The 576,716-nt window shown below is 39.4% G+C and overlaps 8 protein-coding genes across 19 annotated transcripts; 3 read left to right on the top strand and 5 right to left on the bottom strand.

Annotated features, from left to right (window-relative positions):
* The first annotated feature begins 8,040 nt into the window (after positions 1 to 8,040).
* Positions 8,041 to 33,753, top strand: RCBTB1 (RCC1 and BTB domain containing protein 1). Of its 2 annotated transcripts, none has more exons than XM_007440425.4 (12): positions 8,041 to 8,460; positions 11,170 to 11,361; positions 16,284 to 16,434; positions 17,911 to 18,077; positions 20,110 to 20,268; positions 22,172 to 22,279; positions 23,272 to 23,414; positions 24,902 to 25,092; positions 26,665 to 26,791; positions 27,995 to 28,146; positions 30,155 to 30,285; positions 31,656 to 33,752. In XM_007440425.4, exons 2-12 carry the CDS (start codon positions 11,236 to 11,238, stop codon positions 31,794 to 31,796), a joined length of 1,596 nt encoding a protein of 531 aa, XP_007440487.1. In that variant the 5' UTR covers positions 8,041 to 8,460; positions 11,170 to 11,235; the 3' UTR covers positions 31,797 to 33,752. The 2 variants fall into 2 exon arrangements, with proteins under 2 accessions (XP_007440487.1, XP_007440486.1); XM_007440424.4 differs by lacking the exon at positions 8,041 to 8,460 and adding an exon at positions 8,601 to 8,764 and having other exon boundaries at positions 31,656 to 33,753.
* Positions 33,754 to 34,510: 757 nt separating this feature from the next.
* PHF11 (PHD finger protein 11) lies at positions 34,511 to 60,187 on the bottom strand. 5 transcript variants are annotated; one of them, XM_025174534.2, is made up of 11 exons: positions 59,547 to 60,187; positions 55,664 to 55,770; positions 53,941 to 54,063; positions 50,627 to 50,737; positions 47,973 to 48,106; positions 45,669 to 45,715; positions 44,594 to 44,658; positions 43,690 to 43,753; positions 41,986 to 42,108; positions 37,958 to 38,029; positions 34,511 to 36,793 (listed from the first exon to the last, which is right to left on the bottom strand). In XM_025174534.2, exons 3-11 carry the CDS (start codon positions 54,049 to 54,051, stop codon positions 36,654 to 36,656), a joined length of 867 nt encoding a protein of 288 aa, XP_025030302.1. In that variant the 5' UTR covers positions 54,052 to 54,063; positions 55,664 to 55,770; positions 59,547 to 60,187; the 3' UTR covers positions 34,511 to 36,653. The 5 variants fall into 5 exon arrangements, with proteins under 5 accessions (XP_025030302.1, XP_025030303.1, XP_087989575.1 ...); XM_025174535.2 differs by having other exon boundaries at positions 60,000 to 60,187; XM_088133449.1 differs by lacking the exon at positions 59,547 to 60,187 and adding an exon at positions 58,221 to 58,466.
* A 6,311-nt stretch (positions 60,188 to 66,498) lies between these two features.
* SETDB2 (SET domain bifurcated histone lysine methyltransferase 2) lies at positions 66,499 to 90,513 on the bottom strand. Of its 4 annotated transcripts, none has more exons than XM_088133413.1 (13): positions 90,048 to 90,511; positions 89,328 to 89,450; positions 87,573 to 87,638; positions 86,170 to 86,251; positions 83,528 to 84,082; positions 82,798 to 82,917; positions 80,217 to 80,386; positions 77,730 to 77,931; positions 76,215 to 76,311; positions 75,043 to 75,139; positions 72,097 to 72,413; positions 68,959 to 69,047; positions 66,500 to 67,748 (listed from the first exon to the last, which is right to left on the bottom strand). In XM_088133413.1, the coding sequence occupies exons 1-13, from the start codon at positions 90,064 to 90,066 to the stop codon at positions 67,631 to 67,633; spliced, it is 2,055 nt and encodes a 684-aa protein (XP_087989539.1). In that variant the 5' UTR covers positions 90,067 to 90,511; the 3' UTR covers positions 66,500 to 67,630. The 4 variants fall into 4 exon arrangements, with proteins under 4 accessions (XP_087989546.1, XP_087989539.1, XP_087989544.1 ...); XM_088133418.1 differs by having other exon boundaries at positions 66,501 to 67,748; positions 90,060 to 90,510; XM_088133420.1 differs by lacking the exon at positions 68,959 to 69,047 and having other exon boundaries at positions 66,499 to 67,748; positions 90,048 to 90,513.
* Positions 90,514 to 99,847: 9,334 nt separating this feature from the next.
* Positions 99,848 to 103,492, top strand: RAB20 (RAB20, member RAS oncogene family). Its single transcript, XM_007441711.4, has 2 exons — positions 99,848 to 100,216; positions 100,983 to 103,492. The coding sequence occupies exons 1-2, from the start codon at positions 100,048 to 100,050 to the stop codon at positions 101,510 to 101,512; spliced, it is 699 nt and encodes a 232-aa protein (XP_007441773.1). The 5' UTR covers positions 99,848 to 100,047; the 3' UTR covers positions 101,513 to 103,492.
* COL4A2 (collagen type IV alpha 2 chain) lies at positions 103,490 to 283,890 on the bottom strand. The gene is made up of 48 exons (XM_088133404.1): positions 283,754 to 283,890; positions 283,260 to 283,338; positions 283,041 to 283,101; positions 240,762 to 240,842; positions 198,557 to 198,691; positions 198,421 to 198,465; positions 193,350 to 193,466; positions 185,657 to 185,728; positions 185,002 to 185,037; positions 184,832 to 184,894; positions 182,699 to 182,734; positions 181,827 to 181,868; positions 181,436 to 181,522; positions 179,480 to 179,524; positions 175,317 to 175,379; positions 173,549 to 173,593; positions 172,934 to 172,987; positions 171,714 to 171,780; positions 169,974 to 170,084; positions 164,296 to 164,451; positions 162,229 to 162,321; positions 160,241 to 160,404; positions 158,815 to 158,887; positions 158,619 to 158,725; positions 157,551 to 157,752; positions 155,553 to 155,612; positions 155,171 to 155,233; positions 149,627 to 149,734; positions 143,500 to 143,721; positions 141,682 to 141,843; positions 137,775 to 137,945; positions 137,119 to 137,262; positions 129,423 to 129,548; positions 128,245 to 128,426; positions 127,489 to 127,552; positions 125,016 to 125,090; positions 122,412 to 122,519; positions 119,341 to 119,448; positions 117,184 to 117,255; positions 115,801 to 115,926; positions 113,664 to 113,780; positions 112,133 to 112,294; positions 111,943 to 112,041; positions 111,250 to 111,396; positions 110,594 to 110,710; positions 108,924 to 109,115; positions 106,804 to 107,090; positions 103,490 to 105,453 (listed from the first exon to the last, which is right to left on the bottom strand). Exons 2-48 carry the CDS (start codon positions 283,301 to 283,303, stop codon positions 105,199 to 105,201), a joined length of 5,166 nt encoding a protein of 1,721 aa, XP_087989530.1. The 5' UTR covers positions 283,304 to 283,338; positions 283,754 to 283,890; the 3' UTR covers positions 103,490 to 105,198.
* Positions 283,891 to 283,947: 57 nt separating this feature from the next.
* Positions 283,948 to 429,950, top strand: COL4A1 (collagen type IV alpha 1 chain). Its single transcript, XM_088133408.1, has 52 exons — positions 283,948 to 284,179; positions 312,331 to 312,381; positions 325,084 to 325,173; positions 325,259 to 325,303; positions 328,881 to 328,925; positions 329,025 to 329,087; positions 329,168 to 329,221; positions 329,398 to 329,424; positions 334,040 to 334,123; positions 334,928 to 334,990; positions 338,028 to 338,063; positions 339,195 to 339,236; positions 341,206 to 341,295; positions 341,943 to 341,978; positions 344,603 to 344,662; positions 346,475 to 346,519; positions 346,743 to 346,796; positions 348,137 to 348,178; positions 349,809 to 349,902; positions 350,257 to 350,292; positions 352,365 to 352,529; positions 354,994 to 355,089; positions 359,553 to 359,636; positions 361,299 to 361,369; positions 363,852 to 364,043; positions 369,186 to 369,354; positions 376,437 to 376,529; positions 376,631 to 376,735; positions 378,373 to 378,470; positions 380,462 to 380,612; positions 381,046 to 381,159; positions 382,570 to 382,737; positions 386,863 to 386,952; positions 394,255 to 394,407; positions 395,987 to 396,085; positions 396,264 to 396,353; positions 396,510 to 396,649; positions 400,784 to 400,910; positions 401,001 to 401,081; positions 403,130 to 403,228; positions 404,641 to 404,691; positions 408,034 to 408,219; positions 408,568 to 408,701; positions 411,114 to 411,186; positions 411,818 to 411,889; positions 415,281 to 415,409; positions 417,324 to 417,422; positions 418,209 to 418,421; positions 420,952 to 421,129; positions 422,032 to 422,146; positions 426,837 to 427,009; positions 428,775 to 429,950. Exons 1-52 carry the CDS (start codon positions 284,087 to 284,089, stop codon positions 428,854 to 428,856), a joined length of 5,040 nt encoding a protein of 1,679 aa, XP_087989534.1. The 5' UTR covers positions 283,948 to 284,086; the 3' UTR covers positions 428,857 to 429,950.
* A 4,888-nt stretch (positions 429,951 to 434,838) lies between these two features.
* ADARB1 (adenosine deaminase RNA specific B1) lies at positions 434,839 to 512,164 on the bottom strand. Of its 4 annotated transcripts, XM_088133382.1 has the most exons (11): positions 511,605 to 512,164; positions 479,385 to 479,429; positions 476,504 to 476,578; positions 466,159 to 467,087; positions 459,117 to 459,231; positions 457,441 to 457,609; positions 454,458 to 454,606; positions 452,662 to 452,830; positions 448,226 to 448,407; positions 441,979 to 442,157; positions 434,839 to 440,107 (listed from the first exon to the last, which is right to left on the bottom strand). In XM_088133382.1, the coding sequence occupies exons 2-11, from the start codon at positions 479,407 to 479,409 to the stop codon at positions 439,931 to 439,933; spliced, it is 2,169 nt and encodes a 722-aa protein (XP_087989508.1). In that variant the 5' UTR covers positions 479,410 to 479,429; positions 511,605 to 512,164; the 3' UTR covers positions 434,839 to 439,930. The 4 variants fall into 4 exon arrangements, with proteins under 4 accessions (XP_087989508.1, XP_087989515.1, XP_087989518.1 ...); XM_088133389.1 differs by lacking the exon at positions 479,385 to 479,429; XM_088133392.1 differs by lacking the exons at positions 479,385 to 479,429; positions 511,605 to 512,164 and having other exon boundaries at positions 466,159 to 467,133.
* Positions 512,165 to 541,973: 29,809 nt separating this feature from the next.
* SLX9 (SLX9 ribosome biogenesis factor) lies at positions 541,974 to 565,782 on the bottom strand. Its single transcript, XM_007434918.4, has 6 exons — positions 565,572 to 565,782; positions 562,479 to 562,587; positions 557,746 to 557,814; positions 551,253 to 551,409; positions 550,427 to 550,492; positions 541,974 to 547,166 (listed from the first exon to the last, which is right to left on the bottom strand). Exons 1-6 carry the CDS (start codon positions 565,698 to 565,700, stop codon positions 547,040 to 547,042), a joined length of 657 nt encoding a protein of 218 aa, XP_007434980.1. The 5' UTR covers positions 565,701 to 565,782; the 3' UTR covers positions 541,974 to 547,039.
* Between the last annotated feature and the right edge of the window lie 10,934 nt (positions 565,783 to 576,716).

Genomic DNA, 576,716 nt, shown 5'->3' with positions numbered 1-576,716 from the left:
ATATTAGTAACTGGCTGTATCTGTGAATCTATTTAGGTTTTTGAATGTAATATGGATAATTATCTCTGGATTGCTATTCATGCAGTCTTGGTCAGCACTCAAGAAACACATAATGAACTACCAAAGAACAAAACATGTAAATGATCATAGCATTGTAATTCCTAGTTATAGGGACTTGAACTGCAACCATCGCAAGTAAATAGAGAACAGGAGGCAGCTCTTCCCTTTCATTCCCTTGCTTATTTCTCTATCTGCTCCACTGTCCTTGTACCTTCTGAAGCCTTTTGCTTCCAGATAACACTAGTTCCATCCTTCATGTTCCACAATGTACTCTTCTTTCAAGGTAAAGGTCTCTTGTAGGCTTAATAGCAGCTTTTGGAGGGAGAATGATTTCGGAATTGTGGTATGGGATAGAAGACTAATAGTCACCTCATGTAACATCAGTATTTCAATCAGATTTGAAATCATCAGTGTCATCCCGGACGATTGGATTAAAGCAAAACCAGAAGTAGCTACAGATACCACTGAGGTTCTTCTGACATACACTTTGCCTTTTTATACATATTTTATATTTATTATTTATTTATATAGCTACCCATTTACTCAAGAAACTGTGAGTAGCAAATATAACTATACTTCATTACTTTTTTTATAAGACAGCCAGTGCAGTGTCGGGGCTAAAGTGCTGGAATGGGAGTGGGGAGACCAAGTTCTAGCTCTCTCTTAGGGGTAGAAGTCAATTGGGCTTCCTTTCACAGCCCTCTCAGCTCTAATCAGTATCAGGCTTTGCCACAAACTGGCTGAAAAACAAAAACACCTTGTCACACATTGAGAGCTTCACCATGTGAACTAGCAAGCGCCATGCAAAAGCAAGTGGACCAGGCAACTAATTGGGTCAAATGCTAAGAACAACATAATTCCTCTGATGAGCACAGGAAAATGCAGGGTTAAGAATTCAGTCATTTTTAGCACTCAAATTTCTCCACCTATCCCTTCTCATTCACACACACACAACTCTGCAAGTTGTCTTTCTGCTCCCTATATTCTGGAGTTTCATTTAGTATTTTCAACTCCATTATTTCCAGAATAATTTCCTGTGTAGATTTTCTATTCCTGTAAAAACATGAGCTGCAGAAAACAGCTCAGGGTATTTGTTACCCTGAGAATACATCTCAGGTTGGATGAATCAATGTGTTCTTGTTGCTCTCTGAGCTTGGTTGTTTGCTAAGGTAACATCATCAGTGCAGGTGAGTGTGGGGTTTGCTGCCTGTTTATATGCAGTAGCTTGTACACCCCCACCCCCCCAAAACTGGCAAGGCAAGCTACTGCATATAAACTAGGAACAAACCCCACACTCACTTGCACTGATGTTACCTAGTTGGGTAATGAAACGTCTGCAAGGAAACAACCAAGCTCAGAGAGCAACAAGGACTCCACAGTTCAATTCTGAGCTACAGATATTCTCTTCTATTGGATGAATCAATTGTTGCTGTGTGGTGCAGATACCAGGTTCAGCCTAAGAACAGTTGTGCTGGATCCCATAATGGCCAGAGGCTTATGAGAATCCAAAAGTAGAACTGAATGCGGTAGCAGTGATGACTTTTCTTCCATCTAATAAAATGGTTCTAGCCCCACCATCCACTGTAATTAAGCCTAAACAGACTCCTTATCTAACATAGCACCCAAAGTTAATCTGTTTTCTATTATAGAAACTTAAAAGTTTCTCTTCTTTTCCATCATCTGCTTCTCAAGGCTGGATTCTGATCTACAGTAGTAACAGACAGTTCTTATCTCTTAAAAAATTAGGGCTGCTTCATTCTCAGCATGTTTTCAACTATGAATCCAATGTGTTGCAAAGGCAAGGCTGTGGAAAGAACAAAGAAATTAAAAATAACGCCACCAATTCCAACTCAGGAATTCAATCAGCAGACTGAAGCACAATGCAAAAACAGAGACTAGTCTGGCATCTACTCTAGTAGATAATATTCCCACCAGCTCCCACTAAAGTGCAGAAGAACACTGCTGGCTCTTAGTGGAACTGCTCAGCAGAATTAATAGTGGCAACCGTGACTGCTGTTCTCTGCAAATAGAACTAGACAGGCCTGTGCTCTGATCCAGCATCAATCTGTTTTTATGGAGGCTACTATGGCTACCACAGAGACAGGAAACAGATCAGAATGTCTAAAGTACCTAGTTCTCTTTACCTAAGCTACTACATCAGAGCTCCAAAATCTCCACAATCCCAAGATGTCAGGAAAGAATTTCTGCTATATCTTTTCTGCCTTCTAGTGGCTATCTGGAGTTTTCCAGTCCAGACCTGGTAGGTGTATTTAGCCAAAGAATGCAAACTATAGTTGTACAGACAGTCCCCTACTTACGAACTTTTGAATTGCAAACTTTTATTGATACGAACAAGATGCACCCGGAAGTTGGGAGAAGGCAGGAAAGGGTTAGTTTCTGGCATGCCACAAACTAACTAACTCTCACTTTCCCCTGTCTTCCGAGAGGTTGGAGTTGGAGTTCCTGGAAAGGGTTAGTTTACTGGGTGAGGCAGGAGAGGTGGCAGCAGCTCCCTGGGTGAAGGGGGTGGCTGTGCGGGAGCCAGTGCAACTTTGCCTGCCTCACTGGATAAACTAACCCTTTCCAGGAACTCCAACTCCAATGCAATCCTCCAACCTCTCATACGCAGCACACCAGAAACTAACCCTTTCCCGGCTTCCAGGAGGTTGGAGGTTTGTGTTGGAGTTTACAACGTGCATTGGGGGCTGCAATCTTCAGCCTTCCTCCTGCAATGGCCAGCAGTTTGCAGCACAAGCTGCAGAGTGCACGCTTGCTCATTCCTCTGCTTCCTCCAGTTCCACCGCAAAGGGAGCCACTGCTCCCTCTCCTGTCTCTCCTGGCAACAGAGTGTGCCGTGCCCTACTGGCTCATCCTATTGCGCTCTTCACAGTCTGCATGTTATCATTCCTCACATTGGCAACAGAAGACAGGGCTCCTCTGCCCACACTACTGCCCTGCCTCCTTTTTTTTTTTTTTTTTACTTTATACAGTACTTTTTACTTGGTTGGACTTACAAACAGCCTCTTGGAATGTAATCTGTTCGCAAGTAGGGAACTGTCTGTATTACAATTATTTTTGGTTCTTAGATCTGATTTTTAAAATGCTACCATGAAAAGACATTTAAATACAGGTAGTCCTTGCTAAATGACAATAGGGACCAGAAAATTGGTTGTTAAGTGGGGTGGTTGTTAAGCGAGTCATCTTGTGACCGGACACGATTTTACGACCTTTTGTACGACAGTTCTTAAGCAAATCACATGGTTGTTAAGCGAATCCAGTTTCCCCTGTGGATGTTTTTTGCCAGAATTCATTTAACAACCACATAATTTGTTTAATGACTGTGGTGATTCGCTTAACCACCATCGTATAAAAGGTTGCAAATCATGATCACATGACTGTGGGGGAGTGCGACAGTTTTCAATGGTCCTAAGTGTGAGTACAGGTCATAAAGCCCTTTTTCCAAGGCCATCGTAACTTTGAACCATCATTAAATGGTTGTTAACCGAGGACTAAAGCAATTGCAATATCTGACTTCAAGAAGTTGCAATAATTCTGTAAACTAACAAAACAATTATTACCACTGAATCTCTCTATTTTAAAGCTGTCCTTTATGAGAAAACTTAGGAGACCACAAATAAACATACTGAGAAAAAGTTTACAAATTTATAATTAATCACTTTATATAGTAGGTTTTTCTTTTGAATAATAATTTTTTGAAGGACAAAATATTGCTTTCTATTTTTATAAAGCTTTGTTCCTTGAACCAAATAGCTTTTTGTGATAATTTACACAAAGTTTCCTCTTTAAGTTAAATCCTAAATACAAAGATTTGCAACTCAGTACAAAAAAAGTAGAATCTAAATAATTCCTTCCTTAGAAGGATATGGCCAATGGATCAGGAAGGGGACAATTTTCCTTCTTCTTGAAACTCTCTATTTTTCCATCTATGTACTCCAAAAAGCTGAGATATCTTCAGGAGAAGATTTTGATGAAGATTCCCTCTTTCCTGTTCTGTTGAAATTTTTTTTTGCATTTGCTGGGCGAATTAGTTCAATTCTATCTAAACAGCAAATACATATAATACTACTTTAAGCTTTAGTGATCTCTTGGATTAAGTTTCTTATAGAAACAAATTGTCCCATAATGAACCACCGATGTGCTTCCAGTAGTTTCTGATTAAGACTGCCAACAGAACCAGAGAGAATATCTTGAACATCTGATTTAGTAACCTCAGGAAATTAATGCATTGATTGGTATGCCATGCCTGATTTTTAGTAAATCAAGTCTTGATCATGGGAAATGATAATTTCATTTAAAATAGTTTTCGATTACATTCTTGTTGACAAGATAGCAAAATTACAACTCTTAGGTGGGTCAAGAACTGCTTAAGCAATTAGACTTAGCAACTGTGAAATAAATGGCTCTGCATCAGCTTGGCAGGGGGGCTGAATGAAGTGCTTCTGAGCTCTGTCCTGGATCTCATGCTGCTCAATGTAATGGCAAAGGTGAGACTACAAAAGTGGGTTTGTTACTTTGGAGATTAATGAAACCTAGCAGGGGTAGACAGATCCAAAGAAGGCAGAGTCAGGCTTTGAAAAACCCTAAAGAATGAGGCTGGGCCAAAACTAACAATATTACATTTAACATAAATGAAGTCTTGCATTTACATACAGAAATCAAAAACACAGGTATAAGAAGACAAAAACCTGGTTTCAGAGCAGGACAGCTGAAAAGGATTTAGGCATTTACTACAATGGATAACAAATTGAAATGAGGTAGCAGAATCTTAAGACACATTATAAGAAACATCCAGATCACAGGAAGTGATTTTTCTGTTTTCTTCTGTATTTATCAGGTTTTAGGTACCATGACTTAAGGACACTGTTAGTTAGAGCATGTTTGGAGGAGGCAACAGGACTTGGCTGGAAACCAAGTCATATGATACATGCCTAGAAGTGCTACATATATTCATCCTGAAGAAGGATTTCTTGGTGTTCAAAAGGCTCAGTCACTGGAAATGACAACCTTTCAGCTTTTAGAACGAGCAGCTTTGCTCAACAAGTCTTCATCTAAGATACTTTTTTTGGGGGGGGGGTGCCTTCAAGTCAATTTTTGACACCTGGCAACTGCCTGGACAAGTCCTTGCAGTTTTCTTGGCAAGATTTCAGAACTGGCTTGCCCTTGCCTTCTTCCTAGGTCTGAGAGAAAGTGACTGGCCCAAGGTCACCCAGTTGGCTTTGTGCCTGAGACGGGACTAGAACTCACACACTTCTGATTTCTAGCCTGATGCCTTAAACACCACACCAAAATGGCTCTCATGATACCATATGCCTCTCCATTAAATTATCTCATCTATCTTCTCTTCCACTTAGGATGCTTGAGTCAGTAATATATCTTAATCCGGGACAATAAATTATTTGGTAGCGGCATTGTCCTTTCCACTGGGCTCAGACCCTTCTCAACCTCAAGGCAGGAAGCCAATTCTGCTAGTACCAGTAAGCAAATCGACTCTCTTCCCCAACCCAAGGATGGGGTGGTAGTGGTGATATTCTTGTGCCCGTCCTACCAAACAATTTAACTTGACAGGGGCCAGCTAGATCTGGCCATGGCATGATTACCACATTGGAGATGGCTGTGATGGGGAAACAAGAAAGCACCCCTGCAAGGAACCCACCAATCCCTTGTGTAGGCATCAGTGGTGGCAGCTTCAGAGTGGTATAGCTGGATCTGTCAAGGGAGTACAGAGACAATCTCCTGAACTGGGGCAGCTGCTTCACATGATTGCTTCAGGTATCTGAAAAATGCATGCGGGGGGGGGCAAGTAAAAGGCAGCAAGAAAGTAATTATGGCAACCCCAGCAGAAGATCAGAGAAAAGAAAGAGATGTAGGAACAGATCTTGCTACCCAGACTTTTCAAAAATCCCTGGGCGTTTTTCTATGAAGATGGGAAATAATGGCAAGACTTAATTTTCCACAACTGGATCAAGGAAGTGAATTAAGACACTCACAGTCCCTTGTTCTTTGTCAGACCATTTTTTAAATCAGTTAAACAATATAAAACAATCTAAAGGCAATATTAAGCAATGCTAAGCAATATAAAAACAATAAAAGGCCAGATAGAGAATGACACCACAAATAAGAACAAGGAGAACTACAAATAAAATATACGATATGCAATCTCTGTAATAAAATAGCAACAAAATAATTAGGTTCTAAAACTTCAAATGGTGTGTGTGCGTGTGTGTATAATTTTTATTAAAAGTTTTAAGAACAATAATAACTACAACAAACTAAATTAGAACAGAAAAAGTGAAAAAGAAAAAGAAATAACATAAAAAGCTAAAAGTGCAATAAGAAATGAAAACAGAATAGAAAAAGAAAGCAAGATATACAGAAAAATATAAAGACATAAAGAAGTGGCTTCCGATATTCTTCACAGCAGTTATAAGTACAATTATATTTTAACCTCTCTCTCTAAAGTTGCATCATGACTCTTCTTTCTATAATCTATCCTTGTCTAATCATCAAAAACATAAATCACAAGTTCATTTTCTTCGTTTTTATGCAAAAAGTCCATAAGGGGTTTCCAGTCACCAATAAATGTAGATATTGTCTTTTCTCTAATCAAAGTAAAACTTCAAATGGTTTTTAATATGCCTAGAAAAATATAAAAAATGTTTACCTGGCTGTGAAAAGACCATAATGCTGGTAGGTAGAGGTATCAGCGAAAAGGCCCTTTCTCAAATTCTGCATTCTTTTGCCGCAATGGATAGATGCAATGAAATCCAGTGTTTAAAATAGCTGTTTATTTATCCTATAATTTTACTACTTTATGAGAGAAGTTTAACAAAATACCAAATATCCAATTAAAAAACCAAACGCATTTAAAAAAGCTAAACATGCCAGTTCAACAGAAGCAGCATAACAACACAGAGGCAGAAACAAAATTAACCACCATTCAACCAAGTTGAAAGGGCTGGGAGAATAAACTATCGTTTACCGGGGGGGGGCAGAAAGCTCTCTGTGGTATCAAGTAGGCCTTTTTAGAGAATATTTTATTATTAGTACAGCAACCATTGAAAATGTCCTTCTAGCATCTTCAAATGAAAGTCCAGAGGATGAAGATGGTTAAGGGCAGGCACAGTGGGGACAAGAGCGCTTGCTCCCAGGTCCCCAAAGCTCACAGCCTGTGTGCTGTCATCCGCAGCGCTGGGTTGTCATGAATGGACTAACAAGACTCTATGTCTTTCCACTCAAACCTGTGGTTATGCCCTGCAATTAAAATAGAGAGCCACCTGTGAAATATTAGGATGATCCACTCCTAGGAAATGAAATGGGGACCGAATGATGCCTACTGGAGACATCTTTTCAGAACTACTATCCTACGTAACCCAATCAAGTGTGGTTTATTCAATAAACCAAGAATCAGCAAGCTATGCTTTTCGGCGCATTGTGAGATGTTAGGCAATTAGGACAGAGGGCAAAGAAAAAAGTATTTTTCTCTAAAACGAGCTCTAAGACTGAAATACTTATTTTGACTTTGCGGATCTTTTCGATTATTTTTCCTCGACCAGAGCAGAAATAACAGAAAAAACGAACCTTCCCTCTGTTTAAGATTCGAGAACAGTTGTTGCCCCTCTCCCCCCGGCTCCCCCGAGAATGATTTCCGAGTTTCCCTCCTGGGAAAACCGAGGCGGGGGTGGGGGGGGCTACTCGATCTGGCCTGCAATGCCCCAGGCCACCGCTAGATGGCAGTAAGGAGATAGCAAAAACCTAATTTCTTTTGGCCGTCAGGTACTGCCCGCATATCGCAGCCCAGCTTTAGCAGCCGTAACGGCGTCCTACTTTCCTTTTTTTAATTAATAAAAAAAAAAAGGAAGAGGAAAACTAAACGGAGCACGAAGCCAGCTTCCCCCGCCTCGTCTTTCTCGCTATAGCTTCACAGGAGCGAATCAGAAGAGCGGATGCAAAGAGACGCCGCAAGAGGAAAGGACGGCGGCACCGTAAACACCGGGCGTTGCCTGCGGCGCATGCGCTCGTCGTGGCTCAGGTTCCTTTGCTGGGAGCTCCGGGGCAGCTCAGCGGGTCTCGCGCCGCTGGCGCCTTTTCAGAAATTACGGCAGGCGAGGAGGCGTGTGATGGTCGCCCGGGGCGGTGGCTCCGCTCCTTCGTTTGAAAGAGGCGCCGAAGGAGCCTCCGCCCCCTCCTTCCCTCCTCGCCTTACGAAGCGGTCCCCCGGCTTCCGGACCGTCCTGAGCCAAGCTAGTTCCGACGATTCTCTTTCCTGCAAGCGATCAGGGAGGGATGTCTTGAGAAGGGCTGGCGGCTCCCTCCATTCCGCTTCGGTGACTTCCTGCAGAAAGAAAGTGGTGGCCTCTTTTCTCCTACCTTGTTGCGAATGTAAGTGGAGAAATAACGGGGGCGTCTGGATCTTCCATATTTTCCGCAAAGAGCGGAGGAAGGAGGGAGGGAGGATTCGTTGGTTGCAGATGGGAAATAAACAGAACGCGCGTCAGTCTCTTCCGGGTTGGCTAAAGTACGGGGGGGGGGGGGCTTGAATGGAGAATGTTGAGCTCCTGGAGCAGTGAACTGTGAATGGGGTGCATTCCTCGGACTTTGCAAGATTGCAGGCCGTCTATGTATCTCTTCCGATTGAGAAAATGTGGCATCGTAGTTAATAGTTTGCCCAGAAATCTAGGGAAGGGTACGTATTTGTTTTCATTATATGATTTTTTTCTGGAGCTGCTTTCCTTTATATCCAAGCAAAATATGCTGCGACTGTATTATGTGAGCTGCCTATGAAATACACTTTGGTTCTAGCACAAGCCTCACTTATTATCCCAGGGGCTTAATTGTTTAATATTCTGATAAGTTTTAGTAGTGCTATTCTGTACAGTGTTTCTGGATTGTGAATGTGCTGAGAAATTGGTCACTTCTGGCTGTACTGCTCCTTCTATCTTAAACATTCAGAGACCTCCATAGTATTGGTCCTCTATTTCTGTTATCTCTATAAAGGATATTTCTATCCCTCTTATATTCATATTATATATTTATATATTTTGTTTTTCTCTATCCCTTTCATAGTAAAGACAATTGTTGTGATTTATATTAGCAATTAAGATGCTGGAAAGATTCAGTTGTGTTAAACAGTCTTTTATTTATCTAGGATTGTAACACTTTTCAGAATGTAGCTTGAAAAAAGCGGGTACCAAGAAGCTATAAATGAAAATGACACATTGATACTTATGAGGTCCTGTTTGCCTGCAAGTCATATTAGCAACCTTGCTTTTTTTTCAGCTAATTCTATAAACATGCAGGAAATGTAAGGAACAAAATTAAGCCTCAAAATAGATTGGGAAGAAAATAATTCAATTAGTTCAAGATACAGGTAGTCCTTGACTTACAATCACAATAGGGACCAGAAAATTTGTCGTTAAGCGGTGTGTTTGTTAAACGAGGCATCACGTGACTGCACCCGATTTTATGACTTTTTTGCAGTGGTCGTTAAGCAAATCACATGGTCATTAAGTGAATCATGCGATTTCCCATTAATTTTGCTTGTCAGAAGCTGGCTGGGAAGGTCACAAATGGTGAACACATGACCCCAGGATGCTGCAACCATTGTAAATACATGCTGGTTGCCAAGTGCCCAAATTTTGATCACGTAACTGCAGGGATGCTGCGACAAGCATAAGTGCAAGGACCAGTTGTAAATCACTTTTTTCAGCACTGTTGTAACTTCGAATGGTCACTAATCTGCAAGTATTAAGGGCACTGGGCTGGTGCTTCCTCTGAGAGAAGGACATTGTTAATAGGTTCTTGTATTGCAGAAAGGTGAAATTGCTGGAAGTCAGGCAGGATGTCCTCAGACCAGGAAAAATGACCTGATATAGAATCCCCCATTATCAAGTTCCTCTCCTTCCACCTATTTGGAAAAAGAAATTGAGAGGGCAACCAGAATCATTTCTGAAAATCTTGGCATTGCGGAAGACTCCCTACTTTTTTTGTGTGGGGGGGTAAATATATGCTACTTAACAAAATGAATGTCCTAAAATGTATCATTTGTAATCTAACATATGCAATTGTACTTTGACAAATTCATTAAGGTGTCATTCGTGGCACTACTTTGTCTTGGCAAAACTTCCAGTTAGATGTAATCAGTTTCCTTCTGTGAGTCTTCAATTAACTTCCCTTAAGGTAGGGCATGAAACTGCTTGTTTTCTAGTCTGGATTGAGGTGCTTCAGGGGATGAAGAAGTTAAACACAAGGGAGGTGCCAAGACAGCAGGATTAGAAGTAGAGGATACAGTACTTACATTTGCCCATACAGTATCAAAATTTGGCTCTTGTTCCTTTTTTGTCAAAAGTTTTTGCCCACCAGTGAGTTTCACGCATCAGTCTATTACATCCACTTATTTCAGCTATCTTGTACACTTCTTTCCCCACCAAATGAGGTAGAGCTAGGATTAGGATCATGATTATCGATCAGTGGTTGACAGTTACCTTTGTAAATTTATGTACCTATACCCTAATCACAACAAGGATATTGCACCAATTGATCACGTCTGTGACAGACAAAAACTTTCCAGGTGTGAGATTTTAACACTAATGGTGAGCAAAAAAGAAACAAGAGCTCAACATTCAACAGAAAGTGACATGCAGCAACTCCCAGGGACAGAGATCTCTGTGTTCCTCTTATGAGCTTGGTAATGCTCTCCAGTTTCGAGAGTTGCAGCTTGGATTTTTACTTATGTATTTAATACAGTAAATAGCATTCTGTATAACTTTTAATGTTGCACATCTTGAATCTGCAGTTTCCTTAACAAGCAATCCTTTCTTTCCAAACTCAAAAATGATATATTTTACAAAATTAATATATATATATTAGATGTATTCCTTGAATTTCCAGTTTTCATTTTTGAAAAATTGATGGTAAAGCTATTTATGCATTTATTTTAATTATTTTCCCCTCCCTCTTTTGGGCCACCTCTCTGGTAACACATTGGGACAGCCCTACGATCATCATGACACCCAGGAAGTCCTGAAAGGCCCCACCACAGAAATGGACTTTATTCATACTTGAAAAGGGGTTGATTTTCTTCTTTTCCAGAGAATTCCATGAGACCATTTTGAATGGCGGATAAAAGAACAACATATTCATAACTCCAGCAAAGTTATGATGGATGTAGGGAAGTGGCCTATATTTACATTGCTTTCACCTCAGGAAATTGCAACTGTCCGAAAGGCATGTGTATTTGGAACATCTGCCAATGAAGCTATATATATCACCCACAATGATGAGGTAAGATTATAGTACTTCCATAGGTGTGTTCACTTTCTCTGCTTATAACACTGTTTGGATATTTAGTGGGTAATATAAAAATAGCTAGCTTTTGCTTTAGGTTTACAACTGTATTTCTGTACAATTAATCAGATTTTAAAACATAAATCTCAGAGTTTAAAGGAGATGAATATTGCAATTTCTTTGTTACAGACTAAAATTAATGTTTGTGACCAACACTTTTGTTCAGTGTCTATGAAAAATACAACTCAGCATAGAGTACTTCCCACTGAGCAAATATGGATTCCTTCTCCTGTCTGAGAAAATAAGATTTTATAAAATAGGTAGCCACAAGCAGGACTCACTGCTTACTTGTCTCTATTCCCTTTCAAATAACTCAAAAACAAAACCCTCTTTTTTTCTTGAAGGCTGCCCTGCACTCATATCTCTGTGGAGGGATTCATCAGTGAATAGCCAGTAGGAATCCATTCTGAAGCTGAAGCTGAGGGCAGTAAATGCAGTGAATTCCTCCCATGAATTCCAGTCCAGATTGTTGCTCTTCCTTTGCTGCACATCTCCATTTCTGCATTTTTTACAAAGTACTGTAGCCCATAGCTGAGACATACTAGGAGGAGAACAGGGTGGGGAAGGCCACTTGGCAATTGTAGTTCTGGATTTCCTGTCCATGTAGTTTGCTTGCATAGATGATCAATGCCTTGGATCTGCAAATGGTCCAACAGCTTTACATTCTGGAGATTAACCTGATGCCTTCTATCTCTGACTTTTTGGGTGTCCAAGGATTGCTCATGAAAGAATTGATTTCCTCCTTTGCCATTCAACAGAAGTCTAGCAGGAAACCACAGGACAAATTTGCTCTGTTTTGCAGTGGGATTGAAAGACACTCAGAGAGCTGAGTTGCTTTCTGCAAAAATCCTAAAGGTTGATGTTCCCCTAGAAAACTGATGAGGAGCAATGTCAGTGGATTTAAGCTGTGAGCCTCTGTTTAATGCTTGACCTGTGACATGGTGTTTTCTCATTTAGAGGTGGGATGGGGAAAGAAGTAGCTTGTTCTAAGCAGCTTGTTTCCAGGCATCTGTGAGGTTGGTGCAGACAGGAGGTCTAGAGAAAGACGAGCTTTGAGCAAGAGAGGCTGGTTCAGAGCACTTAAAAAGGTATGTGTGCATGGAGGGACTGTAAAGATGGAAGCTGGATTCTGTTCAGGTCGACAGCTGGAGAACTGAAAAGTCCTGGAAAATGAATGCCTTGGTAGAAGCTCGTCTGTTTAGTTTACCAACTAAATAAAATATGCAGCAACGTGCCCTGCCTACCTATTGCTGGGAAGTCTACTTAAAATAGATACTTATTGTATTTCATTGATATAAGCTAATCATCATAATTAAATGACTGTTTATTGTCACTGTGATAGCAATAATGATGATGGCGTCTTGAACATTTTTTTTCAAATAGCATACATTGATGTTCCTGCACTGGGAAATAGGGAACACCCCCCCCCAATTTTCATTGTTTGTGTTATGATTAAAAATCTATGTTCAGATTGTTTGAATGTACTTATTATTTTAGACTACCTTATTTCCTTAATGGGCAGACATATACGCAACTAAAATACAATCGACTACATGCAAGAAAGTATGAAGTGTGTGGGAGGAGGACTTTCTGTTTTAGTACCAGAAGTCCATCCAAGTAACAATAGAGGGAAGGAGTGCAGAATACATAGATCTCTGTGGAAAGTCCAATGTTATTAGGGCTGTCTAAGAAATTTTGCTTGCTTGAAAGAAAGGGCAAGAGACAGACCCAGTCCCAAACATGGATGTATCCTGGGCTGGCTTACTTTTGCATTGCTATGGGAGAGTGGGCCAGGGCACGCAGCTTCTTCCATGCTGAAAGGCCTCTTTAACTTTTGAGTGGTGAGCCAGGTGTTGCATATGAAAAAGGAGTGGAACAAAAAAGTAAGCTTGATTTAGTTTTATTTAGATGTGATAATTCAATACAGTTAATATGATTGCTTTTTTAAAAAAAATAGGAAAAGAATTTCCCCTTTCAGATTAAAGATTACAGTTTTTTAACAACCTAGGATATTTCTTTGAAAACAAGTTTGGAGATTTTTTTGGCCAAACCCTTATATTGCATACTATATTGCACAACACGAAGATGTGTTGTCCACCACTATATTTGATGTCAGCCCTTCAAGATGGCCAAGTCAGGAAGCAGACTACTCAAGAATGACTGGAACTCTATTTTGTTGAGAGAGGCGATTAGCAACAGAATCTTGAAAGCCTGATTGCGTTTGCTTTTCCCTCCCTCTTATACCCAAAAGAACTAAGGCAGGGTCAGTTTAAGTTCCTTTCAAAAATTCTCTTTCTTTCCTGGGCTTAGAGTATTTTTTGCTAACTGTTGCATTCCTTCTCCAAGGTCATCTACACCTGACAAGAGCAAGTTACTTTACATGTTAGAGTACAAACCACAGAGTACACATTTCTGTCCCCTAACAGAAGGAAATGTCTGTGTGGGGATATTACTACCCCCATCAGGTGTTAGATAAAATGATATTTTGTCACTCCTGCATATATTAAGGGCAACTTTACAAGATCTGACTGGTTTTAAAGTAGAAAGCAGCCAGGACATGTCCTTTCTGCAAGTTGAAGTAAATAAAGTAAAATCTAAACTTAGATCATAGCTACCTTAAAATAAGTAATTATTTAGGTATTACGAGTCATTGCAGATTAAGAAAAGTACTTCAAACTCTATATACTTTGCTGTTTGAAAATATAGAGAAGCAGTTAAGCATAAGACAGAGAGATAAAGATTAGTCAGAGATTTGGTGACAGCCTCAATTCAGTTAAATTAAAATCTCACTCATGCACAGTTTGCTGGATGATGAAGATTATTGGGGTCTCTCTTATGCCAAAGGGTATTATTTTTCCATGCATAGTGTCCAATATTGAGCTGATCCTATTATAGATATGTTGCAGTTACAATGGAGGAGGTGACATCTTAGTATAAGTTTTTTTTAAAGCTTCTTTCATTAGCAATGAAATACTTTGGATGGAAGATTTGGTCTTTAAACAAATCCATCAAGGAATTGTGGTGTGTTTTTTTAAATCAGTTTCATATGCTTTTAACATACTGGATAAATTTATTTTTTTCAGTCAATCCATTGCCATTTACTACTTCAGATATATATTTTCCATAGGCTAAGCTGAACTCCTGATGGGCATGTGCGTGTAGTTTTTTTTGGCAGCAGTCTCTGTCTCCTCCTCCTCCTCCTTTCTCTTTCTTCCTTCTCATAGCCTTGGTATTCCTACTAGTCTCCCTTCCAAATATTAAACAGGTCTCATATACTGAGGCTTTTGAGATCAGCTAGTTGAATTGATGCTGCCACTTACCTTTATTTATTACAGTGAAATCTTGTTTTAACATATTAATTGTGGGAAGGGGTGTTCACGATTCTCCATTAAATATGAAAGTACTTCATCACTGGGATTTACATCATTTGTATAATGACAGCATTAAGCAGATGATGTGTAGTATGTTTATGTCATCTCAGTGTATGTCATTTGTGTTATCAGGCAAATGATGCAAATGCCATGGAAATTTAATCCCTTGTGTGCAAACCTTCTAGACTGTTATTAGTTTTCTAGATATCCGCATACCAGGTTTTATGATGTTATATATCATATAGTATAATTGTCCATAACCTATCAGCCATTAATTGATAAACAACGCATTAAGTATACTTTGACCTTGAGTATGTTATTTACTTTTTCCAAGCCGACTCATTTCAGATAAGCTTTGACTACAAACATTAAGTCTGCAATTCTTCATTTACCAAATAATTCTTTGAAGGAATTTTATCTCAGTGTTCTCTTTCTATGGGTATCATCTGAACTACCCTTCTCTTTATTGTAATATCTGTGATTTAGACTTAATTATAAACTTGTTTGTGTGACTTTTTACTTACAATCATCTCAGTGTCCCCATGCTCATGGGATCACCATTTGGGTGTTTTGCAACTGGCATGCATTTACGACCATCGCAGCATCCCACAGTCTCATGTGACTGCCATTTGCGAGCTTCACAGCCAGCTTCTGACAAGCAAAGTCAATGGAGAAGCAGGTAGAAAGTGGCAAGTCACAGTCACGTGATGTCTCACTTAACAACCGCATTGCTTAATGATGGAGTTGACTGTTCCAATTGCAGTGGTTAAGTGAGGACTACCTGTACTATTAAACAGGTTCAGTTTTCTGCCTTTGGCATTGTTTGGAGAGTAATTATTTATTTTATTATCAAATTTATACGGCTCCCATCTCACTATACAAGTGACTCTAAGTGGCTTACACATAAAAAAATGATAAAAACAATAAAAAATCTTTACAAAATATATATATATATATACAGGGTTAAAAGACAAGGAAGGCTTTTGTTAGGAGCAATTTCTCAGTAGTCTTCGCAGCAATTCTAATTAAGTTAAAACTATTACCTTAAAATCTTTGCTAACTGGTAGAACTTTTTGTAAGTTAATGACAATTATCAGACAAAAGCATTTCATCCTGAGATTATATAGTAAAACAAGAACATTGATAGCCTCTGGGTTTGACAGGAAAATCATAAACATTCAGAACCTATTGTGTCATTATACTGTTAATGGATTTATCCACCTCTATTGAGAGTAAAACAGAAAAAGTTAATCGGTCTAGAAGCCTTTTCAGCTTGAAGCTGTTGCAAGCCCAAGACGCTTCCAAACAGCCTGTTTGAATTTGAAATAATGTGATTTATCTTCTATCCATCCCTTATTCCATATTTATTAAATCTCAGTTTTATTGTAAGTCAAATCTTTTGTACACCACAAACTCAATTTAGATTTTTTTTTTAAGTGCCATAAATGAACATATCCATGTCAGCTCCTTGGTTTTGGTTTTTCTCAGGTTTTTGTATTTGGACTAAACTGCAGTAATTGTCTGGGGACTGGAGATAATCAGAGTACTATTGTACCAAAGAAACTTGAAAGTTTATGTGGAAAGAGGATTTGCAGTCTCAGCTATGGAAGTGGGCCGCATGTGATCCTTAGTACAGAAGGTAGGAGACTTCTTATCCTGAGCAGTGTTAGAGGCTCAAATCTAAGTATGTGACTCTTAGTTAGGGAACTAGAGAATGGGACTGGTTGTTGTGGGGAGTCTGCTCCTGTCATGAGGATGTTCTATCTCCATGTGAATTACATTTGGAAAAGTGATTGCACCTGCAGCTTCTTCCCCTGAACTAGGCTGGACAGACCTTTTGCAGCTAGGGACCATACCTTTTTTGCCAGTTTCTCTCAGTGGCTCATAGGGATAATTATATCTCCAGAGGAGGCAGGAATTGAATGTTCACCCGTTTGTTTGTTTTTTAATATTATATGATAAAACAATGTCCATTCCTTGTGTCAGCATGTATTTAGAAGTTAGGTTTTAAAACTAAAGTAGGTGCATGTTTAAGCCTGTTAGAGGTTTAACTTACCATCATACCTGACAACATATGCTCATCTATCTTCCTTTTTTTTTTTTATCTGCACTCAGTCATTACTGACTCTGCAGTGACTGCTTGGACGAGTCCTTGCAGTTTTCAAGGCAAGTGTTTCGGAAGTGGTTTGCCAGAGCCTCCTTCCTAGAGCAGAGCCCAGCTGGCGTGCGCAGGAGGCGGGGTTTCCGTTGCTTCGCACCCTTTTCGGGTGAGCGCGGTTTTCGTGTTTTACCGGCAACTGCTCCCGACTCCTTTTTTGCAAGGCGCCGCCAGCATTTTTCCTCCCACCGGAGTGAGAGTCCTCATTTATCTACTCAAGTGAGTTTTCGACCTGTTGGGTTGACAGGAACTGGGGAGGAAACAGGAGCTTACAGTTTGTCCTCCACCTGGCTCCAAATCTTCCAACAATGCACCCGTTGTGGTAACCGAGTCCAACCATCCGCCTTGCTACTGGTTGTCCTCTTTTCCTCTTTCTTTCCATCTTTCCCAGCATTACAGACTTCTCAAGAGAGTCAGATCTTTGCATAATGATGTTCCTTAGTTAAAATAGCTTTAAAGTTTAACACAGGTAAATGTATGTGATAAGCTTTAAAGATGCAGCAATTATTGCTCATTTACATTCTTCACAGTAGCTGATTATCTTAGCTAATTACTGATTTCATTCATTCACTTTCTGCCAGTCAGGTAATGCCAATTCATTCAAGTTCTCCAATACCACTGCCTTATCCTCCTCATAAAACCAGTCATTAGAGGAATAGTAGTAGTAGTAGTAGTAGTAGTAATAATAATAATAATATTACCATCAGTCAATTGTAAAAGGCAGCTTTACATCCTGCTACGATACCTTTAACACCATCCAACAACATCTGCCTATCCCAGGTCCTTGGGAAGGACTCAATAAGTGGATAAAAATGCCAAATCCAGTCTAAACATCTGGCAGACTGTGCAACCAACCATAATAATGTGGTTGTATTAAGATCTTGTTTTGTCTGAGTGGGTGTAAAATGTTACTTATTGCGCATTTCACTGTCATTACTTTTGTTTATTTTTGGGTAGATGGCGAAGTTTATACTTGGGGACATAATGGATATAGTCAACTTGGAAATGGGACAACCAACCAGGGTGTGACACCTATTCAGATTTCTACCAATTTGCTTGTTAAGAAAATAACTGAAGTAGCTTGTGGGTCCCATCATTCTCTTGCATTATCATCTGATGGAGATGTAAGTTGTGCCTTTCTAATTAGCTGCTCAGATTTTTACTGTTAAGAATTTACTTTTATTTTGTAAGTGTTTGAAAATTGTCCTTGAAGGGAGTGTATTAACGCTTCCATCAATCTGTGTTTTCTTAATAAAACATTTCAGATTTTATCTTAAGAGGTAAATGTTTTATGAAATGCAATTCATGTGTTTGCAGAGGAAATAAGCCACCTCTTGGCAGTCTGATTTCACAGGGGCTTTCTATTTTGTGCGAATAAGCACTGGCAATGATAAAAAAGGAAGATTTCAAGGTTTCATGTAAAAAAAAAGAAGGGCTTCAATAATTGATTCAGAGCCCAGCTGAGGCAGTGCCCCATTTTGTTTCAGTCCAAATCAGAGCCTTCCTGATTCAAAAGTGAAACTTGGAATAATGGTGCTTGAATTTCCCATTGCATAGGAAATTCTAAGGGACTGTAATTTCTAAATTTTTCAGCTAGATAGAATGAACTTTATAGATATACTAGACCAGTGTTTCTCAACCTTGGCCCCTTGAAGAGGTGTGGACTTCAACTCCCAGAATTCCCCAGCCAGCTGTGCTGGCTGGGGAATTCTGGGAGTTGAAATCCACACCTCTTCAAGGGGCCAAGGTTGAGAATCACTGTACTAGACCCTTCTTAGTATGAAGAAGGCCAGTTTCAGAGAAATAGACACACGAGTTTGGAGCTTGGCTCCTTTAAATTGTGTGGGTATGGGTTTAAGGAAAGTGCCTGACTTGTTTGCTCTGGGATAACATTTGCAAGCCTTCTTGTCTTCTCTGTGGGAATGAACCTGTCAGATTTCAAACCAACAGGTACTAGGGCTTGTTTGTTTGTTTTGCACAAAGAGGGTAATGTCTCCTTTCAGGGCTTGAAAGTTTACAGTTAGCTTTCAAGACATCAGATATAAAAGCTTTGAAAACTGCCTAGCATGGAAGTGCTATAACCTTTGCCAAGGAGATAATTTTTGATAAGTAGGTCCTGTTGCTAGTTTACCTTTTAACATTGGTCATGAGTTGATGGCTGTTGTTTCTGACTTGACCTTCCTTCCTTCTTTTTCCATGCACTCACATTGGTATAGCATGTTCTATTTTCTTCTTCTTCCTCCTCTAGTAATGAGGACTGGACCACCCAACAATCAATAAGCACATAGGATTGCACTGTCAGATTTTTTCTTGGAGGAAGAATTAGGAAGAAGACAGAGAGAGACCTCATATTGCCATAAGCATGCTTGGGGCTTTTCTTAAGGTAGAATATAGTACTGTAGTCTCTCTTTTCCTTCATGCACTTTTCTACCTGAGATTCTTTTTCACCCTTCGAAAATGACAGAAAAGACTTGGTGGGTAGAGGGCAACCCACCTGAAATGCATAGGCCCTACTTTAGAATGAAAGCAAGGCAGGAAAAATCAGAGGAGGAAGATTGTGTTGTCCATTCTCTAAGAGTGAATGCTGGAAGCTGAGAAGAGTACAGTCTGACACTGGAGGCAGGCAAATGATTCAAAACTGATGGCTTCCTTTTCCTTTATCTGGTGAATCTGGGCAATTCCTTCATCCAGGGCTGAACATTAAAATATTTATCATGTAAAACTGTATTTAAACTGTGTCTGTCTTTGGAAGAAAAAGCAGTAATGGAGCACTGATCCCAAATGAGATCCCTCGATTGGGTTCCTGCTCCAGCTTCCTGCAGAAAAATGTTTGCTTTCTAACTGTCATTTGACCTGAAGGTTTGCCTTGAAGCATTATATTCTTCGAGGTAAAATATACACTATTTCGTTAGCCAAGTGTGTTGAAAGAGGCTCCTGTATCAATGGATTTTTGTTGCCAGCAATTAGAATGTTAATTACAACAGTATTTTTTTAAGTATATCATTTCCATGCTATGTGTCTGTGCCTTGTAAAATGAATTGCTTTGCTAACTGTACTGTTAAACAGTATATGCTTTGGGAAAATGTTTCTGCTTGCAAAGTAAGTTTTTGTGGGATGCTTCCTTGGTGTCTCTCCATCTTCTTCCTTTGTTAAAAGGTATATGCCTGGGGCTATAACAACTGTGGACAAGTTGGGTCAGGATCAACTGCAAATCAGCCAACTCCTCGCAGGGTCTCCAACTGTTTACAGGCTAAGGTAGCGGTCAGCATTGCCTGTGGTCAGACTTCTTCCATTGTTGTCATAGATAATGGAGAGGTAAGCATTCGGTGGTCTTGCACATTTGCCTCTGCTTCTGCAGAGAGAACTGCTACTGTATAAGCTTTTCATACAAAATGTGCCACAACATCTTGTTTAGTTAAAGGATTTTTTAAAAAAACTCATCTACTTGTTCTACAGGTCAGGATTAAATTTTACCTTCTTGCACAAGGATGTTTTCTTCACTGACTAGAACTTGTTTCTGAAGATAACTCTGGTGGTAGTGAAAATGGCATATATTGGTGAAGTGGGGAGCAATTTTCAGTCAATTTCTCTCCCTTGCATCCTTTTAAATTTTCTGGAGGTTACACACTGACGCAGAATTTATGAATTAGCTGAACCTTCAACAATTTTCAAATTAAATTTAGAAAAATGCTTAAAAAGAGAGAACATTTTTCAAATAAAATACCAAAGATTGCTTCATAAAAATTATGAGAAGTTTTAAAGTATCAAAAGTCTACCCCTTTTCAGAGAGAAAAACTTCTGCCTCAAAACCTTGCATTTCAGCCAATTGCATGAGAAGGTGCATTTGAAGTGAACCAAAAGAATAAAATAGAAATGTGTGATGTGGAGAGACGGGGTGAGGAACTGCAGAATGAAGACAAATCTTGATCCTGCTCTTCTTCTGAAGTCTGGCTCGGTTCAAAGGAAATGCTAATTTTTTGTTCTTCTCTTTAAACATATGTCCAGTTAAAACAGTTTCAGAAGTAGATGTGGGCAATTCAGAAAAAGTCTATGAAATTCTGCATTCTTTACCCTACAGTTTGATTATCCAAAGGCCCCAGGGCTGTTTTCCAAGTACAGGCCTCAGTTGTTCCGATCTCCATTCAAGGAGTGTTGGTATCGGATCTAAGATTCAGAGACAATAGGCTCAAACTAGTGTGAATGCCAACAGGTTTTACTGAGCATAAATTGGGAAAGCTACAAATGAAAAGAAAATACACCAGATTTTGTCCCTTTAGTTTGTCAGGAACCCCCAGAATGACTGCGGATGAGCCATGCTGGCTGGCAGCTGCATAGCATCTTCTTCGGTCTTCAGGTCTCAAAGTATATAGAACCTTTTGCCACCTTTTAATACTTTTTTTCAAGGAGAATAAATAGTAGAGCACCTGGAGAGAGCTTAGTGGCATATCTTATCAGGACTCAATCGTAATTTAGCTATCTTACTGCCCAAGATATTTTATGTAAGCCATTGTGGTACAACGCTTGGAGATGGCCTGATAACACATCTTGCCAATAGCAGTTAACCTTCCCCAAAGGTATTTTAAGTGAGGTATTGTCTCTATTGTGCCAGTATTCATCCTCCCTTCTGCAGGTGTTGGACTAGGGAGCTCACGTTATTCTCTTTATCTTAATTGTTACTAGTGGTGATACAGATAAAAGGCTCAGAAGTGGGAGTGAGTGCATACAAGGTGCAAAAATGCTCAAAACCAAGAGTGATTACATATAGATTGAAATAACTTAAGTACAGTAACCCTTTACAAGCATAGGTATAGAATATCTGTCTTATATGTTCAGATAGAAATCAGACCATACTATTACACCTGCTCACCATATCTTCCACAGCGGAGAGAATTATTGCTCTAACCCTTTTGTTTCACAGAAAGTCCAGACATTCTCCCCAAAAATAGATTTGTAAAATATAGTAAGCATTTTCTAGCTACATTTTTAAAAAAAAAACATAGATACTAAATTAATATTTCCCCTGTGAAATAGTAAGAGGGTATTCATGAACATAGGAAGTGAGAAAGGAAATAGCACTTACTTTGGTCAGGTTCTTTTCTGTGCATTGCACTTTAATGTTTTGAACTTCTGCTAGTTCATCAACCTCTATTCTCCTAGAGCAATGGCTCTCTGGTTACAAACAGTGCGTATGTTTAATTTGACCTCCTCCTTATTCAAGGTATATGGCTGGGGTTACAATGGCAATGGACAACTGGGTCTGGGAAATAATGGCAATCAGTTAACTCCATGCCGAGTGGCAGCACTTCAAGGTGTGTGTGTAATGCAGGTGAGTATAGAGATACGGTGTTTTGTGTTACTTGAATGGTTGTTAGGAAAGTGTCCCTAGTCTCAGGAAGACACATGGTTAAGAAGATAAGAGAAGTATAACCTCTACTCCACTAATCTCTTCTAGTTCTAGTTTTTTTATAAGTAGATAAGAAGTTGTGCACACTGAATGTCTCGCTTTTGAACAGCACAGACAATTGCATTCTTTATGTTCCTGGGAGAATGACCTTGGGATATTTGGAGCAGATGAAATGAAACGTTTCACAAAGCCCTGAGCAAGAGCAGGAATGGCCAATTCATTAGCTCCTTAGTCTTTAGGTTTTCCCCTTGATGCTCTATGATATAAGAAATCTTGTCCTCCTCTTGAGTTCATTATGGGTGGCTCTGATGGATTTCTACAGTTTACGTATGCCCTTTCTGACACAGGGACATCTAGACAAAAACTGAGAGGTGGTAATAGCATAAACTGGTCTGTGCTCTTGCCTGGCTTAATGGACCAGCTGTCCAAGGCATTTGGAATCTGCATAATATATAATACATATCTGACTTCTGTCTGAGCCTGTAAAAGGATGCTGCTGTCTAAGTGAATCCACCCATTAAAATGAAAGTGGCTCATAAAGCATCAGCACCCTTTTTTCAGTCTCATCTGGGAGCCTGGAAAAGATTGGGCTTATTTCATGAAGAGCAGAAAGGTGCTATGCTTGCTTGAGGTTATTTTTTCCCCTTAATAATTGTGGAAGTTTGGATGGCCCTAGTAGGGATATAGATTTTGGATTAAAGAGTTACCGATGAACTTTTAGAGACTAGCCAATTGATACCTAAGTATGGTACAAAACTGCTAATAATAACTGAAGCTTTTAAGCCTCATACAAGAGTTTCTCTTCTAGCATATAAAGCATGCAGCTTGTTATGTTTCAGGGATAAACTCTTTTCACTGCTATCTTGGAGTGGTATGTATACTAACTCCTAGCTTCTTTGCAAACTTCTTTGCAGATTGTCTGTGGCTATGCGCACACGCTAGCACTAACAGATGAGGGTTTACTCTATGCCTGGGGAGCAAACACTTACGGGCAGTTGGGGACTGGCAACAAAAGCAACCATCTCAGTCCAGTGCAAATCATGATGGAAAAGGAGAGGTAAATGCCACTGCAGCTAATGCTTGGTGAGCTGGGAGCAGGGTTATATTCATGGCTCTGGAAAACAGACTTGTGCATGCAATTTGTTATGAGGGCTTTGGGTTCAAGGGAAATAATCCAACATATAGCACAAAAAAACCTCCTCCTGATTTTTTTCCCTGTTTATTAACAGAGAAAGGCAAGTTCCTTAGTTTTGTTTTCAGACGTGTGAAGCAATTTATGCAGTATTCTGTTAATGCATACGGTCTTCCACCCACACCTTCCTCCCCTCTCTACTTCAGCTAAATAGGAGTAGGAATGTGGCAGTAATTTATTACTAATTGCGCCCATATATCTAAAGTAACTGTTTCTTTGCATGTAATGTGATTTAGCTGAAGCTTATGGCTGTTTAAGTGTATAGCTTTTCCTACAACCCCCTTCCTGCTTAGAGCTGAGCAGGGGTGCCAATTATGCTGGCTGGCATTTTCTCTTGGGCTGCCAGCACCTGATTTCCTTTGCCCCAAGGCCATCTCTCCCTTGCTGCCAACTCCTGTTTGCTCTGGACCACACCCAGGGACGTTTCAGGAGTCTTGCCCCAGGTTCCCCTGGAAAGGACATACCTTCAGCACTTTGAAGTGCCTAGAATCACCAGCCGTCATTCCTTCCTCCTCAAAACTCCTCTGGCCTCTCCAGCTTCCTTCTTTTTTGTAAGAAAATGTTGGCCTGTGAGAAAAGTTTGTTATCTCCTAGAGAAGAAGCACAGCTGCCTTGTGCTTCTCACAACAATCAAACAAAGAAACTGCATTCAAATCAATAAAAGATAAAGATAAAAGATGGCAAGTGCAATGAAGCGAGGGCCCCTTAGTTTCTTATTTTATACCACACAGGCCCAAAGGCACATGGGACCACAGTCCTTACCATCAGCCACCAGTTGTCTAAACTGCAGACAAGCTGGGTGGGGAAATGATTAAAAAAAAAAATCTGAAGACTTTAAAGAAAACTTGCATTAAAGATTAGAAGCAATTGAGGCACTAAATCAGAATTGGCACCTGAGGTGATTTTATGGACTGTTTGTGAGATCTTCCATTAGCACAAGTACATAGTGAAGTAAAACCTTGTTCTCTGAATATGAAGAGGGAAGGGTTAAGATGGTGAAGGAGAAGCATCTCCTTAACTGAGCTCCTCACAACCTTCCTGTGTACAAGAGCTCACAGATCAGTTACGTATTCTAGTCTATTCTGCTTTATCTTATCTTATCTTATCTTATCTTATCTTATCTTATCTTATCTTATCTTATCTTATCTTATTTTTATTCTTTTATCTTCATTTTCTTTACTCAGTAAGTATACTATCTCTGGGAGGTACCTAACTGTCAAGATTCTATATTGAGCTTTGGAATAAAATGATAGTGGGAGCAAAACCAACCACAAAATGACCAGCCAGCATAACAGGATGAACATGAAGTCTCTCCAGCTGAATGCTTGTGGTCTGGTTTTGTCCTTGTGTAGGGTCATCGAGATTGCTGCTTGCCATTCTACTCATACATCTGCTGCCAAGACACAGAGCGGCTTAGTGTACATGTGGGGTCAGTGTCGGGGGCAGTCGGTAGTCCTGCCCCACGTTACCCACTTTTCCTGCACTGATGATGTGTTTGCTTGCTTTTCTACTCCTGCCGTGATGTGGCGTCTCCTCTCAGTAGGTGAGAATTTGTATCACTTAATGCCAAATACAGAACTGAACATTTCTCATACTCATGGATGGTTGTGTGGGAGGGGCCTGTAATGGGCTGTGAGAATAACCTTGAGAGATAAGAGGAAGAGCCACAGCTTAGACAGCAGTCTGATAAAATTTCAACGTCAACCAGGAGTAGAGTTTGAGACAGCATCTCAGAAGGGACCCTCCCTAGTTCTTTGGAAAGTAAAGGTTGGGGAGGGAGGAAGCATTTCAGACTTGCAAGATGCTGTTACTGTAACCTTACAATAAAGTTAGCATTAGTACTCATGGTTTTGGTTTCCTCTCTGGGACTACCTCGAAGGGTTGACAAGGCCTTGGGCAGTGATTGCCAAAAGATGAAAAAAGAATAAAACAAATAAAAATAAGGAGAGCTTAAATGAGGCCTCCAGCTATCCTAAATCTGTCCCAAAGTGGTTTTTGTACAGTTCTGCTTGTTTCCTTTAGTGCTCCATCCACCATTTTCCTTTCCCTGTATCAGTTCATATCTGTGAAATTCAGGTTTGCCCCCTCATAATCAACTCTCTTGCCATAGACAGATTCCTTGATCTTGAGCGTTCACTTTGACACATCCTGGAGAAGAAATCTCTATTCCACACCAAAGCTACAAAGGCTATCAGGCCCAATCTTAACAGAACTGCACCCTATGGTTTTCTGCCTGCCTTTGTGCTGCTGTCCTTGATAAGTGAAATGTGTAAGGATCTAGCTGCTTAATCAGTCAGAGACAGAAAAGACAGAGGCTTGTAACAGCACATCTTTCACACAGTGCTCAGCTCCCAGAACCATTTTGGGCGCTCTAGGACAGATGTAACAGATGCCTGTAGGCCATGACGTATCTGGACTTGGTCCATATGCAGGTATATTGCATGTAATTTTTTTATGTTTTTGAGTTTTTATACATTCGTGATCAGGGAATAATGTCCACAGCTTGTGGAGCTGGAATATGGTGAATTTAATTCTGAAGATGCATAGATGGGCAGCAGGTAAGCAGAGCAATGGGAACTGAAGCGTTCTGTGCTGCTTGTTCCTGTATAGGCAGTTGGACGACTGTGGGGAATGGTGTAATTAATGACCAACCTGATTTATCTGCCTAAATACCGAAATACTGGCAGTTTTAAAAAAAACACAACCCATGGCATCTGATGAGAATCGTAGTACCCAAAATATTAAGCTGTCTTGGTTGTGTTAATGTAAGGTGCCACAGTATTCTGTTTTTTGCTGCAACACAACAGCGCAATTACCCTTCTAGGATCAGAGTTGTTTCTTACTGCAGATGTGCCCAGTTCTGAAACCTGGAACATAACTTTTTGATAAGAATGATGTGATCATATTTCTTTGTGGTGCAGAAATCTACATGAAGCAGGGTACTGATGAAAGATGTACCACATACATTTTTGGATCATTGATCAGCTTTTCCCTTTATGGGACACAATCTCCAGTTCAGAAGTGCTCCTGTAAAGCTAACAAATATCTTTGTGTGTAAAAACTGTTGAATCCTGGCATGAATTGATTCTTTTGGTGTTGTATTCGTTTTTTACAGAGCATGAGGACTTTTTAACAGTGACAGAGTCTCTGAAGAGAGAATTTGATAGTCCTGAAACATCAGATCTAAAGTTTAGAGTAGATGGAAAATTCATTTATGTACATAAAGCTGTTCTGAAAATCAGGTAATGCTTATAACTAATCATCCAAATGGTAAACAAATGCCTAAATCATCTTACTGATTTAGCTACTGTACTTTACTTTGCTTCCTTAATGATCTTGCCATTTTCTATACCCTTTTTAATTGCCTAATATGGGATGGATGTGGATAGTACTTCAATATGTACCTTTAAATTAAAATTAAAAGCATTGGACAACCTGTCATTTTTGAGGCTACAGTGCTTGTGGAATAGTAGATACAAAATATGGCTTTAATTTCTTATGTGAAAATAGCTGTTGGAAAGAATCAGAATCTTAACTATTTGCTGTGAATGTGACTTAAAGTAGCATTTTCAAAAGTCATGTGAGTTTTCAATTCTGAATAACTGATCCAAATTAATATTCATAAAAGTCAAAATTTAGGATGATTGAAGAGTCAGAATGTAGAAAGAAGGTAAAGGTAGACCAAGCTAAATCCAAAAATACTAGGGAATTCCTGGAAGATTGGCATTCAGACAAATCAGCCATCAGTAGACACACAGAAATAAACCATGTTTACACACCATTCAAAAGAGATAGTAAAAAAGCTAAGAAGGAAAGAAAAAGACCAAAAAGACCAAACTTTTCTAGCAGCTAACACCCAGATAAGCAGGAATTAACACCAGACAAACAAGCAGAAAATTGTACCCTAATCAAGGACCTACCAAGGAGAAAACCACACACCCCCAACTCTGGTAGGGCAAGGTACTATATATAAACACGGAGCATAGCCCATACGTGCGCTGAAGATGTTACCTAGTTGGGTAATGAAACATCTGCAAGCAAACAACCAAGCCCAGAGAGTACTAAAGATCCCACAGAAAAAAGGTAGTATGGAAGCTTAAGCTATAGGTTTTAGTCTATAAGATGCCAAAACTTCTTTTGTTGAGTATTATGAAATAGATCATCTTTCCCCAGCCTGATATTCTCCAGATGTGTTGGAACTACAACTTAGCTAGGGATCCTGGGTACTGGGAACTGAAGTTCAAACACTGGGAGGGAAGTTCAAAACCCTCCAATCTCCAGTTATATCCAAGTTGGGGAAATAGAAAATTGGACTTTAGACGAGCAGAAAAATCTTAGGATTGTTCAAGATGGCAAAAATGCTGCTGGGGAATGAGATCAGAAAATTCTGAAGAAGTTATGTGCTGCTTATATTTCTCTTGTTCTTAATGTAATATACATTGCAGATGTGAACACTTCCGTACTATGTTCCAGTCCTATTGGAATGAAGACGAGAAGGAAGTGATAGACATAGATCAGTTTTCCTATCCAGTGTATCGTGCTTTTCTTGAGTACCTATACACCGACAATGTTGACTTGCCACCTGAAGATGCTATAGGTAGTACTGAAAACTTTGGCAAAATTGTGTTGGGAAATTAAGTGTCCAGGATAATTTTTTGCTTTCATTTTTCTCTGGGAGAGGGAGATGGTGGCATCTTACCCAGACCTTAGCAGCTCTTGGTGCCTCTACTGTCCATCTTGACCTTTCAGTTTGCAGTACTGGTTTATGGTGAACTGATGGGGAAAGAATGTTCAAACAAACCAATCTAGGTTCTGGGATATGCTAGGTTAAAACTAACTTCTCTTTAAATGGTGAATGTATATATTGCACCAAAGCTCCATTATTTTGCTGAATGTGTGTCTGTGCATTGCTGATGTATTTGGTTACATTGTCCCCCAGGAACCACTACAAGAATGGTTTCCTACAGGTAGTCTCAACTTACAACCATTCGCTCAGCGACCGTTCAAAGTTATGACAGCACTGAATGAATGGTGGTTACAATCAGTCCTCAGAGTTCCGGCCACCCCAGCACTCCCACGGTCATGTGATAGTGACCTGGGTGCTTGGCAACCCATTCGCACTTATTATTGGTTGCCAAGCACCCCGCGATCACATGATCACCATTTGCAACCTTCCATGCCAGATAGTCCCTAGAAAATCAAAAGGGAAACCGGCAGGGAAGATTGTAAGTTGCTGGGGTAAGTCTCCCCCACTGCGCACCCTCCCCCAGCCCCTCTGCATTTGCATCATGCTGGCCACTTGCGCATCCCCATGCACCCTTTCCAACTTGTGCTGCACACCCTCCCTGACTTGCACAGTTCCTCTTGTGCACCTTTCCCGACCCATGCAGTGCCTCTCGCACACCCCCGCACACCCTCCCCAACCAGCACATCTTGTGCACTCTCCCTGATCCGTGCAGTGCCTCATGTGCACCCTGACATGCGCGGCACCTCTCACGCACCCCATGAACCCTCTCCGACTCTCCCCCACGTCCCTGCCCACACCCTCGCTCCCTCCCCCACCTGCCAGGAGCCACTTACCTGCCTGCAGGCTTGGGACTTGCAACTTCCTGCTGGTTTCCTCACTGACTTTGTGTAAGAACCACTGTACTCACTCCTCAGTGAATGCAACTCTCATTGAAACCAATGCGTGGTCAGAGACAAGTAGATTTATTGAGAAAACAGTAGTACACTGCTCTAAGGCATAGAGAAATAGCTGGAACTGAATTCCCCACATGCTAAACCCCAGTTTAAAGTCCCCTCATTACCCCCTCCCTCACGATCGTGGAATCCTTCCTGCGCAGGTTGTTGGGTCTCTCAGATTTCCTCTGTTGCTATGCCCTTAATCAATCCAGAAGATTAGGAAATGGCTCATCAGCGCCTAGCTCTGACCTCCCCCCCTCCATCTGCTGGAATGGCAGAACCGCAGCAAACGAAGCGGTCGTGCGAGGGAGTGGTTGCGAGGATTCTGACACTTTGGTTGTGGGAAGCTGGCAGGAAGTTGCCTCGCCTAACAACAGTGGGATTCAGTTAATGATGACAACTGGGACTGCAGGGATTGCCACTGCTAAGCAGTGTGATCGTGCTTTATGACTGCATCGCTTAGCAACAGAAATTCTGGTCCCAACTGCCATGATAAGTTAAGGACTACCTGTATTTGGGACTCTTCAGACACATAGCCAGATGTTATTCTATGGGTTCAGGCCCTCTACTGGGAATTAAACTCAGGGCTTTACATTTTAGATGACTATATACAGTGCATTAACATTAGGAGCTACCCAGATCCTGGCTCCCAGCAGTTACAAGAAGGGATAAACGGAACATATCAGAAGGGTGTAGTCAGCCCACCTTCCCTTAAGTTGTCAGAGCAGGATGAGATGGGATAGTGGACTGTATATACCATTCTCTGTTTAACAGCTCTTTCTGATGAGTGAAACTCTGGTTGCCTCTTACAGTGTGAAGAGATTTTACTTTTCCAATGCATCATCTTATACTGTATGGTCAGTGTGCAGGAGATTCTGCTTTGGTGTCATGGGAATAAAAAAATAAAAAATCTAAATTTTCAGGGCTTCTGGATTTGGCTACATCATACTGTGAAAACCGACTGAAAAAATTGTGTCAGCATCTCATCAAAAGAGGAATCACAGTGGAGAATGCTTTCTCGTTGCTATCTGCAGCAGTACGCTATGATGCAGAGGTAAATTAGCTGTCCCCTAAGGTCTGCCCTCTCCAGTGCACCTCGGGGAATTGTTAGGGAAACAGTGAAGCTGCAGGGGCATGAAATGGCTTTAGGAGGGACTAGAGGGTTGAGGGGAGGTAGAAGTCAGAAGAGATGTGCGTGTGTGTGTAAGCATGAACGCTCCATGTGTGTGAGCAGGTGGGAAGTTGGAGTACGATTCTGGGAGTGTTTGGGTGGCTTGTCTTGGGTGAAGTATATGAGGATGTGTTAGGAGGGTGATCTTGGGTGATGGAAATGAGCAACAAAATGTCTTAGAATGGCAAAGATGGGTTTGTTAGCAACTTACATCTTCGGAGGCAAATACTTGTATCTTCCACTTATATCTTCATCAGTTTGCATTCTGTGAATTTTCTGTGTGATATGAGGAGAGAGATGATTTAGAATTTGGATCTCATGCCCAACTTCTGCCTTAGTTTCTTGCCAAGTAACTTGTACTTTATGACTAGCTGGACCTTGTCTCAGCTGCAGTAAAGTTATTCAGGACTAAGGTGTTGTGCCTTGGGCTCTGTGGCATGCAGTTCTGTGCATACAACAGTAGCACAAGAGCCTGAGATGTAGTTCAGTCCAAACTCGTAAGAGTCATGCTACGCATCCCCCAATGAGTGTCAAAACTCTTCTGTAGGGCTCACTCCACGACATCCTGGAGATGCGTGTGTATCCCATTTTTCTTTGTGTTATACACAGTAAAGCCACCATTGGAGGCCACCAGAGTTCTCTCCATCCATTACCAAATAATAAGCATTTTAGCGGTGAAAATGAAGAGAGAAGGAGCTAGAACAGATACATCCGTCAAAAGATATCTTTCCAATGTTCTGGCAAATTGCTCCAACACTGTCATGAGAAAAAGGTGTGAAGAGAAGCTTTAGGGGTGATTTATCTATTAAACAGGGTGGTTTAAGAATGCGGCAAATTAATTTGTCTCATCATAATACCGATATTATATTTTTAATATCAAATACATTACTTGTTTGTTGATAAGTTTTTATTCAGTCCAGATAGTCTACCTTGCAGTCATTTGTAATTCCTAGATAATGTAATATCTGGAAATAATAAGAGTTAGAAAGCAATCACTTAATGCCACTATGCCTACTTATACCTACTTCAAATTGTATTTCCATATATGCTGAAAAAGTTTTTAAGACATGTAAAGTGGAAAAAATTTCCTTTATTGATTTGTGGCTAAAAGAAGTGGCAGAATGACATAGTTGAAAACAACAAATACTGTGTATATCATTAATGCTTTCCTTCAGCATTGGCAGTGTTGAAAGCTTTAATTTAAAAACTTGTTTTGAATAAGTTTAAAGACACACTTTTTGTTTTCTGTCTAGGATTTAGAAGAATTCTGCTTTAAGTTTTGTGTTAATCACTTGACTGAAGTCACCCAGACAGCTGCCTTTTGGCAAATGGATGGTTCTCTGCTAAAGGAATTCATTGCTAAAGCCAGTAAATATGGAGCCTTTAAGAACTGAGAGGTGTAACTGCCTGTTTTGGACGTTATGGCCACAGCTGATGTGATTTCATGCCTTTTTCTCATATGTCCAGTTAATTATATCACCTGCAGTATCAAAAAAACGTGCCCAACAGCTGTACTTTTGGAGGAATTCCAAATTAAGCAGCAAACACTTTATTTGGATTTTGTTACTCTAGAGAGCTGGACCTATTTAACTGTTCTAAGTAACTCTGTACAGGAGAGAATCAGAAGAATGATGGAGTGGGTAGAAGTAACCAAAGATAATGTCAGAAATTGTTGTCTGAAATGGCTTGTTTGCGATGACATTGTGGTACCTCTTATTCTTTTGAAGCACTCTCATGGAAATGGGAAGCAAAATATCTTACATGGAATAATGGGAGTGTTGAAAAAGGAAGCATCTTGTGCATATATTTTTATTTATTGATTTTGTCATTCCTTCATATATATATGAATGAAGTTTGCATCCCTGTCATTTGAAAAGAACTTGGTCAGTGAAACAATGCTGCATTCCTCTATCCACCTACCTAGGAGTAAGCCTCATTGAATTCAGTGGGATGTAATAGATTTGCACTGTAAGTACATTGAGATATACAATTTTAACTTTGAAACGTTGAAGAACCAACTAGTCTTTCATAATAAAATTGGAATTATTGCTTCTGTACTTCCTTTGATGCTAGTCATCTTTGGAGGAAAATTAAATGTTGCTCTATTTTGCAGACTTCAGTTGTTCAGAGCAGATGACTCGGAAATGTTTTGCACTGCAATTATGTATAAACTATATAATAAAATGGGTGTCTGCCTATTGAGAGTTCTACATTTATCTATTAAAATTGTGCATGAAATTACCTTTATATAAGGACTCTGGTATTCTGGGTGGGACTGAAAGGGTTCTGTGCTGCTTTTTCACCAAAAAAAAAAAAAAAATGAAATTAGGTAATTATTTGTGCAGCATTTCTGGAAAAAAAGGTGAATAAATGGAGAAAGTCTTTAATCAAATCTACCGGAGTATTTGCTATTAGAGAAGTCTGATCTTTCACATCTGGTATCTGACCAGAGTTATGCTTTCCTCCTCCTTGGAGTCACTGATGCTTGACTCTGACTTGGGTGCTGTTTATTTACTGTTGGATTACTGAATTCAATTCTTGCATGAATAAGCTTGCTGTTAAGGAAAGATCGGGATTTCCCCCCACATTCCTCGTACCTTGCCAGAATCAGGTGAGCTGGAAGGATCCTTAAAGGCCTGTCCTGTGCTGCTTCAGTACGTCTGTTGCCAGAGATTTCTGTTAATCACCCTGTTTAAAAACCTCTACTGTATTGGAATTAGCTCATCTGCTTCTAAGGCCGCTATCTGCCTCTTTTAATATCTGAAGCTTCTTATGCTCTTGTGGAGAACAAATTGGCTATTTTAGTACCTAATATGGTGATCACCGAGCTGCTTAATCTCTGGTTAGCCATACCAAGGAGATTTTCCTTATTTGCAGGAGGAAATCTGTATTGCTGTATCACTTCCATTACTGTTGTCCTTCTCTGAACTTAGCCTGATTTGCCCATCTTAAAACTGCAGTGTCCAGAATTAGGTCATACTTCAGGAGAAGTTGCATTAAAGCCAAACGGGGCTACCACTTTTTCTCTTGAAGCTACCTAACATTCAGTAGTCTTTTAAACCATTGCACTGTCTTATAATTGTTGTTTAATAAGGTGCTTTGCGCCCTGGAGAAAAGTGGGTGATGGAGGGACTGGCTATATACTAGTGCTGGGCTCTGACCCACCTGTTGCTCAGCCCAATGAAATCAGCCTCTGTGGGTAGTTACACCTCTTAAGCGTGCCAGTGGTTTGGAGGCTGAACCACAGCAATGTTGCTATCAGTTTTGAAGAAATTCTCCAAAGCGCGTCAATATTCTGTCTTGGATAAAAATGATGCCAGAAAAAGAGAGGTTGAGAAAGCAAGACAGTTCTTGGCAAAGTCTATTCAGAGCTAGATAGGAACGTAATGGGGAGAGAGGGAGGTATGCTCTCTTCTCATTATGTTTCTATCTAGCTCTGAATAGGTATGCTCCCTCCCACTTTAGTCCTTGTTGCAAATTTGCCTACATCCCAGTTTTTAGGAGACCCTCTTAAAGTGTAGGGAAAAGATGAAATACCTTGCCTGTTAGGCATCACTTGTGGTTCATGATTTTGAAAGTGCAAATTTTTGAATAGGACCATTTTATTATTTCCTTTATCGCTATGGTTTGTTTAATGATTATGCTATTCTGTGATGCCCAATAGTTTAATTTGAATCACAGTACAAATTTTAAAGTGTTTTGGTAAATCATTCATGTTTACTTACAAAATGATCCACATCTTAAATTCTGCAAGAGGTATGTAAACGTATGAGCACAACTGTATATGTTTAAGTAATTATACATTATTAGAAAATACTTTTTATTAGACTTTTATTTACAGTTAAGTAATGAAACAATTTGGAAAATTCTTTAAAACACAAAGTTTAAGTGGCTGATTTGCTGAAGTGTTTTACATGATGAGAAACAAGCTCCTTTCTGTAGATTGGCCTCATCAGCAGAGTTACCACCATCTAAATATGTATATAAGTATATACACAATCCATCCAGTAAAACTTCATGCAGGAAGAGCAGTTTTTGGGGGAAGTTAAGTGAGTGTATTCCACAATGTTGAAGATCAGAGCTAATGAGTCTAGACTGCAAAAACCTGGATGACCATTGTTTGTTTATTGTATTTGTATGCTGCCAAATTGAACCAACTCTCAGCCATTTACAGTACAGATAAAATTAGAAAAATGCAATACAATCAGAAAAAATATGAAACCATCTAACAGAATAGCCCACAAAAGAATAATAATGGATTTTTTAATTCCATGGTTTACTTCATTAAAAAAGAATAAAAGGCGCAAGAAAGCAAAAAAGAAAGCAAAAATAGAAAAAGGGAAAAAACCCTTTAAAAAAAACTTCCCACCCTCATCACAAGTATAAACAATTTCACTATCTCTTCACCTCCTCTTAATTAACAGATATAAAACTCTTCATCCTTTAATTCAGCTCCTAACCATAGGCGAGTCTAATAAACAATGTCTTTTCCAACCCACATGTCAGCAAAAAGTCCAAACAGAGCCCTAAAATATAACATAAATTAACAAATGTAAACCTCATCATTCCATATCTCAACTCTTAACTATAAGCAAATTCACATTTAGAAAGCATAAGATGGTCCCAGTAATCTAATATGAACAAAAGACTACAATTTAACATGACAAAGAGGAACAATTTGTCTTTTAAAGAAAACAAACACACAAAAATCACTTTATTTAAGTGAAAGGACAATTAGATATAAAGCCAATTTAGATGATGTTAGATTGGGATACATAAAGTGATTGAGGGGAAAGAGGCTTAAACACCATGTTAACTGTAGGCAAATCTAATACATTTTTTTAGTCCAGATGTCAGCAAGTCCGAAAAGAACTGCCCAAAATAACTACATGTTCCATTTTAACCCTGATCAGATAAACCAACTTTGTTTCTTTTTATATAAAACAATCTTGCTCTTTAATCCACTCAGATGATTATTGATCCTTGTCTTGAATTTCTTCAAAATTTTAACAAGCCTCTTTTGTAAGTCCAGCAAGAAAACTCTTCCAATTGCTCTCTGGGATTAGCATTTTTATTTCCTTATTAATATTTAAGGCCTGATCTGATTTTTTTTTTATGTCTAATGACAAATTCTTGTTCATGTTGTTCTCAGATAGGTCTTATTGCAAATCTTTCTCTTTAACAGCTTCTCTTGGGAACAGAGTTCCTAAGAACACACAACACAGCTGACATTATTGATTCAAGGTCCCTATGCTATTCCTCAAAAATGTCTCTAAACACCATTATAAGTTATGTCTCCAATATAAAAAATAATTTTTCCTTCCCACAAAAATGTATTTATTTAAAATTAATTTCAAAGTCTTAATATTCAAAAAATATTCCGTTTTCTGAGCCCTTAGTCCATTTAAAACTTTCTATAGCCAAAACCTTGTCTTGCTTTCTGTTTATTTTAAATTTTTAAAGCTTATAAAGATACACTTCCATTTTCTTATATTAAGGGTTGAAGGCACTCACCCGAAGAAGTTTGAAGGTGTCTAACTTCTTTAAAGCAATTAATAAGCGGTTTCCAGAAGTGATTAGCAAAGGAAGTGTGAACTTAGCGTCTTTGAAAGGCTTTGACTGCGGCTGGAGCAAGAATAGCAACTTCCCTCATCTCCTGGTTTTCCCACCCTCCAGAGACTGCTGCCTTGCGGTCTCCTTGTGAGGAGCAACCATATTGAGCACATCCTGGGCAATCTCACATCCTCTCTGTCAGAGAGGGTCAAAGGAGCCGATCTACTCATCAGTTCCTTGTTCTTTACCACAATTGTTGGCTCTGCTATTCCTCCCCAGAAGTCAAAAACCTGGATAACCATTAAGGGCAGCAAAGCATTGTTTTTTTCTGTCTTTCTTTGCTGTCCTCTAGTGATCATCCTGATTTGTTATAACCCAGATCTGGTAGCCCTACTCTAAGATAACCACAAGGGCAACTTAGAGTGGTGTATTAATAGTTCCGTCTGCAAATGAAGTGCATATGATGAATTCATTCACTTTCTTCCATGAATTTTCATCTAATAGAAGGGATTTGAAGCATGATCTTGGAAGTGTACATTCTAATTTAAAACAAATGGTAAAAAGTACATCGGCTAGAACAAAAACGTCTCAACTGTAAAAATGAGAAAACGGCAGTTATCACAAAGTTGATGTGTAAAAGTCAATTTTATACAAAAATGAAGTGAGAGAAATCAATGAACATTATAGAACGTGGTAGGTTATTCAGAGACATTACTAGATGTGCTAGCTGAGTTTTCTGAGACAGGAAGTACTGTTTCTTTGAAATTTTTTAAATGTTCAATCTGGGCATCCAGTCTTTCCCGTGTATTCATTAGTTCCTGAATTTTTTTCTCTTTTCCTGTATAAATTAAAATCAATGCTTAAGATTAGCAACATAGGCAGAGATGTCTCAAAAAGTTTTATTTATGCCAGACAAGTTACTATTAAAGTATAGGAAATCCTTGCTTAATGACCACAATAGGGACCAGAAAGTTCGTTGTTAAGTGGGCCAGTTGTTAAGCAAGTTGCGCCCGATTTTATAACCTTTTTTGCAGCGGTCATTAAGTGAATCACCATGGCCATTAAGTGAATCACATGGCCATTAAGCAAATGACGCTGTTCCTCACTGATTTTGCTTGCCAGAAGCCAGCTGGGAAGGTCATAAATGGTAATCACATGACCCCAGGACACTGCAACCATCGTAAGTGCGAGCTGGTTGCCAAGTGCCCAGATCACGATCACATGACCATGGGGGTGCTGTGACAGTTTTAAGTGCGAGGACTGATTGCAAGTTTCTTTGTTCAGCACCGTTGTAACTTCAAATGGTCACTAAGCAAATGGTTGTTAAGTGAGGACTAGCTATATATGGATTAGGAGAGCAATACCAGGTTGGGGAAACAGAAGGGCCACAGTCCTTCAAGGAAAATGTCAATTATTGCATCTTAGGGTGGGCAATGGTGGGGGCTATCTATTACTTTTGCCAGCCCTTCTCATTCCTCTATTGCCTTTTCTTTCTTTCCTTTTTCTATCTGCCAAAATAGAAACAACAAAACCCACAAACTTGTTGTGAAAAAATATTGAAGCATAACTAGTGTGTAAAAGAGATGGTAACTCTCAAAGAATAGCAACCAGACCCACTTTAAGCAGAGAAGCAGGGTACTGATAGCTCTTTCCCCACTCCAGAATGGGATAGCCAGCAGCTCAAAAATATTTAGTTCCACAGAAGTCACATACAAGTCAGTTTAAGACTGCAGGTGAAGTGAACTAGATGGAATTGGCACAAGGCATCAGCATTAATTTGCCATAGAACAGTCCCCATCCTTTGTTAAAGCAGACAAAGCAATACGATGAAACCTTGTTTTACTGGATCATTTAGGTGGATGAAGTGTCCATTAACTCCAAATGTCTGTACTAAAAGATAATACTACATTTTTTTCTGTACTTATCTGTATTCTTAACTAGTTTAAAAGGCCTTGGTTCTAGAAATGATAATTAGAGTTGTTATATTTTGTTTCATACATACCAGAATGAGCAGCTGTAAGAATATTTTCAAAGAGACCACCGTCAAGAAGTGAGCTGACTGTTTCTTCATACTCTAAGGATAGACAGAATAATGCTGATACTTCTTCACAAGCACAAACTTCTTTTAAAACATGCATAAGGAAAATGATCAGAAGTATTTTTTAAAATCACTTATCTTTTTTTATCAATACCATACCCAAAGTTGCATCTAAATTCCAAACACTAACTCATTTCTTTCAAAACTATTATGAAAGAAACCTCACACAGCAAGGGGCTTTTAAAAAAGTTTATAAATATTTATTGAAAATTTACATTGTAAACAATGGAGAAAAGTAGAATAGAAACTTAATTCATTTGTTCCTTAAACATAAATTCATTAGTTCTTATAAGTGTTGGAATTTCAAAGGATTACATTTTAGGTGTACTCATACAAATCCTTAAATAAAATGTGTCTTTAAATAATGGTACATGGAAAACACTTTTAAGGCAACTCAAATAAGAAATAAGATTAAAGCAATTTTAATGGAACATATGCAACATGTTAAAAACAGCAACACAAAAATATCAATTCTAGACCAACAATTCTTAGAATGTGTAATTTAGAATACTATGCTTTAAAAAACCCAGTTTGTCTGTATTAAGCTCTTTAAGGATATAACAGGTAAGGCAGCTAAATAGGGCCATGTGAACGTTCTGTGGAATTCTGCTGATATTTGAAGCCACTCTGGCCTCATCAATCTGATCTTAATCAGTCCCATGAGCAAGTTCTATATATCTAATACAGGAGCCTGGATAAGTTGATTTATGCACAAGTCATTCCTCAAATTAACTGGTTCCAAACAATAAATTAGGACATTAGTGAATTGTCTAAATACTTGTATAATAGCTGAATGTATTTAAGATAATTGTTGTAGTTGCTGATTTGTTAACTTTGTCTAGAACTCATGGAGCAATGTGTTTAAGACAGCAGTAGATTCTCTTTTCATTTAACTTTTTAATTTAAAATAAATTTAATTTAATATAAATATATTTAATTATAATATACTTATATAATTATAAATATATAATTTATAATATTATTTAAATAATATTTTGAGAGCAGGGACAAAGCATTGCAATATGCTTTCCAAATGCAAACTGTTTATCTTTCAAAGAGGCATTTAGTAATAGGAATGGGGAGCCTTAATTACCTCATCAGTTGCCAGAAAGGGCCTTCCACAAAATTGGTGTCAACATTCTTCAGAAAGTAAAGGAAGGCACAAGAGGACAAGCTATTCTCCACTCAGCATTGGCCAATAGAAAATATTTAGCTGTGGAAGTGGCAATAGCATGAACATTGGAAGAAACTGATGCTAATGTTTTGATTTTAACAGGATTTAGTATCTTGTGCTTCAAAAAAGTGAAGTTTAAGTCTACGGTAGGAGAAGCTAAGGAGAAAAAAATCAAGATTTGTGGGAGCTCCTGAAAAATACTAAAAGCAAAATTACAAACTATTCCAGTGACATAGCAGTGGAAAAAGCCAATGAGGCTATAGAAAAATCTTAATGAAGATCTAAAAACAAAAATTATGTAGGAGACAAAGAAGGACTGGTCACCAAGAAATACAAACAGGTAGCTTTGCATGGAGAGAAAACAAGCTGAAGTTGATAAAGGAAGCCTAAAACAATAAGAAAGGCTTCTTTGGGTATGTTCAAAATAATGATAATCAGTATATAAGTTGCTCAAAGAAGATGGCAAAATGTAACAGTTTACCAAGAAGTAAAGCTACAGGTAGTCCTCACTTAACGTACTTAGAAGACAGAAATAAGATTGAAAACCTTGATAGGTTTGAAAAATGAGTGGAAAGTAACAGAATGAGATTTAGCAGGGACCAATGCAAAGTTCTTCAATTAGGAAACAAGAATAAAACACACTGGCATAGGATCAGAATTCATTCTATTTGGTGATCATGCTTGTGAGAAAGATCTTGGAATAGCATTTGACTGCAAACTAAATATGAATCAGCATATTTATCAACTAAATATTGATATAGCTGCAAAAAAGGCAAATGCAATTTTAGTTTGCATCAATATAATTATATTTTCCAAATATCAGGAGTAAATATTTCTGCTTTATTTTTCATTGATCTATTCCCACCTTGAGTAATGTGTCCAGTTTGGGGTGCACTCTATAAGAATTATTTAGACAAACTGGAATACATTCAAGGAAGACTGAGGATGATACGGGACTAGAAACTGCAAAAAAGACTGGAAGAACTAGAAACGTTTAGCTCTGAGAAGTGAAGACTGAGAGGTGATACAGCAGCACTCTCCAAATACCTGAAAGGAGGTCACACTGAAGAAGTCTCTCCATCATGTCAGAAAGCAGACTACAAAATCAAGTTATAGGAAGACTTTGACTGAATATAAGAAAAAACTTTCTAACAGTAAGAGCAGTTAAGACAATGGAACCAATTATCCAGAAAAGTAGATAAAATTTACCAATTTCTAGATATGTTCAAACAGAGGCTATATCTGTCTGGGAGCAGCAGACCGGACAGTGTCCTAAACGACCCTTTCCAACTCTATGATCTATTTCACAAAAATGGTCAGAGACTGTTTGTTAGTGTACTGGATTAAGGCACCTCCAGTAGAAAATGGGCATCAAAAATTATTACCTATATTAGCTAAAAGTATATATGTGCTTGTTGTCTATATGTATTTTAAATATTACATATGGATCAAGAGTTTCTTCTCTTGTGTGTATTTTGTTTAGATCAATATTTTTTATTTTAAAATATTTACAATTTTAAAGGATATTTTGAATCAATGCACCACAAAATTGTCTATTAAACATCTAAAAGATGTTGCTCTGAACACAGTTTTACATTCATTTGTATGCCATGCATAGGCATGAAATTCAGGTAATGAATTTGTAAGGTACGTTCTGGGTGAGAACTTGCCTGTCATATAGAATATTATCTAAATTATCATATTGCTAAATGACTGATGTTAGTAGCAGCTGGTGCTCACTTGATGGTAGGGAAACAAAAGACAGAGAAGAAAGGGACACAGTACATGGACGCAACCAGATATAGCAACAATATCAACAACAACCTGACTACAATGATTGTTCAAGATGAACATGGCATGATCATTGCAGAGTCATGTTGATAATTATAGGAATTGCAGACTAAAATGTAGCAACTTGTCAAATTATAACCTTAAGTACAGTAGTGCAAACAAGTTAATATTCCAGATCCCTAGCAACCAGGATTTATCAGCATACCAAGTGGATAGTTTAAGCATGGTACATAACTAACAGAATTTTTACATGCTGATGAAAGGACTATTCAGATTTACAGTAATGTATTTTGATAGAAGTTCTATAGTAACATTTGAACTGATTATTTTACAAGAGAGGAGTAAACTAGAAGATTGGTCAAATTTTCTTAAGATGTTCTGCCTTGGATTATGTATTTTCACTCATTTCCACCTTTTTAAAATCCATATTTTATATATTTTATGGTCATTTTTATTAACAGAACACATTATATTGTAATATTTGAAACTGAAATTGTTACTTCCATTCTTTTTCAATAAAGAGGAAAAAACACCCACATACCAATAAATATATTTGATTAGATTGAAATTAAATGTTTACAAGTCTTTTATAGAAATGGATGTGATCACTAAAGTCAGAAAATAGATTCTAAATTTTACATTAATTTTTCCTTATATAAAATATATGAAATACTATCAGCTTTGTCCCCTCTGGGATGACTGTTTATAATTTTTCTGTTTAATTTTATTATTAAAATATATTTGAATGAGGTGTTACACCATACAAAGGAGCATAACATCTGCATATTGTATGGAAGAAAAGATGAATATCTTTTAAGAGTTACTCAGCAGTACTAATTAAGCACCAACTTAGATCCAAGCAATTTATATCACAAAAGGAAAATCCTGCTAAGGTAGTTTTTGAGCATGACTTGGACCAAAAGTCTCAGATATGGTCATTTTAAGAATTCCACATTCTTTACAATACCTGCTTCTGAAGTATTGTCATCCATCAGCCTTTTCTGTGCCAGGTGAAGAGTGCCTAACATGTCATCAAAGATTTTATCCAGAAGCCCAGCCTCCTTACACTTCTTTAAATATTCTATCCTTGCTATGGAGGGAGAAAGATAACCATATACAATTCATATTTTTAATCTCAGGTTCATCTCACACAGTGAAATACTGTCCAGTAACAACAATTACTTATTCCCAAGACATAAAGGCAGAAAATATGAGTAAAAGGGTGGTGGTGATGGTTAACAAACATCAGGAATGTTCCTCTTAAAGAGATCAACAGATTGGCCAAAAGACAGCCCCTGATCTCCCTATTTTATTTTATTTTATTATTTATTTTTTCATTCATTCAATTTATACTGAATAAAATAAAACAAAACATAGGACTCCGGGTGGCTAACAGAAAATAAAGATAAAAACATCATTAAAAGAAATAAACAACAAATATAGAAGCCAAGATAAAAAACCAACACCATCAACTAAAGCAAGATATGGGCTCAACCACACAACCCAGGCCCCAGGCTCAGCAAACAAAGCCAGGTTTTTAAAGCCTTGCAGAAAGCCAGGAGGTTTGGGGTGAGCCAAATCTCTGGGGGAATGATGCTCCAGAAGGCAGGCACCACAACAAAGGCTCTCCTCCGGGGATCCACCAGATGACACTCCCTAGTAGAGGGGACCTGGAGCATGCCTTTTAAGATTTTAGGGGTTTAGGATTTTATTACAGGAAGCAATTAAAAATAGAATATAATGAAGTTGAAACTAATTGGTTGAATCCAGCAAAAGCCTCCCAGATGAATTTCCCCTTCTATTAATAGGAGGCTTTTGAGCCAATAACTGAAAGTGCCAAGAAAACTGGATCCAGCCCAATTAGTTTAGGCATGCATCAAGAGAACCCCCCCCCCCAATCTAAACATCTCAGCTTGATCTTGGTCAAGCCAGACAGGTCATAACTCTTTTGTGTTACAGGTTTATATGCAGGAATGAAGATAGAGTATCATCTCCATGTTATTCATTAGTGCAAGAAGATTGCACAGACTGACTACAAACAACATCATGACAAAGTAGCAACAATGGTGCATGGGAATATCTGCAAGAAATACCATTTGCCTGCAAGCAAGAACTGGTGGGACCACAAAACAGACGAAGTAATAGAAAACGACGCTAAAGTGCTCTGGGACTTTAGAATTCAAACAGACAAGCACCTGCCACACAACACCCCAGACTTAACAATTGTTAATAAGAAAGACAAAAAAGTGTAGATAGTGGACATTGCAATACCTGGAGACAGCAGAATAGAAAAGAAAGATTTGGAGAAAATCACAAAATATAAAGATCTGCAAATAGAACTAGAACAACTATGGCAAAAGAAAGCAAAGATAGTACCAACAGGTATAGGCGCCTTAGGTGCAATCCCAAAACATCTGGAGCACCACTTGAAGACCATCGGCACTGACAAAATCACCATCAGTCAATTGCAACACCTTACATCCTTTACTTGGAACAGCTTACACCCTGTGATGATGCCTTTAATACCATCAAACAACTTCTGCCTATCCTAGGTCTTTGGGAAGGACTCGATAGATGGACAAAAATGCCAACTCCAGTCTAAACATCTGGCTGACTATGATAACCTCCGTATTAGAAATACTAACAATTGACAAACATAATCATGTTTTACCTTTGTGTGGGTCATCTTTTCTCCTAAGGACTTGCATGTTCTCTTCCTCAGCTGTCTCATCATTCTGTCAATGTGTTTTTTTTAAAATAGAGTTATAAATGGTATTCAGAATACTGATGTAACCCACATCTCTATATATGCATTTTTAATGAAGTTAAAAATAAAAATCTCTATACATGCATTTTTAATGAAGTCTGAAGCTAAACTCCTCCTAATTACATATATATTTACTCATTTATATCTCATATTATTCATTAGTAAAATAATTACAGTATTATTTCTAGAGGACTTATTTCTAGAGGACTTATTTCTAGAGCCCTCTAGAAATGCCCATATTAAAAAAGAAAGTTTAAAAACCCACAACATGGGATGGCAATACCGTCATTCAGACTACCAAGAGCAAAACAGAAAGACACTGCTGCATAACTTCAAGTAAAAATGTCAGTAGGGACATAAACTGGTAGATGTCCAGCTGGCACTGACAGCTCAGAGTGAGAGGTGGGGGTTGAAGCACATCTCTGTCTCTCATTCAGACGTGTGTTCTCAAATTAACTGGAAAAGGCATTCCCCTTTCAAAAATTCAGAAACAGAAAAGAGAAATCAACATGCAAACAGCATTTAGTGGGTGTGCTTAACGGCTCCATATCCAACAACTACCATATTACTGTCACTAGTTCTGCAGCAGCAGCAGCAGCAATTTTAGAGTCAGAAAATGATACGGGTCAAAATAAAAACAAAATGTATTTCAGATGCTATAAGAATGTTAAATTCTACCCTATCATGTGAGGCTTGTGTGTGCCTGATTCACAGTAGAAGCTGGTGCAAAAGTATGGCCTCCCAGAATGTTCAGAAGTGCCACATTGAAGGTGTCAGACACTGAAAAGGCAGCAGGGACCTTCATTACCGTTCTGTTCGGAGCGGAGGAAGGTTTCGTTAGGGTCGGGGGCACTCCATTCTTACTGCCTTCATCTAGAAAACAAAGTAATGAGATACTTTATCACACAATTTCTCATAGTACAGTACTTCAAGACAAAAAAACAGATTAAAATCCCAGCAGCTCTCTGACATCTCAGGAGGGCTCAAATTTTAATTAAGTTCTGACGTAAGTACATTGGAATCATGTTAATTAAGGTTGTCATCCTATGGCTTCTGGGACAAACATCTTCCCAAAATGACTATTTGACGCCTGGAAAAAGAGACTGAATCAAGAAGCAAGGAGAGTGCTTGCAAGTTATAGTATCTAAGAAAACAGGCAAAAGATACTTTTCCATTAGTGCAAGCAGAATGAAAAGCTAAAATATTGGGGTAAAAATAAATGTAGCCTGGCAGAGTTGATATTGCTGGAAATCACCAGCAGTAACTCCTGTCAATAATGCTGTCAAGGCAGAGCTTTAGTGCAGATTTCCAGGCCCCATTCTACAGAATTAGGAGGATGGCCTCCAAGCACAGCAAGCCTGGCTTCCTACATTATATATGTGAATGAAATAACATATGCAGCCATTTAAAGCAGGTTTGGGAATAAGACTATTAATTATTAATGACAATATTAGCATTAAATTAATTAACATTGGTATTAATTAACTATTATGTTGGAGTGGAGCCTGTTAGATGGTTGTATGACGGTTAATGGAATGCAGTCTCTGTATGTTTTCCCACCATCTTGTTTTTTATTTGTTTTTATTTTAATTTAAATTGGTTGTTTTAATGGTTTTTAAATACTTTTCATTATCACTATACACGTTGCCCAGAGTCACTATGTGAGATGGGCAGCTATACAAATGTGATTAAAGAAATAAAGAAATTAAGCTCAGACTCTAAAAACCACCTAACTGCACCGCTGGTGGTTGTCATGGAAGAGTGGCAAGGAGTGTTGCCACAATGGCTATACTTTTCTAAAGGTCCCAGGTCGTACTTCAAAGCCCTTGCTAATGCAGTCCTGGTGGCAGAAACAGATTTGAACAATTGCCCTAAGTACATACCATGAGAACTGGATTTCTTGCCTGGGTCATGGTTTGGGCAGAAGACACTAACGCAACACATAAACAGAAACAGAAGTAAATTGGTAGAACCAAATGTTTTCATTTTTATGTTTTCAGCAATTTGAGACCAAAGAAGAATAAGTCATGAGGATTCTTTGTCAATTGTTCCAATAAGCAGAAGGACAATTAGTGTTCACCAACAGAAGAATACTACATTCCTATCCTATCAGTTGAGGATGCATATATCCTTTCTACAACGCTAGTAGGCTCAAGGAAGAACTTACTGCATTGCAAAGAGAAAAAACTGGTAATCAGTTGTGCCAGAACAAAAGCAGTGGTTTTTACCAAAAGGTACATATGTAAATTGTAATCACTGCTGGAAGATAAATGGCCTTCAAATACTTGGAATCAGCACTGTGAAAGGAACAAATTAAAGCTGTTAACACTGGAAACACAGGACTGTAAATTCTACATACTTGCTGCTATAAATATCTTTAAAGCTAAAACCTCTTGCTTTATAATTTGATTTCTAACTACAAAGATTTATGCCCCCTAGAAATGATACAATGTACATTTTTAAGAGCAATTCTTCTTGTTCTCCAGTGTGTCTCAGACTCCATTTGTAAATTAAATTGGAATTCATTTCTATGGAAATTTCAGTGAGGGATTGCTAACCCTTCTGATCCAGGTAGAAAAATTTGCATCATCTTGAAAAAAAGCACAGAATTAGTCCTTAGATACTACGGCCTCCCCATCTGGGACAGAGAGCACTTTTCTGAAGTTGAAACAATGTGTTTTTGACTCTCACCTCCAGAAAGATTGGTGTACAATTCCCTATTGTTATCATGATGGTCTGACCAGATGACTTTTTATCCCAGCTTTATTAACATGATATATGTGTGTCACGTCAGAGAACCTTCTCTTTAGCCAGATTCAATGCCTTACCATCTATGCTTATAGAAGCAAGATGTAATAAATCTCCAGGTCAAGATTGCCCAGCTGGGGAAACTGAGCCATACACATTTCACAGTACTCCCCATTTCATTGGGCTTGGCATACTGATTTAATAATGCCTCTGATATCTAACCATCTTTGTAGGAATGTACTTCTCTACTAGCTGATTTATTTCCTGGAAATCTGAAGATGGATGGCTACTTTTTGCTCTACTGATTCTGCTGAATGGGGGCTTTGGAAATAAATTGTTAGTTTACAGCGGCGTTTCTCAACCTTGGCAACTTTAAGACACGTGGACTCCAACTCCCAGAATTCTCCAGCCAGCATGCTGGCTGGGGAATTCTGGGAGTTGAAGTCCAAAAGTCTTAAAGTTGCGAAGGTTGAGAAACATTGGTTTATGGTGTGCACCACAGACTGGATCACTTAATACAATACATAATTTGAGCAGTTTTGTATTTCTTTATCCTTTGCCACTTGTATCTGTTCATTATCTTTTCATAACAGACAATTTAGTCTTTGAGTAGAAATAAAATTTATTTAGTTACCCTCTCAATTATTCTCTTTAGAGAAATGTAATTCTACTTATCAAGTATTTCCTTTTCCTATGACTCACAATGGGCATTTCAGAAGTCTTTGGGAGTTAGACATCTGTTGGGGAAGCCAGCCTGCATTCACCATACTGGGACTTACCCCACTCCCAGCTTCTCATACCAGACTAGCTTAGAAGTTCTTAGACTCTAAATTCACTTCTCTGTATGAGAGAAATGCTCACTGGCAGTTAGAAAGAGTCAGTTTCATCCCAGCCTAAAACAGAGTAGGGATGGATGGAGAATATATATTCAAAACCAATATAGATTTCAAAACTTTTCAGGAGGCCTCTGATAATCCAGTAGTCTCTAGCTTTTTCTGGCAGAATCCTAACAATCCCAAACTTATGGAGACGCACGTGGTACATCAATAACTTCCCCCTTGACTTCGATTATTGAGTATTTATTCTACTCCAGCATATAGAGCTGTAGCCCTTTTATTTCTAAGCGCTGTCAATAATACAGCTTCTTGATTCTGCCACCTTGGTGCTGAATTCAACAGCCATTGCAAACAACTTTTAAACAAATGGAAGAATATGGTCCATCAGCTTCTGATTTTGGAGATATCAATTTTTTTGCTGGTTCTCAGGACTGAGATATTTTGGGACACTCAGGTTCATGGGTATTATTTGCTCATTAGATAAAGCCTTTTTCACTTTTTTTTTTTTTTGCCATTCAGATAATTTCAAAACAAAAATGAGTTGAATAGGATTCTCTTGAACAATATCTCAAAACAGATTTTAGGAAACATTTGATTAAATACCAGTAGATGCCTTCCTGTTTATTTTCTTTCATTGCAGCATGATCACGCAATGCACAAAAATAATGGTAATTTCTGCGACAGCTTTTTATTTCACAGCCAACAGTTGCTCCATTCTTGTGACAGAAACTGCATGTCTGTATTGAAATAAATTGATACCAGACTTCACCTTCTAAACTGTACTTTATAAAACTACGAAGTAGCATCAGACCCATTTACTTCTCCATCACCCAACACATGCTAGCTTCTGTGCTGCGATCCTGGTTAAATGAAACCATTTTAGACTAAGGTGTAATCTCTGCTTTGTAATCAGAATATGAAACCATATGGGAACTGTATTTACTACAGGTAGTCCTCAACTTATGACCATTCATTCAGCAACTGTTCTAAGTTACAAGAGCACTGAACAAAGGGACTTATGACCCATGCCGGAAGTTACAGCCATTGCGGCAGTCACATGATCAAAATTTGGGTGCTTGGCATTCCACCTGCACTTATAACCACAGGGATGCTTCAACTCCTTCCCATCCACGTATCTCCCCTCATCTATGCCCTTTTGCCTCCCTACGCCCTGTGCTCTGCCGCTCCAGCTGACCTTTGCTGTCTTCTTGCTCCCGCTGCTGATGAGGCGTGCCCGGCCTGGCTGCTGGACCGGGCTGGGGCTGGGCTTTGCACTGTGGAAAAAAAAAAAGCCAAAAGCAGCCCCTTTCAAAGAGCTCCTGGGTGGGGCTGGGCTTCATGTTCCAAAATAAAAAAATTAGAAAACCAAAAGCAGCAAAGACAAAGGGGCTTTTTGGCACACTGCAGCTCAGGGGCTGCTTTTGGCTTTTTTTTGGTGACATCTCACTTTACAGCCATATCACTTAGCGACAGAAATTCCAGTCCCAATTGTGGTTTTAAGTCAAGGACTGTCTGAAATATTCTGATCTGAAATGGATTAAATAAGAAAAAGTATTAAAAAGTATTTTCTTAAAAAGAAAATCTACTTGTTCGAGCTATGGTGTTGGAGAAGGCTCCTGTGCATTCCTTGGTCAGCAAAGGTGACAAAGAAGCAAGTGCTGGAGCATATAAACCAGACATATCGCTGGAGGGCAAAAATCACAAAATTCCGCATTACTTATTCCGGCCATGTCATGCGATCAAACTCATTGGAAAAGGCAGTTATGCTTGGAATGGTCAACAGTAAAAGGAAACGAGGCCACCAAAAAACATGATGGCTAGACACCATCAAAACCAACACCAGCCAGAGCATAAAACAACTAAAAGAAGCCATACAAGATCGGAAAATGTGGACAGAGTTGTTCACCGAGAATCGGACATGATTGTACAGATAGCATCATCATCATGTCTTGTCACTCCCAGACAGCAATTAGTTATTATTGGAAAGGAGCTGTTAAACTGATTTTGTTTAATTGCTGTCCATGATGATAGCCGATGTAACTAGGGTTCCCTATAGATTTGTGTTTTCCAGTTTAGTTAAGTAACACTGCTCCTCTGCAAGGAGGTATTAACTGATGAAATCATATTACTTTATTCACTTTTCTCTGTAGGTTTTCTTTTCCCACTGTTTTACTCTCCCAGTCTCAGCTGTTAAATGAATGTCTGAATTTGTTAATTGAATTTAAATAATAAAACTGAAATTATTTGAAATAAAAAATAACTTTGGGAAGTGATGCAATTTTTATTTTGCTGAACAACGAAGTTCAACAGTTATAGTTTCTAAATATATTGTTCAACATTTCATTAACTATTGACTGAGGTTGTTAGGGTTATCTGTTCATTCCACCTTTATGGTTCTTTAACCTAGATAATTATTTTATGCATCTTGCCCATTGAAAATATTTATGCATAAGATTTTGGATACATCAAATTTCACCCTGAAGACTGAAAAAAAAAAAATCACTTAATTCAGACTTTCTTTGAAAGACTACTCCTGAATTGCTAGAAATATGTGTGTGGGGAATTTAACCTTTTAGCTCTTAAAGTGATATATATTTAGGCAAAGCTGTTAATAAAGTATATGTTTTGAATAAACAAGACACCCTCCCATGCCTGTCTAGCAGCCTGCATAGCTAAACAAACACCAGTAAACCTCAGAAGTGTAGATCCACTCCTTAAACCAACACAACACCAGTTAGAACATGTTGAGCAGAAGCAGAGTCCTCTCATAAGGAACACCCAAGTTACTCAAATGGGTGCATGTCCTAAATATCAAACTGCTAAGTCATTATGCTGAACTATAAGTTAACCAGCTAATGAATACGAATATGAAAATCAGATCTATCTACCTATCTGCCTACCTGCTCTTCATGGTTCAGGAAGCCTTTTCCCTTTTGAGCAATCATTGTCTAACAAAGTTTGTTATAACCCCCATCAGCCTTCAGAAGCTTTTTTCTAGCAGTGTGTGATAACATCATACATGGGTAAATTGGCTACAGGGGTGTCATTGTTAGCTATACTCTCAGATTTGAGGATTCAAGTAGGGGAGAAAACAGCAAAAGGGACAAAGGTTTTCTGTCAATGAGAGAGGGGATCTAGACTATTGGTTCACATTATAATCATTAGGGCTCTACGTGGAAATTCCAGATGCTTAATGTGAAAATAAATTATTTTAAGTAATTCTGCTATAGTGCTTTAAAACATGAAAAATGTCTTACCAGCCTCTTTCCTCTTGTTATTTCCTTCTTTACTGAAGCCACATCAAACCTTATACTAAGATTCTCAGAATTATGTTCTTCTTCTGATTCCACAAATCCTGAAGAATATAACTAGAAGTGAAATCAGAAATAGGTAAGAACTTTAAAACAAGAGGGCATGACAAAATAAAATATTAAAAATAGCAGCAAGAATTGGCTGGAGGTCCAGTGTTACCTCATAAATTTACAAAGTGTTAGCAGTTTCTTCTGTAAGTTTACTCATCCAGAAAAATAACCGTTAGCACTCTGAGTGCTGCCTGCTCTCACGCCTAATATACGGCAGGAACCCTAAGTGATTTTAAGGACAACTTAGGCAAAACTAAGAGTGTTTTTCAGAAGTTTTTGAATGACAAATGCATGAGCCAAATGACTGGGGGGGAAAAAATACCAGTGTTACTATGCCTGCCTGATCAGGAAGCATGTAACTCTCAGCAGTTAATCTTTGGAGCTGCCATGCCTGTCTCACACAGTTTCCCCAGCAGACTTTGTGAAGAAAAATGTTTAAACCCTTCTAAGACATTTATAATATAAGGTCCTGTCCCCCAAAATACACCATTGCTGACAGCCAGAGACATTAGTACTGCACAGCCTCTCCTCTGATGTAATAAAGTTAGAAGTTTACAGATAAACTAACATGGCCAGATTATGAAGAACAGTAGTTAATTACTAGCATATGAGTAACACCCTTTATGTCTTCATGGGAATTCAAGAACACTGAGAATTGGGAGCTGGTGGCAAACACTGATAAGAAGCTTCTGGCTGCCAGAAGCAGCTTTTGTACACAGAGCAGCAAGAACAATGACACACTTGTTGCATGTATGCTTCCCAAAGGTTCAACTTCACATGTGCACATTATTTGTTACAAAATATATCTTCCTTCCTTCCTTCCTTCCTTCCTTCCTTCCTTCCTTCCTTCCTTCCTTCCTTCCTTCCTTCCTTCCTTCCTTCCTTCCTTCCTTCCTTCCTCTCCCCTGACATCGTCCTCACACTAATAATTCTTACTATTGAGGGAAATAAGGGGTGTCAACAATATTTTCCAAAACAAGTGATTGCACAATCAAGTCTAGTAAAATAAGAAGGAAATCTCTGTAGAAACTCTTTCTCCTAAATATCACAGGTTTGTGACCTCTATGTTAGATTTGTCAAGGATGTTTGGTTTGCATTTGAGAGCCAAAACAGAGTTGCTTACCCATAACAAGTCTTTTTGACTTTGTGCAAACTCTGGAAGATATGGAGTGCTGTCTCACGTGTGGACAGAACATCCACTCATTTCTACTGACTAACACAGAGGGGGACATTTTCAGCAATGATCCTCTGAACAATCTCTTGCTGAGGAGATGGCAAGCCAGTATCTTTGACTGTAGAAAACTTACCCAAAAGAGCAATAGTTATAAGTAAGCAATTCACTGTTCTTTTTTTGGTGTATTTATGGAAGGGCCACAAATGAATTCATTCCCCAGAACTAAATATGAATTAGTACCCTAGATCTACACGGAATCCTATAAAAACTGGTTATACAGAGACAGTTTTGAAAGTTCTATACATTTTGGACCAGGTAGCCACAAGTTTCACTTCTTTAGATATATTCATTCAATAGCTTAACTACCATTAACTCTGTAGCTACCGTTCAAAAGTCCAAACCTTTCTGGGCTGGTGGCTGTTTGTAATTTTGAAAACACATTTTAGGTATCCTCACAAAATGGTTGCTGGGGGATGGTCCACCTTCTAGTCCAGCTTTCCATGGGATGCCATTATTCTTGCTTCTCTTTTACCTTTTTCCAGGCAAGGAGACACATTTCAGAGCAAAGGGTTGCACCTACCCATCCTATCTATTTTCTAAGAAAGCATATGGGCCATTTTAACTTTTTTCCAATGTGAAAAGGCAAGTGGGGAAAGTAATTTGGTGAGCAGCAAGGAAAGTCTCCACAGGCACAATGAACTCCAGACAGTGAGGCAGCGGCCCTCAGAGGAAAAGGGTATTGGAGAAGAGGTGGTCCAGGGAAGAGGAGATATTCCCGAGAAAAACTGTTCAAACTCCTAAGTTTTTGTGCCTCAGTACAAAACTTGACATAGCTTCTCTGGAAAAACTCTAATTATAATGAATTTATCACTTTGCTTGAAAATAATCTGGAAGATGCTTTGTGAAAATATCCTCCTCTCCAAATCCCCCTTCTCTAGACCCAATTGCAGTGCGGACTGAATATAAACTTTTCTTTTCTGGTCTTACTCTCTCACTTCTGCTTTTGCCAGTGTGAGGACTGGGATTTCTGCCTAGTTCAGAAGAGAACTGTCTTTCTGAACCAAAAAAAGAAAGGGAGGGAGGACAGTGCTAAAAAGCAAAATATGAAATATAAACATTATCCACGTCCTAGGATAAAGATACAGTATTATAAAGTCTAACTTGTTTTCATGTGATTCTTTTTTCTTCAATGTATATTTTTTTAAAAAACTTTATACAAAAAGCAACCAATCTATAACATCTTCATATCTCTCAAATTCCTGGCCTGGACATCCAAAACTTTCAAAAATCTTTTTGAACCCTTCTTGATCCAGCTGACTATAAAGCTGTCCATGGCACGTTCCCTCCCTCTCCCTGGAGCTCTGTTCACAATTCATCTTTTTCATCAGGGAGGGAGCAAAATCAGATTCCCAGAGAGCCATCACTTTTCCCAGTGGGAAAGGAAAAAGAGAAACAAAACCAGCTTGCTGGAAGCTATAGATTCAGGGTAAGCCAGATGCCTTGAAACCCCAGCTCTCTGAGCCTTGATCCTCAAGGAGAAAAGGGAGGGAGAAACAAAGGTCCTCTTCCTCTCACTGTCTAGTGATAAGAGGTAAAAAGATGCATACACACAAATGCACACGAAAGTACAGTGCCATCAAAGTCTGCAAAATGCTGGTTACATGCACATAAAGAAGGGCATAAGGAAAGGGACAGAGAAATAGAGGAATGGACTCATGATTTATTACAGCAATTGCCTGGACTGGTCATTTATGCCCCTGAACAATCTCTGCTGCATTTTAACACACAATAAAAATACTACTAATTATGCTACTTCTGATCTTCCGAAAGAATTAGTCCTATATGTGGTCTTCTTGTAGTCCAATTTATCTGAAGCAAGGGCTGTATTTACATTTTAGCCCCTGAAACCATAGTGCATGCCTTGGTATAAAAAAAATAGGTGTAACTATTATGAATTGCCTCACAAGAGTGCTTCAGATCTTTTTTCATTTTCCAATCAGTTATGGACAGTTTGAATGTCACTTGCAAACCTCACCAAACAGTTTTGATGAACTGCAAGCTTCTGTTCTTCAGCAGTGTACATAATCACATCGCCATCTTCCTCTTTTGGACATAATGCACACCTTCTTCTTACCATCCTTGCCATTATTGATGTCACCTTAGGAAAATATTTTAGTAATTAGAACAGCATCAATATCATCCCATGGCTCTAAACAGTACAATCTTTTTAAAAAGCACTATTACCATTCACAAGTTGATATCCTTCAGAGCTACTGACATTCTGCTTTGAATGTCTTGACATGGTTCTCAAAACATATTTAATAAGAGAAATGTTTAAATCTGCCTGTGGGCTTCAACCAGGCCCTCTGGAAAATTTTAAGGAGACACCCTTTTAAGAAGAGCAAAGAATCTTAAGGTGGAAAGTCCTTTTAAGACTGACTGCTGAGCTAGGTGGACTGTAGCCTAATTCAGTATCAGCAGTTTCATAAGCTCAGAAGAGAAATCATTACTTGGTTACAGAAAAAAACATTTTCTCTGCAGAAGATTCAAGATGCATTTTCTAGCATCTCCAATTACAAAACCCGAGATAGCATTTTTGGTCTAACATCTCAGAGGATTGCTCCCAATCCTGTTTCTGATACTGATACATGAGTTAAAACACAGAAATAAAGACACCAAGAACAAAGCTAGAAATCAAAGTATGTAATCACATACATTCTTCACAAAATAAATTTGAATTTGAAACAGATAAATACATGATCTTATAATGATAATAATATTAATATTGGGAAGAAAGAAAATCTGATTGTTTCTATGTTATCCATTACTGGTTAAATACAAAGAGTTGTCTCAAGGGAACTTTAGATGTTGGACAATGCCCAGAGACCATGTCCTCAGTACAGCCAGCCAATCTATTTTAAACTAGGCAATACAGCATTTTGATGGGTAACATGGTCCAATTCTAAAGTGCCTCCCACCAACTTAGATTAGCTTTTTAAAGAAGCACCTGGGCACCTGTTGCAATACGATTTCATTCTGTATATTTCTACTTTTATACTCCTAAATACACAGTTTTTGCAATGATCAGTCAGGTAGCTTGAGGTCCTTCCAAATGGACTTTGTAGGGATTGAAAAATCTATAGAATCAGTGGGACTTATGAAAACATGTAAATACATAAAGACATAAAATGTATTTATCCTTTGTAGTACTTTACACATTGCTGGGAATACTCCCTAGAGCTAAACTATTGATTTCTTTTTACTATTCCATACTGACTCTCCCAAAGCCACTGATCTTTTGTATACTTTTTTTTTTTTAATTTAGAAGCATCCTTGACTTTGGACATTCATAAACACATGGTAGTTGGATAAAACAGGTCTTACAAAATAGGGAGTGCTTAGACAATGTATTATATTTTCTAAATTTAAGTACATTTCCAATAGGGAGCAGGGCATGACTTTAAGCCAATTTCAGATCATACATCCATACTAGATTATACATCATACATACTATCTGGGCCCTTTCTTGAAGTTTGTTAACAACGTACATGTCTATCAGGAATGACACATAATTGGAAGACAAAGTTTAGAATATATGCATGGGACTACACATATACTCACTATATAAAGAAATGTTTCAAAAACATGTAGGTGAAAATTCAAGGCACTATACTGTTATTCAAAGCCAGCACGCAATGTCTTAGAATCAATGGGCTTCGAAGGATATGGGATCCATTCATTTATACCCCACATTTTACCTGTTTCTCTTCCTTTTTGTATGTGCAAATCTTTAATGTAGGTTACTCAGGAAATGATGAAAGCTCAGCAGTGCTAATGTGGACAAATCTGTAGTCTGAAGAGTAGTCTGGAAAGAATAGACATTGTGTTTTATTATCTCTGTTTATTAGTTGAGCAAATCCATATTTTGGTTTAAGATAATTGTTAATTGGTTTAATTTAATTATTTGTTTTATTACTTAAACATTTATATATGCTTTCCTTAAAAAAATTAAAGCAGCTATTTATAGTGGCCCTTTGTATTACATGTTTCTCTCAAACAAAACAAATACATTAAACTTAACATGCCATGGGTTCCATTCATGGTATTTCATCATTGCACAAAAGTTATGTCAATCTGAATATTTACAGAAATTTGGAAAATATTCCTATAGACATTCTTATATATCTGTCACTGTGATGGTCTTGCTTCACTATTTATTTATTTTAGAGACTTCCAGGCCACCAACTCATCTTAAATTCTAGACAACTTATATCCAAAGGCACAAAAAACACAGTTAAAACTTCCTTACAAATATCAAACATGATCTCATCCCAAGATAATCACCCCCAATTCAGCAGTTGTTTCTCATCATGAGGCATCCCTCAGCTCTGTCTCAAAGGCTCTTTGAAAGAGCACTATCTTAAAGATCTTCTGAAATGACAATACAGGTAGTCCTTGCTTACCAACCACTCATTCAGCAACCATTTGAAGTTGCCACAGGACTGAATGAGTCGTCCTTCCAACCAGTCCTCAAAGTTCCAGCTGTCCCACACCCCCGTCATGTGATTGCCATCTGGGTGCTTGGCAAGTGGCTTGCACTTATGATGGTTGCAGCATCCCGTGGTCACACGATCACCATTTGCAACCTTCCCTGCCGGCTTCCCACAAGCAAAGTTAATGGGGAAGCTGGCAGTGAAGGTCGCAGGTCACTCCCTTAAGTTACTCCCATCATTTTTTTCTCCCAAGGAGCCCATTACAGAGCCCGCAATCCCAGCACCCTCCTACCCGTACTCCGTAGTGCACCCGCACACACACCTGCACTCACACGGCACCACAACACCTCTTCCCACTCACCCACACTCTCGTGGCACCACAGCACCCCCTCCCCCACCCAGCTGCACTCCATAGCACTCACCCACCCACTGGCCTGCTTGTGAGCCTCCTGGGACTTGCAACTTCCTGCTGGCTTCCGCACTGACTTTGCTTGTTGGAAGCCAGCAGGAAGTCACAAGTCACATGAAGTCCTCACTTAACAACCCATGATCCTTAACAATGGCAATAGAGACTGCTGGGATTGCTGTCACTAAGCGATGTGGTCACGTGACATCGCCCTTTATGAGAAATTTTGGTTCCAATTACCATCATTAAGCGAGGACTACCTGTAGAGAAGTGCTATCCTAACCTCACTGGGTAAGCTATTCCACAGCAAAGGGGATACAACTGAAAATACCTCCTTCTGGAACCCCACCTCTTTCACATCTTGAAGGGAGGAATCTATAGCACGTATCATACAGGTATATTCTATATGGAACATGTGGTCATAGAACATGTGGTCCATGAGGACTCAAACTATATGGGACTTTAGAGGTGACAACCAGCACTTTGAATTGGACCTAGAAGCCCACTGGCAACCAATACAGCTTCTGCAAGGCTGTTTTTATCTTGTCCCAGCTTTCATCTGTCAGCAAGTAGCATTTTGTACCAGCTGAGCTTCCAAAATGTCTTCAAGGGCAGCCTTGAAGCAAACTCAGTCAACCAGACAACAGATGATCTGAGTTACTGTTGCCAGTGCCTCCTCATCCTAGAAAAATCATACCTGATGCCCCAGCTTTAACTGGGTAATTGCTCTCCTAACCTGGCCTCCACCTGCTGATCCAGCAGGAACTGAAAGGAAGAGTAGCATCCTATCCAAGGCTAAAGATGGTGCTACCCTGGGATCTGATGACTTCTGCAGAAACAGCACCTCCATCTTGTTTGGATTCAGCCTAAGCTGGTTCCATCCCAACCAGTCTCTCACAGCCTTCAGGCACCAATTCAAGACTTCCACTGCCTGTTCTCTATGTAGTGAAGATGTAGAACTGGGTATCATCAGCACACTGATGCTGCACCCTGAACTGACAGATGACTTCATGTGGATATTGACAAAAGCAGAAGAGAGGGCTAACTGATGGATTGTAATATCCAAGGTTGTGTTTTTCTTAATATGGTACTCAACACAGACACAAAGACTATATTTCTTTTTCCCATTAAACTCCTAACTTAATCTACTATCTTCCTATTAATACAAGTTTAAATAAGAATAGAAATAATTGTAATCTATAAATTTCTACTTCTATGTTCTATTTCTATGTTCCTACTCCTATGTTTGCAGCACTGTTTTCTTCACTATTTCCTAGCTCTTTAAATCTTTCCTTTTTCCCCAGGTCTTCAGCTCTTGTAGCCAATCTCAGTCCATTGGCACATGAAAACCCTTTTGACTCCTTTACAGATTTGTGAATGGGCTTTTCTCCCACCTACCCACCCACCCGCACTTACAGTCCTGTTTCTGGACCTGGGCTGCTGCATGCAGTGGGCTCGGTTTGGTTTGCAGGTGCTAGTTGGGCTCTTTTCCTCCCTCCTCTCTCAGCTCTACCTCTCAGCAGTCTCACAGCTCCAAGAATTGAAGTTTTCTCTTGCTGTCTGAGGACTACGGCTGGCTGGAGGTTTCTCTTCCCCAAATCTCTGCTGTCTTAGGTTTCTCTTTCCCAAACCTCTGCTGTCTTCCTGGCTTGACACAAACATATCTTTGCTTTCAGTTTCCTTTTTATACAACAAACTCTCCAATTAAGGAGAGGGTGGGGCCGTTTTAACCCTCCTTCCCTGGTAGCGCCAAAACTCTGGATCCCAGGAGGGGAAAAAATGCCTGCTCACTCCCAGTGGTGAGTTCACTGCTCCACAAAGGTCTCCATATCACCTTATGCCATATATGTGTTCATCTGGGAGTGGAGACAGGGGAGGGTGCAGGTCAGTAAGGGCATGGTAAAGGGATCTTCTAGCTAACTTGAATGCTTTCACATTCCCAGGCTCTGATGAAATTGTAAGGAATGGTTGGAATAACTGCCTATTTTGCTTCTGTATTTCAAGCTTTTGCTAACCTATTGAGAGTCAGACTAGATGGTATTAAGGAAAGAAAAAATGTTTTTTTGCAAGTAGAGATAAAAAGTTACACATGAGAGCTATGCTACAGAGGTGTGAAAGGAAATGGAAAGATGTGGTTAAACTAATGTCTCGCTTTCAAGCTCCTGGACGCATTTCCTGAGCATGCATAAACCTTTGCACCTATTCTTGTTTAACCACATTATGTAACCACATCCTCTGCAATAAGTTAGTTTTCTTAGCCAAAAACTTAGCAATGCTTTATGACCCCCGGAACAAGTGAGGACTAGGAACTTGAAGCTAATGTTTTGACAACCTTGGAAGGCAGGCACACGGGGGGGGGGGGTGACCCTCCTCCTGGATGCTTCCTGATGACAAAAAGGTATAAAAGCTGTTGTAAACTGTTCTGGATGTGGCCGTTTTCTGTCTCTTCTCTGCCAGCCGGACGGAGAGTGGTTCACCCTGCTTTTCTCTTGGCCAACAATAAAAGCTGAACTTTCTTTGGAAAAACCTCTGTCTGGAGTCTCATTGGAAATTATGAAATCCAGGCTAGCGAACCTTACAAAATAATCCCCCAAACACTGAAGGGACTGGCTGAAGACCTGTCAGGACCTCTGTCAATTATCTTTGGGAGCGTCTGCAGAACTGGAGAAGAGCAAATGTGGCCCTCCTCTTCAAGAAAGAACAAAAAGAAGATCCCAGTAATTATTAACTAGGAGCCAATACCTGGAGGAGATGTAATAAAGCAGGCCATCTGTAAACCATCTTGAAGACAATGCCAAGATTGCTAAGAGTTAGCATGGCTCTCACAAAAATTAGTCACGTGAAGCAAATCTCATCTTGACAGTGTAAGTTCTTCAATGGACGAGGGGCATGCTATGAATACAAGTCACCCGCGGAGGTAGAAGGGGCGGGGAGGGGGCAAAGAAAGGGCAACACCAAGTGTCTTCTCAGGATGTTTTGCGCCGGGTGAACCCCACTGGGAGAGCTAAGCGGCTGGAGACTCCCCCACCACCCGCGGCGGCGGCACAAAGCAAGGAGCGGCTCAACTAAGCAGATACTTCCGGGTTCAGCGGAAGCGGGAGACTGACGCAGCGTCTCTTTTAACGGCGCCAGGACGGGAAGCAAACGCTCCGCCAAGGAGCGTCCAGGCCTCGGCGTCCATTCTCCGGCCCTTACCGTTATCCGGGAAGCGGAAGCAAGAGCGACCTCGCAGTTCCCCGAGACGGTGAGGCTCGGGGGAGGCCCTTCCGCCTGCCCAGCGACTCCGCGTGCGCCCTGGCGCTCCACCCGCCGCTCACCCCGGAGACGAGCCGCGTCCGAAGGGGAGCGCTCCCAGCTGGAGGCCCTGCCTTCTCTCCTGGAAACCCGCCTCTACGCGACAGGCCGGCCCGCGCTTCGCAGGGAAGCACCGGAGAGCCTGGGCCGGCCCCCGCGCTGCGCCAGCCTTGTAGCGCCGGGAGGAGAAGCGGGGAGAAACGACGGCGCTTTCGGGGATGCTGAAACTTTCAGGAACCGCCCGGTTCTTCTTCGCGGGAGCTGCCCGTCATTCGAAGCCTTTGTTGCAATTTGAACAAGCCGCGGAACGGGGGGAACCGCCGCCAGGAGAGCGTAGGGCGCCGCTCGCATCTCCAAAGGGGAGCAACAGGGACTAAATGCGGGGCAATTCGCAATATCGTTGTAGACGACCAGCGGTATAATGTACATTGCTAGATCTCAAAGGTCTGGGGAAATGAGAACATCTGGCACCAAAAGGGGTGGCAGTGCGTTGTGTGTAAGAGCTAAAGGAGATACAGCAACGTGAAGCATTCAAGCGGAAGAGGCCACCATTTGCTTGATTTCTGCTCACAGTGGGATTCAAGGTTACCGTCAGAACTAGGCAGGATGCAAAAGACTAATCATTAGGTCGTCGGCGTGCGGTCCGTTTCCCTATGAGTAAGGCTTAGTCTCCTAGCTGACTTCAGGGTACCAGACTTTTATACAAATAAGGCAGTGTTTAATGTTCACACATGTGAACGGAGTTTCTGTACAGTAATTCCTTCTGGCATCCCCTCCAGCATCACACTAAAATGTCCACGTACAGCTTTGCTCCTCTGTCACTAAAAATACCTCATTTGCCCCATCTCCCCAGACTGAACCCCAGCTCCCAAGCCAGCCAGCCACAACACCATGAATTCCTTAGGGAGGTGCCAGCCTCATCCTCTTGAACTTCCCATGCTCACGCTGTGGACTAAGAACACGTTTATCTCCCTGAGCCTGGCCTTCATAAGTCCATTCCATCACAGCAGTTGATCATATATTAATTATGTTCCCTGCTAGGTGGCAGCATCTAGTTGACATTGGCTGATCTTGAAATGCCAAGCAGGGTCAGACTCGATTAATATTTAGTTGGGAGGTACCAGAAAACATCAGCATCATAGTCTAGACTGAGAAGCTGAAAAAGCATTCTGGGAGAAGGCAATGGCAAATCAGTTCCATCTTATTTACAAAAAATAATACATGGCCATTTAATGAAGGCACCAGAAGTCAAGTTCAACTCGCAGGGAACTATGATATTGTAAAGGCCAGGGCTGTTGGTTTTCATCTTGTTTTACAGTGTTAAGGAAATATTTATATAAACATTATAGAGAACAAGGCTGTATGTTGAAAGGGCATGATAAGGAAGGAGGTTGGAGATCTTGGGAAGAGGTTGAACTGTGAAAGAAGTTCCAAAGGTGAAATGCCTTGTATGCAAGACCCAACACAGCACAGATGCTATGTTAGACCTCCTGAAACAAACACTGTTTTCCTATAACTGGACTGATTCCTAAAACCAGCAAAGAATTTCCACTTATATGGTGTAACCAGCTCATAGACAAGCAACAGAACCAATCAGAAGGTGACCTGTATGAATATATCATAAATGTTGCATGTCCAGAGTAGGATGCTCCTTTGGGAAGATTCTAGGTGTGAAGCCAAAGGCAATGATCTACTTCTACAGAAAAAGAGATGACTCCATCTGCCACCAGTGCAGGATAGCTTGTTCAGAAGCTTATCTTCTCCATTCCATGGGACCCTTGCTTTAGACTGGTTACCTAAATGTTTAGCAATCTGGATATGAGGAACAAATGAATATGGAACTAGCATTTATGATTCTCCAGCGTTGGTGTCCTTCAGAGATGTGGACTGCAACTCCCAAAATTCTCACCAATTGCTATGCTCCTCACGAGGGGATCATAAAACAGTGGTCTCCCACAGGATTGAGCACCAGGAGATGAAGGGAGATGACATGTTTCTCTCAGCCACGGCGGCAATTTTAAAAAGGACACTTAGCCAGCTGTACTCACTTTCTAATCACTTTCAGAAATGATCTATTTAACCATCTTATGGATACAGTATTAGAGACCTTCAAAATGCTGAGTTTAATTTGACACCTGCTAAGTTTTACCTTCTTTCTTTGAGATAAGAAATTTTAAATAGAGACCTAAGAGTTTAAAAACAATATATTATTGGCAGAAAGCAAAAAAAAAAAAAAGAAGTTATAAACAGACTAGGAGACCAGAGAAATTTGACGCATTTGTACTTTTTCTGTAAGATCTGAAAAACAAGAATATAATTAAATAATTCCCTCATGGGAAATGACTGAGATGGAATTAAATCTATATTAGGAATTGAGATTATCTGAATGTTGCAAATGGACATTAGAAGAGACTAAAGAACCAGGCAGGGGGAAAAAAAAAGAAAGTGCATCTATCAGCTTTCAAGCTAAGGTTTTGAAATGGTCAACCCTTTTAAAAGTTGCTTAAAGAAATTTTTGAAAAATGGACTGAGCTATTAATAACTAATATCTTAGAAATCATATAGGTCCCAATAGTTAAACCTTTAGAAGATGTTAAGGAAGATTTTAAAAACCAACTTTTACCTGACACAGATATAATAGAACTTGAAAGTATGGAATATAATAAAACTGAAAAGATTACTATAATGGAAATACAAAAAATAAATCAAGAAGAGGACTTGGACAAGGAGCAGTTGTGACAAGAAATCCTGGACGATGCCTCTTTACTGGATTTACAAAGTAGCTTGGTAAAGGATCTGAAGAATTTTTTGGAATGCCAAAGATTGATGATGAAAGACCAAATCCTGTGACACCACTGGAATGAATTACAGGTAGTTCCTGGGTTAAGAACACCTGGGTTACAGAAGACCCGTAGTTAAGAACGGAGCCTATTGTAGCAAAATTTGAATTGATTCAATGATTCAAGTTATACACAACAGTTTGAGTTCATTACACAATACTACTTATATAGTATTATACAATACTACTATTCTGGCTTACATACAAATTTGATTTAAAGACAGATCTTGGGAATGGAACTCATTCTTAAACTGGGGACTACCTGTAAAGGCCAAGATTGTGAAGCACAAAAGGAAGGAGTATAAATGGCTGGTGTGGGTTTTTCTGGTTGCTGTAGTCTGCAGTGTCTTTCATGTTCTTTTATCCTGGTATGGATGCTGCGTTTTGTGGTCCCGATGTATACTTGCCCACAACTGCATGGTATGCGGTATACTCCTGCGGCGGTGAGTAAAAATCTGCAGTACCTGAACATGCTCTCAAGCACACTGGACACAAAATCCTATTTGAAAACACAGAGATACTGGACAACACCAACAGCCACTGTACCAGGCTATACCGGGAAGCCATTGAGATTCACAAACACCAGCATAGCTTCAATAAAAAAGAGGAGAGTCTAAAAATCAACAAAACCTGGCTACCAATCCTGAAAAATACAGCCTGCAAAAGGTCAACGAACTCAGCTCAACCACCAGGACATGTGAACAGTTCACACAATGAACTTGCTAATCACCCCCAGCAGCCCCTCGTTAACAATTCAATAGAAGAAAAAACCCTGCCTAATCCCCAGGAAGATACACACAGATGCTGACACCAAAACAAGCAGCCACTCAGTAACCCAACCCCACCCACACACCCCCAATCTCCCCCCCTTCCTTCCCCCCCACTCAGATCTCTATAAATACCCACAAAAAGGGTCACATCACCCTGGGCACAGAGAGAACTGCTCCTGTCTGTGCTCCTGCACTCTGTGCAGATGAAGATGCCCAGGTGCTGGCGAAACGTTAGGAAACAAAACTTCAAGACCACGGCCACACAGCCCGGAAGACCCACACCAGCCATCGTATGCCAGCCGTGAAAGCCTTCGACAATACGAAGGAGTATAAAGTTGGATTATTTGATCAGGGATAAATTATTTCTGGTAGCTTCTAATGGACTTTTTGCTGAACCAGGACTGAAAAGATGATGATTTCTGGATTGCATATAGATGAGTTAGGTTACGTGAAGAAGAGTTTTTGTTTGCAATTTTAAAAGGGGGTGAAAAGTTATTATGTTAGATTATTCACGGTGTGATGAAGGTTGGAAGTCACTTCTTTGTTATTGTTATTGTTATTGTTTTTGTTTCTTTTCATTTTTTTCCTCTTTTTTCTTGTACTTTTAAAATTTCTTACTTTTCTTTTATCTTTTGGTTTAATTTGTATTTGTTTTTACTATGTCTATTAAAAACTTCAATAAAAATTATTATAAAAAGAAAAAGTTAAATCAGCACACCTGGGGCATGGCAACATTTAGAGAACATTGGTCTACTATCTGCTTCACAGATGCATGACTATATTTTATATGCTTATTATATAAGTTATATAAAAATTAAGTATTACTAGTGTTTTAAGTCTATTCCCTCTTTTTAACTTACTTTAAGGCAAAAGGAGCATTAACTTTTTCAGAAAACCACATTTAGTTTACAGCTGGAGATTTGGTGCATTAGAAGTATGATTTCTATAGCAAATCTTTTTGCTTCCTCTCCTCCCTGTGTGTTCATTACACTCATTCATAACAATCATTGTACACACTATCATAAGAACTAGGATTTTGTCATCAACATAAGCTTAGTGAAAGGTCACCATATTTATCGGTGAATAACACACTTTTTTCCTTAAAATTTGGGGCTGAAATCCTAGCTGCGTGTTATACGCCGATACTCAAGCGGCAGGACTGGGAGAGTAGAGCCTTCATTTGAGCCAGGGTTGTAACCGGGGCAGCTCCGCAGAGCAGGAGGTGAGCAGTGGGCAAGTGAGCAGAAACCTGCACTGCCCATTGCTCGCCGGAGCGAAAACTGGTGCTCCCCGTTGCTTGCATGAGTGCCTGAGCTCCACAAAGCAGGAGATAAGCAGCAGGCAAGTGAGCTCAGGCGCTTGTGTAAGCGATGGGGAGCACCAGTTTTTGCTTGCTCACCTGCGCTCACCTCCTGCTCTACGGAGCTCAGGCACTCGTGCGAGTGATGGGGAGCGCCATTTTTCTTCGTTCAAAGAGGTGCTGTTTCTTTCTTATGTATTTACCTTATAAGTGGTATAAATATTAATAAACAAAAAGTTCAGAGCTCCCTTTATTTTGCTTCCAAGTCATTTATTTTAAATTTAAGGTTTTTTTACTCAAACTTCCTTCTTAAAATTAAGGTGTGTGTTATACACCTGTGTGTGTTATACTGTTAAATACCGATAAATACGGTAATTTCAGCATTCCAGAATAAGGTTTTTGTAATGGTCAAAAGCTAAGAGTAAGCAGGGTTGTAGCTAAAGACAATACATAAAATAGATGGTGAACTCATGAGAGTTCAAAGATTTCTCTTAAATATAATCAAGACAGATGCAAGTTTGAATTCTTGCCAGATGGACAAAAAATCATAGACAAGATTTCTAAAGAAGTTTTTTCAGTATAAAAAATATAAAACAGCTTTATTCTAAATGTTCAAATTTCTTCATCTCACCTCCTAAAAATAAAATGTATTTTCTTGCTAACAGCCGACTCAAGAGATATAGTATCTATTTATGGCTTCTAAAGAACTGAAGTTTTTCTTCTTCAAGACTTATTCCTTCAGATAAGACATGTCTTGTTCTCTTAGAAATGTATTTTCTAAGTAAAACATTTTAGAAAAAAGGTAGAGCCAAAGAACAAACAAGTACCTCCAAATGTGACTGCTGGAAACATGGATCCAAAGGAAATAATGGCAAAATATGGCTAGTGGAAAAAATGGACTGCAGTTTTCTTATTCTACTATACATTTTGCTGATGTAATTGACTCAGCTATTGATCCAGTAATAATCATGGCCTTAATCAGTCCAGAACCATGGTTCAGGGGAATGCTACATACTTTGCCATACAGAAGCATCCTTCATATCTCCATGTAGGGAAACACATGGAAGATTACTGTCAGCTAAGGTCAATAATACTGAACTAGATGGACCATGGATGACAAAGCATTAAACCATTTTCTATCTTCTTAACAGCAAATGAGAGCTTATGTCAAAACACGATAAGTGAATTTAATATATTAATCCTATTTATAAGAGAACATTTAAGCATAAAATAGCTGAAGTTGCAACATTTTTTGCAGTTTGATGAACGAATGCCTATTGTTTTATTGGCACATCTAGAACTAAGTCTGAAAGTGAAGATAAGTAGAGGAATAAACATCATTCTTACATGTAACTGTATTCTGTCAAGAGTGCACCTAAATACACTTCTGATATAACAATTAAAAGATTTGTTTCTTTGTTAGCTGGCCAGAGCTTTTGGGAATGTGAAGCATACAAGTAGAGTGTAAAGTAAAGTAAGAATGATAGGTAAGTCAGTTACTGAATCAATACTCTTTATCACGGTAATCAGGTTTTAATTAAATAACAGGAAGCTACAGCACACAAAATTGTTATACAAAAATTGACTTGTGATAAATATGTCATACAAGTAAGCAAATGAAAGCTATTATGACTCCTGCGAAAAATGGTGCTGAATTGTAAGTTTCAGTATACAACAGAGAACATTATTAAATACAGACTGATGAGTCATATTAAAATAATATTCCATTACATGTCGTTAATTAAATACAATGAATGAAATTCAGCTATTATGTTAGAACCAGTTTTTTGTCCTAACCTTTCTTCAATTTTTGGAATGTAATACTTGGCATGCCACTCCAAGGCCAAGTGTGCTCTTCTTGCTTATGAGGGTCCATAAGAATTTGGGTAGAAGGGGCAAAGCTGCAGTGTAGGATGTGATTATAATTTACGTGTGTGTGTGCTGCTATAACACACCTGTCAATCTTTTGTATAGCTACCCTATTGGATATTTTTATTAGCACCACCTTTGCCTAAATGTCCAGTGACTTGCTAAAAAAAAACCCCGTATTTTCTATTACTGTAGGAAGCAGCCTTTTACTGTGTTAGGTCCATCTGACTTGGTACTGTGTACAATATACTGGAAATTTTCAGCAGCAGATCTTAGATAGACCTGACCTTGAGAAACTAGGGTACCTGGTTTACCAGTTCTTTTTCGGTTGGTAAACTTGAGATCCAAAAAATATTTCTGCAACTGTATCTCAAATCCCTGAAGGCTGAAATCCAAGGAAGCTGTTCAAAACTCAAAGCAGTGACTGAAATCAGCCCTGGACTAGAATGAGATGATTTCATTGATATTTAATGCAGATTGGACAGAGGTGTTCCTGATCAATCAAAAGATTAAGAAATTGCTAACTACCTTGAGTGTCATTTTGGAGGGAAAGGCAGATATCAAACTACTAAATGCACACATACTTACTTTCTCAGGCTTCTTTCTCCTTGACCTACCTGTGGCCCACCCTTGGCTTTGCTCTCAAGTAATACAAAAGAACCACCTGTGCTTTGATCCAAAAGGGTTGTGTATCCCAATCTTTTCTTTTAATTGTACATTATTTGTATGCTGCCCATTTCATAAATGCAAAAAACTACAGGATTTTTTTCCGACACTTAAGACTCCCACACTGACAGGTAGTCTCTGTCTCAGGCATACTTCCAGCTTTATAACCATAATCCCATGTAAGTTCAGTTCCAGCTTTTACATGCCTGCAAAGCAAATATGTCACACAATTAGTATAATAGCAATAATCCACAAGAACTTATGCTTATATTTATGAGTATTTTCTGAGAAATGCAAGATAGGGCTTAAGACTGCCAACAAGGTTGACTTGAAGTCTGCTCTTCACAAAACTTACAACTTCAGATAAAAGCTGTTGCTATTCTGTATTGAGACAAAGAGTCTTTGCTATTAATGGAGAGTTACTTATTATTCCACTGGAGTCCTCTCTATTAAGATTTCTTTCAAATGAACTATAGTGTCAGCAGATTGAATTTTGAACTCAAAACTAAGAACTATAATGAGCTCTACAGATTTATCTTCCAGCCTCATTTTACAGATATGAAATAAGGTAATGTTTTGTTTGTTTTAAGGGACACAGGGTTTCTTTCAAAAGAATTCCATAACAGATTACTTAATTTGAATATCTAACATTATTGCCATTAAGCACATAGTGCTTAAGTAGCACTAATCAAGATTTCTTTTCTTAACAAAGGTTAAGGAAATAAATGAAACCAAGATTTAGTTCACTAAAGTATGCTGTCCCTGGAGATCATGACAGGGAAACACAGCAAGAATGGGAAGCCAGGAAAATTATCTCTTCTGCAACAACTAAGCCATGTTATTGGTGTTTAATAATGGTTTATTATTAAATAAATGGTTTGTTAAATATGTTTAAGAAAATTTAATATTAATAATATAATATTTAATATTATATTTAATAAATAAATGTTTAATAAATATTTAATAAAGTCTAAAAAGCTCAGAGCATTTATCCATGATAAAAAACAGAAGTATTTAATGTTATGAAGATAAAAACTCTTGAGATCAAATAGTTGTTAATCAGTACACACACATATACAGCCACACTCTCAAACCCCAATATAACTTCCTTCATCAGTCCCTTGAAATATCAAGAAGATTTGTTTATGGTACAGACAGAAAAATACGTTATTCCAAATTCAATCACTTATGCTATAAAAATCAGACACAAGCATAGAGCTGTGCCTTATCTGCCTTTATATAAAAGGGATAAAACCTCTCGCTATTGTATTTTTCTTACATAATATGGCTCAGCAGTAACCCCATTCCACTTTCTGCATTCTGTTATTTGGTACAAGACAATCACAGAACAAGTATTAATTTTTGCTCACAGAGCTTTTGCTTATGAGTTGAAAAATAAGGAAAACTATGTCAAACCTCTTTGTGAAGAATGCCACCCAGGGGAAATTTCTGTTGTGTGTCTCTACAAATACACTTTGTACAAAGAGATTAGGAGAGCAGCTGTGCTATAAACAAAACAAGTAACAACAGTTAAAATAGAAGCACCTGCTTTTCTTTTAATGTGCTTTTTTGTGCCCGTTTGGATCATCAAAAGCATACACTTCTTATGGAGACAGGCACGAATGTTTGGGTAAAGTATTCTTTTCTGTAGTGTTTAACATCAATAATGCAAAAGCACAAAGGACGAACATGGTTTTACGAAGGGACAAAATCTGATGTATTCATTATCAGTATGTTACAAAACCATAGTGCTGTTCTTTGATATATCTTCTATGCAACTTTGTTTTTAACTTACGTTGTTAACATCTCTTGCTTTATACTTTAGTTGGTTAAAAGTTTTCTTCTGTAACGCTCTTACAGGACCCCCCTATATTTAAAGCTTTGTGCCTCAAGAAACTGTACAGTAACATTCTCAAGGATGCTAATAATTAGCATCCTTATCAGCTCCTCAGTAGGATGAGGGATCAAAACTGTTAGAGCAACAATTAGAGACCTGACATCCTCCCATATTAAAGCAGATAGCCCTGCATTTCAGAGTGAACTGTATTTTACTCCGAATTCTTTATGCTTATCTTTCTTATCAGCTGTAGAACAATCTCTAGTGGTCTCTATCCAATGTATGTCCATGTCCAATTTCTCTTTGATTGTTAACTTATAAAAAAATGTTGTAATCTTGTGGCTGGTGCTGTTGGCTCGTTGGGTGCAAGAGACCAGTGACTCTCCCACTGTCGGCACTTCTTGGGTGACTTTTCCACCAGAGGGTTCAGCCAGACCAATAAAAGTAAAAGCAAAATCACTACTGAAGCAGCGAACAAGTAGAACAGACACTGAAGGCCAAAGCCAGCTACTTCTATTCCAACAGTAAGGAACAAGATGAAGTATAAAAGGAGGGGAAGAGACCATAAACCTCATCTCAGGAGACTCTGTATCTCTTCACACCAGGCCTTTTCCTCCGTTTCCTCCCAAATCCTAGCCTTTTTCCTGGCTTCACTCTTCTGCCCTATTTCCCCACTCATCAGCTGATGAAATAGGGGCTAAGCAATATCAGTAATTAAATACTGTACATACTTATTTACCCCCTTCTACAAGTCATTTATTATTCTCATCTACTTCTGCATTTCGTGATGCTTATCATTGGTATCTAGACTTAAGGCTGAAAAGGTTTTCCAATAATTTATATGTGAATTATAGAAGATAAAACTAAATGATAACTGGTTTACTTTTATAAATTGGTAGATAAATAAGAGCCACAAATTTTAACTGTTTATATCACATTCATTAAATAGAAAAACATACTGAAAATTAGAGGTACATTATACTGCCCTTGAAGACTGCGTACAGGTGGCTTTGTACCTAAGACGGGACTAGAGCTCATGGTTCTCCAGTTTCTAGCTCAGTGTGTTAACCACTGTATCAAACTGTCTCTTACATACTGGTGACACCTCACCCTTAAGTGTCAGATAACCTCACCCAGCAACTTCATGTATGTTAAACAGGAGGGGAGAGAGAACTGAGCCCTGTGGCACCCCACATCCTTCTGCACCAGCTCTGGGAGATGGGGGTAGGCAGCACAGTGTTGTGCTGGTTTTCCTCCTTCCTCTGGGGCAAGTTCCAGTCAGTGTTGATGGGGGGGAGAGGTCCAGCCCACAGCCCCTATTTTGTGGGGTGCCACAGGGCTCAGTTCTCTCTCCCCTCCTGTTTAACATGTACATGAAGCCACTGGGTGAGATCATCTAACACTTTAGGGTGAGGTATCACCAGTATATGAGAGATAATTTGATGTAGTGGTTAACACACTGAGCTAGAAACTGGAGAACCAGGAGCTCTAGTCCCATCTTAGGTACAAAGCCAGCTTGGGCCAGTCACTCTCTCTCAGCCCTAGGAAGGAGGCAATGGCAAACCACTTCTGAAATCTTGCCAAGGAAACTGAAGGGACTAGTCCAGGTAGTTGCCAGAAGTCAACAATGACTCAAAGATGAACACACAAATCACCAGTATGCTGATGATACCCAGCTTTACATCTCCACCCCAGGCTGCCTGAGTGATACTATCAATGTCCTGTCCTGATGCCTGGAAGCTGTGGGGGCTTGGGTGGGGCAGAACAGGCTTTGGCTCAACCCAAGCAAGACTGAGTGGCTTTGGAGTTTTGGAACTTCTGATGCTAGGGATCTTCCATCTTTAGTTCTGGATGAGGTGGCACTGCCTCAAACAGATCTGGTGGGCAATCTGGGGGTCCTTCTGGATTCACGGCTCCTGCTTGAAGAGCATGTGGCAGCTATAGCTGGGAGGGCCTTTGCACACCTTCAGGTTCTACGCCAGTTGTACCTGTTCCTGGACTAGGAGGCCCTGCTCACTGTAACTCATTCCCTCATGACTTCCTGTCTGGACTACTGCAACGCTCTCTACATGGGGCTGCCCTTGAAGAGCATTTGGAAGCTTCAACTGGTGCAGAATGACCAGTTGCAGAATGACCAACCAATGCAGATAGTAAATTGCACTGGCTATTCGGCACATGTAACACCACTACTTCATGAGCTGCATTGCTTGCCAGTGTGCTTCTGGATGCAATTCAAGGTGCTGGTTGTCACCTTTAAAGCCCTTCATGGCTTGGGACCGGGTTACTTAAGAGACTGTCTCTTCCCAGTTGTTTCCACCTTTCATATCAGATCCAGCAGGATGGGCATGCTCTGGGTCCCATCAGCTAAGGAATGTCAGCTGCCAGAGCCCAAAAGGCATGTCTTGTCTGCCATAGTGCCTGCCCTATTGAACTTTCTCCCTCCAGAGATCAGGATGGCCCCAACCCTACTGGCCTTTCATAAGGCCCTAAAGACCTGGCTTTGTGCCATTCCTAGGGCCCTGAGTGTGTGAAGGGACCCATCTCCTAGTTGTGTTAGTGATTGCTGTATTTTTCTTGGTTGCTATGTATTTTAATTTTTTAATTGTGTGATTGTAATTGTTTTAACTTTTATTTTAAATATTGTTCACTACCCAAAATCGTTGGCTGAGATGGGTGGCTATATAAATTCAGTAAATAAATAAATAAATAAAACTTACATTAAGAAACCTGCCTACGTTGCCTTCTCTTGTGGCATCCAGCAAACAAGGATTTTCTTTATCCTTCGGGCATGTCTCAATTTCTGCTGCCTCCTTAATATAAGCAAGTTCTTGTCTGTTTCTCTGAATTTTTCCCTTTTTTGGGTCATCTGACCAAAGTAGATCCTTGTGTTGTTTTTTAATCCCTCTGTCATCTTGCTTAGGTGGTTTACTTTTCAATGAAGCATTGGAAAGAAGATTCTCTTTATAGCTGTCAGTATTAGATTCAGATTGTATGGTGTTCACTAGTTCCCCAAGTCTGCCTTGCAGGCTTGATTCTGTAAAGAAACATCTCAAGATTAGCATACGATTTAGGAACATCTCACAGTCACACTTTTCAATGTCTTGCATACATGCTCTGATTTAAATTTGCTAGACCAGTAGATTAAAATACTATTTTTGAACAGCAACCTCTTAATCAAGAACACCCCATTTTCTTTCTTTGCTGGGGATAAAAACCCATTAAGTGTTTCATTTGAATCCGACTGGTGGAGATGATGCTTAGAAAAATGTCTTGCAATTTAGCAGTTGATTCACACTAAAGGAATACCAACAAGAATGAAATATTGTTCAGTGCTAACAGGCTATATAAAACAAAATACAAGTTTGTCCATTTATCATATCTTTTATAATGTGGTATTCTAAAGCAGCAATATATAACTTGAGGCCCCTGAGCTACACTGGACTCTTCATGAAACCTTGGACTTGGTCCCTAGAGACTTGGTCCCCCCAAAACTGCTGCCAAATTGTAATTTTAATGTAACAGAAGGGAAAAATGGAAATACATAAACAGCAATTGTTAAATAAAGTCTCCCTCAAATCAAGCTGGAGTCCTGGTGACTACAGGAACACCACCATGTAGTTTTCTTGGCAATGGTATGGAAGTGGTTTGCCACTGTCTTCTTCCAGGGTGTCTTTTTTCAGCTTCCCTAGTCTACAGTCTGGAGTTTCCTTGTTGGTCTCTGATCCGACCCTGCTGTTTATATTTATATTAAATTACAATTAGTCTTTTGGAGATAGATCTATCCATTTATTTGCTTTGGCCTTGAATTGTCACTATAAAATCCAAGCATTATTTTTGTTCAAATGGTCAGGATGGACAAGCTCTCCCTTTCTTGTGCAAAAGAGAGGGAGATCAGTACCAATGCAGGTAGGGGTGAGAATTCTAGGTTGCTGTAAGGAATGATGTCTTAAAGATGTCCGCTGCGTATTAGACCAAGCCCTTCTTCAAGAGTTTAGCCTTCTTCAAACTGCTTCAGAAGTTAGTATAAAAGGTTTTCCCTGGTGGTTTATAGAAGATGCTGCAGTGGTGGGTTTCATTTGCACCAACGTGATTCCAGCAGACAATGAAGAGGATCCAAGTCTTTTCTTTTTTGGTCAATTCAATAGGAGGTAGCTTCCTATGTTCCTCTTAGGTTCACCCTGAATTCTGTTTCTGATTAAGTATTATCTGCCCTTCTACATTTAGCATAATCTGCAAATTTGGCAAGGAGCCCCTTTACTCTTTAATCCAAAACATTTAAAAACTGATTTAACAATAGTGGGCCTAGGACAGAGATCTATAAAATTCATCTGACGCTTCCATAGTAGAAGGCATTATCTTTGGGTATGGCATATCATCAGTTTAATTCTCCCTTTCAGTTGTGCTGTTATTTTATTGGTTTGTCAATAAAAAATATTATGATGGATATTACTAAAATCAAAATATGCTATCTCCAAAGCATTCTTCTGTTCTATAAGGATAACAACTATATCAGAAAAGGAGATAAGATTAGAATAGCACAACTTGTTCTTGAGAAACCCATGCTGGCTCTTTGTTTTTAGATTTTTTTCTCATACATGCTCACAGAATCCTTAGCAATGTATTTCACTAACTATTCTGGCTGTTATCATCATCAAATTTACCTGGATTTCACTTCCCATATTGAGGGCCTGCCTATCTCAATTCTTGCCACATTTCACTTTCCACAAACAGCCTGGATCATCTCTCATCTTTAAAACTGTATCCGCAAAATTATTAACTGTATCCACAGGATGAGCCCCTCAATGTCAGAAAACTCCAGCTCCATCAGATTCAGAGCACGGATCACAGCCATACCTAAGATTTCAGTATTTGGACCAAAAGTCAAAGGTGCTTTGGATCTGCTGTGGGTACTCTGCTGTACCTGTTAGCAGCTGCTTACAGGAGATGCACCTGAGCTCACATAGCAGCTGTACAGGCTTAGGTACATATGAGCTTGCATTCATAAGGTATTACAGAGATAACAACAGAGTTAGTTCACATGTCATTGCACTTTCTCTGCCTCCTGAGTTCCTATGTGCAAGTCCAGGAAAAAGCCCAACTCCTTTAAGGAGCTGCCAACAATATAGAAAGGACGCTCATGTGGGATCTGAAGCACCTTTGTCTTCTTTGGATTAAAAACTGTACACCTCAGACAATGGCTTATCCTCAGTAACAGAACTCCATCACTTCCCCACTCATAATTCTCATGCCACGTATCACACATCACATCCTACATTATGCCTGCCAAATATACAAGACCCCATACCAAGAATTTAGCTTGTGGTCTTGGCAGCCATGAATTCTGAACTATCCCCAAACAAATAGATCATCACTGCTCAAAACTCTTCAAATCTGAGCGTTAGGGACGTAATATTATACAAGGCCATCTGCCTACCAAGGTAAAAAAAAAAACCATGACAAAGGCTAAGTAGGAAATCAATAGAATATTACAGTATTTTCTGTCCTGGTAAGAGTTTTTTATGCTTTTAGATCTTAGCATTATTTTTATTCAATTTTCTTTTGACTTTATCAACTGTAGTGCTTTTAAGTCCTTAACAGTGGTTTTGAGATATGCAATTTACATGCACATCCTGTGAAAATGAAACAAAATGGTGCAAAATTACGTTCATCTCCTTTTTGGGTTGCAGGAGTTATTCTTCTTGTTCCTGACATCTGAAACAAGGAACTCTCATCTTCATCTGAGCTGGCATCAGTAATTCCCTTTGAAGAAAGAAATAGCAAAATGTAGATTCTGAATTGTTCCAATGACTACTTTTTTTTAATCTAGTAAGGCAGACAAGCTAGGGATTTAATCCTGGACTTCCTTTGTTGGTTTCTCAAGATTTTGATCTTTCTCTAGAAGCAATCCTGGTTTTCTTGGGTCTTCCATTTCTGGAATGAATTGGGTAAGAGGGAAGAGTTATCCAGCCGAAAGGGTCCAAGTGTTGGGTTGGACAAACTGCAACCTGAACAGAACCAGCCCAGCCAACCCAGAGTCATAATGTGTTTGTTCTGCACAAGGGACAAAACACATTTTCTGGTTTTCATACAGCTCCACAGGACATGTTGGCCAAGGGTGAGGGAAGATAAAATTAGCTCTAAGAGACTCTCTGGATCTCCAATCAGACTCAAATACTTTACTTAGGCAGGACCAATCTATGAAGCAGGATACATCTTGGAAGGTCAAATTTAAATGTAGACTCAGGAGCCAGTGCTATCCCAAAATAATGAATCTCCTTTCTCAGGCTCTTTTACTTCTCTTAACTAGAAAGGTGCATGAAATATTTCAAATTCAGAACCGCTCCAATGCAAAATAGCTTTTTCGAATTTGAAACGGAACTTTCCAATTTCACCTTTCTGTCAATTCAGTGCAATGTTGGAACATATCCCATGAGGTCAAAACAGCCTGATTCAATCTCAAAACAGCTATTTCAAGCTCAGAATGTTTTGCACAGATCTGCACAATAATCTCATTAAGAGATACATACATTCTTCTTAGGGAAAGAGAAGGAAGGAACAGCACAAGAAGTATCCTATACTGCACGTGTTTCTCAGCCTCAGTGGACTTCAGCTCCCAGAATTCCCCAGCTAGCATGCTGAAGCCCACACATCTTAAAGTTGCTGAGGTTGAGAAACACTGCAGTACTGCATTATTAGTCACTGAACAAAGTAAGGTGTACCCTAATCACTTGGCCATCAAATGTAAAAACAGAACAGATTTGAAGCAGTTGAAATGTAGACTAAAATAAAGTGAAAACCCAACAAGGTAGTCTAAACATAAATACAGAATATTTACTAGTTCTTGCCGGTGTCTTTGAAGAATGGATCTTTTAGTTTTAAGTCTTGCTAGAGCTTGCGTGTTGCAATTCTTGTAAGAGCTGTAGTTCTGAATTCTGATAACAGAAACATGGTTTTATATAGCATACATTAAAGTAGAATTCCTTAAACTATTTCTCCTAGTAATTTTACAGGGTTTACAGCAAATTCCTTGCCATCTTATGGAATGTTTGTTAAGGTAAATGCCTACAAAGATTACAAATTTGCTTAACTTTTTTGCTATGTGCAGACTCACACACAGAGGATTAATGCAGAATCAGGGCAGTTCAGTTCCATTCACTTAGCACAGTCTGCTGACATAACAGAGCTTGTGTATTATTAATTACTGTCAATTGAACTATGTTGAAAGCCCAGCATCTACATCATCTGTGAAGAGCTTTAAAGAATCATTTATATCCTAAGAGATTTTTAGCATTGCTGTAATAAAGGGTATCACCATACTGTGTATTACCGTTACAATTTACATTTTTTTATATTGTAAGACTCTCTTTCACAACTGGGCCTGTTCTAGTTCAGAGTGATGCAACATTTATTGCTTTCAGCTAATATCTGCTGTCAGCACTTTCTTTTCAACCTCAACCATGGTTATAAAAGAAAGGCAAAAAAGGTGGGGGGGGGATACTTTTCTTTTAGGTGTCTGAAGCTCACCCACCCCCTTCTATTTCAAGATACAGGACAGGAATACACAAGAGTTTAGAAAATATAGAGGATTATTAGGTTTAGAGATGAGGATTAGCATCAGGAGGGGCAGGATGAACAAAGGAATAATGGGTAGGCTCAGCCACAATGGAGATTAGGCCTAAAAAATAATTTTGAAAGAAATCAGTAATTTGCCTCAAGCACATGCAAAATAAAATCAGCTCCCTAATGCTACTCTTATTTAGTATTCTGAACACAGAATTATGGGTTGGATTATATCTTCTCTTGGTCCTGGACATAGGCTTAGTTTCTTTCCCTTTCTTCATTACCGCCAACAGCTGCTCATGGGGAGATTCAAAGAACCAGAACCTCCAACAAACTCCTCCCTCATTATTTAATCTCAAGAGGAGGAGAGCTGTGCTTGCTCAGGGATTAGCCAACTGGCCTTCAGATAGAAGGGATCAGTCTGCAGAGCAACTGTGTGTATTCTGATCTAAGAGGGATCTTTAGATGCTTGTATTGTTAGAGGTACTCCTTACATGTATAGGCTACTAATAAGTCACTACTAGATAGAACACAAAAGTGGGTCTATCCAGATTCAGACAGGGTGGATACAGTGTCAGTAACTGACAGAAGTAAGCAGGAGCCGGGCCTTTATCTCAAAGGGACTAAAAGAGAGATCAAACAATAACTAATAAAATAACTGGGAACATTGGAAAATAATGTCTCAATGTCAAGATACTCTTTTACAAGGATACTCTAACTCTTGGCAGAATCTGAATAGTCACAGTGAAGGGACAGTGACTATTTAAACACTTAGTTGCTGTTAACTTACATATTTGGTTGGCTTTCAGCATTCAGGTATGAGGATTGTTGTCTCCCAGTGTCCTGAATAAATTCATTCTCTGAATCAGAACAGACTGTATCCAGTTTTCTCTTTCTTGAAAATAAGGTCTGGCTGCTATTCTTGGTGTCTTCTTCTTCAATTTCACCACTATTTTTAACCTGGCAAGATTCATCTCTGGTCATCAATCTCCCTAGAATAAAATACTATATTTATGAAATTGATATATGAAGTATCTGCAGTAAAAAAAGATAAACATGTCAGAAAAGATATCCCAGATATGCCTAATGTTTGCTATCAGCAGATCTTCCCTTGCCCTATTAATTTTATATTTTTATATGCTCCAGAGTCTAAATCTAAAAGCAGGATAGGAATGCAACATACAATATTCATTTCAAAGTGCAACATTATTTTGTATCACTCCCTGCAATAGTAATCTCATATAGTAAAGACTGACAGAACTAGAGTCTATATGGGATAACTGAGAAGCAAGAAACCACATTAACATGCTGCAGCCTCAGGAAAAGTGAAACCTCCTCCCACCAAAACAAAACAAAACAAAACAAAACAAAAGAGCCTGAACAGGGACAGATTACGGTGAGGACATACTTTAATATTTTGCTCCCTTTCACAGTAGTCTTAAGTGGTTGAGTGCTTAACAGTTTGGAAGTGAAACCAGGTCATCCACAATAAGAAAGTGGTTTCTACACATTCCAGAGATAACCTATGTATAAAGATGACTGCAAACTAAAATTTTAAAAATCTATGCATAATCTCAGAAGAACTTCTGAGTTTCCAGGATGCTATTATGTCAGGTATGGGGAAAGAGAAAACTGTCAGGGACTAGAATAACCCTACAGGAGGATGTCAGAAGAGCCCTCCCTTTTCAGCAGATGGAAATATATTGAAATATTTTATTAATTCCATTTGCAATATTCCTAAGGAAGATTGTTCCATATCAACTGAAACACTTCATTCATCTCAATGCTGTAAAATGCAATTTGCTGGTGGAACTGCTCTCAAAATTTTCAGTGTAGTATCCACTGTGTCATGGGCATCTCTTGGGGGGGGGGAAGGGGAGCAAAGGATGAAACATCTCTTGTAATATTAAAATGCAAACTCCATCCCTCCTGTAGTTGTGTCACAGGCAAAATACACAAAGCTGAAATAATGTAACAGAGCAGTGTATGTGTGTGCGTGTTTGTGTAATAGTGGATGTATGGGATAGGAGCCACACAGATCTCCCAGTATGTCCTGTATCCATATATCACAAACACATGGGTTCAAAACATGGCAGGTGGACACAAGATAGGCCTTCTTGTGCAGCATGTCTAGCTACCAAAAATAAAAATGGTAGAAAAGGATAAGGGACCTTGTAAGAGGGGAAAAAAGCAGTTAGATTGAGGGGAGCAAAACAAGAAAAAGAGCAGAAACAAAGCTCTGTTTATACATGGAGAAGAAATGGAGTGCCTCCTGGTTCCTCATGTTTTGTGGACCCAGGACACTTTCTGGAGGTGCCTACAGTCCAAGAAAGGTTCCTTTAGATTTCTAATGAGAGCCACAAAACGATGCCCAATGGTAAGGCATTCCTCACTGCCAGTAGTCAAATTTCTCAAGGATTCCCCCAAAACACCAATAACTCTGCCATGGGTACTATGACCAAAACTTTTGTAACACTAGAGCCAATTTTTATCATTCTCGTTGAACAAGTCTTTGTTCAGTAGATTTGCCTGCCTAACACTCCACTCATTTATATCAAATGCTAACTTTCAACATGCAAGGTTCCATTCATTTTTTAGATTATATTAGATATGAATTTCTATATCTCTATATAGAAATTCTATATATACCACAGGATAGGACAGCTGCAATTATCTATTTGAAGGATATTATTTATTTAAAATATTTAATATAATGCTTTAACTTATAGTACTAAAGTTATATAATATTAAAAATTCTAATGTAATATACAGTTAAAGCAATATATCACTGATATAAAATAATACATAACAATGAGCCTGAAATAAAGCTGTTTAAGTTACTGAGTCAAAAAGAATGCAATATTGTTTCTACTGATAGTTTCACAGAGAGAATATTGCACAGTGAGTCAGGACAAGGTACCAGACAAGATTCTTGTAAGAAAAATAAAATCAAAGCTGGAATACTGATTTCTTTTAACAACTTTTTTTCACTGCTAGAGATAAAGCATCTATTTGAGGTATCTAATTAACTACATAGCCTAAATATAGAAGAAATGGTAAAAATGTACCAGAGAAACAAATGAACATCAACGAATATTGATACAAATATTAATTCAATATTGGAATGGTAGTTAATGCTTCCTCAGCACTGAAACATTCAGTAATCTTTATTGTGATTGTGTGTGTGTGTGTGTGTGTGCGCATAATATGTGCATAGGGGTATGCATATATAAAAGAAGATCAGTTTCCCTCTGTTCTTAAATCACTTTGACTTTACCTGCATATGTACAAACGAATGTTCCCTTGTCGATGTCATCAAGGCAGCGAACTCCCCAGCCCTTCTTTTCAGTGCCGAAGACTTGTAAGCGAACTTGAAGGCCATGCTGTACTAATCTGTTCTGGCACATGTTCTTGTCACAGCTGCAGAGCAAGCTGCATTCATAAATTCTGATACAAAAAGCAAAGATAAGATAAAGGAGGATTATGGGGAAAAACACAGAAGTGTGCATGAGCGCAAACACATATACATGGACGTGCGCACACCCACACACACAAATGTGACCACGTGGAACGGGCAGAAAAATGACCGTAGACCATGTGTCAGGGGCGGAAAATGGCCGCGGACCACGTGGCAGGGCGGAAAAATGGCCGCGGACCACGTGGAATGGGCGGAAAATGGCCGCGGACCACACAGAATGGGCGGAAAATGGCTGCGGACCATGTGGCATGGGCGGAAAAATGGCCGCGGACCACGTGGAACGGGCGGAAAATGGCTGCGGACCACGTGGAACGGGTGGAAAAATGGCCGCAGACCATGTGGAACGGGCAGAAAATGGCCGCGGACCACGTGGAACGGGCGGAAAATGGCTACGGATACGGTTCGTAAGTCGAGGCGAGTTCGCAAGTCGAGGTAAATTTTTGGGGCCGGAGCTGATCATATCTCGAAAAATTCGTAAGTAGGGGCGTTCGTAACTAGAGGTACCACTGTATTACAATTCCTGAGCAGAGAATGTATTTATTGATACTTAGGTTCTTTACAGAGCAAGTTATACCATATTTTTCCGACTATAAGACGATACTTTTTTCTAAAATCCTTACGCTAAAAATTGAAGGGTGTCTTATTCAAGGAAGTAAGCCAAGGAGAGAACCGCGCAGTTGCAAAACTGCCCATACTTTGTCTCTGCAAACAGGCTTCCTCCTATTTCTAGCCTCCAATCATGAGTGAAATAGCTTGACTCTGCAAACAGGCTTCCTCCAATCACAAGCCTCCAATCATGAGTGAAACTGCCCATACTGTCTCTGCAAACAGACTTCCTCCAATCACGAGCCTGATGTAACTGATGTCAGCTGATGCTGAACAAACCAATTGGAGGAAGTCTGTTTGCAGAGACAAGCTATCGGCAGTTTCACTCGTGCTTGAATGTAATCTGTTATGCAAAAGAGCATGGAAATAGAGCTGCAGAGAGACGGTTTGGACCTCCTCCCACCGAGTGTATCAGATAAATGTTACCTAATTACTAAATAAAAATGTGTTCTGCACTATCTTTAAATTTTTTTTTTTTTGGGTTGGAAAAGTGGGGGTCGTCTCGTACATGGGGGCGTCTTATTGACGGAAAAATACGGTAGTATGCTCAAAACAAACCCTAACCCAAACAATGTCTTTACAATCTTTTATTCTACCTTCTACCGCTGTATGATTGAGAGCATTTTAACCTACTGCACCTGTGTATGGTTTGCTAACTGCACAGTGGCAGATAGGAAAGCGCTCCAGAGGGTTACCACCACTGCCCAGAGGATCATTGGTTGCCCTCTCCCGTCTTTGGAAGAACTTTATAGTTCCCGCTGCCTTAAGAAGGCTCAAAACATTCTTAAGGCTCCATCCCACCCGGGACATTCTTTTTTTGAACTATTACCATCTGGCAGACGGTACAGGATAATGAAAACAAGGACGAATAGGCTGAAGAATAGCTTTTATCTCAGAGCTGTAACTATACTGAATTCTATCGTATAGTGCAGTATTAATGCAGCATCAGGGGTTGTGCAATATGGAATGTGAAGGTTGTGTTATATGTGTGTTATGTGTTTTATGGTTTTTATGGTTTTTATATTTTTAAAGCTGCACTGGGGTGGCATTTAATTTTGTTGTACAAGTAGTACAATGACAATAAAGATTTCTATAGTTCTATAATTCTATTTTAGAAGGCAAGAATGCTCTGCTTCACACATAACAGTAAGCAGTAAAGGACAGGCTTATATATAATGCAAACAGGTAACAGGTCAATTCAGAACAATTAAAATGCTTTAAAAACTGCCTATAGCTTTCAGGCCTAAGCCTGGGTTGCATAAGACATTAAGCTGTAACTGTCTGAGAGCACCATGATATCCAGGCTCAAACCTAGACTCATGGAGCAGTTCTTTAACATAATTTGTATTTCCTCCTCCTTTAGTTCCTTGGTGAAATGAGAAACACGCTTTCTAACAATTATAAACAATTATTTAAAATGGAGAGCCAGTTTGGTGTAGCGGTGAAGACATGAGACTAGAAACTGGGAGACTGTGAGTTCTAGTCCTGCCTTGGGCATGAAGACAGCTGGGTGACCTTGGGCCAGTCACTCTCTCGCAGCCCAACTCACCTCACAGGGTTGTTGATGTGGGGAAAATAGTAGGGATAAGGAGTATTAGGTATGTTCGCCACCTTGAGTTATTTATAAAAATAATAAAGGTGGGATACACACACACACACACACACACATACACACACACACCCTGGAAATGTTAAGTGGAGTTTGGGTATGAACGGAAAAAAATGACTAAAGTTATGGAACAAGCAGCACAAATGTAGCAGCAGTATTTCTTACCCACTGGAAATAGGTTCCTCCAGCCTTTTATAATTATAACCACGAGATGGTCCTCTTTCTGAAGGCACACAAGTTTTCAGGAAGGTCCTTTCAGTAAGACGCAAGCACGCACATTTTGTCCTAGAAAGCAGACAGTAGATCTAGTGGAAATAAGGATATGAAATAAAGCAACATGGCCTGCTTACTCCCTGAATTCGGGTTTGATGATAACATTTTCAGAGGAAGCAAATATATTACTTAATTGCTTTCCTTGGTATATTTCATTTAGAAGTTTGATGGACTTTTTCACACATTTACATAATTTCATAGAACCATCTTAATGCTCCACTCCTATTCCACATGAAGGTGAAGAGCAATAACACAGGAAACTTTACGTGTTCCAGGGAAGATATTTCCTTAAGTTTAAAAACTAAGGCTAAGTTTAAAACTTAGTTTAAAAACTAAGACTTTCAACAAATAGTTCCTTTACAGTGCAAACTGACCTCTTCTCTTTAAATAGGACCTTTCAAGCGTCTGCAATATTTTGTAAACCAAAAATAATCAAGTGTCTATGTTTGATCTCAAATCTTGTAGAAGCCATATCCACCTTTAACAAGGTTATATTTAAAGAAACATACTCTTGGCAAATCTCATTGTGACAGGCATCGCCCCGCTCTGTTTCAGCACAACACAACACATACTTAAAATAAACGCTATTCAAAAAGCTGTTTAAAAATGGACAATTATACACCTGTCGATGCAGCCATCGGTGCAGCTGCAAGAGTCCAGAAAACTGCTGGAGAAGTTGTTCAAGAAGTATCCATGGGGCCAAGAGGTCTTCCGGTATTTAAAGTAAGGCAGTCGATCATGGTTGATATCATTACAGAATGACACTGGTACAGTCTCTGCCCCTTGGCTGATATCAGAATCAGAGACAAACGCCTGAGAACTAGGACTGCTTCGGAACACCTGCACGTAGGTATTGAAAGAAAAGTGGTCTAAAAATAAAAAGCTGCATTCTGTTTGAAATAAGTAATCCTGAACGTCTTTGAAATTTCTCAGGCTCCTTCCACAGGGAGCTTTGTATATCACATCATGTGATTTTGAGCCAGAGTCTGCTTTGCCATGCCACCTCTGGAAGTGACAGAGAAGCGGCAGCTTCAGGGGGCTTTCCCCTTTGTATGAATTCCATGGGCATTTGGAAAGACATTCCTTAGAACAGACATGGTCCTGGTAGGAGAACTTGGAAGATGTCTCTGCAGATTCTCCTTCGCTCCTTAAATACATTCCCTCATTAATCTCCAGTCTGCCGTTTATGGTCGTACATGTAAAAATTAAAAAAAGGCGTCAAGTGACCAGTGAGACAGTTAGGATTCGCTCAAACATAATATGGTTCGATGAACCTGGTGATTCGATCTCTCCATGTTTGAGGCAGGCTTCCTTTTTTATCCTAGCTTCACAGCAAGTGGGAATGTGTGTGGCAACTGCCTAGGCTGGTGTAAAAGCTCAGTGCAAAGGGATTCTGTTGGGGAAAGAGGTTCTGGATCTGCCAAACTGCTGGGGGTAAACAGGGAAAAGTGGGTGGCAGGGGAGATATTGCATTGGCATAGTTAGAGCAGTGTTTCTCAACCTTGGCCATTTTAAGATGTGTGAACTTCAACTCCCAGAATTCCCCGGCCAGCATGCTGGATTCAGCTGATGTATGCTAAAATCTGGACAGAGATACCGGATATTTATTATTCAGGCAGCTTTCACCATCAGTTATTTGCATTAAGCAAGCAGTACAATGACCTTAATCCAGTAATATTTACAAACTGAACTTTAAATTTTTTTTGTTAATCTATATAGTAATGGCCTCCACTTTTCATATTGTTAAGTTCCACTAATCTCTCTCTAGAAAACAACACCAAACACCAAACACCAAATAAAACAAAACAAAAACCGCCTGAATTCCACCAAGCTAGAAACAAATGATCTACATTTTCGATGCAAATATGTTTACAAGGATTCTCTTGTTACATTTATCAGTGATGGTAAGTTTTAAGGACATAAAAATTACAGGATTACTATTGATAGTAATGGCAAATTAATGAGCGAAAGCTAACCTGGGCTGAACAACTGCCTGTCTCTGTGGAATAGCCTACTTATCCACAAACCTGATCTGAGAACTATGCCTAAATAGGACGTTTGCTCTTGTAGGAGCAAACTTTGCCTAAAGCCACTGAATAGAACACATCCAAATAATGAGAGAGATAACTACTGTGAAAATATCATTTTATTCTGGAAGTAAGCCTGAGCAAGCCTTAGTTACTCCAATCCTGGACTGCTGGAAATGCTCTGTCAAGATGCTCAATTCCCATTCCGCGCTCCACAGGAAACCAGTGACTCTGCCCACCTTCCCTGCTGTCCTCTTTCTTTTGGGCTGTTTTCCTGGGTTGGGGAGGGAAGATGGGCCTTGCCTAGACTCCTGTGTACCATCAGAGGTGCATACAGCCACTGGTTGAGGAACAGTGCTACAGAGAATTGATCCAACTATGCTGACCTCAAGCCAGACGTATGCTGGTTGGACAACTCTGGCTTTCTTATAAACACTCCACAAATTCATCCACCAGGGACCATAAAATATTCAGCAATGCTTAGCTATGCAACATTAGTATCCAAAAGAAGTGGGGCTGGGTTTCATGTTCCCCCCCACCAAAAAAAAAAGAAGCAGCAGCCAAAAGAAGCCCCTTTGCAAAAAGTTCCTGGGCAGGGCTGGGCCTCCTGCTGTGAAACAAAAAAGAAACGCGAAGCCCAGCCCCGCCCAGGAGCTTTTTGCAAAGGGGCTTCAGGGACTGCTTTTGGCTTCTTTTTTTTCCTCCGCAGTGCAAAGCTCAGCCTTGCCCAGCCCAGCAGCCAGGCCGGGCACACCTCATCAGCAGCGGGAGCAAGAAGACGGTGAAGATCAGCTGAGGCGGTGGAGCACAGGGAGGCAGGGGTCCGGGAGTGCAGGATGGGAAGGGCGACTACGGCTGGGCTGGGGCAGCTGCAGCTTCCTAGAACATGGCAAGCAGCCCCAGAGCCACGTGGTTCTGGGGCTGCTTGCCATCCCGCAAGGCAGGGTGCAGGGTGGCCAGAAGGGCAGAGATGTGGGGGGAGTTGGAGGCAGTCCCTTACCTTACTGAGGCTTGGGGCTGGGAGGGATCAAGCCCAGAATGGTGTGGATTGAGATGGATAATTGCTTAATGTCCTGTGATTCTCGGTTAACAATGGCAATTGGGACTGCAGGGATTGCGGTCGCTAAGCAATGCTGTCACGTGATGTCTCACTTTACAACCGCATTGCTTAGCAATGGAAATTTTGGTCCCAATTGTGGTCATAAGTCAAGGACTACCTGTACAGAGTTTTACTTACAAAGAAAAGTCATCTCTAGCATCTTCTGTAATTTCACTGGGAGCAGACAGAGGTAAATCCAGATTGCATATCTGCGTATCTTCTTCAACAACAGGAAGAGGAACATAAAAACTTTAACTATACATTTAAAATTACAATTAAGATTTATCACAATTAAGCATTTAAGAAACTATTAACTGCACTATTAAAATTGAACTTAATGCAAATATAGAAATGTTAATCAGGCAAAAAGTATTTAAATGTTAATATATTACTGTAATATAATCTCTGTGCATCCATACTTCATAAGGTTCTTTTGTATTCAATATGATGTTGACAGCATGAATGCTAAAAATGAACTATGCATGATCTACCCTCATGCTTCCAGACCACGAAATACAGAGGAAGAGTTCACTTTTTCCTCCTCATCTCAGAGTTCATGAAATACACAGCCCACCTCCAGTGCACATATGTTAACCTGTCACCATCACCATTACAGAAAGCTGGAGGGTCCATGCAGAATGAAACTGTTATTGTAAAAATGTGGGGATCAGAGAGCAAACCCTGATGTCCCCATTCCAACTCCATAAAAACAGAATGGAGTCTGGTGGTTTTACCTATCTGAAGAACAGATTTTGTGCTGAATTTCTTTCAGTACTTTTAGACATCAAGCTTAGAGGCAAAGCATTCCTCTTATATTTGATACACCAGTAGGAGCACTTTTTGTCCTGTTTAAGTGACAAACAATGGATAAAGGCAGCTTTTAGTAAAACAGCAATGAGTATTAAACTAGGTAAACTAACACGAATTTGACTTCATAATATCCTGCTCACAGAGGTCCGTCAGCTAGTACAGTCCACAGACATGTATCACTGGAAAAGCAACTGTTTCACATGTAAAAGCCATCTCCAGTAAAAAGGTCAGGCAGTATGCTAGGGAAATTCTTCTGTCTAAAATCTGGAAAGCCTTGATAACACAGGATTAGACAACATATCATTCTGACCCAGTTTAGGGGAATTAATTATATGCCTTGCTACTGGGAACAGTGAATACTAAATTGACCCACTTCAGCTTTCTCAAAATTCTTACTAGAAAGCTTTTGGTCTGTCACAGTGAAATCTGTATTTGAGTCCCTCTTAAAACAGGACTATACCAGGTCTATGTTCAGTGAAAAATTAAAACCACAAATACCTATGGCATTGAATCTGCTGAATATAGGAAATCCAATATGGAGAGCACAGAATGGGAATCAGGCTTGAATTGGGTCTCTTTAACAAACCCCCTTATAAAAAAATCAGCCAAGAATCAATATTTAAGGAAAAGTAATTCCTCCACCTTTTCTTTTGGCTGGGTAGGAAGCTAATGCCCATAGAAAGGAATAAATATTGTCATCTGTCATAATGGAGCAATGAGATTTTTCATACCATGTGCCAGAGGTAAAAGGTCAGCCATACCCAAGTGATTCACAAGTGCCAAAGCTTGATTGCATTCTGTTTAAAATAACAAAAACAGAAAACTGCATTTAAATATTGCATTTTAAAATGACATAGATATTAATAAACAGGAAACTAGCCTCCTTTGGAACTTTTTAGCTGAAGCCCTCCATTCATTTTAAGACTGAACTGTGATTCTTAACTAAGTATAGAGCTATTACATGCTTAGTATCAAACACAGATACAAGTTCTGGAACAAAGAGGCTCCATATGTATGGAGGCATATTTTTTTTCAATTAATGTATTATTTTCATAGAATCAGAGCTGCAAGGAGCCATCAAGCTCAACAACTTGCTCACTGCAGAATCTAAATTAAAGCATTCCTAATAAAAACTAAGAGTGCCAGTTTGGTGTAGTGGTTAAGGCACCAAGCTAGAAACCCAGAGACCGGGAGTTCTAGTCCCACTTTAGGTGCAAAGCCAGCTGGGTGACCTTGGGCCATTCACTCTCCCTCAGCCCTGGGAAGGAGGTAAACCACTTCCAAAAATCCTTGCCAAGAAAACTGCAGGGACTTGGCCAGGCAGTTGCCAGGAGTCAACACTGACACAAAGGCACCCGCAAAAATAAATAAATAAACATAAAGACTAACCGGAATCCGATTAAATACACTGAATAAAGGGAGGCACCCTAAATCTCCAGCTAACTGATTCCGCACTTAAACTGATCTCTCTCCTCAGACAGCTGAAAACCACAGAAAAGAAAAGCTATTATTTTTTTAAAAAACCTTCTGGACAGACAATGGGGAAAACTATTTATCCTTTATTTAAGTATATTTACAACTTACTTGCAAAGGAGATAATGGTGGGGTAGTACTAGAAAGTTCAGAGACAAACTCTATAGGGACACTTTCCCAGATTGCAAAAGCCCTGTGTAAGTAGTGAGTTTATACCTCTCGCAGCCTACTCTGATTTTGTTCCCAACAGCCCGCTAGACAGGGAGAAAGGGATGAGAGAGAGGCAAGGCAGACAGGAGAAAGGGTGGCTCCATGCACACTGGCTTCAGCCTCCCCTCCCCATCACAGGCATGCAACTTCTTATGAATTATCCCACAGGAAATCAATGTGACCAACACCAGAAAAAATTATGCTCCCACCTCTGCTGCAAAACCTTCCCTTTCTTTGGGGATGGGGTGGTGGTGGCTGAACTTACTCAGGGAAAGATAAAAAGTGCTGTGCTTCTGCACTTCAAATGTATTCACAATGAATACAGTAGTAGAAATAAGATTTGCTTACTAAATTCAGCTGCAATCTCTGCACACCTGTGTCCAGTTCTAATCCAGACATTACATACAAAATTTGTTTGTTTGTTTATATTTCAAATTTAGATACTGTCCATCTCACAAAAAAGTGACTCTGGGCAGTTCACAATAAAACAGCAATAAATATTAATTAAAATACAATAAAAACAATATAAAATACAATAAAAATACAATAAAACAAACAAACATACACAAATAATATCTTCCAAGATGTTGATGATCAGTAAGATGTTAACATACGGGAGGATCTTCAAGGTGCTAGCCACCCCCAGGGTTGGTTGCCCCTTTCTTCGCCCCCAAATATTGCAAGTTTAATGAGTTAGCATAGCACAACTTTCTTTGTATCACTTATTGTACATGCAAAACTGAGTATGGGTTTGTTTCACTAATTTCTCAATTCAGGTGTGATAGTTTACATAGATGTCTAACCTTCACTTGTTGCAGTTCCATCCTTGATCTTCTGCTTCAAAGACAACAGGGCCTTCTGCATACGCTCAAATATATTGTCTACTTCATTTTTTTCCATGTGCTTCCAGAGCCTTTTTGCATCAGCTACAAACAAACAAAAAAATCCAGTTACGTTATTGGTGATACCAGATATCCTAGCCTCACTCCACTCCCCAGTATGGATTAGCATAAACACCTATGAATGTGGACTACATAAATAAGCATAGATTTAAAAAGAAGAGATGTAAGATACATTATATGTATAGTGCAGAGAAAAGAGATGTTTTTCTCCTTCGTGGAATACTACAATTCACAGCCATGCAACAGTGAAAAACAGTGGGAAATTCAAAATGATATAAGGTACTTTTTCAAAACATACATAAAATTATGGAATTTACTTGGGGGGGAGAGGATGTAGTATTCTAGTCCCATGGTTTTAACAGAAGATATTCAGAATGTATTAAAGATAGCATAAAAGTCATGTTTTAAAAAATAAAATAGAAGGCTATAAACCATTTCCATATCTGTGACTAAAATGCATGCATTTCTTGGATGTTATGTATGTTGCTAATCTTTGGTCAAAACAAACTGAATTAATATGTATGTAACATTTTAAAGGAAAGATTTATAAAAATAAATAAATTCAGCTCCAAAGCCCATCGTCTCAAGCCCTCGGCCGTCGTCCCCCGCCCCCGCGCTCACCCCGCCCGCTACCTCGCATAGCTTCGGTTTTTCCGCGAAAGGCCTCGGCCCCGCACGCAAGCGCCGCCCCGGCTGGACTAAGCTCAGCACCACAAAACAGCAACGCCCGGAGCGCCACGTCACCAGCGACAAAGGAGAGAGGAAAAGACCCTGGGGGGGGGGCGCGCGGGCGTGGGGGGGGGACAGGGGAACGCGCCTCCCGATGCGTCCGTCTGCCCGGCGCGCGAGGGTCTGCGCGGGATCGGAAGCTGTAGGACAGGAATTGCTCTAGGTGCGCAAGAAAAACCGGACAAGAAGGTTCCACGGTTCTTTTTTTGACACCACTCCTCCTTGTCGGAAATGACGAGCGGGTATCGGAAATAATCGGGAAGACATCCAAGGACGGCGCGATAGGTTACGTTAGCGTTCGCTTTATTGCACGTGAAAGACGCGATTCAAGATATTTTACAGATGCCCCAGCGATCACAATGCAAGGCCACATGCGTGCGTGTATAGTCTTCACATAGCAGGGGAGCCGCTGAAAGAAAGCGGTTTATAGCAACCCTGTAACGCAGCGCCGTTTGAGCTGGGAGCGGGCATGCGTCTGCGGTCGACGACGAAGGCCAGATAAGCTCGTCGTCCGAAAGCGTGGCTTGAGATATTTTTCAGTGTTCCTAGAGTTAGCTTGCATCACGCCGTAGAAACAAACTGATAGAATAACTTTGTTTACACAGTGTGTTTTCGTATTTTCTAGTGATTTTCATCCAGGATTGTTGGATGATATGCAAGAAAAATGTTACTTTTTTCTCTTTACTGTAGTAGTTAGAAATCATGTTTAAAAATCGTTTTGTTTTTTTTTAAATTTTGGAGATATTGCTCCTACCCAGTCCTCGGATTTGGAACTCAAGCCACATTATGTGGTTTAATGGGTTAATCTACAGTAAGCCACCCAGAGGCTTTTTGGAGTTGGGTGGCATTAAGAAATCCAATAAAAACAAATAAACAGCCTCCCTTTACTACACCTCAGCAGATAGGTCAGCATGATAGCCCCAATTGTGTCAAAATGTTTAAATGTACAGTGTGACATTAGAATGCAAGGTTTGCCATTTCATATTTACGTCACAATGTTACGCCCAAATACATAAAGGGGAGAGCTTGCACTGGTGATATTGAAATGTACATTTTTTTAGGCTCTTTTATTTTGCCTTTGTTATTTTTATAAATAATTCAAGATGGCGAACATATTTAATACTCCCTCCTCTTATTTTCCCCACATCAACCCTGTGAGGTGAGTTGGGCTGAGAGACAGTGACTGGCCCAAAGTCACCCAGCTGGCTTTCATGCTTAAAGCAGGACTAGAACTCACCATCTTCTGCTTTCTAGCCTGGTGCCTTCACCACTTGACCAAACTGGCTCTCCATTTCTTCTCTTGCCCGCCCCCCCATGTTATTTCCTGTTTACTGTGGTCACATAATTTATTATGGGGTGGTTTCAGAGCAGTGATTGGTGGGACCCCTACCATCCTTTCCCCATCAATTGCTGTTCTGAGACCACCCCAAAACCATTCTCCTGGACATATGGTGGGGCAGTTGGGGGACATCAGGTGTTCTCTCCCCTTCATTCCATGGTAATGCCATCCATGGGATCTCACATGCACATAGAAAAGGGACAGGCTTGCAGCGTGAAGCTGCTTTCATCAATCTGGGCTCTGGTGTGATCTTTTATAGACCCAACTGTCCTATGCTCCTTGGTTGTTTTTTTGTCGCAGGTCTGTTGATCTCTCATCCCTTGACTGCTTTCTTTCCGATGTGCAGCAATCCCGTAACTTTTTAAAAGGCCCAACTAAAGGAATATCAAACTTTCAGTCTCCTGGAAGATGAAAAATCAAGGAAACGTAATTTCTCTTACAAAAGATGCCTATAAACTCCTCTCCTCTCTTCTGTTTTTAAAAAGAAAACAAACAATACTTGATAAGACTCCAAATTAATTCATTGGTTTTTAGATGGTTTACAGTACTTCCCCAAACTGGTTGAAGCAGGCAGGAGAAGAGTTTTGGAGAGTGCATGATAGGTGGCACAGAGGCCGTGACTACTAAGAACTAATGCACCTACCTTTTTATTCTTCCAACCACTCTCATTTGGAACATTTTCTCTCTCTCTGCTTCACTGTACACTGAAATGCTTTTGTAGCTTTTCCCACCCATCCATCTACCCCCATTTTATATATTAGAGAAAAGACTTGAGGGAAGTTTGGGACACACATTGGTTTTTGTAACTTTATTTCTTTTCCAAGAGGGCTATATTGCATATTCACATGGCGTGTTTGCTGGTTACTCCATTTTAGTTAAGGGAGCTTATTTTAATTCACTTTCTTTGTTTCTTCCAAAATGTTAGCTGAATCTTTTCTCTTTAAAAGAAAATTTTGTTCCATAGTCTAAGATGGTAGGAGTATTTTATGAATGTGTAAGTCCACTCAACCTTTCTGGATAAGTTAAGTAAAGCCTAAAATGCATATGTGTTACTGGCACTGTCTCCTATAAATGCATTTTAGGCTTTCTATCAAGGGATTTCTGTGGCCAACAGGGCAGGACAATTTATGACAGTAGACTATTTGGCTGAGTCAAGCACTAGAGGATACTATGTTAATGCACCCACGTAGAGGACTTTTCTGACCTTAAAGAGTGTATTATTTATTAGTAATGTTCCCTAATGATATTCATTCAGCAAAACAAATTGAAATTTATTTTACTTATCCAGAATGGTTAAGTGGACTTACACATTCATAAAATACTCCTACCATCTTAGAGAGTAGATTATTATAATCAGAACACTTCTGAAGATGCCAGCCATCTTACAGTTAGCATAAAGTTAGTTTGGTCATAAGAAATTTAGCCTTTAATGCTTTAAGAAATGTTTTAACCTTTCAAATATCAGGGCTCCTCCCCCCCGCCCCCATTGCTTAACATTACAGTATAGCTCCCTACTGAATGTTGAAGTAGCATGGCTGTGAACTGTTCAGGAATCAAATCAGACAGAGTGTGAAAACACATTTGGAGTAGGAAGAGAAAATTTTGGGAAGCCAAAGTGGAGGTTCAAGACCAGAGCTGCAAAAATCTGTATGATCAATAAATGGCAGCTAAGCATCCTAACTTTCTGTTGCCATCTAAAGTTTTGCAGATCTGACCTGATAGCCCTAGCCAAAAACAGACCACAACTTACCCATGTAATGAATTAGGCAAGAGTTACAGTGGATACAAATATTACATGATATTTGTAGCATAGCAAAATACAATTGCTGCTCAATAGATACATGACTAAAAGTACAACACAGACAAATAAGAGCCAATTAGGTGCCTTTACAAAGGACACACAAAGAACATGAGGTCAACAGCCTTTAGCAACTGATTTTGCCTTATGCTCAAAGAAAGAGGAAGAAAACATCATACTTGCTATGCAATAGGAGTGTTGCAATGTTATCAGATGACAAGGAGAAACAAGAACTGCTGTGTTCCTGCTTTGCTTCTCTCTTTTCCTCAAAGGGAAACTGCGGCATCACATAAGGAATATGAATACTGTGAATCAGGACTGAAGTTCACAAGAGCGTAAGATGAGTTGCACCGGATCAAACAAAACTCCTAATTCTACACAGTTGTTGACCATATGTGAAGCTTGCAACAAGAAATGGAAGCAATAGCAGCCTCCTCCTTCTGTACCTGAGCAACACAAAGTGTTGCCTCGGAATATCTATGATTTGTATAATTTTTCCAAGAATCTACCAAGGCAGTGGGGAAAAAAACAATCTAATAATAAAATGTATTAAAATATTAAAACGAGGGTAAAATGCTTAAAATAATTTAAACGTTCAAGTTAAAAGGTAGATTTTACACTTTCTCTATAAATTAAACCAGCAATATCTAGAAGATAGTATATTTCAAGAAAAAGTTCATTCCTGCAGACTTCATAAAAAGACTTGGCAAAGATTTCAAGCCTTTTTGTTCTTTATAGATTCCTCAACTTTACTCATGACCACACTGGAGCATTTTTGGATCCTGTGACCAATTTTCCAGATTGTGATGTACTTTGTGTTTTGGATAGGTTTTGCTTTCTTCTATACATTTCTTTATACATACCCCTCCCTCAGTGCTTGGCTTGCAAAAGATTCATATTGTTTAAATAAGGTTGAGAGCAGTTCAGTTACACAATTACTAAGAGCAATAATTTGCTTTTTATAGTTTCTGAATTACAGTCCTTAACTGCTCTGTCTCTTCTTCCTTTCTGGACTTTCAAACTTAAATGTTATTTACCCCAGTGGCAGCAGAAAAACTCCTCTCACCTACCTCATAGGGTACAGTTGAATAAATTCAGCATCTAGCTGTCCATCTGGCTAATGGGGAAGGGGACAGTGACATTACAAACCAAGCCCATACTATCCTGGTGAAATGGCTCATAGGACATTGGGCAGGATATACACTGTAAAAATAGAGAAATTTCTCCCCCACCCCCCCGCCACAAGAGGAGTGGAAGTCATGTAAAACCATCTTACACAGGGGCATGACATAGCGTAACATCTCTCCTGAGAGGCTAAGGGAAGGTGGATGTTACATATCATTCTGACAGAGGCAGGACTGGAGTAAGTAGGTAGGGATTTTGAATTCCTTAAAATAGTGACTCTTAGCTTAGTTACCATGTCTGGGCACTGCTAGATCCAACAATATGGAATTAAAACTGGGTTAGTAACCATCTAGGCTGGTTATTATGGGCGGCATACGAAACTACAAAAAAACATAAAAAACATAAAATATTAAATCAGACAGCCCAGACTGAATAATCTCATAGACAAAAAAACAAATGAAAAAAACAAGACAAGGGCCCTAGACAAACAATAATAAATTAACTTCAGGCCTGTGACCGAAGCCAGGTTTTCAGAGCTTTCTGGAACCCCCGGAGAGAGGGTGCAGTCCTTATCTCTAGGGGGATGGGGGCCGCAACAGAGAAGGCTCTCTTCCTTGGTTCCACGAGATGACAGCGTTTAACAGAGGGGACCTGGAACATACCTATTCTGCTGGAACGTACTGGATGGGCAGACATGATTGGAGACAGGTGGTCCCTCAGTATCCAGGCCCTCTGCCCTACAGGTAATAACCAACACCTTGAATTGCACTCAGAAGCCAACTAGCAGCCAATGTAGCTCACAGTGGTGCAGTGGTGACACATGGGCACACCAAAAGGCACCCGGGCATTTTGAACCAGCTATAGCTTCCGGGTGGTCTTCAAGGGCAGCCCCATGTAGAATGCATTGCAATAATCCAATCATGTGGTGACCAGGGCATGTCTGAAGGGCTTCCCGATAGTATATAAACACTAGCTAAGATTCTGGCTTTGTTTGACTTCCATGTGTACTCTCTCAGGCCTTTGTCTACAGCCAGTGCAGGCCAAATTAGCACATTCCATAGGGAGAAAAGAGATAACTCTTCTTGCACAACTGCCTTCTTATAGAAGAAAAATTTTGCAAGGGGTCCCTTCATATGGATTCATCATGTTAAGTTTTATGTACCATACTTCCACTGTGTTATTTGGGTCAAGATGTTCAGCAAATTCCATAATTTATATTAGGCACAGGAAAAGATATACAGTATCTGATTTAATGGAAGTGCCCAGAGATATACCAACATCCACTCCAAATCACCTTTTCCCCTTCAAATCTGGCTTGTTGCTCAGCCCTGTCATTTACCTCAGCCACACAGAATGGGAGCCTCAGAGAGATGAGTGGCGTCATGATCAAAGAGGATGACAAAGGAGAAGCTGTCATCAAGAAGAAACTGAATCACACACTGTTACACACACTGCTCCCAGGTTCGGCTTAGGGTCACTCACACACTCACAGCCTGTTGAGGCACACGGATCTTGTCAGCCCCCCTTGCTTTCTACCTGGGTTTTCCAGATAGGTGCGGCTGGATCAGACACACAGCCCTGGTCAACAGCCGGGAAATAATTAGGGATACACACAAATCACTTCCAACTGAACACTGAGGCCCAAGAGGTTCTTTGTAATACACGGAGACCCAGTGAATTTAAAGTAACAGCAAAACTTTACTGGTTGCAAGGTACATTTGCTCTTTCTCATACCCACACACGTGTGCTCATCCACACTTACCCACGTCCTTCCCAACTAGGCTGCCAGGCACTAGCTAGAGGGGCGGAAGCCACCAAGTCTGGATCCAAAGGTGACTCAGATGACCCAGCTCAGACGACTCAGAGTGGGCAGGCTTTGGGACCCCTTTTATCCCCAAAAGTCCTTGCTGGGTTGATTTACAAGTTGATGGGATTGGGGTGAGGGTTTCCATGTGCTCAGGCCCAACTTCCTTTTTCTGGTTCAGGTCCTTTGTTTTTTTCCTTAACAACTTGCTTCCCTCTTATCTACCTCCCTGAAGGGATCTCATAGATAAGTTTCCTGGCTTTTGTCCTCTCTGCTTACGTGCCTGCTTCATCTTTAGGTTATGGCAGCTTCAGCGTAGTCTCACAATACAAAAGGCCAAGAGGCAAATCTCCAATACCATATTTTACAGAATCTGATTCTCAGATCTCACTGAAAAATACTCAAAGGAATGATATAACCTGATGAAGGAATTTCCTCTAGATACCCAAAACCAAATTTGCATAGGTACACCTTTGTACAACTTCCACTACACAAAATACACAAATGAATAAGACTTGGACAGCCATTGATTTAGGAATAATCATGACATAAAGACAGTCACCAACAATCTGCCAGAGAACTCCATCCTAGCCATCCTGCATGTTGATGATGTAACGCCCTTTCCCCCAAAGGTGAACAATAAATCTCAGGAATACCATCCTTGATGGTGCTACAAACAGACATCTGTAGATGGTGTCCACCACTGTGCAAGCGAAGCCCTGCTCCTTTTCTACACGTTGCATGCAAAAAAATAAGATGTTTCAATTGCATAGTCACAGATACCTGGGAATGGTTTGACCCTGTTGCTCCTGAGGAAGTGGACAGGGTCCTAGGGAGTGTGAGCACAGCCACCTGTGTTTTAGATCCATGTCCCTCCTGGTTGGTGAAAGCCTCCAGGGAGGTGATGTGTGGGTGGATACTGGTGGTGGTTAATGCATCTCTGGAGGAAGGGGTGGTGCCCCAGCCTTTTAAAAGAGGCTGTGGGTTTGCCCCCTTCTTAAGAAGCCATCGCTAGATTCCACCCTGATGGACAATTTTTGTCCCGTCTCCAACCTTCCCTTTTTGGGGAAGGTTGTTGAGAAGGTGGTCGTGCTGCAGCTCCAGAGGATCCTGAATGAAACTGATTATCTAGACCCGTCAGTTGGGATTGAGGCCTGGATATGAGATGGAATTGGCATTGGTCGTGCTTTTTGATGATCTCTGGTGGGAGCGGGATTGCGTGTCCATCCTAGCTCTACTTGACCTCTCTGTGGCTTTCGACACCATCAACCATGGTATCCTTCTGACTGGCTTTGGGGGTTGGGAGTGGAGGGCACTGTGTTGCCCTGGTTCATTTCCTTCCTCCAAGGCCATTCTCAATCGGTGTTGATTGAGGGCGAGAGGTCCAGTTCATGGCCCCTGCTTTGCCAGGTTCTGCAAGGGTTGGTACTTTCTCCACTCCTGTTTAACATCTACATGAAGCTGCTGGGCGAGATCATCTGCCACCATGGGGTGAGATATCATCAGTATGCAGATGATACTTAGCTGTACATCATGTAACTCATGTTACATGTACATGTAACTCATGGTGAGTTAAGCGATGCTGTGACTGCCCTTTCTTGGTGCCTGGAGGCTGTTGAGGTCTGGATGGGAAACAACAGGTTGAAGCTGAACCGTGGCAAGATGGAGTGGCTTTGGGTTCGGGGCTCTTTGGTCTCAGAAGAATTACCATCTTTGGTCTTGGATGGAGTTGCACTGCCTCAGACGGACCCGCTGCATAATCTGGGGGAATCTCCTGGATTTGCAACTCCTGCTCAAGGAGCAGGTGGCAGTTGTGGCCAGGAGGGCCTTTGCGCAACTGCGAGTTGTGTGCCAGTTATGTCCATTCCTGGACCCACATGCCCTTCTCACAGTCACCCATGCCCTAGTCATCTCCCATTTGGACTACTGTAACACACTCTACACGCGATTGCCCTTGAGAAGTATCCGGAAGCTTCAGGTGATTCAAAATGTGGCAGCCTACAGAGTTTTGCACAGGCCTAGATTTGTACATGTGGCACCTCTTTTGCTGGAGCTGCATTGGTTGCTGATTTGCTCCCGGGTTCAATTCAACATGCTGGTTATCAACTTTAAAGCCCTACATGGCTTGGGGCCAGGTTATTTGCAGGACTGCCTTTCCCCAGTTACATCTACCCAGCTCACTAGAGTGGGGAGGCTCGGTATGTTGCGGGTCCCTTCAATGCGGGAGGTACATCTAGTGGGACCAAGAAAAAGGGCCTTCTCTGTGGTGGCTCCCTCCCTATGGAATATAATTCCCCCAGAGATAAGACTCCCCCTCACCTTGATACTTTTCCAGAAGGCCCTGAATACATGGTTTTGTCAGCAGGCCTGGGGACCCCAGGCTGATATGAAGCCAATCAAATGGTTAGTCTTGAGTGCGTTTGTTGCCACCAGGGGGATGGGGTGGGGTTTTATTGGTTTTTGTATCATGGGTTTTAATTCTGTAAGCCAGCCAGAGTCACCGTAAGTTGGGTGGCCCTATAAATTTAATAAATAAATAAATACCATTTTGACTTTTTTGACCCACCCAGATGCTACAACAAATCTGGCCATGAAACTCTACCACTTCATATTCAATTGCAATTATTTTAGTATTTGTATATAAACTTTATTAAAATTCTACACATAAAACAGAAAAAAAAACAATGCATAAACATACAAAAACATAAACCTACAAACACAAAGCTAAACATTTAACTTAAAAAATCCCCAAAAAACATATAGCCTACTTCTATCCTTCACTTTCCTCATGGATGCATTAACCATTTCTTATTCTTTTATACCATTGTAATCACTATTTAAATTTTCTGTTATCTCCTGTAGCTATTTTTCTCTATTTGTGTAGAGGACGGACTCCAGTCTTTAATAAAAGCCTCTACAGATTTCCTTCTCATTAGACGTGTCAGCTTTGCCATCTCTGCCAAGTCCATAAGTTTAAATATCCAGTCTTCAACATTAGGAGCTTCCTTTTTTCCATTTCCGTGCATAATTATTTTAGTACCGAGGGAACCAAGTTCCAGCTTAATAGCCCAGCCAGGGTACTTCCTTGGCATCACAGCATTTCTAGCTGGTGAAACTATGATTTTCAGAAAGGTTAACAATTGGAGTGCTGAATGATTATATTTCATTTTTCACTTTATTATTCAGTTTTCCTTACTGACTGAGGAATCATGCTGTTGCTCTGTCATGGTATTTAACAATCCTATGGACGTTTACTCAAAGGTAAGGCCATTTATGTTCAGTGTGTGACTTACTCCCCAGAAACAAGTTACACTGAAGTGGACAGAAATTTCCACAGACAATGAGGACAGCTGATGGCCTGTGAAAAATAATTCATAACTCTCCTTTAATACGATTTTAAAATATTTTGTCACATATTTAAACTTAATACAGAAATATACTCTAAAATAGAGTGCATCATAATGGGGCTTGTTCGGTTTTGACAGCCTGTTCCAGGAACCCAGCCCCTGTCCCTTGTCGTCCCCAGTTCTACTGTAGTTTAGTCAGTAAATCACGATTAAGCAAACCATGGCTTAGCCAACTTCGTCAGTTCTGCTCAGCCCTTAGCCGCGCTCCCCAGAGGAGGTGAGCGTGGCCCCGCCGGTCAGAGCGCTCTGGGCGCCCGGATCTCTCCCCAGGCCTTTCGCCGCCGGGCTCCCAGCCCTTTCCCCTTCCCCTTCTCCACCTCCGCCCCAGGAGGAGAGCGAAAGCGCAACTCCGCCTCCCTTCCCCGAGGAACTCCAGGAGCGCCAGGACGAGGCTGCGCCATCACGCCCGACGGGACGACATGAAACCGGATGGAAAAGTGGTGCTGCTGGGGGACATGAACGTGGGCAAGACGTCGCTGCTCCACCGCTACATGGAGCGGCGCTTCCAGGACACCGTCAGCACCGTCGGGGGCGCCTTCTACCTCAAGCAGTGGGGCCCCCACAACATCTCGATCTGGGACACGGCAGGTGAACGGGGACGGGGGCGACGGTCCGCAAGCTTCGCTTTCTGTCCCGGGCGCGGGGCTCTTCCTCTCGCGCCTCCGAGGCCGAGCGGACCGCGCGCGGAGCAAGAGGCGCGACGCAGCGCTCGGCTCACTTTGCCAACTTCGGAGAGGCAGCCCGACACGCCCACCGCCGCTTGGCAGCCGCGCATACCCGCTCCGCCGCGGGAAGTCAGCGCTTGCGGCCGGTGGAGCCCTTCCGCGGGGTACGCAGGGGCTGAGCGGCCAACCCGGCCGGGCTGTTTCGCCTTCCGGCGCTGCGCCCGCTCAGTCCCCTGGAAGGGTTTCCACTCCAGCGCCTGGCTGCTGTTTTACTTTAGGCCCTACATTTCAGCTTTTGAAAACGTACAGGGGTTGTTTGGGTTTCTGGCAGTAACTTAAGCAGCTTTTCCAAAAGAAGCTTTAACGCTACAGCGTCGAAGGCACTACTGTAAGCAGGATTTTTACATTTTTATTTCGGAAATAAAATAACAGCAGCAACCACTTTTGGGAACTATATATAAGGGTGGAGTGGTGGACAAAGTTTCCTTGTCTTCCTAGCCAGAAATGGGGGAGATATATTGAAATATGCCCAGTTCAGAGGAGAACATATATTCATGATCTGTGTTGTGTGATAGTTTTCAGTTGTTGCAAAAGTACAACAAAGTCATAGAAAGTACAGCCGAAATTGATATTTGGACCATTTTTAATTGTCAAGCCAATATTCTGTACCTGCACGTTCTTTCTTCTAGGTCGTGAGCAATTCCACGGCCTCGGATCCATGTACTGCCGAGGAGCTGCGGCTGTTATTCTCACGTATGATGTAACTAACCTGCAGAGCATGGTGGAACTTGAGGATAGGTTCCTGGCGTTAACGGATTCTGCCAGCCCAGATTGCCTCTTCATTGTTGCTGGGAACAAAGTTGACCTGACAGATGCGTGCGCCTTTTTGCCAGAATCAGAAGACAAGCAAATTGAGAAGCCCCCCAACAGTTTTATTTCTACAAAGGTGAAAAAACAAGTCCATGTGAATGATGCCATAGCATTTTATAGGAAAATCCTCAAGTATAAAATGTTGGATGAAGTAAATGCCCCAGCAGCAGAAAAAATGTGTTTTGAAACTAGTGCAAAAACTGGCTATAATGTGGACCATCTTTTTGAAACTATATTCGAGATGGTGGTACCAGTAATTTTGCAACAAAAAGCTGAAGGCTTGCCACAAACTGTAGACTTAAATAACTGCAAGACTGCTAAAAACACACACTCTGGGTGCTGCAGATAAACTCTGAATGCATTTTTTTACACTAATTAAAGGATGTAAGTATTGAAGTAGATAAAGACAACAGTGCAGAAATAACAAGGCCAACCAGATAAACTACTTCTATAAAAATGGATTTTTGTAAAAATTAAATGGTGTTATGATGACAAAAAACATCAGTGAAGGAGAGTTTGGAGATAGGTGCTGAAAGCTTTTAAATCCCATTAATTGTGATTTTTTTCCCCCTTCCATATTAAATTTATGTTACTGTGTGCTGTTTTACACATGAATCTTTAGTATCTGTTTTGGCAAGAAACTTTTGATATTTTTGCATTCCCTGTGTAGCAAGGAAAAGTTTATAACTGTGAAGAAATAGTTTTCAGGGAGCTAAATGTTCATCAGCCACTTCACACCATATTGCTTTCAGCAAAATAAATAATTTTCTTTGGAATAGTAGCAAACTGATACTTCCCCTTTCTTCCTCCTCATTAGCTGTATAGTTGTAGTCATTAGAGGCAGGGGAAAGAAGGAAGTCAGATCAACTTGAAGGTAGTAAATATAATCTCAGACTAGATAACCCAGACATTTGTTGTTAGACAAAAAAAGGTATTCCTATTTCTCTGATAACAAAATGTACCTGAAGGAGTTCACAAAGTAATCTGGACTTTTAGGCTGATCCTCAGTGGTGAATTAGTGGTGCTGGAACTAAAAATATTTATAAGTGTACTATTGGTTTCAGACTTTGAAACTCCAAGGAGTTAATGAATTATTTATCTTCTAAAACAGCAAGAGAAGTTTTAAAATATTCTTTGGCTATTAGGTATGATTCTGGTGGAATTATTTAAGCATATTTTTTCTGCTAAATTATGGATAATTAATAGAGTCATAAAACCGGATATGAGTAAATGGCTAGGGGGAAAATTAATATGTAAAAGTGGGTGAGGACAGGGAGGTATTAAGACACTTAAGTGGGATGAGATTCTAGAAAGACTAGATTTTATATATTTTCATAAAATGGATGTGTTTTGTTGCGGAGATGGCTGCAATATATCTAACAGGGAACTTGGTTGTTAGAAAATCAAGGTTATTTAAATATTTTGGTTGTGAATCAGTGATAGCAAATCTCAGTATTTTGCAGTGCTGTTGTTGGGGAAATATATAAAAAATAAATATCAACCTGAATTTTACCTTGTCAGGAATTTTACCTTGTTCAGGTTACCTGAAAAGGTTATTTCCACATTTTCTGCATGTGAAATAAATTACTATGAGGGTGATCAAACAATCTGTTGACATTCAAATGTAGAGTGAAATAGCTGTTTACTCATGCTTTTAAAATCTGTGCTGTTGCCTAATTTAAAACAAAAAAATTATATTAACAGTAAAATTTACAAATTACCATTGTACACAGTAATTTATAAAGCTAGAGATTATGGGCTAAAGTATGCCTGGAAAATATACTTTTTGTCTTAGCTTTGAATCCCAACATTATTATGGCATTTGTTTAGGACTGAGTTCTGGCAGCAAATAACAGTGCTGAGCTCATGCTTCAGACCAAATAGGTTTAAACAATAATGAGAGTTGGGAGGAAACTGAAGGATGCAACTTGGAAGTCCATTACAACAGACAAAAAAGTTCATTGGGCTTCTAAATCCACATAATGCTCTTCTAATTCTGAAACTTTATGAGCCTTTATCTGATATGTAAGAAATATATTAGTAGAATTTCCATAAACATGAAGCATTTACATTGATTTGAATATGCGATTACATGCTCTGTATCTAAGGGTGATGTCTTGGATACGCACATTTCCAATACGACTTCTTTGTGCTACCATTTCCTAGATGTGGAGCTGGGAGTGCCAGGCCCTTCTAAATAACTAAAAGCTCCCTGGATTCTCTTGGCCTGTCCCCTTCAAGTCACTTCATATGTGGATTGTTTCTTTACATGGGATTTTTTTTAGGATTTAAGTCATAAATAAAACATGTATCAATTCAATAGGAAAAAGTTTAAGACACACTTTTATTTATCATACAAAATGAAACACTGTGATCATAAGTACAAAGGAGAAAGACCTGAAAGGGTATTTGAGCATTTCTTATTCAGGACTTGGTTTGGGAAGGAAATTCTCTGGGAAACAGTGGGAAGCTCTCACTGCCCAATTACACGGAGGAATGAAGAGATTGGTGTGGGCAGCTGCCCGCCACCAAGGGTGGGTTGTTGCCACTTGCAGTTGAAATTCTGATTCTGCCTCCTTTTCATCTGCTTGTCAGTACTAGTGAAAGAATTGGGTATAGAAGCTGATTTACTCAGCAATTTTATACATGTTTACTTGGAAGCCAGTCCAGCTTCATTTGTACAGCTTACCCGATAAGTGTGCACATAATCACAGCTTTGTTATTGCATTGCTATGAGAAGAGTGTGTATCTCATTTTCCCAGGCACAGTCCTAATTCTTTCTGGGAGGAGATGCCTTTTCTATCACTCACTCACTTCCCTCCCAAGAACGTGATACTAATTGAGTCTCTCTCTTATCTTTCTTACACTGGGAAGAACGACAGATATCATATTCCTAAGTATGGGCGCTCAAAAAACTTAAATGAATGGTACTGTCTAGTAGGGTGCTTCTTGATTGTAGCTTGAATTGCAATTGCACAAGCTGCGGGGCATAATCTTCCAAGCACCTTCCTTTTGTGCTATTCCTCTAATTATCATGAGATTATTATGACATAGATTCTGTGATATCCAGCAGTGGTTGAATAGAAATAGGCAAAATACAGTCAAATTGGATTCCAACCCATCATCTCTCATTAACCTAGTTGGAATATAAACATCTAAAAGGCCATAATGGGCTGTCTATCTCCAAGCCACACTGAACATTCCCCACAGCAGTACTGAGAGAACTGAATTCTGGTCTAATGCACTCTGTCCATTTAGGGTACTGCACAGCATAATGTAACATTGTGTTCAATGCATCAGAATTCTGAATTTAAGTTAAACGGGACACAAATAAAGCTTCTTGTTCATTCTCTGCAGGCTTTTGTTAGGCACATGTAGCAACAGGATGTCTAATAAAGAAACAAATAATGGCCCTGAAATATAATTGCAATATAAAGTATATTGAGTACATGTTAAAGTTTCATCCAGTCATAAAACATTGTAATTCTGTTGGATTTGTAACCAAAGACTTCAACTAAAAACAGGGCTCCTTTAGAGCAAGAATATTTTTGCTCCTATTTTTGACTGTTTTGTGGATGTTAAAATGGGATTTGCATTTTTAACAATCTGAGTCTGCTAAATACAGTTTAAAATCCTAAATTCTAACACAGTTTGCATTTGTGTTTGAATGTTTATTTAATACTTAATTACTAAGAGTTAGTAGTGTTCAGTAATATGCATATGAAAAGGGAGATAAATATCAATTGACATTATTAAATCAGACATAAATGACAGCAAGTATATTTAATAATTAAACTTTGTCTATTGTTTCATTCTCATAACAGACTGTATATACGCAGCATATAAAAGCAGACCCACAAATATATAAACAAAGGCTGAACAATAGCTTGGTTATAAGTACTTGCAGTGGTTTGTTCTTCCAGATAACAATGGTAGTTGAAGTTGTGTTCAAATGACGAGGTAATAAGTTAAATAAGCACCAACAGATTTGATCCATGCCATGACTTATTGCTTTGGGGTTATTTTGTGTTTATTTTACAAATTTTTCATACACACTTGGCATCTGCTTATATGTGTTCGGATGAGTCCAGCCTTGAGTGTATCTGGGGAAGGCGAGTGTTGAAAGTTATGGTCAATGGTGGTAAGCCAAAAACTGTATTTGTTTGCAAAGTAGTGACAGGTCCCTTGAGCGCCATTGCATTCAATGAATGGTGTGGCTCTGAAGTCTTCCAGACAGCTACCTGGAGAAACTAGTGACTGTCCTCCTCCTTCAGCACCAGCTGCAGTGTGCTAGAAGAAACCAGATAAATACAATTCAGATATAATATAAAAGTACATTACAGACTGTAACGGTCATAAAAATGAGAGGAGTCCTTCCATATGTTAGCTTTTCATCCCAGGGAAGGAGAGATACACTGTATTTTTCCGACTATACTTTTTTCTAAAATCCTTACCCTAAAAATTGAAGGGCATCTTATTCAAGGAAGTCAGCCGAGAATCGCGCGGTTGCAAAACTGCCCATACTTTGTTTCTGCAGAGAGGCTTCCTCCTATTGCTAGCCTCCAATAACGAGTGAAATAGCTTGTCTCCCAAACAGACTTCCTCCAATCACGAGCCTGATGTAACTGACGTCAGCTGATGCTGAACAAACCAATTAGAGGAAGGCTGTTTGCAGAGACAAGCTATCGGCAGTTTCACTCGTGCTTGAATGTAATCAGTTATGCAAAAGAGCCTGGAAATAGAGCTGCACAGAGACAGTTTAGACCTCCTCCCACCGAGTGTATCAGGTCAATGTTAACTAATTACTAAATAAAAATGTGTTCTGCACTATCTTTAAAATATTGATTTCTTAATTTTGGGTTGGAAAAGTGGGGGTCGTCTTGTACATGGGGGCGTCTTATTGTTGGAAAAATACGGTAAATCAAGTGTGTGCTAATAAAGGTTCCATAAGTCCAATATTGTCCCCAAATACTGTTTCTTTTGAACATCTATCTATTGTTACAGAATTAGAATACCCAGAGATTATTGCCTGTAACAGCCATTATTATTTCTCTTGTTTATCTGAGTCTGAACAGGAGCTTGGAGGCTAATGCACTAGATTTATGATCTGAAAATCAATCTGGGAAAATACAGAGGTCTGTTCAGAGTTGTCGTATATGACCCATTTTAGACAGGTCCTTTTTTGCTCCTGTCAAACCCTGTGTTAATAGAACTAATAGTCTAATATAGGCAGTATAATTTATTATGCCACCTGAAATTATATCTAAATATGTCATTATATGTTCAAAAAGATAATCAACTACAAAATTGTATTTGAAGTGCTCTTACCTTAAATATTTAGGTATATATCTTAATAAATATGAAGGCCATAAAATTATGATCCTACTTAACTTTCTGTTTCTTTTTCTGATTATCTATTTCATCTTTTTAAGAAGTTAAATCATTGGCAGAACATAATCAGAGCTCCAAGCATTTAGATTTTATTTGAAAAACTTACTTACTGGTCCATAATTTTGCCATATTAATCTCATATTAATTTAATGGCTTAAATAAATACATTACTTTACATAAAAGCAGGAGATAAGTATAATTTTAAAAGCATTCTGAATTTTTACCCCAACCAGCAAAGGAAGCACATACCATAAGGAAAGAATAACCAATCCATAAACTGCGCCATCCTTCAGGACAGTGAGGAATAGTAATATCTTGACTATGAATAGCAATGGCGAGAGCAGGAGCTTCACAGACAGAACAACGGCTGATATAAGGTTTGATATCTTCCTCCACCACAGGCATCATTGGAAGAGAGGCTGTGGTTGAGAGCCAGTAGGATTTATCATTGCGACTTGCGTAGTAGCAGACATCCCCCGGATTGCAGTAAAGGAAAGGCATAGTGTTGAATCGAGCCAAACATGACCCAGCCAGGCCTAGAAGAATAAACACAGGGAATAAATACTAACGTGTCTCCAGGTGTAGTCTGTTCTGAAAGTTCAGAACAATAAGGTTGGCTTCCAAACTAGTAAGTGCTTCTGAAGTTCTGAAATACTTCAGAAACCTCCCCCCCCAAGAAAGGTTGGAAAGAAGAAATGTTAATAATATTTTAGAGAACTAGTAAAATGTCAGAATGCTTCCACCTCCAGAAGGATATTTTTTATTTGTCTATTGTAAATTTTTGATGTTCCAGCCCCATGGTTAGAACAGTAGCCCTCTGGCATCTAGAACCGAAAGAAATACAGAGGTACAGTAGCATTACATTTAATTCAACTAGCACAAATTAATTCTGCTATAATCTATTAACTGCAATACTTTTATGCTAGATGTAAATGTCAGAGATCTCCTTTTCTATCCTATTAAATTCTATTTGATCACCAAAATAAAAATCCATGCAAGTTACTCCTATTCATTTCTGTTCAACAATGTTTTATAAACATTTCTGTCACCAGTTTCTGACAGTACAGTAACAAATCCATAGTGTTGCGCCATCCTAGTATCTTAGAATGGGGTTGGCATCCTGTGGGCTGGATCTGACTCGCCACCCAAAATCATCCAGCCCACAAGTCCCCCAAAGAAACCTATCTACCCAGTCTGTACACATGTGCGTGAGAGCAACCATCCATTTGGCTGCTCTTGTGAGTGCTTGCTGTTTCCTTGGGTGGCCATTTGGGCAACAGGTTCACCAGCCACCTTGATGCGGGCAGAGCAAGTCCCCTGCCCAGATATTGGTGGGAGCAATGAGGTAGAGAAGGAACAGAAAATGTGTGGCGGCAGCATGGCTTCTGGCCCCTACGGGGAAGAAGGTTGCCAACCCTTCTCTTGGAAGTTCCTTGCATAGTTCCACAAGGGATTTGCTTGTGGAGGCTAGTGTGGTGTAGGGGTTCAAGTGTTGGATTAGGACTGGGGTAATCTAGGTGCAAGTCCATCCTTAGCCATGGAAACTCGCCGAGTGATAAGGGTCAATCATTTTCTCAGCCCAGCCTACCTCACAGAGTTGGCATAAAATGAAGGCAGAAAGCCATATAAACTGCTTTCAGCTCCTTAAGAAAAAACAGGATATAAATCTAAGTAATAATAGTAACAATAAGTAGTGATGATGACAGTGATGCTAGAATAGTTATAGCACTGATAATAGTTATCAATCTTTGCATGCATTTTTGCTGGTACATTATTTAAAGACTAGTCAGCAGTATCCTCCAGAAAGCTTGCTTGTAAGTCTGAAAACAAGCCCATTTAGATGTTCTTAACTGTTTCTTCTGCACTGAAATAATTAAAGACATCTCCTAGGGGAGGAGTGTATGTCCACTAGAGTGACATGTGTTGGGGGAAGTGGGTAGGAGGATAGGAGATGCAGACAATGATAATTATTTATTGATTGGGTCCTGTTCATAAAATAGATATTGGGATATATAGATAACAGAACATGCTTGCATGAATTTTTGCCTCATGTCCAACAACTGTCTTCTGAATGGACACTATCACTGTTTGAACCTTTTACATTTATTTCTTTCTGTCTGTTTGCCTGTCTGATATTTAATATCAGCCCAGCCATGGTGGAAATACTCTTCTTTCAGAATAACAATCCATGCATCTGCTGAAATGGTCTGTAATCCATGAGAGTTTATGGCATAGTAAAACCCTGGTACCAATCTGGTACATGATTCCTGTTATCTGACAATTAATTCTGTTAATTTTTTTTAGAAATGCTGATGAAATGTTTAATAAATTTACAATGTTTATTTTAGCTAAGCAGCTAAAATGCATACCAAGATCCTGGTTATGTGCTTCTTCTTGTCCTTCAAAGTACAATAAACTGTAGCCGCTCCAAAGTTGGTTCATGCCCTCTGGACACATCGGCTCTTGAGCAGATTGACTGTGCTTCACAAGGAGATACCCTATGTTAATACTGCGGCCTGGCATACCTGGCAGTCCAGGAGTACCAGGATCACCTGCTGCACCTAGAGAAATATAAGGCAGTACGTTGCTTTTAAAGGCATTGCCACCTACAGTCTAATGAAAATCATGGCTATTTTATTTACTACTGAATAATCTACTTGTTCTGAAGTAGAAAGGAATCCACAGCTATTGAACTGAAGTTATTTGATACTGAATTCTGGCACTGTTATCAAAATATACTTCTCCAAAGCCAGAAGATACAATGCAGTCTGAGGATAGCAAGATCCCTTTTTTTGGCCGGGGGACCCATTTGGAATCCTCAGAACGTGAGGTCACAAAGCTCCCATTTGCACAAAGAACCCAGATGATCCCTCCCATCCCAATGGGACGTTTGTGGCACTCCTACAGATAATTACGATGCTAAAAAGCTCACATTGTGCTTTGTAGCATTCCAACTTCTGTTTTATGTACTTGGTTCAAATAATTTATTTAAAAGATCAGGCTGTGCAGGGTGTGTTATTGGCACTAAGCGGGATGACCAAAGCACATTGTAACCATGGGCATCACACAGTCATCCCTCTATACTACTCTCCAAAGGATAAAGGAAGTTTCCTTAAAATAGCAGCAAATACAGGGATGTTGTGGGGGGGGGGGGGCGGGGAAACACTGTGTGCTCTTTTATAGATTGGTGGAATGGAATGCAGGTTGGCTCTGCTGTTCTCACTGGCTGTGGTGATTACAACAGCCATTGCTAACATGGCTATGAGGCTCTGGGGCTGGCAACACTGGGCACGCACTGGTGCTCATAAATACATGCTCCTGAATATTTGGGAAGGCTCAAAACCTACCGTGGGATGACCCTGTCTACGGTCCTCTTCATTTCTGCAGACCCTGGATACTATTTGCGTGGGTATACTATGCTTGAAAGTGTCTTGAACTCTAACAGTTGAGTTAGATACAAAGTTGTCGTATAGGAGCAGGCAACCTAGCTGGTCATAAGTATCTATGGGCATCTCCAGTAGGACCTGCCAGGTTCAATATCCCATCTAATAGGTTTGTTTTAAGACTCTTAATAATAGTAATTTTAAAAACTGGTAAGCTTGCATGTTGCAAAGCAAAACTTCAGACTACAGTATCATTTATTTCCAATAACAGTTCACCCATTTTTATTGGTTTAAAAATCAATTTTAATAGTCATTTTTATGAAAAAGTAGATAAGCATCATCCTCACAGAGACACTACCTCTTGTGTGAGAAAGGCAGTGGAATACCTATTCCAAAATTATGCCTGCATAGGTGAGTCTTTCAAATAACGCTTGCTTAGATGCATTATCTTAAAAAACCCTATACTTTCTTTAGATTATTTTGGGTCACGTGCAATGGTACGCACATTTAATTGATCAACTTTAGTTGCAGTCCTGTATCTATTTAACTGGGAAAATCTATATGAATAGATTGCACTGCAGAATTCATTAACGCTTCAATCAGGTGAAACTTCATAGAAGGTAAAAAAAGAGAAGAACTGTAGGACTTTGATTTACCTTCAAAGCCTGCTGGACCCTGCAGTCCTCCTCTTCCTTGATCACCTCTGAAGCCCGGAGATGCAGATATACCTCCTCTTCCTTGTGCTCCTGGTTTTCCTATTGGGCCCCTTAAACCTTAAAAGTAAAGTTATTAAACAGAATCATTAAGTATGACATTTTATTACAAAAATGCTATGGTGATAATTGAATCCAGTCAAGATCTTTAAATAATAGAAGGTATATGTAGCTGACAGAAATTTTTTGCTGCTTTATATAGCAAAGGTACTAGTAAGAGCCTAGGACAGGAAACTAAATCATATTCAGGCCACCGTGCCATCAGCAGAAGTAGGGTTGTGGCAGAACAGGAGCTGTGTTGTTTCAGCATTACTTTTTTTCCCCCAAATAATACTAAATGTCTGGACAAAAAGAACTGGACTTCTTTTCTGAAGGTAAGCATGGTGGAAAGTCAGTGTTGCCTTAAACAAGGGGCCAATTGCATAACATGTTTTTTTACTCTACAAGATATGCTTGTAGAGTTAGTGCAGCAGGGACAGATTTGAAAAGTACTAGTAGAACAGGACATTCATGTAGCATTTTCATATGAGAGAGAGAGAGGGAGAGAGAAATAGCTTCAGAACGCACAAAGACCATCTTTTTTGGTAATAACTTCCTACCTGGATCTCCTGGTGGACCTTGAGGACCCATTTCACCTGCAGGACCTTGGGGGCCTGTTTTTCCAGGGGCACCTGGTGCCCCATGCTCAGCAACCAGTTTAGGAATTAAAGGTGGCAATCCGGGGGAACCTGGAGGTCCCTGAAAACCTAATAGTTAAAAATTCAAACAAATCAATTGATTTTGTAGATAGATTTTTCTACTTACACTAGTTAGGCACTTATATTTAAAAACAACACATTAATTAATTTATTTAAAAAATTGATACAGCTGCCCAATTCAAATGATAGTGAATATTTATTCCATGTTAATAGTTGCTTATATGCACACACTGCTCTATTTTTATTCCAATTACTTTGTTCTACCTTCTACTCTGATGAATCTGCCACCTGAGAGAAATAGATTCATCTTGACTCATGGGAGGCTAGTCCTATAAATACGTTAGATGAACTAGGGATAATCCAGTATGTTCTATATTCTTTATGACTATGGAAATTATTAATACTTGCTCTCTTATCACAAAGAGAAGAGTTCAGTAAAACTGTATATAAATATAAATTATTACTGAAAATGTTGTTAAAATTAAAACATTAAGGATAAACATTAAGGATAAAGCTATGAAAAAGGTCTGTGGAATCCGTGTTGGTTTAAATATAGCAATTGCTGAAGTTGGCATACCAAATCTATCTACTCACCAGGGGGGCCTCTATCTCCTTTGGGTCCTATGGGACCAAAGTCACCAGGAATTCCTGTTCGGCCAACAAAGCCCATGACTCCTTGTCCACCTTTATGTCCTTCAAGGCAAAACAGTTATAGTTATGGGTTATTACACATCTGACTAGGTAACCTAACTCATATTCTCCATACTGAGTTTTCCCATCATACCTTTTGCTCCAGTCAAGCCTGGTATTCCAGCTTTTCCATCTGGGCCTTGGTCCCCTTTTATTCCTTTTAGACCATTTTCTCCAGCCACACCTATTGGTCCCTCTTCTCCTTTGAAGCCAAATAAACCAGCTGTTCCTGGAATCCCTGGAGGTCCAGGGTAGCCTACAAAATGTAAACAGAATTCAGAATGTTCATTGAAGGGCAATGTTTGCAACACCAAACCTGGCTACTCTTGATTGTTTTTAGATTGGTCCCAAGTAAAACATGGACAGGGATGGGTAAAATGTCCATAATGGCATTGACCTATTGGGTTGCTAAGGTTGTGTTTTTGTTTTTACACTATTTCCATAACCTGCTAACCACCTTTCTAATAGTTGGCAGTCAAACAAAGATGGTTGCTCCCTGTTTGTCTGGAGCATCCGTAATCATATCCTGCCAACTCACCAGGCTAAGTTAATGGGTTAATGGCAGACTGCTTCAGCTGTATCATGCAAATACAGCCAGTATGTATAGAAAAGTAGCTATACTAGTGGTCAGAAAGAAGCACTCTGATTGATTAATTATCTCCCTTAAAAAATAGGTTTCTATTATGTCAAAATGGGCCAGCTCTGATTAACTAACTTCCTAGGTCATTATGTTTGCTTTTTATAATTTCATAAGGCATTTTTAAAAATGTGACTGAGTGGGTTTTTGCTTGTTCTTCAAAACACTATTAAAAATCAGAATTCAAAACCTGTATTTTATTCTGAGTCCTGTTATATGTTAATTATAACATACAAAGAAGAAAATGTATAAACTTAATAATTGGCACTGTGTGCATACTAACACAGTGGCTGTACAGTATTAATTTAACATGGTTACCGAACAAGCCATAACAGTTTAGTTCACAAGTAATGCTAAATCATAAACCATAATTTACAAACCATAAAGGCTAAGTTTACATAACTTGCTAACCAAATCCAAATTTTGGCTTATAATGAATGGATCCAATTCTATGTGTGTGCGTCTGTGGGTATAATTAATTTTGCAATTACATTCCGTACTTCTGAATTGCTATTCTACATGAGAAATTTATTGTTTGGTTCCCTTGCCTCAATCCTGGAATTTTGTAACTCTCCCACACTTTCCCACCCCTTCCAACTTTTCTCTTAACACAAAACATTTTTTAAGGAGGGGAAGACAGAACCATGTTTTTTTTTAACTGATAACACTAGTTTATTAGCTATCAGTTATAACTATTACTGTGACCTGAAAACAAGGGTGTCTGGCATGACATATAAATTAAACCTTAATTCCAGAATTTATACTTAATTATCCTTGATTACCATTTTGCCTATTTAATTTTTATGATGAAGAAATGCTGAACGTACTTGCAACAAACCCAAATAGTTACAATGACTCAAAGTAACATCAAGTAATTTTAAAACCATTATTGATCTCCTTTTCTGAGTTTTGCAACTATTTTCACATTGTGTTTGAACAGGAATGCAGTTCATGCATCCCCACTGAATATATGGTAGTGTTGCGTTACCTGGTACTCCATCAAAACCAGATGAACCCACATCGCCAGGTATACCAGATATATTGGAAACTCCAGGAAACCCTGGTCTTCCGTCCGGTCCAGGAGCACCAGCTGAACCTCGCCATCCTGCCAGTCAGAAATGATGGAACACATATCAGAGACCGAGGCATGCTTTCCTTTCAGGCCCTTTTTTTTTTTTTTTAAATAATCCTTTGGTCTCCCTTCTATTTCAGCAAGTTTATAGACAACTGATCACCAAGGCTGAAAGGGCTGCAGGTGTCCCCTGATTTATCTGGTGGTGTGAGCTGATGAGGAAAGAAAAATGCTGGTTGGCTTCCAGGCCTCAGCACTTACTGATCATCAAGCTCCTGTGGGGAGAGCAAATTATAAACACTGGGGGATATAGAAGTTTGGATGTACATGAACAGCAATGGGCTTTAAAAAAGGGGGAACATAGAGGACCGAAAGAGGATAGCTGGATGCTATCAGTCAGATGGCAGAACCTGATACTAAAACTGAAATGGAAATTCATTCAGAAGATGTACTTGGGAGAATGGTTAGTAAATAAGGGCAGATAGTTCTTCCTATCACCCATGACGGGATGCATCAGGAAAATGGGAGAGAGTAGGGCATGGAAAACAGCCTGGAAGCAAACACTGGCAGGAGTGATTATCACATGGTGGGAGGCTGCAACCTGCCTATGGCAAGGAAAAGAGGGCAGGGCTATGGCCAGCCTTTTCCCCTTGCTGCCAAGCTTCACACCAAAGCCAAACAGAAAATCATCCTTATCTAGAAACTTAAACTTTTGTTCAACTTCTCAGCTTGTCTTTGCAGAAGGCTCCAGCACATGATTTGGTTAGATTAGAATCTTTATTGTAGACAAATCCCCAACCTGAACGTATCCATTGTTTTCCTGGATGAAAGCACTAACCTGGCATGTTATCATGGAGACCTGGCTTACGAAAGAAAGGGAATTTTTCTCTCTTCCACCAGGCTACTCTGTGGTACAACAAACTGGCTGGGGGCAGGGAGAAGGAATGGTGGTGGTCTCTACAGAAATTCCATCTCACCAACCAGATGCTCCATACAGCAGTCTGGCATTAAGAGTGGCAGCAGAGACCCTTTGAAGATGCCTTCCCATCCAAGGCTCATTGGATACGTCCTTCATCCAAGCCTTTGTTACTGTTTTAAAGGGGCTTCTAAAGGGTAGAATAGCAGGAAATCATTCACAAGCAGCTCTTCAGATGGGACTTTTCTCTTGTAAAAAGATTAAAGTTCTGCAGCAAAAGGAAACTTGCCCAGTTTCAGGAATGGGTGATGAAGACACAAGAAGTATTATTAGATTACTGATAAGTCAGCAGTCACACAAAGCACTAGTTAGAGAAACTGCAGCTTTAAACATTCCTGGGATAAAACAGCAGAGGTGGTGAGATAACCTAGGCTTTGGTTGATAAACGATGTTCTTTTTATTCTGTTTTTGCTTTTCCTTGCACTAGACAAACTCTCTAGTGCTAACTCACAGCAATGCAGATGCCTTAAGCTGATGACTGCTCTCCTAGACAAATACTAGTTAATAAAAGAAACATATTGCCAAAGCTTTAGGGGCTATGTTATAGCTAAAGGAAAAACTTCCCATTTTGAAAGATTTGGTCTGCAGGTGGTTGACACCAGATAGCCAGGCAGTCAGGCATAAAGTGAACAAAGAATTGTTCCTTCCTACTCTACTAAGTTACAGTAATGTACTGTATGGTGTAACAAAGAGCCTTCAAACATATAGACTGGGTCTTATCTGGTACAGAGTTACTGTTCGGTTACGATGAAGCTTGCTGGGAAGAAAGAGCAAGCAAATGTTTGTAAGTATTAAGTTCTGGAAAATACAGATCTGAGCTATTAAAATCAAACTATTTCAATCCTGTGTGAGATGCACAGACATTTTAGAAAAGAGAAGATAAATCATCTAGGTAGTCTTTATATAAACACCATTGGATATAATATGAGCTAAGGAGTTCTTGTAACTGTAAAACTTGCAATAATTTTATAAAAATACAGATTTTCATGCAAGTATTTTCTGACATGAAATTTAGGATGAGTGTTTGTTTCTTTAAAAACTATGGAGTTTTATTAATTGTGAGGCTAATAAACTAACCTGGATCCCCTCTTTGTCCCTTCTGACCAGGAGATCCTCTGCTGCCTTCAGTGGGGCTTGGGTCTCCTGCTGTCCCCTTATCACCCAAAACACCTGGAAAACCTGATGTCCCATATCCATCTGGACCTGTTATAAATGGAAAAAGTGGAAGTTGCTATATTAAACATGATACTTTTCTAAATATGGAAATATTAGTTATTTTACAGGGTAGGATACCCAGCTTCCAAGGTAGAAGGCATACTTGCTAACTACAGAAATGTGGGACATAGTAATATGGAGAGTTCTCATATTTCAAAATTTGTTAGTCACTATATAGCACAGAAGTCTCAAAAGTACACATTGGAACACAAAACCTACATAAAAAGAATAAAACATATTGCACTAAAGTACCAGTTTAAAGCAGCAGAAGTTAAAACGTCAGGAATAAAACTGCTTCAAACAACCCCACCATAGCAGAAATACAAGAAATTTAAAAGATCAAGATAATGAGTACTACTGCACAGTGAAAATGTTTAATTTAACAACCACTCTCTCCAGATTCTCACAGGGGTGGCAGTGCAGCAGCAGCAATGTGTCAGGGAATTTCACAAACTGCTCCCCCAGAGAACCACGATTTGGAGGTCCCCCCAATTTGCAACCAGAAGCAGTGTCTCTGCTTGCTTACAATTTTCGCCTCATCCATAGTACTTGAGGATCAGAGAGACAGATTTCCAATTGGTCTGGAATCGATTATTCTACAGAGTAAGCAAGGCACAATGAGAAGATTTTGGCCCAACACTAAAGAGATAATAGTTTAACCTCTCTGGGTTTCTGCTACTAAACAGGCTTATTCTCAAATATCTACAAGCTGAATTCAGCATGCAGGTGCTCTTGAATACGATCTGAGTTAGAAGTGGGCCCCATAATAACAAAGGGCTTTATTGGTTAACATCAGCACTTAGAACTGGATCCAAAAATGAAATGGAAAATAATGAAGATGATGTACCAACAGTAGAATATAATCATGATACTCAGTACAGTCTGTATTCCAGCTGCCACATTTTGTACTTGGAAGCTTTTGGACTGCCTCTAAAAAAAGTCCCACATTGCAGTAATCAAAATGAAAGGTTATGAGGATATCAGTCACTGAGATGATCAATGTAAATATTACACCAGCCTCAGCTGGTAAAAATCACTCCTTGCTACAGAGGAAACTAATGAATCTACAAAACTTTATAAGTGTCTATAGATCCAACTTTAGTACCTCTAAGCTAGATCTATAGCTACAAACCTGATATTTTGGGGGAAGTGTGGTCCCTTTTATTTCAAGTTGGATATCACTTATTCATAAGAAAAGTCAAGTCTTCATAATATATGATAGCCCATCTTATAACTGGAACATACCTGGTGATCCTGGCAAGCCCTTAGAACCTGGCAAACCATCTAATCCAGGGAGTCCTCTGAGCCCATGCTCACCTTCCAAAAGTGCAGTAAAATCAGTATTATTTATAGACTTAATTAACATGTGATACAGAGTTCTTTGAAGATAATCCATGCACAAAAATATTAATTGTGTGTGTGCCTTCCAGTCAGCGTTGACTCCTAGCAACTGTCTGGACTAGTCCTTGCGGTTTTCTTGGCAAGATTTCAGAAGTAGTTTGCCCTTGTCTGCTTCCTAGGGCTGAGAGAGAGGGACTTGCCCAAGGACACATAGTTGGCTTCATGTCTAAGGCAGGACTAGGACTCACGGTCTCCCAGTTTCTAGCCTGATGCCTTAACCTACACCAAACTGGCTCTCAAAATATTAGTTACCATATCAGAAGCTAATTGCGCCATATATTTTCATTGGTTCATATCCCCTCTGCCAAGTTGCCCTGACACTAGTATGGGCCACCTATCATTTCTGGCAGGCAGGAATGGATGATTTACCACCCTCAGCCCACCATAAACATGACTTCCACTTATGTTTTCCTGCTCAAAAGTAGCGTCATCCAGCTTGTTCCAGCTCACATGTGGCTGTTCAGTTTGCCTGCTGTACTTTACTTTCTTCTAGGCAAACTGTTGATTGGCCACCACAGGCAGTGGAAGGAATGCCCCCTTACCTGAATCAGTGGTCACTGCTCTGCATCTTTCTAATCTCTGTTGCAAAAATTGTTACCAATGATCTCCCAGTAGTCTAATGATTATAAATTTGCCTAATATGCTGAGGATCATTGATGTTTTTCTTAACTTACTATTTTTGTCTCCTTGAGCTATCTGTTCCACTGGGCTTCTTTTTTTAATATGTCCACTGGTGTACCATTGAAATAATGAAATCCTTCTACCTCAAGTGGCAGGAAAAATGTTGAAACTTGTTAAAAATAAAGCAGTAAATTCAGGGAAAGAAAAATGATTTTAAAAAAAGAACATTTTTGCTGAGCTTCAAACTGATATTTTGTATGCCAGGCAAATGTTATAGCCACTATGCTATTGGAATGCCAGTGGTAACAAAAGCTGAAGCACACATTATTGAGCCAAATGCAGGAAAATGCAAGAAAATAATTCATATTTAAACTAGTTGTTGTGCCTGCATTTATGTGCATTTCTATGTTTATCTTTGTACATAGAAATGTAATTTTGTGTATGGGTGAAGCCTGACCAGAAGGTTCAAGGCAGATGATTGCAAATACGAAAAGCCATTAATGACAAAAGAAAAGCAGCTACTGCAAACTGTAAGATTCAAGCCATATATAAGCAGAACTCAGGTTCAACCCTTACATCTCTGTCAGAACCTGCATCAACCAACAATTGTTAATTTACAAAGCACAGCAGTCAATGGGAGTTTGATTTGCTTCTGCCAACTGTGACTGGGGAGGAGGGCTAGTAGTTAAGGTTGTAATAGGAGTAGTAACGGGAGATGGTGAGGAGCTTAACCTTATATGGGCAATGAGGCCGGGTCGGATTGCAGGCAAGGCCAGTGGGGGCCTGATGGCCAGGAAAGAGCTATGTATCCATGGAAGGAAGGGAAGAGGTCACCACCAGGTGAAGAGGAATTGAGGCGCCAGGGCAATTAGGGGAGGGGGGATAAATAGAGGGAAATTTTTCAAGGCTTTAGTTTTAGCAATGTTTTGTTCAAAGCTACATGTACCACAAAATAAAGGAGCATTTTCTGAACCAGGCCTGGTTGCATGAGAATTCTTTGGGATTGGGACGTGGACATTGTGGACTTGACAATCTCTTTCTCTTGCCCATATATCATAATGGACTGAGAGCCACTGGTTTCTCAGCAGAAGGAATGCTTGATGAGCATTGTCAAGGTGATACCTATTACTGGACCATTCTGGCCGCGGGTCCTTTGCTTCTGACTTTTCCTGTTCTGGTTCTCACAAAGCTGTTTTGCCAATGGAATGGATTCTTGAAACCTAGCCCATCCTTCCATAGACTTTCCAAAACTACTTGGCAGGGTTGGGAGAATTCCTTAAACGGATATGGAACACAGAGGAAGAGAAGCCTGCCTCTCAATGTAGCCCATAACATATAGTAACATATTAGTATCAACTTTACTGATAGAATTTAATTTACCTTTTCTTCCTGGAGGGCCAACATTTCCAGTAGTTCCTTTTTCACCTGAAAATCCAGGAATACCTGGATCTCCAGGTACACCTACTCCCCCAAAGTGGCCTTTGAATCCTGTGAAACAAATAGGCATTATTAGGTATCCATTACATTATTGGTATATTCCTCCAATAATGGTAAAATGTATCAGTTTTTTGCAAGAGTTTGTTTATTATTTTAAAACTGCAAACTGATGTAATGGGAAATATGCTACCCCACATTTGTTATTTTTAGCCTGTGTAACTAGGCCTGCTATTTATATATTATTATGTGGTGCTCTTGATTATAATTGAAAGGAGTTGATAATGGATATTGAGAAGAACAGAACAAAACAATACCAACCCCAACAATACCAATAATACTAACAGAAGGCTTGCTTGTAGTAAGCAAGGGTTCTGTCTGAAATTCAAGCTACACCTTCTACGTTTAGGCAAAAAATACATTTGCTATATTATATAGGACAATCAGACAAAGCTGCTACTCTCTAAAAGAAGTACTGATTATACATTACTGTCAGGATTTGGATCTCTTACTTTAATTTAATTTTAATTTTCTTGTTTGGGCAGTAACTTGCTAGCTTTTTTTATCACATGCATTTGTGATTGAAAAGAATAAGGAACCACAAACAAGCTTGATTAGAAGAAATCTAGGATTTTTCATTAGCAAACCCACTGTTTTAATTTCTCTATAGTATAATTACTCTATAGTTACATTTTGGGGGCTACTTCTCACATGTTATATAATATTAATTATAGCACTTTTGGTTGGAATACAAAGCCTTAAATGAATAAATTTTGCCTTCAGTTTCCTGAGAAATTCTAATAAGCTGAAAATTCTTCACAGTCAAGATTACCATTAAGAATTACGAACTGGTTGTGTACAAAATTCATTGTACTATGCCATTTAAAGTATTACTTTATATTAATATAGAGCCAGATCATCTATTGACGTAAACTTCTGTACCAATCTTGAAAAATACTGGATTTCAAACATGGCTCTTTTAACTGTTGACTTTTAAAACTTAGCTTAATCTTTTAAATTCAGCGCAATGGGATTTCTTGGATTCACTGTATTCATGGAAACATTTTTACTCTGGATTCAATAATCAGTGATTTGTTCAGTACTTTTGGGCAGGCTTTGGGTTGACTTCTTTCTAGATCCTACTTAAGTTGCTGAACTGTCTTCTTTCCCCTAATAGTTACTTTAAGAAATATCCCAGCCCACCCAGGAACATGGCTATTGAGCATCCGTCAAAGAAGCACACTCCTTTGCTGCGACTGTTTTCTGTCCAAATCTTTGCTGGGCCAGAAGTCTTCAAATGCTTCTCAGTTGCCTCCAGCTTCTTTTGCATGCAGTAGATTTTCTTGCCTATCTCCATGAGGCTATGGGGCTTACAGCTGTCTTGGAAACCCAAGCTGAGTAATACCACAAGTCAAGTGACCTGGTCCAGAAACAACAGTTTCACGATGCTTTGATTCAGCTGAAGGCAGGATGGCTTTCAATGGGTAGACATGCCCACATCCCACTTTTGTAAGTCCCCTCTGCCCTTCCTCCAGAAGCCAAGGGCCTGAGGTGCCCTTGCTTCTTCCCCTCATTTTTTCCTGCCAAATGGAGGTAGAGAGAATCTGGCTGGCATTTCTGCCCGTCTCACTGGGAAGCTAATATGGTAAAGTGAAGTGTGTGGGTGGAGGGCCAGCTGCTTTCTATTTCTGGTACTTCCCTATTTACTGATTGGAGGGACCGCTGGCCAGGGCAAGGTGGGATCATTGCTGGATGATTAAGGTGATGGGGGGAAAACTGGCAGGGCCCTCTGGGTAGTTTTAGCATACCAACAAATATATACAGTAATTCAGATAACAGATAATTCAATGGATTAGATAATCTAGATGACACTACCTTGCTAAAAAGCATCATGTGGAATCCATGATGGACAGCATAACTCAATATACATATGGATTTATCTAGTGACAACCATGGCATATGGAAGATTGTGACTTGGAATATAAGAAGACTAAATGGTAAAGATGAATGTATTCATGAAAGTGAAGGTGCAGAATTAAGTATGAATGAAGGGCTAAAATGTTTGCCAGAAAGTATGAATTGTTATTAGCTGGATTGTTGTGGATATGCATGAAGGTAGAAGTTAACAGATTGGTTTTATAGTTGCCTTTTATGCTGCAGTGAACAGTGAGAAATGAAAGAACCTGGGATGAATTTTCATAAAAATTGCGCAACGTTCTAAAACAAGGTGATCTAGGCAAGTAGTTCTTTTGTTAGGTGACATGAACAGATAGGTGGGAATGAGTTAAGAGAATACAGAAAAGTGATAGGTCCATTCAGAGATCCATGAAAGAAATTTGGTAAGCATCTGTTTAAAAAAGGTCTGTTTGGAATATGTGATATAAGCATAAGTCCATACGTATAATAGTGAAAGAATTATTATAAATCTAAAAGCATGACTGAAAGTTTGAGAGAATAAGTGAAGGATACCACGGTGATGAAAGGTTCTGGAAAGAGTCCTGAATGAATGTGGTTTGAATACAAGAGTATAAAAGTAGTACTTTGAGGTCATATAAAGAGAATGAATGAGGATCATAATGCAAAATAATTATATTAGAGAAGATGAATGGGTCAACAAAAAAGGGAAAATCAAAAAAATCCTGGATGGATGGACTTGATGAGATCTTCAGAAAGAAAAAGATGAAAGAAAAGACAGTTTAAAGAAGAAAAGGCAGTGTGGTGTATGGATATGGTAAAAGCAAGGATGGTAAAAGCAAGGATAGAAAGTATGGAGAGGTAGACTGAATTGTGTTAGTTTAAACTAGCTGTAGCTATTTTTCCTTTTCTTTTTCTTATCTCATGCTTTGAGGTTCTTTGTCTTTTCTGCACTAAGCATAATACTGCTTAGCATAAAGGGAATAGCATGATGGGTATGTATGCAACTTCTGAATGTAAGTATCACATCGTCTACTCATACCATTTTCCTTGTTTGTTATAAACATTGTTATTTATGAATATCTAAAATATAAAAACATTACCACTTCGCCCTATTAACCCCTGGGAGCCTTGAGGGCCTTCCGTGCCTTCTACGCCAGGATGTCCTTGATCCCCAGTTTCACCCTTCTTTCCTCTGGCTCCTGTCAACCCTGTAAAATAGAAAAAATAATACTTTTTCCTCTTATAGTGTTATTTCTGGCACACTGGGCCACAGGAAGTCTCCATCTACCAGTTCTGATGCAGATCCCTAAATATTTCAGGTTCATAGCATGGATTTTTGAAAGGATCAACAAGAGCAGGAGAGCAGTATTTTTTGAACATCAATAATATGTTGAATAATCATGTTCCATATGTACTTCCAACAGTCAATTATGTAGTCCTTCTTTTACAACTATTAATTAATCATTGAACAAATCCATTTATATTGTGAACATATCTATGTAAAATAAATGTGGACAACCTAATGTCTCCAGGCCAAGTGTGGCCTTAAGGGAATGGCTGTCAACTAAAGCTGGCTTGAACTTTTTGGGAGAGGATGATATGAGGCAGTGAGCCAAGCTGGGAGGAATCCCCAGAATAGAGCCTGCACCAGATGCTGTAGGCATTATTAGCTTCAGTAGGCTTTTAGTTGCCCCAAAGCTTAACCCTTAGTGCTACAGAGAGGAAATACAGGAACCCCATAGTTAACCAGGGCAGGGGGGCAATGCAGCGTAGGCCTAAACCCTTAGAAAGCAGCCTACAATCAAACTGCCAATAAACTGCTCAACTCATGGCAACTGGCAGTCCACTGGCCGGTACTTGATACTACCCTAAGTTGAACCTATAGCAGGATGTTTATCAACATACTAGCCTTTTATATCTTAATAGCATTTTTTGCCCATATCATGAAAGCTCTTGTGGTTGCTTTATAAAACAAACTCTGCATATCCATGCTATAGATAATAATCAGGTCATTTTTGACTCAAAATAAAAATTGCCATTCTCATTCTTTCCTCATTTATAACTTCTGTACATGTCTTCTTACAGTTTGTATCTGCCTGACACTTGAGATCCATGTAGAACAAGCTGAAAGCAAACAAGGGACCAAAACAACTATGGGGCAAAGGTTCCTTTTTTGCTGTTGTCACTTTTCCTGTCTAGAAAATTTTAAATCTCCATCTTTTTAGTTTGTGGAGATTCAAGAATGTGTTATCTTTTATAGAGATAGTCTTCTTCAGGTTCAGCTAGACTCCTGGGAAATTAATGGATATATTTACTCTCCCATCCAAGTACTCTCCAGGCCCGATTCTCTTAGTACTGTACCTGCTGAGATTTTTATTGAGAAGTATGTTCTTAGGCAACATGCTCATATGGTAAACCAGTTCAGGGAGAGACACCAGGGAACCCTCCAGATGTTTTGAACTAGAGTTCCTACAACTAGTTCCATAGCCCTGCTACAAATTATAGGTGTTCTAGATCAAAACAACTAGAAGGTGACACATCTGCCACATTTAAACTTATTACTGCAGATTTCATTTAATCTGGTTTTCCTACTGAGGATGTATCTTTTTGGCTGAATGGCCTGTTTATTTATTTAATTCTATTGTTGAATTAAATCCATAACTAGTTGGGTTCACTCAATATGGCAAGCCAAAACCAGATCAAAACACAGACACAGAAGATCTTATTGCAAGCAGTAGACGCAATCTTTGTATGCCATCATTACGTTATTTCAGAACTGAACAAGGTAAGGAAAGCCTGCAGAGCACAGCTTCCGGAATTCTTTCCAACTAGCAGTGGAAATATATTTTCTTTTGTATAACAAAGCAAAATGTTGCATCTGTGTACATATTTCTGCTCTTCCCCTGTGTTGTATCTTTGACTGCAGGTCCTGCATGCCCCGGAAAATACAGGGCAGTAGACCATGTCTTCTCCAGTCTGGGTCACGTGGCCAGGAGAAACCAAAGAAGGGAGCTTAGAATGGGGCAGCCAAGGCAATGTTCCAAGATGCTGTCCGGCTGCCTCTCCCATGGGGGCTTTCTACTGCAATGGTCTTCTCCACAGTCCCAAGCCAGACTCAGCCCATTTTCAAACCCAGTCTTTCCTTTGCTGGCCTCTCCTCCCCACCCCAAATTTGGCCCTGCTCTATTCAGTGTTTGGACAGAGAGAGTCCTGATTCCCTTCACATAATTTCTTTTCAACATTCTGCTTACTTGGAAACAACAACAACAACAGCAAAAAGCCTAGTAAGAATGTTGAGTCACACCTGGAACTCAATGGAGCTTAACTGTAAGAGAGAGAGAGAGAGAGAGTATATCATCTTGAGAGAGGGCTGCATTCTGAGTAGTCTGAACCTTGCAATCTTAGTTTTTTTATCTGGAAATTGGAATCATAATCAAGTTACTGGTATCCTGATAAAAACCCTGATCAAGATAAAGATGGCAAACCTACAAAGCACTTGACAATTTATGAATTGCTCTATTTTAACTAGGTAGAAGGTCCAGTTATCCTCTGTAATGGTACTGAAATACATCAAGAATACTGTGGTCATTTCATAACTGCATACATCTGTTAATGAATTTGTTCTCTAGTTAGCTATCTCATCTGATAATGAATTATACTGTATTATAAACACATACATATGCACATCACACACACACAAATACCTGTTGGTCCAGCTGTTCCAGGGTATCCTTTGGAACCTTTACTTCCTGGCAAGTTTATAGTATCTCCCCTGTTACCTATTAAGCAAGAGATGTATTTGTTTAATTATACCAATATCTATCTTTTGAGCATATTTTAATGTAAAAACACATCAGGGAATTTCTTACTGTATACATCCTGTTCTAAAGAGGGCATTCTACAACTCTGGGAATTCCCCCCCCCCCCATCAAATGGAGACACTTTGACTCCTAGGTTGGGGAGGTTCATCTGATTTCCCAAACTGGACTGAGAAGTGCAGGAACATATTCCAGGAAAGAAATTATGTCAATATTTTGAAATGCCAGCATGACTGAACACAGGGCAAAAACTTAAGGAATCCCTTCGCCTTAACCACTCCCCCATATGTATCCCATTGTTTGGAATGGCAAGTTGAGTTTACATGATAATAAAAACTCCCCCAATGCTTTCTTATTCTTTATAGAACTTAAAATTAAAAGAAAGAAAGAAAATTCAAGGTATAGAAAAACAGTGTCTGACAGGAACATTCCTGCAGGACACTCCTGTAATAATCTGCATCTGCTAATGGAAGGTAACTTATAACATTATATATGAATGGATACCTAAGTTATCACCCTCCGAAGCTTTCCCAGGAGAGCCCTTTCCTACAAGTCTGAGGAAGCAAATGGTTTCTTTTTATAAGATGAACCATTACCTGCTTTGGCTGTGTCTTGCCCAAATTTTTGTAGGATGTACAAATGCATTGTCCAAAGCTAGGCCATATAAAAAGAGCTGATTTCAAGAAGTCTCTTGAATGAAAGAGTAAGAGTAAGACCTCTGGTTCTATGGCTCCCTTATGTCTAATCTTAATTATTTAATCTTAAATAAAGCACAAAGTTTGAACCAGAATATACCACACATAACCAAGATATTAATCTTTCCTGAGGTAACACTACCAACCTGCATGATTTTAGCAAAAGTGCCTTGGTCATGACGGTGAAGTTCTCCACCTCTCTCTGTATAAAATAACTGTATTTTAAAAGTACTCATACTGAGGTCTTTACTTAGACTGTCATATAAGAATTCTGAAGTTAACATATATTCTAGAGTTCAAACTTTCTGCAAGAATTATAAGAATGAAGTATTATCTGACATTAAGAGGAGAATATTGATATTAGGATTTTTTCCCTTTTATTTATTTTAACTTGTAAAGCTGCCCAGAGTTGTTTTGGAGTTGGGTGGCCTAGAAATTCAATACATAAACAAACAAATAAACAAAGATATTTTTCTGAAGGGATTACAAATGTTATTCTGAACTATTGGGCTAGTTTTAGAAAACCTGTAGGAGCAGAGATCACTGACTTATAGGATGTTAATCTATCTAACCAATCAGTCTTACTAAGCAGTCTTCCCTTAGTGATGTCAGCTGTTTCTTTGCCCAAATTCAGTTATTTCAACCCAAAAAGTACCCAAATTTTAATCACATGATTGCAGGGGAACTGCAATGGCCATAACTTCAAGGACTAGTCACAACTACCATTAGTTCAAGCATTGTTGTAACTTGAAATGGTTGCTGAAGAATGGTTATTAAGCAAGGACTACCTATAGATTTCTTCCTTCTAATTTTTGAAGAAAGCAAGTGCAGGAATATAGCCCGTTGCCCTGTCTGGAAGAATAAGAAAAAAGGACAAGAAAAGGAGAAGTAGCTTAAAAAGTGCTACAGACTCTTCACTGTACTCTTCCGATAGACTTGGCTTTCAAGAAAAGGCAAAGGTAGAAGATCTTTAGTTGTCCTGCTTTTCATAACTTCTGCTCCTTGGTCTGGAAGAAAAGCCAAAGGGAGCAACAACTGGAATGCAGGGTGAAGAAATCCACAGTTTCATCACCAGGTTCCTGGAAAGTTGCATGAAAGGCCCCTGCTTTGTTGCTTTCTTTTGGCAAGCTAAATGTGAATTCATACACAGATTAGGAGGCTGGGCAAGAACAGAGAATGCCCACTGGAACAAGAACAGATTTAATAGTTACGTTCCTGCTGAAACCACCAAAATCTCCACTACATCTATCAACACTCCATCTTCTTTACAGTACAGCTGTTCCCTCTTACCTAGATGAATCAGGATGTATAAGCAAGGGAGGAATACAAAAGTATGACAAAAATGTTGTGGGGAGATACCTTCTCAACTCAACACATCTTCTGGACAGCCCAACCCTTATAAGACATATCTGGGGAGACTGGGAATACCTAACAAGTAGAAAAGGTCTGAAGTATGAGCTGTCCCTAGCCCTTCTGATAGGATATAGAATGCCCCTTGTAGAGAACTCTACATTAGTTTTTCTACAATACAAAAAGGCAATAAATAAAATATGAAAGTATATGAAGAATAAAAAGATACAAGAAGCCAAGTTCAATGTTTCTATATGACTACATATATGTATTTAAAAAAACAAACTTAAATTCATAAAAATAAATGGACTCACCAATTTCTCCTAGCTGGCCATGTTCACCAATCAAACCTGGAAATCCTGGAACACCTTTTTCTCCCTGTCACATTGAAAATGGGCATAATCTTATTAAGTATAATTATTATTCACCAGCAAGCTGATTTTGTCTGGATTCTGACATGAGTCTTGATAAGTAGAAACTGTAGAGAACCTGTAGTGAGTTTATGTTTTTATTTATTTATTTATTTAACAAATTTGTATGCCGCCCGGTTTTTAGTTACTCTGGGCGGTTTACAACAACTAAAACAAGAGAGTACAGTTAATAAAATAAAATAAAATAAAATAAAATAAAATAAAATAAAATAAAATAAAATAAAATATGATGTGAACAACAAACCAGACAAGAACAAAGCAAAGGGGCTTACTCTCCCTCACCAAAGGCCTGTGGGAAGAGCCAGGTCTTCAAAACCCTCCAGCTCCCGACAGGTGGCATTGTTTAACTGAAGGGACCTGGAGCATGCCAACCCTGCCAGATCAAATCAGCCAGGCAGATACTATGGGAGACAGGTGGTCCCTCAAGTAACCAGGCCTTATGTTTAAAAACTTTGAAAAATACATCAAGAATAAAACCTATTCTCCACGTAATTTAATGTGTTTTGGATGGATTTACAGAATTTGGCTTTAGGGATTTTGGTGCTCTGCTTTATGAACTCCAGTAAAATAAGAGATAAGACACAGGGGCAGTTTGATTCATCCATGCAGACAACCACCAGAACACCCAGTTTTGCTCACCCTCCTTCCAGTGATGCCAGGGAAGCCAGGAATACCACGAGGACCTGGGATACCAGCATATCCTGGAACACCTCTTATTCCTTTAATTCCAATGTCTCCTTTCTGACCTCGTTCAAAACTAGGAGGTCCAGGTAAACCTGGTCTTCCTGTCTGACCAGGTAATCCTAGCGATCCTTTAGTTCCTACAGAAATAACATAATAGAAAATGTTAATTTCCCTTCTTCTCTGCAGAGAAGATTGGTCTGAAACTTGATGTCTCGGGGATGCTTGGCACCAGTAGCAGCTCTTTCAGAAAGTTCTTGCTTCCAAACTGGCACATTCAGGAGGGACATGGACCACTTTATCCAACATTATTCTGCCTATCCTGTGAAGGCAACCAGAAGGTCTTGCTTAAGATCCTTCTTTGGGGAGAGATAAGAGGACCAGAAGGCAGGCCTTCTCAGTGGTTGACCCTAGGTGGAATATGCTGCCTCCAGGGGTGGATCCAGCCCTTTCACTTCTCGCATTCAGAAAGGCCCTGAAAACCTTTCTTTTTAAACAGGCATTTGCTGCCTAGTGCTGACTTTATGGTGAACATTTGAAATCATTTTTTGTTTTTAGTTACATTTTGCTATTGTTTTAATACAGAGGTATGGTTACTATATTCATTGGATGTCTCTTTTATGCTGCTATTAATTGTATAGTACCCAGAACATTTGGATTAAAAAAACATAAGTAATTAATTAGTATGCACTTCTTTTTCCTTGGATGGGATTGTCACATCCTTATGTCAGGAATCTAGCAAGGCTGTGAAGAGGATTCAGAGTACAATGAACCCCAAACCACCCCAATTCAAGAGAAGCTATTTTTAATGCCTTCTCAGGAGCTCAGACTAGCAGGATGGTTCTTCCATAACTTCTGCAGTTTCTCATACATGCAGAAGTCTGAGGTTTCAGAAAGGCCTAAGGATTGTTAGCATCAGCAGCACTACTGTGTGTGTCTTCTACTCTCTGTGAGTAATCAATCCCTAATTGGCTTTTTTATGACCTTTGGCCAGGCTGGGACCCCGATAATGTGGGACTGTGATGAGTAGGAAATTTGAATTCCCTCACTGTAGAAAAATCAGAACTTGGTGCATATTGAAAGGTACAACAATATTTTTAATATACTGTACTTATGGATACATTGTGGCTCTTTACCTTCCAAACCGATACTCCCTTTAAAACCAACTGCTCCTTTACTTCCCTTTTCACCTTTCACTTCCATCATTAGGTTTGGCATGATTTTAGGAGCTGCTCCTGGTAGACCACGAACTCCACGCTCACCTTTTAAGATAAGAATCCTAATCAGGGATGCTGTGGGAAGCATATGAATTGCCTTATGTTAAACTGAATTTGTGCCTTGTGTAGCTCCATAGTGTCTTCATTTTCAGCAATTTCACTGCCAAAGTTTTTTTCCCAGCCCTACCTGGAAATGTTGAACATTGAACCTGTCATGTTTATCATGCAAAACATATGCTTTACCACTGACCTATAGCCCTTTCCTCTAAACTTAGGCTTTTCGTTTGTTAAGCGATTTCACTGAGAGAGAAAATGCATGCTGTGATAATATACCTACCATATAAAGCAATATGTTTAAGAGGAAATAGCAGAAATGTAAAAATGCTTTTTCCCTCTTCTTACAGACTTTTACAAGTGGTGTTTAATGCTCTTCCAAACTGTCCCCTTTAATTTGTTTTGTCTGACAGTGCTTGGGAGATAACAAAGAAGAAAAACATAATGGTAGATTCTTTTTGGAATCCAGGGGTGTGAAAACAGAAATTATTTTATCTTTTGGAGGCAAATTTGTTTCTTTTTTTCCTTCTATTTTAAGAAAAGGTTAGTAAGGAAGCTGTTTGCAGTGATGTGGGGGGTTTCGGAAAAGAAAGGACATTACTTCTATAAGGCAAGCCAACCTTTCCTTCCAATCACTGCCCCTTCCACGTTTTTTTCAATAGAAAACAGCCCCTCCCTCCCCCCCCCAAAAAAATCCATGCCACTTTCATACACGTAAAGAATCTTGTGACGTGAAGGATGGGGCAAGATTTAGCTTTGCCTTCTCTATCTACTGTGATCAGCAGCTCTGGTAATTGTAAATGGAGTTGTTACAGTGATAGATTCTAAGAACTATGGAAAACTCAGGTTCAAAAGATTCTACAGCCAAGACACTCTCACGATGATCCTGGTTCAGGTTCTTAGCTTAATCCCTCCCACCCTGAACAGGGTAAGGATAACATGTGATTGGGAATAACAACAAAAACAACAACAACTGTATTTTCATCTTGCATCTTGTATGCAGAATGGGTTACAGAAACAAAAGTACAAATACGAGAAAACAACAAATGAAAATAAAGTATATTTGATTGGAACAGTAAGTAGAAGACCCCCTGATTTTCTTACAAGAAGGTTAGGATTTAAAAAAGGGAAATGAATTATAGTATTGATGTCGGAGATGAGATTACAGAGATTATATTCTGGATCTCCAGTTGTATTAGTGATGGGAAGATAGCTAAGTAGCCGTATATACCATAAAGAGCTCCAGCAATTCCTTTGCATATTTCTACTTAACCCACTGCAGAAGATAAGCCTTTGTAAATTATGGTTCAAATCCAAATTTCCTGGCCAGAGGCTGTCAGATGGGGAACAACTCTAATAACAGATTTCCCCGAAAAAGCAATAACTGAGGTAAGAAGAAGGCGGGTACATCAAAACCAAAAGAACAACGCCGAACACATTGGACTAAGAAAGAACACTGACCCTAATCAACTTACACTTGAGAACTTTCTACCCATCAGTGCCTCTGTAGGTGAATCAAATTCTTATGCTTTTTCATCCAGCACCTTGTTAAATTGGGAAAGCGAGGAACTTACACTCCTCAAGGAAAAAGGGCAATTTGAGACTGGGGAGGAAAAAAGATCTGAAACCCTGTCCACTGAGACTGGTGTGGAGCTGCTAGCTAAGAACTGTTTGTTAACAGCTCAGACTGTAATCTCAATCCATGACTAGCTGCTGACAGCTAATAACAAATGTTCCCTGGACCAATATATCTTGGACCAGAGAAGCTGGTCACATAAAGACCGGCTATCTGACAGCACTAAGATCCAGCTAGATCTTAGGGGGGAGCAGAAAACCAATGCTGCTGTGGATCAATCCTCTGACATTAAGACTTCCGCTTTTACCAGCTCAAATAACCCATGTTTCTTACAACCACACAGACTCAAGCTTTTGATTGCTAATAACCAATTTAATTCCTGCAAGTGGCAGACAAAGAGAGCTGTAACACTCTCCCCCTTACAGATTCTTTGCTGCCCAGTGCTCCATTGTGACTTACTGGATTTGGACTGGCTCCCCTCTCCAGCCAAATATATCAGATTGGTACTTACCTTTAAATCTATCTATCCTTTCATGTTAATCAGAATGAAGGACTTTCTGAACAAATGTGAAATAACCCCTATTAGAGTTTTTAAAGACACCTCTCGTCCTCTACTCTTAGAGCTCAAGATTCAGCCTCGATCCAGGGAGTTGATAAAAAAAAAGCAATCTCACAACACTTCAACCTTAACTCCCTGCAACTGATAAGGAGGGCTGATCAGCCAGACTCAAGGCCAGCTGCAATCAAACACTCTTCTCTGACTCAGAAGACAGATGAGTTACTCCCTCCCTCCATATTTGAGAATGAAGTCCAAAGCTCTCTAACGTCTGCCATATCCTCAGCAGGGACACTTAAAACTTTTGCCCTGGCCTCTGGCACTCAGCCAACTGATTTATTCACCCCTGTGCCTCAGTCTCACACAAAGTTTCAGCTGTCCGTATTAGAAAAAAGAGGAAGTGTAATAATCCACTAGTAATGTTTAATGTTACTGATCAAACTGTGGATCCCTCTATTCATTCATAAAAGTGAAGAGACTCTCCTCTTTACTCATTGACTTGACACCCCAAGAGCCAAACACAGGCAGGAAGTCTCATCCTACCTCAGACCTTCCTGCTGCATTCAACACTTGTTTACTATCAGACTTTTGCCCCACAATGATACTGCCGAAGTCTCAACAGATAGCCATTTGGGGCTGTCTGCTAAAACCAGCCTCCCTTGTACTGTGTCCCATTTAAATGTCAACAGGAGCCTGATTTGGCATGAACTTAAGTATATTCAGACTACTTATTCACAGGATGACACAGTAAACTCTTATGACCCAAAGCACGCATATTCTGCCTCTCAGCAAGAAATGAATGCTTGCTCTCCCTCCACTGCTCCAGAAACAACCTTAACATGTGATCCTCACTTTTTTTTTTATTTCACTGAACTATGTGCACCTGGTTGTATGGACAAACTACTAAAGTGCAAGGCCCCAGAAGAATCCAACTGCTCTTTAAGGACAGATTTCACTGATGATGACAAAACAACTGCTACTCTGGACATAAAGCGTTGCCCTCTGTCTTCCCCTGAAAGATCCAGCTGACTCAAAATTCTACCAGAATCACTGTCCTTCCTTTCCTGGAACATTGCTGGATGGGAAGTTAGAACCAGAGACCCTGCTTTCACAAGCTGTATTTCCCAATTCAACATTATTTTGTTTCAAGAGACTTGGTCAGCCACCAATTTGTTTATTGAGGGATACAAATCCCTGTCCCTCCCAGCAGCTCCTGGCTTTGGATGAGGGAGACATCATGCTGGCTTGAGCATTCATATTCAATTGCCCTCAATGCTGAGACCATTTCATTAGATTCAGCTGAGAACTTTGCACAAACAGTCATTCCTAACTTCTTAATGCTCCTCATTAACTTCTATATACCACCCAACATCATTTAACCATGCATTGCAGAAATCTGGTCAAAAGCATAATTTACATTAACAATCTTCAGCTGTGTTTCTGACTGCCCATATTGTCATAGCGGGGATTTTAATGCTAGATTAGGTCCACAGGATAATCAGCTGTATGCCAAATACCAGCAAATTCCACCTACCTTGCAGCCTGTTCCTGTTTTTTTTAACTAGAGAATCTAAGGACCATGTTGGAGACTTTAGGGGTCTACATATGTTGCAGACATTTTGCAAGTTAGATCTCCTGATAATGAATGCACCACCATCACCAACTATCCAGCAAAATGTTCACACTGGGCTGGCACAAGGTCCTCTGATTGATTACACTGCCGTTTCAAAAAACCTATGTACTTCACTTCTTAGATTTCATATTGACAAGTGTCCTGAGAGTGACCACTCTACCAATATGCTGTTTTTGAAATCTTTTGGTGCTCCTTTCCTGGAAATATACCCTATTCCATCTGAAGACATCCTCAGGGGCCGAATATGCATGAAATGGACATCCCATGTGAAGGATAAATTAACCCAAATGCTCTCCACCAAAGAGGCACTTCAACTATGCCGAGACATATTAGATGAAAGGTCTTCTGACCCAATGTTGTCATCCTACGCCCAGCTAATTCAGCTTCTCCAGCCAATTCTCTCTACTTGTCCATCTAGTGTTAATGGGAACCAGTTCTCCTTTAACCAATCTTGGTTTGACAACGAATGCCATGCAGCCAAGAAACAACTGATCATCTGCTTTAAGGAATAAAAAAATAATCCGCTTTCCCATTCAGCTCAATATTTGTTGCTTCTCAAGAGTCAATACAAACAGCTATTACAGTTAAAGGAGAGGTAGGCCTTAAGAGAGTCATGGAACCAACTAATTTCTGCCTCTTGCTCCAAGAATTCAGCTTTATTTTGGAAACTCATAACTCTCCAACCAGTTCCCTCCAGTCTTCAAATCCCATCTGTTATTCCTGCTTCAGCCTGGGAAGACCACTTCAGATTACTGTATACACAGGAGGAATCATTCCATCCAGAGAGGGGAATAGACTATGAAGAAAACTTACTCCCCTCGTACTGATTACTGGTTTTGTATATTAAAGAATTGTTTTAATAGAAATAATAGTAAAATAGATAAAACAAAGATAAGAGATTAAAAGTAATATAATTACTGGTATATTTACAATGTTTGATAGTTGGAAACCACATTTTAAATGGGTTTTTTCCTCTTTTTTGGTTTTTTTTCTTTCCCTCTTTTTTTCTTTCTCTTTTCTTCCTTCCTTCCTTCCTTCTTTCTTTCTTATATACGTCCTTGTCAGATTTATGTTTGTAGATCTTAATTTTCTATATTATTTGTTGTACTTAATGTAGCCTATACATAGCATTTTATAATAAAGACATATAATAAGAAAAAGAAAGAAAGAAAGAAAAAAAGAAAGAAAGAAAGAAAACTTACTCCCCTCCTGGCCCCCTGCGTCAGGCTCTGAGATTACTAAACTGAAACAAGCAACTGAAATTGACCAAAGCTCCAGGCTATGACTTTATCTCAGCAGAGGTTTTCCACAATAATCTAGATTGGTGGGTACCTGTCCTGGCTTCTCTATTCACCTTTATAGATAACAATCCTAAGATCTCTAATGTTTGGAGTCTAGCCTTGGTGATTCCAATCTACAAAAAAGGAGGTAGAGATTTACCTGCCAATTACCATCCCATTAGCCTTCTCAGTGCAGTCAGTAAATTATATGCTAGACACCTGTAGAATACGTTTTTGGACTGGATCATAACCAAGGACATCCTGGCTGATAAGCAGGCAGGCTTCAGAGAAGGCCGCTCACTCCTTGATGATGCTTTAACTCTTCAACATTTAATTGAAAAATACTCCTCCAGAGCTGATCAGCACTCTACACAGCCTTCATTGATCTTAGATGCACCTTTGATATCATCTCTAGATGTAAATTATGGGACAAACTGAACTCTCCCTCAATGGATAGAAGATTACTTGTTCTTATCTACAAACACCATGAAAATTCCCGGATGAAGGTGTGATGTAATATGCATGGACATTGGACCAAGGAAATCCTAGTCAAAAGAGGTGTGGGACAAGGGTGCATTCTATCTCCCTCATAGACAAATTGAACAGTCCATCTCTCCATCCACCAAAACTGGGAAACAGACACATCTCTGTTCTTCTATACGCAGATGATGCTGTGCTGCTCTCTCAGACACAGATTGCCCTGAAACGGGCACTTTATACACTTGCTGAGCACAGTCAAGAAGAATTACTATATATTAACTACTCAAAAAGCAAGGTCGTGGCATTTGCCAAGCACCCTAAGGCACATGTCTGGCGGCTAAACCACCATCTAATAGAGCAAGTTAAGACTTTCAAATACCTAGGGATTGTTTTCCATGCTACGGGCAACTGCAAATCCCATACCAACTATGTCAGCTTAAATGCGCAGAAAACAGCTTCAGCTCTACAATCTTTCTACTTCTCCAAAGGAGCCCAGCATATACCTGCAGCACTCAAAGTCTTCTCGGCCAAGATGCAAGCTCAGCTCCTCTCTGGTGTCTGGTTGGGCCCTTACAGGTCATTCCTTCCCCTTGAAAGAGTTCAGTCTAAGTCCTTGAGATCTATCTTCCAAGTACCCCACTGCATTCCAAATGTGGTGCTTCAAGATGCAATCAGATGTCAGTCTTACCCAGAAACATCTGAGTGCCTCTGCACATTTACTTCACCCAGCTGGATGCCTCATTTGCATAACGACCCCCAAATTCAGAAGGGCTTTGTCCTTGGCTAGATTCAATGCCCTCTCAACAGCAGTTATTGAAGGGAGATACCGAAACTTTCCTTTTGAACAGAGATTGTACCCATGCAGTGGAGGAACAATTGAAACACTGAAACATGTTATATTGTATTGCTCCCTCTATGTTGGTGCTCACCAGGAATTACTCTTTCTGCCCATCACCAAACATTCTGGTTACTCTGATTCTTTCTATCTCAAGTTGCTACTATCAGACCAATCTGATTCTGCTTCAATGATTACAGACAAATACTGTTCCATGGTTTGTACAATGTGCTGTAATTTCTCTTCAAACACCTCCTAGATATTTTCCGTTTGGAAACATTTCAAATGCAGCTACCCATTTAGTTTCTACTTTTTATCAATGTTTTATGTCCTTGCTGTCAATTGAATCTTATTTCTGTCTTAATTTCATTAGCTGCCTGAGTTATTTTAACAATGTAGATAGTCACTATAATTGGACTAAAAGTTTATTTAGTGTGGAAACCATAATAATTCATTATGTATTATCCTTCCTTATACAATACATCATTACATTTTTTAGATATAATATTAATTACAATTTTCCATAGCTTTCAGTATTATAATGGTTCTATATATTTCAAATTAGTAATTTTACTATTTTGTTATTCTAAACTATTATTTAGTTTCCCAATATAAATTGTATCATACTTTATTATATTAATTCTATTAAACCCCAAATTCTTAAACTTTAATTTACAATTTTACTTGTATTGTTATATGATTTTATAGCTGGTTTTACTGTAATCATTTGTGACCCTTCTGTTTGGTTTGCTGGTCAATGACCAAACATTAGTAATAGTGCATCCACTGTTCTTTTTCAACTGGAGTCATGGAATAATTTTTTCTTTTAGAAATCAAAATATTAAAAAAAAAAAAAAAACCTTTCTGGTTCCCATCTGCTAAAGGAGGGCAAGATATATGCTGTTGAACTGGGCAGCTGTTCTTGACTTGCCTTATATAGAAGGCAGCTGGCAGCAAAAAGACACTGTTGAAATTAGTATGCTGTAAGATTAAAGCTGGCGCTCCTAAAGACTTGGAGTCAACCCAACTGAATATGTAGTATTTGATTCTAAATCAATATATTTAGGATTACACTGCAATGTTTTTGGTAAAAGGAATTTTCAGTTAAATAAAAGCTTTCTTAAAGCATGTCTGCAATTGTCCCTGAATGTATCCATGCATACTGAATAACATGAACGCCTCGAAACACTGAAGAGAATACCTTTTAGTCCGTGTTCGCCAGGCAGACCTTTAGCACCATGCTTACCAGGGGAGCCTCTCTCTCCCTGGATTCCCCTCCATCCTGGCCACCCTTTGATTCCCACAGCTCCTTTGAAACCTCCGATGCCAGAAGATCCTTCAGCACCTTTGAATGAAAATGGTAAAATAAAATATTATGTCCATCCCAAAAAAGATTCACATCATCTCAGGTCCTAAATGTCTTTAGGCTACATTTTGAAAAGAACATAAATATAAAAACAAGAAGTAGGACAGATCCTTGCTCAATATTGTTGCTAAACTACATTGAGCAAGGATCAAACGTTTTGGGCCTTTGATGAAAATCTAAAGTACAAATTTTACAGATTGAGAGGAAGCATCCACAGAATTTATATCCAAGAATATCAAAGCAGCTGAAATACGTAAGAGATTGTTGATTTTATATAGTATCTTGTAATGCAATAACTTTTATTGCTACTTTTATTATGTATTTTACTGGTGCAGTAATACCCTTTTCCTAAATCTACCCCTTTTAGCTTAACAAAAGGGCTTTAGAATTAGTGAAAATAAATCATTATAGCCTTGCAAAAGGTGGTGGTGAGTGAGAAAGGAGTGGGTTGTAACTCTGAGTTCAGGGATTTATACAGTTGTTATTTTTACCTTTTGGCCCTGGGAAACCAGGCATTCCTTCAATTCCAGGGAGACCAGCTTCCCCAGCCTTTCCTTTAGGTCCAGAAAAGCCCTGTTCACCTTTGTCCCCTGGCGGACCTTTCACACCTGCAGGACCAAATTTCCCTGGCTCTCCTGGTTCCCCTCTGGCCCCAGGGGGTCCTATAAAAAATCACATGGAAATGTTGGATTAAAACAGAAGCAGCAGAAAGACCTGTAATTGTATGGATACATAAAAAAAAACAATAGCAAGAACTTATCTGGCTGAAAAATAAGCAAAGGAAGTGTTTTCAAATAACTGACATTCCAAATGAAACTTTTTTTTTTTTAGGGATCTGGTACTGTTTAATAAGCAAACGACTCACTCTAGAGCAGTGTTTTTGAAACTTGGCAACTTTAAGATGTGTGGACTTCAACTCCCATAATTCCCCAGCCAGCCAGCCAGCCACTCCAATTCTGGGAGTTGAAGTCCACATATCTTAAAGTTGCCAAGTTTCAAAAACACTACTCTAGTATAAATCATAAACCTGCACAAATTAGAGCTTCTCTTTTGCTGTAGGATTTTATTTAATTATATATGCCAATTAGACTCTATTATGTAAAATGAAGGCATAGAAGAGTACCAGTTATTTTCTACCCAAATGTACATCAGACTTCCCACAGATCTCTTAATAATCCATATATTTAATTATTTAACTTAATTCAGGAAATTTAGTCCCATTCCTTTTAATTGATGGTGAGTAAAATAAAGTGCTGGTCGGTCAATTATATAACATATAATACAAAATACACCCTGCAACCTCTGATTCATCCTTCCCACAAGGTTGTCTCTCCCCCCCCACACCACTATGGGTCAGACCACAACAGGAATTGACCCGATTACTGTGGTATACAAACATAATAATAAATAAAGCTTTCATCATTCCAAATCAAGAGGGGATGATGGAGTTCTGAGGGCAGCAAACTGGAAAAGTATTTTATTATTTGGCACAAAGGAGAACATATCTCTTAAGATGATGCTATCAGCAGTTTTAATTGGTAGTGGGTTTTTTTAGTGGCTGGAAAGTTTTAAATCTATTAGTCAGTTAAACATGGCATGCTGTGGTTATTTCAATCTAGGACCTGAGCTTGGAGAGAAATTTAGGTCTCCCAATAATTAGCATATGAAGAGAAAAATTGCTATAGCTTTTTACTTTAGAATGAAATTTGCTATCCCTACCTGACTTAATTTCAGAGAAAAATCTACAGGGATGTTTGAGCTAGGACCTTTAAATGTCTGAAACATTGTTTTCTGGCATTTTGGGGGGACAAAATTAAAACTGCAAGTAATGGTGCTCTTTCTTTGGAGATAAAAACTGTCATATTTCAGTTTACTTAGGTGCAGGGATTTTTATGGAAATGTCTCTGGATAAATGGAAGTGGTTTAAAGTAAGTATTAATCTCCTTTCTTGCTAAAATAAATAAATAAATAAATAAATAAAAAGGCAGCCTTTAGGAAAAATGCAGACTTCGTAAAGATGACACTTGATAAGAAACCTGCTATTTTTCTTTTTAAAAAGTATAAGAATAAATGGCTAAGCCTGGGTTTTCTTGAATTTTGATTTTTAAAGGCAGGTAAGTACTTCAGATTTTCATTTTGGACTGAATTAGATGCCAGAATTGGAGCACTTTAAAGCTTTGGATCTGAAGAAAAAAGGGTGATTCAGAGTGTGTGGGAGCACTCAAGTTGCGCCTATTGGCAATTCGTTAAAGTAGCTGCCCTCTGCAAAAAGACAGATTTGATTTAAGGAGATGCCAACAAGCGCACCTTACGTATCCACAGAACCTTTGAAGCACCTGTTTCCTTTTTAATCCAAAGCACTGCACAGCCATATTCAGAACATATTTGCTATAGACAAAGGACTCTTGAAAGCAGTATACCTGAAGATCCTCTAATAAACTTTTCCCTATAATAAGAAGGTAAACCTGCCAGTCATTGTAGTGCTCTCCATTTTGCCATCTTACACAAGGCATACAGCTTTTCTGGCAGATAGTACAGGTAGTCCTCGACCTATGACCATTTGTTCAACTACCATTCATAGTTACGATGGTGCCGAATGAATGGTGGTTACGACCATTCTCAGTGTCCAGCCATCTCAGCATCCCTGCGGTCACGTGATAGCAATCTGGGTGCTTGGCAACTGGTTTGCACTTACAACTGGTTGCATTGCCCCACAATCCTGTGATTGCCATTTGCAACCTTCCCTGTTGGCTTCCCCAGAAAGTCAATGACAAAGCCAATAGGAAGGTCGCACGTTGCTGGGGTAAGTTTCCCTCACCTGTGCATCCTTCCCCAGCCCCTCTGCACTCATGCTGTGCTGGCTACTTGCACACCTCCATGCACCCTCCCTGTGCTTGTCATGCACCCCCTTGCATCATTGTGCACCCTAGTACCCCTCCTTGACTTGCGTCTCTTGTGCACCCCTTCACACCCTCATGCATCCTCCCTGACATGCACAGCGCCTCTTGCACACCCCCATGCACCCTCCCCCAACCCACACTGCACCTCTTGCGCACCCCCATGCACCCTTGAGCACAGTCCCTGCCCCATGTTGCACCTCCCATGCACCCCCTTGCACCCCCTCCCCAACCTGCACCTCTTGTGTACCCCCTCACACACCCTCCCTGTTCCTCCCTTGCATCCTTGTGCACCCTCCCCAACCCTCCCCTGTGCACCCCCTCGCTTCCTCCCCCACCTGGCAGCACCCACTTACCTGCCTGCTGGTCTGGGACTTGCAACTTTCTGCCGGTTTCCCCACTGACTTTGGTTGTGGAAAGCCTGCAGGAAGTTGCCTCACCTAACAATCGTGGGATTCGGTTAACAACAGCAACTGGGACTGCAAGGATTGCCATTGCTAAAGCATGACTGCATTACTTAGTGACAGAAATTCTGGTCCCAATTGCCATCGTAAGTCGAGGACTACCTGTACAGTATTTGTCTTTTTGTAGTGCTCAGAATGCTGGATTATAGATACAACAATTCCAACTCAGTTTAGGCTGCTTCATAGGAATCCTGGCTGCATCCAGACACAACTTTCTGTTTATTATAAAGTTCACCCAAGTTATATAAAAATTCTGCACCAGCACAGTAAACTATGTAAATTGGGACTTTCAACATTGTTTGGGTTCAAGTATATTATACATAGTATATAACATCACATACAGCTAAGGGATCACTAGAATGCAGAAGCAATTTCTAGTGACTTTGACATGGGTGGTGTAATTAAACTGGGCAAATTTAAAATATACAACTCCAAGTTTCATCATGTTGAAATCAATTGCAAAGCTTACTTCATATAAATACTGAAAATACTAGACTTAAATAGCAATTTAACAGAACAGAGTTCTGATCTCCAGGGCACAGTTCTGGTTAGACCACATATGGGCCTTCTACATTCTGCAGATTTTGCAGAGCACACAGGACCCCTTCCTGCTGTCTGGAAACAGCTGAGGTGCGATCTGATCAGTATGCCCTCCTGATGACATTTATCTGAGAGCAAGAGAAGGGATTTTCAGCTGGCCATTTGGTTGGGCAGTAGGCCCTGAAGAGGTCTGATAGAATCTGAATGGAGATAGTTTAAACCTCTTTTGTCACTGAATGTTGAGGTGGGGTAGAAGTTGAGAGTGCCTTTGGTGGGAGACAGACCCAGAGGCTGCTTTGGTATGTCCGTGTGGGGGTGTGAATAACCGAATGGGGAAAGGCTTGGTAGGTTCACATGCGTGGGATGGGAAAAGGGGATGCAGAGGCTGCTAGATTGTTGCCTACAAGAGCAAAACAGAAGGTGATGAGGCTGTACAATCAAAATATGACTCTAAATGCAAGGAAGGTTTTGGGGGGAATACTGAAAGAATTTCTCACCCACAAATCCTTGGGAGCCTTTTCTGCCCAGGGACCCTTGCTGGCCTGGCAGTCCAGGGAAGCCAAATGTTGCTGGTGGTCCTCGTATACCGGTCAAGCCGGTGGGGCCAGGAAACCCAGGATTCCCCTGGGATCCAGGTGGACCAGGGAAGCCATCTTTTCCTAACAGAAGGATACAATAAATAAACAGCAATGCTTTAGAGAACGAGTATGTACGGTCACAGGGCTGATTCTTACTAAATTAATCCAACCTTTTTCTAGTGGAACTTAAGCAATGGCTATCTTGTTCCTAAGAGCCTGAATCCTGTCCAAAATCCTGCAAGTACTGATAAACAGTGATGATGAAACCAGTGGAAAAGTGGCTTGGCTATAAGCTCTTATGTTGAAATCACCTCTTTGCTTACGAGCAGCATTTGCTTGAGCACCTCTGTGTAAAGGCACTCTTTTCTTAGCTGATGATTATTGTTTCTTCCACTGGAGTAACATGCAGTATCTTTGGCGTTGGTAATGGACTGCATCCAAGAATAAAAATCATGAATCTGTTCAAATTCAAATTCAAATTCAAATCCATCCCAGTCAATGACTGAGTGCACTTACCTACACACGATAATATAAATGATCTTAAAATAACTTAAAACTAATAATCACAAAACCAATTTACTCTAGACTTATACCAATCAAGAAACAAGCATACGTATCTTCTCTAAACTTTCCAGCCATTGCACACAACACACACACAAATGAACACACACACACATATATGCACACATAGATGGCAAGCAAAGAAATAGGTGGTGACATACTGTGATCACGCTGGAAGGACTATAAAATTAGGGCATAAGAGAGAGATGTATATCCTTATACAATACACAGCTTTAGGAAGGCATGTTCTATGGATTTAACCCTCCCCAGAGCTACAAGGGCAAACTATCTTTTCATACTGAATTTTCATACATTTTCCAAATAGTACTGCTCTAGGTAAGTTGTTACATTTTCCCCATGTAAAGGCTTTTCTGAATTTGGGATTGTTATATCCAGAAGATAATCAGATGGCTTCAGGAAAGAGTTCTAGTCCAGGTTAAAATAACTTGGAAACAGTGACAAATCCAATTGATATTCTATAGCCATTATCTAATTGCGGTCCTGGCACTCTCCAAAAATGCCCTGAAGAAAATTGTAGCCTAGACTCCAAAGGGCAATTGTGCAACTGTTTATTCGCAGGAAAACCACTAACAGAGTCCAGCTGATTTATATGGTTTGGGAGAATACTTCGGGGTTCCCATTCTATTTTAAGCCAAAGCTCACATATTAAGTCAGAAATGGACTTTAAGCTCCACTAATATTCAAAAGCAGACTCTAAGTGGGTTTTTTTTTTTAAACTACATTTCAGAGTACTGCATGTGGACTATGCAGAAATCACTGTATTGCCCTACATCATCAAAGCCTATGTTATCATTTTTTAAAAAAAATTCCAGGAAATTCATTCTGAACCTTTGTATGCACTGGTGCCAGGTCAGTCATGGTTACTGGAGTCCTCCTCAGAACTACAGATAAGTGCTGATGATGCAGCCTGCACCTCATGCACTCAGTTAGAAGACTGTCTGTGAGACTCTGGTGTCATTGGAGATACACCATGTGGCTCCTTGCCTTTTCTATCCTGCTGCAGAACCGGCAGAACATTAACAGCCCCAGTGGCTCCTCCAACACCCAACGCTGGTCTCCTCAGCTTTCTGCCACCCTCTTTGTCCTAAGGTATAAGGCACTACTGCACCATTTCTTCCCCTTATTAAGCCTTTGCATAAACTGAGCAAGAGTTACCTCTAAATCCTGGTGGCCCTTGATCTCCTTGTGAGCCTTTTGCTCCTGGGAATCCAGGTGGCCCAGCGTCCCCAGGAGGGCCTGGTGGTGCTCCTAGCACATCACCTGTAACCCCCTTTTCCCCCAGGAGTCCTGGCAAACCTGGAAAACCAGGATTTCCTGGAAGCCCCTTTTCCCCAGGCAATCCTGGGGCACCTCTGCTTCCTCTGGGTCCAGTGAATCCTAAGCGTAATAAAATGACAGTGGAAATAAGAATCAAACTTTGATCAATTAATACTGAATTAGACAAATTATGAGGAAAAAAGCTTAAAATAATCAGAATCATGAGTATTATTAATCAAATTAACAATTATTCACATTAATTTCCATGGGAATATAAAGTGATTGCTTAAATCTCTCATTTGCATATCAGTACAACCTAAACAATAATAACCTGTTGTAGCCTGGATGTAATTTAGAAAAAATTTTGGTGTAATAGTCTGATCAGAGATATTCCAATAGCAGCATTATTTCATTTTAATTTGTTCATCAAATTAAAATTTTCTCAGTGCTGCCTTCCTTTACTTCCCAAACATGTGAACTTTAATCTGTTGGTACTATCAGCCGTTCTTACAGTTAAATTAATTTGCTCAAAAAAAAAAAAAGCTAAATATCATGTTCAGAGGGTACAAATGGAATTAATGTTAGATAGTGTTACAGCTGTATATTCTTCTATTATATTAAGAAATTAATAATTAAGTATCATAAGCGCATATTTGAAATTTACTTTAGAATTTGAAAAAAGTAGAAACAAATTCTGGCCCTGACACTCTGCTTATTCTCCCATTCCTTGATCACCCAGGAACATATGGGTGCACATATTTAATTTAAGGAATGGGAAAATAAAAGACCTCATAGGATTAGAGACAATTATTTATGGGACGCAGTGGCACAAGGGCTTAATGACTCTGGAATTTGCCGGTCAGAAATGGTCGGCACTCCACTGGTTCGGGCCCGGCTCTGCGGGATGGGGTGAGCTCCTGTCCCTTGTCCTAGCTCCTGCCCACCCAGCAGTTTGAAAGCTATTCCATCTTGTTGTTGTTCAGTCGTTAAGTCGTGTCCGACTCTTTGTGACCCCATGAACGAAATTGCGCCAGGCCTTCCTGTCCTTCACTGCCTCCCTGAGTTTGCTCAGTTTCATGCTCATTGCTTCAGTGATGCTGTCTAACCATCTCATCCTCTGCCGTCCTCTTCTCCTTTTGCCTTCAATCTTTCCCAGCATCAGGGTCTTTTCCAAAGAGTCCTCTCTTTGCATTAGGTGACCAAAGTATCTGAGCTTGAGCTTCATTATCAATCCTTCCAATGAGCAGTCAGGGTTGATTTCCTTTAAGATTGACTGGTTTGACCTCCTAGCAGTCCAGGGGACTCTTAAGAGTCTTCTCCAGCACCATAGTTCAAAGGCATCAATTCTTCGGCGCTCAGCCTTCTTTATGGTCCAGCTCTCACAGCCATACATTACTACTGGAAAAACCATAGCTTTGACTATGCGGATCTTTGTCAGCAAGGTGACGTCTCTGCTTTTTAATATGCTATCTAGGTTTGCCATAGCTTTCCTCCCAAGGAGCAAGCATCTTTTAATTTCATGGTTGCAGTCTCTGTCTGCGGTGATCGGAGCCCAAATAAATGAAGTCTATGACTGCTTCCATTTCTACCCCTTCTATTTGCCAGGAATTGATGGGTCCAGATGCCATGATCTTAGTTTTTTTAATGTTGAGTTTCAAGCCAGCTTTCGCACTCTCCTCTTTCACCCTCATCAAGAGGCTCTTTAGTTCTTCTTCACTTTCTGCCATTAGGGTGGTATCGTCTGCATATCTGAGGTTGTTGATGTTTCTCCCTGCAATCTTAATTCCGGCTTGTGATTCTTCCAGCCTGGCATTTCTCATGATGTACTCTGCATATAGGTTAAATAAGCAGGGTGACAATATACAGCCTTGTTGTACTCCTTTCCCTATTTTGAACCAATCGGTTGTTCCATGACCGGTTCTAACTGTTGCTTCTTGGCCCGCATATAGATTTCTCAGGAGACAGGTAAGATGGTCTGGTACCCCCATCTCTTTAAGAATTTGCCACAGTTTGTTGTGATCCACACAATCGAAGGCTTTTGCATAGTCAATGAAGCAGAAGTAGATGTTTTTCTGGAACTCTTGTGCTTTCTCCATCATCCAGCAAATGTTGGCAATTTGATCTCTAGTTCCTCTGCCTCTCCAAAACCCAGCTTGTACATCCGGTAGTTCTCGGTTCATGTATTGCTGAAGCCTAGCTTGTAGGATTTTGAGCATAACCTTGCTAGCATGTGAAATGAGTGCAATTGTGCGATAGTTTGAGCATTCTTTGGCGTTGCCCTTCTTTGGAATTGGAACATAAACTGACCTTTTCCAATCCCGTGGCCACTGTTGCGTTTTCCAAACTTGCTGGCATATTGAGTGCAGCACTTTAACACCATCATCTTTTAGTATTTTAAATAACTCAGCTGGAATACTGTCATCTCCACTAGCTTTGTTGTTAGCAATGCTTCCTAAGGCCCACTTGACTTCACTCTCTAGGATGTCTGGCTCAAGGTCAGTGATCACACCAGCGTGGACATCAGGGACATTAAGATCTTTCTTGTATAGTTCTTCTGTGTATTCTTGCCACCTCTTCTTAATCTCTTCTGCTTCTGTTAGGTCCCTGCCTTTTTTGTCCTTTATCATGCCCATCTTTGCACTAAACGTTCCTTTCATATCTCCAATTTTCTTGTAGAGATCTCTAGTCTTCCCCATTCTATTGTTTTCCTCAATTTCTTTGCATTGTTCATTTAAGAAGGCCTTCTTATCTCTCCTTGCTATTCTCTGGAAATCTGCATTCAGTTGCTTATATCTTTCCCTTTCACCCTTGCTTTTCGCATTCCTTCTTTCCACAGCTATTTGTAAAGCCTCATCAGACAGCCATTTTGCTTTCTTGCATTTCTTTTTCTTTGGGATGGTTTTAGTTGCTGCCTCCTGTACAATGTTACGGACCTCCGTCCATAGTTCTTCAGGCACTCTGTCTACCAAATCTAATCCTCTAAATCTATTCATCACCTTCACTGTGTACTCACAAGGAATATGATCTAAGTCATACCTGAGTGGTCTAGTGGTTTTCCCTACATTCTTCAATTTAAGCTTAACTTTTGCAGTAAGAAGCTCATGATCTGAGCCACAGTCAGCTCCTGGCCTTGTTTTTGCTGTCTGTATAGAGCTTCTCCATCTTTGGCTGCAAAGTATATAATCAATCTGGTTTCGGTATTGACCATCTGGTGATGTCCATGTGTAGAGTCGTCTCTTGTGTTGTTGGAAAAGAGTGTTTGCTATGACTAGCTTGTTCTCTTGACAGAACTCTATTAGCCTTTGCCCTGCTTCATTTTGTACTCCAAGGCCAAACTTGCCTGTTATTCCGATTACTCCTTGACTTCCTACTTTAGCATTCCAATCCCCTATGATGAAAAGGACATCTTTTTTTGGTGCTAGTTCTAGAAGGTGTTGTAGGTCTTCATAGAAGCGGTCAACTTCAGCTTCTTCAGCATCAGTGGTTGGGGCATAGACTTGAATGACTGTGATATTGAATGGTTTGCCTTGGATACTCACTGAGATCATTCTGTCGTTTTTGAGGTTGTACCCCATTACTGCCTTTCCCACTCTCTTATTGACTATGAGTGCAACTCCATTTCTTCTAAGGGTTTCTTGCCCACAGTAGTAGATATAATGGTCACCCGAATTAAATTCACCCATTCCCGTCCATTTCAATTCGCTGATTCCCAAGATGTTGATGTTCAGTCTTGTCATCTCATGTTTGACCACATCCAGCTTGCCTTGGTTCATAGATCTTACATTCCAGGTACCTATACAATATTGTTCTTTGCAGCATCGGACCTTCTTTTCGCTTCCAGATACATCCACAGCTGAACGTCCTTTCGGCTTTGGCCCAGCCGCTTCACTCTTTCTGGAGCTACTTGGAATTGCCCTCCGCTCTTCCCCAGTAGCATATTGGACACCTTCCGGCCTGAGGGGCTCATCTTCCGGCGTCATATCTTTCAGCCTTTTGATATTGTCCATGGGGTTTTCTTGGCAAGGATACTGGAGTGGGTTGCCATTTCCTTCTCCAGGGGACCACATTTTGTCAGAACTCTCTGTCATGACCGGTCCGTCTTGGGTGGCCCTGCACGGTATAGCTCATGGCTTCACTGAGTTACGCAAGCCCCTTCGCCACGACAAGGCAGTGATCCATGAAGGGGCAACATTCCAACTGCGAGTAGATAAATGGGGACTCCCATTTAGATGGGAGGAACTGGCGGTGCTGCGCGCGGGAGCAAAATACCAGTGCTGGCTGAACTCCGAATGCAACCGGCATGAAGGACGATCGATGCAAGTGGCGAGAAAGATCTACGGAGGAGGAAAAAGCCTGGATGACCCCCCTAGCGGCCCCTGCTGGTCACATAGCATAATAGATATAGCACTAATTGTAAGATTTCTCACTGTTAGGTTTATATATATATACTTTGTGAGCTGCCCAGAGTTCCCCATTGGGGGGAGATGGGCGGAGAATAAATCGATTGTATAAATATAAATAAATAAATAAATGGTAAACCTATTTCCACTGGATATATTCTGCAGAAGAATTGGCCACAAGTTACAACTACCTTTCAAATTAGGCAATTTCTTTTTAAGCTCATGGGATTTTACAATAAAAATATTTTCAATGTTTGAAGAATGGAGTATACCAACAATGTTTAAAATCAAAGATGTCTCTACAATTTTATATAAAACTCTTACTTTGAAGAAAAAGGTGTTTAAAAGTATGGGAATTGGATTTAGAATATGAATTCAGTAGGTAAGTTTGGAGCTTCTTATATAAAAATAAAATCTATTTTAGCAAGTAATAAATGGCTATAAAAATAATTAATGGCCCCTTAAAATTGATTATATTAATTAAACTTTGTCTAGATGGTGTTGAAAGTAATCAGCTTGGTGCCTACTACCATCCCTGGTGACAATATCTGTGTAATTAATTCATCTTGACTGAAAATTTTTGACAAAAGGGGAAAAATACAACAAGCTATACTGGTTAATTATAATGTTGTTTTATTGTCCAGCCCCCAACTCTTATTTAAAAAAACAACTATTCATGCTTTGTTGTTAATTGCCATATTTGCCACAGCAAAACATTGGAAAACTAAAATACATCTCTTTTTTTTTTAGGATCCACGGAATCTGAAGTTTGGCAAACAGCATTGGCTGCAAAAAAGTAATACAACAGCATCCAATGAAAGAATCCTCTAGCTAAGAGTTGTTTCCCTCATATTTGGTCTCCATTCTTTAGCCATATTAACAAATATTCACAACAGATCCCTCCCTCTATATAATCTTCTCACTGGACAGAAATACTGAATCTCCTTAAGATTAAAAATATGCTTACATTTACACTCAGATTATTTGAGGAGCGGGTTGAAATTGTGTATAGCTTGCTTTTTGTGGTGTTTTCTGTTCTTTATTATGCTGTAAAACAGGCATAGCTCAAGGGGGTAGTACTTAATAAAGCACTAATTTATATGTGAAATGGAAATCCTTTACAGTGCATTCCTGTTCTTGACTTTCTAAATACTCTGAGAGGAGACTCCTCTTCTTGGTAGTAGGCAAAATTGCTCCCTAAAGGGTAGGTAGGGGACAACTTCCTATTCTCCAGACCACACACAAAATAAATTGTCTGTGAAATCTGTGAAAACCTGAAGAGAATTAACATGGGTCCCAGTCAACCAGCTACATAAAGGAAAAAAATTACAGTTGCTGTTATTAATACATAAGCTTTAGATATGAGTGAAATGCCCTGTATTATTTAAGACCAGGAATACCCAGTAAGGACCAATTTCTGTGCCAAGAGAGAATCTTTGAATTGTTGGTGAGTTAAAAGCTCCTTTTAAAAACCTTATTTTTAAAACACATACTTATTCAGAATTAAAGCACTTTTCCCAGTGGATCTGCTTAATACATCTCTGCGACTCACCAGCTAAAAGGCAAAATATAAATGCTATCCAAATATTTCAAATACCTGCAAGTATGTGTTAGTTTTACAGTACCTGCTGGACCTGCTGCACCTCCATAACCTTGATCCCCTTGAGGGCCTTTCAGTCCTTTGGATCCATGCAAACCAAGTTCACCAGGAATCCCTTTTGCACCTTTTGCACCTATGTTTTGAAGATGTAATACAAAAATGAGATATAATATATGAGATATATTATAATGACATATATATAAAAGTGATATATATATAATTAAAAATATTAATTACAGTAAGAAAAACTAATACAAACTAAACTTAAAGAAAGGAAAGCAAAAAGAGAAAGTAAAAAGTGCAAAGAAAGGAAAAGAAATATATAAAGAAGTGACTTCCAATCTCATCACAACTATAAAGAAATTTGGTAACTCTTCACCCCATATAAGGTTACAAATAGATATCTCTTCTTCCCATAACCCATCTCTTATCTATAAGCAAATCCATAAAACACCAACTTTCCAGTCCTGGTTTCAGCAAAAAGTCTGTAAAGGGTTGCCAGAACTTTATAAAAACATGTGTTATTTTAACCTTGATCAAATAAACCAACTTTATATTCCTTCCTGTCCTACTTCAGGTTTCAGTCATACACACACAGTTTCTTGGGAGATTATTAGTTTCACTTCTAGACTGAAGAGTTTACAATAAGCCAAGGAATATAAATGAAGCAAAGGAATATAAACAAAGCAGTGGCTTGCCTGCAAAGTTTGCTTTGAAACAGAAGCACACAGGAGAATCATCCAGAGTCAGCCCAAGGTTTCAGAGAGTTGGGTCAAGGTTGCCAGCCAGTCCAAAGGTCAGAAGTCCAAGAATCCATTCACAAATGTCACACACAAGCCAGAGGTCAGACTGTGAGACAGTCAAACATTGTTTCCAGCAAAAAGCCCAACTCAGAGCTGCTCTTTAAATAAGGCTACAACCAGCTGTCAGTAATTAGAATGTTTGCTAATTAGTGAGGAGCCTAACCGACCTTTGCTGCTCTGCTCTCTTCTCTACTCACCTGGTACAGGACCAGGAAGCCTTACATCATCCTTACTTGACTTCTTCAGCAGCTCAGGTGGTGCCTGTGATTGATCAGCTCCGTGTGATGCCTGGCTTTGTACTTCCTTCCTGAGGCTCACATTTCATAGGCTCAGCAGGAGCAGCTTCTTCAGGGCCAGACTCAGAACCTGAGTCCAGAGGCTGGGCTATAACCGTCCTTTTACTTCTGACAATCTTAAATTCATTCAGATATTATTGTAGGATTTGATTTCTTTTCAATTCTTCTTTGTCCCAATGCAAAAGCTTCTTCAAGGCTTTAGCAACCCACTTTGGTAAATCCAATACAAATACATTATCCAGGTCACTCTCTTGGTTTATCATTTCTATTTCCCCTTTAATTTTTAAAACTTTAGCCAGCTTCTTTTGTATATCCAGTAAAGAGTCTTTATCTGGGTCATTCTCTTGGCCTGTCACTTGTATTTCCACTTTAGCTGCCTTCTCTGTCTTATAATCCACACTTTTTATTAATCCAATATTTCTGATTCTACTATTTCTGCATCAAACAAGATTTGTTTCACATCAGTCATTCCTTCATTAATATCTTTTGGACACAGTCTATCCATAGAAGCAGACATAACATAGAAACTGACATTGTTGATATTGTGGCTACTTATTTCTGGCCTCATTCTTCAAAAATCTCCTTTAGTATTTCAAATGTTAATAGTGTTTTGTGTCATTTTGTAAATCTCAGTACTGACCAAAACTAAAGGCAAGTTTACACTTTTTTTTTCATTCTGTCTGGAATCTTTAGTCCCCGCTAGTGTCCAATTTCTGAAATCATAAAGTCTTAAATCTCTGCTATGACTTACAGTAGACAAAATAATTTTGGTTCCCATAAAAAGCTGTTTATTTTATATAGTTAGTTCCAACATCTTACAGTAAAAGTTTCAATGTTCCAGATATGTCTGGACCCTTAATTCATTTATAATTTTCTTAGATCAAAATCTTATTTAGTTCTTTGCCATTTATTACCAATTCTTTAAGTTCTTAAAATTATAGTTAATTTTTCTTTTGTTCAGAAATGAAGACAGATTTACTAGACGGTTTTTCAAACTTGTTGTTCCGAAGATCTCTAACAGCTTTAAGATGGTTAAATAGGTAATTTCCAAAAGTGATTAGAAAGTGAGATTAAAGAACTTAGTGTCCTTTAAAAGGCTCCGCTACAGTTAAGAGTATGATGACTGATCCCTTCGTCTCCCAGTGCTCAAGCCTGTGGGAACTTCTGTCTTGCAGTCTCCTCACGAGGAGCAGCCGTCTGGAGCACATGTGGTCAATCTCCCATCCTCTTCTTGTCTGGAGAAGTTCAGAAGAACCAGTCTACTGACCGGTTTTTGCAATAGTTGTCGTCTCTGCTCTCTCAGAGATGTGTTTAGTTTGCCACGCCTCCCCAGAAGTCAAAAGTGAGGTACAATTTTAAAAAATAGCATAGCGTAAATAGCAGTAAAGACAAATACGCACATGCAAAAGGAACAATATGACAGGCCTATCCATTAAAGTTGTTTTTTAGCTCATCAAACTGTCTGTCTCTTAGGGTATTTATTGACAAAACAAGAATAGCTGAATACCAGTGACTGTGAGGTCCTGGCCCTATGGTAGCTTTACTATGAATATGCTGCAGTTAACATGGTGGATGGGGAGGGGATAAGCAGATGTGGAGGAATGCTGTAATGCTATGATTGGACAAGATGAGTATGGGTATACTCAACCTTTAAATTCACAATTTGTTGAATGGGACTTTAAACTGCTTTTCAGGAAAAATTATCTTAGGCAAACAAAAAAATTAAATAATGTTTTATATATATATATATATATATAAAAAAAAATAAAATTAAGAATTTTAATTATAATAGTAAAATTTTTCAGGAAAAATTATCTTAGGCAAACAAAAATATTAAATAATGTTTTATATATATATATATATATATATATATATATAAAAAATAAAATTAAGAATTTTAATTATAATAGTAAAATCTAGTACAAACTAAACTTAAAGAAGGAGAATAGAATAGAATGGAAAGAAAGGATAAAAAGTGCAAGGGAAAAAAAAGAAAGAAGAAAAAAGTAAAAATAGAATAAAGATAAAAGAAATCTATGAAGAAGTGACTTCCAACCTTCATCGCAAGTATGAAGAAATTTAGTGACTCTTCACCCCCTTTACAGACAATTCTCTATTCATCCCATATCCTATCACTTATCTATAGTCAAATCTATAAAGTATCATTTTTTCAGTCCTGGGTCAGCAAAAAGTCCATAAAGGGTTGCCATAAGTAACAACATATCTTGTTTTAATCTTGATCAAATAAACCAATTTTACATTCCTTTTTTTTACTTCTAACAGTCTTAATCTTTAGTTCAATCAAATATTGTTGTGGAATTTGATTTATCTTCATTTCTCCTTTGTCCCATCACACAGAGTTCTTCAAGACTTTAGCAAGCTTCTTTTGTAAATCCAGTAGGAAAGAATTATCCAAATCACTTTCTTGGTTTGTCATACGTATTTACCTTTTAAATTTTAAAGCCTCAGCCAATTTCTTTTGTAGATCCAGTAAAACATCCTTTTCCAAGTCATTCTCTTGGCCTGTCAGTTGTAAATCCACTTTCGATACCATCTCTAACTTATCCAATAAAATTTGTTCTACATCTGTCATTTCTTCAATAACATCTTTTGGACATAGTCTATCCACAGACGCAAACATCATTATTGACATTGTTGATATTGTGAGTACTAATTCTGACTCCATTCTTCAAAAGTCTCCCTCAGTATTTTCATTGTTGTAACATTTTGCATTTTATAGGCTTGCATTTTCTCCCTCTACATAAAATCTTTAGTCTCCTCTAGTGTCTAGTTTTTAAATCATGAAATTACTTATCTCTGTTAAGTCTTCCAAAAACCAAAACAGAACTATTTTCCATGAGAAGCTGTTTGTTCTTTATAATTAATTCCAAAATCTTATTGTAAAAGTTTCAGTATTCCAAATTTATCTCAACCCTCAGTCTGTTTATAACTTTCTAAGACCAAAATCTTATATAGAGCTTTTACTGTTTATTTCAGATTCTTTAAGTTCTTAAGCTTATAATTATAATTTTCTTTTGTTCAGAGTTGAAGATAAACTCACCCAATGATGACTTTTCAAACTTGTTGTTTCGAAGGTCTCTAACAGCTTTAAAATTTAAAAGTTTTGGCAATTTCCAAAAGTGATTAGAAAGTGAGGGTTGTGAACTTAGTGTCTGTTCAAAGGCTCTGTGATGGTTGCAAGCAAGATGGCTAATCCCATCATCTTCCAGTACTTAAACTGATGGAAAACTGCTGTCCTGTGGTCTGCTCATGAGGAGCAGCCATCCAGAACACATGTAGGTGATCTCCTGTCCTCTCGTTATCCAGAGAGGTTCCAAAGAACTGGTCTACTCACCAGTTCTTTGGTCTTTGCTGTGGTCTTCGGCTCCGCTTTTGCAGAGCTATCTTCAGATTGCCATACCTCCCTTGGAAGTCCCAATAATAACATTTCTTATATGTGTTTTGCTATAATTAATAGTCATTTTGATTTAGAAACAGGATGACATATTTTAAAGGGTTTTAAAATGAAAAATATTTTTCTTTATAAAAATGACTACTTTGAAATCAACACAAAAGATTAGTTTTCAATTATGTTGAAATATTATGGAAATAAAGAATTTGACATGTTAAATAAGTTAAAAACAAGTTTGTCTACTTGAAACAAAAACAATCTGAAGAACTATTGTATTACTGATTAACAAGAAAGCATCAACAATGATTACAATTATTTTACTACCTGAGAATAAACTTCACTGAACTATAGGGATTTAATTCTGAGTAAAGAGGGGGAAAAGCATTTTTGTTCAATCAAGGCTTCTGAGAACTTTAATATGAATTTCTTACTATAAATGGTTATATTGTTTTCATATTTATTTAATCTGTAGAACATTTTTCAACTGAAAATTCTGAGCAGTTCATACAAACACAAAATTACAAAATTGACAGAGGAATATGGAAGTTATTTTCGTTTAATTAAGTAATTTCAGACTTGATTTCCACTTACAGGTGGTCCTTGGTTAATGACCACTCATTTAGCAATTGTTTGAACTTGTGACAGCACTGAACAAGAGATACTTAACGACTGGTCCTTGCAGTTTGGCTGTCACAGTGTCCCCAGTCATGTGATCACTATCCAGGTCCTCAGCAGTCATGTGGTCACCATTTGTAACCTTCTTTGCTGGCTTCTGACAAGCAAAGTCAGTGGGGAAGCCGGCAGGAAGTTGCAAATGGCAATCATGTGAGGTCCTCGCTTAATGACCCACAGTAACTGCCATTGCTAAGCAGCATGGTTCTGTGACATTGCACTATATGACCATGCCGCTTAGTGACAGTAATTCTGGTCCCAACTGCCATCCTTAGCTGATGACTACATGTAAAATGTTTTGGAATAATAATGACAGTTAAGAAAAATGGGATCCAATTATTTTTGCTATGTAAATTATGGTACTATTTGATTTTTAAAAAGCGTACCTGGTTGTCCAGGCAGTCCTTGATACCCTGGAGCTCCTTTTGGGGCTATAACACAGTCGATTCCTAAAGACAAAAATATGGAGAACAAAAATGGTCATGGTTCTTTAAAGCCTAACAAATGAATTCTGGCATAAGTTTTGTTAGCTTAGAGCCCACATTATCAGTCGAGTAGGCAAAACTGTTACTTTTTAAAATGTAATTACTTTAGTGTTGTTTCTGAATTTTTAATAATTGTGCATAATAAGTTTTGTTAAACTAGCTTTTTATTTGTTAAATTAAAATTTATAACAAGAGTTTTGAAATAATATTCTTATCCCACAGGTTTCTTGTCTTGTGAGACAAAGAAACACTCACTTAAAAAGAAGTATCTAATTTACTTTACCTGAGTAAATTGATACAGTTCTATTATCTCTAAGAAATTGGTCCTCTCTTTGCCCACATTCTACAAAACAAAAGAAGCAAACAAGAATGTCTGATTTATTCAAGCCATTATCAGGCACCAAAACTATAAAATTCAATCAATTTGTCTACCTGTGAATCAATCTATAAGAATTCAATGGATCCATTATCTATCTGATACAATTAATTAATAATCAGGAGAAAATTCCAAAGTATTCAAAACATAAGATATTGATGAATGAAGCAATGTTACATAAAGAGACCACTGAAAATTATGTGGCCAACACCTTTACAGCAAAACAGAAGGGATAGTTTAATTTGTTATTCTAACAATCCTAATTCCCAAACCATTTCATTAAATACTCCTGTTGCTAAAATTAATTTCAGTTCACTGAGATGGAAATTCCCTATCAGCCTTTCCATTTTTTACTTGCTTTAAAGATCAAAAGATCATCCTTGGAAAGGCCTACAAACTAGGCAGAACAAATGAAAGAAAGATCTAAATAATATGTGCTGTTTTGAACTGGAAAACCAGTAATTTTAGTGGTTACTGACTGGGATAATTATTTGAATGGAGGGAATTTCTCTATATTTTACACAGTCTAATATAATGTGTGATAAAGAATTTTAACTTTAGTCAAAAGCTTATACACTGATATTAAAATGCTTGTATATCTTGTTTCCTAAATTCATCCGGCATGGGTTGAGTCAAGATTCTATCACTAAGTATGACCAAGAAGCTGAAAGACATTTGGCAACACTTAGAACCCAATCCTAGGAACAAAAGATACTTCCGTTTTTTTCCTGAGACATTATTGTTGACCTCTAAGACTAGTGTCTTCGGCCATCAAAGCTAGCTCTTTCCAAGGGCAAGTATCTTCAATATTACTAATGCTTATCTGCCCCTTCTTCTATCCAACCAGGACCCTGACATACAGTATCTTTCCAGATTGCCTGATTTTATACCACCATTTATCTTATCCATCCTACCTACAACTGAAGATTAGTAAAAATTTTGGTGATTGCCACTGTTATCTGTGTTATTGCTTATTAATTTTTAATGTAATTTTGTTGTATTTTATGTCGACTTTTTAATTTACATTAATTATAGGTTTATGCATTTTTACTGTAGTGTTCTTTGGCCTAAAGGCCATAATAAAGGTTTTGGTTTGATTACAAAGCCTCAAGAAGGACCACTAGGAACTTAACCCAAACTTTCCATGTATTGTTAATATTTAAAGCACCCATTAGGTTAGTTTAAATAATTTAGTTTCTCTAATGAGAAAAGGACATGAAAAGTGTTCTTCTCTACCAGTCTGTCACCACCAGGCACTGGAAATAGTGAAGCCACTTCAAGCTCAGGATATTCCAACTTTTTAAAGGATTTCTCTAATAGTCAAACTTGAATATTCAGCTATAATGCCATTATTCACCACAAACTGTAGAGAACATGTTTTTTTCAGTATGCGATACAATATTTTGCTACTGGTTTTAGTATTCTATTACTCTGTTATATAAAATGTATAGTTTTCTTTTGATTTTGTTTCAACTGTGTTTGGTTTGGGGAATCAGGAAACCAACACATTTGATGGAACATGGTTTTGTTGGCACACCATATAACAATCACAAAGAGTCATGAGAATCTGTGTTTTGAATTCACTGATACTACAGTGGATCTGGCAAGTATTTTTTTTATAATTTATACTCTGCCAATAGATTCTACTGGGTGCAGATATAAATATGCTTTAAAGTGGATCTGTGGAATCCAAGCTAAAAATGATATGAAAAGTGTGATGGTACATTTTCATTTATTAGATCTAACTTTGCACCTTTTTTATCATTTTGTGACTTTCATGTCCCATGCCTTTTGTAACTAAGTCCCCTCCTCCTAGCAGCTGTTTTGCGATCACACTCATCTCAGGTTTCCAGATTTCCAAATGTGCTGAAACCAGTTGGGGATTGCAAGAAAGTTTATAAATACCTGTCTGAACAGGAGCCCCTGGGGGGCCAGGAGGGCCTTGAAAGCCAGGATTTCCATGGGTGCCAGGGTCACCTGCAGGACCTTGATATCCCTTTGGACCAGGCAAACCCATACCAGGCAGGCCAATTTCACCGGGAAAACCTTTCGGGCCTGGCTGGCCTGGGTCACCAGGATCCCCTTGTTCTCCTCTTATGCCATCACCCTGCAAGGACATTTAAAATACCATAAGCTTCTACCAGCTAAACTGTTTTAGCCACTCAATCACTTTCTTAACTTTCTCAGTTACCTTTTTACTACAACACCCAGTTCCTATAAACAGGTAACTCCTGTACCCAGCAATTACTTACAGAGTATATAGGGAGCAACTCCTAATCTTCAGTTGAATGGCTTTAATGAGAAAATGTGGAGAGCAAAGGAAAAGCCCCAAGTACCAGGAATTGGTAAGACTAATGAATGAATAATTTACAGTCAATTAGCTTAGAAAGAGGTTGTAAGATTATTGTTTGCAGAATGTTTATTGCAAGTGATTTGTTCTACAAAATCTACCTGTGTAGTGCAAATAACCTGCAACATGTATTCAACTATGCGGAACCCATAAATTGTCAAAAGGTGTACACACATTCACACTGTATGATTCTATCAATCATTGCTAGAGTAATTTTTAAAATTTGCATGTTACAAATAAGGCAGGCTGTTCCAACCAAATTTTTAGAATCAAATTCTGTTCCAATTGAAGCTTCCTAGTTGTCCTCAAGGATTTCAGACTATTCCCATCCAGGAATGTCACAGCTACTGAAGTGCCTAAAAACTGCGAAAACAGTGAAAACTATTAGGAAATAGTTAACCAGACTGCAGCTCAGGATGAATACTAAATCCCCAATGTCCTGCCAGGATTCAGTTTCAGTTTCAGTTTCCTGGCACTATCCTGTCCATTAATGAGTCCAGGCAGCAACTCAGCAGCTTCAGGGCTTGACCTGATTTCAGCAATTAGGAGAAGGTGAGTGGAATGTAATCGACGTAGTTAATGACATCAGCATACTGAGGGATGAGACTGAACACCTTACTTACTCGAAGCCCAGGAAGTCCTGGTAAACCATCTTTGCCATTCCTGCCAGGTAAACCATCTTCTCCTTCACATCCAGGAATTCCTGGAGTTCCTGGGTCTCCTTTGGCCCCTTGAAAACATGGTTTTATGGAGATTTAGCAAAAGAAGTCAATATAAAAATAAAGTGATTTAATTTGTATTTTAAAAAGATGTCCGTACCTTTTGTGGTAACATATTGGGAATCCCCTTTTACCCCTTTTGGTCCAAGAGGTCCAGGTACACCAGGGAATCCCTATTGATGGATATTAGGAAAGTCTAATTAATCACTCCAAAAGTATACCGCAAAAGTGTAAGAGGAAGATTATGTTCCCTTTTGTAAGAATACAGTGGTACCTCGGGATACGAACGCCTCTACTAGCGAACATTTCGGGTTACGACCAACTCGGGATACGTCCAGAGTCACGGAACGGATTAAGTTCGTATCCCGAGGTACCACTGTACATGGCAAAATGCACTGGAGAGAAGTTTCAGAACAAAAGGAAAAAAGAGGCCTTATAATTTCTCCCATTCAATGCAGGCTTGTAAGAAGAACACATGTGAAGATGCGTGCAGCCCTCTGTTGCAGGCAGAGGGTTTCAGGAAAGTACTAAATTTGTGCAAAGTTTATAGGAGGCTGAACTGTACACTTAAAAGTATGAAGGAAATGAGATGTAATTTTCACAAGAGGATGACATACAACCTAGTTTCACAACTGGGTCTCATGTTTCTAATTGTTCCTCATGAAAGATGCTGAAAGGTGAGGTCTAGATTCCTTTCCCTACAAAACCAACTGTAATCACAACCGTACCAGTAAGATTGTTGTGCATATGATATAAACTGAAAGCTGTCTATTATGGAAATAATAATGTAGGCAAATCATCAAGATAAAAATGGTGAAAATAAATACATAGTAAATCCAATATAAATACATTCGGTTATTTTGCAATATTTTAAAATCAACGTTTTATATAGAACTTCTGTTTACAAAAGCGATTGGACAAAAGCCAAATCATAGCCCAATTTTGTACAAATCCAAAGAATTCATGAAACTTCCACATGGAAAACTTTGCTTTCAATGAGAAAATCTACATGTGGAACCCCATCCCTGCTAAGAATGTAAACAATTTTATGGAAACATATATTATGTAAACCCCACTGAGTTGTCCACTCAGAAGATTCTGATGTTGAGGAACCTGCTCTGGATGCTCCGGAAAAACGTTAGTCTCAATACTGTAGCTGGTAAACAATCAAGCACCTGAGGCTGACTACGCTACCCACTTCGTTCTGGCTTTGGAAGCCTTTGCAGCAAGTCCTCCTGTTTCTGTAAACTGTGCTAGAGTATGTGTGTGGCTGCACAGACGCCCACTCTCCCTGCCACCGCCTGTGATTTGCCTGCAATGCAGAGTAAATTGCTTAAACCTCAGTTCATGCATCTGCTCGGCCTGGAACGAGACACTGAGGACCTTTTTCAGGAAAAGCAGTAAATATATACGAAGAACTTTACTTTTGAAAATATTTGTGGGAAAGGATACATAATAAATTGGGAAATATTATATAATAATTTGTTCTCAAAAATATACAATATTCCATCACAAAAATATCATACCTTTGGACCAGGAAAGCCAGGAAGTCCATGGGGGCCTCGATCTCCTAATTCTCCTTTTTTCCCAGTATCTCCCATTGGACCTTGAAACCCTGGAGGGCCAGGTGGCCCCGCAGGACCCCTTCTTCCTTCGATATGTTCAACACATTTGCAATCTCCTGTATCACCTACAAATATTACATTACATTACATTACATTATATTAATATATATATTATAAATATATTTAGTTATATAATATAATATTATATACATGTTACATAAATATATTCTCTCACACACACACACACAATAAAAATAAAGCAGGGCTACCATATCTAAGTTGCAACAATTGATATGACCACTAGATGGAGGTAAAGAGATACTGAAAAATCCACAGCCCAGATTTGGTATCTAAATATTATGACAAACCTCAGAGAAGAGCCATATACGGATGCCTGGGGGTCACATTCAGCCTGCTGACTGAAATTCCCCCTCTATGCCCCAAGGAGATAGTAGTCCTATTCACAGCAATCTCATAACACCGTACATCTTTACCTAAAAGTAAGTCATTGGGGTTGACTTTTAACCACATGTAGTATTGAGACATCTACTTTTACACACTTGGGATTTTATAAACACACATCTGGAGTCTTATGGCAACTTGAGCCTGTCTGTGCATATGGGAGCAGAGACTAGAATGGGAAAAATGCTGTTTCTTCAACCAAGAGGGTTTGCCTCCCAAATTGCTTGCTGGATTTGCTTGGCTGTTGAGGTTTTCTTATGCATATTCATATGCAGCGTGTAGAGTCTGGCCATTTATTGGTACATGATTCACAGCTTGCTTAAATTCATCCACATATATTGTTGCAGCCTCCCACCAGTAAATGAGATGATTTACTACATTTTGAAAGCACCTCACAAGTGCTTCACAGCTTGTGCAAGCACAGTGTTCTGACATTCGTTTTAACAGCTTCTATAGGAACCTGAAAAGAGATGCTGCTTTAACGAATTGTCTTAGTGAAGTTAATCTGACTGTTAAAGTAGTTGCACTCATTTCTGAATCATCCACAGCCCTATATTTAGCATTATTATTTATTTACAGCAATTACTTATATAAATGGTTACTAGGGAGCTTATAATCAATACAATTACATATGTCATAAATTATAATTTATGAAACAGCCAATTGCAGCCTAACAATAATAAACTATAATGGATCTAGCTGCACAAGCTTTTTCCTGTGTTCCAGTCATCTTCCAATGATTCTCACTGATTCTCACTCAACTCAACTCAACAGCTTCAATCAGTGGGAGAAAGCAAACTAGCCAGAAAATTTCCAGCTCTCATCAGATTTCATTGGTCTCCATAGAAAATGAGTAATTTCAATATGCCCCCCCGCCCCCCATATTGGAGATCATTACAAGCTTAAACCTCAACAGGCTGATTTCATCATGATAAGGAGACAGATAAAATCCTCCCGCGTGCCTGGAAAATATCTAAATTACAGAAAAATTGTCCCTTACAAAGGCAGTGCGGATTTGAGATGGGATTATATGTTCTGTGACTGTAAGATAGATCCTTTACAGATCTTTCCATCCAAGTGAGGTGGTCAGGCAAAGCAAAATACCCCATTTTGCTGCTTTCAATTGGTAGCATTAAGGCCGGGTGCTTTTTCATGTCAAGGCAGTCTATCTCGGAGCAACTGGAACTGAGATGGCTACTTGGCTGGATCAGCACCATTTTGCACAAATAAGAAACTAACCCATCCATCTCAACAAGAAAGAAAAGAATAAAAATGACTTAAAAGGATGATAGATGAGCGTGAGGTTAAAAAAGAAAAGCACTTGCAAGACTAGCTTTCTGGCAAGACAAATCCTGAAAGTAGAGAACTAAAGAGGAAGGGAAATATTTTAGACTATATCCCATTATATAGTACAAATGAAGTATATTGTTTGCACGAATATCTGTGGTGACAACCTATTAACACACTTCTTCTGTATTCTGCCTTACCTTTCAGTCCTTTTTGTCCTCGTGGACCCGGGTAGCCTTGGTTGCCTGCAGGACCTGGGACCCCTGGATATCCCTTCAGCCCAACCAAATATCCTGCAGAATTGGAAGACTAGAGTGACTGAGGGAAACTGAAACGGTCATTCTGTGTTAGCATCAAGCGGTTAGCTCGTCTGCACTACGGCTGGAGAAAAACAGGAAAGTCTGAAATCAAGATGCACGAGATAAGCGTTGATATTAGTTATTGGGACGTTTACATCTTTCCTTCTTCTGATCAGCTCAAACTTAAAATGTTTATACGTGGAATATGACAGTACTGTGACTTGTTTTTCATTTTTTTCAGCCATGAGAAATACCAGGCAGCATCAGAGTTATTTTTTATACTGTTTGCTTCATATACTCAAACAGGTGGAGACTGAGTCCTCATAACATGCTGCTAAACCATAATGTTGTTTATTTGGTTTGGCTTAGTATGTTACGTGAACTCACTACTGTGATTTGTAAACCGTGGTTGATAGCTTACATAGTTGTGTGAAAATAGCCTATCATAGTTTATTCAGTAAATCCTCATTAAATAAACCATGCTCTAGTATAATAGGGAAGAAACTGTTTATGACTTGCATTTACATGGCATACTAAGCCAGGATGTAGTTTGGTTAATCTTGTCATCCAGCCTGGACTCTGAGTCAGATTGTGGTTAAAGAGGAACAGGTGAACTACAAGCATTGTAACCATTGTTTGTTGTAACTTGGCTTATCTTAATTTATGGTATGGCATATCATCAGGACCCAAACGATGGCTAGCTTACAATTAAGCAGCCTTTCATCTTCTAAGAAAACAGGGAGGATGGGGTGCAGAAGAGGGTGCAAATGAAGCTGCATCTCTGGTGCTCTATAGTTATTTCACCATCCCACAAGAATGGGGGAAATTAGTTTTGAGGGGGAAAAAAGGCATGAGGGTAAAAAATTCTTTCTCTTACTTAACCTGCAGTGACTGACTCCAATCAGAGAAATAAAAACTAGGCAGTATCCAAAATACTGATCAGAGAGGAGAGGACTGTGGCTGGTTGGGTCAACTGGTCTGCAGCTGCTGGAAAAATGTCTTAATTATCATTAGCATTTCATGCAAATAGGGGGTATGACCATGCTACCTGTTAGCACATCCAATCTACCAAAATGGTATATAGAGCCCACCTTCCCTTAAGCTTTCAGAGGAAGCGAGATACAGATGTTACCTTATGTAATGCCCCATGTATGAAGTTTTACATTAGTTCCAACTCCCCTGTTGGTAAGTGTGTATGTGGGGGATTTCTTTATTTATACACAGTGTGTATCCTGTGTAGCATTTTCAGTCACACTGAATAGCAGGAGGCACCATGTGACCAGTTCCATCTTTATTGGGACCCCTGAGACGTAAGTGACCATATCTTATTCTGTGGGCTTGAAACCTTCTACCAGAAATTGAACTCATGGCCCATTGCACTTTAGGTGACTATATACAGGGCATTAGCCTCAGGAGCTACCTGGATCCTGGTGCTCAGTAGTGTTCCAGGGATACATGGAATCTATCAGAATGGTATACAGTACGTAGTCAAATAAAACCTCATACATGGGGACATGACATAATGTAATCTCTCTCTCTCTCTCTCTCTCTCCCTCCCTCTCAGAGCTTAAAGGAAGGTGGACTCTGCATATCTGTGTGTCTCTGTGTGTTTACATACACACACACACACACACACACACACACACACATCAGAAATGAGAAATTTATCCCAGTGAAGGAATTGTAGAAGAAGAGGACAGAATGTAAGAAAAGAAAAAGAGGCAGTTCTGACAGAATAAAGTTCTTGATGATAATAGGTTATTGTGGTCTCAATTAAATGAGAGTAAGATATAAAGCAAGATGTTATTTCACAAATGAACAGCAGAATTCTTGCTTTAGGATTCATTTTTACTTACTTGAAGTTTCAGATTTGGTTGTGCAGCTTCAAAATGCCTGATTAAGGAAATTTCTCAAAATATTATTTTCTAAACTTTAAAAAATCAGTATATACGTATCTCTGCCATTTACCTGAACTTCCTGGGGGGCCAGGGGGGCCAGGGAAACCAGGTGGTCCTGGTTCACCATCTAAACCGGGAGGACCTGGATAAAGAGCTGAGAAACCAGGATCGCCAATAAAACCTTTGGGGCCCATTTCTCCAGGCAAACCTCTTTTACCAGAAACATCTGGAATGGGGAAAAGAGTGGATCTAGGTGACTTTTAGAAGGCTGTAGATGAAAAGATGCTAATAATAAATGTTAGACTTCTGGGATAGTCAGAACAGTAATAAGTACAATACTTTTAATCTAAACATTTTTATCAGAATGGGTCTTCATTTAATCATGTATAGGTGAAAAGGAAACAGATAAATCTTAGTACAGGTAGTGCCCAGTTTAAGAATGAGTTCCATTCCCAAGGTCTGTCCTTAAGCGAATTTGTACATAAGCTGGAACAGTATTATTGTATAATACTGTATAAATAGTATTGGGTAATGAACTTGAACCATTGTGTATTTAACTCAAATCATTGTGTATTTAACTCAAATTTTGCTACAGTAGGCTCCATTCTTAACTATGGGTTGTCCATAAACCAGGCATTCTTAACCCAGGGACTATCTGTAATCATGATCCTCTCTCTAGAGTTATATCCCTTGGCTGGTGATCTGTGAAAAACAGTTTTCTTTATTCTCTTATTTATTGAACAAAACTTAAGGACCACCCCATTTTGGCTAACCCTGGAGAGTACTGTACACAGAAACAAACCAATAAGAATCTCTCCACTATTAAAACAAACAGTACAATAAATCAATTATCATAATCATGTCAACAAAAATAAAAGAAAAAAAACAAAATAGTAGAAAAACACAGCCCCAGATCACCATAGGTCATAAAGGCCTGCTGAAATAGAACAATCCTGACTGTATTCCCAAATGCGCCTCCTGACAGGAGCATATTTGATAATGTGTTATTTGATAACATGAGGTCCACAATCCAAAATACTTTCTTCCTCATCTTTCCACCCCTTGACTTCTTGTGGGGGTGGAACCTGGCCCTCCCTCGATGGAGGGACAAGATGGACAGTATTCTTCTTGACAGAGCGGTCCCTGATATATCCCAGTGCCATGCTGTATAAGGTTTTATCAATTTGACTTGGCCTTGGAGGCCCTTTGACAACCAATGCAGTGACTGAACGGCAGATGCTATTCTACTATAGTGGGTCTCCCCGAGTAGTAGTTTGGCTACAACATTTTGAACTAGCTGCAGTGTCTGAATCATTCTAAAGACAGTCCCAAATAGAGTTCATTTCAGAAGTCCAGCTGTGAGGTGATCAAAGCGTAATCACCTTCATGATCCAGGTAGAGCTGCAACTGTCACTCCTACTGAAGCTGGGCATAGGCTCCTCTGACCACAGCTTCCATCTGCTGCTGAAGCAGGAGCCACGAGTCCAGAAAGATCCTCAAACTGCAGACCAACTCCTTCAAAGGTAGATGACCTCATCAAGAGTCAGTACTGGGGCTGATGTTAATTGATGCCACCAAAGTTAACAAATGTACAGCTGCACTATCTTACTGGGGTTTAATGTGAACTTCTTTCTCTCCATTCAGCCTCTGGATACCAATGCAGTATGTCTATAGCATCTAAAGCTTAGATACACCAGTCCCCCAAACAGTGTCTCCACACTGACCAATCTCATCACTGTTCTCCACTTCTGATAATCTATATTCTTCATTTCCATTGCCTCTGCTTTCATTACCTTCTCTCAGATGTCACAATTACCAGCTTGAACACAATCTATTCAGTCATATCAACCCCTCCATAGCTGCCTATCATGCAATGATAGCCACCACATTACTGTCTGTCTGCCTTACTCTTGTGATGTACCTCCAGAAAAGTGTTGCCAGTGTAGCTCATTTTCTTTTACAGTCCCATTTCACTCTTAATGGCCCAAAACAGCCCAATACATTCTTCTCTGGGATGGACCAAGGTCTAGTTAACTTCACAATTTGCCTGTTCTTCTTATCTTCCACCGTTCCCATCTCACTCCCAATTCTGAGCACAAACTCTTCTTAACAATACATAACAGCATCCAAAATCTAATTCTCAAAAACCCCTCCAACTTCTTTTTCTCCTTTCATCTGCTCACTTAGTTAACATAGTCCTACAATAATATTCCAGAACAAACAAACCATAGCCAGATGAAACTGTTAAAATAGAGCTTCTATACAGCTTTAACATGTATTCATTGTATAAATCTCCTGCAAATTTGTATTTTAGTGCTGCTAAAAGTTTTTTTTTTAAATCAGATACACGTAATAACCCTTAAACATTGAAAGAATCACTTATAGATATCCTTTACTGATACTTGTTATAACTGAGTTGTGTTGGAAGTGTGAATTTAATAGCACTGACTTTTCAGCACCTCATGACTTCTTGACCACAAGGGTTAGTGGGAGATTAAGGATTTATTCACTGTCCCTTCTTCATCCGTCACTGCCTGAGATTGCTAATCTGAGGTCATTTCCTTCTACCTTTGTTTCCAGATACATATGCATGAAGCACATGGTTGCTGACTCTCCTTGCAGGATATTGCTGGTTAGATATTAGGCTTCAACTATCTCTTTAAAGTATTTCTTGTAAATAAATCTCCTTTCTGTTATAGTTGCCATCCCTGGGGCGGTCCTTGGACGCGGCTCAGGAGTTCATGGCTACCATGGCAGCCATGGGCCTGTCACAAATGGTGCGGGACCCAACCCGAGACAGTGGCCACATGCTGGATTTGGTTTTCTTGTCAGAGCAATGGCAAAGTGATCTGAGGGGGGATTTACAGCTTTCCCCATTGTCATGGTCAGATCACGTCCTGGTGATCCTGAGTTTCTCCTATGCCACCCCCTCTGCAGGGAGGCAGGACCCATGCGACTGGTCCGCCCCCGGCACCTGATCGACCCGTCAGGGTTTCAGAGGGAGCTGGGGGATCTTCCCGTGGATCTGCTGTATGGTCCAGCAGAGGCTTTGGCTGCTGCTTGGAATAGGGAGGCGGCTGGGGCCTTGGACAGGATCGCACCTATGCGACCTCTCTTGCCACATCAGCCCCGATACTCCCCGTGGTTTACGGAGGAGTTGAGGGTGCTGAAGAGGGTCAAGAGACGTCTAGAGCGCCACTGGAGGAACAGAGACTGAATCCGACTGAACACAGGTTAGAGCTGCTGTCAAGGCCTACATTGTGGCAATAAGGCAATAAGTGTGGCGAAGCATCAACACTTCTCTGCCCTTATCACGTCCGCAGAATGCTGCCCGGCAGCCCTGTTTAGGATCGCTAGGTCCCTCCTTGGCAAGGGGGATGTGGGGGTTCATTTTCAGAGCATCTTCAGGACAAAGTCGCTCGGATTTGTTCCAAGTTAGACTCCCAGTGTGGGGCAGGGTCTGGGGAGACACTGGGGGACCGTTCTTACCCAGTTATCTGGGAACAGTTTGATCCTGTTGCTCCTGAGGAAGTGGACAGGATCCTGTGGACGGTGAAGACCACCACTTGCCATCTGGACCCATGCCCCTCCTGGCTGGTGAAAGCAGCTCGGGAGGTGACATGTGGTTGGATCCAGGCTACATCCTTGCAGGAGGGAGTGTTTCCAGCCGCCTTTAAGGATGTGTTGGTGCACCCCCTCCTCAAGAAACCTTCCCTGGATCCTACCGTACTGGACAATTTTCATCCAGTCTCCCACCTCCCCTTTTTGGGGAAGGTGATTGAGAAAGTGGTGGCTTCACACCTTTCCTCCAAGGGTTCTGGAGGAAACGGATTATCTGGACCCCTTCCAGTCAGATTTCAGGCCCAGTTATGGAACAGAAACAGCATTGGTCGCACTTATGGATGATCTCTGGCGGGAGCAGGATGGTGGAAGTGCAACCATCCTTGCTCTCCTTGATCTCTCAGTGGCTTTCGATACCGTCGACCACGGTATCCTGTTGGGACAACTCAGGGAATTGGGGGTGGGTGGCATAGTCTTGTGCTGGTTTATCCCCTTTCTCCAGGGCCAATTGCAATCGGTGGTGATAGGGAGCAAGAGGTCCCACCCCCCACCCCTCCTTTTTGGGGTGCCGCAGGGTTTGGTTCTCTCTCCACTCCTTTTTAACATCTACATGAAACTGCTGGGTGAGATCTTCCGTCATCATGGGATGAGGTATCATCAGTATGCTGATGATACAGTTATACATCTCCATGCCAGGTGAAGTAAGTGATGCCGTGACCACCCTTTCTCAGTGCCTGGAGGCTGTAAGGGTCTGGATGGGGAACAACAGGCTTCAGCTGAACCCTGATAAGACGGAGTGGCTGTGGGTTAATGGCTCCTCTGTATCCGGGACATTGTCATCTTTGGTGCTGGATGGGGTGGCACTGCCCCAGACAGACCCAGTGTGTAATCTGGGGGTCCTCCTAGACTCACAGCTCCTGCTCAAAGAGCAGGTGGCAGCTGTGGCAAGGAGGGCCTTTGCACAACTTTGGGTTACGCATCAGTTACGCCCTTTCCTGGATCGGGGTGCCCTTTGAACTGTCACTCATGCCCTTGTTATCTCCCAGATAGACTACTGCAATGTGCTCTACATGGGGCTACCCTTGAAGAGTATCTGGAAGCTACAGCTGGTCCAGAATGCAGCCTCGCGGGCTATTTTGGGAGCCCCAAGAAGGGCCCACATAACACCGTTGCTCCGCGAGCTGCATTGGGTACCAGTTTGCTTCTGGGTCTAATTCAAGGTGTTGGTTATCACCTTTAAAGCCCTGCATGACATGGGACCAGGTTACCTAAGAGACCACCTCTCCCCCATGACTTCAACCCATCCCACCCGATCACACAGAGAGGGCACGCTTCGGACCCCCTCAGTAAAAGAACTTTGATTAGCAGGGTCCAGAAGGCGGGCCTTCTCTGCAGTAGGCCCCGCTCTTTGGAACATTCTGCCCCCGGAGGTGCGATTGGCCCCCTTACCCCTGGCCTTCCGGAGGGCTTTGAAGACCTGGCTCTGTCACTTGGCCTGGGGTGGGGAGGGAATACCTCAAGCAGGGAGATGGCTAGCCCCATAGTGGCCGGCTGTCCCCAGCCCGATTTTCCATCTTCTTGGATTTTCCTTTTTTAGTATTGTTCTTAATTCTAGTTGTATTATGTATTTTATATACATTTATAGCCTTAATGTTTTTTGTAAGTTGCCCAGAGTCCCGCACTGGGGGGAGATGGGCGGGGGAGAAATCCAACGAATAAATAAATAAATCGTTACAAAACTAATAATTGCTCAGGTCTGATTTCCATTTCTTTCACCCCCAACAAGTGAAGCACCCTCTGCCACAGATTTCAAGCAGTAGACTTTAACGTTATGGTCGGTGAAGATGATGGCAGAGTCACAGTGCTGAAAAGAGGTGCAACTGTATACTTACTGGGTTATTACCAAGACCACTGATTCCTCTACCCAATCTTTATCTTGAAAACAACACAGTCCAGATACAATCTATCCAAAGCAGTGGAAAATGCGCATTTGTTGTGGAAATGTGCCTGAATTGTATAAACAACTGCAGAGATCCAAGGAAATCAGCCAAGCCACATTAATGTTTGGGATTCTGAAAGAAGCAGTTACAGAGACACTGCAAGGAAAGACTCAAACATTATAGACTGGAGAAAAGTGAATATATTTCTCTTGAATCAATGCGTTACACCAAAGGAGTAGTAAATTACCATCAAATGATCCATCTGTGCCGGGTAAGCCAGGTGGGCCAGGACTGCCTTGTGGTCCCCTGTCTCCCTCAAGGCCAGGAATGCCATCCTTTCCCCGGTCACCAAGTACACCTGGAAAGATCCCCAATTTATAGTTTAAACCTCAGCCACATAAGGATAACTCCAGATTATCTCACATGTCACATGAATGTATTTTTAACACTTCAGAAATAATATGAACTGTTTTATGACTAGTTAAAAAACTGGTTTTCTAAAGCTAAGCTTATTAAAGCTACTATATCCTATACGCCAGTGTTGTCCAAACTTGGCCACTTTAAGATGAGTGGACTTCAACTCCCAGAATTCTGGCTGGAGAATTCTGGGACTTGAAGTCCACTCATCTTAAAGTGGCCAAGTTTGGACAACACTGCTATACGCAGTTACCCACTGAATTCATCTGGACTTACTTTTGACTGGCGTGTGCAGTCTGTGCATTCCTACAGTGATGTGGCTGCTATTATTGTTTTTGACTAATTAATTGCCTTAGTTTATCTGATTCAGGTTCAGGTGTCACAGTAGGCCTAGCTACATTTTGGCCTAACATTGTATGAACCAGGGCAATCACTCATTCATGTAAAAGAATTAACCTGAACTCTTCCATTACATACGATATAAATCTTGGAGGAAAGGAAGAACTGAGCTGAGAATATACTTTAAAAATATATTTTTAAATTTTAAAAATATATTTAAATTGTCATAGGGATATTCTTAAAAATGTATATCCTATCTTTCTGTAAATATATACTATATTCAAAGTTATGTCCATTATTTAAAGCAAGATAGCAATATAATCAACAGAAAAGCGGCACAGATAAGCAGCAAGAAATGCAGATATCATTTTTTTAAGTTGTAATTAAAAAATGCCAGCTGTAATGAAATAATGTATTTCTTATAGTTTTATACAATATTTTGCCATAGATAAGACAAAACTAAGTAAGATTTATTATAATTATGCCACTTGCATAAATATCTAATGTTTGCAGTTTGTTGCAAAATGTATTATTTACTCCTATTATCTTTCATATATGTAGCTGCTGGGGGATTTGCAAGCTACCTTTTAACCAGGATAATACTACTACTTTGCCTCCTTATAAGCTGGCTGGAATAGTTACCTAAAGCAATGTAATGTAATGTGAGGCACTGCAATGTTACCCAAAGCCAGTACGTTGGAAGCCACTCCAGCCCATCTTCTACCCGGTGCCCAAAGGCACGGCCCCTCTCCTTAGTTTATTCTCAGATTTTGGCATGGAATGAGACCAGAAGAGGACTTCATTTTATTCAGTGTGGATACTAACATTTGTTAGGTTTTTAACAAAGAAGATGCACTAAAAACTACAAGATATCTTTAAGTTGAACTTGCCTGGAGAAAAAGCTACACCTGGACTTAGACTGTTTACTTTGCTTAAGCACGCCGGTACACAAACCCATAAGCAGCAGCAAATACTATTCTAACCATTACATATAATGCTAGGCTAAGGATCTCAAAAAAATTATTTGTTGAAATGTATAAACAATTATCTTAATCTGTCAGGGTATTCTAATATTAATTGTTTTCTTCTTAAACTCTGCTTATTTAAAAATATCAGAGTTCTTGAGAAGAATCAGGCATTTATCAAGCTAGATTTATTAAAGGGCTATAGTTCCTTTCTCAAACAACTGCTAAGCCACAACAAAAATACTCAACAGTAATGAAAGCAGTACCTTTCAAAACTGTGGGGTAGCGTGCGAAAGCTGGTGGCCCTCGAATTCCTTTATCTCCAGGTTCGCCCTATGGAAATACAAATTTGATTAAGCCAGTTTAGTACATACTTGAAAATCAATTGTTTACATCATGAATGAGAAAGAAAGGCATAAAGAACCTGCCTTGTGTCACAGATCTAGTAATTACATTCCATTCTTATCAATTACTGTAATATTTCTTCATTCTTTACTCTTCACATAAAGGCTAAAATATCTGCATAGTAAATTATTGCTAATTATATTACAATAATACCACAATACATTGTTTTAAGAGTTCCTATCTTCACCAATCATCACAATGACAACTATCCTATCCATCTTTGGCAGAGTGGTTCACTGGCAAGGCAATTTTGCCAATTCATTCTTGTTTGGCCACTCCAACATTATCCAAGTTTTAGACTTCCAAATCTTAGCATAGATGTACAGAAACATCAGCCATAATTGGTTATTATTTAACATATTCCACCTCCCTTCCTTAATAGTAAATGTGTAATTTTTTGCAAGCTGGACCATATAGGTGGAAATAGGAAACCACAATCAAATTAAGCAAAAAATGTTTGAAGAAAGCATAAAAATGATAGTGAGAAAATAATAGAGGCATGCAAATAATATCCTACACCAGATACTCTGGCATATTTACGTTTATACTAAACAAGCCTTCGTACCTAACACACTTATTCGGGGTTTGTTCAGACTTGTTTCAAGCATGGACAGCTGGGACAAATGGCATTTTGCCATATCTGAAGCTGCTCAATTGGTCTGACCTTGACTGATAATTGCCTAGTAACTCTTAGTGGACAAATATTCACACACCCAGCTGAAGGCCACTACTGCCAGTAAAGGCAAAGAGAAGTGGCAAAGATGTGGATAATCCTTTCTTGTGTGCCAAAGAGGACAACAGCTGGCACATTACTAGAAGGGAAGCATAGAGTGGGGTAACCATCCAAGAGGAAATTTTAAAATGGCAATCTTAGGTTTTGAGAAAATGATGCTTGGGGTGATGATCAAAAAAATGCTCAACTTGAAATGGATCAGTCTACAGAAATAGTTCTATCTTAGTCAGTAAGGTTTCTGTATAAGGAAATAATTATGTTGATTTATACTTTTTTTGTATCCTGCCTACAATAAATTGTAGTTATTTGATGGTTTAATGTACAACACTGAACAAATGAATGAATTACCTTCATCCCTTTCTGACCAAGACTGCCATGGGTTCCATGATTTCCTGTGATACCCTGAAATGTACATCAAAAATAGTGAGAAGACGTAATTTTTTTATTTTTTTTTTACTGAACTTCACATGCCTGCTTCAGTTCCTCAATCTGCATTCCAGCAGTGAGAGTGTTCAGAGCCAAAATTGGATAGAGCCAGGTAGGTGGGCTTAGCAAGATGAGGACATAGTTGGTCCAGGGAAGTATACTCTGGAGAATCCCTATTCCTACTTTAAAATAACTGATGAAATGGGAAAGTAAGCTCAACAGCCTATCAAACTTCATTCTTTTGTTGGCTAAGACCTACTATTTTTTAACTCTGATCTCAATTTACTTTGTGATCCTTCCTCCCTCTATTTGTTAGCTGCTATTTTACTGTCGTTTTTGGACATGCCTCCTCTTGATATTAATCTTTTCACTGATCTTATCTGTAATCTCTCTCTCTCCTACCAGCTCTCTTGCTTTGTAAGAGGCATTTTTGAGTGCAAGGTGGCTATAGGGAGAGAGAGGTGACTTTCCTCCTTAAACTTCCTTAACTTCCTTTTCTTTCTAAAAAGCAATCTGGTTCTGGGACTTCATACTTACCACACTCCCTTCAGCTCCTTTTAAACCATTGATTCCTGGCAAACCCTATAAAAGCACAACATTAACAAACAGAAACATGTTAATGAATATTTATTATCAATTCCTTTTAAAAATAGATTTTATTGATCTTAAACTGTATGAAGCGTAAGATTTAAAAACCCCAATTATTCATATACAGTATGAAGAATGAAATGTAATTTTCCAATACTTCTTGTCCATCATCTGAATGCCTATCTGTGGGGGTTACATCTGAACAGACTATACTCACCAAAACCAATCATTGTGGTTCATCACTATCTTGCAAAAAATACCAAAAATTCATTGGGTGCTTCGCCAGAATTTTTGTATATATATCCTATGTAAATTTATGCACACACAGGGAAATTCTGGGTGTACTGGAAATGCAATTTTATTCAACCATGAATAGTATATAGCTTCCTCAATTTCATCTACAGTGGTACCTCTAGTTACGAACTTAATCCGTTCCGTGACTCTGGTTGCAACTCAAGTTGGTCGCAACTCGAGGTAAATTTTCCCATAAGGTTCAATGTAAATATGGTTAATCTGTTCCGCCCTCCGAATTTGGTCGCACCACAAGGCAAATTTCCCCCATAAGGTTCAATGTAAATACATACGGTTAAACAGTTCTGAAACATATGCATTTTATTTTTAAACCACAAAAACATGAAAATAGTCGAGGTGGTCGACTTTGCCATCTTGTACTCCAAGGCCAGATCAGTCACACGAATACCATGATCATGCTTTTCTATAATGTCCTTCTTAAGTTTGATCGTCACTTTTTTCTTCAAAGCCTCTTGCCAAGCCTGCTCTGCATTTTCTTTGGAGCCACGCTGACAAGCACACCAAACACCTTCCAAACGCCACAAAACACACCACAAGCCTCACCGAACGTCTCCTTGCTACTGCGATCTTGCCCACAGGAAGCCGCGACTGGGTGGCAGCAGGGAAAATGGCCGTGGATCTGGTTCATAACTCAAGGCGGAGTTCGCAAGTCGAGGTAAATTTTTGGGGCCAGAGCTGGTCGTATCTCGAAAAATTCGTAAGGAGGGGCGTTCATAACTCGAGGTACCACTGTACTAGAGGTTTAGACACTCACTAGAATACATTTTGGTTAAAGCATCCTAACACTGTTCCACATGATGAAGACTACTGCATGCCTGTAACAAAGTTCTAGGCTACAAATGCATTTTATAAAGGAAATTAAGTGGCTTGAATGAGATGGCTTGGTACTAGAAAAGGAGACACAGTCAAAGCTCCCAATCAGTTTTGCTTGGGGATACTCCTTTATGATGATAAATATGGTGAACAGCCAGACCCTCAGAATATGTGCAAACCAGCAAGAAAATCCACCCAAAATATGAATGGGATATACAGGTAGTCCTCACTTAGCGACTGACTGCCTTGGACAGTGACCATTCGTAGTTACAATGGTGCTGAAAAAGTAACTTTGTGACCAATGCCTGCATTTATGACCTTCACAGCGTCTCTCTCTCAATCACGTGTTCACCATTTCTGTCAGTTAGCATGCGTTATCCTGGGTAAAATCATATGCACAACTGCGGTCACGTGATTTTTCACTTAACGACTGCTTCACTTAACAACCAAGTTGCCAGTCCCAATTGTGGTCACTAAACAAGGATTACCTGTATCAGATACACCACTGAAAATTCTGTATTTTGTTTTCATAGTATACAAGGAAACAAATACACAGAACATAATTAATGCTTAATTTTTGTTATATATTTACTCTTTGTCCTGGAAAGCCAGTTATTCCTTCTTCTCCCTTTTCTGCTCCTTGTGCATGTAAACCCTGTGAGGAAAAAATATTTGCACAATTGTAGCATAATAATATGTAATTTAGCACAATAGTAATACTTTATGGAGAGGATCACTACAGTAATACGGAGGGTATGGCCATGAACTAGTAGTAATAGCCAAACTCAGTGTGGAGGGCAGTCACAAATACTGTATCTTTAAGCATGAGTTTGCCCATTCACATCTAATGCAGGTGTTCTGCTTCTGCAAAGGCTTCATCAAGTGGCAGCACATGGACAACCTCAGAAGCTAAGAAGAATTGGCCCTAACTATTGCTCGGACAGGGAACCCCCTGGAATTCCAGAGCTGTAGGCTTGATGGGGATGTTGAAAAACATCCTGGGAGAAGTGAATGGCAAATGTTTCTGTAACACTGTCAAGGCAGCTGCACAGATGCAGTTACTAAGATTCAGGCTTGAGTGGAGGGACTCTTGCTTTATTTACACTAAAGTATAGGAAGGAAATACTGTAAGTTAAACAGAGCCCCCTCTCTGCCCTTACCCTCTGTTCTCTGCTGCTTGTATTTTTTTTCAAAATACAGCTTTGGTATAGGTAAAACCTATAGATAAAAGGCATGGACTTTCCATCAGTTTGAGAGGCACACATACCTTTGTGCTGTGCTCCACAAATGGGCAATGGCAAGACCCCAGTTTCATGGGACAACTGATTTTTATATGTTTTCATGCATTTATGACTTTTTAACTTTTCAATATATTTACTTTTCAATACATGCAAACATCAGATTGAACGAATGCACTCAAGGCTGCTATAATTTAGTATTCCCCAACCTACACACACAGAAGCTCCCTCTAAAAGCAGCAAGAAAAAGACACTGCGGTTTATTTGATCTCCAGTAAGTGGTGCTCTAACAGCCTGGGCAGAGATTCCCAGAGGCAACCATCCAATTCCAGCTGTGAATGTAGGAAAATGAACAGAAGCCAGTCAAGGAGAAGGAAGGAAAATAGCACAGGAGGGAAAGGGAGGCTTCTATGCAGAAGCATCACCTCTTTTTGGAACAAAGAGGACAAGGAAGGGTTGTTGTTTTTTTCCTATTCCAAAAGGGGAAAAAAGTGCAGCATTTTGTTGTCATCTAATAGAGGGAGCATCAGTACCATAGCCACCTCTCCTAAAGGAAAAAGACTGTTGTGCCTTCTAATTTCCTTGGGGAGAAGGTTGGAGGATAGGGGAAGGGAAGGGACGGGTGGGGAGAAAGTGGAAGAAAGAGAGATAGGAGGGGAAAAGGGGTTGGAAAGGCAAGAGAGGAAGCAAACCAAGGGAGGGGAAGATGGTGAAGAAGAGCTATGAAATAAAATAGAGTAGAGAGAAGGAGGGGGAGGATTTAGGAAAAAAACTGTGGCTGCACTTAAAGCCCAGCAGGCTGCAGGTAGCCCAGAGGGCCCCAGTTTATTTAATCCTGGCATAAAACTACGGAGAGGGAAGAGACACACAAGTTCCATTCTCTTTTCCCATACACTTTATGGTTTATATGCAGACATCTGTTCGGAATATATGTGTTTGTCCTTAACGATTAGTTTTGCCCTAAGAAATGCAAATAAGAACAATTTACATTAAGATCAACCTCTGTATCTTTAATAAAATAATTCCAGATCGCGCAAAGTAAACACTACATTTTATTTTCACTTCTCAGAAGTAACTCAAATGGCTTTTTTAACTCCTTTGATGCATTCTTTTGCGATTAGTCGAATTAAATACAATTATAACATGTAGCACAGTATACTGTCAACAATTCTCTGCCAGTCCCCCATGGGCCAGATTCTCCTATAATTTATATTCACTTGTCAGTTCCGTTCAGCAAACATTTCCTCTTTGTAAGTTCATCCCATTTTACTGCTTCTTGATTTCTGCAAGATTAATAATAAAATCTCTTGATTTTCCATATATCAGTTTCTGTTCCAAGATGGAGGGGTTTTCTTCTCCTTCTCCTTTAGATATAGATCCCACCTTTATTCCACCTAAACTCAGAGACAGCTGACATGGGGATCTCCCATCCTTTTATTTGTCAGGTAGTTTGGGCCAGTGAGTTCTATGGCTGAGGGTAGACTTGAACCTTGATCTCCCCAGTTCTTATCTAACACTTTAACTGCTACAGAAGAAACCATCAGTTAATGCTTCCCCCAACCTGCACAGAAACTAAACTTGGGATAATTAAGAGAACTGATAATTAATAGGCTAGTCATGAAGAAGTAATACATTTGGCTCAATCAGCAAAAAGGAACTGTTGAATGAAAGGAATAGTACATCCTGTCCATTAGGTTGGCAAGGGTTGCAGTGAGGGAGAGGGACAGAGGAGCCATGGTAATTAAATGCCACAATGGTGCAGAGAAGGGTGACACACTACTAATTATATCATCATTCACCATCAGTTATAATGTAATTGTTGCTACACAGTGAAAGGTACTACAATTTCCACCCTGTCATGGTTCTGAAGAGAGTGTCAGAAGCCATGGCTGCTAAGAAAACATTTTTTTAAAAAAATCACAATTAAATACATTGATGCTACAATTTCATTTCATTATTTTAAAAATCATCACAAACAGATGTAAAATAAAGCAAGTGTGCAATATGGAAATTATTGGATTGCAATAGGTTGACAATGAAATCATTTCACTGTTTCATGAAACTTTACAAACATATGATAGTAATTTCACAGAAAGGCTCTAGGATGAAAGAATCTTGAGTTACTTAAAACAACACTTTTTGGTTATAGACTGTACCATTTCTTTAATGTTTCTGCCTCCATTTATACTGAATTAATTGAAATATCTATAAAGGATATATCTTTACCCATTCAGGTCTATACTGAACATACACTAAATCCTTTGCAATATCCACTCCAGAGATAGGTATGCTGATGTCAACAGGCACTAATATGCTATATGCTACATCACTCCTGGCATCTGCCATAATCTCCCTTAAGTAAATAGGAGGGATTGTCACACAGTGGGAATGGGCTTATTCTCTATTACCCCAGAGGGCAGAGCCAGAATGAATGGGTTAAAATGATAAGGAAGGAATTTCAGGCTAGACTTCCAGGAGAACTTCCTGACTGAACAAGCTGACAGCCATTGGAACAGGTTCTCCATTTCAAACTCAGAACTCTGTCTTCAGACAGAGGCTGGATGGCCATCTGTGAAAAATACTCCAGTGGATCTTGTACTGGGCAGGCTGGATAGACCTTCCAACTCTACTGTATGATTATATTAAATATGAATTTAGCATTCTGCCCAGAAAATACCAGCCTCTACCACAATATGTATTTATAAGAATCGCCACTGAACCTCACTGAAGCATAGAGAAAAAATAATACATGGTGAATAGCTATAGTGGTGTGCCAAAAGGTAGACTGGAAAGGTAGACTGGAGTACCAGAGAGTATCATAGAGGTCTAGAACAGGTAGCAGGCAGCAACCTCACCCAATTTATTTGTTTGTAGATGAGGAGTTTGTCTAGAGCTAACATACTGGGGCTGCACAAATCTGTACGACCACTAGATGGTAATGAATATCTGTATCACTTTGTTGCCAACTAGTGGTTATCCAGATCTGTACATACAATATATTGTAGTCCTGGGGGTTTTTTGACTGACAATGACAGCCATTTCATAAATCTATAAGCTCCTCTATGAAGCCATTTTATGACACCACCCAGGACATGCTCTCAAAATTCAGATCAACTTACAGTGCAAAAAAAGTTTCTTCCCAGTATACTTTATTTGGGAAGCACTGGTTTCTGTATAGATGTCATGCATCTTTACAGCTGCTAAGAAAAATCAAGGAATGGGGATTTCCACTAGGAAATAATAAAAAAAGAGAGTCATACAGGTTATGAATTATAAGCATAGTCTAAATTCTGAAATAAAAATTTAATATGGTCTGAGTTATATGTTGAAATTTGAAAGAAAAAATAATGAATTCAAATGACCAGTTTCTATGTTATAGTCAAAATATTACATTATCATATTATCAGCCAAGCACCACTATTACTGAAATAACAATGAATCCAGATATGGCTCTTTCCTATGAAAATAGCATGGGTGTTATTCATCACAGAAATAATTGTGCTTCTTGTGGACTTACTGGAAATCCAGATTCTCCCATCATTCCTTTTCTTCCTTTTATACCCTAATAATATAAAAAGGCAGAAATATTAAATAAGTATACATATATATAATTCTCTGCTAAATTTATAGCAGCTGGAACACTTCAGTTTAAGTTATCGGTGTAAGAATTTTTGGTGATAAATCAACTTTGGTTCCCCAGTAATGATATTACATCAAAAGTAATATTTTATCAACATATCTCCTCTTCATCAGAAGGACTGAAAAAAAGAGAGTTGAGGAAATAGCAGGCTTAGCTTGAATATTTTATTTTCTCTAATGTAGAACCCAGCTCCTAAACTAACACAATACTTTATTTACAAATATAGTCTCTTGTGAGTCAAATTTTACTTCCCACACAATCTCTCTCCTTTCTATGCCTGGTGGGCTAACCCTAGATATCTAGTGACAGAAATCTGCAAGAAAAATTGCCCAGTTGGCAAAGGTATATGAACAAAGGAACTGAAAAATGGTTGAGGGGAGGGCAGGGGAGGAAGCATTAGGTTAAATTTGAAGCCCTACCAGATGAGGGATACAACCTAATGTCATTAAGTTAGACCAGGCTGAGGATAGTACATTGGGAACTAGCATTTTATAAACCCTTGCCCCCTTGAATAAGGCCCAACAGACAGTATTAGTTCTGTTGGCTCCTAGCCATTTTTCTCATTTAGGATTGGCACAAACAGTAAAGGTAGATGTATACATCATATAAAATAAATCACACATATACAGTATACTGTTTCCTAGAATGTTGAGCTATTTGTATTGAAACACAATATGTACATGAATTAATGCACGTAGTTGTGATGGATTGTTCTGAAGAACTCAAAAATCTGCATGTTAATTTCTGAGTGTTGAACTGGAGTTATAAAGGAATCACCTTAGGCTAACTCTAAACTCAGAACTTATGTGGAAAACAAAGAAAAAGCAGGAAGGTGGGTAGGAAAAAAAGCATCGCTATTAATAAAACAGCAAGTTATAAGATGAAATTTGTGAGGAAGCTGCAGTCATTCAAGTTACATTCTGTAAGATATGGAGATAATTTAGAATACACCAATACTGCAGTAAAGAAAGGAATCAGCAACATAACTGGGCCATAACAGTGTTTAGCTAATCTGATTCAAGAAGGTAAACCTTATGTTCTCATGCGGAGTTACTGTTTTCTCCCAACAGTCTTGCCCTGGAATGACATTCTGATTATTTCATCACAATAGAAGACTGATTTTATGTCTTGTAGCATAGGAGGGTTCATTGCAAAGTGCTGATTGAGGTTCTCTCAGTCAAAGGTGTGCATGGGAGGAGAAGGAGGGCCAAAAGCTCCTATATGGGCTAAAAATGTGCAAAATGTAAAAAATCCATGACTTACGTCTTAGTGCCAAATGTTGGAATGCAAGCCCATAAAGGCACAGTTTGGGTCATTATATCATCAAGTATGGTTTGTCAATTTAAGGCAACCCCAGTTTGCTCTGTACACTTATGCTCCCAATATCTGTAATGTGCCCTACAGACATCTACAACTTCTTTTACTTTTATATTTAAGTTGTCTGTGATTCCAGAAATGATTCACAGAGAAACACAGATTGGCAGCTTCTCAGATACTTGTATTTATTTCCCAGAAAGTTCCTGGGTTCCAAATGGGCTTAAGATGCTCTTGAGAATATGAACGTGGATACAGATGGAAGACAAGGCCTCCCTTTAAGTTCCTATTGGTCCCCAGAAAAAAAAAAAAAAGAAAATATTATTGCCACAGTTTGTGGGGGGAGCAGTTGAAGGTTGGCATTTTAACATAGTGGTAAAAGGTGTAGATACAGAAAAGACTGGAGGGACCCAATGTAGTAAAAGGGAGACCAGAGCCACAGTGGGGAAGCCTAGATAGAGCAATTCTATTTTGCAACCGAATGAATGCTCTGTAATTTTCAGTAATATTTCTAATTACCTTGTATTCACCTGGAATTACATCCGTTGAAGTGACTAACTCTCCTGTTGATGGAAGCCCAGGTGGACCAGGAGGTCCAATTTCACCCTTCAAGGAAAGCCACAAAGATATGCTTAATAGGTAAAATGAAATTTTCATCAACACTGGACAACAACATTCTTTGAACCCTGTGAAAATGAAGAACATTTAAAATATATATTGATTCTCAGGCATGGGAACCTGGAGGATCTGAAGAGGACAACAGATGGCTTAAAGAACATAGGGATTAAAAAAAAGACTCTGCATTTCTAATACTCTAATACTTTTGTACTCTGACGTCAAAAACAATTTACACAGATTGCACAGAGTTGTGTCCACCACAGTAAATGCAAATTGATTAAATTCATTTTACCTTTTCACCCGTTTCTCCATAAAAGCCAAGACCTCTATTGCCCTGAAATGACAGTTAATGAACACTTAACTTATGCATTCAAAGTGATTACATATTTCACCAAATGGCATTCCAGAAACTACATGTTTCTCTGTAATATCAGTACTTTAATCTTGTTTTACATCAATTAAAGTACTTGTCCTAGACACTTAGATCAATTATTACTTATATCAGATTCTTGTGGATTCTTTCCCATAATATGTTAAATCCCTTCTCAAAAAACTAGTAAGAATGAAATATTTAATGTATAGTTATCATCAACAACAACAACGCTTTCAGTTTGATTTCTTCTTATAAATTCTAAGCTCCTATACGGGCTACAAACTCTTTCCTGCTGATTATAAATTTGTTCATACCACTTTGTGCTCCTATGGATAGTCTTCCAGCCAAATGAGTAGTCTGAAGCTGTACAAAGTCAGTGAAGAAATACATACCTGCCTCAGTTCTTGTAACTATAGGGCAAACATAATTTTATGACAGGGCTCTTATTAATGTTACTCTCAAGAATGAATGGGAACAATTATCTTTATTTATTTATGCTTTTGTCTAGTTATCTGGGCCAGACCCAGAAATTCTATTTTCAGAGGAAAAGTTAATGCAATATTAAATAGATATTTTGTATGAACCAGCATTGAAACTCACAAAAATAATAATGGTCAAAACTGATTTCATATAAATGCTTATTCCACCGTGTCCCAACAATTACAATGTTTCATGTTCCTCTTTCAAACAAATGAACCTTTTTGGAAGCTTTGAATCGCCTCAGAAAACATTTACAAAAGCCCTTTGTATTGAAAATCTAAGATGAGCTCTCAAATAAGAGAAATACTTACAATGGGTCCTGGGGGTCCTGGGGGTCCTGGAAGCCCCTAAAAACAATGTTTTGGAAACCAAGTAATCTCTTAGAAGTGTTCAATTCATGTCAATACATGGAAAAACTTCAGTTACTTTACATACAGCCTATTAAGTCTACCTAGAATACATAGTTTCAAAAACAGGATTTTAAATAAAAGTTATAAGTATCATTTTTAGTACTTTATTATTTTATTCATAAAAATTGTAAGCTTATTAAACCTTATTTAAATAAACAATAGTTCTTCATTCAGGAAATGTTAAAATTTGTGAGCATCCAAGTTCCATGTACGTTACAGTATATATCAGTGATGGTGAACCTTTTGGGCTTGGCGTGTCAAAAATCTGGAAAATGCCTAACTTGCTTCTGCTGGCATGTCACACCCTCCCCTGAATAAAAGAGAAACAATTCTTTATATATTCATTTATTTAAAAAAAAAATACAGTCCAATCACATGTGGTGCTATGTTTTATATAAAGAAACACAAAATAATTACAAAAATGAAACATGAGTAAAACAAACTCAGTTTCTTTGGTAACTCAAACAGGGAGAATAGTTGTTGTCAGGTGTTGGTGAACTCTGGCATGTCACCCAAAACACTGTGGCGTGTCACCTTTGACACACGTGTCATAGCTTCGCCATCACTGGTATATATTCTCCTGGTTACTAGGGGCTGCCATCTGTGAGGCACAACATCGAAATAACCACTTGTTACAACATCAAAATAACAGAAGCCCTCCCTTCAAACTGATGCTACGCTGCATTATTCCATTATGTGGATGATAGTTCTACTGGCCCAAACCCAGTTTGGCTTGAATGGTACGAGACTACGTAGTCCCTCTTACAGTTGGGAGTGTAGGTTTAATTGAGTTTTAGTCATCCCTGGTGCATGGAGATGCTGTTATGAATATGCTACTGTTTCTGAAACTGTCAGTATTTTTTATGGTACTTTATTGTAAATGCTGATTATTTGTATTGCTTTAATTCTGCCTATAGATAAGGTACCCGGCTTACGCTGTAAGCTGCTCAGAGTTGGCAAGGATTGGGGCACCCTGGTAAAATAACACCACCATCATCAACAACACTGTTATTCTCTCCTGCTTTCAATTGTAGTGAGTTGCTCTAGAGTTCAATTATAGCAATATCAAGATCTTCACTTTTGCTAGATGCCAAACTTAAACTTGTCTACTGAATGACCATAATAGAGTGGGTTAAAAACTTTAAATATTTGGGTGTCAATTTTCAACTCACTAGCAGGCAGCACATCTCTGAATTATATAATGTACAGAGCACAGAAATTGGGTATCGTCATTCCAAGGGTGCATTATTTATCTCTGCAACTACAAAAATATTCTTAGTAAAAGCCCCCAGGTACTTTGTGTTGTATGGGATATAGTTAAGCATTTTCACCTACCTGTTAGGACAAACTTCATTAGCATTAAATGGAAAAGAGAGCAAATGCTGCATTATTATAATTTCTTTCAAGACATTCTACTACAGATGAGTTTTGATCAGACTAAACTAGCACTAGGACAGTGGGTTAAGGACCTGCATCTACCTTCCACAAGATGCAATTTTAGAAAGTCGTCTTTAGATCATCAGGCCCGTTAAACACTTAAATCAACCTACAATACCAACATTTAGAAGAGCTTTATCATTAATTAATTTTAATATGTTACCTGGAGCAGTAGTGGAAGAGCAAGTTAAGAAAATGCCATATGTAGCTAGCTTTGTCCATACATGTTGGAGGCACTATAGAGCTCACTTTCTTTTATATTGTGCTTTTAATAAGGATAGTTGAGCATGTTTTATAACGCCTCTTTCAGTCAAGTTCCTAGGCCACACAGATTTATTTTATTTTGACTAATTATTATCCAATCAGAATAGCACAATCTTTTTCAATATTGTGAAATTTTGTTCAACTGACTATAGAACAAGTCAAGAATGTATGACTTAGCTTAATTCTATTTCTTTATCATCGGTCTGCCTTATGTCTTATTGATGACTTTTGTATTTACTGTTTTACTATTTGTTTTATTGAAATTTTCTAGTTATTGACCATAATAAAGAATGTCAAACTACTGTTATAATCTCAGCATTTCATAATACTTACAGGAAGACCTGGGTCTCCTTCTAGACCAGGTTCACCCACCAGACCAGGAGCACCTTGAGGTCCCTGTAAGTAAAGATTTTTTTTTCAAAATAATAATTGCCCTTATTTATTTATTTTTTACAGATAGCTAATTTTTATTATCAAAATTTATCTATCCCAATGCTACTTACTATGAAGCCAGTCAAGCCCGGGTCACCAGGGTCTCCCTAGAGAAGAACAATTTAAAATGGAAAATGCTATTTTAGACAACTTGAACATAATTCATACTAACTCTCAGATGTCCATGGACAGTACTTTTTAGATGTCTTGATTCTTACAAAAACCTCTGTGATTATTTATAAAATCTGAAAGTTAAAAGTGAATTAAAAATCAAGTTTTATAAATACAATGAAATGTACACATGTAACTAAAATAAACTAAGTTCCTTGTGTGTACACACACACACACACACACACACACACAGACCTAATGGAAGAATCATTGTCTATGAACACTTTGGTTTGACTCAGCAACTTCAAAGAGTATACAGACATGCTTCTCTTTGAACCCCAAAATTTGCTGTGTTTAATAAATGAAAGCCACAAGGTGGCTGTTTCATTTATGATTGCTAAATAATAAATCTAAGGAAAAATATTATAGGAAATGTTCAGTATGGCCTCTCCAAGACTGTATTTGATAAAGTATAAAAGAAGCTGAAACAACTGAAAAGTAGGCTTCTGGAAAATTATAGTCTTTTCATGTATGTGGAAACATCTGAGATACTTAAGTGAAGTGAATAGGAAAACATACTTTTCTAACAGATTATAATTGTTCACAGAGACTTACCCTGAACAGTATGGCTAATTCTGGAGGCAGTGCAAAAGGCTCCCCCTTCTGACCTTTGGGTCCCTGGATTCCCTATAGTGATTGAAAATAAAAATATTCAGCTTTCATGGACAGCCAGAAATGACAGCCATTTGTCCAGAATGGTCTGGGGATTCCTGCACTGGGCCAGGTGTGGGACTTCAACGTCTCTTCCCACCCTAGGATTCTGTGCTCCTGAGGATTTTATCAGTTCAAGAGCTGGGCATATACAGAATCCTTCCTGCTACTTTGGAGGGTGGGGGACATCAAGATGACTTTAGGGTTTACACCCTAATTTATATGTGATTCCTGAAAATGTGAAGAATCATCCCATTGGCTGTCGGCAATTGGAATTATTCCAAGGGTCAACTAAGAAAAAAATCCTCAGAGATCGCAAAAGAGAGGTTGAGGGGCCACTTGTGGTGCTGGTACTGCAGGTTGCTCTCCGCTTACTCTAAACCATCCAAATGAGAAGAGAGAGAAAAATGGGGCTGATTAGAGACCATTTCCAAACTGAAAAATCTGCAGTAAATTAGCAATTCGCAAACTCAATTCTAGGACCAAACTGGCCACCCATCCTCTCTTTTGTGGCTTCCAGGCTATACCCCCCTGAAAACAATGGTTGAAAAACAGGAAAACATTTCCCCACCATTATGAGGCCAGAGATATTCTTCTCACTCAGTACAAACTTGCAGTTGTGCCCCCCATCCCGCCACACCTCCATAATCAGCCGAACCACACTGTGCCATTGACAGGGACACTTCACAGACTCTGATGGTCAGCAATTCCATGGCTCTCATTGTGAGTTCCATGCCACTTTATGGACCCAATTGGTCATACTCCCAGTGTCCTTGCAAATGAGGCATGCCTAGGCAACCAGATCCAGGAATCCAGAGGTGGCGTCCCACACCTTGGAGGCCAGCCCATGCTTGTGTTAATATTTGCTTTTCAGTGTCATTTGACTTCTCCGTGTCCGCCAACAGTAGCACCTTTTATGTTCTATGCAGTTCATGTTCAAGAGGTTTGCTATATATAGTTGATACCATTTCTTCACATTTTTTTCATAGCTTTTACTTTTCCTCAGAATATTGCATAGTTTTTGTCTGCCTTCAGAAAATAAGCAATATTAAAAAACAATAGAGAGCTTTATTTATTTATTTATTAAATTTCTCTCTGCCCATCTCCCCCTAGTGGGAGACTCTGGGCAGCTCACACAAAGCATCAAAACAATAAATACATACAAATACATAAAACATAACAGTTTTAAAAAAAACATTAATAAAAAAGAAGAGTCCAAGAAGATGAAGGATCTGGAGCTGAAGACAGCAGGCCTCTATGGGGCTAGCCATCCCCACGCTTGAAATATTCCTGTGATGGAATGGTTTGATGAAGGCCGCACTTGGGGAGATAAGCATTTCCTTAGCCCCCAGCAGGAGCATGGGAAGGTTAAGAAGATGAGACTGGCACCACCCTAAGGAATTCATGGTGTTTGGGCTTGCTGGCTTGGGAAGTTTAGATTCAGTCTGGAGAGATTCTGTCTTGGAGGTGGAAGCTAATAAACGCAACAGAACTGTATCTGTACTGTCTCATGGAGTTCTTTGGGCTGAACCTGACAATTCCCTCCCCACCCCAGGCTAGGTGGCAGAACCAGGTCTTCGAAGCCCTCCAGAAGGCCAGGAGTGAGGAGGCCAATCTCATCTCCGGGGGCAGAATATTCCAAAGAGTGCGGGCTACAACAGAGAAGGCCCGCCTTCTGGACCCCGCTAATCGGAGTTCTTTTACTGAGGGGGTCTGAAGCATGCCCTCTCTGTGTAATCGGGTGGGATGGGTTGAAGTCATGGGGAAGAGGCGGTCCCTTAGGTAACCTGGTCTGTGGCAGAGGGTGCTTCACTTGTTGGGGGTGAAAGAAATGGAAATCAGATCTGAGCAATTATTAGTTTTGTAACGATTTATTTATTTATTCGTTGGATTTCTCCCCCGCCCATCTCCCCCCAGTGCGGGACTCTGGGCAACTTACAAAAAACATTAAGGCTATAAATGTATATAAAATACATAATACAACTAGAATTAAGAACAATACTAAAAAAGGAAAATCCAAGAAGATGGAAAATCGGGCTGGGGACAGCCGGCCACTATGGGGCTAGCCATCTCCCTGCTTGAGGTATTCCCTCCCCACCCCAGGCCAAGTGACAGAGCCAGGTCTTCAAAGCCCTCCGGAAGGCCAGGGGTAAGGGGGCCAATCGCACCTCCGGGGGCAGAATGTTCCAAAGAGCGGGGCCTACTGCAGAGAAGGCCCGCCTTCTGGACCCTGCTAATCAAAGTTCTTTTACTGAGGGGGTCCGAAGCGTGCCCTCTCTGTGTGATCGGGTGGGATGGGTTGAAGTCATGGGGGAGAGGTGGTCTCTTAGGTAACCTGGTCCCATGTCATGCAGGGCTTTAAAGGTGATAACCAACACCTTGAATTAGACCCAGAAGCAAACTGGTACCCAATGCAGCTCGCGGAGCAACGGTGTTATGTGGGCCCTTCTTGGGGCTCCCAAAATAGCCCGCGAGGCTGCATTCTGGACCAGCTGTAGCTTCCAGATACTCTTCAAGGGTAGCCCCATGTAGAGCACATTGCAGTAGTCTATCTGGGAGATAACAAGGGCATGAGTGACAGTTCAAAGGACACCCCGATCCAGGAAAGGGCGTAACTGATGCGTAACCCAAAGTTGTGCAAAGGCCCTCCTTGCCACAGCTGCCACCTGCTCTTTGAGCAGGAGCTGTGAGTCTAGGAGGACCCCCAGATTACACACTGGGTCTGTCTGGGGCAGTGCCACCCCATCCAGCACCAAAGATGACAATGTCCCGGATACAGAGGAGCCATTAACCCACAGCCACTCCGTCTTATCAGGGTTCAGCTGAAGCCTGTTGTTCCCCATCCAGACCCTTACAGCCTCCAGGCACTGAGAAAAGGCGGTCACGGCATCACTTACTTCACCTGGCATGGAGATGTATAACTGTATCATCAGCATACTGATGATACCTCATCCCATGATGACGGAAGATCTCACCCAGCAGTTTCATGTAGATGTTAAAAAGGAGTGGAGAGAGAACCAAACCCTGCGGCACCCCAAAAAGGAGGGGTGGGGGGTGGGACCTCTTGCTCCCTATCACCACCGATTGCAATTGGCCCTGGAGAAAGGGGATAAACCAGCACAAAACTGTGCCACCCACCCCCAATTCCCTGAGCGACCCAAAAGGATACCGTGGTCGACAGTATTGAAAGCCGCTGAGAGATCAAGGAGAGCAAGGATGGTCGCACTTCCACCATCCCGCTCCCGATCATCCATAAGTGCGACCAATGCCGTTTCCATTCCATAACTGGGCCTGAAACCTGACTGGAACGGGTCCAGATAATCCGTTTCCACCAGAACCCTTTGGAGCTGTGAAGCCACCACTTTCTCAACCACCTTCCCCAAAAAGGGGAGGTGGGAGACTGGATGAAAATTGTCCAGTACAGCAGGATCCAGGGAGGGTTTCTTGAGGAGGGGGTGCACCAATGCCTCCTTAAAGGTAGCCAGAAACACTCCCTCCTGCAAGGATGTATTAACCATTGCCTGGATCCAACCACATGTCACCTCCCGAGCTGCTTTCACCAGCCAGGAGGAGCATGGGTCAAGATGGGAAGTGGTGGCCTTCACTGTCCCCAGGATCCTGTCCACTTCCTCAGGATCAACAGGATCAAACTGTTCCCAGATAACTGGGTAAGAACGGTCTCCCAGTATCTCCCTAGATCCTGCCCCATGCTCAGAGTCCAACGTGGAACGAATCTAAGCAACTTTGTCCTACAGATGCTCCAAAAATTTCTCCATGCAGCCCTGCAAATGAACCACATCCCCCTTACCAAGGAGGGACCTAGCGATCCTAAACAGGGCCGCCGGGTGGCATTCTGTGGACGCAATAAGAGAAGAGAAGTAATGGTGCTTTGCCATTCTTATTGCCACAATGTAGGCCTTGATAGCGGCTCTAACCTGTGTTCAGTCGGATTCAGTCTTTGTCTTCCTCCAGTGGCGCTCTAGATGTCTCTTGACCCTCTTCAGAACCCTCAACTCGTCCGTAAACCACGGGGAGTGTCGGGGCTGATGTCCAAGGCCCTGGCCACCTCTCTATTCCAGGGAGCAGCCAAGGCCTCCGCTGGACTGTGCGGCAAATCCACGGGAATACCCCCCAGCTCTCTCTGAAACCCCAACGGGTCCATCAGGTGCCAGGGGGCAGACCAGACGCATGGGTCCTGCCTCCCTGCGAAGGGGGGTGGCATAGGAGAAACTCAGGATCACCAGGACGTGATCTGACCATGACAAGGGGGAAAGCTGTAAATCTCCCCTCAGATCACTTTGCCATTGCTCCGACAAGAAGACCAAATCGAACATGTGGCCACTGTCTCGGGTTGGGTCTCGCACAATCTGAGACAGGCCGATGGCTGCCATGGTGGCCAGGAATTCCTGAGCCGCCTCCGAGGTCCATCCATGGGATGGCAGGTTGAAGTCCCCCAGAACCATAAGTCTGGGAAACTCTACTGCCAGCTCCGAGGTGGCCTCAAGCAGCTCAGGCAGGGAGGTTGCCACGCAGCACAGAGGCTGGTACAGTAGCAGAACTCCCAACTATTCACAGGAACCCAACCTAAAGAACAGCATTTCACAGCCAGAAACTTGTGGAGCAATGCCCCTGAAGGCCACCAGAGATTCCCGGACGACAACACCCCTTGATTGCTAAAGGCTTCAAAAAGTCTTTTGATAACTGCTGTCCACTTGAAACTTACATCTGAGAAGAAATTCAGAAAATATATGCCCACTAAAATCTTTTGGAATTGATTTTGCCAGCTTCTGCATTTCTTGAAACATCAGGACAACAGATGGAACTTTTTTATTATTATTATTGGATAGGCTCTGTTGTCAGTTTAGGCTATAAGCCAGGTTGTTTGAGAAAACACAAATCAGATTGTGCAAGACTATGCAGTTGCCGTTGTTTTTGCCAATTTTCGTTTGGTGGTGGTAGCAATGGTGATGACATTACTGACTGACTCTGGCAGTATTTCTTCATCAGTTGATACTGCCAAAGACATAGGCCTGGGGATGTGGCTTGGACATGCACTCTTCCTGGCTCCTTCAGGGTGCAGGAGGGAATGTGACAGGATGGCTCTGGGAGATTATCAATTCTTCACTTCAGGAGGGGGTGTAATCTGCAGTCCCAAAAGAGGCCGTGCAAAACCCCCTTTTTAAGAGGGTCTCCCTGGACTCAGTTTGGACCCATACCTATCACCGTGTCTCTAACCTTACTTTTTGGGGAAGGTTATTGAAACTGGTCATTGGGCAGCTCTGGTGTATTCTAGACAAAGTAAATTATCTGAACCTGGAATATGAGGGAGACAGCAACTGGTCACTCTTGTGAATGACCTTTGTTGGGCACTGGATGGAAATAATGTGTCCCTCTGGTCCTTTTAGACTTCTCAGCAGTATGGAGGACAGAGGCTCCTAGTTGCTGATTTTCAGTAGCAGCATCTACTCTGTGGAACAGTCTCCCTCTAGAAATTAGATCAGTCCCCACTGTTTTGGCCTTTTGGAAACTTCTTAAAACCAGTTTTGGAAGGTCTGTGGTGAATATTAGGATGCTCAGTTTGACTCATGTATGGATAGTGATGTATAATTTTATTTGTTTTAGCTATACCATGGATGTTTCATTTTAAATGCTTAATTAGTGCAAGCATCCAAGGGTCTGGAGACTGCAGTGTTTATTCATTTGATAAGAAAGCAAATGTATAATAGCTCTAAAAATTATTTTCCTCTTGCTGTTGTTCATCTACTACTTCCCTATTGCCTAAGCCAGACTGCAGTCCTGCCTTATCTAATCTGAAAAATCTGAGCACTCCTTTGGCTTCTGTTCTTATATTTTGTTTCGCTTCCTTGTGTTTCTGGCTGCACGATTTTATTTATAAACAGAAACTGTGTGTGAGAGAAAGTATATTCTGTGAAACTTGGCTTGCTTCCACTATCCCTGGTATCAATCCTTGTAATATGGTTCTTTGTCACCCTCTCTCCATATGCACAACATGGCATTTCGGGACTTTTGGTTCTTAAGAAAGCGTGTCACGCAGGGAAGCACAAAATCCTACTGTCCCTCTAGCTGTAAGCCCTAGAATTCACTGCACACGCACTGTCTGTTTGAAGAAGGAGCCTGGGCTGTCCCACAACTCAAGATGCACAATGATGTTTCTGTGTCTGATTGCTCTCAGCAAATCTCACAGCGGGGACTTCTGTAGATAGGAGCTAACTTGCACTGTACATTTCAAGCCTTTCTGTTGTGGTAATGGGATCACCATCTGGACTAGACCCCCTGGTGTTCTGGGCCCTGGTAAAGTGTACCATTATACCCTTCGTGCTTGAGCTCTGGACCTACAAAAGCTGTAACGTGAGCCTTCATGCAGCTGAAAAAAATAAATAAAAGAACTCCCTAAACTATAAAGAAACTCAGAATAAAATAATCATAGATCCTCAGCACTCCATTAACCACAGCTCCTTCAAAGGCTGCTCATTCTCTTGTAAGTAAACCTTTATTATTGTCCATTAGTAAATTAAAATAGCTGTTTACACAGTCAAACTCCTTCCCCTGTCTGAAATTAACATGGGTTATCTTCAGGAGAAAGAGCAAATACATCTACAAATGTCATCTAATTTTGTCTCAAAGCAACAAAGCTGTTTCTATAAATTAGGAATTTAGATGATCCTTCATCCAACCATACTTCTACAGTATTTCTCTGAATAGCAGATTGGTTGTTTTTTTGGTTTTTTGCCAAAAACCACCTCAACAAGGTATCTTGTTTTCACAGATACTGCTCACTTAACAATAGGAAAATTAATTATTTTTTCACTTTAAAATATGCTATATATTTCTGTGAAACTGAATAGGCTGTTTCCGCACAGAAAGAGCAATTATTCTTGCAACTTGTGTCTCAAAACAACAAAACAGGAAGTTTCCTCTTTTTAAAAAGCTCCATAAATTATTATGGTTTCCCTCCCCGCTTTCTTAATCATCATTGTAATCATGGTCCTCAACTAATCAACTAATATTGTGGGCACACAGGATGACTGAACTCCAAAGTTTTCCAAAATGAGTACTAGTTAATCTGGAATTTACTTCTTATAATTACAGGAAGCCCTTGACTTACGCCAGCAATTGGGACGCAGACTTACCCCTGCAACTTGCGATCTTCCCTGTTGGCTTTCCCTTTGACTTTCTGGAGAAGCCAGCATGGAAGGTTGCAAATGACAATCATGTGATTTCAGGGTGCCTGGCAACCAGTGGGAATGGGTTGCCAAGCACCCAGATAGCTATCATGTGACTGCAGGGGTGCTGGGATGGCTGCAATTTCAAGGACTGGTCATAATTCTCCTTTTTCAGCAATGTCATAACTTGGAATGGTTGCTGAACAACTGGTCGTAAATTGAACACTACCTATATCTTTCAGCTTTAGGCAATGCAGTTTTTGTAGGACTTCAGCATATAATCCTAATGTGGCAAATTCACAAGAATGCTAGGCTTCCTCCAGCACTAGAAACCCTTTTACTTTTCTCTCACTTAGTGGAAGGGAACCTTCTACTCTTGATTTACGTTTACCTATTCAGTGTTCATAACTTACAAAAGAACCAGGAGTGCCTCCAGATCCCTGAATTCCCTGTGGACCAGGATCCCCCTTGGTCCCATTGCAACCATCATGGCCTGGTTTTCCTCTTGATCCTGCCTGACCAGGATGACCCTGTGGAGACAAAATAAATACAAGCATGATCAGCTGACCTGCTGTTTTTGCTTTCTTCTTCCTGGCTTTCATGGAGTTCTTAAATGTTCTCACCATTAGTGCAAGCAACCACTTCATGGGAAAAAAGTAATACTTAATACTATTCGATTAAGAATACTGTTCTGTAGTTCAAACCAGATGCCTCTGAGAACACTAAAAGAAATACATAACTAGAAAGGGCAATACAGTACAGATATCAGCAGAAACAGACATGCACAGACAATGGGTAGGGAGGAATGACACATTTTTAATACCTTCGCATTAGCTAAGGTAACTGAAATCCAGTTTAAATATGACATCAAGTGAATAAGAATCGCTTATTGAGGTTGTATTCTATGTAACATTTTGGAGACTGATGTGTTCTGTGTGTGCATGACCTGATCTGACCTGAACAAATGATTAGTGAAGTAGGTTTAGTAACTATAATAAAAAGGAGATCCTTTTTCCAGGAAATACATTACTGTACACAGGTAGGCAAAACCTAGCACCAAGCTAACTGTATTTATCAGGAGGAGAGTCAAAGAGCACGTGCTTACTTATGTGCGCTTGGATCAAAATCAGAAGGAAGTAACGTGAGGTTAGCAACACCTTAAATTAAGAGTGATAGATAAAGAGGAGTAAATCCTTAATTCTCCATCTCCAACCCATTGCTCCCTTGTAGTCACGAGGTCATGAGGAGCCAAGGAGTCAGTGCCACTGGATTCATATCCCCGACACTGTATATGTCTCTTCCAGCAGATCACCGTTCCATGAACTGAAGCCCAGGTACTGCAGCAGGGGGCCAACGGTGCTTCCTTCATTGGGTATAATCCAGTTGGGACCACAGAGGGACTGTGTCGTAGCATGTGGAGAAGTACCTTCTAGCTGCTTGATACTATGCTAAAAAGTTGGCTTGAGAATTTGTTCAAGTTGTGAAACTCTGAAGATTATTGTAAAATACCACCTTTAGCATTATAAGAATGGGAGAATCTTTTTTTTAATAATTAAAAAAATATATTCCAACATAGTTTTAGAATATTGGAGAGGAATGAAAAAAGTGCGATGATAGACATCTATGAATAGATGAATATCATTAAAAAGTGTGCGTGAATGCTATCAATGTGCCCTTACATATCCTAACTCTGAAACTCCGTGGTTTCAGTAAGTATGCTATAAGTTGTTCATGAAAGTAAGTCACTGTATTATACATGCAGTTCCCCTCATGCAGGCATTTTGTTTTATTTCATGTCTGAGTTTTAGAACTGAGGAAGAGAAGAGAAGGAAGCCACTATTACCTTTCATTAATGATCCTTCTGTCCAAAGGAAAAGAAATGACTCAAATTTTATTCTTATTTGATTTATACTTTTGCAATTCCCACTGATATTAATATCAACTTGTAGAAGAGAAAATGATAAATGGTTACAGAAGGTAGGAGTTATTATTGGACACTTCTATTTTCAAGGATTTGGCTTACCCCAAAATCTAAGCATTACTGGGCATGACATTGGAAGAGGGCAAGGGATTTTTAGTTTGCTGATTCAGTCTTGGAGCAGAAAAATGTACAAATTCAATGCTACCTGACAGAAAAGGATGTTCAAATAACACGCTCAGGAGAATGGTTCTCAGAAGGAGAAACAAACTATAAAACATTTATTTTTTAATTTTTTGATGTTTTTAATAACTACTGTATTTATTGTTTTATTGGACTGTTGTATGCTTCCCAGAATCACTTTTTGTGAGATGGGCAGCCATATAAATTTGATTAATAAATAAAAAATAAATAAAATAAGGAGAAATCACCAAGACAGGGGAGATAGGTTAGTGAAGAAAGTGAACCATTCCTGAATTCAAAAAGGTCTGGAATCGCTCAAAATGGAATTTTTCAAACTGTGAAAACTTTTATGTCAGATAACTCCAATTCCAAATGCCCCTGGCTGGATGTTGCATCTTACTGCCAATCATTTTGAAGGAATAGATGCCTTCTGTTCACTTCCTATAGACCAGTCTTCCTCAACCTTGGCACCTTTAAGATGAGTGGACTTCAACATTCCCCATGCTGGCTGGGGAATTCTGGGAGTTGAAGTCCACATAACTTAAAGTTGCTAAGGCTGAGAAACACTGCTATAGACAGTTACCTCAACTATACAGCAGCTACTTAGCATTTTAGGTGAGTACATATCAAGGAAATAATATTGCCACCTGGCTACATCTTTTATATCTCTATGTAGAGGTTATATCCTTTATATAGAGCACGTATGCTCCAAGAGGAGATCTCCAAGAAGGGCCAAACAAGGAAAAAACGAATGATAGTGAGTGTTCTGGCTCCTTCATGCTTATCTAAGCCATGGGCTATTCTTATTAGAGATCTGGGGTAAAAAACAGAAAGCTATATTAAGCTTGTCATATATGATAAACGAATCTTCCATTTCACTTCATACTTGAAAGTTACCACTGGTTAGTTTTCTAGAACATGTGAAGTAAACCTGTGTGATCACTGCCCATAAAATCACATGCGTTGCTTTCTCCTTTTCTCTGTTTTCAGGGTATACTCTGCAGTGTCTGCATGCTGTTTTTTCCTTGTATGACCTTATATTCCCTTTCGTTTGCTGCCTGAAGGCAAATCCCATGAAAGTTAATGCAACTTCCACATGTAGAAGAGGAAAAGGATTTTCTAGCTTTAGCTCTGCACAGCAAAACTCATTAGAAGAGTGGGTGAATGGCCAAGTAGCTGAAAATAGTCATTTGGAATTTCATTTTATTGATGCATGTGGGTGGTGAAAAAAGTCTGATGTCAAAGGGCATGAAAGAGGAAGCCAGTACTGGGAAATCTGTCTGGGGATTTCTGTGAAAGTGTCTAGGAGTAAATGTACTTTGCTTGTTATTTTATACAAGGCAAGAGTTAGAAACTACTGGCCTAAGAATGCTTCCCCCTACATTTCTCATGGCTCTCATATCCAGAATTTGATGAAGGGTGAAGTAACAGGCGTTTATAATTTACACCAAATTATTTACTGTTTAAATGCTGTTCAAGGGGCCATCACTAAACCCTACCATTCTGGACAATATTCATCCAGTTTCCAACCTTCCCTTTCTACAGAAGGTTGTAGAGAAGGTTCTTGCATTGCAGCTTCAGAGGACTCTGGAAGAAGCAGATAAGCTGGACCCCTTTCAGTCAGGGTTCAGGCCTGGGTATGGAACTGAGATAGCACTGATTGCATTCTTGGATGACATCTGGCGGGAGCAGGATGGGAGTAGCGCAGCCATCCTTGCTCTACTTGACCTCTCAGCAGCTTTTGATACCATATTCACAGTATCTTTCTGGTTCGGCTCTGGAAGTTGGGAGTAGGCAGCACGGTGTTGTGCTGGTTTTCTTCCTTCCTCCAGAGTTGGTTCCAGTTGGTGTTGATGGGGGAGAGATCCAGCTGGCAGCCCCTCTTTTGTGGGATGTCTCAGAGCTCGGTACTCTCTCTCCTTCTGTTTAACATCTACATGAAGCCGCTGGGTGAGGTTATTCAATAGTTTGGGTGAGATATCATCAGTATGCTGATGACACCCAGCTTTGTATCTCCACCCCAGGATGCCATGGAAGTTCTGTCTCAGTGCCTGGAAGCTGTGGGGCCTGGATGGGGTGCAACAGGCTGCATCTCAATCCACGCAAAACTAAGTGGCTCTGGGTTTTTGGACTTCCTAGTTCTGGGGAGCTTCCGTCTTTGGTTCTGGATGGGGTGGCACTGCCCCAGACAGACCTGGTGCACAATCTGGGGGTACTCCTGGACTCACAGCTCCTGCTCAAAGAGCAGATGGCAGCTATGGCTAGGAGGGCCTTTGCACAGTTTAGGGCTCTGTGTCAGTTGTGCCTGTTCCTGGACCAGGGGCCCCTGATCATGGTCACTCATGCCCTTGAGACCTCCAGATCTGCAATGTGCTTTATGCGGGGCTGCCCTTGAAGAGTATTCAGAAGCTTCAACTGGTGTAAAATGAAGTGGTGCAGGCAGTTCTGGTGCCAGTTACTTGGCACATGTGACACCACTGCTCCGTGAGCTGCATTGGCTTCCAGTGTGCTTCTGGATGTAATTCAAGGTGCTGGTTGTCACCTTTAAAGCCCTTCATGGCTTAGGGACTGGGTTACTTATGGGACTGTCTCTTCCCAGTTGTTTCTACCCATCCTATCTGATCTGGCAGGAAGGGCACGATCTGGGTACTGTGAGCTAGAAAGTGTCATCTGGCAGGGCCCAGAAGGAGAGCCTTTTCTGCCATGGCACCTGCCCTTTGGAACATCATCCCCCTGAGATTAGATTGGCCCCATCCCTGTTAGCTTTTCATAAGGCTTGAAAACCTGGCTTTGTGCTTGAGCCTGGGGCCCTGGGTGTGGGTTAGAGCCCATCTCCTGGTTGTATGGATGATAGGTTAGATCATGCCTGGCTGCTATGTGCTTTTATTTTTGTTCTGTATTATGTATTTTGTGTTTTTATTTGTTTTATTGTAAGCCACGTAGAGTCACGTAAAAGTGAGATTAGCAGCTATATAAATCGAGTAAATAAATAAGTAAACAGTAAAAAAAAAGGATTTCTCTTCAGTATGCATAATATTAATTCTCTGCTCTGCTCTCCTGACTATTTCTGAGACCCAAGATCCACCAAGAGCATGGGATTCTGCCCCATGAAAATCCATCAGCATTGCCTATCTGTAAGCAGCTTGAAAACATTTATTTCAGCCATCGTCTAAATAACTTTTTAAAAAATGGTTATGGTTTTATTTTTATGTTGATCTTGTATTTTATACTAGTGTGAGCCATTTTGGTTTGGTTAGAGAAAAAAATGAGCTAAGTATTTATTTTATCAGATGCATTATTTATTTATAATAATTTGAATTATTTACAGGAAATACTCTCACGACACTTTCAAATTTCAGTATACAGAAAGAGCAAGTACTTACAGGAACTCCATCTGCACCAGGAAACCCTGTGACTCCTCTTTGTCCCTATAATGAAAAGGAACACATGATGCAATTACCTACTTACTTACATTTGTTCTTCACAGTGAGGTTGACTTCTTAGAAGTTTTAAAATTACCACTTCTCCTTTGGGTCCAGTTATGCCTGGTCGACCTCGTTCACCTTTGTCCCCTTTGTGGCCTGGCAGTCCTGGTATGCCCACCACTCCAGATGGCCCAGGGGATCCTTGCTGTCCAAGTAGTCCTGGCTGGCCCTGAAAATGACAATCCACACAAGTTCTCAGGTACTGCTGTCTTATGCAAGGTATATCTGCACAGTAATGAAGAATAAACCTACCTTTGCCTTTCTATGAATAAATCTGCCTTTGCACTTTGTAAAAAGCCCAGGATTATAATGATATCCCTCTGAAACATGAGCCAAAGTTTAGTGTGAGTTTAATGCTAATGCCCTGTCAAAACTCTGCATAGCATTTCATTAGGGAGCAGTTCTTCCACATCCCCTGTTGGTCATGGGGATACTGTATAGAGGTGATGAGGGTATTAGACAAGCTTGCCCCAAGTGGCTTCTCCTGTCAGCTGATCCCAAGGGCTTCCATTTTTCACCAAGGAGCTCTAAGAGATGAAGTGACAGAAACACCACAGCACCAGCAGAATGTCTTCCATCAGTTGTGTTTAAGGCTATCTCCAACCTTCTGGGGAAGCCTTCCTTCAGGCTGCTGTGAGAGGTTTGCTAAACATTTTGCAATATTAATGAGAGAATACCCCACATGGGGTGTTGGAATGCTCAGTGTTTTCTCCCATGTTACTTAACATCTTTATGAAACTTCTGGAAAAAGTCATCAATCGATTCAGGGTAAGATATCATCAATACAATCAATCAAAATATTATACCTATCCTGGATCAGGCAGAAGACTGTGGATTTTCTGAACCAGTATCTAGACTCTAAGGATCTGACTAGCATGAAATAGGTGATGCTGAATCCCAGCAAGACAGAGTAGCTATTTATCCAGAAAGCATGAGTTTCTGATGGCCCCTTTGCTAATTCTGGGCAGTGTTGCTTTCCTCTTGAAATGGGAGGTCAACAACTTGACCATCCTCCTAGACTCATGTCTCCACCATAAGTGGGGAATGTGATGGGGTGGGGTGGGGGTTGGGAGGGAATTTGCCCAGATTCTGCTTTTGGGAGCAGGCGGCTTTAGTGATAACTCTTCATTGCTCTTACTAATAGAGGCGAATATGTGTAGCTCTACAGGACTGTAACAAACACTATGTAGGATGGACAGGCAGAAGGCTGGTAGAGCGCATCCATGAACACCAACCAGCAGTCAGAAGACATGATGAAAACTCCTTAATCTCATAACACATGGACAGACTTAACCATAGTTTTAACTGAGAAACTGTCAGCATTTTAGACCAAGCTAAATCCAAAAATGCAAGGGAATTCTTGGAAGCCTGGTATTCAGACAAGGCAGCAATCAACAGACACACAGAGATAAACAGCATCTACACACTATTCAAAAGAGACAATAGAAAAGAAAACAAAAGACCAGAACATCTTCTCATCAGCAATCATCACCCAGATAAGCAGAGATTATCACCAGGCACACAAGCAAGCAGTGAACAATACCCTAATCAAGGAACTACCAGAGGAACAAAACCAAACCCACACCCCCACCCACACTGGCAGGGCATGCCACAGTATATAAACAGAGAGCAAACCCCATCCCATTTTAGCACTGAAGATGTTACCTAGCCGGGTAATGAAACATTTGCAAAAAAAGAACCAAGCTCAGAGAACCCCAAGGACTCCACATTGCTCTTGTAACTTTGAAGATGGACTACTAAAGATGTTTGATTTGTGGCTACCCTTGAAGGCTACTTGAAATGAAACGATCCCAGGTAAGAGCTGTTTCAGAAGCATTACACTGATACTATAAGGGATGCCCTGGTTACCTGTTTGTTTCCAGGTACAATTCAAGTTGCTGGTTATTACTTATAAAGACTTACATGACTTAAGTCCAGGTTACCAATGGGATCATCTGCTCCCTAGGAAATCTACCCCATTTTGTTCAATTCAGCTGTAAGGGGACACTTTGGGTTTCTTCTCCTCAGCAAAATAAAAGTGGCTAGGACTGGAAGTAAGTCTTTTCTATAACTGCCCTGTCACTGTGAAATATGCTGCCCCCCACCCCCAATTCCTATATTTTTGTACAGCAACAAAATACTGGTTGTTTAAGAGAGCATTTGGAGCTTGAGAGATGCGGTTTGTTCTAACTGTTATAGGTATTCTGTTATTTTTGTTTTTCTGATTTTATATTATTATTGTGATATAAACAGTATTATTGTTGTTGCTGTTGCTGTTATTTTGTGAGTTTTACTTTTGGATGTTAGCTGCCTGGAGTCTTTAGAGCTGGGTGGGATGCAAAAGTTAGTCAGGTAAATAATAAAAGAGCACTAATAATAAACTCCGTGTGTGAAACAGATGCTCGTACCAAAGGGCAAGGCTTACGTTGCAATGGCGCAACGTCATTTTTGTATGACCCCAGGGTAGATGCTCCTGCAAGTCTGTGGATGGAAAGCTTTCTGCAGTACATACGTGGAAGCTTGAAGTGAGCCCATACGACCCCTCTCTGCCCTTCCGGCTGCACTCAGTACAGCTACACAGCTAGTCAAATAGGAAAGTTATGAAATGGTAACAAAGAGATATGAAAGCACTACATCTTTACTGCCTTCCAGCGATTGTCTGGATTTTTGCAGGCCAGATATAATAGCCCTACTTTTACTCAGGCATAAACACTGAAGTAAAGGAAAATGTCTTGCCAAAGGATCTCTCTAAGTTGGAAAAACTTATTCATAAGCAGCTGTAAAATTATATCAGTGAAACACAGGCTTGGTTCTTATTCAGAACTGAAATTTCTATTGATATAAAATACAAAATTGCTTGGACCACACTCCTTTATTTCATAGCTGCCTTTGCTCCATCACTGCTGTGCCAGTTATGAAAGCATCTCCCAGTTCTGTGAAGATTATCAGAGGAACTGATTTTACAAACATTATGGTTGTAGAAGGAATGTTATTGGTTTCACACGCTGCAGTTAGTCATATTGCATTTTGCTTAGCAACATGTGGGAACCCACCCACTGTGCTTTGTAAACCATGGCTTATGGGATGTGAACCAGGATGTAATAACTTACATGAGTCCCTGGATACTTGGCACAATGTGTACTTGTGTTTGCCATCACTAGTGCATTTAATTTGTTGGAAGCCAAGTCCAAATCCCTGCTCAGCCAGGAAATCCTGACTAAGGATTTTAGCCAAAACATGTTGGGCTTCATGTCAAAATACCAATTTTATAGCACACGGAATTCTCCAGTTTTTAACCATTTTTAATTTTTCAAACCGACCCATAGATGGCACTAGTTGCCTACGCTCTTAGCATTATGTACAGAATTGCATTTTTAGGAAATACAGCAGGGACATTCAGTGCCCTGAATCCCAGAACGGTTAGTAGGTGAGCAGAGCAAACGAGGAAAGGAAGGTGAAGTATTATTTTTCACTTGTCCAAAATCCACCAAAGGGAACGCCAGTGGACAGTAGTATGTTTACTGGCACCTCCTATGGTGGCTACCAACCTATCTGCTGATTCCTCTGGCTTATTTTTTTTTTTCTCTTTTCACAAATGGGAACTTGGTATGTTTGGCCGAAGGTACGTTTTAGAAAATAACAATGGTGAGTAACTGCTTTTTTCAGAATTGCACCCTTCTGGTAATCCCAAAAAACAAAGCCAGACTGGGAGTCGGTAGAGAACATCCTGGAAAACCGGAGAGAGTGGTAGAGAATAAGTGTCTCAATTCATCTTCTGGGAAATGGTTGCTATGCTTGGCCACAGTCAAAGGAAGATGACAGATAAGGTGGATGGTTGGATAAAAGCCCCCTGTGGAATTCCATGGGAAGAGTTACAAAGACTGATCAGGATGGCAGGCAGTTGCTCATACAGTTACCAGGAGTTAAACTGAATCTGATGACATCTTACAATCTTAAGTAGTGTTTTTGTTATTGGCCCTGTCAACCATGTCAGGAATGTGGTTTGCATTTTGTGAGAACATAACAATTATTCTCAAAATCTGAAATATGTTCCTCTGCTGACAAGGCTTTTCTATTTCTGTCCTATGCTCTGTGCAAGAAGATTGCTTTTATAATGGCTAACAAACAGATTATTCACACTTTAAAAAAAGAAAAGCAACCATATCCTATATACCTTCCACCACAAGTTGGTGACATTCTTGGTTGATTCTGCCTGTAGCACAAGATATGAGATAACATTGCTTAAATTTTTAACAGTTCAACCTGATTTTAAAATCAGGAGACTTCTGCAGATAGTCCTTGACTTACAACCATTTGTTTAGCAACTGTTTGAAGTTACGACAGGACTGAATTAATGGAAGTTACAACTGATTCTTGGAGTTCTGGCCATCCCAGCACTCCTGCAGTCACATGATCACAACCTGGGCATTTGGCAACCAGCTCACACTTACAACCAGTTGTAGCACCCTGTAATCACATGATCACCATTTCCAACCTTCCCTGCTGGCTTTCCCAGAAAGTCAGTGTGGAAGCCAGCAGGGAAGGTCACAAGTCGCTGGGGTAAGTCTTCCCCACCTGTGCACCGTCCCCTAGCCCCTCTGCACTTGTTCCATGCTGGCCACTCGCGCACCTCCATGCACCCTCCCCAAGTCTCACTGTGCCTCCCTCACACCCTCACACCCCCCACCACAAACTCCCCCAAATGCTCTTTGAATATTTAACAGCTTCTAACATCCAGGGAAGTACTGATGTTGCCAACTGCTGTTCATTGGGCATAATGGGCCACATTTCCCTCACATCTGATATGCAGGATTGTACAAAGATATAACCTTGTCTATTTTCTTGGGTGTTTCCATCACATGTTACTGCATGAGGCCAGAACAGCTGTGTGCCACAGCATCAGCAGGAAAGAGTACAGCAGTTTTCCTATCATCCAATGGTACAAAGTATCAACACCATTCTCCTATTGTTTTTGCTCGCCCCACCAGAGCTAGTAGAGAAGGTATGCTCCGGGTCACTTCTATTAAACTATGCCATCTTGTTGGACCCTGGAGTTGTGTCTTCTCAGTGGCAGCACCTAACCACGGAACATCATCCTCCCAGAGATTTGTTATATTTATATATATAAACAAATATAAAACATTTGTTTTTCTAATTTTAGAAAAGAAATAAAGAAAATAGGAAACAGAAAGGAAATAGAAAAAAAGAAAAAGGTTATAAAGAAGTGGCTTCTAAAGTTCTTAACAGTGGCTATATATGCATTTATATTTTGCCCCCTCCCTCTAAGATTACATCCCCTCAGAGATTTGGATGGCTCCCAACCCTGTTAGCCTTTTGCTGATCTGGCTGTTTCCCCAGGCGAACAGGTGAACAGATGAGTTCTGTTGTTATTGGGGTCACTGCTTATCCTTGGGTGCTGGGGGGGGGATGAGGGGTTACATGTGGTGTGTTTGTGTGTTTCAATCCTGTAAGCCACCCAGAGTCACTAATGTGAGATGGACAGCTATATAAATCATATGTAAGTATGTATAAATAAATAAATATTTGGGATGGCTACACACAGGTATCTTCTCTGAACAAGGTATCTTTCTACAAGCACCCTCCCTCTTTAGGTCAAGACTTCAGGACTATCAGTAGGGTAGAGACCTATTACTTAGCAGTCATGGGTTTTGCCAGCTAACTTACGGAAATCAGTGATGAAGAGTTTCTGTGCAGGATTCATGGCTTGCCTTTCTGACAGGATGGTGATGTTGTCTATTACAGTATAGACTTGCTCTTCCTCATAGCATCAGAACAGATGTCAGTAGCTGGACAGAACAACTAATCTCTGGATCCAAGTATGCCAGGGAAGATTTACAATGCTATAAGTCCACTTTTGGATTCTGTAGCTCTCCTTTGACGGTTCAGAAAGTAACGAAGATGTGGCAGTGATGAAGCGCTTGCTGGCTGGAGACTGTCATACACTGTGTCCCTCACTGACATTCCACTGCAATTGTTCAGATAGGATAGGTACATTTCATAGGATTGAGGTGGTATGATGAACTGTGGCACAACTTAGAGCTGAAGAGCCTTCATCTTTGGCTAGAATGGGCCTGCAAAAATTGCACAAATGCTTCTGCAGTAGCATAGAAGAGGAGGAAGAGCACTCCCAAGCAACTACAATAGATTTGAGCTCAACAATGGGCTTATAGTACAACACAGGGAAGCTGCAGTAGAAGCTTTCACTACTCATGGCCTTTTTTCCTCAGATGTTGCATTGGTTTCCTCTTTCATGTTCAGAGCTCTTCTGTGTTATCCAGTGTCAATGTGCTAGGCTCCAGCTGGGTTCCTAGTTAGACATCTGCCTTTGTTAGAGCAGCTGCTTATCATATGGTAACCAGGCAGAATCAGTCTTGCCCCATTCATCGCCTAATTTCCTTGATGCATCCATAATATGTAGACTGGTCTTTTTTTTTTTTTTGGTAGTTCCCAGGCATTTTTTTGCCTCCCGGTAGAATCAAAAAATCAATCTTACCCATGAGATCAACTGAGATATTATCCCTTCCATTCACATCTTTTTGTTCATATTCCAAGGTCATAGGGCTGGTGTTCTAATGGCATCCTTATCTTGCAAGACATGCTTGTTTGACCGTGGGATACTGAGTAGAAGACAGATGACCATGAGGCCCACAGAGTGGGAAGGGGGTGTGGGACACATTCTTTTGTAGCTCAAGCTATTTCCTGGATTGTTAGATAATTTTCAGTGGAGATGCTTGTCTTATTTCTTAGTTTGTCCTTTGGTTTGATTCTGACAGGACACCTTGGCTAGCATGCTAACAAATTGGCAGCCAGGGAATAAATTATATTACCTCACAGTGCTTAGATTTGCCAAGAACGTTTCTTATCTACACTGCCTAGTTACCCCATTTTCTTAAGCTAACAAGGAATCAAACCAGCATGAACCCAGAACTTGCTCTCTCAGGTAAGTGCAAATGTGCCCTTAGTATCAACTTCCAGGTGATGTATAAAAGCAAACTGCAGAAACTGTTATACTAATTGAGATAAAATATTAACAATGCATACCCAATTCAGGATAAACTATTATTCTCTAGTAATATCTATACCTGACATGCCCCCTAACTGAACCTTCCACAACTCATAAAGATGATCCAAGAGACACTTAGTAGTGCTTCCCAGAGAAATCAGGCAAGAATATATTATGATTATGATTTTGATGCTGCCTGACTCAAACCTTTATTTCTTCTCCTAACAGACGTTAGACATCAGAGCAAGCAAGGCTACATTGAGTTCCAAAATGAGAGTAGACCAGGTCCTACAATTTATTTGTGTGTGTGGTCCTAAGGTTGCAGTGATCATGGGTAATGATACAGTACAGGGATACCACTGGAGCCAGCAAAGTTGGAAAGTTCAGCCCAATGGGGAAGGATCTGGGTGTTCTTTAAAAGCCAAAATATTTATATTGATACTGGCAGTGGGGTAACACATATTTTCATTGCTGTTTAATAACACTGCATAACCCAAATTAGATTCTTCTGCTGCTATATTTAAGTGGTATAATAATAATAAAAATAATTATTATTTATTAAATTTATATGCTGCCCAACTCCCAGAGATTCTGGGATTGTTTGGGACTACAGAACTAGGGTTAGAAGAAAACTTCAAGTTACCAGTCTGCCTACCCAGGTCTCAGAAAATCAGTTTCCTCTATGAGTGTGATACTTGAACCACCTTTAACATTTTACTCCCACCCTACCCCAAATAAACAAGGTAGGACTGATGGATTGTAGGCCAAAATATATGGAAGACAGTATGCTGCATACCCTTTGCCAGTATGTCTGGGATTAAATGGTCTAAAAGACCACTTTCATCTGTATTATTCAGTGTGGTTAATACCAAGAAATGTGGAATTTTTGGTCCAAACATCTGGAGGGCACCAGGTTAGAGCTGCTTTTAAATGTTTGCAACTCTAAATTTGATTAGGCCATTATTTACAAGCCATTGTGAGGACATGAGCTCAAAAAGATCCCAAAATAAACAAAGAAACAAATAAAATATGATGATACTTGGGAAGGAACAGGGCATCGGTCACTTCTGCTGCTGCAAAACAGATGTGTTGGAAACTTTTGAGACTGCAGCATTAATTCTCCTCTCTGTGCAAAAATAATGTACTCTTACAATACAGGGGTTTTCAATGTAGTTTTTCCAAAATGCCAACAGAGAAAAAAAGATCCCACAAAGTTTAGTCTAATTATCCTGTAATTTACTGTTCATTTAAATTATGCTGCCCAGACATATGACATTTACTCCCAGGAAATGAATTCCAGTCTAATGATTCAGCTCTGATGGTTTCTTTTCTAATTACAAATAAGGGCAAAATTAGCATACAATCCTCATGAAACTGCTTACTTAGAAATCCTCTCCAACAAAGCTCTTGAATGCCAGATTCTTCCTTTTGGACAGAAGTAATCCAAATAACTTTAGAGGGCTCTTTTTTCTCACAGTTCAAAACAGTGTATCAGGTGTTTTCACAGACCATTTGAACTTTAAGGGAATCTATACTGTGCCCCAGTGACAGACATGCCGATTGTATTTGGCTGCAGAACCCAGGAGTGGGACTGCCAGGATAGTAGTAAAGATCACCAAAAGTTTGTGAACAATAAAGTAATGTTGCAAAAAGGGTAAATTGTACCTTTTAGTACCATTTTATTCAACTTTTGTAACTTCTGTCAGATCAGTTTGAAATTTGGCACAAATGCAGAATTCATGACATCTCATGAATGTCAAGATTCAAATTATTAGGTCAGAAAGTGTCCTTTTAAATAAGCAATAACATGCTAAAGCTTTGGGGAGGATTTACACTAACTGACCCCTTTAATATGGCTATGCCCAATGGCTGTTCTGCTGAAAGGTTTTAAAGACCTAACAGTGAGATTGTTTTCTATGGCTGTATAATTAAAGCAGGGATCCCCATATGCTATGGCTAATGGTCCTAGTTTGCTCTTTAAGAGCACGTCGTGGATTCCATGGGAGTGACTTGTCCATTTACAAATAGCTGCCATAGTATCTAGCCATTGCAAATACAACAGAGGTGTATGGGCTAAGGGGCCTCAAGGGCACCCAGAAAAGAATCCACAGGTACAATGCTGGGTCCCAGAATTACAGACTCAGACCTCAGCATGAATGATCCTAATTCTAGCACCACCTCTCCCTTGTTTGCCTCTGGTGTAACTGTTGCTATACAAAAACAATGAATGTAAAACATGTAAAATGTAAAGTATAATGATTATTGCAGACATTTAAATTACTTGTAGCTTGATTCTGTATCATTCTGTTAAATACTATGCTTTTCTGATTACATTTTTTTCAAATGTTTTGGATTCCCTTGGCAGCGAAAGAAAGTTTCTGGTGCAGATCTTTTTTTTTTTTTTTTTTTAGCAAACTGCTTCCAGTTTATTTGGTGAAGAGAAAACATCACTCACTTAACTAAGGTATAAAAGAAAAGATAATTGCTGGCTCCTATTTGTATTACAGCAGTGAGTACTGTAGTAAGAGGAATCAATATGAGTGGCCAATCCATATTTTTCAGTCTGTGTGGGAGTATGATTGAAAAATGTCCAGGAAGTTCAACACAGATGTTTTATTTTAGTAGGCGTTAAAGGCACCAGTTTACTAAATCTTTTGTTTTTCTTTCTGTTCAAAGTCTTTTAAGGGCATAATTTGTATCCAAACCAGTGACTACTGCAATTTCTAAATTATATTTCTGGTCAGATTAATAATAAAATCAGTATTAAGTTCCAACTGACACAATCATGATAATTTCAATAGGACATGTTATCTTATTACTCTTTTATTTGAACAATAATTGATAAGAACTACTCCCAGAGTATGTTAACAGACATCATATACTGAGAGCAAAAAAGCACACATCTCCTTTTATAGACCTCTCCAGAGCGTCCACCCTTCTAAGAACTGCTATTTTACAGAAGGCAGAAGCACAGGATAGCTGTACAACAAAGATATGTTTAAATAGGATATTTAAATAGTCGGAATAGTTGTTGCTGTTTTTATTTTTATATTACTGACATGTAATAGTTTCATTGCACAACAGTACTTGGAGACTTGACCTTTTATTTGTAGATGAAAAAAATATTCTGTCCTTTTTCATACTCAAAAGAATGATAGAATGTAAGGGTTGGAAGCTGGAGATCATCTCTTCCAACAGCCTGCCCAATGCAAGAATTTTTGTTAGTGAATGTGGGAGCAACATCTAGCATAGACTTGTGAATGCAGCCAAGGGAGAAACCTCCCTCAGCAAAAGCCAATATCAAGAGCCTGAAAAAGATTATAATGATCAATCTCGTGATTATAAAACTTGTATCCTATGTTTTGTGAATGCTAAAATGATATCCAAATATCTCATATACATATTGTCTATATTGTCCTCTATGTCCTAGTATGCACTGCAGAATATTATTATCAGCCTATCTTTTTCAGTGGATGACAGGGATACTACTGGCATGAAAGACATGAAGCAAATCAGTGTGGGGGTGGGTTTGTGTGTGTATAAGCCCAGTTCAACAATCAAGTAATTATTCTAGATGTTTGAAAGACTCTATCTTTACAAGTCAACTAAAGTTCTGTATCACTCTGCTGGCTAGCTTGTAAGTCCCAGGATTTAGTAGGATTTAAGCTGTTTGACCAGGAACAACTAGAATCCACACAGAGTTTGACCAGGAACATCTAGAATGCACACATGTTAAATAAATAAATTGGTCTGAAGTGTAGTAGGCATTAATCTCTGTCTCTCTATTCCTTTCTGCATGGTCTATGGACAACTAGACAGATTTCCAAAAGCATCTGTTTAGGATACTTATTTTCATGCCAGTGAGAACATAAGGCATTGCCTGAGGTAGCAGATGCTAGAAGGTGGAGAGTAGTAATGAGTTGCTGGACGAAGGAAATGTCCATGCCGAGTAGCTGCTTGTGTACCTCCAAAAAGTATGTTCCCAAATGCAGGAGGAGATTCTGGTGCATCACCAGTTTCATAGTAAGAACAGAGTCAGCTTCTATACATGTAACATAAACCCTTTATCTCAAGCAACAAAATATCTTAAGCTGATGCTGCATTTTAATTTCTTCAAAATTTTTAAAATCCAGGTTAATAAAGCACTGCTTTTATTTTAGAATTCTAAAAATGTGAAAATGATTCAAGGAAATGTAGGGTGTGGGAAAATTCCTGAATGATTTCTTCCTGGATCAATTTTTGTGCCAGTTAAAAGGTAATCTATCTGTTCCGAATTGGTCTGACCATTCCTTTATTAAATTGATTTGAGAGTGCTTAAACAAGCAAACTTATTCATGAAAAAAATAAAATTTATTTCATTTTGATTCAGTAGAACAAAGTAATCAAGAAGAGAATTTTGAATTTGTTGAGACAGTTTAGTGCCTTGAAGGATGCAGAGGACCAGTTTAACATATGCCGTAATTTGAGAAAACAATATGGTTCAAAGATGATAGATTTTTGTAAAATATTCTGTTTCTGAATGAATAAAAGCTAATTGTTTTATGCTGCCAATTGTTTGTAACATTTAACAATATGCATTTGCACATGAATTCATACAGTTTCCAAGAAAAATATGAAAAATCCAGATGGCTACATTCTTCCTCCTGTCTGGATAGTTCTCACTTTGGTTTCTACCCACGCTCAAATTAGATGCATTATAAACATGGAACTAATTCCAAAGTTTCAGGATTCTCATAGTACCACAGGGATTGCTCAAATCAGGAAGAATTTTAATGAAACCTTATACAAAACAGTTGGGTCACTGTATACTTGTAGAAGTAATGCCAAAGAAACATAGAATGATAAAGCTTGTAAATTGTAAACCTTAATCAGAAATCATAAACCTTGTGGATCACCTAGTCCCATTTCCTGTTCAATGATATTTCTATAGCGCAGGGTGCTGTTGACAGCATCCTTAATAGATGCTACTCTGGCCTCTGTTTAAAAACCTCCAATTTACGGAGAGTGGGATGCCTGCATTCTAGAGCATCAGATAACAAGTATCTTCAGCTTTTGCGTGATTGCCTTTCAGATATTTGAAGACAGTGACAACGTATTTTTTAAATTTTCTCTTTTCCAGGCTAAACATATCCATACTCAACTGTCTCAGCCAACCATCACAATCTTGGCTTCCATCCCTCTCTCCATCCTACTTATCTTATCTGGATGTGCTCTAATTATCAATATCCTGTTTAAGTTGTAACGACCTGAACTATACTAGTACTTAAAATGTAGTCCAAGTAGTATGAAATTAAACAGAACAATAACTTTTGCAACCTATACACTAAGGTGGTATTAATGCAGTCCAAGATTGGATTACCTTTGGTTGAGTCATATTATACTGCTAGCTCATAATTATCCATTAAGACACTTAAATCATTCTGACATTTACTGCTGCCAAGCCAGATGTCAACCATCATTTCTGAGTTTTGTTACCTAAATGCAAGATTTATTTCTGTTGAATTCCAATGTGTTAATTTTGGCCCAATGCTTCATACTCTTGATTCTGTCTTATTATGATATTGCTCCCACCAGCAACTATTGTTACTTGCAAATCTGATAAGTAACCCATCAGTATTCTAATCCAGGTAATTTTATAAAAATGCTGACCAGCACACCATCTGGGACAGGATCCAGTTACTCTATATGAGACTTCCATCATAGCTGACACAAAAGCAATTTATGAGCACTTGTTGAGCATGACTGGTTAATCAACTGCTGCATTTATCCAACTCACATTTTACAAAGGCACCACAGAAGGCTTATGAAAAACTTTAGAAATAAGAAAAAAAAATCAGAGAAGTACAAAAAGTTTTCTTCAGAGATCTAAGAAAGAAGATAATGAATTCAGGAAACCAAATTGTCCATTATTAAAGAAGAAAGTGTATTTTTGGTATCTTTTGACCAACAAGATATAAATTAGCAGACGTAGTAATGAAATTTAAAAATATATCTGGGCAGTTACAAATAATTTTTCATCTTGTCCTAATATCTCAGTCCTCTTTATGTCAAATTTCCTGGCAGAACCCTCCATGCCCCATTTTTGCTTAGCTTCTATCTTACCTTCTATCTTGTGCAATAAGACTAGTTTCTATAGACACTTCTCTCCCATCATGCATAGTGAAGGTCCAAAAAACCAAGGACTGTTGTGAAAAAAAAGGTTTTTGCTCTTGGCAACCATGTTTCACTCTTGAATTAGTCCACAGAATATGAAATTAAATAAGATCTATCAAGCTAGACACACAGCTTTGGAGTAAGACAGAAAGTGAAAAACAAATAGTTGTGGCAAGTGGAATACAGGTAGTCCTTGTTCAGCCACCGTTCAAAGTTATGACAGTGCTGAAAAAAAACTTTACAACCAATGCCTGCATTTATGACCTTTGCAGCACCCCTCAGTCACATGATCACCGTTACAGTCAGTAGAAGTTGTCCTGTGCCTGACCTGTTGTTTTTCTCTTTTCCCCCCCTCAGTGGAGAGACTGGAGAGGAAGAATTACGAGAGAATAAGCAGGCACACAGTGAGGAATACACCAGGCTGCTTGCGTAGTGTGCTTGGGGCTGCTGGTGCCAGCGCATTGCTTTTGATTCGTATTCCCCACTATGTGCCTACTTACTCTCTTGTAATTCCTTCCTCTCCAGTGAATGTAAATGTAAACATTAATTCTCTTCTTGCTAATTATCCCAGCACTGGGGTGAGCATTCCAAAGGGCGGGGGAGTGGGGAGAGGGAAAGCACAGTTACGGTCATATGATTTCCCACTTAGTGATCGCTTCACTTAGCGATGGAGTTGCTGGTCCCAATTGTGGTCTACCTGTAATCAAGGGCAGAAAGAAATGAGGAAAAGGAAAATATTTTATTGTGATTTAATATTATTGGAAGTATTCTTGACCAATTCATGCATAAAGGAACTGAAAAAAAGTATTATCTTTTTGATAACTATCTGGTGGAACATACAGAACTGCAGCAGATATAGTGTTATGCTTAAAGACCTAGAAAAGTTTAGTCACAATTACAGCTGCAGTTAAATTTCTGGGCTTTGGTGTGGCTAGAGGAAACATGTTCAGCACCTGGCACCCAAGAGGCCTCTCTGGCTGTGCACTGCCTCATCTCCATTGCCTAAATGAAAAAAAACAACAGGAGACTGGAATGATCCAAAAATCCCTGAATTCCAAAATGAAACCAGCTGGACTCAAGATCAGGAATGTCCTAAGTAAGACCAAGGAGACTTAACCTTGCTTGCCCCAAGATTTTGGGGGAAGCACCCAGTTCTGGAAATGAGTAAGAGTTTGGGTGAAGAAAGACAAAGTGTGATTAAAAAGAGAAGTAAGCTACCTATTACATTTCATATTTCACAGATTAATCACGGATATACTTTAAAAACTGGATTATCTGGCATACCTGTGTATACAGGAATATACATAGAACCTCATTTTTTTTTAAGAAAGAAGAAACAGCTAAGTATTAACTGCCTTCCACATGGAGAGCTTCCCGTTCTGTCATTCAAAAGATGCTGGGTTACTATTCCAGACTTTTCGCCTTCAGAATGGCTTTTTGTGGGAAAAAGTATGAAAGAACCTATGGGAAAACACAGGATTAAAAATGGAAGATGATGTTCTAATCCCCATGCAGTTCTGTGAATGAAGCAGGATGATTTCATAATAAAAACATTATCTTGAAACACTAAAAAACACTTCTTTCAGTGAGAATTGGTTTTGCACCATTTGTTTAGGATTAGTGTATAAAGCACTGTAGTAGCTTTATTAAAAAAAAACAACTATTAGCTTAAAAAAAGCATTTCTGTGTATAGTTTCTATAGAATATTACAAAATACATGGAGGCAGCAAATAAAATTTGAGCAGTTTCTTGATAAAGTATTTTATATTTACAATAGACGTAATGTAATTTTATGCATATTTACAAGATTATGGTGATAAACATTTCTTCCTATATATGTTTACTGTCATAAGCATGAAATACAGAATCAATTATATAAATTCTCCCACACGATTCCCATCTATTCCTCCTTCAGTGCATTGACAAAAAAGCTATTCATTCAAAACTACTAAATAGAATTATTCCAGATTGCTTCTGTCATGGTTCACATGCTCCATTCTGCCCTCAGTGAAATTTCTTTGAAACAATACCACTGTTGTTCTTGTTATTGTTGTTGCTGCTGTTATTATTATTAAAATCATAATAAGGTTATTGTATTTTAGTTACATGTCAACATTAAAATTGTGTACAGGTGGATCTAACAATTCTTTTACTGGCAACTTGCTTTGATTGAGGAAAAGAAAAAAGAAAAAGAAAAAATTGGCATGGCTGCAGGAATTGAAATCCTATCTTTCTCCTTCTGTTACTTTCTGTTATTTTCCAAGAAACATAATACATGCCCGACTGGCAGTAATGTTACATCATTCATGCTGTTACTGTACTGTCTGCTTTACATCTACAATATTATTCAAACAAAAGCGATTCATTCCTAGTTGTCTGTTTCATTGCTGGACATCGGGTTTGTCGTCATAACCGTGTTAAAGGAAAATCCAGTCCTTGAGCCAGCAGAAAAATATGTTGGCATTACATTTGCTGCTCGAACAACGCCAGTAAATGATGCCATCCTTACTGTTTTAACATGACTTAAGTTTCTTCTCCAACTAAAAGTCATCAGCAGGTAAAAAATTTGCCAAGCAGTCTTCTTAATGTGGACTGGGGAGGAGGTAAGTTTTGACAGATAGCCAGATCTATCGGTTTAGCCATTTGTTAAAACCTGGTACCAAACAGCCCTTCCCCACTCTGCAGGTCATTTGCTGGACTTGCAGGACCAGAAAATCTCAGCCACTCTATGAGCCTTCCCATAACCTGATAATCCGGGGCCGAGTCTGAAAGGCAGGCAGCCAAGAGACGCTGGTGGGGGAGCGTGGTGAAGTAGAAGAGATCCCACTTTCTCCCATGAGCCCCCGAGTGCCTGTCAGGATTTGTGGGGAGGGCCAACTGCTCAGTGCAATGTCCCTCCCCACAAAAGTGCTCAATGATCTTTCCAACTTTACCACTCAACTGCCACCCTTACTCAAGGATCTTTAAACCTTTCAGACATGTCTCCAAGGCCTGGAAAAGACCTGCAGGCATCAGGGATGCCATATGCAGCCACACTCCCATCCCCAGTGCCTATGAGTGTCTTCTGTGGCCAGGAGAGCTGATCTGTGTGATGAGAGAACTGAAAGGTGAAAAGCCACCAAGACCCAGCTCTTCTCTCCTACTTTACCGTCCTACTGCCTCCCTAGCACTTGCTCCTTAGTTAGGGTGGGGACGCTTTTCAGGGAGAGAAGCAGAAATGATGCTCCCAGCCAATCAGAAGAAGACTTGCACAGACACACACACACACACAGAAGCACAAAAACCACACCTTTGTTGTTGCTGCTGTTGCTGTTATTATTATTATTAGGATCCTGGGACTGTAAAAAAGGGTTTGAAGTTGGATCTGGTTAACTACCCACGGGAGGAGTTTTCTCTCAAAAGAACTGGAATGCCTTCTATTGGTCAAAGAGCAAGAAATACATAGGAAATAATTTTTTAATTCATACATAATTTATGAGTGATTGGAAATGGGGTTTTAAAAAAAGGCAAACTGCACATAAGCATTTGTGCATTTATATGTCAGTGAAATATAAAATATTTCCAGACTGATAGCAATATGACTGTATAAACAGTCTGTGAAAGACTTCTCTAAAGGAACTTAGACTCCCATGTGATGTTTATAGGAATATAAAGTGTTTTTGGCAGTCATAAACTCTGCACTGATATGACCATGGATGGTAAGAAGAGAACTAGCAACAGTGAGCTATGGAGGCATGCAAACTTCTCTGTTTCAAGGGGATGGAACTAGTTTTCCCCACAAGCATTTCTTGCTGAATAAGTATGTGTGCATTCAAAGTTAGCAAATAAAATGTTAAAAATGTTCTTGTTGCTTTGATGCAATACAATAAAAATAATATTTTAAAATATATTGTTATTAGGTGCTTTGCAAAATGCTTCAAAATGCTTTTGTATAGGAAACCTACAAAATGTAGGTTAAAAAATGTTTAAAAAAATATTGGGCCAGAACTGAATACATAAGCACATACAATAATATGGTCCTAAATTTTCAAGAAACAATTTATAGTTTTGAGGCAGTGGAACAAGTGACCAATGAAAAGCAAGATGAGAAGAGTTTTTACCTCTTTATCTCATACTTCTGGGGGAAAAAATCCAATTTAAATTTAAATGCATCTCGCTTTTATCAATGTTTTGCCCAGTTCCTCCCCAGCCCCATGCTCCCAAACATGGGGGTGCGGTCTCCAGTTCCCTCTTCTTTTCTCTAGTGACACTGTAAAGTATGAGAAAAGAATGCTTCTAACAGAAACATTCTCATGGCATCTGTCCTTCTAAAAACACAGTGTTAACCATTTCCTTAGGAGATGTATAATTTTATTTTAAGTGAAATTATTGTATCAATGTGAACTCAAATGTTATTACCCTTTGCTCAACTGATAGTTCTTTTAAATGCTCATAGAGTTTTGTTTTAGGATCAAACAAGACGTGTCTTTTCTGTTTTACTCCCTGTATATCTAGATATCTATGATTAAAAAAAATTTGCTTTAAGCATGCTGCAAATAATAGTTAGGTTGACAAACAAAAATGTGTACCCACCTTCATTTATTGCATTTATATCCCAGTCCAGTCCAAACAGGTTCTTGGCTGTTCACACAATATAGAGAAATGTAAAATCTCCGTGGTAAAAATTAAAACAACAGTAAGAAACAATTAAAATGGTATCACCTCCCCTCGAAGCCAAGTAAAAGACTGAACTAGAATACCTTGTGGGACAACTCAGTCTTCAGCATCTTCCTGAATGCTATCAGGGAGGGTTTGGTCTGATCTCCATTATTGCTGTTGTACTGCCTCTTTGCCATGGAATAAGCCCCAACATGGCCATGTGTATGTGCCTGGTCAGCTTCACTTTTGCCTTTTGCCACTGATGCTCCAGGCATTGTTTCTGTCACTTCATCTCCCAGTGGTCCTCAGTAAACTAGGAGGTCAACCAGGATCAGCCAACAGAAAGAGGCTGCAACTCAACCACCTCTGGAAACCATTCAGATCCATTAGGAGCCTGGGGTAGACCAACCAAATGGGCCCATGTGACCCACAGAGGTCATAGGTGGCAGTCAATCTCATCTGGATCAGTGCTTGATCTGACCAGTGCAAAGGAGTAATTGAAATCCCTTCTCCTCCAGATCCATATCATATAACATCTACTCTGAGGCAAAACGAGATTTAAGGTATGATTACCTAGTTTTATTGGGCCAAAGATTACCTGAGACAAGCACATGGTTGCCACGGAGGCCATGAACCCCTGGACATCACCAGATCTGAACCTGCAAGGCATGGAGGTTGAAGTCCCCCAATACCAAAAGCTCCAAAAAGGAGTGATCCTTCTGGGCAATAAAGAGCACCAACAAGTTCCCAAACATGACACCATGGCCATCTTAATACATAGGCACTCATTCCTTGATATCTCAGGGGCAGAGTCCCTAATCACAGAGTATCTCTCAAATCAATGCCACCCCACATTTCTGGCATCAAGACTGCTGAAAGACCCAAAGTCCAATGGGGCAGATTTCAGAGGGGGCAGCATCTACTGCCCTCACCTAACCAGGTTTCGTGATACATGCAGGATCTGTTTCTTTGTCCACCATCAAGTTGCAAATTAACAAGGCTTTACTACAAACATATCTGGTATTTATCATCAGCATCCTGAGGCTAAGAGTCCCAGCAATCTGGCCACCTCATCTGTAGACTTCAACAGACAGCACCACTAAAAAGGTGCTTGTGAGCCATGTCTTTTGGCCACATCAACAAGTGCATATCAACATATCTGTGATCTGTGATCCAACAAAATGGGTCCTCTAGGATTTATCCAAGATAAGTGAGAATGTTAAATCTGGTTCAAACATCAACCAAAGGAATCTATAGTTGGGTAGGCCTGAGTAAGGTGAGTGAGATGTATTGCCAAGGATCAACACCTTCGTCAATAATCAGTATGGACGTAGGCATCTGATAGAAGTCACAATGACATCATATGTGTCATGACACCATTCTGCAAAGAGCTCATTTTGCATCAGTCACATCATCACATGACTGATGCAAGCACTGAACTCTATTTGTGGAATATTATGAAGCATATGGCATTACTTGTCCCCATTACCTCCCTCTCTGCAGATACCCATGAACTGTGGCTATTCAGAGACTGTGAAAATTATTTTTACTGCATTTTTGAGAACTTGATATTTAGATCCACTACCAAGCTCCAGATTAACCTGGGGTTTCAGAAGAAACTTCTAGCATATCTGCCCAAAATTGCTAAATGGAAATGCTAATATTGTGGCTGGGGAGGGAAGATGAAATTCTTATTTTGGAATATTTGATTTAAATGGAAATTGGACATGATGAGCTTCATCCTTTAGATTACTTTCATGTGGCTTAGCACAGCTATGGTAAATATAAACATTAATAATTGTGTGAAGGTGTGTGTTACTGTATAGTGTAAGCATATCATGATAGTATGGGTCAAATACAAGAGCACTGGCCAGTGAAAGCCAGTCCCCCTCTTAATTACTACTGTGGGGGTATAAGGCATTCAAGAACTGAGATGGCTTAGCTTATTGTGCAATAGTTCTAATGGCTTTCTCTACAGGTAGCTCCCAAACAGAGAGAGCCAGTTTGGTGCAGTGGTTAAGGCACCAGGCTAGAAACCAGGAGACCGTGAGTTCTAGTCCTTCCTTGGGGACAAAGCCAGCTGGGTGACCTTGGGCCAGTCCATCTCTCTCAGCCCTGGGAAGCAGGGAAGGGCCACCCACTTCTGAAATCTTGCCAAGAAAACTGCAGGGACTAGTCCAGGCAGTCGCCAGGAGTCAACACTGACTCAAACACTGACCCCCCCCCCAAAAAAAGCTCCCAAACAGTGCCTCCTGTTCACCTAACTGCAGCCAAAATCATACTAGTGCTACTTTATGATAATATATGTATGCCTGAAGGAAAGGTGAGACATAAATTCAACAAATAAATACGTTATGATTTGAGAGACTGAATTTCCTCTTATTTTAATGGCACCTGAAATTTGCTGTACGTAAATGAGATCTTATTCCCTTCTCTCACAGAAAGGAAAGAATATACACAATAGACAAAAAATAACTTCTTACCACTAGGCTTTCTGCTTAGCTTTGGCTAACAGAGGACCTACGTCAAACTTTATTATGTCTTTTTAGAGACAACATTTCAATATTTAAATATTAAGAATTTCCAGATAATCAGCCAGCTAAAAGAAGTAGAACCAGACTTCTGTCCCAACAGTAGATATACAGTTGTTGTGGTTTCAATCCAACCAATCTTGGAGATGGCGGTATACAGTCAAATAATTAAATCTGGCACTAATTTTTCAGGATTAGTTTAAAAACGTCCTGCACAGAGAGCCAATATTTTTTTGTTCCTAAGGTGGCTTCTGTAAATTACCTGGACTGCCTATCTGCACAAACCAGTGGATCCATGTCCAGACAGAAGAGTCAGTGAGAGGAATTCCCTGGGAAATACTTGGGGAAAATGGGAAGGAATCAGGACAAATCCCATTCATAATTATGCGAACAGTCTTGACATTTCTACATGGCCACAATGTACATGACATACATTCCTTTTAGGAAACTCATTCTCATTGTGGCTATCAAGGAATGCCACTGGAGCCTATCAAAAGCTTTCTCAGTGTAGGTGCACAGAAAGTATATGGTAAACTGTGGCAAGAATATCTTATTGGACCCCAGAGTTGTGCCTCCTTTGCAGTTGTGCCTGCCCTAGAAATCCAGATGGCCCCGACCCTGTTAGCCTTTTGTGCCAGGAGGTTAGGTGAGCTTTGCTGATGATGTGGCTTTTTGTTTTGAGGGTGGTTGTTTTCACCAGGGCTTCATGGATTATATACGGTTATAATGGTTTTAATCTTTGTACACCACCCAGAGTCACTGCTGTGAGATGGGCAACTCTATCTCTAAATAATTGTAATAAATAAACCAGACTAAGTAGTTCCAACTCTAATACCTAGTTCAGTGCCCATGTGCCTATTCAGTTATGCTGTCAGTGTTACTGTAACAATTGTGGCAGTGATCTTAATGAAATTAGGCAGCAATATAGGTACATATTTGTGGAATCCTTTCAGGCTTTGGAACTATTATGCTAAAAACATTTTTTTCTTTATTGTTAGTTGGCTTCCATGCCAAATCTACCAGCAATGAGGCCAAACTGTCTATTAGGGCTTTGTGCTATCCTAAGCTAACACTGTTGCTCTAAAGAAAGTTTGTTTTTATTTATTTATTTTACTATTATTTTATTTATTTATTTATATCAAACATTTCTATGCCTCATGTTCAAAGCAGTTTACCACAATATAAAGCACATCAATACATTTGAAATAAAATGAAATTAGCAGCAAGAAACATAATTCCTGACAAAGGTTTAATAAGCAAAATGCTTATTTAAAGAACTAATTGTACTTCCAGGGAGAAACAGAGCTGAAAGTTGGATGTTTATGGAAAAAATATCATTCTCTCCTATCAGCTTGATTCATCCATTCTGTATATGTATTTTTACTTTTACTTCTTGATTGCCAATAATTGTTTGCCATTTTACCCAATTTTCAAGAAGACACACACAAATACATAATTTGTATGGGGTACCAATTATACAAATAAGGTATTGTTATCTTGTAATGTTAGGTCATAGGCTGTTTTTTGTGTGTAGCACTGCCTATGGAAACATAAGCCTCCAAACCAGCTTTTTACATGCACAGAGAGTTGTCCTTCCTTTTGCAGGCCTTAAGAGTGTCTCAGTATAGCATCCATCTTATTACCATTATTTCCCCCAAATACTGTTATTTCAATCATTTATTTATTTAAGAAAATGTATATAGCGGCCCATCCTAAATACCTAACTCCGCATGGTGAATCCAGAGCAAAAAACAAATAGCCAAGGCACTATATAACAATTCCATAAAAACAAACGCATGTATATTGGGCTCCCCTAACATCCTGACATTAATGCTTGGGGAAAAACCCAGGTTTTAACAGCCCTTTGGAAGGCCAAGAGGGTTGGGGGCATCTGAATCTCAAGGGAGAGGCTGTTCCATAGGGCAGAGTAGGCACAACTCCTTGGTCCTACAAGATGGCACCATTTGACAGAGGGGACCTGGAGGACACCCACCCTGTTGGGACCAGCAGAAACTCTCAAATGATCCTGCAAGTAATCGTGGAATACAAGGCATGAATGTGTCACTTATATGCAGCATCCCTGTCAGATTACAACTTTCAAATAACTCTGTACGGCAGTTACTTTTTCCTAACTGAAATGAGAGCAGGTTTTAAACCTGTGTCTATAGTGGTGGAGCTGGGTTACTGTATGTCTATTTTTTTTTTTCACCGAAAATATAATACTATAGAATGGAATTTTTTTTTTATATCTCAGAAATTTTACAATAATACAGGAATCTGCGTTAAGGAAATTGTGCTAGTTTACCAATGGGAAACACAATTTCAAATTGCTCCTTTGTTTCACATCCTTACTCTGCTACTATATTATATAGAATGTGTCTGCTGAAAGCATTCCAGAAATGTGTCATTTATAGTTAAAACAATGAAGTCAAAGAGCATGAGAGACTTCATAACTTGATCCCCAAAGAATTAGCCCATACTGCTGCAAAGAAATCCTGCAATGCACAGTGAGGTCAAAAGCATGAAGTCTTGTGTGACTCTTATAAAAAGTAACGAAGTATTTGTACAGTAGATGTACATAAACAATACTGTTTATAAAAGCTGGTTAGTGTCATGGGAAGTACAGTTTAAAACATAAAATGATAACAGTACTTATAACTTTTTATTGTTTATTACTAATTTTTTCATTAAATATTGAAATGGCTAACGTTAGTTCAAAAGAAATTATTAAAATGGAAATTATCACATTGCTCACTCTTTCAGAACTATGCTAAATTAGTGTATAGTTTCTTTAATGAAGAAAGATGATCATTTATTAACATGTTTTACAAAAATGTTCAGTATGCTAGGAATTTTTTCAGAGCTCTCACAATGTACTTCCTTCTCTTACTCAATAATAAATCTTTGTATTCTGTGTAAAGAAGCAGAGCACAGAGAATTATCAACGACCTCGCCTTTGCTAATAATTTGCCTAAAACATTTGCTGACGTCTATAAGCCATATTTTTTCTGTTATCCATATATGACAGGGAAAATAAAACAAAATTGGCTGTAAGTCATCTCTTAAATGCTACGAAAGTGTCCAACAAAGCCCAGCCTTAACTTCCTTTCCTGGCTGATTTTGCTATAACATCCATCCATCCATCCATCCATCCATCCATCCATCCATCCATCCATCCACTTAACTTACTTACTTAGGCTTCTTCCCTCTTAATGCGTACAGTTACTTATGTTTCTGTGTGACCATTTAGTTGTGTTCCAAGAGAGGTGGTTAACTGTTGTATACCTCTGTAAGACTTTATTCATGTTAGTTGCCAAGTTTGCAAATAAAAAGGGCAGGGATTGGAAAAGTGGTGCTGAGGTCAAATGAGAGAGAAACAGATGCTATTTTCCTATAAACTTCCTGGGAGCTTAGGGATGCTCTCCTATGTGCAAAGCACAGTCTAACTAGTTTGTTTCCTTTTTTCCATCTCATTTTACAGTATACTTTTCTATCTGAATTAAGAAGAAAAAAGTGTTCAGGAGTGAGACGCAGACTTAGCCAGCTAGTCAAACTCAGTAGAGTTGTGGGGCATTATAGAAAATGTTTGATTTCTATTAATGAAGTATTCATAACATCACTATAGTTGTGACAACATAATCCACTTCTTAGATTTTTGACTAGTGTTGGTCTTCAAATACAAGAAATTTTAGGACTAAATATTAAAAGTAGGGAAAAAAATGGTCTATATTGGAAATAGAATTATCACATTTGACAGCAAAAAATGAAATTTCCTGAATTTGATCTTTATTGCCTATTGAGCCACATTCTTATTTATGCATTTCCCAAAAAGTGATAATTACTTAATTTAAACTTATTATCTTTTTTATCCTGCATCATGTTTTCAGCATCTGTTTGAGTTTACTTTCATTCACAACCATTCTGAGAAACAGAGCATAACGGTGGTTTATATATCTTTAATGAAACTCTTGTGAATTATAGTGTACTGCTATTATCTGTTTCTTCCCATTTTCATTATTCAATTCGTACAGGTTTTTTGTAAAATGTACTCAGCAATACAAGTACCTTCGGAACATTCACGTACTATCTGGAAGCCATGAAATAGATTATTTTAATATCTAGCTAGGTATCAACAAATAGGCCACTTTAGCTAATCTCAAAAAACTAAGCAGGATAAGGCTTAATTAGTACTTGAGACAACCAGGAAATACCGGGGTTGTAGATTTGATGTGGAACTTAGAAAAACATCCTGGAAAAATGCAGTGGCAAACCAGTTAAGCATTACTGGTAAAAAAAAAAAAAAAAAAGCCTAAATGGATGTGTTCATGAAGTATCCAGTAATTGAGTTTCACTCCAAGGCTTTCTTACACAAGATTTGCTACAACCCTGCAAAATTTGAGCTTTTTCTGATGTTGTGAATTGGTCTGGATGTCATGAGCTCAGTTTAATAATGTATGTCTCATGATTATCAAACTGAGAACATTGTTTCTGCATTACCCCTCTCTTTTTGCTTGCAGCACAATTTAAATGTTCTAGGATTTGTTTTGTTACATCCAGATTGGAAAACTAAGATTTAAATTCAACAAGAAAACCAGGATTTCAAACCAGCATATGATTTTCGTTCTGATATAATGGATAGCTATGGTTTAGCAAACACTACGTTTTCGGTAGCAGCTCAGAAGAAAAGGAAAGGATACAATATCCTTCCTTGTTGCAATAATATATAGCTTATTAAAATGAAATTATTATTTTTCAACAGGCATTATGTGTTGGAGGAAAAACAATTAGCAGGTATACAATGGGTTTGTTAACACTTAATTTTTTTTATTCAACTGATTTCTACCTCATAGTTCAGGATAATCCATTATCACAAAGTAGATAACACCATACTTTAAAATATAAACCAAATAATCACATCATAAAACAATTATTCAGGACATAAATCCTTAAAAAAGAAAAAAGCTAAGAGCAGTAACTAATAAAACCTCAGCTCATCAGTGCTGGAAAATTACTGTGGGCAATTTCCAGTTTAGTGTACACCCAGCTCACCCCCATCATTCCTTATATCCAGATTAGAGCAAGCACATGTGCCACTCAGTTCAGCTAGCAATAACAACAGATGTTTATTTATTAAACATCTGCAAACATCAAAAATAGATAACTGGCAAATTGGACAACAGTCAGGCAAAAAGCAGGGAAAGAGAAACACGGACAGTCCCAAAGGGAGTGGTTGTTGGTTATTCCAGCTATAACCCTTTTAGGTACCTCAGGGCAGCAGATAGGGGTGGAAAGAGGACACCCCCGCCACCATTAAAGAAACACTTTGATGGATGGGGATGAAGTATCCAACGTTCCCCTCCTCACCTGCTCCATGTGCTAATTGTGCACCGTAATGCTCAAATCTGGTGGTTGGCACAGGTCAATCTCCTCTTTCAGATCACCATGCAGAAAAGCTTCATGTGTGATTTCCAAAATGCTGGTACATTCAATAGCAATCTGATGCTGGCGGGTTTAACTGCAGGTGCAAAAGCCTTATATTCTCGCCCTATTTTTGTGTGTAACCCTTTGCCACTGACCTAGCTTTCTGATGGTGCACATTTCCATGACATGTGCTTTTTTTGAAAACCCACTTGCAGCCTATGGCTTTCTTGCCCTTTGCTAGTTCTGCTAGAGTTCCCGTTTTGGTTTGTGCAAGGATTCAGTTCCTTCCCATGCAGTTTCCCCAGTCCCTGCACTTCCTTCCCTGAACTGCAGCACGTTCTCTCTGAGACCTTCTTAGCTCTAGTCCTGCGTCTGTTTTTGACTGGGTGCCACGGCCTCTTTGGAGTCCGATGCTATTTCAGATTCCTCAGGAACCCCTTCTGACTGGGCAGCGTTCTTGTTATTGTTGATACCTACTTCGCTCTGTGAGCTTCCAGGCACTACTGGTAAAACTAGGCGTCAGGGTTATTCTCTCTTCTAGATTAAAATGAGCAACCCTGCGTTTTACTTTTCCAGCTTTTAAGTCCAAAATCCTTTAGCCTTTTGCTCCTATTTGACAGCCCAGCATTATTCTTGAGTTCTGCAATTTAATTTATTCTTTTTCTTTATGGATATATGCCTAAGCTTTGCATCCAAATACGTTTCGGTGTGACAAGAGTGGCTTTGCTCCCATTGCATAAAACTGCACCTTTGTTGATAGCCGGTTTTGCAGATAAGGGGTCAAGTGCCTCTCCCCCCAAATCATCTTACATAAAGCAAAATATACCTTATCACACTTAGCAGGCTTTGAGTCTTTCTTTCTGCAACCCCATTTTGTTCAGGGCTTATAACTGAATGTTTTTTTCATGTTCGATGCCTTTATTTTTCAAATTCCCAGTTGCAATATTCTCCCCCATGATCAGACTTTAATCTCTTTGGTGTTGTTGTTGCTGAACTTGCTTGCTACCTACCCACAGTACAGTTTCAATTTCTCAAACACTTCATTCTTACTGGTTGAGAAACAGGTGCAATACTCTGAGTGACACTCTATGAATGTTACCAAGTAGCTTTTCCCACCCTTTGTTTTGACTGGCATGGGGCTACAACCTTCTGAAAAAATAAGTCCCAACTGTTGACTAGTTTACTCAAATAAACCCAGGCAAAATTGTTGCTTTTTCTCTTTGGCTTTAAACAATTCCTTTTTTTCTTGCCAGAACATTCAGTCCAAATGCTAGGTCCTCCTCCTTTATGTTCTCAAGAACAGACTCATCTCTGTGACCAATTCTTCTATGCCATCTTGCAGGATGATGATGATTATGCAGGCATCTTGCTACATACTCTGCTTGCTTTAGGTTGGGTAAGTTGCAGCCAATTAGCTTCCTTGTGCTTTCCCAATTAACATTACTTCAGGGTCCTTTCTAACACTTGCTAACAGCAAAGTCCATTTTTAAGCACCATTTTATAATCACATTGCATAAGATAGTGTAGACATGTAATTTGCATCCAATTCAAATACATATTTCCTGAAATATTCTATTCCTGATTCATTATGATATATTCCACATTTTAGTTTAATACTGACTTTCCATGTACATCTAACAACATTCCATTAGCTGAATTAAATTTTCCTTGATAAGGTTCATCAAGGCTATAAACACATCTTTGTTGCAGATTTATTGACTTTGAAGGAAGCATGAAATGAAATATTTTCAGTGGAATAAGGAGAGCAATGGTTAAACTAGCTCGAAGTATAGTAATGTGATGACTGCTTTGAGCTGTTAGCTTAATATAAAGTAAATTGTTAGAAAGTTAGGTATAAATGGCCTGCCTTCTAGGGTTGGCGTAACATAAGAGTTTAAGCAAGACATATTAAATTATGAACCTTGGGCTTACAGTACATGTTTGGACTTTAGTTTGTAATTGTAGAAAAGTTTCCAAACCAGCTGAAACTGGTACGGACTAGCAGTAATTGTTAACTGATGAACTTTTGAACTCTAAGAACCCCAGGTTTGAATTGCAGTTGCTCAATAGCCTAATGAATATTACCTGACGCGCCCAGCATATCTAATAAGCTGATTTAAATGCACATACGATGTATGAAGGAGGAGGAACCAGGAGATATGAAGAAGGCGGACGGAAAGAGTCTGACCTCATAGTATACCTTCCGTATACAATTCCATAGCTGGAATTTTGGAAGAGGAAGTCTGACCCTTTATTGCAATAAACATTTTGGAACCTCACTCTGAATGAATGTCCATGGTTTGTTAGTATAAGGGATGATTGTCCCTGACAATTTCTTCTAGGGGGGAGGAAATTGGTAAAGAATAAATACAACAACTTGATGCAGCATTATCCAGCAAAAATCAATTTTTCTTTTCAAAATCATGTCCAGTTTCAAGTAAGCATTTACTTCCTAATTTAAAGATTGTTTTGTTGTCTGCACCTTGTTGTTTTTGCAGTTCCCATGGAGGCTTCACATTTTTTTTTAAGGACATTTGATCTCATTATTTCTGTTGTATGAATCTTAGCTCTGTAAAATCAGCATTCCCTTGTAATATATCCTTTCCTATTACAGTAATAACAGACTACATTTCTCCCTTTTATCTTGTGTAGAGAATTCCCTTCAGTTCCATTGTTCAAATCATGCTGGTTATCCCTCCAGTTTGGCAATTATATTCTTAAGGGAAGTATGCTTACTATATATTTATAGTTTTCTGGTAATGACCTTAATAACAGTTCCTTCATTAAATCATCAGAAAAGTTCACACTATTTTGTTTTAGTATCTTCGGAACAGAGGGATACTAATTATTTTGGATTTATGAGTTTTCTGAACATTAAAGAAATGTTCTTGAAAGGCATATGTCTGTTTTAGCTAAAAATCTATTTTCATGAAGTGCAATTTTGAATCAACTTGAAGTTAGTTGAGTTCAACCTCAACATTATTTGAGATTTCAGTAATCTATCCAAGTTGTCCTGGCTTGGATTTCTGCACATGACATCTCCAAAGCGTCTGAGAGATCTGGCTTTCCAAATAGCACCTCCATCTTTATGCTGTGTTCTTTACCATTTTGAAGCTTGATATTTGCTGGTCCCGATGTCACTGCCATTTTCAAAATCTTTATGCCAGGCTTGAAGGTATGAAAAAAATATTCCTCAATTAGGAAGTTTTACATCCTAATGACTATCCATGAGATGTGGGCTCTAAGTGCTGGTTCAGCTGCATCTTGACCAAGCATCTGAAAATAAATTGAGGTGTTTTGTGACTAAGGTACCTTTGGGTGCTCTACATGCACAGTGTTTTAATTCTGGCTCCCTAGTGGGCCCATAATTCTTTGGTTGGAAAATAACCATAGGTAATTTCCAATTTAGGTCGTATCCAGTACACTCCCTGTATCTAGATCAGAGCTAGCATGCATGCTACTCAATACAGATAGCAAAAATATAGCTTGGAGTTTACTGATTAAACATCAACAAACATAAAAAAAAAAACAATTAACTGGCAAAACCAGGACAAAAGTCAGGAAAAGCAGGGACAGAGAAACATGAATAACAGACAAGAGTTTACACTATTTTTTTTCTTCCTAGCGTTTTCCCACGGGTTCAGGGGCGCTTTTTTTGGATCAACCAAATGTTTACACTATCTATATATCTGAACATATATCAAAAGGGACAGAACTTTCCAGAGCACTGGAAACAATATTGTGGTAATTAGCCCAGACGGTCCTAAAGGGGGTGGCCTTTGGTTGTTCCAGCTCTAAACTTTTCATGTATGTAAAAGTAGCAGATTAGAGATGGAAAGTAGGACACTAGGTAATCCCTCCTCTATTCTGTACCATGAAAGGATCAATTTGGTGGATGGGGATGGCACAACCAATAATCAGAATTAATCAAATGCATAGTAGAATCATAAATCAATGTATGGTTTGCAAATAAGGGAGCATGGTCACTTTGAGCAATGCACTCTGGAAATTGGGAGGGGGGACAACAGAGACAAGGCCCTGTATCTAATACTTACTATTCTGCAGGGCTGTCACTGCTACAACAGAATACAAACCTTGAGATATTTTAATGGGCATGTGGCTGGGTTTTTAAAATATAAGAATGGCACTGCTAACCTATGTTTTTAATTCCACTACACAGGTATCATGAGGGGTTTAGTAATGCTAGCCAGTGATTAATCTTACAGATTGTTTTTTCTTTTCTTCAGGAACGTTTGAATACTTTGAACAGTTAAACAATAAAATGCTCATTTCCATTAAGAGGTTAGCTGGTTCTTTGTTTATTAGTAATATGAAATCCTTCCCTTGGAATTTCCTGTTTTATTCTTAACTTCCTAATTTATAAATGTTGTCCTATTTTACCAGTGGCAACAGTTAAGGACATTAGCATATATCAAACTATTTTGATGAAGGTTAATTAAGGTTCTGTCTTTCCCATTGTGACAGATTCAGATGTCTCAGCATTTTTTTCCTCATCACAAATACTTACATATCCCTCAAAGCATGTTTGCTTTTGCTGACCTTCTCTATGCAGTACATTTTTAGGAAAAAAATTAAAAGAATCATATTTCTAATTTTAAGTATTACGCTAGCATACTATGCTTTTCCCTCGTGTAAATTTTGTTTTATTCTGTTCTATAATTTATTTCAAGCTGATAAAACAAAACTTTAAAATATATGACAGAAAGCCAGCTTTGTGGTTTCTTTTTGTATATACTGTATATAAGTTTTATTAAAGATTTTTAAAAAGAAAGATAAAAAATTATAGAAACTAATATAAAGTAAGAAAAAGAAAAGAAAAAGAAATCAAAGAGAAAGCTAAAAGTGCAAGTAAGGAAAAAACAGTAAAAGAAAAATAGAAAAGAAAGAAAAAAGATACAAAAGGGGAGCTTCCAATTTTCTTCACAGCCGTTATAAGTACAATTATAAATTTACCTCTTACACTATGGTTACAACATATCTCTCTTCTTTCTATAATCTATCCTGCCTAATCATCAAAACCATAAATCATTAAGTTCATCTTTTTATGTTGATGCAAAATGTCCATAAGGGGTTTCCAGTCAGCAATAAACATAGATATTGTCTTTTCTCTGATCAAAGAAGTCAATTTAGCTATCTCAGCAAGTTCCATCATTTTCACCAACCATTCCTCCATTGTGGGTAGTGCCGAATCTTTCCATCTTTGTGCGTACAATAATCTCACAGCAGTTATTATGTACAAAAATAAATGAATTCCATGACTTTTTTCCAACTATTTTTCCATCAATCTCAACAGAAAAACCTCTGGTCTCAACTAAATATTAATCTTTAAAATCCTCTGAATCAGTGTGTGTATTTGAATCCAGAATTTTCTAGTTTTTTTTACATATCCACCAAACATGATAAAATCCCTTCTTGTTGTTCACATTTCCAACATAAATTTGAAGTGCTTTTTAAAATTCTAGACAATTTCTCTGGTGACATGTACCAACGGTATATCATTTTATAAAAATCTCTTTAAGATTATAACATAATGTAAATTTCAATCCTTTCAACCACATATTTTTCCATTGTTCCATCTGTATATTATAACCAAAATTTTTAGCTTACTTTATCATACATTCTTTCACTTGTTCTTCTGTTTCAAATTTCAGTAAAAGTTTATACATTTTAGAAATAACATGTTCATCATTTGTACACAATTCTGCTTCAAACTCAGTCTTACAATGTTCAAAACCATAAACTCTTTTGTCTACTTTAAATCTTTCTAAACTGTAAATAAGAGAACCACTGACAACTATATCCCTCTGCCACCAGTTCTTGATTTTATTTTACATTCTTCTTGACAAAATGTTAGTATCTCTTTAGTAACTTCTCACAAAGTTAGCCATTTGTGTTTGCCTATTGTTTCTCATCTATAAAATGCTTCTTATCTGAGAGCCACGAAAGTGTTTTTGGGCACAACCTGGGTTTGTATCTATTCCATATTCTCAATATAGCACATTTAACATAATGATTTTCAAAATCCACATTAGCCTTGACTTTGTCGTATCACAAATATCCATGCCACCCAAATCTCAGGTCATGTTCTTCTAACTCCGAGAACCTTCTGTTTCTCAGCAGCACCCACTCTTTCATCCAAACCAAACAGCAAGCTGCAAAATACAATTTCAAATCAAGTAGACCCTATCCTCCTCTTTCCTCTGCATCTTGTAACACCTTATATTTAATTCATGTTTTCTTCCCTGCCACACAAATTTAGATATATCCTTCTGCCACTGTTTAAATACACTGCATCAGTTGTATTGTCTGAAACAAAAACATCATTCTAGGTAAACATTCATTTTTATCACAGAAAGTTTCCCCAGTAATGACAGTTATAGTTTCTCCCATCTTAACATGTCTTTTTTAACCTCATTCCATGTCTTAACATAGTTATTTTGAAATAACGTACAGTTCATATTCATCATAGTGATACCCAGATATTTCACCTTTTTCTCAGTCTTAAAACCCATTTTATTCATCAATTCTGTTTGATTTGCTATTTTCATATTTTTGTTAATATCTTCATCTTCTGTTTATTAAACCTGAAGCCTATCAATGCACCAAATTCTTTTAATTTGCCCATTAATATTTAAATTCCCTTTAAAAGATCTTCCAGAATCAAAGAAAGCCAGCTTTGTGGTTTCCACTAATTAGTGAAATAATCAATCCTGAAATCAATGCAGTACTTTTTGCACTAGTACTAATTGAATAAATCTTTGCCAGTAGAGCCAAAGGAATTATTGAATGGTACATATGGATAACCTTTCCATATTTTTTCTTTTTAATTACAAGAAACTGCAACTGGAAGCAAATGCTTATCTGATGTGCTCAACCTTACTGATATAAAATAAATATTTTAGTCAATATATTTGTTGACTAAAAATGTCCATTTATGGAACTTCTATATTAAAAAAAAATCATTAGATGCATATAAAAAGTATATTTCTTGAAAACTTGAATATAAACCTATTCATGATAGGTTTATATAATAAAAATACCATATGATTATAAAAAGCACACACATTAAGGAAAAATGTGAACCAAATGATTATGTCAGAGATAAAAATTCAGTTTTTGCAGAGGATTTGATGTTATAGACTTACATGTGACATGCTGTTAAAGGCAGTATTTAGATTCAGCCTTATATCCCTAGTTAATTCTTTTCTCTAACTGCCCAAAACTTCCTCCCCCAAGCTACCTTCCAGAGACAAATTAATAACAGGCAACTTACTATCGTTTAATTTCAGTTCAGATTTCTGTTTCATGAAACTACCATTTTGGCAATTATTTAACTGAACTTGGCAACTATTTATTTGAAGCTGAAAAAAAAAACTTTATTGTAAGCATATAGCCGCTTTATAGTTTTCAAACTAATGATCAAAAATAAAAAATATAAATACAGAAGAGTGAAATGCAGTATTCTAACGAAGTGGTGGTCAAGGGGTGAGTGTCTGTCATCAGGGCATCTTGCTCTAGGTACTATTGCAACTACTTAATGCACTAGCAGGAGTTGGGCAAAGGCCCTCTTGGCCACAGCTTCTAACTGCTGCATTAGTATCCCCCAAGTCAGTGCAACTCTAACCACCAGTATGTATGCATGTATGTATTTATGTACTTACTGATTTATAAGGCCGCCCAGTTCAAACAATGTGACTCTGTCATTAGATTGCTCAGATGTTTATTGATGAATAGCAACTCCATCTTGAGCTTGTTTGACCTCTTCTAGGACCTGCTTTGTTGTTTTTTGTTTTTGTTTTTGTTTTTAGGCTTTCCACGGCATCTCTGGTTTGGCCTGTGGTGGCAATGTAAAGCTGAGCGTCATCAGTATCCGATGAAAGACCTTTTCCAGAGAATTCATATATGTGTTAAATACAGTAACAGAGGGGAGAGCATTTTATTAGTTAGTTATTTATTTAAATTTATACGGCCACCCATCTCAAAATCATGACTCTGAGTGGATAACACCAGTTAAAACCATCATATGACTATAGACAACAATAATGCAGACATAATGGCAGCCAGTGTAAAATCCAAAACAATCAGGAAAGAAATCAAAGCAACCACTGCCCAGGCTTTGCTATACATTTGGATCCCCAAGCTCGGTGACACAACCATGTCTTTAAGGCCTTGTGGATGTCCAGCAAGGCTGGGGCCAACCTAATCTCCAAGGTAGATGATGTTTCAAAGGGTGGGTGCCGTGACAGAAAAGGCTCTCATCCTGGGTCCCACCAGATAGTACTCCCCAATAAATGGAACCTGGAGCATGCCTCTCCTACCAGACCTGATGGGATGAGTAGACATAATTAGGGAGAGGCAGTCCCTCAAATAACCCAGCCTGATGCCATGAAGACCCTTCTGGGTAACTGCCAGCCCTTTGAATTGAGCCCAGAAGCATACTGGTAACCAAAGCAGCTTGCAGAGCAGAGCACAGCTATAACATGCACTGATTGAGGACTGCGCTTAATTGCCCGCAGTACTGCATTCTTTACCAGCTGCAACTTCCAGATGCTCAGGGACAGCCCAATGTAAAGTGTATTGCAGTAGTCCATTTGGGAGGTGACCAAGACATGAGTGATTGTGAGCAGAACACATTTGGTGCACCACATGGAGCTATGCAAAGGACCTCCTGGCTACCCCTGCCATCTTTTCCTCAAACAGGAGCTGCAAGTCCCCAAGAATCCCCAAAGTGCTCACTGGTTTTGTTTGGGGCAGTGCAATCCCGGAACCTGAAGGCCCTAATACCCAGTCTTGCTTGGGCTGAGTTGAAGGGTATTGTTTCCCATCCAGACCCCCAAAGTCTCCAGACACTGAGACAGAACCTCCATGGCATCACTTGGGCAGTCAAAGGTGCCATCAGATGTTCTCACTCAGTGGCTTCATGTAGATGCTATACAGGGACAGGGAGAGTACTGTTATTTATAATGAGGCTTGGGAGTGATTCCTGATTGGAGATTGGACATGAATAGAATTGCACTTCTTCATCATCATCCCCTCCTCCTCCCCTCATGTAACACCTTGCATCTACTTTTAAATAAAGCACCTTAGTTTTTGCAAGGCATTCTTATAGGGAAGAAGTCATTTTTTTTTTTTTTAGAAATCCCAATAGTCCAGTCCTTAACTATTAGAAGTCCAATAGTTAAAAATAGCACTATTTTAAACATGTCTATTTCAGTCACTGTATTTTCTTTAGAGAGAGGTTTTATAAAGTATATGAAACTTCGTAAAATCTCCAACAGTTCCTTTTATTCTAGAGGGTATGGTGATAAAATGTGGGGTTTTCTCTAAAAGGTCAGCACCTATCAGGTGTTGATCCAGCTACTCTTTATGGTGGCACCCACTTTTAACTTCCCAACATTCAAAAGGATCTCAGAATAAGCCATTATGAGAAAAACAAAAATGATGGCCCTTTTAATTCCTCCAGAAAGAATTTCACCAGAAAAGAATTTCACTTCCCATAAGTGAAAAATAATATTGTAAATTGGAATGATTGTAAACAGAGAGAGCCACATGTTTATTTCGTTGCTACAGATATCAACATTGCTTAGATTGCTTCATTTGGGGTGGATGATATCCATTCTCAGAAAAGGAAAACACAACCTACTCTTTTAGAAGAACCAAGTTTTCTGAATCCCAAGAATTAAACCAGGACACTTGGAACAGTGTGTAACAATGCTGAATATCTCACAGATTTTATCTGTGCTTGTCAAAGATTGCCAGGTGTTTTAAATCGAACTGCTGTACTAATAATCTGAAATAATAACCGTAGCAACATTTTTAGCTTTTTCCCCCTGATAATAATCTTAGTTTTGCAATGTGTAATAGCATTAATATTTTTATTTATTCAGATAATTTCTGCCCCAGATTGGGCAAAATGCCTTAAAAATACAGAGGTATTTTAAAAGATTTATATTTGTTTCAGAAATTCTATAGTCATATGAGAAAGAACTGGAATATTGAAGTATTTATTTAGTATTGTGATGGCAGAAACTACTGTATCAGGAGGCAAAATAATAAAGCCATTTCTTTAACGGTAGCAAACTGCCAGCTAGTAAATTCTATTATTATGTTGTCTTTCTAAATATGGGGAATGCACTTTTCTAGTGCCAAAATGTTTTGGGCTGGCCTTTAATAAAAGGTTTTGTTTCTCTTTGGCAATGGTATTCCATGCAAGCTATCCTGATGCTAATTCCCACTTCGCCAAATAGGGATATGCATAAACCCAAAATAGTGTCTGTTAATGTAGCCTTACAGTAAAGCAGAATGAGCTCATCTGGTCATGTTTTCTGTCTGGTCTACCTATTAAGGGTGACATCAATCTTGCAAGTCTGGAAGTACAATCCCCCCCCAATCTCCTTTACAGCCTGAGAAATTGGGGAGGGTCTCTTCTGAGCCTCTTGCCCTGCCCACTGTCCAGCTGCGGGCTATGCTGTCTTTTATCTGCCTGTTCCCTAGGCAGCATCTCCTCCAATCTCCCAAGGTCTTTCCCACATACCATTATATCACATGACTGTGGGATGCTGCAACATCGTAATTGCGAGCCAGGCACCAAGCACACAGTTCATGAGCATGTAACCACAGGGATACTGCAACTATCATAAGTATGAGGACTGATCATAAGTCCCATTCGTTCAATGCCATCATAAGTTTGAATGGTCATTGAAGGAGTGGTCATTAAGTGAGGACCATCTGTAGTTCAGTTTATTTAATATAGGAATAAACACAGCAGGAAGGGTACAGGTCAGTAAGGACATGGTAAAGGGATCTTCTAGCTAATTTGAATGTTTTTACATTCCCAAATCCTGATGAAATAATCCCCAGAATACTGAAGGAACTGGCTGAAGAGCTGTCAGGGCCTCTGTCAATTATCTTTGAGAAGCTCTGGAGAACTGGAGAGGTGATAGAGAACTGGAGAAGAGCAAATGTGGTCCCCCTCTTCAAGAAAGGACAAAAAGAAGATCCCAGTAATTAGCCAAGAGAACAAGATTGCAGTTGAATCTGGACAGGTGGGGAGGCTGGGCTGAGAGAAACAAGATAGCCTTAGCAAGGAGAAATGTAAGGTATTACATTTAGGGAGGAAAAAGATAGGCCACATATTCAATATGGGGGATTTATAGCTTAGAAGCACTACATTGGTGTGATGGTATATGGAAATGACCTTGGGAAACTGGAAGAAGAGCCGCAGATTAGACAAGTGGCAGCTGAGCCCGCAGAAGTGTGGCAAAAGGAGTCCTCCCTAGTTTCTTGGACTGTAAAGGGGAGGGGGGAGAGATGTACTTTCAGACTTGCAAGATTCTGTTAATAAAGTTAGAGCTAGTACTTCTGGGTCTTTGGAGCCCCTGCTGAGTTTCTCTTGCATGGTGGGGAGTGTTGTTTTGGTCTGGGCAGTCATGTGGTTTTTAAGTTATGCTTTTAATACATGTATTGGACTTAATGTATGCTGCCCAGAGTCTTCTTGGAGTTGGGCAGCCTTAACAAATCAATCAAATAAATAAATAACAGACACTTGAGGACATGCCCTCAGAAGACAGTCTGAAAGAGCTGGGGATGTTTTTAAGGCTAGAGGGGGAAAAAAGCCTGAGGGGGAGACATGATATCAGTGTTCAGATACATTAAAAGGTGCTGTGGGAAAGATGATCAGAGACTCTCTTCTGCTGCCACAAAACCAGAGACCAGAGACCAGAAATATTGGGTATAAGTTGCAGCTATTTGATTTCATTTAAATATAGAGAAAAACTTCCTAAGGGTAACATCTGTACAACAGAACACAATAGTCTACCTGCAGAGGTTGTGGATTCTCCACTCTGAAAGTGTTTAAGAAGAAGGATGGTTTAATTGGTTTTCTTGCACATTGTAGAGGGTTGGTTTAGGTGCTCCTTATGATCCCTTCCAACTCCAAAATTCTGTGATTCTATATAAAAATGTTGATCTACTGAGGTTGTATTTATTCATTAACTGGAAAAATACTGAAAATGAAATGCAGTTTCTGAGGTTCTTCAATTATTTTTCCTAGGACCCCTTTGATTACAGAGGAAATGACAAGCAGAAAACTCTGTTTTCATCTTTGTCACACAGGAATACAGTTAGGGAATGTATGGAATTTTGAGCAGCCACTTTGCCAGGAGAACAAAGCTGGAAAGAACAGTTTGGCTGGAGAGTTGGCTATATGGAGGAAATCAGTGAAATAAAAAGGTTAGGGTTAGGTTTGAATTTGATATATATCTAATAGCATGTGTATTTTTATTCAACATTTATACTTCTTGCCCCACGTTCTTTGCTTTTCTGCCCTCTTTCCCAGCGATACTGAAACTAATATATGTCTTTTTTTTAAGCAAAGAAAGAATGTGCCGGTGAAGTCTGGATCCATGGTAAACCAGGATCTACAGATAAAAATCAGCATTATATGAAAAGAGTAATAAGATAACTTCTGATAAAGACTCTCTCACTAATGCAGTCTTCACACTGGAGTACATGACAGCAACCTGAGAATAAAGTGCTTTGGAAAGCGCAGACAATTTCAAAATGTGCTTTCCGGGAGCTGTATCTGAATTTTTGCTCTAATTATTTTTGCGAAATAATTCTTCACTGTACTCTGATGCAATGTTGTCTGAAAACTACAGTTTAATATCTTTGCATGCAAAATTGCTTTGAGACATATTTGATCAGATTTACCCTTCTAATCTATGCTCCAACCATTTCATGTTCATCAACTCTGTGATCCAGGAAACTGGTGGAGTGGAGTGATTAGGATCAATAGAATCAACAATCCTAGTCAATTCTTATTTCTTAAAATAAATTACGGGCACAATATAATTGTTTGCTGGTTCTCTAAGAATTTCTCCAAGTGCACACTGGATTCAATAACTTCTGGAGTTGTAGGTCTTCCAAGTGGCTGTTAATTACATGCTCACCAAGCAACCATCTATCTATGGTAAGAGAGCTATGTAAGGTTTTCCATCCATAGATCATCCAGTACCAAATCAAATGATTTGCCAAGTGTATATAGACAGAAGCATACTGAAACAGTCCTATGACTCCCATGCTAGCCATGACGTCTTGAGCTACAACTGGGAACACAACCTCAGCAAGCATACGACAGGCCCTAAGAATCAACCAGATGCCAAGTTGTTTTCAACATTAAGCTCAAAGAGGCAAATGAATGGGCAGGAATCAGAACAATCCTAAACATCCTAAAAGATCAGAATGAGCTAGGTAGATTTGATTAGAACATTTTGCCCAGTTACCAAGATGGTATCTTCTGGCTTATGGTTACTCTCCTCTGTTTACCCACTCTTGCTGAAAGTTAGATAAAGAAAACACTAATGCTGCAGGGTTCCAGACTGCATATCTGATCACCTCTTCCTGTAGAATTAAATGTTATAGTAGTTTAATTAATTGACCTGGCATTCACTAAAATCAGCTGGAGAGAAGAATAGAAATACCAAGCAAAATGGATTTGGCCTCCTTAACCGTATTGTTAAATGTTGAACCCCTTTCAGTATCTAAGTCCACATTCCCTCTTCCAAGTCTGCAAGGGTTATGTACATGCAAACAGAAATGGGACGGTGATCCATACCAAGAGGGAATGTGTTTCCACTTAGATTCTCCTCAAAGATACAGGTTGTGCAGAAACCATTCAAATTTTTGAGTATCCCTACTCTGTTTCTCAGGACTTCAAGAGTCCTGATGTCTATGGGAAGTACAGAAAGACACCCCGCCCCCCCACGACTGTTCAGTACAACTCCCAAAGTCACATAACTCTCTCCCCCTGACAGAAGTTTATTCTGCCTCTGTCTACTAATCCCCCTAAATACAACAGAGATCTTCTGGACAAAGTAATCCCCATAGATAAGATTAAAGAAGCAATGCACATTGATAGATCGATCTATTCCTGCAATCCTATATATGCTCATGCAGCTTCCTTTGAGACAATTATATCTGGTATTATGTCAGCACATTAGTATCATCTGAATTAGTATCATGTGAATGGAGCCATGCCAAGTTCCACAGTTATGTAGACTGTGACCCGGACCTGAAATGTATTGATAAGCAAATCCTACCACTGGAGTTTTCAGTGGACAAATTTAAGAGGGAAGGAGGCCAATAACAGTGAATAAGCCACAAAGAAGAACTGAGTGATACCCCAACTGCAAACAAAACAAAACATATCTGCTCTTGTATTTCCTTTCTTGCCAAATGCTATCAGGAAGGGCTTCCTTTTCCACCCCCAACATGTGTGATCTCAGCTCATTCCCCCTCCCTGTTTCCTTTAGGGCTTCAGAAACTAAAACCTGGGAAGATCAGAGGCAAGAGATTGTGTTTCATCAAAATGTGTACAGTATTGGAAAAGGTTTTGCTCAATTAGGTAGATCTCTATATCCTGATATGGAAGATGAAATTCTCTCTCACATAGATATTTTTAAAACAATAGCTATATAACCTAATAATTCAAAAAGTATTTTAAAAAGGGTTTCCATTGTTTCTTAAACTTCCCATATCTTTGTGGTAAATCACACAAATTGTATTTTTTCCCTCAGTTATCTGACTTACTTTCCTGAGTTATAAAAGGAATATACCCAGAAAGTATCATGTTCTTGGTAGATAAATAAATAGATGTAAAAGATAATAAGCAACATTAAAGGCATCTATAAAAGATCTACAAATACCAACATATGTAACAAGTGTGAGTTTGAAGAATTTCAACATTTCTGTCATACATTGAACTGTTCAAAAATTATATTCTCAAAGTCCCAAAATACTTAATAGTTTTACAATGCTTTAATAGTTTTACAATAAGAGCAGCACAATAATTTCAAAAATAATGTAGCATCTGAAAATTGTCTGCTTTGCTTGTTAATGCCAGTACTTCTAATGACGCTCATTCGTTTTTGTGTTATTTATTTATTTATTAGGAGAGTGACATTGAAATGTTTCTTTTTGATTAAGATTACTTCCCTTTAATTCAAATGTTTAAATGTTCTGATAGAAAACTCTTATTTATTTTTAAGAACAAAGCAGTTTTTTTATATTAGATTCTCTGTGTAATGATATTCAGCTGCTAAACTGGCTTTTGGTCAGGAAACATGCCCCAAAGAAATTTCTAAAAATATCAGAGAAGGACCTTGTGATAATGAAAATTGACCCAAATAGAACTTTCCTATTCTTTTCTTTCATTACATTTGTAATGAAAGGGAGGCATATGTGTAATTTAAGTCATATTTATTTATTTTATTAAAAATAAATAGGGTCACACTGTAATAGATACCTATATTTGATAATATTTTAGTAATGCTTTTTAAATTTTGATGTTTTATGTATTTATATATATTTATGGTTTTAATGTTGTGTGAGTTGCCCAGAGTCCCCCATTGGGGGGAGATGGGTGGGGGGAGAATTAATTAATTAATATGGTCATATGACTTCTTCAAGAAATACTCAGATTTTTATTTGACAGTAAGAGCGTGTAGATATTATTAAATTAATGGAAAAGCTCTATTTCCATGGATATAATACATGAGTATGTGTCATGTATCATCGGTATGTACTGAAAAATAGTATTTGTGGGTAAAGCAAAGCAAATCAAAGCAAAGCAAGCACTCATAATCAGCATGAGCCAGCTTAGCTGACACATTCTAATATTGTGTGAATCACTGTTCCCTACATAGACTGGTAGTTGCCCAAGGCCAGCAGTGTCTGCAGCAGGGGACTAAGGAGGATCAGAAAAACAGAAGCATCATTGGAAGACCCTCCCTTCTGAACGTGCATCGTGGGAATGCACACACATGGTAAAAGGGAGAAGCTTGTCCTTGTGTTCTGATACTGCTTTCATCAATCCAAGAAAGCAGCAAGTTGCTGTGGGTGGCCCTGCCAGCCAAGGTCACTAACACAGAAGGTGGCAGCATGAGACCCATGGACGCCAGTGGGCCCACAGGTTCCACTTTGGCTCCGATTGAGATTTCTGCCTTTTAAGGTACTTGTAATTAAAATATATAACTGGGAAACTGGCATTCTGCAAAACAGAGTACCAATATGTAGCATTATCTTTATTTTCAAGAATAAACTGAAAAATGGTAAGCGCTGCTTCCCCATCCTTTGTTTCAAAATGCATCTATCCTCCCAGGATCTTTTTTTCAAAAAGTGGTAGAGAACATGGTAGAGGCAAGAGACAAAGTTACCTGTTGTTTTCTGATAAACGAGTGTTTTACAGGTGTGTGAAATCCAGCTCCAGAACATCCTGTTTCCTCCCAAGAAGTGGTCAATCTGCATGTCTGGGGCTGGTTCATCTATATTTTAATTCTACTCATTAATATTTAATTCCAGACTCTTATACCAACTTTGCCTGATTTCAATGATAAAAAACCTAAGCCACTAAAATAAGAGGATTTTTTATGCAGCAAGATGGTGGTACTTACACGAGCTCCTTTTTCTGGAAAACATTCACAACCCCCACTGCAGTCTCTTCCTGCACATGGTCCGGTATAGGACTTTCCTCCCTGAAAAATAAGAGGCACAGTTCAGCAAAAGTGACAATAGGGAAAAAATTAAAAACACAATTGAAACAGGAACACGTTTAAGTGACAGCTTATAAGTAATATCTCATCCAGCGCTCTTAAAATAACAACACACACAGGTTTTCAAGTCATTCAGAACCACCATAGTGGTGCTATGAATTGTGAAAGCTTTTTGACAAGAAACAGATAAAAACATTAAAAAGATTAATGTGCTTAGTCCGTGACAAATCTAATTTACATAGCCAGAACACACACCAACCCCCAAGTGAGGGGAAAAAAAAATCTTAAATTGCTCTTGGTAGATAAACCTAGAGCAATCTTTACACTCTGGTGACATCACTAGCTCATCACTAGTAATTGGGAGCTTAATGATTAGTAATACTGCCTGTCCATAAAAATATTGCCCTCTCCTGTTGATGGTCAACCTGATACCCAAAAGCTACATACACAGGCATACATAAAATACAGGCTACAGTGATCTCATGTGTATCCTGACATAACTGTGTAAATGATTATGTCATTTGAGAGATGATGTCATGATGCACGTGATTCCCCCCACCCCATCCCTGCCAGAAGCTAGGGATATAAACAACCGTTTCCTACAAAAAGTGCAGTCTCTGAAATCATGGAGCCTTGCCCATTTTTCCTACATATCAGGTGGTTAGCCTAATCAGTGTACAAAGCCCCAAAATTAAATTTGCCAAGAAACCAATGGCACTGGGATAGCCTGCAACGGTGAATGAGGAGCAGCTGATATGCAATTAATTAATATCCTGCCTTTCATTCAGGAGCTGAAAGTGGCCTCTAAAGTATTCCATCCTCTAGGGTTTTTTCCTCCCCACAACAACCCTGTGAGGTAGGTGAGGCTGAGAGAGAAGGAATAGTCGACATGAGTTTTTGTAGTTGATACTGAAATCTGGGACTCCCCGCTCCTTACCCAGCCCCTTATTCATTGTCCTCCACCGCTTCTCTCTCTAAATGAGTTGGAATCAAAGGGATCAGAGAAAACAGCAGCAGCCTCGCAAGGAGCATGATCATCCTAGCAATGTCTGCCTCTCCCTAGAATGCTGACCTGAGCGGCTGAATGGAGCAGCCCGCTTTACCGTGAGGCCTTGCCTCAATCTGGACTGCCACGGCATTGGCTAAAAGCAGCACCTCAGCTCAGAAAAACAGAGGCTCTCTCCCTTGATAACTTGAATCAAAGTACTGAAGGGGCTGACTCAGTCTGGTCCACCGCTTTGGTGGAAATAGGTGCTGTGCAGGAGCCTGTTCAGCATCCAGATCCAGGGAGTTAAGCTGCTTTAATTCTCCCCTTCAAGGAGGCAGGCAACTTCAAAAGGGCTTCAGCTGAAGCTTCGAAGCAAAGCACTACTTCAAAGATCTGCATAGCTGTAGTACTGAAGAAAAAACAAACAAACTTTAGAGCAATCTTTACACAAATATAAACAGACATCACTATTTTGGTATCAACAGATCTTATTAGTAAAGCTCACTTTGTTGAAACCCTGGGATATAATTAGGCAACACAAGGAGCTCAGAAGAGCTCTGCTAGATTGCCTGCAATATTCTTTGTCACCCAGTTGACCAGCTGTAATCAGTTCATCATCATCATCATCCTTATTATGGTCATGGACCAGAATTACAAATAAAAATACATTGAAATACATTGAAATACATTAAAAATACATTAAATGAAGTGGACAGAACATGATAATATATTTAGATTGGTGGGATCATCAGTGGGCAGTCAAAATCTGCCTAATTTTGCAGACAGTATAGCAAAATTTAGCTACATTCAGGGAAACTAAATCATTCTGATCAGATAGCAACAACTGGACATAAAAAAAAATCAGAATTCCCTGGATATTTTATCAGATGAGGAGTTATTAAATGGGTTCGTGAGTACTTATAGAAAATACAGTATAACAGGACATGTGCTATAGTTTCAATAGCCCCTTGTCCACAGGGGCGCAATCTCAGCTCATATGGGACTTTTTTGTATCAGCCCTCCAAAACTGCTGTAGGGGGAGCATTACAGTGTGCTACAGTTAGTGCCCTCCGAAATTTGGGGACAGTGATGTAATTTAGGTATCTTGCTGGCTTATAAGAAAAGGCTTGAGTGCTCAAAAAAACATTCTTAGGCAAAGCAGACTGCTGGATTTCCAGATTTTTGATACACTGTTTGAATTCACTGAGTGCACGCTCGTAGCCCATCATTAGGAATGCCTCACTAGAGAAGCTGAGATATTGAAGTTTTTGTAACATAGTCCTGAACCATACTGATTTATAATTATCCTTAATACAAGTCCATGCACCTGTTTCAACTTTGGACAACGTGCTTCCCTCCTTAGTGCTACATTTGGGATACAAGGGGCTACCTGAAATATGGCCCTTAAGAATTTGGATTGAACCCTTTCCAAAGATGTAAAAGAAGGATAGGGTCCTAGCTGGGCACCGAAGAGTAATTGTATGTGAGCCTTAGCTGAATATAGCTTCAGTGCTGCTGGGATATGCTGTGCTCCTCTGGTTAAATGAAAAGATTGGATTGCGGCCACTGTTTTTTGAGCATTTTGTATAACGTAGCTTTGGTGCACACTGCGTTTAGTGGAGCTGTGAAAAACCATGCCCAAATATTTAAAGGATTTAACTTGTTCAATATTCTTGCCATTTATCCTCCAAACTGTAATCAGGAAACTTACAAACCTAGACAGGAGGGTAAAAGCTTTCTTCCACTATTGCACTGTGTGCCCGTAGTGTTTAAGATATGCTGCCTGTGATTCAGGAGGTAGATAACTAGCATTAGGTAGGTCACAGCCACTGATAGTCCTAATAATATCTGTAAGGGAGGCAAATGACAAAAGCACCCTTCTGTAGTTGCATCATACACATGTACAAGCAGGGTGGAGTTTATGTCTTTGTCACTCATCCTGTAGACATCTCTGTATAGTCCTATCCTGTATGGATTTGTCCAGTCTCCTTTTAAAGCTCTCTCAGTTAGTGGCCTTTTTCTGAGCAAGTGAGCACATTTTCAGATTCAGCACAGGGATACAGCTGCCCATACTTTAATTTTTTAAGATTCATTTCAGGACCTAGAGGAATTATTATGCTTAAGGCTGATTTTTTTTCTTTCAGCACATAACTCACAATTTAATCTTGCTGTATATACTTGCACAAGGAAAGAGGCAGAAACATTTCTGGACTCAGCTAGCCACAAACTATATATGCTTTTCAATAGTAATATGGGTTGAGTTAAACGGCTCTGACTCCCAAGTAAGTATGCTTAAGGCTTCTGTTCTGTTCCATTAAGCACGCTTGCCCCAGTGAACATCTGCAGTGACACGCCTCTCTACCCATGGACATTTTCCATGTGAGGGAAGATTTTGATTTTCCTGAATCCTCATTTTGCTGGAGAACCTCACAGGACAGCAGCAGCTTGCCACTGCTAATGTTCACTCTCTATTTCTGGAGGACAAATCTAACTTGCTCATCTCCATCCCTTTGAAGCATGGCTTCTCCCTATCTCTTGAAACTTTGTTATTTGTACCTCTCTCATATTTGCTCACTTTCAACACAATGTTCCTCTATTCCTCTTTATTCTCAGCAACAAAAGGAGGACAGCATGAGCATACAGTAATTTTTATGGACTTCTCTCTCTTTCTCTCTCTTCTACTTCCACTTCAGCCCCTAATTTTCATGTAGCTCTTCTCATTCATGCACTTCAAACAGGGTCTCTCTTTCTCTCTCTCTCTGCTGCCAAACTTCAAGGTGATTCTGAGTGGCTTCACAAGATTAGAAAGCAAGAAGATGATAACGTTATATAAGAAAAGAACAGAGTTGCCCTGAGGGAACAGATATTACTCCCAGACTTGGCCCACCAAAGATCCTAAACCAAGGCCTAGGAAAAGAGCCAGGTTTTTAGGTCTCACTTGAAGGCAGGTAGGGTGGGGGCTGTACAAATCTCCAGGGCAATGCTGTTCCAGAGGGCAGGTACTGTGACCTTTTCTTAGCAAGTGGAAGGTAACTCCAGTCTCCCATTCATAAGTCATTATAAGCAGAAAAAAACCTTCATCTTTCTGGTAAATACAGTATATCCCGCCTTTTCATCTAAAGGTATTAGCAGACAAAGTAAAAGTTAATGTTAGACCATATACACACAGAAACACCCCAGCCAGATAAGTTGTACTTAAAATAGAATATAAATTATATATAGAATATATAAAGTTATCCAAAACAGTGGAGTTTTTTTTCCCTAATTCTGTAGAATACTTTGAATATAAACATCTTATATTTTGCCTGTGTTTAAAACAGCAGAATTCAGCATCAGAATTCATTTCAGGATTGGGATGAGGAGTTCCTGTAGTCCGCCCCCCCCCCCAGGCTTTTTATAAATACGATTGGGAACCTAAATTAGTTTTCTTCAACTAATTGTTCAACTCAAAATGCAGAGGGCATCATCTTATAGAAGGGTACTCTAAAATGCTCAATTTTGTATTGTGTAACCTTGAACAGATTAAGAATTCTGTTGGTGTTGACTCCATCCACCCAACCACCTGGGCTAACAGAAATGGCTGGGACAACCATATGATTGTTCTGAGCTACTTATCACGGACACTAAAAAAATCTTTGAAACCCACCATTCTGAAAATCCCTGTCTACAAAGCTTAGATCTCAGTAGGTAATGGGAATATTCTTGAGGAGGAAGCACCAAAGGCAAGACAATACAAAAAGTCTTGCCATGTTTACTCATCCACCTAATTTATGAAGAATCCGTTGAAAGCATAAATTGATGTGAATAATTTAATGTGCACGCATTAAATTGCTGTGCCCATATGAGAGAGAGCGAAAAAGCGAGATCACATCCTTGTACAGTACTTATTTTGAGAAGGGGGTGGGATCTGTAGTTTGGTTCCAAATGTTATTTTTGGTAGGAAGGAAGATCTCTGCAGCTGTTCCTTCTCTGCCCAGACTGATCTTCCCATTGCCATTATGTGCTTCCTGGGGAGGGGGATATAGGCGCCCAGTAGCTGAGGCTAAAATGTTTTGCTCTTCAGTTCTGCAGTCTCAGGGCAACTCTTTACAACATGTGAAAAGTGTCCCTGTGAAATCATAAAATCTTCCTCCTTGATGAAACCAAACAAGCTTAATGAAGAATTTGGACATATTATGCATGTTTTAACTCTATATGATATTCACAAATAATTACAGGAATAGTTAACTTTTTAACACATGTTGTAGTTTAACGTATTTGAATACAGTATATCTATCCCCTATGTATCATGTATTTAGTCTAAAAATCTTTGGACTCAGCTTTTCAGTTAAATTAAATGTCTTAAATAGCAAGTAGACCTCAGGTTAAGAACACCAGGGTTACGGGCAACCCATAGCTAAGAATGGAGCCTATTGTGGCAAAATTCAAGTTAAATGCACAATGATTTGAGTTAAATACACAATGGTTCGAGTTTATTACACAATGCTACTTATACAGTATTACACAATAATACTGTTCCGGCTTACATACAAATTTGATTTAAGGACAGACCTTGGGAATGGAACTCGTTTTTAAACTGGGGACTACCTACAACACAAACCCCTTCCTGCCTTTTCAGTCCTTTCTGACACACAAAAGATGCATAAACTTTGGACAGCAGCATGCAGTGAATCTTGTGGTTTGTTCTGTGCACCAAAAATGCTCTTATCAAAGTACAAACAACTAGCATATGGAGCTTATAAACATCAAAACAGTGGACTTCCTTCATCTGAGTTACACCATGTCATCTGGTCTGTTCACATCCTCTCTCAATTAGACGCTGAGTCTATCTACTTAACAAAAGTCAGGAAATGTCTAGGCTTGGGAACAAGCAAATATTTAAAGAAACATAATCTACTAAAGAAAAAGTGTTACTGGGTTGCAAACATTTCAGATTGATTATTACTTAGCAATTTGGAACATTAATAAATATCTGGATCTAACTTCCTATTAAGATACGTACTGCCCTGACATGATACATTAAGAAAAAGTATAACTAATTGCTTCTCATCAGAGGATTATAGTTTTAATATTGTTTAATATTCTCTAGAGAATTCCTGTATGATGTTATGCACATTGTATAATGCTAGGTAAGCAAATGCATAAAATCTATAAAACAGGATTGATTGTTGGCTTATTTAGAATTGGCCCACAAGCATTGGCAGATACTATATGTAGGTCCTGTCTTGCACAAATTGTACCAAAATATAGGTTAATGTGTTAGAGGAAGAGCTGATGATGGGGGGAAATGCTAAAATTGAAAAAAAATAGAGGTTTCCAGACTCAATTTTATAACTTATATAAAAAATTTATAAAATGTTTATAACACTAGCATTTCTTAAGAACAAACAAACAATGCACACTCAGATGATATAACTATATTGACCCTCAACATTTAATAGAAATTTCTACATATTATTTCTATAAATAATATTATTTCTAAGAAATGCTACGATCAGTCTTTCCTTTTAAGGAACTGTTCTAGCTTCCTAATCATTTGGTTGAGTTCTATCTATCTATCTATCAATCAACCAAAGTGATGTGTGTGTGTGTAGGGAGGGAGGGAGGGAGAGGGAGAGAGAGAGAGAGAGAGAGAGAGAGAGAAGCTGGATATAATTGTGGTTAGAATGCCGCCCTTTGCCATGGGAGACTAGGGTTTGAATCCTGGCTGGTACCGACCTTACCAGTAGGGGTCCTTGGGCAAAACCCCCCTAATGCTTCACCTGCCCACCTCGAATATGAGAGTGACACAAACTAAGAGAGTCATGCCAGCTTGGATGTAGCCTGAATTAACAAGGTCCATGCCAGATGTTGGGGATCCAGGACAATCTGAGAAGTGGACTACTGGAACAAATCACACATGGACGAGACAAGAGAACCTGGAATTGATGGAATGCTACTATAACAGTAGACCTAATAAGGGGATATATGAAATGTATGAGGGGACTATGGATGGACAGAAGACCTACATCCACACTAACTGGGAAACAGCTAGTTACCCAATGCTTCAACATAGTGAAGAAGCAGCTGCGCTCACAACTTGGTATAGACCAACTACACATTACATCTTGGACTCAAGAAGACCCGGAAGAACAACTGGATGTGCAGCCAACACCTGAAGCTGGAATGTCACTGCCACCCCCTCCATTATGGAGGACAGCAGCTGATATGAGGCATAAGATCATGGATAAGGTAGCAACAGTTAACCCTCAAGACGATTACCAAAGCTCAGTGGAGAAGTATGATCAGATAATATGCTAGATGATGCCAATAGAGCCCTCATGACAATCCCTACTAATACCATAACTCAAACCAATGATCTGGTACCATAACTCAAACCAATGAACAGCCACTGTAATCCTGGAGATGCCTGGCTACATGATCAAGAAGAACATCAGTACACACACACCCTGGAAAATGAGGTTGGAGGCTAAGATCAAGCAACTTGGAGAGAAGTTAGTCAGCTGGTGGAATTACAGAAGGGTGTGGAGATTAAGGATAAGATTCAGCTACTGAAAAAGTACAAGGGCCTGACTCCATTTGAAGCCCTACAGACTGCTAAACAAAGGCTCACAGCACTGGCTACCAGACTAAGGAGATACACTAGAGAAGCAGAGGCCAAGAAGATAAATGCCCTCTTCTCCAAAGAACCATCTAAGATGTACTCCCAACAGCAGTGCAACAACACAGTAACAGCAGAACCACCAACAGCAGAAACTGAACAGTACTGGAAGAACTTATGGGAGAAAGAGAAGATACATAACACCAGTGCAAAGTGGCTGCAGGACCTGAGAGCAGACTACAGCAATCTCCCAGAACAGGAACCAGTCACCATCACAGTAGCAGACATCCAACACCGAGTCAAGAACATGAAGAGCTGGACAGCACCAGCCCGGACATGATTCATACCTACTTGCTAAAGAAACTAACAGCAATGCATGAACACCTAGCAGCACAGATGAACTAGCTTCTAGTAGCAGGCTCCCACCCAGACTGGTAATACAAGGAACGATGTGATCATGAAAGACCCCCACAAAGGAACAGCACTGTCCAACTACCAGCAAATAACCTGCCTCCCCACAACATGGAAAGTACTATCAGGCATCACAGCCACCAAGCTACACGACCATATGGGCCGGTACATGAGCACAGCTCAGAAGGTCATTGGGAGCACCACCAGAGGCTCAAAACATCAGTTGCTCATAGATAGAGCAGTCACCCAAAACTCCAGGTCTAGACAGACTAGATTGACTACAGGATACCCTATGACTCAGTGCCACACACATGGATCTGTGAATGCCTGGTGATATACAAAGTCAACAGGACACTAGGGACCTTCCTCAAGAACTCAATGGGACTGTGGAAGACAGCACTGGAAGTCAACTCAAGGCAGCTTGCACAAGTGGCCATCAAGTGCAGCATATACCAAGGTGATGGACTGTCCCACTGCTGTTCTGCATAAGTTTGAACCCCCTCAGCCAGATGATCACAAGGACTGGAGACAGATACAAGTTCAAGAGTGGAACTATCATCAGCCACCTATTCTACATGGATGACATCAAGCTATAAGCTAAGAGTGAACGAGATGTTGACTCGATGATCCACCTGACATGGATCTACAGTGAGGACACTGGTATGTCATTCAGACTAGAGAAGTGTGGCTGGATGGTAGTGAAAAGAGGGAAAGTAGTTAAGACTGATGGGGTGGAGCTACCAGCAGGTGGCTGGCGCCATGATGACACTCCTTGGGTTACTGCCAATGTTAACATCAATCCTTGGATTATATTTATTTTCTATTTATTTAGGATTATTTTCTATTTTAATTTTAATTGATTTTAACTGCTTTGTAAACTGCCCAGAGTTGTTTTTTAACAAGATGGGTGGTGACAAATTTTATATATAAATAAATAAATACACTGAATGGCACAATCAAGTAGCTGACATTGTGTACAGGAACATCTGCATATATATAAAGCCTTGGAGCCATGATAGAAATCACAGTACTTCTACCAACCACTATGTAAAATATTGGCTGCTGAAAAGAATAAAAAAGTCTTCAGGAGCCGTGAATACCCAGCTACAGTAGTTAACTGCTTTTCAGCTAACCCATAGCTCATTTTTTTTTATTGGATGAATTAGTCTGGAGTTGAAAGAGGAAACCATGATCATACGAATTAAACCATAAAAAAGCCATGTGTACAGTTAAAGCTTGTTCCAGGTTGCAAAACATGCTAAGCCCAAACAACGTATAGATTAATATTACATACGAACCAAGTCTGTTTTAGAAATGCTAGTGAGTCCAAGGTTAACACCAGCAGTCTCCAGATTGGCCAGCAGCCAGAATGTCTACGATTGCCAGTTAGGAAGAAGCACTGATTCCCTGAAGCAGCTGCACTTTCTGGATCTTCTTCAAGCACAGTTTTGCACAAAGCACACTGCATGGCTGTATCTCAGACAGTCTCATCCAGTAGTATAAAACATATCAGTAGATTTAAATGCAGGGAGGTTTAGGACTGAAAAAGGGAACTACTTCTTTACCCAACACATAGTTAAGCTGTGGAAGATACTTCTATCTAATGTAGTGATGGTCACTAATCTGAACAATTTAAAGGGGGACTTAAAATCAAGGCTATTGGGCTATTAGTACTTACAGCTTTGATACCCATATCCAGAGGTATAGGCAGCACATCTCAAGGATGTTAAGACTGAAAGAAGGCCACTGTCCTGTTTATGCTCGTGAGCTTTCCAAATGTACCCATTTGACTGCTGAGTGAGTATGCTGAACCAGCTGCTCTAAGTTCTTCTTAATTAGTACACTATTTTTTATAGTGCAGAAAAAGGATGGATTAACAATGAAATGAAACAGGAGAGAATACTGTCTGCAGAAACATTCAAAAAATAGATAGGGAATGAAAAGCTGGAAATCCTCATACAAATACAAGGCAGATAATCACTCAAAGCTGATTCATTTAGTGAGAGTTAAGCAAATTCTTACAGTTTATAATAAAAATACCTGGACAGTTTAAATAAAACTTCATTTTTAAACAAAAATACAGCTAATACAGGTTTCATAGAACACAATATCTGAATGACAGCAAGATTTTAGAAGCCAAACAGCATCTAGAAGCCAAATTAATAGGATGAAAATTAAGTCTGAAAGAACCTATAAGTATATAAGTATAGGAACAGATATTTAAATATCTTGTTCAGCTCTGGAATTAAATGGGAGAGAGTGCAACTGATGCAGCACTGATTTAATACTTGCAGTTCGGCACCTACTACTAGATTTAGTTTTGAATCTGGATGCCCAAATGATAGGTGTAGTATAGCATTCTTGCTAGTGACTTTGAGAGCAGCTACACAGTTCAGTTTGTTTATAAGCACAATGCCTATAAAAGAATGGATGATTCTTCTCCCACATCAGCATGCCTACTCCCTAAGTCCTGCTGTAGAATCATTTTTTTGTGTCCCAATGTTAGACAAGATACAGCTGTGCAAGATGCAGATGTAGGGGAGGACCTCTTTTGTGACCACAGCTAAATTGTGGGAACCTTATCTCAGAAAGCCATTTTCACCTCTGATTGCCTGGCTAAGTTTTTCTTCACACAGATTTCACTCATCAGGCTGAGGATGCTTTTCCAGTTTCCTCTGTTTGTTGTTTTTTAGATTGGATTTATCTGCTACACTTGTTTTCAGTTTTACTGCTTTTCATTTTTGTTTTTTCTTGGTCCTCTTAAGCTGTTGTAAGATGGCCTAAATACTGCAAGTTCTCTGGATAGATGGGATATACATATTTTAAACAACATATGACAAATATATTTGTAACAGTTGCCCTGGGACTTGAAAGCCACTCTTGTTTCTGAGATCAGCCAAGGACAAATAGGAAGTAACACTGCCTGTGTCGCTTCAAGGCCCCATACATCCGCCAGAAGAGCCACAGCTGCAGGGAGCTTCTCTTGCTGGAAAGAACATACAGCTTCTCCAAGCATCTGTGGCTTTGGGACTGCAGAAACAAGGGAGAAGAACTCTCTGGTCTCATGGTCTCTCTGGTCTCATGAATCAGCTGACGGAACAAGAACTGCTGAATGCTATTGATTGCGAGAGCACACACAAGGGATATTAATGCTGGCTCATAGCTCCCAACTGTGTTCTGGCCTTGAAGAACTGATTTCCCTTCTCTCCCCTTCCCTTGTGGTCCTCTTTTTTTAAAAGGTTATCTGAATTGCTGCAAGCTCTTTTAGAAGCACAAACTGTCTGAGAATTGTGATAGAGGCACATAAACAAATATACAAATAACAGCACCTAGATTTCATAGAGTTACAGAGCTTAGAGGAAAATGGCAAATAAATTACGCAGCTTGCAATGAAACAGAATATATATATATATTCTAAAATACTATATATATTAGAATATATATAAATACTAAAATACTATAAAAGATTCTAAATGCTTGAAAATCAAGTTATTAAATTGCTAAACCACTAATGATATAAAAATAGAAATTACTGAAATGTTTAACTACTTAGATTCTAAAATATTGAATTAATAACCACCAAAATATTGTATCAGAATACCTAACATATAGGTATAAAATCCTGTTTATCATCCAGCCAGTCATTTTGTTATAGTCAAAAGCCAGCAAGAATTAAAAAAAAAAAAAAGTAAAACCAATCATTCTTGTTTGATTAGATTTGTATCTTGCTATTTGACAATTATCTCCAAAAGCAACTTGGAAATAAAAAAGAGAGAGCCCCTGCTCTCAGGCTCACCATCTAGAAAGTCAAAATGCACAAACATTTTCCTTAATTTTTCTGTCAATTTTCCTTCTGCTTGTCTTGACACTGGGTACTTTTCACTATGGTCTGCAGGAGTCAGGATCTTCTTAACTGATACAGATAAGCCTAAGACTCTAGAGACATATTGCATTTCCTCCCTAAGCTCAGAAGTTACTATCTAAACCAGCTGGTTGCTGTCCATATAACTTAGAATTAAAAATCCCAGTTTGGCTGGGCTGGATTCCGTTTATGTATTTATTTAAAAATTTAAACCATCCAATAGCCTATCTGAGCAGTATGCAGTAAAAACCACAATAATTCGATTCAAGTTAAAACATATATGATCAAAGCAAATAAAGCAAGGCTGTCATTCAAAATTGATCACAGTATGAATTAAAATTCAACTAAAAAATTAAAATTCTACAGGCTGAAAGCTAGACTGCTCTTGGGGCAAGTAATATTCTCTGCTTAGTACTATCCAGAGATTCAAACACTGGGGTACTGAGTGAGGGCATAGATACCCTCTGAATAGATATTTTCTGATCTTACAGCAAGATTTCTAGTCTTTGCATTGGAAATTATTGGAAAGATATTAAACACCACAGACACGCATTGATGAATGACCTGAATATACAGTACACTCAATTCATGGAGAATCCATATACTGTACAGGAATGAAAATACTGATGCTCTACCAATCTGCTTGGAACCCATTCTCTCTCTTATTATTAAGAGCCTTGATTAATTAGAAACGCTGCATGGCCCTGTGAAGAACAGGTCTGCTGGAGAAAGAATGGCACACTGCTTGCTGATATATGACAGGACTAAAATGTGATTGTTATGAATCATGGTACGTTTTCCCTGGAAGAGAAAGCATGTCAGACAGAAGGCTTAACTTAACAACTTAGATACTGAGTTTATCTCAAGAGGGGACAAAAGCTCTGAGCCAATGTATTTTTGCACCATCCTGGACAGGTTGGTTCCAACAGAAGAACTCTGTGCTCACATCTGGACTATGGCCATTATAGAATGAAGGCTTTAAGCATTTATGAAATTGGATCTGAGTAAGTCTTTCTGTCCTGCTGTGAGCAGTTAGGAACAAGAGTAAAGGGTTACTTGAGGTGTCTAACTTCCCCAACAGTTTTAAATCTATAATGATAGAAGCACATACAACAACCTTAAGAGGTAGGGTAGCAGCAGGAGGGGAGAAAGCAATCTGAATAGGCCCATACCATTGTAAAATACATTATATGACATTCGGATTCCTAATCTGCTCTTAAAGGGGTGTGTGACACAAACATACACTTTTTTCACTATGTATCAATTATCATTTCTAGACTATGTGAGCAATGAACAAAAGTAATTTAATTCCAACTGCTGACAAAGATACTATAAAAGCACTATCTAGCTCTCCTTTAACTTAAAAGCTGGTGCCCTGTTCAAGATATTCTCCAAGAATCCACTTATTTATTCCTTAGATCTTTGAGAAAGTTTGGATGATCTGAAAATATCAATGATAATCTGATCTATGTACACAAATCAGAGTATGATGAAACGAGCTGATTCCAAGGGAAAGTACAGATAGCTGTCTTTAAGATTAAAGTATTAAAAGGATTTGTCCAGAGCTGAATCCAAAAATTCAGAACCTCCCTTAAGTCTCCTGACTCTAAAAATACAGAATCTCTCTGGCGCTTGCAAATGACTTAAAAACCAGCAGCCAGAGATTTCTTTCCTTTTCTGGTAGTTTGGAACAGGATTTAGGTTGAATGGCTTTGAGCCTCTGTTTCTGTTGCTACAGCTATGAAGAACTGGGGAGGGGGGGGGAGAGAAAAGAATCTGACTTTCAGCACTTGAAGAAAATGAACTGAAAATAATGTATCTCTTGAACCTTAAAATATCAAATATCAAGTCACAAATTATACCTTTGTATCTCAGTGAAGACATATTAAGAAAGAGACATGAGTTGGGCCTCTGAAGTGCCTTCCTCTGTGTGGTGGAGGATGTCATGGCCTTATCTGGGAACCACAATTAGTCCCCACTAGCCCTGATCCCTCTGCCCAGATAAACCAATATAGCCACCCAGCGAACAAGAATGATGGTATCACCAGAAAGAATATCAGAGGGCAGAGAAGGGCCAAAGAGTGTGATTAAAAAGGAGAATACCTTGGAAATTGAACAAATACATACAAATTGGACAAATAAATAAATAAATAAAGATGCACTTGAGTGTAACTCTATACAAATTGATAACTTTGCAATAAAATCAGATTTTAAGCTTTGTTTAAAATTGGTTTATTGCTAGAAGCACTATCTATAGTTAGCCTGTGCACCCAGCTACCTTTGTGCCTTGATTGTCTGAGAAATCTCCCTCTTCACTATCTGGACTGTATTTTCTTTGCCCTCTAAAATCTCAGCTAGAATTCAGACTGCTCTGGCTTTGACTTCTAGACCGACTGAACAGAATGTAATGCCTGGAAGGTGTCAGGTTCGGTCAGCACGAGGTTCAGGGAAGCACGGGGCTGCAGGGAAGCTCGCAACCAGACCACGCGGAATCCACCGGCGGTAGCTAGCGGGGAAAAGAGGAACCGAAAGCGCCGCTAATTAACGAGCCACCTGCGGCCAGCTAAACAGGAAAACCGCAGCGGAAGCTTTTAATTACGAACTGATAACGGCGCGAGCAAGCAAGGAACGGGGCCGCAGGGCAGCGAAACAAGATCGCAACGCAGCACAGAACCTGCGGTCTGCACCTAGCAGGGAGGGGCCAACCCAGCCGGAGGGGGACTGGCAATCAAGGACAATGGACTCTGACCGACCCTGCCATCATGAACGATCGGGGGGACATTGGGGGGCCTAATAGCCCACAGCCGCAACGCGATCACGAGGCGGGAAAAGCGCGGGAAGGGGGAATATAACAAGTGATGCAATTGTACCAAGCCAGTCCTGGCTTTGCTTGTGACTACTACGTTACGCATGAGTAAACCTTCTTTGTGAACCACACGTGTCACGAGAGTTTCTCTGTCGAACGGGGCAAATCTCACATAAAGCCAGGACTCACCGTCAGCGCTACCCGGTACCACCGAGGAGCGTTTTCTTTCTCAATACAGGCATGACCAGCGACGAGGAATCCGTGGGTCAGCTGGAGCGCGAGGGATCCAGGCTCGCGGAAGGGCGGTCGGAGCCGCCCGGGAGCGACGGGGCAGCGGCCAGGGCCGGGCGCACTCCATCCGAGCGGTGGTCGATGGGCGTGAATCAAGGACCAGACGATTCGGGCGTTACGATGACCCGGGGTTCGGGATTCCGGAACCGTGAGTGGAGCGAGAAATTCGCCCGACTAGAGGAGAGAGTCGAGCGACGCCTAGACGCCGTGGAGGCGATGCTCCAGACCCTACTACAGAGAGTGGGGCCACCGGCGGTGAACGAGGAGGCGAGCGACAGGGGGGGCGGTCCGACACCCCCGCTGGCACCACCCACGGCGCCCCGGTCGGAGGACCAACGGGCGGCAGACGCCCTGAGACTTCGAGGTATCACTGGGAAGTTCTCAGGGGACCCCGAACAGCTGCCGCACTTTCTGACGCACGTCAGGGGTTCATGCAGAGGGGTGGTCACCTATTCGCTAGAGACGAGGACAGGGTATCCTACGTGGCCGAGCTGCTAGATGGCCAAGCCGCCAGCTGGGTGATCGGGCTGTACGATGCCAACGCGGCGGAACTACGGAGTTTCCCGGACTTCATGCAGGCGCTCCGGGACAGATTCGAGGACACATTGAGCGCCAAGCGGGCGGAGGACGACATCCTACAATTCAGGCAGCGGGGCAAATCGGTATCGGAATATGCCCTGGAGTTCCGGAGGTTGGCCGAGAAACTCGCGGACTGGCCGGAGTCCCTGAAGGTGAAGTATTTTAAGAGGGGACTCAACCCAGAGATCCTGGAACGGGCACTGGGGCGGGACGACCCGGCCACAGTGAAGGATTGGATCTGGCTGGCCGGAACGGCGGAATCGGCGTGGCGGCAGATCCAACAGAGCACAAGACGACGGGACCAGACGAGGGACCGGCCGAGGGAGAGGACCCCCGAGGAGAGACGGAGCGGTCGACGGCAGTCCACCGGGAGGCGAGAGGCGACCAGAGCCCCGAATCTGTGCTTCCGATGCGGAGGCAGAGGCCACCGAGCAGCGCAGTGCCCGACGGAGCGGGAAGGCGCCCCACCACGGCCCGAAGTCAAAACCCCGCGTGCGAACGGGAAAAGGACCGGTGACCGACCGCGGAAGGGGGCAGTGGCGGCGGTGACCGAGAAAGGACGCGGGGGCTGGTCGACCCCGGAGACAGCATCCTCCGGAGAGGACTCGGAGCCGGCGGGAAACGAGGCGCGCTCGCACTGAACGGCGTCCCAGTGCGAGCAGGGGAGTCGAGGCGCGCGGACCCAATAGGAGACGAGGACTGCCCACCGTTCCGGGTGAGGATACACGTCCGGGGGGTGAGATCCAGAGGGGAGGCGCAGCTACGGGCGCTACTGGACTCGGGCTGCACCCACTGTTTGATGCACCCAGCGGTGGTCTCGGGGCTCGGGCTACAGCTGAGGCGCCTCCGGGAGCCCATTTCATTCAGCCAGTTAGATGGCACGCTGGCAGGGGGGGGCCAGCTCAGTATTACACCGAGCCGGTCCAGATGACGATCGGGAGTCACCGGGAAGAACTGAGGTTCGTGGTGGTCCCGGTGGCCGACTACGCGGTGGTACTCGGCTTGGCGTGGCTGCGGCGGCGGAACCCACGAGTCGACTGGATGGCGGAGGCAGTGTGGTTCGGGGTCGACAGACCGGCGAGGGGCGAGAGCAGAGGGGACCGAGCCGTGGAGACGGAGGCAGCCGCAACCACCGGCGGACAAGCGGAGGGTCCGGGACACCGGGAGACGGGGCGAGAGCAGATGGGGCCCGAGACCCGGGCGGCAACAGCAGCAGCAGCAGCAGCAGCGCCGGGACCCCGGAGACCCGCCACGATCCCGAGGCGAGGGGAGGCAGCGGCGACTGGCGAGGCAACCGCAAAGCGAGGGGCCGGACCCGGGGAACCCCCGACGGGCGGCGGAATCCCGAGGCAGTATCGAGACCTGGCGGCAGCGTTCGGGGAGAAGGAGTCTGACCAGCTCCCACCACACCGGCCCAGTGATTGCGCCATCGAGCTAGAGCCAGGAGCGACCCTGCCTAAGCCAAAAATGTACTCCCTGTCGAGGAGGGAGATGGGAGCCCTGCGCGAGTTCATAGACAAGAACCTAGCACGGGGATTCATCCAACCCGCGAAGTCACCATTAGCGGCCCCGGTGTTATTCCGGGAGAAGAAGGACGGCTCGCTCCGTATGTGCGTAGACTACCGGGGGCTGAACGCAATCAGCACGGAGTACAAATACCCCCTCCCCCTGATGAAGGACTTGATGTCGCATCTGTCGAAGGGGAGGGTGTTCACAAAACTGGACTTGCGCGAAGCCTACTTCAGAGTTAGGATCCGCGCAAAAGATGAGTGGAAGACGGCGTTCAACACCCCGCTCGGAAGCTACCAGTTTTCCGTGATGCCGTTCGGATTAAAAGGGGCCCCGGGGGTATTTATGCAGCTAATTAATGAGGTGCTGCACGACCTACTCTACCGGGGCGTCCTGGTCTACCTGGACGACATCCTCATCTACACCGAGACCCTGGCGGAGCACGTGAGCCTGGTGCGCACGGTGCTCCAGAGACTGCTGAAGGCACAGCTGTACGCAAAGCTCTCGAAATGCGAGTTCCATCGAGAGCAACTAGACTACCTCGGCTACCGAATATCCAGCCGGGGAATTGAGATGGACCCGGCGAAAGTAAGGGATGTCCTGGGCTGGGAAGCGCCGCGAACCCGGAGGCAACTCCAAAGCTTCCTAGGGTTTGCGAACTTCTATCGTCAGTTCATCCCAAACTTCGCCCAAATCGCCCTTCCCCTAACCGACCTGCTAAAAACCAAGGGCACTGGGAAACCCCCCAAGCCCAGCATGGCACTCGCGTGGACTGCAGAATGCCAGGGGCGTTTGAGGAACTAAAACAGCGGTTCACCGCGGAGCCGATCCTGCGCCATCCCGACCCAGACCGGCGGTTTATAATACAAGTGGATGCATCAGACGTGGCAACGGGAGCAGTCCTGCTCCAACCCAGCCCGGAGGGGCCATCCACCCGTGCGCCTACGCCTCCCGCAAATTCACCGAGACGGAGAGGAGGTGGATGGTGTGGGAGAAAGAGGCGTACGCGGTCAAGTGGGCGCTGGCCACGTGGAGGCATCTACTGGAGGGGGCAACTGAACCGTTCGAGGTGTGGACGGACCATAAGAACCTCGAGGCCCTGAAGACCCCGCGTAAGCTATCCCCCAAACAGGCACGGTGGTCCCAATACTTCGGGAGGTTCAGGTTCACACTGAAACACATCCCCGGGAAGCGCAACTTCTTAGCGGATGGACTGTCTCGCATGCCCCAGCACGCCAGCCTACGGGAGGAGATCGTGGACTCCGTCATCCCCGCCAGCAGGCTGGCTGCAAAGGCGGTGACCCGAAGCCAGACCAAGGGGGAGCGACGGGACGCGGCGTCTGAAGTAAGGCAAGGGTTCGCGGAGGCAGCGGAGCGGGACGGTTGGCTCAAGCAGAACCGAGAGGCGCTAACCGGCCAAGAGGGGTTGTGGTGGCACGAAGGAAAGCTGTACGTGCCCGAGGGTTGCCGACGGGAGGTCATGGAGAGAGCCCATGACAGCCGGAGCGCGGGGCATTACGGCTTCGTAAAGACACTCCATTTAATCCGGCGGCAGTTTTGGTGGCCCACGCTCCGGAAGGACGTGGAGGCGTACTCGGGGGTTGCCCGGTGTGCGCAACAGCGAAAGGAGCCAAAGGCAAACCTAGAGGCCTACTCCAGCCGGTAGCGGAACCCGACGGCCCTTGGCAAGAGGTCGCCATGGACTTCATAGTGGAGCTCCCGGAGAGTAAGGGGAAGACCGCCATTTGGGTGGTCACGGACTTATTCTCCAAACAAGCGCACTTTGTAGCATGCCGGCGAGTCCCCACGGCCGAGGGGCTGGCGAAACTGTTCGTGCAACATGTCTACCGACTCCACGGCGCACCTCGACGTATCGTCAGCGATCGGGGCGGCAACTTCATCGCGCGGTTCTGGCGGGAGTTCCTGAAGCGGGTGGGGACGAAACAAGCCCTATCCTCCGCGGCGCACCCGCAGACGGACGGAGCCACGGAACGCCTGAACGGGGGCTCGAACAGTACCTGCGCTGCTACGTGGGGCACCAACAGGACGATTGGGCGGAGCTACTACCATTCGCGGAGGTGGCATACAACAACGCCGTCCACAAGAGCACCGGGTTCTCTCCGTTCAAAGTAGCCACCGGGAGAGAATTCGTCCCCATGCCGGAGCTGCCTCAGCCGGAATCCCAGATCAACTCCCTGGACGCCTGGTTCGCCCAAATCGACGAGACCCGGCGAGCGGCGCACGCGGCATTGCAAAGAGCCAAAGCCGACTACAAGAAGCACGCGGACCGCAAGAGGCTCCCCGAGGAAAAGTGGAAAGTGGGGGACCAGGTGTATCTGTCAACCAAAAACCTAAAGACGCACCAGGCATCGAAAAACTCAGCCCGAGGTTTGTGGGGCCGTTCCCCATTTCGGAGATCATCAATCCGGTGACCGTCAGGCTGACGCTCCCGAAAAGCCTCGGGAAGATCCACCCGGTGTTCCATTGCAGCCTGCTAAAGTTGCACCAGCCGGGGAACGCCTGGCACAAGGCGGAGGGAGTACCACCACCCATCATGGTCGGGGGAGCAGCATTTCGAAATCAACCGGATACTGGACGCCCGGAGGCACAAGGGGCAGACCCAGCTCCTAGTGCAATGGAAACATTTCCCCAAGTCCCACAGCGAATGGGTGAGTAAAACCCACATAAGGGCGCCGGACCTAGTGCGGGACTTTTACAGGAAATACCCGGGAAGCCGAAATAGGACCGAGGGGGGGAGTTGTCGTCAGGGGGGCGGCATGTCAGGTTCGGTCAGCACGAGGTTCAGGGAAGCACGGGGCTGCAGGAAGCTCGCAACCAGACCACGCGGAATCCACCGGCGGTAGCTAGCGGGGAAAAGAGGAACCGAAAGCGCCGCTAATTAACGAGCCACCTGCGGCCAGCTAAACAGGAAAACCGCAGCGGAAGCTTTTAATTACGAACTGATAACGGCGCGAGCAAGCAAGGAACGGGGCCGCAGGGCAGCGAAACAAGATCGCAACGCAGCACAGAACCTGCGGTCTGCACGTAGCAGGGAGGGGCCAACCCAGCCGGAGGGGGACTGGCAATCAAGGACAATGGACTCTGACCGACCCTGCCATCATGAACGATCAGGGGGGACATTGGGGGGCCTAATAGCCCACAGCCGCAACGCGATCACGAGGCGGGAAAAAGCGCGGGAAGGGGGGAATATAACAAGTGATGCAATTGTACCAAGCCAGTCCTGGCTTTGCTTGTGACTACTACGTTACGCATGAGTAAACCTTCTTTGTGAACCACACGTGTCACGAGAGTTTCTCTGTCGAACGGGGCAAATCTCACAGAAGGCACTTTGGAGACCATGTAGTCCAACATTCTGCCCAGTGCCGAAATCCTTATTACAGCATTCCCAACCGATGGCCACCCATCTTTTGTTTCAACACCGGCAGGGAAAGAGTCTACCACAAGGCAGTCTGTTCCATTGTTGAAGATTTCTTTTCATTAGGATTTTTTTCCTGATGTCCAACCAATATCTGATTTCTTGTAATTTAAACCCATAATTTACTGTTCAATCTTCTGGAGAAACTCTGTATAACTGCCTCATCTTCTTCACGGCAGCCCTTCAGGTACTTAAAGATAGTTGTCATATCTCCCAGCAGTTTTCTCTTTCCCAGGATAAAAGATACCTAACACTTCCAATTGTTCTCTTAAGTTTTTCCTGTTCTCCTCTGGATACACTCCAGTTTGTCAATGTCATTTCTAAAATGCAACGCGCAGAATTGGATGCAATCTTTTGGATCAGTGTATCTGATCAATGCACTATAGAGAGGAACAATGACTTCTCTTGATCTTAATACTATACTTCTGTTATTGCGGCCTAGAATTGTATTTGCTTTTTTAAATTGGGAGAATGCCAAGCCCTAAAAACAGCACCAGCTAAAGAGAGCTGAATAACAGAGACTGGCTTGTCTCCTTGACAGGAAAGAGTGTCACCTTCTTTAAATGGACAAAGCCAGAAACGCCATATCTCCCAGCCCTTCTTCACCCTTTGCTGGGAACTACTCTCCTGCTTCCTGACTTGCATTCCTGTGACTTCACATTCCAAGTCTGTCTTATTCCTTGTCCCATGGGCAAATCTTTGACCTTGATCTGGCTATTTTGGATTCTTCTGGAACTAGACCAACAGACTATTTCTTAGATGACAACTCAGCTTTCCTGCCTTCTGCTTCCAGGAGCACAGTTACAAAGATTCACTCATACAAACTAAAGGCAAGAATATCTTTGCTCTATACAAGTCTATGCCTAATTTACAACTCTTAGTCTGAACTTCTCTTTTTCTGCAAAAGTGGAAGATTTATTACATGTCAATTAAAGCCTAAAGATTTGTAAATCACCTCTGTGTCTGCTTCCAGTCTAAGTCTTCACACAGAACACTCCTGAACCTTTATCAGTCTGAGAAGTGACTCTTACATAGTATGTACTACTGCCCAGTATGTTCATCATTCTATATTTTATTTATTTGTTTGTTTATTTATTGGATTTCTCCCCCACCCATCTCCCCCACAATAGGGGACTCTGGGCGGCTTACAAAGACATTAAAACTATAAATATATATAAAATACATAATATATATAAAATTAAAACAATAATAAAAAAGGAAAAATCCAAGAAGATGGAAAATTGGGCCGGGGACAGCCAGCCACTATGGGGCTAGCCATCTCCCTGCTTGAGATATTCAAAGGAGATCAGATTGGTTTGGTGTGATTTATTCTTGATAAACCCATTGTGGTGGTTGCTGATAAGGAATGCATTATTTTCTAAATGCTCACAAACTGACTGCTTAATTCCAGATGTTTGCCTGGTATTGATATCAAGCTGACTGTATTGTGATCACCTGGATCTTCTTTCTCCCCCACTTTTAAGGCAGGAACAATATTTGCCTTTCTCCAGTCCTCTGGCACTATGCATGTCCTCCATGATTTCTGAAAGATCACTGAAAAAGGCTCCAAGATGACATTTGCAAAGTTATTCAAGGCTCTCAGATGTAATGGGTTTGTTCAAATGTGCTTACAGATGGAGATTGGTGCTTAAGTGGTCTTTCCCACTTAAACTGCAGAACAGTACAAGCTTCAAGGGCAGCCCCACGTAAAGAATGTTACAATAGTCCATTTGGGAGTTGACCAGGGCCTGAGTCAACTGAGTCTACTAACTGAGTAGAGCCTCATGATCCAGGAAGGGGTGCAAATGGTACACAATACAAAACTTTACAAAGTCCCTCCTAGCCACAACTGCCACCTGATCTTCAAGCAGCAGTTGTGAGGCCAGAAGGCCCCCCAAATTGCACACTGGATCTTTTTCGGCAGTGCAACCCCATCTAATACCAAAGATGGTAAAGTCCCAGATCCAGGAAGTCCTAAAACCCAAAGCCACCCAGTCTTGCCAGAGTACAGTTGAAGCCTGTTGTTCCTCACCCAGACCCCCACAGCCTCCAGGTACCAAGACAGGATATCAACAGCATCATTTAGTTCACCAAGGGAAGAGATATATAATTGAGTATCATCAGCATACTGATGACACCCCATGGTGATGGATGATCTCACTCATCTGCTTCATGTAGATGTTAAACAGGAGTGGAGAGAATACCAAGCCCTGTGGGACCCCACATAACAGGGGCTGAGGGTGGAACCTCTCACTTCCAATCAATATTGACTGATATAGGTCCTGTAGAAAGGAAGAGAACTGGCACAATACAGTGCCACTCACTCCCGCTCCATGGAGCAGATCCAGAAGGATACCATGGTTGATGGGTATCAAAGGCCACTGAGAGGTCAAATAGAGTGAGGATGGATGCACTACCCCCATCCTGCTCCCACTATAGATCATCCAAAAGTGTGACCAATGCCATTTCCATCCTATACCCAGGCCAAAATCCTGATTGAAAGGGGTCAAGATAATCTGCTTCATTCAAAGTCCACTGAAGCTGGTGCATGACCACCTTCTCCACAACCTTCCCTCAAAAAGGGAGATTGGATACTGGATGAAAATTGTCCAGTATGATGGGGTCCAGTGATGGTTTCTTGAGAAGGAGGCAAACCAATGCCTCCTTAAGAGGCGGAGGAACAACCCCCACTCTCAAGGATGAATTCACCACCACTAGAACCCAATCTTGATAATCAAGTTGTTAATATCTTATTCTTCCATGAAGTGTTATATGGAGAATGACAACCATCAACATGGGTTTCTCAGTGCCTTGCCTTGCCTTTGGAATTCCTTATTCACTTCAGTTCCCACCTTTTTGATAATTAGTCCTTATTCCTAGCCATATTCTCATGTCTGATTAATATGTATGCTTTTTATTCCATTTTAAATTATATACAGCCAGAGAAACATGACCTTCTGGCCCTCTATGGCATTCTTGATATAAGACATCCTTAACTTGAGCTTGTATCCATGAAGTTTTCTTGGCAGTGTTATAGAAGGGGTATATTACTATCTTCATCCAGGAGTTTTGACTCTCCAGTCTAGCCTACAGCTTTGGAATTCTCTGTCCATGTACTGACCTGGACTGTTCCTGCTTAGCTTCTGAGATCAATTAAGATTCGTTAAGTAATGTTACCTGCTAAGGTATTTGATATATAAGTCTGCCAAAAGCCTTGCAAACCCTTCAGGCAACTAGGAATAGGTAACATTTCAGCATATGCTTCAAGGTCCAATCCACCTTGGTCCAATAACCTAAAAGGAGTATTTACAACATCTGACCATGATTTTAAATGATGGAAATTGTGTTGAATTTGCATACATGGAAGGATGTACACTTATATATATACTTTGGGTTATTTTCAAATCTGATAATGAACCTTTGCACCCAAGACAGAGAGAGGGGGTTCATCTGGGTCTTCTAGTATTCACCTAATGAATGACTTTCTACAGAGAGAAGAAAATATTTCACTTTTCTAGAAAGTTCTTTAGAAGTCTGATTTTGTTTCAGGGTGCCAGTATTATTTAGGGTGTAATTTATTCTATGACTAGTAATTTTTTATAAATATACTGTTTTTGTTTCACTTTCTGTTATTATTCTACAACTGTTTTAGACTCTAAAGCTTTCTGCTTTATAATGTTTCTACATCTACCAACAATTTACGATTTCATCAAAATTAAATACAGACTGCAACAACAACTGCCCCATCCTTGCTCTGTTGTTCTTTTTCCTTTCTGAATATACCAAACAGTAAGATATTTCCATAGAAACAATTATTGGATAAATATAGAAAGAATGTTCAGATACTTGGCTTAATTGAATTTGCAGTCATAGCTAACAGAACTTAACAGAAACAGAAGTGCTGTGTCATATTTACTGGCACAATTTCCTTTCAGAAACAGTTTTTATAAGTCCACAGCTCAATATAAAAATAAAGAAAAATGCTGGACCTGGAAATTAAAAATATGATTAATGAAATAATATTTAGTGCATAGGGCTCAAGGACAGGAAAATAAATATATGTAACATATAAGGAAAAAGCCTTTTTTTTAGTAATAAATTCAACAAAATATTGTTAAGCATTAAACCTAATACCATTAAACCTAATACCATTAACAAATAAAATGAAGTAAAATATTGTCTGGAAGTTCTGGGAATTTCAGAGAAGGTCAGAGTAGGCACATCATGTTTGCCTGTGTAAGGGAATGGTGGGAGGCTTGGGAGACCAGGAGAAGTGCCATACCAGCTTCTGGGGCATACATAGCAGGGAGAAGTTATGGGGGCATGAGTGGTACCAAGGACATAACTATCTGTAAAGGATTATTGCACCATTGGCTGCACGCTGCGTAGATTGCTAGTATCATCACTCAGGTGCAGTTCCAGGGTAAGCATCAAGAGCCACATCTGAAATTATTCCTCCCCCTACCCTACACCTTTTTCTATAATAGAATAACTTAATATCTCAAATTTTGCATCCAGGACAGAGTGTATTAACTTACTGTATATGTAACAATATTTGGGACAAATTTTATTAGCTGGCCCACTTCAGTATTTTTTTCAACTTTCCACAAAATGTTAACACATGGATCTAGTTTGCATTAAAGATTACAGGTAGAAAACATTTCAGTAATTGCCATAAGAAGATTCCCACTGGACCTCATAGAATCTGTTTAGCCTAGTTTTATGGAAAAGACACAGGACTGGCATTACCTCTAGATAAATTTTCTAGAAAAGTACATTTATATTTATTAAAGGAAGTATATACCAAATGGAATAAAGAATTACATTTAAGTAATAAGTAGAAACAAGCATAATCTTAAATGTATTAAGAATACAACTGCCTGGTTACTGTTCCTATGACCAAAGAGAGTCTTTCTCAATAAATTAATAGTCAGTTGCTTTTCCCTAACACCAGAATTCCATAAGCTCTATCCCAGCCAAGTATTGCATAAGCAGATGAAGAGGATAGGGCAGTTAAGAGAAATGGACTCCAGGGTAGATAGACTCAGGCTAATAGTGGGCAGGGCAATGGTAGACATATAGTTCGGAAAAGCATTTAGATCCTGGTTACCTGAAACAATCTCTAATTGGTTACTCTGAAAAAAATCACACACACACACACACGCTGTCAAAAGGCCGTGATTTGAAATTATACTCAATATCCTGAAGAACATTACTTGTGAATGAAGGACAGATCTACACAATCATTTATGTCACATTGTTCCAATTCCCTTATTTTTTAATTCACGTGATATATTGTCCAAACTGTCATCCTGGTGTTTTCTTTCAGTATGCTGATTTTTGATTATTGTCATGACAGTTCTTTGAGGCAATCGTGGCTTCTGTGTGCTGTTCAGTTAATTGTGTTTCGAGCTTATGCTATTTTTCACCTTTCCAGTAGGACCAGTTTCTATTGCAAGAATGAATGGGTGGGGAGGGGCAAAGCCTCCTGATACCACAGGTGATACTGTGGAGGAAAGATGAAAAATTTTGCATTCTTCAGAGGTAGCAACAGGATCAATGGGCAGGAATGCTGAGTTTTATTTTTTGTTTTTTTAAATATAAAAGCATGTGGCTTCTTTAGCTTAGCTGTGATGCTTTTTACCAGTTACAATTTCCAGATACGTTTTAAAGACAGACATACATAGAACACATTGCATTGGTCAAGATGGGATAGAAATTCTTATACCTGAATGGCTTGAGAAGGGTGTCAGGTGGTACATTAATCTCAACTGTGCAAAAGTGCTGTTTGCTAGAGTTCCCACTTGAGAAACCAATGACAGCTTTAGATCAAGAACCAGACTATGAACCTGTTCTTTCATGGACAATGCAACTGCATCAAAACAGGCTGAGCTTAAATCTGTTTCCTATTTACTAACAGCACCACTTGTCTGGATTTAATTCTAGCTTAAAATTTAGCTAACTTAGATCCCATACATAGCTAAGGGAGGATCAGACTTGGCTAGTAATTGGGTCAGAACAAACCTCCTACCCCTGGCACTATTTTCTGGACATGGCTCAACAGGAAAGATGAGAACCATTTCAAAACAGCACCTCCAGTTTCAGCAGATGATCCAGAAGGAGACTATAGTTGAAGATATCAAAACGTGCTGATCCAGAAGAAGTAGCAGAGTCTCACTCTCTGCATCCACTTTTTAGAACAAGTTATGAATCAATATAATCAAAGCAGTCTCAGTATCATATCCCCAAACCCAATTAAAATGGGTCCAAATAATCAGGCTCATTCAAACGCTTCTGGAACTACAAGGCCATCACCTTTTTAGTCACCTTTTTCACAAATTGAAATTTTGAGATTATCCTAAAATTACAGAGATATCTCAGGTCAAAGGTTTCTTCAATAGTTGTTGTATAATTGCCTCCTTTAGGTGAGATGGACATATTCCATTCAGAAAGTGGCACAGTTCATCTCTCTTACTTGGGGGTCAAACCTGTTTTACTTAATTTAATCAAGCAGGAGAGACAAGAGGCAAGCAAGCAAGTATTAGGTCTAATCTCAAACACATTCTGTTTGTATCCTCAAGATCTATAAAACAAAAAGAAACATAATCTAAAGTAAGAGTTGTTGAGATTACATTCCTTTCAATTTCTTCAACACTGGAGTCCAAGTTAAGGCAAATCTGATTGACTTTGTCCACAAAGAACAATGAAAATTGCTGTTAGTGAGACATTCCTCTGCACATCTTGCTGAAGCAAGTGCCATATGGTACAGAAAAGCAACACTGACCAATTCTCACAAGGAGGGCAAAGAAGGAAGTATTCCTAGCTGTCTCCATTGCTAGAGGGCAGACTTTCAGGTCATCCTCAATTCTGTTTGATATAAATTGTCCTGAGAGATCCTCTACTTGTATACCAGAAGTCATCCTATCCTTCGCTGTCCTCCCTCCCTAATAAATAAAAAAACTAATTTACAAGAAGGGATAGGGCATTTAGGAACTGTAAGATCAACTGCTCAGGCCATCTCCAAATTCTACAGATCTGTTAAGGATTGACAGTATTGATGACAGATGAGATGGGAAATTCTCCAAGCAGATTCAAGAATCCATCCAGATCCATAAGACTCAGACCATTTAATTGATCTTCAATGGCCAGCTTAAAGCTAACCACAATATATGATAGCAGCCTTAGGGCACTTCCATATTGCCATTGCATCCATTTCCAAATTCCTCAAAAATAGTCTGAAGATGATTTCAGACTTTGAGACAAAGAACTCCTCAGCCCCAATTGCTACAGGTCCTCCAATAATAAATATCCCTTTACAACCCATCCCACACGAAAGAGAAACCTTCTATCCATGTATTTCATATTGCATGTATCCATCAGGTCTTATGCAAAAAAATCCCACAGGTTCCTATAGAAGAAGAGCTGAAAAGATGTCAAGCTATCTTTCCCCTTCAAAAGCCTGAAGTCTAGGAGCTGGGAGTGCATTGTGAGACAGGAGTTCCTGGAAATGGGGAAAACAGACTGCCCACAAGTTCCAGAAAGCCCCTGAGGTTTTTAGGTGTTTTTAATAATACTTTTGCTATGGTTTTGACTACAGTGCTACAGAACTATAAATCGGCTCAGCTCCCAAGCACAGGTGTCTAGAACTATGGAAAAGAGTATTCCACTCCCAGAACATTCCATTCTTCTCTTGAAATAAGCCAACCCAGCCATTCCAGGGATGGTTTATTGTTGCAGAAGATTCACTTCCAGAAAACAAGAAGCAGAAAGAGGCCTCTTTCAGGGTAGGATCATGTCAAAGCACTGCAAATCACGCCCTGTTCAGGAAAATCCATGTCCAGAGAGTGCCAAACCATCCCAGGAAAGCCAGATCAGCACATTCCAGATCATTCCAGAACTGGAACATGGAGTTCTGCACTTCCCTGCAGCTGCTATTGTAGGATTGTAGAGGTCCAGTGCTACTTCCAAACCGGAAGAGAGTACATGTGATGATTCCCTTGGCCTACCTGGCAGCAACAAAAGAAAAAGCATTGAGTGGCACCCTAGAATACTTACTGAACTAATTAACACATGCAGAGATTTTTAAATAATTGTGAATGTTTTCCAAAGCATTTTAAACAAGTGCATAACTCTTACAAGCAGCAAGAATTCAAAGCAGAATTCATATCCTCAGAAGTCAAGTAATTCTTTTTTTTAAAGGTATCAAATGCCACTGTTAATTAAAAGGCAGCTGGGAGGTGGTGATAGTAAAAGGTATATTGAGCTGCATGCCCAGCCTGCGGGCAGCAAGCAAAGACGTGTTGGTTATTCCCTGCCTCTTATCTGCTTTTCTGAAAAGTATTAGGAAGCCTGTACCTTTGTCTTCAACAGCAGGAAGAAACAATCAAGCATAAAAAGGCAAACAATAGGCAGAGACCAAAACAGTAAGAGCTCTTCCTAAATCCAGCACCTCATCTATAATTATTTAAAGCACAATACCCTCCCCCAATATAAAGAAGCTTGAATTTTAAACTGCGTTAAAAGAAAAAACAAGGTGGAATTTTATTTGCATTCTATACTCTTTTATTTTTGTTCCCTTGCTGCTAATCCCTCCTTATTTTATTATATTATGTTTTATATTTCAAATTTAGACACCACCCATTTCATGAGGAAGTGACTCTGGGCGGTTTACAATAAAAACAGCAAATAAAAATAGTATAAAAATACAATAAAACCAAATACATACATAAATAATAATATCTTCCAAGGTGCTGGTGATCGAAAAGATGTTAACATATGGGAGTATCTTCAAGGTGCTAGCCACCCCCAGGGTTGATTGCCCCTTTTCTCGCCCCATGCAAGTTGGCAGAGCCAGGTCTTGACTGCTTTCAAGAGAGTAGGGGTCTGCCTCACCTCTGGGGGAAGGGTATTCCACAGGGCGGGGGCCAATATGTATGTAGAGTATGTAACTCTACCTTTACATTTGCTGGACTCACTTCCAGCCTAGTCCAATGCCTGGATGAAGAGCCAGGTCTTTGTAGCTCTCTGAGAGGCCAATAAAGTGGGCCCTCAGAATCTCAGGGCAGTCATGGAAAAGGCTTGTCTCCAAGGTCCCAGAAGATGGCAACATTTAAGAGAAGGGACCTGGAGCATGCCCACCCTATCTGACTTGGTGGGGACAGTCAGATACCCTCAGGGAGAGGTTATCTTTCTTCATTCTTCCCTCTTAGCACTTTATCCACTGTATCTGCTCATCATTGGGATAGGGGTGGAAGTGTGTCCAGCAAAACGTCCAGAAGGAATTTTCTTCCTAATATCCTTCTTTAATCTAATTATTTGGAACAGTGTGTCAGAATATAGCTACTTGTGTCTTGGTGGGACACACGTATAGGAATTCTCAGACATTCATGGCTGAGCAGAAGAGAGTGAGGGAGAAGTCAGCTATAGAAGTTCAAACTGCAGTGAGGAGGGGATGCAGAAGTTCTTGGATCCAAGTGCAGAGAGAAGCTGCTGGTTTTATGATGGTGCAGAGATAACAGTTGAGGCTTGAGTTACTCTCTCTAGTCTGTCTGCATGTTTGCTTCCTCAGCTGGGGGCCAGGGACAAGGATGGAAATTTCTTTGAAGAGCAGCAAAGCAACCACAGAACGAAAAGGCCAATGGCAGCAAACAAAGCAAAACAATACAAAAAACAGCCAATAATCAAGACCAGGCCGAGTTACTGGGAATCTGACACTTCTGGTTTTTCACGAATAGATAAAAGACAGAAGAGAATAGGCTCTTGAGGGTCCTGCATTTGTCAGATTTATTAGATGGAGATCCAAGGAACAGGATTCTCAATGCAAGTGCCCCTTGTAGATTCCTGTTGGGTTGGTTGCAGGGTAGCCCAAGCCTTCTGAGCTTTTCGCATCAGTTTAAAGCAGGGGTTCCTAAACTTGTTGCCATCACACCTCCCTTAAGTGTAATCCTTTCTTTTAATTTATTTTTTATTAATTACAAAAGAAAGGAAAGAAAAACATAAAAGTGCTTTAACATAAAAGTGAATATAGCAACAAAAAAGTAAATAAATAATTATAATAGTACACAATTACAATTCTATATGTGCTCATCTAATACAAATATTATTCAAGTACATATATATTTCTAATAGAATTATATGACTATCCTGTTTTATTTTTTAACCCAGTGTATTTTGTGTAAATGAGTCCCGTCCATACAAAGTCTACGTCTGTAGGCAATCCGCTCATAGGTAGCAAGTGCAATCAGATCTTCAATCCCTTGACTAAATGGGCCCATACGTTTATCTTTCCAATGCTGCAATATCAGTCTTTTGGCCAAAGGAAGGGCACGGAGAAGTGTAATCTTAATGCACGCACCTCCGAACACCAAAATGAACACAAATGAACAGTGAAAACAATACAATTAAACTTTGGGAAAGGTGGATTTATTGTAACAATGCACAGCTAAAAGGTTCTTCACACCTCCCCTGGACTCTGTCTGCACCTCCCCCCAAAAAACTTTGGGAAACCCTGGTTTAAGGTGCATCTGTTCCTTTGGTTCACAGATCTTTGGTTAACTCTGTTGTTTTATCCCTGATGTCCTGGGGTGTAAATGAACGTGGTTTTTTTTAGAAGGTTTTTATTTATTTCTAATGCTTCTATGCCACTTCAGTCATGTGACTTCTTTTTTTAGATTTTTTTATCCCACTTTTATTATTTTTTATATATAACTCAAGGCAGCAAACATACCTAATCCTCCTTCCTCCTCCTGTTTTCTCCACAACAACAACCCTGTGAGGTGAGTTTTTTGTGAGCATTTTACTGTAGAGTAGTCATTTTAAAACAAGTAAATAACAGTAAACAATGCTGTTTAACTGTAAAATCTCTCTCTGGGTTAGGGATTTAGAGTACACTATTTTCTTCATCTCTTTCCTCCGCTGATTTCCCTTGTGTTGCAACATGGGAAAAGGAGTGAAAAAATACATTTACAATGGTCAGTGCTCAGAGGGGGTCAGCAGTTAACCATAAGTGAAATCAAATTAAGATAGGTCATGGTTCACAATTTTAAAAAAGATTATGTGGGAAATTTCTGAGGTTATGTATTCTGCATTGAAGGCTTGCTGCTTTGTAAGAGATATCAGCTTGTCAAGATACTTAAAAAAACATAAAAAATATTTATTTAGTTTCATGCATTGGGTGAGTTCAGTAAATATTCCAATGTGCTACCGTTTTTTTTTCTGTTTTTGCCAATAGATAAACTAAGGAAACTTCCAAATATACTGATAAAGAATATCAGCTAGAGAGGACATTTTTGGACTAGATGAGAAAATACTAAGTCACCAATAAAAAAGGGGGCATAATGTGGTGCCACATGACTGCCATTGATTGGAGATGCAAACCCAAATAACTGCACGTAAGTACTGTAAGTAAGATGGTACTCCTGATGGCTTATATTCCATCTTTATGAGAGCTGTTGGTACAAAATTCCTCAGCATCCATGGTTAGTAGGATAGTGCTGTCAGGAAGACTATTGATAGCTTGTACTGTAGTTTTCTCAAGAGATTTGTGGTATCCCATATGTAACTAGGGATGTTTGTCGCATATTGTTTGAGGATGGAGTCTGAATGACTGGACACCTCTACTGTGATTGTGCCATTCTTAGAATAATGAGGTTTTGAAGGTTTGCTAGTTTATGTATGTTGAATAATAGATAGAAAATGTCTGATGAACTCCTGAGGCACGTCTCTGCAGACCTGGTCATGTGTATATCTGGAGGAAGTTTCTTTATCAAGCTGCATAACTGCCTTTGAGATATGAGGATAAAAATCTCTAAATCATGTTGAAGAGTTGGCTACTGATTTTCTGGTTGTTCAGTTTACGTAAGACCTTTAGTGAAGACCATTATCATTATCAAGGAACAGGTGGCAGTCATGGCCAGAAGGGCCTTTGCCCACCTTCGTGTAGTGTGCCAGTTACGCCCTTTCCTGGATCAGGAGGCTCTCTGGTCAGTCACTCACGCCCTGGTCATCTCTTGGTTAGACTACTACAATGCGCTCTACTCCTTGAAGAGTATCCGGAAGCTAGAGCTGGTTCAAAATCCGTCTGCGCGGACAATCTTGGGTGCCCCAAGGATGGCACATATAACATCTTTACTGCAGGAGCTGCACTGGGTGCCAGTTTGCTTCTGGGTCCAATTCAAGGTGTTGGTTATTACCTTTAAAGCCCTACGTGGCATGGGTCCAGGTTACCTGAGGGACCATCTCACCCCCTTTACATCAACCTGTCCCACCCAGTCAGGCAGAGAGGGCACATTGTGGAACCTGTCAGTAAGATAATGTCAGCTGGTGGGGCCCAGGAGGAGAGCCTTCTCTGCCGTTGCTCCCGTCCTTTGGAATATTCTCCCCCAAGAGGTGCGGCGGGCCCCTGCCCTCCCAGCTTTCTGGAAAGGGCTAAAGACCTGACTCTGCCAGCTTGTGTGGGGTGATAAGAGCTCTCATCAAGCCTGCGGGTGGCTGGCGCCCTGATGACGCTCCCTGAGCTACTCGCCAATTCCATCAATTCTTGGAATTTATTAATTATTTATTTAAAAGTTGTCTCTCTTGTCCTTGCATTCCTTGAGCTTTTCTCATGTTGAGTTGGAGTGGCTGTTTTAATCTGGTTTTGAATTGGCCGCTGATTGCCTCTGGACTGCTGCGCTCCCGGTGTATTGGAAGCCGGAGTTGCCCGGGGCGCCTGGGGAGCTGGCTGCGCTCCAGTGTTGCCACTTCTGATTGGCTCCCTGCTGCAAGTTAACTGCCCGCTCCCTGTCGGTAGTTTACCTGCGGTTGCCTTGTTTCCTTGCCCTGATCTCCTATTGCCTGAGGCGGTGAAACTGACCAACAGCTCTGCACTAGCAGTGTGTGCTTTTTAGGCTGTATCTGGCATTTTGAATGTGGGAACAATCATGGGAGTGTTCTGAAAACCCTGAACTCCTCTCCCATTCTCTTTCTTTATTGCTTCTATTTTCTTTTTCTAAATTTATGCAAGTGATCATAAGAGGGTACTAGCCAGTTTCTCAGTTAATTTATTTAAAATGAAACTGAACTTTCTATAGATTCATCTAGTCTTCTTTTTGGGCAGTTGAGAGATCTATAGCAAAAACAACAAAAGAAATCATAGGTTGAAAGCATTATGTTGCTGTAAGGATCAGACTATCACCACTCCTCATAAAGGCCATCAGGTATACATTTTATATTATTATATTTTATACATATTATATTTTATACATTTATACATAAATGTAAGTAATACATTTTACTTAGTATTGTTTGGAATTGGGAATAAACTCTATCCAGACCAAGGGCACAGCTATAGGTACACATGTGGCACCACAATCTGCCAACATTTTTATGCCTGACTCAGAACAATACTTTCTCATCTCATCTCAAAAAACTCTATGCGAGATTCTATAACAACATTATCTAGACTTATGTATAAAGGATTCTGGCCAAGTTCCACCATCACTTCAATACCTTTCACACCCTGCTCCTTCCTCATATCCATCAATCTGAAATTAGGTCAATCCAAGCATAAATTAAATTAAATTACATTAAAACTACCCAGTGGACATGTAAATACTACCTTATATAGAAAGCCAATTCACTAATATATATATTTATAAGCGTTCAGTTTCCATCCAGCCTACATCACAAAATCCATTATTCACATCCAAGTCTTCTGATATAACCACATCTGTTCAGATCCATCTGACAGGGATACACAGTCAGGGAATTTAAATAAGACATTTCTTAAACTATAACATTTACCAGGAGAGTTGAGTAACAGATCAATAGGGCCACTCTGTTACTGAAGATCCAGACATACGAGACAGTTGCAGAAAGGGAAACAACAGACCATAACCTCTCTCAGCTAAAACCACTTAAAGATACAGTAGTATAATGATCTACAGCATGTCCTAGATAATGACATTTTTCTTTCACAACCCTGAGTAGTCAGCCCATACTTATTTATAATCAGCTATCCAATTAAAAAACAGTTACTAAAAACAACAGGCCATTCGATAGGAACCAAACCCTGTGATAGATCTGAATGTCAGTTCTGCCTTATCTTTTGACAATATTATAGAAACAAACAAGCTGCCCACAACATCAGGGAAATACACACTTCATTGATTGTGTGTCATCATGTCAGTGTTGACTGTTAGCGACCACATAGATAGATTTTCTCCAGGGTGATCTGTCCCCAACCTGGTGGGTGTCCTTCAGGTGTTACACCTATTGCCACTGTAATGGTGTCCACCTACCTTGTGCTGGTTGTCCTCTTCTCTTTCCTTCCACCTTTCCCAGCATTAGAATCTTCTCCAGAGAACTAGATCTTTACATAATGTATCCGAAGTATAATAATTTGAGCCTGGTCTTTGTGAGAATTCTGGATTGATTTGTTCAATGATCTATTTGTTTGTTTTCTTGGTGCTCCAAGGTATTCTCAGGAATCTTCTTCAGCACCAAAGTTCAAAAGTGTCAATACTTTTCTCTGTCCTGCTTCTTCAAAGTCCAGCTTTTGCTTCCATAGAGCATTACAGAGAAAATCACTGCCTGCACGATTCGGATCTTTGTAGGTATAGACACATACTGGCATCTGGCATCTGAATATCTTTTCCAAGGCCATTATACACACTTGCCCATCTTTTAATGCAGCACAATCTTTGTCAGCAATGTATCATTATTATTTTCACTGAAAGAACCTGCTTATTTCTTCACAAAAAGAATAACTAGATACAAACCTGACATCAGAAACAGCAAAATTGAAAAGCTTGCGGGAAGGTCTTGGATCAATTTCCCAAGAGTCTATGTTGCAGAGCACAAGATTTTCAGCTAGCCTGGGAAAGGAGGCAAGGAGAGAGAGGACTACAGGTGGTGACTTCAGAGTCCCAGGTAAACTCAACTTCTTTGTGTGCAGACAAACAATGGAAGTTGCCAGTGGCCCAGCTGCAAGAGAAGCTGCCAGTGTGCAACCATTTCCTTAATTGTGTTTCTTTTGTGCACAAATTGGAATAGAGACCTCATGGAAGACCTTCTGAGAGGACAATATTCCCCTGGCAAGACAAAACAAACCCTTTGGTTGCGGGGCAGGAGTTTGTTCTCTCCGGCAGCCCAAACGGAAATGACCATGGGAGCATGGTCCTGTGGCTGGATGGGAGGCAAAGCCCTGCAGCTGGAGCTCAACAGGTCATGGACCCTCCAAAGATTTCTCCTCCTTGCAGAATAGAAAGTATATATAGAGAGTTTCCTTCCATTTTCTGATAGAAAACACAATTTTCCCACTTCTGATGGAATGTAAATCTGTCCCAGGGAATGGGGAAGGAATGAACAACCCGTTTAGGGAGGAGGAGGTTCAGGAAAGATTACTCTGTCATAGAAAAGAAGAAATAATGAGAAAGAACCTTAAAATACCCCTGCCTTGATTTTGTTTGGTACAAGATGTAGCAAAGAGAAACTCCAATAGGCTTTCAAGATTCTTTTATATACCCTATAATAATCATGAGCATTCCTAAAATCTCTTGATCTTGACTACCTTAAATGGCTGACACTGCCGGACGATCTTGATCTGGCTTCAGCCTACTTCAACAGTGGGCTGGCCTCTGTATGTAGATGCCAATGTGAGAACATACTCTCAACAAATCGTAAGCAGGCTGCCTTGGAGCTGATCCCTGAATCTAACGATACAAACTGATGGTTTTGTTGTTTGGTACTCTTGGATGGATAAAGGCATATTCTTGCTCTCACATTAATAAAATTCATTATTCTTTTGTAGGTATTTACAAACAAAATTCATATTACTAATTAATTAACAGTTCTATAATATTACTTACAAGGTTATTGTATAGATATCTGGTAGAAATAAGTCACACTGAATTCAGGAATAGGTAAATTGATGCTTTCCAGATAATCCAGGCACAAATCTCAACATTCCAGCCCAACTTCTATATGATCATCTTAGTACCATTTCCTTCTTATTTAAAAAAAAATGAAGAAAATGAAGAATGCCACATTCAGACTCCTATCTGTGAAATCTTATTCTGAAGTGAACTTTCATTTTGAATGAACAGTCCATTATATTCTGCGTGTCTTCCCCATCGGAAGTAAATTCTTAAACATTCATTAGACAAGGCCAACACCCCCTTTTCATAGGGTTTGCAATACAGAAAACCTGAAGAAAAAATTTAAAGTCATCTCTTCTATGGTAATGATAAAAATTTTCAAAATAATTTGTTTCTCATCTGTCTTTATCACTGAGGCAAGATAGGTATTTAATTAACTAATTTAAAATTAGTCTCACTTCTGAAGTGTTATGTTCTGTGCTTTTTTTGTTTATAGTATAAAATTATGCATAAAATTCACAGTATTTTGTAACAAATTGTTAATCACCTTGAAGTTCCTGAATGAAAGGCAGGATATAAATCTAATAAATAAATAAGATCCAAGTTGGATGAAAGCATGAGATAAAATAACTACTAAGGCCAACTTAAATTGCAGAATGTACTCTGATATATCATAGCAGCATCTTACTTATTTAGTTTATTTATTCAATTTATAAGTCACCTAATTGCAGAAGCAACTCAAGGCAACATACAAAGACAATTAAAAATACATAATATCCTACTTATTAAAGAAAACATATATTTAAAGGTCCAAACTAAATATTCTTAGGGTCTCAGTTAAATGCTGAGTAGCATTTAACTATATTATTCCCTGCTTCCTTAGCCAAAAAGAGACTATATAAAAACGTGTGAGTTCTGTCCCAGATAAATTGTGCTCAGCTTCCCTACAGCCTACATGGACCAGAAAAATAGATGCAATAAATCTAAAAGCAGACTGCATTTCAGGCGCAGGATTGTTTCCTTAATTATGTACACTTAAGTGGGTGCACATAGCAGCACTTCAGAAGCAGCAGCAGCAGCCTCCTAGATGGCCTTACGGATTTAAGATTTAGGAGAAAGAAAATAAATCAAGATGACACACAGCATTGGAAGGGGTGTGAGGGAACACAGCAAATGACACTACTGGTAAGGGAAACTAGTTTAAACATTAGAAGAACCGTTCTAAATATGTCTTAGTTCTAGAAATAGAAGTAGAAACTCTACATAAAATACACTGTGTACACATTTAGACTCCCCCCCCCCCGCCTTACATAGGATCCAAAGAAGGGATGTGAATTGAAGTGATAAAGTCAAAGTTTACATGGCAGAACCAGAGCTGTCAGTTCTAGATGACAAGTATGTGAGAATTATAGATGTCTCTGGTTGATTTATTGAGTTTATTAGCCATCTTTCAACATATATGTCTACAGGTAATTCAATTAAAAGGAGAGAATAAGTATTACACAACAGCAAAGCAAAAATAAACCTAAAGTACTACAATATTAATAAAAAGTAGTTGAACAAAACAAAACTGTAGTAGATGCTGCAGTTATACACCAACTGTCCTCAGTCTGGCATTCTTTGACTATATGGGCATCACAACTTTCACAAAGGCTGGGAATTCTGAGACAGGTGGTGCCGACCCAGCTGGAGTTGTGGAAAGCTGGCCAATGTCCAAATATCTTCATCTTACTCAAGAAAGACCTTAACAATGGCAGTAGGTATACCTCTTACAAAGAAGGCAACTTTCTTTCTCTTGCATTTCCATCTGCCTAACACAAGTCCAAAGTCTCAACATTTGGACCTTTTGTTTACTTTTCTCATCTTAGATTGCTACCTTGCTTTATATTTTATGGTTTACATGCTAAAAGTCTAGTGAAATCCTCCTCAGCATTCACAATGTAATTTCAATTCTTCTGCTCCTGATTTGTGTTCTATCTCTCTTTCAAAGCTCCATTTTAACTGTTAGTTATTCTGAGGTCATTACACTGCAGCTTGTGTACAAATATAGTAATCTCTGGCCTCTTATATTGACTGTTTCAATCTTAGTAGTATTCATTCAAATCACCTACTACTTTTCAAAGAACATAGATGCTGAGCTAAATTGATATCCACCCCTCTTTCATGAAAAGACTATGCTCCATCATTGCTGTTGCCATCCATGATCAAAATAGTTATTGCATTAATATTGTGTGCAGGTAATATAATGAAAGCTGAAATACCCTTTGTTGAAGAACCTAAATCTTGCTAACTAGGCCATGCAGTCTAAAGTTGGATTGTACAGGTACCCTTATTTTATCAGGCTGATGGGAGCCAGGATCTGACATTCTAAAAAGAGAGATGTTTACACATTTTAAAATATGATTCCTAAATAACTATTATTTAGGTCCTGCCGTGGGCCGGGGGTTAGACTAGAAGACCTCTAAGATCCCTCCCAGCCCTAGGATGCTATTACTTATCCAGCTAATATCTGCATGATATTGGTAATTCCATGAAATGAAAAATATATGCAGGGCCAGCAACACAACTTTCTGTGAATGTTCATATTAAAAGCTTCATCACCAAGGCTAATGCCACATGTTCATTCCATTCACAGTATGGTTTAAATGAGCAGGTATGAAAATTAAGAAAAACTTGGCTCATGAATGCAGTATGATGGGGCTCAGGAGTGAATAGAAGCTCTGCTTGCTTAGAACAATCTTTTTCACATGCAGATCCCTTAATATTATTGTTGCAGAAAAAAGCAAATGCTATACAGTGGTACCTCTACTTACGAACTTAATCTGTTCCGTGACTCTGATTGCAAGTCGACTTGGCCGCAAGTCAAAGTAAATTTTCCCATAAGGTTCAATGTAATTACCGTTAATCCGTTCCGGCATCCGGGGACCCCACTTCAGGGGTGGAAAAACGGCCGCGGACCACGTGGCACGGGCGTAAAAACGGCCGCGGACCACGTGGCACGGGCGGAAAAAGGCCACGGACCACGTGGCACGGGGGCTGAAAAATGGCCACGGACCACGTGGCACGGGGGTTTGCACGGACCATGTGGCACGTGGCAGGCAACGACACGGCCACGTGGCACGTAAACCAGCACGACGCGTGGCACGTGGCAGGCAAACGATCATGCTGCACGTGGCAGGTAAACGCCACGACCACGTGGCACATGGCAGGAACGGGGGGCCACGGACCACGTGGCGGGGCACGGGGGGACGTGGCACGTGGCACGGGGGATGCCACGGACCACATGGCATTCCGGGGGGCCACGGACCACGTGGCACGCCCCCCACGGGAATGGCCATGGACCACGCGGCATGCCGGGAATGGCCACGGACCACGTGGCACGGGCAGAAAAATGGCCACGGACCACGTGGCATGGCGGAAAATGGCCGTGGACCACGTAGCACAGGCAGAAAAATGGCTGCGGACCACGTGGCATGGGCGGAAAAATGGCCACGGACCATGTGGAACGGGCAGAAAATGGCTTGTAAGTCGAGGCGAATTCGTAAGTAGAGGTAAATTTTTGGGGCCGGAGCTGATCGTATCTTGAAAATTTCGTAAGTAGGGGCGTTCGTAAGTAGAGGTACCACTGTATATGCATTTATTCTAATATGTATTTTTCTCTTTTTTCCTGTCTTTTCTTTTTTGTTTTGTTCTTTTTATTTTCTTTTAATTTTTGTATTTGCTTAATGTTTTCCTTCTTTTTCTTTATATATTAAAGCAATAAAAAATTAAAAAGCAAAGATAGTTGCATTGGCTCAACTCAAAAGTATTGGTAAGCAATGTCTTTATTAAAGCCAATTACAATGTCACAAGTTGTAAACAAACTTAATTCTTTCTCCTAGATAAATTGATTCATTTTACTATATCCACCTTGAGCCTTTAATGCTATTAAATAAAGCCTTATTCCTGTACTTATTGATTTTCTTGTTAATCCACATTCTCCGCTTTTTAAAAATTCTCTAGCCTACGAGAATTCTAACTTTTTAAGTTAGTGGGCTCATTTGGAACTTGGGGAAGAGGTCATGAGCAACATCACAAAAAGAGGATGGGGTAATCATTTATAAAACAGGCCCCCCCAAACCACTAATATCATAGTGAGCAATGGTAAGGCCAAAAGCCAAGTGAATAACTTGCACAAGAACTTGAAAACAAGACAGTCCAAGAAACTTACACCCTAGAACCCACAATGTCTTTCTCCAACAAAAGCCTATTTTACAAAAACAGACAGGTGACATTAAAAAACAAGTAATATGTCCAACAGCTAAAACAGAGTTTAGGCCCTCAAACAAATTCAGGATTACTTTCCATATTCTCTTACCCCAAGCTCTCAAAGTACAAAATCCAATCACTCCATAGATTCACATGTCTATCACAGGAACCTCCTCCTCCTCTGAAATGGGCTCTCACTCATGCACACTGACCGTTGACCCACTCCAGGTCAACTGCCCCACTCCAGGTCAGCTGCCTCCTAAGATAACCTTCTCTCGTTCTATATGTCTGCTTTGGTCAGCCCTATAAGGTAGACCAGATTAAGAAACCAATGCCATATAGGTCTAAAACTACTTTAATTGGAACAGCTATAGTAACAGAAACTTGCAAGTCTGAATGTGCTTCCCTCCTCCCTCACTTTATCTTTGTGCAATCAAGGGAGGAGCATATCTAAGATGTTTTCTCAAGTTAGCTTCTTGGAATGAGCTCACACCCCATTTGTTTGATCATTGCCTTGGTAGTGGCTCTTCTTCCTGTCCTTCAAGGCCATTCTTCATGCCCTCTACAGCTTCCTATTCTGTTTGTTTTTATGAACCCTTCCTTGGTTGGTCTTATGCCATCCCCTGTCTCTCCTTTATCAAGCAGCAGCAATGGTCTCCATCCCATTTTTCCCTGTCTGAAGGACCCCTCCTTCAAGGTGAAGCCATGATCTGCAACCCCCCATCATCTTTATTTGTTAAAAATGTGCCTATCCCACAAAGGTGAGTCAGGGGAGAGGTCCAAAGAAAGAGATGGCAGGTACTTGGAGGCCAGTGTTTTTTTTTCCTCTGAAGCATTTCCAGTCACCAGATAACTAGATAGTACCTTGAAATATCAATAACGCACTTTATGGACAGAGGGAGATATCTCTGGAGATAATGGCTGCATTTGCACAAGATTCACATCCATGATTTCCTTAACCATATTTTATTTATTTAACTTTTTTGGTTTGGACAGTACCATAAACTATAAACTATACCATAAAATAACCATAGGAACTAGGTACAAACAACATTTTAACCTAAAATGTGGTTGGCTTGTTAGCACTCCAATAGATCATGCACACACATTCAAAGTGGTTCTCATCAGCCTGACTTTGTCTAACTCCCGAGTTGCTTCAGGAGAGCCCTGGAGAATTTGAAAGCTTGCTTAGTATTTTGTGATATTTTGGTTGGTTGTAATATTCTGCAGCTATGTGTTGTTTAATTTTTATACTTCAGTAAAAACTTTACAAACAGTGTCCAGAAACCAACGTGACTGATATTTTCCTTATTGTTTTAAAGACATGTATGAAGCAAATCAATTCATGTGAGTCACAATTTTTAAGTGCTGTACCTTAAAAATAGTTTGCATTCTACTTTAACTCATATTTTTGAACAGAGAGAAAGGGGGGGGGGGAATCAAGCTATTTAGTTAGTAGAAAAAATAGTAAAAAGTACACTACTGAAAAACAACAAAGGTGACTGAAGAACTCTGGCAACAGCCTGACTTGGAAGCAACCCTAAAAAAGGCCCTCATGGTTTTGTTTTTTTTAATGATGACAATATACTTACAGCTTGTACACTGGCAGGAAGGAGCACAGTCAGTCCCACGAGGAGGACAATTCGCATATCCCTGTACCAAGGCAAGATTGAAATCATTACAATCCACTATCTCATGGTCAGGCCAGCCCTTAATGTTTTGAATGTCTTCCTGCAGCTTTTAAGAAATGCTAAAATGCTTCATTTTCAGTGGACAGGACAGTTACTGCAGAAGGAAAGAGGTTTACTTACTGCCCAGTCCAGTAGCCTAAACTGACGTGTTGAGTATTTTTCATGTTTGCTTATTTTCTCCTTATTCAAGAGGATAGTCCTAGAAATCAAAGGGAACATAGTTTTCAAAAGAGAAATTAGTAGCAGGCAGAGGCATGCATTTTTCACGGGGGAGGAGAGAGGAGGGGGGTTAACGCAACCCGCAAATGAGGGTCAGGTTGAGCGGCATCTTCCTACTGCAGAGGCTAAAGAGACCCCCATGTTGGTGATGAAGGACATACCCCGCCTCTCCCGATCCTTTCCCTCAGTTACCTACCGCACGCGGCTGGAAGAACCTTTCATCTCAGGTGTCTTTGCGGCGAGGGGAAACACCCGGAGCCAAGAGACGCGAAAGTAGTGGCTGGGGAGCCCTTTGGGAGAAGGGGGCCACGAAGGGAGCGAGAGAGGCGACTCCCGAGGCGGGCTCAAGGCTGAGGGCGGCGAAGTCGAGGCCCGCGCACCTCGCAGGTACTCACCTTCCAGGCACCGGCGCTCCCTCAGGCTGCCCCTCGACCAGCCCGCATGCTTCCTCCGGACGCGTCGGGCTCCCGGCTTTGAGCGGGCGCGGGAGGCAGCGGAATCTTCCTCGGCGGCCGCTTCTGGCTCTCACGCCGTCTCGGGGTCGGGGGCGGAGATAGGCGGGGAAAGGAGCGGCCGCTGCCGCCCACAAGCGGGGCCCAGGAGTCCAGCTCGCCTTTCCGGTGCTAGAGACGCTCCAGGAGGGACACGGGAGACAAGGCTTACGGTAGTAGCCCCGTTGGGCACGGCCACGTGTGAATACCGGTGGGGCGGACTGCGCTTCCCGGGCGATGGGTAGCAGCCTGCCGGGGGCGGGCATCGCGCTCCTCTTAGTGGCCCTCCTCATCCCAGAGCAGCGGTCCTCGTCGAAGGCGGCGGCGGCGGTGAGTATTGCCTCCCTGCCCCGAGTGGCTCGCTGCGCTCTTCTCTCTCCCTTTTCCCTGCACGCGTCCGAGGGCGCCGTCCCAGAGGGGGGAAAGGATCTCCTTCGGCTGCGAGATCCGGCCGCCCCCTCCTCGGAGCGTCTGAAGCCTTTATCTGGAAGAAATGTTTACTTCTTCCCAAGTCCCAATACTGTAGCTGGCTTCCTATTTCCAGCAGCATCCCGCTGAACAGACCATTCACGTGAGGCCTTTTTCTTGCCGGGGGCAGATTTCTGCCGCTGCTAAAGCTGCTCGCGGTGCTGAAGGCATGGCAGGGGAGCCTGACATCGTCTTGTAGGCTAGTCCTGATGCCAGTTTTTAAGACAGAATCAGTGGCGTGCCAGTGTGCATCTCCAGATGTACAGAATCGGTATGTGTGGGAATAATGATGTACTAATTACAGGTCCAGTGACTTATTTTAACAGCAGTCTAAAGCCCCGCATGTATCAATGGTTTTATTACATGTGTAAATAAATACATTGTTGTTATCATATAAAAGTTTGGCACTAACTTCTGAGGTGAGACCATTGCCTTTGTGCTTGAAAACAATCACTTTAGTTTTGGAACACAGGAGAATTTGACAACTTGCTGACTTGCCATACAATTTCACTTATTCGAGATGCTTTAAATTCACTGTTTCAACATGTCCTTAAGATGCCTCTGTAGTGTAGTGAGCCAAATGCACACACAGACTATTTTTGCATAACATGGTAACTCATGGTCAGTGAACCATGTTTTCCTGAATTGAACCAATTACCCATGTTAACTAACCACACATTAGCCAGCCACATTGTAACTAGCCATACGTTAGGCAGCCGCATTGTAGTCCACTATATTTTGTGAACCCACTCACAGATTTTCTGTGGGAGAGTTAGAGGTGGAAGAATGTTCCACTGTTTATAGACCTCATTTTGAGAATTTCTAAATCCACATTTACATCAGGAATTAAGTGCATGTAACTCTATAAACTAAATTTCACTCTAGACAAGATGGATATTTTGCTGCTGTTGGGAGATTTGTACATTTGTTTTGTTTTCAAACTACTTTGAATGAAACCATGTTCTCCAAAGGATCAGACTTTCAATTTAATCAATCACTGTCATCAGTACCTTATATGATATGTAAAAACTTCCAGTTTAAGATTTCTGGGCCATCTCGCTAGATAGGGTTGTTAGATATCTTGTTTACTTTGCTATCCTTCCAAACAATTCTTATTCTAGCTTGCCTGTCTTTTTCCTAAATTACTTTTTTTCCTTTCTGTTAAGTCACATCCTAATTCTTCCCCTAATAATTTCATCACAATTGATATGAAAGTATTTTGTGGTGCTGACAAAATTACTCAGTGCTCCAGGGAGAAGAAATGGAGAATAAACTAATAGAGTTTATCTGTTCCTATCCATTTCACTGATTATGTATCCTGAATATATGTAGTTTGCCTTCAATATATTACCTTTGCAATCATAGGGTGGGAGTGTAGAAAATCTATCTAACCCTTCCAACTATTGTCTAAGGCCCTGGTTCCCAGCCTATTGGCTGGGGAATTCTGGGAGTTGAAGTCCAACATCTGGAAGTTGCCAAAATTGGCAAACATCAGTCTAAAACAAGGGTTCTTAATCTTTTTGTGCCATGTCTGGGGAAACCTATAGACTTCTTCTCAGAAGAATGTACTTAATTACATAAAATAAAATACATATTTATTGATTTTATTATGTACAAAAGAAGTCAGTTATCAAAATATTAAAAAATATGTAATATAGTAATATATGAGCTTCTATATTGACCCATTAAATCAATAACAAGACAACAAATACATTTAAAACAGATTAAGATTAGATTTTATTTTATTTTGTTCTCATTGTTTTTTAGGAAAGGTGGTGAAGATGGTAGGCTTACAACTACAGGTACTTCTGGAGGAAACAGATTATCTGGACCTTTATCAATCTGGGTTCAGGCCATGGCACAGGACTGAAAATAGACTGGTTACCCTCTTTGATGACCTCTAACAAGACTGGGATAGAGGGAGAGTGACTCTCCTAGTCTTATTTTCTTTATCACTGGCATTTGATACCGTCAACTGCTGGACTGGCTGCAAGAGTTGGGAATGGGAGGCAAAATGTGGCACTAGTTCTCCTTCCTGAATAGCTAGTTCCAGTTTGTTGTTTTAGGCAAAGAAAAGTTAAGCCCAGTTACTCAATTATGGTGTGCTGCAGGGCTCAGCTCTTTTCCTCCTTTGCTTATTATCTACATGAAGCCACAGGGGGAAGTCATACATCAAGATAGGGTGAAGTATCAATACTTGGATAATATTCAGTTATGCATTGCTGTCCACAGTCAGAAAGATGATATGGTGAAGGCATCTGCCTGGAGGACGTTAGAGACAGGACCAGGAAGAACGGACTTAATCCTACAAGATAAAGTGGCTATGGGTATGGAAATCATCTGGTTCTAGAGATATATTATCTTTGGTTCTGGAGCGGGTTGGAGCCCCCTGGACAGAGCTTGTTCATAATTTAGGGTTTTCCTGGACATATGGCTCTTGTTTGAGCAGCAGATACAATTATACCTAGTGTGCCTGTTGCAATTGTTTCTGGATCAGGAAATACTGCACACAGTTATACAGGCCCTCATCACTTCACAATTGGACTATTGTAATTCACTGTACATGGTTCTACCCTTGAAGACCATCTAGAAGGATAAACTGGTTCAGCATGTAGTGACCCAGGTAATCAAGAACTGCCCACATAACTCCTCTACTCTATAAACTGCTTGGGTGCCAGTGAGCTTCCAGATACAAATCAAGGTGCTGATTATCACCTTCAAACCCCTACATGATTCAGGACCTGGTTATCTCTCAGATCTCCTGCACGAAAGTAAATCTGCCAATCCAATAAAATCTAGAAGAGTGGTCATAGAAAGTGGCATAGAAATGTTGAGAAATAAAATGAAATAATAGATTTAGCTAAAATGTACTTAAGGACAGAAGAAAGGCTGGATTTATGTTTGCTGTAGCTGATGCTTGGAAATAGATAGAAAACTTTGGCTCTCTAGATGTTGAAATTCCCAGAACATTTTCAAATTACTATGTTGATTAGAACTTCTGGAAATTGTGATTTAGTAATATCTGAAGAACCATATGTTAGTTATCTCTGTGCTAAATAAAAGTTTTTGATTGGGCAACTGAAAAGGGTCTAAAACATTTATATTGTCCATTAAGTTGCTCCACTATAGCCTGTTCAGTCACCTTTCCTGGGGGGAAAAAAGGCAAATTGAATACTGATTCTCTGGATGCAGAGAATATCTTTTCAGCAGAGACCTCCTAGTAAATCACCTGATAATCTTTGATTTATTTTAGTAAAATAATTCTTTTTATTCTTTAAAGGATAAAGAATAGATGAGGAAAAAGAATAACAAACTGAGTAAAAGAGTAGAAAACAAGTGAAAAAAACAAGGGTTTTGCAAGTATCCTTGAAATTTAAGTTTTCAGTGCTTCATTAATTGTTTGTAAATAACTAAGTACATTTTATCATTTTAAAAATCTGAAAATTACCATTAAACTCTAAACAGAATATAAATATCAAAACAATAATCAGCACAGTATGAATCACAGTACAGACAGAACATGGCAAAACAGACTGGCTCCAGGACAGCAAAGGAATGTGACAAGACTGTATACTCTCCCCTTATTTATTCAACCTATATGGTGAATGTATATTGTATTAAGAAAGGCTAGAATGGAAGAAGATGAGTGTGGTTAAAATTGGAGGAAGAAATATCAATAACCTGTGCTCTGATGATGACACTCCTCTGAGAGTCAAAAATGCAAACAATCTGCAAGCAGTCATGTTAGCCTTGCAGGGTAGTCTAGACAAGCACCACAATCAGGAATATAGCTCTAGCCTTATTGTAAGGTTATATTAACAGAATCTTGCAGGTCTGAAAGTAACCCTCTCTTCCTTCACTTTTACTCTCCTGAAAACTAGGGAAAATCTGAGATGCTTTCATCACCCCTTCTCCTTCAGACTCAAATTTCATTTATAAGACTGTTATCTTCCTTCTGTTTCCCAAGGTAATTCCCACATACCATTACATCTTGTAATAAATGTCAAGGAGGACAGTCAAAAATTGGGACTAAAATTAAATATCAAGAAGATCAAACTAATGACAGACAGGTAGAACAACCAGCCTTAGAACTGACAATGAAGCTATTGAAGTGGTTGATAGCTTCTGCCTTTTAGGATCATCAACTATCAACAGTAAAGCAACTAGCAGTCAAGAAATACGTGGCAGATTAGCACTTGGTAGAGCAGCCATAAAAGCCTTAGAAACGATATTCAAATTCCATGATGTGTCAATACCTACAAAAATCAGACTTGCACAAGCCATGGTATTCCCTGTGATACTCTATGGAAGTGAAAGTTGGACTTTAAAGAAGCAGGCTAGGAAAAGTATTGATGCTTTTCAACTTTGCTTTTGGAGAAGACTCCTGAAAATATCATGGACAGCCAAGAAAAAAAACAAATAGATCATCAAATGAATCAACCCAGAGTTCTCACTCCAGGCATAAATGACCAGGCTCAAAGTATCCTACTTCGGACACATTATGTGAAGACCCAACGCTCTGGAAAAGGCTCTAATGCTGGGAAAGGCGGAAGGAAACAGAAGAGGACAACCAGCAGCAAGGTGGATGGACTCAGTTATAGTGGTGATGGGTGCACCATTGGAAAACCTGAAAGACCAGGTTAGGGAGAGATCAACACGGAGAAAATCTATGTGGTTGCTAAGAGTTGACGATGACTTGTGGCACATAATCAATCATAATTAATAAAACTGAAATATTAAAACTTTAGGAAATGAAATATGAAAGAGATATGTAAAGATATATGAAATTGTTTTGGATATCAAAGTATACTCCCACAACTTATTCATTCTTCCAAAGAGGTCATCAAAAGTCCTTTCCAGTAGGAGGCATGAAGTATCCTCATAGTAGTTAGCATGTATAAAGCTTATTCAGTATACTTCGTGGGAATACATCATTTGATAAAGTTTAGTAATAATATCACAGGTTGAAAAGGAAATTCAATTTTTAAAATATGCTTCATTCTAGTATAAATCATTTTCCAGAATTGTTGAGCTTTCAGCATTGCCACCAGGTATGAAAGAATGCTCCACCCATTACATTTCCAACAATTTTTAGAAAAAGAACTATCCACTTTAGCTATCAGGATTGGGGTAATGTATAAACAATAAAACATGTTATAACAGTTTTTTCTGAGTATGATATTCTGTGAAAATTGGTTTTCTTCTTCCATGGAAATTCCCATTTTTGCATACCTATTACTACTGTAAAGAGTAAAGAGGATGATCTTGACAGAGAGAAGAGGGAAGATCCATAGCCAAGGCAATGAGCAGATGAACATTGCAGAAGCCCAGACAAGTGGGGAAGGGTATAAAGCATCTCAGACAGACACCCCCAAATTCACACGAAGATAAAAGAGAGAGGAGGAGAAGCACATTCAGACTTGCAGGATTCTGTTATTCTAGCCAAACTTAATAAAAGTAATTTTTAGGCACAGGTGATATCTGTTTCTTGTAGGGCTGACAATTAGGTCTGAATTCTAAATCCATTTAATTATACAATCTTTAACATTTGGTTTTTGAGTAACATTTTTCCTGCAATTTATAACTGAGGCCCAGTGAATGCTTCAAGTTGTATGTTGTAAGATTTTCACATTCAGTCATGCCTTTAAGTATTCCCCTTTCTTTCTGCAGTTCTTTTAATACTATATTACTTATTTGAAAGAGAGCCAGTCTTGTGTAGAGGTTAAGGCATCCAGCTAGAAACCCACCAGAGGTTCTAGTTCCACCTTAGGCACGAAGCCAGCTGGGTGATCCTGGGCCAATCTCTGTTTCCTAAGGCTGAGTTTAGCTGGTGCTTAAATTCTGGATTGGGAACTCTCTGCATTCCAAGGAGATTTTCCCTAGCATAATAGGAACTGTGCTTTAGGTTTCTAGAATTTTTTCCAGAGTGGAATGCTCAGAGGTGGAGATACTTTTCAGTAATAGCATTTCAGTAATAAGAAACAATAGCTCTTTTTATTTCAATGGGCTGTTTATTTTTATGGCATGTTTCTCTCCTTAGATGGAAGTAGGTTTTCAGTCAATGGCTGCCTGATGCATCTAGATACAATCTTATTAAAAAAGGTTAGGATCCCAGAACCTGAAAAAACTCTAGGTTCCCCTGGTATTGTTTGATTTTTGCTTTGTCCTTTTGTCTCTAAGCTTGACGTACTCAGCTCTTTTGTGCATAATATGTGTGGAAGAATCCACACACTGAAGGCAGCAACAAGCTCCACCTTTGAAATTCAAATATTGAATCTGATCCAGTCTCTATTTCTTTGGCAGAACTGATAAAATTTTGCATGGTTGAGATTTCAGCTCCATGGAAATCTATTCATGTAGGCTTCTCAGTTTTAGACAACTTAATCTACAGCACATATATTAGAAAGTAAGGAACATTTGAACTAGTCGTGTGGTAGGTAGTGCACAATTGCCATATGAGAATGCTCTGGATAGTTTGTAATTAGGACCAGGACATCTCTAGAATTATAGCTAAATTTTGTACTATCACTATGACAATTAAAAGTTTTGGGACCTTCCCCAGGTGTATCTAGAGCAGGCACAAATAGGTTTTTGTTGGATGCTGTGTAATGTATTTTTTAAACTTCTGTGCATTTAGTCTTTGACCGTATATTTTAATAAACTAAACTGAAAACTAACCTTTGGTCAACATTCTTTTACTCTAGTCCACATTTAGCATTTCAGCTATGGGACATCCTTTGGTATGTCCTGTTTTAAGTGGTGGAACGTGAGCTTATGATGGTGTAAGGAATTCACAGTGGAATGTGATGTCATCATGAGCTTACTAAAAACACATTTTCATCTGGTGACTTTACCGTGGGAATAAGCCCTTAGTCATTTACGAACAGAATATTGGAAAAATTCCGTCTTCTTTCATGGAAGCAGTTCAGTTTAAAGCAAACTGCCCCTGGAAAAAGAAATGAAGAAATCAAACCAAGTAATCATAACCTGATGGGAAGAGCTGTTAAACAGTAGAACATGCTGCCTTCACCTATCAGGGAGAAGATGTAGTGGATTCTTATAATAAGCAGGGGGTTGGCTAGCTAGACGACCAGTAAGATCACTTCTAACTCCCATGTTCCATGATTTTGTGATTATTATTTCAGTCATTTCAAGAGAGGCTCTCCAGGCAGATACACATGTTTGGCTAAAATGTGGTGGGTTTGCTCAATGGAAAGTTTTGTACAGCACACTATGTACTTACTCTTTATTTAACAGTAGTTAAGTACTAACATAATTGTCTGGATGCACCCAAAAACATTGAACTATAAGCCAACTATTGTGGCTGAATATGTGCACAAACTAACAAACTATATTGTAGCCTAGCATGTTGTGCAAACATAGACAAGGTGGTTAGTTTAAGATGCAATGTCTTGTATGAGCCCAGGCAATTGGGTTAATATAATGTAATAATTCATGACTCAACTAATAATAAATTAATGCACTGAATGAGCAACTGCTTGGTATCTTTTAAAAAATTATTTTAGTAAATAATTTCCCTACTCAGCAGAATAAAAGATTGATGGTAATTGTTCCATTGGATTAGCAATGGAACAATTACCATCCTGATGAAACTTCCTTCCCAGCTATAGTAAATTGGGATTTATTACAATGCATTGGTTAACATTGTAAGCTCAGCGATTCAACCTTGTTTGCTTGGAGAGGTTAAAGTCTTCAGTGAGCAGAGCATCTGGCAGTCTACTTTGTAGTTATTGACAAAAGTTATTGAGAGGATTCCTCCCAAAGGACAGGATGCTAAGAGGAAGGAAATAGGGTGGAGAATATAAAGTACACAAATGACTGGAAGACTAATTTTTGCTATTAAGACTCATTTGTGATTATCACCTTGTTTGCACAGGGGTGAGGCGGAAAAAAAGAAGTGGATGATTGTGTATGGAGGCAAGAAATGAAGGGAGGATAGAAGAACTATTTTCCCTTAAAAATAATGCATTATGTTTGTACATTTTTCCTTCCTATTTTTATTGCCCCAAACTATTGCAGAGCTGCTGGAGCATACTGACCAATAAGGATGGAGGAATAAGTACATTTTGCCACTTTTATTGCTATTGGTATAAGTTTGAACATGAGCTTGTACCTGTGTTTAGTCAAATTCATTTGTGATCTTTTTCCAGTGATGATCTAGGCATCTCTTCATTTGCTTCATCTTCCTGAGCTCTTCAGTAAATCAAGGAACACCATGGGATATGAGGCTGGGAGATGCCACAGTCTCATCAAGCAACCTAGTCATCTCAGTGTTCCAGAGATGAGCTAGGTACTTGGTAGAACTGCCTTTCAGATTGGTAGAAAACTCCCCAAGCACCCACCAGAATCCATCCAGATCCACAAGGCATCTGGGTGGACCAGTTTAATGAGTCCTCCCCCTGTAAGGATTCCAGGTGGTAGTTAGCCTTTGCTGAATGAGAGTGATCCAAACTTTGATGCCAGGGCAGTTGGAGAGTGATGGCATTGGACACCCTGTAATATCCTCCATTTTCAGTTCACATAGCAGTTGTTCTGAAACGAAGACTGGGTCCAGAATGCTGCCATGAATGTAAGTTGGGCTTAAGATAACCTGTGTCAAGCCCATAGATGGCCTGAATTCCTAATCTAGACCAGATCCTCCTCTAGAGCATGGAAATCCTCCAGCACTATGAACCTGGGGTATTCCAGCACCCGCCCAACTATGAGCTTCAGGTGACCAAGAAGGTACTGTGCTGTGCAGCAAGGCGAGTGGAACATGAGCAGAATTCTTCAATTGTTTTTATCACCAAAGTCACATAAAGGCAGCCACAGTCCACCACCGCATGAACAGTGCCCCTAGCTGCCACCAAATCAATGCCATCTGTCTCCAACTGCCCTGGCATCAAAGTTTGGCCAGGATCGAACACCTGGGACAGCAGATCTCAGGCATTGCTGCCCTCACCCAGCCAGGATTTGCTCGCTCGCTCGCTTGCTCGCTCTTTCTTTCTTCTTTCTTTCTTTCTTTCTTTCTTTCTTTCTTTCTTTCTTTCTTTCTTTCTTTCTTTCTTTCTTTCTTTCTTTCTTTCTAATTTGTCACCGCCCATCTCACTGTGATATAGTATTCAATATACTATTCTTAACACAGACCACTTTGCATTTGTTTTTCTGTACAATATTTGCACTTCTTTTTTTTTTTTGTATATTTTAATTGTATCCCTCACTCCAAAAAATGTTTGGCTGCCTATGATGCCTCTTACATAAAATCTGAATCTTAATATTCTGCCATGCTGATAGATATCCAGGTCTGAGGATTTTCTCCTGCTAACTTCTAAATCTTTGGGAATGTAACTCTGCAATTAACTCCTATCTGTATACCCAAAAGGAAATATTAGTGTGCATGGTGCATAGTATTTTGGAAAGCGTACATGTCCACTCAAAGAAAATGTGTGAATGCATAGTTTTGCAAGGTCATGCATAAGCAATATACTTATACACCGCCAAGCAATTTATCTTTCTTTTCAAAAGGCTGAGTGTAGCAAGAGAAATTATTTGGACATTGTGCCTACGTTGGGCCCCCATAGACTCCACCAGGGTGTCTGGGAATGCTTAGGCAGATGCACCTTTTGCCCTAAATCAGTATACCCAGCACCCTTTCTTTGGCCCAACTAAGGTAAATTTTCTTGATATACGTCTGCATCTGGCTTGTTTTATAAAATCTTTATATGCACAAACAGCCCTGAAAAAAATCCCAGGAATGTATCAGTATCCTTCCGCTTCTCCCTTAGTTAATTTGTTTTTTATAAATCTTTTGGCATCTGATATGCCTTTGTCTGAAATATGTCGCCATAGTTTCCTTCCTCTATAACAGAAGTAGGCCAGCCAATCTTGGCTGATCTAAAAGAAACAACAAAAACAGCCCCCCAAAGAAACATAAGTCTGGATCTGGTTAATATTTGGATGGAAGACCACCAGGATATTCTAAGATTAGACCAGGAAGTTAAAAAGCATCCTAGAAGAAGATAATGGCAAACTTTTATATTGTTCCCAAGAACATTACACAGATGTATCCATGAAGTCACCAGAAGTTAATCTTGACCTGAGGGAGATTGTACCTTTATGGGGGTACAGATTTCACTCAACTCTAGCATGGCAAATGGAGAGGAACAATAGGAGTTGTAATATAGCAAAACCGGAAGAGTTGGTATACACCAAGTTTGTGCAGAATAAAGCCGCGTGACATGATGGTGGACGAGTGTGCACCTGAGACCTGGCTGGAGAATGATGGGGATTGTAAATTTGCCCATATATTGCCCATAATGATGGGGATTGTAAATTTGTCCTATAGCAGCTGTGGAACCATGGCTGGAGTGGAGGGGTTGCTGGGATTTTTTTATGAGATCTGCACCATGACTAGGAGCACTGTCCCAGAGATGACCAGTTGTGATTGCCTGAACTTGGACATGGGCTGTCCTAACAGGCTAAGGCTCCTGCTGGGGCATCAACCACATAGCTGGCTAGTACTGGTCCTTTATCAACATCTCGTCTCAGGACTGATGTTAAAGTTTCCCAAAGTTTTAGTTTGGCTGATTTCAACCTCTATATACTGGGAGAGGGTTGTGATGTAACTCAGGAGTTCATGGTCTCTACAGCAACCATCTCACACTGATTGAGTTTGAACACAGAGACATTCAGAGCTCTGGATAAGATTGTTCCAACATGGCCTCTGCTCAGTCACCAATCCCAAACAGCTCCTTGGTTTATTAAGGAGCCTAAAGGAAATGAGGTTACTAAAAAGATGCCTAGAGTGACAGTAGCAGAAAACCAGAAGTGGACACAATTGAATACTGTAAGAGATCACATTGAGGCCTACATAGTGGGACACCCTTTCCCCTGACATTGGCAGGCCTCTACCCTTCTAGCCTTTCAAAAAGCCTTGAAAACCTGGTGTTTCCCACAAGGGTTGGGGTAGTGTGTGGCTGAAGCCCAGAAAAGTTGTTTGTTGTATGTGAGGGGTGTGTGGCTTTGGGGGTGCTGGGAGTTTTTATCCTGATTTTTATAGCTGTATTGTTTTATTATTGGTTTAAGCTGCCCATGGTTATGCTACATGTGTTCCTATGCAGTGTTTTTTGGCTTAAAGGCTGTAGTAAAGGTTTGTTGTTGGGCAGTTATATAAATATTTTAAATAAATAAGTAAATAAAAAAATGAATAAAGGTGATAAGAGCAGTGAGGCATCTGGTCTTCTCTGTACTTACTGTGTCCACAGACCGGGCAGGCGTCTATCTGATGTAACCTGGACCTTCTGCAGTTTCTTAGCAGATAAAGTTGTTGAGCAGAGTGCAGCAATACTCCTATTGTGCAGAGTGCAGCAATACTTCCAGGAAAATTGCTCAGGAAAAATACACATCAGCATGAAAGATTTACAAAATGTAATGTCCATTTCTTGTTCCCCAAAGAAATCCAATAAAAAAATGTATACTAGCTGGTGTTTATTGATAAAAATGCAAAACTCCATAAAATACAAATATCATACAAAATATAGGAAAAACATGTCTTCTCATGTATTTTAGCATCCAAGACTTATTAACAACACAAGCTTAACAAAGTCTCTAGCCAAAAACTCTCAGAGAAGAGGTACACTGCTTGGTTATTAGTTACAACTACATAACCCATAAAAACGACTACATGGTGGCTAAAACCATACTGAGACTCTACTGAGAGGCTTGGCATATGATCCTCCCATTATATTGCCACTATGTGCCCCCCCCCACTGGGTAATTAGCATACACACACCAATAGATGGCAGTAAATAGCAGTATACGTGCTAACACACAAGTCATACGCTTTCTCTAGACACAACATTTCTGTGGAGATAACGAGATGAATTTCTTCCCATGAGAAAATCCTAGCAAAAGTTGCTCATATCTGCTCTGGGCTGACTGGCAGTTGGGCAGAGCCCTGAGGGTCCAAGATTAAACAGATTATCTAGATTCTTTTCAGTCAGGATACAGACCTGGAAATGAGTTGCCATTGGGAATGGCATTGGTTACTGTGATGAATTACCTTCATTAGCACTGTGTTGGAAGGTGTACATGCCTTTGGTCACATGAGATCTTTCATTGGTATTCAGTACTACCAACCATGGTGTCTTTCCAGTATCTTGCAGAGGCTGGAAGTTGGGAGGACTATTTTATAGTGGTTCTACTTCTACTTCAGTGGGCAATTCCAGTGGAGGGTCGTGGGGCATCGGTGCTTGAGTCCCTATGAATTCTAGTGTAGGGTTCTTCAAGACTTAGATCTTTCCCCCATTTTATTTAACATCCATAGGAAGCCATTGGGGGAGATTATTTGGTGGTTCAGAGTGAAGTGTCTCAGTTATACATTGTTACCCCAGGCCAACCAGAGACACTGTCAATGTTTGGAGGCTGTGAGAATCTGGATAAGGTGAAACAAACTCAGATTAATTCTCTTAAGATAGTCCTGCTTTTCATCATTACACAACAATCATCAGTTGTGTAGCAATTCTGGGTGAGACTGTACCCCCTATCAGTCATTCGAAGAAGCTCCGGTCAAGAAACAGACTGTACAAGTTTGGCTGGAACTATATTCATGTAGGCTATAGTGACAGAATCTTGACAGCCTGTTTTCTCTTCCCTCCCCCATATGCTCTATTGAATGAGGACGGAACCAGGTCTGAGCTTCTTTCTCATGCTTTTTCTGTTTCCTGGGCTTAAAACATGCTTTTATTTTTGTAACTGTTTCTACATATTTCCTCTAAGGTCATTTCTGTGGCTCACTACACCCACTGAAAGAAGTGATCTTTGGGGTTCACCTGGACTCTTGGCTTCTGCTTACCCTAGCAACAGTAACTCATGTCATTGGCTTGTATAGAAAAGTATGGAGATAGCCTTAAATGACCATTGTATAAATTAGATTACTTAAATTAAATGACCATCGTATAAATATCAACTAAGCCCAGACAGACAAGAGGAGGTGAGGAAAAAACTCAAGATTGCCCCACCTTGATTCTCTTTAGTATAAGAGGGGAAAGAGAGAGAGAGAATCTCTGTCAGGCTTTCATGATTGGTTACCAATAGCCTTCTGATTCCAGTTCATAGTGTTGCTTATTATCTTTACGGCCCTCAGTGGCACAGAACCTGGGTACAACAGGAAATGTCTTGCCAGAACATAATTTGCCTGTTCAGTCCATGCATAAGGAGAAAGCTTGTTGTGGGTCTCCCCTCCTTGAGATGTATGGGGGAGATGGACTAGGCAGTAGAATTTCTCAGAAGCCACCCCTTCTTTGAAACACTCCCCTGAGAGGTCTGGATGGCTACTACCCTATTCACAAACTAAGCAAAGCAGTGTTTCAGCAGGCACTTGACCCTTAGAGGTAGTTTTACTCATGGGGCACCTATGAGATTTTTCTTTAGTTTTTGTTTTTTTTAACAATTTGTGTGCACGTGTGTAGGACTTCATTGCTCAGAATTCCTGTGGATTGGGGTGGGCTATAAGTATTGTCAAATAAATATATAAACATTTCACTTACTCCAGCTCTGTACTGAGCACTATTCTTCTCACACCCATTTCATGTTACTGGTGAAATGTAGATTGGAAGCACTTAATGTATCTTATATCAGACAACTATATACTGTACATCGTCCTGGAATTTCATCTTTATTTCTCTGTTTTATTAAAAAAAATGCTTAATGAGAGAGTCACTCAAACTCTTTGTGTTCTAAATTGTATGTTAGTGTGTGTGGTATTCCAGGGACTTTTGAGACCTCCTCCTATTCCTTCCAGCAAGTCCTCTGAATGTTGCCCTGACAAACTGAGCTAGGATTTTTTATTGTTGTTGTGGTTGTTGTTGTTGTTATTTGCTTTTAAACATAGCAAATAAGTACTTGTCCCAGAAGCAACCAATTTAGTTTGGCATTCTCACCCACAACTTTGACACAGACAGACTACAGGAAGTGATGGGTCATAGGAATCACACACTGGATCAGATCTCCGTCCTGGCTTACATATCCATTTCCTGCATATGGGAAGAGTTGCCCAAAGAGACATAAATAAATGATCTCATGGGAAATCTGAAGTTTTAACAATGTAGCAAAGCTAAATTTGGCAATAAGCATGCTCATTATTTTGTGTGTTATCTCAAGCTTCATCAACCAGATATTTTCAAAATGGAACTTACATCTCCAATGTAATTTCCTCCTTTTGCATTTTATGCACAATATTTTTCTTTTCTTTGATTTTTTTAAATTTGTAGATGGAGGTTATATTCTCTAGTTTGGCAATATTTAATTTTTAAAAAAGAAGCCTCACTTTAAAAAAAAACAATTTTCTATTGACAGAAATATACATATAAAAACCAATGTTTCCGAGACTTGCATTTAATTAAGCTTTGAGAGAACACAATTTTTAAAAAATGATCTGTAACTCTTGGGTCTGTGGAATTCTTTGTCTCCCCTTTTAATACATTTCCCGGCTGGAATTCATAGTTCCATAGAGAATGGTACCTGGGTTGTAAACCATTTAACTTTTACCACCAAAATACCATTTTTGTGTCTTAAGGGCTTGGTTTATACCTTGCAGTTAGATGCAGTGTGGTGGTTTAGCTTTTGCTGAGCCTGTTTTGTGGACCTTGCCGTTGTGGTTTATGATTTGTCTGTAAGCCAGAGCATGATGCCTTATTCAGCCACCTTTGGTTAAGGCAAAGCATGGCATGAACCCACTCATAGTATCTGAGCAGTTCCGTTGCCTGCTCAAAACCTCACTTCAACCTCCTGATCTTATCCCCATGTTCCAGCCTTCGAATCTTTTAGCATGATTCTTTCGGATTCAGAGTCTGGCTCCTTCACCAGAATAGTTATCTTCCAACTGGCTACATTATAAATTATTTTGAAAAGTCTTTGCTAGAACATCTGACTATACCATTTCTTCATAGACCAGCCACCTCCTCAATTACATTATAACCTCACTCAGAACTTATAGGACATAAAGATTATATTATGTAAACAAAGATTAACTTCACACCATTTGTATTTCAGAACTCACAACGCTGGTAAGAGAGCCAATTTGGTGTGGTGGTTAAGGCACCAGGCTAGAAATCAGGAGACTGTGAGTTCTAGTCCTGCCTTAGGCGCAAAGCCAGCCAGGTAACCTTGGGCCAGTCACTCTCTCTCAGCCCTAGGAAGCAGGGAATGGCAAACCACTTCTGAAATCTTGCCAAGAAAACTGTGGGGACTTGTCCAGGCAGTAGCCAGGAGTCAAAGGCACAACACACACACACACACACACCAGCAAAACCCCACCTTTCAATATAGGTTTACAATCTCTGTTTATTTTTGGAGGGAAACTTTTTTCTTTAAAACTGGTATGAACATTGCAGGGAGAAAATACTCTCCACGCAATGAGGGCAGATTCTCTCTCTCCATCCCAAACAGCACCAGCCTCACAAGAATTTTTTTCTTAGGACCACAATGTAATGGTATGTGAGAAAGACCTTGGGAGACTGAGCAAAGTGATTGTGCCAACGGAATGGTCAGATAAGAGACAGTATAACCTGCAACTGGATAGTGGGCAGGGCAAGAGGGTCAGAAGAGACTATCTGTAGTTTCTTGGGCTATAAAGGGCAGGGGGAGGATTGTACTTTCAGACTTGCAAGATTTTGTCAATGTAGCTTTACAATAAAGTAAAATTAGCTCATCTGGTGTGATTCCTATCTGGTTTAGCCCATGGGGCTGACACTCAGCAAGAAAGAGAAGATTCCAGATTTTGCTATTTGCGAAAATAAAAGTCTCTGTAAAAGTGGGAGTGGAAACCTACTGAAGGAGCTAGCTATCTTCTCTATTGCACAGATAAAATACAAGAGTTGAGAGGGGGTAATGTTTGTCTTGCCTATATTAAGCTGCCATAAAAAAAAAAAAAATCCCTGAAAACTTCTGATAGTCAAAATATAACAGCCAGAATATTAGCACAATATCTGTTTCACAGAACACATAACTCTAAAAATGTGTACATTGTCCTGATTTCCAATTAATTTCTGTTTATAATTTAAAGTTTTGATGATCTTTATAAAGCCACAGACAGGTTTGGGGCCTGAAGGCTTTCTTCTGCTGTGTAATTCTGCTAGTCTGTTATGATTGTGATCCCAGTCTTTGCTGTGGGTGCATTTGTCTTCAGAGATATGGCCAGTTGTGATGTTGGGCAAAGCCATGGTGAAGCAGGCAATTGTATAATTCTGCTGCAAGATTTGATGCCTTCAGCTTCAGAGACGTGCTGAGCTTTCAGGTGTGCCACCATTTCCCCAGAGTTCCTTGATAGAGGCTAAGCCTACTCTGTGTGTGTGTGTGTGTGTGTGTGTGTGTGTTGAACATGAGACCATAGCAATAACCATGGGCCACCTAGTCAGCCACAGTCATAATCAAGCAGTAGATGTATTCACTGGCACGGTAGGCACTACTAACTACTGTAAGGTCTCAGTTGCCTAGAGAGTGCTGCTGGAACACTCACTCTTACTGCAGGAGAATACAGTACTGTACTGTATTCCAAACAAGAGCTCCTGCTCTATGCTGTCCAAGGTCCTGACAGTTCTTGCAACCTTGAGCTTACCTGATATGACCCTGCATTAATTAAAGTGCTCTAATCAATACTCCCTCTGGGAGCTGAGTCCCTGTGTGGTATCCTACTTCTTCTAAGTCTCCACTTGATTAGGATGGTGCAACTGTCTTTTGAGTACTGATATTTCAGCACTGCAATAATGTAGAAACTTTCCATCAGATTTTAAAGCCAGTAAAAGACTATGCCTTAAGTGAGAAGGTTCTAAACACACAAGATTTTAACAGCAACAAATATTAACTGGTACATGCTAAAAACAGCGTGTCATTCCAAAAGTGCTTAAAGTGGTCTTCCACTGTAGTTTCATTTTTTAGTACATTTTAGAATGGAAAATTGATATATGTTGTGCTTAGTTTTTAGTGTAAGAAATTATAAATAAATGAAAAAACAAGGTTTTCATCTAGGGTCTGTCTATATGGTGATGTCGAGGTAAACAGCACCACAATGTCATAAAACAGTATATTCTGGGAAAGAAACTGAAAATATCTAGAAAGTTTGATTCTCTAGATATTCAGGTTAAAAAGACAGATAAAGAACCAGACAGAATGTTCAATGGCTGGCTCAGAATATAGACTGAAAATTGCTCAACTTTCAGTTAAGTGGTGGTGAAATATCTTTGTATATTTGAAACAAATACTATCAACTAGCATGTTATAATTTGGAGAAATCTATTTCTATTTCTCATTCTAGTTAATTTTTTCCTCACATTGTTAGAACAGTGTTCTTCATAAATGGGCAACTTCTTTCTGTCACTTTCTCCTCTCTATTCTTTTGTGTTTGTCTTTTTTTTTTAGATTATAGATGCAAAAGTAGATTATTCCTCTGTAGAATTATAATAGATTTATGGAACTTTATAAAAAAAAAAGCTTTATAAAAGAAGACCCAATTTGGTGTAGTGGTTAGGGCTAGAAAGCAGGAGACTATGAGTTCTAGTCTTGCCTTAGACACGAAGCCAGCTGGGTGACCTTGGGCCAGTCCCTCTCTCTCAGCCCAACTTACCTTGTTCTGGGGAAAATAGGAGGTTAATGGAGTATTATGTTTGCCATCTTGAGATTTATAAAAATAAGAAAGGTGGGATAAAAATTTTTTTTTAAAGTAATAACTTCCCAAAGAAACTGTGTTTAATATTTCAGGTGTTTGTCACTTATAATGCCGCATTATAGGACTGAATGTTTATTAATTAGTCCTAGTCACTGCTCTATATAGTTTTTCAAGACTCCTTTTTGTTAATGCAGTTGACTATCAGATAAATGCTTTGCTTTATAGCTAATTGAATAGTCTTCACGATTAGAGATGTATGTGTCATTCCCAATTTTTTTCATTTCAGTTTTGCATTAGGTCACTCATATACCAGTTATACATGTATTAGATTTCCATGTCATTCAGCAGTTTCCTTTAATTGAAATAAATGTGCAGTTATTTTTATGCACTTTTCCTAATAAATACATTTTAGCGTGCAATCTAACATATTCATTTTTGTACACATGTTTTTGAGTTCAGAATTGCATTTCAAATTCTGACTATGTGCAAAACTTTACATCCTTTATTTTGGTTAGTTAAAAATGTAAATTAATAATCATTCCAAAAGTGCAAGCAAAACAAAATTTTTCCCAATATTAGATTAGTCTAATTTGAACTATATAAGAGTCCACATTGTTGCTGAGACCCTTTTTCTTGATATTTAAATCTGATATTACCCCAGTTCAGAAAGCAAAGATCAGTGCAAGTAAGCAAAGGGTGATGAAAATATGCCAGTTCCATGAATACCTGTTGTGCCCTTAGTATACTTCAGAACTCTGTTTTAATTTCAGTATTGGGAAAAGTTCCTAGATAAAGTACACAGATTAAAGAGAAACAACTGTCTACTTATTCCTTTAAAAAAAAAAATCATTGATCATCTTTTAATATAAATGTGTGATTGTTCTAAATCGTGAAAAGAATAAGGATGACATTGTAATACATTCTAAATAACTTCTCCTTTAGAACTGTGGTTTGTTTTAAAGTTGCTTGGGATCTGAAAGAAGCATTTCACTTTTGACCTTTACATGAAACTTATTGATGTTTCTTTTCTGGGTTAAGTCTTCTGGATTAATGGAAAGGCTTCCTTGTTCAGACTTTCTTGTTCAGTTCGATACAAACCCCTGCTTTTGAATAGGAAATGATATAACACTGAATTTAAAAACAAGTATTAATAATATAGTATAAATGAAGTTCAAACTAATTTCATCAATGAGCTGTCTAAAACATAGATGTATTCTTCATTTTCAAAAATTATTTTGATGTGCAGTTTTATAAAACGTGCACAATAAAATAGGAAAAAAAAACCCCTGGCATATTATGTCAGTTATATAGATTACATAGTTATATAATTAATTGCATAGCTATAGAATATTTAATATGTTTTGTGATTGTGTTGTGTAGACATTAATTTACAGAGCTGGCCAGAGTAAATATGGAGCTCAAAAACTGAAGTAATTTACCTCCTCTTTTTTTGGAAAAGGAAGGCTTTGTAACGGAGGATTCAAGGGTTCCCTTTGATCTCCCTCTGAAAGATGATGAACAAGGTGGTCCAGAACATCCAGTGGCTCCTGACTTCTTTCCCTATCCATATGACTACAGTCTAACTAATTTAATAAAAACAACAATTTTGTCTTTTGTTATGTGAATCATTGTTTTAACTAAAATAAATAGAAAAACCCAGTTTACATTCATTTTATCTGTTTTCATTCCTTTTATGCTGTTAATTGGCCCATAAATATACATTCCCTTGAATTTCTTAAGTAGAATTTAACTTGTGCTCTCTACTACTTAAAAAAAATCTTGAAGCAGTAATTATGTAGGATACCATTTCACTTCGTTTCTATTAAACTGAGGCATCCATTTAATTTAAAAGAAGAATAGTAGAATCTAACCAAGTTCCCTGTGCCAGAATCTACTGTAATAAAAAGGATTGTAGCATATTTTGCATGTTGCCCAAGTCTAAAACTTTGATTAATCTTAACTATGATTTGTTGAAAGACACCAACCTTATTACCCAGATTAGCCATATTTTGTCTTGACTTGGCCAAAAATGAAGGATTGTCCTAGAGATGATACTGAGGCATATTAAATGGGCAAATCTGTACTCATGTTTTGAGATGGCTCAATTTTGGATGCAAAATATCTAATGCAAAATCTAATCTTTATTAATGCACTGGAATGGAAATAATAAAATTGCTTGAGATGTGTAATAACTGCTAAAGTCTTGCATAGAAATGTTGGTAGGAGCTCTTACACACCAGTTTATTTGGTACCGAACTCCTTATTCATTTATTTATATACTGCAAAAATTAGCATGTGGCCCACACATGAGTGTGTCTTGTACAGAAACAATTCAGGTTATTTTGTCTAATAAATCCCTACATGAACTGAGGGACCTCATTTTCTCTTGTATGTTCTGCAGTCTCTGAGGTTAACCTCAAATAATCTAGCCATTGCCAAAGAGCTGTTGGTATTTGTTTAAGTTTCCAGAGTATAAACCAGTAAATAACAGGTGATAAGATTCTTTGTAAAGTACCCACATACTTAAATTGACTTTTCCCAGGGGTTCGTTCTGTTCAGAAATGATTATGAATGTCTTCCTGTTTCTTCCATATGAGCTTGGTTTGAACCTCAGAATATTCTTAAGCTTTCATGAGTGCTTGTATAATAGGCTGTTTTTCATTTCTGACTTCTAGTTTACTCTTTATTCTGCTCCTGGTTTGTCCTTTAATCCTGCCTTGCTCCTTGGTCCTGACCCTTGGCGTGCCCCACAGCTTCTGTTTCCTGGCTCACCTCACACAGCTGTTCATAGCCCAACACTGGCAGCTGTAGCTGTAATGTGTAGACTCTGAGATCTGGGTCATTTGGGGTGATTGCTCTACATGTGTAAAACAAATCCAAGCTGAGATGTTCCTATTTGGGTTGTATTTAAATATTAAATCTTACCCAATATTAATTCATCTTTGTTCTATTGGCTGACTTTTTAACAGAAAATTATTATTTTAAAGATTATTTTAATACAATAAATCTGCTGAACACTGAGATTTTGAAATGAAATTTGGTATGTATAGTCAGGACACATTAAGATTTTATTATTATCACACATAGTTTCAAGAAAACTGAGGAAAATCAAAACAAAATCCAATTTGTTCTGAATATTGAAACATGAACATAAATATAGATGTGTACATTTGGTATCTCAGAACTCAAGAAACATTGAATTAAAAGAATTTTGAAGGAGAGTGGGAAAGATGCAACAGGTTATAATTCAATATCTGAAATGAGTTTTCAAACACTTCATTTTTCTCTGTTTCCTATTTTAATAAACTTTTTTAAAAATTGGGGGGGTTAAAGGCTGTTGCATAATGGAAAAAAACATCCATATGTTTGTTAAAAAATAAAAGTGTTGGACCATCCTTATTTGATATGTAGAAAAGATGGTGTATAAGTCTTATGCTTGCATGCATCTGCATATTCCAGAATTTCTTACTTGAGAGTATCTTAATGCTCTATACAAAAATTTGGTAACCCACTCATTATTAGGTTATTTGTTTTACAGAGTGACTTATAATAAAAATACAGAACTAACAAATATATGTGTAAAATAAATTAGTTGGTGAGCAATCATCAGCCCCAGAGTTGCATTTAGCACTTAAAACTAATTTCACATAATTTTAAGCCTAATTTCACAACCTCTTACAAGCTGTTGGTTCAGATCTCTGATAATAGTTTAATGATGGCTGTTAATCCAGAGAAATCAGGAACATCTCTGCATGGTAACAGAAACAATATTTTGAGGCCTTCCTGCATAGAGGGGTGAGTGAGGTGAAGACCTCAGTCTATTCATAAAAAGATTTATTGTCTTATGAACAGTAGGTTTAAAACATCCATTTCTGATCAATGAGAATGGAGAAATGGGCACAGGAAAGGAAATGTTCTGAAATACACAGGCTCCAGGTTTTAAATATAAGCATTTTAAATTGGGCAGGCAAATGATTGGAACCCTGTGTAATATGTACTAATCTGAGAATTCTGCCTGAGGTGAAGCTTCCAAACTCTCTTCAAGGCAGGTCTCCTCTAGAATCCACTGATCTAAGCCAAATAAGAGGCTACTGTTCTATGGATAGTAATCACAGAACCTTAACACAAACTCACAGCCAACTCAGGCTAAAACTGATAATCTTATTTTCTAGCTCCTGTTGCCTGAGAATGAAAAAGCAGGATCCAGAAGTACATCCATGATGTGAACCAATTTAGTTAAGAAGAATGCAAAGGGTACAATACAGAACAGAAAATTCTGGTCTTCAAACCACTGAAACAGATCCCACCTCCTGTCAGTGTTTCACCAAGAACTAAAACAAAAGGAGTCTTAAAAATGAACTGCATAACTGTCCTGGACTTGCTACCTTTCTCTCAGCCTCCTTTTGCTTATTTAATTGGTCAACTGGAAAATGGTATCTTCATTTCTTCTTCAGAAGACCTTCAGGAAGGTCTTGAACTTTCCAGCCTAGAAAATAAAGCATGAATTCAATCATAAAAGTACATATTCATTCATAAAAGTACATATGTACATTTCAGAAATGAATTTTGTTTTTAGGACTGAATTCTATCAAAAAGTCAATGTATGCCAATTTTAGTAGAGTTTTCCAACTGAAACTATCCAGAGCTATAACATATGATTAATGTTTGAAGCCAACACATCTGTAAAGTCACTTTAAAGATTGATGTTTCAGAACATATTATGAAATTTGAAACAAATTTGGCATATTTGTTAATGCACAAATGTATTCCCAGTATGCATCCTAACATTGACAGCATAAAACTATATATCTCTTCAAAACTGAGAAGTGAAAACTCATGATAAATATATTAAAAAGCGTACAATAAAAAAATTGTGAAGGGAATTATAAAGAAGTCTTGAACTGATTTTTAAGACATCTGTGTTGCAAGTATCAGTGGAACCCTTGGGAACAAGTGCAATAATGCATTGGAAGAAAATGCCTTTTACACTTTGTGTTAACTTCCTTAAAAACAAGCTGAAAGAGTAAACAGGGATCAATAACTCATGAATAGGAATGACAGATTGTACAAACTGGTATCCTGTTTTTGAAATGTTTTAATTTGCAGGGTGGTGGTAGTCACATTGTGAATTCTGCTGAGTACTATTATTCCTTGTTGGCTAAGGGACACATCTAAGACACACACCTTCATTTTATCGTCCTTAAACATTTTGCATATCTTTGCTTTTTATATTGTGTCCATTGTAAGGTTATCAGTCTGATAAAACTGCATTATGGACAACTGATTTGCTGAGCAAATGCGCACTTATCCCAGTTCATTACAAAGAATCAGTGCTATCTCTGATTTCTAGAATTGTCCATCTTATGATTAAGTGATGTTTTATGCTCCCCAGGATGAGGCTATAATATTGCATCCATATGTGTACATGTTCTATCTCATCACCTGAAGGTTGAGAGAAGATAGTTAGGAGTCCTGAGATATTCTGAAGAAGTCATGAAAACCATGTTACAATATATCCCATTAATATGTTATACTGTAATATCTAGAGGTTTACCCAGTCCTCTTGTGAGTAGACAGAGATCTAGACTGGTGGAAAATGAATGGTGTCCTGGATTTTCTCCAGGCAGCATTCTCAAAGGTGCAGAGTATAAATGCATTACAATATGGGCCATGGCATTCAACTCTCTTCTGTGGACAAGATGCCCTTTCCTCATGTCTGTTTGTTAAAGATATATATGTATTTACAGAATTTGTAAATGGCTATTTAAAAATTTCCATCATGAAACCTGAAATGGGGACTTAACTATACTTATGGAGAAGATTGTTCCAAACATCCTTACACTGTTGAAAGGGGGCTTTTGTGGCTGTAACTTGGCTATAATTTGGGCACTGTATGTTTGAGCTGGGAGTTTAGCATGTGTTCTGCAGTATATAAGAGTCACAAGTCTAAGATTGTTGCTTGGAGGAACCCTTCATTAATTTCTAAAACCAGCTTTCTATGGGTCTTTCCAGCCTCCCAAGCCCTCTCACTATCAGGATAAATATGATGTGGATTATTCATCTTTTTCTTGGCAAGTTGATGTTCCAAGGCAGTTCAAGACCGACAAATGTGCAGATGCAACATTTGGCAGATGAAGCTTTTGTGTCACATGTGCTCCCACCTGGAGATAGTACTATTTCACAGACTGAACGATAAATAAATAAGAATGCCTTCTGGAAATCCTGCGCAAAAATGAAATTCTTGCCTTTCCAGGATTCTCAGAAGGCATTATGCCCATTTTTCCCCCAGTCCAGGTGCTCATTAGTGGAGGGGAAAGAATTTTATTCTCACAAATTTTTGGGTCTTGTTCTATGATCTATATGACACAAATGGCAAACTTTTCAGGGTAAAATTGTGTGAGGACTCAAATATACTCTCCCTACCCCCAATTTAAAAAATTGCTCCAAATCATGAGAGATAATTCTCTCTCTATAAAATGCTGGAATCAGTTTAAGTCTTGTGAGATTTTAGGATTTTCACAAGAAATCTCATTCAGGATATTGAAATCTTTGGAGCCACTTTTTAAATTAAAAACTATTTTATTTGGAAAGTTCATGGATGCCCTCCTAACATCTGATCTGTACTGTTTTCCATGTGTATTTTTGGCATGAATCTATAGTTCAAATATGAATGTTTCCTCTACATTCAGGAAACAGAGGCTCCATTTCTTTTCAACCTATCTAGAGGATATGTCTTCCCACAGAGAAAATCCAACAGATGTTTGGCCTTGCTGGCTGAGTCAATGAGGGGACACTACCCAAAGCATAAGAGTTCAGAATGCTCTTGGCAAGTCCTGGAAAATAAACATTTACAATTAGGAGCTTCTTTCCTAGCACTGGAAGATCATGCCCATTTTGGATTTTTAATAACTCTTGTTAAACATGTTGGTTTTTTAATTATTTGGAATGCAAGGACTAAACAAACAAAAACACACTACAGTACCTTGTATTAAAATGCATGCATCTCTTTTTAAAAGAAAAATGCCTATGGGACAATCACAATTACTTTTGCTAGAAAGCTTGCACATTTTGAAGATGGAAGAAAAAAAGACCACTGCCACCTTATGCCTCTGAGCTCAGTTTTTTTCCCCCCATCAACAACAGCATTTAAAGCAAAGCAATCCGTATATATGCATATAGTCATTCATCACATGGTCATTAACGAAAATGTTTGGGGAGAAATGTGTACCATACGAATTAATACCGTATGTCAGAAAAAGTGATCCAGCAATCTTCCAGATGCTGCTGTTCTGCAAAGTCTAGCAGCTTCAAAGAGCATTGCCAGTGGTGAAAGATTCTGGGAACCCTAGTTAGCAACAGATGGAGGGCACATTTTCCCATCTGTGTCCTATGTCTTGCTCTTAAACATGTTGTTTTGGGTGGCACTGATCCTGTAGAAAGTTGACTGACAGCCTAGAATGAACTGAATGGCACTGTTTGAGAAGGGAGAAAACTCCTGTTCTTCTGCTCTGAACTGTTTGACTTGTCTATATGGTGATGGCCAGGAACCCAAAGCAGATGCATTATATTACATTTAAGATATTTTGAAATATTGATAGCATACTGTAGTGCAAATATGTATGTGTAATGTAGAGTGTGACAATGTAGCATGCAAGAAGAGGAATTACTTGGGAGTGGAAGCAAAATGGCAAACAATGAGGGACTATGTCTAAACTATATAATACTGTTTTAACTTACAACATATTCTGCAGTCTGCGGGAAAAATCTGATAAGAAAGAATACAACATACTGTATATAATGGGCTTGTTAACTTCTGGTTCAAGGTTATATATGTGACAGTGCAAACTATATATACACACAGAGAGATATACAAATAATATATACCACATGCATCACATATATAACATGCTGTACCCCCTCCACACTGGAAAACTGCATTCCTCACACATTACTTTCCCCATATGCATTTATGTACATGAACTACCTATAATGTGGGTATGCATGCCATTCATACCTTTCATACAGCCACGTACAAATGTGCTTCATGTGTATTCCTCTGGGTGACAGACCAACTCATGCCTAAGTGTAGGAAGGCAATGAATTGATTTGTGGAACACAGCTAAACCACTCGGATTTAAACTTAGCAAATAACCAAGCAATGTGACATTATTACTTGTGCCTCTATTCCTTTTTTTCTTTTAACATAAATATTTATATGGGCTGTATTCACAAAACACACTGGAGCAGCTGAATTAGACCCAGCAGCTACCATAGCACTCTAAGTTTGGTTTGTATTAACCTTGCTTATTTTTTATTCTTGGGCATGTTGTGCAAACTCAGCTCATTTGGTTCTTGATCATATTATGCAAGCAACAAGGTTGAGCGTGTTGCATTAATGAATCCACTGTGTTTTGTTTCTCCAGCTTATCCAACCAGTGTACAGGAAGAGCTCCCTTGGCTTTTCATTTTTTGATTCCATAAGTCAGAGGCCAAAAGAACCATGGCCTGTGATACGGAAGCAGATCTTAAGAACTTAAGAACAGCTGAGGGCCAGGGTGGTGGTGGTGGAGCCTGAAGTTAGCTGCATGGGGGAAGGGAGACATCAATCCCTTTCTTGTTTCTACAATTAAAATAATTTCTTTGAAGATGCCATTAAATACTGTATTGTTAAACCGACTTAATAAAAATACACATGCCTTCCCTCTTCCAGAGGGACCAACAGTAATTTTGTAGACAAAGAGATCTTTGTTGTTGGCTCTTGGTCATTTCATTCATTCCCTCCTCCCTAGATCCCACCAGAACTTCATTTTTTTAAAAAAGGAAGTGCGTTCATAGGTTTTGAGTACCATGTATGTTTGGAGAGGCTGCCTATTTGAAGAACTGTTAAGCTTGTCATGAGCAGGATAGAACCCTCAGTTTTTATCTTTGCATTCACAACCGTGTTTATTCACACATATATTTTGAGAGTCCCAGACTGAGTTCTAGTGAAGAATGCAGTGCATGACAGATTTATCACTGCTAATCCAGACATGCATTAAAAGTTTAATTAATCTAGGAAAATGCACTAGAAGACACAGACTGGGTTCCCATAAAATGCTAGGCCGCAGTTTGCTTAATCACTGGTTGCAGAATAAATCCAACTGACTGAATAAAAGAAATACACTAAGCTATAAACCTTGAACCTTAGTGGTTGAGTCCATACAACACAAACGAGCAAACCACTTTTAGCTGTGTGTTGTGTGAACTTAGCCATAGAAACATGGCAATTTAAGAATCAGTTCACAAAGTCATACTGTTACTCTGCTGGACTATTTCTATTATATCGTATGATATTTGTGGTGGAAAATGCCATGGTGACCATTTCTTCTCAAAAAAAGTTGTATAAACTGACTATCAGAGTATTTCAGATGTAATCCTGGAATTTTTTATTTGGATTTCCTGACAACAAAACAGGCAGCAGGAGGCTAGAAACCGGGAGACTGTGATTTCTAGTCCCACCTTAGGCTCAAAGCCATCTGAGTGACTTTGGGCCAGTCTCTCTCTCCCAGCCATAAGAAGGAGGCAAGGGAAAGCCACCCCAGTGGTTTGTAACTCTCTTTGCTGTGTGATCGCATCAGGTCAAGGAAGTACTGTCTGCTCAGACCAGATCAGTTAAACTGTGTGAGGCTTTTCTTTGCTTCCTCAAGAGAACCTGAAAAAATCAGGAAACTTTCTAGAAGACTTAATTAGATGTTATTTCCCAGCTATGTAGTTTGTTCATTAAATGACAGCTCTAGTTCCTGGCCTCCAGATGATAGGACACATGAAATTGAGCTCTTTTGCATAAAATTGCCATATCTAAGAATGATAAGCACAGGGAAGACTGAACGTCTCCTAAAACATTTGCAGCTGTCTAGCAGGGCCAGAACCAGTTAGTGGAATCTCAGGGGTATAGGTTGGTGTGGCAGGTGCTGAATTTTCATCCAGTATATCATGCGTTACGGTACAATCTGTAGTAGCCTTGTTTTCCTATTTCCCCAGTTCTTTGGAGTTAAGAAGTGAAGGAGAACACTCAAAAGGGCATCTTTGCAATAGGGACCCCCAGTTAAGGGGCAGATCAATTCATAGATAAAAGCTTCAAAATGAATGTCTACTTCCTAAGGAATGCCAGCATTACAGCTATAGAGATTTGTCTTCTCTTTATCTACAATCTAAATTGGCTTTTTTATGGAGTCAGCATTATTTAAGTAGTTTGAGTGGACAACTGTGGTTTCATTACAAGTAACTTTTTCTCTAACAAACCTTCTCTAACAAAGTGTTACCTTTGTTGTAGATATTACCAAATTAATGGATTGCTTTTTTTAAATTACAGGGATGTTCTGGCTGTGGAAAATGTGACTGCAGTGGAATAAAGGGGCAAAAAGTAAGTATCCTGTATTTATAGTATTTTACCCTCCTAGTGTTTTTGCCAATTTTGTGTAAATCAGGATCAATGAATTTTAATATTACCAGGGTACTTTGGGGGGACAATATTCAGTTATGTGGGAGTAACCAGAAAAACTGTACATGGCCAAATTGGAAAACACATGGCAGCAGAGAGAGAGAGAGAGAAAAAAAAAATAAAAGCCATGATAAATGAACATTTAATAAATTAAATGCATTAATAAAGAAAATAAATATTCTACCCTCAGCAGCAGCATCAGTATGCTTCTAAGAGATCCAGGTTATCATAAAAGCTTTAACAGACAGGATTGTACACTCTCATATATACTTTTGCTACTATTACCCAATATTTTCTTAAAATTTAAGATAAACTGATTGATAAAGAGTATGTGCACACACGATATTTAGTCCTGCCTTGTTTGGAAAGGTGAAAATATGTAATTTAAATGTGTCCATTCTAAAACATTTGCAATATATAATTTTGTATGGAATTCATCTTCATGAAGTCTTAAACATGCACTATATTCTTCATTTGTCAGCTTATTTTTTTCTAATCTACACCATTTCAAATACTTATCCTTCAGCATTACATATAGTCCATATTTCCAGGCAACCTTCCACCGAAATTCTGCATGATTTGTTTCTGAAATTCAATGGAAAAAATATTGTAGCTGTTTTTACGTGGCTGCTAATTAGCAAAACAAAGCCTTTATTCTCCTGGGAAAGCAGTTTTAGGAAACCTCATACTTCCTTATGGACTTATTACTGAAAAACCTTGCCCATTTACAGAAATGCAGAAAACAAAAATGATTATTGACATTTAAACCTTTTATTAATAAAATTAAGCAAGTCTGGTTGACTGTATTATAGCAGGTTGACTGTATTATAGCATTAGTTCTGTTAATTTAAATACAATAAATTAACTGCTAAGTTCTTTGAATTCTTTAAAAGTAGCAACTATTATATGAGTAACATATATATCTGTATTGTTTAATAAACATTGCCTATAGAACATATATTTTAAATTTTAGAGTATATTTTATGTTCATTCCTGTGAACAAATAATTCAAATCTTTGAATGTATGGAGGGATGGGGGAAAGGAGAGTTTTGTTATTTTTAATGCTGGAGGTATAGAGATTATAAACTTGAAATCTGAACTTCTTTAACCCTGGGCAAAAAAGAGAGAAGGAATGGAGTCCACAGATTCCACTCACTGACTTCCTTAATTTTAATCATGTCCCACCCTATATGTGGTAGCTAAAGAGACAGTCCCAAAAGCAAGGTGTATAAAGATAAGGTGCAGCTGGGTCACCTAGTCATGACAGATGGCCTCAGCAAAGTTTGGCAAAGCCACAAGTTAAGCTAGGCCCATCTCATAGATTTCTAGCCTAGAATCTCACGGAAAGTGGCAGATGTTGTGATAGAATTCTGCTCTATCCCCATAAAGGTAATAGGTAAATGTGCAGATTCACATTTCTGAAAAGAAATTTAGGTTGTGGGTGGCTGAAATGGAATGGAGATTGTATCATTTGGCCTTGATCTAGCTATGGAGCCGTTAAGAAACTGCCTTATGCTGAATCAGAGTATCAATACTTCTGGTTCAAGTTTGTACTACCTAGCCATAGCTTTCAGAGAGAAATTGTTCCTGATTCTACCTGAAGAATTCTAGGGAACAACTGCATGCAAAACATGTTCTCTGCCATGCAGTTCTCCATATATATTCCTCTTTACAGGATTGGGGTCCACTTCAGATTGTTGTTGTTGTTTTAATTAGAGGATATTTGATATCAATTGGTATCATGATAAAAACAATCAATGGGGGAAGATAAAAGCACCCATTTCCATTTCCCTTCTCCTAGTTTCTTAGCTGCTAGTGTTCAGGTCAATTGTGCTTCAACAGGCATGATCTCTGCTGAGAAGCCCTAGACATATTAATTTTAACATGTAAAATTAATCTTCAAGATTCAGAGTGAATAATGTTTATGAGTTTACAAACAGTAAGTCAGCAGGTATTTTTTGATAGCTATTTTAAACATCTGGCCATAAGACAAATATTTATCAGTAGATATAATCCTAAAATTCCTTAATATACATGCATACACAGAGGCATATATAATATCTGCTGATATTTTGTTACAACCCAAGAATTGTTTTCATTTATAAAGAAATAACCATCTACAGTATTTAATACACAGAATAATTGCTCTTTCAATATTTGCCATAAGTAGATAGCTGAAGTTAGTAGAATCCTGACATGAAATACTAAAAAATACTTTGTGATGCTGAAGTATTATAAAGGAAGTTTGTTTTTAATTAATATTTATCTATTTTAATTAATGTTTATTCTGTTTTTACTGTAAACCACCCAGAGTCACTCCAGAGTGAGATGGGCGGTGATAAATTTGAAATATAAATAAATAAAAAATAAATACATATAATGCATGTGGCATATAGAAGCTCTTTCAGGGTGAATTCCAAAGCGACCTGTTCTTTCTTACTTATATCTTTTAAAACCCTGATTTATTTTTTCTTTATAACCCAGTTTTGATCTAAGACCTATCCCTGAATGAACATAGGTATCAGAATGGAACAGAGAGAAATTCTAAAGAGTCAATAAAACATTCATTCATTGGAAATCAGATGAAAGAGACGAAGAAATATAATCAATATAATTAAATGCTGTTATACTTGGGATTCAGAGAGAGCATGCTGTGCTGTTTGGAAGCATGCCTACATCTATCAAATGTATCCAAATCTTCCTTTGTCCTTGTCTGTCAATTTTTTCTTCATATCCTTCCTAGAACCCAATTTACTTCTTCTTCCACAGCTATACCAAGCAAAGGTAGAATTCATGGAATCTTGCAGATGCAGTAAGTTTGCCTTCTCACATGAACTATAATTCAGAGATATAAGAACTTTTTTCCTTTTACTTCACCAAGGGTTCCTCTGTCCTGTTTTGGGATTTTGTTGTGGCCTCCCATCTAAGATCCTGCTTAGCTTTTATGAGATCAGCTAAGGTCAATCAAATGCTGCTGCCTCCTGAAGATATTCTATTCTTACAAACTTTTAAACATTCCCAGTACGTTCTCATTATCCACTGACTGTAAGAACTAGGCTCCTCATTTCATAAATATATCATTTGAAGAAGATATTTTGTTCCTAGTTCTGGGATTCTGATGTCCCTATTTCAGAATATCCTGAGGTATTGTACAAGGTAAGTTTATTATGGAAACTGATGAATGATGGATTTTCGGGATTAATTTAAATCCATCTTAAAGCTTGGGTTTAGGACAAAGTTGCCTTGGTCAAGCTGAGGTATGATCTACCATGAGAGAGACAGGGAGAGAGACAGGTTGGGGAGGGGCATCTAATGTGTTGAAACTTTGAACCTCTTTGTTTTTTGATTTTCCAGTGGGATGGTTTTCTTGCTTGGCTGTCCAAGTTGTGGGCATTTTTTTACAATAATTCTATTCTTAACAGCTCTTTTCAGAAAAGAGTGATGGGAACTATTGCTTTGCCCTGCAACAATTATAGTACAGGGCTCTTTGGTGTTCTATTTCCCTATACTCCAAGCTTTTTAACAATAACATAAAACCATGAAAGAAATAATATGGAAATAGCAGTTGAGGGGTCATTAATACACATTATACAATCCAGACAAGACAACGGATATCCCAAATTGCTATCTCATCAGGAGAGTGAGTTGGATGTGGGCTATGAAATGCAGCCCAAAATAAAATGGAAACATTGCTAGCACTCCATCATAAGCATTCAGATTATTTTTTAATACATGAAAGACCAGGTATAGAGCTTGAGTGTCCCCCTGGCTCCATCACTGTCACTGATATTAGAGGCACAAACAACCTCTATGGCTAGGAAGACCCTTTATCTAGATATAGTCTGATATAGCAGCTAAAATTACTGCAAATAAAGCACATAGGGTAGCTTCTGAAAATAATTCTGAAATCTCAGTTAGTACAATACAAATCCGCTAATTACTAATGGAGATAGAACATGATTATGTAATGTAAATATTTCATTAACTGCACTCTTTCCCAATCCATTTCGAGACCCAGCTCAAAGTATGGATTCTGACATTTAAAGCCCTAAATGGTCTGGGGCCAAGGTATATGAATGCATGACCTTTCCCCGTACAGGCATGTCTGGTGTATCACTTTCAGGAGTGATAAGGCACATGGTCTTTAAAGGGAAGATCTCTTGTAACAGTGGCCCCATATTTATAAAATGCCTTCCCCCAAAGAGACTCACCCCCAACAGGGTTTTTTGGTTTTTTTTTTTACTTTTGAGCACCAGGCAAGGTGTTCCTCTTCTTCCAAGCATTTAGAACTTACGCTTGCAAAAGATCTTCATGATCCATGCTGAATACTTATTTGTTACATCTTGTATTTCCTTTTTTTTTTTCTCCCTGTGTTAGGACTCGTGGTTTATTTTTGTTGTTGTTGTTGTTACATTTTGCATATCACTTGTTTGTATTTTTGAATTTTATGGTGATCACACTCCTTTTGGGAATCCAAGAAATATTTGCTACCCCAGGGATAAAAATGTAACAAACAAACATGAGAAGTGCTATATATGTTACTCTATCTGGGCTCACTGTTGCCATTTTCTCCTGCTTTCGTCTTCCTCTGTGGTTCATACAGATTCTACAGTAGTACAGATGGTACAAAAACATCTGTTTGAATTTCTGAGAATTATGAATCTAAGCAGCAGCAGTTAGTTATGTGTTCTGCAGATGTACTTTTTGGAACCAAACTGATAATCATGCGCATGCACTTAGTCATAGTCACATCTTATTTGAGCATAATCACAAGACAGACTCTAATATGTAGGACAGAATAACCACTGTAGATTAGTGACAACCTTCATATGTTTGCCAGTTTGGTGTACAAAAAAAAAGTGATGTTTTGCAAGCCTTTAATAGTACATCTTATAGTTTAATATAACGAAATTTCAGATTCAGACAGAATTTGCATAGCCATAGGTTTGTGATATGCTTCCTTTTGTGCTTTGAGATTTACAAAATTAAACTACAGCAGGCTGAAGCTGGTACCTCTACTGAAAGGAAAAGAACTTGGGTTTTTGTTTTTTTTTGTTTTTTTGAGGACAGAAGGTACATCTAAATATGGGAAATGAAGGGAGGGAGAGGAAGACTGAAAACATATTACTAGCTATTCACATGGCACCTGTGATAGATCAGCTAGAGAGTAAAACATTTATCATAAAAGTAGAGCATCTTATAAGATTTCCCCTCAAATTTATTTATTTATTTATTTATTAGCTTTATATAGCTGCCCATCTCTCATAGGTGACTCCAGATGGCTTACAAGGTTAAAACACAAACAATACCCCCCCCCAAAATAATTATAGAAATATTAAAACAATTAAAAACAATTAAGACCATGCCCTACAATCAACAGGTGAGTGCAGTCAATTCAGGAACAATGTAACCATTTCATAAGCTCTGCACCACCACTATCTGATCCCCAGGCCAAGTAACAAAACCATGTCTTCTGGCCTTTCCAGAACACCAGCAAGGCTGGGGCCGGTCTGACCTCAGGGGAGTGGTATTCTAGAGGGCAGGTGCAGTGGCTGAAAAGGCTCTCCTCCTGGGTGCTGTCAGGTGGCACTCTCTCACAGACAGAACCTGCAACATGCCCCTTCTGCCAGACCTGATGGGATGGGTAGATGTAATTGGGCAGAGGTGGTCCCTCAAATAGCCTGCCCCATGCCATGTAGAGCTTTATAAGCCATCACCAGCACCTTGAATAGAACCTGGAAGCAAATTGGTAGCCAGAGCAGCTCACAAAGCAGAGGTGTAATGTTCACAGATCTAGGTGTACACATAACTGCCCTCATCACTGCATTTTGCACCAACTGAATCTTCCAAATTACTGGTAGCTTTCCAGTGTTTAGGCAAGTTTTCAAGACAAGAAATGGCCCTTAGCACCAGGGCCAAAAAGGTCCTCAGCCCAAATAGAATACCTTCTCCCACCTTCAATTTACAACCAATCATATTGAATCTTGCAATCTGAGAATTATATTTTTGGCACACAACACAACAGTTACTAGTTTAAGAAATAATAAAAGGTTACTCTGCTGGAACATTACTGTGGGTAATTTCCTGTTTAATTTGCACCCAGCACATTCCCAGTCAAACTCTAAACCCAGAGTAGAGCAGGCACATAGGCCACTCAATACAGCTAGCAGAAAGATATCTCGATATTTAGTAAAAATCAGCAAAACATCCAAAACTGTTAACTGGCAAAGCAGGCAAAGGCAGGGGGTGAGAGAGACGTAAGCTACAGGTAATGAAGTGCATCAATATCTCTTTTGATACCAAAAGGCACCGAATGTTCCAGAGCCACTGGAAATGATATCCTGCAGGTAATTAGCATGGATGGTTCCGAAGGGAGTGGCCTCTGGTTACCCCAGCTGTAACCCTTTTATGTACATAATAGCAGTAGAATAGAGGTAGAAAGTAGGACACCTGGTGTTCTTTTTGTTCTGCACCATGAAGAAGACAATTTGATGGACAGGGATGATGTATCCAACAACCTGATGTTTGTTAACTTTTATATCTCTAGTACTTCCATTAAATCTAATCCATTAGGACACTGCCTATCTACCCATTTTTTTAAAAAAGAAAAATCTGGATAAGTTTCTGGCAGTAACAACGACAGCATATATTTTGTTGTTTTGCTGTACACCTTAAGTTGTGTGTAAATTGAATTTGTATAGCAAAAGTTACTGGAGATGCTAAATGACCAAACATGTAACATTACAATAGTAAAATAGAGTTTTTTAATGTTTGTTTTCATTCAAGCTCAATCCAATGTGGGGGGCTCTGGGCCCTGCAAAAAGGATGCTGATGGGCTCCATACAGCTCCTGGGTTCCAATATTTGCACCCCTGCATAAGACATCAGTGACATCTCATGGCTGGGCTTATCAGACATGCAAAAACCAAAATCAAACAGAGTGTGTTCTAGCTCAGTGCAGTGTGGTAAATGTGTTTTTGAACTACTGGACTTGCTATATCCTGGATTTTTTTCTCTCTCTAAATGTCATTAGCAAAACCCTACAAAATTTTGAAAAACAACCATAATATGATATTTTAACAGGCAGAATTATATCAAAAAGTTCTGAACTCTTGCTTTCTGGCGTGACATATTTTGGGGTGAGCAGGGAGAGTGATCCGAGATAAGAGGAATAGTAGCTGTTACTATTACAAAATGAAGAAATGCTTCTTTCATAAACAAGATCTCTACACAGATTTATTTTCAGTCTGTCATTATGGGCTTAATAGTTAACCCACCTTCACACTACTTTCACACACATTTTGGCTAAAGAATTAACTCAAAGATCAACAGCCTTTTCAAGTCTCGGATGGAATTATGTGATCTCATGTGATTGGTATGGAATCTCCACCACCACCACCACCTCCCCCCCCCCCCCATTTCATCATTCTCATGAGATTTAGCAATTTTGAGATTTCAAACATTTAATTTTTTAATTAAAAAAAAATTATTTTAGGGAATTGCAGGAGTTTTGCAGGCTAGTCCTAGCCTCAACAAATACTGCTTCTGACTAGACACATTGCACAAAGGTAAAATTGTGATGGGAAGTGACATTAATGAAAACTCTAACGAAAGGTCTCCGTTTTCTAAATTTTCTTAAATAGAAGCAAAATAAACAGGTTCTTTTTTCTGTCTGAAGATGTAACCACATGGATGAATGTAATTATAGTATTCATATGGCACATTGCCAATCCTACTCAGTAACATATGGTTTCAGATTAACACAGCAACTAAATTTGATACGCTGACATTAGCTGAATAATGGCTTCAAATAATGTTGATACTATGCTGTCATTAAATTAACCCCCACCTCGCAAAAGCCTGCTTACCAGATGACCTATTATGAAAAAATATTTAAGAAAAGTATTTTTATAACAATTCAGATTACTTATTCTTCCCACGTATTCTATGGAACATGTTAAAAGTGATGCTTTGTTGATTAATTTTACAAAAAAGTTTAAAAAAAACAAAAACAAATTTAACCAACCTCTCAGAAAGCAAATTAAAATAGGCTAGAGACATTCTTGAAAGAAAAAAAGATCTTGTGATACAGCATAAAAAGACTGCTGCAGATATGGGTGTGAGCAGCGTATGAATTGCTATTCATGAAAAGAGCAGAACTTGTGGGTTTAGAACTGGACAACGTACAGACACCTATAACTTATTTGGATTGGCTCATTTATACATCTTCAGGGAAAGAAAAACTCTAAGATATTAGCTAATGTCTAATTAAAAAGAGGAATAGCAATGCCTTTAGCCTGTATTAAAAATAAACTAGAGGGATGATTACTTGATGATTGAAAGAACTTCTTTTACAAAAATCAAAACTCCTACCTACAATCTGATTTCTCAGAAGGCAAGATTCAAAAGGTTTCAGCACTTTCAAACTTTCTTAGCTGTTCAAGTACTTATTTAATTCCTAAAAAGTTAACTTGACCAACCCAAGATAGATTACAAGTTTGGAAATGTTACACCAGTGAAAATTAACACATTTTCAACTGGAAATTTTCAATAACATACTATTAAAGAAAACCTGGAATTATAGAATATGCATTTGTAAACTGTCATGGCTCTATTTTATCAAGAATTTGATAAATTTCCACATATATTTTGGTTTATGAGGATAAATTAATTTCTAACAGATAATGTTTCAACTGATGCGGCAGGTGTCTGCCATTGGCAACTTTCTGGTTTTATAACAAATTTCTTGAATATGGCACAGTTTTGCAATTATACTTCTAAGTCTGCATCTTTTATGAGTGATTTTTATGGACCTGTTGTTAAAGGGGGTGTTTTGAGGAACATTCCTGAAAGTAACTCACTAGTTGTAAGGTGATCAAGGGTCATTATACCCATGCAAACAAAATAGACTCCCTCCCCGCCCCCTTGAATGCCAAAAAGGGAGAAAGGCAAGAGTGATAATTGCCCTGTATTATTATTTCCTGTTACTATTGAATTACTAACCAGGTTCTATTCTAATATTAATAATGCACTTTCAACTATAGATCCCATCTGATGAATCTTTTGTATGTATGATAAGTTTCAAGGCTTCTCCAGGTTAAATCAACTCTATTAGGTTGAAATACTTTGCTGAAATATTCCCATGTCATAGCAAAAGAGACTACAGAATGTACTAAAATGAGTATTAGAACTTCCTCATAAACTATATATGCATAATCATACCTACAGATCCTAAACATTCATTCCTATCCCAGGAATTTCAATGTGATTATAAATGGATTAAAAACTATTTTTTTCTAACTGGAAATAATTAAACTTTTCAATGGATGGTAAAACAGTCTATGTAGTCATTCCTAATCCTATACTGCTCTTTCAAATAATGATTGTCCCTCTCTCTAATGGTATTTCTTACTTATTTTTAATGGAGGTAAAACAATCAGGCTGTCAAAAGATTCTGTTTACAGAGCACAATGAAAACATGGCCCTGTGATTTCAAGCATCTCAAAAGCCTCTCAAGCTTTTCAAAAGCATCTCAAGCTTTTTTTAAAAGCTTTTCATTTCAGACAATTTCTCCATTTGATTTGAAATAGCAAAGCAGTTCAGCGGTCATGAGTGGAATATCTGATCTAGTTTTGCACGCAGCACCATTTCTGTCACGCTCCCGTATTCTCCTAGAAAACATTTTCATCCCTATTAATCTTGCAAAGTAGGTGGCACAGAGTTACACTCCAACCCTTATTGTTCTCTCTCCTAATCCATTTCAGGTAGTCCTCCTTTAGAAACTGCCTTGGATAGTGACCCTTTGCAAATACAACAGTAATAAACAGTAGTAAACATTAATAAAACAATCATTTGCTGACCAATGCCTGCACTCACATTCAAATTTCTGCACCTGACAACAATGCACACCAGAATGAGAGTAACACTGGCATTGCTGCACAAGACAACTTTATCTAAATGAGAAGCAACCAGCAGTCTTCACAGCCCCCCCTCTCAGCCACATGGTTCACAGTGACCAGTTCGCTGGAACCAATTATTATTGCTAAACAAGGACTACCTGTACTTGGTTTTCTTTTATTTACATATATGAATAAAAAAGGATCTAATTACCAGTCAAAAACACTTCTGTTCATTCAAGGGGATCTTTTTTGAAATTGTTTTGTAAGTGGCACTTCACACCTGTAGGCCACTGAGTTTAACCCCCTCAGCAGTGCAGAAATCCAAATTAAACATTGAAGACTGATTTGTGCTTCAAGTATTGTGTCCATTTTGAGCACCACTCATAAAAAAAGTTCAGAGAAATTGGAACATGTGCAAGGAAGGCTAATGAGAATCAACAGGAGATTGGATACACCAATCTTACAGTGAGAGACTGAAGGAATGGAGTATGTTTAGCCTTGAGAAGAGGATAGGAGATTATCAGAGGGGATATGATAGCACTCTTCAGATAGCCCAAAGGATGTCACATAGAAGGACACAACTTGCTCTCTATTACTCTAGAGTTCAGAATATGGAATAATAGCCATCTGTTGGGGTTGCTTTAATCTGCATTTTTACATGGAGCAGGGAGTGGAATTTGACCCTTAGATTCTATGATGGTTGTCCTTAACTGAATCTCCTATCCACTACTATTAGTAGCAGTTTATTATGTGCTTATACCTAAGTGCAATAAGTCATAGAATAAAAGAATAGAATAAAACAACAATTGATAAAATAATATATTACAATTAATTATATCATAATATAAAATAAGCCTGTTAACTTAAAGACCCATGACATATAATAATAAATAAGAATAATATGATTGCCAATAAGAATGCAAAGTAGTGGCCAATGAAATTTGGGGGAGAGGGCATGACATCTAAAACATAATGGCCAATCAGATTATGAAATATCATGCGTGTGACACTAAGAGACACAAGTATCCATAAAAATGCTGACACAGAAGAGGAACTGCTTCTTGGGTACTGCAGACATTCTGCTGAATTCCTTCTAACACTGAACCTTTAGCCTCTCTCCTAAGACAGAGAAACAGGCCATCCCTCAATTCAAAGAAATATGCCGACCCCCCCCGCCCAAGTCCTACTCTTTAAAAACTGAAGTTCAAAAAACCTGGGAATTTGATACCAGAGTTTTAAAAAAATATTATTAGGACTGGCCAAGTGTTTCTAATGTTGTTCCTTGAAACTGCTTTTGTGCCCAATCCAGAAGAGCTGAAACCTGGTGAAAAGAGGGAGGGAGAATTAACAAAGGCCCCTCCTGAACAAAGTTTTCAGAAAACCTAAGTAGAATCATGCACAGATCATATACTCAAAGTCTCTGTATTATAACTGTTCCTGAAATATAGTTTACTAACTAAAATACCTTGTAAACAATTAACAAACTGGGAAGATGAAGCTATGAACATTGCTTGCTATTGCTCTTCCTGCTAATGCAAATGTTTTATAATAAATAGAAATACAAGCCAAATACTTAGTATTTTTCCAAGCTTGCATTCAACATGTATAAATTATTCAATTAAACTTCTTTAGGCTGCAATCTTATGAGCATGAGAAGTGACAGAGACTATCACTGAATTTCCCCCTTTGAGGTTAAAGACAAGGCTCCAGCCTCAAAGAAAGAAATCTGATTTCTCCTCCTTCTTCCTTAACACCCTCTTTGGCTGAAATTTTCTGATTTGAATGTTGGAAGGCCTCAGAAACTATTTTGGTGGCATTGTGTAGAGAGTCTAATGGCTCTGTGGTGTTATCACCTTTCCTAGCCTTCTTCTACCTCCCTGATACCAAATGAGGTGTAAATAGCCTTGGTAATCTAAATTTCTTCCAACAGGAAGAACATGGAATGCTTTTCTTTCTTGAAATGTTGGTCTACTGTCATCGGACAGGCATTGGGTTTATTGGACTATTCTAAATTACCATTAGGATTGCTCTGCTAAAATATGTTAAAATATGATATAGTAGATTTTTGGGTGGGTGTGGTGAATTAGTTCTAAGTTTTTATCTACTTTCTCAAACTGAGTTTTCTGCAAATACTAAACTTTTGCACTTGTAACTGAAGAAATGTTATAATTTGAATTAAGTTTTATATTATACTATGCTAGTAGCTGAGAAAACTTTGCCCTTGAAATCACAAATTCTCCTGATGAAAGAGACAGTGATTCGTTTGAGATTAGATTGTTGTTAGTCTTTAAAGTAGCACATGACTGTTGTTTTTGCAGCAAAACACTAACATGGCTACTCTTGTGGAAATTGTTTTAATGGTATATACAGAAGAGAGGGAGGAGGATGACATCATCATCTGATAAAACAATTGTCAAACTCTTAGTTTTGTACTCATTTCCAGATTGATGTAAAAGACCTTAAACATGAGGGACATATGCATCACTTGTAGCTGCATTAATATCTTTACAGATGTAAATGGCAAGCCAAGACCTGGCTTATGAATGTGAGAAAAATGTAATTTAGTCCTTCTCTTAATGATGTTCCAGTAAAAGTACCCTTTCTGGGCTGATTGCATGAAGAGGTAGATTCTTATTGCTTTTGCTCATGTCCTGCTATGTCTATATTTATATCTATATCACATGTATAAAATACATATTATATATTACATATTTAATTTTTACAGGGTGAAAGAGGTTTGCCAGGTTTACAAGGTTTGGTCGGATTTCCTGGAGTACAAGGGCCAGAAGGGCCCCCAGGATCTTCTGGAATGAAGGTAAAATGAACTTTATGCCAAACATTAACTTGTAGAATGGTACTTGAAATGCTGATAACAATAAATGTTTTGTATCTTTCTATAGGGCGATACTGGAGAACCAGGATTACCAGGAACAAAAGGAACTAGAGTAAGTTTGCGTGAACCAACCTAATTAGTTTGAGGCTGCCATACATATCATGCCAGCTGTGGTTTTTTTTCACTGTGGTTTGGTTAATAAGCCACAGTAGCCTGGTTTACATAACACTCTAATCCATCAGTTATGGATTACAAATCACAATAACTGGGCTCACGTAACACACTAAGTCATAATCTAATACACTGTATTCTGCATTCTTCTTAGCATGATGGGTACACTAGTTTTTAAAAAGTAGCATTACACATGTTAGTCATTATTAATTTGTTGTATTTAATTACATGGCAATGTCCACGATACTTTGCAGAGCACAAATAAACCCAAGCCCCCAAAAGCTTATAATTAATTTTCTACATCTCACTGGAGAACTGCTTGATCCACTTAGAGTAATCAGTTTTAAGGCTCAATGATCTGGAAAGACAGTGAAGTACCTATTCCCACTTAAATTTTACTGGGCAAAGGTGTCATTTGATCTGTTGTTTGCTAGTAAGAACAAGAAAGTATTTAACAGTTCATTAATGATCCAGCTCAAACATTTAAAGAAGAATGAAATTTATACTCTCATAAAAGATCTAAGGATGCTTCAGTGGCTTAAATGTCGTTTGCAACAACAGGCTTGGATCTGAACTTGCTGTTCTTAAAGATTGTCAGTCAGTAACTGCTTCTCTGAGTTCTTGGAAGCTCATGCCTGCATCATCAGTGATAGCATCTAGCCGCCTTGTTTATCAGCCATTGTTTCAGTGGCCTTCAATTTTCCAAGCATCAGGGTTTTCTCAAATGATTACAGGTAGTCCTTGCTTAACAATGGTAATTGGGACCAGAATTTCTGTCATTAAGCAATGCAGTTGTAAAGTGCAATGTCACATGACTGTATCACTTAGCAACAGCAGTTCCAGCAGTCTCCAGTTACTGTTGTTAAGCAAATAATACAAATCTCCCTCCATCCCTATTTACTACCTGATCAGTTAGGGCAGGTCCTTTCTAAGTTTCTTTCTCTGTCCATTACTTAGTTGGGGGTTCCTCCCCCTTTTATCAGATCATTCCCTAGGAAGCATCTCTTCCCCTCGTCTTCCAAGGTCATTCTCACATTCCATTACATCACATGACTGCAACTTCTGACTTCCTGCCAGCTTCCCCATTGACTATGCTAATGGGAAACCAGCAGGGAAGGTTGCAAATCATGATCATGTGGCAGCGGGATGCTGCGATAGTCAGAAATCTAGGCTGGTTGCCAAGTGCCCAGATTGCAATCACATGATGGCAGGGTGCTGTGACAGCTGGAACTTCGAGGACCGGTCATAAGTACCACTCATTCAGTGCTATCATATGTTTGAACTGTTGCTGACTTCTGGGTGAGGAAAATGGCAAATTAGACATCTCTGAAAGAGTGGAGACAACAATGTGGTGACGATGTGGTGATGACCCACAGACCAGCAGCAAGCTTGGTCCAGCAGAACCTCTCCGGATGAGGAGAGGATGAGAAATCACCCACTTGTGCTCCAGACAGTTGCTTCTCATGAGAAGACCACAGGACAGTGGTTCTCTTGTGGATCTAAGTACTGGGAGACGAGGGAAGCCATCAAGTTCTCAATCATAGCAGAGTCTTTAAGAACATTAGATTTGTCTCACTTCACTTTCTAATCACTTTTGGATCTACAATTATTTTAAAATTAAAAGAGATCTTCCAAATAACAAGTCTGACCAGATGAATTTGGAATGTTAGGACTTTTGCTAAGATCTTTGAAAAAGTGAGTAAATAAAACAAAATAACATTTTCGTGGGAATGTGAATTGTTTAGTCTATTAGGAAAGAGATTATTGGTGGAAAGTTGAAAACAAAATAACTTGAGATTTTATGAATACAGAAATAGGACACTAGAGAGTCTTAAAGATCCAAACAGGAAAAAGAACAGTGAAATTTGCAAAATGACAAAGGTATCATGCACAAGATATTTCAAAGGATATTTGAAGAACTGGGAGAGAAACTTATAACTAAACTGACAGCAATAATTTCTATACCTGCCAACTTATTTCTTGAAGAAGACTTTAAAGAAGAAATCAAAGATATCAAAGATGTCAAAGATGTGGAAGAGAAAATCCCAAACGATGTAGAAATATTGGAAAATAAAGAAACTGTGGATTATAAGACAGAGATAATTGTTAGAGTGGAAACACAAATGATAAATCAAGAGATGAAAAATGAGCTGGACAAGGACTTATTACTGGATTTACAAAAGAAGGTTCCTAGAGTTCTGAAGAAATCTTTGAAATGAGAGAAAGAAAGTTTGAATGGAGATTCAACCTTATGACAGCAATTTGATGAATAAAAGATTAAGACTGTTAGAGGCAAAAGGAAGGAATATAAAGCCAATTTATTTGATCTGGGATAAAATAAGAACTATGTTTATAAAATTCTGGAAATCCTTTATGGAATTCTTCCCAATACTTGGACAGAAGTAACGATTTTTGGATTTGTGATTGGATAAAAGGGGGCAGTTGCAAGAAGAAGTAAATTATTATCTAACTGCATAAGGGTGGAGAAATATTAATTTGCTTGTACTTGTTGCAAGGAAGATCAGGAGTTGCTTCTTTAAATATTCTTTTCTCTATCCTTTCTCTTTTTTCTGTTCTTTTCTTTTTATTCTTTTTTTTCTTTGCACAGTGTATTTCTTTTCTTTTTCTTTATTTCTGACTTTAATTTGTATTATTTTAGTATTGTAAAATTTTTCAATAAAAAGTATTTTTTTTAAAAAAAAAGCTTGAATGGTCGCTGAACGAGTGGTCATTAATCAAGGACCACCTGTACTGCTTTCACATTATATATCCACAGTATCTAAGGTTTTGATTCATTATTTGTGCTTCCAAGGAGCAATCTGGTTTTTACTTCATCTAATATCAAAGGATCCTAAATTATCCTCCTGAAAATGAACTGCTCCTTCTATTCATGATCCCCATAATTTCTTAATCTCTCATCCATAATCCCCATAATCTCATAATCTCTCATCCCTTTGGAGCATGTTTCTTTTGGCAGGATGGAGCTATGAACTGAGTTCTATCTGAGTATTTAGAATTAAATCTGTTGGGACTAACTGGGGATTCCCAGCACACTGAACAGTGCCAGGATGGAAAGACTGATGAAAGGCTTAGCATTCTTTTTTATATATATTCTCTCATAGATACGATATATTCACAATTTTCTAAGCAATTTTCATTCCAACAAGATTACTGAGAAGAATACAAGGATGGCTTCCTGAGCAGATTAAAAATTAGGACTATTTAGAATAATGGTGTTTTGGGGAGGTGTCAGTGGGGTTCAGAATGACAAATGCAGCATCATGGCATCACAGCACAAGTCCTGTATATGTGTTGTTATGTTGCATGCTCATATGAAAGGGGCGGAGCTTGTGGTACAATACTGCTTTCATCATTTTGATGAAAGCAACAAAATGGTTGAGAATATGACTTTTGTTATATGTGTTTCTGGTGATTTAAAATGTCGCTCATGAATGTTGAGGAGAAACAATTTCTTGATGGTACTATTGATATTCTTTTTATCATTTCCTCAAACCTAGGGCCCACCAGGTCCAGCAGGCTATCCTGGGAATCCTGGCCTTCCGGTGGGTATGAAACCAAGGTTGCGGTTGAAACACGGTCAAGGTTTCAGCAGTAACTGACCTGGTTGTTTTTTACTTTCCTGTATCCTTTCTGAACCTCAGGGCATCCCTGGAGGAGACGGCCCGCCTGGTCCTCCTGGGATCCCAGGATGCAATGGAACAAAGGTAAATTATTTTAAACAAGTATTTTAAGGCTCTTTTTTAAAAAAATCCATGAATTAAAGACATTTTTTCTCTTCCATTAGGGAGAAAGAGGTCCTCTTGGCCCACCTGGCTTACCAGGCTTACCTGGCAATGTCGTAAGCATTTTAAATTCATTGTTTTAATGGAAATCAAGACAAATATGATGAAAAAATAATTAAGCAAGTATGGAAACTGATGACTCAGTTTTCAATTCATAATTTAAGTATGAAAACTTGATAATTAAAATGTCTCACTAATTTCTTAATTTCTGAAACAATGTCATATTTTCCAGGGGCCTTCAGGACCTCCAGGAATAAAGGTATGTTTCTAGTTAAGAGCAAGCCTATCGTTTATCATTTACATAACATGACATGTAGGTTTGCTAGACCAACAGAATTCCAAAAATCATAAGTAGTTGCATTGGTCATGAGAAAAAAAAATCCAACATCCACAGAAGGTTAAGCATTTGGGCTAATTAAAAATGTCACAGAATAATGAGCAACTTGATTTATTAAAGGAAACCAAGGGTTCCATCTCACTGTAAAAGCAGAAAGGAAAAACAAGTTTCCTGCTGGGTCATAATGTTGTCTGGGCAATTGGTCCTCCTCTCCCTTACAAAATGTTAACAGTCCTTATGTTGAACCCATTCTAAATTTGGAGCTAGCACTCTTTCCTCTCTGAGAACAAAGAGTCAATTGCCTTATTGGGTTTAAAAAAAAAAACATACTTCATTTCTCTTTTCAGCGAAAAGCAGCTGTAGAGAACATATTTCTGATCGGAAATAGAGCTTGATGCAAGTTTCCTGCTAAAAAAAATTCCCCTTCCCCAAGGTTTTTTTTCCCCTTTTGTCCCCGTAGGCCATTTCCCAAAAAAGAAGCTATGAGGCAAATACAATGACAGAATATTTTACAGGAAATAAGAGTAGAGCTTCATCTAGACTCAGAACAGATTCCAGCCTGGAGCTCTATAAGAGTAATTTTTCTTCAAAGAAAAATGGTCACCTTAAGTTCTTTCATTATGACAGACTGCTCCCAACCATACTGTAAGATTCTTTCTAAAACAAGTCTTAGAACTTTTCCAACCTTTTCACAGGAAGGAGAGAAAAAGTTACTTAGCATAGTGTTGAAAACAGGGTCCCACAGTAGGCACCTGTTAATTTTTGCTTAGATCCTATTCAAACATACATCAGACAGGAAGGTCAAGGAACTCACCTGTAGTTGTTATGTAGATATTGCTGAAACATTACAAAACAAGTTTGTTTGTTTATTTTATAAATCAAATTTATATCACTGCCCAACTCCCCCACAAGGAGGGACTCTGGGCGATTCACAACCAAACAGTTTAAAACCAGTAAAAACATAAATAATACAGTATAAAATACAATTATTAAATATAATAAAATCCAAGTGATGGTGGTATTATTTCAGCCTGTGACCAGATAATATTGGTCAAAGGTAAAACTAGGGAACCAGCCATCCCCAAAACCGACTATTTCCGTCCCCACCCCATGCATAATGACAAAACCAGGTCTTTAGGTTTTTTTCTGAAGTCTAAAAGGGAGGGGGCCAACCTCACTTCTGGGGGAAGAGTGTTCCAAAGGGCAGGGGCTGCTGCAGAGAAGGCTTGCCTCCTGGACTCCGTCAGATGAAATTCTCTTGCAGATGGGGTCCGTAGTATGCCCCCTCTGCATGACCGGGTTGGACGGGTTGATCTAACAGGGATGAGACGGTCCTTCAGGTACCCTGGACACATGCCATGTACGGCTTTAAAGGTGATAACCAACACCTTGAATTGGACCCAGAAGCAAACTGGCATCCAATGCAGCTCACGAAGCAAAGGTGTTATATGTGCTGATCTTGGTGCACCTAAAATTGTCTGTGCAGCCACATTCTGGACCAGTTGAAGCTTCTGGATACTCTTCAAGGGTAGCCCCATGTAGAGCGTATTACAATAGTCTATATGGGAGATGACCAGGTTCAGTTCTTTCCACAGCTGAAAGAGCAAGGAAAATAATCTTTTTTAAAAATGATGCAACAAATGGTACGTGTCAGGTCCCTTTTGCAACCAATAATTTTATTCCTCTTCTTTGGAGCATTTTTTAAAGTTTGCTATTGATCTGAGGGGCAAATAGAAAAATAAGTATAAAACATAAAACTTCCATGAGACAAAAATAATCAAAAATCAAACAGTCAACATACAATCTAAAAACAAGAAGAAGACAATTCACAGGATGGTGTAATCATAACTAAGTTTTAAGAAGCCATCCAGGAGAACTCCTTCTGGAATTACTTTTGGAGTACATTGGTGTCAAGGCAAACCAAACTTCCAGGTGAAGGCTGTTCCCTAGTACTGGGGCCATGACTGTAGATTAATATCCTATTTATTATTTAAATTCTCAAAGAGCTATATAGATGGCATCCAGTTCACTTGTCCAGCCTGACAAACTACACATTTGCATTTTCTTGATTCCTATACCCAACCCCATTTTTGTTTTGGGGTTTCCTTATTGGACATCCTCTATTTCTAGATTCTTGTATCTGAGTAAAAAAAAAAAAAAACGATTATGATTAACACTGTAAAGTGAAGACCAAACTGAACCTTATGTCCTTGACCAAATAGATAGCTTAATGGTATCCTGCAAAGCATAGGAAAGTAGTCCAGACTTTTTACATCATTTGTAAGAAGATATATCTTCTGTAGAAAGGACATGTAGCCAAGAAGATTCTACTTTGGAATCTCACATAAGTAAAAGCTTAGCAGGAGCTTAGTTTTTCATCAGTTTTTGTAGATTTCCTTAGTTCATTCTGTTCCACCCCCAGGAACATTTTTGACAGAGGTTAGGTGTCTTCAAAGCAATGTTTACTCTAGACAGAATATCAAATTACAGGGAAAGTGAAGTACTCTCTGTTGCCTTTGGCCAAGAAATCTTTGGCCAAGAAAGTGCCAACCCTGACTACATGTGGTGCCTTAGAAAATTCTTTGTGCAAACCCTCAACAAGCATCCATCAAGCAGTGAAAGAGAGGGAGAGAATCACAGCTCCTTCACGGAACTGCACTCCTGCTACCTTTAAAGGTTCTTGCTTATAGAGTATATCTTCAGAGCAGCTACATGGTTATGGGATATATTTTTCCAAAGCACTGTAAAGCTTTTACGTTCTCTTCAGCACTGGCAGCCTTGAACGTCAAGTACAGCAAAAGGTATAGGGGACTCGTGATCCTGGAAAATCTGCTTCCATTTTATCAGTCTGATACATGTCAAGGTGCCACATGTCCTCTTAACATGAATATCTCTTCTCTTATTAAAGCATCAGGGACGACATTTTTGGTGTCTCTTCTTCCAAGTCAGAGTCTTTGCATCTCAACCCCCTGCCTCAATTTTCTGAATAGTTCTTTTTTCCATATATGTTAGATCAGTAGGCAGGATGTCCTTATACTTCAGCCTGGAAGTGTGTTTATGTTCTGGACTGCCTACATACTGTTTCAATGTTCCTTCTTTACAAATATTTCACAACAGATTAATGTGTATAGCTCAGCCATTGTTAGAATACAGAGGTCCTTTTGAAAACGTTCTCAAAAAGGGTGGAGAAGCAACCTTGCATTTACAATCTGATCTGAGCCCAGGGAGATTCATCCTCTTGAAAAAGTAAAGGGGTCTCTGCTTAGTTGTTTTGGGGGAAGGAAGAATGGCTTTCAAGATGATCAGTAAACAGAATGGTGTAACAATGAGATTTCTGTTTTATCTCCCCTTCTGTCTTGCCCATCTGTTGTTCTTTTGGTTAAAAGCCAGCTTAAAGAACTAAAAAATCTTGCTTGTTAGTTTGTAATATTTTAATGAAATCCTTAAAAAAAAAACCTTAATATCTCATCGAATGTAAAATTTAAAATTAATTATGGTTACTGATAATTTAAAAAGAATTGCAAAATTAATCTGTATGTTATAGATTATTCAACATAGACATAGTAGGATTACATAATGGATATTTTATGAGCTTCTAGGGGAAAAAATGAAAATTAGATTCTGTACAACAGCAGAAATGCAAACCCTTACAGGTGAAGTAGGTCTCAGTTGTTTGGAGATGGGCTCTTCTCTTTCATATTTCACGAGTTTACTATAGCTAGCACCTGGTAGAGTTCAGCACACATGGATGTATGCATAGTCTGCAGTGGTTCTAAAGGAGCAAGGATGGAGTCATTCTGAAGGGGATCCAAGGCACAGATTACTCTCCCAACCTGAAGCTTTGGAAGATAAAGCTTTTTTTTATGGGACTTTATTTTAGTATTTGCAAGCTAGGTTTTTCCCTCCCTAGTTTGCCATAAGACAGGCTCTCTTCAGATGTGGAACCTGTGCAGTCATTCAAAGTGAACTAAAAGTTTAATCCTGTCAGATCAAAATATGACAAATTTGTTAAATAACAGAACATGAATCACATCCTATTCTAAGGAGTGAAATAGAGGACTATGATGTAATGACTTAATATAAATGTATGTGTGTTTAAAATTATTGTGCATCTTCAGAGTAATTCCTATAATCCTCCCACACTGCTGTATAATTGGATACTCGTCATTTGAATATCCCATTTTATTTACTTATTAATCAAATATTTGTGTACCACTTCCTAAATGATGAAGCAGTTAGGCACAGCTAGGAAACTTTTTCAATAGTTTGGCTCCATTTGTTTGTTTCTCTTATAGTCATAAGTGGTGCTTGTATTTACTCTTGGTACTCCAGCCCAACAAGAGAAATAGAGAAGTTGAAACAGACTTCATTCAGGAAGCTCCCAGATTTTGCGATTGTGAAGTTAGATGCAGGATACCATGAAGCATATTCTCAGCACCAACAGAGCTATGGCAGGAGAGAAAAATCAGTGTCAATTTTCACTCGCACTGGCAGTGCTTTTCTACTAATCTATTACTTTTACATTTGCGTTCTATAGGGAGACCCAGGAGAAATTATTGGAATGGTGCGAGATGATTTGCAAAAGGGTGAGAAAGGACTACCTGGCCACCCTGGATTACCAGTAAGTTTTATTATAACTAGCAAAGACCACAATTATGGTAATTAGTGGGGCAAAGAAGAATCTTGTTATTACAAGAACCTTAGAGAGGGAACTGCCATGCACTGCTATGCACTCTGTGGATTGTCCTCACCCCCTGAGTCTATCTGCAAAACAGAATCCAAAAGTTAAATGGTGAAGCCCCATACAACCCTGTGGAAGTGAAGGGCAATTATTCATGCACTGAGGAATTCATTGAGATAGGAGATATCTTGACTGCCCCTGGTCAGCCCTGGTATCCTGGGAATATTGCTTCCTTTGGGGATCTGATCTGGACTAATCTGGAAAGAAATGTTAAAGTCCTGGTGGATAATTCAGTGGAAATATTTACCCAACATGTGGCAATTGTGAAAACACTAAGAATTACTAGGAGAGAGCTTGAAATTGCATTATACCCATACTGTAATGTCCATATGCAGTCTGTGATGTGGGTACCTATGAATAACTATGATTTCTGTTTGCCCCATCTCAAAGAAGATAGCTTAGGGCTGGAAAAGGTACTGAAGAGAATCATCAGAATTAAATACCTAGTGGTTGAGTGCCATTTGTATAAGGAAAGGCTAAAATGGTTGGGCCTTTTTGATTACCACCGTTACAGTGATATCAGAGATTACAATGAGATATAAAGGGGAAATCAGCTAAATTTTTGTTTGAGCTTGGCTCCTGAATCATGTTTAAGTGTAGGAAATTATGACATTATATAGCAAAGTGGCTGAGAAACTGTATTGCTAACATCGTTTTTCAACCTTTTTCTTTTTTCATACCCAGGGATCCCCTGGACTCCCAGGTGTTGCTGGCCCTATCGGACCACCTGGACCTCCTGGAAGACAAGTAAGGGGTTTTAAAATACATATTGCAAGAACTTGTGGTTTCAATTAGGTTTTGTCTAAATTGGTTTCAACAGTATAGGTATGTTGAACATGCATTGGGATCAGCTGGATCTCAGATCAGGTGATTTCAGAGAATTTCACTGGTTTTCTGAAGTAAAGCAAGACTTCTCCAGATGGACCCAAATGGAATTGGTACTTCCCTGAATTTTCAGAACCATTTCAATACTTTAAAGGGCTGCAGAAAGGGAGACCATGGGTTTGCAAAAATGTATATGAAAAATGCCAAGGGAGGGAGAAATCAATGTTGACTGACTGACTAATGCCGTATTTGTGCACCACTGTGCACCATCCTCAGCCATCCCTACTTTCCCTTCCTTGCACCCACCAGTGCTCCCTATACCCAGCCAATGCCATGAGACCTTGGCTTCTAGAGGGAGGGGTAAACTATGAAGCAGAAGGTGGAAGTTCTTGCTCATGGGAAGGTGATCCATTCCACAGCCACAGAGGAAGCCCTGTAGAACTGGACAAATGTGCCACCCTTACCACCAAAAGGGGAAAAATAGTGAAAACTGAAGGAATCAAGACGCCCTATGGAAATAACATCAAGAGTTTGGATGAAGAAGATCACTACAAATACCTGGGCATCCTTCAGGCTGACAACATCAAGCACACTGAAGTCAAGAAGAAGGTTAGTAGTGAATACATCAGAAGAGTGAAGAAGATCTTAAAGTCCAAACTCAGTAGAGGAAATACCACCAAGGCAATTAACACCTGCACAATTCCAGTCATTAGATATACAGCTGGAATAGTGGACTGGACTCAAGCTGAACTAGAAGCCCTGGGTAGGAATGAATCATGCCCTTCATCCATGCAGCAATGTTGACTCTACTTACCAAGGAGCATAGGTAGGTGTGGAATGTTGCAAGTACGCCAGACAGTTGAAGAAGAAAAAAAGGCATTGGAAGGATATCTGAAGGACAGTGAAGAAGATGCACTGAAGCTAGTACACCATGAAGGCTTACTGAATCCTGAAGAGACCAAACTGGCCTACAAGAAAGACCAAATGAAGAATAGAAAAGAGACATGGCGAGGCAAAGTATTACATGGCCAGTACACACACACACACACACACAAGCAGGCAAAGCAGATAACAACAAGACCTGGCAATGGCTAAGAGCAGGAAAGTTGACGAAAGAGACAGAGGGACTAATTCTGGCTCCACAGGAGGAAGCCTTAAGAACAAATGCATACCAAGCCAAAATTGAGAAGACAGCAACAGACAGAAAATGCTGCCTCTGCAAAGAAGCTGAAGAAACAGTGGACCACCTAGTTAGCTGCTGCAAGAAGATCACACAGACTGACTACAAACAACGGCATGACAAAGTAGCAACAATGGTGCATTGGAATATCTGCAAGAAATACCATTTGCCTGCAAGCAAGAGCTGGTTCATGGGAATAGATGGTGGATGAGGCATCATCAGGGAGTCACTGCAGATTGGCACTAGGCTGGCTGGAGTTCATTCAAATTTATGAAAGAGGTATACAAAACAAATAACAACTGGTTCCTGAAATAAATCATGGATATATAGAAAAAATGGCAAGATGGCAAGGCAGCTTGTATTTCACCATGATTCCTGTTGCTGGGCATTTGTCTTTTTCTTGGGAAGTAAACATTAAAAATAAAGCATAAGGGGGAAAATATATATATAAACTGCAATCCTATGTTCCCTGGAACTAAAACTTCATAGCTTTGATCAGAATTTGCTTAGAATTCACTGACGAAATATGTATTCTCAAGAACAAAACAAACAAAAAACACGAAACTGTTTTTTTTTTTTCAGTTTGGCAAAATGCCCACAGTACTTATTTTACAAACAGAAACTGGAAGAACATTATCAACCCCCTGTGTTCAGTTATGGAAGAACACATAAAATGTGTAACAACCAATGTAAAATCTGTTTGGGAGAAAAAAGCAGATCTCTAAAGACTTTTATGGTGCAATTATTATGCAACTCTACCCCAGGAAATAGCCATCCAGGCAGAAACAGAACAACTATAAAGCAGTGTCTCTAGTGCTAACAACTAATCATTAAAGTTATTATGCTGTAGAGTATTAAAACCATTGAGAAATCCAAGAGAACTATCTAAGTTGTACCCTGCTATCACCCTCTTAGCAAAAAGAGAAAGGACAAATCATGGCAGTTTCTACCCCCAATTTGGCTTTAAATGGCATTGAAGTGAATTCAGAAGACTTTCACCTAAAAATCCCTCATTCAAGTATCTTCCCAAGCAGCAGATGTTAGCAACCAGCCTGTAAAGTTTCTCTACTTCTGGCTAGCTTTTGCAATGAAAAGTACTATTTTCTCTTGGGAAAAAAATCTTTCAGACCTAACCAATTATTATTTTAGAACTGAGTGTAACAAATTCAGTTTGGAATATTAAGGTAGCCAGTTGAACTCAGTAAGAGTTATCAACATCCTTGGGTTTCAAGGACTGGAATGCATCCAAAACTTTTAGGCTAATTAATGTTCTGTCCTTTACTAATATAATAGTATGAAGTTGATTGTGGAATCCATACCACTAGGTATAAAAATGAGTGGCTATCAATTTCTGTTTTGATAAAGGCTGAAGAACAGAAGAAATCTGTAACAGTAATGGTGCAAATAGGCTTTTAAAACAAATCAACCAAGTTTTAAAGCATTTCCATACTTCTTCATGAAAATGTTTTAAATTATGATTTGTTCCTTGCCCCAATTGTGACCCTCTTATATTAGAAACAACCCTATACTATCTCAGAACCTTGGCTTCCAATAGAGATTTGACAGAATTTCTATAAATTTCAATTCAGCCAGATGTGATGACCAATACACAGCTGACTCATGACAGCTAGCGATTCTATTCAGGCACATTCTGCTCAGATCAGATGGAAGAAGCAGCATGAAATGAAAATCCCACTTGTAAAGAGCTCATTCATTAGTGAAATTGCCATTTTGAAAGAAGTGTAACTCATAAAATTAATAAAATATTTTCTTATGCAGGGTTTTCCAGGGCCACCTGGACCTCCAGGTGAGAAGGTAAGGCTGGTTTCTTCTGCATATTTATTCAGTGGAAATTATTTGGAAAAATAATAAAAGTAAAAGTACTCATTTCAATATTTTCCAGATATTAATGGACAAAACAACCCAAATTAACTGAATAGTACTACACATAATCTATGATATGTAAATGTTAAAAAGCAGGAAAAAGAAACTGAATAGCAATGTATAATCCAAGATAGAACATCTCAAGGAAATGTGATCACATTGCTTGAAAAATGCTTTGTCTTGCTCTGACTGCCTCTTCCAAGATGGCCAGTAACTCACTAATTTTGGGGCATGGTGAAGGAGGCAGTTAAAGCAATGTGAAGTGGAACAACATAGCCATTCACTTTGTTCTCCACTTTGCTTGGCAAAGCAGTTTTGAAGTGGGGTTTTGATCAAAGCAAAGCACCCCTTTGAAGCACTGTCTAGTCCTGTGGGAGTTCACATGCCATCAGCTGCCAAAGGGAAGGTATTAGGAGTCATCAAATTAGTAGAGGTGCACCAGTTCCTAGTAGTACTGCAAATTAACAATTACAATAGACTTTTCTTTTCAAAGTAGGGATACATGTCTGATATTGTTCCTCCTATAGTATTTAATTTGAATAATGAAAATGAAAAATGCAACCATCAAGTATTCCTAAAACAAAGTATTTGCAGCTAAAAATGCCATATTATTTTTTGTAAGAGTTATTAGAGCCTCAGCTTGCACTTGACAAGGCAGTGCTGTAAGAATGTTGGCCTGTCTAACAGAGTAGCAGAGCATGAAAGGTTCAGGCTTTGCTTGCAGTGGGATTTAGGGATGACGGCGATGGCAGCTACACGGCTTTAGAAGAGGGTTAGGCACATTCATAGAGAATGGAGGATATTGAACTTACTGGGTGTGGTGGTTATACCTTACCTCCAGGATCAGACACATCAGAAAAAAGTAGGAGAGAACTATTGCTATGCTGGGTTTCACTTGTTTATGGCTTTCCCAAAGACATTTGCTGGCCACAGCGGGAAACAGGATTCTGGACTAAACCCACAGAACTGTTTTATTCATTAAAAATGCCCCCAAAGTATATTTGCAAAAATACTTCAAAAGTGAATTTTATTTTAAGAACTGCCTCTTATTTGTGTCATCAGGGTTATATGGGCTTGAGTTTCCAAGGTCCAAAAGGGGATAAGGTAAGGCTGCTCTTTTGAAAGTCATAGGCATGGGCAATATGGCGGCTTCTCTCCAGACTCCATGATTGCAGAACGTGTCCTCCATTTTAGCTCTCCTTGAATCTCAGCCTCATTTACCGAAAGAGGCCTACACAAATTCAGAAGAACCCTATGTCATGGAATTCATTACTACTGAATATTAGTCTGCATGTTAGCGGCTGCATGAAAGTGTGTGTGTGTGCGCGCATAAAGAACAGAGATGGTTCAGCAGCATTTGACTGTTTGTTGCCTGCATGGAACTGGAGATTTGGTTATCTCTGAGTGGTCAATAGGAGAGTGATTACAGCGTTATCTCAGGAAGGATGGGGCCTGCTGAATCCTTTTGGGGTAATGTAAGGTTTCCTCTGTACAAGCTTGTTTTAATAAACTCTTCCCTAGATCTGCCTTCTAGTTTTGATTTTGTTTTTTAGCCTTTTTATTTTGCTGAAGTAAATTTCAAGGCTAAGCTTTGCAAAAGCAGAGTCTAAGGCAGACAAAACCTGGGGACTGCAACTAGAATTAGGCTGCACTATAAAACTAAATAAGCTGGGGAGCCACGCTTATGCTATTGGTTGTATAAGCAGGTTTTAGAGCCGGTTCCTGCTCTGGCTCTTCTTAAAATGCTGGGTTTAAACCTACTCCCCAGTTTTAATTGTAGTATAAACTTAATTATAATAATGCCTCTCCAGCTAGAGCAAAGCAAGGGTAAATATTGGCAGGATTCTCTCTCTGGGCGTAAGTTATTAAAGTAAGAAGTGGAAGGATCTGTGCTTTTTAACTTATTCATAAACTATCTTAAGGGTTAATACTGGGTGGTAAAAACCAAAAGTGACTCTGAACAGCTCCAAAAAGACATTTTTAAACTGACTGACTTGTCAGCCAATGGCAAATGCAGCTCAATTTAAACGAGCATAAAGTGATCAATATTGAGCCTGTGACTTCGAGCTGTCTGTAATTAGCCAGGAAATAAAAATAAATAAATTTAAAAAGCACAGAAGAAAGCAACCAAAATAATCAAGGAGCTCAAGCAAAAAGGTAAAATGTTTGGGACACTTTAGCTTGGGGGAAAAAAAAACAGCTAAGGGGAGATGTGATGACGTGCATGCTGGCATGGAGAAACTGGATAGGGAAAAAATTCTTTCAAAATGCTAGGTCCAGCAACCATCTAAGGAAGAAGATTAAAACAGCTAAGAAAGCATTCCTTCACATAGCACATAATTAACCTGTGAAGTTTCAGTGTCACCAGAGTGGACATGATTTAAATGTTGTAGCTGGGGGTGGGGGAAGACGATGAGGGAGGGTTGGGAGGCTGAAAGAATAAACTGGGTGTCTTTAACCTCTTTTGGGGAGATTCAAGGATTTTGAAGGAATGAAAGGCATGCCTTAAGATTCTGCAATGTTTAAAATACCAAACTTTCATTACATCCTGTGTCAATGTAATTTTTTTCTCCTTTTGTATGCATTAAAGTCAGTAGTCTAATGTGTTGGGGAACCCAAAATACTCTTGAAATTACATTTTAACTAATTAATTGTATTGCCCTTAGAGAAAAGTATTGATCCATCTTATAGTTTCTAAACATCTGTCTCCATCTGTGGGATCTGGGACAGTTGATCCACAAGCCCCTTGTGAGTCAATTATTGCAGAAAATATGATATTTCAGAAAACTTTTAGAAAATCATTACAGTTCCATTATTTATGGATGGAGATTACATTGCCTTTTACTGTGTACAGTTTTATCTTCCTGAAATGATGGGATTGGACAAAGAATTTAACCTTAAAAGGTTATGAGTATATCTAATTTGCTCAGTGATGATTAACTTAAAAGCAAAACAATATAATGTTTGAAATGAGTGGAAGTTTTTAATGATGTATTTCCCCAGTTTTTCTGTTTTAAACCAAATAAACTGCAATGCCTTTGTTTGCCAATTTGTTTACTGGGGATATCTGTAGGGTGAACGTGGTGTCATGGGCCCTCCTGGTCCCGAAGGAACGGATTCCCATCGGGAACACAAAGGGATCAGAGTCATACGTGGAGAAAAAGTAATTATGCACATCTTATTTCTCTTAATAACATTGTTTTTAGAAGCTGCCACTTATGATGAGGATCAATGAGAAAATAAAAGTTTAAATAAACAATGTGAGCACCATCCATTTTCTCTGTGTGTTCATTTGTAAATTCTCTCTGGAACACTTGTTCATTTTCAACTTGTTTGATCCACTGCCACCATCTCTTAAGTCAGATGGGCTTTGTGAAGTAAGGAAAGCAATATGTAAAAGACCAGTTATAAGGAATACTGTGAGCTGTAGGTGACAAAATCCACAGGACAGATTAAAACTGACAAAGTTGATATCAATTAAGTCTCTAAATCTGTTACTGTATTGCAAAGTAGAAAAGGTAGTTTCTTTCCTTTTCTCCAGCTCCAAAGGAGACTTGAGATTCAGTTTTGCCCTGAAGTTGTTCCACAGATTCAACATGTTGTCCTTAGGAGTTGAAAAAACTGTTCATTCTTTTAGCATCTATGTTACATTCAACCGTTTATAATAAGTAGATATGACACGCAGCTGAGATTTCAGAGGCAAAAAGGCAGAGATTAAGTATTACTTATCTAAATTTGGAAAATGCATTTTGGAGACATCACTGGTATTGTGTTATGGTAATTGGCTGTTTATTTTTAAAATTCTAATAGGGTGCTCCTGGTGAAAAAGGTGAAGCTGGCTTACCAGTAAGTATAAATCTTTCATGATCTTGGGGCAAAAAAGGTTTGCCGCTTCTTATTTTATTGTATCAAACTAATTAACAAAATAAGGGAAAATGTATGAAACCAAAATTAAGGCCTCCTAAAAAACAAAAAGAAAAAAATCCAAGGGAAAAAAGGAAAGGAAAAACAAGGGTTGGAAATTTATCTCAGGAACAAACATTCTAAAGCCAGATTGCTTAAAAATCTCTTATTTGCCTCTCCATAAAAAAGAAAAAGAAAAAAGAAAAAAAAACAAATGAGCAAAAATACTTCAATTCCAATATTGGCTTGCCATATAGTATCTCAGCAATCCACTGCTGCAAAGCAAGTATAGATTCACCCTTCCAATATTGTATAAAAATGTTTTTCCCCATCCCCATGCAGGAAAATGCCACAGTTCTTGATGTCTTGATAGATTCCATGTGTTGGGGACATTAGCCAAGCAAAATATTTGTGTTCTTAACTAGCAGTGATCAAGCTAAGGTCATGTTAACAACAGCTAAGGTCATGTTAACAACTGTTTGAATTCCAGCCCCAAATGTGGCAATAGTAGGACAAGTCAAGACTATATGAAATAATATTGCAAGTTCTGAATAGTAACATGCAACCCTTATTAAACATTTTTTGAAGTATCCTGTTTCCATAGAATATAATTTTTTGTTCTATTAATCTAATTTTAAGATCAAAGGAAATTAATTTCACATTCTTTAAAGCAATCTTCAATTGATTTATAAAACAGGGCATTCACGCTTATTATTCTAAAGTTTGTGTAACTAACCAATGCCAATTTCATAAACTTCCTTCAACTTCTTATTGTAAAATAAGGTTTCCATCTTAGGAACCTGAAACAAATCTTCCAAAGCCTCTAATGATCTACAGAAGTTTTAAAAATAGCTTCATCTAAACATTTCTATCTGTCTGTCTATTGTCATTAAGTGCAGATACCAAAATTAATCCCAGAACAAACGAGGATATCAGTACTTGCTTGATTTCAATGAGATCACAAAACAGCTTTCACGTTGAGCCCAAAGTTGGGTTGAATTCCAATCAATTCTAATCAATAACTGAAGCTTAACAGTTAATAACAATAACAGCAACTTTCTAATTGTCAGTAACCCATTAATGAAAATACACTTTAGATAATTGAGTAAGAGGACTCATAAAAAAAAAAAAGCATTAACCACCACAAAGAAAGTCTTGCTGGGTGGTTCACTGAGGATAGAATAAGAGTGAAACTCTTACTACCGTCAAGCAGTAGTCATGATTGCACACCACTTATTGTCTAGTTGCCTGCCAGTTTGTTCCTTCCTAAGGGTTCCTTAGTAAAGTAAAACAAGGGGCATTCCAGGGTCTCCATAACTGGAGGGAATTCCCAGAAACAACAGTATCAACAACTGTTATGTCAGTGATCCATAATGAGACCATCATCAGAATCACCAGAATCTCTAAATTCTGAACATCTTAAATCTCTCCTCCAGCTTCATAGAGAAGGTTAGCCACATCAGTAAAATTCTCACCACTGATTACTTGATCACTTCTAAGCCACTTGTAATGGGCTGTGAGAATAATATTGCACAACAGGAGGAAGAGCTGCAGCCTAGACAGTGGTCTGATAAATGAAATCTGAGTCCAAAGGAGGAATGAGGATAGAGGAAGCATCTCAGAATTGACCCTCCCTAGTTTTCTGAAATGTAAAGGGGGGGGGGAGTGTTTTCAGACTTGCAAGATTCTGTTATTGTAACCTTACAATAAAGGTAGTATTAGTACTCATGGTTTTGCTTTCCTGTCTGGACTACCTTGGAGGGTGACACCTGCCTACTCCATGGTAGCTATAAAGTCTTGAGCCAGACTGAGGGGATGATCTTGGCATGACAGCCTTAGAATTTCCCAAGACCATACCAGACACTACCTTTGGCAGCTGAAGCAGGGAAGAAATTGATCAGTGGAGAGTATACCAACAAGATCCCTACTTTGGTTCTGCAACCCAGCACTAGGCAAACTATTCATAGCAAGCCAACCAGTGATTGGTTCCCTGGTGAGACAGATAGAATTCTGATTACATAATCCATCCCCAGCAGGCCTCTCTCTTGTGCTGTTGTCTCTAAAAAGAGGCCATGCTTCTTTTAAATACTTTTGGAAAAAGTACCGATTAAAAAGAATACGCATAATGTATTAAAAGAAAAAAGTTACATTTCCTGTGCTGTATGGAGCTCTGGCTAAAATGAGCCAGCCAGGCCCTGCCACCAGTTCCTCAGCCAGATCTCATTAACAGAGGAGCCTAGTTTGAAAAGAAACTGTTTGTTTTTTAGTGTTTCACTGATACATTATTCATACCCCATGATAGCAATATGCATCCCTCTGGAGAGTTTGTAATTAAGTAGGAAACGGAGGGGCATTGTGCCTTGCACTAACAACCTGTTTGGTTGGAGCATTAATCACAGTGGCGTGTCACGTTTATCTGGTGGTATGTCATCATACATTGCTTCTGCATTTTCTGTGGCCCCTTGGTCAGAGTAGCGCAAATATTGGATTTTGTCCATGGAACTTATACTGTACTTTTAATTTATAACTAACTTCAGTAATGTAAAATATCTGCCATTTTTTAAAAGGGGCCACCAGGCCAGAGCATCAAAGGGGAAAAAGGTGAACCTGGGAAACCTGGTCCACGGGTATGTACATTTTTGCTTATCTAACCATTTAGGTATTTTACTTTAGGCAGTTCCATTAATGGAACTGATTTCTTACTGAAATTGTGTGTTATCTTTTGAGGGCTTTGCAATTACCTATTACTTTTGCTATTTTTAAATTAGTTCTATACTGACCAAAAGGGCTGAACATACATTTCCAAATTGAGTTTGAAGTGGGGGTGTTTTTGTTTTCATAACAGAAGTTGTTTTGTTATGCTCTCATTGAATTTTTCATTCAGAAAGGAACCATATGAGAATAAATTAAAGATGACAAAATGAAATAGCCATGAATTTCACTGGGGTGCCTGAAAGGGGCTTCATCAGCATTTAGTCCAATGTAAGATAGTTACTGTAGTATGAACTTGTGAAGTTGCAAGTTCTGGTTTAAAGAAAAAACATTGCTTTCCTCAGAGAATGATGGAATCTGCATAAACAAATGTGAAGTATCATTTAGATTCAGATTAATTTAGTCATAAAACGATGGAAAGCCTCTAGCAGAGGTGCTTTGCAATGTGCAAAAGCAATGCAGAAGCACCTTCTGTCTGTCTCGGCGTCTGTCTGCATCCACAGCACTTCATCTGGCCTCAGTGTGCACCCATTGCAGGGACCGTTTTCAGACAGCTTCGTGAACTTTACAAAAGATCCAGCTGGCTTTAGAGTTCTAAGGGAGGGGTTTGTTCACCCCCTTACCTGTTGCAAAACATCCCTTTGGATGATTTTGCACATCTGTATCTTTTAATTAAATATTAAATAAATTAAATAAATAATTTTGCTCTTGTGGCCAAAAATACTTGAATGGGTTTTTTTTTAAATCAGTTGTGGGCAAATGGTGATTTGATCACTCTGTTTCATCTTTTCCGTATAAAATTTGTGAAAACTTTCAGTTATACCATAAACATGACTGATAACCTAAGGAGAATGAAAGGAGCTTTGAAGCCAGGGCCTGAAGGCACCCTGCAGGATTTCCCCATCAGCCTGACAGGCCCCACTCCACCTCCAATGTTCTGGGATGGCAAAAGTGCTTCCCAGGCTTTAAGATACCCTTTACTGAAATCAGTGGAAGCTAGTTAACAGAAGGTTTTTGCTGTTGTTTGTTTATTTGTTACTGATGGGGAATGGCTGAGGGGAAGTTTTAATTGGTAAGAGAAAGGCAGCTGGCCTCTCAAAAACCCTGGAGCTTTCCTTTAAAAACCATCTCTTGCTAACTGCAATGAGTTTCAGAATAGCAAGTGTTGGTATCAGTTGGAAAGTTTTGAAAGTGCAAATATAGAGCGTGTGCCTTTTCAACTGCAGTGAGACCGTAACACAATCCAACAGAAGTGAGGGAGTATGTGTACATGTGGCTGTGGACAAGTGTCCTGTGCTCTGTGCTTGTAGTAGGTTCTATCAGAGATAGAAATGCCCACAGCATTTCTGGCTATCTCTAGTCAGATATACCATGTGTGTGTGTGTGCTTCAGGGGGTATTCCAAAAATAGCAAAGTGGCTCAGACACTATTTTTCAAACAACATTTCCAAGATCTATGGATGGACTGAATATGTGAAAGAAGGATGCTTACATGGATGGGTAAGAGGTCATCTGGAGGTTCACCAGGATGTTGGAGAGCAGGATTAGTTGATGATTCCACAGGATTCTTTCCACCAGCTTTTCCAAGACTCTTTGAGAAAGCTTGAAAACACTGAATATTGTGTGGGGGGATATGTGAAACTCATTAATTCTTATTCTCAGAAACCCAAGTAGTAGAAACAAGAATTCCCATGCTGACTAAATAGAGTAAAATTATTCATTTTACAGGGAAGACCTGGAAAGGATGGAGAGGATGGAGAGAAGGGAGAACATGTACGTAGGTCACTTTATCATAAATATTGTATTAATTTTCCATATTCGTAGAAGATTTGCTGCTAGTAATTCTTGATTTCAAGATAAATACCTAAGAAACTTTCTGTATGTCATTTTTGCAAAAATAACTTAAGACAGTTTTTCAGCTTTGTTTTGGGAAAGGGGGCAGTCATTTACAATGATTGTGTACAAAATGAATCTTTTCTTACTGTGATATCTGCAGGGACTACCTGGTCAGCCAGGATTTCCTGGACTTTCTGGCCCAGATGGACCTAAAGTAAGTAGCCACCATATAATAAGTACAATAAATCTAATAAATGAATATAGATATATAGATAAAAGCATACTTAAAATACTATTTTAATTACAGCTTCTAATAAATCAAAAACTTATTGGTAAATCTGCATCTCACTGAGCTCATCTCAAATAATAGGCAAACCTTTAAGAGCTGGAAAAAAAATTCTCCAGCTCAGAATAAAAATCATGGCAGCCAAAAATTCATGGTTCTCCCCAACCCATTTTATGGTTCAGTAGACCTTTTGTCCTATAAAGCAATGTAATAGCATGTCCGAGAGTGTGGAAGAAAGAATGTCTTCCTAAATCTATTATCGGGTCCCCCATCTCTTGAATCAAGGATGATTCGAGTAGTGATCTTTCAGAAAGGAAGGAAGAAAAGGATCCATCTCATCTTAACATGATGTTATTATTTATAATTACGGTATAGCTATTCTGCAAGCCAAGTAGTAATTTAAACTAGTGCTTGGTGAGCTCCCCTCTGTTATGCTTAGGGGATCATAGGACTGTCCTCTTTTATGATTTAGTCCAACATGCACATAGGGTGCTTACCCAGCAAGACTTTAAATAGATCTTTGGCTAGCAAACGGCAAAAAGGTTTCTTAAACTATGTGCCTCAGAATTAACTGTTACTTCATATTCCTCATCAAAATGCCACTGGCAACTGTGATCTACTTGTTATACAAAAAACCATGGCAACTACAGCATGGATGGGCAAGTATAACTCCGGAATGGTCAGTGTTCCATAGGCCAGTGATTTTGGCTTAAAAGAAGCAGTTTTAAGGGCAGAAGCTTCCATGAGGCAAAATATTCCTCTTCCCACACTCCCTCTAAAAGAAGTGAAAAACAGGCCAAAATATTTAAATCCCAACCCTTCCAATGCCAGCACTGCATCATTATCAGAAGACTTTTTGTAGCCTACCTACAGGTCAGGCTGAGGCATGCCCTCTGCTGGCTGGGGACAGCCCGGAGCATTGGTTCAAAAGGGGCAAAGTGTTTCCTGTTCCATTAGCCTTAAAAATAAATGTTCTTATCAGCAATAAGGTTTCCACAGACTTAAAGGCTAGTATGTTATTATGTGGGCTTACAATATTTTTGGAGATAGAAGTTGTATTGTTAAAACTTTAAAGTTTTAAAAATGGTACATATTTGGAGCTGAAGGCTTTCATGCATGCAAAGTGACTAGAGGGAACTGATATACATTTTTGCATTGGCTATGTCCTCCCTTCCATCCCTCCCCAATGCAATCAATTGATTATACCCATTTTTAAAAAATACTGTTCCAAAGTTACTAGGTAAATTTCTTCTTTTCCCTCCTCGCAGGGAGAGAAGGGTGTAACAGGACCTCCTGGACCTCCAGGAATTGTAAGTGTAAAACCTTGTTTTAAATGGAATGTCTTTAAACACATATATAGTTCAATGCAGTTTAGCCTATATGTTTGGGTATTGCAGTATTGTCTCCTCTGACCAGCAGCAGTTCTCTGGACTGTCATATAGAACTATTCTGAATTATTTGGGCTGAACCTGATATTGATTATATGCAAAGTATTGCTGTCCCATGACTGCCAATGATCCTTCTCCCATGAAGGATGACTTTGTTAGTGAAATGTTATCTTGGAACACTGGCAATGTGATCTGGAGTTGGGGGATATTACCATAAGTCACTTGTCATGGATGGATCACCCCTTGTTGGCTTTGAGTTCTCTGTGGCTGCACTGCACTGCAGGGAGGCGGGACCTATTCAGCTGGTCTGCCACAGGTGACTAAGGGACCCAACTAGGTTTCAGAGGGAGCTTCGGGTTGCAGGTTGTTCCTGGAACACTGGTACACAGTTCAGCTGAGGCCTTAATCACTGCTTGAACAAGAAGGTGACAATGGCCTCAGATAGGATGGACAGCTATGCGGACTCTTTATACACGGTGGATTCTGGAATTTCCTCTAGTTTTCAGAGGGACTCTAGGTGATGAAGCAGCATAAGACAGGCCTAGTGTACTGCTGGAGGAAAACAAAGAATGAACCCAAGTAAGCATGAGTAAAAACCTTTGGATTACCTTGTGGTGATAAGGGCAGCAAATCAGTTCTTTTGGAGCCCTTATCACATCCATAGAGAGCCAACTAGCAGCCTTGTTTAGGGTGGTCCAGTCCCTTCTGGGTAAGGAGGGACCAGAGGAACACTTACAAGGTTGCTGTGAGGATTATGCTAGGCATCTGTTGGATAAAGTCTCTTGGATTTGCTTGGAGTTGGAACCTACAGTATATAGGTCTGTGGAGTTCCCCAATTATCTGGGAAGAGTTTGAACTTGTCAGCCCCAATGAAGTAAACAGGATTCTTGGGGCTGTGAGTTCAGGCACCTGTGTTTAGATCCATTTTATGGAACCTGGTTAATTAAGACCTCCCAGGAGGTGACGTGTGGTGAGTCTGTGTGATGGTTAATGCTTCTATGAAGGAGTGGGTGATGCTGCCTGCTCTGAAAAGAGTTGGTTATCCAACTTCTCCTAAAGAGGCTTTCACTAGACCAACAAAACTGGAACATTTTCATACAGTCTTCAGCTTTCTCTTTTTAGAGAAAGTTGTTGAGAAGACTTACAGCTCCAGAGGGCCCTGGAGGAAGTGGATTATCTGGCTCCTTTTTCGTCAGGAATCAGGCCTGGTTATAAATTGAGATAGTACTGATAGCACAAAGGTTCCCAAAGGTTGCCTTCCCTGCTCTAAGGAAACCTAAGGTACTATGATGATTCTGGTCTGTGACCATAATAAAGATGATGATACTATGATGTATGCACTCATTAAAGCAGCCTTCCTTCCAGATGTGGGAAGGCTTGGGAATTCTGGGAGTTGCAATTCCAACACATCTTGAGGATACCAGGTTTAGGAAGTTTGGGCTAAAGCAATTCCTAAGAAAGACAGGAATTCAGGAAATATGGTAAGCTCTGACCTGTTTGGAGGACTTCAGGTTTACAGGTTTTCTGCATCTTGATGCTTGGCATTGTTCAGGTTACAGATGATGAAGAAGAACTAGTGTTTGGTGAAAAAGGAGATCCAGGACATCAAGGATTTCCAGGAAGGAAAGGTGAACTAGGTCCAAAAGGTAAATCTTGGTAACTGTTCATTATATTATTAATTGGTTGAGGAAATAAATTTAAATGAGATTTAAATTATTAGTAATTTCTTTTACTCATGCTGTTTTAATTCTCTTGTGTTGCAAGCTGCCTTGATTGTCAAGTGGATAGAAAGGTGGGGTATAAATCCAATAATAGTTCCAATAATAAAATATTTGGTAATTATTTTTTGCCATGATTGGAGAGAAAATAGGTAACCTACCCTCTAGAAAAAAAATCAAGCCAATCTTCTATAGCATGTCTTATCCAGATTATCTGTATAATAAATATCAAATACAGTTTAACTCTTTACTTTCTGAGCCTTGGTTATATTTATTTTGTAGGTTTTCAAGGTCTTCCAGGACCACCAGGTCCTCCGGGTAAGTATATTTGGTTATTTGGTTAGTTAGTTGATTAGTTTTAGAAAGAATCTTGCCTTTTTGCCAGAACTTTGCCAAAACCTTTAGTTCCAGTATTTCTGCAGTTATAAATGATATGTTTTCACTGAAATTTACTGTAGTTTTTGAACAATTATTTTATATTTATAAAGCATTCATTTATCTTAAATATTATTTTCCTATTTTGCATTGAACTTTCCAGCATCCGGCATTGTTGACATCATCTTGTTGGTGGTTTTGCATCTTTTTTATGATGATTGTGATTTTTTTCCTAGCAATTCAGTTAACATAACATTGATATTATAGATGCTCAGTCTTGCAAAAGTAAAAGAAAAGGAATAAAGAGGTTACATGACATCTTACTGGATTTAAACTGGGATGAGGCAGGGGGAGGGAAGGCAGGGGAAGGCAGGGTGGTTATGCAGACACAGGTTACATGTGAAACAGATTACAAACACCTTCAGAAGCTGCATCTGTGTCTGCATCTGCCTAACCATCCAGTCTCCCTCTTCCTCCCCCTTTCTTCTGGCACAATCCTATATCAGTTTAACCATCCCATGAATCCCATGAAGTGAGTTGTAGTTCACAGAACCTTAGCCCTTTTAATAAGTCTGAAAAGATGCTCCTTCTGATTCATACTGTAAATACTCTGTATTGTATTTAAATGCAAATTATGTTATCTTTCTTTGAGGCATGACATTTTTTTTCTCTTTTATGAAAAATTTAGCACATTGAAAGAAAGAACCAAAATGAACTTAGTTTAACATGACACAGCATTCACCCAGTCAAATTACTAATGCATTTGAATAATAAGACTTATAAAGGGATTGTTTAAAAGTTCTGTTTGATTTACACAGCAATTGGAGACAACTTTGCTTCACATTTGGGATTGCTGAAGTGGCTTCAGCATGAGTTTTCTTATATCCATCCTAATATGATATTTACTTAATTGTTTTATCTTGTGTTTGACAAATATTTATGAACACACCCAACTTAGATAACATGATCTCTCTCAGATCATAAAATATTCTTGTGTCAAACAACTTTATAAATGATAAATATATATCACTGAAATAGATTCACATAAGTAAAACAATCCCATTATCTAAATATCTATGTAGTGTCTTATTTAACAGTTCTGGTCACTTTGCAGATGTCTGCTTATCTAAGAATCAGAAAAGGAATTTAAATCTTAAATTCCCCATTTTATGGTCTTTCCCTGCCCTTGACTTCCACTGATATGGCAGGGTAGGAATGTAGTATAGTGTTTTTCAAATTAGTTTGTTATTCTTTTCCCAAAATCCTTTTCTAAATTTAATCAACCTGTGTGATCAGCTATTTTGGAGATTTTTTACATTTTGTTTGTTAATGTGCTCATCCAAATTAAATTGAAGGGGTATTTTTTCCTCTCTCCCATTACAGAAGAATGTTAGATTCCTATCACATCTAACTATTTGAGAACTGATTCTTGCAGACTGATGGTTCTCATTTGAGATAAAACTTTAGAGGCAACGTTTTAGATATAGCAACTCCTTTAGATGTAACCAGTATGTTGTTCTAGTTAAGATATTGGTTTAAGACATGATTGTTTGTCAGCCTACTACTTCACAAGTTTGTTGAGGGAGTTAAATGAAGAGATATCCCTGTGTAAGGCACCTTGGCTCCTGGATATAGAATTAACAATAAATAAATTATACACAGTTGACAAGATTTGGTTTACTACATCTCTATATCTCTTTAGGGGATTGAGATGGCGTGACAACTACTGGAACCATATGCTGTATAGGTCTACACAAATGGCTTCCGGTTTGGAGTCATTCCTATATGCTTAGATTTCGAGGAGGCATCATGCAGCTGGATATTTCTATAACTAGCAATCCTGGTATATAAGCCAACTTGTAATTGCTTGAAGATATTTGGTATATCTAGATATATGGCTATTTGTTATTGTTCTTACCTTTGATATTTTTATTTGATGTTGTTACTATTATTGATGCACACCATTTCTTAAGATGGCTTTCATGAGTTCATTTTACTACATTATTATAATCAAGGACAACCTGCTTCAGAGATCAGGGGACCACCTGGTTTTCCTGGTGACAGAGGGGAAAAGGGTGACCAGGGAGCTCCTGGAATTTCTTTGCCTGGGCCAAAAGGGAGAGATGGATTTACTGGACCTCGTGGTTTACCTGGGCCTCCAGGCCCCCCTGGCATAACAGGCAAGTCACTATTTTCCTTGGAAAATACACTATTTAATATTTAAAAAGACCTGAGATAAGATGTAAATATCAAGATTGTGACCAGAAAGCGCTGAACGAATTTGTCAGAGAAGATAATTGTATACTTTTGCTTCAAAACAATGATTTCGGGTAGGCTAAATGACTTTACAATGAGTGATTGGTTACTTCTGACAGTAATTTATTAAGACCATACATTTAATCAATTGCTCCTTGCTTTACTATATTCAACCAACAGCTGCATTTTTGTCATTCTATCCATGCACTGAGGGCATAAAAAGTGTATGTGAATAGCCAGGCTCCATAATAATATAACTGTCTTTTTTGAAAACTGTTTCTAGCCTTGGGTACATTTTGCTTAAGCTGGTCTTTAGGTACTTATGGTACATCGGCATAGTAGAAGATTGTGAAAGGGGACTGTGTTTCAGTATCTTGTAGAGTTAAAAGAACCAAGAAAAGATTGTTGGTTGCCAAACCCAAAAAAAAATAAATTGATTAGCTTCAGTGAGGGCAGCCTATGGGTTGAGCCTTGACTGACCAAAGCTAAGGAGGGCAGCAGAGGTCAATATATTTAGGGCCATTAGATGATGACCATGTCATATAAAAGATTGCAACATGGCATGTTAAAGACATAAGGAATAAAAGACATGAATTAAGAAATGAAGTTAAATTTTAAAAAGAATATGCGTTGTATGTCTTAACTGTATAACTAAGAGAAAGGGAGAGGATATAGTAGGTCTGAATGATGGCGCACTGATTTTCTGGAGTGGAGTTGATGAAACATGCAAGGAAAGGAAAGTTTAGGTTTAAGTATGAATGAAGGAGTTAAATTACACGTCAGAAAATATGAACTGTTTTCATCTATGTTTTTTTGGATGAGTATAAAAATAGCAGTCCATTGGTTGGTGATAGTTTCATATTACTTCCAGTGAATGGTGATAATGGAAGAATTAAATATGAATTTGAGAAAAAATGTACAATACTTAGAATGAGAGCAATCCAGAGGAAAATATTATTCTATGAGTGTGAATGGATGGGTAAAACCCAGATGAGAGTGTGGAAAAAATGATTGGGTCATTCAGAAACCCAGTATGGTTGAAAATGGTGGCTGTTTGATCATTTAAGCATATTCATAGGTACATGTGGAAAAGGAATTAATTAAAAAATATGATCAATTTGATTGCTTGTGATGAAAGATGGAGAGAATGATGAGAGGTTCTAATTGTAGAATAAACCCTTATTTACTTTTATTCAGAATGGGACTTGTGGAAGAATATACATGGAGAAAAAAGAAATAAAAATCTTAGAATAGAAGAACTGCAGGAAGAGAAAGTATTAGTCCTGCATGGAAAAAGATAGATAACTTTCTCAAAGGAGTGAATGGGAAGTGGGCATTTAGAAGCTGCTTAGAACAAAGGGGAAAAAAAATGTAATGAAATGTTGCAGAGATGTGTAGGATAAAGGATATTTGGTAGAATGTTAAAATGAAAGAGGATGTGGATAAAAAAAATGAATTTAAGAAAATAATTGCCGCAAAAATGAGGTTGAGAGAAAGATATTGTATTATCTGTATAAAGAGAAAGAGACTTGCAAACAGTGTAATTGAAAAGAGCAAGGAGTGGTTAAGATTAAAAGAGGCAGTGAAAATGCAGAGATTTTGATGGAAAATAGGTTTAGAGGTGTGAATTCCATGGAAAATGTATGTCTTCATAACTTCAATGGGAGTCATTGCATCAATATGTTTGGCTTCGTAATTCAAAATACTGAGCTTTGTATTTTCATAATTGAATGTATTTACACACAAAAATTGAGATATCATGAAGAACGGATGTGCCCTATTTATTAGGAGTAAATGAACACTCACTGAATAGAAATTTTTGTGGAAAGTATCTCAAAAAAGGCAGTTAACATTCTTCTGATTCCAAAATATAGTGAGCTAGTTTCAAGCCAGCCTAGCTTCCCATACAAACCTATCAAGCAGAAACAGAACCTCTCAGAATGTGTGCATTCTCAATCGTATTTGTTAGAAACCTACATTTAAAGTTTTATAAGAGTTTATTTAATTTATATAAGGCTTCTTCTTACTCTCCTTTCCTTTAATGTGAAGAAAGACCTGTCCCCTTTCCAGTCACTTAAATGCCCCAGATTTCATTTAGAAACATGAAATGCAATGATCACATTGTAGCAAGATCTATATTGCAATGCAGAACCATTTTCTCTAAGCCACTGCAGTTATTAGACTGGGATCTACTGATATATAGATTTATTTGCATGGTTATTATTCTGCAAATTGTTGGGATTGCTTAAATATTATGGAGGAAGAATGTTGTGTGAACTAGCCTTAGAGAAATGGACATTATTAGTAATATCATTTCAAGACTCCTGCCTACACTAGTACTGATGTTTAAACTTCAAAATTAATATGCTTGATTTCTTACTATTGCAGATGGAATTCTGGGGTGTGAACGTGGTCCACCTGGTGACCAAGGTCCTCAAGGCACCCCTGGACAGGCAGGCTACGCAGGAGAAAGAGGAGAGAAAGGTAAGAGTGTTACTGGTTTTTGAATTTCTGTTTTGAGTTCCCCAAAAGAGATGTCATTAATTCAGCATGAATTACATTAAATGTAATTACATTAATTACATTAAAATGACATTAAAAATAAAAAATATGAGGTTCAGGTAAAAGAATCATGAATGTATATGTGAACATAAACCTCACCTTAGATATGCTCCACTACTTAACATGCAACGCAGGCAACATTACAGAATGTTGCACACAAACTATGCAAATACAGATAGATTTATATGCTTCACATTTATAAGGAGAACAGGTGATTTTCTTAGGAAAGCTTTAAAAACAATATCAGTTGCTGCAAAGAAAGGAACTTGAGAATCACAAACCTAAAGGCAAGTATGAGTGCAGAATGTATTTTTATTATTTACCTAGAAGAGAACATTTCTTTTAATATTCATTGATGCATTCAAAGTATTAATGTATAAGCCCCTCCCCACCCACAAATCCTTGAATTCTTATGAACAGAATTGTGATTACAGCCCATTTTGATTCTACTCACTCCCAATCATTTTCTCAGTCTCCTCCTGCTTCTGCAACTTGATAAAATTCTACTTTGGGAAACTGGAAGATGTAATGTGCAATGAGAAGCTCTTCTAAAGATGTCACATGACTTTGTTCTAGTTTCTCTTGGAGCTACTCCTAGAGATTTCTCCCCCACACAAACACACACAATAAAAGTGTGCCGTATAAAATATATAATATAAAATATACAACTATGACCTTTCAGAATTAATGTAACTCCCAACTTCGCTCAGAAACATAGAGGAGCAAAAACCAGAGGAGCAAGAGAGGCAGGTGCAGAACTGAACTGAAATTTCCAACCTGCTGCAAGATGAGACAAAGAGAACTACTATAATAATGCATGCAAGAAAACAGAATTAGAAATATTAGAGATAGAACAATATCAGCTTTCTAAAAACTACGACAGAAAATGCCAGCTTCAAATTGGAAGGCTAAAAGATGTCCAAGTAACCTAAATAATGCTCAGAAAATCAAGAAAAGATGTCAAGACTATACTGAGTAATTGCCATAATTTTCAAGTGTATCAACAGCCATTTTAACCTGGACCTTACAATCAGGAGATGAAAGAAGAGGTTGATGCACCATTGAAAGCTTTATCAAAGGACAAAGGTATTGATGGCATTCCCATTGAAATACTACAGCAATCAAATGCAGCTGTTACAATACTGTATTTTCAAGGATTTCCCAGGAATTTTGAAAGACAACATCATAGGCAATTAACTGGAAAAGATCAGTGGTCATACCAATACTGAAGAAAAGAGAGTCAACTGATGGTGGAAGCTATTTATTTATTTATATTTCAAATTTAGATACCACCCATCTCACAAAAAGTGACTCTGCACAATTGCCCTGATTCCATATGCAGATAAGATTCTACTCAAGATCACTCAGTGAAGAATAAAGCTGTACCTGGAGTGAGAACTGTCTGATGTGCAAGCAGAGTTCAGGAAGGGGCAACACGTAACAGATGTCAGGGATGAGACGAATCCTTGAAAAGGCAAAATACCAAAGAATATTTACATGTAGTTCATTGATTACATAAATCATGAAAAACTCTGAATCACATTAAGAAGCATGGGTAATTCTCATGTGCAATCTTTGGATTGATCAAGAAGCAATGGGCCAAAAAGAACAAGGAGAAATAGAGTAGTTTAAAATTGGCAGAGATGCTGCATGCTTTCCCCATACCTGTTCAACTGAACTGTATAGGCAGAACAAATCATCAGAGAAGCAAGTCTGTATGAAGAAAACCCAAGTGTGAAAATTGGTAGAAGACTCTTCAACATTCCTTCCTGCTCTTTGCCTCTAAACCAGTCTAAATTCGTCCAATGTTTCTACCCCCTCTTACTATTCCTCCACAGCCTTCTGAATCACCTTCCAGCAAGGTTTTGTGAGCTGAATGAAACCAGTGAGGGGCCTCTGTCATAGTTTCACATGGCTGCTGGCTTTGCTTACACTGACATCCCCCTTGCTCTTGGCACTGGCATTGTGCTCTGTGGAGAGATTGTTTTCTAGTGAGGTAGAACAACCAAGGGCTTCTTCCCATCAGGAAGTACAAAAAAAAGACATGTTTGCATGTTGATTTGTGATTTCAAAATTTGTACAGTCACATGGATAATTTGCATAATGATTTGTGTAACATTCTTAGTCATTGGACCCAACAATCTTAGCCTGCACCTTTAGATGACTTTTATTATTTTCTTCTTTCAGTCATGTGCAATATTCTTTTTTAAAAAATACACAACACCCCCTTGTTTCCTTTGCATAAAGAATAATGCAAACAAAACCTTAAGTAGCCACTGAACTTGGTAGAGAGCCCAAAACAGCAAGGCAATGGTCTTAGAGAAAAACAAACAATAGCGTAAGTGATGGTAATTTTTGACACAGATGATATGATATGCAAATGTCCCCAAATATTTTTCTGTTTCTTTCTGGTGTGCCCCTGCATATTTTTATTAGAAAAATAAAAATGAAATGTTTAATAAAATTGGATTGTTCAGCAAAGTTTGAGGAATTTTTTACAAACAGATGGTTTCTCTCTCCTTTTCTACCAGACCAAATTCCATTGTGTTATTTGACATCTGGAAAAAAAACCAACCCTGCAAATTCCAAAGTGTTATCACACTGATATTTGTAGGCTCATCATCTTTTCACATGGTTACACTGGGAGAATAATCACACTCAGTAGGTTCACACAGGCAAAATTGGGAAGAACAGGCTTTAGTGGCCTTTCTAAACTTCTCCCTCTGTGCAGCTTATGCAGGTTTAGGAATAATTAAAGCAAATGCCAAGGCTCCCTGGGCAGTCTGTGGGAAAAGCCAGCTTGATTCTGAATCCCACCTTCTTCTTTGCATTGAAGACTTCAGAATCCCGTCCAATCTGGACTTTTGGGGCACCTGTTAGGACTAGCTTATACGAGAGGCTAAGCTTATATATGTTAGGCTGACATGGCACTTACACTGCTGTCCAGTCCAGAATGGAAACACAGGTCAGATATGGATGTAAACCATCTCTTATACAATCAGCTCTTCTCAATCCTCTTTCCTAGTTCCACCCAGCACATTCTCTTTGCATTCACAAACATTCAGGGAGCTTCCCAGTGAGCACCAAAATGCGTACAGGTAGTCCTCGACTTACAACCATTAATTCAGTGACCGTCTGAAGTTACGATAGTGCTGCACGAATGGTGGTTACAACTGATCCTCGGAGTTATGGCTGTCCCAGCACCCCCATAGTCACATGACTGCAATCTGGGCACTTGGCAACCCGTTCACACGATTGGTTTCCAAGCACACAGAGATCATATGCTTGCCATTCGTAACCTTCCCTGCCAGCTTCCCCAGAAAGTCAGTGGGGAAGCTGGCAGGGAAGGTCACATGTTGCTGGGGTAAGTGTCCCCCACCCCAGCCCCTCTGTGCTCATGCTGTGCCAGCCACTCACAGACCTCTGCGCAACCTTCCCAACCTGCACGGGATATCTCATGCACCCTCAGTGATCTGCATGGTGCCTCTCGCGCATCTCGGTGCACCCTCCCCAACTCGCATGATGCCTCTCATGCACTACTGCAAACCCCCACACACCCTCCCTGACCCACGCAGCATCTCTCGTGCAGCCCCACGCACCCTCCCTGCCCCACACAGTGCCTCTCATGCACTCCTGCACACCCCCATGCACCCTCCATGACTTGCACAGTCCGTCCTGCATACCCCCATGCATCCCTGTACACCCCCTCACTCCCTTTCACAGCAGCCATTGACTTTGGTTGTGGGAAACTGGCAGGAAGTTGCCTACCTGACCATGGGATTCGGTTAACGACAGCAACCGGGAATGCAAGGGTTGCTGTCACTAAATGATGCACTCATGCTTTACGACTGCATCACTTAGCAATGGAAATTCCAGTCCCAATTGTTGTCGTAAGTCGAGGACTACTTGTATTATTTGTCTAGGTGGATTTACTATAAACTGTTCCTCATAGAACTGTAGTGTGCAGTTTTTTTAGGGCCAATGATTATATTTGACTTTTGTTTGATAAGCCAGGATACAATCTCCCAAAATGTGTGATTGGAAATCATTAAATTGATTTCATTTAATTCCCATTGAAAGGCCATTAATATTTAAATATATTTAATATGATTATTGCCCAATCACGTATTTTATTTTTTTATCCTTTTGGGTTGCATGATAGTAATACCTTTGCTAACTGTATCCCTATACCCAAGGCTTTTAGGGGCTGCAGCAGTCCTTTGGGGTTTACGTATAGTTTTTTTTTAACATGTCACTTTCAAAGTTTGATTAAATAATATGTGTCAAATGGAATGTCATAAATGTTTCCATTCCCAAGACGTGAGATTGGGATTATTTCATGCTGAATGTAAAGAACCTTGAAATATCTTTACCCTTTCCCACAGGTGAAAGAGGTGAAGGCTGTTTTGAGTGTGATGGGGCAGGTTTTCCTGGACTACCAGGGCCCCAAGGGCTTCAGGGGGAACCAGGTAAAGTACAAGGGGAAAAATCCCTTAATTAGATTGCAAATACAGCTGTTCCCTAGGATTGGTTCTGTTTTTCTGTTATTCCATTCATCATGTTGCTTCCTATACAAACGGAGAGAGAGATATTTCAAATTACAGCAAAATAACTAGTGGAAAATATTGCTTTGTATTGCTAGATGATGATACAGAGGAGAAATAAGAATCACCTGGGATGTTTCTTCTTCCCTTCCATTCTGTGCTCTTCAAGTTTCATTCTTAACATTCTAAAATGAGTTAATCTTGGCATTGTATTTTAATGAATTTTGTTGAAAGGTTCTGCTGTTTTGATCTGATCCCTGGAGCAGTAGAAGCGAAGTTAGCTCTGTCTTTTTCTGAAACTGTAATCTTTATTTTCTCCTGAGCAGAAAATGAGAGTAGCAAGTCTACATTTTCTTACCCTGCATCTTTTTTATGCCTACGGGTGAAAACATTGTAAATGGTTGTTTGGAAAATAGGTTACGTAAATGTCAAATAGCATCTGCAATTTCTATACCATTGTGTGATCTTTTAGTTTTGTTTAAGCATTTTGTAAAGGATGAACATTCCCCTCTGTAATTCAGAAGTGGTGGAAGAAAATTACATGAAATTCCATCTTTTTATTCTCTGTTGGAAAAGAACATATTCTTTATTATCACTCCATTAAACTCCTTCTTTCTAAAAATTATTGGGAATACTCCAAAATTTCCATTACTTTAATAAACTTGTTTATTCTATGGATGATGTGGGTCTTCTGGGCTGTGTGGCCGTGTTCTGGAAGTTTTAGTTCCTAACATTTCACCAGCATCTGTGACTGGCATCTTCGGAGGACAGGAGCAGTTCTCTGCTAAGAATAAACTTGTTTATTCCTTTATTTAAATGATCACTTAGGTTGACTTTCAAAATCACAATCTTCTCTTGGCAGCTTACAGTAAAATAATATAAAAATATGACATATTAAATAGAAAGAATTGTAAATACAGGAAAATATTCTGAGAATGCCTACCAATATCAAATGCCAAGAAAAAAATTGCTTATAAGCAGCTACAGATGCGGCTAGCTATATGTATATCACTTTGGAGGGAATTCCACACAGCAGAGCTGCCTACCAAGTCTACTGATCTTGGTGGCCACCAATGAGTAGGATTTCTGACAGTGATTTTAAATTATAGACACTACCAGTTATTCCAAAAACTTCATGAAAAATAGATTAGACACAGGGCAATAATGATCATGGATAGAGATGGCAACATTTTAATTTATAATAAGTGGCCTAAATGTTGCATGGGAGTAATCTTCAACAGTTGACTTCTAATACAGTAAATGAGTGTTTTTTATGCCTAGCCATTTCCACACCAGCAGCTGTTTTGAGATTAGGCAAGCATCTGCATGGCAAATGTTTTATGATCATGCCCACAATAGGCTCCCAAAATTTCAGATGTGTCCATTGGCTTAAAAAAAAAATTGTTATGCCTGGTTTTTATTGAGCAGGTTGTTCACCATTCCACATGAATCTTTTGATTAGCTCTATAGAATACAACGGAAGTAGAGACTTGCCATTACATGAGAGACTCAGCAAGAAGCTCTATGTATTTATATATATTAAGAGAAAATGTAAGTTAGATATATTTCTTTGTATTCCTTAAAAAGGCATTCCAGGACCACCAGGTGCTAAAGGTGATAGAGGCCTTCCTGGATTTGAAGGCATTCCAGGAGTGGAAGTAAGTAAATGGCTGTTTTTGGCAACTTTTCAGAAAAATGGTTTTGTAATGATAATGTGTGTCATCAGTGCTTTAGTGTTCATCATCCCAGGAAATGAATTTCAAATACAAGGCTAAATCTCTTTCTATTTGCATTTAAGGGCATGGCATTTTGTTTTGATAAATGGGAAAAGGGTTGCATTTGATTCTTTGGGAAGATTTTGATTTCCCATCTCACAACCTTTATGGTTAGGAGTAATGTTTCAATTATGTCAGGGGCCAACATTTTTAACCCCCAGGACCACACAGGTTGCTAGATCAGGAGCTCCACATGCATACCCCCCCCCTCGGTTTGGCACACACATGTATACACTCACATACACACATGGGTACCATTAGTTCCTCTACCTTGCAGCGCTCTTGAGCAAGGCCACTAGAGAGAATGTTATTTTAAGCTGGGCTGCTGGAAGAGCACTAGCAGTCCTCAGCAGCTTCTGCAGGGAAAAGGAAAGCCCTGAGGCTTCCCCCTCTCCCATCAACCAGCTTGCAGCCTGCTACTTTCTCACTGGAGGCAGTTCCAGGCCCTCCCCATATTTCTGCTGAAGAATACAGGCTCCTGGGAGAGGAGAAGCAGTCTGATTGAGCAGCATCACTGTGAAGAGGGAGGCAGCAGTAGTTCCTCCTGCCAGTCAATTCACCAGATCACATTGAGGACAGGGGCTTGTGCTATGGGTGGCTCCATGGAGTGAACCTATTATAGCCGGGGGCCAAAGGGGCTACCAGTTGTCCCCTTAAGATGTTCATGCTAACATAAGAATAGTAGAAGATATGTAACATGTCCTTTATTCTTCTTGATTGAGGCTTCTGCTTAAGTGGACTAGGGGCTTCTGGGAGTTGAAGTCCACTCATCTTAAAGTTGACAAGGTTGAGAAATACTGATTTAAACCATGCCATTGCCTCCAGGAAGCAAACTACCTACTCTGCCTAGCTGGTGTACTAGATTTCTAAATCAGAGTCTGCCCATTTTTTGGATCAAGAAATGGGAAATTTCACCAGTTAACTGGTTCATAAATGAAGAAATGTGCCTGAAAGGATAGAAATTCCCCACTATCATCGCATGTGGAATTGTTTAAAAATGCACCCAAACTTGGGAAGTTTATTTTCTTTGGAATGAGAGCTTTCTGTGTGTGTCTGATGAAGGAGGCACTGTTGAAACAGTTTCAGGAAGAGTGATTTTATGAGTCTGTCCTGAGAATTTCGGTTGATTCTTGGATTCATTTTACCTAAATATGTTTTTTTAAATATAATTTTTATTAAAGAAATTTTTAACAAGATAAAAACAATACAAATTTTAGAAAATAAATAAATAAAAATAGTGTATAAATAAAAAAGAAATAGAAAAAAGAAAGGAAAGGAAAGGAAAGGAAAGGAAAGGAAAGGAAAGGAAAGGAAAGGAAAGGAAAGGAAAGGAAAGGAAAGGAAAGGAAAGGAAAGGAAAGGAAAGGAAAGGAAAGATGATAAAGAAGCAGGTTCCAATCTTCTTACCAGCAGTTATAAATGCATTTATATTTTACCCTCTCTCTCTAAGATTACATCATGATTTCCTTCTTTCCATAATCTACCTTTTCTAATTGTCAAACCCATAAACCACAAGTTCATTTTTATCTTTTTTCAGCAAAAAGTCCATAAGAGTGGTTGTTGTCCTTTCCCTAATCAAACAAGTCAGTTTTGGCATCTCAGCAAATTCTGCCATCTTCACCAACCATTCCTCCACTGTGGGTATTTCAAACAGAAGCACTTTCGTCAGAACATTTATCTTTCAAATTTATACTGTCCCCTTTATCCTTTTATAACTTTCTTAAGTCAAAATCTTATTAAGCTTTTTGCTGTTAGTTCAAAATCCTTAAAAGTATTATTTTCCTCTTTTCTTTAATTGAACCTGAAGGGAGGCTAACTCACTGAGTGGTTGTTTCTTTATCCCACTGGTCCAAAGATCTCTCTTTAACTATAAATTGGTTATATCTGAAAGTGTTTAAGAAAGTGAGGCTTTGAGTGAACCTAATGCCCTTAATAAGGCTGCGCTGCAGGTGTGAGCATGTTGACTCTTCCTCGACCCCCAGCCACTGTCCTCATGAGTCGACCGCAAGAACCTTCTATTCCTCCAGTCTCCTCACAAGGAGCAGCCATCCAGAGTGCAGGTGGACAGCCTCTCAGGCTCTCCTTGTCTGGAGAGGCTCTGCTGGCCAGAATTTGCCATCTGGCTGCCAGTCACTGCTGCAGTGCCATCTCTGCTTCTTTGGAGACAACTAGTCTGCCATGATCCTCACCTGGAAGCCTCCATTTTACCTGAATGAACTATCTGTTCATATCAAAGGGTAGTTCGGTGTCCTAAGGATCACTGCTATGCAAAATTTTGAAAATGAGCAATTTTGGCAAGTACTTCACTTCACTATACAACTTGAAAGAACACAATTAACACTGCTGTAACTAACTGTAATTTCAGGGACCTTCTGGTGTACCTGGTTTGATTGGAAGCCCAGGACCAAAAGGAGAACCTGGAGAGGTTTTCTATGACACCATTGTAAAAGGTGAAAAAGGAGAACCAGGATTCCCTGGACAACCAGGTATTCCTGGTAAAGAAGGAAGGCCGGGACAGGATGGTCTACATGGCATCCCAGGACCTAAAGGAGCATCAGTATGTATCTGTCTGTTTATGCATAGTCCGTTCTTCTGTATTAACTATCGAACATAAATGTGTGTTAAAAAATCTCTGAATACATTTTAGCGTAGTCTTATGAATTATATAGAACGCCCACCTGGTTAAATAAAAATCCTTTCATAATGTGAGTTAATAAATTAGTGAACTCAAGTAAATGCATAGTCTGGTAGAAAAAACATAGGTTTTGGTTAACTGATGTACAAATTGGCTGCAGTTTAAGAAGATGTAGACCTTCCGCTACATGTAGAAAGGGGAATTCCTCTTTTAATATGGCATTTTCTGTCCACATTTTTATAATTACTTTTACTAAAAGTAATATATTCAGCAACATCCCAAAACCAATTGATCTCTATCTGGAAAAGAAGCTTTTCTCATTCTCTCATCTCCTTTTGAGCCATATCAATTCTGAGTGGGACAATCAGGGCTGAAGAGAAAGAAGAAATTCATTTCACTGGCAGACATTGACACAGCTGGATTTCACTAATTGACTGAAAACAACCTGCTGCTTGATTAATGAGGAGGCATTCCCTTTAGTCAATCAAAGTAATTTTAACTAGTTAATCTTTGGTATAGTGGTGAAGGTGCTGGCCTAGAAAGCAGGAGACTATGAATTCTAGGCCTCTCTTAGGCATGAAAGGTGGCTGGGTCACTCTCTCTCAGCCCAACCCTCCTCACAGGGTTGTTGCTGTGGGCAAAACAGGAGGCAGGAGTATTAGGTATGTTCACTGCCTTGAGTGACATATAAAAAATGTGGGATAAAATTAATAATAATAATAATAATAATAATAATAATAATAATAAATGTTGCCTTTTGCAATTGACAAAATCACCACCAGTCAATTGCAAAAGGCAGCGTTACTTGGAACAGCTTGCATCCTGCAATGATACCTTTAACACCATCAAACAACAACATCTGCCTATCCCAGGTCCTTGGGAAGGACTCAATAGTTGGATAAAAATGCCAAATCCAGTCTAAACAACTGGTTGCCTGTGTGACCAACAATAATACTAATAAAGATCTTAAAGTCCAAAGTGGAGGAAATACCATCAAGGCAATTCCAGTCATTTGATACACAGCTGGAATAGTGGACTGGACTCATGGAACTAGAAGCCCTGGAGGAGCATAGGTAGGTGTGGAATGTTGCAAGTACACCAGGCAGTTGAAGAAGGAAAAAGGGCATTGGAAGAATATCTGAAGGATAGTGAAGAAGATGCACTGAAGCTAGTACACCATGAAGGCTTACTCAATACTGAAGAGACTGGCCTACAAGAAAGACCAAATGAAGAACAGAAAAGAGACATGGCAAGACAAAGTATTACATGGCCAGTACACACACACACACACACACACACACATGAAAACTAGCAGGCAAAGCAGATAACAACAAGACCTGGCAATGGCTAAGAGCAGGAAAGTTGACGAAAGAGACAGAGGGGCTAATTCTGGCTGCACAAGACCAGGCCTTAAGAACATATGCATACAAAGCCAGAATCGAGAAGACAGCAACACACAGCAAACACTGCCTCTGCAAAGAAGGTGAAGAAACAGTGGACCACCTAGTTAGCTGCTGCAAGAAGATCACACAGACTGACCATAAACAACAACATGACAAAATAGCATCAATGGTGCATTGGAATATCTGCAAGAAATACCATTTGTCTGCAAGCAAGAACTGGAGGGACCACAAAATAGACAAAGTAACAGAAAATGAAGAAGCAAAAGTGCTCTGGGACTTTAGGATTCAAACAGACAAGCACCTTTGATAAGAAAAACAAAAAAGTCTGGATAGTGGAATTGCAATACCTGGAGACAGCAGAATAGAAGAGAAAGAACCGGAGAAAATCACAAAATACAAAGACCTGCAAATAGAAATAGAAAGACTGTGGCAAAAGAAAGCAAAGATAGTACCAGTAGTAATAGGTGTCTTGGGTGCAATTCCAAAACATCTGAAGTACCAGTTGAAGACTATTGGCATTGATAAAATCACCATCAGTCAATTGCAAAAGGCAGCTTTACTTGGAACAGCTTACTTCCTGCTATGATACCCTAAACATCATCAAACAACAACATCTGCCTATCCCAGGTCCTTGGGAAAGACTGGATAGGTGGATAAAAATGCCAAATCCAGTCTAAACATCTGGCTGATTGTGCAACCAACAATAATTGCGGAAGAGGTCTATTAGCATTATGTCTGTTTATGTCTGAGGTATTCTGTTTCCCAGGACTTTCTTAAAAATGTTGAGGAGATCCAAAAGGCTGAAATAGGAGGCTGGGGTGGAAAGTATCAGTGAATGAATGGATATGTTCATGCCATTTAAGATCAAATCCAGTGTTAACTGTAATTTCTGCATGTGTTCATTTGTGTTTGTTGCTAACACATCTACAGCTTGGGAAAATGAGTTGTTTTCATCACCAGGATACATCATGCATATGAGTTCTGTACTTGCTTTGAACATCAAAATTCTATTTGCAATCCAGTGCATTTGCCTAAGAGGATCCTACCAAAATAACTCAACCCCTCTGAAGTAATAACAGAGGAATATTTCTCTCTGAGAAATTCTGCTCAAATTGCTGAACTTCATTCCTTAATTTTGTTTCCTTCTTTTACCACAATATTGGCTACAGTGACTTGACTGTTGGCAAGCCCAGTGTAACAACATTTCAGTGCCTCCTTGTAATCACCATTTGCCATGAGTCATCCCTTCAGATGGATATTTGTTTTGAATATTGTAATTGTGGAAAGTACATTGTGGACTCCATTCCTCGCTGCCTCATCACTCCCTATCATATGACACCTCAGTTCTTATTACTGTGAGTGGGACAATAGGAGGAGGTATTATTGAATTCATAGCCTTTTCAGCACCACTACTAAGCCTAACTTGGAAGAGACATCAGATCTGCCTCATTGGTATCTGCTTGCCCCTTAGTAGCACCAAGAAAATTATTCACTAAGATAAATTCTATGCAGACTTAACGCATACCTCCTCAAGAGGCACCAATCCCAGGATTACCAAGATATATTTTTTTCTGAATACTACAATACTACAATACTATGTTCTGGGCTCCACTATAGTGGCTCCTAACTTTGCTTTGACATTATTTTTATGAGAGCTTCTAAACAATTGAGCAAATCCTTTAAATGACAGAGGCTTTAGAACTGGAGACAAAGTGGCTATAAACAATCAGTTCCTATTGTTACTGATCCTGTGTTTGACTTTGTTTATGTGGCCTCTTGACCTCAAGTCCTATGTACCTAGCCCTTCTAGGCATGGCCAGAAACCCTGGGAAAAGCTCTTATTAAATCCACCTATTTCAGAGCACTGAGAGCACTTACTCCATACAGTATTTGTGAAGGTCGCACAGAAAGAATCTTCCCCCAAATCTCCACTGCAGACTGGGTTTTATTCTCTAGTCTTCCAAGCCTTTTGGATCAGGAACTATTCAGCTTGTATAGAATTCTATCAGTTCTTCTGATAGGAAATTATTCCTATACATGAGGATCAGTTCTTTGTATGGGATCAATTAAGCAATAACCCAAAGGACAATGTGTAGTAATCAGATTTGTCTACCAATAAACTAGCTCCACTAAACACATTGTGACTTGCTTTTCTAAGATCATGGTTGGTCCTATAGCAGTGGCTAAACATGCATAGCTAGCATCTTTTCAGTGCCAAAACTGATTATGAACTAGAACTCATTCAAAAATATGTTACCGTGATAAAAGAAGTTCACACTGATTTGTTTACTGATAGTAGGATGGGCTAAGGTCTCATATAACAACTTAATTTCCTTATTCCCACTATGACATGAAGGTCAGGGTTATAAAATGCAGCCGTGCGGGCAATTTTGGCTGCCCCAAAGATGGCACGTTACACCTTTGCTGCGTAAGCTGCATTGGGTCCCAGTTTGCTTCCAAGTCCAATTCAAGGTGTTGGTTATCACCTTTAAAGCCCTACATGGCATGGGACCCGGTTACCTGAGGGACTGCCTCAGCCCCATTATATCGACCCGTCCCACCCAGTCAAGCAGAGAGGGTATGCTGAGGACCCTGTCAATGAAAGAATGTTGACTGGTGGGGTCCAGAAGGAGAGCCTTCTCTGCTGTGACCCCCACCCAATGGAATACCCTTCCCCCAGAGGTGAGGCAGGCCCCTACTCTCTTGTCCTTCCAGAAAGCAGTCAAGACCCAGCTCTGCCAACTGGCATGGGGTGGGAAAAGGGACAACCAACCTTGGGAATAGCTAGCACCTTGAAGATGCTCCCATATGTTAACATCTTTACAATCACCAGCATCTTGGAAGATATTATTATTTATGTATGTGTTTGGGTTTTTTTTTTACTGTATTTTTTTACTGTTTTTATTGTATTTTAATTAATATTTATTTGTTGTTTTATTGTAAACTGCCCGGAATCACTTCCTCATGAGATGGGCAGTGTTTAAATTCGAAATATAAATAAATAATTTACAACTGTTCCTTTTGCCAAAGTAAATGGCATCATTTGTAAAAGCCCTCAAGCCAGGGTAAGTGCTATATTGCTTCTGCCTTTTATTTGTGTCACTTTGAGTACAGTGGAAAGGGCTTATCAATCTGCCACATGTACTCTAAAGGAAAGATGTAAGAACCTTTTAACTCATAGAATCATAGTATCGTAGGGTTGGAAGGGACCTTGGAGACTCACTGCTCATTGACTGGCAGATGCAATTTCAACTGATTCAACCACTGTCACATTATTCCTCCCTGGGCTATATTATACTTTATAATTTACAATGGATATTTGGATAAATTCAGTGTTGGTGTTGTGTACTAGGGTGGAGGTATGGTTCTTTCCTGCTGAAAGCTCAGATCTACAATATTCTGAATGATGGTCCATGCAAGGACAGAATTCATTGGTATTAGATGACTATCTAAAGAATTACAGTTACCTAGAGAATTACAACAACCTGTTCTTACCATTATTATTCTATTTTGTTACTATTATTTATACTATTGAAACTAATTTGTACCAAAGAACACTTGGAATATTCTGACTACCCAATATGAATTAGTTATGCCATATCCGTATACAAAGAATGCATGTGTTAAAGAGAGAGTTATTTTCTTCTTTCCTTAAAACCAGGGAACCATTGGATTAAAAGGAGACCGTGGACTCCCAGGAATAGGTGGTTTTCCAGGACCCCCTGGAGACAGAGGTTTTCCTGGTCCCCCAGGAGTTGGGAGTTCTGGACTACATGGTGACAAAGGGGAAAAGGGGGTTTCTGGAATCCCTGGGACCCCAGGACTTCCAGGTAATGCTATTACAGTAAGGTAGACACATATTTTTAAAAATGGATAGATAGTACATGCCACTTTCTGCAGTGATTAAAATGAATGTTACATTATCTGTGTGTTATCACAGACATAGCAGCAAAATTGGCAGGTATTTATGTAATATAGTGATTGCCATTGTGACTCAAAAAGACAAATTCTTCAAAACTGTCATCAGACTGAAGAGTTATTTTGATAAAACAATCCACAAATTATTTTAGCAAAAGAAACAAAGAAACCACTGGGAAAAAAGGGCTAAAATGAAATATTCAACTCTTATAACTTGAAAATCTATACATTAAGTTCTAAAAAAAAAATTCATGTCTCTGAGTAACATTCTTTAAATATGTGATTTCCAACTAGTACCACTTTATGATATCTGCAAACTAGGTTATGCAGTTCCAGTGGAGAACCAGACAACAGTCCCTTATAGTTCCTGATTCAACTCTACGGCTGTTATCCACAGCAGTGTTTCTCAACCTCAGCCACTTTAAGATGTGTGGACTTCAATTCATGCTGGGGACTTCAGACGTGCTGGCTAGGGAATTTTGGGAGCTGAAGTCCACACATCTTAAAGCGGCTGAGGTTGAGAAACACTGATCTACAGTAAGATAGAACGATGGCTGGGTGGGTCTTATCAAAGCTACGTCAGTCCTGTCTCCAAACAAAGGGCCTCACCTTACAGTTGGCTGTGAGGAAGTAGAAAATGGAAAAGGTGCCCAAATACTTGAAGAAAGAAAGAAAGAAAGAAAGAAAGAAAGAAAGAAAGAAAGAAAGAAAGAAAGAAAGAAAGAAAGAAAGAAAGAAAGAAAGCAAGCAAGCAAGCAAGCAAGCAGCAATTTAGCACCTATTGTACTAAACTGCTGTTGCTATCTATCTACTGTATATTGTACTTCTCTTTTCAAGTATTTGGGCACCTTTTCCATTTTCTACTGCTATATGCACAAAATATGCACTTATTGCATGCATATAAAATGCATCCATGTATTGTATCTCAATATACAAAATGACTGTGGAGTATTTGCCATTAAGATGATGGGATTGCTCTCGTTCCTTAATGGGTCAGACAAACAGGGATGTGCAACACTTTCCCTCTCTTAGTGTTCCTCATCCATTATATAAACAAATAAGACACTTGACTGCATGTGTACTTTTGCTAAAAGCCAGTGACTTCTTAAAGTAGTAATCAGTAACATATTCTTCATGCAACTGTTGTAAAAACAAGAAAAAGTACATTGATGTATAAAACATTAGCTACTCTACAAATAATTATATATATAGCAACATATTTCTATTTCTTTACAGCGGAGATGAACAACTTTTCTAGGTGCAGGGGTCATGTGTGGTGCTGGGTGCTGGGTACAGCTTGTACAAATATGAGTATATATATCTTCCTAGTGATAAGGATAGTTGGTGGTAATTATCCAGGGAGGTGGTGAACTCTTTTTCTGTGGATATATCTTTAAGTGGAGGCTAGACTGTCACCTCTCAGGGATGCCTGAGTTTGGACTCCTGGAAAGAGCAGGGGCCTAAGTGATACTCCATTGAGAGGAAGAGCGTTTTTGTTTGTCAAACGATTGATTGGTAGGCTGCTGGCGATATGAACAAAGCAGCAGCAGGAGGAAAATATGGGGGAGGGGAGGGGGAGAGAGAGTATCCACAGTGAAAGCAGCCTAGGGCTGCAGGTAACTGAACAGATCTCTTTAGTACTCATAATTCCCGAAGCATCTCATTATTATGTTGCTCTTGATTTTGCCATTTTCCTTAAAGCTTCTGCCTACAAAAAAAAGCATTTGGATGGCACTCCAAAGATACATAAATCCAATGTTTTCATGCCTTCTGTTCCTAAAATATAATTAATCCAAGTATCCAGGATTTGTATTTCAGTGTAGTTACAGAATTAAAAATAGACAAACAGTACACAGTCAGCAGGACTTGCAATGGATCTCAGTGACAGGCAAGCAGAAACGCTGATTCCTGTATTGGAAATTCATGTGACAGTTACCTCTTCCTATTCAGAGAACAAGGGAAATGATTTTAAAATTTCAGGGTGATTCAACATCTTTGCCAGTGCAAAAATCCCAACTAAGATCTTGTGTATATTCACTTTCCCTTTTAGTTTTAGGAACACTGTATTGGGGTAGTTTTAGATATCAAATGCTAGAACAAAAATCTCAACAAACATTTCAACATGGAAATATTAGATCCATAATAGGTCAGGAGTTCGGCTCACCAGCTCAGCAACGCATGTTTTTCCATGCTCCTGCCCTTCAAATTTTAAATAGTATATTTTAGCTACTTTTTTTCTTTAGATAGTTTTTAGTTAAAATAAGTTTATTAGGTTATTGTAGATTTTGAATTAGTGTCTGAGTCGATTAGAACAATATGGGAAAAAGAAAGAAGCGTCATGGAATTAGTCCAGGCTCTCTCCCCTCTCCAAAATCTGCTAAACAACCAAAGATAGAAGAACTTTTTACACAAAAAGAAACTGTAAGTAAAGGAAATCTTCCTTCCACCTCCAACAAATTTGCAGCCCTTGAATGGGACTTACAAACAGAACTGGAAAAACAACAGCTGTTAGAGCTCTCATTATCTATCAGGGAAGAGCTAAATGAAAATTCGGACTCCCTTTCAGTCTCTCACTGTATGTCCCCAGAACTTGTTAGTTCTCCTAATAATCTCAAGGGAAATAAAAATAAGTTTAAAAATAAGATACAAAATCAGAATTTGGAGAGGCTTCCATGGGAAAATAGAACGGAGTATATGGCAAAGCAATGTCTTCTTACAGCTCAAACTGTTATTTCACTATTTGAGCAGCTGTCAGCTATAAAATATGACTTAGATCTGCTGAAAAAAGAGTTTGAGGCTTTCGCTCAAAAGTATGCATCTGGACCTGCCACATCCATTAAAATTAATGCAGAAGCTCTGGCAAAGCAAGATATTCCTGGTGTGCGCTCTGATAAAGGGCGAGACATTAAAGTAAAGCAAACTGACAAAAGTGTATAACGACTAAATGACTGTACTAATAAATCCTCACTCTCTGATAAGTTAGTCTCATACAGTCTAACATCTTTCTGAATACAAAAGAGGAAACTTCCTGCAAGCAAAACCGCTTACTTCAGACCCAGCAGGTTGCTCTCTGTATCTCCCTGAATAGTCTCAATACTGGATGTTAGGATTCAAGGAGACCAATCAAAACTTCCTTAGGGCAACTTCTGCACTGTCATTACAGTCAGATAGATTTATGTGACATTGAATGGCTCCCCCCTGTACAAAACCATAAATGGATTTTGCTATCTTTTAATTAGACTACTATTCCATTAATGCTATTTAAGATGAGACCATACTTAACATCATTTCAAATCAGAGTTTTTCATGATGTAAAAATTAACTCTTTATCTGGCTTTGCTTCATCTCGACTTCATACTCACTTAACAACTGTAACAGAAGCTAGCAAGCCCTCCTTCCCACACACGACCTTGAAAAAGCAAGGCAGTGGGAGTCAGCCACCCTTACAAAATGAAGATATGTCAGATTTAGCTGAAGACGATCTTATTAATGCTTTTGGGTGTCTGCCCAGGAAGGAACAAAATAATATAATACAAAAGCTAGAAAATCTTAAGGAAACTTTACTGCTCACTATTGCTACTGCAGAACCACTTATTGAACTTGTGTCTCCAGATACTGACACAAATTGTCATTATTCGATGGACAGTGAAATTAATAGAAATTGCCACTCAAAAAACATTTTTTCCAGCCATCAGGGAAGGAATGGGGAGCCTGTTGGAGAGTACCAGCCCTTGCTTACTACTGAGGAGGAAGTGTTTCCCTCTTCACAGGCAGATGCTGAACAATGTTCTTTGGATCTCAGACCTTCTTCACAGGACGGCCTTTTATTACATCCCTTGGAATCTATTAGTCTTCTTCCCCAAAATTTATATTTGGATACTGTTACTGAAAACTCTAAAATCATCCAACTGGAAGTTACCCTCCAAACCCAAGTGGCATCACAACAGGCAACACTAGATGAAACTTCAACTCTGCCCCCATGCCAGAAGAAAAACTCTGTATGTACAGTTAATTTACTGATAGCACCTTCAGACTCTAAATGACTCTATCCTACCGAAGGGGGCATTTCTATCCTCTCCTGGAATGTTGCAGGCTGGAAAGCAAAGATGTTAGATGTTTCATTTATGGAATATATTTCTTCTTTTGATATTCTTCTTTTTCAAGAAACATGGGCTAGGGAGGATCTATCAATACCTGGATATATTCCCTTTACTTTGAATACAATTCCCAGTACAAAATAGGGTAGACCATCAGGTGGCTTGAGTTCTATGATTTCTGCGAAACTCAATGTCTCAGTATTTATGCTGGAGTCTTACTCAAATATGGCTCTAGCTCTCCTACTTAGATTTAAATTTTACTCTGTATTACTTATCAATGTATATTTCCCCCCAATTCGTGGACACAGGAAATAAATAAATTGTGGGATCAGTTTGATATCTACATAATTTTGCTAGCATGTCAATACCCAGACTCCATTATAATAACAGCTGGTGATTTTAATGCATGTATTGGCCAATCTGATGCCTTTTTGCAAACCCATTTTAAGTGGCAAATGCCCCCTAAAACTGATGTGGGATATTTATTAGCCAGACAATCTAAAGATCAAAAATGTAATATTGCAGGATTTCGTTTAGCTGAATTTGTGGATAGTTTAGATCTAATTATGGGGACGCGGTGGCGCAGCATCTTAATGACGCTGAAAGTTGCCAGCCAGAAATGGTTGACACTTTAGCAGTTCGAGCCCAGCTCCGCACAGCAGAGTGAGCTCCTGCTTCCTCCCCAGCTCCTGCCAACCCAGCAGCTCGAAAACATACGTGAGTAGATAAATGGGGACTCTCACCCCGCTGGGAGGAAAATGCTGGCGGCGCTTGCATGGGAGACGGGAGCAGTTGCCGGTAACGCAGAAGCTGCGCACGCCCAAAAAAGGTGCGAAGCAACGGAAACCCCGCCTCCTGCGCTCGCCACCTGGGCTCTGCTCTAGGAAGGAGGCAATGGCAAACCACTTCCGAAACACCTTGCCTTGAAAACTACAGGACTCGTCCAGGCAGTCGCCACAGAATCAGTAACGATTGAGTGCGGATAAAATATATATATATATATTAGATCTAGTTACACTTAATGGCACTGTCAGGGGGGACCAAAAAGGGGAGTTTACTTTCTGGCACCCAAATGGGGCCAGGGACTATATTATGATCTCCCGGAACTTCATATATCATATAGCTTATTTTTACATTGAAACTCGCCCTGATAGCGACCATTTTCCACTAATTTGTCTTTTTGATTCTAAAACAAATCTTGAATCATTAGAAGTAGCCCACTGCCCCATTGACATTACAATGAAGGGGCAAGTACAAAATAAAGGCAGAATCCATGTAATTTTGTTCATCTTGTGAGATTGCAGATTCAATATGAATCTGAAAAAGACTTTACTGCTTCCCACTCAGTGAAAGAATTATCTTAGACATTTTGCAATCCTTGATGTTTCTCATGATATGCAGTGGGCAGAAATAACAAGTAGGGTCAGTGCCATAGCCGAACCTTACATCCTTGGCCAAACTGATGTGTACTATGGTATCCTCCAGTGCTCTAATAAACTAATCCCAATTTCATTCACAAAAGGTGCTGAAGGTTTTTCTTTTAATTATCAGAATGATACTTTGCTCTTTCTTTGGATAGCCATATCAACACAGGCCAGGGTGAAGTTGACTGATTGTTTGAGTTTCATGGAAGGCATTTCATCTCTCAGAATGATGGCTGCTGCAAGTAACCTGGGTCCATTTCCAACACTCAGAACTGTAGGAAACATTGGGTCTAAAGGAACTAGTCAATCATAATTAAAATGCATATCAAATTGTTTAGGTAGGGATCTGGTCCAATAAATACCATGTTATCTGAGGAAGTTAGTCAAATAATTTATACATAATTGATTAATAAATAAATAAATAGTTCAGACTAGAACAAAGCAGAAACATAGATTGATTAGAACTCTGGACAGACAACCAGATATAAAAGAGTTCAAAAATGACATTTCAGGAAAATACATTCTCATCAGAATTAACAATATGTTTGCCACAGCTTGCATGAAGTCAGAACAAGTTACGAATCAAGAAAATGGTGGAGTTTCTTAAGTAAGCAGAGGACTGCTGTCCTCCAGTGTGGAACATCTAGCCAAAAAAATTGAACTAAGTGGCATACTGGGTCAACAGAACATCTGTCCAAGAGTCACCATTAAGACTTAATGTTTAGATGATTCAAGTGATGGCCTGCTGCCACCTTTTCACTACTCAGGGAAATGCATAAATTTTGCTCTTCTTCTTGATATTGAACTTGATAGAAAAATATGGTGAAAGGGGCTCCTTTATGCATTCCCTTCCTTTTTTCTGTCTTCTTAGAAAATTGGAGGATAGAGAAAAGTTATTCTATAGCACCTGATTGAAATGGAAATATGGAAATAAACTATTGGAGGTTGCTTCTCTGAAAGAATTTTCTCTCACTGCTATCCCACTATCATTGCTATCCCACTCTCAGCCAGAATTTGATGCCTGTCAATCTTGAAATTGAAATGACCTGAGACAGATTTGATTCCTCTCAACATGTTGAAGATGTCCCATTCTTCCAGAAAATACTCTTTTCTTTTTTTTCCTTTTCCTTTTTAGTTTGTATTTTTAGTTTATACTTTTATTTATTTTTAATCTTTTTTTAAGATTAAAGGTTGTTTTGTTACAAAAAAATAAAGATATTAACAAAAATGGGGAAAAAATTGTGTATTAAGATTGTTCCCCTGTAGGTCAATCTTAACATGGATTTATTTTCTGCTTAACTAGTGTAAGGTTGCAGCCTAAGTTACTTTTCTCATGGAATCCAGAGGTACTGTAAATTCTTGTTTTAACAGTTATGTAGGTGAAAATAAATATTAGGAGTTAAATTGCATATTCTGAAAAAGTAGATGATGTATTTGTTAATTTGGTATATCTTTTTATATATTTACTACAAGGTCCCAAAGGTGAAGCTGGACATGTCATTACTGTGACTGGTCCTCAAGGGCTCAGAGGTTTTCCTGGACAACCTGGAAATCCAGGCCTCCAAGGTATCTTGTCTAATGATAATGTGGAGAATGTTCTTAATTGTTCCATAATGATTCCTTTTCATAAGAACAACACCTGGCTCATTTTGTACATAACTCCACAGGTGACAAGGGAGACCCAGGGATCCCAGGAAGACCTGGCCTGCCAGGTGAAAAAGGTCTGACAGGGCCTGCAGGAATTGGATTTCCTGGCCCTTCAGGGCCCCCAGGTATTACATGAGTTACACTATAAAGTGAATGACCATTTGAAGAAGACGTTTTGAGGTAGATAGAGGATGGCCAAAATCTCAGAAACTTTTCTATACTGTGGATGGGACCAAAGCAGATTCCAGATATATTTTAAATGGTGATTATCAAAGAAATGTGATGGGGTTGGATAAGATGGCTTGTTTAGTTTTTTTAACACGTCAATATTATTTTGATAAAAAATAAGACCTACCAAGAAGCTTCCCAAACAAGGAATTCAAACCACTTCCCGTATTAAAATCTTTTTGTTCAACATACTGTAGATAGTTTGATCTGCTCCCCCTTTAAGGGATTAAATTATATTTTGGCTCTATGCTTCCCCCCTTTAAAGCATATTTAAACAAAGGTCATGACAGACTGAGAGAATTGGCTTTGCTGTTCAGCAACTGGGCCTATCACTGGTGCCTGATCTGCCTTATCCCTGTCCTCTCCTGAACATAAAGGCAAATGGCACAGATAACTGATGTTTTAATTGCCTTTGAAATAGAATTGCTCTCGCATATTGTGGAAAATAAATAATCCAGTTTGATTCAATCTCTCAACTATCACTGCATGTATTATCCTCCTAGAAGCTGGCTTAAGAGGCTCCCACTAGAGGGTACCTTATTGAGGGTATCCAAGCCAATGCTAAGATGAGTGTGCCAATCCTTCAAAGGAAGCGCTTCACAACATTTTGGATCATTAAAGTAGCTCCGTTGTTTTCCAGGCTTCTGCAGCTACTTTGAAAGCTGCTGTTTCCACGTGCATGTTTACGCTCAGCCACTTTGCTTCACATTCCCATGTGTGGTGGAACACCTCTTTTGAAGGGCTAGTACAACCTTAGAAGCTAGCCTACTTAACCTCCTCTCTTTTTTGGCTGCTGGGAAGTCCTGTTATTGAAAGGGAAAGGGCCAAGTTAAACCAGGAGGAAAAAGATCAGTTTTGCTGGGCAGAATGGCCACATTTCAGAGAGACAAATGCTCACTATTATTTGTGGTCAGAGAAAGAAAATAACTGAAAGTAGCTGATAATGCTGCCCTCTTTGTACCATCATTATAATTATAGCCTTACATTCATACTTTCTAGTAGATCATTTTTACAATTGTGCTCAAGGGGTCATGTTAAGGATGAAGATATCTTGATTTGCAACTGTTCAAATGTAATTGTTCCTTTAAAGACCGTTTATACCTATTTTATCAAGGCAATAGTCAACATAGTACAAAAAAGGAAAAATAGCAAAACAGGGAAAAATCCCTTTAAAACAGGCTTAAATGTATGTAGTTAAATAAGTGGCAAATAAAACATCTTTTACTGGGCACTTACATGATAGTAATGTTGACAGCAGGCAGAAATCTTTGTGAAGGCATTTCACCATGGAAACACAACCAGACATTCCTTTTATGTAATACTCATACATGGAAAAGGGCTTTGGTGGAAGATCTTCAAAAATAAGCAGGTTGATGAAGGAGAGGGTAGATTCACCTTAATTTCTGTTACGTTCAAAGCACCTTCTTCTGTTTAACATCAGTCCAGATCTTATCTTTCCATTAGGTTTCTGACACAATTAGGAGTTTATCATGATCTGTTAGGCAAATCCTTGGCATTTTTGTGCATCTTGTAGGTTTTCCTGGTCAGCCAGGTCCACAAGGTTCAAGTGGAGAGAAGGGAGATCTTGGTCTCCAAGGTCCCCCAGGTGCAGCTGGAGCCAAAGGACAGAAGGTAAGCGCCAGAGCCGTAATACTGATGAGGACGGTCCTCTGCACTGCCAGGCAATGGAAGCCATGCCCTCAGGAACTGCAGGGGCTCCACGCATTCTCTGCCTTTTGCCAGGCCTTAATTATTTTTTTATGAGCTTCTTTTTTTGCTGTCTTTTTTCAAAAAGAAAGACAGCATACAAATTATGCAAATAAATGATTACTTGCATAAGTTGGGTGCCCATAAGGCAAAGGTTAGGGATGGCTGAATCTGTTTTTTTTTTTTTTCTGTTTTTAATTGTTTTCCAAACTCATTTTTTTCCCATTTGTACATTTGTCTGTGCTTATTTTTAGTACACACAATAACAAGGTGCATTTTCATATTTTTTCTTGATACTGTTTTTGAATTGCACATTTTTGCTTTACTCACTACAAAATTCTGGAAGGGCAAATAATTGAGGACATTCATATTTTGGTTCATATCTTATTTTGGTGAGTTTGAATTTGGTAAGTTCATTTTAAAATGCTAACTGAATGAATTCTCTTCTTCCCTTCCAATATTGTACCTTCACTGAGAACAGCACTTGTGCCTATGGCTCTGATCTCCCATTGAATTTGCATATTAGTCCCGTGTTCACACTAGGGTAAAATCTTATTTTTGAATTGTGCATGATTGGGACAGATTTGTTTCTTGACAATGAAGGATTGGGTTCCAGACTGATATATGCAAGTACTGAATAGAGGCGCGGCAAAAGTATTAATGCACATTGATTTCACATATGAATCTCAGATATGAAATGGAGTAAAATATAAAATTTCATATAGAAACTGAGCATCTCCCTTACTGTACCTTTCTTTTGTCCCTTAGCTGTTTATCCTTAGCCTCCCTTCTGATTATCATTTTCTCCATCCTGTCTCTCTTTATAATTGCCATGCCTTATATATATTTGTTTCCTTAATTTTATCCTGGTATCTTCAGCCACTCTGACTCTTGCTTCTGTGTTAAGCTCTTGCTTATTCTCCTTCTATTTTTCATGAACCTCCTGTGAAATTTTATCCAATTCAAACTAATTCATTTCACTCACAAAAGCATTTGTCAATGTTCTGTTACTGAAACCTTCATTATGAAATATTAGAATGTTATTATTCAGTCACCTCGTAGAAGTTTAATGAGGGATTTCAGGATAACAAGAATGAAATATCCAATTTGATTTCTTAGATTATTGGACATATGGTGAAACCTCATTTTAATTGATTAATTAGGGGCGTTGTTGTTCAGTCGTTAAGTCGTGTCTGACTCTTCTTGACCCCATGAACTATATCGCACCAGGCCTTCCTGTCTTTCACTGCCTCCCTGAGTTTGCTCAGTTTCATGCTCATTGCTTCAGTGATGCTGTCTAACCATCTCATCCCCTGCCATCCCCTTCTCCTTTTGCCTTCAAGCTTTCCCAGCATCAAGGTCTTTTCCAAAGAGTCCTCTCTTCGCATTAGGTGGCCAAAGTATCTGAGCCTGAGCTTCATTATCAATCCTTCCAATGAGCAGTCAGGGTTGATTTCCTTTAAGATTGACTGGTTTGACCTCCTAGCAGTCCAGGGGACTCTTAAGAGTCTTCTCCAGCACCACAGTTCAAAGGCATAATTAGGGAAGAGATATCCATTATTCACAAATATCCATTAAATTGGAGAATACATAATTTGCAGTGGCTTGTGTCATTTGCATAATGTCATCATTGTAACTACATCATTTGCATCAATTATGCCATTGGTGTCATGATGCAAATGATAGCATTTCCATCATTTGCATAATAAATGACATAATCAGAATGAAAAATTAGCCTGCCTGATGCCAAGTCTGTTGCATCAAGGTCCCTTAAAATGAGGTTTCACTCTCTTCCTGTTTCATTAACATCCAAACTGCTAATAAAAACTGCCTAATTGATTCTATTTTGCTGATTTGTTATGTGTAGGTGCATTTTGCATTCTTTTCAATAATGCTTTATTGACATATGTGTTAAGGGTGAAGCTGGATTAGGTCTCCCAGGCACTAAAGGTTTTCCTGGTCTCCAAGGACGAGATGGCTCTCCTGGACCAAAAGGCAGCCAGGGACTTCCCGGTGTGCCAGGGGAAAAAGGGTTTCCTGGTGTCCCTGGCCAGGCAGGATCTCGAGGTGAGGCTGTGCCCTTCTGAGCTACATTTTATGATATAGGTTTTCTTTCCCTGTATATGCCATACATTTTGTAACCCTGTATATGCCATACATTTTGTAACTAAAATAAAGTGAATGGTGTAACATCTCACTTGAGGTTTACACAGTTTAATACAGCTTATTTTTCTCTCTAATATTTCGTTTATTCTCTTTTATATGAGAAGTCACTTTTATTCCTCCCTTTGATTTTTAAAGTGTGACAAGGGAAGTACCTTTTTGGCTCTGTTCTGTGATTACTCTATAATCTCTTAAGTCTTTTTGAGCTAAATGGGACTTCCCTTGAAGTGTTTATCACATTGTAAAGGACCTTTTATTAGGGTCTACAAAGACCAATCATCTTTAAAATGAGTAATATGCAAGTTAACTGGCTATAGTTGTTCATTTTTCCAATTAGGTGAACCGGGTCCTCCTGGATTACCAGGTTTACAGGGTTCCCCTGGTGAGCCCCATATGGGCCCCCCTGGCCCCCCTGGCCCCCCAGGACAATTCGGGCCTCCAGGACCAATAGGTAACCTATTCATTTATTTCCATCACCATTAATGTTGATAAATCTTCACACTAACCTGTGTTGAAATCTATCCTGCACAAGTTTTATGGTTTGATGAAAAGCGCCAGTGTTTATATTTCTAACTTCTTTTAAGCATCTGAACATGAGGGAGATCAGGCATTGCCAGGAGTATGTGAAACAAAGAAACCAGCCAACAACAGTTTCATTTCATCACTGAACTCTCTAGCAAGGAAGTTGTTCCCCTGGACATAAACTCACTTTTGGTTGGTCAGAATAGAACATCTTGAAAGGGTAACCAAACTTATGGTTTATTGACTGAGCCAAATCAGAGCAGAAATTCTCATGTTTCTACAAGCGATAGGTGCATGTACTAGAGGCAAATAGGTAGCTAGCATTTCCAGATCCAGAGTGAAGACAGTGGATACTGGGAGCCAGAATAACTTTTCAGGCAGTTTAGTGGTTGAGGAACTATTCGCATATCAAGTGTTGGAGTCATTGCACAAATAGTTAATTACTCTAATTCTTTTAGGGACAGTTACTTCAACAGTTTCTAAGAAGTATTTTTCTTTTATTTTGGACATAAGTAAAACATAAGTAACATGAGGCCCTGTTGCAAACAGTTACTATTTCCTGTGTAGATGCTAATCCTTGTTCTGTTACATTTCAAATGTAACAAATACTCTTTGTGAGTATCTGGAAGAACAGAAATGAACGTCTGTTCTCAGAGTTTCAGAGCTTCAGTTTCAGTGAAGACATTCCATCAGCGTTTCTCAGAGACGGATGCTCAGTTGCGTGGGTGTGAAAGAATCCACCAGATTCTGCTCAGGATGTATCTGTGGGCGTGGTAGATAACGACTCCTGAATCAGCTCCTTTTCTTGTTCTCATTCCTGTACGTCTTTAAATTATTTCTAGCCTTGTTAATATAAATTAGTAAGTTGATATTAATACTGCTTAGTTGATTTCTATTTTTCACCCATCAAGGAATGTATAAAAGATAGGGACAGTTTGGAGTTTAACAACTGGATTTTATATTTCCAGATGTGAGGGGCCAATTGATATTAACTTCTTCACGAAAGCTTTGGAAGATACCTTGATATAATCCACCATGAGTTCCTTATTTGGGGGAAAAAAACCCCACCTCAGATTAACTTTTTCATATGGATAATATATTTCCTGTAGGGTTCCTTCCTTCCAGCATAAGACTGAATATTGCCTTTGTTTCCCTGTCTGTTCCTGGAGATGTGACAATTTGCTTCACTGTGTAGTGCCATCCCAAGGTTAACATATGCCCAGTTAAAAATGCATTTTTCCTCCACATTTTTAGACCTAATACCAAATACATAATTTTCTGTGTCAAACCTTTTATTTCCAAGCATCTTTTTGTTTCCTGTTTCTGTTAATTGTTGCAGGGCATCCAGGGATCAAAGGTGAGAGAGGCCACCCAGGTATCCCTGGGCTAGGTACGCCAGGGATTAAAGGAGATAAAGGGGCCCTAGGACCGCAAGGGTTACCAGGTGTGCAAGGGTTACCAGGCCTACCTGGTTTAGAGGGACAACAAGGACATCCAGGGGTTCCAGGTATTTAATTAATTACATCGTTACATCTAATTAATTACATCTTTGTGATTAATAATTTGATATATTATTACTTTTTATGTATTATGTTCCAGTACATAGAGAAAATGAACAAAATCCTAAAGCAAAAAAAAAAAAAGTGGCACTAATATGTGATTCAGTATTGGTTTCACTTCTCTCCTTTATTGTTGCATACAAGTAGTCCTCGTTTAGCAACCACAATTGGGACCAGCAACTTAGTTGTTAAGTGAAGCAGTCACTAAGTGAAACCATGACTTCCTTATGATCTTCCTTCAGCTTTCCTTTGCTTTACAGTTCTGCAGAGGTCATAAATGGGTGGACTGGTCATAGAGTTACTTTTTTGTCACCAGTGTAACTGCGAACAGTCGCTAAACAAGGCAGTCACTAAATGAGGATTACCTGTATTTATATCAGGACTAATGCAAGATTAGAAAGTGCTGAGCCCCTTGCCTATAAATAATGAAGGTTTGGAAACACATACCTGATATATGTTAACATTCTCTCAATCAAAAAAATGCAAAAGATAAAGAATAATATGGATGGTTCAGAAAAGCAAAGAATTTCTGATTTTTAAGTCATCTTGAAAAGGCAAAGGTAAATTAATTCAATACTGACTACTTCATTTGCTGTGTGGATATAATGAAATCTGCAACTACAGGCTGATATTAAGTAATAAGGTCAATGGGAGAACTATCAGATCTATGGAAAGTACATGTCTCTTACAAGCATACCTGGCAGTCAACTAAACAAAGTTGGAAGCAAAGTTGTGTTATCAATGGTTATTGGAGATTAGCTTTTTGGTTGTTCTTTTCTGTTGGAAAAATTTATAACCTACCATTAAATGCCAAAGGACATTTAAAGTATCATCATCATCATCATCATCATCATCATCATCATCCCTACCATAGAAGCTTTGCAACCCCTTACAAAAGCAGCAAAACGTAATATTCAGTAGTAAAACACAGTGATAATCTTATCTATCTACCTACCTACCTACCTACCTACCTACCTACCTACCTACCTATATCATCATTCCCCAAAATACAAGAGGTATCTGCTGCCTTGGGAATTCTGGGAGTTGAAGTCCACACATCTTAAAGTTGCCAAGGTTGAGAAACACTGGTTTAGAGAGTGATGGAGTGGAGATTCCTATCTTGGGGGCTGGTAGGCACAGGTTGGGGGACCTTGGGATCTTGGGGGGATCTGGGGTGGGTCAGGACATTCAGGTAGTGATGGATATGGGGAAATATGGTGGGAGATGGGGGCAGGCCACTCTCAGGAAATGCGATCATGGTGTCTTGTTCCATTTTTCTGTTCTAAGTTCAACCACATCTCCTGGTCAGCAGATTCTCAGAGTTCCAGGCTTCTGGTTGCTACTAGTCAGTGCCAGGTCAGCCTGTAATAAGGCCTCTCTCATCTGTGATTTAATCACAGATGAGATGGCTGACTTGGCATGAATTTCTGAGACCAGGCTGGGCCCAGAAGGGGGTGTTCCCCTCTCGGAAACCCCCAGCCAGGTTTCTAGTGTGGCATCAGCCGAGAACTCAGAGCAGAGATGGGGAGTGGCAATTGTCCTCCAGGAGTCTCCAATGATTTCCAGGGGTGCCGCTCCACAAGTTACTGGATATGAAACCCTGTTTATTAAGTTGGGCTCTAGGGATCAGTTGGGATTGATGCTACTGTTCCAGCCTCCCTGCTTCATAGCGACTTCCCTACCTGAGTTCCTTGACTCCATCTCTGGGTTGGCGGTGGAGATGCTCAGGCTTATGGTCCTGGGGGACTTCAACCTGCTTTCTCTGGAGGTAGGGCCTGAGGCTGCTCAGGAGTTCATGGCCACCATGATAGCCATGGGCCTGCCCCAGGTCATCCAAGGCCCAACACCAGACAGTAGTCACACGCCTGATCTGGTTTTCTTGTTGAAGCAGTGGCAAAGTGGCTGGGAATTGGGGAAGCTCTCTGTGACTCCCCTCTCATAGTCAGATCATACCCTGGAAATCATGGGATTCTCTGGTGCCCCCCCTCCCCCCCACTGCAGGGAAGCAGGACCTAATTGATCGGTCCACCTCCAGTGACTGATGGACCCAGATGGGTTCCAGAAGGAACTGAGGGTTGTTCTTGATGGTCTGTTGCACAATCCAGTTGAGGCCTTGGTCACCACTTGGAATAAGAGGGTGATGGAGGCTTTAGATCAGATCGGGCCCATGTGGCCTCTCTCCTCCCATGGATCCTGTCACTTCCTGTGGTTTATGGAAGAGCTAAGGGAGATGAAACAGGTTAAGAGACATCTAGAGTGCTGCTGGAGATCAACGAAGAGTGAACTCAACTGAACATAGTTGAGAGCCACTATTAAGGCCTACCTTGTGGCAGTAAGAACAGTGAAGTACCAGTACTTCTCTGCCCTTATTGCATCCACAAATAGCTGCCCCTTTTTTAGGGTGATCTGAGCCCTCTCTGGTAGAGAGGACTTGGAGGTTCACCTATGGGGCCATGCAGAGGTGTATGCAGGGCATCTGTTAGATAAAGTTGCTCAGATTCATTCCCAGTTTGACATCAGCCTTATTATAGGGTCTATGGAGATGCCTGGGGCACAGTCTTGACCTGTTATCTTGGAAGAGTTTGAACCTGTTGGGCCTGAGGAAGGGGATAGGGTCCTTAGGACTATGAGCTTGGCCACCTGCTTATTAGAGTGCCCATTAGACTGCCCATGCCCTTCCCGGCTGGCTAAGGCCTCCCGGGAGGTGACGTGTGGCTGGGTTCTAGTGAATTCATCCTTGAGAGAAAGGGGTTGTTCCTCTGCCTCTTAAGGAGGTGTTGGTTCTCCCCCTCTGCAGGAAGCCATCACTAGATCTATCTGTACTGGACAATTTTCATCCAGTATTCAACCTTCCTTTTTAGGGAAGGTTGTGGAGAAGGTGGTTGCATAACAGCTTCAGCAGATCCTGGATGAAGTTGATTATCAGAACCCCTTTCAGACCTGGGTATGAGACTGAAACAGCATTGGTCGCATTTTTGGATGACCTCTGGTGGGAGTGGGGTGGGATAATGCATCCATCCTCATTTTACTTGACTTTTCGGCAGCCTACAATACACTTGACCATGGTATCCTTCTAGACTGGCTGTGGGGGTTGGGGGTGGGCGGCCCTGTATTGTGCTGGTTCTCTTCCTTCCTCTGCAGTTGATTCCCATCACTGCTGACCTTTGCTGTTTTAACTTGTAAGCCACCCAGAGTCACATAAGTGAGATGGGCGCCTCTATACGTTGAATGAAATAAATAAATTTAGGAGTCTTATCAGGTAGAGTAAGAATCAAAGGCTGTACCATATCCTGCTGCTTTCTTTACTTTTCTGATGGGGCTGAGAGGAAGGAAACAATATTGGGAAATGTGTGATATAACCTTCACATCCAGGGTAAAGACTTAGAATTTAACAAGCAGGCAAAGCAGGCAACTTTAGTGTGGTCACAGACCAGCGCTAAAGATTAATGACTTGACTTTAGACAGAAGTACAAGATTAAATATATATATGCTACATGCAGTTTCATAAAAACACTAATATGCAATAATATTTTTTCTTTTCTAATTCCTTTAAATACTTTATATAATCACCCATTTAGTAACAGTGGTTCTAGGTAGTGTGCAAAGAATTAAAACAAAAAAGAATGATATAAAAAATAAATAACCTAATCGTTAATCCACTACATATATTATTTTACTAAAAGGTATTTTTTCTAATTCTTGTGGCAAAAGGGAAAAATTAAATAGCAAAGGTATGAACTAGCTGTCTCCCCATTAAAAGACACGGTTGTTTGTTTCAAAAAGTAGAGGAAAAAGCTTAGAAAATTGAGAAATTAATAGAAATTAATATAGAAATTAATATTGATTAGAATTATGTATCCTTATTATAGTGAAATGGTATTTATTAGTATTAATTCTCTTTCATATAATTTTTAAATTGTGATGAGAAAAAAATGCTACAGAGATTAGTAACTTTCCAAATTTTCTTAAAAATAACATGCCACAATTTTTGTTCATTGGGTTTACTATGAAAAGAAAAATTGAAATATATGAAATTATCAATAATGAGAACAATTAATATGATTTGATTTTAGGACTGAAAGGAGAAATGGGAATTATGGGTACCCCTGGAATCCAAGGTCCTCCTGGCCCTATAGGAACTCCTGGAACTCCAGGTGAAAAAGGTAAGACTTACCAATTTGGTTAGCCAAATGAAAATTAGACTTTGCAAAACTGCTTGTAAGAATTTTTTTAAAAATTAAACAAATAGAAATAAAAGCATCAAGAGAATGCCAACATGACGTGTCCTTGCCTCCTAGCAGCTGTGCTGCTCTTTAGACTTCCATTCAGGCAGTTCTGCGCACCTCAGAATGCTATAAGGCCTAATAGAAGCAAAGCACGTGTGAGAATAAATGGATAATGTTTAGCACTGAGCAGCAAGTAAGAAAAGGATCTAAGATGTCCCCTTAGATGCTTAATGTACTTATGAAAAAATATATAAGGCTGTTGGTTGTGATGGGCTGAGAAACTGAATGATCTGCAGCAGATGTTACATAGACATGACACAGAAATGCATTAGAAAGTTAACATATGTAAGACGAAAGTAAGTTTGTTTGATGGGAAATGGAGTGAATGATTGCAAGTTATACATGAATGATGAAAACTAGAACAAATAGATGAATTTGTGTACTTTGGTAAAATATTTACTGAAGATGGGGAAATAGAGGGATACGTACAAGTTCAGGTAGAAAGGTAGCAAGTAGTATGTGCTTGTTTCAAGTAATGAATGTCAAAAGAAGCAAAATATATGTATGCAAGAATGTGCTTCTGCCTTTGTTGTGGAAGTGAGAATTGGGTATGTCATAAAACACATGAAAATAAATTACCGTATTTTTCCGACAATAAGATGCCCCCATGTACAAGACGACCCCCACTTTTCCAGCCCAAAATTAAAAAATCAATATTTTAAAGATAGCGCAGAACACATTTTTATTTAGTAATTAGTTAACATTGACCTGATACACTCGGTGGGAGGAGGTCCAAACTGTCTCTCTGCAGCTCTATTTCCAGGCTCTTTTGCTTAACTGATTACATTCAAGCACGAGTGAAACTGCAGATAGCTTGTCTCTGCAATCAGCCTTCCTCTAATTGGTCTGTTCAGCATCAGCTGACGTCAATTACATCAGGCTCGAGACTGGAGGAAGTCTGTTTGGGAGACAAGCTATTTCACTCGTGATTGGAGGCTAGCAATAGGAGGAAGCCTCTCTGCAGAAACAAAGTATGGGCAGTTTGGAACCGCGCGATTCTCGGCTGACTTCCTTGAATAAGACGCCCTTCAGTTTTTAGGGTAAGGATTTTAGAAAAAAGTATCATCTTATAGTCGGAAAAATATGGTAAATGCAATGAGAATGAATTATTTAACAAGTGCATGTGGTAATAAAAAATGAATGTGGGCTGAAAATAAGTGATTGATATGAAAGTTGAATGTTGAGGTAGTCATATAGAAGGAATAAATGAGAATCAAATCACAAATCAAATATGTGAAAAAAGAATGAATGGGTTGAGTTGACTTTGTGGATGGATGGAATTATTTTACTTATAACTGAAAGAGTGGATGAATCTGATTGCTATACATATATAAGTGAAGAGAAAAAGATACAGTTAAATATCTCTTGAAAGGCAAAGACTTTATATTGAAAATTGGCAGGTAGACAATATTCTGTATAGTACCATTCCCTGTGCAGTTTCTCTATTATACAGTGCTTTTCATTAATTAACCTTAACTAATTAATTGATTTGCCTTCTTAGGAGGCAAATTGGTGGTAGTGGTGGCTCAGTTATTCAGTCACTTCTGATTCTTTGTGTCTGGATGAACATCATTTTGCCAGGATGGTTTTCACCAGCTCCTTCGAGTTCCTCTAAACACAAGCCTGGGCTGTCAGTGGTAGTATCTACTTACCTTGTCTTCAGTGAGCTTCATTTTTAGATGTCCTTGATTTTGCAAATATTAGTGACTCTTGAATTTGTGTTATTGTCTAAAATATTTTAGTGTCAACTTCTTTATTACTGCTTCCAGTAAATGATATCATGTTATGCATCTAGTGTTCTTGGATTGTGGCAAAATTTTGAATGGCAAAATCTTGCACATTGCGTTAATAAAATTGTTTTGCTAATTTGAGCAATCTTTGCACGCTGCCCATAAATTGATCTTTTCCAGTCCCTTAGCAACTGTGTTATTCTCCATACCTGCTTAGAAACCTGTGTAGTACTTTAGCTACATCATCTTGTAAGATTTTAAACAGTTTTTCTAGTATTTCATCAGATTTTTTGGTAATATTTTTCTAGGGCGCATTTAAGTTCACTTTCCAGAATTCAGGCTCTAGTTCAGGGGTAAAACCTTCAATATCATCAATTCTGTAAACTTTTCTTGTACACTTCTTTCATAGATTCATGCCATCTCTTCTTCAGTAGATTTTTGTCTTCTTTTTCTTTCATCATGTCCATATTTGCACAAAAGTTGCCGTCAATTTTTGTAATTTTATTATTCATTTTTAGTATTGTATTATAATATATTATTATTAAATGTAATATATATTATGTATTATCTTATTATAATAAATTATATTATTATTATTATTATTATTATTATTATTATTATTATTATTTGTTATCCTCAGTTTCTTTGCGTTACTAGTTTAGGTATAACTCCTTAGCTCTCTTTACTCTTCTCTGCAGCTCAGCATTTAGTTGGGGAAATTTCCTCTGTCCCAGTTCTTTTTTTCTTTCTACCTTTCTTTAACTACCATGTAAGCAAGCAGTCATTTTACCTTTGCATTTCTGGATATTTTTATTTGCTTTGTCTTTAATGATATCAGGAATGGCAGTCCTTTAGGCAATCTCTTTATCAAATATAACCCACTGAACCTATTATCTGCTGTCACTGTGTAATCATACTGCTGAGGCTTTTCTCATCTGACTTGGTTTTTTAATTTAAATTGTAATTTTGGAAGAGGGAGTTCTGCTCTATAGTGAACACCAGGTTTTGTTTTTTACTTTTTGCCTACTGAATAAAACTTCTCCACATTTGCTTACAGAATATATAGTTAATTTGACTTCATTGGTATCCATCTCGCAGAGTCATTGTTTTAGAAGAAGCCGTTTGCTATAAACACTAAATTTTCTTGGCAGAACTGTAGGAAGCAATTTAGGTCAAGTTAATTACATGAAGGAAAGAAGCAATACTTCATATTCAGCCTTGGGCTTCTGATTCAACTCATGTTTAAAAGAAAAATCTAAGGAGGAAAGAGATTTTTGTCACGTCATGACAAAAGGCATAAAGATTGTTTCATTAATGAAGCTTCAAACAGAATACAGTTCTGCTTTTGATAATGTGTAGAGAAAAACACGGTCAATTAAAAGCTGTTTGGAACACATGCTAGACTAGTTGCAGAACATTCATTACTGTGATGAACTTTTCTGTGCTTCAGCCTGAATTATACTACAGCTGCTCCCTCTTTTAAAAAATGCTTTTTATTGAAGAATTTTACAGTATTAAAAGATAATACAAACTAATATAAGAAATAAAGAAAAGAGTAGAAAAGAAAAAAATGCAAACTCCAGAGAAAGTAGAAAAGAATAAAAAAGAAAATAATAGAGAAAATAAAAAGTATAGAAAAAAGGATTTAAAGACTTGACTCCCAATCTTCCTTGCAACAAATACAAGCAAGTTAATATTTTCCCACCCCCTATGCTATTAGATACATAATTCACTTCTTCCCTACTCCCCCTTATCCAATCACCAATTCAAAAATCATTACCATTTCAGTCCAGGTGTCAGCAAATAGTCCATAAAGCGTTACCAGAATTTTATGAAAATAGTACGTATTTTAACCTTGATCAAATAAATTGGCTTTATATTCCTTCCTTTTGCCTCTAACAGTCTTAATTTTTAATTCATCAAGTTGCTGTCAGGTTGAAACTGCATTCAAATTTTCTTTCTCCCATCTCAAAGATTTCATCAAAGCTCTAGGACCCTTCTTTTGTAAATCTGATAATAAGTCCTTGTCCAGGTCATTTTTCGTCTCTTTATTTGTCACTTGTATTTCTACATTGGCAATCATCTCTGTCTTGTAACCGCAGTTTTTCATTTTCCAATGTTTCTACAACATTTAGAATTTCTATATCTTTTACTTTGACTTCTTCTTTAAAATCTACTTTAAGAAATACGCTAGCAGGTGTAGAAATTATTGCTGTCAGTTTAGTTATAAGTTTCTCTCCCAGTTCTTCAAATGTCTCAGGCGTCATACCTTCATCTGCAGTCTTGTCAGTTTCATTGTTCTTTTCCCTGCCTGGAGCATTAATTCCCTCTAGCGTCCCATTTCTGTACTCAGAAAATCTCAAGTTTTTCCTCCTAGACTAAACAATTCATATTCCCACAAAAGTGTTCTTTTGTTTTATTTACTTAATTTTTCAAAGCTCTTAGCAAAAATCCCAATAATCCAAATTTGTCTAGTCTCTTAGTCCATTTAAAACTTTCTTAGGTTAAATTCTTATTTATTTTATTGTATATTAAATTCTTTAAACTGTAAGTTAATTTTTCTTCTATTTTGGGATGAAGTTTTACTCACCAGATAGATTTTCAGACTTCTTGTTTGGAAGTCCTGTTTTAACTCTAAAATAATTATAAATCCAAAAGTGTTTGAAAATTTTATACAGTATTTGAAGAACAGTAAAACTAAGGATCCATCTTTAAGGAAAGAAACGATAGCTTTTTCCAGACAGAAACTGAAAAGTGGAGTACTGATTTAATAAAAGTTAATACCACTTTGCCTCCTGGTGGATTGATGTAGTCATTACATGTTAGAAACCAAAGGATGGTTCACATGGATAAGGATGAAAAAAACCCATGTAAAAAGGAAAATAAGATGCCCTCTGGGCTTTTAAAGATTCTTTCAAGAATTTACAGAAGGATGTATGAACATGAGAAGCACTTTATCCACTATATTAAAATGAATTTTTCTTCTGCTAATGGAATTTTATTTTATTTGGGAAAAAATTGTTATATGGCTATGATAAGGCCAATTTGAAATTGAAAATGAGAAACTCAGTTGAAAAAAAATAAGCAAGATTACTAAGAAACCACACATCATTTAGAAACATAGGAACTCCTATAAAAGGGTTTAAATTAGGAAATGTAAACAGGTAAAGGTGTCAAATGGAGTTCACAAGCTATCTGAAAACAGAAGTTTTCTGTTGTGTTTAAATTCCTCCCTTGTTGAATTTCAAATGCATGCCTGGGTATTAATTACCTGTTTGTTTACTTATTTATTAATTATTGTTACTCCAATAACATTACAAGTTTGCACCATTTGAAGTATGCTGATAACACATTTGTTACACCTTATTACTATATATTATATAATTATTCCAGATTTGATAAAATCCTGATTTGGCTCTCTGAGTGTAAAAAATTTGAATTCTTTCCATGATTTTTTCAACCCTAGCTATTGACTGTATCTCTGAACAGTATTTTTCAATTGTTACATTGTCCAAAAATTTCTGCTGTTGGCGTATTATAGATTTAATGGATGGAAGTAAAAATATAATAAGTAAAACTATAATAACTTAATAAGTTAATTTAGCATTCTCTCCTTCAAATATATGTAATGACCACAATTTAAATTTAAATTTAAAACTAAATGTTGTTTAGTTTTAGATTTTACTTCCTGGGAGAATGGTGCAACTTTTACACAGTCTACCACATAGAAATGTATCCTTCTGCTTACATCCTCTCCAACATGTCACTGAATAATTGCTAGATATGTACCATATTCGTACTGGGGTTAAGTGCCATTTATGTACTATCTATTAATTACTTTTGTTGAGAAGAATCAAAATGATAAGCTTACTTTGTGTGTGTGTGATTTTTTGAATGGCCTTAATAAAGCTTTACTGTTAGATCTAGGATTTTTTAAATGGACATATGTAGCTGGCCTTGCTTTCTATTTATGTGAATTTGTGTGTGTGTGTGTGTGTGTGTGTGTGTGTTGTCTATCATCCATGGCTGTCAAAAGAACTAAGTTAAGCAATGTGAGGTGGAATGACAATGTACAATAGGAGTTCAAGTAGAGCGTTCTGAAAACTGCAGTTGCATCTTTTCTAAGAAAAGAAGACTTAGGGCCCAGATGGAGAAATATATTAGAGAGAGAAATCACATGGACTCCTGACAACAGGGCTGAGAGAAATGTAAGGAAGTAGAGTTAAGAGTGAAATTAGGGTACCTGGAGGAGTAGAATGACAGCCATAAGAACTGAAAATCTCAGTTCTATCACCCCAACCGATTCTAGCATCAAGCTCCGGGTTTGTTTGTTTGTGCCTTCGAGTCTGTGTTGGCTCCTGACGACTGCCTGGACTAGTCCCTACAATTTTCTTGGCAAGTTTTTCAGAAGTGGTTTGCCCTTGCCTGCTTCCTAGGGCTGAGAGAGAGGGACTGGTCCATGGTCACCCAGCTTGCTTTGTCCCTGAGGCGGCACTAGAACTCACGGTCTCCCCAGTTGTAGCCCGGTGCCTTAACCACTACACCAAACTGGCTGTTTATCAAGCTCCTACCCTTGAATAATATATTAAAACTCTACATCTATTCTTCTGAGATAGGACTAAAACAAAGTACTTATGTCTGTGGTTAAATAGAGTCAAAGACATGCTGTAGTTCATTCTGTTTGTTTGATTTGTCATGTAGGATCCCTAGAGAATATTTGACTGACATAAACACTATGTGGAGAAGATTGTCCTTGGTTCGGTTTTTAAAAAAATGTTCCTTGAAGAGTGATTAAGCACTTGTGTATCTGTCCAAAAACGAAGGGTAGGATAGTTTCTTTTCCAAAATATAGGACACTTTTATGAATGAATCACATGAATTTGGCAATGGTATGAAACAGGCAGTCTTATCAAAAAAGCATACAATGGTTTTATGAAATATAACCCTAAGTAGCAGAGAACACATATAAAAAAATGGGCAGGCACATGTTATAAGAAACTTTTTTTAACAGGACAAGCTCTTTGTCAATAGAAGGGACTGCTTGCATTCACGAGAGGCGCTTAGAGATTAGACATACATCTGACAGGCATGCTTTAGTTGCACAGTTCCTGAACTGATTAGCTTATCTCTATCCCTTTCAATTCTATCCATCCTATGTTTTTTATCCATGTATATGACTTAATCACAACATTTCAACCAAGAAAAAAAAAAATCAGCATACGCTGTTATATTGGGATGACCAATTTAGATGAATGCTAGCTATTTGTCACTGTTGCTGAATGGTTATAGTTGCTGTTATGTAACTGGATTTTTAATAGTTTTGTGCTGATCATCTTAATTCAAGTATATTTTTAAGCACTTCCCTATTGGAGGTTTGAAAATGCCATTCTCATGGCCTAGGGTAAAATGGCCTTGTCTCATAATATTCTCTGGATTATGTTCTTTGTAGGTAGCATAGGTTTTCCTGGAGTGGCAGGACCCAGAGGTGATCTGGGTTTAAAAGGTGAAAAAGGTGAAGCTGGTCTCCCAGGAGAGCCAGGATCAATGGATCAGGTTGATATGGAAAACCTGAAAGGCCAAAAAGGAGAACAAGGAGATAAAGGTTTGTCAAATTAAATGATGTTGCTGTTGTATTTTGATTATATTCCCTTCTGAGCCAAAACAACAATAATGTTGGCATGCCAAATAATGATGTACTTAATTTCTACCCAGAAGTTTGCCTTAAACTCCATCTGGGATTTGCAAGAAAATATTATTGTCAGGGATTTTGCAGGCATGCAACAGGATGCCGACTCCTCACTTGGTCAGCAAAGGAAACAAAAGTGTACTTTCCAAAGTAATGGAAAATGTAATGGTCACCACATTGGCCAGCAACCAACTTCTGACCTTAAAATGATGCTTCTTAGGATGCTAGAGGGCAACATTTTAAGATTAAAAAGTCAAATACTAGGTTGATAGTATTTGGTTAATTAGCTCCATGGTTAATTAGCTTTCTTCCTTTTCAGATGTAAAAGAATCTCTATTGCTGGAGGGGGGGCATTGTCAGGAAGACTAAAAATAGTTTTGTAGGTATTATTTAGAGTTTAATTTTTTCAGGGGCCTTAACTCAGAGGAGCTGGTCTGGAAAGACAGGTCAGCCTCCCTTGATAACAAAACAAGTTCACTCTGTTTTAGCCAAGTGGAGGAGGTCTCTCAGACAATTTCCCCAGGTACCTCCAAGAATATGAACGAGGAGATCAAGAAAATTCCCTTTTCCCTCATGACTAAAGAAATATTATAAAAATGAAACTATTTGGTCTCCAAGCAAATGGAGAGGCAGGGTGTGTGTTGCTCTTTGGAACGTATGCTGCATAAATGACAAAGGAGAGATCTGTATGCATCCTAAAATGCACTGCTTGATACTTTCTTATCAACCAAGCTTGTATCATTGGCAATACCACTGTTTGGACATGAATGGCTAAATTTAAGGTCCTCTAGGCTATCAAAGATCAGAATAATTTTAATGACATTCACCCATGCAAGAATTAAGGTCCTCCAAGATACATGCAATGGGATAAAGCAGTCAGTGCTTCACTTTTTAGGAGGCAGTTTCAGATCAGTGCATCATCCTTTGGATGATCCAGTTAGATTGTTCCTCTCCAGAATCCATCCTGTCTTGTGCTGGTATAGCAGGGGTTTAGCTGAATTGTTGTAGTCCTCTCCCAAGACTTGTAAGACACCATTGCTTGTGCAACCTCATTTAGTGATTTGGCCATAGAGAAGGAAGCCACTTTACTGGTACACAGTATAATTAATTGGTTTACTTACATTATTTAACCAAGGGCCACCATATTGCAATTTTTGCCTCTGGAGTGTAAGATGCTTCCTAAGTATATTTTTTGTCTGCAAGTCCCTGCTACCTATTGAAGGAAATGGACCTCTAAACATGACTTTTCTTGAATCCAGGATGATTACTGACTTTTGGGCTTGAGCTTTAAACCCCAGTGAAAATTACTTAAAGTTAAATTGTGTGTTTCATGTATACTCAAAAGTACTCTTTGATTTTTGTACTGCTTTACAGTAATAGAAGCACTCTGTTTATATCAGCTGATCATCTTGATATGACCAGAGTTATATAATGCAGAACTTCAGGTGTGGTTGAGAGAGAATCTTGACAGGAAATCAACATGTTTGATTTTTAGGAGCAAAGGGGATAATAGGAGAGAAGGGATTTCAAGGGATTTCCGGCAGTCCAGGAATGCCAGGGAAGGATGGGGATCCTGGTTCGCCAGGCCAACCAGGTATGAAATATCTTTTTTCTTTTCAGTGTTCTTTTGAATGAAGGCTTATAGTAGCATGATGTGCTACCATTCTACTTTTAATAGCATTGCCATGTGTTTATATGATTTAGTAGACATGTTGGGTTATGTCTCTATGCAAAGTATGTTTAAATCAGCCAAATTTTCTTTTCTAATTTAGGACCAAAAGGAGATTTTGGTACTCCAGGAACCCAGGGTGAACCAGGATTTCCCGGAGAAAAAGGACTAATGGGTGAAATGGGTTTACCAGGTACTATTCATTGTAGACCTTTGATGATTTGGAATTTTGTACTGTACTGTAATTTGCCATCCGTCACCTTAAATATTCAGGTGGACTTTGTTTCAAGGAAGAAAAATATTTATAATGTAATGCAATATAACACAAATGTTGACCTTTTACTTTCAGGATTACCTGGAGAAAAGGGGGTTCAAGGCCTTCCAGGTCAGCCAGGTCAAGCAGGATTTGCTGGAGCTAAAGGTGAAAAAGGACAGAAAGGAGAGTCTGGACTTCCTGGAATTGGCTTCCCTGGAGCTCCTGGTGAGAAGGTATCTGTAATCCTCCATGACATGTTAACTATCCTAAACCGTGTTCAGATTATTTTGCTAATGTCTCTTAATTTCAAGACATAACTATTCAGGATTAGGTTTCCATAATCAAAGAGGTAGGAGGAGCAGGGGAAAAATTGATGTAGGCAATATAAGAAATTGACTTGTATGGAGTCAGATAATTGGATGATCTAGTTCAGTATTGTCTACTAAATGATTTGGAAGTGATTTCCCAAAATGTCAAGCAGCGGTCTTTCCCTTAATTGTTTGGTGACACTAGAGGTGAAAGCTGGGAGTTTCTGCATGCAAAGCATGTACATTTCCAAGGATCTACTGTATACCTCTTCCCTAGCATAATAAACTCTTATTTCTTGTGTGGTCAGAAGCACTTAGAAAGTGAAGCAACAGACTCAAGACTCACTCAAGTTGTGAGTGTAAAAAGCATAGGTGCAAGAGCAAATATAACTGTTCTCAGTTATAGCAAATATTCTGTTCTCAGTTGGAGGCCAAGTGTGAGGCGGGTCCAGTGGAGTTGCCCGGGGAATGTTCTTACCCAGTTATCTGGGAACAGTTTGATCCTGTTGGCCCTGAGGAAGTGAACAGGGTCCTCGGGGCTGTTAGTGCGGCTACCTGTATTCTAGATCCTTGTCCCTCCTGGTTAGTTAAAGCCACCAAGGAGGTGACCTTAGGGTGGATACTGGCGTTGGTCAATTCATCCTTGCAGGGGGTGTGTATTCCCAAAGCCTTTCAAGGAGGCTTTGGTTCACCCCCTCCTCAAGAAACCATTGCTAGATCCCACCCTTCTGGACAATTTTTGTCCAGTCTCCCACCTTCCCTTTCTATTTGCTCTTGCACCTATGCTTTTTACACTCAAGTGGTCAGTCCCTTTCTAGGGAAGGTGGTGGAAAAGGTGGTCGCGCAGCAGCTTCAGAGGATCCTGGAGGAAACGGACTATCTGGACCCCTATCAGTCAGGTTTCAGGCCCGGTTATGGGACAGAAATAGCATTGATCGCACTTTTGGATGATCTCTGCCGAGAGTGGGATGGGGGTAGTACATCCATCCTTGTTCTTCTTGACCTCTCAGGGGCTTTCAGTACCATTGACCATGGTATCCTTTTGGGTCAGCTGCAGTAGTTGAGGCTGGGTGGCACAGTGCTGTGCTGGTTCAGCTCCTTTCTCCAAGGCTGAACCCAATCAGTGTTGATAGGGAGCGAGAGGTCCAGCCCACAGCCCCTACTTTGTGGGGTGCCTCAGGGTTCGGTCCTCTCGCCGCTCCTATTTAACATCTACATGAAACCATTGGGTGAGACCATCCGGCGCCATGGGATGAGGTATCATCAGCATACATCTCCATCCCAGGTGACCTAAGTGATGCTGTGGCTACCCTCTCGTGGTGCCTGGAGACTGTGGGGGCCTGGATGGGGGACAACAGGCTTCAGCAGAACCCTAGTAAGATGGAGTGGCTGTGGGTGTGGGGAGCCTCAAGATCTAGGAGTTTATCATCTTTGGTTCTTGACGGGGTCATGCTACCCCAGACAGATCTGGTGCATAATCTGGGGGTCCCCCTGGACTCACAACTCCTGTTCGAAGAGCAGGTGGCAGTCATGGCTAGGAGGGCCTTTGTGCAACTTCGTGTTGTGTGGCAGTTACACCCCTTCCTCAATCAGGAGGCCCTCCGCACGGTCACTCATGCCCTGGTCACCTCCCAGCTGGATTACTGCATTGCGCTCTACCTGGGGCTACCCTTGAAGAGTATTCGGAAGCTACAGCTGGTGCAGAATGCTGTGGCACGGACAGTTTTGAATGCCCCTAGGGGGGGCACATATAACACCACTGTTACGTGAGCTGCATTGGCTGCTGGTTTGCTTCCAGGCCCAATTCAAGGTGTTGGTTATTACCTTTAAAGTCCTTTATGGCACTGGACCAGGTTGTCTGAGGAGCCGTCTCGCCCCTGTATTTCGGCCACCCCACTTGGTCTGGCAGAAGGGGCATGTTGCAGACCCCACCAGTCAAGGAATTTCAACTGGTGGGGTCTAGGAAGAGGGCCTTTTCTGCTGTGGCCCCTGCTCTATGGAACAACCTACTTCCCAAGCCATCTCCAGATGGGGGCTCACACCAGTGGAGGTGGCATGTGGGGTGATTGACTTTGCCCCCCCCTGTAAGGTTTGCCCCGTTCGACAGAGAAACTCTCGTGACACGTGTGGTTCACAAAGAAGGTTTACTCATGCGTAACGTAGTAGTCACAAGCAAAGCCAGGACTGGCTTGGTACAATTGCATCACTTGTTATATTCCCCCCTTCCCGCGCTTTTTTCCCGCCCCGCGATCACGTTGCAGCTGCGGATTATTGGCCCCCAATAATCCCCCTTGATTGTTCATGATGGCAGGATCGGTCAGGGTCCATTGTCCTTGATTGCCAGTCCCCCTCCGGCTGGGTTGGTTCCTCCCCATTACGTGCAAGCCCGCGGGTTCTGTGCTGCGTTGCGATCCTGTTTCGCTGCCTGCGGCCCCGTTCATTGCTGGCTCGCGCCGTTATCAGTTTATAGTTAAAAGCTTCCGCTGCGGTTTTCCTGTTTGGCTGGGCGCAGGTGGCCCGTTAATTAGCGGCGCTTTCAGTTCCTCTTTTCCCCGCTAGCTACCGCCGGTGGATTCCGCGTGGTCTGGCTGCGAGCTTCCCTGAAGCCCCGTGCTGACCGAACCTGACACCCCCCATCTTGAATGTTTTTAGTATTCATGTACAGGGTTTGTTTTTTATAATTGATTTTAATGGATTAATTTATTTTAATTATTTATGGGGTATTTTTAATAGTTGATGAGGTTTTTGATTTTAACTGTGAGCCTCCCAGAGTCACCCATTGGGGGAGATGGGTGGCATACAAATTTAAAAACAAACAAACAAACAAATAAAATAGCTGAGTACTGGTGAAAACACACTGTTGGCTTTATCATGTTGTGGTGAGGGCAGTGAAGGAAGCCTTTTCTACTGCTATCACTATACCCCCACAGAGATAGCTATCAAAGTTATTCTGGAGTGAAAAAACAGCTATTAAAATTTGACTCAGACGGGTTTTAGAAGCCTGCTGTGAAAAAATATAGCAAATGTTTTGAGGGCAATGATGCATACATTCACTCCAAACTGATTTCATCACAAGAATGGTATAAACATCCAAAGCATGACTGAGTCAGGGTGTGTTTGGGTAAGTTATAGTTGTTATGGCCTAGAATATAGACTTGGAAGGGGTGGTAGCGGTCATCTAATTCAGCTCAGCTCAATGAAGGACCCACTATAGCATCTCTGATCTCCAGCAGATGACCAATCAGCCTATGTTGGAAGACCTCTAGCAAAGGAGGACTCACCAGTTCACATGACAGCCTGTTCCCCTGGCCAACAACTTGTACAGTCAGGATGTTCCTTGTAGTGTTACACTGGGTCTCGTCAACTCCTCTGAAGCCACAGAGAATGCCCACTTGCTCTTCTGCGTGACAACTCTTCAGATAATTGAAGACTGCTATAATATTTCCCTTCAGTCTCTTCTGTAGGCCAAATGTATCCAGGTCATTTAGGATGTGGACCAAGTCCCATGAAAGGGTTTGGCTGATTGTACAAGTACTTGATGTACTTGTGAGAGCCAGCAGAGAATAATTAACTGAGACAATCCAGGTAACTGTGATCTATCCACTCCCCACCCCACCAAACCTCCATCAATGCAGGCATCTATGATAATATTCTCAGTAAGAAATATCCCTTTGGGGCCAAAGTTTTGCAAAGATCATGCCTTGCCACTTCCAGGAATATCTGTTTCTAAGAATCATCTTATTGAAATCGGCAGTATCCAAGCATAATATTTTACAGTGGAGCTGTGTGTACTTTCGTCCATACACAACTGCTCTGCTTCAAAGTTGGCTTAGGAATGAATAGCATACAGTGGATGTTTAGGTTTTGTGCCGACCCTTTGGAATATCTCTCTGTAATTTTCTTGGATGGTTGAAGGTTACACATTATAGCAAACCTTATCTGGAGTAAAAATAACTTCACTGCAAATGTCTGGGGAAAATACTGGGCGTTGGGGAAAAAAAACTAAGCATCTCTGATTAAAAGTAAGCCAGATGTATTATTAGTTCTTTTGTCCCACAGGGTGAACAAGGATGGCCGGGTAGTGCAGGCTTATCTGGAGAAAAAGGTGAAAAAGGTCTTCCAGGTATTTCAGGCTTCCCTGGATTCCCAGGCCTCAAAGGGCAACCTGGCCTTCCAGGTTCTCCAGGTGAGTGATCCAAAGTTTCCTGTATTATTTTGTGCCAGATATTTAGGCTACAGAATTAAACACCTGTGCTTTTTTTTTTTTTAAAAAAAGGTCTTCCAGGAGTGCCAGGTGAAAAAGGACAAAAAGGATCCGCAGGCTTGAGTGGTTTGCAAGGCTTAAAAGGAGAATCAGGTAAAAGACTTTGCACGATGCTTCATCTTTGTAACTTGAATGGAAAGGACAGGCTTTCTCTTTGATCCTGATGTCTCCTGTATTTGGAGCCCTGTTAGCTCATGCTGAAAGTTGACTTTTAATGCTACAAACACAGGGCAAGGTGGCAATCTGATCCTAACTGATAGAGGTCCTCTGCTTTTGTGGTATGTGAAATAAGATACAGTGTACTCTAGTTTCAGCTGGAGTGCTTTCTGGAGCAAATTTGCATTAACCTTAGGCCAGAAATGTACAGCTGTTCTCAGTCCAAGGACTGCACTGGCCTTTCAATGCATTGCATTAAAAATAATTAATTAATTGCATGAATACATATTTAACAACATTACAGAATAGTACTCAAATAAGTGGAGAGATTCAGGACCAAAAATGGCTTGATTTAATTTAATTCAGATTAATCAAAATTAAATGTAATTAATTAAAAACAATTAATTGTAAGAAATCCTTTTGGGGATTTCTGCATGTACACTTCTGTTTCAGGCACAAATGCCAGAAGAAGATGCATTTTTAATTACACATTTATTTAATGCCTTGAAGTTTAATCACATACAGAGAAAATGGCAAGATCATATACATCCAAGTCATTCAGGATCATATGGATTGATCTTTAGACCCTCTTCCATCTTTTTGTTAACCAAATTAACGACTGAAGCTTTTCATCATATTAAAAATAAAAAGGAATTTTTATTGCTGTTCAATTAAATCAGTGCTTTTGATATTAGAGCAAGGTTCTGTAGGTTATGCACTTATGCAAGTGTCAGAGCATTGTACCAAATTGCAATACAGATCCCCCACAAATTAAAAATAAAGTAAAAATCAATGTTCTCACCTGAAATCTTACAAACCCTAAAAACCAGCATATAATTTTGGGGCAGCAGAGAAATCACTGCTGTGATTTCTTGGAGCTTCATCCCAGAAGTGCTGAATGTAGGAGAGTTACATCATTTTTTAATTTCATTGCATTCTAATAAAATTGTATAATTATTATATTATAATGTAATAGCTTCCAGTAAACCTTTTTAAAAACTCTTTTTAGTTCACTCTAGAGTGGTGTTTCTGAACCTTGGCAACTTTAAGATGTGTGGACTTCAACTCCCAGAATTCCCCAGCCAGACACACCGCTTTAGAGTTTATGTGACCTGTCACTCAGCCAACTTGAAAGGTGGCTTGGCACCGGCCCAGCCTCCCCCAAGGCATTCTGGACTTTCTTTAAAGAGGCTGATGATGCTGGGGAGGAGAGGATACAAAACAGAGGAACCAACCAATTGCTGCCCTTAAATTGCCTTTCAGTAATTCTTAAGTCCAGGACCCCTCAAAAGCGCTATTAACAAGGCAGGTTACAGCTTGGATGTCAGGACAGCACAGATTATTGCTGCTGACTCAAGGACTGGAGCATTGCACACTGGCCCGGCTGTGACAAAGAGGAGTTAGAGAGATCACACATTTCTGGAATACAACTGAGACTTGACTTTCATCCCTTGGAACAGTGTTTGTCTTTAGAAATTAAAATACCCTTTTTTTGGCCACTAGCTGGTTTAATTGAAAAAAAAATTGCAGTGAAATTTAGCATGTGTTCTCCCTCTTTCCCTCTCTCTTTCTCTCAAACACACTATAGAGAGCCACAGAGATACCTTAGAGAAACTATGCAGAGATGGTTGCAAAAACAAAAACATGCTTTTTGCCCAGGAAACAGAATAGATCAAGAACAAGCTCAGACTGCCTCCACCCTAACTCCCAGGGGAATACGAGGCAGAGGAGTCAAGCTTTCAAGACTGTGTTACTGTAGCCTATAGCAATAAAATGCAGTTCCAGTCAGACTAGTGGAGTCAGTTTCCCAACTTGCCCTACCTCAAAGGGCTCACAGACACACAAAACTAAGCGCACATAAACCCTACATACTGAAAAACAACGATACTAAACACAGAAGAAAGCTCCTCCTAATGTTTAGCAATATAAGTTTTCATTTCTCAGCATGGTGAATCCTGAGAGATATATATATTCCTACTTTGCAGGTGACCTTGGACCACCTGGTCCACAGGGAACTCCTGGAGGAAAAGGTGAGCCAGGTTATGATGGAATCCCAGGCCCTCCTGGTTCAAAAGGGGATCCAGGTAAGACTTTTATCTCCTTGGCCTTCTCATATTAAATATATTTACTACATCAGATACAGGGTTATATAATAATTGTCTGGAATCTCTAAAGAACTTTGTTGTTTGGAAGGTTAAATATATAACCAACGTTATATATCGTAGAAAGAGAAAAAGAAGGCTATATTAGGAAATGGATGGAAATTTCTGTAGGCAATCAGTGCTGATGATATGGGGTAATATGGGAGATGGGCGGCATACAAGTCTGAAAATAAATAAATAAATAAATAAATAAATAAATAAATAAATAAATATGTGGTTTCCTGTGAAATATGCATAGTATACATTTTGTGCACTGCATCTGCCTTCTGAAAGTCATTCAAGATCTTCAAAGCCACACATTACTTTGTTTCCACTTTTTCTTCTCTGCCCCTGCTTCCCCTTCTCCCCCTACCCTTCTGTATTGCCAGTTGTCAGGTGCCCAGGCAATTGGTTCTTTTAGTTAGATCCAGAGACAAAGAACACGCCAGCAGGTGAGAAGATTTTAAGCTTTATTGTTAACTCTAGCAAACAGATTTAAACAGCAATATGAAAATATAAGATACAAAATTAGCAGATAGAATTAAACAGAAATACAAAAGCATAGTATAAACTTATAACATACCAAGCAAGATGATAATACTCTTCCTCTACTGTCAGGAGCTACCATAAAGAGACAGTGGAGAGACCCAAGATGGCTTAGATAGCTCAGCTCCTGGTCCCAAGGGCTGTGTCCAAGCCTTGACTCCAAGACTCAAGGGGCAATGCCAGGGACCGGCACTGCAATATCATGACTCTGTTTCCATGGTACTGAGAAGACCTGACCTTGACTAGATGTTGCACCTGCTCATCATGTTGAACCAAGAGCCTGGGAACTGTATAGATAAGCTAGTGCTTAATCTAAACAATCCTGAGAGTTTTCTCTTCTCTCCCCCTCCCCCCTTCTATGTAAAAATGAAAAACAAGCCAGCTAAACATTATTATGACTCAGAGTAAACTTTCTTAACATGTGCAGGAAAAATCAAAATATGTCACCTAAACTCCTCAAAATAACAATGGTCTTCCACGTTGACACTACACCTTTCTCTACACATTTTTTTTAGCAAGGGTGTGGGATCCAAAGGGGAATATTTGGGGTCAGGGGAGGGAATCTATCTATCTATCTATCTATCTATCTATCTATCTATCTATCTATCTATCTATCTATCTATCTATCTTTTCAATTTAGCTGCCACATTATGGAAGGAGGAGAACATTTAAAAGTATAAATGTTCTATGAGGAAAATTTCAGGATAACGGTATAAATTCTAATATATAAAGGTATCACCTAATTGGACTAATACTATTTAGGAAATATATGCTTTCCAATTTCTCAGTTTCTGTGTTCATCTTTGCAGGTCTTCCAGGTAGAGGGTTTCCTGGACTTCCAGGTGAAAAGGGAGAAAGAGGTAACTTACTAAAACATTAAATGTAAAGTCCTCAGAGTCTATCTACTGTTCTAATTTTTCTTTGCCACTAGTGACACACAAGAAATTCTGAGCCTAAAATATCTCAGGTTGGAATGGCCACTATGAATGTTCTGTGCTCAAAACAAAACAAAGCATGCACATTCTCAGAGTTGTGCTTTGAGCTTGGCACAAAATCTGTGATTTCTTTCCATGCTCAGAACCAAACTTAGCTTTTTGGAGCTATGTTTAGGGTGTTCCACGTGCTGTGATTAGACTTTTGTAGCTTTCTGTTCCAACCCCAATCAAACCTGCATAGCAGTAGGGCTGCTCTTGGCTTAGCCTGAATTTTAAAGCAGCATGATGTTCCTAGTTAGATGAAGGAGAGAGGAGATTCACTCTCCCCTCTCCTTTCTTTTGAATTCACCCATATTTACAGATTGAAAAGGACATCCCCCCCCCCATCATCCCTCCATTTAAGTGGCTTGTTTATTTCGGGAAAGTTAATTCTTCTGAATGGTTACATTTTGTGTATACTACTACAGATAACACTGCTGAGCTGTTTTCAAGGGCATACATAGCTTTTTCCTTTTAAGCCAAGACTTGCCTTTACAGCTTCCCGCAGGCTCCCCTTGAGGACTAGCTGCCCTCTCCCCCCCGCCAAAACTTCAGAAATCATGACTGGGAAATGTAAAAGCTCCAGTCAGAAGGATAATCAGAGGATGGGCTAGGCAAGATATTGCTGGACAAAGGGAAAGAGGATTAATTCTTCCAAGATGCCTACTTCTGCAGTAGCAACAGGTCAAGCTCCACCAACCCTGACCCCTAATCCCGCAGAATGTCTCAAACCAGTAGAACTGAAATGACTACTTGAGCAGCAAGTGGGGGTGTTAGGCATGATATAACAAGGAATGCAATGATGTCTCCTCATTCTTTCTGCACTTGAAATCTCTTCCTTGCAATGAAGGTCCTAAGGGCAGAAAAAGCTGCATTGAGCCAGGTTCTGATCTTGGTTCTTTTCTCCTGGGTGAATTCCAGGAGAACCTGGGCTCTAAGCATCACAGAGCCCTGACAACCAACTTCACACTGGAGTCATGCTTCAGCAGAAGTCTTTGGTGATGTCCAAATATTTATGCTTGCCAGTCTTTTGCAGTCCAAGGATGAAGAGTGCATTTTCAGCAATGACAGTCTCTCTTGGTGGAGAAGCATTCTGTTTGTGGAAAAATGGATGGTAGGATAAGTTATATCCAGGAGGAAGAGGCTGGACTGCTCCAGTCTTAGCAACCACAGCAACCACAGCCAGAAGCCCAGTTCCAACTTTCGATTTCTCAAGCATGCCAGCATCATATAAGGATAGCATAAGGATAAGAGAGACCTAATATTACCCTGTGAGGAGAGCAGAATCTACTTCTGTTTTGTATGGCCTGTGCTCAAATCTAGGTAGACCTGCTAATGGCTGACTTGCATATGTTTCTTTTCCACCAGCCAAAGTCCTGAGCATCCATTGTTTGCATCTGTATGCTGACTTTGTGGAGCAATTCAATTTCAAAATGAATTTCCCCCTGTTGGACTTAAATTACCAGCAGATGGAAGGGAAATAAGGGCTAGCCTCTTACTTCATTCTCCAGACCATTGGCAGAAGCTGTCCATTGTCTATTCAAACAATGAAAGGTGAATGGTGTCCCTTAGATATTAACTTATGTTGGTCCTACTTAGAGCCAGTCGCTGATTGATCTAAGTCATAATGGAATGAGTCACTGGCTTATATCACCTAAATGATTCATCCTAGATGGGGACCAATTTGGTGATCACCTGAGTGATACCACTGTGGTCTTTAATCACTGTACCCTCTGAGTTGCCCATGAGAAGAAAAACCCATGGATTCAGCTACCCACCACCATCACACAATTCCCCATCCATTCTTGTCCCTATTCTCATAGCCCATTTCCCTTCATTCATGGTTGGTGATGAAGTTGCTAGGCCTCCGTCACCAATGTGACTAGGTCAGATAGGACAGACTGGTTCTAAGACCACATACAGCCCATTCTATATTATCTGCCCAGGGGCAATTCTCTGGACAGTAGACTCTAGGCCAGAGGGAAAATCTGCTCTTAGGTTTATGCTATTGCCTTTTTAAAAAAAAAAATTGCAATGGGAAGGTTCATCTGGATCGGTTGTGTGTGTTTCTGTAAATGTAATCAGGTAAATGCAAATAGAAGAAGATAGTTAAATTCAAAAGTTGTTTTAGTAGAAAACAACTATATATTTAGTAGAATATAGATGATGATGAAAAACGTCTGATGTACTGTGTTTCACATACAAGTGTTGCTAATGTGATTAAGGTTTTGCAAGTTGTAAATTCAAAACTAATACCATGTTGAAATGGTTAAATCTATATACTCTGCTGGATGTTTCATCCACTTCTAAAATATGTTTTGACTACCATCAAAATTGCATTGTGTTTTCTCTTTTTTAATCTTAATCTTAATCTTAATTCTTCCATGTATTCCTTAACTACATTCCTTCTCATTATCTTTTTCTCAGATTATTCAACAGCTTTCTCACAAAACCTTTTCATAGCAATCATTCCCCTTATTCGCATTTTTCCCATCCACAATCTCTTTCACAACTCTGTTCCTCTAGCATTCTTTGTCCTACTTCCCATTATCGTAACTCCATACATTAATGCTGTAGTGCTCATTCTTTCACTCTGTTCCAAGCAGCACCCACATCTTCTTTACTTACATCCATTTTCCATTCATTCGTTGGGGAGATTAATCTGTTTCCTAATACTTTTTCATACAGGACTCACATTTTTATCTTTCTGCAGTCATTCTACTTAAAGTCCCCCCCCCCCACATCTTTCCTTTTCTTCCAAATCCATTTTTCTCAATTAAATTCACAGATTCCTCACTTAAAATTTACCAGTTTTTCTTCCCACAGCTTAAGGTACTTGTCAAATTAAACTGTTTATCCCAAAGAACCTTTTCTTTAGGAGTCATGCCAGCTAGCCATATCACGTCATAGCTCTCTCTTTAGCTTCACCATTATTGTTTTTTATATATTCTAAGTAGTCTTAGACCGGAATCAGTTCAGCCTTCAACAAAGCGGAAAGCTTAAAGAAGAGATGAACCCTCTGCTCATCCCCCTACTTAATGTCAAGCTTTTTGTAGGGCAAGCTCTGGTCACTTTTGATCCCCATGAAATTATAATAATGCAATATCTTTGTTAGGATCATTTTACTAAGTACGTGGATATTTTTCTTAGGGATCAACTTGGGTAGTAACTGTTGCTAAACTCAGAATATTTCATCTTAACCACAAAGCGGGCTGTTTTCCATTTTAGGTGCTAAAGGAGATGTGGGCTCTCCAGGAAGTCCTGGAAGTCCTGGAATTCCTGGTATAAAGGGAGACATTGGATTCGTTGGCCCACAAGGTCCCCCAGGCCAACCAGGCACTCCTGGGTTACCAGGGAAGGCTGGTGAGGGACCCAAGGGTGACCGGGGACCCCAAGGGCAACCTGGGCTTCAAGGTAAGGTATTTATCCATTCTAGACAAACTGGCCATCCATAAAGTGACTATTTTATTTTTAAATAAGCTTGTCTGAATCTTTATAAATACTCCTTTATAAATACTACCTTAGAGAAGAAGCAGGATTTTTTTTTTATGGTCACAGTGAAGCTATAGATAATTTCTCTGTTATAGCATTTTTGTTTATTACGAATTCATGAATAATAAAACCCAGATGACTGAAACATTAGTATTTATCATTCCCAAGTACAGTCTTTGTTTTAAGGAGGGTAATAACAAGCCATACCCAAACTTGTTTTCTTGCAAAATAAATCTGGTCAAGAAATACTTTTTTCTGTGTCTGCTTTAGGGCTTCCTGGGCCTCAAGGATCTCCAGGGGTTCCAGGATTACCAGGAGGAAAAGGAGAAAAAGGAAGCCCAGGTTGGCCAGGAACATCTGGGAAACCTGGACCCAAAGGTGACCTGGGATTTCCAGGAATCCCAGTAAGTTAATGTTAGAGCAATGACTGATTTCTCTCCAGTAGCTACACGTAACAATGTAATTGCACAAGTAGTTCCTTATTTTCAGTTAATGGGTTTATACATTTTCTTTCAGAGCAAGATACTCTGAGTCAGGCTGATAATACCTAAAAAACATATATTTCACCAAAGCTAAAACTTTTCACAGATGCAGAGACCGTTCACATGCACACATGGCATAGAAAAAACCTAGGGTAGGATGGAGTCATATGACAAGGCTTTTGTTCCTTGTCCTTTGCTTTGGAATGGTTTCACTTTTTCACTGACAGAAAAGGCCTTCAGAAAGAACAATTCACAGAGGATCATGAGCAGCCCTAAGGATTATTTTTCTCACCTATTGCTTGCTTTGACCTGTAGGACAGACAGATCATATATTTTCTTCCTTTCTTTGCCTTATTCTTAATCAAGTCAGAGATTCCATCAGTGATGGAAGGAACTTGGTAGAATGCAGAAGAATCTGCAGACTTTCCCAGCTTTATTTATCAAGGAACACACACAAATTAAATTAATCATCTAGCTTTCATATCAAGGAAAGCAAATTTGAATGCCTACATAAAAGTATTGAGGAGGTCCTTCCACAGGACCAGGCAAGCCACTTCCTGGTCTTTGAAAGAATATTGTCACTGGAACAGAAAACTCTGACTCAGCCTGAATCCCTTTATCAACTGTTTGATAAACATCATTTCTTCACAGAGACAGTAATGGATCACATCATTGTACTATTAAGGATTCTCCTGTGGTTTCATTTACTTTATTGAGAGGGGGGAACAGAAACTCACCAACAGTAAATACATTCTGTCAGCATGAAAAGAAGTACTTTAAGATTCCAGCAGCTTCATTCTGAGCCTCAATAGCTCATTTGGAGCCAATTACTTCTGAGTGAAAAATCATGGATCTCTTTACTGGTGGCTCTTCCTGCAGTTTTCCTTGGTTATTCACAAAATGGTCTATAAACATTACATTTAACGTTCCAACTGAGGAACTAAAGGCAATTATTTGTTACCAGTGACCCTGTTTGTTGGATTCCGCAAGCTCCCTTTGCTTCTGCTATCTCTTCCTTTTGCAAGCAGACACATCAATACATAATTTAAATCCATCTCCTCATTTTAGCAAGTGATTGCCTGGTGATGGAATTGCTTTTGGATAACGGATTTGATGTGAGGTTCTTCCAGTGAAGGAGAAAGAGCATTGGTGCTGCCTTCTCTTCAGTGGATGAAACGTTTGTAAGCCACCTCATAGCAGCCAGTTTGCTTGGCTGGGAGAGTTAAGAATCAAAGGGGTACTTCTAAGCTGCAAGGAATAGAGCTGAGTATTTTTGCATCTGAGTACTCATGTGCTATAGGATTTTCAGCCTTTTTCCTCCTTTCAGCAGAGCATATTATTAGCTACAGCATACATTTGGTTGAAGATCAAGCAGCATTTCCTTCTATTTTCTCCAAAATGAGATGACAGTTTAAGCCACTCTGCTCAGTTAAAAACACCTACGGCTTCCTTAGTTGGAGAAATTTCTCAATTTTCAGCTGTTTGGCAGATTTGGTAGGAGACTGCAAACTGGGATTGGCTCCATGGCATTTCTTCCTTTTACCTATCTTGTTTTGAGTGTTGATCTTAGTGGACAGGAATAACAGATAAGAAATAAAAGTGTAAAGGAATTTTTTAAAAAAACCAAAGAATAGAAAGAATAATAGTATTAAAAAGTGAAGAACATCATGGAGCTTAGGTTCAGAGCTGCTCATCCATCACCATCTTAAAACTCCCCCAGAATTTAAACTCAAGTTTAATTGTTAATTTCAAATTTCAGTTTGGGCTACCTGGAAATGACAGGTACTCCAAAATCCCCATAGAAATTCCTCATACTATGGTTAAAGAGGGTCTGTGGCAGCAAATGCTTTGTAGTTAATTAAGTGGCATGACAATATGTCTTCCAAATATCACATGTGTATCTTTCTTTACTGGTCAAGATCCTGAAAATGGGTAAGATTTTTTCCAGTCAGAGGGTACATAAGGATAATTTCAAGAAACCTGCCTATCAGAGTAAGGTAGAATAGAAATCCATACAAGAATACTCCTCCTCTGCAAAGCTGGATTTGAAGGAATCCAGGTAATCCTGTCACCTTGCCTAACATCTGAAGCAGTGTGGAATGTTCTAGTATCTCTTTGTCATGTTATTTTAGGGCTTCTGTGTTCTCATTCTCTCTGGTTTTACTTCCTTGGATATGAGCTGAAGCCACCATGGTGATATCTTTGTAACTCTCATTTTCTCTTAATTGGAAGGACTGCATTTGAGATGCATGATATTGTTACTTTAAGAAATTATCCATACTTCTATCGAAACCACTTAAGTGCCAAAACTGAGGGTTCTTTTATCTTGTCCAGGGCAATCCTGGTTTCCCTGGAACTTCGGGTCAGAAAGGTGACATGGGACCTCCTGGAATTCCAGGTCCCCAAGGTAGGAGAAAAAGTGATTATTTTCCTCTGGTTTTGTGCCCCAGAAAGAGGAAATACTGTCCTTATTGTTAATATTGTGTTTCCAAATCATTTGGAGGGGAAACCACTGCTCTGACTTCACCAGAAATGGACCAGCACTGTTCCAATCATGGAAGTATTCCAAGCCTGAAATGGCTTCAGACAGGACCCTTCAACACTTCTGCTACATCCACAGCAACATCAGAACAACAGGCAGAACATTTCAAATTTGGAACATTTTAAATCCCCTATTTGAAGTCATGATACATTTTTGTTTGAAATCTATGTACTAAGACAAATGTAGCAATTGTTGTGGCTGTGAGGGATGAAATGCCACATACTGTTTCTCAGGCCTTCATCGTACTAGTTAGGGGAAAAAAAGCTTTTCCCCTCTTACCTTAAGCAAATAAGAAGGAAGCCAGTGTGGAGAGGATTAAAAAGAATGAATACTTGCAGTTCATAAAAGTGAATAAAGAAAAAGCACAAAGTATTGGGTAATAAGGATAAAATCAGTGGGACTGAGTTCATATCATTTGGTATGTTGGGAAGAAGAATTAAAAATAGATAAATAAGGAGCTTCACATAGTAACAATGAAGATTTCCTTTCTTTCCAGGTCTAAAAGGTTCTTCAGGTTTCCCTGGATCCAAAGGAATACAAGGTGACCACGGGTTTCCTGGAGCTAAAGGTACATGATGGCATTTTTTATTTCAGATTTGATCATTTTGAAAAGAATTGTGTTACTGACAAAGAGCTGAAATATTTTGGTGAAATCCACCCAATCTCTTCTTTATATCCAAGTCTCATGGAAGATGTCCTGCTGGCCCATTTATTTATTTACCATATTTGTATAGCCACCCATCTCACAAGAAAGTGACTCCGGGTGACGTACAACACTAAATTAAAAAGAAAACCAGTAAATGCATATAAAACAGTCATGATTAAAACTATAAAAAAGCACACAGAACAAGAGAGGATGATGTTAACCACAGTAAGGGAGCCATCACAAAATCTATCCAGTCCCCTGGGAGCCCCAGGCCTGATCACATAGCCAGGTCTTGAGGGACTTGCAGAATGTTAAGAAGGATGGAGCTAATCTCACTTATGGGCGGAGAAGATTCCACAAGGCATGCGCCACAGCAAAGAAGGCCCACCTCCTGGGACCTGCCAAATGTAACATGACAGACAGGACCCACAGCATGCTTTCTCTGCCAGACCTGATGGGATGGGCAGATGTAACTGGGGAGAGGCGGTCCCTCAAATAACCTGGCCCCATGCCATGAAGAGCTTTAAAGGTCAAAACCAGCACCTTGAATTGGACCTGGAAGCAAACTGGCAACCAATGCAGCTCGTGGAGCAGAGGTGCAACATGTACCCTTCTAGAGGCGTACATAACTGCCCATGCCACTGCATTTTGCACCAGCTGAAGCTTCCAGATACTCTTCAAGGGCAGCATTTCTTCATGTAGAGTGCATTACAGAAGTCCAAACAAGAGGTGACCAGGGCATGAGTGACTGTGAGCAGAGTCCCCCAAACCAGGAATGGGCGCAACTGACACACAACACAAAGCTGTGCAAAGGTCCTCCTAGCCACAACTGCCACCTGCTCTTTGAGCAGGAGTTGTGAGTCCAGGAGGATCCCCAGATTGCGCAACAGGTCTGTCGGGGCAGGGCCACTCCATCCAGCACCAAAGATGGCATAGTCCTAGCATTTGAAGGCCCAAAAACCCAAAGCCACTCAGTCTTGCCAGGGTTCAGCTGAAGCCTGTTGTTCCCCATCCAGACCCTCATTGCCTCCAGGCACCAGGATAAGACATTCACAGCATTGCTTAATTCTCCAGGGCCAGAGATGTATAATTGGGTATTATCGGCTTACTGATGATACCTCACCCCATGGCGATGGATGAGCTCACCCAGCAGCCTCATGTAGATGTTAAATAGGAGAGGGGAAAGTATCAAACCCTGTGGCACCCCGCATAGTAGGAGCCAAGGGCGGGATCTCTCCTCCCCGACTACCACCAACTGGAATTGGTCCCGGAGAAAGGAGGTGAACCAGCACAACAACCTCCAATCCTCTGAGCCGATCCAGAAGTATACCATGGTCAATGGTATCGAAAGCCTCAGAGGGGTCAAATAGGGCAAGGATGGATGCACAGCCCTCATCTCGCCCTCGCCAGAGATCATCCAAAAGTGCAACCAATGCTGTTTCATTCCCATAACCAGGCCTGAATCTAGACTGAAAGGGATCCAGATAATCCACTTCATCCAAGGTCCTCCAAAGCTGCTATGCAACCATCTTTACAATCACCTTCCCCAAAAAGGGGAGGTTGGATACTGGACAAAAATTGACCAGTATAGTGGGGTCCAGCAATGGCTCCTTGAGGAGGGGGCAAACCAAAGACTCCTTAATAGGTGAAGGAACAACCCCCTCACTCAAGGAAGCATTAACCATTGTTAGAACCCACTCACATGACACCCCCCTGGCCCTTTAACCAGTCAGGAGAGGCATGAATCTAAAAAGTAGGTGGCTGAGCTCAGAGTCCTAAGGACCCTGTCCACCTCCTCAGGTCCAACAGGTTCAAATCATTCCTAGATAACAGGCCAAGACTCCTCCCTAGGCATCTCCACTGGACCTGCAACAAAGCCAGCATCCAACTGAGAACTAATCCAAGCAACTTTGTGCAACAGATGCTGAGCAAATTCATCCACACGCCTCTGTAAGAGGTGCTCCAAGCCCCCATTACCTAGGAGGGCTCGTGTCACCCAAAACAGGGCTGCAGGGTGGCTATCTGTGGACACAATAAGAGCGGAGAAGTAATGATAAGTTACTTCAATAAGGGCTTCGCTGCCCTTACTGCCACTAGCTAGGCCTTAATAGCGGCTCTGACCTGTGTTTGGTCTAATTTGTCCCTCTTTGAGCACCAGCAACACTGTAAACACCTCTTCTCTTGCTTCATCTCCCTCAGCTCCTCCGTAAACCACAGGGAGTGACAGGATCCACAGGAGGGGAGAGGTTGCATGGGCATGATCCAATCCAAGGCCTCAGCCATCCCCTTATTCCAAGCAGTGACCAGGGCTTTGGATGGACCATGCAACAGACCAGCAGGATCAACCTCCAGCTCCCTCTGGAACCCATCAGGGTTTATTAGTTGTCGGGGGTGGACCAATCTAATGGGTCCAGCCTCCCTGCAGCAGATAGTGGCTCTGGAGAATCCCATGGTAATCAGGGCATGATCTGACCATGACACTAAAAGCTCCCCCAATTTCAGATCACATAGTCACTGCTCTGACAGGAACACCAGATCAAGTGTGTGACCACTGTCCGGCATCGGGCTCTGGATGAACTGGGATAGGCCCATGACCATTATGGTGGCCATGAACTCCTGAGCCACCTCAGACCCCATTCCTAGAGAAGGCAGATTGAAGTCCCCCAAAACCATAAATCTGGGGAACTTCACTGTTGGCCCAGAAATGGCGTTAAGGAGCTCAGGCAGGGAAGTTGCTGTGCAGCAGGGAGGCTGGTACAACAGCAGCAATCCCAATGGATCCCTAGAGCCCAGCTTAATGAACAGGGTCTCACATCTGGTGACCTGTGGTGCAGTGTCCTTGAAGGCGGTAAGGGATTCCCGGATGACAACTGCCACACCTCCACCCCTGCCCCAGGATCACAGCTGATGCCACACCTGAACCCCAACTGGACATAACTCCAAAAGGGCAACCCCCATTTTGGATCCAGCCAGGTCTCGGTGATACATGCAAGGTCAGCCCTCTGATCAAGGATTAAATCACTGATGAGGGCAGCCTTATTACAGACCAACCTGGCATTAAGAAGCAGCAGCCAAAAGCCAGGGCCTCTGAATATCTGCTGACAGGGTATCTGGGCTAACCCTGAGGAGCTGGAACGCAAGACTGGTATGAAACAACAGTCCTGTGATCCCCAGGAACAACCTGCACCCAATCTCCACCATATCTCCCCATGCCCATCACCACCTTAATACTTTGGCCAGCCAAAGTATTCTTGTATCCTTGCTGGCATCCATGAACATTGGCTTATTGTGCTTCCTGCTTTGTTTATGCTAGGTTTGCCAGGCCCACCGGGTCCTCCAGGTCCTTTCCATCTTGTGAAAGGCGAAGCAGGCCTACCTGGCCTTTCAGGCCCTGCTGGCCCCAAAGGATTTCCTGGTCTTCCAGGAACAAAAGGACAACAAGGTAAAGGGTTGAAGCTTGAGATCACATCTTTATATAATTGGGAATAATATCTCTTATTCTGCCAAGATGTCTTATATTCAGTACAGTAGCTCTACTCTAAATCCAGAGCCTTTTAATAGGCTTTGTAAATTATGTAGCTGCTTTGATACTGTAAGAATCGCCGCATTCAACACTGAATAAAGACTCTGTGAGATGCAGGCTCGTATGAAAGCAGTTTACTCAGGTGTAATGCATGTGGTTACAAACAAAGCCAGGGTTGGCTTGGCACAGATTACATAGCATTTTATAATCTCCCCATTTCCCACGCTTTGCAAGTCCCGCCTGCTGACCGCCCCTGCCCGCCTTTGCCCATCCTTGGCTCACCCCTTGCCCTTGGCTCTCCCTGCCCCGGGCTGATGGCAGGTTCAGCTAGGGTCCTTTGTTTTCAGCTGCTTTGCTTGTGTGGCAGGTCCCGTGAGACTGACTCATGATTGCTCTTGATAGGCGGTTGAGCGTGGCTTGAGCTGCGGAGTTCTTTGTCTTCATTGTTGGCTGCTTGCCTGCAGCTTGTGGCTGGGGGAAGTCCCATTCGTTGCAAAGTAATTGATTCCTGCCACGGGTTGATTGCCGCCACCTATCTGCAGTTCACTTGCGGTTTTGCATTTCCTCTTTCGATCACCTGCGCCTGAGGCAAGGAAACTGACTAGGCACGTTTGAAATTAGCTAGGCGGAATGGCAGCCAGCTTGGAAGGCATGTGCCATGCCAGGCTGAACCTGACAGATACAACAGTGAATTGTTATAAAGTTATGTGTTTGTCGTAAAGATAGCTTTGTTATACTACTGTTTTGTGACATCATATTTTGCTAGATACTTTGCTAGATACTTTGCTAGAAAGAAGAAGAAAAACCTTGCTTACATTTTTCTGGCCCACAGGGCACCAGATATAAAAAAGGGTGTGTTTTTGCATGGTGAAAGGCTATACTGTATAATACTCGCACGTCGTTGTTCATCCCCCTATCCCTGGAGGAGTGAAGGGGGATGACAGAGGAGCGTAACTCAGGGAGCAGGAAAAATAACAATCTGCTAGAAGTAGATAAGCAATGACCAAGTTATGGTTTCCAAATATTATAGTTACTGATGAGAAACTAGCATAAAAGAGGCCAAATACTTTTTTTCTTTTTCTTAGGGAAGAATATATAGGGGTCATATTTTAATATGCATCTAATTTGTACTTCCCAAGCAAATTAAAACCTGATAATTCTTCAGATTCACACGTCTTTGATTTGTGCAGTGTAGTGTACCTTTAAATACATATAGTATGCTGAAACAGACAAGAAGAAAATCTTCCATGATATTACATTACCTCATACCAACAAAATCGTTAATTTGCCAAAGAAGGGGACACTGTAATAACCTCTACTATACAAACCACCTTATCCAGGCAGCATGAATGCAACAAAACTGAACTTACAGAATTCCCCTCTGCTGCCCACCAGTTGAAAGGCTCTTACACTAGTTATATTCATGCATACTACTAAGTTGCTAATAAGCACAATTTTGGTACTCAAACAAAGGAGGCCTAAAATTGCAAAATTATGCAGATAGCCTTTTTAAAAGGTGACTTGCATCTGTAGTAGAGTTATAACCATTTAAGGTGTCCCTGTTTAACTCTAGAGATTCCCCAGGGCTGTGGAATTTAACACTCATGTGTCTACAAGACATACAGATGCAGAGGACTTGCACTCAGTTCTAGGTTTTTTGGCTAGTGAAAAAGAAGCATAGGGTTGAATTGAATGAAGGAAGATGTAGGCCTCTTGTGCTTCTTAAAATAAGAACACTGATTTGCCCCAGTGGAGGCTCTGTTATCATCCTTCCTATTCTTCATGACGGGAGTTCCATAAATGAATTGTGACTGTGCATTTTCATTTCAATAGGTGTAACAGGACCTGCGGGTTTGAATGGTCCCCCAGGAATACCAGGGTTTGATGGCACACCTGGTCAGAAAGGAGAAAGTGGCCCTGTGGGTCCCCCAGGCAAGTCTGATCATATTACTGTAGCCAGCTTAATACTCTCATAGTGAATTCAGTGAAGGGGGCTTTAGGATGATAAACTTGAGGGGAAAGTACATTTTCAGGAGAAAACAGAGGTTGTTAAGTAATTGGTCGGGTGGCTTACCTTTTAAACCAAATCAGCTGTAGGTCTTTGGCTCTGACAGTCAGTATTCCCCACACCTCCAGCACAGAATAAATACACTTTTTCAATCCTAAACATGTTTATTCAGAAGCTCTGTCTTTGTAGAAAGGGCCCTTGAACCTGGGGGCAATCCAAGGAAGGCAGCCAGAATGCCTGCAAATGTGCTCAGAGGTCTTGGCTCCACAACACGACCCGCAGAGGAAGGTGTGGGATGACTAAAGCAGAACCAAGACTGCAAGGAATGGCAAAGATTGAGCTATACTTGAACAGAATTCCATATAGTAGAATTGGGTGGGGGGAGATTGTTTTGGCTTCATCCCCAGGAATGTCATCTCACCTGTATGAATGGAATGAAGTAAAGTTTTAATCCTTGGGTCCAGTCCTGTTCTCCACCTCTGTAATAAAAGAAAGCTTTTATACCATTTAAACACATTCTGGTTTTTGTGATCTGACCTGCATTAGATCGTATTCCAAGATAAAATTGGGAATTTACAAAATTAGGAATTTGTAGAAATTATAAAACGTATTAGGGCTTCCTTGATGATGACTGAAACCAAATCATCCATGAGGTTAGGGATATAGTTCTCTTTTTACAATGTCAGTTTACTGGTCTTTCTTTCTTGTAGGTCCTAGAGGCTTTCCTGGCCCACCTGGTCCTGAAGGCATGCCAGGGGCGATGGGCCCACCAGGCAGTCCCTCTGTGGCTCATGGTTTCCTTGTGACCAGGCACAGCCAAACCACAGAAGAGCCCTCCTGTCCATTTGGGACGAGACTCATGTTCTATGGATATTCTTTGCTTTATGTACAAGGCAATGAACGAGCCCATGGCCAGGATTTGGGTAAGCAAGCATAGAATGAATCCTATAAAATGAGCATGTTTTGCAGTGAGATGGATTATATTAGTCCAGGGCCACATTTTATGCTAAGTCTTTCTAACTCACTCCTACAGGGTCCCATCAATTGTTGCATAAGGATGGCAGTGAAATAGATTGGTTCATATATTTCTATAAACTTACTCAGTTCACACTTCTGTATATGAGCCGTGCATATTTGTGAACTTTATTTACTTCATAATGTAAAATTGCACTCAGAAGCATACATGAAAAGGAAATACGCACAAAAGGACATCGTGTGAGGGGGAACCGCTTGGAAAACTGCTCATGCTAGGAAAATCAATGATTGTGTAGGGTTTTTTTTAAGAAATAGAAATAGTTTGAAACAAACTGATGGCCAGAAAAATTAGAAAGTGATTTGCAGTCCCTAGTGTTGCAGTAACAACAAGCAAACCATCAAGCCTGAGGCAGGTGCTCTGACAGTATCTTGAGTAGTAAAAGAGAACGTTCAAGGCACAATGACTTTTATGCCTATGAAAGCAGAGCAAAGTTTATTTTTCTGGCTATCTGAAATAATGATGTTTCTCGAGGGCAGTGAAGCTTCTGAATCTACGTCAGGCTCAGAGATTTTTATTTTTAATTAGGTTTTATAGGCCCTTATGGGCTTTCTTTTCAAAGCCATATCTTATCTGGCTATAATTCAAAACATCGTTCTTTTTGGCCATGTGGATTTTGATTCAGGGCCCTCTCCTCCAACTCTCAGTTGTGTGTATTTTACTCAAATATGTACAGAGGCCAAATCTATCATTCATTCTACATTTTACTGCTCTCTGAATTTTTCTTTCTGTTCTTTTGTCCTAATACTCCTGATCCTCAGGAACATGGCTTCTGCTTACTGAATGTTCATAAAACTCTATTTCAAAAAGCCACCTGAGTTTAGAAAGAATAAGTACATCTGGGCAAAATGGCTCTACTTCCATTTTCTCAAGGTGTCTGAGGTGCTGCATCACTGAAACCTACCAGCCTCTTAATAAGCAGAGCAAAATCCCACACTGATTTGCTTAGACTAACAGTCACTTTGGTTACATTCCAAAGCAACTTTTCTATTCAGGATATTCATAGAATAACTACTAGGACTTCAATGCAGACTTTTTGAAAGTACTATAACATTGATAAGTTCTCCTCAGCAACACTGTCTTTGGGGGAACCAGATTCCCTTATCCTTCCCTGCCCCTGTGAGTGTCATTGCTTGATTATGTCCAGCGAGGAATGTCCCCTGTGTGACTTTGCTCACTTTTTACTCTGCAGGAAAAAAAAAATCCAGAAGTCTTTTTTACACTTTGAACCTCCAACAAGGCTGAAGAGAAAAATCCTAGCAGATTCCAAGCCAAACCAATAACATGATATCTGCATGCATGCATCAACAGGACACAAGGGCATGTACATAGGGCAGTAAACACGAAAAATCCAGCACCCCAATGAACTGAATGTAAAATCTTTTCATTTTTAAATGTCCTACTGGTACACAATATACACCATAGTTAATTAGAAGAATTAATTCCCCCGCTAGAAGTAAGCAGACATTATTTACGTACTGAATGTGGGAGGCATCCTTTTAAACTTTAACAGAACTGAGAAGCAGGAGATTAGAAGGGGAATTCTTCTCTTTTTCTCTCTTTGCTCTAATCAACCACCCCATGATGTCACTTTTCCACTAAACACAAAAGCAGCCCACTTGCAACCACACCCAGCGTAAAACAGCGCTTTGCTGTATGTCTACGTTGCCACGCTTCTGTTACAGTGCAAATTCAGGTGAGGCAGGGATTTCCAACTTGCACGGGTTCCTGTCAGTTGGGCCCTCATTTCATCCCGCCTGTATTTCCTAAGTTTCTCCCTCACCCTTATCCAAGGAATACTGAAAAGAATCACATTAGGAGAGAGGCAGGAAGTGGAGGAGGAAGCATCTCTGTGTTTTACATTGTCTATGGTTGCAAAGAACACAGTGTGTCTTTTCCAGCTGGAAATTATGGGACTAATGATCCAGCTCATGGTTTCTAACTGGGAAAAAGGTTTTCTGCATCACTGATGGCCTCATAGCCATTACTGACCACTTTAAGATCTGAGGGAGCCCACTCTTCTTTTCCTTCCAGAAGGTGAGCCCTTTCTCATCCATGGGGAAGGAGGAAAGCTTACAAGGGGTGGGGTGTGAGTTAGTGTGCATTCTGGCAGAGACCCTTCTGCTGCCACTTACCCTTTATACTTGGGAAGAGAGAGACATTGGAAAGCTCACAGACTCACTGAAGGTAGGTGCTCTTCCCTATCACCCTTGAAACTTTAATAGAAGATTGAAAAGTAAGGTTTGTCCATCTCTATTGCTACCATTTGAGAAACAGATATAATATGCATACACTCAGCCTTGCCACCACATAAAGAACATTTCTTGTCTAGCCCTTTCTTACACCATGGTTGTATCTTTCTGTATATCTCAGTGTTATATAGGATGAGGGAGATTAACCTTTCACTTTTGGTCTTTCAGGCTCCGCTGGAAGTTGCCTACGTAAATTCAGCACAATGCCTTTCCTATTCTGCAATATTAACAACGTCTGCAATTTTGCCTCGAGAAACGATTACTCTTATTGGTTGTCAACCCCTGAGCCCATGCCAATGAGCATGGCTCCTCTGACAGGAGAAAGCATCAGACCTTTCATTAGCAGGTAAGCACTAGAATCACCTGAGCTAGATCCATGCGTCAAAAAAGCTGACCCCCACACTAATATGCAGATCAGATGGCAGATTTTGCATTTCTTCCAATATTAGAGCCATCATGATAGAGAGCTGTAAAAACTTACCATGGGTTTAAATTCTTAGTCTGGACAATATTTCTAGTTGTTTTTGAAGATGAGGCTCTATCTCTTGAACAGTGGCAATTCATTTTCCATAAGATGATACTTAAGAAAGATCCGTCTTTTATTCCTAAGGAAAACTCTATCAGAGGTCATAGGTCTAATGGTCCTTTTGTCCAAAAACTGTCTATGCAGAGGAAAAGAGCAAATTTCCATCTTGCTCCTATTTGCTGAGGCTTTCTTTGTTCCTTTCCTTTCCTGGAGAATTTTCTTCATTTTTTTTTTCTTTTGTAAAAGGTTTCTCCATCAAAAATTTCAGGTAGGTGTTACTTTGCCTGCAGTAGTCTGGAGCGTTAGGATCAAGCGTTCCATTTCTGCAGCCTTCTGTAACACTGTATTCCCCAAGGCAATTTATAAGACAGTTATTTGGATCTACTTTGACATCACTTCTAAATATTACAGATGTATTTTTTCTTTTCTTTTATGGTAAGTGATGGATCCTCCATCTTCTGAGGTCAGCTCCTAGTAACAATTACAGAAATGGCTTATATTTTTCTGCCCTGTATTTTCAATACCATGGTTTATTTCTCAACATGCTTCATATTAAAGATTGTAAACCCGTTGGCATGGCATCATACTAGTTGAAATGAGGAATGAGCAGGATTGAATGTACCCCAACAGAACTGCACTTGCAGTTGATGGCTTGTAAGAATGGAGGTGAGCTTTCAGTAGTAGAATCTAATCTTGCAACTCTTATGTCGTCCCCTTCTTAGGTGTGCTGTATGTGAAGCTCCTTCTATGGTGATAGCAGTTCACAGCCAAACAATTCAAATTCCACCATGTCCAGAAGGCTGGAACTCTCTGTGGATAGGCTACTCCTTTGTGATGGTAATGTGCACTGAGTTATAGGTCACATTACAAAACAAAAGCAGCTGTGTTGATCTTTTTTTTAAAAGAATCCCAAATTCATATAACAATACTTTTGTTAGGTCAGCTGAGGATTTACAAAGAATTGCAAGCTTTCTAGTTCCCAAGAACTCTTCAACCAGGGAAGAAAATTAAATCATGGAGGAAAATTAAAAATCAAGAGGGGAAATCAGAGAGGGATTGTGGCCAGTGTTTAAACCATTTCTGCTCCATCCCAGATTCTAGTTCTTAATGCAATGCTGGAAGGTTTGCAAATATGCACAGTAAATTCCTTTAGGTACTGAAGTAGTATTTGTTGAGCAGAGTGCAGCAATACTCCTGTTATGCAGAGTGCAGCAATACTTCCAGGAAGGTTGCCCAGGAAAAATACATGTTAGCATGGGAGATTTACAAAATGCAATGTCCATATCTTGTTCTCCAAAGAAATCCAGCCAGAAAATATATACTAACTGGTGTTTATTGATAAAAAATGCAAAACTCCATAAAATGCAAATATCATACAAAATATAGGAAAAAACACGTCTTCTCATGTATTTTAGCATCCAAGACTTATCAACAACACAAGCTTAACAAAGTCTCTAGCTAAAAACTCTCAGAGAAGAGGTACACTACTTGGTTATTAGTTACAACTACATAACCCATAAAAACTGACTACATGGTGGCTAAAACTCTACTAAAACTCTACTGAGAGGCTGGGCATATAATCCTCCCATTATATTGCTATGTACCCCCCCCCCCCACTGGGTAATTAGCATACACATGCCAATAGGTGGCAGTAAATAGCAGTATACGTGCAAACTAAAACCCTAAACTGATTCACACACTTTACTTAGCCATAACAATAACAATATTGTTTTGCAGATAACGAGATGAATCCTTTCCATGAGAAAATCCTAACAGTATTAGGATACACAAATGCTTCCAAAGCTTGTTGGAAGATAGAAATTACCAAATTATAATTGGTCCTCATATTTGGAGGTATAAAATCCAGATGTTAATGTCAAAACTATTTTCATTTTTCTGATTCTCATGGACAGCATTTTCCAGTTCAGGAAAGATATCTCCTTTTGGAACCATCAGGGTGAATCTATCTGATAGAGAAGCCACCCTTATGCCCCAGGACTAGTGAGCAGAACGGTTGGGACTTGTACGAACACATCCTTATTAGGGTTAGAGTTGTTTATTTTTTCCATTAGAGTTTTGTTTTGCTTAGGGTCTCTCTCTCTTTCCTGTCCCACTAGGGTTTGTCACCTTAGCCTTATCTGCCCAACCAACAGGAGACAAATCATAAACAATAATGCTCCTGCAGCTATCATTGCAGTTGCAGAAAATAACAATAGGACAAAGAGAAAAAAATCCACACATCTTTCCAAAACTAAATCGGACATAAATATAAAAGAGGCACACACATGGTTCCTGACTCCTTTCTAGATCCAGAACATCAGAGTTTGCAGCTGACTCTCCTCTCCTTTCACTTCTGCCAGACCAAAAGTCCACCTCCTAGGAAATCCAGCATACTTCTTCATGACACCAAGCCAGTCCGGGAAGCAGTAGGCCATCTCCTGGATCTAAAGTAGGATTGGTTGCAAACCAGATCAGATCAGTGGGTGAGAGGTACAGTTCCATAAAGACATAAGCTTAGCCTAGACCTAACTCTATTCTAGTCCTCTATTTTTTTTCTCTCAATGGTCAGTCAGGTGCCTCTGAGATACTCAAAAGCAAGAGTCAGAGACATGCCCATCTCCTGCCATTGCTCCCCTGCAGCTTGTATTTGGAAGCATGCTGCACCCAACCCAAATTCAGAACACTAAATCTTCAAGACTAATAGCATAAGATAGAGATGTCATTTAAGAATCCACCCAATTCTCTCTTTAAAAAAATTCAAGAGTTTATTTCTGGCATTTGCCCACCAGCCAAGAGGTGAATTCATTGGCTCCTCACAATCATAACCTTCTTTGAAACGTCTGAAATTTGTCAGAACCATCCAGTCTTTACTAGAGAGTGAAACTCTCAAGATTTCATGTCCCAAGTGAAATTTTTGTTTTTAGTGCCCCAAAATAACTGAAATGCCAGGGTGTTGATGATTTCAAATGGTGAACAAACATTGCAGCAAAAAGGTGTTTCCAGTTCAAAATTCTGAAGTCCATCTTGGTGGTCATCAGTAAGGAGGACTTTCTGGCATTGCTAACCTTATTGGAAGTGTACCTCTTCATCTAAATGAGAGAGAGAAAAAATCAGTAGCATGGAAACTTATATCAGAGCCTTGTATCTGGCTTGACTTCAACTCTCCAGGTGTTTATGACAATCTACAAGATTCTCTTATGGATGGAAAAACAAAACATCTGTACTCCATTAGGATGGAATCTCACAATAATCTAGCTGACTGGTTCAGGTGTCGGACAATATAAAAATCAAAATGATCATTGAACCATTATTCCTTTTAATAGTTCATATTCAGTTTTGGCAACCCAATCCTGGATTTGTTTGCCCTGCAACAGAAAGCTCAAGTACCAATTCATGTCAACATTCCCATCTCTGAAGTTGTTTGGGCTAGATGCTTTTATGACAAATTGGCCATCAGGGCTTCTGAATGCCTTTTGGAATGATCAAAAAGATCAGGCAAAATGGGACCCAAATGATTCTGGTGATATCTCATTGGCTTCAACACTTTTGATTTCCAGAGCTCCTAGAATTAGTGGGGGAGAATTACTGGAGAATACCAATCAGGAAGGAACTGCTAATCTAAGGATCAGTTGTACATCCTCTGCCAAGCCTTCTCCATCGGATAGGGTGGAAGCTGAATGGCAGAATTTAAGTTTTTCAACAGAGGTTCTGAAGAAATTGTTGTCTTCTTGGAAACTTCAACTAATAGGATTTATGGCAGAATTTGGAAGGCCTTTTTGACTTTGTAGTGATGGTGTTTCCATCACCAGTCTCGCTTTTCCATTCCAATTTGGGAAGTCAGAATGACCCACTCTGTGTGAGAAGCACAATTTTTTAAAGAAGATCTTGCCACTTTGCTACAGCAGGATAGACCATCTCCAAATTAGAAAAAGCCCTCTGGGATGCTTATAAAATAAAAATATACAGCAAGTACTGTGCTATTTTTCTCCCATTAGGTATATATCTCTTTTAGTCAGTGAAAAACAGGACAATATTTAATAAAGATGGATATAGTTTATCTTTGTCCATACTCCATCTAAAATTATATCTGGAACAGATAATGCTTAAACACCACCTCCTTCTTCCCTCCTCATTTTTTTCCTGAAATTTAATGACCTCGCCCAATCAAGAGTTCTTGTAACTTCAACAGCTTGCAACTGCTTTGTAAATAAACTTTCCATTTGCCAATAAGGTATTGCTTCAGTTTTAACAAGTTATGGGTCATGGCTATTCTTTTTCATTCTATTTTTGTGTTTGATTTTAATATATCCTACAAGTTTCTTCCATGCTCATTTCTACAGACATATGAGTACATTTCCCAGCCTTGTGTGTGATTAAACATTTGGAATCAGTATTAGAAGTCACAGCACAAGGAAATGATCATTGTATTAATCAGCAATAAGTACTTCATTAATTACAATGTTGAATGTAATCTAGACCAGTGTTTCTCAACCTCAGCAACTTTAAGATATGTGGACTGCAACTCTCAGAATTCCCCAGCCAGCGTGCTAAGATATGTGGAGCTGAAGTCCACACATCTTAAAGTTGCTGAAGTTGAGAAACACTGATCTAGACTAATATTAAGAATAAAACACCAGTATATTCAATATAACCTTATAAAGAGGGAGAAGAGAAAGAAAGAGTTACTATAACCAACTATATTTTTATGACCTTTTCCTATGGGATCTTGAAGGGATCATTGTCTTCTTCAGCACCATCCTTCTTCCCCAACTTTATTTTGTGCTATCAAGAACCTATCCTCAAAAATTTTAAGAAATGTGACATTCATTTTTGAATTTCAGCCCCTGAAATTCATAGATCTCAGAGTCAAGACAATAAAATATCTCAGAAAAAAACGGTTACACTCTCTGTATAAAGAGCAACATGTGTGACTAAGGACCATCTCATATTTATTATGGATTAGTGTTGCATAAAGTGAAATGTTAACTCTGAAGCTTGGGGGTCATGCTTTCCAATAAGGGCAGGCAATATTTTGTGGCTGGGGGCTGTGCTTTTTCATGAAAATCTGTCCTGCTAAAAACTGCTGTTTTGTGACCACATTTTAGTAACTTTATTTGGAGACTTCTACAAGCTATATGTTCACTCCTGTTTTAAGAGTAACCCTAAACATGATTTTTCAGGAGTATGACTAATTTAAATATAGTAGATCTTCATTTTGAATAAATATATATGGGACTGGGCTGTAAATCATTGCCTAAAGTCAGATACTAAGGGTTTTTTTCCCCCATACATGATATTTAAATTAAATTAAATTTAAATTTATAAAATTAAATAATTTTTGTTATGCAGTCCTTTTAAATTTACATTGGTACAAATCAGTGCACTTCAGGTTTTGTTGCCAGCCATAAAGTTATAGAGTACAGATAATGAACTGAATTATTGATATTTACTGGAAGTCCTCTAAAATTATGTGCAATAAGAGCATTTGTCCCTAGTGTAAACTAATGTACCCTGTGTCACTTGGTAGCACACCAGCGCGGGAGCGGAAGGCTCTGGGCAAGCACTGGCCTCTCCGGGCTCCTGCCTTGAAGAATTCCGCAGCGCCCCGTTCGTTGAGTGCCATGGGAAGGGCACCTGCAATTATTACGCCAACGCCTACAGCTACTGGCTTGCCACCATTGAGAGGAATGAAATGTTCAAGTAAGTTGGAAGCCTGCTGTGTTAGCTGCTCTAAGATAAGGGGTGTTTTTACCTATGTTCCATAGTAAACGTAAGTATGGCTGGATTGATCCAGTAATGTGTTTTGCAACTTTTATCTATTTTTGGCTTGTTTTCCTTGTGTTTTTAACCTGTCCCAATATTTCAATGGCTTATGGCCAATTTTGAGTTTGGCCACCAAGAGTGCTTTTGAGCATTGCAGCCAATGTGCTGCTAATTGGTGGTTTGCACTGTGAAGCAGCAATGTCTCCTCAGTCTTTTCTGCTGCTTACTTGGGGGCATGTTTTCTATTCCAGGCTTAATCTGGCTACTATTTCCACCGGCTTACCAGGAATATATGGAGTATAGCAGCTAATTTGAGAGAGTTGACACTGTGACTTCTACCCAGGGAAATATCAGACCACCATGTTTGTAGGAGGCACTTTATAGAAATGGCAATTCCTACAACTTAGGAATTTGCTTTCCATCTGGTTAGGAAACAAAGATTTGACCCTTCTAACAATCCCATCTTTTATGTATCAACTTGGAAATCAATCATGCCTCCCAGAGTCACATTAGTGAGATGGGTAGTCATATAAATCAAATTAATTACAGGTAGTCCTCACTTATTGACCACTCATTCAGTGACTGTTCAAAGTTGCAACAGTGCTGAATGGGTGGTACTTATGACCGGTCCTTGAAGTTCCAGATGATGCAGTGTCCCTGTGGTCATGTGATCATGATTCGGACGCTTGGCAACCAGCTCGCATTTACAACAGTTGTAGCATTCTGTGGTCACATGATCGCCATTTGCAACCTTCCCTGCTGGCTTCCCACAAACAAAGTCAATGGGGAAACCAGCAGGAAAGGTTGCAAGATGATCTGGTAAATCTGTCTGGTGTTCCTGCGCTTGCGCTGTGCCATTCACCCCCCAGCCTTCCTGCACTTGCACTGCGCCATCCAGCTGCTGGTCTTCCTGCACTCGTGCAGCGCCATACCATCTACCCCCGACCTTCCTGTCCTTGCACCAGGCCATCCACTGGCTGGCCTTCCTGCGCTTGTGCGTGCCATTCACCCCAGACTTTCCTGCACTCACGCTGTGCCATACCAACCATCCCTGGCCTTCCTGTGCTTACGCTGCATCATACCATCCACCCCCAGCCTTCCTGCGCTCATGCCACACCACACCACCCACCTCTGGCCTTCCTGCACTTACGCACGGCCTGCACCTGCCCTCCCAGGGCCTGGCCCAACCTCCCCCAACTCATTCATGTCCTGCACTGGCCTTCCCAGCCTCCTCCAACCCCTCATGGCACCCCCCCGTCCCCCTGCAGCACCCCCACACTCCTTACTTGGGGCTTCTGCTGTTTCCCACTTAACAACCTGCGCATCTTGGGGTTACAATGGCAACTGGGACTGTCGTCGCTAAGTGATGCAGTCACGTGATGTTGCATTTTATGATCGCATCACTTAGTGACAGCAATCCCAATCCCAATTGCCATTGTAACCTGAGGACCACCTGTATGTAAATGCCAGACTCAATGGTAGCAGGTAATAGGGTTGTATTCTGAGTCTCAGAATTCTGTGCTCAGGGACAAAGGTAAGCAACCTGAGGCCCTCCTAGTGGGTTTGACTTCAACTTCCAGGCAGCCTGGCCCATAGAATGAATGTGGAAATGATCACACAAGAAGCCTGGACTGCAACAACAAATTTCACTGTGCCTTTTGTTTTTTCCTCGCTGACAGTGACTTTTGTTTTCAATTTTCAGAAAACCTACGCCTTCCACACTGAAGGCTGGAGAACTACACTCAAATGTTAGCCGCTGCCAAGTCTGTATGAAAAGAACATAATGACTTCCCCATTGTACCTAATTTCACAATATGGTGCTATTCTGTTAACAGCAGTGAAGCTTAGGCATATATCCTCTGTACCTCACTGTTACCAGGTATAAAGCCATCAAGTGCCTTACAGGAATCTGCCTGACTAAATTCTCTACGTTTTTGGCCTTTGTATGCTGAAGAGGAAGAAGATACAATGGAGACAATGCTTCAGATGGCACTTTTGAGGAAACCTGATTTTGTACGTCAAGGTGATGCACTGAAGCCTGCTCTAAATAAAAAAGGAGGATCCAGTTCTGCCCCATGTGTGCAACTCCCTTTTTCCAAGTGCATGCTTTACATATATGGGATTCTATCATAGTTAGGATGTTTGTTAGACAAATTGACCCATACCAACAGGACGTCTGGACCCAAAGTATTGTTGGAGAGCAATAGTCCTGACTGACACAGCAGCATGCCAGTGTTTCCTCTTGCATGGCATTAAAAGGCCTGGACCTAAGGAAGCAGAATTCTGGCTGAGAGATTGAAGGTTTCTGCTCTGTGGTACTACGTGGCCCTTTCTAGTCCACCTTCCTGGGGAATACAGGTTGGACCAGCGTGTGTGCAAGCCGATTGGTGTTGAATATTTATATACTAGCCATTCCGCAAATGAAGCATTGAACGCTTTTTAATTATAAGGTATTTTTCCTTAGTATCCACTCTCATGTTAGAGGATATATGAGAAATAACTAATCCTCCTAGATAATGATCAAATTGTCTAGAAAAAAAAGCTAGTCAACTACCTGGTGATTACTCCAGTAATATTCAGATCTTGAGCTTCTTCTTTATGTATTTAATATTTTCAGGGTTTTAAAGCACTAATACACTGAATGACTTGATTTTAATATATAAACGGCCTTATGATTTGGTTGAATCTTTTAGTTAATAAACCCACATGCTTATATTGGGTTTCTATAAAATATGCTGATAATTCAAAAAATCATATGTAAAACAGGTTGTATAAAAATTATATTAAAATACTTTTTAAAATAGTCCCTCTTGGTAAATCCTTCACAGTGGACCTTTCAGAAATTAAAGTCTGTAATAAAACAATTTGTATAAAAATATTTTTTGCAGCAATGGTTTTTTGATTTTGAGAAGCTGGTTGTATGGACTTAAGGTTACTTTGATTCCAGATGTGTAGCCATCATCTTAGAACTGATATTTGCAGATGTTCCTCTTATTCAACACATAACTCAAGTGGATAAAGTTTAACATATTCCTTTAAACTATTCAGAATTGCTGAGTGGAAATGTAGGAAGTATTACCTTGCAAGCATTTAAATGGAATGCAGATGACTGATAAGGCAGGTCACTAACATTTAAAAGCACCCGTGCGCCCGCACACACACGTGTGTGTGTGTGGGTATATATATATATACACACATACACACACACGTGCATCAACCAACATCAGCGGTGATACTTTTTCTGATATTAGTAAGGAATTATGTCAAACAGATTAGACATCCTTAAAAGTCTCAGGCTGAGTTAAAAATCTATTATGGTCCATATGGAATAAGAAACATAATGGAGGAGGATGTTCCAATGGAGTGTGTGAAAATCAAGCACCATTCAGGATGAAGTTTTAAAACTGATTTGATAGGAAATCTTAATTAAGCAACTCAAACAAGAATTAAAGACTGAATTGGATGAGTCAACAAATACAGTCCAATAGGACTTGGTAGGTATGGTTGAACAAGTTAACAAACAACTAAAAAAAATGCCTTTTCAAATTTTAGGTTGTCCAGACTGATAGCAAAGCGTAAGATATTACTATGGAAAATAAGCTTGATTTTGGAAAAGTTCAGGAAGATATTACAGACTTTATGCAGGAGTTGGCTGATGTGTAGAATAAAAAAAAAATAGTTTGAAAATTAGAGGAATTAATGTCAAAATGACTTTAATTTAATTTAATTGGATCTCTTATTTCAATACTTAATGACAAGCTATTTAAGTTTAAGATTTAAATTTCAGATAAAGATGGAGACTATAGAGTCTTTACTCCTAGGTTCAACCAGATGTCAAAAACCAAGGAATATAATAATAATATTTGTAAATGCTTGGTGAGAGACAGAATTTTGCAAAATGTTTGTGAGCTGGAAGGGATAATTTGACATAGATATTAATCCAGTCATGTTACAAAGAAAAAAAGCCTTCAAGCCTTTGACAGAAGAATTATAAAAAATGGTATAAATGGGGGTTTCCATTCAAGCTAGTTTTATTTCAACCACAAGGAAGAGAAGATATTTCTATGCTTCAAAAGATGAATAAAATATTATAAAACTAAATAATACTTTATAAAGAAGTAATCAAATGAAATTGTTTATTACAGCCACAAGGCCAGATACAGTGAAATATCCAATAGTAGAACTGTTATATAAATCAATATATATAACAGAAAAACAATGAGTATAATATGTATAAATCTTATAAAGAACTAATAGAGAAGAACCTTTGAGGTTTAAATAATTGATATATAAGAAGAAGGTAAGATTTTAAAAAATCTTTTAGCGTTTGGGACTTAATAGATGGTTGATTGTTACGAAACAAGTGTTTCAGATTGTTTCATATTGGGAAACAATTGGGAAATAAGATGAAATGGAGAGAATGGCACTGTATTATATAGAGTTTAATAGAATGTCAAGAGGGGTCTGGAAGAGGAGAATTAGAGCTAAACATAGATTCCCCTAAACTAGAAGAATCAGAGAATTTAATTTTATTAAATTAATTTAATCTGTGCTCTTCTGTTCAAATGAGGTCTAAATGGGTTGCAAAGGTGAAGATGAATGGGAAGGGGAACTGGGGGAGGGTTGGGAAAAGGGACTATAGGAACCAAATCCAAATCTTTATTATTAGGGCCATAGGCCAGAAGTCAAATACGATACAATCAATACAACGAAATGTATCTGTGTGTGTATGTATACATATACATACTATTAGTACTGTATACAAAGATAGACATAAAAAGTTACAATAAAGCAAAAAATAGAAGGTAAAAATTGTTACAGTTCTTCAGTCAAAATGAAAGATGGATGGTATACATGAAGGCACAAAATTCAGCAATCCTGGAGGGTAGATCTGAATCCCGGTTGGATACAAAGAGAGACAATATAAGTTGTGTTCACTACCTGGGAGTTTCATCAGGATGGGATGGATGAAACTGATTCAGGATTCTCTGTAAAAAGGGCAGCAAAGAAGCATATAGCTCAAAGACTCTACTGAGCCACTCACAAGGGCCTGTGCACTGAATGTTTTGTAATGTCCCAGCAAAACAGCCAAAGGCAATACATCCAACCTCGCCTGTTGAAGCTTCAAAACAGTAATGGAAGAAAGGTAGAACATTGGTGCATAACCATTTGAAAAAAAATCTCAAGAGCTGTAAGGTAACAAACCAGTTAGATTGATCTGGAAATCAATATCCCAGATGTGCTGCTTTAGTACATTTCAAAGCCAACAAGAGTCCTCAGGAGTGGAGCCAGAGTAGCTCCAAGAAACTTAAACTCTGCTAATTTAGAGAGATCAAGCTTTGTAGAAAGGACAGGTGTGGATGCCCTAGAGAGATGACATTGGCTACAAAGACCTTGCGAGCTGCAGGGATGAAACATGCTCCCTTTGAATGGCAAAATCTCAGGACAGCTGAAGAAGTTCAGTGTGGTGACCAACACCATCCATAAAGGAAAAATGTTCTCTCCAGGACACTGAAGTCTGGAACAGCACTCCAGGTATTTCTGATATCTATCTGCTTGATAAAATCCCCATTAATTTTCCAATTATGGATTTTGTAATTTTTTTGTGCAAATACTAGAACTTTATTTTTCTGATGGTTTATAACAAGTTTTTCTTCAAGGCAAAAAGAGACGAATGCCCTTAGTGCTCATCTCATTCCAAACTGGGAGAGAGACATGAATACAACATGATGTGCATGCAAAACTGCTGGAACCACTCTGTTTACTAATTCAGAGGATGTATTAATAGGGTGATGGTTAGGAGCCATGAGGCCCTGGATTATTGATTTAATATACAAGGGGGCTAAAATGCATCCTTGCCTCACCTCTCTCTGCATGGGAACAGCTCTAGAAAGATGTCCTCAAGGGTAGCATCTAACAAACAGGTGTTAGAGTAGAGAGACTCAGCAGTCTTTGGTCTGTTAGTTTTTCCCATAGGATCAAATCAAAAGCTGATTTGAAATCAATGAAGGCTGCAAAGGCTGTGAAGAGGGAATCTCTGGGTTGGGAAGAATATTTTTCAGCTAAATGGTGAAGGGGCAGACAGTAGACTATAAAACCAGCCTGTTCCTCAACAGCACATTCACACTTTCAACCCCATGTCATACTTCTAGATCTTTGGCATATAGCTTGTATTAAGCAGGCTAATGGGTCTATAGTTGGCAGGATCAAGTTATTTCCCTTATAGAAGGGATAACAATGGCATGGTTCCATTCCAACAGAAAACATGTTCAAATAATAATAATAATAATAATAATAATAATAATGTGTAAATAAATTGGCCACCAATCTTTGTTCTCTTTTAATAGTTCTGGGGCTTTTCCAGGTATTAACTGTGTAATAAGGTCCTTAACCTCAGATGTAGACACAGATGGTCAGTTAGAAAGAGCATTTTAACAGTAAGTCACAACTACATTACCTAATTATTTCATTGTGGAGATGCTCTGGAAATTATTCTCTCATGTTTCTGCAGCTATTTGGCAGGTTGAACCAAAGCCTGTATCATTAAAACAGCTGTTAACTAAGTTCTCCAATTTGCTATTCCAAAGCATTCTATCTACATGTTCTTGGTTGGTTGAATGATCATAGAAAAAAAAAACATAGATTGTAGATACCAAAACAAGTATTCTTTTTATTTGTACTTATTTTAACTCAGAAGCTGTCTACAATGTTGTCAAGTTCACTGAATTAAATTTCTGAACAGTTGTGAATAATTTTATCATACAGAGCAATGTCTCCTCCTTTTTCATTATTCTGATTCTTTTTAAACAAATTATAACCTCCATCTGCAGTATTCCAGTCATGAGAATTCACCCAATAAACCTCTGTAAAATCTATTAAATACAGTTTGTTTTCTGTAGAAGCTCATTCTTCTATTATTTTTCATATTCTGAACAGTCATATTGTGATGGAATGGTTTGATGAAGGCCGCGCTTGGGGAGATAAACATTTCCTTAGCTCCCAGCAGGAGCGTGGGAAGGTAAAGAAGATGAGACTGGCACCATCCTAAGGAATTCACGGTGTTTTGGCTGGCTGGCTTGGGAAGTGTAGATTCAGTCTGGAGAGATTCTGTCTAAGAGGCTGAAGCTAATAAATGCAACAGAACTGTATCTGTACTGTCTCGTGGAGTTCTTTGGGCTGAACCTGACACATATATAGAAAACTCAAACAGCCTATTTTTTCCCCTGAATGTTCACTGAGTAGTTTAATAGGCTCCATTGTGAGAGATTCGGGAGGGCATTTGAAAGTTTATCCCAGGCAACTCAGTCCAGATGTGAGAGTTGTGGGGGGAAAGTGTTTCAAAGAGATCCTGCCTTAATTAACTCACCACTATGTAACTGAGGCTGCAAATTTACTCTTACCGTTTTCAAGATTCTGTATTTGCCACAGACTAGCATTCAAAATACCATTCTGACCTCCATGGCATTCTGGCTTCCTTGGTCTTGCCAGCTCACGGGCCTTGCCAAACATTCCCATTCCTTCTAGAGTGTGCAAGTTCCTTGCTTCAGGGTTTTCATTTCCAGCCTCTACAGGATTCAGTTTAATACATTTGGCCAAATATAATTGCCGGTCCTTGTGAGGTATAACCCATCCTGGGGCAGCAATCCATTAATGACGTTTACATTGAAGGAGCTTTACCTTTTCTTTAATCATTAGCATTGTATTTAATTTTCTTGCATACTTTGCAAGTCAACCTTTGCATTGAAAGTATAACACGTAGGCACAAATAACAGTTTTGTCCATTTTATTTGCGAACTCACTTTTTGGATTCCAATCATGTTTCTCTCTCACCTCTGAAAAGGTATCTATAAGTCTGAGAAATTTTTCTCAAATTTAATGAAGCAAAAATAAATCTCCATTGCCATTAAATCACAACATTATTAAATAGGCATTTCTAATTGTCCATTTTGCAAGGAAAACAGCTAGTTGTTTGGAGCATAAAAGGAAAGGAAATTAATACGTCTCTTGCCTATCATGTGAAAGCATTTTTATGCTATAGCTGGAACAAAGAGTTGTTATCCTGTCAATCACAGAGAAATGTAAATACAAATGTGGACAATTCACACTGGAATTCAGTTTATGTGGTGGAATGTTCACACCATCAACCATTGGAGTTCACTGTTCACAGCATGTGTAAGCTTTTGTGTAATCCTATTGTAATAAGGAATCATACCATGTTAATAATACTTTTGCTAATTCGAAATGAGCAAATGGCTTAATAAAAACTAGACTGTAGTATAATTCACACAGACACAAGTTATCCTAATAAAAATGACAGATACTTTGGCAAAGATGAGTTCCCTTAAAATAAAATGAGAACAGTGAAACAGCTATATCAGCATGCTTAGTAATTGTTATGTAACACAGCAATAATAATATTAAAGATGTTTGTGCTATTTTGGATAATTTTCTATCCTGTAATCTTATTTGGAACTACCTAAGAAGGTTACTTGCTACAGGGGCCATAAAATCAGCCATAGGCATTACACAACAATAAGCTTCCCCCTTCATATTTTTATTGCTAATGACAGTGCAGATCTCTGAGACAGAGAAATGAAGTGGGGAAGAGAAAACAGAGCAACTAATACTCCACACTTCAAAGAAATTCAGTGCTTAAGCATGGATCAGTATTAAGGAAATTAACTGAAATAAGCTTGGGTGGACTGACATTTCCTTCTGCTCTGAAGAACTTTTTATTTAATTAAAAACAAAAACAAAAACAAACAAGGATTAGCTGTTAAATTCAAATGGGGGAAACTCTGGTCAGTTTAAATATGATTTTTTTCTAACAGCCAGTTTAACTGGGTTTTCCCCCAATTTTGAAGTAACAATAAATCCTGAGAAAGATACCGGAAGCATCTTCTTCTTTTAACCCAGCCACAGGCTTGTAGAAGTTAAAGGAATACCTGGTCCCACACTCACTTCTGCTCACTTACACAGCAATAAACGATGGTTCAGCTTTTTGTCCAAATCAGGCCACTGTAATACTTGAAAAACAGTCTGTTTCAAGCCAGCAATTGCAGAGAATTTACAGGACACCTTAATTACTGTTATACACAAAAAGCATTATTGGGAATATCAGGGTGACTCACAATCCAGGTTGCCAATCAATTATGGAAAACAAGTCAACAATCCTGTAGGATTTATTTAGTTTTGCTTTTTATTTGTGCTGTTGAATCAGTTGTCAGAAAAGCAAGACTTTTTCTTGTTAGCTTGTTTTTTAAAAAAATTAAACTAACTCAACAGATATTGTGCTGGGCTGTTCTCAAACTACAGGTCAATCAGGCCTACATCATCAGCCAGACCCTCTGGACACCAACCATGAACCAGACAGCTCTGTTTCCAGATCTGGCTCAGACAAGACAATGTTTTATTTTGACAGTTGGCAATCCTATCTATCAGCTGGTTTACTTTCCAGTTGTTCATAATTTGGCTTTGATCATCAGTGCTGGAATACGTTTTAGTGAGAATATTTATGTGATGAACTTTTAAGCATGTGGATGTGGCTGTCTCCTATTTAATTCAAGTCACAATTCTGTAAGACATTACTCACTGTCATTTAAATGTGCTATATAAATTATTTTTTATATAGCAAATTATTTTTTATATAGCAAATTTAGTCTTGCAGACTAAATTTTGTATGGTTCTGTCAATATAAGAATTTATTACTATTGTGCCTATTAGTTGTTTTAAGTGAACTATTTTTCCTTTTAGGGGGACACGGTGGCGCAGCGGCTTAATGACGCTGAAAGTTGCCGGCCAGAAATGGTCGATGCTTCAGCGGTTCGAGTCCAGCCTTCGCGTTAGCAGGGTGAGCTCCTGTTTCCTCCCCAGTTCCTGTCAACCCAACAGTTCGAAAACTCACGTGAGTAGATAAATGGGTACTCTCACTCCGGTGGGAGGAAAAATGCTGGCGGCGCCTTGCAAAAAAGGAGTCGGGAGCAGTTGCCGGTAAGCGCGAAAAACTGCACGCGCCCGAAAAGGGTGCGAAGCAACGGAAACCCCGCCTCCTGCGTTCGCCAGCTGGGCTCTGCCCTAGGAAGGAGGCTCTGGCAAACCACTTCCGAAAAACAATTGCCTTGAAAACTGCAAGGACTCATCCAAGCAGTCACTGCAGAGTCGGTAACGACTGAGCGCAGATAAAAAAAAAAAAAAAAATTCCTTTTAAACAAAAAACAGGTGGACCTTGCTATCTGCAGTTTTGCATATCTGCAACTAATAATTAGAGATCCGATTTCAATAGTTGCAGAAGGTTTTTTGCATATCTGTTTTTCGCCATGTCTGGTTACTTTATGCATGTACTTAAATGAGAAGTGGACTTTGTACATGCATAAAGTATGTTTTTTTAGGGTTAGAGCTAGGTCATTTGTGCAAAGTACCTGTATTTGTTTTGTTTTTTTTCCTTGCTAAGACATGATGGATCTTGACAGATCATCCCAGCCATGAGGCTTCACTTGGTTTTCTGCAGCAGCTGGCTCTCTCTGGAGCAACTCACTTGGCTGCTGATGGAGATGCCACATGATTCATGCTGACTTCTCCACTCTGCATGACATTTTTACAGTCTCAATGGGGAGGCCTCTCTATTGCATCACTGGATATCAGTGTTGTCTGCAGACTGCTTGCAACAATCTCTCAATTGCATCATCGGTTGCTAGTGCTGCCCACTGACCACTCATATGCTATGAGTTTGCTGTGAGGAAGACACATGAGCGTTATGTGAGGATCTCATGACTGGGTGGACACAGTGAGATTTGCTAGGACTGAGCAAGAATAGGAAGAGCAAATACAAAACCATTGCACAGATGACTGCTAGAAGAAGAAGAAAGGAAATCCTCATGGTAGGAAGAGATGACCATAGAATCTGGAATTCTCTCCCCCCCACACACCTGCCTGCCCAAATTCCCATAGAGTTCAGGTCTCATTATTTGTGATTTCCTTATCCACAGTTTTACACCGGAATGGAACCCTTGAGAAAGACAAGGGTCATCTTTACTAAATACTGAATAAGGCTTTCATGGACATGCATATACTCTCTCATGGTGTTTGTATCTATCAACACAATACAATGTATACAGTCATATCCAGACTCTATTCAGAAGTGAGATGCTAGCTATTATTTTTATCTACTACATATCATCACACAGATATTTAAAAATACTTACAGCTGATGTGAAACCTTCAATATGAACATCACATCCTATAGAGGCCAAGTTATATGTGATATACATCTAGTATTACACCTGAAATTCCTGGCATTGATTTAGCAAAACATGTTACCATTTCAAGCATGAGAACAGTCAGAATTATTAACAGTGCTAAACCTACATGACATACTTTGCCAGAATGGAATTGAAAAAACCAAACTCTGATTTTTATTTTATTGTTATTAATTTAGTTTTAGCTCTACAGTTAGATTTCTTTATTACTGAAATAAAATCCTAGCACAATTTCATGTTTATAACTAACTTCCTCTGATTGAGATAAAGCTAGAGGTGAGGTATCAATCAATAAACAGAGTAAATGCTTTGTGAAACACTGAAAGTGGGTAGAAGAGCTGGCTTTATGGATTAGTTAGCTCAACACTAGGACATATATACACTGCATTTCAGGGAGAGCCTTTGCAGCTAATAGTCTGTGCAGTGCGGTTGCCATGATTGTTAAGCAGAGTAGGGAGACTGAAGACCTATGCTCAGCACAGGTACTAATTCCCTCTGCTAATATTGCTGTCTTTGAGAGATCCAGACACGTACAAACATGCTGATGGATCAGGTACTTCATAAATAAATAGGTGCTTGACATGTATTCCTATTATACTAGATCAATCAAAACTACATTGCAGAATAATCTGGGTAGGTAGTTTTATATCCATATGTTTACAGTCACAGGCAGCATAACCTCATAGTTATATACAGTTTGGCTGAAAATAAGTTAAATGTTTAAAAAGCATATAGTTTAACTTAGAATAACCTTTCACTTCTTTAACTGTTGTGGTGCTCATGTGCAGTTGGTTTTTGGCAAATCAGCATATTTCTCACAAAAAAAGTGTTCTGAAATGGCCACCACACTGATAATATGATAAATGTGGTACTTCAGGAGGTTCCTGTGAAACACAGAACCACCTACATGTAAGCTGAAATCTACACTGTATTAGTTTACAAATATTTTCCAGTTTACAATGGTAAAAACCAGTAACATCACAACGTATATAAATGCTAACTGAAGACAAGTATTTTAAAATGGAATAAAAAGTAGCATGTTAAAAACTGTATCACATACACACAGCAAAGAGAGCTGTGTTTTAAAGGGGGGGGGGGCAGAAGCAGGAAAAACTGTCTAAACTCCAGTCCAGTTTTGTAATTTGTATCATTCCTATGATATTAATCAATTTAAAAATAAAACTCTAAAAGTGCATAACTTTTCTTTTTTTTCTTTTTCTAAGGCTCTGAAAATAGAACACAAAATCAAAGTACATACTTGAGTGGCATGTAAAAATTCTATTCAATGTGCATTATATATGCATCTGACGGCAATGCATTAAAATAATTGTTAAAAACTGTAGATGAATTCTTGAAAAAATTGCACTGAGATTTTTTTCCTGCAAAGATAAAGTCTTGAGATAGTAATCAAATAATTTTGTTTTGATTCCAAGCTAGTTACTATACTATCAGTTTTTCATTAGTTTGAATTAACTCAACAAAACAAAAAGTAATTGGTCACAAGTTAGTTCCCCAAACCACAAAAGTTAAAAAGCTGCTGTTACAGATGTACAGATGAAATGTTGATACAGAAACTGGAGCTTCCATCAGAGTCCCACGAAGTTCAGACAACCAGGGAAAACTGATCCTGCTCTATAGGCTTCTCCACCCAGGCCCCAAGGCCAGCCTTCAGAAATGCTTTAAACAAACACTCTTTGGCAGTTTGATATTCTGCAGCTACCTGTTTTGTTTCATGATACATATTTGGCTTATTGACTTTTGAATGAAGGCTGGCAGGAAGCTGGACAAATCAAAGAGAAAAAAAGAGATGTTAACATAAAGCAACATCTTGATTGCTCTAAATTCTTGCAAACTGAAACCCAATGAACTGATTTGTTTTCTGATAAAACTTTCCATTAGAATCAATATCTAAATCTACACAAAATACCCCACATCCCTCCTCCTATTTTGTAATTTCAACATTAAACTGCAATGCTTTTGAACCCACAAATAAGTAGTAAGTGTCCAAAAGCTGATGCAGAATTTTACTAACAGAAAAAAGCATTTGGATTTAAAACCAACCCATCCTTTCCCAGTAAATTACTCATTTCTGTTTCATGGTTCATTCCCCTTTAGCAAGGGCTGTTGAAAGCAGAACAGCCCCCAAAAGGTTATTTGAATCATGCTCAGCAGGATGAAGATGCCGCCAGGAAGGGAGGAGCATCCCATCTTGCAGCCCCTCCTTTTCCGGAAGGAAAAGGGCTCGCGGGGCTACAGCCAATATGCTTCGTCATGCAGAGGCAGGTGCTTTGGATCCAGCTGAATGAAGATTATGGAGAGAGACATTCTTATCCCTCCAGATATTTTTGTAGATTTTTAAAATTACAGTAGGTTTCTCTAGCTCACAATATCTTGGAGTAGTCAGGTTCTTTGTTTTAAATATGTTTCCTCTGTAACTTATTCATGTCTTTTTATTCTTCTCAACTCAACAGAATAATGAGGAGAAATTATGTCAAAGGGTCTTGTCCATTAGCAAGATAACTCTCCAAATAATTAAAATAGAATTCGATGTGAGGGAGAAGTTCGCAAGACAAATCCTGAGCTCAAAGAGAGTCAAGTCTGGGCAGGGGATGTGAAATTAAGCATTCCAGAAAAAATTACTCCAATTCACCCCTATGAGAGGAGTGGCTAGACAGCAGCTCAAAACATTACTGACTGTTCATTCTAAACCCAACTCCTTCCTATATGACCCAAAGAGGAGATTATATAGCCTGCCCTGTACACAAACATGAACAAAAAAAAATACAATGGGAGAACAGAAGCACCCATACACCCAACACACATCAGTTTGTTACAAAGGAAATAGCCACTGCTGGTAAAGGGGTTGGAAACAGTTTTAGGAGCCATGCTCTACATGTTTTCTCTACCTTGCTATTGCTTAATTGTTTTTCTCTTGTTAATATTTTCTGTAACTTTGTAATTCTACCTTGGGAATGTAAGTGGGAAGAAAAAGGAGGAAGGAGCAAGTGGTCAATATCAACTCCCAAGGGTTGATGGGACTATCCAAAGAGTCGATGTTAGTAGTAGTAGTAGTAGTAGTAGTAGTAGTAGTAGTATTGGTAGTACAGTTAAAGTAGTATTTATTAAATTATTTTTGTATAATAAATGTTTGGGGGTCAATGAACAATCTGAAACTTCACGGAGAGGTTGATAAGCTGAAAAGTTTGGGGACCCCTGGTCTAGACTTTTTTCCCAGATCATTTAGGCCAGATTTCTTAATATGGCAGCTATAGGCAAAGATTTTCACTTGTCCTATTCTATGAGATAAATAGGAGATAGGAAAAGTATCTACACCATGGATGGGGAAATTGTGCCTCTGCACATGTAAGAAAAGCTGAAAATTTCCTACATTTCTTATAATTGATGAGGCTGGCTGGGGTCCCTGGGAATTGTAGTTGAGCAACATCTGAACAGCTAATTATTCCCCATCCTGCATTGACTCAATGAAGCCAATGTGTCCAAGCTCAGGTTGTTCTTTGAACAGCAGCAACAATAAAATCATATTTGATGTTTCTCAGATTTCATACTTTGAAAACATTTAGCTCTCAGAGACAAAAGCAGATAGTAAGTCCAGTAGCTATGAAGTAACACTGGACTATTTTTTAAACATACCTTTGCATAAACACGCATCCAGCGAGTATATAATGCATGCTTACAAAGACGGGATGCACGACCAAGCTCATCCTTGCCTGTCGTAGCATTAATAACTTCCAGGCCAGCATCTCCAACTGTCCAGTTTACACTGAAATTAGGTGCTTTTCCTGGCTGACGGGCTTCAGCATTGCTAATACCTGAAATAAACAAACAGAAATATTATCAACATCTGGGAGAAAAGAACTTATTCTTGTTTCACCTGCAAGACAAATTTTCATTCTAGTTATTCTGGAGAAATTGCTGAAAAAGTGGCACATGCCTCTTGTATGCTCTTATTTTAAGGCAAGGATATTCAGCTATAAAAATCGTAATCCCAATTCAGTGAATGGAGAAGGAATAGCTAGCATCCCATGTGCATTATAGATGTAAAACATATAAACCTGTATAAGACAAAAGTACCTGTAAAGTATAGTTTAGATTTAAATGTAACTGAAATCCAGATAAGGGGGAAAGGGCGTTATTAGAATTCCAAGAAAAAAAAAGGAAACCATTTATGAACAGACAGTAGCATCTATTCCGCAACCTTTCTCTCAAAACTCCCCTATGAGCACTTTAGTTCTCCAGGACATGGCACAAGATGCTCCTCCTTCTGTTCTTCCAAACACTACACAACATCCTGTCCTCAAAACTGAGATGGAAGTTCAGTATGGAGCAATGCATGGAAACATCTTTAGTTCAAGAAACCAAGCAATTTAAGAGATTAATAGCATTAAAAAACCAGACCACAAAAAGTATCTGAAAACATATTTAGAAACTGTATCATGCTATGGGGTAATACCAAAAATGGTTATGAAATTCTATAAGGAGAAAGTATGCATGGACTGTAGTTCTATTTTAGAGATCAAATCATTTCCAATGTTCAGTAAAAGTTAATATACAAGACTAAGCACATGTGGATACAAAAGCAACAATAATTTGTTGTTCTTATGTTATCCATGCCTTCAGTTTATATATATTAAGAGAGAAAAAGTATACTAACACTTTTCGGAATTCATAAAATGTATTTACTGTAATATATTTTTCTTCTCCCTGGTTTTAATATATTTAATCATAATCTTCAGCATATAATTATCTTTTATCTATAATTTCTTAACCAATCCACAAAATACTTTCTTAAATGATTGATAATGGTACCTTGAATTGTATTTATTTGATTCAGTGGGGTTTAGTGCTAGGAAAATTGATATAAGTTTGCACCTTAATTATCTTTTATGGGGGGTTCATGTAGATTAAGCACCAGTTTGCAAAAGATGTAACCAATCTACTTATCTATATTTTGAAAAATCTCTTTGCTAATTTCATGACAAGGCAGGTTTATGACTACAAGAACAAATGCAACCCTAAATTTAACTTTCTCCAAGGTACCATGTAATGGAACCTCTAATAATGTAAATCCACAGAAGTCGATTTCTTCTTGAGAAGAATTATGTGGATCAAAATAACTGACTGTAATCAAATATCTTTACCTTTAATAAGGATAATCAGGAGGATATCTGGCTCAATTCCTATGAAAACATAACTCTAGTCCCCCACTTAGATTAACTAGCCAAGAAAAACTTGCTAGGGGCCTTTTTTCTTAGAGTCTTCCCAAGAAAAGAAGAAATGAAGACAAGCCTTGCTCAAGGTTATACAGAGTGAGAGATATCTAGGACTCAGGAAAGAGTCACATGCAGTCTCCAAAGTTCAAGAAGTAATCAGTTAAACTGTAGTAGAGTTTTGATTTTATTTTAGACCAACCTCTGAGACTGTTCTGCTCAACACTGAAAGGTTTGGCATCAAAAAGAGTGAAAAGTGCCATGATGAAGATGGAATAGGTTGCCAAGAGAAGCAGTGGATGGGCTGGGTATGAGGTCCTCCTAGTATGTCCTCAAACTGTGCAAATATTTATTCCTTCCCATGTTTACTAGGGTGAATCTGAGAGAATAAAAAAGCAACTGCGGAGGAAAGCAGAAATTTAACAGTACGGGTAGTCCTCACTTACTGACCATAACTGGGACCAGCAACTCTGTTACTAAGTGACGCAGTTGTAAAGTGAAGCATCATATGACCGTGTCCAACTTAGTTCTGGCTGCAGTCATTAAGTGAATCACCGCAGTCATTAAACATGAAGTCGTGTGACCGCAACTTGCGACTTCCTGCCAGCTTCCCCATTGACTTTGCTTGTCAGAAGCTGGTTGTGAAGGTTGCAAATGGTGATCATGTGATGTTGTACCTAACAACTGAGGTGTTTTGTTTGAATGGGCTTGGGTTGCCAACTGCCTGAATTGCAATAATGCGGGGACGTTGCAATGGCTGCAAGTTTGAAGATCAGTCATACATCTCCTTTTTCAACCCCATCATAACTTTGACCGGTCACTGAACAAGCAGTCCATAAGCAAGGACTACCTGTATACTAAATATCTAAAGGTTTCCAATTTTGAAGACTTCTGAGACAATAAATAGGAATGCTCTGCCAATAAGCTTGTTGCTAGGCTCTGAATACCTAAAAATGAAAACCTGAGCAATAGCAAAGTAATCATCAACTCTAGACATAGATCTATACCTATGTAAAAGGCATAACTGCATAGAAATTCTATTAGCCATGCAACCTACAACCCAGCTCAGTCAGTAATGACCAGGAAATGTCTGGCCAGAATGGAGCCAATCTCTATTGCATAACTCCAACTCAGCCAATACTGTACTGGGATCCCCAAGCAGGCCTGTCAATGTGTCCATACCAACTGAGGTAGGAGGGCAAGTTGTGCGAATTCACAGATGACCACTCAAAAACCTACAGTTTCAGAGACCTTATCAGTCCATCATACTCTCCATAATTCACATACTTGGGTGATTAGCAAGATTCTTATCTGGAGGAATTCTGATCCCTTTGGGAGTGAAGGTTCAGTCTATAAAACTAGATGGTGATGGAGGGATGAACTCTTGTACAGGTAGTCCTCAGGTTACGACCATTAATTCAGCGACCATTGAAAGTTACGCCAGCACGTAAATGAATGAGTGGTACTAATGAACGGTTCTTGGAGTTCCAGCCACTGCAGCATCTCCGTAGTCACGTGATTGTGAGCTGGGCACTTGGCGCCTGGCTTGCAATTATGATGTTGCAGCGAGCCACAGTCACACGATCACAATTTCCAACATTCCCTGCCAGCTTCTCATAGGCAAAGTCAATGGGGAAGCCAGCAGGGAGTTGGAAGTCATGGTCACGTGAGATCCGCACTTAATGACCTGCATGGTCCTCACTTAATGCTGGCAACTGGGACTGCTGGAACTGCTGTCGCTAAGCAGCGTGGTCACATGACATCGCGCTTTATGACCATGTTGCTTAGCAACAGCAATTCTGGTCCCAACTGCCATCGTAAGCCAAGGGTTACCTGTAGCTGCCCACACAATTCTGGTAAGAGAATTTGTAATACTTATTTGGAGAAACAATGAGTAGGAAGCCCATCACCTTTACACAGGCCATGAGAGGATAAAAATAAACATGGATGGCAGTAAAATGGCATTGTACAGTTCAGATAAAAAGCAAGAAGAATGCAATGAATTAAGTGATATTTCCTTTGGAAGGAAGAAAATATCTCTGACTACTTTGTCCCTATAAAAATTGAGGAAAGCAGTGTCTCTCTGCAAGGTGCACAGTTCTCCATCCCAAATAAACCAGCATCAAAGCCACCAAAAAGGCTGTCTCCTATGAGAAAATCTGAATTGGGGCAGTAGCCATATTTTGATGTTAACACAGAAAGAACAAGGAAAAGGCTAATGCTAGAAGCAGAATGATGCTAGAAGACAGAGATGTACTAAGCATAAAATGCTTGATCAGTGGAATGAAGAAAACAGAAGTATTTAGAGACCAGGAAAAAAAGGAGTTGGCAGCAAATATATTGGAGATTTTTGAAAAAAGGAGATGGCAGCAAGGCCAAACCCTGCTGTTTTAAGTAGAGGAGAAAAGCCAGATGATGGACACAATTCTGTAAATCGTTAAACTGTTGCTTCTGAATGAAGTCCCAAAAAGATGTCCATTTGACTGCATAGGAAACCTTAATAGAAGACTTATAAGAGATCAGCTTGTTTTATTTTGTCTCAGGTTGTGAAATTAAATTTAACGTAAAAGAAGCATCTTTGTGCCACCTTGCTTATGAACCAGACTTCATGGAACTGTCCAATATAATTTAACTGTTTAGCTATACAGACAGTCCAGCAGTCAGGATACCTTCCAAACTGTGAGAAACTCAAGCTCACTGATGTGATGAACCTTATGCTTAGGCCAGGTATCTCAGAGGGTTTGAAGGCAGCTCACATGTGGACATGGATGCATCCGTATATTTAAGCTTTGGGAAGGAGGTGTGAAAGACATATTGTTAGAGAAATTGTCTGAATTTAGTCACTAGTATAGGGATCTTTTGACTCAGGGAGAATCAGGAGGAAGATTTGTGCTATAACCATTCCTAGAGAAATGGAAAGGAGACAGTGATGCCTGGATGCTATGGATGCATAGATCAGTGAAATGGATGGCTGAGGTTATAGTTGACATGAGATCCAAGAGTTGTAGAATGAAGCACTCTGATTTTTTGTTGTTGTTAGGAGAGGGATACTGTGTATGAGCACCTGAAGTGTATGGAGTCATGATAACAGTATGAAAGCAGACTGCTTCAACAGGATAATCTGCAAGAGGAGAGGGAAAGAGTTTTCAGAATTGACCTAAAGACAAGGCTTTGTAAAAGGAGAAGAACCTAAGTATATTGCAAGTAGCTTTGCGTGAGAATATGTAGCAACTGTGGCATCTGTGACATGTGTGTGTGTGAAAAAGTCACAGCAGTGTGATTGAAGACCTACCCCCTTGTAATGTATGCAACAGGGCCATAAAGCTGAAGGCTGGATATGCAGCTGAGAGAAACAAAGCAACTCTGCATAGATCCAGAAAAGCTGAGAGGACAAATAACAGTAAATACAATAAAACACAATACAATAAAACAGTTTTTAAAATATGAATCATGTTAGAAAGAGGGCTCCAGGGATGAATATGCTATTATTCTAGCAGTCCCTCCACCCCACTAAAAGAAAACCTGAAGAGTTTCAGTAGATGTCACATGTGGGATGGGACTCTCACCAAACTTTTCTGCAAGCTCTAGAAGGTCATAACCTATGTGTGTGAATCACAGAGACCACAATGAGGTATTTAGCCAATTGACTATGTTAACACAGACTACTATTAAGAATATTTTAATTATAAAGAACGTTTCGTAGAAGAAGGTTTCCAGAGTTGAAAAATCATGGAGAATAATGTTTCCAGTGTTTCCTTAGGATTAATTTCAACATCATGAAACAATGTTAAATATTACAGAGTCTTGGGGAGCTGTTGAAAAGTTGAGAAATATTATCTATCAAAATAAGAATGCTAATCCACCAGGTTTTATTTCTTCCACTACAATTATTTTTGTGGACTCTATAGTCACATTAGAAAAAATTAAGAATTCAAAGGACAACTACTTTTGTTAGTATTTTGCTCTTCAGCTAGTACTCAGTACATCAGAAACTTGAAAATCCAGAATTTGTTATATTTATAATGTATATATCTTCAACTTTCTTACAAATGCTGGACAATGTATCTGTACCCTTGTTAAAAGATTTATGGTGGAACTTTATCTAATGTATAATTTCATGGTTCTTTGGGGAAAGGTTTTTTTTTTACATAACGCAGCCATTTAGACTGCTTGTATAAGCAATTACTAGTGTACTTAAATAGGCTTCTTAGCTCCCCTGGTGAACATTCTCCACAAAAGTACCAACATTTCATTTTTCTTCAGCAGTGGCAATTTTTAACAAAAAGCAGCCCTTGGTTCTAACAGCAGTCTTCTCACTCACTTTGCACTGTTCTTAAATTATCCTAAAACGAATCACAAAATTATTCACAATGTGTTTCTCCATCCTAATTGAGTTACTAAATGAATTAAAACTTTGAGCAACATTCCCTTAATAAGGCATAGACATTTGCAGCCATATGCAAAAACAGTAGGAGGCTTCCTCCAGGCCCATCAATTCCACCATGTTTATCCCTAGTTTTGTACTGAACCACAGTCAATAGCAACACTCAAGGTTATTCCAAGCTCTTGGAATACTTTACTACTTACCAAAGTTATCTTGTTATTTGTGATACTTTGAAAAAATGACAGCATTAGCAGAGATTCAGTTTTTTCTTTCATTTCATGCTTACCACTGAGTAAAGGTCTGTTAAGCATATAAAGAGGTGGTAGATCTTCAATCTCTGCTATCCGCTGGTATGCTGCCCTGGACAAATGGTCTCCATGATACAAACTTCCCAAGATAATGCTTGAGAGATATATTGGCTCCACAAAGAGGCTAAGTAATGCTCCTTGAATACCAAGTACGTTCCACCTAAAGGGAAACAAATAACATCATCTGCTTTTAGCCTATGTCAGCAGCCAAGAATGATAATAGGAGAGTGAAGCAAGTTTTTGTGTTTGATTGCCCCTTAAGACTCACCCCGCCATTTCATTATTTTTTCAACTTTTGCTAATTTGTTGCCAGGTCTTCATAGCAAAACAGCACCCTTACAACACATTTCCTAGAATTCTATGGAAACATAATCCAGTTTATACAACTGCAAAGAGGAAACAAAATCCTTTGTTTCCTGGCAGTTGCTGTGTCTTATTAATTGCCCTAACTTGGCTGAAGGGAAAGAAAAGCTCTGACTCTCTAAGACACAGTGTGACTAGTTTGTAAGATTCTCTCACCCGTCACAACCTGACTCTGCAGATAGTGTACATCACATAGTAGAGCTGTGCAGAGCACTCTCCGATCAAGCTGTGTTGGATAAGCATCGATTTTTGAGCCCCGAGGATGTTAACAAAGTACCTGATTATGTTTACTTGACTGACCATTGCCGTTTTTGGCTTATTAGGTGGAATAGTGGGGAAGATGACCTGCTGAATCCATGTTGTTGTCAATTCCTCCTTTATGGCATCTTTAAGGGTGACTTTTGTAAAAACCTACTATGAACCCAATAAGCTGGCTCCTAATATCTTCTTCTAATACCATTGATCAACATATTCTTCTGGATAGGATATCTTAGTTGAGGTACGAGGCACCTGTACTAGAATGGTTTCACCAGTATTTGGATAGGTGATTTCATATGCTGGTGCCCGGAGACTATTATTCTGTCCAGAATGATTATGTTATGGTGTTCCTCAGTGTTCCTTTTACTTCCCATGCTTTTAAACATCTCTACTGAAGTTATTAGAGTTACCAAATGTGGATCACACTGAGTGTCACCTTTTCTTTTGAAGTAATTAATATTTTTAACTAGTATCACGGGAGGGTAATGGACTGGATGAGGCCAATAAACTGGAATTTAACACAGTCAAGGTAAAGATACTGTTTTTAAGTGGGTCATACATTCAGTTAGGTGGTGTTCAACTGTTGACCTCAGTCTGAACTGAGCCTTGAAACACTAGAAACAATGAAATTGATGAAGTGCTGACATAATAACTGGTCCTACAACTGTATGATGTATCGGTTTAGAGTAAAAACCTATTTTACAGAGGTGAGAGGTTACATTTCATTGGCTAGCAAAACCTCTTAACCCAAGATAATTTTCATTACAAGCATTAGGGATATATAGTGTCTGAATGTGCATAGATAAATATTTATGATAGCTTAATATGCACTTCAATAAAACCTGAAAGGACTTTCTCATATTAGCTAAATAAAATTAAATGCAATTGAACTACTCTGAGTAGTATAATTAGATTGGGATATGCAGAATTTATTCTTACACATTTTGAGTAGCATATGTTCTGAAATTTTCTTCCTTTTTAAAATAATATTTTTATTAAAGTTTTACCTAAATAAAACTAATACAGAACTAAAAAAGTTATACAAACAAAAAAGAAAAAGAGAGAAAAAGAAAGAGAAAAAGAGAAAAGAAAAACATAAAAAGTGACTCCCTCTCCCTCCAAACAAGAATAAACATTTGCAGTAACTTAATACCTTCTCTAGTATTACAGAAAAAAAACTGTTCTTCCCATTTCTCATCCCTTAACAATAGCCAAATTATTAAAAAATTCATCAGTCAGTCTTTTTCAGCAAAAGCATTAAGAGTACCAGTAATACTAACCTATATATTTTAAGCTTAGACAAATAAATCCATTATACATTTTGACTTATAACTTTGTCTAATAAATAAAACATAAAAGGTTTATCCCCATAGGCATAAAAAATACCAATAATAGTAACATATGTATCTTAAACTAAATCAAGTAGGTCCCTTTTACATTCTAACCTACAACTTTCTTCAACAGATAGGACATAGACAACTTATCCCCAGATGAAAAAAAATCTTTAAATCCTCGTCCTGGTAAAAAAAAAAAAAAAAAGATTCCAATAATAACAATCCAAAATCACAGCTTATACAGTTTAACCCTGATCAAATAAGTCCACTTTGAAGTCCTTTTTCTTCTTTTTAAGAGGCTTGATCTTCAGTCACTTCTTCAAATAAAGTCCCACATGATGATCTCTCTATCATTTTCTCCCTGTGTATTTTCAGGAACAACTTCAGAAATTTAATATTTCCCTTCTGTAGATCCAAAATAAGATAACTCTCAGAATCACTCTTCTGATTTATAATCTGGACATCCCTTTAATTGTTAAGACATCAACCAACATAATTTGTAGATCCAATGCAGCTTATTTCTCCATGTCACTCTTATAGTCGAACATTTTTAAATCCCTTTTCAAATCCAGAACATCTTTTTCCATGTCTTCCATATCTCTTTTATAGTCTGTCAATTTTTTAAAGTCCATTTTAAGGTTCCTATTCAAATCATTTTCAGACTCTATTTTATCCAGTAGAATCTTTTCTTCTTCTATAACCTGTTGGCTCCACTTTGAAAGTATTGGAAAATTTTAAAAATAGATCCTGAACACATTGTTCCCAAGCCAACTTAAATTCTTCTATAGTAAAATAATATTCCTCCATTATGTTAGTAAGTATCTTCTCTTTTAATTGTTATGTGGTTCCCTTCAAAGCCCAGTCTTATCTTTTGTTTATTTTCAGAGTCCAAATTTTCTCACAGTAAGGTTTCTTACAGTTAATTCCAAAATCATCAGCTGCATTTTTATAAAATTTAAAACGGTCCATAAAAACTATTCTTTCAGATCCATCTGCCCCCTTAACTATTCATAGTCAACATTCTAAACTCCCTTTTGCTGTTTTAAAATTAAATTTTTTCTTTTTAATCTTTAAACTTACTTGAATCTTCTTTCTTCAAGGATAGAAGGAAATTCTAGTGTGCAGCAACTTGTCCTTCAGAAGGTTTTTAATTTTCAAATAAATTGATAATAGGTAGTTTCTGTTGTCAATCAAAAAAGAACTGTATCCAAATCTAGTGTCTTTTTGAAGGCTCCGAGCTGTGGTTTGGGCTCAATGTTTCCCACAACTCCCAGAGCGCTCAACCTGCTGGAGATTGCTAATTTGTGATCTCTTCACAGGGAGCCTCTGTGAGGAGTACTTGTGGGTGATCCAGTCATCTTCTTTGCCCAGAGATGGTTCCGAAGAGTTGGATCCTTCACCGGCTCCTCTTGTCCACCGCAGCTGTCAGCTCCGCAAAAATGGAGCCATCTTCAATCCGCTAGTACTCCCTTGGAAGTTGCTGAAATTTTCTTCCACATGTCTTGCGGCTACAACTGTGATTGACTTATTTAATTCCCTTGAATGAATAAACTAGTTTGTGGTTTGAGTTTAAAATAGGTTCAAAAGAGTAGAAGGGCTGTAATATTGTGTTACTCATGCTTTGCATGTAAGTCTCATTTTAGAATTTCCAATTTAATAAGATTAAATTATAAATAGAGCTATTTTGTGTTAAATACACTTTAAAACATTATTTTTAAATCATGTATGACTGAAAAATAATACAATCACTAAATGTCTCTTGCTTTATGAAAATATGACATGAATGTCATATATCATCTGATTTATAAGAAATATAAGAAATGCTTGAATAAATAAAATAAACATTCTTCTTCTGACAGTGACTGATGTTTCCAACTAATTTAGAGCCCTCAGCGGACAGAAAAGTATGCTGCTATATTTCATTTTGTTAACTTTGCCCAATATTTTTCTGTTAAGATTTAAGATAAGCTATCCAAAGCTAGCTATGATCTATGACAACGAGCAGGATGAAGTAGTTAGGGATTGAAAGAGAGAGTATAGTATCAGCTGCCTTAAACCCATCTAGATAGAGAAGCAGGAGAAGAATCTACATCTATAAATGTTCAAAATATGCCAATTGTTGTGAGCAGGGGGCATACCCAAGTCATGCATTGCCTATCCATGAGGATATCCATGAAGATGAAGGGCTGGATAAGGCTGCATGCAGCTATTGACCACCACCAAAAATCTGTGGGATGATTTTGCTTTTCAAAAAGGGAGTAACAAGTAAAACTATAGTAGTACTCCTCCAGGAGACTTGACATACTGATGTAACTTTTAAAACTCTCTCAAAATGAAATAGGACTGAAAATTGATAGTGTCCCTCCTGTGGCCCTTGGACTATAAAAATGTTGCTCACCCCAATCTGAAATATATCAATGTAAAAAATCTGTCCCTTTGAGAGAAGAGAACCAGCTTACCTAGCTATCTTATCACTGCATGACATAGTAAGTAATCTCTCTCCCTGAAGAACTCCATCCCATGTCTGGATTGTAGTTGTAGAACGGACAGGGATCGTTCCTTCCCCAGATTCAATTTTAGTACGTAGCTGACCTCTTGCTTTCCGGTTTGGGTGTCTGTCTCCTTGATCTGAATCATGCAAGTCACCATAGTTACAAAACAAGACATGAAAGATAAATATTAATTTTGATGCAACACATATACATATACATATACATATACATATACATATACATATACATATACATATACATATACGTACATATACATATAGCACTATTTTTATTTCTTATTTCAGCCAGGGAATTTACAGAACAGCAAAACAATACAAGATATAGTGCAATTAGGAAAGCTATTGTGTGCATTAGTAACTTTACACAGCATCTTATATACACAAAATTGATAACATTATTTAGACTACATTGTTAAGATTTCAGGCATTCCAGTCAAAGAGACCTTAGGGTGTTTTTTTTAAACTAATTATAACTTACAAATTCTAAAGCAATTTAAACAGAGAATTAAAGCCACAATAAATAAGCTGTTGCAGGAAAGGAGTACAAGGCTGTATACTGTCACCCTGCTTATTTAACTTATATGCAGAGTACATCATGAGAAATGCCAGGTTGGAAGAATCACAAGCCAGAATTAAGATTGCAGGGAGAAATATCAACAACCTCAGATATGCAGATGATACCACCCTAATGGCAGAAAGTGAAGAACTAAAGAGACTCTTGATGAGGGTGAAAGAGGAGAGTGCAAAAGCTGGCTTGAAACTCAGCATTAAAAAAACTAAGATCATGGCATCTGGATCCATCAATTCCTGGCAAATAGAAGGGGTAGAAATGGAAGCAGTAACAGGCTTTATTTATTTGGGCTCCATGATCACCGCAGACGGAGACTGCAGCCATGAAATTAAAAGATGCTTGCTCCTTGGGAGGAAAGCTATGGCAAACCTAGACAGCATATTAAAAAGCAGAGACATCACCTTGCCAACAAAAATCCGCATAATCAAAGCTATGGTTTTTCCAGTAGCAATGTATGGCTGTGAGAGCTGGACCATAAGGAAGGCTGAGCACCGAAGAATTGATGCCTTTGAATTGTGGTGCTGAAGAAGACTCTTACGAGTCTCTTGGACTGCCAGAAGATCAAACCAGTCAATCCTAAAGGAAATCAACCCTGACTGCTCGTTGGAAGGATTGATACTGAAGCTTAAGCTCAGACACTTTGGCCACCTAATGTGAAGAGAGGACTCTTTGGAAAAGACCCTGATGCTGGGAAAGATTGAAGGCAAAAGGAGAAGGGGATGGCAGAGGATGAAATGGCTAGACAGCATCACTGAAGCAATGAACATGAAGCTGAGTAAACTCCAGGGGGCAGTGAAGGACAGGAAGGCCTTCTGGTTTGCGTAGATCCTGACAGGCGCATTATGGTTCACGGGATCACGAAGAGTCGGACACGACTTAATGACTGAACAACAAAAACAATTCTACACAGATGTAAATTGTTGTGTATCTTATATGCGTGCTGGATAATTACAATGAAGTATCTTACATGTGTGCTAAATAATTATAATGACGTAGATTAATTTAGAGACTTTTATGATGCATTAAAAAGCCAAAAGTGATGTCAGCTTGCTTGTACTGTGCTGTTTTATATGTGTGGACTTAATTGATTTAGATTTTAGAAACTAGAAGAACTCTCACTGTTTACTGCTTTGGCTTTATCCAAATAATCTCCACCAGAGAACTGATTATACCTTCTTGGGCAGCTTCATGTGGTGAAAAAATCCGAGCATCACCACAAGGGGAGGTGCTGATATAGAGATGAAACTGCACATTTTCATCCAATTTAAAGCCACCTTGTTCTGACTTGATAAAAATAGATTTTTGTTGGTCTTCCTTATTGCTGAAACGAAGTGAGAAAATATTACTCAGGTTATGGGGAAGTACATCAAACAAAACCTATGTATAGTTTAGCATAACTGGATCAAAGATGGTATGGTACAGTCATATATTTGTTGTAATAAATCAAAAGAAATACTGAGAGGATTGCCAACAGAACTAAATTATTCTGCAGATAATTAGGGGTTTTGGGGGTTTTTTGCTTAAGTAATTTAGCAGCAAAACCTTACATTCAGGCATGGAATATATCAAAGAAAAAAGGAAGGAAAAATGGAGTCCATTAAATAGTAGAAGATAGGAGACTAAACAAAAACAAGAACACAGAGAAAGAACAAAACTTGAATCAATTAAGCAAAATAAAAAAAAAAGAACATTTTGGTGTTAGATAAGGTACACAAAAAACTTGTTGATTTAGTAAAAACAACTTAGGAAAAAAGCAATTTATTTATAAACAAATGGCTGAAATGCACCCTTTGAAATCAACCAAAGAAAAATCAGAAAGAACATTGGCTCATAAATTCATGGCCAATGTCTATAAATTTCTCCTGACACACCCAATACTCACTTCCAAATAACGAAGTGCAGAAGCACACTCTTATTCATAGCCATTTTCATATCTTTTTACAAACATTATGCTTTGCAACAGACTACATACCACCCATTATCTTTCTATCAGCTTTTGCAAATCTTTTTTTTTTTAGATGTTTTATCCTGCCTTTATTATTTTTATAAATAACTCAAGGTGGTGAGCATACTTAATACTCCTTCCTCCCATGTCCCCCACAATAACAACACTGTGAGGTGAATTGGGCTGAGAGAGAGTGACTGGTCCAAAGTCACCCAGCCGGCTTTCATGCCTAAGGCGGGGACTAGAACTCACTGTCTTGTAGTTTCTAGCCTGGTGCCTTAACCATTACACCAAACTGGCTCTCTTAAAAATTTATCTTAAAATTTAAATAAGAAATCTTAAAATTTCTTCGTCTATCCAGCCCCATTTAACATTCTATCAAGAAACAGAAATTTATCTATTTTTTCTATATTTTCAATATTTACGTATAATGTGCATTAGCTCAATTTTCCACAAGTTCAGCACAGTGCACAGCCCTTCCATTTTTCAACATTCTCACAGAATGTATGACTTCATTTCATTAATTATTTCCTGGGCACAAACATTTATACCATTTGCTTTTATACCATATTTCCCTTCCAGCATTTCCATTCATCAATGTCATCCCAATTATTTCATCAGTTTTATTCTTAATTCCATTAAATCTGCTGAAAGCTCCATGGAGATTTATTTATGCTTTAATATGCACAAAAGAAGCAAGAAAAATTCCAGGGAACCGGTGACATTTTAAGGTGGCTCCCTTATTGTGGGTGATACGTGGTTGCTATACTTCTCTCTCCGTTTGTGGTTTGTAAATTCTAATTTTTTAATTATTTTAAATTTTTTTAATAATGATTATATTTTTACAATAATTGTTTTCATAAAGACTGTTTTTATATTGTAGTTTTATTTGGCTGGTGTATGACACCCAGACTCACTTCTGGTGAGATGGGCAGCTATATAAATTAGATAGATAGATAGATAGATAGATAGATAGATAGATAGATAGATAGATAGATAGATAGATAGATAGATAATAAAAAGAGATAGAAAACAAATACAATAATAGACAGGAAACAAGGAAACAAAACATATGATGTTACCGGCCAGAAATAAATCAGCCTACTTTTAAAATAAATCATTACACCCTGACTATACAAAGTAATATTCATCAGTCTTTATACTACATTGATAAGCTGCCATCTCATAAACAGAAAGTGAACACATATCCAGCTAATATTGTAAACCTGAGTAACTGCCTCATACTGTATCTTCTAATGTTTTTCATACAGAACTTGCACTTTCTTTTCCTGCAGACGTTCTACTTTCACTTTTCTTTCTTTTTTCTTCCATTACCTTTTTCTTGATAGTACCAACATATAGTGGGTCCCACATTCAGAACTTCTCATCATCCTTGTATCCTTCACTAAATATCGAAATCTTTCATCATAATAACATCAAACACTCTTTTAGATGATTCAGATTTCTTCCTTTAACATTTCCATACACCAAACAAACACTTAACCATGTATTCAAAATAAAGAGACCCTATTCTAAGTGGATGCTCACCAATCACCATTCTCATTCCCCCAAGACCCTCTCAGAGGACCTCAAAATTAAAACTATTTGCCAGCCTTAGGGTGAAAAATAATACTATACTAAAATCCTATCAAACAATTGTGAGAAGCGGTAATGGCAGCACATGCATCAATTTTAATTTTTAATAAATATAAGCAACTGGCAACCTTGTACAGATCATTCAGTAAGACATTATACTCGTAGCTTATGCTGGTTAGCAGCCAAAGTGCTGCATTTTGCACCAACTACAATTCCCAGAAATTTTAAAGTGTAACCTTCCATAAATAGTACTGCAATATTTAAGATGGGATACAGCCAAAACATAAATCACTGGTTAAAGACTGAGATTACTGAAAGACTGAAGACCCCCTCACCTGTCTAAGAGCAGTCTCCTAAAGATCTATAGAATGTTGCTCCATTAAAGCTGACGGTAAAGCAAAATGAATTCCTAGATGTGTTATCTCAGAGATGGAAAGAAGCGTTAATTCAACTGTTATCATCTGAAAGGGTCAGATCAAACCATTTTTCCAGCATTACATCTTATAAGGTGAAATGTCATAACAGAAATTTGCATGAACACAATAGTCTGTGATCCTATCCACAATGTGACTGATGGAACTTGCCTCTGCAGTGTGAAAGTCTTCTGAACTTACCTTAAATGTAGTTCAAGTTGTGTATAAAGAAATTTAAGTAGGCATCTCCGAGCTATAATTTCTGCATGGCAATCATTCAAAGCAAGACCACGGTCACTCATATATTCTCCATTAATACATTTTGTTCCTGTAGAAACACTTATAACCTGAGCGTCTTTCACATCAGTACCTGGAAAATCAGTTTCAGGAGAAAAGGCTTATAGAAAGTTTTTTCCCCCAATCAGCTTAAACATGTGGCTTAATGAGCACCATCTAATACAAAATATTGGACTAAATAATTCTCAACTCTACATTAATCAATATACTTGAAGTTGTGGGGGAAATGAAGTCATAGTAACTGCTTTTGTTTGGATTGGCTTTCAAATTTTGGAATCATATAAAACTGAGCAAACTATCAATCTGCATGGTCTACAATTCACACTGTTTATTGTCAAGCCATACAGCTACATGCATTTCTTGAATGGACCGAAAATTTCCATACAATTAAGTCATTACTAGATTCAGACTACATACAGCACAGGCCAAGCTAACTATTTAAATCCAAACCATCCATATCATATACAGTGGGGCTGTGTGAAAATGTGTGAATTTTAGAGAAAAATTATGTAGTCTCCTTCCTTGCAGCCTGTGGCCTCAGGCATTTTTTTGTTCCATCTGAGTTCTAACAAACTATGAGTTGAATTTATCATGTAGTTCAGGACAGCAGATTTGGTTGTTTACGGGGAACGTAATTTAAAGTATCAGATTCTAATTTCTGGATTTGTGGAACCTGAACAAATATGAAATGACATTAATTATGGATTTAAACTGGCAGGTTTTTTTTAAATTATCACCACTTTTATTTATATATTTTTAAGCAATGGGATTAAAAATAATGAGATTAAAAATAATGGGATTAAAAATAAATGTATCTGTACATTATAATTGTTAGCTAACTGGAAAAGTTTTTTGAATGGAACATGGGCATGTAACTATAAAACAGACAACTTTCCAGAATTCAGAGAATTTAGGAGAGTTACTGATTCCTTTTCCCTGCCTTTTTCAACCTTTTTCTCTCTCAATATATAATTTCATTTACTAGTGCAACAATCCATTCTGTTTATGGGACAGTGACGTGGTTATGGATCATAGGTGCTATGATCACTTCATTTAAGTCAGTGAATTCCCAGTTTGTTGGGGTGAGAAACTGTTTACAGTAACTCAAAACACATTTATTCTTTCAGTACTGAATATATCATGGATAATATATACATGATTATAACATTTTAACAATGAAACTGTCAATGTATCATTTAAGCTATACATTTAATAGAGTTGCTATTGTTAAAAATGTTATATGTATAATTTGGGATAATATAGTACTTGATTATTACAAATAGCTACTTCATGTATATGATTAAGCAACAGACAGAGGATTTTAAAATTAAAAATAAAAACAATGATTTGCATGCATGTGTACACACACCCAATAATGGTTAATATTAAAATATAACATTTAGAGATTATGAAATTAAATCTGAATTGCTAACTATAATTTTTGGCATGAAGAGATTTCACATTGTTAAATATGGGAAAGAAAGGGGAAATATCTATTTACCTTTATCACTTTATTTTGTATACAAACAAGGGGATAAAGAACCCAGTTGCATGGCAGGTTGGTCTTGTTTTGTTTTTACCTGTTGTCATGACAACACCAGCTAGCACTTTTCTACGTGCATGAGGTGATGTAAAGTTATCTGTCAAATCGCTGAATTTCTCTACGACCAAGCGTGCAACGGCATCAGCTAAAACCTGCAAAAATCATATTGGTATGTTGGACAGTTCAGCAACACAGATCTATTTCTTACTTAAAAATGAACACTAAAAACCTGCCTTTACAATGTTAAAATGAATTCATGCATTTGCATTGAATTATCATGCTATGTTCTGTGGCAGTCCTTAGAACAGAACAGATAATCTGAAACTCCAAGGATGACTCCACATATACTGTAAGATTCATATCTTAGCATGGTTCTGGCCACTGCTTTAAACTTTTCAAGGAATTAAAAAAGAATGATTATGGATTACATACATATTTGGCTAGAAAATCATAAAGGTATAAAAACTGATTTAAAGCAAGATACTGCTTCACAGAGGTCATTCTTAAGTCCATTATAATTGAAGACATTCATTAGTATCTATGTTTTATTTTTTATCAAAACCACATAAAATGTCAACTTCGTAGAGTATTTCAAATATTTTAAGAATAAAATATTCTTTAAAAAAATCAAAATAAGAGTTTTAAAATTATCACACTAAGCTATTGAGTAGAGCAGATAACTATGAAGTACACACTGAATATAAACAAAAAATGATGTACAGGGAAGGAAATAACATAACATATGAAAATGACAGTTATCTGTTAGTTATTGGCCCAATCTTTCATGTTGCTGAAGAAAATCCAGAATTGGCCAGTTCAAAGATAATACTGTCAACTGTTTAAATAGCGGTCAAGCAATAAGGAAAAAAGCATTCTTTTTTTAAACATAGGAGAAATGCTTCCAAATTGCTTACCCACTGCTGTCTAATACCTGCCAGGACATAAGTCAAAAAGATTACAAATTCTGCATTTTTTAACCATTCAAATAACCTCCCCTTTTAAAACAGCACAATATTACTAACTTTCAAAAGGAAAAACTTTGGTAATTTAATGCTGAATTCACTTAGAAACAAATAATGTATTTCTAATTGTTAGAAAAATACCTGTGATGTATAGTTATGATATTCTAAGAAGTGTAACTTTATTTTCTCAAGCACTGAGTTCCAACTGAATTGGGCGAACATACATCAAGGTTTTCTTAGACATGACCTATTCTGTCTAAGATTTTTAAGATACAAAATTGCGAGATTGCCATAACATCCAACAACTCCGACTGTACATAATTGCGATTCCTCTATCTTTGCATTTATGTATGTATGTATGTATGTATGTATGTGCCTTCCAGTCAGTCTTGACTCCTGGCTCCTGCCTGGACAAGTTCCTGCAGTTTTCTTGGCAAGGTTTTTCAGAAGTAGTTTGCCATTGCCTGTTTCCTGGGACTGAGAGAGAGGGACTGGCCCAAGGTCACCCAGCTGGCTTTGTGCCTAAGGCGGGACTACAACTTGTGGCCTCCCAGTTTCTAGATTGATGCATTAACCACTATACCAAACTGGCTCCCTCTGAATGCAGCTGGGTATATTAAATGCAGAACACTAACATTCTGAATCGGCTATGTGGCACATTTGTTCAGAGAGATGTAACAAGTGGCTGGGTGTGCAAGATTGCCCTTTAATATAACACCGAGAGTGGTGACAAGATTGCACTATGTGAAATCATAGCTTAAGATTCTTGCCAATGCACATTTCTGTATTTTGTTTCATTTTCTGCATATGTGTTAGCAGCAATAGCAAGGAGGGAGAGGTTGAATGGTGTACAACAGAAAAGGACACCCATTCATTCCAAAAAGCAGCAACAGGATATGGGTCTGTGTTTGTGTGTGCGTTTCCCGAAATGCATAGCACACACACACGTTTATTACAGCCCTAAGGCCAGATATAATCAAAATATACAATAATAACCATCTTACATTTATATATATCTATAAAACAAAACAATTAATATTATTTAATCTAGTAATTAAAATAACAGTGCTAAAATATATCAAAGTAGGCTACTATGTTGTGGAATTTTAACTCTAAATAATGGTGGAGCGTATTGTACAGATGGTAGCACAGAACCGGGCAACTTGGGAGGATATTTCCAGGTCTTTGTCTGAAAGGAGTAGCATTAGATGGAAGTCACACTCCCTGCCTCTCTTCAATATCAGATATATATATATTGTATATCTGTCTAGAATCCTTATATAGGGAGCAATATAGTAACATATGGCTTAGTGTTTCTATTGAGCCATCTCCACATGGACATAATCGAAGGTGCGAAGGAATGCCCTTAAAACGTCCAAAAAGGACTGCTGAGGGCAATGCGTCCATTCTAGCTAGGGTGAAAGCTTTGCGAAATTTCAGAATCGTAATAGATGTTAAATAAGAAGCTGGAATAAACCCTTGTGGTAGAAACTGACAAATATTGGGATGCAGCACCTTACTTAAATTAGTTTGTAAATCTATATCGCCAATACGTTGTTTAAGGGCAGTTCTAGCATTATCAAATCCTAATAAGCACAGAGTTTGCATAGAGAAGCGCAGCAATTGAATTCTATCTAAGGCTTGTTTTGCCACGATGATTTGAAATGATCCCCAAATATTAACGGGGCTAAACCTATAGGAGACAGTAATAACTTTAGCCAGAAGGTAAGAAGAAGAAACCATGCTCTGGCATCCAGTGAAACTATACCTAATTCTACCCTTAAGATGGCATTTTTAACACTTTTTGGTACCATCAAAATGGCTCTCATAAACTTATTTTGAATAGTTTCAAATTTATTGAGCTTTGCAAATCTGAGAGCCATAGAGGAGCTGAGGTATTACTTTAGCTTGAAATACCTTGCATGCTGCAGGGATATAATGGGCTCCTTTTGAGTGGTAGAATCTTATAATTGCTGATGAAGTGCATTGTGCCACACTTGCTCGGTAAAGGAAATGTGTGTTCCAGAATAGAGAAGCATGGAATTGCACTCCAAGGTATTTATAGGTGCGCACCTGTTCAATTCGGGTCCCATTTATTTGCCATTCATGGGTTTTATGACAGTATCAGGCAAAAACTAAAACTGTAGTTTTCTGATAATTTATTGAATGTTTTTGATCTGTGCAGAATAAAGCTAGTGCCCTAAGTGCTCTTCTCATTCCCACTCGTGTGGTAGACATAATGACTACATCATTGGCATATAGTAGTGCTGGAATTGCACGGTCAGCCAGAATAGGTGGATTATGGGCTGCAGCAGCAAGCGCTCGAATTATTGGATTTAGATACAGATTGAAAAGTAATGGAGCTAATATGCAACCTTGTCTTACACCTCTGTAAGTTGGGACTGCTCTAGATAAGTGTCCCCAAGGGGTGCATCTAATTTTCAGGGAGGTATTTGAGTAAAGCGACTGAATAAGAACTAGGAGCCTTTTATCAATCGTGGTATGTCTCAACGTATCCCACAGTCTCTCCCTTGGTATTAGATCAAAGGCTGACTTAAAGTCAACAAAAGTTGCGAAAAGAGAACCACGAGGGGGAGTAGAATATTTTTCTGCTAAATGGTGAAGAACTAAGCAATGATCTAGTGTTGAACGTTCCTCTCTAAACCCAGCCTGTTCTTCAGCAATAATATTTTCATTTTGTACCCAATCTAATAACTTTAAATATAGAAATCTGGCATAGAGTTTATTTATTGTATTTAGTAAACTGATAGGCCTATAATTTGTAGGGTCAAGTCTATTTCCTTTATTTCTGTATATTGGTACTACAATAGCCTGATTCCAATCAGCTGGAAATTGTCCTGTATTGTTAATATGTGTAAATAAGGTAGCCAAAACTGGGGCCCACCAATCTTTATTTTCCTTTATTAATTCTGGGGGGATAAAGTCACCACCAGATGCTTTACTTGGTTTTAGTTGGGCAATAAGATCTTTAACCTCAGCTATGGATACCAGCGGCCAATCCAGGAGGTCATTACAAGGGGCAATCACATCTGAAATTTCAGCAGATTCCCTTTTATAGATATTATTAAAATGATCCTCCCATTTTTCTGCAGATATTTGTATAATAGAACCAAAATGTCTATCCGTAAGGCATTATTAAATGCCAGAACCAAGTGGAATTCTTGTGCTTTGCTGCTAAGATTTATTCCAATTCTCTCTTATAGCCTACCGTTTCTTTGTCTTCAGAAGGTCTTTATAATTTTTTTTTTTTTGAGTCTTAAGTAACTCTAGAGCAACTGAAAGTTTTCCTGGCGAAAGGAAATTATTGCATTTAAGACAGCCTTTTTAGCTTTAATGCAGTCATTATCATACCAAGATTTAGATCTTTTATGTGCATAAACATACTTTGGTGTTGTATGTCTTGTCAGGGGGGCCTGAAGATTAACAATCATTGATTGATACAATGATTTTACTTGTTCATATGAATCAGATGAACAAATTTGGGTATGTATCTGACAGAGGGGCTCTGAGGTCAGAATTCCAGTCATAATTTTAGCTAAATCTTGAGACCATTTATTTTGTACTTGTCCCTTCATTGTGATGTCAATGGGGCAGTGGGCCACTTCTAATGGTTCAAGGTTTGTTTTAGAATCAAAAAAGCAGATTAATGGAAAATGGTCACTATCAGGGCGAGATCCAATATAAAAATAAGATATATGACATATAGAGTTCCGGGAGATCATAATATAGTCCACCACACTGGCCCCATTTGGGCGCCAGAATGTAAACTCCCCTTTGAGGTCACCCCTGACAGTGCCATTTAATATAACTAAATCTGAACTACCCACCAATTGAGCCAAATGAAATCCTGCAACATTACATTTTTGATCTTTAGATTGTCTGGCTAGTAAATATCCCACATCAGTTTTAGGGGGCATAGCCTAGCAGATTTGTATGGGGGAGACATGAGGCAAGGCAGAGCAACACTTGCTAAAAGCCAACAATGGAGGAAAAATTGCTCAGTCTGAAGCCCTGGCAGAAGGGAAGGGAAGTTGGGTAGGAAGGCAAGAAAAGGAAAGGTAAACCTTCTCATTTACAACTCCCAACCTTATAAGCCAAGCCACTTAGCCTAAATCAGTTTGTATATTTGTATGACGATCAATAACAAATCTCTCATATTATTTTTTTCAAGTATTAATGATGGGGAATATATCAACATGCTCTAGCACTATGAAGCACAGAACTCCACAGAGTTTTTTTTTTTCCTGGTTCTCTCTTATTTACACAGTTATTCAGGGAGTGTTTGAGGGGGAGATACTACACATCTTAATCTTTTGGTTAAGAAACAATGGAATGTTTGAATATTTCCAGGGCTTTAGACCTGATTTGAACAATGAAACTGCCTTGCTCATTTGCTGGGTTCATTTTTGTGGGAAAACATGGACATCTAAATGCTATAATCTTCTTTAAAAAGTCAAAATGGAATGAAATTTGCAGGAAAGTTAGCTCTTTATTAAATAATTTCATAGAGTTACACTGCTTTTTAAAATCTGCTCTTTGCTTTTCATTGGATTATGATGGACAGAACACAGACAAATGTAACAAGATGAATTTCATAAAAATGGGGCTGAGATTTTTAGAATTTTATTTCTTTAGCTCCTTCAGTATTTGAAGGAGTCTTTCTTGTGTAAACATGTCTGAACTCTGAGATCCACATGGTGACTCTACTCATTGTGTCTTCACATAGGTGGCAACTTGGGAATAGACTTTCTGATATGTAACTCCCCGCCTCAACCTATAAGAGTGTGTCTCCCAAGGAGTGCTTTCTACCATCTACTCTGTTATTTTTTTCAGTGTCAGAACTTTTTTTAATTCTTTCAGAACATTTGTTTTCCTTTACTGCTATACTATGGTTTTAAATAGTTTTATCTCTGTGATGTTTTCTTTCTATTATTTTTAACTCTAATGCTTTAATTTATCACTGTTTACACTAATTTTATTTAGGCTGAATTACCTCTCATCCTTAGTCACTCAATAAACAAGTAGCAAATAAACTTTAGAAACAAGTTACATTAAATCTATGAGCAAAATTGCACTGAACTGGAAGATATAAACTTGATCTCTGTCTCAGAAATCTCATGAAGATCTAGCAAGACAAAAAGATGCTGGTGACAACACCTCCAAGGGTTCAGACAGCTCTTGGTTCAGCATTCCAGGATTCTTGGCCTTTCCTCTACAATAAGCAGGTGGCCATGTAGTGTTAAGTTGAGAAGCATTACAGAAACAATGAGAACAAATGTTGTTTGTAAAATTACACAGAGGACTATCATTTTTAAAGCGATTCTGGACTCTGTAACCCTCAGTGGATCAAAATGTCCCAAAAATCTAATATGTCTAGGAATAGAGACAGGGCAGGTTCATCTCCTACATAGACAATGGAAAAAAAGGAACATTTGACCTGGTGATGGTACAAGCAGTGTCCTTCAACATTACCATGTGCAGTCATGGAAGCAATGTATTTGAGAACTATTTTCTACTATTCACTTAAAGAAAAAGCAGCTATTCACCTCTATGGGGAAAAAAGATGAAATGGGTGACTGAATACCAGTGTTGGTAGCAGCACACAAGGTGAAATGCTTGTAAGGAAGCAACTATTACCTCCTAAGTGAGTCATCTCCAGTCTTGCCTTCCTACAGGCAGTTACATGCCTCACAAACTGATCTTGGCAAAGCATTATTGTATATTATACAAACTACCTGTAGCTTTCTGGTAAACAGCATTGCTATGAAGGATACAGTTAAGTTGGCTCATAATGACAGTACAATGCTATAACAGTAGTTTCACCCTATCTTAAACATCTTTCACTTTGCACCAAAAAAGAATCGATCAAATCATATCTAAGGTTCAACGTCCCTATGTCTATTTTCTTAGCAACATAAAATATTCCCAGGAATAAAAAAATGCATAACTTTTCCACAGTAAACACAAAATACCATCAAGAGACCTGGCCGAAATATAGCAGGAGTAAACAAGAATTTTGTAACTTTGGAATTACGATAAAAATTATCCCAGCAATGCAAAAACATATATCATGAATACATAAACATGTTTTCTCACCTGTGGCAAGTGTAACTGGAGTCCCTCACTAGGAATAGGCTGGTGAGATGGTGTTTGGTCCAACTGCATATTAAACAGAGATGCGAGAGCGGACTGAGCTGCCCGAGCCTTTGCAAGTTTTTTGTTCCGTCCAGATCCTTCAAAAGTTTGGCCATCCACTGACACGGCCATTACAAAATTCTTAGCATGACTCTCTCCACTTTCTGAAATAAATTCATATTTTAACCCTGGTCGAAGTTCATTTAGTATCATCACTGGATTCTTCCCACTTGTAGATGCATATGATGATGGGGCAGGGAGAGATGACTGGATAAGGCTACTAGCCACAGCTGATGAGAGGCTGAAATCTGCACTGGAGCTAAAGGAACCATCTCCATTGGATTCCAAATAAAAGGAATGATCAGACTGAACTGGGTTTTCAAATCCATTGAAGAGCGTGTCTGAGAAATCGGCCTGGTCAGAAGTAAAGTCTGTATTTACAGAAAGAGTTCTTCCCATTGCTAGATGGGCTTCTGACGCATTAGGAAACTGAACAAAAGACCTCAGTGCCTTCTCAGCTGCATGAAGTTTTGCTTTCTTTTTTGTAGGGCCAGATCCTTCAAACGCCTGCCCGTTAACTTCTACTGCCATCACAAAAATTGGAGCATGAACTGGTCCTGTTTGGGAGAGAAGCTTGTACTGTAAGCCAGGCTTGATTTCATTCAGCTGCATCAGGGCATTCTTGGGCAGCACCGGACCTGGAGTTTTCTTCTTCTTCTTTGGGCGGAATTTGGAGTGACCATTGCTCCCCTCTTCCAACAGCCGCTTCCTGCTGCTGGTGCCACCACCATTAGGAAGCTGATTCCCCTCCCCGGCACCTTGCACAGTCCCGTCTTTAGGTGAAATGTTGTCCATGTTGCGGTTCTCTTTAATATCAAGGCTGCCTGAACCTGTGGTGCCCAGAAAGAGTAACTTACAATGCCTTCGTTGCAGGACCTTGTAAATGTAAAATTTAGAGATTCCTTTATCTACCTTTGCAACTGGTTAAGTGATGTGTGCTCAAATATTATTGTTATTCATTTATTAGCCAAGTATACAAATTATTTAAACCTTTTGCACTGCTAAGTATTGACAGTTTTCATTCTGCAAGCAGAAAAGCTATTAAAATGTATATGATAAGTGATGTCCTTAATTCTAAAATGAAAACAAACAACTACCAGATAACTTTCTGGAATCAAACAATTTTCTAATCTCCATCACAAAGAAGAATGTTCTTCCTCTGGAAAAAAATGACTATTATTTTGATAATATGACAATCTAATCCTTCCAATTATACTCTTGATGCCAAGCTTCCCTACAGACATTAATTTTCAGCATTCCTCTGAAGGAGCCTTCTATACCTGAGCTCCTCCACACAAGTGGATATCTGGCCATTAGGTTTCCCACCGAAGGACCCTTCATATTAATCCTGAATGTGCAGCCACCAGAAGGTATTTTAGAGTACATCCAGCAAGTGCCATCTTGCTTTCTTCTCACACCTCTGATGAATGAATGAGGTAGTACCTCTGATGTGTGAGACTGTTCCAAATAAATTTCAGGATACACATTTTTTTTTAAAAAAAGAGCCATCTTCATTAAGAAAATATTTTTTTTCTCATATCCACAACTATGCCTGCTTAAAGAACTAGCTACTGTACCAAGGGATTTATCTATAGTCTTTTAATTGGATGTTTATTTAGAAATTTCAATATTTGTGTATGCATGCTGAAGGTATAAAACTGGAAAATAGAGCTATACAGGAGCTAGTCTCTAACAAAGATAGATATATTTCTAGGAAAAATGAACAGTCTCTGATTCTTTCAGCCACAAAAAAAACTACTTTCAGGACTCCTTCCTGCACAAAGGAAAAGTAGAAAAGATAGACTAGTCCAGTGTAAGCTTTCTCAGAACTCAGTCTGCAAACCACACTTTACTTAACCCATGGAAAGGAAGGGGAAGAATTTGAAAGAAGGAAGACAAGATATTCTCCTGGCATTCATGTAAAACTAAATGAGGTATATAAAAGAAATACTATATCACACACTTTTTTTTGAAGAAAATGGTATGAGTTTCCGTCAAAGTACAATCTCTCATGACATGGACAGATATTTCTCAGTTCAAAAACTGTGCTCACAAATGTATTATCTTCAGAAAAATTACATAAAATATATATTTAGGATAGTTTTATACGAACAGTCTTTGTTAGGGAAGGGTAGATACAAAATGACTAGGTCCCTGACATATCTTTCCAGGTTGCCTGATTCCAGGTTATCATTTACTGTATCCATCCTACCAATCTGGTGATTGCCACTGCTATTTGTACTACAGTTACTATAATAATGTATTTTATATAATTTTATTGCATTTTTAAAACATTTTATTAATAATTACAGGTCTATGTATTTTATTGTTGTGCTTTCTGGCCCATAGGCTGTAATAATGGTTTGATTTGATTTGATACAAAATGGGCATGTTGGGGAAAATTATAAATGAAAATTCCCAGGTTTTGTGATTATTTTAAAAAATGAATTCAGAGCAAATTTGACAGAATGGATTAGATTGTAAATGTATGCCATTGTGACATGCCCACATTTGTACTGATTCATACATCTCTACTTCAAACACATTCATTAGTTCTGCTCATTTCCTTTCAATCTTTTCAGTCTGAATCCCTAGAATCCCTGAACATTATAAACCTCTGCTTAGCTGTATACTTCAGGAAATATATTGCCAGAAAAATTAAAGGAATTTATTTTGACATCAGGAGCAATTTGTAGATAGCAAGAGGCAAAGATGTATAATCAGACTGAGAAAAGGGTAGATAACACAATTCAGATACATGCATAGTAATGTATTCTATTCTTAGTATAGTAGTAACGTATTCATAGTAATGTATTCTATTCTATTCTTCAATTCTATACAACAGAATGGAAACAGAAATTACCACTGCAGGACAAGTTATAATGAGAAAAACGTGTTGGAACTGCAGTCATGCCTGGAATATAGGAGTTTACGGTTATAGGAAAAATAATATAGGGAGAAGAGTGTATCATAGTATCAACATATCTGGCATGAAAGAAATAGAACTTTAGTTACCCAACAGATTTGCTATAAATCAGTATTACTATTAGCCAATGACTGAAATTGCTTTAATACCATAAACATATACAAATCATTATGGACTTGGATAGAATGAAATGAAGTAACTAACAGTAACTAGATCAGCTTAGCGCCAAATATACTTTCAGCTGTCATCCCAAACTGGAAATCAATGTATAAAAGTACAATCCTTTCAACACAGACATATCATCACAAGTAATTGTGACATTAGAGTGGACTAGGATGTTAGAATTATATTAATGAAATATATTTGAACAACTGAATAAAATTAAAAAGGTTTCATAAAAAAAAATTGAAAGATTACATAAAATAGCAAAGAAATGGATTAATCTTTAAAGGCAGATATTAAGTATATATAGGCAGGTCATTAGGGAAACAACAAAAGTTAAGTATTTTTGGGCAGGAGATGGTTCACATCCTCTTATTTCCTCAAGTACTTCCTAAGAAGAGATAGTGCTACCAGATGTCAGTATGAATCAGTACTTAAAGTTCTACTTCATTGTTGGGGAGTGCTGGGCTTCAGGGTTTAGTGACCATGGTTTACTTTATCCTTTATCCTTTCTCAACCTAGTACCTGATCTGTGGCTGGCGATTATAGAAAGTATAATCCAAATATATCTTGAAGACACTAGTTTGGGGAAGGCAGCTTTGAGAGGAAACAACATTTCAACTGTTGGTCAGTGAGACAGCAAATATGATATCTGATGAGTAGAGAAGTAACAGCAACCTGCCTGTAAAAGTGTTTTATCAGCACCTTGCATCCTTTTTCATACAGGAAAAGTCACCAGGTTAAATTGCCTTCCCCATTCTTTATCTAACTGCTGATCTGCAAAGGCTGAACTCTATTTCAAGTAGGCTGTTGATTACAGATACCCTCCTTTCACCTTTAGAAATACAAACTCTACGTTATCAAAGAACAGCAGCCGAACCCTCAAGAACAGTGAAAAGGAGCAAATACATTCCATCGATCAATCGATCGATAGATGTAGTCAGTTAAAAACAAAGATGTAAAAGGGATAGCATGGCATTTCTTGTAAACTAGACTTTTGTCGTGCAATCACTTTTTAACAATTCTCTTGGTAAAGACTTATACATCTCAAGATGCCTTTCCTAGGATTCAAGCCAAACTGTTGGGCATGCTTGAGTATGGAAGGGGGCCTGGTCAAGGTCAGCACCTGACATATTTCCAGCATTTGCTAGGGCCGTTGTGTCATTGCTGGACCTGCTGGGTCTGATTCCTTATCTTACGTACCATCCATATAACCATTTGGGCACCCCAGTGTCCATATTACTCCAACTGCAAACCTCCTTTTCATGCTTCCTGAAGCTTATTCAATGGCAATTCTCTAACAGACAATTTGGCTTCTTGGCTCATTCCAGGGCTGCTGTCATGGGATAAGCTCACACATAGAAGGTTATCAACTGTAGCAACCTCACTATTTGTAGGTAGGTGAGGGCACTGAAGGAACGCTAATCAGGGCTCCTCTTAATTCTGAAAATGAGTCCCAGTGAAGAAAATATTGGGCACCTTCTGCTGCTCAAGTATCCACTCTAGAGTTATCTATCACCAGTTGCTCTGTGAGACTGAGCAAACAAACAAGCAAACAAAAATACAGCATATCACCTATTTTGAGGATTTAAGCTATCAAATAGGATATACATCTATTAAATAAATAGTTCAAAACAGAAACTTGGATTAGGTAGCCTTCAAATGCTGGGAAGGATTACCAATAATTCAATTCAAACTAGAGGCCTTATGATACACGCTAGTGCAAAAAATGACATGAATTTTATACTTACAGTATACACATGTAGGCAGTAAACTTCCATGATTTTTAAATAATACTTTCTATGCTATTATTTTTTTGTTAAAAATAACATATTAAATGTTAAAACCTTGATTATAACCCAGCAATTCATTGTCTCTTCTTTTCTTTTTTTTGTATTAGATGCCACAATTGTTAATTAGGCTTAGCAAAATGCTGCAAGGAATCCAGTGAAAAGTAACATTCTGCTTCGCTGGAGAAAAATATTCTAGAGATAGGAGTTTTAAAATGCCTGCTATATATACAAACTGTTGAAGAATCATGACTGGATTTCAAAATTTGATCTCCTGGATGACGTATTTAAATTTGCTTTAAACCTAGCAATTAAAAACATGCACACACCACTTCACCTAGTTGACAAAGCTGATGGAATTGCTATTAAATTTTCATTTATAACATCCTCCAGCAAAAGCTTGATAGGTTACTCCTTTCGGTGCTCAAAAGAACAGAAAATTAGAAGAAGCTGGATAGAAAGAGATTGGGTAAAACATACAGGTTAAAAAGCAAGAAATAATACTTTTACAATAAAGGCAAATAAAAGCTACAAATAGCTTCATATTTCTAAGAACTATTTCCTTTGAAATATGCTCTACCATATACTATATTTTAACTGAAGTGGCAACTTTATAGCAAGGTCGTATTCAGACATAACATGTTTAGAGCATTACATTTGTATGGTGTAATTTGGAGACTGTACATGTTTATAACATTTTTTCTGTCCCATTAAAAATTACAATCAAACAGTTTTGGAGATTTTTAGATTGCTTCAAGCTGGACTTATGAATATGTGAAATTTGATTATCACTGGATCAAAAGAACACTTTTGCCTTCAACCCTCTGAGTTGTTTTCAAGGCTGTTAGACAGGTTTTTGAATTTGCTTTGTATTAAGATGAATAACGGATATGTATGTCCATAAGCACATATGTGGCTCTTATAAATAAGAGAGAGATTTGTTATTTTTCAGCCCCATATCAGCTCAATATTTAAGATGATAAATATTTTTGTTTAATAAAGGGCAAAACCATGTTTCAAATTTAATTATTTTTAAAATAGAGAAATTAACTTTTTCTTCTGCAGAAACGCTGTCCCTCTAAGAACCCAGGAACAGCCCTGCAGAATCAGGCCAAGACATCCAGCGTTCTATTTTTAACGATGACCAAATAAATGTCTCAGGGGTGCTCACAAGCAAAAGGCAAAGGTGGAGATGTAGCCTTCTCCCATCATTGTTCTCATGCAACAAGTGTTTCAAGGCACGCTGCTTCTCCTAACCCATTTCATAAGGGCTAGAACTGTTATTAAGGGAAAAGAAAAAACAAATCGAAAATCACACACACACACACACCCATTCATATACATAAATATATCCTACATATTTTAATTCTTATGCAATTAATTTTTCCTTTAAAATAGTTGGCATTTGTTTGTATTTTTTACATTGATGTATTACTACTATCCACTGAATTTTACACACACATTTTTTCAGACTTCATCTTTCCTGATGTCAAAACCCCCCCCAAAAAATAGATTCATGAGTAAAGATCTCAAATGTAGTCCCATTTATGTGATGCAATTGTTTTGAAATCTAAAAATGTAGAATAAATTCATATTTAATTAAAGTAGTTTGGTAGCTTCTTGAAAACTGGGGAAAGAACTATAATTAATGTTAGCCAGTATGATTAGAGGATTCTGTGGTCAAGGCAATGTAGGATTAAATAAAGGGGGAAAAGGATTGTTTCAAAAAGGAAAATGTTTGTGAAAAGGAGACTGACTGAAAGGCCAGAAATAATGAATTCCTATCCTTTTAAAAATTTACTTGAATTCAACTCCTGGTGACTTTGTAAACACATCCCTGTGGGTTTCTTAGCAGGGATAGGAAGCGTTTTGTCACTGACCTCTTGCACATTGTTTTTTACTTCGCAATCTAGCCTATAATCCAGCGTACAATCCTAATATTCTTTGACAGTCTCCTACAATCAGTGATATCAGTTGTGGGGGGAGGAGCGGGTGGGAGCAGAATGATGAAAGATTGTCATCATGGTAGAGCCCACCCATTTTGTTGCATGTACTTTTAAAGCGGGGGAGGGAGTTTACAGCACAATGGCATAATGCTTAGACAAGGTCAACCCTAACACAATATATCTAGGAAGGATTTGATATGTTCTCCCACCTCAATAGACTCTAAATGTAAATACCTAAATATAGACTCTGCATGAACAATCAGAAGCAAATACATTGGTTTCAATGAGAATTATTCCCATCTATAAAAGCATAGATCATAGGAAGACATGCCCCAGTCAGTCATTAACAATCTTTGCAATCTGATCCTATATACACAATGAAAATAACTCAGACTTCTAAAGTTTTTCCATTTTGAAAAACATTCTTATTTATGAATAAGTGTTTTCTTAAAAATGTAAAGATTAAAATTATAAGTCAGGTTTTTTTATTTACTACTCCTTCCTTTACTTCTTATGTATTGGAATTGATAAATTAATATTCTTTCCCAAAGGAACTTTTTAAAGAATTCATCTTTTGAATCCAACTCAATACTAAAAGCTTTAAGTCTTTCAGCACTTTTTTGGAAATGATAGCACAGTTGCACTGTTTTCCAACACTGTTAGTGTGGATTTGATACATTCCAAATACTAATTTTCCCATCAATCACTGCTTGGGCCTTAATTAATTATTAATAATTATGTCCATCAATCAAGTAATTAATCAATTAATTATCAATATTTTGCACTGAATTAATATTGCTGGATGTGAAACTAAACATTAAAATGTGATTAGAAAATGTAAGTGAATAAGAACTTGCTTTTCCAGTATAATTCCTTACCAAAGTAGACACTAGTAGTACAGTGGTACCTCGGTTCACAAACGCTTCTGTTCACGAACAATTTGGTTCATGAACAGCTCCGTTCGCAAAATTTTGCCTCCATTCGCGAACGCCGGATCGGGTGACAAACAGGATCCGTGGCCATTTTCCCTCCCGTGACACGTGGTCGCGGCTTCCTGTAGGGAGGGGGACTCTCCCTCCAAGCAATAACCGCCTCCCCTCCCGCCTTCCTGTCCTCCATGCCAGAAGTCACCTCGAGCAAGGTTAGCGTTCTCTCTCTTTGTGCTGTATTTTGTTTCATATTTTTGTGGTTTAAAAAAAAAAACATATGGTTCAGAACAGATTAACCGTAATTACATTGAACCTTATGGGGAAATTTGATTCGGGACACGACCAAAAATCGGTTGGCGACCAAATTTGGAGGGGTCAGAACGGATTAACCGTATTTACATTGAACCTTATGGGAAAATTTGATTCGGGTTGCGACCAATTTGGGTCACGACCAGAGTCGTGGAATGAATTAAGTTTGTGAACCGAGGTACCACTGTATCAGCATTCTTATAGACGTTAGTTTTGGAAAACAGCAAATAGTCCACTATTTTAAAATTTTAAAAAAGAAAATTATTTATTTAGCCTCCAAAAGCATTTTTTCTTCTCCAGTATTTTAAGACTTATTTGTAACCCCCTTCTTTCAATATTGAATGAGACATTTTCATACATGAAATTGTAGCAGGTAAGTTAAACCTACTAATATAGTTCACCACTAGACTGTAACATAGAAAGATCTAGAGATACATCACTGAATAAAATTCAGTGTTAATACTTGACATAAGACACACACACACATACAAAAAATAGTAAATCTAGTGGCATCATGGACCTATTGATTTAACATGAAATGTATACACTTACTTTCCTGGTAATAAGAGAACTCCCTTTAATAAATCCTGTGATTTTGCAACTTTGGTCAAGCAAAGGGAGAAGTGATATTTACTGTACAGATCAATAGCAATAAATTAAAATGTTATATTATTTAACACTAGAATCAGAAAGAAATATATTTCTTTCAGTGTGTCAAAAGTAATATACAAAACTCATGTCTCACACACAGTACTCAGTAAATTCACTTTTTTAAAGAAAGATGAAAAATATACATTAGATTCTGCATGCAATGGATAGGGTATAGAGAGCCATTTTGATAACTACAAGGAATTCAACAATGTTCTATTTTTTTTTATGATATAGCATAAAACTGTTTGAAAGATCCTTTTGTCTGACATGCACAAGCCCATCTAATGGCATGGAATCCTTTTCCCTCCCATATGGCCCATGTATAGACTAAGAGTTACTTTTTTGCAGGCCTCAGAGCCTGGAGGAATCTGCCCCTTACCAGGAGAGGTGGGAAATAAATCTAGAGCATCAGGAGATCTTCTTCTAGAAGCAGAAAAGAGACTGGTTTCTGACTCTGGAAGTCAAGGCTCACCTAACCTGGGGCATGTATATGTATAAAAGGGGTGGGGCTTGGATCCCTACACCATGCTCACCTCTTTGTAGATTCTGACCTCACATCTGGTTGCTGCTGGCTTGACCGCAACCCAGCTAGTGGTCTCCATGATAAAACTTAGGAGGTGAGACAGGATTTCCATTGTAACACGGACTCCAAATAATTCATCTTGGCATTTAAACTATATTAAAGAATCTTCTTGCATGAAAATTTTCTCAAAATATTTTATTTTTTTCTCAGATGTTCACAAATTAAATATGGGAGCAGGGATACTGCAGCTACAGCTATTTCATAACTCTCCAGAATGAAAAATGCTAACTAAAACCCTGAACAAAAAGAGTCTAGAGTAAAAATAATCATAGCTTTTATAACAAGCTATGTGAAATCTTAAAATAAAAATAGCTAAAACCATTTCTAAAAATTTAGTAAGAGCATAATCATCTGTATCTTATGATAATCAGATGACACTGAAAATAATAGCTTAATACAAATGTTGCTAGTTTCACAGAAATAACTGATGATCTACAACTTGTCATATCCAATATTTAATGTTTGTCTAGAAATTGTAAAACTGGTTTTAAGAAACTAGTAGAAACAGAAACTTGGTATAGCAAAATTAAAAAATAAATAAAAATATATCATTAGGCATACAATTAGCCCAAGAGTAAGAATATAATCGAATGCATGCCTACTCATAAGTAAGGCCCAATGAGTTCAATAGTATGTATTGTTAATAATTAACTAACATTAACTAAGTTAACTAAATTCAAGGGGACTTAATTGTCAGAGAACATGTATTCTGCATATTCATTCAAACCAAAACAAGTAAATATTTAGTGAAGCATATTATAGTCAGTGGTACTAATGTACCACTCCAGGAGACTGCCCATTATCCCTAAATGCTATCACTATATCTTACTTCATACAACAAAAATAGGAAAAATCCTTCTGATTTCACTAAAATCTGAAGGGAAGTTTTCTCTCTATGAAAGAGGAGTTAACAGAAGTACTCTGCAGAAAGCATACTGAGGACACCTTACTCATATTCTCTTCATCATCTATGTCCATCATGAAATAGTTGTTCAGGCTTCTACAGTGGTGCAGATGGCTTTTTTCTGAAAGATAAAATAGAATAATTTTAGTATGTTTTAGTAAATAAGATTTGGTACTATTAGCATGTATATTGAAATGTATGTTACAGTATATTTTATACTGCACTGTATTACATATAAATGTTTATGTTTACATAATTTACACTCTAATACTTATTGATAATTGGAATTAGGCCAGATTAGGGTTTGTTTTTTTTTAATTTAAAAATCCAGGTCTGTTCTTAACCTGCTTTAAACTTCAAGGATTTTTTATTTGTCTATATTATAATATTTACTTATTTTAAAAAACAAATAAGTTGGCGTGTGTGAGATTTTCCCACTAAATCCTCACAACAATGACAATGTTGTGACTCTGACAATGACAAAAGTGAGTCTAAGATCCTGCCTGACTGTGGTTGAATGGGAAGATAAACCCCAAAGAACTTGGCAAAATTCTATCCTCTAATTACAAAGTAGGTAGCATGAACTATCCTGGGCTTCATGCCTTTCTTGCTACCTATTTTATTAGTTCTTTCTTTACTCTATCATAAATTAATTGATCTTGGACCAATTGAGAGTGACAGATGTCAGAGCCCAAGGGACCTTGCCTGATCCTGGTTAGCACTTGGATAGGGGGACTATCCAGGGAGGTAGGCTAGGTACTGGGTACTTGAAAAAATATCCTGGTAAAAGGAAATAGCATTGATTCATTTAAAATAATATTTCATACATTTTGATAAAACATTTGTATTAAATTTATTTACCAACATAAAATATCAGTACAATTAAAGATACATTTTAAAGTTAGCACAAATAACCACACATGGGGGGGGGGATTTATACCCCTGTAGGAAGAACAACTTAGAATTCTGCCCTAAATGAAACAGTTAATATGTTAGAAAGGAAATTTTAAAAATATTTTATTCCGGTACAAAACAAGGTTCATTCTAAGTATGAATCCTTAAAAGTTAAGCTAGTACCAGAGTTAAAATAATGCAGCAAGATACTAAAGTTGTTCCATCTATACTTCTTGATGGATTGTACTTCCCTGTATGAGCAGGTACACAACCTATGCGTTATCCTGGATTCAAAGCTCTTGCTAGAACAGCAGGTTGAGGCTTTCCCCAGGAGAGCCTTTGGCCAGCTTTGATGGTCCACCAGTTGTGAAATTACTAGGACAAAAAAGCACTGAAAGCCATGATTCACACCTCCTGGTTAGACTACTGCAGTTTGCTCTCCTTGGGACTGCCCTTGACTTCCCTACATCTGTCGGAGAATGCAGCTGCCTCTTTGCTGGCCAATGGAAAACAATTCAGCAGATTAACAGTAATGTTGCCGGAACTGCACTGGCTGCTATTGAGCTTCTGGGTCCAATCCAAGGGTTTGATTATTATCTGTATAACCCTATGCGTCCAGTTCTTGTTACCTTTGGGGCCATCTACTCCAAATTGAATCTGCCCACCCAATATTTGCTAACCAGAAGGGGGCTCTGTAAGTTTCCCTCTTACAGCTAAAGGGGAAGGCGCTCAGAAATTACCTGCTTCGTAGCAGCCCTACCCACTCTGGAAAAGCTTGCCCTCCCCAAAAAGGTCAGGATGGCCCCATCCTTTTAATGTTTAGGAAAGCAATAAAATGGCATTCTTCCCCAAACCTTCTGGTGAGCAGAATACCAATTAGGTGGTTAGCAGTAGGGTTTTCTGTAGTACTAATTGCTTTTAATTAGTTTACATTATCATGTTTTTATGACTGTAAGCTGTCTAGAGTCAAGAAAGTATACAGCATACAAATAGCTGCGTAAATAAATAAATGGTAGAAGAGTCATGAAGCTATGAAAGAACATGTATGAGCTAATTGTATGTGATAGTATATGCAATTTATGAAACAATAACAGACCATACGTTTGTCTGGGCATGTCTGCTATTTGCAGGAGGCTAATAAATAAAGTCTCATTGCCCTGTGCATACCTATTTTAATTCTTAAATTTGACGTGGAAAGCCTAAAGTTTTATTCTGAGATAGCAAGTCCACAAGTGGACTTATGGAATTCAGGAAAGCTGTCCTCCAATTCACTTTCCTGAACGCAGATCAAATTACAAAATATATTCTAATGTCTGCATATGATTAATAAAAATAAATGCCATAGCAATCAATACTGTATCAAAATTGTCCAAAGCCCATCTACATTTACTTAGTGTCCAACTTTGTCTCATTCTGAATCTAGACATCTACTAAGTTCTGTTTTCAATTTGTTTCTCTAGCACCCTACAAGTGGTGATACAACCACAGCAGCCATACATTTTTTTTAAATGCTGTTTGCATAAACAGCAAGGTGAAAAGGGAAGAGAGAAGATATTGGATTCATCTAACAGGATGTGATGAATCAGCTGTCCACAGATGAAAGAGATGAAGAAGATGAGACTGTTCGCTGTATAGCTACAACTTCACTTGACCTAGCATCTTATTAATCTTTCATCACTTATCCTTTCCCCCTAGATATTACCTCTTTTATCTGCCCATTCTCTTTCCAACATATTTCTTCATCCGTTTTAAGAAACAAACTCAGATTCATTCCCAGTAAATTATTCTTGTATTGCATCAATTAGTTATTTTTATTCCATTGTTATTTCAATAGAAAACTTTTGTTTTCTATCTAAATCACTATCTCTGTCTTAGCTTGTCTTATGTCTCTGTATTAGTTTACACAATGATCCTGGACCCACATTATCCCAATATTTTGGTTCATATGTCCTCGTCCTAATATTATAGGCAGAGCCGTTATGGCCCTCCTGTTAGGCTTACTTTGATCCACGTTCCATTATTTTCTTTCTTACCTTTTATCTCTTTTTCTGCCCTCATGATGTATGGTATTGCTGTCCCTAGAATGAAAGGAGGCAGAGGCATTAGGGGCAGAGTTATGACTGACTCTGCCTCTTGTGAATTCCCCCAAATTAAATGGCCACTGTTGGTGGTCAAGGACATAAACCAGTGTAAAAGAAGGAGATCTCTGCATTATTCAGAGGTAGGCAAAAAGATCAGGTACAGCATGGCTAGTGGTCCTGTTACTACTAATACAGCTGTCAGAGTGTCATCTTTGGCAGGCAAACTTCACAAAGAAAGCTTCATGGCTCTACCAGACCCTGAGGTCTCTATTACTATTGAGGGTAATGAAAGAGGGGGATGATTTTGAAAGCTGCACCAGTTGCCAGAGAGAGGTAAGCTATAATGCTCTAACACACAAGGCAAAGAAGGAAGCAGAGACACCTATATACCTTCCAATGTTCCTGCTGATGTCCCCTTATTATTTTATCAGGAACAGGGAGCAACTCAAGTCCTGCCTATGCAATCTACACTTACTCTACAAAACAACTGAGCATAGAGGAGGAGGTATATATATAGCAGTTCTAACAGTCTGAGGATGTGTCTGAAGAAGCATTACCAGTCTGCTCTGCTAATAGCAAAATGTTGGGCAACAAGGGCATTCTAATACAGCAGGGAGAATTCAAGCAGCTTTCATAGCCACCCACTTTTCTCTCCTCCAAATACTGAAAGAACAATCACACCCCATTCCAGTGAGAAGAAAAAAATGAGGAGAAATTTAGGAAACCAATGTGGATGCATAGGGGATTTTCAGCTGAGTTAAAAGGGGCATGTATAGGAAATGGAAGATGAGTGTAATCTCCAATCTTGCATCTACCAGCAAGAAGCTAATATCTACAAAAATAAAGTCAGGGAGGCTAAAGTGCAAAACTAACTGCAGGGGAAGCTAACAGCAACAAAAAAGGCGCTCTTCCCTCTCTCTGGTTTGTTAGTAGTAAGGGGGAAAAAAATTAAGGGGTGGGTGAGGAAATTAAAAAATGAAGGGGTGGATCTATTGCTAGGAGGTAAGAGGGTAGGAAGGTATGAGGTCATGGGGAGAGCATAGTGCTCCACTCCTACTTTGCATCAGTCTGTTCCCCAAAGGGGAACTGTATTCAGATGGACTTACGCTGAACACTTGTTACAATAGACTCAGAGATTCCATGTGCAGTAACTGATCCTCAAATGCAATAGGTACTGATTTGCAATCCCTATCCTCCGGCCATTCAAAGTGGTCTGACTAAAATTTGAACCAAACAACCTGCCCTCAAGTGCAATGCTCCATAGCCTGGTCTAGATTAACAGAAACCTACAGGGCTTACTGTACTAGAAGCTCTAGCTATTTTTGCTTTATTGTCTTCAAGAGGAAAAAAAATTGTCTAAAGCCTTTCTAAAAAGAAAAAGCTAGAAGCCCAGACCGCTAATGGGTAAAACTCAGTATTTTGGCAGTTTCTCTCACGTATCCTTACCCCCTGGATCATCAAGATATAACTACCCGAGCCATGGGCTGGTCAGTTATAAGCTCATTTTAGTGACAACACTAATTGCATGCCCTGAAGACATGTGAAGTTGAGCTCTGATGACTTTATCTGAGATCACCAAATTTATCTCATAGCTGAAAAATGGCAAACTCACTGGGAAAGATCTAAATTTAGCAGAACTATTACAGTCCAACATCAATTGGTAGATCCCAATTTTGGCTACACTATTTACATACATGGACAGGACATTTCAAATATCAGTTGTATGGTGTAAATCTATATCATAATCCTGATATTTAAAAAAAGTGACCAAAAAATCAATCGAGCCTTTGCCCAGTTAGCCTGCTGAGCATCGTAAACAAGGTCTATGCTAAGAATCTCCATCTAAAACTGGTGGACTGGTTGATACATAGTATTATCATAGCATTGGAGCAAGCTGGCTTTCTTTAGGGAAATGAGATCAAGCCTAGACCATTGTTTAGCCTCCCAGAGCCTAACCAAAAAGTATACTTCCTATTCCCTATATTTGGCTCAATGACCAGAAACAATTATAGGGGAAATTGTTTGCTTCTTCAATCAACCGACTACAGTACTTGCCCTTGTCAATGCTCTGTTAGCACAACGCCGTGTAGATTTTCCGCTCTTACTGCCCATGTATCCATTCAGAAAGGGGTGAAACAGATCTGTAAGTGATCCCCACCCTTTTAATGTTCTACACACACTCAGAGTGCAAGCTCTATCAAGACCCACACACCCTTGCTAGCCAGTAGACTCAGTCTTGAACCTCCTATACACAGATGACATGACCATTCTTTCTACATTCCTAGTACTTATTGGAAGAATCTTCAGGGCCTTGAAAGCTGAACTGTAGAAATAATGACAATTGCATCCTGACAGCAATTTAAGATAGACAACACAAAAGTTACAAGTTACCTAACTTATGGATCCCAGATCTGTAAGTACTCGTCTGAGACCTCTCTTGAAACAATTCAATCTAAATTCTTAAGGACTTTATTTGGTGTCCCTCTATGTGTTTCCAATCCTATACCAAGGTGAGAAACACAGCTGGTTTCCACAGAGGTCTCTAAATGGCTCATTTGCTTCAATTATTCACTTAAATTTATTCACTTTAAGAGTCCTTTGGCTTTTCTGTTTCTAACAATTTCATATCCATGTGGTCCAAAAGTCTTGTGATTTACTCTTACAATACTGTACCTGAGTACATTAGTCTTTTACAAAGTCTGATCAGAGATGAAATAAACCTTTGACATATTCTTCCAGAAATACCTATCATATATATATATATATATATATATATATACACACACACACACACACACACACACACACATATACACACATACATACACACACATACATACATATACATCACACACACACATATATATACACACATATATATACACACACACATACATACATACATACCGCTATGCTATGCTATGCTATGCTATGCTATGCTATGCTATGCTATGCTATCCATCCTTCCTTCCTTCCTTCCTTCCTTCCTTCCTTCCTTCCTTCCTTCCTTCCTTCCTTCCTTCCTTCCATCCATCCATCCATCTATCTATCTCAAACTTCATCATTAGATGTTTTATGGCAGTCTCCTATCTCATGCTCCATCTTATAGCGGACAAGCCAACAATGACTTCCAGGAACATTGCAAAATATTACACAATTGTTATTGCAGTTCACACAAGACTGATATAAACACTGTAGAACACAACTTTTCACCCTAGAGACCTTCTTAACTACTTAATTTCTTAAGCAGAGTCTTAAGCACTTTTATGTGCATTCTCACACTTTACTATATTTTTCTAGGATTATTTCTTAACTATTCTAATGTTTTAGCAATTATTAAATTAGCACTCTAGTCTCACCTTAGGCACAAAGCCAGCTGGGTGACTTCGAGCCAGTCACTCTCTCTCAGCTCTAGGAAGAAGGCAATGCAAACTACTTCCAAAGAACCTTGCTAAGAAAACTTCAGGGACTAAACCAGGCAGTCGCCAGGAATCAAAATTAATTTGAAGGCTATATTATAGCAATATAGGTAGTCCTCACTTAACTACCACAATGGGGACCAGAAAACTGGTTGTTAAGCAGGGCGATTGTTAAGCAAATCAGACCCAATTTTACAACCTTTTTTGCAGTGGTCGTTAAGTGAATCACAAAGTTGTTAAGCAAATCACACAGTTCCCCATTGATTTTGCTTGCCAGAAGTCAGCTGAGAAGGTCGCAAATGATGATCACGTGATCTGGGGATGCTGCAACCATCATAAGTGTGAGCTGGTTGCCAAGCACCTGGATTGCGATCACATGACTGCAGGGATGCTTGGACGGCCATAACTTCGGGCACCAGTCATAAGTCACTTTTTTTAGCACCGTTGTAACTTCAAATGGTCACTAAACAAATGGTTGTTAAGCGAGGACTACCTTTATAGGACTACCTGTACTTATTTTAACATTTAACGTTTAAGAAATTCTGCAATTTTAGTTCTTATTGGATCTACTTCTGCATTTCAGTCTTAACATGGTTTCTTTTTACTCTGTGCAATTTGCTTAGCTAGTTTTTATCTTATTGTTCTTTTTTACTTCCATAACTTTTATTATAGAATTATGTTTAAATCTGGTCACTGTCTCCAATAAAGGCTATTATTATTATTAACAAACAATTTAGAGGACAGTAACAGGAGATTCAGCAAGATCTCGATAAACTGAATCAATCAGCAGAAATCAGCAATATGAATTTCAACAAGGGCAAATGCAAAGTCCTATGTTTGAATAGGAAAAAAAATCAAAGGCATTATAGGATGGGGAAACCATATTAGACAGCAGCACATGTGAAGAGATTTGGGTGTTCTGGTGGATATAAGCAGAACATGATCCTAAAGTGTGATGCAGCTGCAAAACAAAAACAAAAACAAAACAAAACAAAACAACCAGGTCTTAGGCTGCATCAATAGAAGTATAGTATCAAGGTCAAGAGACGTCGTTGTTCCTCTCTATTCCGTGTTGATCAGATGATATAATGGCACTTAGAATACTTCATCCAGTTCCAGGTACCACATTATAGGAAGGACAATGACAAATTAGACCATGTCTGGAGGAGAGCAACCAAGATAAGGAACCTGGGAAAAAATGAGGAATGACTGAAGTCACTGAGTATATTTAGTCTGGATGAGAGAATACTGTGTGGAGATAGCTGTCTTCAAGTATCTTAAGGGCAGTCGTGTAGGATAGACTAATTCAGTGTAATTACAGAAAACAAGAAACAATGGGTTGAATTTGTAAGAAAGCAGATTTCAAATGGACATCGAAAAGTCTCTCCTAATGGTAAGAGCCATTCAACAGTGGAACAGACTCCTCATGACGTAGTGGACTTTCCTTTACTAGCAGAATTTACACAGAGATTTACAACAGATGGCCATCTATTGGTGATCCTGTGGTAGTGGATTCTTGCACTGGACAGACAATTCGAATAGATGATCACTAAGATTCCTTCCAATTCCTACATTCTATGCTTCTATGACATCAGCAAAAATTTTGTACTGATAACGGATCAATGAAGGAATTGGAAGGGATCTTAGCGAAAGGATTCCACTGAAAGGATTGTGTCACATGATCAAAAACACACTAAACCATCCAATCTCTCCTCATACTCTTTCAATTAGAATATCTGTACCCTAGGGCAAATGGTTGCCTGCTTGCTAAATTCAAAAGGAGGGTTAGAGCTAAGGCTATCAGAGCAGGACAGCAAAGTCTGGATGACCACTAAGTGCTAGCAAAGAATTCGAGGTTTTTATATTCCTTTGCTGCTGTCTAGTAGTCATCCAGAATTTTTCAGGAAGAAGTTGTCCCGAATCCAATGTTTCCTCTATCTAGAACATCCAGAATATTCCAGGTTCCAAATAACCTTGAACCTGGAGCAAACATTTTGTTCCAGATTTAGTTTTATCTGGACCATAAGCAGCTGGTAGAGGGGTGACAGAAATCTGGGAATGAAATACTCTGTTCCATCTTTGAAGCTAAATGCATTTTTTATTTCATCCACATCCCTACTGCTGATTATTTTTGTTGCTTTTTTCTATTATCACATTTTACAACTCAGTGTAACCAACTCATATTTTTTATTTATAGTTAAGTATGAGAAACAGAATGCTGAGTCAACTTTAAATTGATTTTTAAACTACTGTTCAATTTGGACAAAAATTACAGCACAATGTTCTTTAAAGACATACAGTGTATTTAAACGATTCGTGCCCATTAACAAATATTACTGTCTATAAAACATTTTTTATTAACATTTACAAATCACAAATACTTTAGAAATTGGCATAAATGCCTCCTGGAAATTCACAAATGAACTTAGCAACTATATCACAAGCAATGTGGTTTAACTTTTCTTTCTCTCTTTGGTCTTCTTGGTCAAAGAGCTGAAATAATAGTTCAAAAAGGTTTCTTGACAGCAGCTTAATTTCATATTGTTGTGGGAAATACTGAGAGAAGAATGAGATATAGTAACAATAATTATTTATGTTGATATTATTATTAATATTATTATTGAAATAAAGAAAGCAAACTTTCCCAGCAATGGTATAACTGTGGCCATCAAAAAGAATTCTGCAGAAAGGCATGCATGCAAATTAATACTTTTGGTCCTTAATATATTTTTCATTATGAAATACTATGGATTTAAAAAAGAGAGAGAGAGAAAAAAAGAGAGATTTTGTTGTTGTTGTTCAATGCTATCCCCAGGCATTGGGGGATGCAATCCAATATTGTAACAATATCAGCCATAGAATTTTTAGCATATATAGAAGCCCTGGTATGCTTCCACTATTCTAAATATGCCTCCATTATTTAAAATAAACCAGTGCAATTGCAGGGCAATACTAGCGTAATCTTTCTAGCAAAAAAGCCCCAAATTAATCAGAAATAGAGCAAACAATGGAGGACTGGTTCAATGTCAAATCCTACTTCTTCAGACTACTCTGCAAGTAAACGGGATGTTACCAGCAGTATGCATGGGAGAACTCTTTGTCCTATAATTTAGTATACTTTCCCTTTAAGTTGGACAAAAATACCACTGAAAATGCAAGTCATCTAAAAGATGCAATTAATACATTGTTAAAGAATTATAGTATTAATAACAGCAAGGCACTACCATGACATGGTTGTGGGGCTTGTGTGCTCTGAGGAAGATGAGAGCTATGCCAGAGGTTCAACCATACTGGACAGGTCTCATCAGAGGAGCCAGACGAAGGGTGTCTCTCCCATAAACAATATGGTGAGAAGTAACTTACAGTAGCCTATACTGGATCAGTCAACACCTGGCCAACAAGGGATGCACTATAGGTGTTGGAGTTCCTGAACATCTGGTGACAAGTGGGCTACAGGACTCAGGACTGTTGGCTGAGCAACCAGGGCCAGCAGCTGACTACTGGAAGAAAAGTTGCTTACTCATCACAAATATACAAAGACTGGAAACAAAGAAATAATGATTTGCTATTACCAATCAAGTCCAATGAGAATAAGATATCTGAAAAGAATGCACCAGTTCTGGAAATAACATCCAGAATCAGAAATAACAGAACAGAGGCTAGCAGATCAACGGTGATTTATAATATGAAATAAAGTATTCACAGAAGTAGAATTGGAAGAACTGAAAAGGTCTATCCAGGTCAAAGAAATTGAAGCTTTGCCAGAAGTAGCTCAGACTGTAGAGGCAAACCAGGGGGAGTCGGCAGTAGAGGAAGCCAGCATAGCTACTGAATCGTTTTCATTCCCAAACCAGGCACCCTCTCCTCTGCCTTCTCCTCAGAAAGCCCTCTGACTAAAAAACAAGAGGAACTAAAACAAAGAATAAATGAGCATCTAGAACAGCACAAAAAGAACAGAATAAGGTTGCCTGCATTGAAGCTTGTTACAAAGAAACAGCTAGCACAAGAATTAAATGATGCCAATACTGTAATATCAAATATAAGCACCAGCTCACCGCAAGGAACAAACCAACCAATGTACAGCATGGCTGCAGTTATAACTGAATACCTTGGATGCAAAATCAACAAACAAGAAAAAAAGCCAAACAGTACACTACCAAAATGGAAGATCAGGTTAGAAAATAAGATCAGCATGCTAAGATCAGACGCAAGCAAGCTAGAACAGATGAAAGAAAAGAAGCTGAAGAACAAGAATACCAAAGAATATCGCCTAGAGATAAGAAAGATCAAGGAAGCAATGAAATAGTAAAGCAGCAAATAATAGCCATAGCCAAGAAAATCAGCAGATACAAGGCTCAAATTGCACACTACAGGCAGAAACTCCAATTTCAGATGAAACAGAAATGTTTCTACCAATCCATCAATGGAGACACTGCAATGAACCAGCCAACACCTGACAAAGAAGAAACAGTGCAGTTCTGGGTGAAGCTATGGGACAACCCAAAGAAATACAACTAGAATAGATAATCAAATGCCTAGAAATAACAGGAGTCAATAGAAACATCAGAAACTTTGTGCAATGATCAATAGCACAATGGAAAACACAGTTGCTGGTTAATGTTGATAGAATGGGAGAGGTTAACATCAAGAGAGAAATCTTTCAAGGAGACTCACTATCACTGTTTGCCATTGCATTGATTCCTCTGTCAACAATACTGAACAAGTCAGGATGTGGCAATCAAACATCAGAAACATCTGCCAGGCTATCCCACCTCCTTTAAACGGACAATCTGAAGCTGTATGGAAAAACACCATCTGAAATGGAATCACTGCTTAACACTGTCTGAATATACAGCCAAGATATTGCAATGGAGTTTGGACTGGACAAATGTGCCACCCTTACCACCAACAGGGGAAAAATAGTGAAAACTGAAGGAATTAAGATGCCCTATGGAAATAACATCAAGAGTCTGGATGAAGAAGATCACTACAAATACTTGGGCATCCTTCAGGCTGACAACATCAAGTACACTGAAGTCATGAGCATGAAACTGAGCAAACTCAGGGAGGCAGTGAAGGACAGGAAGGCATGGCGCAATATGGTTCATGGGGTCACGAAGAGTTGGACACGACTTAACGACTAAACAACAACAACACTGAAGTCAAGAAGAAGATTAACAGTGAATACATCAGAAGAGTGAAAAAGATCTTAAAGTCCAAACTCAGTGGAGGAAATACCATCAAGGCAATTAACAGCTGGGCAATTCCAATCATTAGATATACAGCTGGAATAGTGGACTGGACTCAAGCAGAACTAGAAGCCCTGGATAGGAAGACCAGAAAAATAATGACAATGAATCATGCTCTTCATTCATACAGCAATGTAGATGTGAATTTACCAAGGAGCACAGGTGGGCGTGGAATGTTGCAAGTACGCCAGACAGTTGAAGAAGAAAAAGGGCATTGGACGGATATCTGAAGAACAGTGAAGAAGATGCACTGAAGCTAGTACACCATGAAGCCTTACTGAATACCAAAGAGACCAAATTGGCCTATAAGAAAGACCAAATGAAGCCTAGAAAAGAGACATGGCAAGGCAAAGTATTACATGGCCAGTACATAAAACAAAAACAAAAAAACTAGCAGGCAAAGCAGATAACAACAAGACCTGGCAATGGCTAAGAGCAGGAAAGTTGAAGAAAGAGACAGAAGGCTAACTCTGGCTGCACAAGACCAAGCCTTAAGAAAAATTCATACAAAGCCAGAATTGAGAAGACAGCAACAGACAACAAATGCCATCTCTGCAAAGAAGTTGAAGAAACAGTGGATCACCTAGTTAGCTGCTGCAAGAGTGCACAGACTGATTACAAACAACGGCATGACAAAGTAGCAACAATGGTGCATTGGAATATCTGCAAGAAATACCATTTGCCTGCAAGCAAGAACTGGTGGGACCACACAATAGACAAAGTAATAGAAAATGAAGAAGCTAAAGTGCTCTGGGACTTTAGAATTCAAACAGACAAGCACCTGCCACACAACACCCCAGACTTAACAACCGTTGATAAGAAAGACAAAAAAGTCTTGGTAGCGGACGCTGCAATACTTGGAGAAAGCAGAAGAGAAGAGAAAGAATTGGAGAAAATCACAAAATATAAAGACCTACAAATAGAATGACTGTGGCAAAAGAAAGCAAAGATAGTACCAATAGTAATAGGCGCCTTAGGTGCAATTCCAAAACATCTGGAGCACCACTTGAACACCATCAGCATTGACAAAATCACCATCAGTCAATTGCAAAAGGCAGCTTTACTTTGAACAGCTTACTTCTTGCAATGATACCTTTAATAGTATTAAACAACAACATCTGCCTATCCCAGGTCCTTGGGAAGGACGCAATAGGTGGACAAAAATGCCAAATCCAGTCTAAACATCTGGCTGATTGTGTGACCAACCATAATAATCAATTAAAGTTCTATTATACGACATTCCTATCCTATTATTGTAGGATATTCCTATAGGATATTCCTATCATTCTCACATATGCTGGTTATATTTAACTGCAGTTGTGACCTGAATCTCTAAATAATTTTTCAAGGAGAAATAAATGAATTGGTAGTGAGTAACTATTAGGTTTGGCAAGGAAATGGTCTCATGGCAATGAGAGGCAGAAATGTCATGGGGAAAGAAGATGAATCAAATATTTATGTGTTATCTCTATTGCCAGCTCAGCTTCTATACAACAGCATAGGTGGCTCTGCTACAAGCCACTTAAATCTCAAGTTGCTGTTGGTGAACCAAGAAAAACTTCTAGATCTGTGACAAGCATGGTAATTTGGACTGAATTTCTGAAACATGGCTGGATAGAGACAAAGGTTAATTTTTTTCTGGACATAATCGCCAGATTGTCTGATGCAAATAGTAATCATGGACTGCAGATTGTAGAATGGCCCAGGTCTAATATACAAGTGGGCAACCAACATTCCATAGGTTGTCTAAGTGGGACCGCATGAGGTGGTAGAGGGAACACATAAAATGATCCTTGTGGCATATACTCTATCCCATATAAATCACACTCTAGCCATATTACCTAGTTGCTTGGCAAGCTGGCCGCAATATAATTTAGCTGGGTAGAAAGACAACTAGGCATTTTCCAGACAAAATTGCTCACATACATTCCAACTTGGGAAGCCTTAATTGCAATGGAGTACAACCTAGTTGTAATTCTGTTGAAATCATCAGTACACTGATGATGCCCAATAATACCTTTCATCCCCAGGCTAGCCATTGAGGCTCTGTCCCAGTGCCTGGAGGCTGTGCAAGTTTGGTTGGGAAAAAATCAATGTTACCAAGACTGAATGGCTATAGGTGTTTGGATCACTCAGATCTGAGGATATTTTATCTCTAACCTTGGATGGAGTAGCAGTTCCCCATTCAAAGGTGGTATGCAATCTGGGGGTCTTCCTAAACTCACAGATGCTGCTCGATGTGCAGGTGGCAACTGTGGCCAGGAAGGCCTTTGCACAGCTTCCTCTGGTGTGCCAGTTGAGCCCCTTCCAAGATCAGACAGTGATTCATGCCCTGGTCATCTATACCTTGACTACTGTAATGCACTTTACATGGGGCTGCCCTTAAAGACCACCTGGAAGCTTCAATTGGTCCAGAATGCAGTGGCACGGGCAGTGATGGGCATGCCTCGGTATGTTCATGTAACACCCCTGTTTAGCGAGCTGCATGGGTTTGCTATAGGCCTGGTTGCTTGAGAGACCACCTGTCTCCCAAAATAGCATCTGGGTAGCCAATTAGATTTGACAGGGTTAATACACTACGAGTTCCTTCGATTAAACAATGCCATCTGTCAGATCCACGAAAGCGTGTCTTCTCTGTTTCAGTGCCTGCCCTCTGGAATGAGAACCCCTCCCCCCAAGATCCAGATGGCCCCCACCATCATACCAATTTCAAGAAGGCTACACAAAATTTGAATAGATATCTGGAGCCAATTTTCATTAGCTATGTCTGATCTTCCAGCTGCATCCCTATCTGGAAATAGCCGATTTTGCTCTGTCACTCATGCCTAGATACAGGAGCTAGAAGGGCTCCCTTTAATGATAGTTCAGGCAGGTAAAATGTTACATGCTACTCTGGGAGAAAAACAATCAGATCAAATAATACTAATTTTGTTTCTACTCATACTGGCTGCCTACGTATTCCAGGCCCAACTCAGTCTAGTCTTTAAGACTGGCTGTGGAGTTCCTGTTCATAGGCTCACAAGTAAGGTCCAAACAGATTGGTATGAAAGTCCTTAGGATGCGGGTGACATCATTATGGACATCCTTTGAGAAGTACATTAGAACCACTTATTGATTACTAGTCTTAAACACTTGGTTTTTATTGGCTGTCTGTAATTAATTAATTTGAGTCTTCCAATGCACATTAAGAACTCAATCTAAAAGCTTCTTCTCTGTGTTTTTAATAACAAACATTTCTTTTTGAGATAAATTCAACAAATATAATGACCATGTGATTTCCCATTTCCCATTGTTTCCATTTTCCTGCCACTTTATAAATGGCTTGCTTTTCAACTCTTCTATTTTTGCTTTCCCAGTCTATAAAAAGATAGTTAGTGTCACCAGCTAAAAAGTGAGAAAATGAAGGCTGAACATGCAGCATGTTTTTCACATACTCTGGAGCTATTTCCTCCTCACCCATTTACTACTGTTAAGAAAAGCAAGCCTGGATTGATTTAATCTTGCAAATACTATTAAAATCCAGTGCTAATTAACTGAACTGCTCCAATTAAAATCTGATGAATTATTTAAAATCAAATCTAATGCTGTTTAATAAACAAAACAATTGCATTCAAGGACCTTTTCTTTGATCAATTACGCCTTTAACACACCAGGTTTTTAAAGAATTCTTAGTATTCAATATTTAAAAGATCCCTATATGTGTCAGGGTTAGTGCCTAAAACCAAATACTTCATCAACTGTACACAGCATCAAAAAAGGGTCTTACTTAAGACGGGTAGTTTGATGGTACGTGTGTGTGTGTGTGTGTGTGTGTGTAGGATTGAAGAAAACCAAATGTGATACAAAACGTTTTTTGAACATTAGGACAAACTGGAAGCAAGACCTGTAGTTTCATTTATTACTGTATTATATAAATAGCTGCAAAATGATTATGGCATTCTTTGGATCTGTCCTATCCTGGTCAATGGGGTGTAGCCTTGCTCCTTTAAAAATGAGAAAAAGTCCAGAATAAAATCTACAGTCCACAAAAGAATGATAGCATTATGCAGACCTTCCAAACCACAATGCAGTCAAACTAATTTCAAAACCTTGAAGTTGTACTAGAACTTAAGCTATAAAGTATGTAAGCAATAAAACCCATTATTCCCTCTAAAGACAGGAGGGAATAAAATGTATTAAAACACTATCAGTTCCAGTTAGTTAAAAATATGAGGAAATGTCTTTTTTTCAACAATGCTGTCTGCTGCCAGGGATATTCTCTAGTCAGATAAGGACACTATTCTGTGTATGAATTCAGATAAACCTAGGGCTACCAGATCTAGGCTGCAAAAATTCACATGGCCATTAAGTCAGGGCAGAGAATTCAAGGTGGCTGCATCTGATAGCTGCCATCTAGTGGTCTTCCAGATTTGTGCAGCCCAGACAATAGCCCTAATAAAGTGGCAGCATGGCTGCTTTCAAAAACATCTTGCTGCACAGGTGGCTTGAATCTGCCACAAGCCCATCTCACTAAGGTGCTTTTTCATAATAATATTTTAAAAATAAAGACTTGTACTCTAAGATAGCATCTCCTGTATTTTAGCCACACATGCAAAATAAAATAAATCTATTTTCAGTTTTTTCTCAGTGCAACGTAATTCAATATGCAACTGTTGAAAGAAATACATATAAAATTGAGGTAGTTAACTGATGGCCTATCAGCTCAGTCTGGCCCATAAAAGAATTGCATCTGGTCTCTAACAGCTCTAAGTAAACGAAGCACTTGGCTGTCTGAAACAAAACAAGGAATTTTTCCTGCAGCTTTGAAAGAGGTCACAGTATGCCAAACCCCACCCCAATCTTCGGAGTCCTGAATCCAACTATGTTAGACAACCACTACCCTATTTCCAACCTTCCCTTTTTAGGGAAGATTGTTGAGACTATGGTGGGGAGGCAACTTAGAAAAGAAGTGGATTCTCGGAACTTACTTATTAAATTTATATGCTGCCCATCTCCCCCAGAGGGAGATTTTTGCTTTTCAGCCAAGATTCAAATTTGGGCACAAAATGCATAGGTATTGGTCGCATTAATTTTGTCATGGGGAGAACATCCCGTCTAGTCCTTTCATCTATCTTTCAGCACCCTTCTGATCCTGTCTGCTACCTTCAATATTGTACCTTATTGCAGATTATACCAACCTTCTGGACATTCTGCAGGGATTGGGGATTGGGAGCACTGTGCTCCCATAGTTCCAGTCCCTCCTCAATGGACAGTGGGAAGAGTTCAGTGCAGTGGCCTTGTACATATGGAGTGCCACAATGCTCAGTTCTCTCCCCTTACTCTTTAGTATCTGCATGAAGCTACTACATGAAGAAGTCATCTGTCAGTTTGGGGTGCAGAATCATCAATTACACTGATGACACCCAAATGCACACTATTATTTCAGGGATACTGTCAAAATCTTGTCCCTGTACCTAAAGGCTGTTAGAGTCTGGATGGGAAGAAACAGGCTGAAGTGGAACCCAAACAAGAGAGAGCTGCTGTTTATTCATCAAAGTTCTCTGTCAGCTCTGTTCTTGTCTCTTGAAGGAGTAGTGCTGCCCCTGAGAGAGCAAGTCTATGACTTGGAAATCCTTCTGGATGGGCAAGTGGAGGTCAGTAAAGCCTTCAGCCAGCTTTCGTTGGAGCACTAGGTGCGGCACTATTGGAGAGCTTCTTGTGACACTAATTCATGTTCCCATCATCACCACTGCAATGTGTTCTACATGGGGCTGTCTTTAAAGACCACCTGGAAACTGCACTTGGTACCAAATGCAGCAGCCTACAGTGGGGCAAAAAAGTATTTAGTCAGCCACCAATTGTGCAAGTTCTCCCACTTAAAAAGATGAGAGAGGCCTGTAATTTTCATCATAGGTATACCTCAACTATGAGAGACAAAATGGGGGAAAAAATCCAGAAAATCACATTGTCTGATTTTTAAAGAATTTATTTGCAAATCATGGTGGAAAATAAGTATTTGGTCAATATCAAAAGTTCATCTCAATACTTTGTTATATATCCTTTGTTGGCAATGACAGAGGTCAAACGTTTTCTGTAAGTCTTCACAAGGTTTTCACACACTGTTGCTGGTATTTTGGCCCATTCCTCCATGCAGATCTCCTCTAGAGCAGTGATGCTTTGGGGCTGTCACTGGGCAACACGGACTTCCAACTCCCTCCAAAGGTTTTCCATGGGGTTGAGATCTGGAGACTGGCTAGGCCACTCCAGGACCTTGAAATGCTTCTTACGAAGCCACTCCTTCATTGCCTGGGCGGTGTGTTTGGGATCATTGTCATGCTGAAAGACCCAGCTACGTTTCATCTTCAATGCCCTTGCTGATGGAAGGAGGTGTTCACTCAAAATCTCACGATACATGGCCCCATTCATTCTTTCCTTTACACAGATCAGTCATCCTGGTCCCTTTGCAGAAAAACAGCCCCAAAGCATGATGTTTCCACCCCCATGCTTCACAGTAGGTATGGTGTTCTTTGGATGCAACTCAACATTCTCTCTCCTCCAAACACAACAAGTTGAGTTTAGAACAAAATGTTCTACTTTGGTTTCATCTGACCATATGACATTCTCCCAATCCTCTTCTGGATCATCCAAATGCTCTCTAGCAAACTTCAGATGGGCCCAGACATGTATTGGCTTAAGCAGGGGGGACACATCTGGCACTGCAGGATTTGAGTCCCTGGAGGCATAGTGTGTTACTGATGGTAGCCTTTGTTACTTTGGTCCCAGCTCTCTGCAGGTCATTCACTAGGTCCCCCATGTGGTTCAGGGATTTTTGCTCACCATTCTTGTGATCATTTTGACCCCACAGGGTGAGATCTTGCATGGAGCCCCAGATCAAGGGAGATTATCAGTGGTCTTGTATGTCTTCCATTTTCTAATTATTGCTCCCACAGTTGATTTCTTCACACCAAGCTGCTTGCCTATTGCAGATTCAGTCTTCCCAGCCTGGTGCAAGTCTACAATTTTGTTTCTGGTGTCCTTTGACAGCTCTTTGGTCTTGGCCATAGTGGAGTTTGGAGTGTGACTGTTTGAGGTTGTGGACAGGTGTCTTTTATACTGATAACAAGGTCAAACAGGTGCCATTACTGCAGGTAACGAGTGGAGGACAGAGGAGCCTCTTAAAGAAGTAGTTACAGGTCTGTGAGAGCCAGACATCTTGCTTGTTTGTAGGTGACCAAATACTTATTTTCCACCACGATTTGCAAATAAATTCTTTAAAAATCAGACAATGTGATTTTCTGGATTTTTTTTCTCATTTTGTCTCTCAGAGTTGAGGTATACCTATGATGAAAATTACAGGCCTCTCTCGTCTTTTTAAGTGGGAGAACTTGCACAATTGGTGGCTGACTAAATACTTTTTTGCCCCACTGTATATGCTAAGTGGAACTAGTATAGTATATCTGTGCCATGATCCCTGCATTGTTTCTGAGGTACAATTTAAAGTATTGGTTTTAACCTATAAAGCCCTAAATGGCTTGGTACCAAGGGACTTTCAGGATCACCTACTTAACTAGAATCAAACTGCCTGATAAGAACTTCTGAGGAAAAAATATTTTTAGTTCCGTACTATGAGGGGAAGGGGGGTTGAAACCAGGAGGAGATGCTTCTCAGTAATGGCCATTAAACAACTTCCCCCAAGAAGCTAGATATTATTGATCTTTTAGAAGCAAGTTAAAACAGAGCTCTTCTGGAGGGCTTTTTCAGTTTAATTTATTGAGGGAATGCCATATATATGTTTATACTGCTCTAAGTTTTTAATATTTATAATTTTTGTATTACAGTATTATGTGGATATTGATACTGTACACTCTGAATGGGGCATTCAGCAGAGTACAGTATCACTTTCTACAATATAATAATAGTATTCAGCAGACAGCAGAGTACAGGTCTCTTGCCTAAATGAAATTAGCTTTATTTGCTGCATTGTTATATTAAAAACTGTAAGTATTTATATACAGGCACTTAGAGATTCCCCAAGCCATTTACTGTTTTACTGTAGGTTTCTGTCTTACTAATCTACAAATTTTGTTTCATGTTTCATTCTCTTCCTGTTTTGAGACAGAAGAGAGGAAAACGCAGAGGCTACAATCAGCAGCCAGGAAATAACTTACTTCCCTCCAGGATCTCTGTCCTATAGCTGGCCTTCTGGAGGCAACAGATAATAAACAATGTATTACATTTTAATTTCTTATAAAAAGAAACAATTTTGTATTTCTACATATGACAAATAGTCAAGAAAGGAAACTACAGTGGAACAGCATGCTTCTTTTATGCTTCCATTGTCACTCTTTATGACAACAAAGAAAGAAACATGGCAGATAGGATAAAGCAAATCTCAACCACGATTAATGCAACTCAAAATCCTGCACTGCCACTAACATTGTGCAATAACCACACATAATGGCTCAACAGTATAGTCTCCAGAGAGGAGTCAGTGTCAACTTGTTCTAACAACAAAAACAGAACCTTGTGGTTCCTTAAAAATGAATGAATGTATAAAGCCATAAGCTTTTATAAAGCAGAGCTCTCTTCATCAGATAAGTTTTCTAAAGATGACACTGAATTTTGTCAAGGCCAAAAGAGGTGGATACCACACTTTATACATATTCAATATTCTATTAGGAATATACATTATTCTGCCAAAGATGGAAATCCACCATACAGGTAAGGATACACAAGTTTAGTTAGGTCAAAGACCACAAATGTCTTAGTTAAACATGCCGGGAACCATACTGAAAAAGTGGGTGGTTAAGCTGCAAAACGTAGGTGGGGCCATACAAAATATGTAATGTAATGTAAAATATATAATCACAGACATGTCCCCATGTATATATTCTTGCACATTTCTCTTTGACACATGTGCACATATGTAAACACATACAAGGATCCAGGCATACCTCTACCCTTCCTCCTTCCACACCAGGATAGCCAGCAGGGTATGGGCAGGGGTGAAAACGGGTTTGAGGATGTTGGCAGGATGGAAAGGGGTGGGATGAAAGAGAGTAAACCGATGAGTAATGTTGATGTGGGGGACAGAAAATGGCAGCAGAAGAGAAGTAGTTGAATACAAGGGGGCAGAAAAGAGCAGAGCGGATGGGGGAAGGGTAAGAAACTCTGTGTCAGAGAAGCAGGCAGGTGAACAAGGAGCAGAAAGGATTGAGGATGTGAAGTTCACTTATGGTTTAGGGATATGTTGCTATTGGCCACATGCCTTTCAACTATATACGCTGGCTTTTTTGCTATGAATACAAAGTAAAAAATTCATCACATCTTTTGAAGATAAAATTTCTTTGAAATCGCTCCCATTGTTTCAGTCCTGATGAACAATGCAGCTATAATTTTAGATGTGGGGAGCTGAATCCTTTTTGGCAGAAATAAGCAAAACAAAATTAACGTAGTTCCAATTTTGCACTGAAACAACACCAATCCATGTTGTTCCCTGTTGAGAGGTAGGAAGCTTTAGGATTAGCAGAAGCCTTGAGACTGGTGAATCTTGAGACACACATTACACCTAGTATAATATCACTTCTACTCCAGTGGTAGGCACATTATGGGAGGAACAGGTTTCACTAAATATTTTATTTTTTCATACCTCCTAAATTTATACAACCATAATATTACATTAGCAAAGTTCTTTGTCTGTAGTCTAATGACTGGAAACTTCAGTAAGAACAAATCAGTCAATAGAAATGTTATACTGGTTAATCATAAATCTAAATTCTTTATTTAATAACAAATTGTGAAAATATAAAGCAAAACAACACAAATGAAATATTTTATATTATCAAGAACATCTGATTTATGCATTTGGCAAATCTCAACTTTAATAAAAAAAAGTAGGATTGAGGAATATTTTATTTATTTATTTATTTTAGTTTTATTTATACGCCACCTCACTCCCAAATGATTCTAGGCAACTAAAAACCAACTCATTAAAAGAAAAAATACAATAGACCAGAAGTGCAAAGTGCAAAAAACAAAAGCAAATAAAAACAAAACAAAGCAAAACCAAGCCAAACCAAAAAGAGGGTTCCGCAATCAACCTGTCCCCAAAGCCTGGGAGAACAACAAGATCTTCAACAACTTCCTGAATGACATATGGGTAGAAGCCACATAAAACTCTAGGGGTAAGATCATTTCAGAGGGCAGGAATTGTAACACAGTAAGCGGGATTTCTAGGTCCTACAAGATGACATTCTTTAAATGAAATCACACCCAGCCTACTAGACTGAACCAGACAGGCAGAGACAGTTGGAGATAATCAGTCCCTCAGAAAGATAGGCCCCATGGCATGAAGGACTTTAAAGGTGATAACTAGCACCCTGAATTACACCCAGAAGCCAGTTGGCAACCAGCGCCATTCATGAAGCAGTGGAGTTGCAGGTGCATAATGCAGAGTACCTTATTTTTCTGTTAATAAGATGCCCCCATGCATAAGATGACCCCCACTTTTCCAACTCAAAATTAAGAAATCAATATTTTAAAGATAAAGCAGAACACATTTTTATTTAGTAATTAGGTAACATTTACATGATACCCTCAGTGGGAGGAGGTCCAAACTGTCTCTCTGCAGCTCTGTTTCCATGCTCTTTTGCATAACTGATTACATTCAGTTTGAATTTTGCAGAGTAAGACATTCGCTTAATTTATTTTTTTATTTCCGACATCTTTATGGGCTCAGAATGCTCTGACATTACCGGTCCCTGTCGCATCTGCGCACTGCCTACACGCTCTCCACCTCCAATGGGATGCGTTCCAATTGGTTTGTTCAGCATCAGCTGACGTCAGTTACACAAGGCTCATGATTGGAGGAAGCCTGTTTGCAGAGACAAGCTATTGGCAGTTTCACTCGTGATTGGAGGCTTGTGATTGGAGGAAGTCTGTTTGCAGAGACAAAGTATGGGCAGTTTCGCAACCATGTGGTTCTCTCCTCGGCTTACTTCCTTGTATAAGACAACCTTCAATTTTTAGTGTAACAATTTTAGAAAAAAGTATCGTCTTATACACGGAAAAATACGGTACCTATCACTACTTGCACTGCCATATTCTGGATAGTCTTCATGGGCAGCCTCATCAAGAGCACTTTACAATTATCCAATCATGAGGTGACTAGGGCATGAGTGACTGTCCAAAAGACCTCTCGTTCCAGGAAAGGGCACTACATAAATAAATATAAATCAAGTTTATCTGCAAATGATGGACAATCTACCACGAGTATTTGCTTATAATTTAAGGTCATATGAAACCAATGTGATTTATACCAGCAAGGTATCATTTGAAAATCAAGAATATGCTGTTACAATGAAAAAAGGTAGATATATCAGGATAAGAGCTCTATGGGAATCTATAGTTTAGATGAAGAGAGATAAGGCATGGTGTGTTTCCTCCCCCTAGTCCCATGACCTTCCATATGGAAAGCATATAAGAGATACTAAAGATAAAACACTCTGCACATTCAGGTATAGCAGCTTGCTAACACCTGACTTCTTGGAATATCCTCCCTCAGTATTCCACATTCAAGTTCACTATAGCAAATTTTATACCATATTCCCTGGTGCAGTATGTTGCACCAAATATGGTCTCAAAATGACTGTTCTACATATTATCCTCCAAGAAACTGCACATTCATATTTTGTTCCACTAATTACAGTGGTGCCTCGGGTTACAAACGCCTCTGTTAACGAACTTTTCGGGTTATGACCAGCTCTGGCCGCAAAAATTTACCTTGGTTTGCGAACTCCGCCTCGGGGTACGAACAGGATACGCGGCCATTTTCCCTCCCGTGACATGGTCCACGGCCATTTTTCCACCCCTGACACGTGGTCTGCGGTCATTTTTCCGCCCTTGACACATGGTCCGCGGCCATTTTTCTGCCCCTGACACGTGGTCCACGGCCATTTTTCTGCCCCTGACACGTGGTCTGCGGCCATTTTCCGCCCCTGACACGTGGTCGTAGGGAGGGGGACTCTCCCTCCAACCAACAGCCGCCCCCCTGTCCTCCACGCCAGAATGGATTAACGGTAATTACATTGAACCTTATGGGAAAATTTGCTTCGGCTTGTGACCAATTTGGGGTGCGACCAGAGTCACGGAACGAATTAAGTTCGTAAACCAAGGTTCCACTGTATATTAAAGAAGATGGCACTTCTGAAAGAGATACTGAATAACAATAAAATAATCAACAGTGAAAAGTTGGTATAGCATCTTTCCCTTTGTGTTCATTAGATTATGTACCCAGTAGTAGCTATTTTCAGTTTCTGAATTTGAATGAATTTTGTTTTCTTTTGTTTTCAAACATTGTAACAATTAAACATGCTATCAAACTCAAGCCAGCCAACTCCACTGAGGCCAATGTAGCTTACCCACAAATTACTGAACAGAGCATATATTTTTATTCAGAAGTATGAATTTCAGTTATGACCTTTGGTTTAGAAATATACAGTACCTTAACATGTTAATTCTTAAGGATCTTGTATATCAGTAATATCTAATGCAAACTATCCTTACATACAGTAGTCAATGAACCAAGCCTCGGATTAAATCAGATGCTAGGAGAGATAACAGAAGAATGCTAGGGTCTGCATCCATTCACAGAGGAATGATGAAACATCCTGTTCAGTATGGGATTTTACTTGTCAGCCTATATTAAGAAAAACTAGAAAATCAGCCTGTTAATTATACCCCAGTAATTGTCTGCTGTTTATCATTCACTGCTAGGTTGCTCTCCAAATATGCTCTTCTACATTTCCTAGGCTTTAGGAAAGCAATCAAGCAGAGGGGGAGAGTACTGAAGACTGAAGGTAGAGTTTACAAGCAGATGACTTTTCTATTTTTTTTTTTTACTTAATGTGGATTGAAACAAGCAATGTACCAAGACAACAACTAAATAAACATGCACATGATATGACAGATATTCCTGACATTGTGGATAAAGCACTTTAAAAGATTATTCTGCAATTCTGTGTGCAGTTTCATGTAAATATGCTGCACTAACATTCACAGGCTTTATTTACAAATATACATGCATAAAACTAAGTAAATGAACTGAACCCATAATCAAAATATACTGTAATCTAGGGGGTGGAGGTCCTTGCCTTGAAACCTGTATTAAGAAAAACAATTTAATCTAGAATGCAGTTTGAATCTCAACTATTTCAAATCTCCATAGGTAATAAAAGGGCTAAAACTCACTGAATCTGTGAACTTCTAGGGTGAACCCTGTGGCTTTAAACCTATGACTGCTGCTTCAAATATGTGAAAGCAAGAAACACCCAACCTGCCAAAGAACTGTTGGGAGATTAAGCTCCTGCAAATGTTCCTTAGTTGAGTAATCAGCATTTCCTGCAACCTTCCAATTGTGGTAAGCATAAATACGTGCCCAGCTCCATGAAGTCAAGCATGAGGATGTTCAGTTTCCACCATCTGATGGCTGTGGCAATTTGCAATAGTGCTAACAATGAGTGAGTTCCAAGGTTAGTTTTATAGAAGCAGGGAAGCAGCCGTGTGGGGGCCATAGCTGTTGCCATCATCAAGAACACCCCAGATGCTTGGATTTACCACTTTTGCCTTAGCTGTAGACTTTTCCAATTGGAATTTGAGTATAGTTCATATCATGTCAAATGTACTGGTTCTGAATTGAAATGAAAATGGACTTTGTTAATAAACAATTTGTTTTGGTTAGGTTTCTCAATATCTGTCTTTTGAAATGTAGAAACATTTTCAAGGCATTAAATATTTGGGGGAAAGATGAAGGGATCAAAATAGAGCTGTATAGATCTATTTTTCACTGCAAATCCAAAACAAAGAAAAATGAAACTTTTTAAAAGAAAGGATAGAGAGGTATTGTAATATTAAATATCTCTCTATCCTTTCTTTTAAAAAGTTTCATTTTTAAACCCTGTTCTAAATGTTGAAGCACAGGTTCTTGTCATGATAACTCCAAAAGCTCAGTCCAAAAATGAAGATAACTGTTAATCAATATTATGTATATTTCACATGCATTATAAAAACTATTTTTGTTCCTGAACAGCAATGAAAGTATTACATGAAAAAGGGACCAAGAAAACCAAAAATGTTAAAGAGATCTTTACAAAGAAGAGGTACTTTGTAAAGCTGACAGGTCTTTCATTTATTCAAGATGAAACCTTCATCTAATGTTTTACATAACAACAAAATATTGTTGCTGTCTATGCCCTTTTAGATGACTTGTCCTTGGAAGAAAATGAGCCAAAGGTTGCTGTAGAAGCCACTGAATAAATAGCACTATGTCCCAGTATAGATTCCCTTACATTAATCTCTGGACCTACAGTATAGGAGTGCCAGCAGAGCTGAATATCAAAAAAGGTTATACAACAGAATGGAATGTCAAAAGTTGAAAGGCACAGAAGTGCCACGATGTAAGAATTTTATGACAGTAAAGGTCTGCTGAGGAATTGCTGTCATTCCTGGATCATCTTGCATTCTGAATAACATCAATGCATGCCAAGCTGGTGGAGAACTGAGTTCTAAAATAAAATGATCTTCATTAAATAGACCTGTGCTGGAAATAATATCTACTGCTGCTTTGCTCTTGTATGTCCAGGACAGACTCATTCACCTGAACTGCAGAACCTTAGACTGTTTCCTGCATTATGAGTTATATTTAATCTCTGAATGTAATGGTATTTTTTCTACTATTCTGAGTATGAAGGCATCCACTATCCTTAATAACCCCACTAATATATGACAGAGAAGGAAATCTATCAGCTAGTCAGGCCTTAAGTAGTGTAGATTTTTATTTGTCAATAAAAGCATCTTAAACCTGGCTCAGTGGCAACTGGCAGCCAGGTCAGCTCCTTTAGAATAACTGTAATAAATTCACCATTAAGTTGCCGTCTTCAAACATTAAGTCACAACATTCTGCATGAGCTGCTGCTTTGGGGCTAACAAGGCAGAAACATGTAAAGGTCCTTGCAAGAATGCAATCTTAAGGTGTTCTTTTGTTTTTTGGTGCCTTCGAGTCAGCGCTGACTCCTGGTAACTGTCTGGACAAGTTCTTACAGTTTTCCTAGCAAGATTTTGGAAGTGGTTTGCCCTTGCCTCCTTCTTCCTAGGGCTGAGAGAGAGTGACTGGCCCAAGGTCACCCAGCTGGCTTTGTGCCTAAAGTGGGACTAGAACTTACAGTCTCCTGGTTTCTAGTCTGATCCCTTAACCATTACACCAATCTGGCTCTCTAATCTTAAAGTTACTACTACACAAAGTATGATAAGGAACAAACATTCAGATGGAGCTAGAAAAGCCACTTCTTAATATCAAGAATTTAAGGTGAACCCCCAGATTACGGACATACTACCTCAGAGGGTATAGCAATTTCATCCTGGACAAAGGAATTATTTGTCTATAATGCCCCTGTCTTGCTGGGATTCAGTTTCAGCTTTCTGGCCCCTCATCCATCCATTACAGGTAGTCCTCACTTAATGACCATTCGTTTAACAATGGTTTGAAGTTACAATGGCCTCAGAAAGGGTGCTTTATGGCCCATAAAGCATTTCTGGCCATCATGAAATGTCACACCCCCCACACAGTCACATGGCTGCATTTTGGGCGCTTGGCAACTGGCTCACATTTACAACTGGTTGCCAAGCATCCTGAGATCAAGTGATCACCATTTGCAATCTTCTCTGCTGGCTTCCCTAGAAAGTCACTGGGGAAGCCAGCAGGGAAGGTTGCAAACAGAGGGGACGGAGAGGAGCTGAAGCCCTTTGGCAGGCTGCAGGAACATTTGAGAGCGAAAGGGCTGCCTGCCAGGAAATCCTTCAGCAGACAGCTCTTTCACTCCATGCACGGAGAAGGGAAACCCCTTGGTCGGCCACAGGAATGTTCAAAGCTGTGCAGAGCCGAAATTCTTCAGCAGGCAGTTCTTTTGCCCAGGCACAGAGGGGAGGAGAAACCCCTTGGCGGGCTGCAGGAACATTTGAGAGTGAAAAGACTGCCTGCAGGGAGGATTTCAGCTCTGCGCAGAGCTGAAACCATCCAGCAGGCAGCTCTTTCGCGCTATCCGCTTAACGATCCAGGAGATTGCTTAACAACCGCAACCGGAAGTGCCCGGATTGCAGTCATTGAATGAAGCAGTTACATGGGCGTCTTGCTTAATGACTACTTTGCTCAACAATCAAGATTCCAGTCCCAATTAAGCAAGGACTACCTGTACTGCATCCAGACACAGGTCAAAGGGCCACATCGTTTCTCCTATTTCTGGTGATACCTAACTTTATTTTAACGTATCATCATCAATGCACTGTTGACACCTCATTTCTAACTATTATCCCAATGATAACAGACTGAAACCTTATGGAACCCAATACTATTCTCTGAACATATATATCACCCTGAAAGTAGTCACTGTAAAGTAACAGATGAATTCTGGAAATAAATATGCACACACAAAGTTAATGTTAGAACTGCAGTTAAGTACAGGAAAAATCAGGAAGCAGGATATAGATAGCAGATGATATAACTGATCTTGCCAATAAAAACTCCCTATGCTGTATCCCTGTGGCTCCCCTATAACATGCCCTATTTGGTGGCACAGACTAATTTTATTAATAATATAAAATAAATTATTACTTTATTTTATTAATACAATCAATCTGTACCACCAAATTAAATGAGAAATTAAATTTAGATGTGATTCTTGTTGTAAAATACCTTACAATTAAAAATCAAATAGGTGGAAAATGTTGCTCAAGACATTCATCAGTTAGCTTTTTTAAAACACTGACAGTTCAAATAAACAAACTGTAAAGGGAGGTATACATCACAGAGAGAGAAAGAGAGAGAGAGAGAGATTTGGGGACAGCAGTATAAGTTATTTATTGGTAAAAATTGGAACATTACATTAGAAGTTAGCAAAGTAAATAATTTAGTCTTTTAAATAAAGAAAATTGTCTTTATCCCTTGAAGGCAAATTTGCTTTCAATTTTTTCTGTCATTTTAATAATAGTTTAAATGTAAGCTATAAAGAGTATTAAGTTATTCCCTATGAACAAAATGGTTTAAACAACCTTTCCAGATCTAAAAATAGTTGACTGGATTTGTAGTTAATCATACTGAATGGTTCTTTATTCTTTAAGAATACAGTGAAAAGATATCTCTACTCAAGTGGGAATCTGACTGATTCGTTTGTGAGTCCTAGAAAATTTAAGAATTCTAAGCTTACTAAACATGCCCCCAAACAGAGAAAGATTAACAAAGTACTAGACAAGAAAGTACTCTATAGCATCTTCCTTCACAAAACAGCAAACTATCCCTAACAAAATATTTAGTAAAATAATTAATAAGTAAGCAATAAGTAAATAGTAAGTAAATCTAGTAAATCTCAGATAGAGGATTCTGGGAAGGATGCCAGAATATGAAGAAGGAAAAGAAATCAGAATAATTGTTAAAGTAAAAATAAAAGCTGCTTTGTAAGAAGAGCAAATATTAGGTCCCCAAATTTTGATGTTGATTTAAACAATGGCAAAATATTTTTGTGTTGTTGCCAAGGTAACAAGATGAACATGTCCATGTAGACATTAGAAGTCAAGCTTGACGTGAGGGATGAATCATGTCCAAAATTTCATGTCATGCCATAAAAACTGAATCAGGGTATAACTGCATACAATTTGCTGAAACAAACAATGAAAACATTTTTTTAAAAATATCACAGTCTTTTTAGATAAGAAAAATCAACAATAAACTGAATGGTAGAATGAGCAAAGAAGTACTGTATTACTGATCTTGAGTTGATCTTTTATATATAGCAATTTGACATAACTTTTTAAAAAGAAACTTAGTTTGCAAATATGAATTTGAAATTTCATCAATAAGCCTGTAAACCTGGCTGAACTGATCTCTACTTATGACCTTCAACCAAATTATCAAAGATTTAACTGTAAAAAATAATAGGTATGGTAAACAATAAATGTTTCCAAAACTAATTGGACTATATGCTTAAAAGTGCATATATTCTATAGGTTATATGCTATCAAATTAAACAAGCATGGCCAAGTTTTTCTCTTTCATGAGGATGATGTACGCATCTTAGATGTTCACAGGGCTGCCTTATTAATAAAAACTGTCAATTATTCTTTAATCTGTAATATATAAAAATCAGTTACAATGTTTACATTGTAGATTTATACATAAATAAATATAATGACCTTTTGTTTTATTTCAGAATGGGAACAGTGAGGTTGATTATATTTTTATGTCACAGAAGGTATTTTAAATTAAATGTTTTATTTAGAGTGATTGTCTGATAATCATCTGTCATTGGTTGCAAAGATAGATTATATAATGTGTAGCAAACAGCCCCTAACATAAATAGTACCATGCATATGGTGAAAAACAAGTGGCTGTTTACTACATGTTATACAATCTTTGTCTCAGTTTATATTGGATTGATGGAAAAATTAAGACACTTAATTAGGAAAAGCCTTGTTATCAGGAATTTCACATCTAATTTAGGTTTGATGTGGAATGTAGTCCTGATAACATTCAGCTATTCAAGCTGAATAAATCAAATAAACAAAAGAGCTAGAAAAAGGTCCTATAAAAGGAGTTATGTTACATTTAGGAAAGATCTCAGGCAACCTGAACTTAATAAAAAGATCATGAGATGAGAAGCTATGTAAATGAAACCAACATTGGAAAGCCTTGATCCAGTAGCAAAATCATCTTAGATTTATAGGTGTGTACTTTTGAAAGAAGTCAGCTAGATTGTCCTGTGGAGGAAAGTGCTACATATAGATTACCTTAGAGATTCTACCAAACTGGATACGTGTGAGTGAAGCAGAAATAAAATGCCTCACTGGAAAAATCCATGTAGGTAAATCCACAGGAATTGGATATTCTATCATCTGAATATTTTTTCAAATTGGTTCAACTCTTTTTATAACTTCAGCTAATCCGACAGGAATACAGTATTGCTTGTTGCCTGAATACCTAGTATTTGTTCCAACTTTTACACAAGTTGAGTGAAGGTGATTTTCAGGACCACTGCTGAATAAGCCAAAACATGTCCATAAGATCTGCTAGAAAACTACAAAAATGAGTAAATGAATATCAGCTTCAGTATCCATTACAGGCTGGATTTCATAAGAAATGTACTGCAATTGGATAGTCTTTAGTTCAATTACTTAATTCAAAATATGTTAGGGGCCAACTGAGTTCCCAACTTCTTGTGAGTATACTCTACATATTACACTTGCCATCATGAGTTTGTACATCTCTCAGCTACCAAAAACAGCTGCAAATTCTATTGCTTAAATTACATAGTTCAGGAAAAAAATCCTTTCTTTCTGTTTCCTTCAATTGGTACTCAAAAAGTTCTACTGATTCTTTATGCAGATGTTATGTTGCTATTTCATTATTTGCATGAGAAGATTACTTTCTAAATCTGGAATTTATTGTAAACAGATAGGTCTGTCTGTTTATAAGATTAAAGTGGTGGCATTTGCCAAGAATATGGACATTATAAATGGTTACTGAATAATTACAACGAACAGTGCTATTTGTACCTAACACTTCCCACTGCATACTCATTTTGTGGCAGTTAAATCTGTACCAACCCACATATAAGCTATACTGAGGATTTTCATGTATTAGAACCAATGCTAAAAATACGTGTTGATATGGAAAATCCCATGTAGAAATGAATTTGATATAATTCAGAATACGTTTCTGCATATGCTTCTGGCAGTACCACACAGTGCTATTGATGCAATGTTTAGAAGAGAAGTGGGTCTCCTTTTTTTACATGCAGATATTCATGTATCTATTGTTTCATATTTTTCCAATATTAAACATGGAAAAATGATTTATTTAATAAAATTGTGCTTTTTAGATTAGCAGAATAAAGAAAGAAGGCTGGCTACAATTCTGTAATTGTCTAATGCTAAATTATTGGATTACCTATCAGGTAATCTCAGGATGTAAACTGATATGTGGTATGGGTTTCACTGACAGTGCCAAATAGGGAAAAATTATAATTCAGTATATTTCATCTAAATCACATGGTAAAATGGAAACTTATTTACAGAAACAGACTTTCTTCTCTAGGAGACTTGCTTTTATCCAGGTGAGGTTTCAAACTATGCCTCCAGCATGTGTTGATAGGCCACTATAAGTGTACTGCACAATGCTGTCTCTATGTTTCTGCATCAGGTAAAACCCAATATATTGTGCAATACGTTTTATTGTTTCTTCTATACAATTCACTCAGAGTTGCTTTTTTCGTTCCCAAAATTTTTATAAGGTCAGCCAAGTGACTTTAGAATTAGATGGCTGCTGGCTGATGTTGATGAGTTTCTGACCAGTAAAAAAGCTTTGTTTGCATTAGCTGCTAGAAGGTTATATACTATATCTGACATATAATAGATGAAACAGAATGCCGTGTTCCTATGACTGGAAATGGTTCCTATTTACAAAATGGGAAAGGGATCAATCGACCCTGCCTTAGAGTCCACTACACTACTCAGTCTGCTTCCTAATCCTCTGGGGCATATTTTAATTAAGGGGCAGGAGGTAGGAGAAAGAAAAGTAAAGCAAAATATTACTATGCAAAGGCAGCTCTAACAGCATAATGTTGGATTTCACTCACGAGTATTATTTGTTAAAACTATTAATAGATAATAATAGTTTTAATTTTCATCTGTACTTCTGGCATGTTATATTTACTCTTTTGATTAATATTAATGTTAATATATATAATTGATATTATATTAATCATACTATATATATTTATCATTAATATTATCACATCCATTCGCTACAAACGTGAACACATAAGCTAGTATCCTCTGAGATTTAAAAATGAAGGGTAATATTGTATTCCTTTGAATTGGTCATGGCATTCATTTTCATCGAATTACTCTTCAGTTCCACAAAGGATCAGAATGAAGCATTTGACCATGAATTATTACCTAATGAATGCCTTTTCTATTAAATAAAATATTTCAGTGACATGTTGTTAAAAATAAAATGCTACAACAATTCAGTACAAAACAATACAGAGGTCTGTATTGACTAGGTAAATAGTTACCTTATAAGTTTTACATGGTGTGTAAAACTAGAATTTAAGTGACTTATTTCTGATGAAGATATCTGGAAGATATAAAACTTTATGCCCATAAAATGTGACAAGTAAATGTTTAATTATTCACATGTATAGAATATTAACTTTCATCTATGTTCAAAGCAATATTAAATAAAAGATACAGATATAGATATGAAGGAAAGAAAAAGTAAATACAAAATGATAGTCTGAATGTTTTTAACTTCATGCTCAAATTCATCTCTGAGTTTTTTAAAGATTTTCTCACACCAAAATGTATTGATTTTCAGAGCAAATTTTGACATTTTTGTGGCATTTTAAGCACTGACACTTCAAAATCTATTATCTTGAACTATTTTGAAATAATTTTAGATTCTTAGAAAAACTCTAATCACTAGAACATAGGAATCTGCCTTATATTAAGTCAGGCCATAGGCCACATATTGTCAAGGTTTCCTCTAAGAGCAGTAGAATGAGAAATAATGAAGAATGAACCTGATACACATGCAAACCTTGTACACAGGTAACTGAGCAGCATGGTTTGAGTTCACGCTGTTGGGTAAAAGTTCTAAATACTCTATTCTTTCATTCTATTGCTATTTATAGCATTCTATTATTGTTATTTAATAACCAGGTGTTAGGAAATATGGAGATATAAATACTTTCAATAAGCCTGACATTCATACTAATTTCCCATTTTACAACTACAGTAATAATGCTCTTTATCTCTTCAGTTCTTATTTTTCACATTTAATAAAATTATATAATCATTCTTCTATATGTTCCTGCTATTCTGTGATTTCTCAATATATGTTAAAATAAATATTTGTAAATCACAACCTGCCCAATCAAGTTCAGACATAAAATGTTTTGCCTTTTCTCCTGACCAGCTAATGAGAATCTCTACAAAGTACATGATTTCTGTTCACAACTTTGGTTTAAAAGCTGTACGTTTACTTACTCACTTCCTTTAAAAAAGAATGGGAAGAATCCTCGCTTCCATTAATGTCCACGCAGAAACCATTCTAAGAGTGTCATAAGCTTTTTTGATAATTGTATCTGATATTTTTACTGTATCAGTGAAAATTACTGCAGATAACTGACAACTGGTTTTAGATAGTTGTTTAGTATCTAAAAGGCAGCTATTACTGCCATTCACTAAAAGCAAGAATAAATTTACATACGTAAAAATAGGAGACATTAAGTATGTTAGCTATAATAAAAATTATATTTATGTTACTGGCAGAATAAGAACAGATATGTAAAAGGCAAAATAAATGGTCAATTGGTCAATTGTCATGGTTGTCTTGTTAAATTCTCAGGAATGAAAGTATTTGATAAGATCAGGATAAATTTTCATGAATGAAACCATTTCAGGAGCCTGCTACGGCAAAAACAGAGTATTATAGCTATTAACAAAGAGTGATATATTTATTATGGCATAAAGTTTGATGGGCAGATGTCCATTTCATGTGTTGCCTAAAGTGCTATTGCTAGTTGGCAGCTCTACGATATATGCAACATGCACACAATCAGAGAAATGAAATATAAGAAACCCCACTATTCTGAAAACCTTATAAATGTGCAAAAGAATGCCAGTGCTTTACTGTAAAGCAAAAACAACTGTCTATCTGTGTATATATAGCAGCTAGTGGTCTTTCCCATCTTCTGCATGCAGAGGTGGCTCCAGTTTGTCACAAGCTGGCCCATAGGCCTCATTAACACATGCAAGATCCTTAAATGACAATATGGCCTGTACCACTTCCAAAGACTGCAGATAGGAGGATGCTGTTTTAATGATATAGATTACACATTCAGTCTGTAGAGTTTGGAATATAGGTAAATCCCAAACTCCAGCACACCAGACAGGATGATTCTCTGCACAGCTCTCTTCCTGCTGCTTCCCTACTTGAACAGAATTACTGCGTTTAAAAAAAGAACGAACATAAACTTGTGGAAGGTTAAACTTGACATCTCCGGGCGCCCGGTCTGAATGCGGTCGGTGCCGCCCGGACTCCACCATCCCCTCAGGTCGTTGCCATGGGGAGCTGCAGTGCAGCCTGTGACTGCGTGGAGGAAGGACCGTCGCCGGCCGAGCCGACCAGGAGGAAGAGATCCTGCGCCCTCGCGCCCTTCCCCTCTACAGCCCTCGGAAAGGGCGAGCGGAGAAGGGGCGACCACACAGCACAGACCTTGGACAGCAGCAGCAGCAGCAGCAGCAGCAGGCGGCGCGGTAGCGGCGGTTCCTCTCTCTGCCTGCACCTGTCGCCCGGCTCCCCTTCACGATGCCCGGGCTCCTCTGGGGAAGGAGAAGGATACCCTCCGCAGGGACTGAGGCCCCCGCCGGGCAATGGATGAAGAAGCAGCAGGAGGAAGAAGAGGAGGCTCGCTTACCTCGCACAGCACCGGCGACAATGCACCGCGGCGGCCGGGCTCGTCCTTCCTCGCAGCGCTGTCGGGGCAACGCACCGCCCCTTCCCCGCCACCTCTGCAGAAGCTCCGACGGCGCAGCCACCCGCCCTTGCCCCGCCGCCTCCGCTTCTGCCCAGCTGGTCGATGGGTCGCTCAGCCCCGGGCGGGCGGGCGGGCACGCGCGCGCTCCACTCCCTTCGCGAGACTGGCGGCGGATCCCCGCAAACCAAGCCAACAGCTTGCGCTCGAGCCACTCCGCTCTTCCCCCCTCCCGCCACGGACTGCTTTTGCGCTGAGGGAAAGACTCACCACGGAGGCTGGAAGCGGGAGGAGCCAAGAAAAAGGAAGCCCGAGACCCGCCCCCGCTCGCGCTTGCGCATGCGCGGGAGACTGCCTCCGCTCTTCCTGCTTTCCCGTCCAAGCGCGGAGCTGCCAATGGGGGACGGCATGGCGGGATGTGTTGTCGCCTCCCCTCCCCTCTCTTTTTCTTGTCTGGTCCAGACGCCAGCCCGATGTGGCGCCTTTCTTCCTGGGGTGTGGATATGCAGATCAACACATGCTGTCCAAGCCGAAGACGGTCGCCTTCTTCTCGGAGGGACTCTTACGCTGAAACGCCCGGGGTGAAAACGAAGGCCGGTCCTTCTCTCGTCTCGGTTAGGAAAAGTCTGGAGCTGCCTAGGAACGACAAGGAGCCTCCATGTTCGGGAAGCCAAATTAACCCCATCCCGAGGGGCAGGATCGGGCAACGGATACTGCCTTGTGGGACTCCCTTCTTGCTGCTACAGGAAACCCACTGAAGGCTTCCTTCGGTGCACCGTTACACGGATGAGAGATACTCTTATCTCTGGAAAAGCGGCGCTGGGCAGGCGACTTAATTGCCGCAGACTGCAGCGTAGGGGAGCATTTGTGAGGTCTCACTCACGAAACGGCGCAGAAGGAGACACCCGCAGGAGAACTCGCTCTCTGCTGTGCTTCAGCGGCAGAGCAGAAAAAGCCAGTGTGCAGTCGTCCCAAGTGATGTATTGCTGTTCAGGAGTTTGCCACTCATTTTGTTCCTATATCTGGACCAGGTTTACAGCTGTGGTCCTGTGCACGCCGATAAGGAACGTTTTCCTAAGTGGATCTCGATAAATTAAGTGGGGTTCATTGACTGAATGGTCTGAATAGTGTTGTGCTATGGATGCTTATCCAGAAACGGAATTGCTTAGATTGTAGTGAGACTTACTCAAAAGTACTTATAAGAGTACAGGCTTAATATGAGTGTGTGCGCTCATCTTTCTTAAAATGAATTCAGAACAATATTGCTTACCTAGAGAAAGTGAGAGATTTTGGTACTTTGCAATTTGACTACATCAAAGTTCTAATGAGGGCAGGTTACTGAACCTGAGCTGTTCAAATTCTGATTGATGGCTTGATGACAAAATATCTGGAAAAAAAGCTAATTCTGATGATAATTTATGACATGGGCAATCCCTTTGATTTAGTGTTATTAATTACTCAGTGTGGAATATTTTCAAATTCAGGTTCTAATTATAATCCAGATCTTTGTCCAGTATGTCTGTACATAAATATTTTTTGCTTCTGTTTAAGAGAACAACAGATGTGCTAATACTAAGCCATAACCAGCACTCCAGTCAAAGCCAGAAATATTAAGACATATTTAAACTTTTCCTTTTTACTTTATGGATTTGCTACAGTATAATAGCTTCTCCACTATTGGTTATTGGCTATCTAATAAGTAGGACATTGCTTGAAAGAAAGCTGCCACAATCTTGAGAACTATTAAGCAAAGTGATTTCCGGGACTCTAATTTGCCAAAGATCAGAATATTGGGGGGGGGGGGCGGGATTCACAGTCTCTCAGTTTTTACAGTGTTGTTATTTAGGACCTTATTTGATTCAGGTCACCAGTGGTATATTTCCAACTAGAATTTCTATGTTTTCACTAAAAGTTGGGCCATCCCATGTGGTAAGTCATTATCATTGTTATTATTCCTATATTATAAATGGGCACTATTCTCACCCTCCCCAGCTGTATCCTTCTATAATGTAAAGACAGTACTGCTTTATCTTAAGGGCTATGACAAGATTACATATGTGAAGAGGCACTGTGTCAATGTTAAAGATTTGTCTATAGCATGTTAAGTCTATAAGTAGATAAAGGAAAGGTAAAAAGTAACACTTTTAGATTGACTAATATGAATTAATGAATAATAATACTGTAGAGATATGAATGAAACAGTTCTTCATCAAGTTGTTTTAAATTTACCAGAAATTGCAGAATGTGTTCTTCTAGATATGGATGTGTAAGAACAGAACACTGACAAAATTTAATTCCTCTGGAATAATATACATTTTTCAAAACATAGATTTGTTCCTTCTCACATTTAATATGAATGTAAAAAACAAATTGGTCCTCAAGTATAACCACAGCAATGCAGACTATGAAAGTTAAAAACATGCAGTTGTCACTTTGCAAAGTTTTAAAATGTCAGTTCTCACTGAAATTTGCATGGGACTTATTTAACTCTGAAATCTTTTAAAATTGATATGTTAAAGCCTCCTTTGAGTTAAGCTCAATTTGTGGTGATTTCATGGACTAGTCAATGTGGTTTTACTTTAGGAGGAACATGATCAACAGAAGTTTATAAAATTATGCATGGTACAGAGAAAATGAATACAAAGAAGTTCTCCGTGTCTCATAATAATGGAATTTAGGGTAATCCAATGAAATACTTTGCAAAGTGCATTATACATTCATGGAATGAGCTGTTACAAGATATTGTGATAGCTACTACCTTAAATGGCTTTAAAGGGGATTCAATAAATTTGTGGATAATCAGGATATCAATGGCAGCTTCTCAGAGTAGATACAGCTGCTAAGGAGCAAGAGAAGGACAAAGCTATTGCCTTAGGCTCCTGAATCTGCTGTATATAGGTTTTAGGCAATTATGGGAAGGAGGCTGTTAGTCTGGGTAAACTTCTGGTCTGATTTCATGAGGCTGTTCATACACACACACACACACACACACTCACACACACAAGACATCAACTCACTGATCCATCTGACATGGATCTACAGTGAGGACACTGGGATGTCATTCAGACTGGAGAAGTGTGGCTGGATGGTTGTAAAGAGAGGGAAGGTAGTCAAGACTGATGGGGTGGAACTATCAATGGGCCACATAGGAGACATAGAGACCAGCTACAAGTACCTGGGTATCCCATAGTCACATGGGAACCACAATGAGGAGGCAAGGAAGACAGCAATATCCAAGTTCTACCAAAGGATAAGACAGGTTCTGAAGAGCCAGCTCAATGGGAAGAACAAGATCCACGCCATCAACACGTATGCCCTGCCAGTCATCAGATATCCTGGTATAGTGAGCTGGCCAAAGGAGGACATGGATGCTGCCAATGTGAAGATCCGGAAGCTCCTCACAATGTACGGAGGTTTCCACCCCAAATCCAACACCCAGAGACTCTACACCAGCCAGAAAGAGGGCAGGCAAGGTCTGGTGAGTGTAAAAGCCAATATCCTGGATGAAACCCAGAGCATCCAGGAGTACATCAGTAAGTTGGCACCCAAAGCTGAGCTGCTGAGAGAATGCCTGAGGCAGCAGCAGACATGGGAGGAAGTTCAAGTGGAGGAAGTGCCATGGCAAGACAAGCCCCTGCATGGGATGTACCATCAACAGATAGCTGAGGCGGCTGACATTGGGAAGTCCTATCAGTGGCTGGAAAGGGCTGGGCTAAAAGACAGCACTGAGGCACTGATCATAGCAGCATAAGAACAGGCACTAAGTACCAGATCCAAAGAAGCAGGGGACAGGGCCCAAGATGCAGACTGCAGAGAGGCCTCAGAGACAGCCCAGCATATAGCGACAGTGTGTAAGATGCAGGCAGGAACAGCATACACTGAACAGCATAACCAAGTAGCTGCCATTGTGTACAGGAACATCTGCACAGTGTATGGGCGAGACCCTCCCAAGTCCAGGTGGGAGATTCCACAGAAGGTGGTGGAGAATAACAGGGCTAAGATCCTGTGAGACTTCCAGATCCAGACAGACAGGCAGGTACTGGCCAATCAACCAGACATCATGGTAGTAGACAAGGACCAGAAGACAGCAGTGGTGATGCAGTGCCAAGTGACAGCAACATCAGGAAGGAGTATGAGAAGCTGAAGAAGTACCAGGGCCTGAAGGAAGAACTAGAGAGGATGTGGAAAGTAAAGGGCAAAGTGGCCCCCAGTGGTGGTAGGAGCACTCGGGGCTGTGACTCCTAAGCTGGGAGAGTGGCTCCAACAGATCCCAGGAACAACATTCAGAGCTCTCTGTTCAGAAGCTAGGAACAGCTAAGATACTGTGCAGAACCCTCAAACTCCCAGGCCTCTGGTAGAGGACCCATGAGATCAGGCCAGAAGTTTACCTAGACTAACAGCCTTCTTCCCATGTATACACACACATACACACCCCTCCTTCCCGTGTGTGTGTGTTCAGACACATACATAAATTTGTACACCACATGTTCTAGTGACTCTAGCCCACTTTGCAATGAAACTAAAAACATTAAAAAATCACTATAAACATGATCCACAATAAATAGTATTATAAATACATGGAAAATTTGTGTCACTGCATTACTTAATGGTTGCCACAGAGGGCATGATAAGTCACAATATACCCATTTACCAGAATAAACCTCACAAACCACCTGGGATGCCCTCTATCACCCCAGATTGCCATGGTTTTGTTTTTTTTTTAAACTCAGAACATGAGTACATTTGCAGACAAATCACTAGGCTGTAGCTATTCACTAGGTGTAGTTATAACAGCTAAGCTTAGCTTTTCTAAGAATGCCTATAAGACCTGTGTGCATATGATTGTATCTGGGAATAATAGTAAATAAAGATGATGCTATATATGGGTGTTTTGGTTTGTATCAAGTTAGCTTTCTTTTTTAAAAAAATAAAGACTTTTTTTAAAAATAGAAGGGTACAGATGGTAAGGGGAATATCACCAGGTCCATGAATATCCACAGGAACCATGTAGCCTACTCCTTATGGAAAGTGAATAGTTTTTGATCGGCAAAGCCACCATGGTCTTTCAATTATGCAAGAGCTATAGAAGGAGTCATGGTTTTAGAAACTACAGACTATGTAAGATCTTCTCTTTTTTTATATAGTTTCCTTTAACAGCAGCAGAATAGAAATTCCACAGCACAATGAGCTCCTCTTCTCAATATCCTTCTGCAAATTGAACAGCAGAAACTTATTTGCCTAAAAACATCTAAATAAGGGCAATTTACTGTGTCTAATTTGAAAAAAAAAAATTTCACTTGGTAATTGAGCAAGTTTATCGGTTTTTAATCAATATGTGGTGGGAGTATAGACAGAGAAACTCAAAATGAAACTGGATTTTCCTAATAAAAGTAGGAGTGAGTAGCTACTTCTTTGTGATTATTGTCAGTTTTTGAAGGTCTGTCTACTTATAGATAAGTAGATTACAAATTTTAGCTTTGAAATTCTTTCATTCCATACATTTAATATTTTCAGCTTTTCTAAGCACTAAAAATATTAGCCTGTCTCACTTACTGTCTTTTATTAATTCTGTAAGTCTTACCACAATCCATAGTAGATGGCTTACCATTTTATAAATTTAGAGATGGATAAGGCTATAATTATAATGGGAGAAATATCTTCTGCTTTCTGTCTTTCTTTTAAATATGGAATTGTTAATGTCTGTTCCCTCTTCCTAGAATTATGATAGAATAGAATTAAATTTATTCCTTCTTGATAGTATATTTGTTGATTGATAAATAATGTTATTTAGTTGTATCATGATTTAATGTACTTTTAAATATACAGTACCCCAGAGACTTTCTGGTGCTAAACACAATCAATAAGACTTCCTGCCACATAATGGTTAGAATCCAAAAAACTTCATGTCTAGTTATATGGTGTAAAGCTTTATCTTCTCACAGTCACCTAGCAAATCAGTTTGAGACAGTACAAAGTATATTGCGATGTGAATCCTATTTTAATATTAAAATATGGAGGAAGAAGATTTTAAATAATTCTACTGGACACATCTGTTCAGTTTGTTTAAAACAGATGTGTCAGTCAAGTTGGTCAGTACCATTGGTATCATTTTACTTTCACATTATTGATTATGAAGATACAGTCTTATATATTCATTTGCCAGATTTACTATATAAACTTTTTTTTATTGTCATCCTCTTGCATATTAAGAATTGGGCTGATAAGTTTGATTCAGTTAAAAAAATAAAATGGCTTGTGGTTAATAAGAATAAAGTCCAAATGAATACTATACGCTCCTTAAATATTGTGTCCCATCTTATTTAAGTGCTTATTCAGAGAAGCAAGCTCCAAAAAGTGCTTCTTAGGGTGATAGTGTTGACATTGGGCCTGAGAGTGGAAGCTTATTCTATGTGTGATGCTACCATTCTAATGTATTACTTTTATCGTGTAAAATCTTTCATAGACACAAATATTCAAATAATATGGTTTCTTAAGCTCATTATTTTCCATAAAGTTTGGTTGTAATACAGTGATAGAAAAACAGTACTCCAGCTGAATGCATCTGTCTTTGAGCTATTCAGAAAAAAGAATCAACAAATGGTCTGAGAACATACATGAGTATGAGCATGGACATGTAGCTTTGATTGGGAAAAAAAATATTTTAAAAACAATAACTGCTTTCAGTCTTTATGGACTAGTGATCATGTTTCCGAAAAAATCAAGAGGACTAGTCTTTCAGTGATCAGAGATACAATTTTCATAATCAGTGCAGCTCCTTTTTCCTCTCCATGTAACTAGTCCTTTTTTATTGTTTTTTTTGTTCCACCTTTCTTATTTTTATAAACAACTCAAAGTGGTGAACATGCCTAATACGATTTCCTCCTCCTATTTTCCCCACAACAACAACCCTGTGAGGTGAGTTGGGCTGAGAGAGAGTTGACTGGCCCAAAGTCACCCAGCCGGCTTTCATGCCTAAGGCCTAAGAACTCACTGTCTCCTGGTTTCTATCCTGGTGCTTTAACCACTAGACCAAACTAGTCCTTTTGCTTTTTTATCTACTGCCAGCTTCTTTATTTCTCACTTTTTGCCAATCACAAAGTATGTTTGCAAACCTTAGCTTGCACTCCTAAGCTAATCAGGTTAATACTTGGTTAGGAGATCAGCAAGAAATATCAGGATTGTAGGCTAGATTGGAAAATTGAAAAACAACCTGGGAAAATGCAGTGGCAAATTACTTCTATGCTTTTGCCACAAGAATTGTGTACACATGAGGTCATCAGGAGTCAAACTTGCCTTGAAGGAAGTGTTACTTGTTAAAACTCTGTATAAATAAATAAATAAAATCTGTAAATAGAATAAGGAATGCAAATTAAATACGTATGTGGACATAGTTCAAGTAATCTCCATCAATAAAATAATATTCCAACTGATAATACTCCAGCTTTGGCTGATAGGCCAGCTGTGTTCTTTTCTAGATGATAATGACCTGAAAACAGGTCCATTTGTTATTTCTCAGCTTTTCAGCTTATATCAAGTGTACATTCAACTGACTTTGGGCCAGTCACTCTCAGTCCACAACATCAGGCTCGAGCGACAAACTGGTTGGTCAATTCCTGTTGCAATCAATGGATCAAAAAAGCAGACCCTGCATCTGCGAGAAAAACACTAGGAAGAAAAAAAAATTAGAAAAAGAAAATGCTAACAGCTTTATTGGCTAGTTATTAGCTTCTCATATACAAAATATTTTTGAAGCTCTTTGTGCTGTGTTAGCTTAAAGAATAAAATGTTAGGATTTATTGTGTGCTGTTGTATGATTGTGCTTCAAGATATGTGTTGTGCTAATATTGCATGTTGGCAACATGGTAATGCATATCACAAAGTGCAGCTTCTCAGACATTTGGCAATTAGATCTAGAATAGATGGGACATAATCTCAGTAAGCCTGCCATTTCTTATGTTTCTAATCTCAATTCTGAAATATAAGATATGGATGAAATACATGAAGTAACTCTGCTTTGGCATATGCCTTGATCAGGCAAGTGTTGCTATCAGAATCACTATCAAAATCTATGACCTGCTCACAAGCATATGGGGTTTAAATTGTTGGGAATAAGGAGAAGTTTGATTCTTGTAAGTTAAATCATCCTTGGGAATGAGTTTATTAAAACTGGAGCTGGGAACAAAGATTGACCTAGAGGAAAGCAAGTTGAACTGAATTCTTAAGACGAGGGGTTACTTCTTCTAAAATAGGAAGTGGAAATGAATAGGTATCCAGATACTGAATTTCTGTTCTAATCTATCCTAGTCTGCATGGTTAGTTGTGAAGGACGAAGTGTTCCTCCCAGAATAAAAAAGGGGATCCAGGTAGAGTTTGTTTCTTTTTTTACTGTGCATGCTTTGTACAAAATTGGTTAATTTTGATTAAGCTTTTTCTCCATCTTGAGTGGAATAGGACTGTCCTGCATAAATCATTTTCAGGGGAATGTTGTAACCTTTGCTGATCCTAGTAGGTATAGTTTACAGGAAATGACTTTCCTTTATCTGTGAAAGTTTATGAGATGTTCCACCTACTAAAGGTACCAGCTAGTCCTGCATGCATAATCATAAAATAACCAATTTGTTGAAGGATCACTCTGCTCTCATGGAGCCCTCAGTCTTCCCATATTTGGGCTTCTTGGATCTCAGTTTAAAAAAGTTCAATCTATGCCCGCATATCTGAGTTATGCTTAGAGGTGCAGAAGCTTCCACTCTTCTGTAGAAATGGCTTCATTTCAATACCCTCTAGATAGCTATGAGTCACCCACTTTGTACTGTATGGAATAATAGAAGCATTTGGAATACTAATTTTTAGCTGCTCTAATTGTTGAGGAATGATGAGCCAGCAGACCAGTAATCCCTGGCATTCTGTTTGAGTTTGGCTAGATCTCCTGCATGTTGTCATATTTTACTTAAGTTCTTTCTTTCACAAAAAGTCTTAGGAATATTTTTCCCATAACACTTTGTATATGGTTCATATCTCCAGAACCCACAGCTAGGTTAATTACTGAGCAAAAATGACTGCTCTTCTCTTTCTGTCTTCTCAAGAGACCCATAAGCTAATGATACTCTGGTAGTTCTTCAGCTTGCTGTCTGTCTTAGACTGAAGAACAGGACTGGACTCTGTTTCCCACCAGGCTTTTAGAGTAATCACTTTCAAATACCCTTGGATTTCTGGATTAGGGTTAGGGTTAGGGCAAATAATGATTTGACAGTATGAAACTTAGCCATATACAGAATTCCCATCTTTGCATATGAACAGAGGGCATTAATTAATTAATTAGAGTAAAAAGACATGCAGTCATGAATTTCAATTAAAATATAGACACGTAGGTGGCATATTGTCAGGATTTCCTTGTGGGTAACTAGCATTAGATTCTCACCTTCAACCCTTCTCCAGGTATTAGAGTAATGTCAATAGAAATGCAAGGTCCTAAGCATATGTGGACCAGGTTAGGGACAGATCATCATGGAAAAAATATCTATGTGGTCATTAAGAGTTGACATCAATTTGATGGCACATAATTAAGCAAGCATTTATGGGCAAAGGCCATCATAGCTGCAGTTTGCAGTAAGTTAACCTTTTCAACCTGATATTGTCAGTATGGTGATAACATACTATTCTCAGTTTAATTATTCCATTAAAATGTCCACAATAATCTATAACAAAACATTATGCACCAAGATACATTAATTTCTGTTCCTTTTCCAGTTAATTATTTTCTTCTTCTGTTCTACCTGTGAGTACTATAGTCTTTTCCTCTAATTACATAATGCAGAGGAGATCTATGACGCACGTTCCCTGGAGTATTAATGTGAACCATTTTTGCTGTTGAGTTTGTGTGTGTATATATATCAATGCATGGGAAGAGGGAAGATTCACATCATGCTTTATTCAGCAGAGCAACATATCTCTTCAATCATCCCATTTTTCCAAAGCAGTAGTCTCCCCTCTACTTTTTAAAAGAATGGAAACAATAGTGTTACCTGTAGATTAGATTTCTAAATAATAGCTCTTATGAAACCATGGTGAATTATCTGTTTTCCAGTTAATTGGATATGAAATGTTCATTATATAAATATGCACATTATATTGCCTCCATACCATACAATATGTTCTCTTAAAATGTAGCAATATGCCTCCAGAATGGCATGTGAAGCTCTACCTTATTTTCTGTGTAAAATGATTTCCTTCTAAGTGTATGTGTCTGTCCTTTCCTTCTCTTTGCCAGTGTCCTTTGGAGGATTGAAAAGCATGACTGTGCATGTCCTTGCTTGCCAGACAGCAGTTTCTGGATGATCAGTCATGGCAACATTTTAGGCAGATGTAACTCACAGCCTGAGTAATTTTGCATTTTCCCCCAAGTATGGAGCAGACGTGGTTTGGAAGCAATAGTAATTAAAATAATTTCATTTGATGAAAATGTAGACCACAGATTATGTATATTCTGCATAGGATGCATCCATATAAACTTTCTCCTGGGATATGTTTTAACTAGAATAGGCCAAGGACTACTGACACACCCTCATATTGTTCCTATATGGTGTTCTCGGGGGAGGGGGATTAATTTTCTCAATGAAAAGAATCCTCATGCAGTGTTCTTGGCAATGTCTGAGTAGACATCACTTGAAATATTGCCCTGTCAAGCTGCTTTTTTCAAGCTGCAGGTTGGAACACCTACCTGTGTGGAAATCTGGGTGAGAGTCAGCATTCCTGATAGTCATTTCTGCTAGCAAACTACCACACTTTCTGAAGGAAAGCAGATCTTTGGATTGTTGCCTCACCTCATTGTTTTCTTATTCATCTTTATTTTTTTTCTTGGCTACCTTGTGGTACATATGCTAGAAGCTCAGGTCTGTTTATATGCTTCTTAGAAATCAATCTTAATTTACCACATAGAAGAACTATTAGCATTTGAAGTAGTTGTTAAATAAATACAGTGAACATAAGCCAATGGGCAGTAAAGGATCTAACAAGCAGCATATAAAGACAACACTGAGGTCAGGGTCCAAAAAGGTCATATTCAATTTTTTTATTGATCCATTTTCATTGCTACCGCAGAATCTAGCCTGAAGAGAAGCTGCAAGCCAATATTACTCCAAATAATTTGGAATGAGTTGAAGAAGTTTTAAGATCCGCCATCTGCACTATAGATCAGAAGAGAAACTGAAAGCTCAGGCCATAAAGCTGCTCTCTCTCTTCTTGTGTTTCACAGTATCACATTCCAACCAAAATTTCCAAAGTTTATTTAAAGACAATTGGGGATGGGCACATAATCAGTCAAATCTGTTGCAACTTTAAATTGAAAACAGGCTACCTCCTGCCACACTCAAAGGATCACTTCTCTCTACATGTGCTCCCACCTGTTAAGTAACTGGGGAATTCTTGTTATATTCATGGATTTGGATAAAAATTGCAAGCATAGAAAAAGTTATGATTTTATAAAAGAAAAAAAATCAGCAAGTACAAAATGAATCAATATTGCTGAAAATCTGCCAAGCATTATTTTAGTTATCTTTGATTACTGGAAAAAAATCAACAGGATCCACATTCTAACAGAAAATAAACATTATTTATGAAGACTAATTGCTACATACTAATTTTGTTTATTTATTGGATTTATATCTGCCTTTCAACCACATGGTGCTCAAGAAGGCTAAAAACAATGACACCAATACAATCTAATGGAATATTCGCATATCATATGTTGGAATAAAATGCTTGCTTATCAGAAACTTGATTCAGGCTTCTGCAGTGTGGCCAGGCCAGTGGCCGACACACGAACCAGAAACCTAGGATGAGGGAAGGTACCAGATAATAAAAGCACCTAAAAGCACGATAAGGCGATCACTGCTTGAGACATACCTGATGCTACGTAAGCAAGTAGGGAAACGTATAACCATGACAGGCTATACAGGAAACATAGAATAAACCAATAGTGTTGCTTAAAGCTGTTGCATGACTATAAAAGGCTATATGCCCCCACAACCTGCCCCCACCACCTGCTTCCTGACTTGTAATACCCAATAAAAGAGTAGTTCAGAACACGCTCTGGGCTCACTCACCTCGAGGAAAACCTGCGTGTTTGTCTTCACTCTCGCCTGTCGAGACCCCATGAGTGGCCCACCCTGATGCGGACAGCAAAACCGCATTGTGGTGACCCCGACGTGATCGCGTGACTTCACGAGGTGCGTCTCGGACCGTCCTTACTTATTCGCTCGAGGGGAGCTGTGCACTCGTCCCGTCTGAAACACGGCTGGATATTCGTAAGTATGGGCGGAAAATTCTCTCAACAACAGACAGCGCATCTGAAGGAATTGAGGGAATTAACCGAATCTTCCTCTAAAATTTCTTCAAACGGAGGCAAAACCCTCCCCCGTTTGAAAAACAAAGAATTAATTGGCCTTTTGTCTTACATTTGGCAACAATGTCCATCATACCCTGAAAAAGGGTCACTGAAAATATCCACATGGACAAAATTGGGGGAATACTTCCACGCGGCCCCTAGGGCCCCGGTCCAAATTCTGACCTCATGGCGTGTGGTCATGGAATGCTTAATGATTCACCATAAATTCGAAAACCAAATGCCGGCAGAACCCATACCACCCCCGTATGATTCTGTTAAAAATTCTCCGGCCACTTTATTTCCCATGTCAGCAGGTTCTGGGTGCCTTGATCCAGCCAATGGTCCCACGGCTCCCATGGCTCCAAGTCCCCCCCTTACTATAAAACCTCAAAGGGGGGGTCACATAATCAGAGCTATGCAGACTGCTCAGCAGTCAGGTCAACTCTCTGCTGAGGATCTTGAAGCGTGTGCAATGTTTCCGGTGACCTGGGTGGTGCCCGCCGGAGCTGCTGCGGGCGCTCCCGGCCAGCCGGTGCATACGCACATAGATTACAAACAAATCAAAGAGATTAAAAGTGCTGTTAGAGATTATGGCCTGCAGTCGCGTTATGTTATGGGCTTGCTTACTTCGCTTTCTACTGCTGCTGTGGAAATGCTGCTTGCAGATTGGCAGTCGCTTTTTGGCATGATCTTAACCCCTGCTCAATATGTAATTTGGAATTCGGAGTACGGCAAACAGGCTGCCGTTGCCATAAATGCTGGACTCCCTCAAAATGTTACTGCTGACGATGTCCTGGGGACTGGCACCATCAGCACTATTGCACAACAGCAAAACTCCGATAGAGCTGCTTTTCCTATTATTAAAAATTGTGCCTTAGCAGCCTTACGAAAGGTTGATGACAATCAGGGCAAACCTTTGCAAACCTTTTCTAAAATAATTCAATCGCCTACAGAAGACTATTCTTCCTTTATTAGTCGCCTTCAAGTTGCATTAGAACGCCAAATTGACAACGTAGATGCTAGAGGTGAACTGTGTATGAAATTGGCTTATGAAAATGCTAATTCGGACTGTCAAAAGGTGCTCCAGCCCATAGCTAACAAACCTGGCATCACCCTGGCTGATTTTCTCCAAGCATGTCGTATTGTCGGAACCACCAGCCACAAAATGGCTGCGCTGGCCTCCGCCATTACCACAACCTTGCTTCCGCCTTCTTCTTCCTCCCTCGCGCCACAAGACGCACTTCCTGTGTCACGCCCTGCCGGAAATTGCTTCAATTGCGGGAAACCTGGTCATTTCAAATCTCAGTGCAGGGCACCAGGAGGGCGCACATCGCAGTTTCTCCCAACAGGCAGTCAAGCCTAAGACCGTTTGTCCAAAATGCAAAAAAGGATTTCATTGGGCCAACCAATGCAGGTCCTTTAATCAAAGTCAGCAGAATTCGGGAAACTGATTGTGGGGCATGCAGCCAGCCCCACCCCCAAGGCTGAATTACCCAATGAGGACCCGTCCCCTCACTCTGTAGAGATGACTGCGGACGAGACCGTGACCTATTCTTTACCCGCTCATGTTTATCATCTTTTTATATCGCCTCGCTTGCCTTTGACATTGCCCCCGAAATGCCGGTGCTTGTTTTCCCTAACTTGGACCTTACCGCTCAAGGAGTCATAGCTGCCCCCTTTTTGCGCAGTGCTGACTCCTTTTCTGATTTCGCCTTGGCAATTATGGTTAATTCTCCGGTAACCATTAAACAGGGAGATGTGGTGGCGACAATGATCCCCCTTGAGACTTTTTCTGACTGTATGACTATAGAGCAAAACGTCAACTCCAAAAGGCCAGTAGCCAAGTTTAAACTCAATGGACGTTCTTTTCCGGTCTTCTAGATACCGGTGCCGACGTCTCGGTCATCTGCTCAGCTGAATGGCCTGCCGATTGGCCTACTGACCCTGCCCCATCCGTCAGAGGGGTAGGAGGGATCCAGACGGCTCAGATCAGCTGCAATTGGATCTCAGTCACGTCAGCCACAAGCCCTGTTACCGCTTTCATTAAGCCTGTAGTTTTACCTTTACATACTAACTTGTGGGGACGAGATTTGATGTCCCAATTCCAAACCAAGCTTATTTTGCAATAATGGCTGTTTCAGCTGTTTTGCGGCTGGAATTGCAATCTCAAACTCCAGTCTGGATAGATCAATGGCCGCTCACAGTGGAAAAACTCACTGTATTAAAACAATTGGTCAATGAACAATTGGACAATGGGCACCTTGAGCCCTCTTTAAGCCCTTATAACACTCCAGTCTTTGTAATTAAAAAGAAATCCGGTAAATGGAGATTTCTTCATGACCTTAGGGCGGTGAATGCAATTATCAAACCAATGGGGGCGCTGCAATGTGGCCTCCCAAATCCAAATTTGATTCCTCAAAGTTACGATATGATGATCATTGATCTTAAAGATTGCTTTTTCTCTATACCCTTGCATCCTAAAGATAAACATATCTTTGCCTTTACTGTACCTGCGCTCAATAATTCTCAACCAACTTCTCGCTATCATTGGAAAGTTTTGCCACAGGGAATGCTGAACAGCCCCACCATGTGTCAATACTTTGTATCGCAGGTTTTACAACCCTATAGGGATAAATATTCGTCATTTTTAGTTTATCATTACATGGATGACATTCTGGTTGCTGCACCAGGACCCAAAGGTACTGTCTTAAAAACATTGCCTCACCTACAACACATATTGCAACAAGGAGGATTGCATATTGCACCAGACAAAGTACAACTTTCATCACCTTTTCATTATTTGGGACACAAGGTGCTTGAATCACACGCTAACCCCTGTTTGCCGAACATTCAATTGCCACCTGCGCCTACCTTGCTACAATTACAGCAATATTTGGGATCCATCAACTGGATCCGCCCCTACATAGGTCTTTCCACCATTCAACTTTCTCCCTTATTCACGGCACTAACTAAAGGAAAGCAACCTGCAGATGTCATCCCTTTGCAAAAGGAACAATTGGACGCTGTAAAATTAATTAATCAGGCCCTACGTACCAAATGGGTGGATCGCATGAAAGACAACTTGCCTTTCTCTTTGCTCCTACTGAACACGCTGACACTGCCAACAGGTGCGGTGGTTCAGGTGACACCTTCATTGCTAATCCTTGAATGGATCCACCTGTCTCACACGCCTCGTGCAACGCTTACTACTAAACCCGCTCAATTTGCTTCCCTTATTACCAAAGGTTGGCTGCGGTCTAAGGCCCTAGCTGGTGTTGAACCCTCTGTCATTTATGTTCCTTGCTCTCTCTCCACATGGGAGTCACTGCTAGCGGTCAGCGACCACCTTCAGTTTGCCCTCGCTGACTGGCCTGGCACTGTCTCTTGCCATCCACCACCAGACCCTCGGGTACAACTTCTCAGAACCACTCCCTTTATTTGGCAAACTCCTATGTCTCCTTTCCCCATTCATGATGCAGTCACTGTCTTCGCCGACGGCAGCAAAAAATCTGGCGCCTGCGCTTGGCAGATTGACGGCCAATGGCACACAAAAACCACCCCTCCACAATCCTCCGCCCAACGGGCAGAGCTTTATGCTTCCATCCTTGCTTTTGAGGCCTTTCCTCATCAATCTTTTAACCTTATTCTCGACAGTTTTTATGTTTCCCAAATTATTTCCTCCATTTATCAAGCCTATTTATCCCCCTCTATCGAACCAACTCTTCTATCTTTGTTTCTGTCCTTACAACACCTCATTTCTAAAAGGACTCATTTTTTCCATGTTGCACACATTCGTAGCCACCAACCGTTCCCTGGTATCCTCCAGGAAGGAAATAGCGTGGCCGACGCTGCGGCCGCGGCTGCATCCTCCTCCCCACTCATTTTTGCCTTTTCCTCACCCACTCCGTGGGAAAGTCATTCCTATTTCCACCAGAATAAAAAGGCGCTCATTAAGCAGTTCAAAATTTCTGCTACAGAGGCCACTGCAATTTTACAGCAATGCCCCACCTGTAGCAAACAAGCGCACTCTGTGCCCATGGGAGTTAACCCCAGGGGGACAGAGTGCAACCAAATTTGGCAAATGGATGTTACCCAATATGCTTCTTTTTCCCCATGGAAGTACTTACACGTTTCCATTGACACTTACTCGGGGTTCATCATGGCCACCCCTCAAAGGGGCGAAGCCTCTAAACACATTATTAATCATTGTATTCGAACCTTTGCAACGCTGGGACGCCCAAAAGAACTTAAAACAGACAATGGGCCTGGCTATACAGGCAGTGCTTTTGCCGCCTTTTGCCAGAAATGGGGAATCACACACAAATTCGGCATACCATACAACAGCAAAGGTCAAGCCATAATTGAAAGAGCAAATCAGACCTTAAAACATGCTCTTGACAGATATATAGAAACAAAGGGGAAAGGGCCCCCTAGCCTCCCAGCGGTGCAAGACATTCTCAACCTTTGCCTTTATACTCTTAACTTTCTCAACTTGACCGGACTACCTGCCACTTCTGCTGCTTGTCGTCACTTTGCCTCACAACCTGCTGCTGACCACCAACGACCACTTGTCTACTATCGTTGCCTGCCAGACCCCGCCTGGAGAGGGCCTGCGCAACTCATCACCTGGGGTCGAGGTTACGCGGCCATTCAGCTTCCCGATAAGGTTCTGTGGGTCCCTGGTCGCTGCGTCCGTCCTTGTCATCTCCCGCTTTCGCCGGACGCCCAAGACGTCCCTCCTCCTCCCCACATAAGAGGCCTTACTGGTGTCACTCCGGAAGCTGACCCTCAACGTACGGCCGAGGAAGAGGACAGCAGGGACAACAGAAGGTAGACCAAGGGAAGGGCCTCAATCAAAATGTCACATCTGCCTCAATTGGGAAGAATACTGTGGTTCCCGGTTGCCCTTCAGCTACTGAGCGTTGCCCTCTGCGCACCTAACTATGCGCAGCACAATCCCCATCAACCCCAGAATCTAACGTGGGCGGTATTGGACGCACACGCAGACATCCTGAACTCCACTTCATCTATGGCGGTGCCGGGGTCCTGGTTTCCTGACCTGTACTTTGACTTTGGAGTGATGATGGACACCACCACTTCTCCCAACAGACCGGGTATGGTTAGCCACAGATGGATCAAGAGATGGCCCCTTTATGTCTGCCCCGGCCATGTCAGGGCAACAACATACCGGAAGAAGTGTGGTGGGGAAAACGATTATTTTTGTGCGGACTGGAGCTGCGTCTCCACGGGAGAAATAACATGGAACCCCCCTTTCAGAGGTGATCTTATTACACTCAGACGGACTGGTGAGAACGTACGATGTGAGCAAAACCAATTTGGAACATATGTTAATTGTAATCCGGTTAAAATCTCTTTCACCACTGAGGGAAAACGACACACGGGGTGGCAGTCTGGGGTCACTTGGGGAGGCCGAGTTCATGATAAAACCGGGGAGCCAGGGAATATTTTTACTATACGCCTAACACAAACCCCCATAGAACCCCCGGTACCGGTGGGCCCCAAGACAATACCAGCCAACCGCAGGGAGCCACCCCCACAACCCACCCCCACTCCCGGGAAAAGTTCGCCTACTTCCATCGGTTATTCTTTCCCCTTCACGGAGCCGCCCTGGGAACCCCCTTTGGGACATCGTCACAGCCACCTATCACATGGTCAATGACACCAATCCCAACCTTACTACAGCCTGCTGGTTTTGCTACGATGTTCGACCCCCATATTATGAGGCTGTAGGGCTTGTTTCTCCATACAACACTTCCTCGAATGACAAGGCATGCAGATGGAAACATGGCTCACAAACATTGCAGTCAATCTCAGGCAAGGGAACCTGCCTTGGACAGGTTCCCACACAGTATAAACAATACTGCAACACAACACATAGTGAGGTTGATACAACACTCTTTTACATACCACCCACAGATGGATGGTGGGCTTGCTCTACAGGCCTCACGGCCTGTGCCCATGGTCATGTAATAAGCACCAAAGGTTTTTGCATCCTTGTCCAGGTCATGCCACGCATATACTACCACACAGAAGAAGAAGTTTACAACACTTACTCAGGGTCAGAACTCATAAGACACAAGCGTGAACCCATTTCCACCCTCACAGTAGCTCTCTTGGTAGGACTTGGCCTAACAGGAGCAGGAACTGGGATAGCATCCTTTGCAAATCAGTATGTCCAATATCACCACCTTAGGGCAGCCATCGATGAAGACTTAGAGAGAATAGAAACTTCGATCTCTCACTTACAAAAATCCCTAACCTCCCTCTCAGAAGTGGTCTTGCAGAACAGAAGAGGCCTTGATTTACTTTTTCTAAAAGAGGGGGGGTTATGTGTGGCTTTAAGAGAAGAATGTTGCTTCTATGCAGATCACTCTGGCATAGTGCAGGACTCCATGACCAAACTCAGGGAGGGCCTGGATAAACGTAAAAAGGAGAGGGAGGGTCAGCAAGGATGGTCTCAATCCTGGTTCAACTTTTCCCCATGGTTGACCACCCTGATAGGTACCATAGCAGGACCACTGATATTGCTACTCCTTGCATGTACATTAGGCCCCTGCATTTTATCTCGCCTAACAAAATTTGTGGAAACTAAAATAGGTGCCTTGGAAAATATGGTACTGGAACGCCACCATTACCAACCAATACGGTCTGGAGAAAATATGGAAAAAGCATCCCTCCGCATATTAGACTCTGATGAAGAGTTGGAATCCACCAGTTTTACTTTTAAAACAAAAACGGAGGAGATGTTGGAATAAAATGCTTGCTTATCAGAAACTTGATTCAGGCTTCTGCAGTGTGGCCAGGCCAGTGGCCGACACACGAACCAGAAACCTAGGATGAGGGAAGGTACCAGATAATAAAAGCACCTAAAAGCACGATAAGGCGATCACTGCTTGAGACATACCTGATGCTACGTAAGCAAGTAGGGAAACGTATAACCATGACAGGCTATACAGGAAACATAGAATAAACCAATAGTGTTGCTTAAAGCTGTTGCATGACTATAAAAGGCTATATGCCCCCACAACCTGCCCCCACCACCTGCTTCCTGACTTGTAATACCCAATAAAAGAGTAGTTCAGAACACGCTCTGGGCTCACTCACCTCGAGGAAAACCTGCGTGTTTGTCTTCACTCTCGCCTGTCGAGACCCCATGAGTGGCCCACCCTGATGCGGACAGCAAAACCGCAATCATATCATAAAACTCAGCTAAAACTAGTTACAGCATATGTCAAAGTCAGCTTGGGGGCCTAAGTTATGTCTAATAAAAGTATCTTTGCCTGTTGCCAGAAGAAAATCAGAAAGGGTGACCTTTAGCAGAGTTGACCAAAGTCATTATCATATTACACAGAGGCAGGGACCACAGCAACTCCTGATAGTTGTCACCAATTCAGTCTCGCTAATTTGCCAGCAGTCAGGCCAGTGGCCTAACATACTTGCTAGAACTGACAAATATTGCATCTATTCACATACTATGTTGTGTCAATATACTTTTTTTCCTACAAAATTTTCCTTCTGTACACTAAATGCAAGTTAGCCCAAACATAGTGAACAGAGAAGATATTAGGATTCCATCTTGGGCTAAGAAAGTCCTTCTTGGTTCACTCAGATGGGCCAGTCTGTTGAATTGCAAAAGAGTGTTCTAGTAAGGGATCCCCTCACCGCTGCAGGAGTATACCGCATACCATGCAGTTGCGGACAAGTATACATCGGGACCACAAAACGCAGCATCCATACCAGGATAAAAGAACACGAAAGACACTGCAGACTACAGCAACCAGAAAAATCTGCAGTAGCTGAACATGTTCTCAAGCACACTGGACACAAAATCCTATTTGAAAACACAGAGATACTGGACAACACCAACAGCCACTATACCAGGCTATACCGGGAAGCCATTGAGATTCACAAACACCAGCACAGTTTCAATAAAAAAGAGGAGAGTCTAAAAATCAACAAAACCTGGCTACCAATCCTGAAAAATACAGCCTGCAAAAGGTCAACGAACTCAGCTCAACCACCAGGACATGTGAACAGTTCACACAATGAACTTGCTAATCACCCCCAGCAGCCCCTCGTTAACAATTCAGTAGAAGAAAAACCCTGCCTAATCCCCAGGAAAATACACACAGATGCTGACTCCAAAACAAGCAGCCACTCATTAACCCAACCCCCCCACCCCCCCACCCCAGATCTCTATAAATACCCACAGAAGGGTCACTTCACCCTGGGCACAGAGAGAACTGCTCCTGCACTCTGAAGATGCCGGTCACAGGTGCTGGCGAAACGTTAGGAAACAAGACTTCAAGACCACGGCCACACAGCCCGGAAGACCCACACCAGCCATCGTATGCCGGCCGTGAAAGCCTTCGACAATATAGTGTTCTAGTACTTAATGGAATACTTCGGTTTTCCAACAGTGGAAATTGGAAATTTCAGAAAATGGCCAGCTGGGACTTTTACCATCAAAGCATTCAAGCCCCAAATGGCAGGTACAGAGGTATTAATCGATCAACCTCAAGAGAAGTAATTCAGGTGGCTATGATCATTACGATCTAGTCTGTGAGCCTAAAGAAGCAGGAGGCTTCCTATCAGAGGCCTGTGGGCCACAGGACATCCTTGACTGAGATTGAGCAAGTGATGAAGCTGCCTTATTTCAAAGAAGTAATATGTACTGTCTTATCTTTTAAACAAAGACAGCCAGATAAGAGCTGGGGCTACCATCAAAACAAGGTCATTCTCACCCTTTATATCTAAAGTTAATTTTGTGTTTCATGGGCAGCAAATAGCTTTAATTCCTTTTGTTCTGAGTATATTCAGGGATGTACACACTCTGAAAATCATGGTATAAACTATTTGAATAAAGCTTACTTTGTTTTATAGCTTCTATTAGGATGAAAAAGACTATGCATATGTCATGTCAAATACTTCCTAATAGAGGAAGTGTTTAGCTTTCATTATTGCTGAGTAAATGCAGTGGTAGAATTATTAGTTCCCATAATCTGGAAACTATAATTGATGAAGTCTGAAATTGCATTTGCCATTTTTAGCTATGACAGTGATGGTGCCAGAATTGCCAATATGATTTTCATAATAGGATCTTATTGATCCTAAGCTATGTGAAGGGTTCTTTTTCTGGAAGTGTAATCATGGTACAGTTTGACTATGAATGAAAAAATATATTTATAAATTCAAGTAAATGCAACAAGACAAAACTCAAAGACAACATTATCAAGCTTAAAAATGAGTGAAATGTAATTAGGAGTTAGCCAAAAATTGACTTCAAAAGACATTTGCAAAACATGAGTTCCATACAATCTCTGATTGATTCTAGATAGAAACACATTCTTACCTCCTTACCTAGAAAAAGTCACAAGCCAGCTATAGACCATATACATTTCAGACACACACACACACACACACACACATATATATATATACATTTCAGATATATTGGTTGTCCAATTCTGCACCTCTGTATCAAATATCTGCCTCTCCTTATCTGAACATTTGCACTACTTTTCTTTCCTTTTAGGTTTAGATATTTTCACTTTTACTTTTTACTGGCATTATGGTCATAATAAAGATTTATTTGATTTGACCATATACATATACATATACGAACAATTGCATATGGTTGATGAGAAACAGGAAAGTACAGACTGAAACAGAAGTAAGCAAAATTCTCCATCTACTTAAGATACCACTTTTCTTCTCTTAATGATGGGTGGAATATTACAAACACTATTATTTCTTTTGATTGACTCATGATCTCATGCAGTCAAATGCTATAGGAATGTGAGTATTATATAATTATAATTTTTATAATTATATAATTATTAATTTTTGATTAATAATAAATTTTGATTATAATAGTAAAATCTAATGCAAACTAAATTTAAAGAAAGAAAAGAATAGAAAGGAATAAAAAGTGCAAGAAAGAAGAAAGAAGAGAAAGAAGAAAGAGAAAAGTAGGAATATAAAAAAATAAATATATAAAGAAGCAACTTCCAACCTTCATCACAAGTATAAACAAATTTAGTGACTCTTCACTCCCTCTAAGGTTACAAACATTTATCTCTTCATTCCGTATCCCATCTCTTATCTATAAACAAATCCATAAGACAGCATCTTTTCAGTCCTGGTGTCAGCAGAAAGTCTGTAAAGGGTTGCCAGAGGTAACAACATATCTTGTTTTAACCTTGATCAAACAAACCAACTTTATATCCTTTCCTTTTACTTCTAACAGTCTTAATCTTTAGTTCAATCAAATATTGTCGTGGGATTTGATTTAGCTTCTTTTGTAAATCCAGTAGGAAAGAATTATCCAGGTCACTTTCCTGGTTTGTCATACGTATTTACCTTTTAAATTTTAAAGCCTCAGCCAATTTCTTTTGTAGATCCAGCAAAACATCCTTTTCTAAGTCATTCTTTTAGTCTGTCAGTTGTAAATCCATGTCTGTCTTTTCAGATAAAATTTGTTCTACATCTGTCATTTCTTCAATAACATCTTTTGGACACAGTCTATCCATAGAAGCAGACATCATTACTGACATTGTTGATATTGTGGCTACTAATTTCTGATTCCATTCTTCAAAAGTCTCCTTCAGTATTCTCATTGTTATAGCATTTTGCAACATTTTGCAGATTTGTAAATCTTTCCTCTACCTAAAAACTTTAGTCCCCTCTAGAGTCCAGTTTTTTAATGAAATTGCTTGTCTTTCTTTTGTTTTATAAAAACCAAAACAGAATCTATTTCCCATGAGAAGCTGTTTGTTCTTTATAATTAATTCTAAAATCTAATTGTAAAAGTTTCAATCTTCCAAGTTTATCTGGACTAGTCCATTTATAACTTTCCAAGATAAAAATCTTATTTAGCTTTTTGCTGTTTATTTCAGATTCTTTAAATTCTTAAGTTTATGATTAAAATTTTCATTTATTCAGGACTGAAGGCAGACTCACCTGGCATTTTCAGACTTGTCGGTCCGAAGGTCTCCAATAGCTTAGACGGACTTAATGAGCAATTTCCAAAAGTTATTAGAAAGTGAGGTTTGCAAACTTAGTGCCCTTTAAAAGTCTCTGCCACTGTTACAAGCAAGATGGCTAATCCAGTCATCTCCTGGTGCTCAAACCTACGGAAATCCACTGTCCTGTGGTTTCCTTGCGAGGAGCAGCTGTCTGGAGCACATGTGGGCAATCTCCCATCCTCTCCTTATCTGGACTGATTCCAAGGAACTGGTCTCTCACTGGTTCCTTGGTCTTTGCCGCAAACATTGGCTCCACTTTTGCAGAGCTGTCTTCAGTTCACCATACCTCCCCTAGAAGACAGGAATGTGAATTATGATCTACAAGCTTGCTGAATTATATGCATTCCACTTTTTCCTTATAAATATGTAAAATTATATCCAATAATGTTTTGTGGAAATTGCTTCTTGCCTGAAACTTGAAAATAATGACCTTCTATATTAGTTCTATCAGATTTCCAGTTCTGAGGCTTTTCTTCTCTTTGTAGAGTGTTCTGAATGTTATAGAATGTGATTACACAACAGGGCCTATGTGCAGAAAGGAAAATACATAAGACTCTGCATGCAAGTACCATGTACTTTATGAAAAATTACATTCTCACACTATTACACATTGCCTTTTAAAAAGTCCAAGGTTGTAGAAGATCCAAGAAAGCAGCAGGAGACCACGTATGGGTGGCCAAAGATCCAAAATTATATTTTTTGTTCAGAGATGGACCCTGTTCTGCCACCTGCTGCCTCATTATCTCAATAATGTGCTATTTTATCTTAGGTATTTCCTTTCTTTTTCTTCTAAACATTTTTATGCAGCCATTCAAAACAAATTTCTCCAACTAATCAATGCATACCACATTGGATACTGCTAGGGAACATACCTCACTTTTCCAAGTTTACTTATACTACCTTTTTGTACCCTTGTTTATTAATTCATGGTTTCAGTCTCTTCTGTCTTTCCTCTGGTCTTCACCTGGACTAAGTGAAAGGTCTGTGCATCTCCTTTGCTTTAAAAATAAATCATTATAGGGTATTTTAATATTAAAGTCACATTTCTGCTACATTAGGAAGTACTTTAATAGCACAGAAGCCCTTCTGTCTAAATAACACTATTTAGTTATTAGGAAATGAATTCAAAGATTTCAATAACTGAAGGCTTAAGCAATCTTCATATAATAGCTGATTTTCACACTGACCTATATGTGCATCAGGGTCATGTGTGCATTGGCACTTGATTTCTTAGCTTTATACTGTATTCCCACTTTCATTTAGAAACTCAAGATGGTATATATTGAATTTAACTGTTTTGTAAACTGCCCAGAGTCGTTTCAATGAGATGGGCGGTGACAAATTTGATATATAAATAAATTAAATAAATAAAATACCTATTCCCCCTCTTCTCCAATTTACTCCATAACAACATACTTGTAGATCTGGCTGGAGAGTGGCCACTCCAAATTCACCCTACTCTTAGTCCAATACCTTACCTGTTACACTATATTGGCTGACACTGTGGTAGTATGAAGTACTGTGGATGGTTTGTAGGCTGATCCAACTTGGAGCCTCCTACATTATTGTCTCTATAAAAGCTGTGGCAATTTTTGGCTGAGAGGACTCAGGAACATTTACCATTATATTGCTTCTTGTTGCACAGTCAAAGCCAACCTTTCAGAGCAGTGAAAAATCAATTAGAAATTATTTCCTGCCTTGATAAATGTAAAGTTAGTGCTGGTAGTTATAGAATTCATTTCTTAAGTTTTATGATAAATTCATAGAAAATTGCCACTCTTGACTGATCTTGAAAAGCTAAGCAGGCTTGGACTTGTTAGTACCTGGATGGGAGACCTCCATAGAATACAAGGACACGAGGAGAGTCTGGGAAGTTGAAAAATCATCCCAGAAAAAGGCAATGGAAAGTCACTTGTGTTGCTGCCAGAGAAACGACATGGATGTTGCCTAGGCAGTCACTGAGGAATTGTGCTTGATTAAGGAGAACTTTTAGTTTTAAAGGACACTTACAATCACTCTTACAAAAAATAGGATTTTTTCCCAATCTTCTGACAATTCTAAACATGTTTTCAATGATATATTTCCTTTCATCCATGAGTTTTGGGCTCAGTGCACAGTTCGACTTCAGTTCATTTCCCTCCTCCTTTCACTTTCAACAGCAAGAACACATCAAACATTTAGCATACTTGCTCCAGTGTTTCACTGTGTTTCCTGTGGAACAAAGTCTATTCTATTGACAGACAGGAAGAAGCTTGCAGTCAGTTCCCAGAAACAATTTAAAGAAGAATCATTTCCATAACGCCTGTATAAGTTTGTATATATTTTTCAACATTCAGCTATTAATTTTGTTTTGTTAATTTTTACTCCATTTACTAACATTGCAAATTATCACTTGGTTTTATATTATATTTCAGTAAGTAATAAGGCATGCACTATAAGGAAGCTCTATTGCTATGCTTCTTAATATGAGAAAGAGGAACAATTTCAAGATAATTTCACCAAAATATACAAATATCAAAGAGTAGCCAAATCAGATTTTAATTTTTTGAATAGTAATACATAAACGCTCATTAAGGCAGGTCATTATGAGGATTGCTTGTCCCATCCTATCCCATCCCATCCCATCCCATCCCATCCCATCCCATCCCATCCCAGCATTTTATATGCTCTGCATAGAAACAATAATAATTTGTAAATAGCACTTTTTAGGACATACACACATATACCTTCTCTAGCAAGCCATCTGTTGCAATTATGCCTGAATAGCCAGAAAAGACTCCCCAAAAACTCATAAAAATCTATTAGAAATCAATAATAGGCATCAGACTGGAATATTGTCTGGAAGAAAACAACACTCAAACATTTCCTTCACCAGGCCAAGACAGAAAGCAAAGTCAATTTATGAGCTAGAGGGAGGGAGAAAGGAAGCTCGCCAAGTGATATGGAGTACACTCCAAAATGTCTGGGTCTCAAGAGAATCAGTATACACTGCCAAACTCTAGCTAACATTTTCTAAACGCCAGTAATATAAATAATTTGGTATTTATAAATATCAGGTGAATGGTTTTGGCAGTGAAGTGCAGGATCATAAATGGATGTGAACAGACAACAGTGAGTTAATGAAATAGAAAGCAAAAGATTTTGGTAAATGAGTTGAGCAGGACATGAGCCAATTGTTTTATTGAGAGAAAAGAAAGCAATGGTCTTTAGAAGTAGATGTGGCATGACTTGGCTGTAGAATGAACATAAAGGACAAAAGAGGAATCAGATGGAAAATCTTGAGACACAACCATTTAAAGGGGAAAATTAGTGAGACAGAGGGGGACATGGGTTTGAAGAAACCAGAAGATCTGTGGCAGAGGCAGAATTGGGTGTCAGCATGTAGGTGACATTACGAGCTTGGGAAATGTATTCTTGATCAATACAGAGGGTGAAAAGAATACAGTCCATAAACATAGTTCAAAGGGATTTCACTATAGAGAAAGGCATAGAAAGAGCTCTCACCAGTGAAAACACTGGAAAAACTATGAAAAGATAGGAGGAAAAACTAGCTAAGGAAGGGATCATGGAAATCTAGGTCATAAATTATCAGCCCTTCAAGGTAGATCAGACTAGGAAACCAGTGCTATAGTAACAGAAACTTGCAAGTCTGAATGTGCTTCCCATTCCCTTTATTTTTCTGTGAATTCAGGAGGGGATTGTCTGAGATGTTTACTCATGTTACATTCTTTCTCTGGATTCAGGCCTCTTTTATCTGACTGTTGCTTTGACTGTTTGCTCTTCCTCTTGTCCTTCAAGGTCATTCCCTCGGCCTTCTACATAAATAAATCACATAAAAAGAATGTAATAATCAAAGACGAAGATGAAGATTATTATGAGAGCAGGTTTAGATTTTGTAGTGAGTGTTAATGATTTTTAGGGCAATTAAGGTGCCTTAAATATAGATTATAGAGGGGGAGAGAAATTGAGTTAGGGAACATAATATATATTTTTTTAAGTCTGCAAAATGGCCCTTAAATTAAAGGATAGAAGAGGGGGGTGTAACTGAGTGTGTTTCTGAGAATAAATGTATTCAAGAATGAAAATGAGAAGGACAATATGTGAAAATAGTTTATTTATTCTATTTATTTATTTATTAACTAACTTTATAAGCCATCTTTATTTCAGGAGCTCAAAGCAGTATACATGATGCTCCACCATTTTTTCCTCCCAACAGCTCTCTAAATTGATTGGGCTGAGAGAGCATGATTGACCCAAATTCATCCAATGGGCTTCCAGGAGGGTTGATTTAAAATTAGTCCAACACCCAAACTCCTACATCATATTGGTGGGACCATTTTACGTGTGAGTTGTTTTAAATGTCTCTAAAGCTGTCAGTTCTGTTAATGTGTGTCCATGCTCCTAGATACATTACTGCTCAGAATGAGCAAGGTGAGGAGAATGGGGAGCCTGGGAGCTGTACCCCTTTCCTATTGAATATACATGTACAGTGGCAAAGCTTAAGTACTGCCACTTGGCTCTTACTACATTTCAGCAATACATCTTACAAAGGGAAGCAGCAGCTATTTCTCCAAGGAAGGATAAAGACTGAGAGGAATAGTCCTTTTCCAAAGTGCCTGAGAGGAAAAAGCAAGGAAAAGCAACTTTTATTGGTGATAAAATTTAAAACAGTAGAAAAATAGGAGGTGTCTTGGAATCCTGTGGAAGGTTCACTTACAACTGGTTTTGCTCTTAACACCCATGGACTCTAGTTACTGCTAGACACCATTTTGTAACTGCTTGAAGAAGTGCAAACCAGGAATGGCATGCTGGTTTCCAAACTGAGAAGAACACTTGCCCAATCTGAAATAGCACCTGCCTCTTGTGAAGCCCTGCAGAAGACCATGGGGATAATACTGAAATAATGCAAAGAATTGTGAAAGGGGAAGAAAAGGGGCCAACAAAACCTATATTGTAATATGCTATTTAAATTTCAATGTCTCTTGCTTGTTTCTGGTTCTGAGAGGCCAGACCAGGGTAGGATTGGCTGCTTCTTCTCAGATACAGTCCTTTCTTCAGGCGTCAGAATGGTGGTGATGTGAGCCACCAGCCCATGGCATGAATTCTTTAAAATTGTGCCTCTCTCTCAAGAAGTAAATGCAAGATACCGCAGTTGCCTAGAGGTAAGCATACCATAATCTAACCACTGTTGCACTAGGGTGAGGGGAAGAAGTGGCCTAGTTACAACCTGTTTGGTATGTAAAAATAGGTTTATTTTGAAAATGTTCACATTTAAATTAATATTATGCTGCAGTTAATTAAGATGCACTGGTTTGAAAGCACAGTTATGTAACAGAGTTAAATTATGTGTAACGATGTTGGAAAAATTGGAAATATAAATATATGGCCTCAATTATTCAGTGTGGATTGAAGACTTAATGTTGCTTGTGACATACTAATGAATTGCTTACAGATGTAGTTTATACCGTATTTTTCTGTCAATAAGATGCCCCTATGTACAAGACGACCCCCACTTTTCCAACCCAAAATTAAGAAATCAATATTTTAAAGATAGTGCAGAACACATTTTTATTTAGTAATTAGTTAACATTTACCTGATACACTCGGTGGGAGGAGGTCCAAACCGTCTCTCTGCAGCTCTATTTCCAGGCTCTTTTGCATAACTGATTACATTCAAGCACGAATGAAACTGCAGATAGCTTGTCTCTGCAATCAGCCTTCCTCTAATTGGTCTGTTCAGCATCAGCTGACGTCAATTACATCAGGCTCGTGATTGGAGGAAGTCTGTTTGGGAGACAAGCTATTTCACTCGTGATTGGAGGCTAGCAATAGGAGGAAGCCTCTCTGCAGAAACAAAGTATGGGCAGTTTTGCAACCGCGCGATTCTCGGCTGACTTCCTTGAATAAGACGCCCTTCAGTTTTTAGGGTAAGGATTTCAGAAAAAAGTATCGTCTTATAGTCGGAAAAATACGGTATATGGGTAATGCCAATAAGACATGGCAATCCTTTACTGAAACTGTTGTGTAAATCTTTGTATTCATATGCACATGAATGAAAAGCCCTCATATATAATTTTTGTTGTTTTGCTCTATTTCTTTCTTTCCTATTTTTCTTTTCTTTTTCAGTTAATTTTTTTTTTAATGTATGTCACAATTCTTGTCTTTGCTGCTTTGAGATTTCAGTTCTTAAAAGTTAGACAATGACTTTTATAAATAAACTTCTGAACCCATTTTGAATTTTCAACAGTGAAAGGCAAGAATATATATTTTCTATTTCTTAATATAAAATGTGTTGGAGAGGCCTGCAGTACACGCCTGTACTTATCATCAACCTCTTACCTATAATACAGGTTAAGAACAATGATTTACTTCACCAGGCTCTGAAAAGGACTATAAAATACTTATGAAGCACGTTAAATTAAGTAGTTAAATAGCTCTGTATTTTATCCGTATTTGTATCCACACTGGATAATGTTATGCTGCACTTGTAGTATTCGATAATTTTTCACACGAACTTATACTGCCATGGATCTTATCCTCTTACAAACTAGCCAAGCTCGGGTTCATCCATTTTCTTTCCATCAGATGTCAGTAAGCTTAGGTTTTACCACTAGTGCTTATATTTATAATGAACTTTGTATTAATAAAGTTAGAACTAAATGATTCTTGGAAAATAACAAAATTAGGTACCAAAAATGCATAGCAAGAAAGGAAGACAACCCAGCTGTATTAATGGATAATAAGAACATAAAAATAGCTCATACAAGGACCATTTGCTCCAGGCTTCTATTTTCAAATGGCTGATCTTCTGTCCTGAATTAGTTCAGATGCCAGTCAGTAACAAAGCCCTAAAACAGAAGACAAAGAAGGGACAAGGTTCCATAGCTACTCTTTATTAAATAATGCCATGTTTGACCAACACAAGTACAAAATAATTACACAGATTTGATCTTTCTCAATGTATTCTTTACAGCATAGACTCAGAATGAGATCTTAAAGTTACGTATTGTTTATTAACACTGGTATTCAACACAGCAAATGGGATTGTTCAGAAAATGATAAATCAGAAGATTTTCCACTGAATATAGAGATCTGATTCGGCATCATTTTATTAATTTACATAATAAACAACATTAAACACATCCACTATGGTAAGTTGTTGGGTAGTAGTTTCATTAGTGTCCACCAAAATGCCACCAAACCAAAAGAAAAAAAAAAAAGACACCAAACATTTTAGTTTATATTTGTAACATTCTGGTTAGCTTTAACAATAAATATTGCCTAGTGTGGATTTTGGACTAATTTCTCTTGGAACATTGTTTTTTTCCATTAATGTATATACATTTTATATTTGAATACTTTTCCCAGTATCCAGAAGAAACTTAATTATTTTTTAAGTACACAGTGTAGCTTAAACATAACAGTTAAATGAATCCAAAGTTTGACTTTAGAAATTAGGAAAAAATGCCTTATATCAAGTCAGGATATTTATCTGTCTAGCTAGCACTCAGACTGTGTTCAGCTTTTCACACATTTTTTAAACGAAATAAATGCATTTGATAAAAGAAGTTGGCTACAAAATACAGGAAATCAAGTTAGTAAAAACTGTTAAGCAAAAAATAAACACACACATGAACATAAAGTCATTATGTTGCATTTACAGGAATAGCAGAATCAAGAGGAGGAGTTAGTAAGATGATCAAAGCAATATTGCTTTTGTTAATTATGCAAATAGATGTTTATGCAAATTTTTCCAGATGTTATATGAGGATGGTGCTTGTTTATCTGGATTGAAATTGATCCTAGCAAAAAATATAGCATTGCATTAAGGCAGCCTTAGTCTAATTATCTTCTACATTATCTTATTTATCATTACTTCCTTTGATGAACTAGTATTCTAAAGCTGTTTGCCTCAGGAATTAATAGGAAGAGGTGAAGTGCTCAGAAGCTGCAAGCTTAGCTGCAACCAATAAGAAAATAATCAAATCCTTGTCCCAAAAGTCCTTATTATGTTCAACTAAAATATTTAACATCACCAGCATTTGATTGTTTAGCTCCATTCATATATTTTTTAATCAAGACCCAAAATTTACTAACAAGAAATCCCAGGGCTGCAGGCTAGACTGTGAAGTTAGAAGAGCATTGTAGAAAGCAACAGGGTCAAAGCACTTCCATATTGTTGCAGTGAAAACCACAGACGTTTGTTGAGCTTAACTCAAGAGTCTACACCTTAAAGGTCATCAAAGATGCTGTTGCTCTCAGCAAACTTCTGTTTCATCTTTTCCTCACAACCACCTTGGCTCAAAACTCCATTTTGTTAACAATATATAGCATGAGCTAGGACAAAATGTAAACTTAGTTTCCCACTGAAAGACTATTAAAATGAATAAAACTCTCTAAACACTGGCATAGGAGTTCATGAAAGCAGAATTCCATCAATTTTGGTAAAGATCAGAAATGTGGTAGCATCCTTTCAGACTAATAAAATTTGTTCTCCTCCATAGCTCTCCTCCTATAATGTCCATCAATTCCACTGTGAGTCCATCTTCATTAGGCTTGATCTCTTTCCTAACAGCCATTCTTCTAGAGATGCCAGAATCATCATCAGTCTTGCTGATGGGCTTTCCCATTCTTTCCATCAGCTGTCATTCAGAAGATGTGGCAGATGAAACAATAGGAAAGAACCTCTCAACTGAGAAACCAGCAATTTCCAGCCCTTCCTTCCATTGATTTCATAAGCCATGATGGTAGTGGTGATAATGATGATGGTAATTACTAATTTTGTTGTGTTGGAACCATTACAACATTAATGTTCTATTACAGCTGATCTTGATAGGAATGCTATTGCTTAAAGAATTGATAGCTGAATATTAAGGATTTCTTTTGCCCTCCATACTGCCTTGCAGATTTGAAGTCAACCATCACTTTTGAAATATCAGCAGGAGTATGTGGCACTTTTTCTGACAAACAAATTTTATTAAAAAGCATAAACTTTCCTACACTCAAACTAGGTTTTCTTCCTATTCACTGAGAGCTCACTTCGTCTGTAATAAGATTTCTAGCTCCCTGAGCATATGGGTCACTGACTCATAGAAATATAGAATAAAAACATGGTTTCGTTGCTAATTAAGATATTTAATAAAAGCTGGAGGAAGATGACAATTGAAAGAAGTCATCAGCAGGTGGGCAATGGATTATCCATTGTATTTTTTCATTTATGAAATCTGTACACCACCGAATCCATATACACTTGTGGCAGTTTACATAAGGTCAATCATTAAAACACTCACAGTAAATATTTAACTAAAATATCCAGAGTAAACAATGTAAAGGGATAAAACATATTCAGTAATCATCCAAAATAACAACTTGTTCATGATAAACAATTAAACAAACATCCACAATAACATCACCATAAAATAAGAAATCGGTTAATCTACAGTTCAGGGAGCTAGTCCACAGGTGGCAAGGGAAATGTTAGACAACACCCTGTCTGCTTCATTAAAGTCCACAGGTGAAAAAGAGTTTTTTTCTCTCACAAGAGATCATTCCAGGATTCTGGCAAACCTGAGTGCTTTTGTCAGCAAAATGCTATGAAAAATGGTCATCAAGGTCAGGTGGGAGATCTGCTGTTTTCCCCAAGAGGCAGTTCACAAGCTAAACAAGTCTGGTTGACAACAACCTGCCAATGCGCTAATGCAGATGACCTGGGGACAAGCAGGTAAATTCTGTCTCTCTTCCATTTCTCCTTCAGTCAAGGCAAATGTAGTTCTTCTGACAATAAGCCATCCAGTCTTCACAATCCCTCAACATAGGTGAGTTTACTGTACTATATGTACTATATGTGAATGGAAATTTTCTGTACATCAATTTGCTTGGGCAGCCCCCAAATCTGAACAACCATGAGGTTGTGCAGTGATACAGTTGCTCTTCTCACAAAAGTTAAGAGAACCATGCAACCATGATCTTATTAAGAGTTAAGACTACCCCCAAGTGTGTTCTTCAAAGTGATCTGTTAAATGTTCTAGGTCTGTAATTATCTTGGAAGAAAAAAATAAAGTTTTGAATAAGCTGCGGGAAGGTCTAACTAGCATTGCTGTTCATACAAGAAAAATGAAGAAGTTATAAATGTGTATGTAAAAAGTTGAACAGCAACTTCACTTAATGTTTTCTGTGATCCAAACATAGAGAACTCAACATTTAGATGGAGGATCGGAGCCAGAAGAAAATGCCACTATATTTATGTAATTATGAATAAATTAAGAAATTTCATCGACATTTTGTGGTCACTATAAGAAATAGGGAACCTAGCATGTTTATAGTCAGCAAAGGTTGGTTTGAAAACATTTGCATAATGTGGAGTTACATGGACAGTTATCATCAGATCATGAGGTATCATCCAAATGAAAGGTGATAGAATGAGCTGTTTACCCAAAGAATTGTATAATGCTGATGAAAGAAGCCTCTTTTAGAAACTCACACCCGAACATACTACTTAGAAGAGTCATAGCATATTAAGGCTTCTAAGGGCAGGCTAACTCTTCTGTTACGTGGCAATGCTTTGAAGATTTCAAGGGGATGCTTTTATATTGAGCTTAACCTGAATGCTCTTAAGGGCAAGAGCAAGAGTCATTTCCCCATTTTTTGGAAAGCAAATAAAAAATCATGGGTAAGTGCTGTTACGTCGCAAGTGAAAATACATGCCAGTCACAAAGTATAGTACCCAGATGTCAATCATGCAACCATGGGACACTGCATCGGTCCTAAATGCATGCTGCTTGCAAAGTACCCAAATGTAGATCACGTGACTGCGGGACATTGTGATGGTCGTAAAAGCCCACTGTTTGTGAAGTACCTGAATGTTGACCATGTGACTGCGGGGATGTTGTGACAGTTGTATGTTTTAGGACCAGTCATAAAGTTACTTTTTCAGTACCGTCATAACTTTGAATGGTCGCTAAACAGGACAGTTGTTAACTGAAGACTACCTGTAGAGATATAACACACATCCACCCATTACTCTCAAGATTATCAGGTCATATTGGTAAATTTTATGCCCACTTATTATTTCTGGATGACTCTTTTACAATTCATAACACAGCTATTTTATGCCAAGGAACAGAATATGACCAACAGTATTAACTAGCCTGAAAATACTCTGTATCTTAGTTATTTAGCTTTATAGCTTCTTCAAGTGATAGTTTTATAGTTTTTTACATAATATTGACTACTATTTTTAAATAACTATCTTAATCTAATTAGATATTATTTTAGGTTAGATTTAAGCACTTCGATAATATTTTATAGAATTTAGTTTCATAGATCTTATAAAGTATTTATATGTGAAGTCCATTTTCAGCTAGAGCAGATAATTCCATGTCTTTATGTTATACAAAGACTGACATAAAAATTAATTGAATGTTACACATCCAATATGCATGGTCTTTAAGTGCCTCGCCACATTTAAACTTTTAAAAAAGTGTTTTTGTCTATTCTCAAAGAGAAGCAAACCACTAGGTATTTTATTAATTATAATAATGTTGCATCTGCCAAAACAATCTCTAAAAGTAGCCATTTAATTGCTCACAGAAAGAAACAAAAAAGTTTACATTACTCAAAGTAGAAAGATGGTGGTTTAGACACTATTTCACAGAAGCTACAGAGAGAGAAAAAGAAAAAAACTGAACTATAATTAGTATAAATCTGGGAAATTGGCATAGTCTTAAATTTACAAAGTTCCGCAAGTTTCCAACAAAACAATCCAGAGTTGTAACTAGTATTCATAGTGTACAAATTGATGTTGGCCACATTATTTCTGTGGTAGGCAAACAAAGTTACTGGCTCTTATCCTCTGGTTTCCGAATGTTATGTTAGCCTACTGTACAGATAAAGCCACTGTGGAATCAATTTCTAGTGCTTTCAAACATTCTCATAATGGTATTAAAGTGTTAAAGTGGTTCTTCCTCCTTCTCCTGTTTTAGTCTTTTGGAAAGATGCTCACTAATGATTGACAGAGGGTTGGCTTTGAACAAAGGGTTTGATATAGTATTGTGAAACTGTGTTACTTCCTCCTCCCTGGAAAAAAAAAGCAACAAAAGAGGGAAATGTATCAGTTAATTTGTTGGCATTACACTACAAGTTTGAAGACTGCAGTGCTAGGGATGCAGAAATCTCCTAACCAAAAATTCACAGTATTTTAGTAAAGCAATGTATTAATATATTCAGGTGTGACTAACTTGACACTAACCAAACTGCTAGCACATATCACAATGCACTGAATACTGTAGGAAGTTATATATACATGAATTATTAGGCCACGCTAATCTCCCATAAATTGTGATGACAATGGGGATCAGTTGTAACAGACTCTTTGAATTAGAGCCACCAGGAAGCAAGGTATGAATCTCACTTGTGTCCCCCACTTGCAGCACTTTGCTTTCCCTATTAGCTAATTCCCTTCTGTGGAGAAAGAATAGCACATACCAACTAAATCAGTTCTTTTCTTGCAATTGTACATACCAAAGTGCCCAGGAGCTTATAAACAAGGCCTTCATATCCAAGAATATCAAGTATCAGATGACACACTAGGGCACCTTTCCTAGGGTGTCTTGAAAAAGGTAAGAGCAAACTTTGAAATATCTAGATCCATAAAAAGAGATCACTAAGAATTATGTTTTAAATAAATCCTATTGCCAGCACTCTCAACATATACTCTTATAATTTAGAAAAATTAAAGTCACATTAGCAAGGGACAGCTGAGCTTACCCACTGTCCTGTTGTTTGTAAATGTATGTATGTATGTATGTATGTAATGTTAATGCACTTTTACAGGACTGTTTCCATTGGTGTCTTCCTTAGCGGAAAATGCTTCTACTTATCTAAATTAGAGCTTGATTTTGTGAATCTCTACATAGCCACATAAATCCATTCCCTCAGAAGCAAGATGCTCTTGAGGGTTATAAGCCCTCCAGAACAGAATGGGATGAGGTCCTAGTACACAGGACATACCTTCCATTAATCACTACTAATTTTTATGAGCAGAAGCACTTTTTTCCTATGGCAGATTTTGCATTCCACATACAGTCAGGTCCAGAAATATTGGGACATCGACACAATTCTAACATCTTTGGCTCTATACACCACCACAATGGATTTGGAATGAAACAAACACAATGTGCCTTAACTGCAGACTGTCAGCTTTAATTTGAGGGTATGTATATCCAACTCAGGTGAACGGTGTAGGAATTACAACAGTTTGCATATGTGCCTCCCACTTGTTAAGGGACCAAAAGTATGAGACAGAATAATAATCATAAATCAAACTTCCCCTTTTTAATACTTGGTTGCAAATCTGTTGCAGTCAATCACAGCCTGAAGCCTGGAACACATAGACATCACCAGACGCTGGGTTTCATCCCTGGTGATGCTCTGCCAGGCCTCTACTGCAACTGTCTTCAGTTCCTGCTTGTTCTTGGGGCATTTTCCCTTCAGTTTTGTCTTCAGCAAGTGAAATGCATGCTCAATGGGATTCAGGTCAGGTGACTGACTTGGCCATTGCATAACATTCCACTTCTGTCCCTTCAAAAACTCTTTGGTTGCTTTTGCAGTATGCTTTGGGTCATTGTCCATCTGTACTGTGAAGCGCCGTCCAATGAGGTCTGCAGCATTTGGCTGAATGTGAGCAGATAATATTGCCCGAAACACTGCAGAATTCGTCCTGCTGCTTTTGTCAGCAGTCACATCATCAATAAATACAAGAGAACCAGTTCCACTGGCAGCCATACATGCCCACGCCATGACACTACCGCCACCATGCTTCACTGATGAGGTGGTATGCTTAGGATCATGAGCAGTTCCTTTCCTTCTCCATACTCTTCTCTTCCCATCACTCTGGTACAAGTTGATCTTGGTCTCATCTGTCCATAGGATGTTGTTCCAGAACTGTGAAGGCTTTTTTAGATGTCGTTTGGCAAACTCTAATCTGGCCTTCCTGTTTTTGAGGCTCACCAATGGTTTACATCTTGTGGTGAACCCTCTGTATTCACTCTGGTGAAGTCTTCTTTTGATTGTTGACTTTGACACACATACACCTACCTCCCTGGAGAGTGTTCTTGATCTGGCCAACTGTTGTGAAGGGTGTTTTCTTCACCAGGGAAAGGATTCTTCGGTCATCCACCACAGTTGTTTTCCGTTGTCTCCCGAGTCTTTTGGTGTTGCTGAGCTCACCGGTGCATTCCTTCTTTTTGAGAATGTTCCAAACAGTTGTTTTGGCCACGTCTAATGTTCTTGCTATCTCTCTGATGGGTTTGTTTTGTTTCTTCAGCCTAATGATGGCTTGCTTCACTGATAGTGACAGCTCTTTGGATCTCATCTTGAGAGTTGACAGCAACAGATTCCAAATGCAAATAGCACACTTGAAATGAACTCTGGGCCTTTTATCTGCACACTGTAATTGGGGTACTGAGGGAATATCACACACCTGGCCATGGAACAGCTGAGAAGCCAACTGTCCCATTACTTTTGGTCCCTTAACAAGTGGGGGGCACATATGCAAACTGTTGTAATTCCTACACCGTTCACCTGAGTTGGATGTACATACCCTCAAATTAAAGCTGACAGTCTGCAGTTAAGGCACATTGTGTTTGTTTCATTCCAAATCCATTGTGGTGGTATATAGAGCCAAAGATGTTAGAATTGTGTCGATGTCCCAATATTTCTGGACCTGACTGTATACTGAACAAAGCCCACCCATTCAAACTCTATATTGGCTGGGGATTATGTGATTAAAATCCAAAACATTTGGAAGGCACAAGATTGGGAAAGACCATTGTGAGGGCAAAACATCAAAGGAATGTCCCAGTTTGTACCCAATTTGGATACAACCTTCTGAAGTTACTACAGGCACTTCATTGCCAGGGCTTCAGCTGCCTTATTTATATTTAATTTTTAAACAGCAAATTAGGTCAGATGTCAATGGTATGTGTTGCATACTAAATGCAGAATAAAGGAACATCACTGTGGTCAACGTGTATTAGTATTTTTAATGCACTGCTAAATGATGGATGCTGTCAATGGCAATGTGATGGTTTGATAGTAACAAATTGCTAGAGAATGTGAGATGGTGCAAGTCCTATTGGTTTTGAGTTTGTTTTTACAGCTATTTTGTGATTGCCTTGCTAATGGTTAAGCATGGAACAATGACAACTTCATCACACTGGCAGTATCCAGGTTGCAGCTACTTTTCCCATAGCAAACCACAGAATTGCTCTGTAATTGTGACACACCAGATTTTGGTATCATTGCTCAAGATACTTTTTTTTCCTATCAATACTTACAAGACCTTGCGTTTCTGGGCTGATTTCATCTGGTTGAAATTTGTCAATACTTTCTTCTTCTTCTGCCTAAAGAAAACAAAAATAATGGTTAATGCACTCTGCCCATAGTACTTTTCCAAAATTCTTCATCAGACATTTTGAACAGGTTTTGTATTAATCTGAATTTCAAATATACAGCATTCCTGTAACAGTATGGACCATGTTACTTCTAACTTTGAAAATAACCAGGAACCTCAATTTTTCTCATGCTATCATTGTTTAAGCCTCTGCTGACTGATCAACTGAGCCGTTGCCAAATTACTCAATGGCAAAACATTTTAAAAAAAAAGTTTTGAGAATTTACTTTAAAACAAATTGACAAGTTTAATGAAAAATGGCCTTTAGATATACATTTCTGGAACACTAACAGGTTCCAGGAACCTGGAACAAAGATCATTGTTCAAGCTTCACATTTTCAAATATTACCAATGTTTACCTTAACCTTCAGTGTTCAGGATACTAAATCTTGTTCTTTACTGTCACATCTTAAAACTTGCCTTCAGGAGTTTGCACAACTTTTCTGAAGCAAGTATATACCTTTGCATCTTTTTAGTCAACAAAGGATGAGAAACTTTCTGAAGCAAAGTTGAAAGCAAACAGAATTTAGTAGGAGCTAACAGAATACCCTTATTCATAATCCTGATTAATATCAAAAAGTGAGATATTTTTACTTTATGTTTCTAGAGCCTAACTTAAGTAAGCAAGGCCTGAGACCTTAAAGCTTTCTTATATATAGCCAGTTTGCTTAAATGAAGAATCAGAGCAATCTATTACTCAAAGTACTTACATCTTATTACGCTGTTTGCAGGACTTGCTTACTGTCACCAGATCTGAAAGCTCAGGCAGAGCATCCATCAATGGGTGCATATCTCCCACAACTGGAATAGCTTTTCGCTTTGCCTCTGCTTTTTGCTGCTGCTTTGCTAGCTTAATGCCCTCAATTTCTATTTAAGGGAAAAATATATTAGGAAGGTACTTTAAAATTCTGCTAAACAAATTTTTTAAATGTATACTACTGCCTGAATAGGTCATGTGGTATAAGTACAATGATAAAATGATATAGTATTTTGTCAAAATGCAAACTTTCAAATGCAAAGCTCTAAAAATAAGAAAATGCAATTTAGTAAACAGTAAGATCAGTGGAATAGTGTGCTATGAGTCAATAATCCAAAGAATGAATGAATGCATACATACATACAGACACACACATATCAGACTTTACGGCTTGGGAAAGGAAAAGTTTTGAAGAAACCTGAAAATTCAGGCTTGGCTTGCAACAGGTTGCATGCAGACTTGATACTCTTCTTCTCTCTAACCTAGGCAAATTTAGGAAACTCCTGCACTCATGTGCTATCCTTGGGCCAATGTCCTTAGGTGAGCCTTTGCTCCAAGTATGCCAACTTTCAGAGAAAGTTATAGGTTGTCCATTATAGATTGTCCTTGGGTTATGATAGCAATGGGGATCAGAATTTTTGTTGCTAAACAATATAGTCATAAAGCGCAATGTCACGCAACTGCATCGCTTAGCAATGGCAATCCTAGCAGTCCCAGTTGCTGTTGTAACCTTAAGACTGTGCAGATCATTAAGCGAGGACCTCACATAACCACATGAGGTGAGAGTCCCAAACAAGCAGGTGCTATGGAGCATGCATGGGCAGTATGGAGGACAGGCGGGCAGTACAGAATGTGGGGGGTGCTGCAGGCAGGCACTACAGAGTGCAGGTGGGTAGGTGCCGCGGATGGGTGCTAGAGTGTGGGCAGACAGGTGAAAAAGACCAACTTGTGGGAACCACTTGCAACCTCCTGCTGACTTCCCTATTGACTGCTTGTGGGAAACCAGCAGGGAGGGTTGCAAATGGTGATCATGTAACTGTGGAACACACTGCAACTGCTGTAATTGCGAGCTGGTTGCCAAGCACCCAAATCAGGATTGTAGGGACACGGCAATGGCCGCAACTTCGAGGACCAGTCATAAGTCCCTCTCATTCAGCACTGTCATAACTTTAAACAGTCAGTGGCCCTGCTAAGTTCATCCAATCTCTTTTGGGAAAGGTGGGCCCAGTGACCCACCTGCAGGGCCACGCAGAGTTTTCTGGGCATCTGGAGCATAAAATTGTTTGGCTCCATTCCTAGTTGGATACCAAGCATGTGGCATGGCCTGTGGAGATGCCTGGAGTACATACTTACCCTGTTATTTGGGAAGAGTTTGATCCTGTTGGACCTGAGGTAGTGGACAGAGTCCTCCAGACTGTAAATGCCACCACTTGTCAGTTAGATCCATGCCCCTCCTGGCTTGGGAGGTGACATGTAGATGTGTCCAGGCAATGGTGAATTCATCCTTGAAGGAGGGAGTGTTTCCAGCAGCCTTTAAAGAGCCGCTGGTGCACCCTGTCCTCAAGAAACCATCACTGGATCCCACCGTACTGGACAATTTTCATCCAGTCTCCCAGCTCCCCTTTTTAGGGAACATGGTTGAGAAAGTGGTGGCATTGCAGCTCCAGAGGATCCTGGATGAAATGAATTATCTGGACCCTTTCCAGTCGGGTTTCAGGTCCGGATATGGGATGGGAACAGCATTGGCTGCACTTTTGGATGATCTCTGGTGGGAGCGGGATGGGTGTAGTGCATCCATCCTTGCTCTTCTTGACCTCTCAGTAGCTTTCAATACCATCAACCATGGTATCCTTTTGGGTCAGTTCGGGAGTTGGGGGTGGGCAGCACAGTATTGTGCTGGTTCACCTCCTTCCTCCAGGGCCGGTCCCAATCAGTGTTGATAGGGGGCGAGAAGTCCAGGCCATGGCCCCTCCTTTGTGGGGCGCCACAGGGTTCAGTACTTTCCCTGCTCCTTTGACATCTACATGAAACCACTGGGCGAGATCATCTGCCACCATGGGATGAGGTATCATCAATATGCAGATGATATCCAATTATACATCCCCATCCCAGGTGATCTGAGTGATGCTGTTACTACCCTTTTGTGGTGCCTGGAGGCTGTGGTGGCCTGGATGGGGAACAACAGGCTTCAGCTGAACCATGGTAAGACGGACTGGCTTTGAGTTGGGGGCTCCTCTGTATCTGGACTTTTACCATCTTTGGTTCCGGATGGAGTTGCACTACCTCAGACAAACCTGATGCGTAATCTTGTGGTCCTCCCGGACTCAGGACTCCTGCTCAAGGAGTAGGTGGCAGTCGTGGCCAGGAGGGCCTTTGCTCAACTATATGTTGTGTGCCAGTTATGCCCTTTCCTGGACTGGGAGGCCCTCCAGTCAGTCACTCGTGCCCTAATCATCACCTGTATAGACTACTGCAATGCGCTTTACATGGGGCTACCCTTGAAGAGCATCCAGAAGCTACAGCTGGTTCAAAATGCAGCCGCGCGGGCAATTTTGGGTGCCCCAAAGATGGCACGTTACATCTTTGCTATGGGAGCTGCATTCGGTGCCAGTTTGCTTTCAGGTCCAATTCAAGATGTTATCACCCTTCAAGCCCTACATGGTGTGGGACTGGGTTACCTGAGGGACGGTCTCACTCCCACTATATTAACCTGCCCCACCTGGTCAAGCAGAAAGGGTATGCTGCGGACCCCATCGATGAAAGAAAGTTGACTGGTGGGGCCCAGAAGGGGCCTTCTCTGCCATGGCCCCTGCCCTATGGAATACCCTCCTCTCAGAGGTAAGGCAGGCCCCTACTCTCGACCTACCAGAAACGTGGTTAAGATCTGGCTCTGCCAACTTGCATGGGGCGAGAAAAGGGGCAACCAACCCTGGGGATGGCTAGCACCTTGAAGATGTTCCTGTATGTTAATATCCCTTCTACCAGCAGCACCTTGGAAAGTATTATTACTTATGTATGGATATGGTCTTTATTATATTTTCATTGTATTTTAATATTTATTTTTTGTTTTTACTGTAAACCACCCAGAGTTACTTTCTAGTGAGATGGACAGTGGCCAAATTTGAAATATAAATAAATAAATAATAAGTATTCTGCGATGTCTCCTGACTCGTCCACGACATTTTACTGGAAAGTTGATACAAGTAAATGAAGTCATGGCCTTCTTAATTCAAGAAGAATAAACAAATTCAGAAGCACCCCTCCCTAGTATTGAAAATAAACCTATGATACACTCAATAACTAACAATTTGTTGCTCTTTTAAAGTGTTAAGAAACAGGAATCTAAGGCACTGGTCTTACTCTTCCTACTAGTAACATCAGCTCTCTTATCTGCAACAGAAAGGCACATTTTCTGTTCTTTTTTGGGGGGAAAGACTTGTATCTGATCAATAAAGTTTTCTAGCAGAAACATTCTGTGCAAGTACTTCATCCAATGTTATCTAGGTAAAGTTTGTTCTGTCATGCTGTCAAGATGCTTCTTCTCTGACCAAATATCAGTAGATTGGGGGGGAAAAAATTACTATACTTTTAGCTTTGTTCTGATGTAATGTTCCTTTAAAGGTTTCTGGTAATTCAGTAAGAATGAAAGATAGGAGGAAAAGGGAGGGGGGGAACCTCATGTATTCATTCAGGGCTGCAACAATGGAATGACAGCACTTACAGTCCTGAACAGTACAGGCTCAATTAGCTTCAAAGCGCTAAAACCTTAATCAGCCAATTTTACTGCAATTTTTTCAAAGGCATGGTATAATTTTAAGAACTCATATTACTGTAATGTCCAAAAGACGAGGTAAAAGCACACATTTTGAACTGGAATATTAGTTCAATCTGGTTGTCTTTTTCTTAGCTGAAGACCAACATTCATTTTCATGCGGGTTTCCCCCATCTTCTATGAACTACTGAGCTGCAAACATTCCATTAATTCAGTGTGTTACCATTCAGTTAGTATATTACTACTTTCCTGGTCATTATATTCCTTCATTCTTGAGTTACACTGTTTTGACATCTGAATGTACAACATTCAGTTGACCTGTCATAGTTGCTTTTTACAGATGCTTATGAGAAATATGGATTGTATATACTTTTCCTTGGAAGGACTCTCTTGGCTAGTTGACAGTATTTTCAGCTCTGCAACACTTTTTTTTGGTCTGAAGCTATGAAGCTGTGTTGTTCAAAGCTTTCCAAAAATGTCACTTACTTAAAGCTTGCACATACCTAATTTTGAATTCTTTTCCTATGAAATCGTTTTAGGGGTTAAGCCACAGGTTATGTTTCTAGTGGCTAAATTTTTGCATTTTTTCTTCCTTTTTCTCAATTTAACATGATTTATTTGTGTCTGGACTGGAATACATATAACTGCTATTATTCTGTTAGGATGAATGTTAACTCTCAGTGGTCAAAAAAATAGGACAAATAGAATGCCTTCCCAAAAGAAATCAAGCAGAAAGCAAATCAACCCAAAGATGGTGAAAAATACATCTGCATAAAATTATTCTTTGATAGCTACAAAACTACATTTGCTAATCAAGTAATTAAATCTCCTGACAACTAGTTTACTACACTGATATTTAAAGAAATAACATCAACTGTTTCATAGGCATATTACTATGACTGATTACTGAAGTAAAAAAAAAAAAAGCAACATTGCATCAATTTGCTAACTAATTTCAGCTTCAGGGGATAATATAATTTGATTTTCACATGTTTCTTTCCACTCTTATGCATCTCCAACTCAGTCTTGACTCCTGGAAACTGCCAGGATGAGTCCCTGCAGTTTTCTTGGCAAGATTTTTCAGAAATGGTTTGCCATTGCCTGCTTTCTAGGGCTAAGAGAGAGGGGCTGGCCCAAGATCACCTAGTTGGCTTCATGCCTGAGGTAAAACTAGAACTCGCAGTCTCCTGGATTCTAGCTTGGTGCCTTAACCACTACACCAAACTGGCTCTCTTCTTTCCACTGTAACCATATCCACAAGTATCTATAAAATGTCACCCTATTTATTTATTTATACATCACATTTATATAGCCACCCATCTCACACAAGCGACTCTGGGCGGCATACAACATTATTTATTTAACAATTGCTAATTTCTCTACTGTCCAGCAGCGGTCACAGGGAAGTCGGCTCAATCAGGCTTTCTTCCTCTGCCAATCTTCTGCCGACTGCGTCTAGGCAGATCCAGCACTGGTTCCTGTTCCCCGCAGAGAGCGCTGCCAGTGTTTCCTCCCACAGAAATGGGAGTACCTATTTATCTATTCGCAAATGGTATGCTTTCAAACTGCTAGGTGGGCAGGAGCTAGGGATGAATGACAGGAGCTCACTCCTTCACGCGGAGCTGGGCTCGAACCGCTGGAGTATCGACCATTTCTGACTGGCAAACTCCAGCGTCATTAAGCCGCCACACCACCGTGTCCCCTATGGCAGTTCAACTGAACTCAATCACTTACTTGGCTATACTTTTTGTAATGTTCCTATCCTATCCTTTCCCCTTCCCTTCAGTAGTTCAGTTATTTCCCTCAGAATAGTTAGAGTACAAAGACAGGACTTTGTCTAAGAATCTCCATTTTAATTTCCTCCTTAACTGACAAACTGTGGGGGCTCTCTGCCCTCTAATAACAGCTAAGTTATTAAGTCTCGTTATTATCCTTCTCCTTATCATACTCTCTCATTACATCAGGTATTTATAACTTCAAATCATAAGATAGGCTAATGACTTTATAAGACTGAGGAGTGAAATTGGTTCTATAATACATACTATATTATCCATTTTATCCATTATCCAGAGATCATTAAAATTACTGTTACCTTTAATGAAACCTCAGTGAATTAATTGCATTTGTTTATCTTGGTAAGAAACATCTCACTGAGGGATATTTGTTTGCAAAATCTATATAGTGTAAGCAGTACACAGTTTAAAAACACATTTTGTCTACCTTGAGAAATAATTTCCAGTTATTAAAATGTCCTCACAGGAGACCTTTTCAGTTGTTAACTGGCCCTCCAGGATTCCATCGCGAACAGGCTTCCATGTTCCTTTGTTCACTCCACATTCTTTGTTCCGAATCATGAGATCCCATATTTCTTGTCACGAGTGGCTCATTATTCTGTTTCCTTCCCTCTTTCCTTCTGCCCCATTTGCTTTATGGTAGCCAAAGACATTACTCTTACCTTTCTCACATCTGGGCCTATCTAGACTGTGTGATGAGGTACAGCGAGTAAAGGTTGAAGAAACAAAATAACCAACAATGTACTAGATTACTTGGATTCAAAGAGATCTTAGATCTGATTGAAAACCTATCAAATACGTATTACAATCCTAACTAAGCAATACACTGTACAAACTGTACATAACAATCTAGCTATCTGTGAAAATTATCAAATACTAACTTTGTAGCCATCTCTCCTTACGCAGCTTCATTTTTTCTTTCTTAGACATAAGTACTTTTCCATCTCCATCTGAAAAATTAGAGAGATAACAACAATGCTTCCTTTAGGTCAATTAATGTTCTCTATATGCATTTCAATTTTAAATATGCAGCCACACTGAATTTTGGAGAGGATATTATTGGAAATAAATATAATTAACTGAACAGAAAAAAATAAGGCAACATATGAAACAGATACATCTACCATCTCCGTCATTTATAATTAACAAAGAATACTTAAAATATGCTAGCCACGTTATATAAATAACATAATTGGGTGCCAATCCATAGGCGCTTAATTATTAGGTTATAGATGATATAACATTTAATTTGAAGACAAAACAAATTCTAAAATGAAAAGACACAACTATTATTGCAATTATTTTTTATCTTCAGAAAAGAGATCCCAGGATCCCTCCAGGGTGCAGAAAAATCACACAGTTTTAATGGGATAAGTAAAATAGATTGAGAAGAGAGATACTGATTAGAGAACATGCAACTCATAGTGTCCACCTTGCAGGTTTCTATTTATTCTTTTCCTTGTAGTATAGGGAAAAAGTAAATATCCCACTTCCAATATTTGCTACATTGATGGGATCTGAACTGCTACCCCAGGCTGAATTTGAATGTTTTAAGAAAGAGAGAGCACACAACGATGTAGGATTTCCTATTATTTATCCTCAGAAACAAACTGCACAATTCTTAACAGAACTCTGATTTGCATCCTTTTACTTGCTCAGGTATCAAAATAGAAAGCATGCAAAAGTTGATTTCAAATAGTGGTAAATCATTCTTGCCCTTTCCTGATATTTTTTAGCACTGCTATCATCTGCATGAAGAGGACACTGACAACCAGCAAAGCTTGCTCTTTTTTTCAGTCAATATTTGTGAAACGGCATTTTCATTAGCAACATATTGGTTTTCCAAGCTGTGTACCTCTGTCCAGCGGAACACTTCAGCATATATCCTACTCTGGCATGGGCAGATGTGTGTGAAGGGCAAGGTCACTGAGCTTTATAAATAAAGCAACAGAGTGAAAGCTATAGCTTGTTGCAATTATATTAGTAGTCCTTCCAATCTGATTTCTAGTAACAATGAAAGAAAGGAATAAATAATTGCCATAGAAGGGATACAAGTTGCTCTGAAAATGGACTATTCCCTCCTCTAGTTCTATTCAAATACTGACGATCAAGACTTCTACAGCCACAGGACCATACGAAAAGCTATGCTGGGTCAGGGGATATACCTTATATATTTAAGTTTTTGTCTCTAGAGAAGGCTCTTACGCTGGCAAAGTGGAAGGAAAGGAAGAAGATGACCAAACATCTCAATAGTCTAGAGAATTGAAATCACAATTTTATGGTACAATTGATTATACTGCCATGTCACTATAATGGCTCCATGTAGTTTCCATTTAAATCCATTTAAGTTTTAAAATTAGTGAGGGGGCATGTGGAGACAGGAAGAATAGAATACCCTCTACCTGAAAAAAAACAAGTTGTCTGCCCCTGCTCAATCGCATTCTGTCCCAACCTGGGCACATCAATTTCCAGAATTCTAGCTATGGTCGTGCCATCTGTAGAATGTGGAGGGAACCCAGAATGGGGAAGGCTGCTCTTCAGCATGTCCCTCCTTCACATTGGGCAACGCAAAAGGAATTAAGAAATTGAGATACCTCTTCATTTTTACTTACAATTTCCCCTTCTTCCCTATCATCATGAGCAGGTCACAAAGTATTAACACAGGATGAAACATCCTACTCATTGTGCATTGTATATGAATCAAAGTTAATAATGCATAAATTGATGATGTTGTTTTTTAGTTTTGCCTTGATTTTAATTGCATTACTTTTATTGCATTTTACAATTTTTAACTGCTGTAAGTATCATGAGTGTTGTACACAAGATGTAAGTTTAAGAAATAGAAAAACACATGAGGTTACCCCAAGAATGTAGAGACTAGACAACTGGACATTAAAAAAACCTACAACCAAGATAAGGAATACCCAGCCTGGAAGACCCCTCCTCATACTGAATGTCCAGGTTCTTTTAATAGGTGGCAGAAGTAGGACCTACACTTATTGCCTCACCATTAACCTCAAGAAAAAAGCTCAAGTGCTGCTGGCTAAGTCTAACCTGTTTTACGGGAGGGCGAAGTTGGAAGCTGGCTGGCAGCTGAAGAAAAGGGTCATTGGTTGCTGGATTCTGGTTGTGCTGAAGATGGCTTTCTAGAAGGCAGGAAGCACCGTGGGTGTGAGGGGCTTGACTAGTTGTTGCTGGAGGCTGGACTGGCTGTGGATGTTAGAAGAAATGGACAGGGAAGGAAAGGCAACTATTAGTTTTGGGTTCCATAGGAAAAGTAAGGTATGTTTAGGGGAAAGTAGAGGACAAGAAAAGGGAGGCTTAGCTAAGTATAAAGCAAAAAAGAGGGCTCTTGCCTGCGGGAACTGAAAGACCAAGGCTCTAGGACAGAAGGAACAGCAGCTGCTATTAGTGACGGTCAAGGCCTTGGTAAATATTGTGAAATAGGAGGGTATTAGCCTTACGAAAATGACAGAATGAATTTAGAAAGTGATGGGAGACTTACAGACTTGGTGAATGCAGGGAGGAGATGTGCTTTTGGAATGCAAGCATGCAGAACAAGAAGAAATATCTAGAGAAGTAATGTTCAAACACTCTTCAGCTTCCTTTTTCTTCCTGAACTATATAATACATTGCCTGCTTCTTTCTTTTGCATGGGCCGACCCGTTCTTTGTTGTTGCAATGGTCAGATTTGTTCATATCTTGGTTCACACTGATAGTGTGTGATGGTATGAGAACTAACTCTCACAAGCAGGAAGGAAAGCAAGAAGTTCCACTGCACAAACAAAAGTCTGCTTCCATAACATTGGCTGTCGTCTGTTGTTCATTCATTTTACACAGAACATTTTTTCCTTCTAGAAAGGCCTAGAACTATAAAAAGAACATTTTTCTAACAGTTACTAAATATGCAAATGAAAACCATGCTTATCCATCTGAAAAAAAATCAGTAACTTAATTAGAATCAACAAGAAGGACATTAAAGATTGCGTACTTTCAAGTTCTCCAGAACCTTAACCAGTCAAAAGGTAAGAAAAGCAAGGAATGGAGAAGCAGCAAATACACTTTTTAAAAAATTGGCTGGATCTGGATATTACAGCCTCTGTTGCTCAAAATCAGACCTAATGATATCTATATGCAAATAATGTTCTGTTTTATTTCCAAAAATGTAAGCCTCATGAAAACAATCCATTACTGCAATCTAGTTACCACAGAAACTGCAAAATATTATTAAATGTAATAATTATTAAGTGTTTGATTCAAATGTGAGGACGCATTTAAAAACATGTAATTTTAAGTAGATAGATAGTAGGTAGATAGATTTGGGATTATTGAAAGAGCAGCTTCTAGCTCATAAAAGTTTTGAAAATTGTACCAACTGAGAGCTAACGGTGTAAAAATGTGAAGAATTTTAACCACTGGAAATAGTGAAACAAATTTTGAAAAGCCTATATCTAAAGACTAGAAAAATGACTTAAAACAGGAATATGAAAGAGTGGAATGAAATGAGTATATCCAATCAAAAACACTAAAAAAAATGTGAACATTGCCAGGGTGAATTAATTAAATAATGTTACAGAGTAATACTGTATTGGAGTATCAGTATTGTAACAGCAGTTGTCCATAAACTTTGTCCTTAACTAAAAGCAGACAAGAATTTATATATATCAGAGAACTTGGGGGGGGGGGGATGTACCATCTTAGGCAAGAATGACATGCCCTGCTTCTAGCTGCTCAGATCTAAGCACCATGAAGTAAAAAATCGGTATTTCTTTAAATGCAGAGCATTCTTCTACTGATTCCTACAACTGTACTTTATGAAAGTTCTCACAAGGTACAGAAGTAACCACAAGATACTTACTGTGTGTGTATGTGTGTGTGTATTTGTGTATGTATGTGGATGTGGATGGATGGATGGGCAGACAGACTGAGTCACAGTATAACAAATAACAATACCTAGGGCATTTCTCAAAAGTTAAATAATTTTACAACAGCTATTTTTGCAAGTTGTTATTTAGGAAAAGACTAGCCTTATTGCATTATTATACTAATAATTCTGGGTGTTGAATACAAAGCAGCAGCAAGGTTTTGCACTGCAGATTTTTCCGTTTTCTTCTGAGCAATTTTGACATAACTGCATAACTTATACTTCATACATAGTCAGGGAAGCAAGAGTATTATGAGCAGAAAACCACATGAGAGCTCCAAAGTGTTCCCAGCTTGAGTAAAATCTATGCTTTTGGGAGAAAGCTCTGATTTAAATCAGGGAGATGAACTGGATCCAGTTCACATGCCCTGACAACCAGGATAACATCACAAACAAGTCTTAATGGGGAGAAGTCCAGTCCCCTGAGATCATCTATTTCTCACAGAGCAGAGAAGCAGCCAAGGAATCATTGTTACCATGATGTTATGTATGGAGAAAAATATGTATTCTGTGCAATATGAAGCTATTCTCACTTCTATTCCTTGAAGGGGAAAACGAAGCCTGATCCAATTTATCAATTTCAAATCAAATCAAATCAATCTTTATTGCAGTCATCACCAAAGATAAATTTATTAATTTTTGCATACTTATTAATTGCAACAGGCATGTATGAAGATGCTCAATTCTTACCTTTTATGACTGAAACAGGATTCCTTGAATCAGTGTCCAACTTCTTCACCAGAATTTTTGGATCAATGTTCACCCCAGAAAAAATGTTTGATGTCAGTATTGCCTTGCCCTAACAAGAACAAAAATAAATATGAGATATAGTCAATCCTTTAATCACTGATTCCATTTTGATATACAGAATTAGAGCAATAACTTCCTTTCTTCATTTAGGAGAGGAAAACATTGAGATCCAGTCTATAGCATGCAAACATTACTAATGTTTTTGCAGAACTCGTAATACCTCAAACCACTTGGTATCTTTTATTTTTTTTATTTAACTACTATCCTGTTCTTCTGAGAATGTACTTGAACTCAAATTTACCAAGCTGATTAACTTATACTACTCCAGGATATGTCATAGTCCAACAGATTTGTCTCAGAGCAAGGACAAGGTAAAGGAGAGTAACTTATGTTCTGGTCACAATGCAAATGACAATTTTTAAAATTCAAAACAGATGCTGGTTGCAGGGAACACCAAGAAAGTCGGAAATGGTAAGGAATGGTAAGGCACAAAGAGTTGTGGTTTTTAACTGCGCTCATAGGTTGCTGGTAATCACATTTTCCAGTGGAGGATTCCTGAGATGGCTCATCCCTGCAGGGAATTCTAGGATCTCTTTGGATCAGAAAATGTTAAGATTTAGGCAGTAGTGATTGTGCTTGGTCTTGGCCATTAAAAAGAACACAGCAATCAATGCCAGGAAGGGGAGGGAATATTAAAAGGGCTAGAATAACATATGCACCATAACACAAAGCACTTGGGGCAGAACAACCATCTTGCTCTAAAATGAGGGGAAGAAATTTATTCTGAGTCTATCCACCAAAGGTTATGGAATAGGCTTTAATACCTCTATAAGAATATTAGTTTGTTTACTGGGGGTCCTTTGTCTCTCTCTTTTTTCCCCCCAAATGTCACTTTAATTATATTGATATATTATATGTGAGGCTGCTGTTATTGCTATTTTATCCAAGAGTGTAAGAATCAAAACAGCTTGTGTTGTTACTGTATATAATAGCAGGTTAAATGATGAAAACAAACTTAAAATCTTTCTTTTTTAGACAATGGAGTTACTTTTTTATCTGGGATGACCTTTCTCAGGAATGAAAACTGCAAACTGAAAATTGGTTGTGTAGATAACTCCCAAACTGCAGTTTCAGTTATGGAACAGGTTCTTAATATTTCTTTAAAAATACTAGCTTGTTTTCTGGAGATCTTTTCCAGCATACATTCTTGAAAGTTCCTGCAATGAATTAAATATAACATTAACAAAAGTAGCTCACTGCTTTGCTTTGTACTCTTCTGAAAGGATCCAGAACTATATCCCACATCACCATCTGGTGGAAAATCACTATACTTTTGTCTTCAGTATTACCAAATGGGAGTCAAGAACTTGACAAATGGTTAACAAAATAAAGTTCCCATTGACAATGGGATAGAAGTAAAAAGAACTTTTTTGTTTAAATTTGGATAGGTAGGAAGAACTGCAACTTATCTGACTTACTTTGTAATGTAGCTGCCCTTTTGGGACATATAAGATTAACAATGGCGCTATACTGTCACTGAACTGAAGCTGCCTCTATTATGTCCTGATTTTATACTGGTGATTAAAATGAATTTTATCAAGATACCAAGTCCTTTGTGTGTTTTTTTAAAATAACTTCTTAAAAGTCAGATTAGATAGAGCCTGGTGGGCACTAAGGAAGGTATCTCAGGACATTTTAAGAACCTGTAGATGCCACATTGCCAATCTCTGTTTTAATCACTTAAACCAGGGTTCCCCAAAGTGGTCAATATGGACTCCCAAGGGTTGATGGGGCTATCCAAGGGGTCAATAAATGTCTGGGAGTCAAAAGGAAGCCAGTAAATGCCTGGGAGTCAATAGGTAGTCAATAAATAATGGAAGTCGATTGGAGTCAATTAATCTTTTGGGGTCTCTGTACTGCTACTAACACACTAGTCCCTAGTCCTGAAAGTGAGATAGCTAGTGGCAAGACAGCGTTATTCAGGGTTGGATGGTCAGCTGCCAGTGAGAGCGGCTTTGAGTTGTCTCTATCAGCTATGTATTGTTACTGGACTTTTTAATCTATTATGATGATTATTATTATTTGTAGTACTTTGTGTGTGTGTATAGTATTTATAACATTATTTCCGTATATAAATGTTTGGGGATCAATAAATAATCTGAAACTTCATGAAGGGGTCAATGAGCTGAAGAGTTTAGGAGCCCCTGACTTAAACCATGATAGACCCTGATGCTGGGAAAGATTGAAGGCAAAAGGAGAAGAGGACGGCAGAGGATGAGATGGTTAGATAGCATCACTGAAGCAATGAGCATGAAACTGAGCAAACTCAGGGAGGCAGTGAAGGACAGGAAGGCCTGGCGCAATATGGTTCATGGGGTTACGAAGAGTCGGACACGACTTAACGACTAAACAACAACAACAAGAACCTCCGCAAGAGAGCCAGGCAATTGCAAATAGGGAACAAGAGTTAGAAGATATGCCCATTAATGACAGAGCTTGGCACTGAGCAACAAGCAGTGTTGCACTTTAGAAAGTAAGATATGCAAACAATCTGCATTAACTGGGGGAAAGAGATGGTAATGAAACATAAGGTAAAAATGAGTAATTGCACATTTTCCTCTTCAGGTGTCCCTTTCAGCTATGAACCATCCTGAGGCTCTAGCAAATAATAGTAAGGACTGACAACACAAATTGCATACTACGTATTTCAGCGGCAGTCACTTTCCTGTTTAAGGGCCTTACTCCGCAGCGTAAGGGAGATTTTAGGATGCAAAGCAAAGAAACGCCTCCCTAGCGCAAGAGTACTTGGGCAGCCTTTGGTTGCTATTGATGCTCTTCCCATAGAAGATGCACACATCTTTCTTTAAAAAAAATTACAACATGGGGACGAACACGATTGTCCAAGCCCGCCAATCTCACTGCTCATGCCCCTTGCACGGGAGGGGACAATTAAGAAGTATCGAACCCAAGGCACACAAGTCTCCTGCGCTCTTCCTCTTCTCATCTCCTCCTCCTCGCACTAGCACCACCCACCTTTTCGGTGTCAGCGCTGCAGGCCAGCGCAGCCGCCGAAAGAACCTCCTCGCCTCCTCTCTGCTGCGGCTCTGTCGGCTTCGGCGCCGGCTGGTGGAGCCGCGTTCGTCTCACTATTTTCCCCACCATCGCGAGCCAAGAGGAACCGGCGCACGCGAGGACGAAGGGGCGGGGGAACGGGACCTCGCCAGCGCGCTCGCCAACTGCTTCCCCCGGAAGTGCGGCGCGTGCGCTGTGAGGTCCGCCCGGCCCCTTTTACGGCCACGAGGGGGCGGTGGCTGCTCCTTGCTTCGCGTTGCTTTGCACGTTCTCCGGGCTGGATTCATGCTTTGAGGGGAGATTCTGACCAGCAGAGTGTTGAAATAGGAGCCCTAGACACTGTTACTCAACAGATGCACGTGTGCAAAGGGTGGAAAACGTACTGCGTCTCCCGCAAAAAGACCGATGCAGGACTGAGCAGCAGAACTATGAAACGAACAAGCTAAAACAGTGATAGCGAACCTTTTGGGCTTGGCTGTCAAAAATTCGGAAAATGCCTAACTTGACTCTGCTGGCATGTCACACACCCCCAACAAAAGAGAAACAGTTCTTTATATATTCATTTATTTAAAAAAAAAATACAGTCCAATCATAAACGTCAAATAATTACAAAAATGAAACATGAGTAAAACAAACTCAGTTTCTGTGGTAACTCAAACAGGAAGAATAATTGTCAGGTGTTGGTGAATGCTGGTGTGTCACCCAAAATGTTGTGGCATGCTACCTTTGACACATAAGTCATAAGTTTATCATCACTGGGCTAAAGCAATCAGGACCTTTCCCATCAAACTCCTAAGACAATGATAACCCTGCCCTTTTTTCTTCTATTGGAATTGGTGGGGAGGGGGGAAGCTGAATTAAAAGCCAGAATTCAAACACTTAAAATAAAACCGATGCCAGAAAAATAGATGAGAATAATAGTTAAGAACCGTAACCTTTTCAATATTAGCTTTATGTACCCCTTAACACCCCAAAGCCATTTGGAAGATAAGTTAACAGCCCCAAATACTTATTTCTAGCCTGGCAAACAGACCATTGGTAAGGAGAACCCTACTTAGATGTACAGCATTATGGTAGTGTTTATGTGTTTATTGTAATGGGAGGGGGTATTGTAAGCCATCTAGCATCTAGGGTGTATTTGGAATATGAAAAAGGGTATAATAAATAAAGGTGTGTGGCTTGTGAATTTCTTTGGGTCAGCAGGTGTGCATGCATTTTGGTTGTTCTTCTGAAACGACTTTTGCCTTGAAAGGATTGAAAATGTAGTTTCTCTGTAAGACTTGTATCTTATACTCAGTGCCCTCTAAATATGAATTACACTGGATTGGAAGTGAATATTTTGGGCATTTCTATTACATTCTGGTTTGGTTTTGGATGTTAAAGGATTAATAAAAGAAATTGTGTGTGTGTGCATGTGATGAAAAGTTTCTATCCTTAAATAACTTTCTCAGTGTTCCCTAACACATCTGACCCATTCTATTTTGGCTTCTACATCATTTTGAAATTTTGTTCCTTTTTATCTTTATTTATACTTTTATTTAAATATAGAGGAACCTCGGCATTATTAGCACCATACCCCTTGAGAAAAAAAAAAGGAAAGTCATACATCTGTACACACACACACACATACACACCTTCATATAGAATACATGAGATTTTTTTTTTTAGCAAATTATAGGTATTTCTCAGGAAATGTTAAGGAAATGACAAACTAATTCTGTCATTTCAAATTGCAGCATTGGTTTCCTGTTCCCGTCTGCAAATAACAATTTTTTTTCTCTCTCTCTCATACATACAAACACTTCTCACCCTTCTCAAAAGTGTTGCAGTCATAATTACTTGTCTTTATTGTGGGTTTGTTGTTTATTTCATTTTATTTTATTCCATCAAATCTTTCCAGACGCCCAGTGACTTAAAAAATAAAACCACACAGAACGGTTATCATAACCTCCAGTGTATTTAATCCTAAAACAAGGTAAGAACATGTCTCAAACATATATCTAGATAATTGATGCATAGCCAAAGTTTTCTTTAAACGAGTCTCATTTATCTAATCTTTTGTACCATCCCACCTTTTCCTAAGCTTAATGGTGTAAGAAATCCAATGCATTTCAAAATCTGAACGTGTTCATAGAGTTTACTAACTTCAATAAATGTTTAAGATCGCGCTGGGCTATATCTTTATTTAGACTAATCTCAACAAAACATACTAATAATGATACTATCAAATTGTCGATTTTTTATGTTTTTTCTCATGGACTATTTTTTATTCTAAATCATGGCTGCTTATAAGAATGAAAATTTACAAAGCCTACTTCAAATTCCTACTATATTTTAAAACCTTCTTTGCCCTCTAATAAAATTACAGTACAAAACTCAGTTTCTTTGTATTTAGCTTTTGCTGGCTGTTTCTTCATGCTGCATTTTATAATACATGCATACAAAGGTTATGCCTCAATGTATCTATTTATACGGTTGATTTACATGTAATTTGCACAGATGACAAATGAGCAAATGATGACATGTATCCTGACATCATTACACAAATGGTACAACTTAATACTTGCATTAGACTTCATGACATAATCACACCATTTGTGCCATAATATCATGATGCATAAGCTATCATTCTGGCCTCTCTTTTCTATCATAAAATCAAAACAATATGCTATTTGGACAAAAATGTTATCCAGCAGAAAAAACGGGCCTTGAAATCGCATTGTATCAAATCCATATTTGGCCTTAACTTGCATTATGTGGTGCCAATGTGGGACAAGGTATGTTTTGAAGAGTATCTTTCCTAAAAAGCAAATGAGAGAGCTTGGGTAGACTTTAAAACACTTGTCCTTTTTCTATCTTAATCAGAAGAAAAAACAACCCATCTTTGGCCCTAACCTGAAATATGAGATCCACTTCCTAATTTTATACCACGTTTGAATGGTAGTATTGATGAAGAGCAGTGGGCCATTAGGTATAAAGAGTTCTTCAACTAAAATTTTAAATCCAAGTTATACACTGATCTGATTCATGGTAAGCCATCATGTAAATTGCTATCGCTTATTGTGAGGCACTGTGATTTATGGGGTAGTGTTACAAATTATTATATGTTGGTCAATAGCCTTGGTTAAAAATAATGTAATTTAACACAATGAGGGGAGCCAGCCTTTGTCATTTATACGTCTTTTTTATGGCTTAGTTTTATGTGTATCTGGCCCTTATGGTTTATGTGATCTAGCAAGATGTGTGAAGTTAGCCTTCGTGGTCCAGGAGCCTTTCTACACTGCTCCACCATTGAAACAGTGAATTTAGTATGGACTGAGATAACACTCATTATGAAGTAAGGTTTTCATATACAGAGGTCCTTCTGTCACATGTGGGAACAACTGTGCACCTAATCAAAGAGGCAAAAACATCTGATCTGACTCTTGGATTTTGTGTTAGATTTTTATTTTTTAGTGACTATTGTTTTAATGACTTATTAACTGCCCAGAATTACTCTGGTGAATAAACTCCACCTTAATTTGTACATGCAGCACAAGAGTGCTTTCTTTCCTTCTGGAGGAACATACTTCTGTATGCTTGTCTCCCGTCCTTTGTTATCCTGTTCAGAGATGACTTCTCTCACCACGTCTCAGCCCACAGATTAAAACGAGCACGACTGGGAATTAAGTGTTGGATCAGCAGGCAGGGCCTGCCCTTCGCTGGGGGGTGGCTTGTGTCTCCAATGGGTTGCCATGTAGCAGGACTCTCTGTAGAAAAGAAAACTTCTACTTTAGTCATTATTTCTCCTGGTGGGAGTAAGAAAGTTCCAACATTTATTTTCAGATTTACAGAGTATAAATCTGGGGTGTGGGACTTAAATACAAATGTGTTAGGGTGTGGATAGCATATATTCAGATGTATACCAAAACCAAGCAAGACTCATTTAGAGAACAAAAGTAAAGAGTTTCTGAACAGACTTGCCCCGAGAACAAAAATGTGTTAGATCTTATTTCTTTAGCTGACTAATGATTTGACTTTACAGTTGTGAAAATCATGGTGGATTTTATCCAGCTACAAAATAGAAGTTGTATTTGCCAGTGATAAGTTTTTATCCCACCCTCTATTAGTAGGATCTAAATGTAGAACATATATAACTCTTCACATTTCATGAACTACTGCTCATTCTTACTTAACTCTGCATACGTTGCATCAGAGTCAGGATGTGACCCACCCTTGCCGGACCATCCGTACTTCACCACAACCTTTAGCGCTCTGCTTACTTCTTAAGCAATTGGCTGACTCTCATTTGTGCTAAACCTTAGCTGTTGTTTTTAGAAGAATGTTATGGAACATGATTTAACTAAAATAGACAGGGAAAAACTGGTGGAACTCAGACTTCTCTATTTTTCCCATTATCATTTAAGCAATGAGGATGCTTAAGAGTCTTAAGCAAGGATAAAGGGGAAGCTTGCAAAACACAGATGCTAGAATTCTTTCCAACCCCTTACCAGCAGTGCGCGCGCATGTATATTTATTTATTTATATTTCAAATTTGTCACTATCCATCTCCCTATGGGGTGACTCTGGGCGGTTTATAGTAAAAATAGAATAAATATTGAATGAAAATAGGTAAATATTAATTAATTAATTAAAATATGTTAAAAGCACACTTCCTTTATAATACTTCCAAGAGGCAGATGTTAATTAGGTGTTAATAAACTCAGGGCACATTGTCAAGGTGCCAGCCATCCCCAGGGTCGATTGTATTTTTCCTTGCCCCAGGCAAGTTGGCAGAGCCAAATCTTCAATTCCCTCCGAAAAATTGGGAGGGTAGGGGCCCGCCACACTTCTGGGAGGAGAGTATTCCATAGGGTGGGGGCAATGGCAAAGAAATCTCTCCTCCTGGGACCCACCAGTCGACATTCTCTCATTGACGGGATCCTCAACATGCTTTCTCTGCTGGACTGTGTGGGACGGGTTGATGTAATGGGGGTGAGACGGTCCCTCAGGTAACCTGGACCCATGCCATGTATGGCTTTAAAGGTGATAACCAACACCTTGGATTGGACCTGGAAGCAAACTAGAACCCAATGCAGCTCCCGCAGCAAAGGTGTTACATGTGCCCTCCTTGGGGCATCCATGATTGCCCACGCGGCCACATTTTGAACCAGCTGTAGCTTCTGGATACTCTTCAGGGGTAGCCCCATGTAGAGCGCATTGCAATAGTCTAAATTAGATGACCAGGGCATGAGTGACAGATCGGAGGGACTCCTGATCCAGGAAGAGGCATAACTGGCACAAAACACGAAGTTGTGCAAAGGCCCTCCTGGCCACAACTGCCACCTGCTCCGTGAGCAGGAGTCGTGAGTCCAGGAGGACCCCCAGATTATGCACCGGGTCTGTCTGGGGCAGTGTGACCCCATCGAGAACCAAAGATGGTAAACCCTCAGATACAGAGGGAGCTCTAAAACACAGCCACTCCATCTCACCAGGGTTCAGCTGAAGCCTGTTGTTCCCCATCCAGACCCCTACAGCCTCCAGGCACCACGAAAGGGTGGTCACAGCATCACTCAAATCACCCAGGATGGAGATGTATAATTGGGTATCATCTGCATATTGATGATACCTCATCCCATGGTAGCGGATGATCTCACCCAGTGGTTTCATGTAGATGTTGAAAAGGAGTGGTGAGGGTACCGAACCCTGCGGTACCCCACAACAGAGGGGCCATGGGCCAGACCTCTTGCTCCAAATCAACACCGATTGGTACCGACCTTGGAGGAAGGAAGTGAGCCAACACAAAACTGTGCCGCCTATGCCCAACTCCCTAAGTCGGCCCAAAAGGATACCATGGTCGATGGTATCAAAAGCCGTTGAGAGGTCAAGAAGAGCGAGGATGGATGCGCTACCCCCATCCCGCTCCCACCAGAGATCATCCAAAAGTGCAGCCAATGCTGTTTCCATCCCATATCCGGGCCTGAAACCCGACTGAAAAGGGTCCAGATAATCCATTTTATCCACTATCCTCTGGAGCTACAACATCACCACATTCTCAACCACGTTCCCTAAAAAGGGGAGGTGGGAGACTGGATGAAAATTGTCCAGTACAGTGGGATCCAGAGATGGTTTCTTGAGGAGGGGATGCACCAGTGCCTCTTTAAAGACGACTGGGAAAAACCCTCAAGGATGAATTCACCATCGCCTGGACCCACGCACATGTCATCTCCTGAGCGGCCTTGACCAGCCAGGAAGGGCATGTGTCTAGTTGACAAGTGGTGGTATTAACAGTCTGGAGGACCCTGTCCATTTCCTGACGTCCAACAGGATCAAACTGTTCCCAGATAACAGGATAAGTCTGTACCCTGGGCATCTCCATAGGCCGTGCCCCATGCTTGGAATCCAGCTGGGAAGTCTGAGCAATTTTATCCTCCAGATGCCCAGAAAACTCCTCTGCGCAGCCCTGTAAATAGGCCACCGGGTCCTCCTTTCCCAAAAGGAATCGGGTGATCTTAAACAGGGCCGCTGGGAGGCATTCTATGGATGCAATAAGAGCAGAGAAATATTGATGTTTTGCTGCTCTTACCGCCACAAGATAGGCCTTAATAGCGGCTCTAGCCTGTGTTCAGTCGGATTTGGTCCTTGTTTTCCTCCAGCGGCGCTCTAGACTTCTGTTAATCCTTTTCAAGACCCTCAACTCCTCCGTAAACCATGGGGAGTGTTGGGCTTGATGGAACAAGAGAGGTCGTACGGGTGTGATCTTGTCCAAGGCCTCGCCGCCTTCCTTTTCCAGGCAGTGGCCAAGGCCTCTGCTGGACCGTGCAGCAGATCCTCAGGTATCACTCCCAGCTCCCTTTGGAACCCAGTTGGACCCAATTGAAGTGGAACCCCAGTTGCCTGGGGTGGACCAGTTGAATAGGTCCTAACTCTCTGCAGAGGGGAGTAGCATAAGAGAATCTCAAGGTCATCTGGGCATGATCTGACCATGACAATGGGGACAGATGTAATTCCCCCTTCAGGTCATTTTGCCACTGCTCTGACAAGAAAACCAAGTCTGGTGTGAGACCACTGCCCCAAGTTGGGTCACGAATAAGGCCCACGGCTGCCATGGTGGCCATGAACTCCTGGACCGCCTCCGAGGCACATCCCAGAGACGGCAGTTGAAGTCCCCCAGAACCATAAGTCTGGGGAACTCCACCGCCAGCCCCAAGACAGCCTTCAGCAGCTCAGGCAGGGAGGTTGCTATGCAGCAGGGAGGCTGGTACAGCAGCAACAATCCCAACTGTTCTCGCGAACCCAGCTTCAGGAACAGGGTCTCACAACCGGCCACTTGTGGAGCAGCACCCCTGAAGGCCAACAGAGATTCCCAGATGACAACAGCTACTCCTCCTCCCCTGCCCTGGGTCTCAGCTGGTGCCAAACGGTAAACCCAGCTGGGCACATTTCCGAAAGGGGCACCCTCCCTTCAGTGCCCAGCCAGGTCTTGGTGATACACACCAGGTCGGCCCACTCCTCAGTGATCAAATCACATATAATGGTGGCCTTGTTATTAACTGACCTGGCATTAAGAAGCAGCAGCCAAAAGCCAGGGCCTCCATAGGTCTGCCGTCTAGAGCCTGGGTCTGAGTCCAAAGGGCCAGAACACGCCACCGGTAGTAAACACCGGGGGGCATCTTCCCTGAGAGTGGCCCGCCCTTTGACTCCTGTCATAACACGCCCTCCTCATCACCACCTGAATAGTATGACCCGCCCTAAACCCCCCAAGGCCTCCAATTCTCCCCAATTCCAGGCCTCTGGCTTCCCTAGTTAGGGGACCCTCCATCCAAACATACAATAACAATCATCCAGTCAATTAAATCAGTCAATCAGCGGTGGTGGTGTGCTCCCCGGCACTCCAGCTCCCGCTCTCGGTGCCGTAGGAGCCTTACCTCTCAACCCCTTTACACACCATGCCCCCCACATCAACTTCTCTCACTGGTTGGTAGGGGACAATACTCACCCACTCACCCACACATTCCCACATCCACCTGCGGTCTCCCTCCCTGTCTCTCACCCCAGGGAGGGAGACCCAGCTAACATCTACTGGAGGGACCCCAACATTCAGTCTTGAATCGAACCCGCCGGCTTCCAAGTCCTATATACACGCACACAAACGTATTTGTCTCAGAAGTAACAAAGCAGTCATCAAAATAAATAAGTCACTGCAATTTTATTAATAATTATAACAATTTATAATTATCATCTCTGGCACATCTTTATTAATTTTTTAAAATAAAAAATAATTTAAGAAATCTGTTTACTGCCAATTTTTGACTTCTGAGATATCCTGTAGATATAAGTATGTGAGTGAGAGAAAGAGCATGTACACACATTCACACATGTGCAACTTATAAAATTTGTATCACAATGATACAATAGACATGATATGCTTCTGAACTGCTGGGATGGGGGATGAAGTACCCTTTGGGGTAGTTCCTACCTTCATAGGCAGTTCTAGTCAATCATTGGGGGGAGTGCAGTTGGGAACACTAGTATTGGGTGCCTCAGGGCTCAACCCCTTTCCTATTCCTCTTTAATAACTGCAGGTTTGGAGTGGGGACACCAGTATGCGATGATATTCAACTTTACATCACCACATAGATTCAGACTTAATTCCAGTAAGTTGGGGATATTGGCCCCAAGGTGATCCAGTACTAACTCCACATAAGGTCATTCTCCCCCTCATAGAGCTAGTCTGCAGCTTTGGTGTTCTCCTGGACTGTGGCTCCTGTGGATAGGAGGTGAAAGCCATGGAATCTGTCCAGTCTGTGAATGCAGGGAGGGGCTGCTGAGAGTCCCATCCCTGCATGAGTGCAAAGGAACATCGGCTTGAAAGCTGTCCTTTTCTATGGTGGCCCTCTTCGTCCCTGGAGGTAAAACAGTACCCTCCATTTAAGGCTTTAAGAAGTTGCTTACAACTGTGTTCTCTGAGTAGGCATTCAGGATTTAGATGGTTAGCTGAGTGTGGCAATCATTATATTGTACCATTTTGTTATTGTGGCTTTCAATTTTTACTTCATCTATGTTGTAAACTGCCAGGAATCTGACTGACCTAGGGGCTAGCAAAGTATTGTGAGATAAATCAATTACTGGTTGATTGAGTGGATAATAATTAAATAGTTCATATTTCCTGTCCTTCTTAAAGATTGGAATTATAAACTGCAGTCTTTACAATGTGATCTACATCTATTAATGTAGATAAAAAGTAAAACCAAAATTGGGATCCATCATTCAGAATTATTCTTCACTGATGCTGGGGATATGAAATCAAGTTATGGTGCTTTTTTTAGGCTTCAGCCATTGTATCTCATGAATATATCTCTGAACCCAAGGTGGGATCAGATGGAGAGCAAATCAGCATCCACTTCTAACAGGAGTTATTCTTCTACATAAAGGCCACAAAAGTAAGTAGCCACCAAAATGAAACAAACTGAGTGAGTGCAGAATTCAGCCTCACTGTAGATAATCTCTGGAAAGTTGGCAGGGTGTGTGTATATATAAAATTTTGATTATAATAGTAACATCTAATACAAAGTAAACTTAAAACAGAATAGAGAGAAAGAGTAAGAAGTGCAAAAAAAAAGAAAAAAGAAAAAGGAGAAAAGTAAGAATATAATAAAGAGAAAAAATATATATAAAGAAGCGACTTCCAACCTTCATCACAGCAAGTATAAACAAATTTAGTAACCCTTTCTAAAGTTACATTTATCTCTTCATCTTCTATCTCATCTCTTATCTATAAACAATTCCATAAAACATCATCTTTTCAGTCATGGTGTCAGCAGGAAGTCTATAAAGGGCTGCCAGAAGTAACAACATATCTTGTTTTAACCTTGATCAAATAAATCAACTTTATTTACTTTGTTTACTTTATTTGTTAACTCTATTTACTTCTCACAGTCTTACCCTTTCGTTCATTTAAATATTATCATAGGATTTGATTTCTCTTCATTTCTTCTTTATCCCATCACACAGAGTTCTTCAAGGCTTTAACAAGCTTCTTTTGTAAATTCAACAGGAAAAAATTATCTAGGTCACTGTCTTGGTTTGTCATTTGTATTTCCTTTTTAAATTTTAAAACCTCAGCCAGTTTCTTTTGTAGATCCAGTGAAACATCCTTTTCTAAATCATTCCCTTGGCCTTTCAGTTGTAAATCCATTTTCGATACCATCTCTATCTTGTCAGATAAAATTTGTAATACATCTGACATTTCTTCAATAATATCTTTTGGACATAGTCTATCAGGTAATGTTTACTTGACTGGCCTGCTGAGTCCACTTCTAAGACTGAATAGTAACCTTATTTAACAACTGAACAATAGTAAAGTTACTGGAAAGGGATCTGATACCAGCTGAATTCTTAAAGATAGATTCAGATTGGTGGGTCCTAATACTGGCTTCTCTACTTACTCATGTGACTGTTCTTTTCAGATGCCCAAGCAGTGAAGTAAATTTATTACAATCCTTATAAGAAAGAGGACAAGACTGATTCAACACATTGCTAGGTAATCAGCAGCTTCTTAAGTATCATTAACAAAGCATCTTCTCAAGAAAATGGTTGATTGGCTTATATAAAATGATGTGTTGGCAGAGTAGCAAGTGAGGTTTAGGGCGGGACTGTCAATATTTGACCACTGAATTGCACTACATCACCTGGTGGAAAAATATTCCCACTGCCCTAGGTGCATTCTCTATGCCTCCTTTATTAATATAAATGTAACTTTTGATTCACTCCCCAGATAGAGGCTATGGGAAAAATTAGCAGTATTGATTGCCAACTATTTTGTCTAATTATGATGCTACGTAAAACACAGAAGCCCTTTTGCTCCAATACCATCCCAAAGGAGGCTAAGCAAGGGTGTACCCTAGCTCCCATTCTTTTCAGTTTCTGTATTAACTCCTGGCCCAAAAAAAAAAAGTTTCACTCTCTGAAGCTAGCAAACAAACTATCTTTATTCTTCTGTGTGCTGAATCTAGATTTAGTTTCCATTGATGCTTGAATGAGACTCTGCCACCTAGAGGTGAAAGGACCTTGTTCCCCTGCTAATTCTTGTACATCATCTGGTATTTTCCTGGAAGAAAGGTTTAG

Source organism: Python bivittatus, unplaced genomic scaffold (assembly GCF_059951505.1).
Source record: "Python bivittatus isolate LINGU-HERP-01145 unplaced genomic scaffold, Pbiv_v1 ctg000020_np1212, whole genome shotgun sequence".
NCBI classification, from domain to species: Eukaryota; Metazoa; Chordata; class Lepidosauria; order Squamata; family Pythonidae; genus Python; species Python bivittatus.
Note: the sequence above shows the minus strand (reverse complement) of the source record. Positions and strands in the feature narration are given on the sequence as shown.

Excerpts from the sequence above, each read along its gene's own strand:
- RCBTB1 (XM_007440424.4), top strand. The coding sequence starts at position 11,236 with ATGATGGATGTAGGGAAGTGGCCTATATTTACATTGCTTTCACCTCAG. Across the intron at positions 16,435-17,910 it reads TGTGATCCTTAGTACAGAAG|ATGGCGAAGTTTATACTTGG; the intron begins GTAGGAGACTTC and ends ATTTTTGGGTAG. Across the intron at positions 26,792-27,994 it reads AAAGCTGTTCTGAAAATCAG|ATGTGAACACTTCCGTACTA; the intron begins GTAATGCTTATA and ends TATACATTGCAG.
- PHF11 (XM_025174534.2), bottom strand. The coding sequence starts at position 54,051 with ATGGCAAGGATGGTAAGAAGAAGGTGTGCATTATGTCCAAAAGAGGAA. Across the intron at positions 38,030-41,985 it reads TGACAATACTTCAGAAGCAG|AGTATGAAGAAACAGTCAGC; the intron begins GTATTGTAAAGA and ends GTCTATCCTTAG. Across the intron at positions 36,794-37,957 it reads TCTTACAGCTGCTCATTCTG|GAAAAGAGAAAAAAATTCAG; the intron begins GTATGTATGAAA and ends TAATTTATACAG.
- SETDB2 (XM_088133413.1), bottom strand. Across the intron at positions 80,387-82,797 it reads GAGGAACCTATTTCCAGTGG|AATTTATGAATGCAGCTTGC; the intron begins GTAAGAAATACT and ends TTTTTGTATCAG. Across the intron at positions 76,312-77,729 it reads GCTGAAAGCCAACCAAATAT|AATTCAGAACTACAGCTCTT; the intron begins GTAAGTTAACAG and ends TTCTGTTATCAG.
- RAB20 (XM_007441711.4), top strand. The coding sequence starts at position 100,048 with ATGAAACCGGATGGAAAAGTGGTGCTGCTGGGGGACATGAACGTGGGC. Across the intron at positions 100,217-100,982 it reads CTCGATCTGGGACACGGCAG|GTCGTGAGCAATTCCACGGC; the intron begins GTGAACGGGGAC and ends TCTTTCTTCTAG.
- COL4A2 (XM_088133404.1), bottom strand. The coding sequence starts at position 283,303 with ATGAAAAATACTCAACACGTCAGTTTAGGCTACTGGACTGGGCA. Across the intron at positions 184,895-185,001 it reads CGGGCTTGACTGGCTTCATA|GGACCTCAAGGTGCTCCTGG; the intron begins GTAAGTAGCATT and ends CTTTACTTACAG. Across the intron at positions 117,256-119,340 it reads TGGCCCTCCAGGAAGAAAAG|GTGAGCATGGGCTCAGAGGA; the intron begins GTAAATTAAATT and ends CACTTTTGGAAG.
- COL4A1 (XM_088133408.1), top strand. The coding sequence starts at position 284,087 with ATGGGTAGCAGCCTGCCGGGGGCGGGCATCGCGCTCCTCTTAGTGGCC. Across the intron at positions 369,355-376,436 it reads TGGGACCCCAGGACTTCCAG|GTCCCAAAGGTGAAGCTGGA; the intron begins GTAATGCTATTA and ends ATTTACTACAAG. Across the intron at positions 404,692-408,033 it reads AGGTGAAAAGGGAGAAAGAG|GTGCTAAAGGAGATGTGGGC; the intron begins GTAACTTACTAA and ends TTTCCATTTTAG.
- ADARB1 (XM_088133382.1), bottom strand. The coding sequence starts at position 479,409 with ATGAGGGCAGAAAAAGAGATAAAAG. Across the intron at positions 467,088-476,503 it reads AGATGATGAAGAGAATATGA|GTTCAGGCAGCCTTGATATT; the intron begins GTAAGGTGTCCT and ends TGGGCACCACAG. Across the intron at positions 440,108-441,978 it reads GGATGCGTGTTTATGCAAAG|CTTCCTGCCAGCCTTCATTC; the intron begins GTATGTTTAAAA and ends TGATTTGTCCAG.
- SLX9 (XM_007434918.4), bottom strand. The coding sequence starts at position 565,700 with ATGGTGGGGAAAATAGTGAGACGAACGCGGCTCCACCAGCCGGCGCCG. Across the intron at positions 557,815-562,478 it reads TCCTGTTTCAGTCATAAAAG|ATGGAGATGGAAAAGTACTT; the intron begins GTAAGAATTGAG and ends CTAATTTTTCAG. Across the intron at positions 550,493-551,252 it reads TGCAAACAGCGTAATAAGAT|GCAGAAGAAGAAGAAAGTAT; the intron begins GTAAGTACTTTG and ends TGTTTTCTTTAG.